At 46.3% G+C, this 531,080-nt stretch overlaps 2 protein-coding genes across 4 annotated transcripts in view; one reads left to right on the forward strand and one right to left on the reverse strand.

Moving 5' to 3' along the window:
* Positions 1-87,031, reverse strand: part of ZCCHC7 (zinc finger CCHC-type containing 7) — a 164,656-nt gene extending 77,625 nt beyond the window's left edge. The window contains exons 1-2 of one of the 2 annotated variants that reach the window (XM_074994009.1): positions 87,007-87,031; positions 74,412-75,123 (exon numbers count right to left, since the gene is read on the reverse strand). In XM_074994009.1, the coding sequence (XP_074850110.1) occupies positions 74,412-75,099 (688 nt within the window). In that variant the 5' untranslated portion in view covers positions 75,100-75,123; positions 87,007-87,031. Of the gene's footprint in view, positions 1-74,411; positions 75,124-81,163; positions 81,282-87,006 lie in introns of those variants that run through there. The other variant, XM_074994010.1, reaches the window with a different exon arrangement.
* Positions 87,032-151,544: 64,513 nt separating this feature from the next.
* PAX5 (paired box 5) lies at positions 151,545-378,446 on the forward strand. 2 transcript variants are annotated; one of them, XM_074994011.1, is made up of 11 exons: positions 151,545-151,667; positions 156,211-156,376; positions 161,113-161,310; positions 167,692-167,756; positions 173,406-173,534; positions 233,966-234,141; positions 261,979-262,035; positions 267,238-267,367; positions 320,477-320,578; positions 366,789-366,875; positions 378,265-378,446. In XM_074994011.1, the coding sequence occupies exons 1-11, from the start codon at positions 151,625-151,627 to the stop codon at positions 378,339-378,341; spliced, it is 1,230 nt and encodes a 409-aa protein (XP_074850112.1). In that variant the 5' UTR covers positions 151,545-151,624; the 3' UTR covers positions 378,342-378,446. The 2 variants fall into 2 exon arrangements, with proteins under 2 accessions (XP_074850112.1, XP_074850114.1); XM_074994013.1 differs by lacking the exon at positions 261,979-262,035.
* The last annotated feature ends 152,634 nt before the right edge of the window (positions 378,447-531,080 follow it).

A 531,080-nucleotide genomic window follows, 5' to 3' on the forward strand; every position in this document is an offset into this window, starting at 1 on the left:
TTCAAAAATGCATTCAGTGATTTTGTCAAAAACATATTTTCTCTGCCGTAATACATTCTTTTCTCAAGCGGAAGGAAGAGCTCAAGTGCTCCTGTTGGGGTAAAATTGGATACTGTTTCCAAAGATTTAGCATGCCACTCAAGGCTCTCGGAATACTGAATAATGCATACTCTATAAAAAAAAACCTCAGCTATTCTTGTATTCAGACAATTTAAAAATATTAAGTTCCTATAAACAAAGTGTTATCTTAATAGGTTCAAACATTATTAGGCATTTCCCTAGGGGAAGAAAAGCAACTTGCTCTTAAATAAGTAGCTGTATGTTTTTGGAAAGTAATTCTCAGATTAAGAAATGCAAATTATTTTTACAGTTTGTGTGTCTCAAAGTCAAAAAAAATTAAAAAACCAAAAGTAGATAATACTGCTTACGCATGAACACGAAGATGCCAAGGGACGCAGAGCAATCCTCAGTTTAACGTTTTCCATGGCACAGACTAGTGATCACACGATACTGGTGATACTCTCTAGTTACCCTTGGCAACCCTTCTCAACTGTAACGTGGCTGCCCTACAATAGCTTTCACTGGGCAGCTTTCTCTTCCCTTAGCTGAATGCTTTGGGACCATCTGCGTTGTCGGTAAGCATAAAAGGCCAGCCTGCCTGTGGGCCCGTCACTCTGAACACCACCTCTCTGACCCTGATTCAATACAACTTTCAATCCTTTTTGTCCTCCCTGTTGACTTCTCCTATTAAGGGAGCCCTTTGACAAAGAAAGCGGAAGGGTGGACTAACTGCCCCCAAGAAAGGTGATGTCTGATACTGCTCAACACAAGGATTAGCAAGCCAATACATAACAAAAGCAAGTTTGGGGGAGGGGGTAGAGGAAAACTGAAAAAAAAATGGTTTTAGCCAGGTCTTTGACTAATTCAGTGGGTACACAATTCAGCAAATAGCTATACAAGAGGCCTGCTTTGAAAAAAACAACTACTGCAGAACAATGATTTGGGGAGATACCTTTCAGCATCATGACACAGGGCCGTGACATTGACAAGAACACTAGATATATCATTTGCCAGCTACACAACTTTTTAAAGCAAAGTGAATTTTTGGAGTGGGTAAGGGTGGGCGTGAAAATTATTCCCAAAGCAAGTCTGCTTCCTAGGGAATGCTTTCCCAGAGCAGCTTGTTTGGTGTCATTTTAAGAAACACCTTACCAAGCTGAAGGGAGCAAAATCACAAATGACCAAATACAACAGATTTGGTTAAAAACCATCTAAATTAGCTAGCGGTGAACACCATCTTCCCTTTTCGTATGGTGACTCCACATGGGCAGAGTTACTCTCTGGGGCAATGTCGACCTCAGGTATGCAACTTCAGCTCTACAAACAGTATAGCTGGAGTCAACATACTTTAGGTATAGTTGCCACAGGGTGTCCACTGCAGGAAGTCGATGGGAGACTTGCTTTATGCATCCCTTTCTGCTGGAATATCAGAGTTGATGAGGGAGCAGTCTTCCCTAGCCCTTTCAAATCAACCCCCCAGGGATCAGTCACTGCCACATTGATCTCCTGGCATAGCCATGCCCTGTGCTACTTCACCCTGTGGCCCAGGGTAACTTGCAGTGGAGAGAAGCCCTTTGCAATTTCAAAAATTTATGAGGCAGCTTCATGTACCACTCAAACTTTCATGTTACTTAGGAAAAAAGAAATTCAACACATCCTTACAAGTAAAAGAATAAAAATCTCTCCGTAGCATACAATGTTAGGTTTTGGCTAAAGATTTTTAATAGAGTTCACATCCGACTCACCTTCTGAGCCAGAAACCCAGTGACTCACAGCACGTAGTCCAAGCCCTGTAAATGTACCAGAGGTTCCAGCTACACACAGCATCTCGTTCAGGAGCAGTCACTTTAAGAAGTGTTGCACACAAACTGTTCTCATGGTCCTGCTTAGCGTTAAGTAGAACTGAGCAGCCAACTGACCAGCATTCTGAGGCTGGTTTTTAATGTGGACAGTTGCAAAAAACACATGACGATGGGGATGGGGCAGTTTGGGAGATTTCACTGAGATGCTGCACTGCTCCTCTTGTGTGTGCCTCTACCAGCTTTTGCCCAAACTAGTGAGCCACACAATAGTTGCTGCCATCAGGAAGGTCAAGTCAGGAGCCATTAATATAGTACGTGTTGCCTCCACTGAAGATTCTGTAGATGGCACAGTGGAAGGAGAAGGGGCAATGTTCTGGGACTCTATTTTCCCTGGAGAATGAAGATGAATCAGTGGGACAATGACCAAAACTTTGGCACAGCAGCAAGGAACACCACTACAAAGCAGAAGAGTCAATCTAAGGTCTGGCAGGGGATTTCTGACATCGTGAATTGGCACTGATCAGACATAGAAGATATGCAGATCAGACTGGTCCTGCAAAAAGGTGGATGTATGCGCAAAGTATCCCATTATGAAGACTCGCAGATATAGTACAGTATTCGCCAATATCGCTATTTCAGTCACTACAGTTTTCTTTCCCTTTCTTTGAACAATTTATACTCTTCAGGTCTTTACAGCCATATCCATTGTTCTTCCAGCTCAGCTGAGGCCTAGAAAAGATTTCTGTGAGAACAATCTAACACTTTTTAAATGGCTATTATAGTCACTACTGAGCACTATGTGGAGCTACCTGCTGTCACCACCACCAGGCTCCCCAGTCATTTCGCTTATTCCTCTCTGTGGGGTAAATCATTCCAGTCTACTCAGGGAGCAAAACAAACACAACATCTAAATTGGGCTAACACCTGATACTGGAGCAAAAACACAACACAATCTAGCAACAGAGAGATACCGCACTAGTCTATATACTACCAAAACAAAAACAGCAGTCCAGTAGTACTTTAAAGACTAACAAAATAATTTTATTAGGTGATGAGCTTTCATGGGACAGACCCACTTTTTTGATTGAAAATTAAGTGTTCTTGGCCATTTAACTTATGTTGTGCGTAATCTGCAGTGGGGACAAAGGACTTTTGTGACTTGACCTTTTTCTTGGGGAAAAAGAAAAGACATGTAATACATGCACATGTGTGCTGCAGAGCACATACACTTTTCCTTTTTTAAAATGTTTCCACATGGATTAGGTTTACAGCATCACTGTTACTTTCCCTCAGTATATCAACTATTCACAAATTCAGTCTCTAAGTAGGTTCCCTCTAAATGATTTGTTGAAGAGCTATCTACTTACGTAGGTATCATATCATCAATACTGCTGATTTCTGTACTGGCTTTAGAAGAATCTGAAGTGTGCTTTCCGTATGCACACTTTAGATTCTACTTGGTTTCAAGATCTTGTTCAACATGTGATAGATCTCTATGACCTGGTGAGTCGTCAGTAGATATCGAAAGGCACTAAACTTTGTCAGTGAGAACAATACATTCATCATCTCTACTGCATCATGGGCACACATGAGGTGTTACATAGGTAAAAAGCAGACAGGTTCACGACCCTAAGAACTTACGTTCTAAACTGAATGGGAACCATAACATTTAAGGATGCTGGGGAGCAGGTAGTCAGTTGTTGGAGAAGTAAAGATGCAGGTTTTAAAAGGAGAATTTGAAAGAAGAGGACACTTGCTGCACAGGAAAAGACAAATATATGGACTCCTCTTAAGCAGCCACTACAGGCTGAATAGGCTACATTCAGACTGTAGTTCTGCAGGACAAAGGCAATATGCACAATGCCCCAACAGAAGGAAGTCCAGCCAAGAGAATATGGCAGAAAGTGCCTCTCTCCTAAGGGCTGCAATGGATCAGTGTAGCTCAAACACTTAAAGGTGCATTCAGGTCAGCCCTGGTACCTGCTACTATTTAGCATAGTTATTGCAGAACCTAGAGAACACCCTCCCTTCTCCGGGAAGATGGTCACTCACATCCACAGGATGAAAAGGTAGATGCCCAAAATGTTACAGCACAAAGTTCAATCAAAAAATGCCGGATTTGAAAACCACACTTTTAATGTAACAAAAAAGTAAGATCAACATGTAATGGGTCAATTCTGAAGTGAAAACAATTATCATCTATCAGATGTATATTAAATGTGATTGGCAAATAATAGTTCTCAGTACACAAGAGGTGAAATCATGGCCCAACTAAAGGCAGTGGCAAAATTCCCATAAGACTTCAGTACCAGCAGAATTCCATACACACTCCTTTCCATTACTGTCTCAAAACTCCCAAAAGCTATATCTTACAGTAAATTTTCTTCACTTCCAAAACATCAGTCCAGCCCATCCTCACACAGGTATCTACAAAAAAAAATTAGTTTCATACAGAAGATCATCTTATCTTCTACATCACGTAGCAAAATTCAAAAAGCGATACCATGGGTGTTTAGCCTTGAAATTGTGCTCATCTTTAACCCTCAGAAACATACAGATAGAAGAACAATATATAGAGTTTTTAACCAATGGGTAGAGTTTGTGAATTAAAACACTCTGTTCTTGGGCCCTGATCCTGTAAGGAAACAGTCATATAAGTGCATGGGATGGGCCATGGACAGCTTCTTGCAAGATTGTTTTTTTTTTCCCTGACAGCATTATTAAAATTAACCATGTTGTACAGACCCTTTCTCTTCTATTTTCTATTCAAGTTTAAAGTTTTATTTGGCCAAGTCAATTTTGACTTTATACGTATCTCCTCCTTCCTCTTTTTGTCTTTTGTGAAGGGAGGAAGGTAAGGGAATGTGAAAATGCTTGAATGGGCACCACTTCAAATTAGTATTTCTCTATGCTCTCACAAAGTAATAAATGGGGGCCTGTTTCCGATAGTTTTACTTTCTGTGTTATCTGAAGAAAAACAGATTCATACATACAAAATGGGCTGTTTTAGAAGATACTGCTGCTAAAAATGAAAGACGGTTCAAAAGTAAAAAGTGATTATTTCAGATGAAATGAGAAGCTCCAATGTCAACCCTACTGCCTGAATCAGCAAAAAATAAAATCTTTGCTCAGAATGGGAAACCAGAGATTTTCTTTTAATTTACATATCTTTTTGCTGAATACGTTTTACCTTAAATATGAGAGAACTTTGGAGAGAGACATTACTTCTAGTTTCAAACATTGCTTTTGCTACGGCGTTGTCAAAACTCTCCTAGCTGGCACTAAGATGCCACTAGAAGAATATACACCGTACACGGAAGTCAGAAATGAGCCACTGAAGCCAGCCATTTTAACAAGATGTACATGTAGCTTATGTTATCAAAGAGAAATCTGATTTTTTAATGCAAGTTACGTTTCTTATTTAGACTGCATTAATAATTTGTATGGAAAACTAAAACCCAGAATACCTAAAAATCGTGATCAAGACTTTCTGGATTTAGGACTCACAAAAACGTAAACAAGTTGCAAGTATATATAAGTCTCTTATGCTGGATACCTTTTTTTTTAGTTGAATGTAAATAAAGCTATGAGGGAAACAATGTTCAGAGTGCCACCATTCCACTATCAAACACACTTTATGTTACTCAATACTGGGCTCGTGTATCGAAGGGGACAGGTAAACGAGCCTGAGCGGTGAATAGCAATGAGGTGCTGCAGTACATATGCAGCACACCATTAGCATAGTTCTCGCCTTGTGAACTTCAAAGTTCATAGAATCATAAGGCTGGAAGGGACCTCAGGCTAACTTCAAAGCACAGGCAAGCAGTGTAGCTGTGGGCACTTCAAAGTACCCGTGCTACTTCGAAGTTTGCTTACTCCCAAAAACTCTGAAGTAGCACGAGTACTTCAAAGTGCCCACAGCTAGACTGCTTGACGGCACTTTCAAGTTAGCAACTTTGAAGTCTGCATGGTGAAAATTATGCTAATGAGGTGCTGCATATGCAGTGCTACATCTCATTGGTATTCACTGATCTGGCTCGTTTACATGCCCCCCTTCGAAGGAGGGGGCTAGTGTAGACAGCCCCTTACAACAGACAGTAAGGAATACAACAGACAGTAACAAAGATGACCCACATATAGAAAAGTGGAATTTGTGATCAAGTGTGAAGTGATAAATAATTTTATGATAAGCTTTCGACAGCCTAACCTACACTCTGACCACCAGCATTACTACAAACCTGCTAAGCCTTGAAACAGCTTTGACAGTTACCATAAAAACAAACAAAACAAAAGCCACCCAGCCAGAGGAACATTTTCTCTCTCCCCCAAATGTGGAACCCCTCCCCACATTACACTGCCTCTGCTTTAAGACAGGTAACCTTCACTCCTGCACCAGTGAAAGGGTTATGCTCAGACCCCACTGACCCTGATTTTCTGACAGGAAAACATGATTTATGACAGGGGTCAGAAACCCCCCAGCATGCATGCCAAGACCAGCATGCAAGCCAGTTTTTGTCGGCACACAAGACAGGAACTCAGCCCCGCCCCTTCTTCTCCCTGCAGCCAGGGATTTGCTCAAAGCCAGGCTGCCTGTGGATTAACAAAAGACCAGCTAATGCTGCCAAATACCATCTAAACAGTAAAACGCTGCAGCTTCATTTATTTATTAATGAAGCTGCTGTAAGTTGGACTATTAGTGACTCTAAAAATTATCACCGGCACTCAGACCATACAGACAGGTTGAAAGGTCTGCCTTGGAAAGGTTGCTGACCCCTGATTTATGAGATACTTTTTGATCTCGTGTCTTACCTATGCTCACAGTATCTGGTGCTTACAGTCTACAGAGTGTGCATGTTTGAACAGTACACCCAATCTTACTGAAGCTTTTGCCAAGGCCTATGCCACACGCCTCTCCTGGCAGCATGTAGTGCACATATAGCTACACACTGCAGTAGAAAGCTGGCTATGTGCACACTGCTGTGGGTAGTTGCATGTCAGTGAACGGTTCTGGCAAAGGTATGGATGCAGCTGAGAAAGGCTTCAACAGTTCTCCAGTACCACAGCCTTTCACTGTGAAAAGGAAAGGCTCTGGTGCAGGGGAAGAAGGCAGGAAAAGGCTGAGTCTTCTTTCTTCCCCTGCTATCAGTCTGGCTCTCTTCCGTTGCAGAAAATGGCTTAAGACACGGGGAGCTGCCTGGCCTGCTGCCTCTGCCTATTGTTGAAAGTCGTCTTGTACTGTGGGGAAAGGCACCAGAAGAAGAGATGCAGCATCACTCTATATGGCTCAAAACAGCAGTGTTCACAGGGAGGCCTGGCTTGGGCAAGTAGGGCATGCACACGATAGGCACTCGTATACAGACTCTCACATGTCAGGAGTGTCCAACTCCACTCACCTGAGCCATGCATGACAGTGCACACTGCTATTTATACCTGTGCGGGGGGCAGGAGGAGTAGGGGCAACACATGTATGTACACTAGAAGCTGCTGAAAGAAGGGGGGCAGTGTAGATGCATCCTTGGTACATGCTCATAAGCAACCACATGCAGCTACTAGTCCTCTTTCCTTAACTGCCCTAAAAAGGTATCAGTCAATGCCTCGCAGAAGCTGAGCATTCAAGCTTGCGCAAGGATGAGACCTCTCTGAGGCTGATTGATTTCTGAATCATTTGAAATTGGTTTGGCATGTAAGCAAGCACAGACTTAGTATTCATAACTCCAGTAATCCAATGCCGTAAAATTCATGCTTCAATTACATTTTCTCAAATAGATTAATAGTTTAGAGAAAATACTATGTGGTAAAACAGCCAACCCTCCACGGCAATATTTGGAAGCCAATAAAATATCTGCTGTCGATGTTTAAACTACAGCCTAGTGCTCTGGCCTACTCAAGACAGCTTTTAGAAGTTTAATGGGAACACGGTGCTTTTTGTGTGCCCTTTTGCTGTGACACTACGTATTACTTGCTCATGACCCTCCTTCCTTGCTTTTGTTAGTCTCTCTTGCTGCTAACCAAGTGCTTTAGTTTTGTTCAGCCTAGTAAAAAGCCCAAAGACTAGAACATGGGGGGTCACCAAGGTCTACAAGGTAGGTGAACAAATCAAAAAAGCCATGCCACAGGGCAGACAGCAACAAAATTAGAAAAAAGAGTCTAACAAAGGAAACACTGCGTGGCACTAATAATTTTGAAAAAACTAGTAAATACATTGGGGATGCTAATTGCTATTGCCCTTGACAGAACATTAGAAAACACCTTCATTAGGGCTGAAACTCTAGACAGTCCACATTGACCTCCAGATGCAAAGTAACTTATTCTATGGATACGTAATAGTATAAAAGTTATATTTCAAATAAATTCTATGTCTGTGTGTGCACAACCAAGACACAACTCCTGGTTCTCACTGTTTGATATGGAATTCTCCAACCTCATTTGAGAGCTAATGACACATTGACTTCTTCTTGCTTAACTCTGCCAACCTCTAAAACCTACCCCAACTTTCAAAAAATATCTCTAGGCCATTACTTCTAAGAAAATGACTTTTCACTTGATGAAGCAGAGTTGCTTAAACACCACTCCCACACCACGAAGAGAGATTTAAGCAGAGATTTTATATAAGTGGGTAAACTAAAACTATAAGATTTTTTTAAAATCGTTTTTCATTATGTTCTTGCTATATTTTTTGTGTTTATTCAGGGAAGGCTTTAATCTTCTTAAGTTACCCAAAAATCATCTTGTAGCATTCTGTGGCAAACAACCGCTGTACAATGCAGGTTAGTGACTTCCAGGAAAACATCAAGGAGTAGTCACTTGCAGGATGGCAGGGAGCTTGGGTACATGTGTAACGTGAGGGTTTGGCCATACTGTGCCTCAGGAAGGACTATGGGGTGGGACCTACAGAGTGTCCCCAAATGCTATATTCTAGCTGCCCCCTGTGTACACTGTTGGCTTGCACTAAAGCATACCCAGTTCACAATTACATGGATACCTTTCAGTGTGTGCCAGCTGTGTCCACATAGTACAGACAGAACTCACCACCTGTGCATTCTGCATCCCATCTTCCCTGATTATAACAAGCTGGGTCTTTTAGTCAGAGCCATATTAACTCCATTAACATCACCAGTCTGGTCACTGCCAGCATTTAATCTGTTAGCTATATTTTAGGGCAGCCCCTTCAGCTACCATGAAGACGTGCAAAATGGTATCTCCCTGTCTCAGAGAACTTATTTAGCCTGTCTTCTACAATCTTCTCAGGTGTCAGCTAAGACTGCACACACTATGAATTTCTAAATGCAAAGCAGAAGAGAGACCAGTTTATCGGGGGAGGATAGAGTAGTAGTTGTGGTGGAGAGGAGCAGAAGGGATGAATCAATAAAGCAAGTGCCATCCAGACTATTAAACAAGCAATACAACAGTGTCTTCACATCCAGAACTCAACTCCCACTGTTCCTATGGCCTCATACTACGACCCTTCTAACCAGCCTTCTTGTTCGACTTGCATGGAGTGGCTTGAGCGAGGCCCTTCCCCCACCTCACAAGTTCTGCTATCACAGTACTCTTGTCACCATTCCCCACATGTGTAGTCCACAAACACATCATTCTGTAGTGTGGGGAACATCAGAGGCACCTATATGCAACATGATGGCAAATCAAATTAACTGTTGATAAATCAAGGTAAAGCAAAATGGAATGATTAAGTTGTACTACCATACACCTTCCAGGGCTCTAAATTAACTAAACTGACTGAGGAAAAGATTTGGACACCACAGGTATCTCACCATCTACCATATTTTATTTCCGGTCATCCCATCTTTTAAAAAAATGATTTAGTGGAACTTGAGAGGTTCAGAGATGGATAACGAGAAAAATTAGAGGCATGTGGAAACTTCCACATGAAGAGACTGAAAAATTTGGAACTGTTGACTTTAAAAAGAGAGAAAAGAGGGAGCATGACTAAAGTACACAAAATATCGAATGCTATAGAGATGGTAAAGCAGGCCCTTATATTCACCCTCTCTGGTAACACAAGAATGGTGGGGGGGTATACAAGAGGGGGCATTTGATGATCGTGAAAGATAATACATTTTAAATGAATAAAAGGAAATAATTATTCACACAATGCACACTTCACCTGTGGACTCATTGCCATAAGATCTTATTGAGCATAATTAAGAAGATAGAGAAAGGAAATAAAACATAAGTATGAGGAGTGCATGGTGGAGAGATCCCAGGGCAAATAAATAAGTGTACTGATGAAAAGTGCATTCCGTATGTACAAATGGCAAATTAAGCTGGCTTCTGCAACCAGTGAAGACCGTACAAAATAAAGGCTAGAAAAAGACTGCTTACTACTCCACTCTTTTTATATGTTGTGTTGAACTGCATGACATACGGGCACGTGGAGGTCAGCGGCTTTAAGGCATCTTTGTTTAAAAGAACCATAGAGAACTGACCCACACATTAGAACAGCCACAGGAAATTTCTTCCTTCCTGTCCGCTGATTGGACTACAACTAGTGAGTGAACTGTCAGTGCTGCACAGGAAGCACATGGCTGCATATGCAGACAGCTCAGGGAAATTACCTATGTGGGGAGCAGTTCTAAGTGTCACTGGCGATTCTTAAAGTAGGGAGGGTAAAGTACAGGTACAAGGAAATCTGTACTGGTGCTAAGCCTTTAGGCACAGAAGAAAGCTGCTTTCGTTTTTGCCCTCATGGGTCCCCAGAGGATGTCTTCTTCCTCTTACGTAAAGTTGCTCACAAGATTTGTGGCATGACACAGGCTCTGATGGGAGAGCAAATTTATGTGGTTAGCTGTAAGTCTACTCTACGGCTGTCCTGCAGGCAGATCCAGAGTACCAACAAAATGGACGTCTGGCTCACATCAAAGTCCCTAACTATGGTCCCGAGAAGGGATGGTGCAAAACCCACCTTGCTGAACCACTTAGAGTGTCTGCACATCTGCTGTGCAGCAAAGGGGAAGTCAGCTAAATTGCTAACTGCAGGAATGAGTGAGAAACTTGAGAACACAGTTGGACAGCAGGCAAGCACTGAAAAAAACCAATGGACACCAAGAGAATCCCTCCTAAACATGAGCCCCATTCTAAGAGGCCATCTGTATTTTGCAGATCAGAAGATAGTTGAGGATCAACATGTTAGGTAAAGGAGATTGTTGCTAAATGCCCTCCTTGCAACTCTGGGGTAACAGGAACACCCTGCAGCCATGTCTTGTCTACCTGGAAGAAAAAATAAAGGAGAAAAGAATTCCATGCTCTCTTCAGAGACAACTGAAGCAGCAGCATCTACTCTCCTGTTTGGCAGGAGAGACTCTGGGGCAGATATCTCTAGTTCAGCAAGTGTGCCAGGAGGGGGAGGTTTAAAGAAAAGAGAAAGGAGTTCTGCCTACATTCGTCTGGAGTGGACTGAATACCCACCAGTTATGACTTCCACCCAGACCAAGTGACTTAATGCAGAGTACTCCCCTTTACCTTAAACCTTTCGCAGGCTCTGACAGGTCTAAGAAACATCTTATCAGTATCATTACAATTGATGTCACTCATAGCATCCACTATTCAACTTTATGCTCTTCTAAGTCATCCTATACAGATTATTTTACAGGACAGCAACTGCACAGTGGAAAATACATTTTATATTTCAAGACTTAACTATAGCTCATATACACAAAATAAAATCTCTGAATTACTTTGGTTTTCACACATAAATTACTGCCCCCTTTACTATAGCTTGGTTTAGGGTAACAAGTCCTAATAAAAAACAGATTAAATGATGGCCTATTTGGCTCATAGTTTTTATTGTTTAAAAGAGCAGAAATTTTAAAAGCAAATGTCAAATTCTTTTAAAATTGCAAAAGTCTTCTTAGAGAAAACAATAGATGTTTACAATAGCAATTCTCATTCAAATCACAACTGTATTTGTGGGGTGGAAGTGGAGCAAAAGAACTACTGTTAATTCTCTGGCTGGAAAAATGATTTACTGAGTAAGCTCTACAATAAATTCCAGATGAGATCATGTAAAAATCCTTTAGTCAGAAAGGACCATTCTTCCATGTTTACTTTTTAAAGGGCAAAATTAAACTTCTGAACTGCTCACAGACACTAACAGCACATAGTACCATGCAACTAACCAATACACTACTCATTCCAATGCTAAGTAATTAGTGCTATTTATTGATACATCCCTTTGGCAAATTTACTTTAATGACTCTTATTCCCATTTACCATTCCAATAACATACGCTGAGAGGACACTGACATATAATTCTGAAAGCGTAATTGAGACACTTTAACACATTTCGCCAAAGTATTCCCAAAACATTTCAGTTTCATTCAGAGAAAGGAGGAAGCAGGATTCAGAATGGGGTTAAGTGGATCTTTTGTTGGTAACCCATGTCCCTCCTGTGGTCTCATAAAAGAGCTGCTTCTTTTAGAAATATAGCAGACCTTCAATTTAAATTTATGGAAAGACTGAACTAGAAGAGTCTGCACTCCAACAATTTTAATAACCTATTAAGTTGAGACTTCAGATTCATTTTATAACCATGTTCCTCAGGGAGAAGTGCTATCTGGATAAAGATAGATTTTTTTTCTTTTAAAAGATAAATAGCATCATTAATCTGCAACATTTCTTTTCTATTATCTTTCAAAATGAGGAGTTATTTTGTTCCAATCTTGAGGTAATTAGCCTTCATTCACTAGCCAGAAAATGTCTGTGTTCTGAAAATTAAAAATGTGTCATTAAGTGGAATTTACCATAATGTCATTTATCTTCATATAGTTCATCAGTGACTGCAATGGGCCTGGGAATCCATCAGCTTTTACCAAGGAAGCATTAAAACAAATTGAAAAACAGAATAATCCCAGGCACCCTTTAACACAGTCAAAGCCATTTGGGTAATTAAATAGTGGTATTTAAAGTTTTAATTTAGATTTTCCCCTCTGTTCATCAGCAGTCAAATGAGATGTTCATATTCATAACTGTTTGTAATAAAGGGTTTCATAAAGCAAGCAGAATATTTCAATGCTATTAAAATTAAAGAGAACACAAAAAGCTTTCAACTGCAAACAGGGAAAGTTCACTCTCACTGCACCCCATTTTCTACGATTATATCAGGAAAGAAAAAACCCTTTCTACAACCGATTTGACTTCAATACTAGAAATACAAGACATCTGATTATTTGCTCTCACTAACAAACTATTTTCACTTAAGAGTCTACTATTTCAATGCTTTATGACAAGTAAAAATATAACTTTAAAAAGTGGTATGTTTGCCTCATGTTTTCATTCCTTTTCAATTATCGGTGTATTATCTTGAACTTCTTTTTACTGACTAATGCTTCAGCTGGATCATCATCTTACTGTTCCTACAATGCAATAATATGCTGCCAGGATAACTACTATGTAATATAAATACATTTACCAATGGCACTACTGTAAGAATTGAACTGAAGTATTTACTTAGTTAAACTGTTTTCACGCTAATTATACAAGTTAGTAATCAATGTCTGAAACAATTCTAGAATTACATTCCAATCCAGATGACACATTAAGAAAACTTGTTTATAAAAAATATGCCTTAGTGAAATAATATTGCATAAAAACTTTCAAATCATATTAAACAAATACTTTAGGAACAACTGCACCACAACTAAAATAAGCATCAACAAAATCAAACCATACAGCCTCAAAAAACCCAAAATATTCTCACCCATTGGACATTACCTTTCCAAAATATTCCTAGCCAGATAACTCTGGCAATGCATTCTTAAAATGAAGGCTAAACGGAGCCCATAACAACATTAGTGGATGCAATATGATGAATTAAAATGCTATGTGTATTACAAACTTAGGACAGAGATTTAGATGGTGAATGTACTCAATTTAATTATAATTTAAATCATAGTATTGTGAAATGCAGAAACCTGATTCTTGCATGTACACACTAAATGTGGTTAGAAGTTTACTGCCAGTTTAAATACAGCTGCAGATAGCAGATCAGTGATGTCTCATAAAATAGTTTCAACTGAAAGAGCAATTTGATTGGCTGATCAGATTCCAAAATACACACCACTTCTGCCCTAACAGTATTGCCTGGCACTCAGTTATTTAAAGCATACAAAGGATGTTCTCTCTTCTGGATGCAACTTGAATTTGATTACACCAATAAGACCATATTTCTTTCAGTTTCTAATAATTTCTTTCATGATATAGATAGATAGATAGATAGATAGATAGATAGATAGATAGATAACTGCCTGCTGTTTCACATGAGGTGCCATAAAATTTTTGACTTGTTTTCTGAACCTAGAGAATTTTGGTCACTAGATTTCAATGAGCATTCCTGCATACTATCTTTCATATAAAACAGACACAATGTTTGTGATTTACTTTACTTATAGCTTTATGGTGATTTTGAGAGATGTGGATCTCTGAGGAAGAATCTCAGAGATGTCAATTTCCAGGTCCAGAGTATTCTAAAAATAATGAATTGGAAAAAGGCATACAAGTGATTCTTTCACAAATAAAATGGATCTCTGATGTGACACCACTTACTTCATTGGAATTACTACACAGGGGGATTAATTTAGCTCATTATGAAGTACAATACAACTCTGCAAGTCAACAGGATCATCATAAATTGATAATATCATTATGCTCATGTAAAATGGAGAATACCTCAATGGTTCTTCATTACATATCCATTTCTCCATTTTTAAAAGTGAATATTGTATGCATTCTGTTGTACTCCAATGGCAGATGTGTTTAAATTACCATTGCTCATGAACAAGCTCCTCTTTCCAAAGATGCTATTAGTTTAAGAAAAAATGCTTATTTCTCATTAAGGCTGCTTTTTAAATCAGCATAATTTTGCTCCAGTTAGATAAAACGTATTTTTGTGAATTGTTTCTAAAATATTCTCCTTTGCTCAAGTCACGGACAGTTCCAAAGCTATAATTCTGGCAATGTTTTTTATTCATCGATCCCACATACTTGGACAATGTACCTTAATGAATTTTGGAGGTCAACGTTGATGGGATCAGTTTTGTTCCATTTTTAAATTCTATAGCTGCACCAAATTTTATCCACCTGTGGATGGTTACTTTGGTCCAAAGAACACTTGTTTTAATGTGGCCAAACACAGCAGCCAGTAACTTTCACCACTAAAAGTAAACAGTGCTTATAAATTCTGTAGACGTCCAGTGAGTAAATACCACCATCATGGAATTCAAGTTTGACATTACATTTCACAGAGTACAGATAAATGATATACAGACTATGTACATCCAAGTAAAACCAGTAGCTTCAAGCATATTAAGAAAAGATTCCAGTCTGCAAAAATAACTTTGTAAAGTGTGGTTTAGGGTATTTCAAATAAATTTTGAAAGCAACTTACGGGTTGGAGGGGGACATACTTTTCTATGTATTTGTACAGCATCTTGCGCAGTGGGATCTGAAGCCTGGATATGGTCTCTGGGCTCTATTGTGATATAAATGTTATTATATTCTGATAAATGATTGGAATTAAATCTCTATGAAACTACTGTCATGTTTCAGCTTGCAGACCTTAGAAAACAAGAGTGGAAGCTTCCATGATTGCTGTACCCAGCCTGGCACAGCCTTGAAATCTGTAGGCATAAACACCAGATAGCCATTGCAAGCCCTGACACCTGTACTTGAGCTGGGAATCTAGGGAACCAGTAGACAAGGTAATCTTGCCTTCTGCCTCATGAGAACACTAAGGGCTTGTCTACACTAGCTCCCTACTTCGAAGGGAGGATTGTAAGTAGGGTGTCAGGAGATTACTAATGAAGTGCTGCGCTACATATGCAGCACTTTATTAAGCTAATTCTCCCCTGCGGCAACTTCAAAGTGTTCAAGTGTAGCTGTGGCTAACCGACCAGTACTTCAAAGTGCCTGCGCAACTTCAAAGTCTCTTTACTCCTCAAAATTTTGAAGTACCAGCAGGTTAGCCATGGCTACACGCGAGCTGGCACTTTGAAGTTTAACCCTTCGAAGTTGTGCGGAGGAGAATTAGCTTAATGAAGTGCTGCATATGCAGCGCAGCGCAGCGCTTCATTAATAATCTCCCGACACCCTACTTACCATCCTTCAAAGTGGGGAGCTAGTGTAGACACAGCCTAAGAGGGGCATTGAGCCATCGTGCACGCACCCTGTAAACAGCTAAGGGATAAAAACTTGGGAAACCCCATCCCTAGCTGAAGCTCACCAGGGACTTCATCCTTAGAAGTGCCCTGGATTCCCCCAGCTGGAGCCACAGGTGTAGGGCAACTGGGATGGGACTCCCCATGATAGAAGGGATGTAAGCATTCCAAAGAGCTTCTTATTTCATTGAGCACTGTCCTGTTGTGTTTTTTGCTTGCTAATGTGTAGCTGGTAATATGTAGTATATCACCAGAGTAGTAAGCTTAATAAAGTACAGTATCCCTAATTGGCTCTGTGTGAAAGTGAATCACATAATCCTGTCCGTCTTTGGCCCTGTGAGTTGACAACTACTTGCTGCAACACAGGAACATTTCTGGATATGGGGGATATGAAGGAGTTATGTATTCATATAAAATTCTATTCTGTAACTTTGTGAAGACATTTTTATGTGCACCATTCCATGATGCAGTGGGACAAAGTAATGTAATATACACCAGCTACATTGAGGAAGACTCAGAACCGGCTTCATGTAAGAAATTAACTATCATTTAGACAAGCCTAGTTTGGTTTACAAACACACAGCACCCTTTTGCCTCAGGTAGTTAGTTTCTAGGCTGCAAAAGAAGAAAATGCAGATTACTCTTTTAAAGATGCTGGTAGCCTGTTACATAAGGGCTGCCTTGATCCAGTGGCAGTATTATTTGAAACCATCAATTCTAGAGCTTTATATAAAATGAATCCAAAGGAAAAACAACCACTTTGTGTTAAGAGAAGATTAAGTCTGAATGGTTTAGCACAGTCAAGTCAAAATGCCAAAGCTGAAGTTGCACACTCACCTATAAGAAATGTCCCTCTGCATCTACCCTGTTCCATACTCACAAGTGCTCTTCATCTGCCCTGTAGTCTTCCATACTTTTATGGGGTTTAGAAGAGCAGTGAGAATCATCACAACATAAGTGCACCATAGGAAACTGAATTCTTCATAGCTATTCCTCTCCAGCCCAGTTCTGAGTTCTCCGAGCATCCTGTTATGCTGCATGGTCCCAACCAAGCACAGACATGCTTAACTTTAAGCACAGTTGGTCCAGGTAAAGACAACATGGTTAACAACAAAGCGTGTACTTGAGTGCTTTGCTATATTGTAGCTTAAATGTTCATCTCGCTGTTACTGTACAGTGAATTAGTCGGAACATGAAGCTTTTAGATGCTAAAAGCTTGATGGTAATACATACCATTTCTGTGTTTATTAGACAAGAAATGGAGTTTCATATTTTGTTTGTACTTTGATTTCAAGTCCATCGGTTTTACATTCATTTTATACATGGTGCTCTGCTATTTCAAACTAAATAGCTGAAAACATTTTTTAACAATAGTTGTGATGGGGCTTTTGGATTTTTTTTTTTTTTTTTTTGCAAAAATGAAAACTCAATTTGGAAGCTAGTAAAGCTTTGGAATGTTTATTATCTAAAAACCACCACACTCTTTTTTCCTCTACTTTATATAACTGCAAAAACAGTAAACTAAAAGCAAAATGGCTGTGTTAATGTAATATTCAGATTGCACAGTTAAAATTAGAAATTATCATAAAATTCAAGTTGTATTTCCCAATGTCAAAATTAATATGGACATGTGATAAGCCTGCTACACTATTTTTCACTCTTGCTTTCCTTGTTAAATGAACTTATTAATTTGTGTCCAAAAACATATGCCATGAGGCACACAGTAAGGGCAATTAAGCAGAGTTAACACTGTAGCAAGCTTAATTTTTCCTTTTCTCTGCATCTTGATACTTGAACTGTACAAGGTCAATATTGCCATTAACTGTTTTCCCAATCAGCAGGCTATTTATCTGAATCTGACTGTGCACGGCCAAGTGAAAGAGAAACCTTACATTTTACTTTTTTTCTTCTACTGTTCTAGGAGCTGAGTTTCTACTGGAATTATGCACTTGCGTTAATTGACTGATTTTAAGCCAATGCCTGGGTGCCCAGAACCTGGGATAGATAGGCTCCTTTAAAATATACAAGTACAAAGACAAATATATAATATCTCCAAAGTTATCGGTGTGGTGGGCAGCAGCATGCTCAGTAAATGAAAGGAAGGCTCTCTCATGACAAGCTCTCTGTTTGACTGAAGTGATACAGACAGACAGGTAGCAGTATCCATTCCTCATCAGCTGGCAGGTTGCTCAAACTCACACAGGATTGAGGGAGACTAGAAGTTTTCTTTTTCTAAAAGAGGTGCAGTTAGAGTGAGTATTCTAAGGTTTAGATCACTCCTTAAAATGCCTCCAAATCCTAGCTCCAAAAGGTGGCCACTCTCACTTTTTGATTTAATTGATGACAACATGAGATAGTGATCAAGAATAATAACAACAACCCACACAGCACAGTTATGAGTAACAAGGTTACTGTATATATATATATATATATATATATATATATATAGTGTGTGACAGAGAGAGAGAGAGAGAGAGAGAGAGAGAGAATCACCCCACCCCCGAAGACCACTGGCTACCTACTAATGGAACATAAATAACTACACTTTCGGTAATGTGAACTCTGTTCTTGTAATATTTAACTATAACTTCCTGTGTCTTTGTGATATTCAAGGAAGTGAAACTCATGCATAACATGTTTTTATTATGCTCCCTTATAGCAGACTTGCAGACAATGTCAGGTCTGGAGAGATAAGGGCTGCTTCTAGGACATGAATTCTCATGAGGATTAGACAGCCACCATCTGGAGCTTCAGAGTTTATCTGCAGCTGCTGCATTCTAAATATCAATGCTGGATAAAAACAGGTTCTGATTCTAAAGTGTTTAACAAGTTGCTATAACTTGGTTTCAATTACATTTTGTTGTCTTAGAAAAAATAAAGGAATAAACATGATAGTGACCTCCCTTCTCAGCTGCAAAATACCAACTGATGCTAGCTAGAGCGTTACCAGCTTAAGAAGTCGAAGCATTGCTCACTTACAGCAAATAATAAACGAGTACAATTTAAGGGGAAATAATATTGCACAGATGTTTAAAGAATATAAGTCACTCAATTATATAGTACTTACAAGTATATTCTCAAACTGTCATTCACTAGACTTTGTTTCAAAATAAAGAATCTACAAATAATGTATATTTGATTTATATAGAAAGTGTATTGTGTGAATAGGCTATGTGTTTACATAGTCCAAGTGTATATGTTTTTAGTTTACCAAGAAAGAATTAAGGGCAGTCACCTTAGGTAACTAGTTTTACCATGTGAACAGCCTACCGACATTTTTTCCGAATGCTGGACAGAATAAATAGGTATAACAGTGTATTTATTTGATTTCTGCATCTCCAAACATCAAGATGAAATATATGGTTTGTCCTTCCATCACATTTGATGGTCAGGCAGCAGTGCTAATTCTTGGACAACGAATTGGGCACCTTCTTCTCTGGACACTGACTCCACCCCGGTGTAATATTTTTATTATTATGATTATTTGCTTACGTATATTCTTCAACAGGCAAATCCTTCTTGAAGTTTCTTTTTTTTTTTTAAAAAAAAAGGTAAATTGTAGGGCACTAACTATAAACCATCAGAAAAGAGAACCTTAAAAGTGCAAAGTGGAAAAGCTTCCTATGTTTTTTCTACATATGTGATGAAGTCTCCCACTGTGTTCACAAATGAGTATGTAATGTTAACTTGAGTTCTGGATTTATTTGTTATGATGGCTTCTCATAGGGAAGCAAGTCCAATCCTTGATTTGCAAACATGGTTGCATGTCTTGCAAGTGTAGGCATTGTTAGGCGTGAAGGTGGGGGCAGGTTTGAGGTGTTGATTCTCTTCTCCTGTGAAAACCACAAAGGCCACTCCTCAAAAGTGGACTCAAACTCATGGAAAATACTTCTCCATTTGGGTCTGTCCAATGCACCAAGTTCTGGGATTGACTTTGAAGTTGCCTAACTATCAGAGAACGGGTTGACCTTTAGAACAGGCTCCTGTGCACAGCTGGCTACAGAGCACAGCTTTCCGTCCCTCCATGCGGACCATGCGTCCAACACAACAAAGTTGAACCCCGATATGCATGCACTCGATGCCAGGGAGTTGACATCTTTCCAGGACTTTAATGCTGGTGATCCCGTCTTGCCACCTGATATTGCAGATGGGTCTTAGGCAGCAACAGCGGAAGCTCTCCATCTGTTTGATGTAGTGTCGGTACAGCAGGTCTTGCTGCCACAGAGTAAAACAGCACAGTAGATTTTTAATCCAAGTAGGTATTGTAGCTGAGAAAGTATTAAATAAAAGTGACGACCTCCCCTCCAGTTTTTGGTGTGCCTTCTGCACTGGTCATTTTAACTGGGCTCTAAAAATGCAGGAATCCTATTTCCATAGATTCTTTAGTAAGATTTGGTCTCTTTGCACTACAAGGATGATGACAGGCCAGAAATCAATTTGATTTCTCTACCTTTGGCTCTCTCTGGCACATGGCTGTCCCCATCAAGCAGAGTGCGCTCGCTTCTGTCCCACCACTGTCAGGGAGTGGGCTTCACTGGAACAGCTCTTGCTCTGATATTCCATTGGTGACAGAAGACACTTAGATTGGGTAAACCCTGAAGCACAGCTGCAAAACTGGCTCAGAAATTAGTATCTTACATCTACTGCCTTTTTCTTGAAACTTATAGGATCTTTGCATCACTTCCTTCTGCCTGAGAACAAAGAAACAAGGTGAAGACAGTCCAAGTGATCATAGATGACGGCTAAGCGTCCAGTCTGCACTGTTTGGATAAGTCCTTCAGGCACCCTGCCCATTTCTTAAGCAGAACCAAGTATCTTTCCAGACAAGAGGCTACTAAGGAACAGTCCTAAACAATACACTAGAATGACTGGCCAAGTTTTCAAAAACAGTTGCTGGAACTTAGGCTACTAGCTCTGTATTTAAACACCTCAGTGAGATCACTCTTCAGTACCCTAATTTCAGGTTCTTGTTTTAAAACTCTTGCCCGGAAACTTCTGGAGCCTCTCATAATACAAAGAGCCAGTGTGTATTTATACATGCTTTAGATTTGTCTCAGTAGTATTTTAGTGCTCTAAACATCCAAGATATGTTGTTTATTCTTGGTAAGAAATTTAGGGAGACAATGGGCAGGCAAAACAGGTCCCTACGTTCTTCGTGTAAGCTTACCCTGCACCTGTTTGGATGCTCAGTAATCTCTTCTCCTTTGTGCCTTCTAGGTACTAAGGATGATGTGTAGGTGAAAGCCACATTAGATGCTTTCATCAATGACTCAGGCACCCTAGAAGCATGGGCAGGAGGTAGGCTGTAGAGAGTACGAGGGAGTTGAGAACTTGCTCATTGACGCAACCATACCTTTCATAACACAAAAACAAACACATTCTAACAATGGAAGCCAACAAGAGGTCTCCACATGTAAGGAACTTTCTGCTTTATCGATAGTTTTTGCAGCCAGCTGCATGTAGAAACTACAGAAAATCAGCTGCTGCTAAAGTCCATCTCATGCAGCAGAAAGAAACCTGGGATAAGAAGCAAAGTAGGAGATCGAGAAAAAAAGACACAGAAAACCTCTAGCAGAAAACTGACACTGCTTTCTTTGTGGGACACCAAACAAGTTCTCAATCTGTTAGCTGCTTACCAGTTCTCAACAACCCTACATACAAGCTGAACAATAGTAGATCTCAGAATTTCAAAGAGACAATGAAGAAATCTAATTTGTTTACAGATCTGAATGGGATTCAGACTGGTGAACAGAGAATTCCCTGAAACACGACATACAAATATGGAAACCTCCCCTTTCTGCTCACAAATCTTTCAGCAATCTGGACTGGAGGGCTATAAGAGCAGGGCTCACAGTACTTGAGTTTCATCTGAGGAAAGACATCCTGACAGTGGCTAGAGCTCTGTCCTGCCAAAGGGGGCATATGCTGAGGCCAAAACATCAACTCTGTAAAGTCTCACAGAACTAAGTAGAGAGCACCCGATACTGTTTTAATAACATTATTCAGAAAAAGAAAAACAAACAAACAACCGCCCCCCGCCCCTTAGGGCATGTCTTCACTCTGGGGAAGATAAATACTGATGAGGTCCATCTTCCGGAGTCCAATTTCACGTGTCTGGTAGCGATGCACTAAATTGAACTCATGGGGCGCCCACGTTGGCACTGGTACTCTTGCTTCTCACGAGGCGTAAGGGAAGTTGACGGGGGGGAGGGGCATTTGCTCTCCTTGACTTCACGCAGTAGAGATAAGCGCAGAAGCTCACAATAAGGTACTTTAGCTCCAGCTAAATAACTAACATAGCTGAATTTGCCTATCTTAATTTAACCTTTGTCTTTAGCGTAGATGTGGCCTCACGCTGACTGTGACAGCCATGGGTCCATCAGATCAGGTGATGATGGGAGAAAGAGCCCCTTGCCAGCCTTACAGGAGGGTGATTTCTTGGGCAATAAGAGTAAGTTATTTTCTTCCCCATTTTGAGACTGACCCCTCATGACACAAAGAGAGAAATCAAAGCCTGAAAGTGTTCCCTGCAAACCCATTTTAAATACTCTGACCACCTTTACATGGCCCTGTCAAAATTGCCTTACTAACTTTGCCCCTTGCTGAAGCATTCCTACAGCAAACTGCCCAGGGGCATGGGGGACACTGTACCTGAGCATTTGACAAACGGCATGGTCTTCATCAACAGATCATCTTAATAAAGCTTATCATTTGCTAGGCATCTCTCAGTTGGTTAGATTTCTACCATACCCATCTATGTCTTCCACTGAACTATATGCTTCTCCAACACAAATGGCAATAGGAAGAAGTATACAGAAGAAACATGAGCCAGCACCTGGAAAAGAGATCACTAGACAAAGAGATCACCTCACGAAGGCCCACATTCCAACACACACACACACACCTCACACTTATGCTGATTAAATTAAGATCTATGGTCAGAAATCCTTCACCATCCATGATATTATCACTTGCAAATTGCCCGTCGTAGGAATGCAACTGATATTGAAAGCCATATAGTTCAGTCCCCTGCACTCATGGCAGGACTACGTACAGTAAAATTCTCTGTTAACTGGCACTCGATCTACCGAAACTCTCAAATAACTGGCACCATCCATGGGCCTAGGCCTCCTCCTCCAAGGGGCTGCTCTGTTCGCAGCCGCCTCCCCATCCCACTCCTCTCCCACCCATTGCTCATATGGGGAGCAGAATCCAGCTGCTGCCCAGGGAGCAGCACATGCCTGGTGGCCCCTGGGACAAGGGAGCCATACTAAGGGGAGGCGCTGAGTTTGCTGGACTTAGTGTGCTGCTCTGGCTGGTGCAGGGCCCCATATGCCCCCATGAACCACCCTGGGCACGCAGCTGAGCTGAAGCCGGAGGCAACTAGAGATCAGCGCCCCAACCCCAGGCAAGGGGAAGAGCCCCACCATTCAGGGAAGGCATAACGGAAGCAGGAGCGGCACACCCTGGGAGAAAGAGGCACCATGAAGGAGAAAGACAGCCTGGCGGTGCAGCTGATGGTGGGAGGAACTGCCATACCGGCCGAGCCGTGAGAATGATGGAGCTGCCGCCTGCCATGAGGTGGAGAAGTAGCTGAGCAGGTACCCACAGCCCTCTTAAAGTCTACTTTTGTGTCAATCCAGCAGCACAAAGCAGGACTTAAAGCTTTTCTGAGTAGACAGCTGAGGATTCTAATTTTACATGAGACTCATCAAAGCAGCTTACTTGTCCCTCTACCCACTTCCCCTAGCTCCAACAGAGGGGGTGCCAGAGGGGAGCTGAGCTGTGTCGAGAATTACAAGAGTCCCCTGCAGGCAGGTGTGGAGCCGCATCAGGGACTGGGGGAAGATACTGGTCCACCTTCTGGCACACTTGACTATCTGGCAACCTCAAAGTCCCGAGGGTGCTGGTTATCAGAGAGCTCACTGTATTACTCAGACCAACTTGGACAGGTGTTCATGTAACACACTTAAATATCTCCAATGGTGGAGACTCGACAGCCTCCCTAGGCAAGTTATTTCCAGTGCTTAAACACCCTGACAGGAAGCTCTTCCTCATGTCCACACTAAATATTCCTTGCTACAATTTAAGCCTTTTGCTTCATGATCCATCCTGGGAGGTTACAGAGAATATTTTTCCCTCCTCCTTGTATCAAGCTTTTAGGTACATTAAAGCTGTTATGTCCCATCTCAGTCTTTTCTTTTCAAGACTAAACAAACCCAATTACTTCAATCTTCCTTCCTAGGTCATGGTTTCTAAACTTTTAATCATTTGATGCTCTTCTCTGGACTTTCTCCAATTTGTCCACCTCCCTCCTGAAACGTGTCACCTAGAACTGGACACACTATTCCAGTTGAGGCCTAATCACACAGAGTGGGGCAGAACTACTAATTCTCATGTCTTGTTTACAATGCTCCTGCTAACACTTCCCAGGAGGATGTGGTGTGGTTTTCTTTCTCTCTGAACAGCGCTCCATTGTCAACTCTCATTTTCCTTGTGTTGCACTGTGACCCCCACCATCTTTCTGCACTATCCTTCCTAGGAAGGAATCTCCTGCCTCCATCCTCCTGTGCTGTGATCCCCTGAGTCCTGTATCTCTCCGGGGAGTGGAATGGGGTGGGCCAGGGTGCTCTGCTTCCTGCCCTCTGCAGAGGAGCAGGATGACCTGGCTAGCAGATGGCAGTGGAGTAGAGAAGGCTGCTGGGTTGCTCCATTGCTTACAGTTCCCATTGACGCAGTGAGTATCGGTGGGCCTGACCCCTGCCCCGGGCCTCCCCACGCCCACTTAATCCCCCAGGCCACCCCAGACCCCACATTGCTAACATCAGTATGGGGCCCCATCCCGTTCACAGGAGCTTGAGGCAGCCGCTGCTGGATCCCCCAAAGCGCAGGGCCTGGGGTGGTGCCTTGAAGCATCCTATGGACAGGATGGCTCTGCCTGCGTGACCCTACTTGTTATGCCCTTCCACCATGACTGTGAACCACTGGTATATACGCTCTGGGAACGGTTTTCCATTTTACATAATTCAGCTGCATGTTATAATGATATTGTAGAGTACAAATACACATACTGATTTTGGTTCATAAAACTAAGTCAGACCCATTACAACTCTAAATCTGATTGCAAGAGGAAGCACTAACAAATGATTTCAAGAGTCTTCATATAGATTTATGGAGCTAAAGGAATCACATGCATTTCTTTAATTCAGTTCATGTCCAGTACAGCTCAATTACCTGTTCCTTTCTTGCGCGATAATCTTACTTCTTGCCATCCTTCACAAACAGAAGTTACCGTTGATGACATATCTGTAATACATATATTATACCTGACCAGAAAGACATTCAGAAAAAGAGAGGCCAGATTCCCTCCTAAGCCAAGACACATTTGCAACAGGAGGAGGAGCAACTGTGAGAGAACCAGCTATGATTCCCTATTTCTTAAAATTGCTCTGACACTTATGTAATTTAGAGCAGTTTTGGGGCTATTTTAAATTAGAATATCTGGCTATGGTCCGTAATCATAGACACATGATTAGAATAGATCATCTACTCCAGTCTCCTGCACTCATGGCAGGACTACAGCCAGGTCTTTACTATGATGATAAACAGATGTAAGATATGCAATTCTAGCGACGTGAACATCGTAGCTGGAGGAGACATATCAAAAATTGATTTGTCGTGCCATCCCCACAGTGGGAGGTCTACAGGAGAAAGTCTCACTTCAACTTCCCTTACTCTTCCCAACAACAAAAAGAATGAGAGTCGATGGTGGAGCCTTAATGGTTTGATTTAGCATGGCCTTAGTGGGCGTATGCTAAATCTAACCCCAGAAGATCAACCACCACTGCGTCAATCTTCCGGCAAGTGTAGATGTACCCTAAGTAAGTGGTTAACATAAGAACAACATAAGAACATAACATAAGAACATAAGAACATAACATAACATAAGAACATAAGAATGGCCATACTGGGTCAGACCAAAGGTCCATCGAGCCCAGCATCCCATCTGCCGACGGTGGCCAATGCCAGGTGCCCCAGAGAAGGAGAACAGAAGACAATGATCAAGTGATTTATCTCCTGCCATCCATCTCCTGCCCTTGTTATGAAGGCTGGGGCACCATACTTTATCCCTGGCTAATAGCCATTTATGGACCTAACCTGCAAAAATTTATCAAGCTCTTTTTTAAACCCTAATAGAGTCCTGGCCTTCACAGCCTCCTCAGGCAAGGAGTTCCACAGGTTGACTGTGCGCTGTGTGAAGAAAAATTTCCTTTTATTAGTTTTGAACCTACTACCCATCAATTTCATTTGGTGTCCCCTAGTTCTTGTATTATGGGAAAAGGTAAATAATTTTTCTATATTCACTTTCTCCACACCATTCATGATTTTATATACCTCTATCATATCGCCCCTCAATCGCCTTTTTTCCAAACTGAAAAGTCCCAGTCTCTCTAGCCTCTCCCCATATGGGACCCTTTCCAAGCCCCTAATCATCTTAGTCGCCCTTTTCTGAACCTTTTCTAATGCCAATATATCTTTTTTGAGGTGAGGAGACCACATCTGCACGCAGTACTCGAGATGTGGGCGTACCATAGTTTTATATAGGGGAAGTATGATCTCTTTTGTCTTATTATTGATCCCTTTTTTTAAGGTACTGTGCATTGGTGAGAATTAGTGTAGAGGAGTAGAGTTCCACTCTGCCTCACCCATCACGCACCCTAATATACCCCAGCTGCCAGGTGTGGCAGGGCTGTCAGTCAGTGTAAAATCCTGCTCCTTGAGCAATACAACACTTGATAACTCCCCTGAACCAGTGAAATTCTCAACTGGCCAGCTGCAGCCAAACCCTGGCCCCTGTGTAGCATTCAGGCAGCGCAAAGTGTTAAAAACAAGGCTCGAATCTGGCCTTAAGACTGCAGCGTCACAGAGTTCAGTGCTTAAAGTCAGTCTCCTCTAAGCACTTTTCATGTTGCAATTTCCATCTCATTCTTTTACTATTTACTTAACACTTTGCTATGTTCATGAACAGCGGACATTTAAAAAAAATTAGAAATGGGTCTGTTGGTTAAAAAGAGGATTGGGGCAACTGAAATTTCCCCGCCCCCTTCATTACAAAACCTATACTAAAATGCAGCACACTGAAGGGGCTTTTCAGTTAGCTAAGCTGGCGAAGGTGCAAAGAAATAAAAAAAAAAAAAAAAAAAAGCTGGCGAAGGTGCAAAGAAATAAAAAAAAAAAAGAGGCTGAACTAGAGCACTCACATTTTGCATATTTGCACACATACCATATACTCTAAAAAGCAGGCAAACACTTACAACATATAAAACTCTGCTACCTAAATTACTAGCAATATTACCCAAAATGGAATGCGGGCAACTTAAGTCTTTACTTAAAGAAAAATTGAAAAGAAGGAATATATTGGCACCACGCACTATATTTCAATTATGCCAAGTTCTCCTAGACATATTAAACTGTTTGCCCTAGTGAAAGTTCAAGGAGGCAACAGCTGTATGACTATGGAATTATGTCAGGTAAGAAATCCTCTATACCCGATGAAGTAAAGTAACAGGTTTTCTAAATCCTTTCTGTAAATTGTGCACAATTTATACTTCTGGGAACGCAAAAATAGAGACCTCTTATTGAACATATTTTTTCAGGAACATTACTTCACAAAAAGTAACAGATTTTTTTAATTTAATTTTTAATTTAAATTTAATTTTTTAATTAAATAATAATTTCTAAATTAAATGCACCACATTTTACCAATATGTTTTAAACTCAATCACATTCATGAGAAAGTGTGATCAATGACTGAGGTTTTTTCACTTAATTGATTACCAAAGAACTTTTCCTTGCTTATTCTGGTTTTCCTAAAGATACTGAGAGAATGTTTTAATTTGTAATTTACAGGCTAATCACAAGAGAGTAGCTGAGTACCCACAACTCCGTTGGACTGTAATGTGAGTTGCAAGGTTGAGCATCTTCCTGAAAAAAGGCCCTCACAGTTTGAATAAGTTTCAAGGACACATTCCAGTCAATTTGGTCCATTATTTGGGATTTCTGGAAATCCTAAAATCAGTAAAAAAAAAGTTTGTGATTTTTAGAATCCCAAAGGAATCATTTTTTTTTTAAAAAAAGAAAATAAAACAGACATTTAATCCTATGTTTGTAGCCCAAAGTGTTATTTCGGGGAGGGAGAAACTGAAAATGATTTTGACTAGATGAAAGTAAAACTGACTAGCTGAAACTGAGAAGAATAAAAAAAAGTAGCAATAAGTAAATTAATAAATAGATTTTAACAAACTATGCCTTTGATTAAAGTTAATCATGTGTACATAAATATCCCTATACAGAACTAGCATTTCAGATGTTTTCTGTAAGTTGTAAAACAAACAAATTTAACACACAATTTTCAACTTTACATTGTTCTTTAAAACATGAAGAATAAAATATCAACACCAATACAATTTTTCAGATAGTGAATCCATTTTCTTTATGAGCAAATACTTCTGTATAAAAATAGAATTCAACCATGCAGGTGTATTTATCAATGCCATTAACAGAAATACATTTCCATGTTAAAGTTGAAGTTTGAGTTCTACTCCTTAAAGTGGCAACTAAGTTACACTACAATTCAGTTGCTAAAGAAAAGCTAAGCAGTGCTTCCCATGACTAAATGGATTAATTCTTTAGCACAACACAATTACTGTTCTCCACACTGTTTCATTGAACATCTAAATAAGCATCCAAAGCTTATTTTGTGCAAAGAAAAGACCTAGCCAAAGAATAATCCCAATGTAAAAAGTTTACATTTGGTATAAAAGTTTTTTTTAAATAAAATAAAGAAAAATCCATAAGGAGAGATAAAAAGGAGTGAACATTTTAGGCAGATTTATGGGGTGACATCTATTGACTAACAGATATCTTTGTTGAAGCAGCACTGTTCACATGCCTGTTTTATTTGTGGATGTCTCTCTCTCTCCCCGAACAACAATTTTTATTCCGATGTGGGGAGCTTAGCCTCAACCTGTCTGGCATTTTTAGCAATGAAAAGAACTGGTTGAGGAACAAGATGGTTCAGAAGAGGACGAGAATTTTCATCCTGCAAGTCATTGTGAAACTGACATTTCTGATAGCAACATAGGAATTGCCGTACCGGATAATGCCAGAGTTCTTTTTGCTTCAGCATCCTGTCTCTGACAGTGGTCAGAACCAGCTGCTTTAGAGGAAGAAAGCTGCTTCCTTTTAAAATATTCCTCGTTTAAAAATCAGGCAGAAGGCCTACCTTCCACCCCAAATCAAGAGGGTTTAGGCACAGAGCAGGGAGGGGCAGGACAGTGACGGACTGAAAAAAATGAATGATCATCCCGGAGAGGCAACCTGCTACATTGCCGCTAGCAGCATGGCTTGGCTGATTATTTTAAATTCTAACATGTTTTATATGACAGGAAATTTACTGAACAGCAAATACCTTTTATTGTTTATTCTAGCGAGTTTGGTGATCAAATTTCAAACTAACTGTTCAGTTCATAATCTGAAGCTAAAAAAAGTGAAAGTTCAGGAAGTTGGGAAAACTTTATATGGAGCAGATAGCAAAATACTATTCCTGACTTCTACATTTCCCAGGCTTTCAGCTTTCACAAATAACTGCCAGAAAAGAACAAACTGGTTTTTTCAAACCAATTGATGGCTGCCTGCCCTTTAGATAGACAAAACAACCAACCAGTTGCACAGCTGCTTGCGTCAGGCAAGCCACAATGTATTACTCTCCAGGCATTATTTAATTTTACTTTTTAATAGAAGAGAGCAGCTTTTGGACAGCAGAGAAAGTTTTGTCCTTTTTGACCCCTTATTCACAAATTGCAGCTTTTTAATATCATGGCTTACTATTATTTCAATGCACGATGAAACGAAAACTTCACTATTCCTTAAATCACTAACACTGGAACAGAGGCTACCATATTAGTGTCACTACAGCACTGATTTTTTGCCTGATTTAAAGCTGTGCAAATACCACAACTGGTGGGATGTAGGAGAAAAACACATTCTTTATATTGCTGTTGTGTCACACTAGAACATCATATAACTTCCCATGAACAAATACATGGGTCATAGATGGCTGTGCTACATAAAATTAACACAATTTCCATAACCTCCCTCCTTATGAACATTCATGGCAACTTCCTTGGCTATAATCCAATATAAACAAACTGATGAGTTCCGATGGTTTCACTTCTCTAAACCAGATCCTCCATAGTCAATACGCCCAGCACCTAGACTGAATTTTTTAAATATATATTGCTACCATTAGCTGTTACCGCCAACAAAATTCACATCATCACCATTTTGTTAAGGATAATAAAGACCCTGACTTTGTGTATATCTAATAACGGTACCTGGAGACAAATGACAGTGTAGAGCAAGCATGTCAAACAGCTTCATGTGGCCCAACAGAATTTTTTAGCTGGCTGGGGTGCAGAGCCCTAATGGCAGCTCCAACCCCAGGGACCTGGCTGGGGAACCCTGGAAGCCCTGGGGCTGGGAGCCCCACCAACAGAGGCTGCCCTGGGATCTGGCTGGGGCTGGAGGAACACTGGCAGCCCTGGGCCTGGGAGCCGGCCAGGTCAGAGTACCTTAAATTTATAGTTAAATTAAAAATTATATATGAGCAAATAATTTTCACATCAGATGTTATGAACTATTAATAAAATTATAAAAACAATAACATTCATGTTAAGTATTACATTCTAAATTAAAGAGTGACAGAGAGATAGACGTGTTAGTCTGTATTCTACCAAAACAAAAAACCAGTGATGTAGCACAGACTATTCTGGTCTGGCTATGATCTGAAGAACTGGGTCCATCCCACGAAAGCTCATCACCTAATAAATTATTCTGTTAGTCTTTAAAGTGCTACATGACTGTTTTTTTATTCTAAATTAAAATTACTGTATTATATTCAAATAAAACCTGAAAAGATACTATAAAATACACCAAAAACATTATCTATAATAATAAATAATTATGATTTTCTGATGGAAGTACATTTCTTTGGTGGCCCTGAAATCAGTTTCATTTGTGTGGCCCTCAGTAGGCTTTGAGTTTGACATGTCTGGCTTGGAGCCTATGTTGGCAACATGTCCTTGTCCAAGTACTCGCTGCACTATGAGCTGATTGAGAAGAGGAAACGAAGAGTGTGGACTGTATCCAGCCAAAAACAGGTGTGAGCCTGCCTGCCCATCATACCTAGAACCCTTGGACTGTGTCGGTTTGGTATGAAGATCCCACATGGGTATTGAAGGTGATCTGGGAAGGACATTTAATAAAATCAGACCATATCTTTTGCTTTCTTAAGATTTATGAAGGTGGCCTAAAAAAGGTTCTTATTTTGAAAAAAGAAAAAAAGGGATGACGGCATAAGAAAAATATAGTGTGAAAGTGATTCTTTTATCTTGAGGAATGGATTTGCAAAATAGGGTAACTGAACTCAGATTTTAGTAGGTTTTTTAAAAAAGGTAGAGGATAATTGGTTATAAAGTTATTGGTTTATAGACATGTAATATAATAAAAATTACACAATAGCTAAGAGCTTGGCAAGAATGATCGCCCCAGATCCCTATAATAAGGAACCTGGCGTACAGAACAGTTTTTTAGAACTGCACATACACCGTGAAACTACCTACCCATGTCCTTTCCTACCTCTTCTATACTTTTCTTGTCTCTCACATGGTACATCTATTTCTTAGCCTTATACTTGGAAAAAAGTCTTTGTTCCCAAAGTATCTAGAACACTTTTGGGTTCCCAAAAACAGAAAAAAGTTATGAATTTTGTTTACGTTCATTCAAGATGCGCTGGTATTGCCTCTCTTATTCAGGGGAGGAAAAAAAAACCTCAGAGCACTGTCTAATTCAAATAATTTGAAAAAATATAAAAATATACAAAGATAAATACTAATATGAAGATACAAATGCATTCAACATCTGCTTAAAACTTCTCTCTTATAAAAATTTATTTGATCTTGTAAATAAAATATTGAATTCGCTTTACTGATTTTGCCCAAAAGATTCCACGTATAATTTACAGGGAATTCCTTAAATCTATTAATACGATAAAGGTGAGCAAATGTGGTTTAGATAGAAGAATGTATTGCTTATTTTCTAGTACCAGTATATCCTGAAAATGAAAGCAAACTAGTTACTGCCAAATGTCCTTGATGTGTTTGTAATATCCTGAAGATTAAACAGTATAATATCATAAATCCTATTACAGTATATAATCTCTAACTTACATTCAAGGGGATAAAAATACACAGAATATTAATGAACTTTACTTTTTCATAACCCCATTTATACTGCATATAAGAATCCAGTTACTTTGGATAAAAGTTTATGAAAATCCATTTCTCACAGCTATTAAGCACAATGTATTCTGTTCATCCTTGGAATCGGTTACTTTGGAAATGTTGTCACAGCCTTGGAATTGGATTACTTTCTCCACCACCTCTACCTCTCCATTTTAAAGATTTACTCACATGCCATACTAGACGTGATAATGGAAGAGAAAAATATTGTCATTTGGATATTCAGATGAACACAGAATAAAGTTGAATATATAGAATAATCCTGCTTCTTATGCTCTTAAAAAAACAAAAAACAAAAAACAGCTGAACTGATTGTTATCTTGGAGCACAGTTCTCATGTCACTAAAAGTTTATAGAAAATGTTTGTGCAGTACATGCTCAGACAGAATCACAAAGTTGCATCTAACCTAAAACGTTCAGGCTTGAACTTGTCCAAGAGAGTTTTGGGAAGGGAAAGGGATGGATTTGTCAAGTATTTTCTGCTACAGGTTCCCTGATTTAAAACCTACTTCTTCCTTATTATAGGGCATCTGAGAAATGGAAAATGGTGAAAACTTATTATGAAGAACAGGTGGTCCCCAACTTACGAACACATTGACTTATGACCATTCGCACTTAAGACCATCCTCCCGTTAACCCCATATTACTGTACTGTGCTGTATAATATTTTCGAGTTGAGAACCATGTATATTTAGTTTTCTGAACGGCACAGGCAGTGTGGTATGAGAACTACAGCTCAGTCATGGTGGCAGCCGACACGTTGTTCCCTCCCTCCCTCTGTTTTGTTTTGATTCTCAGTAGCACGTTGTCTTTACAAGTCTGTGGTCAGGCAGCATGTTTGCGTTTCATTCTCTCACACTGCATATTTTACCCTTACAGTATTTTCTGTGTTTGCTTGTGGCCATCATGGGAAATAACAGGAAAAGTGCTGGTGTTGAGAAAAGAAAGAGAAACACTATTGATTTAGAAAAGAAAATAGCGATAATGAGGCAATATGAAGGGGCCAAACAGTGTCGTTCATGGCACGTAATTTAGGCCTATCAAAATCCACCATAAGCACCATTATGGGTTTGGTCCTGCTTAGAGCAGCGGGCTGGACTCGATGGCTTTTTTAGGTCTCTTCCAGCTCTATGATTCTATAAAGGATAGTGACCACATTCGTGAAGCAGCGAAAGGGTCTGTGCCTATGAAATCAACAATTATCACAAAGAAAAGAACAGGTCCCATCCATGACATTGAAAAGCTCATAGTGCTTTGCACAGAAGACCAAATTGAAACACACACGCCATTAAGCCTCAAGACAATACAGGCTAAGGTTCGTAGTCTTTCTGAAGACAAAGAAAAAAGAGGGGTATGACTACAACCAAACTTTCCGTGCCAGTTATGGCTGGGCCAACCATTTCAAGAATCTGCAAACTTTCACAATGTGAAAGTAAGTCGGGAGGCAGCCAGTGCCGATTCGAAAGCAGCAGCAACTTTCATAGAAGAACTGGATGAGCTGATAAAAGAGGCAAATTATTTGCCAGAACAGATCTTTAATGCCAGTGAGACAGGTCTCTTTTGGAAGAAAATACCTGCCTGTACCTACATACATAAGGAGGCAAAAACTATGCCTGGTTTTAAGGTTTCCAAAGACCATCTAACAGTCTTGTTAGGAGGGAATGTTTTGGGGTAGAAATTGAAACCCTTCTTTATTTATCAATCTGAAAACCCTAGAACCTTCAAGACTATCAGCAAGGCTACTTCACCAGTCCATTATCGCACTAATACAAAAGCATGGATGATGCTTGCACTTTTCGAAGTTTGGTTCATGAAATGTTTCATCCCTGCAGTCAAGGCACATTTTCTGGAGAAAGGAATTCCTTTCAAAATTTTGCTTATTTTGGATAATGCTCCAGTTCACCCTCCACACCTAAATGACTTACATCCCAATATTAAAGTGGTGGTTCTGCCTCCTAACACCTCTTCAACTCATGGACCAGGGGGCCAGAGCTGCTCTCAAAGCATATTATCTTCCAACACATTTGCAAAGGCAATAGCAAAAATACCAAAACATTACGTGAATTTTGGAAGGACTACATCATTTTGCATGGCATAAGGAACATTGCTGCTGGGTAGGAGGAAGTCACTCAACAATGTATGAATGGCACATGGAAGAAAATCCTAAACAGATATCTCAACAGTTTCAAAGGCTTTGGAAAAGAAAAGGCACTAGAAGAAATTTCCAGTAGAATTGCACTACTGGAGAAAGAATTGGATCTGGAAGTGGATAATGAAGACATACACCAACTGGTTGAGGCTGCTGGGGAGGACCGGAGCAATGAAGATTTAATGGAGCTATAGGGTAGCAGAGGAAGAGAGACAAGAAGCCCAAGAAGTATCTGCCCCCCAAAATTTGTGATGAAAGAAATGACTGCAGCCTTCAGCAAAATAAATGAAGGAATGCACATATTTGAAAAAATGGACCCTAATGTTGCAAGATTCTGAAAAGTGGATCATTTAATTCGGTAAAACTGTCCAGTCAAAGATCGATTTTTTTCAAAGAAAGCCCCCAGCACTACTACCACACCCACAGAACCAATGATGTTGTTACTGTTGTACTGTCACCCACCTCCTCCAATTCCTCATTCAATTCATTCACCTTCATAATCATCAACCCAAGTGTGCACAACAATACCGGGAATAAAGGTAAATTTCACACACAGTATTAACATTATTTCATTTTATTTACAATATTTACCTCACATTATTTACATTACTGTATTGCGATGTGTTTTGTATTTCATGTTCATGTTTGTCAATTTCAGTTTGCTGTCGCTGCAGTTGTGTTGTTTCTTCGCATGTGTTTCTTTCACTGTTGATTGTTGTTTTGTAGGTGCTTTGTTATGTTTGAAATGTTAGTGAATTAATATTACAAACATTACTGGTAGTGGGCAGTTGATAGCTATTTATTACCAAATCGAGTTACAACCAGGTGTTCAGAATGTAACCTGTTCGTAAGTCAGAGACTATCTGTATTATGATGTTGAAGAAAAAAAGAAACTTTGACTGATGTAAAGATCTCAGATGGAAAAGTCTGGAAGTTAGGAAACAGCCACATTGGAATGGACGAACAAGTTTTCTTCTGTCCTCTTTAAATAATATGGAAAGCAATGAAAATCTGTGAAGACACAAAACTATGCCAATGACTGTCAAGTTAGATCTTTAAGGCCTCAAGTTGCAAAGGTGCAACTGTCAGACCAATACGGAAAAAAATGTATTTAATTCATACACGTAGGATGCTTTCTTCTTATTTATAAAAACATTGAATTTTGCAATACTTCTACTCCAACAGATTAGACTAATGTAAACACACCAAAAACACAGTCTAAACCATAGAAAGTACTTCCATAGTAAAAACAAACAATTCTCAAAGCAAGATACAGTGCACTGCTCATTACTGTGTGAGACAAGAGAATCAGAGGCTCTCAAGTAATAAGCAAATTTGTTTGCAGTGTTATTGTTCCTGTGTTAGTCCAAGGATCTGAGAAAGACAGAGGTCATGTCTTTCGTTGGCTCAAACGCTCTTGGTGGAAGCAACAAGCTTTCAAGCTTCACAGAGCCTTCCTTCAGGCCTGTTGTATAATAGTAGTTACTTTACTATGACATATAATGAAACAAAACAGCAGAAATGTAGCACTTTAAAGATTAGCAAAATGTTTTATTTGGTGATGAGCTTTTGTGGGATAGGCCCACTTAACCAGATCAATCGCATTTCTAATGCAGACTGGCATCTATTAGTACAGAGATCCAAAAATTTTATTTATATTATATATATGTCAGTCTGTACTTGAAATGCGATTGATCTGATGAAGTGGGTCTGCCCCACAAAAGCTCATCACCGAATAAAACATTTTGTTAATCTTTAAAGTGCTGTTTTGTTGTTAGAATACAGACTAACACGGCTATACAATACATAGCATTAGAATAATTGTACCCCACATTTCTACAACCGAGGCATTGCCTCTGCCATGTGCTGCAGAAGCTTTTTCTTTAAATGATGTATGTAGCCTTTATCACTGAAAACCTAGAACAGTGAATTGAGGCAAAATGCAGGACTGTTGTCTCCCTGAGTCTGCAGACAGCTTGAAACATTAGTTCTGAAGTGGTGGATCACCTCAATCAGCCTTGCTCTTGCATATTCTTGAAATAAGGCATATTTTTACCCATTAAGCGCTGGAATTCAGAGCCACAACCCCCAATTCACTATTTTGGCTGCTGCCAGTAATCAGAACAGCTTCTCTGTGCTCTGTCAGCATCTCCCTCCAGCTGCCCTTTGTCTCCAACTTTCCCCACAAGAGGGAGCTCCCTGGCATACAGGTAATGCTGCCTACACTGATCCAGGAAGCTAGGCTGGATGGGAAGTCAGACCTGGATGCCAGCTAGCAGTTAGGGAGCCGGGGAAATGCGCTACTGTAGGCTGGCAAGCTGGGTGCATAGAGAAAAGCAGAGCAGCAAGACATGGGGGCCTGGAAAGATAAGCGACTGGAGCCAGCTCTAATATCCCCTTTGCCTGAATACAAGAGGTGAATGGGGTCTGAGCCAGGCTGCTGGAATAATGCTACAGGAGCCAAGACCTAGGAAGAGCAGCCCAGCTACCTCCACAGCATTTGAAATTAGTCTCATTGTGCTGCAAATGGCTGTAAGGGAATGGCAGTAACTATGGTGCCAACTGTATCTGAATTCAGCTACTCTTTACCATAAATGTAGCAGATGAAGAACTGTGTCAAGCAATTCTACTGTGGGACAAATATACAGCTGGGTGCACAGTCTTTTCCATTTGGTATTACGGATCCTTCCAGTAGATAATTTCTGAGATGTCAAAGACACATGAACCATCAGTTCAGAAACACTGGTGCAACTGGTCAGGAAGAGAGCTTATGGGGTAGAAAGGAGAGAAATACCTGGTTCCAAGTGGTGATCTAAGCTCAGGCTCCCTGCCTGGTAAGATAAGGTCGCCCATCTAAATCAGAGCCAGGGACAAAGCCCATGCTGGTCAGCATGAGACTGTTAAGATCTTTGAATGTGCCCGTCTGAGATTTCCCAGAGACTGTGCTGCTTGAGGAGCTGGTGGACAGGAGCACTGGAACAAACACTTTTTCTGCAGTGGATGGAGACGGTGCTCCTTGCTAACACTGTCTTTTTCCCGTGGGTTGGGTGGTGAACAGATGCCCCCCCAGGATCTCCAGTGCAATCTGCCACTCCCTGGTGTCTACCTCTAAGGTACAATATGGAGATTCGCCTGTCCCAGAGAGCTGGAAGGGACTTTCAGAGGTCATCAAGTCCAGTCCCCTGCTCTCACCGCAGGACCTGTTGTGACTACAGTTGTGACTGTGCACCAGAGACTGCTTATGTGGAACTATGCTTTTCTTCTCCTTCACTGGCAGGAACACGATGGCCAGGAATGCTTTGTAAAACAGAGCTGAAAAATTTGCAGAGCTTCCCAATACAGGAAGTACAATCCAGTGCCTCCCTGGCAGTTGATGTAGTAGTTGGTGGGCTAGTTGTCTATGTGAGCCAGTTGAAGTTCCAGGAAAAACAGAGGGCCTTGCAGTTTGACCCAATGTATGGTGAAGACAACGGGTGTTTTTCCATTGACTTCACTGGGCTCTGAATCAAACTGTCCTTTGGTATCCTAGCAGGGATCCTATGCACTCCAGTAGTCTCCTGGGAAAATGCTGAGTTCTTGGGTAGTTTGTCATGAACCCTAGTGATTTTGATACATTCCTGGCAACAGAGACTAATCTTTTCACAACGGGCATTTTTCCTCCCCTCCAGGACAGAGGGCCAAGGGCCAGGGACAGACCTGAGAAAAGACAGTGTTGCTGTTGTGGTCATCTTCAACTTCTAGAAAGGCATCCATCTGCTGCTTCCAATAAATGTAAAGTCCTGTGTAAGGCAGGTTCTTGAGCTCTCTCTGGGTTTCTGGAGTGAACCCACGGAGATTGTGTTGAAGAATCCAAGTGAGTTAGCCTGATAGAATGCAACTTCACCAACCACAGTCAGGAGGAAACAGAGTAGAATCTTTAGAGCTCTCTATTTATACCTAGAAGGGGATGATGTGCACTAGCCAGAAGGAAATCTAGCTTATACGCCATGCCCTCTATTTGCCTTCAAGGGTCAAAATTCTCTAAGAGCTCAGGGACTCTCACTGGTTTAATGCTAAGGAATGAGACTCCTGACAGCTATTATATTTAGAGAAAATCTTTTTCTAGTAAATATCTAGAAAAATGGGTCAAAACATTTCAGACGGTGAGCACAAAACCTCAGCTATTACAACGACAGTTCTTGCTATAGATTAGATGAGGCAATGTTAAAATCAGTGAATTAGAACAAGTGCTTTTACCAAATAATTTAGTCAAACTATTGCTTATTTTTTTAAAAAATAACTACAATATTAGGTATATCATCTGAAGTGATTGGGCATATTTGTTTACACTTTTGAAATTTTGGAATTCTTAGGCAAAGCGTCACTCATTATTTCTCTGTGAGTTCCTTAAGTAACCTTTTCTAAGACATGAAAATGGATGCTGAGGATTAGCGAGCATGGAAAGTGAGGTCATCTGGGCCTATTGAAATGGCATTCTAAAACCTCACAGACTGAGAATGGCACAACTTCAGCAAATCCTCTGAAGTACCCTCACTTGTTTTCCATACAGCCTGGATTAGTCTTAAGAGACTTTTTTTTTTTTTTAAAAAAAAAAAAGATTTGAGATTTAAAAATACAATAAACCTTTTACTCATGTACAATGAAGAGAAAATGACAATACTAAAGAAAATAATCTAATAGGTTTATTTTACTATCCTGAATATAAAACTGTTCTGTACCTCTAGCATGGAGGAACATTTTACTTAATCCACTATTTTACAACATATGATGGTGATAAAATCTAGAAACGCTAAATAATTTTTAAAAAAAATCTACAGATGCCTTCACATTTTCTTTAGCTGTGATACCAACTTTTTCATGGTATATTAAAATAATGCTGTACTTATAAAGGGGTCTGACAGTCAGCACTTTGTACTAATCTCATGAAGTTCATATTTCAACAACCTAGTTTTTAGGACAGTATATTTACGCACAACACAGAGAGAATACGCATGGGTAGTGGTGACCACTTAAAAGTCACGACTAAGTTTCAAAAGACAGTTCTCTCTCCAAAGGTTTGTTTTGCTGAATTGTAAATACTTTTAGCTAGAAACTATAAAGTACGTACTTGGGGCCAGCTCCAGCACCACTGAAGAGAAAGTTTTGTCATGGCTACGGTTACATTAGTGAGTTTTGCTAGTAAAACCCCAGTTTTGTCGATAAAACCCGGTGGAACTACGTGTTTTGTCGACAATTTGTCAACAAAACTCAGCACTTTCGCTGGCAGCGTTCTGTCTCACAGCCATGAGGCATAACACTGCTGCCGACAGATTCTGTGGACCAGAAAGCTCTGTGAATGCTCGTGGGGGGGTTGGGGGGCACGGGAGAGGTGTGCTTCTCTCAACCAACAGGGCATTCACAACCATGGGCAGCCTCTCTGCTGTGCTTCCGGGTGCCTGGTTTCTCAAGAGAGCAGTCGGGCAGTCCAGCTGCTTTGTCGACGCAGCGAAGCGCTCTTCTGATCGGCTTCTGCGTGTAGCTGCGCTCTGTCAACAGAAGCTTTGTCAGGAAATCTCTTCCAACGGTGACTTCTGTCGACAGAGCGTCGTAGTGTAACCGTAGCCACAGCATTTAGAAAGAGCAGGAATAAACACTTCATCAGTGTTAATTATTCCAAGAAACATTTTTCCATTTGAAGCCTGTATACAAAGTTGAAGTCATCACAATACTGTATAAAATCTGTAGCTATAAACATGCTCCTGAGAAGGAAGATTGACATAGCTCAAGCTACCGATAAATTATCAAAAGGTTCTGTGGTTGTTTAAAATAAAGTGACTAATGCTACCCAGCACATCACCTTACCCTACCCGTATTATATTACTGACTAGTAAATTTCAACCATAAGAAAGTTTTCATGCACCCTGTAAAAGTATGTGTTTGAGTTTTAGAACTAAATCCTGCATTGTGCCAGGGCCACTTTATGCCATATAAGTCGTGGAACATGAAACTAGCCAGTGGAGTTTTCCCTTTACAAAGGTGCAAGCAGCTGGCAGTAAGCTGGCAGAGACTGTTCCACCACTATGACAGACAAGGACCTCACAACAGTGGCAGAAGTTAGACTTGGCTCCCTGGTCCCCAACTTCTATAAGGTCTTGGTGGCAGAGGATCAAGGCACAAACCAACATCACCTTGCAGCTGCCACTCTGAACTTTATCTGACAGCAACTTGGGACATAGTGGAAAACAAGCCCTCAGGTTAAGCTTACCTTACAATTAGGCATACATGGTTTGCCCTTGCCAGATGACTTGGCCTCATGGGTCTCAGGCTAAGGTGCTGTTTAAGTACAGTGTAGACTTTCAGGCTTGAGCTGCAGCCTCCACTCTAGGATTCTGTGAATTTTTTTTAACTGCAGTACAGACATGCCTCGCGTTTGCATGCTGCAGATTTCAACAGCTGGTTTTAGCTAATGAAAGGAGAAAGACTGTTGTAACTTATAAGGAACACGGGGAGAAAAGTTACATAACACTGCTACAACGTGCAATACCTTATCTACTGCACCCTATTTTCAAACTAATTTAAATATACCAGCGGTTAGGATTTCATATAAAAACATTTTCTATTTATGTCAATTATCTCAAAACTTTGCTTTGTAACCAGTACAATGAAATGGGGACAACTTCTGTAGTTGGCAGACTAAAGATCATTGTACCATAGGAGAAAAAGAATGCCCAAGAGACAGCATTTGCCTTTTTCTAATATATATGAATAATACTTTGTGCCTTACAAAGTGGGCAAACCTGCTGTAGAGACTGGGAAACTAAAGTACAGTGAGACATGAAATGATTTGCCCTAGGTTACACAATGAGTCAATCTTACAGTCAAGACTAGAACTCAGTTATCCTGACTTCCTGTGCTGTACCTTACCTACTGGGCTACATTAGCTTGCTTTTAAGGTGCAGGATTTAAGAAATGGTGATGTTTAATCCTAGCTCTGAAATAAACAACCATCAACTGTTTTAATTAAACCAACACAGTGGTTGCAATAGCAATCAGAATAGACCTTTGCATCTATGGCTACGTCTACACATGCCCCAAACTTCGAAATGGCCATGCAAATGGCCATTTCGAAGTTTACTAATGAAGCGCTGAAATGCATATTCAGCGCTTCATTAGCATGCGGGCGGCAGCGGCGCTTCGAAATTGACGCGCCTTGCCGCCGCGCGTCGCGTCCAGACGGGGCTCCTTTTCGAAAGGACGCCACCTACTTCAAAGTCCCCTTATTCCCATGAGCTCATGGGAATAAGGGGACTTCGAAGTAGGCAGGGCCCTTTCGAAAAGGAGCCCCGTCTGGACGCGCCGCGCGGCGGCAAGGCGCGTCAATTTCGAAGCGCCGCTGCCGCCCGCATGCTAAAGAAGCGCTGAATATGCATTTCAGCGCTTCATTAGTAAACTTCGAAATGGCCATTTGCATGGCCATTTCGAAGTTTGGGGCACGTGTAGACACGGCCTATAAGTCATTTAGTTAACAGAATTAACATTGCTTGTTTCTTAATCCTGTATTATGATTTTTAAGCACTGCATAGACCGATGAAGTTCTTCAAATGTCTAATGTTTTTGCTCAATAAAATTTGTAAATTTACAGAGTCAACATTTTGTGATAGTTCAATTGAAGAATAATTATCTCTTAGTTCAGGTTCCCAGACTTTCTAGTTTTTTTTTTTGAACTCTAAACAAGTTATCTTTTGTTGAAAAACAATTTCAGCACTGTCCAACTGCTTGTGAGCAGTCCATCTCCCATTATGACAAGCTGAATTCACGTGAACTTTAAACTTTGACTCAGCAAAATTAAAATGAATGTAAGAAATGAAAAATCTTGAAAATCTGTCTTTCCTCTAAAGCACTTATCACTGAGACACGAGGCACCAAGATGCAAGACCTTTTTCCATGTTGTTGGCAAAACTGTCAATCATCTTGATGAGCAGTAAATAAATGAATGCCCAATGATGGGATTCTCTATTATCCTTAAAAAAGAAATCCATCAACTAAACATCCACAGGTAAATGTTTATACCAGACAGCCATCAATTTCAACTACCCATGCAAAGAGACAGGTGAGCTGGACTGGTAAACCTCGAAATTAGAGCGGTATTAATCAGCTGCTACCAGCCAATATAAACAGATGTTATTTTTAAACAGGCAGAATCATCTCTTCCTCTGAAATTTATTTGCAGCAGATAATGTTCTGTTACATTTTTAATCAAGCAGATGAAGTTACATTTAAATTGAAAATCTGCTGCACTCAACTAATCAGGCAAGTAAAATTCTGAGACGGCTGAATGGCATTACACAGCACACTATTACGGCAGGTAAATTGTGAAATTTACCTGTCACACCACACAGTTTATTGTTCAGCCACTGAATCTGCAAGCTAGAAGCAAAAAGCTAAGACAAAAAGGGTAAAGCATGTTAAACATATTTATAAATCCATAATATTTTATGAAAACACTATTAAGGCTGCCAGGGGAGAAAACTCCACCTCTTTCTTATGAAGAAGTCAAAGATTAACACAGGTTATTCCTATCAGCGTCATGCTAGCGTAAGTGGCACACCAGGATATTTTGGAGATCAAGATAAGACATGAAAAACCCCCCACCATCTTTCAGTATAAAATACAAAGCAGCAGCACTCAGAATAAGATCCAGAGTATCTTGGAGGATGAAAGATAGTCTTGTGGCTAATGCAGTATATAAGGCTCATGACAGCAGTCCCTCAATTCCCCACCTGTAAAACTACAAATACTGTCACTGCCCTCACTCCCCGGGTACTGTAAGAATGAATTCATTGATGTGCATTACTGTGATACAGGCCACATGAATAGCTAGTGAAAACGACTGAATATTGGGTTAAAGTGCTCACATTGTCACCTGTCTGCCCCAAAAGACTGTTAAGAATATAAACCCCATTAAAGAATCTTTCCCCATGTTAATTTTAAAATGAAATTCATATTGATTTGTTTATGTGGCACTTACAACTTTTGCACAGCTGTGCTTTTTAGTCATTTCACAGTGAATGAAGGTGGACAGCACACATCTGGAAGGCTGTAAATTATGCCAATTTAAAAACAGTTAGACCTCTTCCTCAGCTACAGCAACTGACACTGAAGGGAGAGTGTGCTGCTCAAATGCAGCACATATTTCAAACTAAAAAACGACACTTGCTATATCCCAGGACCCCATGTCTACTATAGACTGTCCCTTGGCACAGAGAACAGAATGTGCAAAATAACATGCTAAGGTGCTGTACTGCCCATAATAAAAATGTGTTGTGAGCTCTCCCTTTCCTGTGAATATCTGTGTAATTATTTCTTAGTGCTAGAGCATAATCACATCTAGTAACTGCACAACACATTGATTTTCAGTCCATTTTATCACCTCACTGCACATTAAAGCCACAACTTAAGTGCCACCAATTACATTCACAAATGTGGTATCACGTGCAATTTACTACTCACATTAATAAAGATGACAATCCTTCAAAAGGTGCAAAGCATCTAATGTCAAGAGTTACAAGTATGGGATGATTTATCTAGATCACAGCAGGCATTAGGGTTAAAAGGGGAGATAGAGCTAATTCTATCCTTTAAGCCTTTACAAAAAGAGTCCAGAATACATTTATTTTGGGACTTTCTTCCAGGTCTGTGCAACTATGACTTTCAAACACGATTTGTTTGAATTATTTCCAGGGAGATTGAAAAGATGTGTTTTCTAGGTCAGTCTGAGCACAGTGAATCTCCAGCTCAACCCCATTTCTTCCTGCAAGGAAATTATACTGTCAGGGTCCAGGCTAGGAAAATAAATACTATTTTAAAATATTGCTTCACTACATTTTCACACACATTTTAACTGCTACTTACTATCTAGTGTAGATGGAGTGGAACACCATTAAAAAAATGTTAGCTGGTTTTGGCCAGTCCCATTTGACCAACCACCATTTAACGTGTTTTTAAAGGTGTCGCACTCTGCATTCGGTGATAGGTGGTGTTTTAAGGTGCATTCATTAAAATACAGCAATATAATACTTTAAATGTGACTTATTTTCCTGTCCTACACAGGACCAGAACATCTAAATCTAGCGCTGCTCAAGCTGCATTAATCAGGATAAAAAGTAACAGTAGCAGAGGCTGACAGAGGAGAATCAGCACACTAGACAAAAAAAGCTAACACGGAGTGGGAAGCTGCAGGCTGCTTATGCTACTACATCGCCCCATGTACTGTGATAGCAGGCATGCGGTGAACACACTGGTGTCATGTGTCTTGTTTGCAAGGTAGAGGAAAGAATTCTACGCTCTCCATTCCACAAGTACTGCACAATTCTTCCTACAGGCAAAGTAGTAATGCCTCTCTCACAAAATCCACATCTGCGCACATGATTTTCCCCAATTTCTGACAGCAAGGCTTTCCTGGCGTTGTTAACAGGACTTACTCCGCACGTGTTCAAAACAGTCAGTCTTTCACACATTTTTCCCATTAGCAGTCTCAGCAATGTAACTCCTCTATCCCTGCGTAGCATGACTGTAGGGTTCAGGCAAGGAATGTGCCACTCTGGTGTAACAATGAAGGCAGACTTCCATGAGATGCCGCTAAAAATCTTGAGACAGCCACTGAGCAGGCTCAAAAGTGACTTTTCAATTACTCAACATGTTATTTTTTATATTTTCCTTTCAAGACCAGGCAAGGGAATAAGAATAAGAATAGTAAAACAGAGAAAGCCATGCTAGTCTATCTGCTGTCAAAACAAAAAAGCAGTCAAGTAGCACTTTAAAGACTAACAAAATAATTTATTAGGTGATGAGCTTTCGTGGGACAGACCCACTTCTTCAGACCATGGCCATACCAGAATAGACTCGATATTTAAGGCATAGAGAACCAAAAATAGTAATCAAGGTGGATTTTTCTGGTTTGTCCACCTTGATTACTATTTTTGGTTCTCTGTGCCTTAAATATCGAGTCTATTCTGGTATGGCCATGGTCTGAAGAAGTGGGTCTGTCCCACGAAAGCTCATCACCTAATAAATTATTTTGTTAGTCTTTAAAGTGCTACTTGACTGCTTTTTTGTTTTAAGAATAAGAATAGTTATTGAATAAGACATGCCAATGTCCTTAACTGTGCCCAGAAAATTATTAAAAACATCCACACAGTGTGCAGTGGCAGTTAAAACCGCTAATGGGGTTAGGAACAATCAGAAAAGGAACAGACGATAAGAGAGTAAATATATTGCCACCATATAAAGCCACGCCCATGCTTTAAATACTGTGTGCAGTTCTAGTCACCTTATCTCAAAAAAAGGATATACTGAAATTGGAAAAGATACAGAGAAGGGCAACAAAATCAATTGGGGTACAGAACAGCTTCCATATGAAGAGATTAAAAAGACTGGGGCTGTTCAGCTTGGGAAAAAGATGACAGATTGTGAGGTGGAGGGGGCAGAGAGATATATGCCAGCGGTCTATAAAATCAAGATGTGGTGAAAGTGAATAAGGAAGTGTTATTTGCCCCTTCACATAACACAAGAACCCTGGGTCACCCAGGGAAAATAATAGGAAGAACATTTCAAACAAACAAAAGGAATTACTTTACACAATGCTCAGTCAACCTGTGAAACTCATCCACAGGGGATTTGTCAAGGCAAAAAGTAGAATTGGGTTAAAAATAATTAGATGATTTTATGGAGGACAGACATTCAGGGATGCCACCCCACTTTCTGCCTAACCCAAAGCTTGGACTGCCAGATGCTAGGACTGGGCAGTAAAGGATGTGTGACTCAGTAATTACCTTGTTCTCTTTAATCCCTATGAAGCATCCGGCATTGGCTGCTGTTGGAAGACAGGATATGTGGTAGATGCACCATTGGACTTCCAGAGGTGGAAAAAGTATGCAAAAAGTTACTTGAGTAAAAGTGCAGCTGCTTTCACTTCTGGGTACTTGAATACAATCAAGATGTGACATACATGTGTGTGCATGAGTGCAGTGTGTACCTTTCTTCAAGCAGTCTTCTAGGAGGACAGCAGTGACTTGTAACCAAAGGGGAAAAAAAGGCCGCTGCACTTTTACTCAAATAATTTTTGGGTACTTTTTTCACCTCTGGTCTTACCCAGCGTGGCTATTCTTATGTTCTTTGATAGTGGATGCAGAAGCAGAAAGAGACTTAAGCCTTAGTATATTTGTGGGTCTATCCCTCAGATTACTGTTTTGGTTTTTTTTTCAGAATCAGAAGAAATATACCTATGAATACAATTTGTTTCTTTTCGGACAAAGAGAGCAAGAAAGAGAGCAAGAAAAACAAACACACCCACCCAATATTGAAAAGTAAATACAGATTGCATGTTAAGAATACAATTGCTTATTCCTACTACTTCATGCAAAATAAGTTTTCTGTGAACTTTGTAAAAAGAACAAAGAGAATGTAACTCACTCTTTCTAATGTGTTGCAAGGCTAACGAGCTACTAAAACATATGTTAATTAGTAAATTGGATCGGTCACTGCAGACGTTCCAGCAACACTTCTCTTGAGTTAGCAGGTGCCAATTCTTCATACGCAGTTTTCAGAGTAGAAGAACTCCGCTAAAATATTAATGATGTATTTAACTCTTCATTAGAGAAGCACTGGTCATGAATACATAGTTAAGGTTCCAACCAACATCCCATTGTAAGACACACATCATCCACAACTCTTTCTGTGATGGGACCATTGGCCTGAACTGAACTGAGATTTATGTAACTATCTTTTTTACTGCTTTTCAGTGCTGGATTAATATTGTTTATATAGAAAAAAATAGATCGGTGATTTCCACCAGGAAAAAAGGTCTAATTTTTTCAACCTTATAGCAGTATGTTGATTTATGCCAGAAACGTGAAGAATCACATTTTTACATTTTAGTTCACTGTTCTGAGTTTTTCCAATTGAAATTTTCATTGATTTAGGGTTAAAGAAACACTAAATGTCTCAAAATTACATACCATATGCCAGGGACATGCTTACTAAAAAAATGTCTCATGATAAGTACATTGGGTAACCAAAGTGATACATGATAATTTCAATTTTTAGATGTCAAAACTACAATGCCTAACTGTAGTTAAGCTCAAAGAAGGCTTCCACACCACAGCAGCCAAATGAAAACAGTAATGATACTTAGCATGCCATTACTTATTTGTATTACTCCATATTAATTGTAGTGACTCAAAGACCTAGTAATGGACCACAGCCCCTTGTGCTAGGGCCTGTACGAGGAGGCAGCTTTCTGTGCTAGTCCTTTATTAGTGCTGTTTCGGTTTCTATTATGCAAGGAGCTCCACCAATGACTAAATGGGTTGAGAGAGTAGATACTGCAGCCAATAGGCAAAAGACTACTGTTTAAAGTTCCACGGTAACTTGTTTACGAACACAAAGGGGGAACTGGAGGGCAAGGGAGACATGAAGTGGCAATAATCAGCAACACACATCGCAGTGATTCACTGAGGTCAATGAGCTCTTTTAAGTGGTGTAGTTCAAATTAGATTACCCTAAAAGATACTTTCACCATTAAAAAGCTTTTCAAAAGTTACATCATTATTTTCTCTGATATAAGAAAAGATGGAACGGGAGAGATGTTTCTCCTCTCCATATGTAAGTAGATCTAAGTACATCCTCTTCAGCTCTGTTACTCGTACAGCTCAAGTGGAATAACTTGAGTCGAGGGTCCATGGTAGTGCAGACGAGGCCGAAGAAGCCTCTTATACAGATTGGCTTCCTCCCCTGAACAGTCACACAGGGCAGCCCAGGAGAAGAGGTATAGAGCAGGAGCTGAGAACCAATTAACATGTCACTGATTCCCTCCCCCACCTCAGTTTACAGCCCTAGGGCTGCTCTAACATCTCCTTGTATGCATCTAAGCATGAGCTAAAGTTTAGCTGGGCTAAAACAAGCCCTTTCCATGACCTCCTTTCTCCATCACGGTGGAAGCATCACCACCCTACTTGGCATTCACATCTGCTTCTAGGGCATCGCATGCACACCATTTCCAATTCTTGATGACTCTTTTGCGTAACTGCTGTTAGATATACTCTTTCCATACAGCTAAAACTCCCGTCAGGACTCTGCCCTGGTTGGTCCATCATGTCAACTTCCATCATCCATGTATTACGTTTTCAAACAAGCATCTTCTTCCTGCTATCTCCTGTGCCACCCCTCCTCTTTGGCAGGTGCTCCCCATAAACATCTTTCCAACTAGCTCCTTATTCTTCTTCAAAAAGCTCCTTTAAAAAATCGCCTGGGATGGCAACCTGACTTGCCCTGAACATAGCCATTTACAACGCCACTGCACAGATCACTTCCTAGCCCTTTGATGTGACTCAGTAACCCCACTTCCCAAACCACCCTGCTAGCTCTCCTTTTTCTACTGGCATGCACAAACTGTCTGTCTTCACTTTCAAGCCCATGACAGTGTATTCCCTTACTTATCTCTCAGTATCAACATATTGTCTTCTGCCCTGGTTGGTCCATCATGTCAGCTTCCATCATCCACGTATCACATTTTCAAACAAGCATCTTCTTCCTGCTATCTCCTGTGCCACCCCTCCTCTTTGGCAGGTGCTCCCCATAAACATCTTTCCAACTAGCTCCTTATTCTTCTTCAAAAAGCTCATTTAAAAAATCGCCTGAGATGCCAACCTGACAATAGTTAGGCCACCAGCATGCTGAAATCACTTCCTATCATGCTAACCAATCACTGCTTCTTTGCAGTTCCCCAAACAGTATCCATCTGTTGTCTCGTCTCATAACTACATTGTAAACTCTTTTGGACAGAGACTGTCATTTTGCTGTGTGTCTGTGATGATTACTTGTTCTGTTCACTCCCCCTCTGGGGCATGAGTGCTGGTCTATAAGTGGGTTCTGGGCACTACAGACTCTGCCACAGTGGCTGTGAGAAGGAAGGCAAAAGATTGACAATTCTGACAGGACATCCAGGGACACTTGCAAGCAGAAGGACACTTGCAGGACCCTTCACTACAGAAGCAGCATAAATGAAGCGAAAACTGCACAAATATCAGTCCCAAACCACTGATTGTGGCCCCTAGATATTTTCAAAACACATTCAGCCCTCAGGCTCAAAGCCTGGACACCACTGTTCTACAGCCTGTGCTCTTTCAGGGGGTAAATACAGATTGGGGCAGAGGTGCTTTTCCTACTGGAAACCGTTTCCTGATATTTTATCTTTCACATTTTAAAAAGGCGTATTTTTTCATTTTCTTATATTCTAAACGGAGGCGAGAGCTGGAAGTGGGGGTGAGACAGAGTTGTTTTAAAGGTGACAACCCCCTACCCATGTGTGAAGCAAGCACTGAGAGCGTGGGATCCGGTTCATGCGATTAGGTAACCACCCGTGCAAAGAGCAGCAGTGGCACAGCTGGAGCTTTGCGGAAATCACCGACCTCAGGGATGGGGGCTGGCGGTATATATGAAAAGGGTTGCCTTTCTATCAATAACTGCAAGCATCATCACAGACCCTACACCAGCATTAAGGACACACATTACAGGTTGTTCAGGTATTATACTCTTTCCCTGCTCTTGTTCCAACATTTCCACATACATTATATAAGCCATATCTGCTGAATTTGAGCTGCATAGTAAAGTTTTCACTTAAATAATTCTAGGCTAGAATCTTTAAGTCAGAAAGTCTGAGACACCTAGGATCAGCCAATCACTGTCTTGAGAAAAAGACCACTCATTCACAGAGAACTAAGGGATACAGCTGCAGATTGTGGATTCTTACAAAGATCCGCAGTGAAGTAGTTTAATTCAACAAATTACTAGCATACTTTACTTATCTCACACTCATGTTTTGCAGATTTAAAATAGTTACATCATTTTAATGACATAGGTCACCCAGTTCCTAAGAAGGAATCAAAGATTGCCTTGTGTGTTGTGAATATATGCTTAAATACATGAAAGATGTGCATTTCAATTATAGGACTCATGCAATGAATTTAAATACAAAACTATTATTTCTATTCCAAAATGTAGGCTGTAAAAGATTACTTAAAATTATGACTATAAATGTGTTTATTCCACTTTTATTTTGTTTCTAAACCAATCTTCTGTGCAGTGGATCCCTTTTTATAATTCTTGGACACCAACCTGAACTCTGCATGAGGCTCCAAATTGCTTCAGTGATACCTAGCACAAATTTATCTAGAAGTATCAAAACAAAAGAGCAGTCAAGTAGCACTTTAAAGACTAACAAAAGAATTTATTAGGTGAGCTTTTGTGGGACAAACCCACTTCTTCAGATCATAGCCATACCAGAACAGACCTAAGAAGTGGGTCTGTCCCACAAAAGCTCACCTAATAAATTCTTTTGTTAGTCTTTAAAGTGCTACTTGACTGCTTTTTTGTTTTGATGGTGTATAGACTAGCACGGCTCCCTCTGTGTTACTATCTAGAAGTGTTGCAGTGTGCACTTTAATGAAGTAACATAATCCTCACTTTTCCTTGAAAGCAATTAATTACACCCCAGAGAGCCTTAAAGCTGAACCTGTCCCTCAAGAATTTCTTGCATTACAGGGTCATTTCCACCTAATAACATTAAGTCTCTCCATCCCTCCCCCCAAAAAGAGGCTGCCCTTTTCCTAAAGAATAAGAAGAATTTCATGGCTTCAAAGCTGTGTTCAATTGGACTTCTGTTTTGCAAAGGACAGGTTTGTTTGCCACTGCTGTAAAGCCTGATTTTCCATGTTGCAGGTCTCTCTTCTACATTCAGAATTAAAACCTGGTAGCAGAGCTTCTTGAACTATACCTTTTCAGTCATTTAACTGATTGGTCGAAATCATGTGTTGACAGGAAGCGCATCTATTCATAATTTTACAGAGGTATGTAATTTAGCCCTTCACACATTTATCTGATATCGGTTCTTCTATGTGAAGTATCAGCACTGCAGCCAAGCCCATCCTAAACACCAGCAGAAAGTGGACTTTACTCTAGACAACCAAATGCAATGAGATCTTTAACACAAACTCCAAATGGCTGCAGTATCAGACTTAACCATGTGGTCGGACTCCTGCCCTTCAGTATTCTGTTGGTTGTTACTGATGACAGCCTCAACCATGACAATTTTATTCTTGACTTTACTTGTCTCATCAAGACTTTGACAGATTACCCATCTGGTCCTATATTGGTACAATTTGCATCAACTACACAGTCAGTTCAACACAAACCTACGGAAGGCACAAGACAAGGAGTAGCAATGCTCTTCATCGCTAACCTTAGATGAAAGGGAAGAGTTCCATGACACTTTTTGATATGTCCACAAACTGAGTCCCAAAATAAAAAGCAGCATAGACACCCAGGTTATCGTAAGTAAAAAATCACAATGCATTAAAGTCACCTAGACTCCTCATTTTAGAAGACTTAATATCAAAATATATGATTTCTAACATGTTGACCAGGATCTCATAACCAATTGGCAGCCACTGACTTTTCTTCCCTGAATACCTTCTCAATCTGATCCTTGAGTCTAAGGGCTGACCTTGAAGATCTAAGAAACACACTTCAGTCATGATCTGACCATCACTTAAGGTGGTAATAAAGGCTACAAGGGACCTTTCAGGACATCTTGTCTAACTTTCTGCATAAGACAGGCAGAGAATTTAACTAAAGGATGCTGGTATTAAGTGCAATAACTTTTGCTTGAACCAAGAATATTTTTATAACATATCAAAAACTTCTTTTAATGATTTCAAGTGATTATGAGTACACTACAATCTTTGGTGAATTGTTCTACTGGTTAACTATCCTTAAACATTTCCAAAATTGGCCTTTAGCACTGTGAGCATCTAATTTTTGGGGACTCAACTGTTGACATTGTTGGCCTCATTTTCAAAAGCACAGCTCCTGTAAACATCAAATGGTATTTGAGAGCTCAGAAACTATGAAAGTACCTCTTCACAAACTATTTAATCACACTGGTTTCCAGGACACTCAGCTAGCATGCAGCTTTCAGAGCATCAACAATCAAGTATTATAATACACCTACTGGTCCTTAAAAGCCCTCCTACGCTGCTCTCACACAATTCATTGATGACCACCAGCAGATTAAGCAAGAGGCAGAAAGTTATTGTGATCTTAGTAGTTCTGAATCCCATCAGCTACAGCATAAAACATGTCTACAGTACTTTACTTAGTCATTTATCATTGCATCATCAATGAAATCTAGGCCAGAAACACATTGCCAGAAAAGAGACATCTAACCAACCAGCACAGCCTCTCTGGCTGAGCAGAATTATTGTGCTACTTTGCTTTCAGCTCTTATTCTGTTGATCAAAGTACTCTTTCCTCCCATTTTACCTAGCAATGGTAATCTCCCTCTGGAAAGGAGGAGAGAGAAAAGATCTGTCAGTGCCTACTAGTATGTAAGCACAAATCTGTTTCCACTCTGGATAGAAACTTTCAAAGCAAGTTAGAAATAAAAAGATCAGAGGAACTAGAGCTCCAGATGACACGCCCCCACAGGGAAGTGGGAGCACTGTCGGATCAGATGAGTGGACTGACAAAAATTCTCAATGAACAGCCTTCCTTTGCCACATGTCCCCCCTGCCCCTGTACTACCCAACAAGGAGATGTTATTCAAAGGAGATGGACTTACACTGAGCTGCATTTGGAGCTTCTCCAGTAATGCCAACAGGCAAACTTAAACCTGGGGCCTGTGGAGCTTAATGCATCAGCCTTGATGGCTGGAGCTAACAGCCTGCTGGCTCTCTGCTAAGGCTGTAGAGGAGACCCACTTGCTCTGTCTGTAAGTGGTCTAAGTGCCACTGCATGGAAGAGTAAACCACACTCAGTAGGTGTGCACATTACACTACCACCTGACAAATGTCAGTGGGCAAGGACAGATGTAACTAATCACGTCAGACGAACATGTAAGAACATGTAAGAAGACACCTCAGTAGCCATTTCATAAACTTTTGGACAGAGGGATTAGGGGAAAAATGTTTAGTTTTTATAGTAGCCTGAATAGCTGAAGGGTGGTCCTAAAGCCACTAACTCAGACACATTATAAAATTAGGGGAAAAAAGAACATGCGGGAGAAAGCAGAGTGCACATTTAACCTCTTTCACAATTCCAGTGGGAGAAAGTGTTCCTAATGTGGAAACTAGGGTTGTTATAGGTTAATCAGTTAAACAGATGAGGCTTACCAGTTACTGGTAACTAGAAGAGGCTGGAGGCATGGCCTACTTTAGACAGGGGTGCTCCACCCGATTGGGAGCAGCCCCCCTCTGTGGTGGGACGGGCTGCTCTTCCCCACTGATATAATCAGTTAACAAGTTAAACTTAACATTTAACTGGTTAACTAATTAAATGGGATTTTACATCCCTAGTGGAAACAGGCAACAAAAACGGACCATAAACTGTTATGTGCAGCAATCATCAACCGGCTAGGGGAAAACTTTGACTGTACATCCAACAATCCATCTTCATATTACCCCATTCTAAAGAAGCAAAGTCTGTAATGGAGGTGAATAGTCTACTTAAAATTTAAGTCCAGGAAACCTTAATCAAAATTGATTCATTGTATAAAATATTTATTGGGCAACAGGGTTCTGTAAAAATCTTAATGTGTGCATTTTTGGCAACTGAGGCGTGAGTTGTTTTCAAGTTATTGCTAAGCTTATATCTGAGACACCATTAGAAGGCTCATGTCTTTTGACCTGGATACTTATTTTTGCATTCATCACCATGGAATCTGCAGACCCTATTGTATATTTTCTTTAACAGGTCTTCATTTCTCTTAATTAAGAAGCATATAAACTACTAATATTTAAAAAACCAACAACAACAACAAGAATTCAGCCATGGAATGCTTAGAAGAAAATGCTCTGGAGAACAATATAGCATTTTGCTAATTATAACAAACAAACCATTATAACAGAAGTCAAATTGTTTGTAGTGTTGTAATAGCCATGGTGGTAGCAGGACAACGAGACAAGGTAAGTGAGGTGCCTTATCTTTCTATTTATCTCTTTTACTGGATCAACTTCTGTTGGTGAGAGAGACAAGCTTTTGGGCTGACACAGAGCTCTTCCTCGGGTCTGGAAAAGGGACTCAGAGTATCACAGGTAAGTATAGGGGTGGAGCTGCACCACACTGAGTATCCTTCCCTACACCCAAAGAAGAGCTAAGAGTAAGCTTGAAAACTTCCCTTTCTCTAGGGCAAAAGCTGATCTAACAAAATATATTACCTCACCCACCACGTCCCTCTAGAGAGATGACTGAACTTTTCCAAGGGAATGGGAACTCTGGTAGTAAATTATACTAACCCTATAGGGTAATGTGCTTCCAGCTTCCTATGCATATTTTGGTGGCTAGAGCAGGGGTCATCAACCCCCAGAGTGCAAGCCAGTCCTCTGGCACACAATTTACTCTAGCACAGAGCAGGAGCTCAGCTCCAGTACTTACCACGGGAACCCCCACAGCAGTGCAGGGCCAGCGCCTGAGCCTGAGACCCTGATGCAGAGGTCGCACTAGAGCGCAGGGCTGGAGTCCGAGCTCCTGTTGTGTAGCCCCCTCTGGAGTTTGGGGGCGGAGCCCAATCCCCCTCCATGAAGCCCCCGGTGCAGCACTGAGCCAGGGCCAGAGCCCTTGCAGTGTGTCCGTGGTGGCAATAGGGAGTACAGATTAGAGGGGTGCAGAGGCCCGGCAGGGGATTGGAGGTGCAGAAATCAGGGCATAGGGGTGTGGTGGGGGACCATGCTGCCCAGCCCCCAAGGAGCAGAGATGTCTGGGGATCACACTGCCCAGCTGCCCAAGCACTAGAGCTGACTTGGGACCATACCTGCCCAACTGCTTGAGCACCAGGACTGGAGACTAGATGTGCCATGGCCACACAGCATAGGGGGCTGGGAACATCCAGAGCCCGACCCTACCTGGCCAGCCTATCATCAGTGCACTGCACCCTGACACACTGGGTTTCTTTCACCTTTGGAGAAAACAGAGACTTGTGCATATAAAAAAAAAAATCAATAAAATCCACCAGTATTTACCAGGGCTACTTGCATATATCAAGCAAGCATGTCTGCAAACAGCTGTTTAGGTACGAGACACCAGCTAACAGAATTTACTTCTAGAATTGTGGCTAATGTACCATTTTTCACTTACACAACTTCTGCTATGAGTTTCATGCAGAAAGCTGGTCTCCGCTTTGAAAAATCTGTCATTTGCCTATGGCAAACCAGAAAAAACAAGTATGTATAGTGTAGTAATGGTGAGCGGCCATGCTAAATGGTAATGCTCTGCATCTGTATTTATTATTGAAGCTGTTGTAAGTAGGACTATTACTAACTTTAAAAGTATCACTGGCACTCACCATAACAGAGATCAAAAGGCAAATTCTGGCACTCCGCCTCGGAAAGGTGGCTGACCCCTGGCCTACAGAGCACTTTTTGTGAGAGAACTGTATTTCCATATTATTCTATTTTCCAGCAGATACTGAGAAACAGTTCTTCCACTTACCAGTTTATTTTTAAATGTATTGGTCTGCAATATCTCTCATATAATTAATGTTTATGAAGGAAAAGATGAATGCATTAAAATGATATCCCTAGTGTGAAAATGAAATTATGGCTTAAATGACATTTCAGATATAATGTATCCAATTTTAGTTAAATGCAGAAAACAGGATGCCTGAAGAAAATAATTAAAAAGCACAGATAACAGAAGTGTAGTTTGTTCTGGTTTTTTTCCACTCTCTCTCAGACCATTGATTTATTATGGCACACATTAAACAGCAGAGGTTAAACAGAGACACACAAAAGGGAAAACACCATAGTTTACATGTAAGAGGCAAACCAATTATCTCAATACTAGGTGGTAAGGAAAAGCCAGTCATTTTTTCTTCTATTCCAAAGTTGATTAACATCTAGAAAAGAGCCCAGCAGGAAATTTGATGAACACATTGAGCATTTTTGTAGTCCCTGTGGTCCTCTGGCCTATGAGAGGAATGATTTCTGAAACCTTAATGTCAGTTTATCACTTTCCCATAAACATAGGAAGGAGGAAATCTGCTGTTAAAGGTGATGGCCATTATGGTGACGGGCTTTTAAAAAAATGTTTCAATCAAGTAGGGATTTCATCTCTGAGATTTGTTTTATTAATCATTAAAAGGCCTTGTTACGTTTCAAAGAACATATAATATAAGCGATCAGCTATAAAATTAGGAGAGAAGGTTAGTGTGAAACTGCAAAGCTATAAAATTGCGCTCGCTGCAGCCGCCCTCTCCACGCACAGTCCTAATTGTCAGTGGTTTAAAAAAAATGAAGAGCTGATGCAACAAACTTTATGGCCTCATACAGTTCTATAAAATATTACCTTTACAGTACTATATACTGTACTGCACATGGAAGGAAAGATTATATGAAATTCTAAAAAGCTCTGATTCCAGCCCTAAATCACCCTTACAAGGCTTAGGTGTTGCATGTGAATATAGAAAAATTATTTACCTTTTCCCATAATACAAGAACTAGGGGACACCAAATGAAATTGATGGGTAGTAGGTTCAAAACTAATAGAAGGAAATTTTTCTTCACACAGCGCACAGTCAACCTGTGGAACTCCTTGCCCGAGGAGGCTGTGAAGGCCAGGACTTTATTAGGGTTTAAAAAAGAGCTTGATAAATTTTTGCAGGTTAGGTCCATAAATGGCTATTAGCCAGGGATAAAGTATGGTGCCCTAGCCTTCAGAACAAGGGCAGGAGATGGATGGCAGGAGATAAATCACTTAATCATTGTCTTCTGTTCTCCTTCTCTGGGGCACCTGGCATTGGCCACCGTCGGCAGATGGGATGCTGGGCTGGATGGACCTTTGGTCTGACCCAGTATGGCTGTTCTTATGTTCTTATGTATGTTCTATATTATCATTTACTACTTTAAGACCCCCTAGATACGTGTACTGCAAGTAAAGCCTTGAGGCTGGGCCATGCCTGCTGACATGGGCTCCTCGGTCCAGGGCTAAGGGACTATTTGATTGCAGTGCAGATATCTGGGCTCAGCCAGTAGCCCAGGCTCTAGAACCCTGCAAGGTGTCCAAGCTATGCAGCCCAAGTCTGTGTCTTACACCACAATTAAAGAGCAACTTAGTCCAGCCCTAGGAATCCAAGTCTGCTGGCACAAGCTAGTCCTAGGTTTTTGACTGCCATGTACATGAACCTTCCGTAATATTTTAGCACTAAAGAATGCCTTTCAAGTTCAGGCTTTCCTACTTATTTCTCTGTTGTGTTAATTTAAGGAGATTGAATTGGTATGGGAATATTTTTATAACTGATTTCCTTCACTCCAATGCACCCTAAGAACCTTTGGGATTCCTTGGAAAAAGCAATTGAACTGGCTAGCATGGGGCTGTTTTGCAAAGTTTACCCAGGTTAGATGTAATTAGAATATTGCGCTCCTGTGTTTTCTGCAGGTTCTACATAGAACTGAGTAGAACTTTTATCTTCCGCCCTCGTACAAAAATTTAAAAGTGGACTACTGAATTCCAAAAACTACCCTATCTAAACACTGCTTGTATTTAACATGCTTCTGTAACTGAACTCAATATAGATGCATAAACAAGTATTTTGCTGTAATTTTTGTGTACAATTTGCTACAATACAAATGCACTAAAGACTTTTGTTAATAAAATTAAGTACTGAAGAGCTCATAGCTAAAAAGCACGCTGGTGGGGTACCTACCTGTGACATGACACATTGACATTAGATGTTGTCCTTATAAAATATAGCTTCAGCGCATGATGCATTACTGAACAGAACTATTAAAACTCATCTTTGACTGTTGTCTTGATAACTATCCATGCAGATACCGCCAAGACCTTTTAAGGATCCAAACATAACCTCATAAATCAGCACGTCATTTCTGCCTTTGTAGAGGGTCCTAAGATGGAAAATTATTCCCCTAGATCTTTCTCACTGTCCATCCCTCTCCATTTTTACACTCTTTAAACCAAGAAAAACACTTAATTTTATTTATCCAATAGGTTTTTAAAATCACTGTTGGCACCGCATTTATCTATCACTTCCTCTTGTTCCACCTATTTTTCCTCCCCTTTTGACACACAATTTAGTTTTAGAGGGGTTTCTACGGTATACTGCACCTTAACTGCCATGCTGGGAGCGCAGGAGGATTCCTGTTTTTGTTTATAACAACACACAACATGCACTGCAAGTAATGGGACTTTACATTATATTGTATTTCCTTAACTGTCCACTTATACTGTGGGAAGGCAAAACATACTTAATTTTAAATATCAAAAGGCTTACTTCATATCATAGAATGATGGGGTATAAAACACAATGCTTACAATGAAAACCATATTTTAGTAAAACTTTGTACCAATTAATTTACTGAATGATGAAAAGTTTCATATGAAATTTTAGTGAAAGACTAACTTTGTAATCTCACCAGTGAAGTTTACCCAGGGCTAAGGGATAACGGAACTTTTATACTACATAAAGTTCAAAAGTTTTCTGCAGTAGTGGAATTCCAAGCGGTCTAGCAATTATTTTTAACAACTAAAGACAGTAATTTTTACGTTCTTATGCTCTAAACCAATTAATATTTCAAGTTCCAAGTGTGCCAGAGATGAAGCTACCATTTAAAAATAATCAGTAATGTAAAATTGTACAGCTGCTTGTAGATTCTGTTAAAAATACAAAAAACAGAAAAGGTTTCATTTAACATGTATTGACTTTACAATTCCATTTACCTGTTCTGAGGTTTACATTGATCATGTATACCTAACATGCAGCTTCTGAGTCACAGGTAACAGACAGCAATTTCAAATTAGTGCGCCAACAAGATTTATTTCTGAAGGTGCAGCTATAGTACTACTGTAACACAACAAATGAGTTAATCTTATGGCGGTTTTTGTTTTAATTTACAGCATCATACCTATGGCTAGGGCTGGTATAACCACACAAGAGAAAAGCAAACTGTAGATAATGGCTTTGGCTATTTTAGGTAACTATTTAAAACATACGTACAGGCAAACTTCCCAGAAACCTTCTCTTCAGAAGGCCAGTTAGCAGAGATTAGTCACAAATTTGGACTGCCATGCTGTTTTCCTACTGTTACATATAGTACATAGATTTTAAATTCTGAATAGCAGCCCCTGAAATAAGACATGACTTATGAATTAGTTATGGTCAACTTTTAGCCATGGTTTTGTAGTTGTGTTGGTATAAGGTACACAATATATTCTGCAACAGGAAGTTCTTGTTTTCTATCCCATTTTTCATTCTGAGGCACAGGGGGTGAGTCCCAGTTAGAACCACTGCTGCATTCAATGGAAGAGATCGCCTTCCTGAAATATTACGTGTCTGTCAGTGAAGTTGTCTCCTAACACTTCAATTAAAAAAAATTGACATGTTTTTCAAACCTCTTTTCAAAGGGTTATAAACAATTGCTCTCAACAAAAAAAAAAACAAATGAACTGGAATGAGAAAGGCCCATAAAAACATTTCTATTTTACTGGGGGGCGGGGGACGACAAACAAACAAGAGAGAGAATTAAGCCTGAAGGTGAGGTCCACTAATCTCCCCATTCTCCAGCAAATAATTCTGCTTTTAAAACCTATATAGAAGCTATGAATTACAAAAAAATAGTACAATTTAATTCAATAAATTACTCTGAAGGAGAATATTGGTGAATAATCTAAATAAGCCAACTGAGAAAAATATAAACTAAACACGTGATCTACAAATAGGAACATAACCATCAAGTCCAAGAATACCTATCACATTTATGCATCTATATTATACACATAGTGGATGTCACCCATTGTTCCAACTAGACTCTTGTATACTTGTTTAAAATACAAGTAAAATTTTTCACTCTCAGGGAGACATCCTCAAACTCTACTTTTCAATTTCCATGATGTGACAAAGCAGAAAATATGCAGTTAAACGTTACTTAGCACCTGAGTTAAGGGCCGAAGTATAGCCTTACTTTTGAACTTCCACAGATTTTGTTTCACCATCTCAGCAGTGTTTGAACCATTTTCAAATGGTCTTCTCAAGCATCACAGATCATCAGGCAGAAGTTAAAAATGTCTATTTACCAGATAGACAAGGTAGATGAGGTAATACCTTTTAAACTACAATCTCGGGTAACAGTGGGGGTGGGAGGGAGAGAGAGAAAATAACCGCCTCTGCCTGATATTTAATACTGTACTAAACTATGTAAAGCGCCATTGCATATATAGTAAATACATACAGAAAACAGTTATTTGTCCAGTGATAGTGGCCTTTTTTAAGGCACTAGATTGGTACATTTTGAACCAAAATACTACAGGAACAAAGACAGAGCTAGCTTGTTAATTTTCATCTAAAATATCTTTTTTTTAAAAAAAAGTAAATACAAAAGGACATACTTTTTTGCAATTCTGTAACTTAAAATTAGTAATATATTTGGGGAAATCACTTAAAAATTCACTCTTGAATTTGGAAACCTTCTCACAATTTTCATCAAGGAAGAACTACTCAAGAAAAGGTTTCAACATTTGTACGTAGAGCTCTTTATTGGCATGCTGCTCCTTCCTTTCAAACAGCAAAAGCAGAAATGGAGACACTACAATAGTTAGGGCATAGTTCTAAAAATCTTCCCTTTCATTCTCTCGCCTATCTAATCAAACATTGACAAAATATTACAAGATGAAGAGTGAAAAAAATTATAATGAACCTCTCAGATGAGAAACTAATTGGACTAAGTACACAATGGCTTACATTTAATCCTGTTAATAATCACACAAAAAAAGAAATAAAAGACTCACTTTTCAGCCATCTCTCTGGACGACTGGGCTAAAATAACAGCACGACTAAATCTGACATTGACCCCTTGGCCCTGCAAGGAGTTTAAAGAATTCCTTTGAGTCTCAGACTTTTTTTTAAAAAAACTATTCTAGAAGGGGTGGGCTCATCCCACAGATTTGATAGTCTTTGCATAACAGGTATAGTCAAGATCATTATTGTACAAACTATGTTCCATTTATAGTAATAACTTAATATGGGACTGAATTAAATTAAAATAAATTGGTAATATGATAGTTAAAATTATGTAACAAGTTGCCTGGATAAACGTCCAGTATTGGGGTGGAGGCAGTTATGTTAATAAGTAGAACATACAAAAGGCCCAGCATACAGAAATGAAAATACGACCTGAGTAGAAATAACAGTACAAGCCACAAATAAAACAACAAACGATATGTAAACAAATCAAATGTCTGTACTGAGGCACTCATCGTCTATAAGAACTGACACACAGACACCTCCATGTCTTCAGGTTGTTCTGAAAGCCCATTTTCAAAACAGGTAATTGAACAAGAATGCTCCACTTATTTGGGCTTCCTTTCAGAGACACAGTGTTACTGGCTTTGTGACATGAACACACGTTTAGTTCAGTATGCCGGCAAATGCCAGAGACCTGTAGACAAAATTTTGTGCTAATTAAATGAGGCAATGCCATTATTGGTGAGTAATTTAGTTATGTTTTTACCTCTTTTTTGTCTTTTTGTAAACACATTTACTTTGCTAACAAAAAGAAAGTTCCATACCTAGGTCAGAAGGTTATTCAGAGGAACTGTAAGTTCCATAATAGTGCATCCATTTTACCTAAGCAGTCCTTTTTTAAGCATAGTAATAAATTGAATTAAAGTAGATTTCTGAGAAAAATGTTAGCGCATGCTTATTTTTCAAAGTTTAATCTCTCATCAAAAACCGAAAGCCACCACTAACACACTTCCCACATCCACACTCAACTCCTGCAAGTTTACAAGCTCAGAAATAACCCTTTTTAAAAAGTGACAGAGAGAGAGTTGTGTTAGTCTGTATTCTACCAAAACAAAAAGTGAAGAAGTGGGTCTGCCCCATGAAAGCTCATCACGTAATAAATTATTTTGTGAGTCTTTAAAGTGCTACAAGACTTTTTAAAAAAGACTGGTGCATCAGAACTTAAAATAAACACACTAATAAAAATAATCAAAAATTCACTATCACCTTATAGCCAAAGGTCAATATAAGAATACTTCAGAGAAATAATAAGAGCAAACCTCCCTCCACACATACACGACCACCACTTGGGGATATTTACAACATGTGCAATAATTCACATCCTACACATCTAAACTGAATTTTCTCTCTGCTTCACAAGCTACTTCTGAATGCTGTTGCTCTTACCCTATCATACTCTTTCTGAAACATGTACAGACATTGGTAAATATTTTTAACTTTTTCAGTTAAAATAAAATTATAAATTCATCATATAAATATTAGAAAACATGCACACAAAAACTGGCCACCAGGCCTCAATGAGAGCATATGCTCAGCTCAGTTATTATTCTGCAGAAACAATGCAAATAGTATGGAAAAGCTCCTATATCATTGAAGTGCAAACACCACATGAAAGAACTTTCTTTGGTTTTATATTACCAAAATTCCTGAAATTTACAACACAGACTAAGACAACATGGTAAAGTGCAAAGTATGAAATTATGTCATACCTTAAAGAAATATTTTTAAATATTACTGTAAGCTGCATTCAAAGTTGGCAACTGCCATTTTGTGTGTATTTTTTTTCCTTTTTAAAGTTCAACAAAAACAGGTATTTCGCAGTAAATGTAGCCCAGTCTGGAATGCTAAAATTTTCCCCTCCCCTAAATAAATGAGTTTGAGCAAACAGCCACACTGAAACATTCATTCTGTGCCCACAATTGTTATAAAAGGAAAGGACCCTCATACTGAAGCTTTCAACCTACAAGATGTAATCTTATGAAACTTTACTGACTTACCTTTGCAGCAGTCTCTCAACTGAGAAATAAATATAGGGGTAAAACTATTACTATCACCACAGTGGCTGTTAATCACTGTAAGTATTTCACAGCCTCTGCTTTGAAAGGGGAAAAAAACCTAGTGTTTCAAGACACAGATGGAGTTTCAAATAAAGACTGAAAAAAAGCATCTGGCAGTCATGACTTAAACAAAAAAAAAAAAAACCAAAGAAAAACAGTTGGTGTAGGGTGGCTTATAAAAGTGTTTAAAAAGCCCAGAGACCACTTCAGCAATTCTTTAGGTTTATGGATTTTGATCAAAGTATACACTGTAATAGCCTCCTATATGACAAGACTGACAATACTAATAAAGTAGTATTTGCTCCTAAACCTATCCACAGTGTACAAAGATTAGCTTTTGTGCACATGTACCACAAAGATGTGCTCTAGCCAACAAGCTCCTGTTCCTTTTGTATGTGTGCTCTGTGCGTCGTTTGCAAAATATGTGCGTATCATAAGTATCAATATCAAACTTGGCACTGAAAAAAACATAACTCATAGGTTACACAAAACAGCAGCAAATTAATGGCACCACAAAATCAATCTTTATGGTTAAAGGTGTAGATACTTGTTAAGTAATAGACACGTTTTGTAGGGGGAGATCTCAGTTTCTACCAAAGTAAGCTCTCTAGCAGTACATGCATCATGAACAATTCACTGAAAACAGGAACAATAGTTACTTGTTTTCAGTAACTTCAAGATACATTGTTAGTTTTCAACATCCATTAAATAGATACAATGTCCAAGAGAAAACTTTTTCATATATGTTAGCAGAGGTGAAAAAACACTATGATACAAAGCTAGAACAAGATCATCTCTGGAGATCTGAAATATCTGTCAACTATTAACACTTCAAAAACTTTAAAAATACATTTTACAAGATAAATTGGTGACACTAGATTCCTGAACTTGATGTGTTTGCGGTAACTTTTGAAACCAAAATTTCCAGGGTGATTCATACATAAAAATGGTCAAGTTCTATGTAAAAAGAACACTCCACATTGCTCCCACACTTACTACAGATGTTGTTTCATAATTTGAAAGCAGAACAAAAGCTGAGCACTGGAACCCTATTGTTCTATGTAAACTTGTAGATACCTCTTCTAACTTGCAGGAACTGTTATAAGTTACAGTCCATCCTGCTTATCCTTCTTCACTAAAATTGGTGGGAGTCCTATCAGTCTAATGCTACATCAAAAGAACAGTAAATTCATCAATGTTGAGAGTTTTCATGGGAAAAACAGAGTGATTTAAATCAAGTAGATAATTTGCAAAACTGTGATCTCAGTTATACTGCCTTACATCCAGAGTTATTCCATGGACTTTAATAGAGTTACTCCAGCGAGATTTACATTCTAAGAATAGATCTGTCCCTGTGCTGTGATCTCCTATAAAGATGCCAAAGTACAACATGAAGCACATCTTGGCATTGCTCTGTTTAAAAATTGTACACAGTAGATTATTGGTTGTTTTTGTAAAGAACAGAATGATGTAAGTTTGAAGAGATACTGAGCATCTGAATTCAGATGACGCAGTTCTCCTCCAGAATAAATGAGTAAACAAAATCACTACATATGAAATACTACCAAATGGATTTGTATGTTTTTTTTTTAATAGTGAGAAAATTAGCAGATGTCAATAATATGGTAGAGCACTAGCATCAGGGCTTTTCATAGCTGGGTCCATAAAGATGAATTCATAAGCCAAAAATGGCCTCCTTGCCCCCACTGTGTGCATACATTATTTTGTTGATACACACAGACAATATTGAAGGGTAAATATAAGCACATTCATAAAAATTAAGGTTTTCAGTAAGAATTTAGGTGTACAGAACAACCTTCCCCCACTTTTCATCAGCATACAGTCCTTGACAAACATCTAAAATCTGCATTTTTGGCTATTTGATATTACATTAGTTTACATGGTATTTTTCAAACCTTCAGATTATGTCCCATTCATGTTTAAACAGAAACGGACAGAATTCTGATTTCTGACAAATTTTTGAATTTCTTCAATAGCATGAGCTACCAACCTAATCCAACAATTCTCTGAATAAAACCTTGTTTACTTGGTCATCTTCACCTTAAAATACTGATGATTTCCACTGGAATAAGTCTTAATTTTACTTACTCCTGGGAAAAGAGAAATCCTTTCCAGTAGACAGTTTTACAAACCAGAAATACTGTCACAATAATGGCATTAGTCATCATATTCTTGCTTTTATTTTTACTTTGGCATATTATTTTTATTCCTATAGGAAACATTATTAGTATAATTTACTTGCGTTGTACCTATTTGAACTAAATATTTTGCCCACCCTTTCTTCTAGATTCTCGAGTCATAAATGCTGACTCTCTTTGTACTTGGTACTCTCTTTGTCTTTTTCGCCTCCTAAAAACTCTCCAAATCTTTTTAATTGCTTAAAACAAAAAACAAAAAACCTCTTCTTAAAAAAAGGACAAAATTAGTTTTCCCACCAGTCCCGAGAGAGCTAGCTATAATATAAAACTTCTTCCAAACCTGTAACACACATAAATGGGACAAGGAAGAAAGATCAAACTGATGAGAGAAGTGGGAAAAAAAATTCCTCTTTTAACAATCAACAAAACAGTGGGAAAAAAAAAAAAAAGTGAAAAAGTCACCCAGAATATATGACCATGTAAGCATGGGCACTCTTGCAGAAAACCTAGTCTGCAACCCAAAGCCATGGGAAATTTAAATTAGTTAGAGCTAAGGTCCACAATAGGCAGGGAAATCTGTACAGATGAAAGGGACTGCTAAGGCTGCAGGTAGACTTAAGACTAGATCTTCTGAGATTTCTGAAGGAACTTTATTAGTTTTATTAATTTTTTAAATAATCAAGAGATTCAAGTGTATCCTCATTACACCGTAAAGAAGATTAACTTTTTTCCTTTAATCAAAACATCCATATGCATGTGCTGTATCTAGTAAAGGGTAGGTGGATTCCCACTGCTTATTACTGCTCCAGGGTGAATGCTGTTACAATAATTCATGCACAAAAAACTCCCCCTCCATTTAAATAATGTTAAGTTCTGACAAACAAAGGCAGGAAAAAATTCACATTAAGGATAATTCATCAGTTTTAAAACTTTCCTAAGTAAAGAAGCACAAAAGAGAAAATTATACATTGATTCAATACTATTACAATATGCAGAACAAAATCAGAGGTTTTTAACAGAGCCCTACATTTTAAATGTAGTTGATGTGGTATAATGGTAACTTTATCATTTAATCTAATTTGAGATAATATAATTATAAATACACAGACACTACATATATTATTGGAAAATTAAATTATCCTAGCCAGAACTAAGTATAGAACTAACTTTTTAGAGACCACCAAATCCATACATGTGGTGGTACTTTTAGAAATTATTATTTACTTTCGTGGTTTTCTGCCTGCATTTAAAATATGGTAAACATCTACAGAGAAATAGTTACACGCTGCCAGATCCTGCAAGCTGCTCCATGGAAAAAAAGATATCTCCAGCTACACGGCACTCAGTGCAAAACCTGGGCCTCAGGTGCCCAGCCTGCAAGGCTCCAATCCTCTTCAGAGATACTGGATGTCATATAGGCCATGAGAGTTGAATCTAAGTTGAGGATGCTCAGCACCTGTTCTCAAAGCAAGCAGAATCAGACACTGAGCCCCTATTCAAACTGAAATCTGTCAGCCAATTTTTACTTTACTGAAATACTAAAAGTGACTGCAGGGTTTTATAACCTGAAATTTTACTTTAAATTGATATGCAAATTATTTTGTCACAAAAATACATGAACTTTAATTTTCTTTGATACATTTATATCTTAATTGGTCAAATATATGTCTGGAAAGGTACACGAAATGTTCTCGAGCTAAGATTCACCTCTCTGATGTTCAGCCCAGAGCAAACCTTCCAGGGAGAACTATAAACCCATAAAAGGAGGGGGTGAGTCGAAATTAACTAAAGCAGCAATAGCCTCTGTTATTGAATCGTAATGCCCAATAGTTTTTCAAAGGTTAAAGCTTTAAATGAAATGTCTAAAGTAAACAAAGATATGGTAAATTGTTGGCAAATCTTTGTGAACGGCAATGTATTTTATATGAAAATGCCTTTTCATTGACAAAAAAGCCCTTTCTGCGTTATTTGGGTGTCATAAGTTTACATAAACGAGTACATTGTCCCCAGGTGGAAGTCTAAAATGTAAATATGAAAAGCAACAGATATAACACTAACAATCTAATTTCATTGAAGAGAAAATATATTTTCTTTCAATCCATCTACAAAAATTCCTTTTGAAGCTAGGAAAAAAAATGTATTTTGAGAACAGGAAAAGATGGTACTTCAAGAATTTTTTCCTGCATCCAAAGAACTAAATTTCTCTCATTAAAACAAATTGAAAAAAAAAATCCAGAAACAAAATAAGCAATTATAATAAAAATATCAAAGCTCTAGTATAAAAAGATGATAACTACATTTTGCAAAGACAAAATAGGTACAACGGGTCATCTAAGAAAATGTTAAAAGGGCAAAAACACTTTTCTTCCCAAAAATATTGAAAAGATATTAGTGCTTTTGCTTAAATACACTCAGAAGTAGCAAAATGGGCTATTAGTGCATGCTGTATTGTTATGATCATAGTCTAAGTTTCAAAGCAATTCTACAGATTTAATAGAGAACACTAGAATTTTAACAAAATTCAACTGTCAGGAAGAATCTGTGTCAAGCACTGATGGTCAAAGAGAGGTTTTTCCTTTCTGGATCCTGACTAGTACCAAAACACTTTGATTACATTATTTGGGAGTGTGACAGTTATTTTTACTCCAACAGCTGCATAAGCAGTACCTTTTATCATTACTACTTCTCAGCAAAGCTTCATCCCACCACCAAATGTTAAGCTCCAATATTAATTAGGCAAGAAATGTACTCTGAAGATTCTATATTTTGTTTTAAAACCATTCATTTTCATTACAATTTCAACCTAGGCTGAATGGGAAACATAAGTAATGTAAACATCAGCTTCACAAGGAAAGTTTGCAATTTGCAAGACCCGTAAACCCAGAAAAAACTGGGCATGGGGGCAGGAGGAGAAGAAACTAGAGGTGTTAGTTAAAAAGATGAGCAAATTGCTTTCAAAATAGCAGGTCCTATACTACAGGCGGTTGTCCAGTGTTTCTTCTCATTAATCTGCCTGTTTTCACCAATACAGTTTCAATAGCAAAAGCAGCTTCAGTAGACAAAGTATAAATTGCTTTGAAATAGTAAGGAAACTGAAAGGCCTGAAAAGGTTTCTTCTCAACACTGACAAAGTTAGGGACTGTTGCTAAATAGGAGGGTAAAAAATTTGCCCAAATGTTAGTCAGCCATTAGTTTGTTCCACTACACAACACTACCATAACGAGCATTTTAAAAATCAATTTGTCGAACAGGTCCGAAAAGGAGCAAGAGGTACTCTGTATTACAGATTATGGAGTCTGAGGATCATTTGATCTATAATTTAAAATATTCTCTAATGATTAGCATATTTGGGCTCAATTCTGCACAATCTGCTCTGAGTTTTCATTTGTCTGAATTTGCCATCAAAACCAAAGATATAAGAAGCAAAGCATTCATTGCAACCACTGAGTGAAATACTTAAAGAGGAGAGTATAATACTGGGTGCACACGCTTCTTTGTTGAGGTATTTATTGATCATTGTTGGAAGAAAATAGATATTTTATGTGAGTTAAATCGTAACTCTAATCTGTAGCACAACTGCTGAAAGACAAACTCTCACGTGCTAGGATCCCAAACAGTATCTGCCCTGTGCAAAGAAGACGTAAACTAGTTAAAATATCTCATGTTGGGTGAACATCCCAAAATGGTATTACGACACCAGCCAAAACTGCTAAGAAGGTTCCAGAGTTTTTAATGAGGTTTTCAGCCTGCTGAACAATGACCATAAAGGGCATTTGAATTTAATGCTGTTTACCAGAACAAGCAATAGCCAGTTTTTGTTACTTTTAATAGCAATTGCTAGTTGCAAGAAGTGATTCCTCAAACACTCTTTCAAAAAGCTGACCTACTGTGTTAGTTAAGAACACTGTAGCCTTTCCACTGGCCCAATGGAGGATAAGGTGGTGCTACCTGGAATCTTTAGGTTGAAAAGCACCTTAGGAATTGCACTCTCCAGACAGGTAAAGACTGAAAATGCTGACTAAACAACACACTTTTGTCACTTGTGGGGGAGCAGATAGGAGAGAAATCACTTTTTAGACTCCTTTGTGGGTGATCCTCAGTGCTGAAACACTGAAAACCATTTTTCCCAGTGTAGAAAAAGTGCAGAGAGCAAGACTAGTGCTACACACAGCAGAGGAAATATGTTAAAAGGTGTTCCTTAATGAGGGAATGGATGAAATCTTGACAGCTATAGGAGATTAGGCCTCTCATCATTCATAACCTTACTTCAATAGAGCAGAGAGGGAAAAGCCCACCTCTCAAAGTTCTGGGATACCTCTGCCTCAAAAATAATTTACACATTTTTACAAAATAAAAACCTGCAATTGTTGTCTCCTCCTTTGTCCTATGAACAAAACATTTACAAGTCCTGGAAAAGCACAGTAAAGATCCAACTGTAGAAGATAATCCCTGCTTAAAATGCCAGAAGGGGAAAAAAACATTCCCTTTCGTAATGCAAAATGGCAAAAGCAGTGGAACGTATCTTCAAAGATCTCACACATGGAAGGCTAAAAAAGAGCCAGCATACGTAGGGAACACACATAGGGAGTAAGAAAGATGGTCACTTTTGATCACTCTCCCTGCGTGTCCAACTAGCTTCATGAAATTTTGACAACCCTGCTTAATACCAAACTATGTGCAATCTTGCAACATAAAACAGAGATCCAGATGAGATCCCTCAGAACCACTGGGAAAACAGCAGCTATTTGCAGTGTTCCCAAGATACCTCTGCAGAAAACAAAAAAACCAGAACCTACCCTCATCTCCTCAAGTAAAAAAGCTCAGACAGATACTGCATAGCTCTGTTTCAAACGTGTACTCACAGAGATTATGGTGTCATAACAACCATTGGTATAAAAACATTGGAGGGAAATTGAAATAAACCAAATATAAAGGATACCCTGACTTTTTTAGGGAGGTAAAAATACAAGGCAAGGTAAAATACAAAAGCTTTCATATATATACCTCAGAGCCATTTTGCACTAAGTAGGAATTTCAGTAGCCCGATCTAAAATTTTCAGAATTTTAACTCAAAACAGAAATAGCAGAAAAAATTGATTTATGCAGCAAGCACCAAAACACTTCTTCCCAACATAAAAGGAACACACATTTCTGCCTCAGTAGAAAGAGAAGGTCACTGTATACTTTCTTCTATCTGTTCTCTAAGAACCAAAATAGATACAGGATAGAAACACGAAGTTCATGTATGGAAAAGATTGTGTGTGTGTGCTGGTGGAAACAAGGAACGATGTTCTTTGCTTTTATAAATTTAAAAATAATAAAGTTCCTGGATTAAACTATGGTGGGAGATCAGATGTAAAAAACATAACACTATCAGGAGGGGTGCCTCACTCCTTTCGCTCAAGCAGTAATTTTTCATTCTAGTGGAACCTCAGTATCTTTCTCTCCATGACTCAAGCACAAAGGCAGGCCCACCACCTGATTGACAACAGGCCTCTCCAAAAGCCACAGTATTGTGCATGTTTTGCTCCTGTTCTAATGCGACTCAAATTGGGCGCCACATATACCAACAGACTGTCAGAGGAGGGTTGTCTAACTTTCACAGCCATAAGAAATTGACAAAAAATAAAGGTTTCGACAGTCATTAAATATTGTATTTCTCCTACACTAATGTTAGCCGCCTTAAAAAGCAGTAATTTACACTGTAGGTACTCACAGTAAAGCAACATAACTGATGTTTAATCCCATGCCTCAGATATTCTTAGAGTAACTACAACTGTTTCTCAAAATAATTCCTAAATTTATTAGGGGAAATAAGTCTCTGAAAGAATAATTTGCAAATACACTGACAACTTGTTTTTCTTTTTCTTCTTTTGATTTGACATGAGTGTGTTAAAGTTTCAGCAAATTACTTGGTGTCCACAAGTAAGATGATGGTCTGATGTCAGTAAATAAAGTATGAATGTTTTAGATATTGAAGATTTGTGGATTTTGCTCTTTAGAACTGATATATTATAGTTATCATATCTATGTTCCAACACATTGATATTTTGATACTTTTGTGGTGGGGGGGGGTTACTTTTATACGAGCAAAAGACAAAAATAATTTTCAGCTTGTGTGATCTTTACTTTCTAAAATACCAGGTGGAGTAAACTGTTCTGCTGTGAGTCTGCTTGAATAGAGGTTGCTTAAATGTCAGACAAAATACAGACATACTGATTTAACCTACACCTCTTCTAAGCAGCATCATACACTTTACTCTTCAGCCTTTTGTGCTCGGGCTGAAGGTTGAGGCTCAGAGTTCTTTTCTGGCTTTCACATACATTAGACTACTCTCAAATATGTCATAATTTAGCTCGTCCTTTTAAACAGGAAAAAAAACGTGTCAGCCTTCAGATGTTTTGCAAAGGAAATACATATGAAAGGAGGAAATAATGCCTGAACAAAAATAAATTAATGCCAGTGCACATATTTAAGAGAAAGCTAAAACATGGCACCAGACTGCAGTGTGACTGATCACTGTTCTGTAAAACAAAGCATGAGTTTACCCTTGACAATAACATTATTGATGCTTGTCAAAAAATATGGAAAAGGCACCGAAAGGCTTCACTGCAAATGAAGGAAATCCACCTCCAGATATTAACTTGTGGCTAATTGTTCTAAAAGCTACTCTGTGAGTTTAGGCAGATGCACAACACATTTATGAGAGTACAATCAAAGATAAAAGATTTTAAATTTTCACACTGGCATTACACAGTAAAAAACCACTATTTTGATAAACTGATTATAAAATACGTCCATATACTGTTTCATGCAATATAAAAAGTTTACATATTCTTTACATTTGTCTATTTTCTGCCTTGGGATAACTTTTTGAAACACCATGGACGATTCCTATATGTAAGCATATAAAGGATGTGTAGAGTCAAAAAATAAACCAATCACCTTCCCTGTTCAATGTGGTCATTCACTGAACAATATAAGATGATGAAAAAAAGTTAAAAGTACCCAGGTTATCACTAGTAACATGCCATTTTGCTATACATGATATATATTACCAAATGTTGTGGTATGTTTGCTGCCTGACAGCCACAAAGCATTCTTATAAAGAAACACACACAGTTTATACTGCCATGATACATCAGTTGTAGTTTTGAAGGAATGAAAATGTGAACATATAAAAAGAAAACAAACACCATTTAGTAAAATTGGGCTGTAATACCTATCCGTTACACTTAAATTTACAGGGAGAAAACACATCTGATACAGAATGTGACAGTCTGGAAATGTGATATGGCAACTTGTGTTCTGTACCACTATGCTTGCCATTGATCTGAGAACAATGCACACAGCAATTTTTGGTGAAATCTCTGGACAATGGTCTGCCACACAATGGTCTCAAAGCAACACACTGCGGTGAAGAGCATGTTATAAAATAATCTATTTAGCAAGTAACTACAGAAAAGCACACCAGAGAAAAAATACTCTATAGCTGAGAGGTTACAGAGTTCTTAGAGATAAAGAACAGACAATTTAAAGGGGAAAAAAGAAATATTTCTGGCTTCCTCCCTCATTACAAACACATGGGCAACAGTGGTAACCATTTCAACAATAATTCTGAGGCAACCTCTTGCTTGCTGATATTAGCCCACCTATTAGTAACTAAGAATGTCTCCCACAACACCAATAATTGCACAGCACGTGTCATTTGTGGGCACAAAAAGTTAACTAAAGCAACATAGGGCTGAGAAGGTGCTGGCCATACTTTTGTGAGTCAAAGTGGACTGAAAGCCCGAACTGCTACAGGTGATCTGACAGGCCTTACTGTATTGAATCAATATCTCTAACAGCAGTGTTCCCTCCTAGCTAACTGACAGGGGACATGGTTTCTGGAATTGATCTCAGTGCAAAGAGGGACTAGCATGCACAGAGAAAGGGAAGATGACGGTCAAGGAGATTTTTCAGTCACTGGTTCCAGAATACATATTACCCCCAGCAATAAAATAATTAGCACAACATGAGGCCAATGTGCTAATTTCACCAGGGAAAGGACATGCTAAGAACAGGTCTCTGCAATCATTTCTTTGCATTTCCTCATTTTCACTGACTTTCCAGTAACTTGGACATTTATTTTAAAATATACCAAAAAGCTAGGTATCAATAAAGCTGTTTAGGAATTACTGCACACTATTTCATGCAGAATTTGCATACTGTTGATAGTAAATTTTAGATAACAGCAAAGTCTCAGTATATTTACATTGACCATAGAGGGATTATATCCTGCTACTGTATTTTTCATTAGTTTCAGTTTTGTGATTTCTCTCTCCAATTTTGCTTATTCTCAAATTTCTCTTGACATTGCTACTTCTTCATTACCTACTTGTTTTGATTACAATAATTAACAATTATATGCCTCATTGTATTCTTGTTCCCAAAATTTGGTTCATCTTTTTTTCCCCATTTATTGCTCATTAATACTTTTATTTAACTCATCTAGCTCATTCTGAATCCCCCTCCTTTCTGTCAGTTATTTGGCATAAAGAGACTGTCTGACTCCCTGCAAAGCATTAGGCACGTGTCTAGCACTGCTCAAATAATACACAATGGTTTAATGATTATCTGCTTCACCATATTTTAAGTCTGCCATCCTGCTTTACAAATTTCCTCCTTTTGGTTTTTGCCACCTTGCACGGCTTCTATTTCCTTTCCTTTATGTTTCCTTTAAAATATTGACATAAATATCATGGCAACCAGATAGTCCCACCTGCTCCTTTACTCTCTTCAGTGTTACCTACACAAAAGTACTGACCTTCACTGACAGTCGTTCCACAGCCTTCAAGGTTCAAAATGATATTTTCATCTCTGACATCTGTATCACATCCCAAGAGCATCCAGCTCTCCACATTATCACTGTCAGAGAGCGTGCTCTCCTCTTCCTCCTTTGAGCTATCCTCTATTACCAGAATCTCTTGGATCACACGACCTCTACCAGAAGAGGTTGGAAAAGATTTCTCATTAGTTCTCTTCCCTTTACTTGCACTTTTTGCTTTCAAATCCACTGCAGAACCTGAGCCTGCAGAACCTTGAGCAGGGTTCTGGGTGGAACATCCTGGTTGGTTGTACTTTTTAGCTGGTGTGAGGGAACTTGCTGTCTTCTTTACTTTGCTTTTGTAAACACTGTCTTCGTCAGGTGTGTCAGACAAGATGATGACCTCAGAGCCATCTGAAATCTGAATAACATCATTGTCTGAAAGTATAAGGTTATTGTCCTGACCCAATTTATTGAGCAAAGCAGAACTCTGACCTTGCTTCGCCACAGAGTCCACTACCTCTTGTTCGTTATCTTCCTGTCCCTGGACTTCCTCAAGATGTTGTGCATAATGGACCTGGCTGTAGAGGTGAAATTCTACTTCACTGTCAACACTTAGTTCACTGGATGACTCTTCACGATAAAGGTCATCTTCATATGCTTCTATATCTCCATGCTCCCCAAACATTGTGGAAAGACAGGAGACCTGTGTCTAGGAAAAATAAAAACACCTTATCAGTAATGCCAAGTAAATGAGCCCAGAAACTCTATGAAAATGTAACACTTTTTCCATCTGTAATAGCAGAATCCTTTTTAATTCTTAAAACCTCATTCCTACTACTCTTTAATAAACAAAACACTAAGTAATATCCTCACAAAACAAGTAGGTGCTTTTGTGGACAATCAGAGGTATAAACTCACAAAATGACACAACACCTAGCAGAGCTATGACACCAGAAATGTTAATTATAACATTCACCACAGCAAATGATACAGTTAAACTTGCACTTCAACTTCCATTTTAACCTCAACAGTTTTTACTCAGTCATGACAATGATATTTATCATCAGCCTAGTCCCTGTCACTCTCCTTGTAGGTAAGCCCAGAACCAAAGCTCAGGACTCAGACAGACATCAAGAGAAGAACCTTCACTCTAGACTCAGCTTTTTCAATCACAACATCAGTCAAACTCTTCAGAACCATCCTGTACATCGAGGAAAGCCATGCTTGAAGCAGACAGAGTTTGAACCTGACATGTTGCATCATAAAAGTAGAAGCAGCAACAAACCGCAGATTTCAAGTGTAGAGAAAGATCATGCTTTTGGCCACTGACCGAAGGATTTTGCACCCTCTCTGATTTGAATCTGCATTTGAAATGGTGTATCCACCAACAACTTGAAGAGAGAGTCCTATTATTCAGACACATTCCAAGAGTCCTGAGGTCACAGCAAAGATTAGCGTGATCATCTACTAGGCAAGTCCAAGTATAGGGACCAGAACAACACAGGAGTACCACTGTCTCATAGTCCTTGGCTTCTTGCTAGGGCTTGGCAAGAAAGAGCATTCCCATGCTGTAAGAATTTTTGAAAGGCTGAAAAAAAACCATTCCTGCCCTGAATGAAAATAAAAGTCAAAAATATAATTTTTTTTGGGGGGGGGTGCAAAGTAAAAATATTAATTGCTCTGTTCAAGTGAAACATTCTGACTTAATTTTGACCTTTAATTTTTTTTTTGAATAATGAATTGTTATATTTCAAAATGACAAGTCATTTTGAATCAAAAAAATCTCTCTCTCTCTGTGTGTGTGTGTGAGACAGAGAGAGAGAGAGAGAGAGAGAGAGAGAGTGGTTTTTTGGGTCAGGAGGAGTTTGTCAACACCTACCTACTCTTTCCAATTAATTTTCAGTTTTAAGAAAACATTCACTTTCACTATAAAAAAAAACTTACCATTTCTTAACACAGCTAACAGAGCTACTTTCTGGCTTGGTACTGGTGTCTCCAAAATCTGTCAGTTTGGGAGACTTTAATATACTTATGGGACAGATGACAGTTCTATCCACCATAAAACCTCTTCTCCATCATGACAATTACAACAGCCTCTGTAGGATCACTCTGAATGGATGGGACTGCTACAGCAGGGGTGCGCAAAGTGGGAGACCGGCCCAGCTGCTTGGTTTCAAGCTCATCTATCTCATTAAAATGGAGAACTGTGTTACTGTTATGTCTGTGTATTCACATTTATATACCAATTCATAAAGTTTTTACATTCTACAGACTTATTTTCTTACACATGCCAAGAGTTTTTTTTTCCTTCTCTCATGTGAACATAACCAAAATTTCCGTTGGTTTGGATTATACAAGACAGGTTTGGGGGTTCCTGATAATTGGAGGAATGAAAAGTGGGGCCCAACATCAAAAGTCTGTTCACCACTGCATCAGAGGAGACTCATCCATTGAGTTTCCAGAGAGAGCACAATAACAAAGTGTACTTATTTAGCTACATGGCAAGGGCAATGATAGTCAGGCAAGGACCTAGTCATCTGTTGACCGGTACTCTTGGTGCACTGGCCCTAGACACACCCTCCTCACATTGCCTTGGATCACGGATGCCCTGTGTTAGATAAAGCATGAGAGCATGAGATCAGAACACCAAAAGACACAAAATGTATACAAATAGAATTAGCACAAACCAAATGTATGCAATTTTATGCTGCAAATATTACAAAAAAATCTGCTACAGCACCTGTAAAATCTTGACCAGCTGAATTGCAATAGCTAAACTACAAGCACTAACTTCAGACAATCTCTGACTTAATTATCTATCTTGAAGAATCCTTATATTTCTTTAGTAGACATTGCTGTTGGTAATAAATCACTCAAACTCCTTACAGTCTCTCCAGCTCCACAAAAACAAAATCAGAGCAGATGAGGAGGAAGAGATCACCTTCCCTGACAGAAATAGAGAGATACCATGTTAGTCTATATGCTATCAAAACAAAAAGCAGTCCAGTAGCACTTTAAAGACTAACAGAATAATTTATTATGCAGTGAACTTTCATGGGACAGACTCACTTCTTCAGACCATAGCCAGACCAGAACAAACTCAATATTTACGGCACAGAGAACCAAAAATAGTTATCAAGGTTGACAAATCAGAAACACTGTAATCAAGGTGGGCAAATCAGAAGAGAAGAGGGGCGGTACGAGTAGGGGGAAGTCAAGAGTCAGATAAGACAAAGTATGTAAAAGAGTCCTTATAATGGGCCAGGAAATAGTCATCCTAGTTCAAACCACATGTTAATGTGTCTAATTTGAATATAAAAGGCAGTTCCACTCTCTCTCTCTCTGTAGGCGATCCTTAAAGTTCGTTTTCAGTAAAATACAGACTTTCAGGTCATTAACAGAATGGCCCACTCCATTAAAGTGCTGGCTGACAGGTTTGTGAGTTAGGAGCTTTCTGATGTCTGTTTTGTGTCAATTCATTCCCTGACAGAGCTTTTATCCAATCAAGCAACCCCACTTTACAAATCACAAATTATTGGTATGAAGCGAATATAGAATACTTCCTTCAACAAGGCAAACCCACCATCACAGTTCAGAAAGCAATACTTTGGTTGTTCTTCAAGAAGTCATTGCTCAGCTCAAATAATCTTGCCCATTATTGCTACACCTTAAAGTCTCACATTCCAGACAAAGTTGCTGAGCAGTTGTTCAGTGAGCCACGGCTAAAAACATAAGCATCCAATATTAGATCTACTGGTACTCCATGAGGTGCTGCTACCTAATCTAGACAACATTAGTGCAATTTGTCCCATCCTTACTAATGTCCATTCAATGTTTCCTATCAGATAGGCAACTCCAAAGGATGAGGATGGATAACTAACTGCTCCTTCTTCTCCCCTATGTTCTTGAATTGGAAAGTTTTGTAGAGATCAATCATGTCTTCTCTCTTCTTCACAAATGTAAAGACCACTGGGGACATGAGATACTATAGGCTTAACACCAATAAAAAGCTTTCCAACTCATCCTCACCAAACATGGGCAATAAATTTACTCATATGTCCTACTGCTGGAGGCTGCATCTACACTACAAGATAAATTTGAATTTAAGGCAGTAAGCTCAATATTACCACACGGCTGTTTTCACTGTAAATACCATTAATTTGATTTTGGGAACACTAATATCGAGATTACAGTATTGCAGTTACCTGACGGGTATAGCGTCAAGCTCGAATTCAGAAGTTCAATTAAAGGCCAGTGTGGAAGTGCCATGTCTTAAAATCAAATTTATCAGCCTTCACATGTGTCCCGTACGTATCCCACAAAGCTATGCCGTGCACCTGGCTCCCAGCTCCCTGCTACAAGTGGGAGCTGGGAAACTGACCAGGGCTGCTGCACTGTAGTTTCCCAGATCCATCAGCTTGGAGGAACCAGGAAACTGACCAGGGCTGCTGTGCTGTCAGTTTCCCAGGTCCCCCAAGCTGCAGGGACCCAAGGAAACTGACAGTGCCGCTACACCTGGCTCCAGGCTCCTCACTACTAGCAAGAGCCAGGAAACTGACACGGGTTGATGCGCTGTCAGTTTCCCAGGTTCCCCAAGGTGCAGGGATCTGAGAAACAGACAGCGTTGCTGCACGTGGCTCCCAGCTCAGAATGCAGGGCTGAGGGAACTGTGGGATAGGTTCCCACAATGAGCTGCTGCAACAGTCAATGTTTGGTGATTTCAGAGTGGCAGCAATATGTTATATTTGTTGGGAGCCTGTGGAAAGTGAGGATACTCAAAATCAAATTTAAAAAACCCGCATTATAGAATCAATTTTAATAAACTCGAATTTATCTTGTAGCGTACACGTAGCTGAAGTGAGAGAAAAGTGTCAGGTCAAGCTCTAACAAAGGAAGACTGAAATTATATTTGTAGGAAAAGAGACAGCCCTTGACAGAGCCTATTTTCCTAAGTGATACAGACCAATAAGAGCATATCACCCTGGTGATTTGCACTCCACATTGGCTCCCCATCCTATTCAAGGTTCACTTCAAGATCCTGGTGTTGCTATACCATCTCTTTCTTTCTCTCATCAATGGGAATGCTGAAGCCAACCAAGCCAGGACACAGCACTGCTACAGCTCAAACCTTCACAGACCAACAACAGAATTGACAAATCTGGTCAGTTTCACTGATGGTATTTAATGCCAGATGGATAGGAATAAAATGAAGTTAAAAACTGACATGATACTTAACAGCTGGTTGCTGCTAAGAATATTAGAAATGAAGGTTTTTGAGCTAATCAATTATTGGAAACACACACTAGAAGAAAAACAGAGCATGAGAAGGGATAAGACCCCCGCCGAAGTCAGGACACTGAGGAAGGAAACAGCAGCAGCTTTCTATGGGGTCAGAAGGCTCTAAAACAGCAGGTATCTTTCAGGCTCTGCCGATGCAATTTTTCTATTCCTGGGCTTTTATTTAATCTCTGTAGTGGTGTTACTTAACTCTTTTAGGCCAAAAGCTATATTAAGCAGCTACAGGAAATAAAGACGTGTGGTACTGTTTTATGGAGTATGAAGAAGAGAAAAGAGAGAAGCTCATCTTTTTCCCCCCAAGTATGAACAATAAAACAAAAAACCAGCAAATGAAGATATTCTGTTCTAGAAAAATCAATAGTCCCAGGGAGCTGCCAAAATCTATTGAATACCCAGCTGCTTGTTCTGATTTAAATCATCTGAGATTTGGATAATACCTGTAACACAGAGTCCAGACTTGAAAATCTCTATTTCATTTTAATCTTTATTTAATTAAATAGGCTAAAGAACTACACAGTTCAAGTATCATGAATAATACTGCTATGACAACTGTAGATGTGCAATGCATAACATCTATTCAACTTACTGAACTGGTATTCTTTAAAGTTTTAAATTATTCTAACAGCACTTCAGATAGATGGCTGTAAATTCAAATTAATCTTTAAACAAATCTATTTAAATTAAAAACAAGTTTTATTTCAATTGAAATCATTTAAATTCACTCAGCACCAGAGCTAACATTGCATGTATGTTAAGTGTCTTTTGTCCCAGTTTCAAGTAGAATACAGGTTGATCCTCCCTAGTCCAGCATCCTAGGGACCTGACCCGGGCTGAATGAGAGAATTTGCTGGTCCACAGGAGGTCAGTATTGTCTAGCAGCATTACCAACACTTCCACTGCTTACTGGGCTCTTAGAAGACATTTGGGGTAAATTACAGCTAAAATAACAGCACAGAACACTGAGAGCCAGGACTGGTGGCTGTAAACAAAATTTATGGGACCACATAAAACTTGGCCACACTCATAAGCGAACATATGACTAATCAAAATCATGCTGGAGCACAGATGTTGCCGGACTAAAGAGGTGCAACCTGTATAAGTAGACGGAAGGCACCATACGGCTGACACTACCAGATAAAGTGGTAAGGCAATTAAGATTGCTTCAGAGGTAAAGAAAAGATAGTGTGCATTGCTAAACAGCAGCCTACGCAAACAAACAAGCAGCAACAGGAAAGACTAAGTACTTTTCCTTGTAATGCTAGTTTTCTAGCATGTCTGTAGTTAGTTCAAATTGAGAAAAACAGTCTGAAAATTCCTTAAAACAAGCAAAAATTGACTATGAGACAAAATTGGAGTCTTCCACAGAAGCATCAGACATACAGATCATCAGCACGATATGTTGGGAAAGAGTCATAATAGGCCTTTTGAAGAGGAACTCAGGCCTCACCAACCTATTAGAATTCTCTGAGAGGGGTCAGCAATCATGTGGCCGAGGACAACCCAGTGGATAGCATGCCTTTGGACTTGCAGAAAGCATTTGAACAAGTCTCACACCAAAGGTTTTTAAGCAAAATAAGCAGTCATAGGATTAGAGAGAAGGTCCTCTTGTAGATCAGTAACTGGTCAAAAGAAAAGAAATAAAGGATAAGAACAGTTAGTTTTCACAACAGAAAGTAGTAAATAGCATTGTCTTCTAAGTATCCAAACTGGGACCTGTGCTGTTCAACATAGCCATAAATGATCAGAAAAAGAGAGCAAAAAAGGTGGCAAAGTTTGTAGATGGTACAATTATTATTCATGATAGTTAAGAGCAATGCAGACTGCTAAGAGCTACAAACTGAGTGACGTTCCACCAAAATGGCAGATGAAATGCAGGACTGAAATGCAAACAGATGCACAGGGGAAAACATAATCCCAATAATACCCACAAATGTTGTTTTCTAAATAAACTGCTACCAGTCAACAAAGAATTCTTGGATTCCTTGTGGCTAATTGTCTGAGAACACCCACTCAATGTGCAGAAACAAGGAATCCAGTGGCCCCTTAAAGACTAATGTTTACTTGGGCATAAGATGTATCTGACAAAGTGGATTTTACCCATGAAAGCTTATGCCCATGTAAACGTGTTAGTCTTTAAGGTGCCACAGGATTCCACGTTGTTTTTGCAGATAACAGACTAACACAGCTACCTCCTGAGACTTCTCCATGCACAGAGCTAGTTTAAAAAAAAAAGTTAACAGTGTTAAAATCCATTTTAAAAGGGGATAGATAAGAAAAAAATCATCATAATACTGCTATATGAATCAAAGGCACAGCTACACCTTGGATTAATGCACCTGGTTCTAGTTGCACCCCCATCTCAAAAAAGATACATTAAAAATGGGAAAAGTACAGAGAAGGGCAACAAAAATAATTAGAGGTGTAGTAGTAGTAGGAGGAGGAGGCATCCTTCAGGCTGCATAGACTATGGATCACGCCCTTTATAGTTTCAACTGAGGACTTCATTTACAGCATCTACTGTGACTATGAAGACCCACATGAGAGTGACAGTCCTTGCTGCATCTCTTGCAGATGTGGTGGGTGTCTGGCAAGTCCTCATTGTGCTTTCTGTGCGCTCGCTTCTCCTCTGCTAGCTGTCTGATCCTCATCTCGCCCTTCTGAAGGCCCTTGTGTAACCCCTGCCTCCATCTGCCGTGGTCATCTGCTAGTTCTTCCCAGTTGTCCAGCTCGATGTCTACCTCTCTGAGGTCTCTCTTGCAGACACCTTTGTAGCGCAACTGGGGGCATCCGGGAGCTCTTTTGCCAGAGGCTAGCTCACCATACAGGATGTGTTTTGGAATCCTTCCATCATTCATCCTGTGGATGTGGCCAAGCCAGCGGAGCCGACACTGCCTGAGGAGGGTGTGCATGGTTGGGATTCCAGCTTGCTCGAGGACGGTGGTGTTGGTCACTCTGTCCTTCCATGATATTCCAAGGATGCGCCTGAGGCAGTGCAAGTGGAAGACATTCAGCCTCTTTTCCTGGCGGGCATACAGGGTCCAAGTCTCGCTGCCATAAAGGAGGGTGCAGCGGATGAAGGCTCTGTAGACTTGCATTTTGGTGTGAGTGTACAGCTTGTTATTATTCCACACGCTCTTGCTGAGTCTGGACAGAGTTGTGGCCACTTTTCTGATCCTCCTATTTAGCTCAGTGTCCAATGACAGGGTGTCAGTGATGGTGGACCCGAGGTAAACAAACTCGTGGACGACCTCTAACGTATAGTTGTCAGTGCTGATTGATGGGGATTCAGCAACATCCTGACCGAGTACGTTTGTCTTCTTTAGGCTGATGGTAAGCCCAAAGTCCTTGCACGCTTTGGAGAACCGATCCAGCAGTTTTTGAAGCTGGTCTTCTGTGTGAGACACTACAGCAGCATCGTCTGCGAATAGCATGTCTCTGATGAGGACTTCCCGCACCTTAGACTTAGCTTTCAGCCTTGCAAGATTAAACAGTTTCCCATCAGATCTTGTGTGCAGCAAGATGCCCTCTGTTGAAGATCCAAAGGCATGCTTCAGGAGGAGTGTGAAGAAGATCCCAAACAATGTCGGAGCAAGCACGCATCCTTGTTTGATGCCGCTCCTGATTCTGAAAGCATCCGATAATGCGACGTCATATTGGATGGTTCCTCTCATGTCTTCGTGGAACGACTGGATCATCTTGAGTAACCATGGAGGACAGCCTATCTTGTGGAGCAGTTTGAACAGACCATCCCTGCTGACCAAGTCAAAGGCCTTGGTCAGGTCGATGAAGGCTATGTAGAGTGGCTTCCTCTGCTGCTCCCTGCACTTCTCCTGCAGCTGCCTTAGAGAGAACCCACTGCCTTGTGGGTTATCCTGGAAAGGAGAAAGGCTCAGGGAGTAAACCCTGACAGAAAATCTGGAGTGGAGTCCGAAGGCGGTTCGGTGTCAACTTCTGGCACTGTCCCGGCAACTCCTGCAGCTGAGCTGGTACCAGACATGGAGGTTATCCTCTCCTTTGGACTATATCAGTAAAGCCGAGAGGGGGACACTGGTGTCTGGGCAGCCCAGAGTCTCCGTAATAAGTGCCCAGGCTCGCGCCCGGAGAGGTACTCCAGCATCGCTGAAAGAGGTATAGAACAGCTTCCATATGACGAGAGATTAAAAAAAACATGTATCAGAGAGGTAGCTGTCTTAGTCTGTATCTTCAAAAACAACAACAAGTCCTGTGGCACCGTAAAGACTAACAGATATTTTGGAGCTTAAGCTCTCATGGGCAAAGACCCGCTTCGTCAGATGCATAGGTGGGTCTTTGCCCATGAAAGCTTACGCTTCAAAATATCTGTTAGTCTACAAGGTGCCGCAGGACTTCTTGTTGTTTTAAAAAAACCCATGACTTTTCAGCTTGGAAAAGAGGCAACTAAGGTGGTACGGATATGACAGAGGTCTAAAAAATAAAGAATGGTGTGGAGAAAATGAATAAGGAAATGTTATTTACCTTTTTACATAACAAAAGAACCAGGGATCACCTAAAGAAATTCATAGCTAGCAAGTATTTCCTTAACATAATACACAACCTGGGAAACATTGCCAGGGTACGTTGTGAGGACCTAAACTATAGCTGGATTCAAAAAATATTGGGAAAGTTCATGGAGGATGGGTCCATCAGTAACTATTAGCCAAAATGGTCAGGGATGCAAACTCATCCTCCAGGTATCCCTAAAAGCTAGATCCTTTCAAAAGCTGGGATTGGACAACAAGGGATATAATTGCCGTATTCTGTTCATTCCCTCTAAAGCATCTGCCATTGGCCATTCTCAGAAGAAAGGATTCTGGGCCATCTGGACCACAGGTCTGACCAAGTATGGACATTCTTATATCCTCATATAAGTAACAGAGGGATTCTTCTTTACAATGACCTCACAGGGATTTTCTCTCTTAGAGGTAGGTTTGAAGTGCAAGTTTCATTTTATTACACAAGATTGAAGAAGTTTTATTTATTTCAAGTGGTTTGAAAGTATTTTCACTTTAGGGAAAACTTTTTCCCACCATCTTCATAGAATGGTACAATTTCAATGAAATCAGCTGAGTTTACATCTAGGGTGAATTCAACCCGAAAACCTTCAGAACAGCTCTCTCTCAACAATTAGTCCATATAATGAATTTATAAAAAACAAAATTATTCTAGCATAGAAGAAAATAAAGATGCAGTTTTCGGGACAGCAAATGGGGAAGGAGATGAAAGGAGATAACCCAGCTAACATCTCGTTGAATATGTGCACTCATGTTATATGTACTACCCATCCACAGAAGGCACAAATATAATTTTATTGAATTATATTAACCTCTTCCTCCCATCACTTCCCCAACACCTTCTTCTGACTTTTCCCACAAAACAAAGTTCTAAGGATGAAACTGCCAGGGACCTACTACTCACTCTTTTCCTTGAGATTGCTAGGGACTTATGTGTTTGGCACTCATACAGCAACTGAAGAACTAGACACTTACATGCTACCACAAAAGACAAGCACTTCTTTTAATACCAAACAGCTCCAAAATGTAAGGCATCTAGCACCACTAAAACCTTGCATGGCACAATGTGGCAGAGCTGGGCCCACCTGAGCTTAAATAAAGACTACTGGTGCCAATATGAGGCGCACCATCTTGATCTAAGTAGACAATATTTGGATCAAGGAGGAGTATTGCATGCTGGGACCCATTGTTCAAAGCCAGCAGCAATACACTGATTTATACATGTTAGCTGTAAAAGGGTCAAAATTTGGGAGCAAGCATCATGTGGAAACTATGTCGTATTTGAGCAGCTAGGGGCCGGTGAAGGGAAAAGAGGAAAAGTATGCAGTGGGGAGAGGACTCTGTGCAGGACATGGTGAGGAACTGATGCACAGAACATGCAGTGGAAGTGGTGATCTCCAGGGACAGAAACAAGGCATACGTGGTAAAGCAGCAGCTCTGGGATGGGAGTCTGAAGAAAGGGGCATTTGGGCTCTGATGTCTAAGGGGACGACGAGGCACTGAATGAAGAGTGCTTGAGGATAATGGAGTTTGGGGCCAGGCAAGGAACAGGCGTGGCAGAGCCCTCTCTCACCAGGAAGGAGCATGGAGAAGGAGTTGGGGTGGGGGCACTATTTGAAAGGAATCTGGCCAGGGAGGGAGAAGTTGCTTGGTGGAGGGGTCTCTGGCCAGGCAGAGAGCATGGAAGAAAAGGAGCTTGGGGAGGATCTGGCTGGGCAGGGATCGTGGGGGAGTTTGGAAAGGAGGTGTGTCTGGCTAGACAGGGGTTGGGGAGGAACTTGGCCAGGCAGGGATCATGGAGAAGATATTTGGGGAAGGAGGAGTATCTGGCCAGACAAGGGACACAGAATAGAAGGGGCTCAGGTGGGGTACGGTGGGGGAAGGGGTGCTCTAGCCAGTCAGGGCCATGGAGAAGGAGTTTAGCCAGAGTATGGCTAGGCAGTGATCATAGAGAAGGGGCTCAGGCAGGGTATGTAGGGTGGCTCTCTGGCCAGACAAGGGTCCGTGGCACAGGCAGGTTGTGTGTGGGGAGGGGGTCCTCTAGCCAGGCAGAGATCAGAGAGAAGGGGCTCAGGCAGGGTTTGTGGGGGGGGCTCTCTGGCCGGGCAGGGGTCAGGGAGAAGGGCACAGGCAGGGTGTGTGTGTTGGGGGGGGGGGGGGCTCTCTGGCCAGGCAGGGGTCAGGGAGAAGGGCACAGGCAGGGTGTGTGTGTTTGGGGGGGGGGGGGGGGCTCTCTGGCCAGGCAGGGGTCAGGGAGAAGGGCACAGGCAGGGTGTGTGTGTTGTGGGGGGGGGGGGGCTCTCTGGCCGGGCAGGGGTCAGGGAGAAGGGCACAGGCAGGGTGTGTGTGTTTAGGGGGGGGGGGGCTCTCTGGCCAGGCAGGGGTCAGGGAGAAGGGCACAGGCAGGGTGTGGGCGCTCGGCCTGGGCAGGGGTTGGCAGGAGACGGGAGAAGCGGCCAGGCCGGGCCACAGAGAAGCGGCTATGGGGCCTGGCTGGGCAGGCCCACTGAGCACAAGCGCTGCGGGGTACTCGGAAGGGTTCTAGCCGGGGGTCGCAGAGACGGGCTCGGGGGCCTCAGGGGGTCCGTGCCGGGCAGGGAGCAGACGCTCCAGCGGGAGGCTCTGGCCAGGAGGGGGCGCGGAGCACGGGCGGGGCTAGCGCGGCAGCGGCGGGGAAGGGTGGGGGGCGCTGAGGAGGGAGGCGAGGCCCGGCGCGGCGCGGAAGGTGCTGCCTGCCCGCCAGCGGCGGCCCCACTCGCACTCACAGACTCGCTGCCGGCTCCGGCACCAGGAAGCACCAACCAGGAAGCACCGAGACCGGAACACGCGCCAGGAACGCCCCGAAGCCCCGCCCCTTTCCCCAGGCGCTTCCGGCGGAGGGATGGCATGCGGAGCACGCGCGCGCCTCGCGAGGCGGCGTGCCGGATGCGGGCGGGGGAGCAGGGGGGATCTCCCCGAGCTGCGTCCCGCCGCGCGCGGAAGGAGACGGACTGCGCTGAACCGCCAAAACAACTACCGTTCCCAGGAGGCCGTGGGGCCGCTGACGTGGCGATCGAAGGGGCGGGACCGTTAGGGGCCATCGCGGCGCGTGGCGCGAAGCTGGCGGTTCTGGGCGTTGCCGGGGCGCGTGACGGAAGGCGGGAAGCGCCTGTTCTTCTCAGCGCTCGCGCAGCGCCCTGCCTGGGCCCGTCGCAGCGGCGGGCCTGGCCCCCGAGTGAGCGCTCGGCGCCCTGCCTGCGCCCGTCGCTCCGGGGGGCCTGGCCTCCGAGCGCGCGCGCAGCGCCCTGCCTGGGCCCGTCGCAGCGGCGGGCCTGGCCCCCGAGCGACCGCACGGCGCCCTGCCTGGGCACACCTAGGGCCTGGGCCCCTAGCATTGGAGTGCTCACCCCTGAGCGACCGCATCGCGCCCTGCCTGAGCGTGCACAGTGTGCATAGCACCGGGGGGGAGGTCACCCCTGAGCGACCGCATCGCGCCCTGCCTGAGCGTGCACAGAGCTGTGGATCACTAACCTCTGAAGCTGACTAGGTAGCTAGTCTCCTTTCCATCTGATGGTTGTCCAGTCATCCAGTCTGTTTTCTAATTGGCGTGTGAGAATACTGCGGGGGACTGTGTGATGGCTTGAGCCAGGTTTTTCCTATGGCATGTCCACCCCTTTTCCCCAGATCCACACACCCTGTTCTGTCATCAAAGCCAGTCATGTTGGTCAGATGTGACATGCTGTTAAGGCTGTTCCCTGCTTTGGCCCTTCAGCTGCTGTAGGTGGGGGCCCACAAGAGACTTGAAGTGTGCTGCTGTAGGCGTGTGGTAGAACTTTCCAAGGTCACATGTTCCTCTGCCTTCAGTTGGTATTGTTGCCACTAGCTAAATGCAAGGAACCCTTTGAACGCCTAGGAAGGTGCTTTTGTGAAATTTTCCCAGTGAGGTAATCTCAAACTTTCTTAATCCTCCCAGGGGAAAGAGCTTGAAAATTCAGATGCGTTGTGAAGGGTTTGGCTGTGCAGTTTTAAGCATGTGCACACAAAACCTGCCTAGAGCACAAGAATCCAGTCATGGTCTTAAGGGTGATTTTTATAAACAAAAAAAAAAAGTGAAACATTACTTGGTTGTTGGTGTTACACAGAAACTTCCAAGGTTATCAGCAGTCTTGCATCTGCACACCCACTGCTGTGGCCAGCTGCAGCCTCTATCTAGTCCCTTACCTCAGGGGCAAGAGACAGTCCTTAAAGCTGCTGCTTGGTGGCATGGTATTGATGCCAGGAAGAAGTGGGGGGACTCGGGCCCACTCACTGCTCAGAGTCCTAGCCCAGGAACCCTCTGGCAGTCTAGCCCTACCCTCCTTTCTCTTCCCCTGTACTGCCTGTCATTCACTGGCCCACTTTCCCATGATCTCTGCACTCTCCTAGGCCTTCTCTGAAGGTAGCAGTCCTCTCCCTAGTTCCCCTTTAGCTTGCCCAGCACTGCTCTGTCCAAGGTGCCTCCTCTCCTGCTAGGAGTTAGTCCTACCCTTCCCATATCAGATCCCTATAGACTGTGCTCAACTGAGCAGTTCCTTAAAGAGAGGGGTTCCCCAGCAACTGCCCTCTCATTGGCGGCTGATAAGCTTGTCTCCAATTAGATAGGGCTCTGCAAACTCCCTCCAGCCTGCAGGAGTGTGGAAGCCACCTTACTCCATGGCTGTCTCTACACTAGCCCAAATTTTCAAAATGGCCATTTCAAAGATTACTAATGAGGTGCTGAAATGCATATTCAGTGCCTCATTAGCATGCCAGTGGTTGCGGGTCTTTGAACTTGTTGCTTTTCACTGCCACACGGCTTGTCCAGACGGGTCCTTTTCAAAAGGACCCTGGGAACTTGAAAATACCTAAAAAAAAGGGAAGGATTCTTTCTAAGATAGAGTTTACTTTTGAAAGAGCAGTATCTACACTGGTTTTCTTCTTTTGAAAGAAGCTATTTTGAAATAAGAGCATGCAAATAAGGTGCATGCTATGTAAATTTATACCTCATTTGCATTCTTGATTTACCTTATTTGCATACCTCTTTTGCATGCTTTTTTCAAAAGAGGAATGCAAGTGTAGATACAGCCAGAGAGATAGCTGTGCTAGTCTATGTACTATCAAAACAAAAAGCAGTCCAGTAGCACTTTAACAAAATTATTTAGGGTGTGTCTACACTTGCATTCCTCTTTTGAAAGAAGCAAGCAAATGAGCTTAAAATGCAAATGAGGTATAAATTTGCATATATGTCACATCATTTGCATATTCTAATTTCAAAAGAGCTTCTTTCGAAAGAAGAAAGCCAGTGTAGACGCTGCTCTTTTGAAAGTAAACCCCATCTTCGAAAGAATCTTTCCCATTAAATAAAGGGAAGAAGGAGTCTTTTGAAGATGGGTTTACTTTCGAAAGAACAGCGTCTACACTGGCTTTCTTCTTTTGAAAGAAGCTCTTTTGAAATTAGAATAAGCAAATGAGGTGCTGAATATGCAAATTTATACTTCATTTGCATTTTCAACTTGCCTCATTTGCATGTCTCTTTCAAAAGAGGAATGCAAGTGTAGACACACCCTTATTGGGTGATCAGCTTGTGTGGGACAGCTATTTATACATAGGGCACTTTATCTGAGACGCTGGTTGCCTTACACCAATTGAATTGATACAAATATAAAACCTTTGCTTAGCTGTACTGCAGGTTTAGCAGTTGGTCAAAGACTCAGCCAAACATTTATTGCATTGTTCCCTGTTAAGTTTGTAAATTCAGGTACTGAAGGAATATGTTAAGGGCTATTATAAAGAATCGTCTGATCAATTGTAGTCCTTGTCCTCTGCAGGTAGAGCAAGAAGCAACTGGCTTCATCTGTAGTAAGGGAGATTTAGGTTAGATATCAGAAAGTTTTCCCCTATAAGGGTAATTAAGCTCTGGAATATATTTCCAAGGGGTGTTCTGGAATGCACATTGGTGGATGTTTTTAAGAATAAATCAGGAACTTTTGACAATGATTGTCTAGGTTTGTTTGGTCCTGCCTCAGTGCATGGGGCTATGCTTAATGACTTGGAGTTCCCTTGCAGCCCGACATTGCTGTAACGTGTATGGAAACTTTACTGCCACATTTCTTCATTTAGTAATATCTGAGGCTATGTCTAGTTGAGGGATTTGTTGTCAGAAGATAGGTTCTGGTAAAACTTCTGTTGACATTGCGAACAGGTTGCATTGAAAGCAATCCACTCTGCCGACAAAGTGGCTGCGGTGCCTGGATGGTCCATCCACAAAACAGTCACTGAGAAGCACAGCGGACAGGGTTGCCTGGTGTCCCAGAAGCCCATTCTGTCAACGGAAGGCCCCCCAGAATGTCCAGATTGGCTTTTTGTTCACAGATCTCTGTCGATAGAGACGTTCCTTGTGGGCAGTGGGATAAGACTGTTGACAAAAGTCCTGCATTCTGTTGACTTACTGCAGACGGAACACCCTTGGGAATCTGGACGATCCGCTCACCATTTTAAACTATGGTGACTTGGAAAATCCCCTTCAATTTAAATTTTGTATATTTTTCCATCCCTATAGCTTTCCAGATTATTTAGGTGTGAGGCTCCTTTATCCTGCTGTGTGTCTGTAGGAACAATGGTTGCTCCAGTTCAATCTAATTTGTGATATATTGCTGGATGAGGCCCTTGTAGCAGCAGAGTGAGTGTTCTGGATTACAGCCAGCAAAGACTGCATTCTACTAGGTTGGAAGGTATAACTTAAAAAGAAGTCAGGCCAGGGTAGGGAATAGCTCAGTGGCTAAAGCATTTGCCTTCTAAACCCAGGGTTGTGAATTCAGCCCATGAAGGGTCCTTTCAAGGATCTGGGGGCAGTTTAGATTTAAAAAAATCTGTCATGGATGATAGGTCTTGCTGTAAGGGGCAGGGGCTGGACTCAATGACTTCCTGAGGTCCCTTCCAGTTCTGTGAGATGATGGAGACCGACTGGCTGTGCAGCAGAAAGAGTGGAGATTACAGCGGATGAGAAGCTGGATAGGAGTCAGCAGTGTGCTTTTGCAGCCAAGAAGGCTAATGGCACACTGGGGTGCATTAGGAAGAACAGATCTAGAGAAGTTATTATTCCCCCCTATTTGGCACTGGTGAGGCCACATCTGGAGTATTGTGCCCTGTTCTGTGCCACGCAGCATAGAAAGGATGTGGATGCTTTGAAGAGGGTCCAGTGGATGGTAGCCAAAATAATTACAGGGGTGAAGCACATGACCTACAAGGAGAGGCTGAGGGATTTGGGCTTATTTTGGTTTGCAGAAGGGAAGAGTGAGCGGTGATTTGATAGTCTTCAACTTCCCGAAGGGGGGTTCTAAAAAGGACAGATAGAGGCTGTTCTCAGTTCTGACGGATGGCAGAACAAGGAGCAATGGTCTCAAGTTACAGTGGGGGAGGTCTAGGTTGGACATTAAGAAAAAACTATTCCACTAGGAGTAGGTCTATACTAGAGCAATCTGTGGACAGAAGTTACTTTTGGAAGATATCTTCTGACAAAACTGTCAGATTGTGGTCAGACCACAAAGTGGATTAAAAGAGTGATCTGCTCTGTCGACGGATCGGCTGGACTGCTTGGACACTCTTGACAAAACATCCAACCGAAACAGCAGACAAGGCTGCCTGTTGTTCTGGAAGCCCTCTCCATCGATAGAAGACTTCTGGAACATCCAGACTGGCTTTCTGTTGACAAATCTTTGTCAAAGCATTGTGCCTCGGGGGTGTGGCAGAACGTTATCCACAAAAGTGCCATGTTCTGTTGATTTACTGTTGACAGAATGCCTTGGGAATGTGGATGCTTTGCGAGTTTTGTTGATAAAACTCTCTAGTGTAGACATAGCTTATGAGGGTGGTGAAGCATTGGAATGTGTTACCTAGAGAGGTGGTGGAATCTCCATCACTAGAGGTTTTTAAGTCCTGGCTTGACAAAGTCCTGGCTGGGATGATTTAGATGATCCTGCTTTGGGCAGGCACCTGGACTCAATGACCTGCTGTGGTCTCTTACAGACCAAGGATTCTATGAATTTTCCAGTATAGATGAGCCCTGAATTCAAGTAGAAGAGTTGGAGATTTTGGTTCGAAGTTCATTTTCTTTCTTGGTCTTCTTTTGATGTATGTAAATACACTTTAAAACAAAAAGGAGCAGAAGCATACTTCCCATTAATCTACCTATCTATTGTAAGTCCTTCTACGGGTCCTATCATTGTAGTCTGGGCATCCCACACGCTTTAATGTTTTTATCCTCACAACACCTTCAGTCTAGCAGAGAAAAGGTTAACACCCAATGGCTAAAAGTTGATGCTAGACAAATTCAGAAAGAAAACAGGTGTACATTTTGAACAATGAGAGTAACACCTTTGGAACGATGCACTAAGATCACAGTGGATTCTCCACCACTGACCAGGTTTAAATGAAGATGGCATGTTTCCTAAAGGATTTGCTCTTGGGATTATTTTGGCAGAAGTCCTGTGGCCTGTGTTACAGGAGGTCTGACTGGAGATCACAGTGGTCTTTCCTAGCATTGGAGTCTATAACAAATGCTCCATGAGGCAGGGCTGCTATCGCCATTCCACAGATGGGAGCTAAGGCAGGGCTCCCAACCCATAGGATGTTTGTGTCAGAGCAAGGATTTGAACCTGGGTCACACAACATCCAATGCCCTAACTTCCAAGCCCTTCTATCAAGATTTGGATCAAGGAAGCCACTAACGAGCTATAGCAGAAACTTTGTATCAGCAAGTTAGAGTTCCAGAATTCATGGAAGAAATTAATTTTCAGTCAGCTAATTTCAAAGATTTAGAATCATAGAACACTAGGACTGGAAGGGACCTTGAGAGGCCATCGAGTCCAGCCCCCTGCCCCAATGGCAGGACTAAGTACCATCTAAACTATCCCTGATAGACATCTATCCAACCTGTTCTGAAATATCTCCAGTGATGGAGATTCCACAACCTCCCTTGGCAATTTATTCCACTGTTTGACCACCCTGACAGTTAGGAACCTTTTCCTAATGTCCAACCTAAACCTCCCGTGCTGCAGTTTAAGCCCATTGCCTCTTGTTCTATCCTCAGAGGCCAAGAAGAACAAGTTCTCTCCTTCCTCCTTATGACTCCCTTTTAGATACCTGAAAACCGCTATCATGTCTCCCCTCAATCTTATCTTTTCCAAACTAAAACAAGCCCAATTCTTTCAACCTGTTTTCATAGGTCACATTCTCTGGACCTGTAATCATTTTTGTTGCTCTTTTCTGGACCCTCTCTAGTTTCTCCACATCTTTTTTGAACTGCGGTGCCCAGAACTGGACACAATACTCCAGCCGAGGCCTAACCAGCACAGAGTAGAGTGAAGAATGACTTCTCATGTCTTGTTCGCAACACACCTGTTAATGCATCCCAGAATCATGTTTGCTTTTTTTGCAACAGCACCACACTGTTGACTCATATTTAGCTTGTGGTCCACTATAATCCCTAGATCCCTTTCTGCTGTAGTCATTCCTAGACAGTCTCTCTCCATTCTGTATGTGTGAAACTGATTGTTCCTTCCCAAGTGGAGCACCCTGCATTTGTCCTTACTAAACTTCATCCTGTTTACCTCAGACCATTTCTCCAATTTGTCCAGATCATTTTGAATTGACCCTATCCTCCAAAGCAGTCACAACCCCTTCCAACTTGGTATCATCTGCGAACTTAATAAGCGTACTTTCTATGCCAATATCTAAATCATTGATGAAGACATTGAACAGAACCAGTCCTAACACAGACCCCTGCAGAACCCCACTTGTTATACTTTTCCAGCAGGATTTTGAACCATTAAGAACTACTCTCTACTACTTTCTTGAACTATATATTACTCCTATGAGCTCCAGTAACAAGGCAGCTCTAATCACTCACAACCGCCTCCACCCCCCCACCCCGGAAAAATGCACATATCAACACTGATGCAGTTCCAAAGTCTATTAGACAGCAGCCCTCCAGCCAAGTCAGGCTGGTACACAGCAACAATCATCTTCCAGGGTATCCATTTACTTGGTCCTATCATGGTGTTTTCACAAAAGTCCCACCACAGTCTGTTCCCCACTTGACCAGGGAGTGGTGTCTCTAGGGCTTCCCCTCCTGAAGGCAGAGTCCTCACCCTCAGATTAGGGCTCTAGTACCAGTCCACCAATACCCATCAATAGCACTATAATCTCTCATCACCATTCCACAAAGAGCTCTCCAAGGTGCTGCTTTAACTCCTGTAGCCAGTCCTACAGGTCCTATCTGCTGGTGCAATTCCACTGCACTGAGCTTGGCTCTGGAGCTGCAGCTCTTCTTATAGGGCCTTCCTGGCCCCTGATTGGCCACTTCTTTTAGCTGACACTCTAGTCTCCCACGAGAGGACTCCTCTATGGTTACTGGGATGGGGTGCAGCAAGGCCTCCAGCAGGGGGCTTCAAGGCTCAGTCTGTCCTAACACAGTTACATTTTAGCAATGGAGGCCTGATCATTGTATCCCATAGAGAAACTGCAGGAACTCTTCTGGTGGGGTAGGAAATCGTATTGCAGAATTTCCCTTGGTTACTTGCTGTGTTTGTATTGATGGGGAAAGAGGGACAAAGTTTACCATCCTTCCCAACAGATGGACTGGAGTTCCAGTCTTTGAAACATTAGATCTCTGAGTTTCACTGGGGAACTGGCCCATTCACGGGGAAGCCTTGTGTTACAAGAGTGATCTCTAAGAAAAGAGGTGTCTGTCATTAGCTCTTTGATAGGTGAAGTGCCAGCATTGTTAGTACAATACAGTAAACTCTGTCATATTGGCATGGGAGGGGGTCAAGGGAGCCACAGGCAGCTGGAGATAGACAAAGCTGATAGATGCCTGGCAGGGAGGTGGGGACCCTGCCAGCCCCAGTTCTAGGAGCTGGTCAGAATCAGGGGAACTCTGGCAGCTCCATCCCTGGGGCTAGGAGTCAGCGGGGGAACAAAGTGCCGTAGGCAGCCCCGGGGTTGGGGGCACACCAGCAGCTCCAGCAGCCCTGGGAAGCTGGCCTAGGCTGGGGGAGTTCCAAGGGGAACTCTAGCAGCCCCTGGGATGGGGAAACTCCAGCAGGGATGTGAAGCTCTGCTGGCAGCCCCAGGGCCAGGGAACCCCAGCAGCCCTGGGTGCTGGGCCCCAGCAGGGGTGCAGAGGTCCAGTGGCAGCCCTGTGGCTGGGACCCAGTCGTGCTGCGGGAAGCAGGCAGCTCTGGGGCTGGAAGCCCCTCTGGCAGCTCTGAGGGAAGCAGGGCAGTGCTGAACAGGCCAGCCCCCAAGGGGTGGGGTGTTACTCACATGCTCAGTTCTGCTTGCAGAATGGAAGTGGCATGTTTGTGCCAGTTATTTGGGAGCTCCAGCTGAATGAATGCCGGATAAAACAGAGTTTACTGTACATAGCTTTGTGGGTTTTGCAGACCCCTTAAATTGTTCACCACAAATGGCTTCCTCTATGCAGCACATTTCCTCATCTCTTCATATCCTGAGTCTTCCCACAGGCAGGCCAGACTAGCTCCAGAGCAAACTGGCTTGGGCCCCAACTTGTGAGGGAGGCCCTAACGTCATAGGTGAAGGTTCTTGTCTCTCTGACACTGTCCCCTTGTCCTTTCCACCAAGAGGGCCCTCGCCACCTGCAGCAGCACCCTCTGCTTGGGCACTGCAGCCCTATTTGCAGCCTGGTGTGGAGGAAAGACCTGGGAGGGGAGGGAGGTGGGGGAAGCCTGAAGTGCAAACCCACTTCCTGCTCACTCAGCTTTGTCCAGCTGCCTCTGTGCCATGCTGCTGTGGGTCTGTGCTGGGTCCCACAGACACTCAGTCAAGTTTAGCCTGGTCTATATTTACCTAGGGCCTAGCGATGGGTTAATCCAGCCCTGTCCCCTAGCTCTGGGCCCCCCAGCTCCCTGGCATTTCAGCTCCACCAGTAGCTGTCTCGGGATCCCCACGCAACCCAGAGGAGGGCCTCCAAAGGCTAACAGAGGCTTAGGCTGCCGTATCTACTATGATGAAATACTGATTTTTTGTAGCTTGTGTTTCAGAGAGCTGTGCAGAAGGGGATGAAGAATTCTAGAATTACACGTTGGAAAATCCAAATTACTGAATCTGTTAAATCTGTTTACTGTGATAGGTGTGACTGGTAGCACTGCCTGATATTATGTTTGCCCCAGACTTTCCATAGTAAGAACCCATTCTCAGTTGCTTATAATGGTGCCACACTTTAACTGTTTGGGCTGAAATGTCCCAAAACAGGTGTCTGCCTCAGTCCAGAAATCGACTCCTCGGCACTCAAGTGGGGCTCCCAACATTCAATGGGTCCTTTTGAACATAATTTCTTTGCCTCACTTCCTCCTCTGTAAAATGGGACCAATACCACGCTTTTGTCCTGTAGGGGCACTGTGAGAATACATTGATGTTTTGTGAGATGCTTAGATACTCTGGTGATGAGCCCTGGAGCCAAGGAAATTAATAATTTTGTCTGCTCAGTAGAGTTTGAACGGTATGCAGTAAATAATGCACTGGCCACACACTGAATGATGAGAACACAGAATATTGAATACATCCTTTTCACTTGAGCACTATCCATACTGTGTACTGATTCTGAAGTTTGGCAATGACAGAATTAGGGTACTTGACTTTGCACCTAAATAAATAATTTTAACATGATTTCTGACCCAGCACCAGCCAAGGTGAGTGCGGTGAGCAAAACACCACTCCATCTGTTGACTAGATAAACTAAACAGGAGCAAACTGTATTTCCATGGACACACCCAGCCAGCTGTCGGGGGGCATTCCTTCAGGCCCTGCTTACATCCACAAAAGAACTAATGACATAAATGCAGGTGTGTTCCTTTCAGAACAGGTTTTTACAAGAGAAGGGAACTCTGAATGAAAAGTATTATTTCTTAAAAAGTGAATGTTATCGACTAGTAATTGCAGAAGAGGGCAATTATCATGCAGTTCTCCCTACCTTTGTCCAGTTATATCATAATTCCTTTGCTGCAGACTCTCCCTTTTTATGTGTGTGTCCAGCACCTACCATGCTGGAGTTCTAATCTTAGTTGAGGAGCCCAGGCACTAAAGAACAATTGTAATAATGTGAAAGACAGAGTGTTAGAGCACGTTAGGTGGATACACGTTTGTATCTGTGTGTAGGCATGGGGGTCAGCTTGTGCGGATTAATTTCTATAGGTGTGCATTTCTGTGATTTGCCTCTACAAATTTGGACGTGGAGTTCAGGAATAAACCTGTCATGGACCCATTGCAGCTGGGATAATGTGTGGCCTTGATTCCACACCCAAAGTTACAATAGAGGTTTGTATGAGATAAAAATGTATGGATGGGTCTATCGTCTCCACAACTTACCCCCAATGACAAGTGTGAGTTGCAGTCCAGGCTCTCAGAGAGGGAACAGAAGTGTTGCACCACTGTTGCATTATGCAAAACATTCATACGGATGATGTGACATAAACACATTCGATTTTGTACTTGTCAGGAGCAATCTCTGACAGGGCATTAAGAAAATAGAGCTAAGGGCACAGCAGACTCTTAGTTTCCCTTTTAGATTAGCCATTTTTCCCCTGGGGAAGTGAAATAGAGCCCCATTTTCTGTTTTACGTGTTAAATTCTTACTAGCCTTTGAGGCTTAAATTCACTTTGACCTATTCACCCTTTTATTATTCATCCCTTTTGGAGAGCAACACCAGCCTGTGGGAGTACATGGATATGGCATTGTCTAAAACAAATACTGCAGTACTGTATCTGATTCTAGTGTCTATCTTTTAAATGGGCTGCTGAAAAATTGGAGAAGATGTAGAAGAGAGCCACAAAGATCATTTGAGGACTAGAGAAAATGCTCAGAGGTTTAAAGAGCTCAATATGTTTATCAGAAAGAAGAGGAAGAGGAGACTCGATTATGGTGTAGAAGTGTCTTCCTGGGGAAATAATGTCAGATACCATCTGACAGAGAATGACAAATGTCTGGCAGCTAAACTGGAAAAAAACCCTCAAATTAGAACTAACACACACATTTCACCAGTCAGCGTGCTTACGGTTGGGCCTTGTGTAAATGAGCAGGAGTGAGGCTGGGAGAGAGCAAGTGGACAGAGGGAGGGGAGATAGGGTGAGTAGGGGCAGGGCCTCAGGGAAGGAGCATGGCCAAGGTGTTCAGTTTTCTGCAATTAGAAAATTGGCAACCCTATGGGCAGAGGCTGATGCTGAGAGAAGGGTCCTGCCACCTAGAGCCTGAAGATGTGTGGCCAATGCCTCAGCATCCCTGCAGCACCGTCAGGACCTGAGAAGGAGGCTTGGGACAGGCTGTGAACAGGCCTTACCTTCCCAAGACACTGTGCATGATGCAGAGTGATGTGTTTTCCTTTAACCTTTCCCAGTGTTTTCCTTATTCTTTTTTAAAAAGGATGACAGATTAAGAGATGGTATCTGCATTGAGCCATGTCTAATTGGTGGATCAGGGAAGTGTCCAGTGCAGAGAGATCCCCCGGGTGGGAACACCCTAGTCCCTGCCCTAGGGGACCACAGGAGGGTTAGTGGTGGAGCTCTCCCCAAGAGTGCTGGCTCAGCTGTGTTAGGGTGATCCAGGAGAGCGGAAGGGGAGCCCTTGGGTTCAGGAGGCCACCCGGATAAGGAAAAGGGAGCTGGGACTTGGATTAGTTCGCTGGCCCATTTCACCAGGGTTGTGTACAAGCCAGGAAAGTTCACCACAAGAACCTTTCCGCCGCTTACACAGAGCTGGTGCAGAGTTACCAGTACTGTGTGGTCACCTTAGGGCAGTTTTATCACTAACTTCAGCAGGAAGTCACATCATATGCTGGGGCTGAGCAGCTGGCACACTGCTTCTTGGACTTGACTCTGCCCTGTGTGGAGAACCCCTGATCCACCCAAGCATGTAAGCTTGTGAATAGCCCTGCTCTGTTTATTTTTTAAAAAAGAGGAGCCGGCACACAGCCAGCTCCCTGCTTCCTGCCCCACCCCGCAGGGTTCCTGTGGCTGGCGCTACTCTGGGGTTCTGCACCCCAGCCAGCTGTCTGCTGTGGGGTTGGTGGCCAGGTCCCTGGGGTGGAGCTGCCGGAGGGACTCTGCACCCTAGCTGTGCATCTGGTGGGGTCCACCTCCCACCCAGCCAGGGATCCCAGCAGGGAGGTGTTGTTATGGCGTACTGTGCTGTACTGTCACAAAAAAAGCGCTGGCCCTACTGAAGTGAGCAGGGCTAAAGCGACCGTGTCACTGCTTTGCTGCACCCACCCAGAGTGCTCAGCAGGTGGCAGAGTCGGGTTCAAGAAGCAGAAAGATAAATCGCAGAGCAGCGTGTGTCGCGCTGGGCCCCAGTAGGACCCTGGACTTACAGGGCTGGAGAGGTGTGAAAGGGAATCTCGGGGCGTGGGGGGCGGGGGAATGTCTTCAAGGGAGCCGGGATGCGTCTTCATCTCTGTCCTTGTCACTTTCCCTGCAGTGACTGTGCACACCCTGCCCGAGTCCCTGCTAGCTGCCTTCTGGACGGGTTTGCTTTTACACTCAATGAGAGCTCCTGGGTTTTGATCCAGCACCCCAGGAGGTCAGGGGAAAGCCTCCCCCAGGCCTGAGTGGGCCTTGGATCCTGCCTGGGGTTTCGCTCGGGGTCAGGGGAGGTGGCCTTTGGCCGCACACCTCAAAATGGCCCTAGGTGGCTGCTAATATGCACCCTGTGGTGCCTTATCAGCAGAGCTCCAGGCTGGGCCGAGTTGGGTGGCATTGAAGTGGGGGTTTGGGCTCCACCCTGCCCACCCCCCCGCTCAGCCCACCCTCAGCTGAGTGACATTAGTAATCCAGAAGTTAATTAAATTCCTCTCCCGCCTGGTCTGCTCCGCAGCCTATGAGGAAGCAGTGGGGTGTGTGTGTTGGGGGACGGGGAGTGATTACCCACCTCCTTGGCACTGGCTCCATACACAGGGCTCGGGAGCTTTTAATTACAGTTTCTGCTGCTCCACTCGGCAGTGGGGGGTGGAAGGGCTCCTGCTTTGCAGAGAAGCCACCAGGGTTTATAAAAGGCAGAGAAGAGGCTGGGGCGAGTCAGGAGGACACAAGCAAGACACCTGAGGGAGGAAGAGAAAGAACTAGGGAGGGGAGAAGCAGTGGAGGATCAGGAGAGGGGCACAGGAGGAGGAGGGGGAGGGAGAACAGGGTGTGATGGAGTGGGGGATACCTGTGTGTGTCTGAGTGGCTCACAGAGGGTGTGGGGCTCCTGCTGAGGGTAACCTTGATGACCAGCTAACACTTTTGTACGGCAGACAAAGGAGGAGGTGGAGCCTGAGGGGTTTAAATTGGAACTGGAAGTTGGAAGCAGTGAGTCTGGGCTGAGGGACAGAGAGACAAAGGAGGGGGCCAGGCCCCGGCTCTGGGGGCCCCTCGGGGCCTCCTCTCCCCAACATGAATTGGACTGGCTGTCTCTGCCTGCTGCACTGACTCCTCTGTACAATGCTGTGTCCTGTCGGCTAATAAACCCGCTGTTCTCCTGCTAAGTGAGAGACTCTCCTGCCTGCGGACAGGGTGCAGAGCTTGGGGGACCCCAGAACCCCATCACACAGGGGGATAGAGAAAAGAGAGAAAAGAGGCAGGACAGAGACAGGTTGTGGAGCAGGAGAGGAGTGTAGCTGTGTCCGTGGGGAGCAATAAAGGACTGGCACTAGGGTGGGAGACTGACGTGCAGAGAAATAAGGAGAGATCGAACACACCCATCTCCTTTGGTAAGGCAACGTTGGGTGTTACCATTAAATGAACGCTTGCAGGAAGCGCCTGCTTTACAAGAGAACTTCTGAATTTTCTTGGACCACTACAACCCCATCAATGGAAAGTTGTGATTTTCAGCCAAAAAGCGTTTTGTCCACAAACAAAGAAACAAACAACCACAACTGACTTTTCAGAGTTTTCCAGACGCTTAACTGTAATGAACGATTAATTGCAAAGTTACTGCGAAATGAAATGTCAGACAACCAGAAACATGTACCTTTGAAAAGAATAATAAATAAAAGTGACCAGTGTGATATCTCTGATGCAGAATTTTACTTCTCCTGTGTGGTTGTGTTGGAAGGCACTCAGACGCCATCACGACAGGGAAGCCAAGAAAAACCCAAAGAGACAAAATGGATATAAATTTCATAATGTGGTACCACTCAGCAACACAGGGAGGGGCTGACAAGATGGATGTGGTGAGTGAAGCATGCTGGACTAGTGAGCAGAGCCTGGAGAATGAGTGGGGTGGGCATGACATATCCTGGAAGGATGGGATCCTGGAAAGGGTGAATGAATTCAGAATGCACCGTATTCACGCACGCACGCACTCTCTCTCTCTCTCTCTCTGTGAGCTCTGAATCCTCTCCCAAATCCCAGAGTGGGGGGCACAGGTTGTCAGAACCTAGCAGGGACAATCAGGACCAAGGGTCAGAGCAGGGTCAGACCTGAGGCTGGGAACAGCTGAAGAGGTCATAGCCTGGTTCCAGACCAGGGTCAAAGGCTAAGTCAGGTTCCAGTGCCTGGGTCAGGCGGCAAACTCCAAATCAAGCCAAGGGCAAAGTCAAGAGTTCAAGGACAAGAACAGCAGCAGGAGATCCACACTGTTGCCTGGATGCTTCCAGCACACTCCTGTATTGATGTAAGGCAGGAAGCCAATCAGAGCCATGAGGCAGCTGCAGTCCAACCCTTTCAGGTGGGACTTCCCATGGCTGGTGTGTGCAAGAGGTCATAGCAGAGCTAAGGTAGCTCTAACTGTTGCTGGTTGGCAGCCTGTAGCTGCTAGCTACTGAGCAGCCGAACACACCTGGGCTCTGGGCCTTTTACAGGCTAAGTGGTTTCATAGGCTGACCTACTTGTTACTGTACTCCAGAAAAGGGCTTGGGAATTGCTTGCTGCTTCTACTTGTTCTGTGCACGGTACACAAATATTCACCTGCCACAGCTGTCAAGCTGGTGCTTTTCAAGACCCTTAAAAACAATTTATTTCAAAGAATGTAGGAGAGGGGAATCCTGATGTCACATCATTTTGGCTTTATCTGCAGCTTCTGAAAAGCACGTGTTAGTTCCATCCTGTGACAGTTATCAGAGGACAATTAAATGCCCGAGAAGAATTCCAGCTCAATGATGTGATGTTGCATTACTGATCATTTCCAACTCTGGGTTCGTGATTTTTGTTTTCTTCTGGCTGTTCCTTGTCTCTTGGCCTCCTGGAGAATTTCCCCTAAGGAATTCCCAGCGATGGCTCATCAGACGAAGACATGAATGGCTGACATTATGTAATGCTTTGATATGTGACATTCCCATGGTAATATCCCACATACCAATACAGAATAAGTTGTCAGAGCATGAAATTGGTATTTTTACATATTCTTAATGTACATATGTCAGTCTGAAACCCAATCACTAACGTTAAGATTAATTTTTTTTGTTTCATTCTCTTCACACGCACACATCTATTTGGTGGATTTCTTTCCTTTTGGGGGATATAGAGACAAAAGACCAAACTCAGAAAGTAATAACTTATTAGGTCTGTCAAAAGGTTCAATCTAACTTTAAGGTGTTGTGCGCTGAATGCAAGATAGACTCATAAATCCAAAACCAAGAGCATTCAGTTTTAGCACCTGTGCTCCTGGCATGGGAGCAGAAAGTCAACAACAAATACCAGATGCAGAGAGGCAATATAATCAGTGACCTATTTTCTGCTGCCAAATTCATCAGCATGTTCAAAACCAAATCCGCTCACAGTTTACAAGTTTGTTATTCTGTGTTAATTACCATGAAAGAATGGCCTACCCTTCTGGGAGGATTAGTTGTTCTAAAAATAATGTGCGTGGAGAAAAGGGGGGAGGGTCTGAAAATGGGGCTTCTGAGGAGGCCAAATTGTGCTTGGCTGATTGAAGATATCAAAGTAACTTGCGTAGAGAAAAATAAACTACTCCACCAATTCTACCTTTCCTTTCCACTTGCCTCCCAGAGGGCTGCATTGGGATAAATATACAGCAGTAATGGCCACAGAATTCTAGAATCCTAGGGCTGGAAGAGACCTCAAGAGGTCACTGAGTCCAACCCCCTGTTCAAAGCAAGACCAACCCCAGCTAAATCATCCCAGCCAGGGCTTTGGCAAGCCTGGCTTAAAAGCCAGTAGTGATGGAGATTCCACCACCTCTCTAGGTAACGCAGTCCGGTGCTTCACCACCCTCCTGGGGAAATAGTTTTTCCTAATGTCCAACTTACACCTCCCCCACTGCAACCTGAGACCATTGCTCCTTGTTCTGTCATCTGTCACCCCTGAGAACAGCCTCTCTCCACCCTCTTTGGAAACCCCCTTCAGGTAGCTGATGGCAGCTATCAAATCGCCCCTCACTCTTCTGTTCTGTAGACTAAGCCCAAGTCCCTCAGCCTCTCCTCATAAGTCATGTGCCCCAGTCCTCCATTCATTTTTGTTGCCCTTTCCTAGACTCTCTATAATTTGTCCTCATCCTTTCCGGGGGCGGGGGTGGGGCTGGGGCCAGGGCCAGGGCCATGGCCAGGGGACTGTATGCAGTACAACAGATGTGGCCTCACCAGTGTGGAAAGAGAATAATCCCTTCCCTCAGCCTGGTGGCAATGTTCCATCTAATGCACCCCAATATGGCATTAGCCTTCTTGGCTACAAGGGCACACTGTTGACTCATTTCCAGCTTCTTGTCCGCTGTAATCCCCACATCCTTTTCTGCAGAACTGCAGCTGAACCAGTCGGTCCCCAGCCCACAGCAATGCCCGGGATTCTTCCATCCTAAATGCAGGACACATCCTTGTTGAACCTCGTCAGATTTCTTTTGGTTCAATTCTCCAATTTGGCTAGGTCACTCCGGACCCTGTTGCTACCCACCAGCAGTGTTGCATGTAAGCTGGGCACTTATGCAGCTGCTCAGGAGAGATTCAGATGTTGCACAGCTGATTAGCACAGTGACCCCAGCTTGGTTTTGTTGCTACTAGTGGTGCGCATTTACACATCTTTGGTGCAAATAAAATTATTCCACACCTGGAGGAAAAATCCACACATGGACAGAAAAGATTAGAAGGAACATTGCTCTTCAGTGTATCTACCTTGCCTGGCAATTCAGTGTCATTCACAAACTTGCTGAAGATGCAGTCTATGCCATCATCCAGATCTGTAGTGAAAATGTTAAACAAAATCAGCCCCAGGACTGTCCACTAGGCATTTCACTAAGTACCAGCTGCCAAATGGACATTGAGCCATTGATCATTCCCCCCGGGAGCCCAGTGATCTCGCCAGTTGTCCCTCCACTGTGACAAAGCTCCTGATTTCACACAGTGGGTCCTATGCTTCTGCATAGAGTTAGGCTGAGTATTAACTCTCCCTGCCTGGGAACAACAGCACCTCCCAGTCCAATCGCTTTACTTCGGGGGCAAGCCACAGTCCGATTTAACCACTCTCATCACTGGCAGCAGACTAGAGTCACTGACTCACTCTCTCCTCCTCTAGCAGAGATTTACCGTCCCTGGATTTCTGCGGCCCCCAAGAGGCTGTTCCCCGAGCAGGGCTCTTCCTGTCGCCTGACCTCTGCACCTGCAGGGTTCACTGACAGTGTCTCTACAGGTCCTGCTCTCCTGCAGCACATCCTCTGCCACCCACTCTTGATGTGCCATGACACGGACTAAAAGGGGGGCTTTTAGCCAGTTCCAACCTGTCCGTGATGGCCCCAGGTGTCCCAGTTAAACTTAACTGTCTCAGCTGGTTCTAGCTGGTTCTTGTTTGGTTCCAGGTTTCTTAATTAACCTGGGGTAGACCTTGATCAGTTACCAGGGGAATGGGGACTTGTTTTACCTGGGGCTACTACACCTACTTGCCGTTACTGTCTTTAGCCAGCAGGCCTGACCCCTCATACCATCATTTGTCCAAGCCATAGGTTGTTATTGCTGGCATGAATAATGTGAAAGACTATAACACAGGCTTTGCAAAAGTCCAGGTACATCATGTCCACTGCTCACCCCGTATCCACAGAGCCAGTTATCAGTTAGATTGGTCAGCCATGACTTACCCTTGGTGAAGCCACCTTGACTGTTCCCGATCACCTTCCTCTCTTCCAGGTGCACCAGCATGAATTCTGTGAGGACCTACTCCAGGAGTTTTCCAGGGGCTGAGGCAGAGGTGCTGGAATGAGGAGTGCGGGGGTGCTGCAGCACCCTTTGACTTGAAGTGGCCTCCATTCTATGTGGGGTTTACAGTTAGGTTTGGTGGCTGTCAGCACCCCTAATAGAAAGTTTGTTCCAGCCCCCAGGAGAGAGGTGAGGCTGACTGGCCTGTAGTTCCTTGCATTCTCCTTCTTCCCTCTTTTAAAGATGGGCCCTGCATTTGCCTTTTCCAATTGTCCAAGACCACCCTGATCACCAAGAGTTTTCAAAGATAATGGCCAAGGGATCTGAAATTGCATCTGCCAACTCTCTCAGCACCCTTGGAGGCAATAGAACCAACCCCATGCACCTGTGCATATCCAGCTTTTCTAAATAGTCCTTAACCTGTTCTTTTACCACTGAGGGCTGCCCACCTCCTCCCCATGCTGGGCTGCCCATTGCAGCAGTCCAGGAGCTGACCTGAGTACTTCAGCTTGTCTCAGTCTTCTGCCACTGGATTGCCCCCCACCCACCCATTTGGGATATTGTCTGCAAAGCAAACAGTTAAAACAGAAAGGCCTTCTGGTTAGAGTTTACTGCTAGAATTGTATCTGATGATTGTTCAGTGGTGTCTCAGAAGGGACTAGTCTGGAAATGCATCCGTGATATCCTTGTTTGCAGGCCTGATCTTTAACCAAACAGTCCTGTTTTCCTGAGTGAGACTGCTCACATGCTTGCAGATTACAGGCCTGGGCTCCTGATTTGCATAATAAAGATTCCATTTGATGACAACATGGCCACCATAGCAGAACTGATTGTCCACGTTTTCATGAGGGCCTTCTGGGAAGCCACTCACAGGCTATTCTTTGCAATTAGCTTCATGTTATTTTAAAATTAATTTTAACTAGTTTAAAATCAGTAAAACAGTGTGGGGCCAAAGGCCTAGTTGTGTCTGAGGGCCATTCTCCAGAAGAGGGCTCTCACACCCATTTTGTACAGATGGCTCCGGAGGGCCAGAGCTACACAACCACGCAGGACAGCTTGAAAGTCAGCTTAGCCGAACCAGTTTTAAAACTGGTTAGAAAGTGGGAGGAGATTTTCCACATTGTAAACCAGTCCTAGGAGTCTGATGCTCTTGAGACAGCCCGTGAGACCAAAGTAGGCTTCCACCCTCCACTTCAGCTGGGATCCTTGCTCTGAATTTTCTGGCAGCTTCTCTCCACTGACTGAAACCATCCACTTCCTGCCTGAGTTCACAGATGGAAGCAGGTGTTTGCACACTTACAAAGTCAAACTTACAGATCATCTGACTGCATTGGATAGAGACACTGAAAGTATGATTAATGTATGGAGCCACTTACAAGTGTTTTATAGATCCAAACACTAAATACATCCTTTACCAGTCTAACATTTGTCTTCAACAGCACTAATGTACAGGGAGCTGGTCAGGGTTTCAGCTATGAATTTGTCAGTGCTCAGCTGATGGCTGCAGCCTTTGCAACATCACACTGTACCCCTTCCTCCTCCTCCTCCTCTCCTCTTTGTTCACACCAGGACCTTGTGACTTGGGTTTCTTGGGCGTATCTATGGTGCTGGGGGTGGGGGCAGTGCAGAAGGGCAGGTGGAGTCTCTGCCGAGTATGGTGTGCAGCTCTTTGTAACAGTGGCAGGTCTGTGTCCCAGCACTGGGTTGACTGATAGCCTTTTGGCTTTCTTACATGCCTGCCATAATTCCTTGGCTTTGATGTGTCGGTGCTGGTGATCCCTGTCACACAGTTCCTGTATCTCCCAAGGACTCTGGCCAGAGATGTTATGTTTCTATGGCTGGCACAGACCTGACCCTGCACATCCTCTTCTCTCCACAGGCCCAGGCAATCCATTATCTCCTGTCTATGTCAAGCCTGAGTATTTCCATAGCTGGGCAAGTGCACACCACAAGGGAGAGCTGCTAGGCGAGGTCACCAAGATGAGCGATCAGAAAAAGGCATTTCAAACATGCACGGGGTTTTTAGGTGGGATGGCTCCTATTCTCTGAATCTGTGAGAAGTGGAGTTCACAACTTTGACCACAGTGGTCAGTGCTGGGCATTGTGGGACAGCAGCTGGAGGACTATTGAGGTCAACGCAGGGAATGCAGTGTATACGCTCAGACTGTGTCAACCTTGGTACATCAGCACTGGGAGCTGTTGGTACCACATCACTGTAATGGGAAACTCACATCAGGGGAGAATTAGGTAAGCAGAGGTGCGTGTACGGCTAAGCTGACACAAGGCAACATGTCAATCTAACTTTGGAGGGTAGATTTCCCCAAGTGCCTACTTTCAGCTCACACTGGCTGGCTGAGGAAAGCCTCTCCTGCATTTCCCTAGTCATTTTACATAAGACACTTGTGTATTCAAAGGGACAATTAGTAGACACTGTGTATTGACCCACTTCAGGCCAGATCTTCCACTAGCCTAAGTCATCCTAGCCCAGTGTAATTTATGGCTTGCAAAGGGACTGTCATGATTTGTGCCAGCTGAGGATCTGGCTCCTTTGTAAGCACCTTATGACATGGCTTCTTTGTTCTCTTAAAGCTCTCCCTCAGAGAGAAAATGACTCATCGCAGCAAATGTCTCTGGTATGCCGTGAGATCCTCTGTGGCGGCGTGCTCTGGGCTCCTCCATGGGCCTGAGCCAAGATCCGCTGAAGTCAGTGGAAAGACTTCCATTGGCTTCAGTGGGCTTTGGATCGGGCTGAGGAGCCAGCGGTGCCAGAATCAGGGAAGGGGCAAGGGGCCACGACAACTCCACTTAGGATTAACAGAAGAAAATAAGCGCAGAATTCATGTCCGCCACGGTTCCCTGCCCCAGCAGAGCAAAAGGTTCTTCTGGGGAGATGCTGCAATTATGCCTTTCACCCACCAGGGGCTGCTGTGGGGCAGCTGAGCAGCCAACCTCAGAGCAGGAGGGGGCACTTTGGCAATGACCCCCCCTTCCCCCTTCTGCACTTCTCCAGAGCTTCCATCTGGCTTGCTGAGACCCCAGTGTGTGCCAGGGTCTCACGGCTGCAGGCAGCAGCGGTCGCCTCCTGTTCATTATGCTGAGAGAGGCTGATAGTTTCACTTGCTGTTTAGGCCTGCGAGTGATTCAGCCATTGGGACTCAGTGAGTTTTCCGTTTAAGAACTCAAGATGTTTGGCAAAAAGCTCTTAAAACCAAAGAAACGATGAAACAGGCAAACACACCGGCTAGCAAAATCCATGGGAGACAGGGCTGACCAAACGGGCACTGGCTTGTTTCCTTAGACGATGTGCTTCTGACAGCCTTCAGCACCTGATGCTTAGGAGTGCATGGGGAAAAAAAAAGCTGCATACAACACAAGCCTGGGTCACACCAACACATAGCATAGCCAAAGCTTCCCCTCTGCAAGGCCATATATGTTCCTTACAGCCAACCCCTGGAGTAAAAAGGAAGGTGTGCTGGTTGTTTTGCCTGAACAAGGATTGCACGCTGCCTCCCCCCGCCCCCATGTAAAATGGTCTATAACTGTATAAATAGCATGGGCTTGTAGCTAATTCACATGTACCTTCAACATGCACGCATGGCTTCTTGGCCAGAGTGTAACCGGCCGAGTACGGTAACGCAACACTATGTGAAACTAATGGGTAATTCACATTTACTGAAGAAAATATTGGTTTTCACAAAGCCAGGTGTAAAGTTAACCCTGCATAGGATAAATCCAACTTCTGTTCTTCTCTCCTGGGTGGGAATTATTTTGCTTCCTTGAACTCTGGCATCTCAAAGGGCAGCACCTACTTTGTCACGTCACCTATATGACACTGAGGAAACTTACAAAATAATAATAATTAATACAAATATATTTCTCCTTATTTTGCAAGTTCAGTAAATTGCATTCGATTTTTCCCCTTTATTGATATTTATTTTTAATCACCTTTGTGCTAAAAAAAGACACTGGGCCAGACCGTCAGGTGGTGCTTATGCCAGCGAAGGATCCGATGCAGTTTTTTGTGCAGGTTTTCAGGAGAACTGTGGTTTGTTAAAGGATTAGTTGCTTTGCTGCTGACTGTGAGGCTGGTAAGTGTGTCCGCCATGAGTTTTGCAATACTGGCGTATGCTTATTGTTGGGTGACTCCTTTTGGTGTTGCTCTGATGGCTTCCTCCAAGTTCTGAAAGTTGAGGTAGGTGCCATTTTAGGTGTCTGTGAAGTTGGGTGATGAGAAAGACTCACCGAAGCCCATCCCTGGCAAAACAAAAGCAGGCGGGTTGGAAAAGGTAAGTAGCTAGAGGCTCTGTAGAAGACCACACCTACTGAGCAAAGGGAATAATGGAAATGTGGGGCCGGAAGCATTGGTGCGTGTAATGGTGCGGCTGCCCCACTGTGGCAAAGTGTGGGGGGAGTTAAAACCAGAGCAGAGGGGGCCTGCACAAGGCCTGCCAATCACGAAATGCTCACAGGGAGCCAATGAAAGGGCGGCTTCCTGGGCAGCCCTGGTCTAAGGAGCAGCTCAGCAGAGCAGCGGGCGGGTGGGTCCTGACCAGCGAGTGTTCAGGACTGGCTGCTGGCAAAGAAGCAGCTTAGGCAGAGCAGTACTGGGCAGGGTCACGGGAGCAGGGAGAGAGGCTTTAGTCTGATACCTGCCAGATGGTGGCCTTGGTTCCAGGGCCAAGAAGTTGCAAGGGTCATGGGGAAGTGGCCTAGGGAACGGGAGCAGCCAAAGAGAGTGGAGGAGGGCAGGACAAGGCTGCAGTGGAAGGTCCCTGAGCTGGGACCAAGAGCAGTGGGTGGGCCTGGCTCCCCACTTCCCCCTCACACTGCACCTAGCCACCAAAGAGCATGGCCAACACAGACTGCAGCTTGCCCTGAGGCAAGGGGCTAGATTCTAGGGCAGCAGTTGTCTGTGGTGGCAGGTGAAGGACAGAGGACTGCTGAGCCCCACAGAAGGGGGCGAGAGTGGAGTGGCTGACGCTGCCTGAGGAGGACACCACAGTCCAAGCAGAAGTGCGGGTTGTAGAGAGACTGCAAACGAAGGGTGCGGGGCGCTGCTGAAGCACCTGGCCTCAAGTGGTTTCCATCCCATGTCAGGTTCACAGGTTGGGTTTGTGCCTCTCAGCTCCCCCATTGAACAAGTTGTTCCAGCAACCACGTCTGGAAGGGACCTTCAGAGGCCATCTAGTCCATCCTCCTGCCCTGACACAGGACCAAGTACATCTGGACTGTCTGGGACAAGTGTTTGTCCATGTAGTGAGTCAGTATGGCCTCCCGCAGACTCAGAGGCAGATGAGGCTGCGCAGACGCCCTGGTGGGCGGGCCCAGAGCCAGAACACCAGTGGCCCGCCCCTCAGAGGGCAGAGCCCAGGGCTAGAAGAGCCCAGGGCAGGGCTCAGGGCTCATTAAAGGCTGGGCCTCCGGGCAGGGAGGACGTGCCTGCACAAGCTCCCCGGCGCCAAGGGCAGAGGGCCTGTCGCCGTCTGGCCGGGCCGGAGGAGCAAGCCCCCAGTGGCTCCGAACAACCCTGGATCCAGATGCCCAAGGGGGACTACGCGGACTTCCCAGACCTGCCAGGACCCTCATGCCGGCGGAGACCCCCCACCTGGGAAGAAGCCCCAGGAGTGGCCCGCTCCAGAGCCCTAACGGAGCCCTGCAGCCCTCAAGCCCCAGATTGCCGCGGGTCCACCGAGCTACCTCCGCTCGTCTATCCCAATGACATTGAGATGAGCGACTGGCCGGAGCCCCCGAAGGTGGACGACCTGGAGGAGGCCGACCTAGAGGGACCCCCTGACCGGATGGACTGGGACCTTCTGCCAGCGGAGGTAGAGGTAGGAAGTGGCCCCGGGAACGACGCTCCCGAACCCATGGCAGTGTGTTGCAGCCTGGATCCCCACTGCCGTGGTCGTGTGTGAGCGACCCCCAGGGCCCCGGGCCAGGTCGCAGTGGAGTGGGAGGGCCTGCGACCCCCTGCCCCCTCCTTGACAGGGCCAGCCCGCGCTGGGCCTGTGCTCAGACCCTTGTGCTGGTGCCCTGCCCCGAACTGAGGGCTGGGCCTGTGCTTAAACCCTTGTGAACTGCTGCCCCGCCCTGGACTGAGGGCTGGGCTGGGCTTGTACTGCCATTGTGAACTCCTGCCCCGCCCGGGACTGAGGGCTGGGCTGGGATTGCACTGCTATAGGGAACTGCAGCCCCGCCCTGGACTGAGGGGCTGGGGCCTGTATTGCATTGCACTGGGAACTGCTGACCGCCCCCAACTGAGTGCGGGCCGGTGTTATCACCCCTCTTTGTTTGCCGACCGCCCTAGGCCAAGGGCCGGGCGGTCTAGGACTTCCTACAGTCCAACCTGTTCTTAAAGCTTTCCATTGATGGGGATTCCACAACCTGTCTTGGAAGCCTGTTCCAGAGCTCAACTACCCGTAGACTTAGAAAGGGGCTCCTAAAATTCAACCTCCAGAGTCAGGATACCTGGCTGGTGGGGGTCCTTACCAGTGCAGAGCTAGCAGTGGTGTTGGTGACTGTTTACCTCCCATTGCGGTTTCTCCTTGTAGAGTGTTCTGCAGATGAAGGAAAGTAACAACATGCAATCCTACCGCCTTGCCTTCCTCCATTGCCAAACTCAGCTGGCTAGCTCCATTAATCTTCCAGCTGCCTTCCTCATCAGCCACATGTCTCAAAGCAAAATTCACCCCTGGAGCACTTTTATGCTCATTCCTGGTTCCTGAGATCCAGCTAGCAGCCCCAGGTAATGCCTTCTCCCATCTCTGCATAATCACTGAGATTTCATACATCATGAAACCAGGAGAGACTATTATGATTGTGTAGTCTGACCCCCTTCATCATGCAGGCCCTGGGACTTTTCTTGATTTAATTCCAGTCTGAAGTCCAGTCATTGTGGTTGAACAAGAGTGTTTCTATATCTATATCAGAATCCAAACTTGGTATATAATTTCAGAGATGAAGAATCCACCACAGTGTTGGGTAAGATTCCATTCATGACCCGCCTTCACTGTTAAAAACATTTATACCTTATTTCCCATCTGAATATTCTAGCCCCTGGATCTTGTTACAGCGCAGTCTGCTAGATTTAAGTGCTCTCCATTGTCGAATTCATTTCCCAGGTAGGGATCTATCAACTGGTGAAACTGTCACTTAGGCTGCTCCTTCATAAACTAAGTAGATTGAGCTCCTTGAGTCTGTCACTGTAAGGCCTGGTTTTTAATCCTTTATCAGTCTTGGGGCCCTTCTCTGAACTGTATCCAGTTTATCAACATCCTTCAAGTCTTGTGGACACCAGAACTGGACACAGTATTCCACTGGCAGTTGTATCAGTGCCAAATCATCATCGTGTTGTGGTAAATCCCCAAGGGATTCTGGGAGATCGATCATCACCAAGTTGATCGCTTCTAGGTCTGTAAATTGGTCTGGCTGAGTATGGTTTATGCCCATCATGGGCAATCTTATTGACCGCCACAGCTTTTGGCACCCATGCGTTATGCAGCAGCGTTCCTTGGGATACACACTTCAGAATTCATTGGTCTTCTGTTCTACTAGTATGTCTAATCCAAGAAAGCCACTGAACTGAATCAGTGCTGATGGAGGCAATTGCCGTGTTCAGCCTCAAATATCCTCATGGTGTCATATTTTGGGTACCCAGGAAACAAAGAGCACACAATGAATGAGACATTCAGCAGTATAAATTCCTAGTCAATATTGGCCTGTTCATATGTTCAAAGATCACCCCCCTTTTGGCCACAATATCCCACTGGGAGCTCAGGTTTGGCTGATAATCCACCAAGATTTCCCCCCAAGGTTGTTTTTGATGTCACTGCTTCCCAGGATAAACTTTGCCATCCTGTAAATATGACTTCTATTTTCTGTGTTAAGATATATGACCTTACCGTTGTCTATATTTTAACACATTTTGTTGGCTTGCACCCAGGTTACCGCAATATCCAGATGGCTCTGATTCAGCAACTTGTCTTCATTATTTACTGCTCCCCCAGCTGTGTCTGTAAACCTTATCAGTGACAATTTTATGCTTTTCTTCCCCCCAGGTCATTGATAAAAATGTCTGCTAGTGCATGGCCAAGAAGCGATCCCCCTGGCACGCCTTCCTCTGGAACCACGATGAGACAATCAAGTGTTTGTCTCTTCTAGCCTGGACTGCACTAACACCTGTTACCCAGCGCCAGTCAAGAATCCCAGCTTTCACACTCTCTGATTGCTGAGCAGAACCAGTCACTCACCTCTGCTCTGTGCGTGCCACTGGCTTCCCCTCTCATACTGTATCCTGTTCGAGAAGCGAACGGTGGAGCTGAAAGGGCCAGCCAATAGCTTCATTGTTCCCAGGCTTACACATCAGTGGAACCGTCTGCTCCCTGGAAGTGGTCTTACAAAAACAAATAAGAAGTTTGGCTGCATACAGAAAAGTGTAGACGACAATGTGAAAAACGGTATAATGCTGGAGGATACACATCGCCCTGAATTGCATGTTCAGTTCGTGTCAAAAGGGACAGAGGCCTGGATTCTCAGAGGCATTTTGGCTGCTAATTACCATGTGTTAGAAGGGGTTCAGTGGTGGGTGGTGAGATTAATCAGAGGTGTACAAAGCGAGATCGAAAAGGTTTGTCCTCTCTGGCTTTGAAAGGACACAAATAAGAGGCTTCCAACACAGCAGATGGTAAAGAAGGAGCAAATGGACTCTCCTCGCCACTCTTTCTCGTTGAGAATACGAGGCCCCCACCCAAGGAAAGCTGAAGACAAGACATGTAACAGCACTGCAAGGCCGTGCTCGCAGCACACCCTGTTAACTGGCAGTGCCAGCTGCTAACGTAGCTGGACTTAGACAGGGCCGAGGCTGACCTTCAACGGATAGGTGCCTAGAGCCGGGCTGCCAAAGGCAGGACTTTCCAGAGTCCCGCGCCTAGCGAGGCTTATGCAGTGCTATGGCCTGAGGAGCAGGGCCCGGGCGGCTGGCACTGCAGGGGCGAGGACACGGGGGCTGAGAATGGCAGCCCAGGGGGGGAGCGTGTCGGCCAAGCGGAGGCACGTCGGACAAAGACACAGGCCTGGGCCCTAACGCAGGGGATGAACACGCTCTCCCCTCTTGTAAAGCCGAGGGAAACGGCCTGGAGCTGAACTGATGCCAGGGAACGAGGCAACGAGTCAGCCTGTGGTTTCGTCTTCGTCATTCAGCGCGCAGTCCCTGCCTGCTGTGCTGCACGAGCTCCCAGCCTGGCTGCCCTGCGCGTGGAACGCTCCTCTCCCTGTGCTGCGGTGCTCCCCGGCTGCATCACCGCCATTAACGGGTTCACTCGCACAACACCTGAGGAGGGAATTCTTGGCCCCATGTTGCAGAGGGGGACCCGGGAGCGGAATGAGCCCCAGCCTGTGGGGAAATGCAGCCCCAGCCGGGCTCTCACTTGGCACCCAGACAAGGAGGGGCACCCGGAATGCAAAACAGACAGACACATCGCACCTTTGCCCAACGTGACCCGAGCTGCGCCACCCACAAATCTGATGGCGAGGGCTGCCTAGCAGAAGTCACAGGCAGGTGGCGGGCAGTAAACAAAATGTGGGAGCCCGGGACCTGTCTGTGACTTTCACAAAAACTCACTGGGAGGGACAGCTGAGCACGGGGCTGGGGAATGACAGCTGGAGCCCCATGCGGCAGGGGTAAGAAGAGCCCAACCCTGCTATGGGGGGTGGGTGTTGAGAGCCAAAGCTCTACTGCCACGGGAGAGGGGCACAGCTCTGACCGCTGGCATGGGAGAGGGGCGCACGGTCAATCCAATCACCTGTAGGGACTGTGAGGGGATGGGACATGCTCCAGCCAAGAGAATTTAACCGCCCACCTCTGACATTCTCTCCTGAGCTGGTGTGAACCCGGAGGCTCGTAAGTGGCTGTATCTGGACAGTTTGTCACAGGGGCAGCAGAAGCCACATCTCTGAGAGCACCAACACCCGCTGACAAGCTTAGAAGCTCAGCTACAAGCATAGGGGAGCTTGTGCTTCTCCACAAAGCGGCTGTCGGGTTTTCACGTGGATGGAAGGAGGAAGTTTGCCCTCAGCTCAGTTTGAAAAACGACTCAATCGTTTCTGCTGATATTTTCTCAAACAGTTCCTCCTGAGGCCAGCACACAGGATGGAAAATTTCAGCCCAGCTGGTTGAAGGGTGGCAATTAGAATAAACTGAAAACAGGGTCTTATAATGGGAAGTGTCAGGCAACCTTGATAATAGGCAGCAGCACTTGCCCAGCCTGTCATTAAACAAGGAAACACGTGTACACAGGAAGTTATACAACTATTCTTAGACACCTCTCTTTTCCCTGGTCCTTAACAGGCAACGTGAAGTGAAACAGTGAAGCACAGACGCTCTTGTCTCCGGTCGACACAGGACTCAGAAGCTGCCCAAGAGGTGCCGTGGGCAAAGGAGACAATGAGCTATCCCCACACCGTCCCAGCTGGGCTCTGCTGGCTGTTCATCCCCGCACTGCTGCACTGCTGCAAAGGGGTGAAGGGCAGGTGGAAACCCTCCCCTACTATTGAATTGCCCCACTACAGAGCTGGCTCAGCTAGGGCAGCATTTTGCCCTGGTATGAGAGCGGGTTTGGGATGCAGGGGCACGACCAGAGCTGTTCTTCATGGAGATATTTCTCAGCTTTCCCAGGCTCCACAGAGGTGGAGGCCTCTGGGGTGTGCACAAATTAGCCCTATTTTCTGCCAAGGATCCAGCCAGTCCCTGAAGAGTCCCACTGCCTCTTAATTCCGGCACCAGCCCCAGAGACGGGGCTGCCCCATTGCCCTGCCACTGGTGTCCATGCAGGCAGGTGTGACCTGTGACTCCAGTCTCTGGCTTTCTCTGAAGCTGACTTTGCCATGACCACTCCTAAAAGCTGCACTGAAGCCAAACATCTCCTCTCACTGGTCAGGCCCCCGCTGAAGCTGCCAGGCTTTTCTTCAACAATTCAAGAAAGGGAGGAAGATGTTTGAAATTGAAACAAAATAGTGTGTTCAACCAGAGTCCGTTTTTACTTGTCACTTTGCCAAAGAGAGGCCTAGAGCTAAAGATGGAAGCCTGGGGACTCAACCCAGAATGATTCCTTCCTCCACAGCTTTCCAGAACTGCCAGGAAACTGGCAACTCCGTCATTTGCCTGCACTCGCAATAAGGAGGCTGAGGCTTTTTAGACCTGTTTTGCGATAGACAGAGAAATGCAAGAAAAAGGTATTTGATTGGCTTGCTGAGCCTCGCAATAGACTATAGGAAGAAGTAATAATACTGGCCTGAGACTCCAGCTAAAGCGAGAAGTTATGAAGAGCAGAGGCTGCGGCTGGGCGCTGGAAGAGGAGAGAGCATAACAAGCAACAGAGCTACTAAAGAAAAAGTATAGTGCAGCCTTCCTGTGTGATCTTGCTCAAGTCACATCCCCTTCCACCTCTTGAACTTCAACTGTTCTTTACTGAGGCTAGAGGTTCTCTCCAATGTTTGTGCAGCACCTAGCACATGGGTACCCCAGGATATATTACAGTAGTCACTCAGCATTACTTACTTAGCACGTTTGGGGCCAAATTCCCCAGTGCAGTCAGTGGAGTGTCACTAAGGAGGACTTTGGCCCAGTAGATGTAGGGATACTAGTTTCTGTCTTGGCTGTACTAGTTTTTCTCTTCTTTGCCTGTTCTCTTGGGTTATAGGGTGAATGGTCTAGACTGTCGGCTGCTGTAATCCATGGAGCTGCACCAGCTTACTCCTGCTGACGATCACACTCTCAGGCTTTAATCCATTGAACGGAAAAGGGAAGTGGCCTCCTTTGCATGAGAACATAAGACCATCCGCACCGGACCACTCCATAGGCCCATCCAGCCTAGTGTCCTGTCTGCTGACAGTGGCCAATGCCAGAAGCTCCAGAAGGAGTGAACAGGGAATCATCAACTGATCCTGTCTCCTGTCACCCATTCCCAGCTTCTGACAAACAGAGTCTAGGGACCCCATTCCTGCTCACCCTGCCTAATAACCACTGTAATTCTCCATGGATTTACCTAGCGCTTTTTTGAACCTGTAAAAATCCTGGTCTCACGCCATCCTTTGGCGAGAAGTTCCACTGGCCGACTGCAATGGGTGAAGAAGTACTTCCTTTCATTCGTTTTAAACCTGCTGCCCATTTACTTCATCGGGTGACCCCTAGTGCTTGTTTTATGGGAACAGGTAAATAACTTTTCCTTACGTATTGTCTCAGCACCAGTCATGATTTTATAGACCGCTGTCAGATGCCCACTCATCTCCGCTTTTCTAAGCTGAATAGTCCCAGTCTTTTTAACTGTGCCTGGTATGCTCCCATTCCAAACCCCAACCCGTCTCGTTGCCCTGTCCTGAACTTTTTCCCATGCCAGGGTAGATGTTTGAGCTGAGGCGACCACATCCATACGCAGCATTCCAGGAGAGGGCACGCCAGGGATTTAGGCAGAGGCAATAAGATATTCTCTGTCTTATTCTTTACTCCTTATTTAACGATTCCTATCGTCGTGTTTGCTTGTGAGACTGCCGCTGCACATTTCATGGCTGCTTGCAGAGAACTATCCACAATGACTCCAAGGTCTCTCTTGAGTCCCCATCGTTTGGTATGGATAGGTGAGATTATGTTTTCCAGTATGCACTACTGTGCATTTATCAGCATTAAAATTCATCTGCCATTTTGCTGCCCAGTCACCTAGTTTAGTGAGACCCTTTTGAAGCTCTTCACAGTCTGCTTTAACTTAACTATCTTGAGCATTTAGTATCATCTGCTAATCTGGGGCTGGCCCCAGCAGTAAAACTCTCTGATGGTAATCTGGTGATTTTTTTTTTTTCTTAGCCTGAAAATTGATTTGCAGGCTCACGCTCTGAAGGCTGCCGGTCCGTCAGGGTTGAATACCTCCTCTTGCTAAGAAGGCGTGATGCACTTTCTCCCATTAACAACTCTATAGCTCTGTGAGCTGGGGTGCGGCACAGCGAAGACTGGGCCACGGTGGGGAGGAGTCACAGGGTGTTTGTCAGAACACCGGGTCAGGAAATGGTTATGTTTGTGATCGGCTGGTCACAGGACCAAACAGGCCAGGAAGCCCCAGGTCCTAATAGAGCATTTACTACCTTGTTCCACTTGGTGTGACATGTAATTTGTACTAATCCACCTCAGTGTGACACAGGACACTTTGAAATAGGTTGCAGGGGGGATCGGCCCCTTTTGCAGCGCCCTGTCGTTGGCACACTGGGCTTTTTGAAGGCATCATTGTCGGTTGTGTTTTGCTCTGGGTTAAGTACTCGGCCTTTTCAGCTTCACTTTCTGTCAGTAACTGTGCTCTGCAAGTGTGTTGCCTTTTTAAACACTCTGGTCTCCTTCCTGCTTCTCCTGTAACGTGGGGGTCCTAATGGCGCTGGCTGCTTCTCATCAGGCACCATCCCACTGATGTCAGCTCCAGTAGGACGGGCCCAGACCAGCCCTTTGAGGGCCTGGGCCATAGAGATGCCTCACTGGGGCTGCGGAACCAGCTCACCAAAGCTAGAAGTGAACTGGCCCCCGTGCTCCCAGGGTGAAATCCTGCCTCCAGTGCCTCCATTATCTGTGTGCCAGTGGGAGTCGTGTCTTGTGCAAGGCATGGGCCCAACTGTGCAGCAAAGCTGTCTCCATCGCCCTGCCTTCTGTGGGCCTTTCACAGGGCTCTGAAGGGGACAGGACAAAGGACTGCTCTAGGCCCCTCCAGGTTTTCGCTGACTTCCAAACCTCTGGGGGAAGATCCCAGTCAATGTGCAGTGATGCTCTGTTACCTGACACAGGCCAGGGTTCCACACCTGGGGTGCTGCTAGGGGAATAGGAGCCCCTAGAAACTAACCTCTTGCAAGAGCTCTGCTGTCTGGGGCTGGCGCGATGCTGAGGCGGCTGGACAGGAGAGAGGAGACAAGGAAGCCCAGGGCTGCTGGCAGATCTCTGTAAATGTGTGCAGCTCTGGAGGGGTTCACAGGAGAGGGGAGTTGGACCGCTGGCTTCTTTTGCATGGGCAGGCCGAGACCTGCCCCTCTCCCCAATGGGAGAATGAGCAGGAAACCTCCTGAGCTGAATTTCATGGCATTTCATTCCCTGCTGTGGGTAATCCCAGCAGATGGGACCCCAAACGGGCCGGGTGGAAAATGCCCTTTGGTTCAGGACGCTTAGGCCATTCATGTCCCCTCGAAATCCTTATCATGGGACCGAGTTACACGGACAGCCTGCTGCCGCGATGCGCAGCCGTCCCTGAGCCAGTGTCGGAGGAGGCAAAGCCACACTTCCACCCCAACTTTCACTGGGCGGGCAGTGGCCACAGTCCAGGCTCTCTGTGAGGCACAAAGGGCTGGTGGGAGCAGACGCCCCGGTGAGAGGCTACGACCAGGGATTCCTGCGCGACCTCGTGCATGTGACTGTGTCGCTTGTTTCACTGCAGGGTTCCTGTGCTGGCCTGGGCCCTGGACAGCACGTGCCTCAGCTGTTGGAGAAGCACAGGGCCGGAAACGCTGGCCCTGCCGAAAGAGAAACGACCATGTAAGGCGTGACAGGGTTCCCACTCTGCGCAGGTGAACGGCGTTCACAGGAGCCTGGCAGCTCCGCTTGCTCACCGGGCGGGTGTGTCACACTCAATATGAGATGGTAACAAAAGCTGCTGGGAGGTCCAGGAGCAGTACTGAGATGGAGAAACCCAGGAGACAGAGGCCAATGATGCATGGAGGTGGTTATGCCTACTGGTTAGAGAAGGAGCCACGCCTCCTTGCTCAGAGCTGGCATCAGCAGCCAGAAATGGGCTCCCAGGGCCAGACCCGGAGTCAAAAACTAGGCGGCAGAGCTGATGGTGACAGCCAGAGCTGGGAGTCAGAGCCCGAAGTCAGGGACCAGAGCTGGAGCCAGGAACTGGCCTGGAGGGTGAGAATCAGGGTGCCCGGCTGGAGGCTGGGCAAGATCTGGGACAGGGACTACTGCAGCCAGAGGCAAAGGCTCTGAGCAGCCAGTGAACTGCTGCCGCTGTTGGACTTACTCAGGCAGCCTAGTGCAGGCCACTGCACCCCTGGGGTTGCCTGGAGACTGGCTCTGCTGCAGGCCCAGATTTCTGAGCTGGGGACTGGTTGGGGCAGACAGGCTGCAGAAGGCCCCAGGCACCTGGTGGGCACTGGCCTGAGGGCTGGGCCCAGAGAGGCAGTCTTGAAGCAGCGGGATTTCAGCTGAGGCAGGAGGACTGGGGAGGCGCCAGGGAGAAGCCAGAGGCCTGGAACCAGGGGAGGGGCTGTGAGGGTGCAGGGGAACCGCGCAAGAGGCTTAGAGGTAGGACGTGGCCCAGAGTAGCAGCAGCATGTCTGAAGGAGCAGCGCCTCAGCCTGGAGCTGCGTGGACCTGGGTTCCCTGCCAAGCATGAGGTGGGCCTGTGAACCCAGTGTAGGGGCTGCTGAGTGCAGGGCGGAGGAGCTGGAGTCTGCCTCAAGGACAGGCCAACATAAAGCCCAAGAGGGGCAGCAGGACCATTTGTGTTGAGACATCTGGGGGCTTTTAATTGTACTCCTGTTTCCCAGGTGTGGAATGACGTGGCTGGCTGGCCCTGCTGTGAGAAGAGAGACTTCTGCAGGCCTGGATGGGCTGTGGGCAGAGGGGTGCTGGAGAAAGGTCTGTTACCCCACACCCAGCCACGAAGCGGCAGCATCAGCGGTGAGTAAACTCGTCTCCATAGGGGAGACCTTGCAGGCCAAGATGTATCCCAATAGCTATCCAACGCGCTTTCAGACGGAATGGCTATGGCATCCTAGGAAGAAAGAGACGGTCTCTTAGCCTTCACCTTTGTACATAACTCTGTAAACTCATTACAGTATGTTAGAACTTCCTTATGGAATCTCGAACAGTCACCCCCAAAGGGCTTCTTTAAAATTCGCCCAGTGCTGGTGATGGTCTCTCATTTTTAAGCAAGCCATGTTTGAACGATTTTAAACAATGCTCTATGCATGGCTGAGACAAGCTCACACTGTGTGCCTCATTGATTCAATGTAGTCTTCATATTTAATATTGTGTATCTTTCAAAGCACCTTATAGATTCACAGCTGTTCTGCAAGGCACTTACATTTATTTCAATATTTACAATGCAGTTGTTGTTCATTAAACATATTTACCCAGGCTAACCCAACATGGAAGAAATTATCTTGTTTACAGAGGAATCTTGACAAAAATACATGCTGAAAACTCAGTCAAACACACAGAAACCTGGATTGCTGAGTGGAACATTGATTTGCTGCCACATCTAATTTTTCTCATTAGAACTTATTTTATTTAAACATGACTCAGTACCCCGTGTAAATGCGAAGTTGTTAATCTTATTACTATATGGAAAACAAATTAATTATTATGCATGATATTGGAAATGGGTTGTTAAGTTGGCGTTGGAAAAATTAGAAAAATACACTCATTACTTTCAATGATATCTGATATACGTGTATAGCTCTGTTTTGAGATCATTTTCCATGTTCAGATAACAAATAAAGCAGATGGAAGAGCTCTTTTTCTATGTCTTTAGAATGCTCATTTGAATATTTTTTTTTAAAAAAAGGCTAGATTAAAGGTCGTACTTCATAGGTGAGCCGTTCACATATGAAAATATCAATATTCCAGCGGAGGAGATGAAGCTGTAGTTTTTCTCTGTGCCTGGTGATGGATAGGTTACGTTACTATGACCAGCTACAGCCAGGCAGCAAGGTTCTTTGAAACAAAGAACTCAGAATTCTTTAAACTGCCTTCTACAGATATTAATGTAGTTTGATCTCTGCAGAGATTGTCTACGGAAATTATTATTGTTAAAATAACAACAACAGTAATAAACTTAGCACTTCAAAAACACATATTTGGTGGGTGAGTGTTTAGCACCTCGCACAACAGAGTCCTGGCAGGCTTAGGTAGTGTAAATAACTAAGGGACTGTATTGTGAGCGTTGGCTAAGGAACCTGCAGGCAAGCATGTCTTTAGTGTACAACGTACGTGTTTTGCTCTGTACAGGCCGGCATCTTTTCAGCAGTTGGTAAGGAGACACTCGCTGTTAGGGACCACTCCTGCACCTCTTACTCCAGTGTAGGGTCTTTGCTTGTGTGACTTGTGCTCTCGCTTGCAACGGCACTGCTCGTAGAAAGGTCTCCCTCCCGAGAGGTCTTTAAGTCCTGGCTTAACAAAGCCCTGGCTGGGATTGGACCAGATTTCAGAAGGAGGTTGGGCTTGATAATCACCTGTGGTCTCTTCTAACCCTATGATTCTAACCTGGAGCAGTCTCTGCTACCTAAGACATCCTTCCTTGCCAGAAAGTAAAATCCTTTCCTCTTCTCTCTAGTGGTGAGATATGTAAGAATTAATAGGGTTCTGGGAAAGCAACACGGTGGGGCTGGTGGTCCTGGCTGGGGCAGGCTTTTTCCTTGCTGATTTATAGAGGTGTTTTCCTTCTTGCTTAAGGCCTTGACAAACAGATACGCATGTAGCTGCCTCGGAAGTGTAACTCGTATTATGTATAATATATATGGAGACACACATCCAATAGCGCTGGAAGGGACCTTGGAAGGTCATTAAGTCCAGTCTGCTGCCCTCTTGGCAGGCCCAAGCACCATTTCCTTTTTACACAAAAAAGGAAAAAAAAATATTTGTCCCAGATCCCTAAATGGCCCCCTCAAGGGCTGAACCCACAACCCCAATGATGGGGCATTGGAATGGTCTACCCAGGGAGGTGGTGGACTCTCCATCCCCAGAGGTGTTTAAGTCTCACCTCAACAAAGCCCTGGCTGGGCTGATCTGATGGGTTTGGTCCTGCTTAGAGCAGGGGGCTGAACTCGATGGCTTTTTCAGGTCTCTTCCAGCTCTGTTGTTCTAGGATTGCACACCACTGCACTAGACTCAAACACGCATCCCCAGTGATGAAGATTTCACAGTCTGTCTCTGATGTCTATTCCAGAGCCCAGCTACCCTCACTGATAGCTCAGGTATTAGGAACTACTTTCTAAGCGTCTCACGCTGTGAACCCAGCCCACTGCTGCTTGTCCTGCCTGCTGTGGACAGGGAGAACAATTAACACCATTCTTTCTATACCAGCCCTTAGCAGAGTTGAAGATTGTTGCCAGGTCCTCCCCTCGGTCTTCCTGGTGTTGGATGCTCGCCTCTGGACAGCAGAAGCAGGTGATAGAGGGCTTTTTGAAATCATGCTGTTGTGTGTCTCTCTTTCAGAGGCAGGAGCAAGCAGGAGCCAGGCAGCCTGGGAGCAGGGACACACAGGCTCCCTTCCTGGGGCCAGGCCTGGAAAACTCTTCACAGGCCTGTCCTGCCCACTAGTAGACAATGGGTTGAAAATCAGTCCTTCCCTCCTTGGGCTGTGGCAGGCCATTCAGTTCAGAGCTCCATGCAGTCCAGGGTTTCCTGACCCCCATCTTGGCTCACCCCTGCAGGAGTTTCCTTCACTCTCTGCTCTGCCACTGCCCATTCATGCTGCTGCTCTCTTTCTCCCAGTTGTTCCCATCCTTTAATCTTAATTCAATTCCCAGGAGCTGCAGCTTCACAGCAAAGCTGCTAGGTGGGGTTGCATACTCACAGGCCAATGCCTGCTGCACCCCATGATTCCTGGAAGAATCCCTTCAGTGTGACACCCCCTCTCAAGGACCTCGACCACACTCTCTTGGGAAAAACCCCTTCAGTGTGTCAGCCTCCTCGCAGGTCACTCGTTCCCAGGGGTTAGGCCAGAGGCCCCTCTGCCTTCTGGGACCGATTCCAACGGACTCCCAGGAGTAACCCCTTCTCGGGTGTGACACCCCCTCTTGAGGGCCACAGCCACACTCGCTTGGGTTCAGCCACAGGCCCCTCTGCCTCGGGGAACTGCACCTCGCTGCCCTTCAGCACACCTGGGTCTCACTGGCCCCCCCTTCTTCCCCTAAGCCCCAGTCACTGCCAGATGCTCCAAACCTGGGGTGCAATACATCCCACCTCTGCCACCAGCTGCAATGGGGTTCGGGGTCCCCAAGCTCTGCATCCCATCTGCAGGCAGGAGTGACTCTCACTCAGCAGGAGAACAGCAGGTTTATTAGCCACCAGTGACACAGTGTTGAACAGCGGTGTCAGTACAGCAATCATAGACAGTCAATACAATCCATTTCGAGGAGAGGAGGCCCTGAGAGCCCCCCTAAGTTGGGACCTTGCCCCCTCCTTTGTCTGTCTCTCTGGCTACGTCTACACGTGCACCCAACTTCGAAATAGCTTATTTCGATGTTGCGACATCGAAATAGGCTATTTCGATAAATAACGTCTACACGTCCTCCAGGGCTGGCAACGTCGATGTTCAACTTCGACGTTGCTCAGCCCAACATCGAAATAGGCACAGCGAGGGAACGTCTACACGCCAAAGTAGCACACATCGAAATAAGGGAGCCAGGCACAGCTGCAGACAGGGTCACGGGGCGGACTCAACAGCAAGTCGCTCCCTTAAAGGGCCCCTCTCAGACACACTTTCATTAAACAGTGCAAGATACACAGAGCCAACAACTAGTTGCAGACCCTGTATATGCAGCACGGACCCCCAGCTGCAGCAGCAGCAGCCAGAAGCCCTGGGCTAAGGGCTGCTGCACACGGTGACCACAGAGCCCCGCAAGGGCTGGAGAGAGAGTATCTCTCAACCCCCCAGCTGATGGCCGCCATGGAGGACCCCGCTATTTCGATGTTGCGGGACGCGGATCGTCTACACGTCCCTACTTCGATGTTGAACGTCGAAGTAGGGCGCTATTCCCATCCCCTCATGGGGTTAGCGACTTCGACGTCTCGCCGCCTAACGTCGATTTCAACTTCGAAATAGCGCCCAACACGTGTAGACGTGACGGGCGCTATTTCGAAGTTACTGCCGCTACTTCGAAGTAGCGTGCACGTGTAGACGCAGCTTCTGTCTCCCAGCCTAATTGCTTTCCAACTCCCAGTTCCTATTCAAAGTCCTCAGGCTCTACCTCCCCCTTTGTCTGCACTCCAGAGGTGTCACCTGGTCACCTCAGTTACCCTCAGCAGAAGCCCCACACCCTCTGTGAGCCCCACACACATACTCCCCACGACATCACATCAAGACACAAGAAGTAATTCTTCCGCTTTACTCTGCGCCTATTAGGCCTCGCCCGGAGTCCTGCGTCCAGCTCCGGGTGCCACATTTCAGGAGAGATGTGGACAAATGGGTACTGTAATCAAGAGAGCTCTGAAAAGAGGGGAGACCGAGGCAGGGCTGCTGCAGAGCCACTCATGGCCAGGAGGGGCCCTCAGACCCTACCTGCAGTATGGCTGGTGGCATACGGCCCTGCTAGGCTTCAGTGCAGGGATCATGACAATTTGCAGACTGTATTGGAACTGGGTCTTTTCCGCTCCCTTCCCAGACCCGTAGCTCTGCAGAGGGAGCAAACTTGGGCAAGTGGGGGTGTCCCACTAAGTGGCAGCAGAAAGAGCGTATCTGGCTCCACCCCACCCACTCCTGGCCCCCGGCTGAGAGCGCATGCGGGAAACAGGCCCGGTCAGCTGCAAAAGCCTGAGCTCCAGCAGTCCTTGCTCAGCAATGTGGCCCGTGCAGGCTGTCCTGCCAATGTAAGTCAAGGCACCCTGGGGCCGCTCTAGCTTGAGCTGGGGCCAGACTCATAGATGCCAAGGCCAGAAGGGAGCACTGTGACCATCTAGTCCGATCTTCTCAGCACAGGCCAGGGAACTTCCTCAGACCCATCCCTGGAGCAGATCCTCCAGAAAAGCAGCCAGTTCTGATGCACTCATGGGATCTGCCACTGCCCTTGGTAAATTGCACCAGGGGTTAATTATTCTCACGCTTCAAGATTTGCCTTTTATTTCCAGTCTGAATCTGTCCAGCTTCAGCTTGCAGCCTCAGAACTGTCACTGCAGGGTCTGTCAAGTGGAAAGGTGAGAGAAAAACCACAAGCGCTAATTTTGTCTGGGTGGGGGCCTCAGCTGAGCTGCAGGGGGCGGCAATCCCTGCACCAGGGCTCCACAGCAAGGAGGAAGCAGGCACTAGCCAAGAATTGCTTGTCCCACCAGCCTGCATGATCCCACATTTTACTGTCCTACATTTGACGAGGCTTCTGGGGTCTTACGAAACAGCAAGCAAGGAAGACCTTCAGTTGTCACAGAAGAACATACCACCAGTGTAAATGGCTTTTTCAGTGATTGTGACTATATATTGAGCAAACAGCATGTTACCAAATTGCTGCTTCTAATTTTCTTTTCATTGATTTCAAAATTTAACTAAAAATAATAAACAAACACAAAACAAACAAAAAAGTTCCAGCTCAAGGAGGATCTTTTTATACTTCACAGCTAGTTCCTTTCACAAACGATTGGAGCTAAGCAGTTTCTGGAGTTCACGAAATAGATTTCTGCAAATATTGTTTCCCACTATTGTTCTTAAAGTCTTCAGCCAATGACAAGCCACGGTTTTCTGTCATAAACCAGGGCTCTTTGTAATTCTGCTGCGAGCCGAGCCCTGCAAAACTACAGAAAGAATAGAAAAGAAACTACCCAAAAATAGCCAAAGGGGAGTGGGTGGGGCTCAGCAGAGAGCTGAGAGAATTGCTCTCTGAAGAAAGCCCAGTATCAGATGGAGCTGTAATTCTATACAGTGTGACCGAGTCCCGAGCAGGCCCTCGTGGGCCTGTGCTTTGGGGCAGTTAAGGTAATGCCTCAGAGGCTCGCGGTGCCCCTTTTTGCTCTGCCTCCAGGGCGGGGCACAGCCTAGTGAGCCGTATTCCTCATAGGCACAGCCATAAATGGGGGAAGTCCCCATGTGCAGGTTGAGGCTCGCCCCGCTCCTTCTGAGCTGTCCTGGGGAGTGTGGAGCGCTCTGGGGGGAACCCGGTCCCCTCGCACTCAATCCAGGTTCCAGCCCCGGGACCCTGAGCAGCTGCTGCTGGAAGGGCTGTGCCCCTCAGCCGAAAGGGAAACAGCGTCCTCCTGGGGCCACTTCCCAGATCCTTTTCCTGGCACATTTTTCCTGCAGCCCCAGCAAGCCTTCTCTCTTGCTGGGCTCTCTCTCCTTCACAGCCCTCTCCTCCTTCCTGGTCCACCCCCTTTCTCCCTCCTCCTGCTGAACTGAGGTGAAGCCTTTTCAAGGGCCCCACAGGCCGTCTTTGGCTGCAGCTGTTTGATTTGCCCCAGGTGCTGGATTGACCTGGTGCTGCAGGTGGATCCTCACTGGGCCTTAGTCCCTGGGGAACGTAAAAGCACAGACCCACCTGCCCACGTACGTGCCCTCCACTAGGCTACTGTAACCTGCTGTGGGCTGTCACGATAAGTAAAGTCATGGGCAGGATTTAAATTCCATAGGAAGGGATTGCTTAGCAAACGACCATCTCCCTCCCACCGGCCTAGTTTTAATTACACGGGCAGCATCGCGTCCAATGACCACAGTGCACCACTTCGAAAAAACCTGATCTGGGTTGTTGGGTCCCTTGCGGTCGGCAGCAGCCACCTCCCGAGGTCCATTTGTAATACCCGTGGTGGCCGGCTCCAGAATGGTCACCGTGCAAAAGCAATTCTCCCTTTTTGCTCCCTGGGGGCAGATTTGTGGGACAGTACCCCGGCGGGCACCATTCGCCAGAGCCCCCCTGGAGGCCAGTGGTGCTATCTTTCCCTTCAGAGCACTGCAGAAAGCTAGGGTGGGTCTGGCCCAGAACATGTCTGACAGCCCCCAGGCAGCTCAGCTTGGCCATGCCAATGTCCTCATTGCAATCCTGCTTCCAGCCCTGTTTCCCAAAGGTCTTTCAATGTGCAGTCTGTGGGCTAATGACGTTCACCCAGTCCCATCTGCAGATAGAGCTTTATTTTGTTTCCCAAGCCCCATGCCAGGCGGGTCTGCAAATGGAGTGTTTTGGGGGTGCTTACTGAGTATGTCCTTTGTATATTCCAGTGGGGTGAGTTAAACCCCCAGAGCCATGGCGTGGGAAATGCGAGGACACAGCACTCCTCCATTGCAGGGGTCTGGCTTGGAGAATGCACAGTAAGGGGGCAGGAACGCCCCCTCTGTTCCATTGTTGTACAGCTCCGAGCCCAGCGAGGTCCTGGCCCATGACTAGAGCTCCAAGGTGACAATGACAATCCAAGACTGGCGACTGACCCACAACTGAGGGCTATTACTGATCCCTTGGCAATGGGACACACAATTCAGCGAGAGCTTCCCAAGGGCCATGAGGGTGTGAATTGCCTTTTGACATCTACATTGTGCAGGATGATTCAAAGTGTTTCCCTCCAACATGGACCTGCCCAAATTCCCTTGTGCTGTGGAGATTTCCATACGGGCTGTCTGCAGGAGCTCCTGCTGGACAGCTCTTGGACATTGCAGCTGGTGCAGAACCAAGTGACCCACTTGCTAAGTGGGGTCTTGGACAACAAGAAAGAATATTTCACTGATGCTTCCTTGATTCACTTGAGTCTGTGAGGAACGAACAAGCCAAATTTCGCATGGGAAGGGGATGTATAGACCAGATTTTCACCCTGAGAAACATCATAGAGCAGTGCACTGAGTGGCAGAGACAGTTGTACATAAACTTTACCAACTGTGAGAAGGGTTTTGATGGCATACACAAAGAAAGCCTTTGGCACCTTCTGAGAGCCTACAAGTGGTCGAGCTCACCATGAGTTTTTACACCAACTTGACATGCAGCATGGGATATTGTGATTTGTCTTTTGAAGTCAAGGCTGGGGTCAGACAGGACGCATGATGCCTCTTCAACGTGGTGATCGACTGGGTGATGCAGAGAACAGCAGGTGCATCAAGGGCTATCAGATGGACACCTTTTTCCACTTTGGAAGACCTTGACTTTGCAGACGAGCTTGCATTGCTTTCCCACACCCATCAACACATGCAGGAAAAGACACAGCACCTCTGCACCTTTGGACACCAGGTTGGACTAAGAGTTAGTCACAAAAAAAACAAAAAACAAAAAAACAAAAAAACCCAGAGATTATGACTCTCAACATAGATTCACTGGCACCAATCAAGGTAGATGACACAGACTTATCCAGCACAGAACCTTTGCAGCATCATCTGCCATAATGGAGGCACCAAGAACGACATCCAGAGGAGACCAAGCGAGACCAGAAATGTCCCTAGAAGTATGAACAATGTCTGGAGATCTACACAGTGCAGTGTCCACACCAAGCTTAAGCTGTACCACGTCATATCAACACTACTATACAGCTCAGAGTGTTGGCAGATGTCAAAGTGTGACCTTGCCAAACTCTCGTCCTTTCACACCACTCGCCTTCCCAAATACTTCACTTCTTTTGGCCAAAGACAATCTCCAACCACGACCTGCTCCTGCAATGCCACCATGAGGACAGGACCACTGTCACCATGAGAAGACACTGGAGATGGATAAGTCGCATGCTGAGAAGGGAGGTGGACGCTGTTATAAAGATAGCACTTCATTGGGTGCCTGAAGGACAAGGGAAACGTGGGAGGCCCAAGACAACATGGCAGCGGACTGATGAGGCAGCCATGAAGAGAATGAACTACAGCTGAGACACACTGGAGAAAATGGCCGAAGACAGACAGAAGTGGAAGACCTTCACTGCTGCCCTACACACCAGCGGGTGTAACAGTCTTTAACTAACTTCCTTGATTCCAACTCCCTCTCTGCTTGTGTGATGGAGTGGGGGGAGTGCATGTGTGAGTCAGGCTGGATGTGAGAGGCAAGGAGAGCAGCTCCCAGTGGCTAAGGATGACCCTGGGGCTACAACTGGCAAGTAACACCTCTGCCCTGAACAAAGAGGAGGGAGGAGCCGAGCTGGGTTTTGAATTGGGGGTGGCAGTTAGAGGCTAGGGGAAGAGAGAGCTGGAAGGCAGCTAGCCTGAGGAGGGGGAAAGCTACACCCCAGAGGGGCACCCCTCAGGGTCTTCTCCCCAGGACGGGTTGGAAGGACTGTCTCTGACTGCTGTACAGTCGCTTCTGTGAGAAACTGGGTCTCTGTTGCCTAATAAACCTCCTGTTGTACCTGCTGAGTGAGAGTCACTCCTGCCAGCGGACGGGGTGCAGTGCAGGGGGACCCCTGAACCCCATCACACTAGTGTCAGAAGTGGGATGCACTGCACCCATGGATTTGCTCCCAGCAGTGGCTGACTGAGCGCAAGAGAAAGAAGGAGCCTCATAAGAGCCAGAGGTGGAACAGAGCAATTCCTGCAGCTGCTGCTGGTGAGTGGATACCCTGGGAGACAGCGGGGAGATGGATTATACCCGACTCCTGAAGGCAGAGCTAGCGGGGCTGTGCAGAGAGAGGGGCCTGACCGTGGGGAAGATGACCAAGGCCCAGCTGATTGCCCAGCTGGAAGAGAATGACCGATCCGGGGGGACAGAGCATGTCCTGGCAGAAAGTGGCCGGTCAGCCTCGGGAAGCGTTTCGGATTCTCCGACAGGAGCGGGGACTTGATGCCATCAGACACACACGGTGCCCGCCAGGTCGCGCTCAGCTAGCGGTAGTCCATCGCCGGCAGAGTCCCCTGCCGCAGAGCTGTGACGGCTGGAGCTCGAGGTGAGATTAAAGGAACTGGAAGCCCAGGAACAGCAGAGGGAACGGGAGCGCCAGGAACGGGAAAGAGAGCGTGAGCACGAGCGCCAGCTACAAGAGAGATAGCGTGAGGAGAGAGAGCGAGAGCGGGAGCATGAGCGAACCATGGCAGAGGCGAGACGCAAAGAGGCCCCAGCTGCGGTAAGCGGGGAGAGGGCCAGACGGCTCGGGGTGGCCAGTCACTTGGAGACGCGTGTGCTGGCCCAGTGTCAGGACCCAGGGGACATGGACGAGTTCCTTACTGCCTTTGAGCGAGCCTGTGAGTTGCATGAGGTTCCCCCAGCTGAGTGGCTCCGGCACCTCACCCCCTTGCTGGGCCAGAAGGCCGCAGCGGTGCTCAGCCAGCTGGAGGGGCTGCAGCCTGGGGACTATGAACGGCTCAAACAGGCCCTGCTGCATAAGTTCGGGCTGACTCCGGAGATGTACAAGAAGAAGTTCCAGGAGGTGCAGAAGAGGCCAGAGGAAGCCCATGTAGATACAACCGCCCGCCTGAAGCAATACTACCAGAAGTGGGTGTTCGGAATGGGAGTCCAGTCCGTAGAGGACCTGATCGAGCTGGCGGTCCTGGAGCGATTCTACGAGATGTGCTCACCTGACCTGAGGGTGTGGCTCATGGACCGGAGGCCTGGGCATTCACACAATGCAGGGAAACTGGCAGATGACTTCACAAACAGCCGGGCCAGGTTTGAAAGTGAGCCCCACAAAGAGAGGGAGTCCCGGGGAGAGAGGGAGTCCTGGAGAAACCGAGAATCTCAGAGAGACCGGTCCCCGACTGTATGACAGAGGGGACCACCTCTTGGGTAAGCCCAGGAAAGAGGGGCCAGCCACCCACCCCCCAGAGAGCCAAACAGAGCCCGGACAGAGCAGCCGGCCCGAGGGACACAACAAGACCCAGGCTGTTGTCGCTGTGGGCAAAAGGGGCATAGAGCAGCCCACTGCCCCAGGCTCCCAGACAGGTTGAGCAGGCCGGGGGCTCATGGAGTCAACTGGGTGGAGTCCCGGAAGCCAGAGGGGCTGGCGGCCAAGGCGGGTGGTGCTGACAGTGGGCACTCGGATTGGGCTGAGTCCGCCCCACAGACCAGCTCCTCAGGGGGACCAAATGCTCAGAGGTCAGTTTACAGAGTGGGGGCGGCACTACCTCTGTGGAGCAAGTGTCTCAAACACCTCGAGGTAGACGGGAAAAAGGTCACGGGGTTCTGGGACACAGGTGCTGACGTGACGCTGGCCTGACCCGGGGTGGTGGCACCGGGCCGCATGATACCCAATTCCCACCTGACGATAACAGGAATTGATGGGACCCCTTTCAAGGTGCCCATGGAGAGGGTGCACCTGAAATGGGGGAACAAGGAAGGCCCCAAGGAGGTGGGCGTGCACAGCCATTTGCCGGCGGATGTACTGATGGGCGCTGACCTGGAGAACTGGCCAGGTGAACACCCTCGTGCCCTGGTCCTGACCCGTAGCCAAAGAAAACGAGGGGTGCGTTCCCCAGATTCAGGGATACAGGCCCAGCCAAAGCCACAGGAGCCACAGGGGCCAACCCTGAGAGAAAGGGGGCCCCCAAAAACCAGATCTCACAGGCCAGGGGTGCTGGAGCCAGGCAAGGATGGGAAAGTAGCATCCGCCCCTGCCCCAGCCGAAGAATTCCAGGCAGAGTAGCAGAGAGACCCCTCCTTGCAGAAGCTGAGGGAACTGGCTAGTCTCAGCCCAGCTCCACAGCTGGGGGAGGGCTGCAGGGAGAGATTCCTGTGGGAAAAGGGATTCCTGTACCGGGAATGGGCTCCCAGACGCAAAGCGGAGCCATGGAAGGTAGAGAGGCAACTGGTGGTTCCCCAAAAGTACCGGCGCAGGTTGCTGCACCTAGCCCATGATGTCCCACTCGCAGGACACCAGGGGATCCACCGCACCAGGAGAAGGTTGTTACAGAACTTTTTTTGGCCAGGGATCTTTGCAGCTGTGCGTCTGTATTGCCTGTCCTGTGATCCCTGCCAGAGGGTGGGGAAGATCCGGGACAAGGGGAAAGCTGCCCTGAGGCCACTGCCCATCATAGAGGAGCCTTTCCAGAAAGTGGCTATGGACATAGTGGGACCCTTCAGCAAGGCAACACGTTCAGGGAAGAAATATATCTTGGTGGTGGTAGATTTTGCCACGTGATACCCAGAAGCAGTGGCCTTGACCTCTGTCGACGCTGACACTGTGGCGGATGCACTGCTGTCCATTTTCAGCAGAGTGGGGTTCCCCAAGGAGGTCCTCACAGATCGGGGTCCAACTTCATGTCTGCCCTGCTGCAAAGCTTGTGGGACAAGTGTGGGGTCCAGCACACCTGGGCCACAGCCTACCACCCGCAGACCAATGGGCTGGTGGAGAGGTTCAATGGGACTCTGAAGCAGATGCTGAGAACCTTCATGAATCAATACCCCCATGACTGGGACAAGTACTTACCCCACCTGCTGTTTGCATACAGGGAGGTGCCCCAGGAATCCACGGGGTTCTCCCCGTTTGAGCTGCTGTACAGAAGGAGAGTACGGGGGACCCTTGGACTTGCTCAGATAAGAGTGGGAGGGGACGGCCTCTCCTGAAGGGGAGTCAGTGGTACAGTATGTACTGACCTTCCGGGAAAAACTCACCGAGCTCATGGGCCTGGCCAGGGAGAACCTCTCCATGGCCCAAAGGAAGCAAAAGGTCTGGTATGACCATAACGCCAGGGCCCGAGCCTATGCCACCGGGGACCAAGTGATGGTCCTTGTACCTGTGCGGTGGAACAAGCAGCAAGCGGCCTGTGATGGGCCCTTCAAGGTCGTCAAACAGCTAAATGACGTGAATTATGTGGTGGAACTGTCGAACCGGGCCCACAGCCACCGGGTCTATCATGTGAACATGATGAAACCTTACTGGGACAGACAGAACTTGGTGCTGGCCGTGTGCAGACACTGGGAGGGGCAGGGGGATGATCCCTTGGTGGATTTGCTCACAAGGACTGGAGCCTGCTCCTTGCTGGAGTCTATTCCCCTCTCAGACCAGATGACGTCTGCCCAGCAGATGGAGATCAAGGAGGTGCTGCATTCGCACCAACAGCTGTTCTCGGACAGACCCGGACGCACTGACCTGGCTGTCCACCGAATAGAGACAGGCACCCACGCCCCTATCAAGTGTGTGCCATTCAGAGCCACAGGGAGGACGGCTCAGGACACAGAGCGGGAGGTTGAAGACATGCTGGCTCTGGGGGTGATCCAACCCTCCTCCAGCCCCTGGGCCTCTCCTGTGGTGTTAGTCCCTAAAAAAGATGGGTCTGTTTGGTTTTGTGTGGACTATCGCAAGCTTAACGCCATCACTGTATCGGACGCCTACCCCATGCCCAGGCCTGATGAACTTTTAGACAAGCTGGGGGGAGCCCGTTACCTCACCACCATAGACCTCACCAAGGGGTACTGGCAAGTGCCATTAGACCACGATGCCCGGCTCAAGTCAGCTTTCATCACCCCTGTGGGGCTCTACGAGTTCCTGGTCCTGCCCTTCGGCCTCAAGGGGGCACCCGCTACCTTCCAGCGTTTGGTGGACCAGCTACTGAAAGGGATGGAGAGCTTTGCCCTGGCTTACATGGACGACATTTGCATCTTCAGCCACACGTGGGAGGACCATGTGTCCCAGGTCAAGCAGGTGCTGGACCGACTCCAGAAGGCTGGTCTGACTATCAAGGCAGGAAAGTGCAAGGTGGGAATGGCTGAGGTGACCTACCTGGGCCACAAGGTGGGCAGCGGCTGCTTAAAGCCAGAGCCAGCTAAAGTGGAGGCTGTCAGAGACTGGCCAACACCCCAGACTAAGAAACAGGTCCAGGCCTTCATTGGGATGGCGGGGTACTACCGGAGGTTTGTGCCCCACTTTAGCTCCATCGCAGCTCCCCTCACGGAGCTGTGTAAAAAGGGAAGGCCTGACAGGGTGGTCTGGACCGAGCAGTGCCAAGAGGCCCTCTGCGCGCTGAAGGAGGCTCTGGTCAGGGCCCCAGTGCTGGCAAATCCAGACTTCAACAAACCCTTCCTGGTGTTCACCGATGCCTCAGATGTGGGGCTGGGGGCTGTGCTAATGCAGGTGAATGACAAAGGGGAGAAACACCCCATCATGTACCTGAGTAAGAAGCTGCTGCCCCGGGAGCAGAACTACGCAGCTATAGAGAAGGAATGTCTGGCCATGGTGTGGGCATTGGGGAAGCTGCAGCCGTACCTGTTTGGACGGCGTTTCACTGTGTACACCGATCACTCACCCCTGACCTGGCTGCATCACATGAAAGGGGCCAACGCCAAGCTCCTGCGGTGGAGTCTGCTCCTGCAGGACTATGACATGGAGGTGGTCCATGTGAAGGGGAACAACAACACCACAGCTGATGCCCTGTCACGCAGGGAGGGCCCCGAACTTCCCCAGGTCACTGGCTAAGTGACCCCGCTCAGTTCAGTCTGGAAGGGGGGAGAGATGTGATGGAGTGGGAGGAGTGCATGTGTGAGTCAGGCTGGATGTGAGAGGCAAGGAGAGCAGCTCCCAGTGGCTAAGGATGACCCTGGGGCTACAACTGGCAGGTAACACCTCTGCCCTGAACAAAGAGGAGGGAGGAGCCGAGCTGGGTTTTGAATTGGGGGTGGCAGTTAGAGGCTAGGGGAAGAGAGAGCTGGAAGGCAGCCAGCCTGAGGAAGGGGAAAGCTACACCCCAGAGGGGCACCCCTCGGGCTTCCCTCCCCAGGACGGGTTGGAAGGACTGTCTCTGGCTGCTGTACTGTTGCTTCTGTGAGCAACGGGGTCTCTGTTGCCTAATAAACCTCCTGTTGTACCTGCTGAGTGAGAGTCACTCCTGCCAGCGGACAGGGTGCAGTGCAGGGGGACCCCTGAACCCCATCATACGGCACAATTACAGATGCTGGTATTAGTTTGTAAAGCCCTCTCTAGTTCAGGCCTCACCTGCCTGAGAAACCAGCCCCCTTCCTAAGCACCATGCTACAGCTAGGATGGGCTGAGGATCCTGGTTCCATTCCCCAAATGGGGACACCCTGGCAGGACAGCTCGGGGCAGACCCTTAGCTGGTTAAATTGGAACTCCAGTTCACAGCTGCTGAGGCATTGCCCTTGTGAGTGGAGGACCCATGAGTCTGGAACACGTAACTTCCTCCACCAGCTGTATGGTGTGAGCAGTTGGCACCTGGGCCCAGGTGGCCTAGTGGCTAGGCCCCCTGGCCAGGGTCTGTTGGGTGGGTCCGCAGCCTCATCCAAGAGTCTATGGCTTGAGTTGGGATGTGGCCCCAAGGATCTGGTCCCCTTTTTTGGTGAAAGAGGGGTTCCCAGTGGGGGGGGGGCTCCCCGCTCCCCTCAGGACCTGGGGGAGAGTCCTGGGCTGCACCCTCTGGCAGCTAACCCAGTGGCAGCTCTGGCCTGGGGCCTCCTGCCTCAGATCCAACTCCTGCCTCTTAGATGGTCAGCCTACAAACTGAGCTGGCTTCCCTCCCTCTATACCCCTCCAGGCCTGACACTGGCTGCAGGTGAACCAGTGTGGGGCTGATTGGGCTAACAGGCCTTGTTTAACCCCTGCCTTGCCTGTCCTCCCTCTCACTCTCCTACAGATGGTTTTGAAGCTCACCAGTTTGCTCAGTTGTGTTGTCTGAGGGCGGAGAATAAAGAATATGTGTTGTTTTAAACAGCTTCACTTGGGGTCTATTTTGGGGTGAGAGTTCACTGACTCCCGTGTTTAATGACATGGCCCCTGGCCCATGTTGCTCTGATGAGCATGGTTTTAAAGTCTAAATTGGAGATGCCCCGTCTGTCAAGCAAGTGGTGGGAAGGTAGGAAAGTCCAGACAGTTCACCTCTGCACAAAAGATGCCAAACTCCGGGGAGACAGGCTCACAGCACTTCCTAGATTATAATCTCAGACATCTGGTCAATGCTGCACATGTGCTCAGTTATTGTACCCCATCAGATTCTTTCAGTCAACAAGGGAGAGTCAAATTCCTGATCCGGAATGCCATCTAGGAAAGCTCATAAATAATACCTTAGGCAGCTCTTCTTTTGTGCCTTGAGAACACTTCAACTTGGTTAAGTTTAATCTCCTAGAGTTTCCACATTTCTCCCTTTTGGAGAAGTCGCTTTCATCAATGCACCCTTTGCTGCAGTGGTATTTTGCCTCCTTGTGAGCCATGATCTGAGGCAGACTGTTTGCCCATTTAACGTCATATCCTGCTATCTACATTTTATCCTAGCAATTCTCAAAGCAGTGGAATCAATTTGACCTTTTGGGGGTCTTAATAGCAGCAAGCACAAAAGTTATAGCACAGGAGACACTTGGCTTGAGATTTTCCTTCTTTTGCTGCAACACTGACCTTCGAGACTGAAAAAGAAAGCATTGCTTAGACCCATCTAATCTATCTCCTGAAAAAAGTCTCATCAGAAAATCTTATTCATACTTTTCCTTAGCGGTACCGCATTGGAAACCACAGCCAAAGACTGGCTAAGTCGAGGCATGTGGCTTGTACCTATCAGGTGCCATGCTCCTGTTCCTAATGCAGCCATCTCAAAAGAGGCTGTATGACTGCCCACCTACTTGAAACCAGCACCTCACTGGCCTGCTATTCCAGCAGACTTCCATGGACAGTGTCTGAGGACCATTCCCTGGCCCCAGGAGCCACTTACACAGGGTGCAATAACTGTGACATATGCTGTTGTCCCTGGGGTCATGCCCCATTGCACCCCACCACAATGTCTGGCTCAAAGAACCCATCCTGCTTTCTGACTGCAGGTTTGTGGAAGAGGCGGAAGGCAACAGCACGGCCACATTTTCTGCCCTCCAGCGGAGAGAGTCAGCAGCCAGGCATTGCTCCAAAATCGACCTTCTGAAAACGATTTTTGTGAATTCACAACACACTCAGCTCTCTGACCTGGGTCAAAATGGAGCTGCAGATCGTTTAACTGGGGCCTGAGCCCACTCCCATTCCAACCAAGAGGGGTTTTGGCCATGTACTTATCTCACAAAAACAAGATCGGACTTCATGCTTTGTGAAACAAATTGGACTAAATCGTTGCCCTGAAATGAATAAACCCAGCAGCTCTCGCTCACTGTACTCAGGTGAGTGGCCTCACTGGAAAAAAAACAAACTCCAACCTCAAGCCACGAAAGAGGGGTGAGCTGGGGGGGGCCTGCAACGGCAACCAGCTGGTTTTGCCATTCTGCCATTCTAAGAGCTCGTTTTATTTGACTGATCTGTGCTGGTGCAAGAGGATGGTCGGTGGCGCCTGACGTGGCACAGGGCACAATTCTGCACCCTGGCGCTAAATGCGTTCAGCACCCTGATGCAGAGAGGCCTGTCCCATCTTGCTTAAATTAGACATTTCTGAGGCATTCGTTAACAGCCACCATCGTGTGGGGGAGGAGGAGAAAGGCCACTTTCAAACCAGGGCCACTTGGTAAATGACCAGCACTGTCTCAAAGCCCCACAAAGGCGGCACCTGGTGGAAGTTTTGAGCACCGGTGCCGTCCTTACGCTACAGGGTAGAGCTGTTTTATCAGCCATGATGCTGGCAGTGAGGCACTTCATTTGCATGTTTGCACCTGCCAGTGCTTTCTGCCCCCTCCCCCACTCCCCAATTGTTAATTCAGCGTTAAAACAGGAGAGGGACTAGTCCTGGGTCACCTTCTACAGGGCCTAAGGGGGCGTGTGTTATTGGTGGCTGGACAAATGCATCCCAGGCCACTGTCCTTGAACCTCACTGCTAGAAGGTTTCATTTGGCCAATGTCCTAAGGATCACTGAGGAGCTTGTGCCACCAACCAAGAGCTTTCAGGGGAGGCACAGCAAATGTTTGTGAAGTCCCCTCAGTGTGATGAGCGTTGGCTGGTGGCGTTAGTTCTAGCCCTGGGAAGATACCAGGTCCTTGTTGCTACCATGCCCTCTACAGACTGACATTAAAATGAAATGAGGAGGAGAGGTGAAATAAGCAGCCAACTGGGTTCAGGCTGAGCAGGGACGCCCAGCCCAGGGGACAGCCCTGCCCATCCAGCACGTGTCCGGTGCCCAGGAAAATTAGGCAAAAGCAAAGGGTTCAGGAGAGGTATTCAGCTGCATGTTCTCCAGGAGAGCGCCCATGCCTGGCGTGGCCAGTGTGCATTGCGGCTGTGAAAACGGGAACAAGCAGGTAGCTTGGGGAGGGGGCGGTTCCTACAAACAGCCCATCCTGCACCTTCCCAGTTATCAGCTTGGGGTTGCGCACAATGAGCCTTGCGGCATATTATTCCACACGTTTTTGTCCTTTTCCTCACGTTTCCTTTGGCTACTCATTGCATGCACCAGAGGTCCAGAGACAGAGGCCTGGTCTGGTCTGGGACCCATCCAGCGCCCCCCTCGGCCGGGCCAGGGCGAGGCCGATCTGTGGCCCGGGAGAAGGGTCCGGCTCCCGCCACAGCGCTACTTTCGGCTCCCTTCTCCCCATTGCCTGTGCCCCCGCCCCGGCCCCGCGAGGGCGCACCACTTGGGTGGCGCATCTGGAGCTGGTGCCAGGGGGAGGGAGCGCGGCTGGGAGTCCCGGCGACGCAGGACCCGCGGGCGGCTGCGGGGATCCGCTGCCCCGGCCTGGGCCGCACGGGGCCCGGCTGTCGGGGCGGCCCTTGGCCGTCCCTTCCCTGCGCAGGGCGGCGCCGCGGGCTTCCGGTGCCAGGGCCGGGGATTTCCCACCCCCGCCCCTGTCCTGCCCCGCTCTGCCCGCGGCACTGGGGCTGCGCCCGCTGGGGGAGGGCGCGGTGCCAGGGCCGCCGGCTCCGGGGGCACTGGCCGGGCGGGGGCGGGCTGCGGAGCGGGCTGTACACCTCGCCGGCTCGCTCCAGGCTCGGGGCTGAGGGCCTGAGCGGCGGGGCAGAGCCTCTCCGGCCTCCCCGCCCTGCTGAGACCTGCCCGGGCCGCGTCCCCGCCGCAGCCCCGGCCCCGGCCTGGGCCGACGTCCCACGTGGGCCCCGAGTAGTTATTGCGAGGTCCCCTTGTCCCGGCCCCGGCGTCCGGTCAGCGTCGCGCAGCTCCGCCGCAGAGGTGCCTCTCTCCGGTGGCGGGGGCCCGGCGCGGCCTTTACAGCTCCCCTGCGCCCCGAGGGAAACCCCGGCCCCGGCGCCCCGGCAGGTTTGACGCACGTTTCCGAGGGGTCGATCCCTCCTCTGCGGGCCGGGTGTTCCCATGGCGCGGCGCGGTGCAGCGGCACGGGGTGGCACGGGGCAGCACGGGGTGGCACGGCGTGGCATGGCACAGCAGCACGGGGTGGCACAGCGCAGCGGCACGGGCCGGCACAGAGCAGCGGCAGCGCAGCGGCACGGGGTGGCACAGAGCAGCAGCACGGCGCAGCGGCACGGGGTGGCACGGCGCAGCGGCACAGCCTGGCACGGGGTGGCACAGCGCAGCGGCACAGGCTGGCACGGGGCAGCACGGGGAGGCACGGGGTGGCACGGCGCAGCGGCACAGGCTGGCACGGGGTGGCACAGCGCAGCGGCACGGGGTGGCACGGGGCAGCACGGGGAGGCACGGGGTGGCACGGCGCTCCTGCTGCTGTTAGCCCACGGGGACCTGAAAGCCCCAGGACCGAAGGGCTCATTGACGCCGCTCCCCGAAGCGCCCTCATGGTCGAGGGTCAGAGCCAGCGGGGCGCACCCCAGCAGACGCGGAGGCTCGGCTCTCCGGTGCGCAGAGCCCAGGACGGCCCGAGCTCACGGCCGGGGGCGGGTCTGCACGGGCCGGGCTCAGGGCTTCGGCATTGCAACGAGCTCGCCCGGGCCACAGGTGTGCACTCGAAAGCCCGACCGAACCATCCCTTGGGGGCTGAGCTCTGCTGGGCTTGTCCCGCGCGCTCAGCACCGCAGACAGGAGCCGGCTGGTCGCTAAAGTGCTGCGGGGCTGCTCGCGCGTGGTGACAGTGCGTGGCCCAGCGCGGCTTCCTCTGTCACGGGCCAGCTGCGAGGTTGTTCTTAACGCTCCCGGGGCCCCCCAGGCCTCCCGGGCTACTCACCGGCACAGGGAAGTTCTCCGCATGTTCACAGGTTCCTGGACCTGCTCCCGCGCCCCGGCCCCTCCCCCCGCCCAGGCCCCCGCGGGGCACCCCGCCCCCACCCCTGGCCCGGCCTCTCCCCCAGCCTCGCCCAGCCGCCCCCCCCAGGCCTTTCGTTCTGAGCGCCGCGGGGGCTGCTGCGCTGCGCGGGGAGCCGGGGGTTGGCCGGGATCCTGCCCAGAGAGCCGCGGGGCGCCCGGGTACTGAGCTCTGCCGCAGGCGGGTTGGAAGGAGCGGGCGCAGCCGCCGCGCTGCGGTTACTGGGCCGGGTCTCTGCCGCCTGCCCGGCGCGGGGCCGGGGGGGGGGGGGCCACCGCGCTGCTTGCCCGGGGCGCCGGCCTCCAGCAGACCGCGAGCTGCCCGCCCCGCGGCCTGGCTGTGCGGCTCCGGGCGGGGCGGGCGGGGGCTGTCTCCGCTGCCGGGACAATCACCGCAGCGCCCGGCCCCGCCTCTCCTAGGCCCAAGCCCGCCTGGGCCGCTCGCTCCAGTCCCGGCCCCCAGCCAGCGCTTGCTTCCCGGGGAACCCCCGCCCGGCCTGCTGCGGGCCGCTGGGCGCCGGCTCGGGAAACAGGCCCTCGGCAGGGTCACAGCCGGCAGCGGGCTCCGGGGAAGGGCTTCCGCGCGCGGGGGGCCCTGTCCTGGGCTTCGCTGCGCTGCTGCTCGCGGCGGGGGGAGGCCGTCCCCACTCGGGGTGCCAGTGTGGCGGCCCAGGCGGGGTTGGCGCATTGGCGGATACCCACGCGCAGCCCCTGCCCCGCCTGCGCTCCGTGGGCTTCTCCCGGCCCTGCGCCTGGCAGCCACTGGCTCCAGCCGCTCCGTGCAGAGCCGGGCACTTCCCGACACCTGGCGGCCGGTTCGGGGGCCTGGCAGGCGGGGGCGGGGGCGGGGGCGCAGCGTTCGGCAAGACCGCCCCGGGGCCTGTCCCTGAGCCAGCCCCACTCTGCCCGGGCAGCCGGGTCCGACAGGCCGAGGGGAGTCCGGATTGGCCCTGCAGCCCCGGGCAGGGCAGGGCAGGGCAGGGCCGCCCCCACCCCGCCGCGCGAGGGGCGCGCGTGTCCGCCCAGCTCCGTGCGCAGCTGCTCGTGCGCTCCGGTGCGGGCACAGGCGCGCGGGCGTCCAGAGACACGCCCGGGCGCCCCCAGCGAGAGCCGGAGGCCGCAGAGCGGGGGCGCAGCGCCGCGCGCGCCGACGTGTGTGCGGGCCAGCCCGGCGCGCACCAGGAGACACGCGCAGCGCCCCCAGCCGGGCCAGGCCCTGCCCCGCACCGGCGCGGCCCCAGCTCTGCTCACACGCGCTCTGGCGGGTGCGCACCAGTCCGTGCCGCGGCGCCTGTGGGCCTGGCGCTGCGTGGCGCCTCTCCTGGGCCGGGCCGCGGCACCTGCTGCAGAGCCCAACGCTGCCCGACCCGCAGCCTCATCCCGGCCGCTCCCTCCCGCTGGCCCCTGCGCGCCCAGCCCGGGGGCAGCGAGGGGCCTGATCGCCCGGCTCAGCAGCCTGCGCGCCGGGACTGTAGCTCCCACCCGAGCGCCGCGCTGTGCGGCCGGGGGAAGGGAGCGAGGCGGGCGCGGTGCCCTCCCTGGTGCGGCGGCCGCTCGGCGGCCGGGGACCAGCGCGCCTGGCAGAGGCTGTGCCGGGCCCCTGCCCGCCTGCAGAGCCGCCGCCCTGGGCCCTGCCGCTGCGCTGGCTGGGTCCGGCTTCCCCGCACCCCAGAGCGCGCGGCCCGGCCGGTACAGAAGCGCCCAGCGCCGCCTCTGCCCCGGTCCGGCCCGGCCCCGAAACGCGCCGCCTCCCGCGCGGGGAACCGCGGTCCCACGCGCGGCTGCTGCCACAGCCCTGCTCGGCCTGTCCAGCCCCGGCGTCCGGGCAGCAGCTGCGGCGACCGGGAGGCGGGAGCACCGGGCTTTGCAGGTGCGGCGCGGGGAACCGGCCACCTCCTGCGCCCGCGGGAAGCGCGGCTGCGTGTGTGGGCGTGGGGCGGTGGGTGGGGAGTGGGTGTGTGACGTGTGGAGATGGGTGGGGAATGTGTGTGTGGTGATGGGTGGGGTGTGTGTGGGTGTGTGTGGAGGGGTGCGGGGATGGGTGGTGTGTGTGTAGATGTGTGGTGATGGGTGGGGTGTGAGTGGGTGTTTGGTGACGGGTGGGGTGTGAGTTAGTGTTTGCTGACGGGTGGTGTGTGTGTGTGGTGATGGGTGGGGTGTGAGTGGGTGTTTGGTGACGGGTGGTGTGTGTGTGTGTGTGGTGATGGGTGGTGTGAGTGGGTGTTTGGTGACGGGTGGGGTGTGGGTGGGTGGTGATGGGTGGTGTGAGTTTGTGTGGTGACGGGTGGTATGTGTGTGCGTGTTTGGTGATGGGTGGGGTGTGGGGGGGTGGTGGGTGTGTGTGTGTGGGTGGTGACGGGTGGGGTGTGTGTGTGTGGTGATAGATGGAGTGTGAGTGGGTGTTTGCTGACAGGTGAGGTGTGTGTGGGTGGTGATGGGTGGTGTGAGTGGGTGTTTGGTGATGGGTGGGGTGTCTGTGGATGTGTGTGGAGGGGCTAGGGGATGGGTGGTGTGTGTGTAGGTGTGTGGTGATGGGTGGGGTGTGAGTGGGTGTTTGGTGACGGGTAGGATGTGTGTGTGTGGTGATGGGTGGTGTGTGTGGGTGTTTGGTGATGGGTGGGGTGTGTGTGGAGGGTGATGGGTGTGTGTGGGGGTGGTGACGGGTGGGATGTGTGTGTGTGGTGATGGATGGGGTGTGAGTGGGTGTTTGGTGACGGGTGGGATGTGTGTGTATGTGGGTGGTGACAGGTGGTGTGTGTGTGTGGAGGGGCACGGGGATGGGTGATGTGTGTGTGGTGTGTGAGCAGGTGTTTGGTGACGGGTGGGGTGTGTGTGTGTCGTGATGGGTGGGGTGTGAGTGGGTGTTTGGTGACAGGTGGTGTGTGTGTAAGGGCACGGGTATGGGTGGTGTGTGTGTGGTGTGTGAGTGGGTGTTTGGTGACTGGTGGTGTGTGTGTGTGTGGAAGGGCACGGGGATGGGTGGTGTGTGTGGTGTGTGAGTGGGTGTGTGGTGTGTGTGTGTGTGTGTGGAAGGGCACGGGGATGGGTGGTGTGTGAGTGGGTGTTTGGTGAGTGGTGGTGTGTGTGTGTGTGTGGAAGGGCACGGGGATGGGTGATGTGTGTGTGGTGTGTGAGTGGGTGTTTGGTGAGTGGTGGTGTGTGTGTGTGTGTGGAAGGGCACGGGGATGGGTGGTGTGTGAGTGTGTGTGTGGTGTGAGTGTGTGTGTGGTGTGTGTGTGTGGAAGGGCACGGGGATGGGTGGTGTGTGTGTGGTGTGTGAGTGGGTGTTTGGTGAGTGGTGGTGTGTGTGTGTGTGTGGAAGGGCACGGGGATGGGTGGTGTGTGTGTGGTGTGTGAGTGGGTGTTTGGTGAGTGGTGGTGTGTGTGTGTGTGGAAGGGCACGGGGATGGGTGGTGTGTGTGTGGTGTGTGAGTGGGTGTTTGGTGAGTGGTGGTGTGTGTGTGTGTGTGGAAGGGCACGGGGATGGGTGGTGTGTGTGTGGTGTGTGAGTGGGTGTTTGGTGAGTGGTGGTGTGTGTGTGTGTGTGGAAGGGCACGGGGATGGGTGGTGTGTGTGTGGTGTGTGAGTGTGTGTGTGTGTGTGTGTGTGTGTGTGTGTGTGTGGAAGGGCACGGGGATGGGTGGTGTGTGTGTGGTGTGTGAGTGGGTGTTTGGTGACTGGTGGTGTGTGTGTGTGTGTGGAAGGGCACGGGGATGGGTGATGTGTGTGTGGGGGTGAGTGCGCGCTACGTGCAGTAAAGCCGGCGTTCCGGAGCCCCTTTCGGCAGTCCGTTGCCCCGCGCCGGGCGGAGCCGAGCCCCTGGCGAGCCCGCGGCCCCCTACACGCCCAGCGGGGTTTGCACAAATCGGTCGTTTCCCGCGAAATCGCTCCGGGCCCTTCTCCCGAGCCCCGCTTCCCGCCGCCACACGGGCCAGGGGCCTCGCCTTCCTCGGGCCGGGAGGGGGAGGGCAGGTCCGGCCAAGGGGCTCTCGGGGGCCGCGCTCGGCGGCAATGCGGAGCGCACGGCGCGCCCCGGTGCCCGGCTGGCCTGCGGGGCGAGCGCTCGGATCTGCCCCGGCGGGGAGCCCGACGCGTGGCGCCCGGGCCGGGGCGTGGAAGTAGAAGCACCCGCCCAGTGTCGGGCAGCCGCAGCTCTGCGCCCGCCGAGCCCCGCGGGCTGCATTTCCCGGAACACAGCGAACCTCAGACCCTTCCCGCTGCGCCCCCTGCCCGGCGCCGAGCCCCGCCGGCCCGTGTCCAGAGCCGGGGCTGCAGCCCGGTGCTGGGCCGGGCACGTGCGGGTAGCTCTGCCGGGCGCCCGAGAGCGAAACCCGGCAGGCCGGCGCAGCCCGCAGCTCGCAGCGCCCCGCAGGGTCCCCGGGCTGCCGTCGGGCAGCGAGGGGCTGGCGCTGGGGCAAAGGGCCCCCCGTTAGAGACCCCTCTGGGGCAGGCGGTGCGCGCCGCGGCTGCGGCGCCGGGCCCGCAGCGGGGCGGGCAGGAAAACTGCGGCGGCGCCGGCCCCAGTAGCGCCCTGGAAGTTGAGGTGGGTGAAAAGTTGATCAGCCACTTTCGCAGCTGCAGCCTCGCATCAGCCCCTCGCCCGGCCCGGGCACAGCCGCGCCTCTGCAGCCAGCCCGAGCCCGCCGCGGGGCCGGGCCTTGCAGGCCGGCTGCGGGTCCTCCCCCGCGGATGTCAGAGGTGCCGGGTTCGGGCTGCGCCTGGGGACATCTGGCGATGTTCGAGCGAACAGGACATGGTCTCACGTGGCGAGCGGCTCTTTAGTTCCTTAATCGTTTCACGGCGCCTTCCGCGGCTTTTCTTTCCGCCTAAAACGTTTAGTTTCAGCTCAGTGAGCAGCGGCAAAGGCGCGGCGGGGAGCGGAAGGGTCGAATTATCCCGGCCTGGCAGCAGACCCTCCAAAAACAACAAAAACCAAACCAAAACAAAACTTTTTTCTCTGCCCGTTTCGCCGAGCCCCGAGGAGCCGGGATGGAATTAGAGACGAGCTGCCGGACCCCCCGCACTGGCCGGACAGGTAGGGCTCTGCGGCGCAGTTTTAAGGGGGTGCCAATCACCCGCGTTCCCCGCTCTGCCCCGCGACCTGCCCGGCGTGGGGCGCTGGAGGTTCCCTAGGAGGTGCGCACAGAGGCACTCCATGAGGGGTGCCTGGAGTGGGGCGCACTCGGTTCCCCAGGCGGGGTGCCCGGAGCGGGGAGCTGCCGGTTTCCCACGCGGGGTGCCCGGAACGGGGCGCAGGCGGTTTCCCACGCGGGGTGCCCGGAGCGGGGCGCAGGCGGTTCCCCAGGCGGGGTGCCCGGAGCGGGGCGCTGGCCGTTCCCCAGGCGGGGTGCCCGGAACGGGGCGCAGGCGGTTCCCCAGGCGGGGTGCCCGGAACGGGGCGCAGGCGGTTCCCCAGGCGGGGTGCCCGGAACGGGGCGCAGGCGGTTCCCCAGGCGGGGTGCCCGGAGCGGGGCGCAGGCGGTTCCCCAGGCGGGGTGCCCGGAGCGGAGCGCTGGCGGTTCCCCAGGCGGGGTGCCCGGAACGGGGCGCAGGCGGTTTCCCACGCGGGGTGCCCGGAGCGGGGCGCAGGCGGTTCCCCAGGCGGGGTGCCCGGAGCGGGGCGCTGGCGGTTCCCCAGGCGGGGTGCCCGGAGCGGGGCGCTGGCGGTTCCCCAGGCGGGCGCCCGCTCGGGTCAGGGCCGCGGCCGCGGGCCGCCTGCTCCCGGCTGAGGCATTTCGGGCAGGAAGTGCGCGCTGGGCTCGCCCGGGTGTCTCTGGCGGTCGGATCAGCCATGTTCAAAGCGAGCGCAGGCCAGGTGCGGGCGCACAAACACCCCCTCCCCCCGCCCGTTTCGGTCCCCGGCCAGGCGCTGCTCTCGGGCGGATCCGCGCCGCGCCAGCGGCCGGGGGCGGGGCAGGCTGCTGCGAGGCTCCCGGGGCAGCCACGGACAAGGCAGGGCGCCTGGAGTGGCTCCCACCGCCGCCTCCCGGCGTGGGGAGCTGCCCCGCGGAGGGGAACGGCCGGCAGCACAGCGCCGAGCGCCTGGTCCGCCGCCGCCTCGGGGCGCCCTGCCCGGCAGGGGAAAGCCTCCAAGGGCCGCCCGGGCTCGGGGCGGCAGACAGCCGGCGTTGGGAGCGCCCCGCGGGGGGCGAGCCTGGCTCCTGCCCAGCTCCAAATGCTGCCGCCTTGGAGCGGGGGACGGGCCCTTGATTGGGGAAATCGCCGCACTAGGCGGCGGACCGATCGGGCGTTTCCCGCTGCGCAGCGCTGCCTGCCGGGGAGCGGGGGGCTAACCCCTGGCGGGGCAGCTGCATTTTGGGCGGCGTGTGGCCCTCGTCCCCTTTGGCCCAGGCGGAGCCCGGCACGGAACAGAGCCAGGCCGGGCGCGGGGCTGGGCCTGGAACGGAACCGAGCCGAGCCGCGCGGAGCCCCCAGGCCGGGCGCGGGGCTGGCGCGCTGTCGGAGTGGCTCGGGGCACGCTCCCAGCCCCCAGGTGCCCCTGTGCGCCCCGCGGGGAGAGCAGCCCCGCTCGTCTCCCCGCTGCCCTGTCCCTGCCAGGCCCCAGCGCAGGCCGGGCGCGGAGGGGGGCCGAGGGGGCTGCAGGGCGCCCAGTCCCGGCGGCAGCGCAGGGCTCGGGCCGCGCAGCGGAAGCGCTTTGCAGCTTCATTTGGTGCGGCGGTTGCGCCCGCTGCCGGGCCGGGGTTCGAGCGGACAGGTCCCCTGCGACCCGGACTGGCCCGTGAGCCCGCTTCGCGCCGGGGCTCCAGGCAGTGCGGGCCGCCGCTGCCGCCCCGAGGCAGGAGGCCTTCGTCCCCGCGCCGCCGCCTGGAGCGCGGGCGCCCAAGGGCCCGGCGGGGCTGCTGCTGAGGCCGGGGAGCAGCGGCGGGCGCACGGCGGGCGCTCGGATCCCCTGGGCGCGGCTTATCCCGCGCGTGTGGTACCTGGGATCGCCCGGCTGCTGCCGGCCGCGCTGCGCTCCCGGTGCCTCCCTCGCGTCCAGGGGCCGGGGACTAACCTCGAGGGCCGGGCCGAGCTCACCCCGCGTGGGCCCCACTCCGAGCCGGCCTCTGCGGGCCTGGGGGGTCCGCCTCCCCCCCAGCCCCGTCCGGCTCTTCCCGGGGCGCGTGGGGCGGGTGAACCCCCAGGTCTGCCACCGGCAGGCGGGGCACCAGGTCCCGGCGGGTTGGAAGGGAAGGGGGCGGGCGGGGACATTTGTGGGCGATCAGACCCGAGCCCTGCCTGGGGCACAGAACAGAGCCCCCAGCCCCCCCCCCACACGCCGTCTGCAAACGGCTGCAATTGCCACTTCCGAGCCCGGCGCTTCCAGGCGCTAACGGGCCGCGAACACGCGCCCTGGGGCTGCTGGTCCAGCTCTGCCGGTGCCGGGAGAGGCCGCGCCGCAGATTCCCCGTCTACACTATTCCCAGCTGCGAGGCAGCGCGCCGGCGGGGCCCCTTAGCCAACAGCTGCGCCCGGTCGGGCTCAGAAAGGCCCGGGGCCGGGGGCACAGGCCAGGGCAGGGAACCCTCTTCCAGCGCCGCCGGCGGGAGCTCCGGCCCGGCTTGCGCCTGTGGGACGCTCGGTCCCTGCCAGCCCCAGCGCCGGGCCCCACTGACCGCGGCTTTGCGCAAACCCGGAGCGCTCCGCCCGCCGCTTCCCAGACGCCCGACCGGGAGCCCGCGGCCCAGAGCTCGGCACCTGCACGGGGCAAACGGCCCGTGGCTGGCGGTGCGGGCCAATTGCCAGGCGCTGGGGCCAGGCGAGGGGCGGCCCTGGGCAGAGTTTGGACGCCCCCGTCCTGACTCCCTTCTGCAGCGAACGAACAGCCCCGTGTGCGGCCGCGTGCGGAGCGGCCAGGGCCGGGCCGGGGCTGAGACTCGGGCGCCCGGGAGCTCTGTCTCGCTCAGACCAGGGGGATCCAGGCAGCCGGTCCGCGGCCGTCGGGCCCCCCCGGGACCATTAACCCGCAGCCCAGCAGCCTGAGCCGCCCCGGGCCGGGCCGGACCCCCGGGGGAAGAAGCGGGAGCGGACGCACAGCTTAGCGCCGCGGGGGGCTGCGGCGTGTGAGCGAACGCGCCGGGCAGCCGTCCTGCCGCTCCGGGGGCAGGTCTGAGCCCCGCAGGCCTCGGGAGGAGCCGAGGTGGCGGCGGGGCCGCCCGGGGGCATGGCACGGCTGGCCGGAGGGGACGGGACGGGACCAGCAGGGGAGGGCGCCTGGCTCCCGGGAAGGGCCGGGGCTTGGGGCGGGAACTTCCCGGGCTGTGAGCCGCACAGGCTGCAGCAGGCGCGGGAGGGAGGCAGCCGCAAGCGGCTCCCGCCAGGGGAGAGGGGCGTCTGGGCAGGGCCGCCGGGCTGGGTGAAGCGCCCAGCGGCCCCGCTCAGCAGCCGCCCGGCCCCGGACAGAGCTCGGCTTGTGGAGCAGACGTCGGAAGTGACCCGGCAAAGGCCCGAGGGCGCGCAGCTCCCGCCCCTGGTCCGGCCCGGCCCGGCCGCAGCCGTGCGGTAGCGCACCCCTCCCCGCGAGCCCGGGCGCAGCCCCTGTGATCCGGACTGCGCCCGCAGGCGAGGGGCCGCCCGGCCGTTAGCCAGGCGTGGCGCGGGGTGGCCAGGGCCTGGTGGGGGCCGGAGGCACCCGGCGCCAGGGAGCAGCGGCGCAGACAGCGGGGACAGCCGGCCTGGCCTGCCCGGGCAGTGCGCCCAGGGGCGGCTGCAGAGCTCCGCCGGCCCCAAGGCCCCATTTCCCGGCCTCTGCCCAGCGCCAGGCCCGCCCCGACCCCCCGCCCCGGGTGCTGAGCGAGGCCTGGACCGTCTGGGGGTGCAGAGCCCTTCCTGCCCGCAGGGAGCTGGGCTGGGCTGGGCCGGGCCGGGACCTGCAGCGAGGCCTTGGCTCTGCTTCGGGCCCGAGCGCCTGGCTGCCCAGCTCCGGCGGCTGAGGCCTGGGAGGTGCGGCGCGCCGCGCCACGCTGGGTCAGAGCCGCCCTGCCTGGCGACGCTTCGCCCTGGACCCATCATCCGGGCCAGGAGCCGTTCGCAGAGCAGGCGCGGGGCGCGCCCCAGCCCGGGCTGCAGAGGCCGGAGCGCCCCGGCTCACTGCGGATTGGAACCCAGTTATTTCGGCGGCGGGCGATGCCGGCGGGTGCCTCTGTGCCCCGGGGTGCGTGGCACACACTGGCCGAGAACGACTGGCGGGGCCGAGCTGCGGGCGCTGCACAGCGCGCCCTGCACCTGCTCCGCGTGCTGAGCCCGGGGTGGCCCCAGCCACGGCAGGAACCGGTCGTCCGCCCCCGAGTGCAGCCGGGGCCCGCACCCGGGCACGGGGCAGCGCAGGACGCAAAGCGACCAGAGGCGCAAAACTGCAGCCAGAGGCGGGCACAGCCCTTGCGCTCTGCCAGCCTGGGGCCGGCGGGGCGCACGCAGCTCCCGCGGGCCGAGCACCGCCCGCCGCCCCGAGCCGCTTCCGTGGGGGCGTCCCAGGCCGCTGCCTTGGGCCAAGCGGAGCCGCCAGCCGCCGGGCGCGCAGGGGCCGCTGGCCGCTCTCCCTCGGCAGGCAGAGGCGCAGCCGGTCTCCGCGCAAGCGGGGCCGGGGGTCGCGCTGCCCTTGGGCGGGCGGGCGGGCGGCGGGTGCCCCTCGGGTGCCCCTCCTGGCGCGGCGGGCCCCGCGGGAGCGGAGCGGACACTGGGCCGCTGTCCCGCGTGGCTGTGGCTGTGGCGCTCGCCGGGGCCGCTCGGAGGCTGGTTCCCCGGGGATCGGGCCCGAGCTGGGGTCCGGCATCGCCCTGTGTCCCGGCCCGGCCCGGGCCCCCCCGGGGTCACCCCGCGCGCGGCTCCCACGCTGCCCCGCCGGGGGGAGGGAGCAGCCCCCCCGCGCGCGCCCGCACCCTCCCCCCGTTTGTCAATGAACCGGCCCCGCCCCCGCGCTGCCATTGGTCGGCCGCTGGCTAATCGCAGCCGGCCCCGCCCGGCAGCCAATGCGGGGCGGCCGGCAACTTTACTTTGGCGATTGGCCCGCGGGCGGGTGAGTGACGGCCCGGCCCCCGCCCGCTCCCAGCGGCTGAGCCCCGCGCCGCTGTCCACATGCAGCGGGGTCCTGAAGGCGGCTCGGGCCAGGCGCCGCGCTCCGCCCGGGGCGCGCAGTAGCCGCGGGGCAGCCGAGACGGGCAGCGGGAGCGCCGCGCAGCGCCGGGCGTGAGGCGGCCCTCAGCCCGCCCGGCATGCTCGGAGCCCCCGGCCGCAGCCCCGCCGCCGCCCGGCCCGGGATCGCCGCGGGGCCGCCGCGGAGCGCCGCCGCCGCCGCCGCCGCCTGGGGAGCTGGGCCCGCCCGGGGCTCCGCTGGCTGCCGCATGGCGCCCTGAGCCGGCCTGGGAAGCGCAGCGCCCCGAGCTCGCCCTCCGCCCCGGGGGGCCGGACTGTGCCGCGCCCGGCAGGATCTGTGCGGGGAGGGGGTTGCGGGCTCAGCCCCCGCCGCCTGGGCTCGCCGGGCGGGGCGGACGCCGGGAGGTGTCGGATCGGCTCGGCGCGGCTCGGCTCGGCTCGGCGCGGGTCGGACAGCGGCTGCCCGGCGCCGCGGACCGCTCCGATGGAAATACACTGTAAGCACGACCCGTTTGCAGCAATGCATAGTAAGTAGGCGGCGAGTCCCGCTTCTCTGACCCTTGGCGCCGGGCCCGAGCGGCTGGGACTGGGGCTGCGGGAGGGAGGCGGGAAGCGCCTCGCTCGGCCCCTTGGGCTGGCGGCAGGAGCCTGGGCCGGGTCTGCAGCCGGTCGGTGCCCGTCCCGCTGCTCACGGCCGGGCCGGGCTGCGCTGCGCTGGGGGCGGGTGGGACGTTCGTTCCCGGGCCAGGCGCGGAGCCGGCGGGGCAGCGCGTTACCCCTCCGCTCCCCGGCGCGGCCGCCAGCCGCCTGCCCCGTCCTGGCAGGGCTCCCGCCGCGCTACGGCAGCCGACGGGAGGTCCTCAGGCCGGGGCTGCTCCCCAGGCAAAGCCCGGCGCGTCCGGGGGAACGAACCGGGCCGGCCCGAGCCCACCGGGGCGGAAAACTTGTGGCTGGATTGCAAGTGCTGCGTTGGCGGGCAGCGCCCGGCGGGGACCGGGAGAAACCGGCTCTCGGGTAATCCCCGGGACTCCCGCGTGCAGCACAGGCCCGGGGCAGCGAGCGGCCCGAGCCGGCTGCTGGGGGCGGCGCGCCCACCTGAGCTGCCGGCTGTCCGGCCGCGTTCCCCCACTGCCCCGCCTTAGGCTGGGCGGCGGGCGGCTGCAGCGCGGGTGGAGCTCACGAACCCCGGCCCCGGGGCGAGCTGCCTGCCTCGGGCTCAGGGCAAACGAACGGGACCTCCGGGCGGACGCGTCCCCCCCGCCACGCCGCGCTCACTGCGGGGAGGAGCGGCCCGGCTGGGCTGCACCGCGCAGCGCCGCGCTCCGGAGGCGGCTCGCTGCCCCGGCCGGCTCCAGCCCCCGCCGGGCTTCTCCCAACGAAAACAACCCGAACCGGGAACCGTCGGCCGGGCGGGCTCGCTCCAAGCCGGGACCTGCCCCCCCAGAGCGGCTGGCGGCCGGCCCGCGCCTCGCGGAGCCCCCCCCCCCAGCCGCTGCTCCCTCCATTCACCCCGCGAGGGCGGAGCGGGAGCTGCCGCGGGCCGAGGGAGGGGCGGCTGGTGCCGGGCCAGGACTGCACCCGCGGGGGGTCTGGGAGCTGCCCGCGGCAGGGCCACCCCGGCCCGGGCTCTGCCCCAGGCAAAGGAGCAGCCCGGAGCCGGCTCCTGCGGGCAGGGATGGGACTTCGCCGCCGGCCCGCCCCAGCCCAGCGCGGCCACACACGGGCCGCTCTGCAGCGACCGAGCCGCCTCCTGGGCGCACAGCCCCCGCCCCGGCCCGGGCTCGCTCCAGCAGAGGCGGGTGGGCCTGCAGGGGAGAGCCGAGCGCGGCCAGGCGGGGGCAGGCGGGGAGCTGCGCGCCCTGGCTGGGCCGCTGCCGAGCGGGAGGTGGGCGCCGGCCGCGGGCTGGGGGCTGAGTTAGGTCCCCAAACCGGAGCGACCTTCCCAGTCTCCCGGCGCTGCTCCCGCCGCAGCCCCCTGGCCTGTGCCACCGCGCCCCGGCGTCCCCCAGCCTGCCCCACCCGCCCGGCCTGTCCTCGGGAGGCGGCCGCGGGCCGGAGCCACACGGGTCCGGGCAGGGGAAACCCGGGGCAGCAGCGGGCAGGCCGGGAGGGAGCCCCGGGGCCGGACCAGGCTGGACGTGAGCAGCCGGGGCTGCCCAGAGACGGCCCGTCCCGCCGCGCTACCCTCTTTCCGCGGGGCGGGGCGGGGCGGGGGCCGGGCAAAGCCGCGGCGGGGTTGGGAGCCCCGAGGCCGGGCTGCGGCTCTTTGCCCTCCGCCACCCTCCCCAGCCGGTGCGCGCCGGGCGCGGACCCCTCCGGCCAGCTCACGCCCGGCACCCGGGCGGCTCTGCTGCGAGTCGGCAACCGGCCCCCCCGGCCGGGGCTCCCCGGAAGCCGCTGTCGGCTGCACGGCCCCGCCCGCAGGTCCCGCTCCTTCCTGCCCTGCCAGCCCGGCTCCCACCTGTCCCGGGCCGCCTGCGGGCGCACCCTGCCCGGCTCTGGCCGCCCGGCTGAGCCGAACGCCGCCTCCCCGCCTGGCAAACGGCCCCTCGGGCCTCGCCTCCTTCCCCGCGCCTCGGCCGCCCTCCGCCTGCCCTCGGCCGGCCCAGGCGCTGGCGGCGGGGCGCTGCGGGCGGGACTGGAGCCCGCTCCCCGCTCCCCGGTGCCCGCTCCCCGCTGCTTTTAGGCAGATTGGTTTCTCCGCGCGAGCTGCGCGCCGCGGGCCCCTTCCCGGCCCGGGCAGGCGGCTCGGAGCCCGCAGGAGGCGCCCCGCGCTGCCCGGCCCCAGGGCGCGGGGAGCCCCCCGGGGAGGCGCCCAGGGCCGCGCGGCTGCCTGCTCCGCTGTGCGGCTCCGCTGCTGGGCCGCGGCCGCCGCCCTTTGTTAGCGCCGGGGCCGGGGTGAGGGCCGGCTCCTTTCCGCCTCTGCCCGCGGGAGCCGCGGCACCAGCCTGCCCGGCCGGGGGGCCGCCTGGCGGGGCTCTGCCTTCCCGAGTCTCCCCCGCCGACCTGCCGCTGCCGGGTGCGGCTGCGGCCCGGGCTCCCCTGCCCCGCCGAGGGACCCTTCCTGCGCCCGCCCAGATCGGCCCTGGCTTGCGCCCACGTGCGCTGCCGGCGAGCCGCGCTCGGAGCCGGCTCGGTACAAACGCCTGCCCCCGCTGAGCTCGGGCCGGCCGCGGCAGCGCGCCGGGCTCGCCCCTCGGCCTGGCCGGCCCGCCCGGCAGCACGCCGCGGTTCCCCGGCAGCGAGGAGGGCAGCTGTACCCGCCGGCCGGGCGCGGTGCGCTCGCCGCAGCTTCAGCCAGCCCTGCTGCGGGCGCGGGGCGGCTGCCAGCGAAGCCAAGCGCGGAGCGGGCGCCCGGAGGGTCCTTTGTGCAGTTTCCCATCTAGGGGGTAAACAAGACAGTGAACTGGTGATATTTGGAGGGAGTAATGAGAGAATTAAAACCCTCCCCAGGCAGAGGCTCAGCTTCCGTTGCCGAGGTCTGGCCGCCTTCGCTGTGCCTGTGCCTGTCTCGCTCTTCTACACTACTTGAATTGCTTTTGTAGAGGGAAAAGCTACAAAGCTTTATCCTGTTTAATTCAATGTGATGTTAATAATTTAATGTCATTGAAATTGCTAAGGAACCCGAGGATAGTTTGTTTCAGTTGTGTGGAATTGTGCCTCTGTTTGTTGACACTGAAAGCAGGAAGGGCCATTATTCTTCTGGCCTTAGAATTTCAGAATCAAAAGAGACAGGATCGGTAACCCTAAAATGATGGATTGCCCTGGAAAATGCAGCACCAGGTTATGCTCAGACCCTTCTTGCTATGCTCTGAAAAAAACATTTTTGTAGCCCAAACACCTTGAACCTGAAGTTGCCACTAGGATCTGTTGTGCTGTGAAAAGATTCACTTCTGAAATTAACGAGGAACTTCAGTGATTGGCTCTTTTACGTTGGCTTAAATTGGCTTTAAATTGACAGTTTCAGAAGGTGGTTACCAAGTTGGGCAGTAGTTTACCAATGTGGAATTACTGGCTTTAAATTAATATAGATTTTATGTATCTGTATTTTTTGAACATGGAAGCATTTGATCTGTCAGCTTCTTCTGTACAGTTCAAGTTTCTTGTAAACAGAGATTTTTCTTGTTACTCTTTTGTTCCAGTTCTGGCAACAGGGCTGTCTATTCCTATTATTTGTTTTCAGTTTCCTCAGTTCTCTGCTCTAGAAGTAGGTTGCATGATTAACAGCTTGAGGATTAATTGTTTTTCCTCACTTGCTAAACGGGATTGTTACATGTTCATTGGTTTTACACCATTTAGCTGCTGCTCCTCCAGCTGGGTCCGATTTTGCACCAGATATATGATTCTCTTTGCTAAAGGAGAATAGTACAAATCTTCTAGAAAAAGCAAAACACACAGGTCTGGGTGGAGCATTCCCATTTCGTGTGTGGGATCATAATATCTGCAGAGGCCACTGTGAATTACAAGAGCAAAAGCCATTTCATATTTCACCCTTTCGATTAAATTAAACATTAAGCGATCATTGGAGGGGAAAACGGTACAGAGTTAAATTCAGGGCAGCCCTTTTGTGATGGAATGAAACTGAATTCATAAGGAAAATTGTCTGTGTCTTATTTTAACCCAGCCTAATACCTGCAGGGCACCTTTGAACCACAGAGATACTGGTTTTACTCATGCCGTTTTTAGGTAGGCAATATTTCCTATTGTTTCCAGTAGGAGATGTTGTCTGGGTACTGCTGTTCTGGGCCTAAAATGTAATTTGAAAGGCTGTCTTATGAACTAGGGCCCTGATTTTGAAATCACTTAGCTCATGAGGAGCTGGACTGAAACCAATGGGGTTATATTGCTGTGCATTTGCGGTGACCACATAAATAGGTTTCAACTTTTTAAATTCTTCCTGCCTCAGCACTAAGTGACACTTCGCAAATGTTGAAACTCTTGTTGAGAAATGAGGCTGAGCGTTGTGAAGGAGGAATCTCTGGCTGAGCAGAAGGATCACAGTAGACAAGTGTCTTTCAACAATCACAAAATGTTTTTTTCTGCTTGTTTTTTTCCCCCCGTGTGTTTCAGGACATGGAGGAGTGAATCAGTTAGGGGGTGTTTTTGTGAATGGTCGTCCGCTCCCTGATGTTGTCCGTCAAAGGATTGTAGAACTTGCCCACCAAGGCGTCAGACCGTGTGATATCTCCAGGCAGCTCCGGGTCAGCCATGGCTGTGTCAGCAAAATTCTTGGCAGGTAACTTTGTTTCTGTAAAGGAAAATAACAAACTCTGTCCCTGGATCAAAGATTATAAAACAAGAAAGAAGTCAAATGGAGACTGATAGAAAAGACCTGGGAATGATAAGCATTTGTACACGATGGGCCAGTTGCATGTGAGGATGTCTGATCTGGGACATGAAAGTGGTTTATTTACTTCTGTATTTATTTACTTCATGAAAAAAATTGTGCAAATAATAAAAGATGCCAAGAAGCGGGATGGGACTTGTGGTTTAAATTTCCTGCATCTGCATGTGCTGAACAAAATGACATATTGGTGTGTCATCTGCATTAACATGGAAACCCCCTCCCCCGAAGTTATGAATCAGGCAGTGAAAGCTGCTACTTTTGTTTTCTAAAGAAATTCTGTGTTTTGGCACATAATTTCACTACCTAATGGCACCCAGATCAGTTGTCAGTCAGCACCCTCATTAACGGGGCCTACTTTGAAATGTGTCATGATAATTTCATTTTAAGGCTTTCTTTTTTCTTCTAATAAGATATATTCCTAATTATAACACAAAGTACCATCAGTAACCATTAACCCTCTTAGTAGTGGTGCTTTGAGAGAAGCCTTCTGTTTTGATTGGAGATGCTCAAAGTGGTATAGCAATAGTACCGTTTTTTTTTTAAAAAAGGTTTCTATCACTTCAGAATTTGGTTTTGAACTTGATATAGATTCAAGAAAATCACCACTGCCTTTTTATTCCTTGTGGATAAATCTGAGTATCATATACTGCTGGTTTTAAATGCACTTGAAAGCATGTACCTTAGGAACTTTTCACTGCCATATTTTTCAACTACCATTTGTTTTCTCTCTATAACTAAGAGAAGTTTTTAAAAATCTATATTGAGCATTAACAATTAAATTAACTTCTTTGTTCGCATTCCGCTGGTATTAGTTGTATTTTGACCTTTGCTTTTTTCAGTTTTAATTGATCTGTTTGATTGGTTGGACTGCAGTTATAAAGATTGTTAGAGCAAACATTTGTCTAGCAGTGTCCATAGACTCTTCCCCCTGAAATAACGGCAGCAGCAGTCCCACATGGACACCTGCAATACTCAAAACGGAATGATTCTGGCAAGGCTAAGGATTCTCTTACTCTTATTGCATGAGATCCATTGTCTATGCTGGAGATTGTTCGCTGCAGTCTCATTCAGACTGCTGCTACAATGCTGTAGGAGCAAGTCATGAGGTGTGCACAGGAAGCCCGAGAAATCCGGTAGGCCTGATTCTTCTGTCACGTCAGTTTTACTCCAGTGTAGTTCAGTGGAGTTAAGCAGAGTGAAACCAGGGGAAAGTGGAGGAACTCTGGTATCCTTACTCCTTTAGAGAAGTAGCCGTGTTAGTGTGTATTCTAACAAAACAAATCAGCAGTCATGCAGCACTTTAAAGACTAACAATATGATTTATTAGGTAAAGAGCCTTTGTGGGACAGTCCCACTTCTTTTAGAGAGAAAGAGAGACTTTTCTTGTGTTTTATGTGGGACTTTCCTGCCTCCCCCAAGCAGCTCCATTCTGTCTGATCTTTGGATCTGCTGTGAGTGCTGGCCCTATCGGAGACCCCTCAGCGCTCTAGCTGATGTACTAACAATTTCTATTAATATCAGTGCAAAGCTAATAAGTGGGCCACTCATTTGCCTGCCGGGGAAAAGTCCAACCACTTTACTGCTTCAGATTTGAATAGATTTGTCATTAGATATATTTGCATTCTGGAGCTAAGAGAGCAGCTCTGCAGTTTTGTCATTTAAGTTGTCAACAATAAATTGGAATTTCATAGCTCATTATTTTCATAACTAATAATTACGGTGGGTAAAATGTCACCGTAATTGGAGCTGCTGCGTGGGAGAAGGGGAATACGAATCCACACGTAAAACCATTTGATTCCAGATTCTGAACCAGAAAGCTTTCTGAGTCTACTTGTTTTTAGCCAAACCTTGGGAAACAAATGCAGCATTCAAGGCTGTAGAGGTGAGCCTTTGGGTTGCTGAGCTGGATGGCTGCAGAAGGAGGTGATAGTCATGTAATTCTCCGTGAGCATTGCAAAAGGGTTGTCTGCCCTGCACCCATCCGAGGACAGCATTGGCAGCCTGCCTGGAGCTGAAGGACTGGATCTAATTTGCATAAAATCAAGCAGATTGCAGCTGCCTTCATCTTTAGCATGGGTTGGGGCCAGATTGAGATGGAGAGCTGCATTGTGGGACGTGTAGTCTCTGTGGGCCACATCCCAAGGTAAAGCTGAGACTAGCCAGGCGAGAACAGGACCCTGGGGGGTTCTACGGGTTTAGCTGGCCTGCGGGTTGCACTTTGGCTATCCCAGCTTTCCAGGGAATTTGTTCAGAGGTTGACTGTACAGGAGCCTGATTTTATGCCGTTTAAAGTCACTGGAGTCTTTCCATTGATTTTAATGGGGTCAGATCAGGCCCTTAGCCTCTTCTATGCCAATATCCTTCAATGAGGTGAAACCATTATTCACCCTGTTTGTCTGCAGAGTCCAATCGCATCACCCAGCTGCTTGTCAGTTGCCTATTCTCCTGCTGGCTGGATTGTCCAGAGCCTGAGGCAGTGGAATTTAACGAACCAACCACCCTCCTTTCTTCTGAGAAGAGTGAGGAGGAAATTATTGTTTCCCCCTTAAGAACTGGCTTTCCAAACGGTAGCTCCCCGGGTGGGAGTGAGTGTTTCCTTCTTGCCCCGAGTTCATTAAACTCAATTCAGGACAATCCAAAGGGCTAATCCATCACAGACGCTCATTGCCACCCATTATTGGTACTCAAAGGCATGGAGACAGAAGTGGAACAGGCCATTTGTTCCAAAACCTCATGTGAAAAGAAGTGCAAACATCACCTTGTCGCTACCATTACAGGAATTTCAGGCCCCAGAAAAGAGTGCTGGCAGGATAAGTAAACCTGCATTGCCGAAGAAGTGTGAGGAATGGAACTGCCCTTGATACACAGACTTCAGTCGCGTAACACGTTCATGCCCTTTTGCATTGCAGAGATTTTAGGAGATTAGTTTTTCTGCAGCCAGCACAGATGTCAAGGAGCTGCAGAGAAAATATATGTGTTTTATTGGGTGAATTCTAATAAAGATCCTGCTAAAAATATGTGCTGTGCCAAGGTCAATGAACTGGCTTAGGCTGATACAGATGACAGACTCAGGGCCTGTCTGGCAATATTTCCCTATGTGGAAAGCTCCTAAAGAAATGGATGTACTAAGCACAGGGGGGCTTCTAGAATCAGGTCTGATAGGGAAACAAATGCAGGCCCTCTGCTGTTAGCTCTGGGGTTATTTTCCCTCTGCTCTTAGAAATTTACAAACTATAAGAAAGTGCACAGCATCATTATACAGCCAGAATAACGTCATCATTTACAGCTCAACTTGTAAGCTTGGCATTTAGGTTGTTTTCTTTTTTGGGTTTCCTCTTGGTCCTCTCTGGACAGAACAAGACTCTCACTCTGAGCAATGCAGCAGAGCTTTGAAGGTATGAACAACTTGCAGAATGGAGGTTGTTTGTAACTCTGTAGTGTGCTTAACTCTGGAATGCCTGTAACTCAGAGCAAAACATTGTGGTGGTTCTTTCAACTGTTTCCAGCTGGACAATGACTTAATACAGCATTGAAACTGTACTGTGCCAAAGAAAAATGCTGCTTTGCCCTTATTTTTTGTTAGTTTAGATTTAGCACAGTACTCTACTGTATTTGGGCTTTTTTCCTGCTCTTGGCTGATTGTGTATTTCCAGTTCCAAACAAAGTATGAGGCTGGCCAGTCAGGTCATAACTCTGGAATTTGCAATGCTGAGATTTTATTGTATTTCCCAATATATATAGACATATATACTGGGAAATTATATATATAAAAAGAGTCAGCTTCTGAGCTGGCATGAATTGCTGCAGTTCTATTGAAGGAAGTGGAGTTTGTCCCATTTAAACCAGCTGAGCATTGTCACCATGTCTTTAACAGAACTCTGATCCTACTGTGCTGTCCAGCTGGAGTAATTTTTAATCACATGAGTGATCTCAGTGACATCAATAGAGCAACTTGTGTAAGGGTTACTACTGGGATAGGGTTATGGTTTCAGGTCCTACAAATTTAAAGAACCAACCATGCGTCTTTCTTCTGAGAAAAGTGATGAGGAAATATTTGTTTTCCCGGAAGAACTGAATATTGAACTAGCAGCTCCCAGGCAAAGAGAGGACACCAAAACGTTACACTGGCATACTTACTTCAAGGGCACACTGCAAATATTTGTTGTGGTACTACTTTACCTGGCCTTCACATGCATATGAAGGGATGACAAGGCATTTACATTAATGATGGTGAATTTCCATCTAAACAGTAATTTACTACAGAACAGTTTGGGACAAAAAATGGCACTGAGTGTGATTTGTTTCTATTATTGCCCCTACATCTGATTAATCACACATATTTCCAGTTAATTTAGGATCTCAACATGCCCTTTAATCTTGCATTGTTTCCATTATCTTGCTTTTGTAGAAGAATATGTTATAAACTGGGTCCCATTTCCAATGACTATAAATTGATCCACCGGGGAGGTAACGCACCATGTAGCCAGGAAGAGTGAGTGAAAGAACAGATGTATTGTCACAGGGGCTGGAGATACCTCGTACTCAAACAGCGCGAACTGTAAATCGCCACCCCTGCTGTCTGCCAGCTCTTGGTAACTAGAGCTTTGTCTTGGATTCTCTCCCAGGTACTATGAGACTGGCAGCATTAAACCTGGAGTGATTGGAGGATCCAAACCAAAGGTTGCCACCCCCAAAGTCGTGGAAAAAATCGCAGAGTATAAGCGCCAAAACCCCACCATGTTTGCCTGGGAAATCAGGGACAGACTTCTAGCCGAGCGAGTGTGTGACAATGACACAGTACCCAGCGTCAGTTCAATTAACAGGTACGGATTTGGACAGCACTAAGCACTGCTGGAATCTGCAGCTTCTCTTCAATGGGCTTCTTCCTGGGTCATCTGCAAGTAAGCTGGCTTGTGTTTGTTTTCCGGATGAGTTGAGCAGACACAAAAGCCAGCGGTTGAGCACAGAGGCGTATTATGAGCAATTGCTGTCGCCCGGCAGTGTTGCTGCTGCCTTCTGGGACTGACCTGCAGTTCTTTTGCTGCTGAAGTCCCACGCTTATTCAGGTTGGGACTGCTTACAGTGTTGGATTTGGCAGCGAGGGATTTCGGGGCATGAACATTCCCAAGGGATAAGGTCAAGACCACCAGTGACCTGGACTATGGGTGTTGTAAATCAGGTTGGAATCCAGTGTTCTAGCAGCTGAGAGCGGAAATGAGTGAGGACTAATGGTTAGAGCATGTCCATGTTTCTGGATTCTGTTGGGTTAGATGCTTGTTGGGTGACTAAGGCTGATGCAATCTGGTCTGGAACTTTAAAAACCTCAGTTACTCACCCGTAAAATGAGTGGTAAGTTTACCTACCCACAGGAGGTTAATTTTTCAGAGCTTTTAGAACCTCAGCTGTCGGGTACTACTCTGGGGCCTGATCCTGCATTACAGGAGCTTTGCCATTGACTCTCATGGGCATAGGATAGGGGCCCTGTAGAGGTACAAAGTCCGTTTTTTTTTCTGAGTGCTTCACCTAAGTGACTCTGACCCAGAACTGTTTAGGGCACCAGCGCTCGCGCAATGGCTGAGCTACGAGCTCACATTGAATTGAAAAACGAGTGCTCATCATGCCAGGGTTGAGAAACATCTTATGAAAAGTTACAAAAGTCAGTGACAGGTGTGGAACAGAAGGGATCAGATCACTTAAGCATTCTCACACGTTCTCGAGCAGTGTTTCCCCATTCTTTTTGGCCATGGAATGCTTTTAAACTTGGAAGTATGTTGTCAAACCCCATTCCCAGGCTTGACCGCCCCTTGGCTCCCCAAACCCACCCTCTATCTCTAGGCTTTACCTGACTCAGCCCTCAATCCACCCCCATCCCCACGCTTCACCCCCCATCCCGCAAACCTACTCCCCATCTCCAGGTTTAACCCCTTTCAGCCCAAAACTGGCCCCTGGGACTAATGCATCCATGATGCTGGCTGGGGAGCCTAGGCCAGGTGGCCAGAGGAAGGAAGGCTGGCATCTGCTGGTGGGGGTGAGCTGAGGCGTGCCCACTGGAGGGGTGTGGTCACTCAGGTAGCGGGCGAGTGAGGGGCTGACATAATGGAGCTAAATTCATTTGGTTTAACGGCCGGATCCCTCCTGCTGGCCTGCCGGCCATTAAACCAATTACATTTAACTCTACTGTTTCAGCGGCAGCAGGGCAGGGACCCACAAAGGAGTCAGCTGTTGCAATGGAATTTTCTCGTGGAACCCTTATTTTCACATCACAGACCCCTGAGGTTTGGGAAACACTGGTCTAAATGGAAGCAGCAACCACTCTTTCATTTCCTGCATAGTCTTCCCAGAGGGTCTTCATAGCTGTGAGTGCAGTGTTGATGTAAAACCCCTTTATGGTTACATTCAAACTGTGTTGGTCTGGGAACACATTTTGCTTGTGGCTGTGGTTCTAAAATTCTGGGGGGTTTTCATGCAATTTCATCTAAATCCCCAGCATGCAGCTAACTCTAAATTTTCATAAATAACAAGCTGTCCTGTAGCACCTTAACAACTGAGCTTTGGTGGGTAGGACCCACTTCAGGTGATTGGAGTATTTCCAGGTGTGCCTAGGGTCATGGAATAAATAGATCCCATATTATTTTGCATGACTGTTTGGGGACCCAACCTGGATGCCCTTGTGGCATTCTCCTCCCCGCCCCCGCCACTTAAGTGTTCATAATCTCTTACAAGAAAACATGAAAAATAATGGGCAGCCCTTTAGCTCCAAATCAGATGGTATGTGACAGGTTCATAGGAGTAAGTGCCAAGCCTGGGTAGACAATTCAAAATGGTTAATGCTGTCTGCAGATTCCTAACTAGAAATTCAATCATAGCAGCGTTCAGTAATGTAAGAGATTTACAGATCTGGGCAAAACCAACAAGAAGTCCTGTAGTACCTTATAGACTAACATATTTTGTAGCATAAGCTTCTGTGGTCAAAGACCCACTGCATGCATCTGATGAAGCGGGTCTTTGCCCATGAAAGCTGATGCTCCAAAATATCTGTTAGCCTATAAGGTGCCACAGGACTTCTTGTTGTTTTTGAAGATACAGACCAACCCGGCTGCCCCTCTGAGATTTGGGCAAGAAAGAGATTAGATGGCGAAACAAAACAGAGAGCAGGGACTGAAAGAAACTCTTAGTACTGGCTATCACCAGATACTGTATCCAAAGGTCAGTTCCAGTCCCCCAGAAATCCATGGGAGTCTTGCCATGGTCTTCATTGGTAGCATTATTAGTCACTTTCATTGTGCCTCAGGGCCAGGGCTTCCTCCTTGTAAGTGTGCTACGAACATGCTACTGAGAGACACTCCCTGCCCTGCAGAGGTCACGTCTAATGAGGCCTCTCACGTGTTTTAATCCAGTTTTCACACTTCACCCTTTAGTTATCTTCTCTGCCAACCCTGCTGTATTTCTCCTACCAGTAATATCACAGCGTGATCCCTGTCCCGTGATTTAGCAGCAGCCCTATTTGGTAGCAATCTCCTCCTTTCTCATCCACCTGCAGGCATGGCACAGAATCTCCCTTTGAAATGTGCCCCAGCTTTCTGCACTGCTTTGTTTGATTTTGAAGACTCGTTTTTGCCACCTTAGCACCCCTGTGTGCTAGGCAGGACTAGCAGTTGCATGTAAGACAAACCCCACATATGCCAATCAGCTGGGAATCTATTCCAAATGCTTTCTGCAGCCCCTTGCGGGTGGGCTCTCCATAGGATGCAAGAACAAGGTTAATGTTAAGTGTCTGCTTAAACAACGTGCTCTGCTGGGGTGCTGGGGTCTGCTCCTGCACCTCTTCCCTCATACACTTCTGTGCACTTCTCGCGTCACTGAGGTCTACTGTTGTGACTCTGGGTTTGCTGGCTCTGTTCCTTTCAAATCAGTCCTGGGAGGGCCTGAGCACTAGCCAGCCAGTATGTGTGACCTCTCTTCCCGAGCAGGCACTGATCCCCGGCCCAGAACATGAGCCACGGGGCTGGAACACAGATACTGGGAGATGTGCAAAGTCCCCATGTAGGTGTAACGATAACACAGATTTTTTTTTTCTTTGGCCCTTGGGTAAGAACAATTCCCCTGTCTAAAAACGCAGAGCACCCAATTTAATAGTAAAGACCATCAACACCTGCGGAGCGCCCCAGAGCAGCTGCAGGGCAGGGTGGGGCAGGGGTCACGTGTGCTCCTACACCGTCTGTATTGACCCGTGAATGTTTGCACACAGGCTACATTTACGTTCGCCCAGGGAAATATTTTCTGGAGCACCTAAGTGATTTAGGTGCATTTTCAAAAGCAACTTGGGCCAGATTGTTATAGGTACTGAGGCACCTTGGTGGTAGGGGGTTGAAACTGGGGCTAGTCTTATAAGTCACATAGGTGCTTTTAAAATGTAACTCCCAGCCTAGTCCCTGCCTGTGGCTCCCCATCAGTTGTTCAGTACTAGCTCTTGCTCCTGGCTTGTGAAGTACATAGCCGCTCAATGGCTGCACAGCCCACATGTGGAGTAAGTGCAGGGGCGCTATGCCATCTCCCCACTTCTCTGGGCCCCCCGTGTGCATGGGAGCGAGGGTGGCACTCAGGTGCCAGCCCAGTGCTGCTTGCAGGTTTGCCAGCTTGCATGCTGTGCAGCCGAGCCTCTGCGGGTTCTTACACTGTGCTCATCATCGTAGGCCATGGGAATGCCTCCTGGTGTAATGTGACTTCCAGTGACATATGGCAGGTGGTCACCACATTGATTAATGCGGGACTGGAAGGTGCTCAGATACTCTGGTGACGAGCCCAGGGTAGGAACCCAGATAGAAGAGAATTCAGATTTGGAAGAACCTCAGTTAATGCAACTAATGCTTTATGATAGGAATCATTTGATGCTCCTCAGCAGGAGCAAGTTCACATCAGTAAGGCTTAATTAATCATAATGATTAGCTTCCCTCATGTCATGTGCTAGCTCACCAGCTGCTTTTGGATCCCCTAGCCCTGCAGAAAGAAAGCTATAGATGAGGAAGAAGTCCCTGAATTCTTTTGCTTCCTTTCGTCAGCTCAGAATCCTGGTGCAAACTGTTGTTTCCCACCTTGGCTCTTGTATGTACAGCTGGCTACGTCCCGCCCCATAGAGAGGTCACTGGCAAAACGCTCCCTGACTTCCGTAATGCAGGGTCGGGTCCCTGCTTCAAACATCCTGGCTTGTTGTTGGGGGAAGGATGTTGGCAGGTGCTAAGCCAGTTGGGCCCTGCCCTGGGAAGTGTAGTGATTAGCACTTAGCACCAGGGGGTCCCTCTGATTTTTTCCATCCATGGGGGGAATAGATTTGGTTATGTGCAGCAAGGCATGTGCAGGCATACACCACTGCTAGAAACACAGGCTGCCAGCTGGGGGCGCTCTGCTAATCAGCTGGGCAGAACCTGAACCTCTCCTGGATGGCTGCCCAAGCGCTCTGCTTACAGGGAGTGCTGCTCAGCACCCTGGGCCATTTCCCATTCTGCAGTTTTCTGGGCAAGATGGGAGAGGTGGGGAGGGAGGCAGGGTCACTGATAGGAAGCACATCTCACCAGCTGTGTCTGCTCAGTCCAGACAAAGGGGGAGGCCATCTGAGTAGGAGCGTAGCATATTGGGCTGGGACTCAGGAGACCTAGACATAGGTTTTATTCCTGGCTCTCTCACTCTCCTGCTCCAAGATCTTGGGCAGGTCATTTCCCTTTTTGTGCCTTGGTTTCCCCTTCTGTAAAACAGGGACCATGGTCCTACTCTGCTGTGCAAAGAGTCATAAGACCTTTTGATGGAAGAACTCCCTCTGAAGCATGAGGTGTTGTTCCACTTGTGGTCGCTACCAAATGGGTGCAAATAATCGAAAACAACTGAGTGGGAACAGAAGCAAATACTGCAGAGAACTGGTGTTATATAAAAGAATCTGAATGACAAGGTCCTGGTCTGGGAAAAACTTAAGCTTCTTCCTTTTTGCCTGGCCGTACACACAAATGTAAACTCCCTCTGTAAATGTATGCGCCCGAATGAAGTTTTGGTCTTCTTAGGTGAGCATGTCAATGTGCAAAAAACTGGTGCATAACCAGGCATAAGCTGGGCGTCTAGCTTTTTCAATAGCCCTAGGAGAAATGATCACCACAGCATGCTGTCAAAACAGTGCATAAATCACACACCTCTACTAGGAGAAGCTTGGAATGAACTATGTATTAATTGAGTCAAGCCCACCTCAGTATTTGCCCCTGATTTCCTTCTGCTGAAGTCACTGGCAACACACCCATTTATGTCCTGGGGAGAAGGCTCAGATTCTATATCTTTCTGGTTAATTCATTGCCATTATTGTTTCTGCCAGCACACTCCTGGTGCCTTTCTTGCTACCTTTCCAAAAAGCCAACACACACCCACCTTAAATTTCTCAGTTCCTTTCTATGCCACATACACAAGTGTAATGGATGCTGCTGTGCGGCTGCATTGCTGTAAATTGGGAGTGACCCTCTGAAAGTCATAGAATGACTCTTGATTTCCACGAGTGTAAATGAGAGCAGAAGATAGTCCAAATGTACAAGTAGGACCAGCTAATTCTGGAACGTTGGCATCTTGCATTTGGTCCAAGATTTGGTGGTTTCAGTGTCACTTGAGGTGAAAATGTCAAAAATACCAAAGAGACTTAGGAAAGTAAGTCCCATTTTCAGCAGGGCCAGATGTTAAAAGGGATTCAGGCTCCTAAAGATAGGCGATAGGTGCATAGTGGGATTGTGAAGTCTGTTGAAACCTAACACACTGAAATCAATGGGAGTTTGGCTCCTGCATACTTTTGAAAATTCATTTTGGCATTTACCTGTGTTTTCAGGCAACTGAAAACCTTAGAGGCTTAGAAGCCTAAATGTCAATGACGCATGGGCTCCTCACTCACCTAGGCCTGGCTCCTGAGAAGTATTTACATGCTTTACTCCCATTCCTTTCAGTGAGGTTCCTAAATGCCTTTCAGAATCAGGACCTTCAGCACTTTTGAATATTTGGCCCCAGACCTGCTGGGTGTTTAGCTTTCACAGCTTTTCAATGGAAAAGATGTTCCTTTACCAGCTCAGCGTCCTGACTGGACAAAATCGCTTTTGATGTTCTCCGTGTGCTGCTATTATTTACCCTTTCTACAGTGTGCAGGCTGAATAGTAAGGAGCCCTTTGTTTCTTTTCAAATGCATGCAGGATCATCCGAACTAAGGTCCAGCAACCACCCAACCAGCAAGTCCCAGCCTCCAGTCACAGCATAGGTGAGTAAAACTTATTTTATATTAAAAACACACACAATGGAATACACCTAGTCTAAGGAACTTTTAATCAGTCGTCTGGACAGATAATTCTGCATAAAACACTTCAGCACACGTCCTAATGTGCCTTCTTTGTCACGCTGCAAGGGCTGAACATGGTAAATGAATTTTATAAATACTGCTCAAAGGTTTTGAATTTTACTGATTATTATGATAAATAGCTTTCACTGTGAGACAGAAAATTGAAATCTAAACCCAAACCCCCCACTAATGGGGGTCTATAGAATGTCAGATAATTAAAGTAATAAATCAAGAAAGGGAGACTTATTCATAACATTTTCTGCATCATTAGTCAGTAAGTAGTTTTGAATGTGTTTTTTTCTTTTATCAGCCATCTCTAATTCTTTGTGCACTTGCAGTCTTGAGTGAAGAGGCACCAAAACTTTCCAAACTTTCTTCCCTTCTCCTTCCTGATGCCAATGTTCAGCCCAGAATGGGCTTTAGCCAAGTTATGACAGGAGATAGCAACCCCCATGTGCACATTTTTGTTGTTAACAGACTTGGTGACCTGTGCCCAGCTTTCTTCTTTATGTAGATTTTGATAGCTCTAAACAATGTCTAGGCTTGTGTTTCCCAATGTTATTTGGCCACGGAACCCTTTGAAACTTGAAAGAATTTTGAGGAACCTCTAATAACAGCCTTTATATGGCACTGAGGCCCAAATCCATCCCCCCACCCCCAGGATTAACCCACCTCAGCCCCAAACTGGCCGCCTGGGACTAACCCATCCGCACAAAGAGGCCCCCAGTTTAATTCATCTGGACAAACTCTCCTTGAGTTAGCGCCTCTTGTTACCTCACCCAACATGGCGGATGAACCTTCCCTAGCCACCGGTGCTCCTCTGACTCTAGTCCCAAGGGCCTGATTTCATTGGCTAGTAGCAGTATGCAAGGTGAGGATGATTCAGGAACCACACGACCTCTCTGGCTACCCTTCTGCATAGCCATTGGTTGCCCTTGCCCCACCCCCATTACATGTGTGCTGGCTGCTTTGCGAGCGAGGGGCTTCCTGCCCTGCTGCCACGGAAATAATGGAACTAAATTCAGTTGGTTTAATGGCCGGATCCCTCCCACTGCCCTACTGGCTGTTAAACCAATTAAATTTAGTTCTACTGTTTCAGCAGTGGCAGGGCAGGGAGCCGCAAATGACACCCCAGAGATGCACGTGGCTCCCGACCCCTGATCGTATCCTTCTGGAACCCTTATTTTCGCTGAGGGGAATCTTGGGGCTCTGCAGAACACGGTTTGGGAAACAGCGCTCTGGGCGGCTGCACGCATGTCCCGTGTTTGTCCTTTATGGGCACGTTCATTTGAATAGTAAGGTGGAGCCTGTCTCTGATGATATTTCCGTTTCCCACTGCATTCAGTGCTCCTTATGCGCAGAAAGCGATGGAGGTGGTGAACCCTGGGCATCATTTGCATTGGTTGAACTGGCTAATCCCTAGACGGCTACGCTGGCGTTTGAATTCCTAGTCACACGGTGGTCCGTGGAGGGCTTCTGAAGCAAAGGGGAAGGAGGGTAGCTTTGGGGTGAAGGAACAAGATTAGGACCTAGTCAGTCTGGACCTGTTACCCTATGCTCTAGAAAAGGACCCCCCCGAAGCCCTGCTCACTTGTGGGTCTGGTACCTCATTCTGCAGACAGCCCCGGTGGGCTCAGTGTGAGGAAAGGCAGTTGAATCCGTTCCTCCCCGGTAACTTGCAGCTAACGCTCACTCCCCAGGAGTGTCATGCAGTTCCCCACCTTTCTCAGGCCGAGGGCCTTTTGGAGAGGCTCCTGGGGACAGCACTGTCCAAAGAGGCCAGGCGTCCCGCTCTAGCCAAACACCTGGAATTGTCTGATCAAAGTGCCCGAAGTGCGCGGCTGGCGACAAGCTGCAGCTAGCGCGACTGATAGTTTAAGGGTCGATTGTGTTACCAGTGAGCTCAATAGCTACACTCCCGATGGCTTCGGGAGTCTCCTCTGGGCCTTCGCTGAGACAGGAGAACCCCTGAGGGAAGGTCAGAGGTGGATCCAGGCGCTGTGTCTGCAGAGCACAGGCGGAGCACTGACTCTCCGCTGGCATGCTGGGATTAGCAGCTGTGGGATGGCAGCCCCTCCTGTGTCTGGAGAGGGGACACCTGCCCTCTGCCCTGGGCCAAATGCTCACCCTTGCATGGCTTAGTGAGTGATGGAGAGTTGGCTGGGGAGAACCTTAAACAGGCTCTAAACAGCACTGGCTGGCTGCTCCGGATTTACACGGACCGTCATTACTGCCACTCCCCACAGGGCAGGGCAGGGCAGGGCAGTACCCACCTGCCTGACCATGGACGTTCCACCAAGGAGAAGCCGATTGAATTTGTGTCCTGTGCAGCTCCTGGTGGATTCTGCTCCATCGTCAGCCCAGCTGGGCCTGGCCACTCTGTGTGCTGGGCTCTTTGGTGCTAGGTGCTGTGGCAGACCCCTGCTTGTGGGCGTTCCTCCTCGCTCCAACTCTGCCGGGTCTTTCACCCGCTGGGGAGCTGCAGCCTGGTGCTGACAGGGCCAGGCAGTGAACCATGCGCACAAATTCTTCCCATGCCCCAGGGCGAGCGTGAGGAGGGCTGGGAAACCAAAGGAAGGAGGCTAGGGGCTGTTCCCATGGTTACAGGGGGAGTCAGTGCTGGGGTCTGAGCTCTTGGCTTTAGGCACTAATTTCCTCTGTGTCCTTGATCAAATCACTTAACCATCTTGCCTCAGTTTCCCTACTGGGATGTTATTTCATCACTTGCTTCTTAGGAGTTGGGTTGGAGGTTAATCGGTTTGTGCGCACAAAGCGTGTTGAAGGTGTAAAAGTGAGAGGCAGCCATTCGGACACCTGGCTTCGGAAGTTTCCCATTGCTGGCACTTGTCTGGCTCTTTCCTCCTATTTAGTACTCTGGGTAGTGCTGGCCAATGCCTCCCTTCCCCTGATGCAGCCACTGCCGTCAGGAGAAAGGGTTCATGCAAAAGGCTCACTGAGGTGCTGCGCCAGGCAGGTTACCAGCCCTGTGGTTCCCTCGCTACTAATACACCAGCAGTCTTGGGCTGGGGCGGCAGGCTAATTCCGCATCCTGTTAGATTCTTTGCTAGGGGCTTAAAAGGTGATGCGAAATCTACAGCACAGAGAATGAGTCAATTGGAGAAAGACAAACGGCAGCTAAAACACCACTGGAGCAGTGACATTGGTGCGGGGCGGTAGAAGGTGTGCAAGGGGTGTGGCGGGGAGGCAGCTCAGACGTCTCTCCCTGGGGCACAAGACAAGCACAGGCTAGTTGTTATTAAAAACTGAAGCCTTGGAACCCCAGTCGGACACTATTGTGCTAGGAGCTGTACAAACATCAGTTGGCACGGGAAGTAGGGGTGCAGCGGGTGCTGCGGCACCCCCAGGTTTTGTGCGAGCTCCCACCCGATGGCCTGGCTGCCCCTGCTCCTACACTTGGGGCTTTGCACCTGGGCTTTTGCTGCTGCCAGCTCTGCACCCAGGGCTCTGTTCTCTGCCCCACCCCACGGTCCTGGCTGCAGGGCCCACACTCTGGTCTGAGTTTCAACACCTTTTACTCCTGTCCACTCCTGGAGCCCTGATCCTGTCCTGGCCCCAGCACTGCACTGAAGCCCGATGTCGTTCCCCTAGCTGTAGTGAGGTCCCTCAGCACCCAGCAGACCTGGGCTCTAGGTTTCCAAGTCTAGGGGCTGGAGGCTTGCAAATCTGTCTGTCGTTCTGTGCGTTAGCCAGGGTTGGCTGGGCACAGAGGCAGAACAGTGGGGATGGCCAGGCCCTGCCACTGCCCTGCATCCAGGCTGCGGTAGGAGGAGGCTCTCTTGCCCTCCCCTCTCGCTGTACCCCCAGCCCAGCCACCGTGTGCCCTCTTTCTCTGGGGGCAGCATGACTGCAAGCCTCTGCTGCCCTCCTCCAGGTGGCTGTTCAAGCTCTCGCAGGGGTTCAGCGTCACTTGGGGCTGCCCAGCCCCTGCCCAGAGCCCAGTCATAGCCCCTGTCAGGGAGAAAGGGAAAGGGAAAATGCTCAGGCCGCTGGCTGCCCCAACAGGCCTTCCCCAGCCCAGATCATTCCCTCGTGGATTCCTCTCCTTCCGTCCCCTGCTTGGCTGCAGAATTCTTCATTTAGCAGGCCCTTGCTTTGGAGCATGCCCCAGGGCTGAAGCGGGGTGGGACACTGAGGCAGGGCAGGGTGCTGAGGCAGGATGGGGTGCTGAGGCAGGGTGGAGCAGGGTGCTGAGGTGTGTGGGGTGCTGAGGTAGGGCAGGGTGCTGAGGAGGATGGGGTGCTGAGGCAGGGTGGGGCAGGGTGCTGAGGTGTGCGGGGCGCTGAGGCAGAGCAGGGTGCTGGGGCAGGATGGGGTGCTGAGGCAGGGCAGGGTGCTGAGGCAGGATGGGGTGCTGAGGCAGGGTGCTGAGGTGTGCGGGGAGCTGAGGCAGGGCAGGGTGCTGGGGCAGGATGGGGTGCTGAGGCAGGGCAGGGTGCTGAGGTGTGCGGGGAGCTGAGGCAGGGCAGGGTGCTGAGGTGTGCGGGGCGCTGAGGCAGGGCAGGGTGCTGAGGCAAGGCGGGGTGCTGAGGTGAGGTTGAGCGGGGCGCTGAGGTGGAGCAGGGTGCTGAGGCAGGCCAAGGCATTGAGGCAGGGTGGGGTAGGGTGCTGAGGCAGGATGGGGTGCTGAGGCAGGGTGGAGTAGGGTGCTGAGGTGTGTGGGGCGCTGAGGTAGGGCAGGGTGCTGAGGAGGATGGGGTGCTGAGGCAGGGTGGGGCAGGGTGCTGAGGTGTGCGGGGCGCTGAGGCAGAGCAGGGTGCTGGGGCAGGATGGGGTGCTGAGGCAGGGCAGGGTGCTGAGGTGTGCGGGGAGCTGAGGCAGGGCAGGGTGCTGAGGTGTGCGGGGCGCTGAGGCAGGGCAGGGTGCTGAGGCAAGGCGGGGTGCTGAGGTGAGGTTGGGCGGGGTGCTGAGGTGGAGCAGGGTGCTGAGGCAAGGCGGGGTGCTGAGGTGAGGTTGAGCGGGGCGCTGAGGTGGAGCAGGGTGCTGAGGCAAGGCGGGGTGCTGAGGTGAGGTTGAGCGGGGCGCTGAGGTGGAGCAGGGTGCTGAGGCAGGCCAAGGCATTGAGGCAGGGTGGGGTAGGGTGCTGAGGCAGGATGGGGTGCTGAGGCAGGGTGGGGTAGGGTGCTGAGGTGAGCGGGGAGCGGAGGCAGGGCAGGGTGCTGAGGCAAGGCGGGGCGCTGAGGAAGGGCGCTGAGGCGGGGTGAGGTCTTCTTGGGCCAGAACTGTTCCATCACCACTCTGTCTTGGTGAGGGCCTGTAAAGCCCATTGCGTGGGCGCGCATAGAGCCCCAGCACGCCCCTTGTGTGTTTGCACACTGAATTTGCTCGACCAGCCCCTGTGTACGACTCGCATGTCAGAGGAAATACAGCAAAGTGGGCATCGCCGCTCAGCTTCTTCGCTGGGGCTTGGCAAAGGCAGCTGAACTGTGGCAGCTGAGGGCGTGGGATGGCGCATTGCGGAGCGATCCCAGCGTGACTGGGACAGCAAGCGCTGTGCGCGCGCTTTGGCTTTCTTGTCCGCCTGCATGCTGATGACCTTGCGCTTCCTTGCAGCCTCCACGGGGTCCGTGACCCAGGTCTCCTCAGTGAGCACAGACTCCGCAGGCTCCTCCTACTCCATTAGTGGAATTCTGGGAATTACATCCCCCAGCGTTGAAAGCAACAAACGCAAACGAGACGAAGGTAAAGGGGCTCGTTTTCAATTGGGAGGAGGGTGGTCCGGGCGGGAGGGGTTAAAAGATGGTCTCTCTGCCACCGGGTTCAATGTTGGCGTTCTGAGAACGCACCAGGCAGTTGCCTCGGACTTGGAACCATGTCATCTGCGTTTGTCACTTTAGCCGCTAAGGCGCGAATGTGTCGGGTTGGCTCCTTGCCCATCCAGGAGGGCAGAGGTGCTCTGTGGACGCTGGCTCTGTGTGCGGGTTTTCGGGCCGCTGTGGCCCCATTGATGGCAAGGGAGTTTCTTCTGATGTCTACAGAGAGCGCAGTCAGGGCCAGATAGCCTGCCCCTGCGCCACTCAGTCAATGTCAGCAGAGTGGGAGCAGGCTCGGTCCTTGTAAGCTGCTGGGCCAGCATCTCTGCAGTACAAAGCACTTGGGATGCAGCGCTTTGCAGCAAGAACACAGCTCAAGTAATTTAGCATAGTTTGCCGCCCATGTGTGCAAAGGGCGAGATACATGGTTAGGACGGCCCAGCACTGCACCTTGTGAAACAGGAGGGTGCAAAGGAGGTGTTGGGTTTATAGGCCAGTCTCTTTTCTCCGGCACTTCCCCAGCTCCCAGTGACAATTTTTGACTGCTAGGGCTGCATGAAAGACAATACAGTTTTGCTTTGTACAGAGCATTTCCTGTGGTTTTTGCATTCTTCGTAAGGCTCCTGGCTAAATGCCCCTTCACAGACTGGGAGTGGCTTTGAACATGCTTCATTACGTTTAAACAAAAGGACAAGCTAGGACAAAGGATGGGATAGTCTAAACTTGAATTTTTTAAGGATGCCTTAAATTAACCTGGCTTTTTCCTCAGAGGGCTGTAGAGAGCATTTCTTAGGGTCTCATCACAGGTCTTCCAGAGGCTAGGAAACATGCCAACCACACTGTCATCAAAGGAGTGTGGCAATCTCAACCCTGGGATGAGTTTAGGGCCTGGTCCTGTTGACGTTGTTGTAGGTGAGTGACTTCACTGAGATGTCTCGCGTGTGAGTTGCTCGCACCGGGAGGATAGAGGCCTTGGTTTGTGTTCTTTCTTAGTTTACTTGCCTTAGTTTCCATTTGCTGACGCTCCTCTCCTGCTGATGATTAAATGGCTGTATTCCTTGCTTTTGTGCAAGGATGGCCCCAAAATGCAGACGTGGCCAAAGGACACGGCCGAGGAGCTCTGTGTGTACACGCACCCACCTCCAGGGGAGAAGTAAGCCCAGGGAGTTTGGAAAGCCTGAGTCAGGAGAGGAGAAAGCAATGTTTTCTCCATGGCCTTGGGCCTCACAGCCTACTGCCGTGCTGCATTCCATTATTCTCCAGTTCATCTTGCTCTTCGCGTGTATGCCCAGAGACTGAGCTGGACTATTCAACAGTCGAATGCAGTCCACGTCCAAACAGTGAGTGTACGTGGCAGTTCCCAGCGCTGCACAGGGCAGTCAGGGCTCCTGGGAACACACGTCCGCAGATGGCGTCTAGACACCTCTTGTGAAATCCTGGGGCCACTGAAGTCCATTGCAAAACTCCCATCGACCTCTGTGGGGCCTTGATTTCACTCAGACTGTGGCTGGCTGCAGGGTGCCAGGTCTCAGTTTGGACACACAACTGCAGAAGATGTGCCCCTTAAGCAGGTGTACAGTTACACATTGGACTTTGTGAAAAGCAGGCCCTAACTGTACAAAGAAATGGTGGCGTTATAATAGCAGCACTAGCAAGCTCTGGCGTTAACTGGAGCTCCATAACCACCTGCCGTGGTGAAGAGAGCACAATGGAGCCAGGCCAGAAAATACGGAATAAACTCTCCGTCCCACAGCCCTGTTCCCAGGTGTTTGTAACTTTCCAAATTGTCCTCCTTTTGGGCTGACGCTGTCCAGGGCTGCTCTGTGTGGAAGGTGATTTTTTAAAGTGCTGAGCTGATCATCTCTGCGAGCTCTCACGTAAAGCTGCTTCGCGCCTGGGCTTTGGGAGACAGGTGATCTCCATGCTGCATGTTCTCACAAAGCTCTCACAATAGTTTCCTAAATTCCCCCCAAGTCTTGTCTCCTGCAGCTGCAGGAGAATCTCAGATTTCCTTTAGAAGATGTAAACCCTCCTAGCTGCAGAGGAAAGGTTGGGAATGTGAAAGGCTGTTCCTCCCCTATGCGCTCTGCAAGAGCAGTATTGCTCTTCAGCTGCCCAGCTAACCGGCTCCCCCTGGCAGACACAGTAGGTGGGACAGGTGGGGTGCTCTGCTAAGGGTCCGGGTAAATGGTTCCTTCCACATGATGGAATTCTTTATTTCTGTCTTCATCTGCCCTCCCTCCCAGGACATGCCGTGAACACCCTTCTTCCCCCATTCGGTGCTTGTGGCCCAGGGGCAGCTCAGTGCCCCGAGTGCACAAAGATGCCCGGCTCTAGGGAAAGGGGATCATACTGTGCTACTTCCGGAGGAGGAACACAGGACGGGCAGTGGTGGATTGTGTCCTAAAGCACAGGCACGAGGGGGCAGAGTTCACTTGGCCATTTCCTGACTCTTCAAAGCTGGACCTACACCCTTAACATTCTCTGGACCTGGCTTTCTGGGTGTTGAGGGAGGGGTCTGCATGTGTCTAGATCTCTGACAACTAGAGCCACCGCCAGGGTATCCATTGTAAATTGAGCTGGGCTGCTGTCAGAGCAGGGCTGTGGCGTGGGAGGGGTTTGCTCTCAGCTCTGCAAGCTGTATCCGGTGCTCAGTCTGATTCATTACCTTTTTTGTTCCTCTCCGCCTTGGCGTTTCTTCAGCAGCTGTCACCAGTCTTTAACTCAGTGGGTTGCTAGTCTAATGGCAACAGGGGCAAACCAAACCAGTCGATCTTTATTGGCTTCTGCCAGTGAAGGTGTCATTCCCTCCCCACCCCATTGTAACGTGGGCTCAGAGCAGATGTGCCTTAGTGGGGGATCGGTCGATTTTGCTCATCGTTAAAGGACGTACTTCTGGGCACTGACACACAAAGCGGACTTCACACAGTAGCTAGACATTGGCTTACTGCGGAGAGATGCCACCCGTGTTCTGCCTTTCAAAAGGCAGACAGACAGACGCCCTTGGGCCCTGTTGTTGTGTTGTGTGCAGACTCCCCTCTCTAACTTCAGCTGCTTTCCCTGGGTGAGGTGGGAAACCTGTGTGCAATGCGTCCTGAGCAGCTGAAGGAAGTCCATGGAGGGGGGCTGGTGTTGAGCATGGGACCCGAACGTGGGTTATGTGAGGATTTTACAAAGATCCCCATTCAAAGAAATTAGCTTAGGCCACTAAAAGCCACCAACCTTTTTAGAAATGACTAAAGGGTGTGCCTCTCTAACCTGGAACTCTCGTGTTCGGCAACATCCATAATCCACCAAGATTTTAGTTAGCCAGACAGCTGCTTATCATGAGTGTGGCCAAGTTTTTCATGGTCCCATGATGTATGTTCACAGCCACCAGTCCTGACTCTCAGTGTTCCGTGCTGTTATTTAGCTGGAATTTACCCCTAAATGTCTTCTGAGAGCACAGTAAGCAGGGGAAGTGTTGGTAATGCTGGTTGACAATACCGCCCTCTCATGGGCTGGCAAATTCTCTTGCCCAGCACCAGTTGGGTCCAGAGGTTGCCAGATGAGAGGTTCAACCTGTAGTGATTTTCAGGGGCTCAGCTCCCGAGAGTACGCCTGGGCCACCTCACAGGATCTTGAATTTCAGAGTGTGCTGAGCAGCTGCCCTCCTAAAAATCAGCATCACAGAGGGACGCCCCAGAATGGAGGTTTCTGAGATTACAACTCAGTTTTTAAATGAAGAGACTCTTCTGTTGGGATTTAGACGTTGCCTGGCAACGTTTGCCACCAGCGGTTGGCGTTGATCAGCTAGGCAGGGAAGTTCTCCAGTTCCGGCGACTGTCGCCATGTTACCCAGCTCTGTTTGGTGGTGCAGTGTGAAGTTGCCTCGGGAGGATTGCACAAAGCTACTGGAGAGAACGGGGGAAAAGGAAGAAATGTATCAGAAAGGAGGTTGTGTCCCAAGCAAACTTACCTCCCACCAAACAACTGTGTGCAGTGCTGTGCAATGTGGGTGTACAGTTGTGCTCTGTGTGTGTGTGTGTGTGTGCGCGCGTGTGTGTTTGTGCAGGACACAGGCAAACTGTGTGCAGGATGTGTGTGTAACACGTGTGCATTAGTGCCATATGGAGTGTGTTTGTGCAGCTTGCCTGCCCACCGAGTTTAGTGTGTGTTTGCACAGTGCCTGCAATGTTTGTGCAGTGGGTGCTGTACAGCATGTCCGTAGTGTGACTGCAGCGGGGCTCAGAGCGTGTGCTCGTGCTTTGTGCAAGAAGCAAGCATGCAGCGTGCTTGTGCAATGAGCATCTATGCTCTATGCCCTGTAAGTGTGTGACGTGCAGTGCGTGATTGGGTATGTACCGCTCAGCAGGGTCACGTTCCTGAAGGTCTCCACCAGCCCTGGGCTACAAGGGAAGAGATTTACAACAGGCAGCCAGGTGCTGGGGCTCTGCCTTGGCTGCTGCTGAACTCCCCTGGCAGCTCCTGCCTGCAAGAAGTTTAACTGGGCTTTTAACAGAGAGATATGACACAAACTCTCACGCTCTCCGCCAGTATTTCTCTGTCTGTCTCCTCCCCCCAGCCTCGTGCAAGCAGCAGGCAGCCAGAAGGATAGACCTGGCTCCTGGCAGAGGCAGATGAGAGGACTCCTTTTTCATCTCCCATCAGGTGGTGCTGTTGCCCCCTCATCCTGGCAGTGTGGCTGGAAGCTGCAGAGACCCCCAGCCTAGCACCAGCACCAGCTCCAGCGGCTGTTCCCTGGTTGCGGGAGGGGTGTGTGTCTCAAGGGTGAAGGGGGGCTGCTTTCCTTCTGCACCTTGTGTGTCCAGAGCCCTGGCTCGCCACCCACCCTTTGCTCCCTGGGTTTGTGCCTGACTTGCACATGAAAACCGCTGTGCACGGTGGTGGAGCTCTGGCTAGCCTGTCCCCAGTGGCCCAGCTGAGGGACGTGCTCAGCGCCAGCAGATCGCCCTGGACGAAAGCCCCTGGGAGGCTGAAAGCCGCGCGAGGACCAGCGGTCCCAGGCAGTGCCGTTGTTCTCTCGGAAGGAACAGCTCAGCGCTTCTGTGCTTACCCCAGCAACCCCCACCGTGCAGCCAGAGGGCAGCCTTCTCCCTAATGCACGCTGCACAGGATGCAGTCGCTTTAAGACAACTTGCCCCTCCTGAGGCGAGGCAGGCTGTAAAGTGGGAGAGGCCCCAGACAGGGCCCTATGGACAGTCAAAGCCGAAGTATGTGACTGGCGAGTGTGTATCCTCCCCCTGCCTCCCCACCATACCCGAGAGGAGTGTCTCAGCTCCAACTGCAGAAGCACATCGTTTAGCTCCCAGGCCCCTGGTTCGCTTGCCGGCGGGCGGGCGGAGGGATTTCCCTGGGGCTGCATGGAGAAGCAGTCTCTGCTGGAGCAGGGCAAGATTTGCAGGCAGTCCCAGGAAGAGTTTCCCAGCTCCCATCGACTGTGCACATCCCCCTCCTGCTTTGTGTGGTGTGCCCAGCGAGTGGGGTTGTGGGTTCGCAGGAGGAATTGCAGGACGTTAGTGGGGTGGGGATTTCTGGACATGAGTCTTTGTAAGGTGCTGACATTCCTGGCCAGATTTCACCCCCGCTGTGCTTTTAACCTCCACAGGCCGGCTTTCTAGGGGTATCGAGATGCCTGAGGGTGCAGAGAGGTGCTGGGAACAATGGCCAGAGTGCCTGGGCCGAGATGTGTTCACACGCTCACTGCTCCCCCGGTGGAGCTACGAGGGAGAGGGTGTCAGTGGGGAACTGACTGAGAGCAGAAGGTGAGGCCTGGGGGCTCTGCTCATGCAGGGACCAGTCCCCCTCCCTCTCTGCCTGCCGACTCCACTGGGTGCTGGACTGGAAGACTCCCCCGAGTGGCTGTGCCGTGCAGCCGTGTCCCAAGGCAGCTCTCAGCTGGCTGGAGGCCGTGCTGGAGACGCACAACTGAGGAGGAATCCCTGGCTGAAGCCCATGTGCGTGGAACAACCACAGAGAAATTCAGAGACCGAACACACTGGTGGGAACCGCATTGCTGGGGGACAGAACAAAGGGCAAAGTGCAGCACATAACTCGCTGTGCTCAGCTCGCATCAGCCGTCTGCCTGGAAACTGGAGCAGGGGGAGGCAGAGTCACCCCCATGGTACATTAACTGCTGGGTAGGGAAGGAGGGGTGTGTTTGCTGCCACCCACCTCTTCTGGCCGCAGAGGAGGCCTGACTGCCTTTAAATACCACCTCCCCTGAACAGCTGCGTAAACCCTGTTTCCAGTTCATCCGCGTAGAGTCTTCTCAGGGGCTGGGGCCTTTGGGGAACTGAAAGCAGCATTAGACTCAACCTGTTGCTTACGCCCTCTGCTTTGTCCCCACCCTCGCCAGCCTTTCCGCTGTCGCGGTGCCATCTGCGGACGCTGGCGGCGTAGGCGTAACTCTTGTGGGTTCCGAGCGGGACTGAAAGGGAAGGCGTGTGTGGGCCTGCGTGGCGCGAGGCCTGACCCTGCTGGGCGCGTGCTCGTAGGCAGACGCCCAAGCAGCGGTGCTCTCGCTTCTAGGCTTGGCAAGCTGAGTGGATGCAGTGGGGGTCGGTCCTGCTTTGAGTAGGGTGTTGGGCTCGGTGGCCTCCTGAGGTCTCTTCCAGCCCCAGGATTCTCTGGTGCCACAGCTCGTCTCCAAACTGCCCACACCTGTGACACCGATGGCCCTAAGGGGCCATTTTCCCCCGGTGAGCACCCAGCGCACGCAGGACAGCTTTTCAAATGGGGGCGGGGGGAGCAGCAAGCAGCCCTCTCTGATGATAACAATGATGATGATTTTGTGGGGCCAGATCCCCCAGTGGAGTAAATAAGTGCAGCCCCATTGCCTAGAGCTGTGCTGATGCCCGGTGGGCGTGGAACTGGCCTGTTAACAGTCGGCCACGTGTGTTCCTGGAGCTGTTGAGATGTGTCTCCTGCCCTGCAGAATGAAAATCTTACCAAGCGTGGAGCCTGAAGCCCTTACTCTCGGCCAGGAGCGTTTGCTGCCATGAGCCGTGCCCCTCTTCAGTGGAGCTGCCCTGGGGAATAAACTTGCCCTGGCTTGGCAATGGGTGGAGGAGGAATGGCAGAAGCTGGCCCAGGAGAGAGGGGCCAGATGCAGCCATTCGGAAGCAGGCTGGCCTGGTTTGTGGCAGGAAGAGGAGGAGGAGTAGCTGTGCATGCGGGATGTGCCTGTGGGATGCTAGCCCTCTGTCGCTGGGGCTGCAATGGCGCATGGGCAGCTTGTGAGTGTGGAAGAGACCTCAGGAGGCCATGGAGTCCAGCCCCCAGTCCAAAGCTCACTGCCCTGTCTCCTCTGCCCTGCTGGCCGGGAATGATGGGGGAGAAGGGGGAGTGGATGGGAAAGACATGGAAGCTGGTGGCTGGGAGCTTGCTGGCAGATGACACTTGTGGGGCTGGAGGAGGGAAACACCCCCGCCGCATGGGCGGCTTGCAGATACCAGAATGGAAAGAGGCTGTGGCGAGGCCTGAGCTGTTCCATGCATGGGGAGCTCTGTCCATGGGAGGCAGGAGCCAGGTGCGGGCAGTGGTGGGGCCGGAAACTGTCATGGCAACAGCCAGATCACTTGTCCTGGTGGAGGTCTCCTTCGGGTCACACAAAACCTGTCTCCTTTTGGTTGTACTAGTGACTGAGGGGGATTCTTTGAGGTTAAGGGACTAGAAATCTTTTTCTCTCTTCTCCCTATGGGTCAGAGTTGGAGGGAGAGCTCCACTTAGCCAGGGCCTACTTCTGCCAGGCGCCTGGGGAGGGTGGTGTCCACCTGGGTTTCTTAGGTTTGTTTGAAATTAGAACCCGCTTGTGTGCTGGGATCCAAATGCCAGTCAGCTACTGCTCAGTCTAGACTAAAGCTATCCTAGTCGATGGCCACTGGATATCCAGCGTTTCCGTGCATTGGTATATAGGGAAATAACTCGCCAAGGAGTGTAACCTGAGAGGGCGTGAATGTTAGGGGAGGCTGCCAGAAATAGTAAAAAGACTGGAGTGGTAAAATGCAGAAAGTTGTGGAGAGAAAAAAGATCCACCGATGGAAATGTTAGCGGTGTGCTCACCGAAAGTGCCTGGCACAACTCAGAGACAGAGCTAGTACTCTGTGTCCAGACAGACACGGGGGGTAGGGTTAAGTGCTCGTTTCTAGAAACAGTGGTGCCAGAACTCAAGTCTGATGATTCCTCACAGGGGTTAGGGTGTTCAGTTTAACAGCCTGGTCCCCAGGCTGCCTCAGGACCGGCAGGACCTCTTGTTCTGGTCCCCAGGCTGCCGCAGGACTGGCGGGGGCTCTTGTTCTGGTCCCCAGGCTGCCGCAGGACCGGCGGGGCCTCTTGTTCTGGTCCCCAGGCTGCCGCAGGACCGGCGGGGCCTCTTGTTCTGGTCCCCAGGCTGCCGCAGGACCGGCGGGGCCTCTTGTTCTGGTCCCCAGGCTGCCTCAGGACTGGCGGGGGCTCCTGCCCTCATGCTGTGCTGCTGCAGAACTGGTGGTGAAAATGTTTCTGGTGTTCTAATAGAAAAAAGGTGCCGAAACTCCGTTCTGGCCTGTTCCACCAGAAAAAAAGCCCACCAGAGAGCAGTTCAAGCTCTACTCCTTGTGTCTGAGAGATGTTGTGTAGACTGTACCTTTTACATATGGAGAGAAAAATATTAGTAGATGCGTCCATAGGTATGTTTTGTGTGTGAGTGCCGGCATTCCTACGTCCGGTGTGTGTGCTAGTGTGAAGATACAGATATAGACACACTCCCACACAAACAAAAAACAACCCAGAGGTGGAAAACAAAAAACAAAACAAAAAAAAAACAACAGAAAAATACATCTAGAACTTAAACTGAAATCGGTATGAGAGCAACATGAGAATCAATGGATCTTTGTAATCGTCTCGCGCAATTAGCAGCCCCAGCCCTGCAAATCCTTACGCACAAAAGTATTCCGTACTCAGGAAAGTATTTCTGTTCATTTGAATGGGATTAAGATTTTGCATGATTTGTGAGAGCTGATTTAAATTCTGACCTTGTTAAGTAGTTTTTGATTTTAGAATTTCTTTCCAAATATCTCACAATATATTGAGATGATAGTTCAGTCAATCTGTGCATTCCCCAAAGCAACTATGTACACATACATATGTTGAGAGCAGCTTTTAACGTGGTTTGATTTGGACTCTACCACGTACTCCACAAGAATGACTCGGCACATGCTATTTCTAATGCAATCTGCCATTTGCTGGAATTAGATAGGTTTTTATTTCAGTGAAACTAGGCAAGCTTTTTACCCTGGTGAGACTTCAGCAGACTCAGTGGATGTAGGGTTGCTACAACAGGATGGAAAGTATTTAAATCAGTAGCAGCACTTGGGCCAGATTCACCCGTCTGCTCCAAGGGCTGTGAGCAATTCTGATGATGCAAAATAATACTGAAACCTGGATTTCCTGGCCACTTAGCTCTGTTCATAGTTACCCAGGGTCACCAGAGCCCTGGAAAGCAATTAGTGCATGCTCGTGCATCTAGTTCCGTCTGCTCCTCACTGAGTTCTAGGCAGACGATAGGTCAGCTGTCCCGGGTGGATACCATTCGATATCAGCAATCTGGTCTCCATTCCCTGGCTGAGCTAGGAAGCACTAGTAGGGTTTCATCCTGCTGCTTTTGGCTGGAATTAACATTTACAGTCTGGCTCATGAACATTAACGATTGGTTGAGGCACTGTCCAGGCACACAGGATATGCTATGGGGTTGCAGGAGAGATTGATGGGTTTGAAAGCCAGAAGAGACCACTGTGACTGTCTAGCTTCACCTCATGTGCAACACAGGCCGTAGAATAAAAGTCTGATCCTCTGCCACTTGAGCAAGAGGCCAGAGTCCCACTCTCCTTCCGTCTGAAATTAGCTGCATTTCCTTAGATTTGGGCAAATGATACTGAATGATTTATTTGTACAAATCTCTTGAGTGAAACAAACCAGCCTCTTTCCATGGCCAGTCACTAGATTATATTTTCCCAGTTTTTTCAAAGAGGATTTATTGCATGGATGATACCTTTTGTTCACCAAACAGAACATGATTGTTGTCTTTGTACCACAGCTTCAGGTTGTGTGAGGAGGCGTATTGTCCTTAAGTTATTCCTTATCAATTCTCTCCATTTGTTTTTCGTGATGAAGTCTGTATACAAGCATGGGGGTTGGCAGATGTACATTTGAAAAATAATCACATTTTGGGGTTTTTCCCTTTCTCCAGTGGAGTAGAATGAATGAAATTCAAGGATTATTTTAGTTGCTTGTTTTTAATTTTAGCTCCCCCAGCTTCATTTTTCCACTCACTAACTTCCCAACACTTCCTGCTTGTTGGAAGAGAGTGGCCAAAGGAAAAATGAAACGCTGCTCCTTTAACTCTGTCAAAGCGCGAGAAGTTTTGAACAGCGTCAGGGCGGCAAGTGGCAATATAGGGAGTCAGGGGGAACATGTCATTTTAGTGACTGAGTAGGAAGAAGTTGAAGAAGGGGGAAAAATAAAAATCTGAAGGTTAAAGAACTGTGAGTCTCTAAAAAGATCAGGAAACTTTCGGTTAAAGGCATATTTCATCATGAGCCCTGCAGAATGGAGACACCTATAGAATTGTGCCTTTTCGCAACTTAGGCTTCCGTTTTTTCAGTCCACGTGTCACAGGATCAGCTGCCTCCTGAGCCCCCTTGTGGCATGGAGGGATCACTCTGTAGCAACTCCTGGCTTCAGTTTCCCTCTCAAAAGCCCCTGACACAAACTCCACAGACACTGTGTGCGCTCGGCACACCCTCCCTCGCCAGCTGGGCTCATTCACAGAGAAGTCAGACTCAAAGTGCCCAATCACAGTCCAACGAACACAGGTTTCTCTTATGTCCCCCAGGGTGTCTGTCCTGGGGAGCTCTGCCATCTTTCCCCTCCTTGGGTAGGGCCTGTCCTGCACCTCCCAGTGTGTCCCCCTCAGGCGTGCCTCCCTCAGCCTTGGCTCACCCAGGCCCTACCACCTTGGAGAGCAAGCCACCCTGTCCCCCGGCTCGGCTAAGGAGGTTCAGGCAGCAGCTGATTGATGATCGCCTCCACGTTCAGCCTTATGAGCTTGAGCCGCTGCCCCCAGTGAGGGTCTTCCCAGGGCCAGTAGCCGGTGGCTCATGTGAGGCGTGACTCACTGCACCCCCGCTGCACGAGGGGTCTGGCTGGGGGCATGGCTGCACCTCTCTGCACGCCAGGGGCTAGCGGGGCTGCCCAGGGCACTGTCCTTCCTGAGTGGCCATGGCAAGAGAGCAGCAGCCATTCTGTGGCTGTCTGGATGGCACCCAGAACACTTGACAATGGCCAGGCAGCCCCTGCATTGTGGTGCTGATCAATAGTCTCTCCTTGGTTCCTGGGACTCCCCTGGCTGTCTGCCTGTCTGCCCCCACCGGCTGCTTCATGGCTGCTATTTAGATGGTAAGCTCTGTGGGGCAGGGCAGTCTCTTTGTACAGCTCCCAGCACAGTGGGGTCTGGTTCATGACTGGGGCTCTTGGGTGCTACACATGCCACATTCCACCTCAGAGGTGGATGTGTTTCTGTGGTGGATAAAGTGACCCCCCTTGTCCAGTTTGCTCTTTCAGACCACTGCAGATGCAGCGGGCTGGCTGTGCCAACCCAGGCGCAGGATCTGGCCCTTCCTTTTTAATGAGCTGGGGAGACAGAGACAGGAGGTGGCGCGGGGCAGGGCGAGGTGGGGCAGGGCGTCTCTTGTATGAGGCCTGCCTCTTCTGCGGGACGGGACCGGCTTTGGGGCTGCACAGCACTTGTCTGCAGGTCTGGGCAGGTCTCCGGAAGCTTGTCCCCTCCCCCAGCAGAGGTTCATCCCACCCCTCCCCGTTGTGCTCAGACCCTGGGGTCAGGCCCTGGCAGGCAATGGGGTGCACTGCCCGGTAGGACTGAGCGGGAGGTGCCCCCGGGCTGCACAGCACAGGGGACAGGTAGACATACACGGGGCTCTTGGCACAGGGTGGCAACCAGGATGTGAGTTTACGAGCCGCTGCCGAGTCCCAGCTCTTTAGCCCACGTGACCAGTGTCTGCTCGCCTCCCGTCTGTCTGTCCCGCTGCCTCCCCTTGTCCCTTCCCCCCCCTCATTCACAACTGCTCTGGAGCGCGTGGGGCAGCCTGGAGTGAGACGGAGCGAAATGGCTGCGCTTGGTCCCCCTTGCTCAGCCACCGGGAGCTGTTATGAATGGGACAGTGTGTGCCTCTGGGAGCAGGGGCTGGGAAGAGCTCAGTCATGGGAATAGCCCCCCCCGCCCCCCAGAGGCGGAGCAGTGCTGATGGTGGCGGTGGAGGGTTGACGCAAACAGTGACAGGGCCTGATCTGCGGCTGCATAGCCACTGCCACTGACAGAGCGATCGAGGGGCAGGCGGCATGGCCGTCGGTTCTGGGCCTGCGGCTTTGGTCTCGGGCAGCATGCTGGCTTCCGCTGGGCCCCTAAGGGGCACCTTGTCAAGCCCTTTCTTCCCCCCGCCAGACTGAAAGGAAGTGAAGCCTGTCTCTTTCACACACCCACCGCCTTCTGGTAACACCTTTCAGCAACCCAAAGGCAGGGTATGCAAAGGAGAGTTCCTCTTCCTTCAGATGGGGCGGGTGAGGCTGTCCTTGTCAGGAGCCACGTAAAAATGCGACTTAATAACAGTGGTTCCCAGACCTCTTGGCATCACGCCCCCCTTTTGATTTCTGAGAAACCCTCACGCCCCCCTCACCTCTTTTTTACCATCATCCAGCCCCTCTTTAACAAAACTCCCAATCTGTGATTTAAAATAAACACAAACTTGGTATAAAAATGTTATTTAAAGTTCAAAATAAGCACAAAGAGTTTTTCTTGGCCCCTTGCGGGTGCCTGGTGCAGCCCCAGCTGGCCGGGTCAGCTGCCTGAGCCCTGTGCCAGCCTCCAGAGACACCTGTGCTAGCTGCCCACCCACCTGTGCCCTGTGTTGCCAGCTGCCATCTGAGCCGACCGAGCCCCACACTGCCGGGGCCAGCCACCCACCTGCCCAACAGCAGCTGGGACCCCACGCTGCTGGGGCCAGCTACCCCCATGCCAGCCTGAGCCACTCAAGCCCCACGAGCCCTGCAAGCCGGCCGCCCAAACCCTGTGAGCCCCATCACCCAAACTTCTTCCTTGCCCCGAGTCAGGCACCTCCAACCCCCCATTTAACTCCATCGTCCTCCTCCTGCTCCTCCTGCCCCCCAGCCCACACTCACTCACCTTTGCAGGAGGCAGCTACGTCCAAGTGGGCCTTCGCTGGCTGCCTGCTTTTTACAGCGGCTGTGCCGGGTCACCCACGTAAAATGGCAGGGGCTGAGAGCAGGAAGTGAAGGCCGCCTTTTTATTCGGGTGGGGAGGGAATGATGGGGGGCTGGGTCACCTCATAGCCCCCCCCAGAATTTCTTCACGCCCCCGCACTTGGGAAACCATGGAGCAAACCCATGCTGCTTTTCTTCCAACCCGCCCTCGCTATGCAGCTGACCCAGCTGCTTCCCAAGGCAGCTCTCTGAAGGGGAACGCCGCCCCGAGTCCCACCTCTCCCCTAGATACAGCTCTGGAGACAAACGGAAACACAACATTTTCGGTTGACCTTGGCTGGGGTTTGTTAGTTTGTTTGGTTTGGTTTGGTTTTTTTGGTGGGGTGAAGGGGGTTATTTCGTAAACCAGCAACTTTTCATTCTGATCCTGACTTGCGTGTTTGTTGAAATGTGACGCAGGACACAGTGAGTGCTGCGAGCACACGTCTGGATAGCACAGTGACACACTCCATTCCACTTCCTTCTGGAGCTGAAATGCCACGGAAATTAACATTTTCACAGCATGGTTCAATTTCACCCAAACAGCCTCTTCTGTTGGAAAAACGATGCCCTGGAAAATGAGCGGCTGGCTCTAGTAATGAGCCCCTGGGTGACAAGCTCATTTGTTACTGTGCCCAGAGCCCCCACATCCTGCAAATAGCTGAGTCTGAGCAGCCCCTATACCGTGACCCTTCTCTACACCTGACCCTGCTCCCCTCTCTCCTCTGGACTCCCAGCCATGAGCATCTCTGGAACAGCGTGCCCTGTTCCTTTAAGAGCCAGAGGCCTTGGAGCTGTCATCCGCGTTCCCCAAGCCCAGCCTGCTACCTCCGGGCAGGGAAGGTCTCAGAAGGAGGCAAGCCCACTGGTGGGCAGCCCACGTGGAGACTGAAACCTGCAGAGGACGAGCACACTGTCCATTGGACAGAGAGTTTGAAGGCAGCTCAGGAGCTGGACTAGGGCAGGGCCAGTCCCTTGCAGCTAAGTCTGCCCTGTAAAGAAGGTGCCAGCTGCTGAGCCTGGCTGGGCTGCGGCGGTGATTGTTTTGCTCTTGTTGGATCTGTGAAAGACTCTGAGGCCCCGGAAGGGGCTGAACTCTCTGAGGAGGCTGGGCTGGGCCTGCGGCCACAGCCGACTGGAGAAAGCACTGAGAAGCTGAGGCAGGGCGACTGCTGTGCCATTGTCAGCCGGGAGGGACTGCTCGGCCACCACTCTGCACCCAGCCCTGGGCTTCCCTCCACCCCCAGTGAAGGAGAGAGCACTGCTGGCTGTAGTAATGTTCAGTGGGTGCAGGAGTGTTTGCAGCATCTGACCCTGAATCAGTGCAGGCTGGCACGGGCCCTCCCGAGAGCTCTGGAAAGCTGGCATTGTAGGAGCGAGCTGCAAGACACCAGCCCTGCCCTGCCACTCCCTGTTCCAAGCGGGGAGAAGAAGGGGGTGTGGGCAAAGCATTGACTTCAGCACTGGCAGGGGCTGTGGCAGATTATAACCCCTGGGGCAATGCCTGGCTCTCAATGCTCAGTTTTCTGCTGCCTTTTAGGGTGACGTGTGCCCAAGGGCGTCAGAGGGCATTCTGTGGTGCATAGGAGGTGTGCTGGGAACTAACCGCAGGGTGTCAGGTTCAACCCGGGGGCTTTCTGAGCATTTTAAATCTGATGTGCCGGCGATGCTCCCACTCATGCTAGTGCGACCTCCTCGCCACTGAGCCATTAGGAACATACAACCAGCGATCCCTGTAAACTGAGCGCGTGGGCGGCCACCCAGGAGAGATTCAGCTGCCACCCAGTGGATTATCAGAGCACCCACAGCCAGCAGCGTGTTTCTATTAGTGATGCACATCCACACGTCTTGGTGCTCGTAACAAAATGTGTTTTACCCCTGGATGTTAAAACTAGAGGGAACCTGGCCCACAACCCAGACAACTGTTTGTTTAAAACTTTGTCCTTTACGGCAGCATTTTCAAAATCACTCCTCTGTAGTGTTGGAGTGAAACTGACCTTCCTGCAGCCAATGAGAACTTTGCCATTGATTTAACTGGGGGCTATGATTTAATTTCCTGTTGGGGGTTACCGTTTTATCTCAGGTGCATAAATAAAGGGGACCAATTTTCACAAGTGTTCAGGATCAACCACCTCCAGTTGATCTCAGTGGGGGCCTTTGGCAGATGGACAGTCCTGAAAATGTGGTCCAGTCATAGAGATGTAGTGAAGGGCTTCTCTACCTGGTGGGCTAATGCACGATGCTGGGTTTGATTTCTGATGAGACACAATCACGTGTTGCACAGTAACTGGTCCATGTAGACTCTGCAGGTGTGCATTAAAGGCTCCCCAGTGGACTTGAATGTAGTGCTGTTTCAAACAACTCTATGTTGAAGTGTACTCAGAGCATCTACATGGACCAGTTAAAGGGCAGCAGGTTAGTTGGCTCTAGAAATCACGCCTACATAGGGTCCACAGGCAGGCAAGAAGAAAAATGGCTTAACGAAGAGACACACTTTAATGGCACCTATCTATTTCATTTAACTTTTTCTTTGGAACATGTGACATTCCTATTTGAAATTACTGTCTAGTATAGAGGCAAAAAGCAGTCAAGTAGCACTTTAAAGACTAGCAAAATAGTTTATTAGGTGAGCTTTCGTGGGACAGATAGTTTTTGTTTTGATAATGTATAGACTAGCACGGCTTCCTCTCTGTTACTATGTCTAGTATAGGAACACTTAACTGCACCTCACTTGGGAGGACAAGTAAGTCACTCTGTGGTGTGCTGCTGGGGGGCACAGGAGAAGTACCAGAGCTGGTGAATTTTCAGCCAGAATGTTTCTGTGACGGAAAATGCCATTTCCTTTGAATTGAAACTGTCCCCAGAAACAAGCCAGCTTGAACACAACTTTGTTTTTTCACTTTTTGCTTTTGTTTTCTAAGAGACCAAACATTTTGTTCAAGGAATTTTTCAATCATATTGGAACAACTTGGTTTATTTCATTTTGCAATGATTGTGTTTCAATGTGTTTGCGTGTATATTATAAATGATAAAATACAGTCAAAATCAGAACAAACATTCTGTTTTTTTTAATAAAATCAATATTTCAGTTCACCCAATATGATTTTTGCCCCCAAAACTGGCAGATTATTTGTTTTTTGGTACCAATTCAGAACAAAAGCAAATTTTGAAATGTCAGAATTTCCCAGGAAAAGAAATCCTGAGTTTCAATGGGTGCTAATAGATAGCCATCCAGCCAGACAAATGAGCTGTCTTAAAAGGACCCTAGGTGCAACAAATAACGTTTTAATGATGTAAGCTGTAAGACTAACATCACCTTGCCCTGTCCCTTTGCACATCACTTGTGTACAAACTTGAGACGTTGGATCTTTGTCTGTATAGTGTGGTAAAGAGCCAAAACTGAGGATAGAGAAATAAAGAAAAATTGAATGAAGGGCAGATTCTCACCAGGCTACTAAGTCTCCATCCCATTATTTTGTTCTGTATATAAAATCCTTTTCAATCAGTTGCCTTTGTCAGTCATTTTACAGACAGAACAAAGCATCGTCTGGGGGAAAGGGAGCAGCAGCCTGTGAACACTGTGGTGGAGATACATTTAGGACAGACCAGATCTTGCTGGCTCCTGGGTTTGGCTGGGTCCTTGGCCTTGCAGACGGGGAGGAGACCAGGGACTGACTGCTCATTTGGCTCTGGAGCAGAGGCTGAGTGTCCATGGGTGGAAGGGTGACTCATTTCTAACCGGGCTAGTGGAAACCCGCAGCTGGTGTAGTGGAGCTGACCCTGAGCAAGTTCAGCTCTGTAATTACGGGTCAGTTGGCCTCTCAGTGAAGGTCAATTGGATGAAAACGACTTTCACCGGGCCCCCTATAAGGAAGTGAATTGTGACACCTGCTGCCAGGCCAGAGTGAAACCGTCTGGGAGATTTCACTTTGTAGCCCAGCCAGGCCCACCCCTCATTTCAAAGGGATGCCTGGGACGTGACCACTTGTGCTTTGAAACCCGCAACATGTAGGGCGATTCCTGACTCTACTTTCACTCTTCTGCAAGGCCAGAATGCATCAGGCTGCAGCCAGGATGTTGACCGCTCAGACGTGGGCAGAGAAGGTGTTACAGGGACGGGGCGGAGGGGTGCTGAGTATGTAAACCCATGTGGCTAAAATCTGTTCGCAAGTTTCCTTTACACCAAGTGAAATGTTTCTAGTGTTGCCATGTAAAAGGGGCCCTCAGGAAGTGTAACTTTGTTGCTGACTGGCTCTGCTCAAGCTACTGGTAACCTCAAATGCAAATGTCTGCCAGGAGTAAACGGGGCTTTAAAATGTGCGAGCTCATTTCCATCTCAAAGCATTAGTGCGCGGTGTAGACATGCTGCCAAATGGCTCAACTCAGAGAACGCACTTCCTCTAAGGCACCTACGTACAATTGTTCATCATAGTTTACAGAGCAGCAAGTGCCTTGGCTGCTCAGTGGTTAAAATAATTAGAAGGAACTATTTAAAAATCAGGTATTTTTCTCTACTGTGCTTCACCGGAGCGCCCTGGTAGTACTAACTCCTCATCCCCGTCTTCATATCTTACCTGGATCCTGTAGAGAATAGGCCCCAGCCCTGCGTGTGCAGCCACAAAGATGGACTGTTGCACTGTCCAGAACCTCAGGGAAGTCGGCCAGGCCGCCCGGATCTGATTGCCACTGTCAGTGCCAGAACGTCCAGAGGCTTTTTCGTGGGATGAGGGAAGGAGAGGACTGAATTAACAGATTGGTGAAATAAGAGTTGCAATACACCAGATTTGTTTGGAGAAAAAATTGCCATGTTTTTGCACATCTTCCCCGAAATCCTAGAAACATCATGAAAATAGTTGTGTGAAACTGACATGTGTTTGCACAGGGCCTACCACCCAGTGGTCCTGCCCCAGGTCTGCGTGCTACCAGAGAACCACCAGCAAATAATAATCCCCACTCTGAGCAATTGGTGGTGTTGTCACTGGTTTAAAGGCCTCATGGCTTGGCGAAATGAACACAGGCCTGGGAATGTCAGCGTTCTGGATGCTGTTCCTCTCATGAGGACTTATCAAAGACTGAACTGACTTCAGGTAGCTGTTCCTTATGACAGCCCTATGGAGCAAGGCTTGTGGGCTATGACGCTTCAGTCTAATTTCAGTTGTTGAGGTTAGTGTGTGGGTGCTGGGTCTTGATGGCTTGTGATGCACAGGAGGTCGGACTGGATCGTCTGAGGTCCCTTCTAGCCTTAACCTCTCTTACGTCTACACTGCAGTAAAAGACCCATAGTCCAGCTGCAACTGGCCCAGATCAGCTGGCTCAGGATTGTGGGTGTGATTGTTCAGAAGTCACCAGCAGTGTTCCCTCCAGGTTTTTCCTTCCTTGGGTGGAATAAATTTTATGTGCACTAAGGCATGGGTGGATGTGCACCACCAATAGACAGGCAGGCTGCTGCCTGTGGGCGCTCTGCTAATCAGCTGGGCAGCCCCTGACACTCTTCTGTGCAGATGACCAAGCGCTGAGTTTGCAGGGAACAGCGATCGCCAATGTGGTGTCCTGTCAGGTGGTGTGTGCTGTCCAGTGATGATAACCGTTTGCCAGTGTGTGCGTTCGTGTGCTCCCCCTGCATGGTGCACTGGCTTTGTACAAGTAGCCAGCACCACAGACGCCAGGAAAGCCCCCGAGGCCCACAGACTCAGCTAGGATGTACGGGCACACAGCTGTGCCAGCCGCTCACCAGAGCCACTGGAGCTGCTGCTGAAGCAGCCGCCGGAGCCACTGGTGGAGCTGCCACCACACACGTCTTCCACCAAGCAGTGGGGTGCGTGTGTGGAGCGGGCGGACCACGCTCCCCCGTGCAGCTCTCAGGAAGGGCTGCCCATTGAAAGGCTCCAAGAGCCATAGGCGGCTTCAGAGCCGTGGGTTGGACACCCGCGCCTGGTGAGTGAGGTGTGAGTTCATTCGCCACAACGCAGCGCCCCATTCATCACGTGCGGTGAGAGGTGAAGCTATTGGCCACCGCAGTTGTAAATGAAGCGCAGTCACCGCAGCCGGTAGACTCTCCAGGGACACGAAGCCTGAGTGCTTGTGACAGTAGATGCAGCTCAGTCAGGAGCTTGGAATTTGTCACTGCCCCCTTGGCTGGACAAGTGTTGAGTTGCAGGACCCCAGCATTTATAGACTGGGCAGCCTATCTGTGACGCACGCCCTACGTATCACCCTACGCGTCAATGACAGGTACCTGTACTCTCCTTCAAAGCAGCTCTACTCACTACCTGGTTCTGGGCCTCCACTCCTCATGTCTGTGACAAAATATCACTGTTCTTCACTTTTGTCAAGCTATTCTGTTGGGTGCTAGGTGGGGGTGTCCTTGCATTGTGCTGGTGGGATGTATTGACATGGTTCATACGTGTAAGCAGTGCTAATGCTGGGTTTACCTCCTGGACACTGACTTGCAGCAAACAACTGCTTTTGACAGGGCCTGCCTGTTACTCATGTTATAACTCTTGCTCACTTTGGTTCAGACCTTAACCAGGCCCATCCTGCAGACTGTTTCCTTCTCCTCCAGTGGGTCTTAGACTACAGGACTGAAATATTTCAATGGGCATGTTCAGGTGGGGGCCACTGCCTGGGGGCTGGAACAGGCTCTCAAACTCTGTGTGTGTGTGCGTGTGTGCATGTGCGTGTGCATGTGTGAGACAGTTTTCACAGGCTGGGCTCTAGCCTGAGCCCAAACTTCCACATTGCATGAGCCCCATGATCCCAAGTCAATTGACCCAGGCTCGGAGACTCAGTGCTGGGGATTTTATTGCAGCGTAGGTTGGTTGCTATCCTCGTGTTGCCTATGGAAAGTGGAGATTTGCTGGAGTTAAATGACTTATCCATAGTCTCAGCAGGGCTGAAATCCTGCCTCGTTTGACTTCGCTGTCAGCTTTGCCATTGATTTCAGTGAAGCTGGGAGTTTATTGTGTCTCCTGACTCCCAACGGGTGGCTAATTTGCTAGGCCACAGGGACATTCCAGGGCTGAGTTACAAACCCCTGAAAAACTTGATCAATAATGGAAACCCTGCTGGTCTATTGGCACTCCTATTAACGACCATAATGATTGCTTAAACTCGCATCACTGTTATGTCTGATGGATTATGAAAATAGCGTTCCTCTTTAAAGTGGCCTGGCTGGCCGAAATTCTTCCTCTCCTTCACCCCCGGCGTTCAGTAAACGCAGCGCAAAGGTCAGCGTTACAACCTTCCCTTCTCAGTCCCCTTCCTCTTCTCTTTGGCAAAGCAAGTGCACAGAGAACAGACTATCACCCACAAAGAGAATCAGCCAGCCCATTAATAAAATGCAAGTAGGGAAGTTTCCAGACAGAGATGTTGAAGGTCAGGAGACTGAAAATCTCTCAGTAACAGCCATCAGTGAAACTCAGTGGCGTCCTGAGACTGTGCCCACGTTGTCTTCTCAAAACACTTTGGCAGTGGTTGCCAGTGTGCCTGCAATAGGAGGAGCCTTTGTCTGACCCTCTTGGAGTTTTCATTGCCATTGTGAGGTGGTGACTTCCATCAGTAGCATGCTGGATCTCTGACTATGAAGAAACTTACATGGCTCTTACCCCTGTTGCATTGTGTCACCTGATGGATATCTGTTTGGCACACAAAAAATGCTCATGACCTGATTTTGTTTAAATATCTTCAATTCCTCCTCCGGGAGCTGCATTGGGTGGTGTCTGTGACCCAAACTTGTAGGAAGAGATGTGTGTGGGCTTTTCATGGAAAACATTAGCCATTTTTGAAAAACTTGGCCTATCAAAATAGTCCACAGAAAATTTCAACTTTTGGTTTGACAAAAGTTTCAACTGGGAACATATGAACGAAATATTTCTTTGCAGGTGGGGGCAATTCAAACAGAAACACTTCAGTAGGTCAGACTGAATTGCAACAACTCAGGTTGGTTTGATAGTCAACAGTTTCTCAGGGAGTTGCCGCAGTGTCTCCATGTCTTATGACCCTGTTCTCTACAGACCAAGCAGCCTGGTCCGACTACATCTCTCTGGTTTTCCTCCAGCTGATGTGACTCAGGGCGTAACATGGAAGTCAGTCCTGTAAGGAAGAATGGGGTAATCAGGCCTCACAGTGGCTGCGGAGGACACAGTTCAACATCACACTGTGCTGGAACTAAAATTCTCAATTCTAGAATGTTGAAATATTTCATTAGGGTCAAAGCTATTGTCTTGGAGTGTTCTGACGCAGCTGAACCGAAAGCTTTGGTGCTTGGCCCCAAAGGTTGGATGTTGTCTGAAAATGCAACAAAAACATTGGTTTTTCAGGAGTGTGCAGTTCAACAGAAAGCCAACATTTTTCTCAGAAAACAGACACCTTTAATGAAGAATTCATTTGGTCTAACTTTTGGTAAAAAAATGTTTTAAATGGCCATTTTTCAGTTGGTCCTAGATGTGACCTTGATGTGAATCGTGGTGCTGTCCCCTTGACAGGATTGTCAACCGTTTCATATTTAGAAGCTAACATTCTCTTGCCAGGCAGGTCCCAGGAGCTTTTTGGCATTGTCACAGGATTCCTTCTGTCATCTTTTCCTGCCATATCCTTTTTGTGGAACTACTCCAGCCTTAAGCATCATTGTTTGAGGAAACTTCTTAGGTGTCAGTGTTAAGATTTTTGTTCTTCTGCTCTTGAGATTTTCAACTGGTGATCCCACCAAGTGTTGATGTGTGCCTCAGGAGTCTATGAGTGCTAAATATGCACCTCTTGAATCAGCCTGGGTGCTATGCTTTAAAAAAACTCAACAGGTCCTTTGCTGCCCAGATGGATGTGGACAGTAAGGATTTGATGTGTGTTCTTGAGCTGATGTATTACCCCAATGAGCTGCTTGTGAATTGTAACCCATTATACATTATTATTATTTGGAATCCCATTACCAAGCAGGTTCTGATTGTCTTGATGTGTTATGCAGCTGCTCAATTAGAAAACAAATATCCCAAAAGTGAGGAGCTGTCCATCAACTGATCTTCATAGAATCATAGAATACTAGAACAAGGAGGGACCTCAAGAGGTCATCAAGTCCAGCCCCTCGCTCCCACGGCAGGACCAGGCACCATCTAGCTGATACCTGGAAGCTGTTTGTATAACCTGCTCTTAAAAATCTTCAGTGATGGAGCTTCCACAACTTGCCTAGGCAATTTATTCCAGTGTTTAACCACCCCAATAGTTAGGAAGTTTTACCTAGTGTGCAGCCAGAATCACCCTTCCTGCTTCTGTTTCTTTCAGACTGGGCACAGGAGGGTCTTCATGTGACTTCAGAGGATGTTTTATGTTTTGGTTCCCGGTTTTGCACTTAAATGGCTTTGAAGGGATCATTCAGCCCTGTCCCAAACAGGACATGCTGGCTTGTGTATTTGTGCAATTCCCAGCACCCAGAATTGCATGTTCATCTTCGTGCTGCGGGGAAAGGGCATGTAGTGTCCTTTGCGAACATCATGTGTAGCAGTTTTGTCTCTTGCCCCAAAAAGATTTCGTGCCTTTTGCTCCTGGTGCCTTTTCCCGAGGCTGTGCAAGTACAATTATCAGATGCTGTTTGGAGGATTTCTTCATCTTTGATTTCTGTGCAATACTGTTTACACCTAGGAAGATTTGGAGGCATTGCAGCTGTTTCTTCCATTCCCAGCCAGTTTCCTTTCCAGCCGGATGGATTCTAATGGCTCCATTTCTTCAATTTTCGCAAAGATTTCCGTTCTCTTTGGCCATTACATACCCTGAACGATTGTAGCTTTGGCACTTGGTGAGGGTGGGTTGCTGTTGATGGCCATGAACTGTGTCCAAATAAAGGAGACATGAAAATAACGGAAGATGCAGGACAGGATTGTTTCTGAATAAAATGTTTTCCATAATTTTACAGGAGCAATCCATCCACACCTCTTTGAATTATGTTACCTATCTTGGGTATTTATCTGGCCCCACCACACTAGTCTGGGCGTGCCTCACAGTCTGTAATGCATTTATCTTCCCAACATCCTAGTGGGTAGGGGTGTACTGTTAGTTTCTCTGTGCCTCAGGTTCCCAGCTGTACAATGAAGATAAATGACTTGCCCAAGGCTGCATGGGAAATCTGGGGCAGGGAAATAACTCAGGTCTCCAGATTCCTAGGTTTATACGTTTATTTGCCTGCATCATTCTTTCCAAATCAAGATAAAACTGTTTCTGAAACAGGGCTGCCATGCTAACAGCTATGAAAACAGGGACATGGGGTGAGAACTGGCACAGGTATGAATGGCAACGGCTCCACTGAAATCGACTTAAACCAGCAGAGGATCAGATCTGGTATGCTAAATGTACTGGGTCTATCTCCTGGGTTACAACCAGAATTAAAAGGTCACCCTAAAAGTTATTCTCCTCCCATGTGAGTTTCACACACACACACACACACACACACTGATCTCCAAAGGAAGCAAAATGGAACTTAGGTATCTGCTTCTGATTCCCCAAGCAGCTCTCAGAGCATCCCCCTTGTGTTTGGAGATCGTGATTAGGTTTCTGGAGCATAAGCAAACTCTAAGCTGTTAAGGTTTAAAGTGTCCATCATCTGAGGGACACCAGCCTGGTCGGAGAGGAAGAAATTGCCCTGTGCACATGGTGGCTGTGCAAAGTGAGTTCCCTGGAAAGCGATAAAATTGCAATCGTCTGCCAAATTGATTCCGCTCTGCCTGGCATTGCAGCTCCTTTCTCCCTTCAGGGGAGAGATACGCATCTTCCTCTCAATGCTGTGAACTTCTCTGCCGATTGGCACCACCGGACAGCGCCTCCTCGTCACGCTGGAGACAGAAACGGGGCTAAAGTGTTCTGCGGTGGCCAGCTAAGCTGCGGTCACTGCAGCGGGGAGCCACCAGCCCCTGGGAGTTAAAAGATGCTGTTTAGCTTCGCTTCCTGTATTTCATGCTGAGTTTGTTGGCCAGTCACCACGCAATTGACTGTGGAGCCTTGGCTTGAGACTGACAATTCGCGTCCCAGGGAATCATGCCAACTCCGTTACGCGGAATGAAACTAGCTAACAGTCACCCTCCCTCTCTACCTAGCACGTAATTACACACACACACACACACACACACACACACACACAGAGTAAATATAATCAGGATTGCCAGTATGCTGGACATAAACAGTCATCCACCCAAGCATGGTCACATTTTCAAATGAGCCTTCCATCACAATGCATGCCCCAAATTTCTTCAGAGAAATGACTGGCAAAGCAAGAAAGGGAATTTGATCTGCTCAAAAATCAGATCTGTAGGCATCTGCCTTGATAACATAATGTCAGCGTATTGCGGATGCAAAAAAGGGGCAGGTATTATTACCCCATCGCATTTGTGCTCTGCACTGCAGATTTGTATCTCAAGGATTGATCCATGTCCCAGGGATCTTACATGATAAGCTGGCTAGTTTTTAAAAAACATGTATGAATGCATTTGCACGTGCGCGTGCGTGTGTGTGTGTACACAGGTGTACCTATCTCCACTACCCAAGCCCCTCTACAGGATATTAACCAAAGGAAATTGATAGCCTTTCAAAGGAAGCTGATAGACAGTGTGAAAATATCTGAAGCTGATTACATGGCATGAATTATAAAGCAATTTTGTTTTGCTGGGCGCTGCTTTTTTTCTTGTCTTAATATATGGTAGTTTGTTCATTCCTAGAACTGCAGAGGTGTTTCTCTGTACCAGGTATTCTCGCACACTCTCCATGTTATGCATATGTAGTAAATGAGAAGATACACATAATCATAGATACAAATTTTGCAAAATAGGCAATATATGTATAAAAGCTTATTCTCTGGGTGCGTCTACACTAGCCAGCTACTTCGAAGTTGCCGGCACGACGTCGAAATAGAACATGTCGTGTCTACACACGCCATGTGCTATTTTGACATTGAAATCGACGTTAGGCAGCGAGATGTCCTACTTTGATGTTCCACGTCCAAGTAGGGCGTGTGTAGACAATCTGCATCCCACTACTTCGAAATAGCGGGGTCCTCCATAGCGGCCATCAGCTGAGGGGTTGAGAGATGCTCTGTCCAGTCCCTGCAGGGCTGTATGATCACCGCGTGCAGCAGCCCTTAGCCCAGGGCTTCCGGCTGCTGCTGCAGCTGAGGGTCCATGCTGCGTGCACAGGGTCTTCAACCGGTTGTTGGCTCTGTTGCTCTCCTGCTGTGCAGGCCAAGTGCGTCTGGGAGGGGCTCTTTAAGGGAGCGGCTTGGGGCTTTGCTGGCCCCTTATTTTGACGGAGAGCACTTGTATGCGTGGACACTCCGCATTTCCTTCCGGGGCGGCTCCTTTCGACGTTCTCCATTGCTACTTTGATGTTGAATGTGGATGGCACCAGCCCTGGAGGACGTGTAGACGATACGCGTCGAAGTAGCCTATTTAGATGTCCTTACTTCGGAATACGCTACTTCGACGTAGTGTGCTAGTGTAGACATAGCCTCTATGTGACTATATTATCGCTGGTTTCTGCCAGCCTCTTGTGACAGGTTCTACCCCCTCCCCTCCACTTTATTTCAGGATAGCCCTTGCAAAGCAGTCTATGCACTTCTTTGAGCTCTGAAACCAATAGAAGGTGAAGAGAGGTCCTTATGTTCTGTGCAGTGCTCAGAATGTCTTTCGCGTGAATAAGAACATCCAACCAGCCACACTGATTAGACCAAAGCTCCACCTAGTCCAGAGTCTTGTCTCCTGACAGTGGCCAATGCCAAGTGCTTCAGATGGAATAAACAAAACAGGGAATCATCAAATGATCTACCTCCCATCTCCCATTCCCAGCTTCTGACAAACAGAGTTTAGGGACATCGTCTCTACCCATCCTGGCCAATTGCTTATCCTCCATGAATTCATACAGCTCTTTCCTGAACCCCATTAAAGATGTGGTCTTCACAACGTCCTCTGGCAAGTCCGCTCACTGACTGTGCATTGTGTGAGGAAGTATTACCTTTTGTTTGTTTTAAACCTGCTACCTCTCGGTTTCATGTGGTGATGCCTGGTTCTTGTGTTATTGGAACAAGCAAATAACTTATTCACTTTCTCCAAACCTGTCCTAATACTGTAGACCTCTGTCACATATGATATGAATATGGTGAGCTCGCTCCTTTGTCTCTGATTTACATCTGCCTATTCATTCTAAGATGACCCACCATATTGCTGTCCCACCCCGCCCCGCTGTATGTTTCTAGTCATCTTCTGAAACCCACAGTTCTTACTGAACTCTGACATCCAGGACTAGTCATTTGGGTCACTGCCTTTCACCTGGTAATCTGCACTCTCATTAGCATGACATTGTCGCCAGTTGCTTTTCCCTTTTCCTCCCACCTCAGGGAGAGGCTGTGAAGTTTGTGCTCACAAGCTGAAAGTTGTGAGAGGGTTTTCCTTGTGTCTGGAATCAGGGATATTGGGGCAGGCCACTGACACCAGTCATGGGTGTCTTGGGAGAGGAGTGTCTTAAAGATCACATTGAAAGCAAGAAAGATGTCTTGTCTTGGGACTCTTCTGTGGGATAAACCTATGTCGATACTGCCGATGAAGGGACATGCACCAGACAGGAGGCTCTCAGTCTGCAAGAGCAGAACCTAGGTTAAGTTAATTACAATTCACAACGGCCACCTAAAGTTTGCACCTGGAGTGCATGAGCCTTTTCTTGTTTTCTTCTTCAGTGGATGTTCATGTATCTGTTTATCATGGCAGCAGCATCACCTAGCATTGGCTAGCGCTTGGCTGGCTGAGCCTCTGCCGGAAATACAACTGCAAAGGAACGTGGCACAAACTAATGCCAATTTCACTTCAAGGAAGGAGACAAAAGGATCTTTCAGTAGATTACGGATTTGCCAGCGAGCCCCATCAGAAGTGAACAGGCTGAAAAGAGTGTTCAGGAGAGACGGAGAAGAAAGAACGGAAACATCCTGTAAGTCAATGAAGTAAAAGGACACCGACAAGTCCGGTAGTTACTAGTGCCCATTAAAAACCAATTAGAAACAGAGCAATCCTAGTTCCAATGGCAGTGGGATGGTAGAGGTCTTTACGCGTGCTGATGGGTTGCCAATAGTTGTCTGAAACAAATGATTCAATAGTGTGATTCCTCAGCTCCCCAGAACAGAGGGCAAATGGCCTTCCAGGAGGAGATATAGATTTTCCTCTGAGATATGGGAAGGGAAATAAATTAAATTATGTTAGAACATCGCTTAAAAAGGGGGAAGTGGGGGCAGGGGGATAGAGAAAATCAGGCTCTGCCGGCATTTGCAATTTAATTGATATTTGGCGGCAGGAAGCCAATCAGTATAAGTAAATTGACGTTATAAGATAAAAATAATCGCTTAATGGGCTCCCTTCCCCCTTGGTGGAGGCAGTGTAGATGAATGTAGCCAGGCCCACAGAAAGCAGCGTGATGGCTGTTCCCGGGCCCAGCCTGCTGCTGCCTTACTGGCAGGGTTCTGCTCGTGTGGCAGTTTATTTTTATGGCATCTGTCTTCACTCCCTGAGAGAAGGCAATGAGCAGTTTCGCACTGATTGCCACCCCAGCCAACGGCGGCCAAGCGAGAGCCCATAATTAATGACTTTATTTGCTGGAGCACTGCTGAGAACAATTGGGTTTGTTATGGTAACGACGGATGCCAGCTTCCTCGGAGGCACAGGGGAGGTGTTTGAGCGTGGCGTCCAGCCGCCAGCAGCCGGGCAGTGTACCAGATGAGCTGCTTGCACAGGGAGTGCTGGCAGATGAAGTGTCAATGAAGCTGAGTGATTCTGCTGTGTGCTGAGCACAGCGGCTGTGAAGGATGAGGGCTGGCAGAGAGCAGGGGCCTTTTTGGACATGTGCTTCCAAGATACACAACTAGGATTCCTTTTCAGACCAAGCTGCAGGGGCTAGTCGTCGTGTGAGAAGAGCCTCCAGCTCGTTAGTCGCTCCCTGTCTGTGAGACAAGGTGGGTGAGGTAATGTTTGTCCTTGGACCAACTTCTGGTGGGGAGGGAGAGACACCTTCCAGCTACACACAGCTCTTCTTCAGGTTCTCTCTGCGGTCAGGACTGCTGGAGGCTGTCAGAAAACGGCGGACAGTTTGTATAGCAAGATCCCTTCTTTCTTGCCTTCCCTCCCTGCTGGCTTGAAATGCTCTGTATTTCCATTCAGGTGACAACCAAGCTGCTGTGCAGTGCCCCAGCCAGCAGGCCAAATCAGAATTTCCCAGGGTGGAAGAACTGGTGTCTGTCTGTTCTGTGGTGTCGCAGGCAAAGTTATCTTCATGCTTCAGGCGTTTCCTTTCTTTGATTCCTGCGCCTCGTGTTGCTTACTCAGAGACGTCACTCAGAAGCAGAACAGTGCAAAAGGCAGTGGTTTGCCACTCAAGGGGGTTCTTGCAAAGATTTTCTTTGGTTTCACTTCACCTTGGCTTACAGCTCCTGGATTTCACTTTGAGTTGGAGGGGTTAAAAGAAATGCACCACTTCAAAGTGAAACTCTCTCTAAACCACCTTGTTTCATTTGGTTGCACCCTGTGCAACACGCCGGGGGCAAAGCACGCTTTCGGTGTGGAAACAGGAAAGACTTTGTGTTGGCTTGTATGGGGACCAGTGATCACATGAAGTTGAACCCAAACTTTCTGCAAAGGTCTGTGAACTTTCGATAAACTTGGCCTGAGATTGGAGACTGTAATGAAACAAAGAACAAGGCAAGTTCCCTTGAGATACGGCATTCCACTGAGAGCATTTCGCACCTTTTCAGTTCTCAGTTTTACTTATTCCCTCTCTAAAGAGACCACAGAGGTCCTTGGCCCCACTCACAGCTTGCCTTCTCCCTTTCTGCCAACAGCCTGGTTTCCCTGCTGGTAATTCACAGGAACAGCTCTTTTCTTGTTCCAAATCATCCCATGGGGTGAACACAAGTTTGAACTCCATACGGACGTCCTTCTGAAAGAGGCTTAGCTGGTTCGTTTTTCATCATCTGAACCACCCGCTCTGCCTGCTGATGGAATTTTCATTGCATTTACCATAGACTGCCGCAGTTCCTTATTAGATCTTCCTCGCCACCACACTTTATTCTCCAAGGTATTCATCTGTCTTCCTTCCTAGTAAGTGGCCAGGCGCCTCATCCTTATCAAGCAATAAGTCTTCAGAGTTTCACAGTCTGAAATGTGAGCTGGAGAAAAGCTCTTCTGAAGTGAAAAAGAACGGGGGAAGGGCACTAAACACTTAAACATCAGGGCGAGTTCTGAAATTCTTTCAGCTCATTTCACCGAACAAAGTTTCCATTTTTGGAAGTTCACAACCAGCAGGAATTTGACCAAAGACCCAGAGGGGAGTGTTTGCAAAACACACAACCACCTCCATGGCCAAAGCAAACCACCACCACTACTGCCCTGGGTGGAATTCTTTTCCCTGTCCCATTTTTTTAAATAATGTTTCCCAAAGGTGTGAAATGTTGTGACTCTGCTCAGACCAGTGGACAAGTGCCCACTTGCCTGTCCAAATGATGCAACTTAAGAGTGCAAACAGGTGTGCTATTGATCAATGAAAGCATTTCCTTCCAAACAGACACAACAGGGCTGAAATCAGAGAAGCTGTGTGTGTGTCCTAGCCACCTCCAGTGTCTGTTCATGCAGATCCCTGACAAGGGCAAAAGGGCTTCTTTAATTACTGCTGTAATGACTCCACTTCAGCTGGAATAGAACCAGCCATGCCCATAGGAGATAGTTAGACAGACTTACCTGTAGTGCTGGGAAGGAGCCAGCGTTTGTGGTACCCTGTGACATAGGGAAGATAGATAGAAGAGACATCCTGGAGACCAAATTTAGGTTTCTGTGCAAGACAATGAATCCAGGACCTTCATGGTAACATTCTTGGAGACACTTCCAGATCCCCTCTCAAGGCCAGTTAGAGAGGAGACCTGTGGGGTCTCAGTGCATGAATGAGACGATGGTGGAGGGAGAAAATGTTGAGATTTGTTAGGAAGTGAGGAAACTTTTGGGAAAAGGGGACCTTGCAGAAGAGGGATGGGCTCCACCTAAGCTGCAGTGGGACTGGGCTGCTGGCACTTAACATTAAAAAGGTTATAGAGCAGTTTTTAAACTGAGAACTGGGGGAAAGCTGACAGGTGCAGAAGAGCACGTGGCTGATGCAGAGACATCCCTAAGGGCATAGTCTATTAATGGAGATTCTTGGTGGTCTAGTAAGGAGGAGAAGATGGAAAATGATAAAATGTGGGTAAGATCTGATGAGAAACAGGAGACCCATTCAATTACAGCAAGTAACGGCGGGCAGCTAAGAAGTGGTGTGTTTTAATAATGCTCATACAGCAGTGCTAGAAGTCTAAATAATAAGCTGGGTGCAGTAGAGTGCCTTGTGTTAAGGAAGGATATTAATAGAACAGGCATTATAGAAACTTGGTGGATTGAGGTCAATAAAAGGCACACAATAATAGCAGTGTACAAAGTATATTGTAAAGGCAGAGTAGATGGTGCTCAGTGGGGGATTGGCACTACAGCACACCCTTGATTTGTGTGAGAGTTACATTCCTGGAAAACCAGGTGTAACTCGAAATTGGCGCAAGTTGATGGGGTGAGGGGGTGAGGGGGCGGGGCCACCAGCTCAGCACCAGCAGCCACTGCTGCAGCTGGGAGCAGGAGATCCCCCTGTTGAGGGGGAAGAGGGCTGGTGGAGCACTTTGCTCAGCTAGCTGTGCCTGGGGGTGCCACTGCTGGGGAGGTGGGGGGTGGGGATCCCCCGGTTAACAGGGATCCCCGTGTTAAAAGGCTGCTGGCTGTCTGGCCGTGAGCCAGCTCAGCCGCTGCAGCCACTGCTGCCAGGGTGGAGCTGGGAGATGATCCCTCTGTGAAGTGGGATAGCGCCAGGCCCGGAGTACTTCAGTGCCATCGTAGGGGGCTCAGGGGAGCCCCTTGTTAACAGGGATCCCCCCCATTAAAAGGCTGCTGGCTGGTGGAGCAAAGGTCCCCCAGCTCAGCCACAGGCTGCGACTGCCACCGCACAGGCAAGGGGGAGGAGATCCGTTTGTCAAAGGGGAACAGAGCTTCCCCTGGGGGCAGTCCCCTGAGAGCGGATCGGGGGGGGTCAGGGTCGGGCTCCCCTCAACCCTCCCTGTCTATGCCAGCTCCGTTCCCTTGCGACAGGGGGTCTCCACCCCCCTCACATGTGCGGCGGTGGTGGCTGCCTCTGCCCGGAGCTCCCGGGGTCCCCCTGGAATCGCACTGGTATGAGATACGCACATGTCGGATGTGCGCGTCTCGAGGGTTTGCTGTATGTGTGAAAGTGTAGAATCAAGTGAAGCAAGAACCTTCAATGAACCAAACTGTCCCTGTGGATAGTAATGCCTGCTCTGATCATAAGAGTGTAGCAACAGGGATAAATTACCAATCAACTGACCCCGAGGGTGACAGAGACTGTGAAATGCTAAGGGCCATTGTGAGAAGCGATTAAAATAAATAACTCAGTAACAGTGGGGGATTTCAACTACAGCGTGAAACTCTCTCGTCTGGCACCCTCACATCCTCAACCATGACGACTGATGGAAGGAATCCATTTTGTTTCTCTGCAATGGCTTTAGCACCCTTGAGTGCTCCTTTAGCATCTCTATCGTCCAGAAGCCTCACTGATTGTTTGGCAGGTTGATATCCTGGGGCGGGGTATCCCTATTAACAAGGGACCCCCAGAACCCCCCACGATGGCACTGAGGGATGTGACTGGTGCTGGACAAGGGAATTTGCCAGACTAAGGGAGGTCGATATTGTCTAGCACATTGCCAACACTTCCAATCCTTACTTGGCTCTGAGAAGATATTTAGGGGTAAATTAGAGCTAAATAATAGCACACAACACTGAGAGCCAGGACTGGTGGCTGGAAACAAACTTTATGGGACTGCAGGAAACTTGGCCATACCCATGATAAGTGGTGATCTGGCTAACTAAAGTCATGCCAGATTATGGAGGTTGCTGGACGAAAGAATGCTGGACTAGACAGGTTCAACCTGTATTCCCATATTGACCAGGTACATGTCACCGCAGGGTGGGATGCAGTGAGAAAAGTTTCTTGACACCTCAAATGGCTGCTTCTTGGAGGGCTTGTCCTGGTACCACAAGAGGAGAGGCAATTCTCGATTTAGTCCTAATTGGAGCACAGCTTGTGATCCAAGAGATGAATATAGCTGGACTGCCTGGAAATAGTGACCATAATATAGTCAAATTCAACACCCCTGTGGTGGGAAAAACACTAAACAGTCCAACAGAAATTGAGAACTAAATACAAAGGAGGAGGTTAGTTAAACAGAAATTAAAAGGTTCAGTGCCAAAAGTGAAAACCCTGTAAGCCGCATGGGAACTTTTCAAACTCTCCACAATAGCAGCTCAGTCTAAATGTATACCCCACATTAAAAACACAGTGAAAACCAAAAAAGTGCCACTGTGGCTAAACAACCAAGTGAAAGAAGCAGTGAGAGACAAAAAGGCCCTGTTTAAGAAGTGGAAGTTAAAACCTAGTGAGGAAATAGAAAGACGCATACAGTCTGGCAAATGAAGTGTAAAAATATAATTAGGGAGGCCAAAAAAGAATTTGAAGAACAGCTAGCCAGTGACTCAAAAAGTACTAGCAATTTAAATCCATCAGAAGCAGGATCACCCTGCCAAACAATCAGTGAGGCTGCTGGACGATACAGATGCTAAAGGAGCACTCAAGGGTGCTAAGGCCATTGCAGAGAAACTAAATGGATTCCTTGCAGCAGTCTTCATGGTTGAGGATGTGAGGGAGAATCACAAACCTGAAATGTTCTTCTTAGGTGACAAATCTGAGGAAATCTTCCATGTTGAGGTATCATTAGAGGAAGTTTTGGAACAAGTTGATAAATTAAACAGTAGTAAGTCCCACAACCAGAAGTATTCGCCCAAGATTTCTGAAGGAATTCAATTGTGAAATTGCAGAACTACTAACTATGGTTTGTAATCTATTGTTTATCATATTCTGTACCAAATGACCAAAGGATAGCTAACATGATGCCAATTTTTGGAAAGGGTTCCCAGGGTGATCCTGGCAATTACAGACCAGGAAGCTTCACATCAGTACTGGTTGGAACTGGTTGAAATTATAGTGAAGATCAGAATTGTCAGACATGTAGATGAACATAATTTTTGGGGAAGAGTCAACATGGGTTTTGTAAAAAGAAATCATGCCTCACCAATCTACTAGAATTCTTTGAGGTGGTGAACTTGCATCTGAACAAGAAGATTCTGTAGCTACAGTGAACTTAGATTTTCAGAAAGCCTTGGTAAAGGTCCCTTGCAAAAGGCTCCTAAACAAAGTAGCAGTTATGAGATGAGGGAAGATCCTCTCATGGATTTGTAATTGGCAAAAAGATAGAAAACAAAGGTTAGGTATACATTATTAGATTTCAGAATGGAAAGAGGTAAATAGTGGTGTCTCTCAGGGTCTGTACTGGGACAGGTCCTATTCAACATATTAATAAATTATCCGGAGAAAGGGCAAAGTGATGTGGCAAAATTTGCTGATGATACAAAACTGCTCAAGATAGTTAAGTACCAGGCAAACTGTGAAGGATCTTTCAAAACTAGGTGACTGGACAACAAAATGGCAGACGAAATTTAATGTTGATAAATGCAAAGTAATTCATATTGGAAAACATAATCCCAATTATATCTATAAATGATAACACCTAAATTAGTTGGTACCACTCAAGAAAGAGATCTTGGAGTCATTGTGAATAGTTACCTGAAAACATCTACTCAATGTGCGTCAGCAGTCAACAAGCAAATAGACTGCTGGGAATCATTAAGAAAGGGATAGATAATCAAACTCATAATGCCTTTATACAAATCCATGGTACAGCCACATCTTGAATATACGTGCAGATGAGGTCATCCGGTCTCAAAAGATATATTGGAATTGGAAAAGGTTCAGAAAAGGGCAACAAAAATGATTAGAGGAACAGCTTTTGTATAAGGTGAGGTTAGTAAGACTGAGTAAGTTGTGGTTGATGCAGCCCTCGATGATGTCGAGCTCCTACCAGTAATGGACGAACTGGATCAGGAACCGACTGTGGATGAACTGAAGAGAGCCATCGACAACATTGCAGCAGGAAAGGCCCCTGGCCAGGATGGTATACCACCAGAGGTAATCAAGTGTGCCACGGACACTCTCCTGGAACCCCTACATGAGCTACTGTGCCTGTGCTGGAAAGAGGGAGAGGTTCCACAGGATATGCGCGACGCTAACATTGTAACATTGTATAAGAACAAAGGAGACAGAAGTGACTGCAACAACTACCGTGGAATCTCCCTCCTAAGCGTCACTGGTAAACTGTTCGCTCGCGTCATCCTTGGCAGACTCCAGAAGATTGCTGAGAGGGTGTACCCCGAATCGCAGTGTGGATTCCGCGCAGAGAGGTCTACCGCTGACATGGTCTTCACTCTAAGGCAGCTGCAGGAGAAATGCAGGGAGCAGAGGAAGCCACTCTATATAGCCTTCATTGACCTGACCAAGGCCTTTGACTTGGTCAGCAGGGATGGTCTGTTCAAACTGCTCCACAAGATAGGCTGTCCTCCATGGTTACTCAAGATGATCCAGTTGTTCCACGAAGACATGAGAGGAACCATCCAATATGACGGCGCTTTATCAGATGCTTTCAAAATCAGGAGCGGTGTCAAACAAGGATGCGTCCTTGCTCCGATGTTGTTTGGGATCTTCTTCGCACTCCTCCTGAAGCATGCCTTTGCATCTTCAACAGAGGGCATCTTGCTGCACACAAGATCTGATGGGAAACTGTTTAATCTTGCAAGGCTGAAAGCTAAGTCTAAGGTGCGGGAAGTCTTCATCAGAGACATGCTGTTTGCAGACGATGCTGCTGTAGTGTCTCACACAGAAGACCAGCTTCAAAAACTGCTGGATCAGTTCTCCAAAGCGTGCAAGGACTTTGGGCTTACCATCAGCCTAAAGAAGACAAATGTACTCGGTCAGGATGTTGCTGAATCCCCATCAATCAGCATTGACAACTATACGTTAGAGGTCGTCCATGAGTTCGTTTACCTCGGGTCCACCATCACTGACACGCTGTCGTTGGACACTGAGCTAAATAGGAGGATCGGAAAAGCGGCCACAACTCTGTCCAGACTCAGCAAGAGAGTGTGGAATAACAACAAGCTGTACACTCACACCAAAATGCAAGTCTACAGAGCCTGCATCCTCAGCACCCTCCTTTATGGCAGCGAGACTTGGACCCTGTATGCCTGCCAGGAAAAGAGGCTGAACGTCTTCCACTTGCGCTGCCTCAGGCACATCCTTGGAATATCATGGAAGGACAGAGTGACCAACACCGCCATCCTCGAGCAAGCTGGAATCCCAACCATGCACACCCTCCTCAGGCAGCATCGGCTCCGCTGGCTTGGCCACGTCCACAGGATGAATGATGGAAGGATTCCAAAAGACATCCTGTATGGTGAGCTAACCTCTGGCAAAAGACCTCCCGGATGCCCCCAGCTGCACTACAAAGATGTCTGCAAGAGAGACCTCAGAGAGGTAGACATCAAGCTGGACAACTGGGAAGAACTAGCAGACGACCGCAGCAGATGGAGGCAGGGGTTACGCAAGGGCCTTCAGAAGGGCGAGATGAGGATCAGACAACTAGCAGAGGAGAAGCGAGCGCACAGAAAGCACAATAAGGACTTGCCAGACACCCACCACATCTGCAAGAGATGCAGCAAGGACTGTCACTCTCGTGTGGGTCTTCATAGTCACAGTAGACGCTGTAAATGAAGCCCTCAATTGAAACTATAAAGGGCGTGATCCATAGTCTATGCAGACTGAAGGATGCCTACTACTAGTAAGACTGAGACTTTTCAGCCTGGAAAAGAGATGACAATGGGTGATGTGATAGAGGTCTAGAAAATCATGACTGGTGTAGGGAAGATAGATTTACTCTTTCTCATAACACAAGAACTAAGGATCACCAGATGAACTGAATAGGCAGCAGGTTTAAACCAAAGGAAGTATTTTGTCACACAAAGCACAGTCAACCTGTGGAACTTTTGCCAGAGGCTGTTGGGAAGGCCAAGACTATAAAAAGGTTCAAAAAGAACTAGACAGGCCCATCAATGGCTATTAGCCCAGGACAGGAATGACATCTCTAGCCTTTTTGTCAGAAGCTGGGAATGAGCAATAGGGAATGGGTCATATGATGATTTGCCTTTTCTGTTTATTCCATCTGTGGCATGTGGCATTGGCTACTGTCGGCAGACAGGATACTGGGATAGCGGGACCTTTGGTTCGACTAACATGGCCGTTCTTACGCAGCAGAGAGTTGAACTGCAGAGAGATATTGGGATGGATGGAGAGGGACTCACTGGAACCCAGTAAATGGGTTGCCTGTCTGTAAGTTACAGTCTGTTGATGATAGTCTTTGGTGAGTGCAGGTCATTTGTGGGTCTGCTTGTGGGAAAGTTGGAAAATATTGCAAACCATAATAGCTACAATGGAGGGGAAGTGAGATTCTTACGGCCTGCCTACAGTGTGTTTGGCACAGTCTACAGGTTTTGCCTGAAGACCACAGACCTCTTCCATTTGGAATTCAATGTGTGTGTCATTAATGTCTCATCTAGGTGTGTTTTTTGACACTGTGACATTACCTTGGGGCCAGGAGTCAGGAGCTCCTGGATTCCAACTGTGCTGCTGCTCCTGCTATGATCACGGGCAAGTTACTTCAATGTCTCTTTGCTCCAAGTTGTTCCATTTGTCTAGTGGAGAAAATATGTATGCTCCTTCCCAGCAGTGCTATTGAAAGACATTAAGGTTTGCAGAGCACCCTTACAATGTAAACCACTGTGTTTATGCCTCTTATATTTCTTAATGTATTAACCTATGTAAGTGAGAAGGTGGTCTTGCTTTGTAGAGCTCTGGTTAGCTAAAAGCAAATCAGTGGCCTCAGCTATAGGAAGAAAAGTGTTAGCTAAAAATTTAAAATATATCTTTTATTCTAGTGATCACAATGCCAGTGAATGTATAATGTATATTAGATCATGTTGGAAAATGTTTTCCCTTCCTTGTGGACAACACTGATGAAAACAAATTCGTCTGTGCCAGTTTTTTTGTTTTTAAATAAATTCTCACCAGCAACTATAGACTACAACACAGTAACTCTAAACCCGGAATCAATCCCTGTAACAAACCTTGCTGCCAACTCTGCTCACATATCTACACCAGCGATATCATCACAGGACCTAACATCAACCATACCATTGGGGGCTCTTTCACCCGCACATCTACTAATATAACATATGCCATCATGTGCCAGCAATGTCCCACTGCAATTTACTTTTGCCAAACTGGACAGTCTCTATGCAAAAGAATAAATGGACATAAATCAGACATCAGGAATGGTAACATACACAAACCTGTAGGAGAACACTTCAATCTCCTTGGACACTCAGTAACAGGTTTAAAAGTAGCAGACCCACAACAAAAAAATTTCAAAAATCAAATGGAAAGAGAAGTTTTTGAGCTGCAATTCATTTGCAAATTTGACTCCATCAACCAAGGATTGAACAGAGACTGGGAGTGGTTGGCCCATTACAAAAGCAGTTTCTCTGCTGACAATGGGCCACATCCCCCCTGAACCAACTGGCTTGTTTTCTCTTCTCTTGATGGTCACTACTCCACACTAACTACTGATAATGGGCCATTTCCCCCATGACTGAATAGACCTTGTCAGCTCTGGCCTTCCCCTTAACTAGGACCCCCTCTTTAAATCCTCCTCTGGAACCCACCCCCACCACTCATGCAGCTGATGAAGCAGGTCTATGCACATGAAAGCTTATGCTCCAAAGTATCTGTTAGTCTATAAGGTGCCATAGGACTTCTTGTTAATGAGAATATTTGTATTTCTCACAAGGTTTGTGGGCTTTGTCTTGCGGTCCTTTTTCAGTCCAGATTCCCACTGATGGCATTACAAGCTCAACCTGAGTAAGGACTGTGAGGAAGGGTCTTTGGTTTTTAAGCAAGAAACATCTTCACTTTTTCATTATGTGTTTGATTGTGTGACTCTTGATCACATTGCTGAACACTTCCTCACACAAGTCAGACCCATCAACTACACTTTTATGAGTAAATACTCACTGGTGTGAATAAAGCTTACGCGATTCCCGGGAGGCAATCGGGATGTGTATATGCGATAGGATGAGCACCAAGTATGTATTATGAGAAGGAATTACAGTGCAAAGGTATATTGGCTTTATTTTGCCTGTAGATTAGGATGGACAAAAGGAGTTTGACTGTGTATGATATTTTTGGAGTTCCATTAGAAGTAGACTCTGAAGAAGCTTGGTTCTCATTTACAATCATTTCTCACACCTGGTTTTATGCTTTTGTCACTGGTCCCACTGGTTATTAGGGTCTATTTGTATTCCGTGGCATGGAAGAAACCAAGCCAGAAGTCTGAGGCCAGTTCTGAGGACCTGACTAGGTATCCCTGTGGCCCCCTGGTCTCTGTTTTCAGGAACAGCCCCATAGTCTCTTTGTAGCTGACACAATGTAGCCTCCATGCATGGAACAAGGTCTGGCCATTAGTGACCAGGATCAAGGTAGAGCAAAGTTGATTTAAAGCCATATCTGAAACCCCTATTCCCAACCAACTTGTTCTGGGTGCAAGAAGCCTATAATGTGACCCCCAACTACTTCATGGTTTTGTCTACAAAGTCCTCCAAGTGTGTCTTCTGCCAACATGTAGCCATTTACAGCAGACCTGGCAGGGAAAGTTGTCCACCCCAAGGCAACGTCTGAGAGTTTGCAAGAATGCCGAGGCGAGACTCAAGATGAAAAATCAGAAGCTGAAAACTTTTTGCGCCGACAAAGTGAAACATTTTGGTTTGTGTCACCTGAGACAATTTCACTTAAATAATGTTGAAAGATTTCATTTTGATTCGGAATACTCTTAATTCATTCTTTTCTTTCTTTAGCTCAAAGTGTGATGCAAAAAGTAAATTTAAACTAAGAAACAGAATTTTCATTTTGAAGATGTCAGTGGGATGGTCTGTTTGATCTTTTATTTAGCTGTGATCATTTAGTACCTCTCCCAGCGCTGAAGAAGACCTTGGTGTAGCTCAAGAGCTTGTATCTCTCCCCAACAGAGATTGGTCCAGTAAAAGATGCTACTTCACCTGCCTTGCCTCCCCCATGGGACATTTCAGCAACTTCAGAACTCCTTTTTCCAACTTTTTCAAGTTAAGAAATTCATTGCAATGGGTCCTTTCCTTTAAATAGTTTTCGATTCTACAAAACTGGGTGTTTTGATAGAAAAACATTTTTGTGAAAAATCCTAATCAGCAGTTGCATGCAGTACATGCACTACTCAGTTTAGTATCATTGATTTCTGTGGATGCATACTCAAAACCACAGATCGCTATATGCTCAATGCCAGACTTCAGTTTTCTATCCACCACCACCCATTCAGAGAAGTTATTTGGAGAAAAATTCTCTGTAAAGAAAACGAGAGAATGTTGCAGTCTGTGCACGGCCAATTGGCTGACCTGAGGAGACAAAATTTAGTCAAGCTATTCATTTCAAATTATTTGCTGAGTTCTGCCATTTTATTTTTCCTGGCTGAGTTACACAATGAAATGAAAAGAAAATAATGGCGTATGCAGAAGAATTTGGCCACAGAAATGGCTAAGACAATAATTGTGAGTGTTTGCTGCTGATCGGCTTCTGATATTTTCATTTCCACTGTAGTCCCAAACAAAGCTGAAGAGACAGAATCGCTTGTCTCACAGAGCATTGACAGACCTCAAGTGAGAGAGGCCAGGAAGAAACCAAGTCAATATAACCCCTCCAGATAATGAAAGGAGTTTTAAAATAATGGAAATATGTACCGTGTAATACTTTCATACTTGCAATATATGCTTTACCCACGCTTTGTCCTGTAGATAGCTGAAGTTACTGCAGGATAAATAATTAATGTGTAGGTGGTGCTGATTAACACATTCAGTAGCACAGAGCTACACTGGATTTTCCCTTCAGAAATAAAGTCTTGCCTGGTTTAGTTTAGTTCTGTATTCAGCACACCAGAGTATTTTAGGTTTATAAGAGAAGAACCAGCAAACCCTGGATAAAGGGTTGATTTCCTGTTAGAGCCCTGAGTGCTTTTGGACGCCTTCTGTTGAGCAATTTTAAGAGCCTGTGATGACTAAAAGTTGACTGATGTGGCACTAGGATGGCTTGCGCCCCCGTGGCACAGCTGGCTCTGCTGGTGGGGTGTTCTCCTTCTCCCATGCTGCGTCTTGTCTCGCTGGACGGCAGCTCTCGGGGCAGGAAGAGAGTGCAGCTCTGTCTTTACAGCACCTGGCTCAGCAGGGCTCTAGCCTTGGTTGGAACTGAGGCACAGCCGTAATGAGCACCAGCAGCAGTCATCATGTATCCCACATGCCTGTACGCGAGGACGAAGCGTGAAACTGAAGGGCTGGGTAGTGGCTAACCTCTGCATCGACAAGTTGAGAGCTGCATGCCCTGAATTAACAAAGATTCAAAGTGGGGGGCTGGGGAGGAGAACTGCGGAGGCGGCTGAAGTCCTAAGTTACAATAGTAAATATGTAACGTATTGCTCTGTACTCTTCACCCCTTACCCCTACCCAACATGTACAGGCTTATGTGCTAATTAAGAGCACACACATACACAAGTTTAATAGTAACAGAGAGATAGCCGTGCTAGTCTATACACTATCAAAACAAAAAAGCAGTCAAGTAGCACTTTAAAGACTAACAAAATAATTTATTCGGTGATGAGCTTTTGTGGGACAGACCCACTCCTTCAGACCATAGCCAGACCAGAACAGACTCAATATTTAAGGCACAGAGAACCAAAAACAGTAATCAGGGTGGACAAATTAGAAAAAAAATTATCCAAGTGAGCAAATCAGAGAGTAGAGTGGGGGTGGGGGGGATGGAGTCAAGACTTAGATTAAGCCAAGCATGCAAACGAGCCCCTATAATGACCCAGAAAATTCCCATCCCGGTTCAAACCACATGTTAACGTGTCAAATTTGAATATAAAAGAGAGTTCAGCAGTCTCTCTTTCAAGCGTTTTGTGAAAATTCCTCTTCAGTAAGACACAGACTTTTAAGTCATTAACAAAATGGTCCACTCCATTAAAATGCTGGCGACTGGTTTGTGGATCAGGAGTGTTTTTATGTTTTTGTGCCCATTAACTCTTTGTCTAAGAGAGTTTGAAGTCTGTCCAATATACAAAGCATTTGGGTATTGTTGGCACATGATGGCATAGATGATGTTAGTTGAGGAACATGAGAATGTGCCCGTGATTCTGTGAATAACCTGCTTAGGTACAGTGATGGTATCGCCAGAATAGATATGTGGACAAAGCTGGCAATGGGCTTTGTTGCAAGGAAAAGTTCCATGACTGGTATTCCTGTGGTATAGACTGTGGCTGTTAGTGAGAATCCTCATAATGTTGGGGGTTGTCTGTAGGAGAGAACAGGCCTGTCACCTAGGGCCTTCGGGAGTGTGGCATCCTGATTAAAGATAGGTTGTAGGTCTTTAATATTGCGTTGCAGTGGTCTGAGTTGGGGGCTGTAGGTGATGACCAGTGGTGTTCTGATCTTGGCTTTTTTGGGGCTATCTTGGTGTAGCTGGTCTCTGGGTATTCGTCTGGCCCTGTCAATTTGTTTTTTTATTTCTCCTGGTGGGTAATTCAGGTTTATGAATATTTGGTAAAGATCTTGTAGTTTTTGGTCTCTGTAGTTTTTGGTCTCTGCTGAACTCTCTTTTATATTCAAATTTGACACATTGACATGTGGTTTGAACCAGGATGGGAATTTTCTGGGTCATTACAGGGGCTCGTTGGCATACTTGGCTTAATCTAATTCTTGACTCCCCCCTTCCCCGTTTCTGCCTTTCTACTCTCTGATTTGCTCACCTTGATGACTTTTTTTCTGATTTGTCCACCTTGATTACTATGTTTGGTTCTCTGTGCCTTAAATATTGAGTTTGTTCTGGTATGGCTATGGTCTGAAGAAGTGGGTCTGTTCCATGAACGCTCATAACCTAATAAATTATTTTGCTAGTCTTTAAAGTGCTACTGGACTGCTTTTTTGTTTTGATACACGAGTTTGTAGCACAGTGGATTAAGGACTCACCACTTGGGGTCTTGCCACCTTCCAGGAAAGGCAGAGGCTGATGCCCTCTGGGACCAGCAGCTGCCATGCATGGTCCAGGGTGTCAGCATTGTGCCCATAGGGCTGAATCACAGCTTTGGGAGCCCTGGCGTGCTGGAGCTGGTGGTGCACAGGCTCTGTCAATGCCAGTGGAGGAAATCATTAAGACAGTGGAAGTCAAAAGCCTCCAGTATTGTGAGCGTTGGGTCTTGGGACACCTGCAGCACACAGCGGCCTGTGTTCCCCGCTGCCATGTTGCTGTTCTCCTGTGGGTTGTTGGTACGCAGCTGGCTCCAGGTGTGTAGCTCTCTGACGGTACAGGTGTACAGCTGGCTCCAGGTGTGTAGCTCTCTGACGGTACAGGTGTACAGCTGGCTCCAGGTGTGTAGCTCTCTGACGGTACAGGTGTACAGCTGGCTCCAGGTGTGTAGCTCTCTGACGGTACAGGTGTACAGCTGGCTCCAGGTGTGTAGCTCTCTGACGGTACAGGTGTACAGCTGGCTCCAGGTGTGTAGCTCTCTGACGGTACAGGTGTACAGCTGGCTCCAGGTGTGTAGCTCTCTGATGGTACAGGTGTACAGCTGGCTCCAGGTGTGTAGCTCTCTGACGGTACAGGTGTACAGCTGGCTCCAGGTGTGTAGCTCTCTGACGGTACAGGTGTACAGCTGGCTCCAGGTGTGTAGCTCTCTGATGGTACAGGTGTACAGCTGGCTCCAGGTGTGTAGCTCTCTGACGGTACAGGTGTACAGCTGGCTCCAGGTGTGTAGCTCTCTGACGGTACAGGTGTACAGCTGGCTCCAGGTGTGTAGCTCTCTGACGGTACAGGTGTACAGCTGGCTCCAGGTGTGTAGCTCTCTGATGGTACAGGTGTACAGCTGGCTCCAGGTGTGTAGCTCTCTGACGGTACAGGTGTACAGCTGGCTCCAGGTGTGTAGCTCTCTGACGGTACAGGTGTACAGCTGGCTCCAGGTGTGTAGCTCTCTGATGGTACAGGTGTACAGCTGGCTCCAGGTGTGTAGCTCTCTGACGGTACAGGTGTACAGCTGGCTCCAGGTGTGTAGCTCTCTGACGGTACAGGTGTACAGCTGGCTCCAGGTGTGTAGCTCTCTGACGGTACAGGTGTACAGCTGGCTCCAGGTGTGTAGCTCTCTGACGGTACAGGCTGGACCTCCCTGCTCTGGCACCATTTGCGCCAGACCAGTCCCAGACACGGGAGTTCGCCTGACCAGGAAAGGTCAATTCCAGCCCCGCCAGGCAGGCTCCCAGCCAGTTCCCACTCCCAGCTAGCAGGGCACCCTGATCCGGGCCTGTCTGGTCCGGCAATTTCCATAGTCCAGCAGGATGGTTGTTGCCAAACCAGAGGTTCAACCAATGGTTGCCCAATCACAGTTGCCTCTTGCCCAGATCTGCTCAGGCTGCCTGCCAGGGCCTTGCTCTCAGCATCTGTAGTTCACTGTAGTGTTTATGGCAGACACCAGCGTGGGGTGTACTGTGGGTGCTCTGTTCCCAAGTTTGGGATGAACTTGGCACTCATGGGCGGTGGAGAAATGATGTCACACATGGGGTTTGTAAACTCATCTTTCTAATCAAATTAAGGCCCCAGTGCTCCAAAGAGAACATGTGAACAGACCCCCACACATACACACCTGCAGGAAGCCCTGTTGAAGTCATGGAGGAGAGGATGCATATGGCTTCTTTATACAATCAGGGTCTATGTTATTTCAGACCCTCCTCCCCCTACACATTCCACACTGCTGGCACCACTCTGGGTAGTAGCTGGCAACCTGGCCCCATCAGTGGTAATGACAAAACTCGCAGGGATGCCAGCGGTGCTGGGATTTCACTCCCTGTGGCCAGACCTCCTATGCAAGTTGTAGGTTTCTTAGCATTTGGAGTGTTTCTCCAAAGTGCAGCTAGCATCACGAGCTGTCATTCTGTGGCCATCAGCACAGACGAAGCATGCCAGCTGCAGTGTCTGGGCCTGAGAAATAGACAGAAATGTTTGAGCTGTGAAACTGCGCAGAAGGAAATAGTCTAATTTTACACCTACTTTTTCTGTTTGTAATGTTGCCCAAGTCTAAGCCCCTGACAAAATATGTAAAGCCCTGTTAAAGTTACGCATTTCACATCTTATATCTATTATGTATAATAGACGTGTAAATATTTCACCTGTAATAGGGTTCTGATCCCCATTATGGAATAAAGTCCCAGTCCAGCAAAGAGTCGCTCACATTCAAGCTCACGAATGGTGGGGGTAGGGGAGCAGAAAGGGGGCAGCTCTTCTGCAGCCCGGTGGTTTGAAAGGGCCCCTGGGCTCCGGGCCGCTACAATAGAAACAGCGGTGGCTGGAGCTTTGGTCCTGTTAAATTGCTGCTGCAGTTTTAGACGGCATGCACCGAACAGTGCCGAGGGCTGCCATGGGGGGACTAGCCCCAGCCCCACCCGTTCCACCCAATGCCATGCCCCTCCTGCGGGCCTGGGCCTGGCAGTCCATTGGCTGTCCTGCTCAGCCACAGCTTCAAAGGCAAAGAAAGAGATTTTAAGACCAGATTACAAGGGCAGGCGTCGGAACTGGAATCCATTTTCAAGTTTGATACCTATCACCGTCGACTCAACAAAGATCTCAATCGTCTGACGAGTTACAAGGAGAATTTCCCCACCTTTGGTATTCCCATTGTTGGCAGACGTCCCACTTGACTTGATAGGCACTTGCAGCACTTGGGTGGGTTTTGTCTGTCTGGATAGTTTGGGGTGGTCCAGCTGCCACAGTGACAGATGCCTAGAACACCCCGATTGAACAGTGGCAGAAAACTAGCCCTGGGCCTGACCCTGTGCGCACATAACCATTTGTATGTTTCTTAGGAGAGCTCCCTCGGCTTCTGTAGGGGTCTATAGAGGAAGAGGGTAATGCATGAGTGATAAGCCTGGGGCATCTTCCAGTTGGATACTGCAAGGCTCTGAGCTCTCAAGCCCTGACTATGCAAAACACTTAAGATGAGCTATTTATGCTTTTAAAGTTAAGCATATGTGCTTTGCAGGACCAGGGCCAAAGTGCTCAGTACCTTGCAGGATTGAATGTTCATCAATCAGCTCTTTTCAAGTACGACTCTCCAGGAACTGCTCACAGCCGGACATCTTCAGAAAGCGTAAGAGAAAGTACCACACAGTGTAGCACCAAAAATGCACCACCATCAGCCTCCCTAATGGGTGAAATCCTGGGACTTCTGAAGTCGATTGCAAAGCCTCATTGATGGCAGTCGCATGGGGATTTCTGCTGAGCTTCACCAATTACCTTGTATAAGAAAGACCACCATGGGGGTGTGTTTGTATAGCTCCTCTTGGATTGCTCATGCTTGCTGCCGTATCTTCCCTCCTTAGCTCTCAGACTCAGGTCCCTTTTCTAATTCTCCTTCCCTCCTGATGTGTTGAATAATGTGCTTATAGGATCCTATTGGCATGTGCACAAAGACCCCTTTACACTGTTACTCTGGAGTAAAACAATCTTGGTGCAAATGAAAATCAGACCGATACAGAGGCTGGAAACTGTAATATACCAATAAGTTCACTGGGGGACATTACGGTGTTATTTGCCTGTTATTAGTGGTACATTCTTACAGCAAAACAATGACAAGCTCAAAACCTTCACAGTAGCACAAACATCTGCCTGTCTAACCACCTCTCCATTGCTAAGATTCTACCCACTGCCCAGAGCTGCTAAGCAGAGCTGTATTTTTCAAGCTACAAATTCTCGCCTCATCAAGCATGAGGGGAGTTTGGATGGCAGGTTCAGCTCCATCTTCTGCTGCTCCTTTTCCAGCATAGGAAAACATTTGCAGAAAGTGCTTTTCAACACTGATGAGAAAAGGTGTCCAAACAGGCTGTATGACTTGTTTTAAAATACTTTTAGATGATCTTGTAACAACCAGTTAAAAAGCAATTCCAGCTTGGCATGCATAAAATAACATGTACAACATGCCATGTAACACAGCTTAGAAAAAGAGATTAGGAAGAAATCAGTTTCTCATAATTTATTAATAAACTAGTCATGACTGTTGTTTTATTCAAAGAATTACAGCAGTTACGCCCCTCTTCCCTGGTATAGCATAGAAGTTCTCATACTGGGATGGGTGATATTCGCAGCTGGCTTCAGAGGTCTGCTGCCTAGGCAAACTAGCCTGTGATCCCCTCCTCTAGGCCAGAAGTCATCCATGCCATTAACAAGGATACAAAATCTGACAAAATGAAAAGTACAGGGAGCTTTGGATCAGGCCCTCACTAAATATCTTTCTGCCTCTTAAATTTTGTTGACCCCCTGTTCTGCCTCTGTGATTGAGACAGTCCTAATTGTATTATTTTTTGCATAATATAGTGTTGAGTTCCCTGTTTTTTTTACTCATTTTCTTTATTTTTAAATTGTGCCCTTGAGGGTTTAAACTCCTTGGCAGTGGGAGAAATGTATCATTAGAAACAGCCTTTGTCATACTACAGGTTTTTTTTTTAAAGTGCCAACAGTATCATTATTTCTAGCTCCAGGAATTCAAAAGTCAAGAATCAGATTTCCCTCCCTCCTGCAATATATCATGAGATTGTCTTTCTCCAATCTGGGTTCTGTGTTTTGTAGTTTCTGGGCATTAGGGGGCATTCTGGTCAAACTTCCTGGCTTTTCTCTGCAACCTTGAGAACTGGAATTTACTTTAGTAAAAGACACCAGAGATTCTGACCAGCCAGCACCACTAGGCACTGAAGCTTTGGAGAGGACACCCAATACCATGAGACTCAGAATAAAATTGCAACAGTTGGCAACCCAGTGTGGCCACATAACTACTTTCCTAGGACATTTAGCACAAAATTTAGGAATGATATCCCAGGAGCTCAGAAAGCCTCTGTAACAGGGTCCATCTGCTTGTGAACACCCTTGGGTGGCAAAGGGGTGCTGCATAAGGTCATTGACTGATTGTCTCAAAGGCTCTGGGGTTAGGATCTGACTACCGCTGTCCACAGTGCTCTCAGTTCTTGTGTTCAGCTTCTGGCCAGTCTTTGGCCACTGGTCCTGGGCATTGTTCAGGTTTAAGCTCTGTTCACACTCTGAGCTGTCCAAAGTGCAGCTGGTCTCCCAGTCAATATAGCAGCCTGCCTGGGTCAAGCTCCTGTGAGGAGCTGACCGGCCCTAGCCCAGCAGCTTCTTTTATATCAGCCTGCTGTGTCCTGATTGGCTGCCATAGAGACAGCCACTCTTTCGAGCTGGGAGGACCTCTCTTCTGCTCCTCTCACAGGGATGGGGTGTGGCAAGGCCCTGGGCCTCGTGGCAGGCAGTGGGGCTCAGTCCACTCCATCACAGCCTCTAACACAATAGAGCTACAATGGTTCTGCTATGATGGGACTAGGAGGTACTTTTTCAGCTCATGTGGGGGGAACTCTACGGCACCCACATGCCATGGGGCTGAATTCTGCAGCATTGCAAGGGGCGGAGGGGAGCTGAAGACATGCCAGTACCGCCCCAGCTGGGGACTGTGCATGGTAGAAAGAGGCCCAGTGTGGCTGATGCGGCAGTGCAGAGGCATGGCCATTTGGGTTATGAATGGCACCGAATCATTGGCTGCGTGCCCTGTGTAGGAGGATGTAGGAGGCCTAGATACTCTTGCATTAAGGCTTTAGGCACAGCACACCACTGGCTCAACTGGCTATACCCTTCTGGTCGCACTTCCAGGCACCGGTTACTGCTTCCCACCGAAAGGACAGGAGCCAGCAGGTGGGGGTGGGGGGGTGCACACATCACCTCTCGTATGGCCACAGAGCCAGTCTGCCTGCTAGGGCAAGAGCGGGGCAAAATTTTTCAGCTGTAACTTTTTCTTCCTGGTGAAGAATGCAGATGTGGCCCCATGAGCACTTCTCCCAAGCTCCTGTCAGTTTTGTGAACTAGCTTTGGATGCAGAAGCAAACCAAACACATGCCAGAAAAGCCTCAGTGTTGTGTTTTGACGCTTTCTAAATGAAACCCATCAATGACGGGAGGGAAATGGCTTATTTCTTAGACGTCTCCTTCACCTTTATTTTAAAAAAGTGAGAAAAACCCATCCAAACATTCAGCTGTACAAAGGGCTTTTTTTTTCCCCCTAAACAATCTGAAATTATTTCTCTTTATTTCAATTTTTTTAATTTGCAAAAAATCCTTATATGTGTTTTCAAGTCAGCCTAAAACACATTGTTTTCCTGATTATTTATTTATTCTTGGAACAGACAGTTAATCAGAAAATCTGTCATTTGCACAACTCTCGTTGTAGCTAATATCTAGGATCTTGTGTGTCAGGTAGCTTCGTGATTCTCTGCCTGGCTCTGCCCTGATCACAGCCTCAGTGCAACCCAGAGGCTGAGCTATCCTACACTAGTTAGCTAAGGTCCCCAAATCTCCTAGCCCTGGATAGGTGGGAGTAGGAGTCAGCTATGTTAGCCTACCTGAAAACCCCCAAATTAACGGTGGTCTCCTCTGGTTGGATACACACTGTGAAACAGAATCCAAACAATGGCAATCAGTACTCAGTTTTGCCTTTTAAAGTGCACAGCTGTGACGCTGAACACCAGTAGTGCCTGCCAGTCCAACCCTGACTCCCAGTGGGACACCCGTGCACTCAAGCAGTCCCCTTCAAGTCAGTGGCACCGTTTGCACAGGTCCTCACTGACATGCCGAGGGGCTGCACGCTCATACTTGTCCAAGTCTGAGCTGTTGAATCAGGTGTGAGTTTTAGGATGTTCCTTTTCTGGCCATAGTGCATCTGAATGTGATGCCGGAGCAGCAATTGTAACACGAGCAGATATTACAGTAAGATTTCAGCATGGAACAATCACTGAGTTGATCATCTGTAATGGCGTTAAGGTGATGTTGCACTAGTCTATGTTAAACCACTCCTTCCAGGAAACCCGTACCCAAACATCCGCCTCCTCCCAAAAGCCAGCGCAAGATCCTTCCTACTTGTCTTTGGTCAGCCTCCCACATGCCCAGCAAGTCTGCAGCTGTGAACAGGCCCCCTTGTTGCACAACTGTGCTGCGGAATCTGTCTTCTGGCTGTCAGGAACACAAGCTCAGCAAGGAGAAGTGCCCCAGATGGGTCTGTGGGGCGGTAAGCCTGCAGCGTGAAGGTGGCAGTTTAATATCAAGAGCATTAACTCTTTCACTGGTGGCCACTTTTGCAGAGGCATCCAGATAATGGGTTTATTCCACATCACAGCCTGTTTCGGCTCTTTGCCTCATCCTGCTGCAAAATATCCGCCAGAGCCCAGCTGAGGGACTGGACCTGGCTGCAGGACTTATGTCCAGGCGGGAGCCAACCACCAGCGGATGCTTTGGACAGGCAGATGTGCTGCACAGAACGCTTTTGAACTCTTTGAAGTACTTGAGGCCACACCCGTCTCAGATAGGTGGGAGGAACCCTACCACTCACACAGCCACGCTTCCCCACACTTCAGAACCAAGCTCTCTTTTATTCCTTATGCACTGCGCAGCCTAGTGTTCTCAGAGATTTTTAAGGCCAGAGGAGATCACCCAGTCTGACGTCCTCCTATTATCCCCATTGTACAGCTAGCAAACTGAGGTAACTTGCACAGGTTAATAAAGGGAGCCTCTGGCACAGCTACGACTGAAGTCTCCTTCGTCCTAGGCCAGTGCGTTAATCACAAGGCCAGGCTCTGTTGGAAGGGCCCTTTGCAGTTCCAAGGCAGGCTGTCGTCTGCCCTTTCAGGGTGCTCCCCCCACCACTGAAATGTGGTGTGGCCATTCCTCTGTCGTGGTGGGGGAAGCTAGGACACCCTGCCGCCCTAGGTAGCAGCACAGCTTGTCTGTAGCTAGCACAGTGTTCCCTGTGCTAGGAGAGATTCAGGTGCCGCTCAGCTAATTAGCAGACCACCGAGAGTGCCCACAGCTGGAAGCGTGTGTTCCTACTGGTGGTGATGAGCACAAGCCTCAGTGCACGTAACCAAATTTATTCTGCTCCTGAATGGAAGAAATTAGAGGGCTCAATGAGCTAGCGTGATGTCCATGCATGGCAAACAACAGGAAGGAAGCGAGGAGGGAGCAGCTAGAGTGTGAGGTGGCACAAGGTTGCTGTGTGTGTGGTTTGGTGGCTGTGAATCATCTGACATCTACAAAATAAAGAGATAAATAATAGCAGCAAACCTCCACTAGCCCACTGGTATAATTAATCATTCTTTCTGTCTCCCCCGTTCTCTCCTGTGCACGTGCATCTGCCCACTGCGGCTGTCTGACGGTGTGATGCTAGCTGTATCGTGCTGAATTCCACAGGGGCAATCCCCAGTCAAGTGGCTAGGACTGGGAGGTGCGTACTGAGGACCAGTTCAGGCCAATGTTTGTATAACACAGGGAGAGATTTCAGTGTGAAAGGTGCACTAAATTAAGTTCTCTTGGAGCTATGTAGCTACCTACAGGATGCAGAAGATTGCAGGCATGAAATCAAGGCAGAGTAGAGCAGATGGTGGAAAATTTGAATTGTTACACATCTATTGTTACACTGTCTGGTGGGTTTAGGTTTTTACACTCATGCTGTCTGTGACATTAGGAAAATGCAAAAGATTAAAATGCAGCGTTAATATAGGAGGGTTTAGCAAAAATCCTCCATACTTTTAAACATGGACACAAGACGATCCCCTTCAGTAGCCAGATGCTGATCTCTGTGTATCCAAGATGAGCAGGACTGGTCCCAGTATATCTAACAGGTCAAGCTTTGAAATGAAGAAGCAATAAGCCAGTGAAATGGTACTATCACCGAAACATGATTGATCAATTGAATTCTATCAGAGACAGTGGACAGTGAGATTAACTCAGGCCTGATAGGTTCAATGAGTTAAAGCATGATGTTCATTTCAGCTTCATTTCACCAGTCTTTGCTTGTGAAATTGGTCAATCAATAGAGGTTGAAGATCATATATATAGATATATATCGGTGACCATCTTATAGGGAATATAATCTAGTGTAGTCAGCGCCTGACTCCGGCTGCCTTCAGTAGGTAATGGAGACAGAGCGGAGACTCTATCAGTGTCATCGAAATGGCCTGATATCTTCTCCAAATGAAAAGTATTTTTGGATCTCTGTTGATTTATCTTCCCTCCTGCCCCAACCCTTCACTTTGATCTACAGCAAAAGCCATACCGTCTTGGAGAAATATAGTGATTTCTCTTGAAAACATTTCTGCACTGATCAGATAGATATGCTGCAAAATATAAAGCTGCTTTTTAGTGATATTGTCCCTTGCAAAAATAAAGAAGTGTTTAGAAAACGTAGGCAGAGTAAATGCAAAGATCCCTCGCTGTGCGTGAGGTTTTGAAACCATTGCTTTGACACAGGGAGAGACCAAGTGACGGTCTGCTGGAAATGCAGTTTACATTTTAAGCAAAATCTTCCAAATGGTAATTAAACAAAGTCTTCATCTTTTCCAGACTAATTTACAGGCATGATACAAGGAAACAAATCACCTTTTTTGCCCCTGGTAATATTTCATTTGCTTCATAATTTTTTAAACATAGTAGGTAACATCCTTCCTAATTAGCTTGCATCTTCCTGTAAGGTGAAGTAATTAGGTATGATATTAGGCAATGAAGCTGGACAGTAGAAAGTAGAGAGGGAAACCATGTTCTTTATTAACATGAGCTGTTGATACTATTGATTCTCTGCCTTCTAGATTAACCTTTTAAAGTCATGGAGGTATTTAAAAATAGTACTCACTGAATATTAGCGCTATACAATTGCATCCCAACTGCAGATGAAAGTATTTCATAGACATGAGCAACGAAGTGGGTCTTTGCCCACGAAAGCTTATGCTCATACATTTCTGTTAGTCTATAAGGTGCCACAGGACCCCTCGTTGCTTTTGCAGATCCAGATTAACACGGCTACCCTTCTGATACTTGAAATACTCACTGTTAATAGTTTGGGGATGAGGGAAAATATTCTAGTTGAATGTGAACTTTAGGTTAGCTTTTCAGCTGTCATAGACTGGTTCAGTGCCCTATGTTGATTTATACCAGTTAAAAATCTGACCTGTAATATTCTACAATTATACACTAATTAATAATAGAGTTGTACAATACTGTTCTCCTTTTCTGGAAAAGCAAAATTCAGGTGCAGTTGACATTTTTTAGTTTATTTTTTTTAAAAAGTAATCCTGTGGTTCTAATTTTGCATATATTTTTAAAAAGTATCTTAATGCAAGTCTATTTGTGTTCCCAAGTCACTTGGGCATTTCTGAGATTCGTATGCATATCCTCTTGTTTTGTGAGATCTATGTGGGGTTCAAATACACTGTTACTACAAACAAGGTCACAGCTTAGCAAACCCTTTCAGGTAGTATCTCCATTCCTTTCCCCTACTTCTCCACCCACGTAATTCCTTCTTAAATAACCAAGACTTCGTATCAGTGGATCTTATCCAGGGCAGCTCAAGTAGCAGCTTGTCAGCAATATATGTGAATAGCACCCTACCTGAAGGTGGACCTATTATATGCCTGACTGTGTGTGTGTTATTTACAGACTTGTACTTGCTGTTGGGAACTCCTTTACTAGCCCGAATGTTTGATTATATTAGCTTACCACTGCCTAAACTGATTCAGATTTATTCAGTGGGTGGCTGACATTTCTTGTTAAAGTGAAGCTCACTTTTCAGGGTGAGAAAAAGCAAAGGAAGGCAGAGGAGGTTGTAGCTTGGCATGTAAGATCTGTGGAGAGTCACACAGCGAGCTGACTGCCTTTCTTCTGGCGGTAAGGGTGGAACTGGAGGGGTCTCAGTGGGGCCCTTCTGTTGGCATGGAACCCCCCCCAACAAACATGGTTGGTGTCAACACAAGAGCTGTGTCTACACGTGCACGATACTTCGAAGTAGCGGCACTAACTTCGAAATAGCGCCCGTCGCGGCTACACGCGTCGGGCGCTATTTCGAAGTTAACTTCGACGTTAGGCAGCGAGATGTCGAAGTCGCTAACCTCATGAGGGGATCGGAATAGCGCCCTACTTCGACGTTCAACGTCGAAGTAGGGACCGTGTAGATGATCCGCGTCCCACAACGTCGAAATTGTGGGGTCCTCCATGGCAGCCATCAGCTGGGGGGTTGAGAGATGCTGCCTCTCCAGCCCGTGCAGGGCTCTATGGTCAGCATGTGCAGCAGCCCTTAGCCCAGGGCTTCTGGCTGCTGCTGCTGCAGCGGGGGATTCATGCTGCATGCACAGGGTCTGCAACTCGTTGTCGGCTCTGTGTATCTTGTGCTGTTTAGTGCAACTGTGTCTGGGAGGGGCCCTTTAAGGGAGCGGCTGGCTGTTGAGTCCGCCCTGTGACCCTGTCTGCAGCTGTGCCTGGCACCCTTATTTCGATGTGTGCTACTGTGGCGTGTAGACGTTCCCTCGCTGCGCCTATTTCGATGAATAACGTCTACACGTGCTCCAGGGCTGGCAACATCGACGTTGCGCAGCACCACATCGAAATAGGCTACTTCGATGTAGGCTTCACGTGTAGACGTAGCCACTGCAGGATAAGATGCCCCTTCCCTCCTGAATTCTGTTTGGCTACCTGGTCATTGTGTCTGGGGATGCAGTTTAAGCAGGTGCATTCCCCCTAGAAAGCTTCTTCTCTGAGTCTTACCTCAGGGACACATGACTAAGCTTCTGGGTGTCTGCTTGGCTTTCTTCCTCTGCTTCTGGCTAGCTCCTGCCTCACTGTCCCAAAGTGTATCACTGCCCACACAATCCAGACATCTGTGTGGGAGCTTAGACTCCTTTGTCTTGGGATTTGCTGCACAGCTGATTTTCACAGCTCTCGAGGGCAAAGAGATCATAACTGTTTGGATAAGGATTAACCACATTCTGTAACAACACCGGGGCTATGTCTACACCGCAGAGTTATTTTGGAATAAGCTAGTCTGGAAGAGATTTTCTAAAGAGCGAGTTTACCCACACAATGCATATTGAAATAGCGCTCAGCTATTTCCACCTAGAGCATCTGCACACAACAGAGCATATTTTGGATTGGAGCTGTTAGAAGCACTATATCTTATTTCCAAATAGCTCGCGTTCCCTGTCTATACAGCCCCTATTCCAAAATATCTATTTCAGAATAGGCGCTATTCCGCGCAGAATGAGGTTTACAGAAATCGAAATAAGCCATCCGCTAGCTCAAAATTATTTTGAAAGAGTGGTTTTGCTGGGTAGACGCTTGCAGAGAATAGCGGCCGTTATTCCAAAATAACATGGCTGTGTAGACACACCTCATCACTTTGCCTAAGACAGCAGAGACACACGTACACGTGCACACATACTGTGAAGGTTCAAGCATTTGCCGTGGGATGGTACCTTCTTCCGGATCAAGGAGACTCCAGTGCTTTCCAGCATTTTGGAAAGAATGCCTTTGGATTTGGAACTAACTGTTTTGCATGGCGGCCGGGTGCATGCATCCTGCTATTGTCAACAAAACATAATTCTCCTAGGCTACTGCATGGATTGTATGAGAAATGTCTTTACCGCTCCCTGGTGTCTGTTTATACCCCAAACTGGTTCAACCTGCCAATGGTATTTTAATTAAGGAAGATGTTCTAGTGAACTGTAACAATGCATGATGCTAATGATAATTATCTCACATTTATGCAATGCCTTACAGTCAACTGTGTCCCAAAGATCTTTATGAACTTTACTTTGTGACATTAGGTACTAAGCCCAGTATATAGGAAGCATGTGGCTCTCTAGTGAGACAAAACCGTTCCATAGTGAAATGCGGTGACTATTTAACAGTGCACAGCAGCGCAGACACCAGTTCAGGACAGGAAGAGGAAAAATCCTGTACCCACCAGCAAATTCAGGTGTTAGGAGCTGCAGAGGGCATGCTGTGGGTGGCGCTGGGTAGGCAGAAACTCATCAGGACAGCAGAGCCAAAGCCATTCCTCTTGGAAAACGTGTTGGGTGTATGTTACTGGTCACAAGTTACCAACGCCAACTTAGTCCCAGCTTGACTTTGGCCAGTCTCCCTGTGCAGACCATGTATCATGGAGCAAGTCCATCAGCTAAAACAAAGCAAGCGGTACCAGAAAGTGCCCCACATTGCACTCCCTGGAGAGGAATCCAGATCTGGGTCTGAAGTAAGACCCTTCTGCACTGTTCCCAGCGTGCAATGAGGCTGTAAGAGTGCCCTAATTGAGTAGCTCAATAACCCTCTCCTAAGTGAGTTTAAAACGGGTGTATGGATTATTATTGTTGTATTGAGATAGAGCTCCAGCCCTGCTGTGCCAGATGCTGGACACATCCTAAAAGATGGTTCCTGCCCTAGAGAGCTTAAAAGCCAAGTGTGGCTCTGTCAGCTTGTCCTGACTGCAAGGTCTGGTGTGACTCTGGTGCTGAGAGAAAATGGGCACCTTATGCAAATCTGGAAAACTCCAGTGTAAAGGAGGGTGTGCGTAATGGATCACGCTAGAAGGCACCTGCTGAGGCACTGCTCCCTTGCTTGAGCTGTGTCTACACGTGCACGCTACTTCGGAGTAGCGGCACCAACTTCGAAATAGCTCCCGTCGCGTCTACACGCGTCGGGCGCTATTTCGAAGTTAACTTCGATTTTAGGCGGCGAGACGTCGAAGTCGCTAACCTCATGAGGAGATAGGAATAGCGCCCTACTTCGACGTTCAACGTCGAAGTAGGGACCGTGTACACGATCCGCGTCCCGCAACGTCGAAATTGCTGGGTCCTCCATGGCGGCCATCAGCTGGGGGGTTGAGAGATGCTCTCTCTCCAGCCCCTGCGGGGCTCTATGGTCACCGTGGGCAGCAGCCCTTAGCCCAGGGCTTCTGGCTGCTTCTGCGGCAGCTGGGGATCTATGCTGCAGGCACAGGGTCTGCAACCAGTTGTCAGCTCTGTGTATCTTGTGTTGTTTAGTGCAACTGTGTCTGGGAGGGGCCCTTTAAGGGAGCGGCTTGCTGTTGAGTCCGCCCTGTGACCTTGTCTGCAGCTGTGCCTGGCACCCTTATTTCGATGTGTGCTACTTTGACGTGTAGACGTTCCCTCGCTGCGCCTATTTCGATGTTGGGCTGAGCAACGTCGAAGTTGAACATCGACGTTGCTGGCCCTGGAGGACGTGTAGACGTTATTCATCGAAATAGACTATTTCGATGTCGCAACATCGAAATAAGCTATTTCGATGTTGGCTGCATGTGTAGACGTAGCCTTGGTGACCATATCACAGCCCTTACTGAATCTCTGCATCGGTTCCCATTTCATCACCACATCAAGCTCTGGTTTTTACCTTCAAGGGCCTTGACAACTCCATGCCCCTTATTTATCCATCCTTATCTCTCAGCTCTGTGTTCCTGGCAGCTCCACTGATGAGATCCGCTTCTCACAACCACCTCTGGCCTTTTTCCACCCTCCCTCCACATCTATTCCGCACCGGTCTGCACAGGCCCTGCTCTCTTGTCTAACTCACCGCTTGTGTACGTGGAGACCTCCAACCAATGCTGGCTGGGTGTACGTGGCAGTGAGGGGTAGATGACTTGTATGTGTGAAACACAGTTTTGAACTACCTTTGAGATATGTGGTCAAAGCCCAGTTCCCTACCCTTTGTGCGTCTCTTGTCTTTGTCTCTGTCGGGCCTGTGTTGTACTAGCTGTCTGCACAGAACCTAGCACAATGAGGCCCTGATTCTGACTGCAGCTGAAATACTACAAAATCCTTACTTGCAATTCCTAAAGTTTATTTTTGGTAACCCAGACAATCATTAACACCCTGTGATGTAACTTAATGTTGGCTTGAACCAAAATAAAATTAATTCTAATTTTCTTTGGATATGCCAGTCTCAAAAACAAAACAAAACAAAACAACCCACCGGGTGTGCTTAGCGCAAGTGTGTGATGTCACAATTGTTGCTAATAAAACACAAGCCTGCTGCACCATATTTAAATGAAGTCAGATCCAATTATGCAGCCACTTTTTTGATATGTAAACAATGCAGGATCAACTAGAGACACAGGGAACATTTTCCACGTCCTTTTATACCCATCATCATCCCTCCTAGTCTGAAACTGTGTAAGCTTTAACTTGAAAGCCAAATTGTGAATAACATTGGTTTAACCTGAAATTTAAAGCTGGTATTTCCATGCTCTGTAGACAGGGGCTCCCTGGCCTTTTGCTACCATGCAGCTAGCAACCAGAATTTTAATTTTATAAGCCATGGTTGACTAAACCCAGCACTAGGTCTATTAGGTATTATTTGATTTGGAATAGAAAAAAGATTTAAAGATATACCACTCTCCTATAAACCTTTGTACCTTTTCACACTACTGTAGACTTGTCTCAACATTTTGTTCAAATGGGAAGTTCCGATTCTCCCAGCTGGATTAAAAATTTGACCCTAAATACACTTACAGTGATATTCCTGATTTAAATCAGAATGCTTGTGTCTAAACAGGTAAATAAAAAGTGGTTATGACGTGACTCATCGACCATAAGCAGAAGGATTTCTCTCTCCACTTCCGGGTTTATTGTCATTACCGCAAAGCACGCATTTTGTGGCACCAGAATGATAAAGATGCTGGCCAAAGATTTCCAAGGTGATCAGTGATTTTAAATACCTCAGTTTTGAGGGTTAAATGTGATACACCTTAAAGGGCCCCGATTCTCTGTTGGCGTGTGTATCTTTGTGGCAATGAAGTGGCTTTATAATGTTTCAAGATGCGCAAAGTTGCTCTTGAAAATTTTGACGGCTGTACAGAAAGATCTAATCCTGTGTGACTGTAGCTCAGTGGGTGCTTGGCATGGACGTCAAAGGTCCAGGCCTGAGCTCTACAGGAAGAGTGGCTGCTGACCCGATCTCTTTAGATACTTGCCGTCTGCAAGTTCAAATGATGCAGAACCTGTAGTAAGAATTGCCAGCGCTGCTGGACAGTTACTAGCCATTCATGTTGGAAGCTGTCTTCGCTGTAAATAAAACCTTATCACTTGTGGTATGTGTGAATTATACAGCTCACAACTGTTTTGGAGGCCAGCCCTTGTCTTTAAAATGTGCTCATTATTGGTAGTTAATGCAGCGTTGCCAGCACTTACAATGTGTTGCAACTCACGTGGTATCTGGTGTTTTTATTGAAAGCTCCTGGAGTCATTGTGAATATGGGAAAATCTCACTTTCTGTTTAATAAAAGTACATTTGTAGCCCTCAGGGTAGCAGGGAGAGGCACGAAAATGCTACCGCATGCACATGCCAGGCTCAGACATCCAGAGGCAAATAAAGAGCAACCCAGAATATTTTACCTTCTGTGCATCTTGTTATGTTGAAGCCCATCTTATGATTTTTGCGGACCTCTGGATCTGGCAAAACTGCCGAGCAACATTAATACTCTGTGCCAAATGAATGGGCCTAGAAAACATCCCTGGATCTTCAGGAACGAACCATCTCACTGCTACAGTAACATCTTATAAACAACACAAGAGGCTGCAGCAAGCAATACCAGCTTGGACATTCGCAGCCAAGAGAGCAAAGCAGGCCAGACGCTCCAGGAGACTGATGGACAGCCTAGGCTAGTGACTGGTTCTCGTGGGTGTCCCTCCTTCATCTCGGTGGGCTGCAAGATTGTTCTGACCATGATGGCCTCCCGGGATCGGGTTGTTTTGCTCATGGTGCTGGTGTACCTAGAACGTGTAGGGAGTGCCAACTGAACCGTAGCAGCACTGTGACTGGATGCAGAGGGAGCACACGGCTCTCACTCAGTGTTATGTGCAGTGAACACGCACCTCCCTGGCTTTAGCTGCATGTCACGTTAGTCACACTGGTAGGAAAAAGCTACGTGGATGGAAACCAGTGTAATCTGGCAATCTTGCTCGTGGGCAATGGTGAACAAACTGTCTCGCCGGCCAAACCTGGTACCTCCATGGGCTGCAGGTTGCCCACCCCAGCACTAGGATACAGTGCTAGTGCCCATGGATGAGCGCCCAACACATCTTTGAGAGCTGGGCTGTTATTGGTCAGTCATAGTGGTTTCGACCAGCCCTGGGATGGGCTGGTGGGCTGCTATTTAGAAAAGGCAGAGCTGGTGGCAAACAAGCAGTTGGGGGCAAAGCAAAGGTTAGATGGCAATGTTTAGTGTTGCACTGAAATTCACCAGTGAAAAATGGGGCTTGCAGCAAAGCAGGAACAGCTCCATTCCAAGGGGAAAAGGAGCAGCTGTAGGTTTAGTGTGTTTGTGTCTGAGGGGCTGGGGCTATCTGCCTGTAGCTCCTCAGCTGCTGTGTCCTGATGCTATGTACCATCAGGAATTGTGGATAGGGTAACAATAGAACATGTCCAGAGGGGCTTATGTTTGTGCTGGGGCATGGAGAAGTGACCTGGTAAGGATGCCCTTCATGCAACTGACAAAGTGGGTTTTACCAACAAAAGCTTATGCCCAAATATTTTGTTAGTCTATAAAGTGCTGCAGGATTCCTCATTGTTTTGACCTGTTAAGGCTCTGATGACGGTAAAGGTGCTCTGCTTATCTCTTGGATTCTGATCTTTGTGGTTTTTTATCAGGATAAAGAAAGTTTAGGTTTGAAAAGGGCCTCTGGTGCCATTAGCACCTTTCTGGGGGAAAGCTAGCATTTCCAATACCTTATGAACTTAGTGAGGGAACATGTTTAGCAAACTGTGTTACGACTTTGCTATTAGACATGACACCTCTGTTTAATAGTCTCTCTGCTGTAAGTGTTTTATCTTTTCCTTTGTCTTTTGAACACGCTGACACAAGCAATCAAAGGACAGAGTGGAATATAGTGAGAGGGCTCTGTATTGTGTCTGTCATCGTAATAGCTATTTATTCTTCTGTGTATTTTGTCGTCTTTGAAAGGTATTCAGGAATCTCCAGTACCAAATGGCCATTCCCTCCCGGGTAGAGATTTCCTTCGGAAACAGATGCGAGGAGATCTTTTCACCCAGCAGCAGTTAGAAGTGTTGGATCGAGTCTTCGAGAGGCAACATTATTCTGACATCTTCACGACGACTGAACCCATCAAACCAGAGCAGGTACAATTGTGAACTGCCAAGCTTTCCAAATGCACGCTTTCTGGCTGTAGACACTTGCAGGAAATCACAAAACATGCAATACTCAAGCTCTGAGTAGGAGAACATTGGAGAACAGGTATCATATCAAATTCTGTTTCAGTTAGTGCACAGCAGTCATAAAGGAGTGCGAGTTGTAAAAATATTGAAAGATGCTGCTTCAAGTATATGAAGTGTTTGGGGTGTGAAGTTGCATCTGACATTAGCTTTCCAGCAGGATTTGCAGATAAGGCTAAGGTTTTCAGATTTGTGCAGCTAATTTGGGCGTATAATACTGTGATTGTACGTATAAAATGGTATTTTACGCATCTAAACAGCCAGTCTGTCATGTAACTGACCATTTGCTCAGACAAATACTTGATTTCTGTATGCAGTTTGGATAATTGCATGTACAGATCAGTTGTGTAGTTCTGGAAAAATCTGTCCCTATGTTCAGGAAGATCTTATGTTTCCATTCCTGTTTTTCACACTTGGGAATAAAGCACTTACAGGAGCTGTCTTACTACGTTTGTTTGCTAAGTAGCAGGCTCTTGCTGCTGCACAGATGCAGTATGTGTCCTTGCTGTCCTCTGTGTGACACAGAAATTAAACTATTGCTGTCAGTTCAAGAATAGGACTCACTTGCCAGTGCTTCTCTATTTAGTGATACTTTGGGATGATCATTGCTAATATCCTGCATGTCCACAGCTGAACCTGGGTTCCAGGTTAGAAGGACTGATCTCCCTTACTCGCACACATCCCTATGGGAGTGATGAAGGGCTATTCAGACAGTGGGAACTCCTTGGATAAACCTGGGCTTTGGCAGTAGCTCAAGGAAAGCAAAAATGTGTTGCCCTCAGTGTTTTGAGAGCCCTACGCTCTGCTGAAAACGATGCATTCTGGAGGAAATCTCGCGAGCTTTCAAGCACGAATGTGATCTCTCAGTAGCTGAGAAGCTCCTGCTTGGGTTTGTAGTTGTTGCAGCGTGGACAGCTTGGGAATGTTGCCAATCTGAAGCTGAGCTTGTGAAAAGCCCCTTTCCGGTAGGCTACGGCTTACACCTGGCTGTGATGGGGGCTTGTTCTTAGAAAAAGCAAACGAGACTGTCAGTTTGGGTGAGAGGAAAACAATCACTGAGAAACCTTGAAGAGTGAAATGCCTTTGCATGCCACTAGATGGTGATTATTACATCGCTAACGTCAGAGAGCATTTGTCCACATTCTCAACTCTTTCCACGCTGGTTATATGAAAGACTTTGTGTGCTAGTTCCCTTTGTGTTTCCCTACTTTCCTCCGTTCAAATGATGCCAAAGACAATGGCATGCTAGGAAAAGGCTGCTTTGCCACCTTTTTGAACTTTCCAGCCTCTGAAGGATCCAGTGTCCCTCAGAATTGGAGTTGGAAGTCAGATTGCACAGCCTGGCAACAGATACAGGCAGGTTTAGGTTACTGAACCTCTGCAGCTGACCTGGTGCTCTAAGCAGAACAGAGGGATCAGCCCTGGTGTGCTGTTGACTGTGGTGAAGATTGATCACACCCGATTCTTTTTACATGTACGTTTGGGTGGCTGGTCCCACGAATTAGTTGTGATGGGCCCAGTGATTTAATAACTAAGGCCTGGGAGGCTCTGGGCCTAACTGCCAAGGAGGCTGGTCAGTTAAGTGTCTCCATACCTTGGAGGACTGGAAACCCTCATTAACAATGACGCGATGTGCAGTGGCTCTCCCCATAATTCATAGCAACAATCAGGTCTCCACAGATGGAGCCTACCTCAATCCTGTGAAGAGAGGCCTGCCAGGCCCTGCAGCCATGAAGCTACCTGAAATGAGGGTCTCTCTGGCCCCCCTCAAACCCAAAGAAATCAATTATAAACAAAATGCTGAAGAGACTAACTTCTAGAAGGGGAAAAGGAGAATCGTCCCTGCAGTACAAAGGCACACTGGCCTTAAGAACCTGATCCAAGGAATAGAATCCTGTTGAGTTCAAGGGAGTCGGTGTCAAATGCTAAGCAATGGGGTAGGAATAATTAGCTGTTGCTGAGGAGACAAAACTGTAGTTAATGCATGTCATCTGCCTCCCAAGTGAGGGATTCAGGCCCTGTCTGCTCTTTGCTGATGAGCCTCAAATATGCTCCCAGTTTAGTGATTTTACTCAGCTGCAGCCTTTCTTGCCTTCAGTCAGTTGTTAGCTTGAGTTTGCGTCTTGGATTTGCTCCACTATTCCCACGGAGGAGTGACAGTGTTCCACCCATTAGAATATGGAGTCTCCCACAGTTCTGCCTTGGAGGCCTCTGGAGGGGGACTTTTCAATCGGGAGTGGAGAGCAGAGATGTGTTCAGGCTTCCAAATGCACATCTAGGCTCTGAGATCTTTGGGGCACGGGCTCTTGGGTTTCAGCTCAGCTCCTCAGAAGGCTGAAGGTCATTTGCGACAATCAGATGAGGGTCCTGGTTTGGCTCTGGAGTCTACTCAAAGTTTGTGGTGTGGGGATGCAGCATGTTTGTTTGGTGTCCGCTCTGAAGTGAGGGTCTGCAAATGAATGGCAGATGTCGCCTTCGGTGGCTGTGGAGCACGGCCAGGTGGCAGCGGGAGTGCCATATGTCAGTGCAGGGCAGAGAAGAGAGTGTGGTTTGACATTAGCTTACCCTGGGCTGCTAGGTCTGGGTGTGGTGTAGGGACTGGCTGACAGTGCCCTGCCCCAAGGTGCTCCCAATCTGAAGGAACTGAGGCTGAATCAGCTGAAATTGCCCGCATGCTCTCTTGCTGGGACGTGACCGTTTGTGGCGTTGTGTCCCGAGTGCGGATGCTAGCTTACCGTGGCGTCCGCTTACCCAAAAAAGCAGCCATGCCCCTGCCTCCCATCTGTCCCTTCCCAGCTTACTTCGTTTTACTCTTCGCCTTTTGTTTTATTCTCGCATGGGCTTTGCCCAGGCCAGCTCAGTCCTCGTTTGTCAGTCCCATGAGTGACGTGGGAGTCAGCTGTGCCAGGAATGGGTCGGGAGCCTCCTAAAGTGGCTCCAGGTTACAAGAGACACCAGTGCAGCTTTTTCTGAGTCAGCGCTAAAGCAGTGCCACAGCCTGGCTCTGGGAATGCTGTGCCTGAGGACAGGGGGTTTTAAGTCCTCCTGACTCTTCTCACACAAGTGGGTGTACCAGCATCAATTCCAGCTTCGGTAACTGTGTTGTACTTGAAGTTTCATTTCTCTGTGGTATTTATTTTTGCTTCCTGCCCTAAACTGCCGTGTAGGCTTTTTTAAAAAATGCTGTTCTGCAGAACAGCTGCTGTGTGGTACCACAGGGGTAACTGCAATGCAGAGAAGTGTAAACAGGCTGATTGTGGTTTATATGGAGCATCTGGTGCATGTGAGAAACTTCTGTCTGGAAGATTTTTCATGGATACCTTTATCTGGAATATTTCCTTGTTCAGGTCCGTATCAGTATTCTTTAAAACAGATATTGGATAGGTGAGGCAGGGAGCACCAGCCTTCCACAGTGGTCACTAATCGTGTGTTCCTCACTTCTGGGGGCTGACTTGAAACTCCAGGCTCTGATTCTGGGTGCCCCATTGCAGGAGAGATGTGGACAAACTGGAAAAGATCCAGAGAAGAGCAACAAAAATCGTTAAAGGTCTTGAAAATGTGACCTCAAGAAAAAAGGAGATGGAGAGGGGACATGATAACAGCTTTCAATTACCTAAAGGTTGTTACAAGGAGGAGGAAGAAAAATTGTACTCTTTAATATCTGATGATAGGACAAGAAGTAATGGGCTTATGTTGCAGGAAGAGAAATGTAGGTTGTACACCAGCAAAAACTTTCAAAGGCTACGTCTACCCTACGAGATAAATTCATATTTATTAAAATAGATTTTATAATGCCATTTTTTTAAATTCAGTTTTGAGTATCCTCACTTCTGACAGGCTCCCAACAGACTTGACCTATTGCTTCCACACCAAAACACCAAACATTGACTGTTGCAGCAGTGCATTGCGGGAACCTATCCCACAGTACCCTCAGCCCTGCATTCTGAGCCAGGAGCCAGGTGCAGCAGCCCTGGTCAGTTTCCTGGCTCCCACTAGTACAGAAACCCTCCACTTAATGGACTAATGGGGAGAAGTGTTGTCCTTTCTTCCCTATAATCCATTAAATGCGCGGGTTTACTCCCCCTCCCCACAGGCTCCTTTAGCCCATTCCACCCCAACTTCCCACCAGAAAACACCCTCCTGAAAACAACTTCCCCCTCCCCCACAAAAGAGAGCCTGCTGGCGGTGGGGGGGGCACCTGGCTGCAGGTGGCCAAAGGGTGCCTGCAGGGTGGGCACCAGCCCTTAGGCATCTGACATTACCAGCAATAACTCAGGTCCTCAACTAGCAGAAGTCAGTGTTGCTGCATTGTATTCAACCGAGCTACTCCAATTTGCACTAAAATCAGAAAATCTGGCCCATAGATGCACCTAATCAGACAACTAGTCAAAGGATTTGGATCATGAATTTCAAAAAAATCTTAATTGGACTTTTTTTTTACATCTGAAGTGGATTTTCAGTTCGTCATCATCATCAATAACCGTGGGCTCAGCGCCCATTGGTATCTGATGCCTCTCTCGCTATTTCCTTCCATCTTTCCCTATCCAGTGCAGAGCGGCTTAGTTTCTGTAGACTAGCTCTGCACCAAACTACTACATCATCTATCCATTCTCTGTGGGGTCTGCCTCTCCTATTCGAGCCATCCATTATGCCGAATACCAGGGTCTTGATTTTTCATTCGTCGTTCATTCTGCAAATACGTCCAAATAGTTGTAGCTTCCATTTTATATCATTCTGTGGCAGGTTCTCTTTTGTCTGTATCTTCCTATATAATTCCTCATTGGTGACCTTCTGCATCCATCCTATTCTCAGAATCTTTCTATAACAACTCCTTTCGAACGCCAATATTCTTCTTTTTGAATCTTTCGTTATCACCCATGTCTCACATCCGTACGACATGCTGCTGAATACACGTTTTCAAGACACCCAACTTCATTCTTAAGCTAATTGCTTTGCTTTTCCAGATCGTATCCATCTCCTTCACACTTGCTCTTGCTTTCTCTATTCTAGTCGCTATTTCCTTCTTACAGTCTAGATCATATGTCATGTTGCTCCCCAGATGTGTGAACCTTCTCTACCCTTTCTAGTTCAATACCATCAACACTGATCTTCCTTCCTATTTCCTTATCTTCAAATAACATTGTTTTTGTTTTATTGATGTTCATACGCAGTCCGTACCACTTCCCTTCTTCATTTAACATCCGCACCATTTTCGGTAGCTTCTCCTCATCTTCCTCAATGATAACTATATCATCCACAAACCTCAAGTTGTTAATGCTTTTCCCATGCACAGATATACCTTCTACCTCTTCCTTGATGTTGTCCATTGCTCTCTCCAGATGTGCAATGAAGATACTTGGCGATATTGGATCTCCATGCCTTGTAACAAGTAGAGGTACGAGACAAGGAGATCCAATATCGCCAAGTATCTTCATTGCACATCTGGAGAGAGCGATGGATTTTCACACACACTCCAGAATTGCACATGGGTCCACTTCAGTGTTCACTGAAACCAGCAGAATCTTCTCCAGAATCTGATGAAATTGGTCTTATCCATGAAAGCTCGTTACCTAATAAATAACATTATTAGTCTGTAAGGTGCTGCAAGAGTGCTTGCTTTTTGTGGGTTTGGGGGGAGCTACAGATTGACACAGCTACCCCCCTGAGACTGGAGCAAACAGGAATATTTCCACTGGCTTCAACAGGGCTTAGGTCAGAGCCATAATGAGGCATAACCTGATGCGACCAAATAGAACACTATGTAAAGCCAAAGATTTAAAAGAAAACAACTGATTAGGAATAGAAGATAATTCCCAGCTCTATGGAGCAATTTTCCTGTTACCGTTAGATTGGACGACAAAATTAAATTTGGGAAAAAATTTGCATATTTTGGATTTGGATGAACATTTATGAGTTTGTTTAAATATTTGGACAACAGATTAATCAGGTGGAAGGAAAAAATGAAATGTTATTTAAAATGAAATGCTGCTCCTTAACTTTCCTTGGCTTTTGACAGAATCAGAGTAAGGTGCTTGGAGCAAGCAGGTCTCTTAGTGAAGGAGAGGGACTTAATTCCCTTTGAAAATGTTCAATTTTCCCTTTTATGAATAGCAATCTTAAGAACCACATGTCAGATTTAGAACTTGCTTTTTTCCATTTAAGGGATCTGTCTTGCATAAAGGACTCTGCTGTATCAGTAGGAATAAAAGCAGTGAAAGAGGGTGGGGTGACTGGTAATATCCTTCTTACCCAGTTTGAATTTGGGCTTTGGGGATAAAAACACTTACGGCAATGACAAAATGAATTATTTTTTTCCTGGTTAAACGGATTCAACCCCCTTGTAAAGTGCAGTCATTCAATGAGTGTACAGTGAGGAGCTGAGGGTGTGATGGCTGTGTAAAACCATTTGGCTGTGAATAATACACCCTGATTTCCTGTTAGGAAGTAAAAGTTCAAAAAACCTTATTAGAGTACTGAAGGGGAAAATGATTTAAATGTGAAAATTCCTGGCATCTTCCAACTTAATTCCTAGTGAAATTAACCATATTGGATCATGCAACAAAACTATATCATTGATATTTATTGAAATTGTACTGCAACCTTCTGTTGTGTAAGACTGGACTATGGTAAAACCATCTGTGGCTACGGTTACACCTTCTGGGCACACTCTTCCACTGTGACACCACTTCTGGGCCACATTCTGCTCTGTTATTCCATTGAAAACCCACTGACATCAGAGGCATTCACACGGGAGTTAACTGAGATTCAGTCCCAACCTCTCCTAAACAGTGTGCAAAGGCAACAAGTTAAAACAAAGTTAACCTACTGGTACACTTCAGTCTCCTAAGATTTCCCTCCAGGGCCTACTGCCTGTACTCTCCGAGTTCTCTTGCTGTGGAGAGCCCCTCCCAACTTCTTTGTATCTCTTTGGCAACCACACTCATTACAATACTTCAGCAACTTTATTCAGGTTTCTGATGCCTGGTGGGCCCACCGAAAATGCTCTGCCATCAGGATTGTAACTGAAAACCAAGTTTGCTGTGTTGGGGATTTAAAGGGTTGGGTTATAACTTTGTCCAATGGGGCACAGCGGTAAGAACATGATCCCACCGCAGAGAGCCAGAGTCAGTGAACTTCTGTGTGTGCTACTCTCCCTCAAAACCCAAAGGAGTGTGTCTTGAGTCAATCTGGGAACCCCGTCTGAAACAGCTATTCTTTCCGGCCCTGATCCCAGGCCAGCTGGCCCTGATGAAAGATACCCAGTGGGTGGCAGCAGGCATTGGACTGGGCTGATGAGGGCTACTGTTTGCTTTCGTACTTCTCCGTAATACAACCTTTACCCTGGATAGCTTTTACAGCCAAGCAGAGCAAGCTGGAGAACTGTATCTTTATACAGTAGCTAAAGGACAGCGAAATAGAGGGCCATCCGGTATACAGCCGTCAGCAGGATTTAACATACCTTCTCATGGAGAATACAGACTGTCTCATTTCATCATTTGTCATCTGAGCTGGGATCGTTCTTTTTCTTGAAATATGGCAGTGGAATGGGAGGGGTAAAAAAAAATCTTAGAGGAAAACAGATTTACAAAGCAGTTTCTCTAGCAAGTAAAACTACCTTTGATTCTGCCTGTAGTTTTATTGAGGGGGAGGGGCGGGGGACAGCAACTCCTAAATCTGGCACAAGAAAGTGCATCAGAAAAGAAAAACCTTCTCCTGTTTACTCCCAGTAGACTATTAAGCAACACCAGGCTATTAATTTGGCTTTTGAGTCTTCACTAAAGCCCATAAAAGCGCGCAGTTGTCAAATGGAGTTCATTTTAATTTCCTTTCAATCACAGTAAATTATTCAGGTGATAAATCAGCTGGGGCAGCCTCCTGGCTGTAATAGAAACCCTAATTCCTGGCTAATTATCCAGCCCATTGCTGCCCACGGATCAATACCACTGCACAATGGAAAAGGGCTAAGGGCCGGTGATGGGCAGAGGCAGAGACAGCAGCTGGGAGCAGTGACATGCCTGTGACCTCCCTGGAAGTTCAGAGGTCGCAGGAGGCTGAGCGGCAAAGGGCCTTCTTTCTCCTGCCTCTTCTGAACGGCATGCAGCCCCCTTCCAGCAGCGAATTTATCCCCGTCCTTGCAATATTTTGCTGAGGCGATTATAGCATTGCAATTCACAGCTTGTCTTTCTGCCTCTGCCTTTGTTACTGTGGCTTTGCCGGCCAGTTGCTGCTCACAGGCTACGTCTACACGTGCACCCAACTTCGAAATAGTTTATTTCGATGTTGCGACATCGATGAATAACGTCTACACGTCCTCCAGGGCTGGCAACGTCGATGTTCAACTTCGACGTTGCTCAGCCCAACATCGAAATAGGCACAGCGAGGGAACGTCTACACGCCAAAGTAGCACACATCGAAATAAGGGAGCCAGGCACAGCTGCAGACAGGGTCACGGGGCGGACTCAACAGCAAGTCGCTCCCTTAAAGGGCCCCTCCCAGACACACTTTCATTAAACAGTGCAAGATACACAGAGCCAACAACTAGTTGCAGACCCTGTATATGCAGCACGGACCCCCAGCTGCAGCAGCAGCAGCCAGAAGCCCTGGGCTAAGGGCTGCTGCCCACGGTGACCATAGAGCCCCGCAAGGGCTGGAGAGAGAGTATCTCTCAACCCCCCAGCTGATGGCCGCCATGGAGGACCCCGCTATTTCGATGTTGCGGGATGCGGATCGTCTACACGTCCCTACTTCGATGTTGAACGTCGAAGTAGGGCGCTATTCCCATCCGCTCATGGGGTTAGCGACTTCGACGTCTCGCCGCCTAACGTCGATTTCAACTTCGAAATAGCGCCCAACACGTGTAGACGTGACGGGCGCTATTTCGAAGTTACTGCCGCTACTTCGAAGTAGCGTGCACGTGTAGACGCAGCCACAGAGAGCTGGTCCCCGGCTCTGGCCGAGGACGCATTTGTACTAGGGGCAGCCCCTGCTGGTTTCTTGTCTGGCGTGGAATTCAATTTGCTGCTGTGGCTCTATAAATGAGAATAAGATGCACTTCCTTCTGCCTGTGGTTACCAAGTCTGAGATGTGGGCGTGCCCTCTCTCTCTTCAGGAGGGTCGGACACATCCCTTTACCTCTCTAGCGCTTGCGGCTATGCTGTTCTATGGCATAACACAAGGTTGCCACCAGGCCTGGCCTTAGGGCAAGACAGCTGCCTTGGGCTCCACACTTTCAAGGCCATGTGCTGTAATTGGCAATAGCTTCCACCGCGTAGGCCCCACTGTCAGCATGCCGCCTTGGGCCCTGCTCACCGGCCAGGCCCTGCTGGGCTGGCTCTGGCTGCCAGCTAAGCAGGAGAGCCCTGGTTTGCCCTGTAGATTCATGGAGAGTAGATGGCCTGGAAGTACAGCTTTACTGCTCTCCAGGAGCTTGTGGTAGGTGTGAGTCCTGTTCATGATATCTAGTGATGCCGCTTCCAGGGAGCAGCAGTATAGCAAGCTCCGGGGCCAGAGAAACGTGTTTTGTAATGCCCAAGAGAATCCATTAGGCTAGTTACAGAACAGTTTTGCTTGGACAGGAATTCCTTCAGAGCCAGTCATCTTTGGCTGGCCAGCTGGCAGCTTTGAGAACTAGGTGAGAGCTGAGTTGGGGAAGACAGGGTGCTGTGGATCAGGACTCAGTTCAAAGAGCATTTTGCCAGGGGTGGTGGAAGTGGTTCCTCTGGAAGAGAGGCAGTGTTATCTCTGTCAGCTGTTTGCAAAATGTGGCTTTTCAAAGCCTCTCTCTGGGGATAAAGACCCCCACAAATGGAGATATCCCACCACCCATTTTAAGAGTTTTTTTTGCTTTTCTCCATTCTGCCAGATATCACCCCTTTGCTTACACTTTCAGTGCTCCTGGTAGATCACTGTGAGTTTTTACTTTGTACGGCTGTTATCTCAAATAGTCAAAATGATTTCAGGTGTTGGGAAAAATCACAGTTCATGGTCATCATTATTCTGGAAATACATGGTGGACATTATCCATACAAGATGTGTCGTAAAAAGGTCTTCGGTTTCAAATAGATGTGGTCAGATTTTTCCATTGGGACGGTTTTGCCTCAGAAAATGCATTTTTTTGTAGAAATTGAAATATTTTAGGGAATGGGTCAAGTTCCATTCAATTTTCAGTGGGAAAAAATGTTTAAATACACAGGCTCATTTTTCGCATTCTGGTTCAGTAAATCAAATAGTTTTGATAATTTCTGAACTGGAATGAAAACATATTTCAAATGATCACCAGTTCCTGCAGAATGGGAATTCCAGTTTGTGACCAGCTCAGAATTTTTACAGACTTCATGGGATATTGAGCGTACTAAGCACCGGAGCCTGGGCTCCATACTGAATGAGCCCTATTAGTTTGCACTGTGGTTAATTATTTTTATAGAGAGGCTTTGGCAGACCTCAGCGGCCCATTGCGCTAGGTGCTGAGCCAGATGTTCTGACTCTGTTTTGTACCTAAACCACAAGAACATCCTTGCACTTTGTGGGTGAAGGGAACATTGATAGCCCTCTTTATTCTGCATCCTAAAGACATGCAGCTGTTTAGAGAGAGAGATGAAAGAACATACCTGCTACTGTTACAAAAAGCACTCGTTATGTTTAGCTTTTAACTCTGCCGTTTGTGTGTGGGAACCTTTCTTTAAAAAAAACAAAAGAATAAATATCACCTCCTTCCCTCCTTTCTGATTACTAGACTTTTGTATGTACAGTTTTCAGGGAAAAAATATATTCCCCAGGTTGTGTATCAGGTGTGACAGAACATGTTGGATGGTGGTTAGTCCTATTGTGCTATATTATGTGACACGAGGTAACAGAGTAGCTGATGCTGCTCAGTGTATTGCATGACAATCAAGAAATTGCTGAGACATTTCATGGAAGCTACCACTGCAGAGACTCTGCATTCTGCCAACAGGTATCAGAGGCAAGTTTTTTATTTCTGAAAGACTGGCACTTCCTGGGAAACAGATGCCTTTTGCTGGTAGAAGCTGCTAGTGGTATTTCTGATCTTCCAGAAAAACAGGAAATGTATTAAATGTTTAAGAATATAAGGGGTATTAAAATAACCTACTGTAAGTCAAGGTGGGCAAATAAGAATTTAGCATCTGAAACACAAAATCTGAAAAAATAGTAGTATTGGGATTAGGCAAAATTATGTTTTTATCTTTTTTTTTCTTTCCAAAATGAAAGGCCATAAAACCTCTTCATTTTAGGTAAAAAAAAATCATTTTGTTTGATCCAAAATGGAATATTCTGGTTTGTTTCCAGGTTGTGCTCTTTAACCCTCCCCCTTTTGTGAAGTTACATTTTAAAAATGAAAAGTAGAAACACTTAGCTTCAAAAATAAAATTAAAAAATTCTACTTTTTTGGAATTCCTGCTTCCTGTTTTTTCAGGTGAAACTCTTCTTGAATCTGACCCAAATTCACAAACTATTTCAGTTGACTGCATGTTTTAGCTTCAAATCAGTCCAACTGGGGAGCAAACCCATGATCCCTCGGGATCGAAGGAAGTCTACTATGATATTCTCCAAAAAGTACCCCCCCATGCTCTGATTGCAGCACAAATGGGGGAAAACATGCAGGGTAGTCACAGGTAGGGCTGTGATATCCCTCTCTGCTGCAAGAGCTTTGGGGCTAGATTCTGTGGCAGGCTCCCCAGCACTGTGAGTGTTCCAGAGCCTGCTTAGCCTCCCAAATCATGGGTGCGAGGGAAGAGGAAGTTGTAGCTTCTCCCCTCTCGCGAGCAGAGAGAGGCTCCGAGATTTGGCATCACCCCTTACACGCAGAGAGTAAAGCTGGGCTGGTCTATGGGGACACTAACTATACTTATAAAAGCTGAAATAAATGCTTAAAAATAAACACCAGTATCATCCATTGAAATGATAAATACATAAATCTGACCCTGCCCAGTCTAAATATGCTGCACACAGACACCAGTGTGATGTTCCCTAGCATTTTCCAGGAGTAATGTGCCTGTTGCTCACGGTATTCGTTTCACAAACTGCACTGAAAGCAAAAGAATCTCCCTCCCTCTCCCTCTCCCTCTCCCTCTCTCTCTCTCTCTCTCTCTTTAAAACTTGATGTGAAAAGAAATGATGGACCTATTTCAGATTCTAATTGCAGTGACCCTGGATTTACAGGTGCATCTCCATTGAGTCCGGTGGAGTTATTTAAAGGTTTGCCACAGTGGAACTGAGATGAGAATGTGTCTCTAGGATTTCTAGTTGTGTCAGCTTATAGAATCTTTACCCATGTCCTGGTCTAGAGGAATTCTAACTATACTGTGCCCTAAAACACACACTTCCTAATGCCCTAGCAGCACTACTTCTTTCCAGGTGTGTTGGGCTTGGATTTAATTCTGCTGTCACACAGCCTAGGTACCTCAGGTTCTCAGCTGAAATAATGGTAATATCAAGCTTTTTAAAAGACCCTCATCATCTCCCATTGTTTCTTTATCTCAGGCAGCCTATGATGGGCCACAGTGCATCTCCTTGTTTCAGCCTCTAAGGTAGCATAGGAATAGAGGGGACAGTTGTTATTGTCACTTCTCACTATTCCAGTAAAGCTACATCACTGGGAGCAATTGGCGAACATTTATGGAAAAAAGGAGCATTGTGCAGAGGAGTTCTGGTGTGCAGGTCTGCTTGATGAAGGCTTGAAAAATGCAACGAAGACCACAAGGAGTCCTGTGGCAACATGAAGCCTAACGAGTTGATCTGGGCATAAACTTTCATAGGCTGGAGTCCACTCTGTCAAATGCCTCTGACGAAGTGGCCTGTAGTTCATGAAAGCTTATGCCTAAATACATGGTCTGAAGAAGTGGGTCTGTCCTACGAAAGCTCACCTAATAAACTATTTTGCTAGTCTTTAAAGTGCTACTTGACTGCTTTTTGTTTTGATAGTGTATAGAATAGCACGGCTTCCTCTCTGTTACTAAATACATGTGTTAGTCTTTAAGGTGCCATGGGACTCCTTGTTTTTGCTGAAACAGACTAACATGGCAACCTCTGTGAAACTTCAGAGACTAAAACTCTTACTGACATGAGATCTCCCTTATCACCCTGTCTATGCTGGGAGCTGGAATGCTAGCTACTCCTCTTCTGGAGGACAGCAGAAATATAGTGATTTTCCTTGAGTAATGTCATGAGAGCCATCCTGCAGCCCTGTTAACAATAATATGTAAACAGTTGAGCAAGTAAGACTGTAGCCACAGGCCTTGGCTACACCTGAACCATTTCGTAACATTCCTAGTCTGGAATGACTGCCTGTTTAGGTTCCCGGTGATGTGAGATGTAATGTAGGAGGGGGTTTGCAGCTGTCAGCAGTTTTATGACCGTGTCTTCAAGCAGGGTTAGACAGTATGATGGTAAAAGCACACTGGAATGCACTTCTATGTTAGAAACATCCATTGTTTTCACCAGGAGAACTGCATCCATGACAATATTGTGCAAATTTACATTGGGAACATTTAGCTACTTCCATAGGAGACCTCTGATATGACTTTGGTAATTTAATTAAGCTTTCTGTTCATCATGTATCTCACTGGGGAAAGGTGGATTTCTAGGGTTTGGGACAAAGATCATGTCAGTTAGTTAAATGATTTTTAAAATTAAAAAAAATTTATTGCCTATTACCATTTACTTCATATTAGTAGTACAGCTGTAATTAGCTACCTATCAGTCCAAAACAAGTAATAAGCAGTAATCAAGCAAACCATGGACTCCGCCCAGGAACGGAAGGAGTGCACTGATTTACTGACAATTCATCAGATTTTCAATATCACATCCAAGCATAATATATGACTAAAATGAGTCCAATATAATTGCTCAAGAAATCCGTCCCTTTGAAAATAGCAGCCAGGGAGATGATCTTTGCAGTTGACAGTAGGTATGTCTTGCCCTCCGCTTGCCCTGGGAAAATATGCACAGAACTGTCTGAAGTTGGCTTTCTACAAGGATAACACAATGTCGCAAGCTAGCATCTTTCACCACAGATCTGTGCAATAGTAATATTGACCTACTTCCTGCTGTCTGTGTTAAACCTACAAGAGAATGAAAGAGAAATCTATAAGCAAATAAACTTGCCTGTTGACTTGTTCAATGGGCTGCAGTGATTAATGTAGGGTCTGCTAATTTAAACTGAAAGCTCGTGCATTCCTCTGCACTAGGGTAATAGGAGCGGCAAGAAAAACGGCTTTTAGCTCAGCTAACAGTGAATCCTGAAATATTGCTTTGTAGCATAACTCTGTTCTGATTCTGCCTTTGCTCTGAATGGAGCAGAATAGAATTTCCACCCTAAATTATTCTTATTTTCAAGAGACTGAGCCTTTTATCAGAATAATTTCTTATTTCCAAGCTTGTTTTATAGGCATTCCCTATGTTTTTGAGGCAATTTAAACACCAAATATAGTCTGCAACCTGTGGACACCTTGATGCCGTTGAAGGATTTTAAAGATAGTTCCCATGTTGGGTGAGTACCCCTGGCTTTCCTGAGTGACAGCAGTACAGACACAGTACCATTGCACTAGGATGGACAATGCAGATGCAGGTGGTTGGCTGTGGGATTGGGGGGGGTCTCTTGAGATACACGAATATTTAGTGACTCTTTCTGTCTTTCCACCTCTAAACAGACCATGGATGGTCCCAACCCATGAGTTTTTAGATATGGTGCCCAGGACTACAGTTACCTCAGAGACCCTGTTCTGCATGAATGTTCACCATATATAAGCAAATGGGGTCTGATTCAAGAGCCACTGAAGGCAATGGACTTTGGCTCAGACTCATGGTGGCTGTCATTTGAAAAGGTCAGACCGTCCTAAGTATCCCTGTGAGGTGTGACTTGGAAAACCAGTTTCTCCCTTTCCTCTGTAGAGGAAACACGTTTCCTAGCTGTCCTAGCGCTGTATGACCTAGCGCTGTTTTATCAATGCTGTCTCCTCCTTGCTAACTACTGCATTGCTTACCCTGCTATGTGAGAATGTGGGCCCCAGAAAAATAGTTGTATGGGAGGAATAAAACCAAGTGGATCTGACTAATTTGGAAGAACCCCTGTTACATGATTACTCATTTCCCACACAAATAATGAACACTCGAATAACAAAAGACTTGTATGGACTGCAAGAATAACTGAAATGAAGAGAAGTCCCATGTAGAGAGGGGCAGCAGAGCCAAGTTGGCTGGTAGCATCTCCATGTCCCCCTCAAAGTATAATGCGTGAAGAAACTAAAGGACCAATAAGTGTCCAGAGAACCTCCATTTAGTCTCCTTACTTGTGTTCTGAGTTCTGCCATAGTTGTCCAAGGGCAGTCTGGGAGAATACCTTGGGGAGATTTCCAAAGGTACAAAGGACTTAAGTACTCAGCTCACCTTGGAAGTCAATGGGGTGTCAAGCCTAACTGTTCTCTGGCTTGATTGTCTTATCTGTAAAATGGGAACTATACAACTTTCTTTACAACAGGGACATCTGGAAAACACTTGGAGATCTCAGGTGGAGAGTGTGGTACAAAATGAAAGTCCAATACTTGTACAATAATAGTAGAGTGTTTAACACAGTCAAAATGACTGGCATTGCTATTATTTTTCAGAGGCAGCAGATTGGTTTGCCCATATTCTAGAGAGTCACTGGCTGCTTGTTGCTAAATAGCAGAAAAATATTCTTCAATATGTCTTTGATTCATAGCATCCGATGAGTCAAAGACAGCTAGTTGACGAACCCAAATTATTCTTTGATTAAATTAGGGGGCAGGAATAAAAAGGCAGAACTGTGAAACTTCATTTGGTGCAATGTTTTTCGATGTGACCAAATCCCATGGTTTTGTCAAAAAATCTCTGACTATTTCTTCAAGTCCTGGTTTCCAGATTCATGTAATTAAGTGAGACCCTCAGCTTTCATTGAAGTAACTCGCTAGCCACAGTTGTGATGGTAAGCTTGGAAGTGTTACCAAGTGCACATTTCCAAAACCAGAGAGCAAGTGGGAAAGAACCCAAAATTTGTTTTCAGTCTCACAAGGTTTAAAGCTGCACTCATGAACTTTGGGTGTCTGACTTCTGAATTTTGACAAGTTACCATTGGTGGTACTGTGTTTTCAACTGACTGTATGTGTCAGAATGGCAGCTGTCAGGATGTATGATGGCTCTTGTTAGCATCTTGTGGACCTGTTACATCTCATTCAGGGTTCCTGTGTAGTTAAGTATATTAGTTTTTTGAAGTACTCTACAGACTAGTGTATAAACACTTCAAATATTGTGCACCTAGTGCTAGTATTTAAGTATATTTTAAAGGCACTTAAAGTTCAAGGAACATTCTTATTTACAAGGGCTTCTTCAGAATAGTTCTTTGGAACAATCACATCTTTCCTAATGTTGCTGGTTGGCTCTGAGGTCCCAAAGTCCTGGCTTTGGAGCTTCAGACCTTGAGTTTTGGCTACCAGTGCTCTTTTCATTGGCTTTGTTATTGCAACCACCAGAGAGGGTGGTAACTCTGCTCCCTTGAATTCTGACTGGGTCCTGCAGTTAGGGAGACTGGTGAGTCATTCCCAGGCAGAGCTACCAGACACATTCCTCCAATGTCTTGCAGTGAAAGAACAAACCCAGCAGCTGCACCTCTTTTCCTTTCTCTTTCATATGTACTTAGAGTATTATGTAGCTGTTTGGTCAATGTATGAACAATTGCAGGGAATATGGGAATTAAAAGTGCTTGCTCTTGAACTTAAGTACAATTTCCACAGCACACTTGAACTTCTGTAATGGGGCACTCGGCACCTTGTCCTTTTATCAGTACTTACAACACCACTGATTCTTTTCAGCTTTCTGGGCTCTTTTTAAAATAATAGTTTTTAATGACACTCTTGTGCTCTGGCGGCTAGCTCTGTAACAATAAAATGATTATTTGAAATGGCTTTGAGCTTGGATAGTCAAATCCTCTGATCTCTTCCCCCAAAGAACGTATTAGTCAGGTCCTCACCAGGATGAATCCATGTAGCTCCCTTGAAGTCAGTGGGCTGTTTTGTCATAACCAAGCTGAGATTCGGGTCCCATGTATGTATTTATCACAGGCTAGGGCCCATCTCTATATTTTATACATAAAATAAAGTTACTATCACTTTGGCCATTTCTGACTGAGAAGCTGGTGGAGTGTCAGAAATGCAATTTAGCTCAGAGGCATTGGGAAGCAGGGCTTCTACTAGACATTTTACACTGGGAAAATGATAGCAACATTTGGCTGAGTAGTGAATTTAGCCTGTTGTCCACTGGTCATCGTTAACCATCGTGTGGGAAGAAGCACCGTGTAGTTCCACTAAAAAGGGTTCTGCCATGCATGTGACAGCAATGAAATGAAAAATATCTTACCCGATCTGTGACATTATATGCCATTTTGTTGTTACCTTCACTGTGATACAGTTGACCTGTGGCATGGTAGGGTCTGGTTAGTGGACCACAAACTTACATCAAGGATGTTAGCTTAGCTTTTGTTCTCCAGTGTAAATGCAACACTATTCCTGATGAGGGACTCTCTACAAGTTCTGACTTCAGGTCCACTGTGGGTACTAGGCTGCAGCTTATTCCAGCTACCACCAGCTCTTGTGATTGCACAATTGGATATGAATCCTTGCAAGAACAAACTGCCTCCTGACATAGCTATTTCTTTCTTTTTTCTGGACAGACACACCATAAGGGAATATTTTCTGCTATATTGCCCCTGATCTAGCTCTTGTCACAGATAAAGCCAGTTAAGAATGAGTGAAAACTGTGTCCAAAATGTTTTGTTGGGGGGGAGGTATTAAAAAATCAAAATTACACTTAAAATCATCACAGCGTTGAAATTAGAAGACTTTTGATCATCTCTAGCCCTGGCTGGAACCCAGCAATGTGAGCATATGGACAAATAACAACAAAATACATTTATATGAATGTTCAAGAATTTCATCTGGGATGTTTGAGTTCAGTTTTAAAAACAAGCGAAGATTTTGGAGATTTGCTTGCTTAAAGGTGAACCAGTTCATGTAAAGTCTGTAACACACCACTGAATTTTGTAATCTTTCTTTCGGGATCTAATCACATGATGACTTGAATATGATTTAGACTAGAATCAGAGGTAGGAATGATGTGTATTTTTTGGCTTAGGGGCAGTATACCTCTTCGGAAAACATTGTCTGGAGAGTAATGCTTTGGATAAACTTTGTCATAGCAGTGGTCTTCCATCTCAAATACAGTCACGCTGTATGAGCTATTGTTTCCAACCCTGGGTGACATTGTGTACATTCAGGTGAACAGAAATCAGGGAGGAAGATGTATCCTTACCAAACGGATGGATGGATCTCAGAGTGCATGTGCATGTACGTAGTCTAGCTGTGTAATGGAGTAGTTAGCTGAGCTCTATCCATGAGCTATGGGAGCATGGGAATAACATGGTTTCCATTAAGCAGAGCCAAGGGCAGTTAGAAAAAGTTGTAGCAATGAGACCTATTGTGTGATCATGTGTTGAGATCTGTAAGCTCTGATCTGCCGATAGTCTTCATCCCTACGTGATTTCACACTGGCAGGGTGTATGACTTGATTCTCCTTGCCTTGTGCCTTGTCTCCTTGCTGTTATCTCTGTTCTGGGTGGTGAGAGCACGTTGCACTCCCTCTGCATGAGAGTAAATGACTATGCAAGGTACAAGCAACGAAGGGTCCTGTGGCACCTTATAGACTAACAGAGAAGTTTTGAGCGTGAGCTTTCGTGAGCGCAGGCTCACTTCATCAGATGCTGGTCTTGGAGATTTCCAAGACCAGCATCTGATGAAGTGAGCCTGCGCTCACGAAAGCTCACGCTCAAAACTTCTCTGTTAGTCTATAAGGTGCCACAGGACCCTTCGTTGCTGTTACAGATCCAGACTAACACGGCTAGCCCTCCGATACTATGCAAGGTACAAGGCAGTGAATAATGATCTGCTTTGTCACTGTGTGTCCTAGTGAAGTGTACAGGAAGGTTTTAAATTTGGAGGCACAGCCCTCCTGTTATTTAATGTGGGCTAACAAATCCTTTTCAAGTAGTTTTCATCTGTTTCCTGCATTAGCTGCTTCCCAGCTGTGGTTTATTTTGTGCTCTTCCTTTGCAATCTTCCCTTAGGTGACCAGAGCAGACCTAAATGGTAACAAAGAAGATGCGTTTATTAAGATTTGTAACAGTATGAGTGTTTGTGCTGAGCTCTTTTGTTAGAAAAAGAGCAAGAAGAAAGCTGCTAGCTAGGATGCTGCCTTTTTAACCAGACACGTGGAAGGAGAGAGTCCCCCATAATCAATGAGCAGTTTTCATACACAGCTTTTAACATCTCTCAACTTGTTCCCTCATTTGTGAAACACAGACAGCATTTCTGGAAAGGGTGTTATGAAACCACATGAGATAACCTTCATAAAGTATTGTGAGAACCTTGCTTAGAAACCGTTATGAAAACACAGACTCTAATCTTTGTTTATGATTTTGCTTTATGTCACCAAGGGCAAAAGGGGGAAAAAGAAGATTGATGGTACTTAACGAAAACTCCACCCACAATCCCAGGGAAGTTGAGACATCTGTCAAAATTCCCAGTTGGAAAATATCTAGCTATGTTGCTGTTTAATTTTCTCCAATAGTGGCCAATATCATTTGTATCGGAAGAAGGTGCAGAACCACTACAATGGGCAGTTATACATTTCTCTAGCTAGTGTAAATGAGGAGTGTCATATTAGATCTCCCATCCTTTTAAAAATCCTCTTTGCCTCAATACTATTTGTGGCAATGAGAGCCATAGAACAATGATGTGTTGAGTTAAAAACAAACAAACAAAAATAATTTTGTCATTTCCAAATCTGTTGCCTTTTAATTTCATTGTGGGGCCAGGGGGTTTACACACTGTTGGCAATGAACTAGTTGTTTGATTAATATGGGCCATTATTACCTGCTTACAAACATTCTGGGCTTTTAACAAATATGCTCATTCACTGAAAAGAAAGATTCCTCGGAGGGGTTCCGCCTATAGGCATAGCATTTATTACGTTGTCCGAAGTCCATTCACATAAATGGGAGTCTTTTCTTTGCATTTCATTTCTTCTCATCATTCATTCAAATGTTCATTAGTAGCAGGTCAGATAAAAACGATCCATGTGAGCCAAGTTTTTAATATATGTAGTAGTTTCTTAAATTAGGAACCCTAACCCATGTGGCCATGGCTCACAATGGATTATTAGACAGAATTCTTTAGTGGTTCCAGTGTGGATTTCTGTTCAGAAACTGATGGTCTGATGTAAATCCAGTGTGTACAAGTATCCACAAGATTTCTGCTTTTCACCCAATGTTCTGATGAACTAAAATTCAGCCATGTGAATGGTGGAGGAAAGCATGAAAAGGATCACCAATGATGAGCAAGGAAGGATGGCCTGATGGGTAGGCTGATAGCTTATGACAGCTGAAGCAGGTCCCTGTTCTGGCACTGACTTCCTGTGTGACCTTGGGCAGGTCACTCGTGCCTCTGTTTCCATCTATCTAATATGGATAATGACCTTTCCCAGCCTTAGAGGTTTTGTGAGGATACATTATGAACTGCGAGGCACTCAGATAGTGTGCGTGTGAGCGTGTCATATAAACACTTTACATTGGATACTGTCAAAATGAACCTGCAGTTTATATTCAAACTAATGCACAAGAACAATTTCTTGCAGTGTTCATCCAGCTTCAGTTGGTAAAAAAGAATCCTGATCTTCCTCCTCCATGGCAGTCACTCATTTACATGCCTCAGTTACAGCACACTTCATTTCCCTTCCCTCTCAGTTAACTAGCCTTACTCATTTTAATCTTTTCCCCTACAGAACTCATGCTCTGTAGTTTTCATTCATAGGATCACAGAAATGTAACCCCGGCAGGACCTTGATAGGTCATCTAGTGCAGGACCCAAGTGAACTTAGGCCAGCCCTGGCAGGGATTTGTCCAACCTGTTCTTAAAACCTCCAGTGAAGGGGATCTCACCACCTCCCTTGGTAAACTAGTGCTGGAATAGTTTACCAAGGGAGGTTGTGCGGTGCCTATTATGGCAGCTCTTGCAAACAGGTTAGACCTCTCAGGGATGGTCTAGGTGTTCATTGCACGTCTCCAAGGCCTGTTCCTGCTCACAGCATTAAGACTAGTACATGGCAGGAAGGAGAGGGGATGAAGGCAGTCTGAAAGACAAAGGGCCTGATTCTTTACTCCTTCTGACCTTGTATAATCCTCAGAGTGGGGACCTCTTGATTCTGCCGAGCAATAAATGAGTGCGCAAGGCTCAGGTGAATGGGACTTCCAGGGACATGCACAATGGAGAGAGCTGCCAAATAGAAAACTCCTTTTGTGATGTCTGGCCTTTCACTCTGGGTGAGTTTGGTCCAGGGAAAGAAGGTTTTCTTTTGCAATATCAAATTGGAATTCATTATCTGGTGGCATAACTGGTTATCAACTGGCCCTTAGTATGCTAGGAAACACATGTGATTCCTGTGCAGACAGAGTGAGTCTGAGCCTGATTATCCTCTTTCTCACAATGGTGTAAATTAAGAACAATTCCAACTGAGTTCCACCAGTGTAAGACTGTTAAGAGAATCCCACCCTAGTGTGAGTTTCTGCTCTGCTGTAATTTAACCTCTTTCCTGCAAGCCAGAAACAATTGCTTTGCATGTGTCTTTGCTCTTTGGACAATGGACAAAAGCTCCCATTATCTACTCAAATCACAACAACTCATTTGCCTTAGATCTTCTCGGTGCTCTTCAGATACATGCTGTCCAGGCTGTGTCCAAGCCTTTGTTTACTCTCTGAGATGTGTTTGTGCTGTTTTACAGTGCATGATTCAACACCTGGTCTGCCATCCACATTCACTCCCTCCTCCCTCCCCTGCTCTTCAAATCCGTGCCGGCATATCTGGTTAAGCACTTCTCATTTTAGTTAGAAATACCTGCTCCCCACTGTGGTTTATTTTACTCTTGGTAATCTCTGAATTGGAAGACAAGGGACAATTTAAATCTGAAATGAAATCACTCAGTCCTACATATTCATGTGCCCACACAGAGGCACACCCCTTTCCAGCCTTGTTTTTATTTAATTTGCGTGCCCTGTTCAAAAATAAAAAGATCAGTTTTATCCACAAGTGCTAATATTTTCCTGTGCTCTTTCACAGGGGTTTGTTGTTCAGTCAAGGTAGTGCTCTCTCTCTCTCTCTCGCTCTGTGCGTGCGTGCGTGCGTGTGCGTGTGTGTGTGTGTGTGTGTGAGAGAGAGGGATATTTACTGGTTTGTGGCTTGCCACATGTCTTTAAAATTACAGTGCCCATTTCCTGCTGAAATAATTTCTACAAAGAGTGACTCCTATTACAGCAAGAGGAGCACGGACGTCATGATTTATTATTATTTATGGTCCCAGGGCCTTGTTTATGCACGATGGGTTAGGTGCGCAGGATAGAAATGCCATTATGCAAATGACATTGAATGTCCTTACTGAGCCTAAATAATTTTTGTGTTGGACGATTAAACCTCATCTGTTATTGATATGGGCTGCAGTCGGGCTATTAAAGAGTCCCAGCAGTACTTACTCCCAGTAATGGGAAAATTGAGAGGAAGAAACTAAACAATTGCCTCAAGTGTGCTGTGATTGTCTGGTAGGAGTGGAACATAACAAACCCCCTGAATGGAAATCGTGTTTACTACTTAGGGATAAATAAAGAAGGGCGAACACACAATAAATTACACTTTGTGATTTGAATCAGCACAGCCGGGCATTTGCGTACTTTCAATTTCTTTATTTAAATATATCTACTTTTTCTTCTTTTTTGGGTAAATACCAGAAGTATCCAGGAATGATTCCCAGGCAGTATTTGGTGTGCGGTTGGGGGCGGGGGAAAAGGCAATCTTCTCTGAGAACAAGGGAGGACTGTCGTCACTGGTCCCTTTTTTCTTCCCCTTTGACACAGCTGTGCGGTCACATTTTGATCAGTGTTGATAGCTTATGAATTCCAAAATTGACAAAATTTACAGAAAAATGAGGATAATCCATCTTCCTTAGCAGCCTGTCAGGAGCTGGCTATACTTCATAATCCTCAATTACAGATGCTATTTTCAGACATTTACATGCAGATATTAGAACAAAATGAAAATGAGAAACAAAGGGAGAATGGAAATGCACCTATTTATATGTATAAAAGAAAAACAACAGGTAAATTCTAGGCAGTTAGATTGCATTTGGGGTCCCAGCAGAAGAGCTGAGAGTGACTGTGTTTGTGGATTTCAGGATGAAACAGTCAAAGACAGTGTATACTTTCAGCATGCAAAATAATCTGAATGTTTAGGTCAAAAGCAGGTCAGTTATTCTGAAGTATTGGAATAAATGTAATCCTGGCAAGGGGCACTAAATAATTGCCACTCTTTCAGGGAAATGTCTGTACTTTGCCTCAGTTCTAACTGGATTTGGGTTAATAGGAAGCACAGCTGCTAATTGCTTGAAATACATTTTGGAAGCGAGAGTGTTATAAAGCATTTTGTTCAAAAACAAACAAACAAACAAACAAACAAACAAAAGACAATTCCACCATTTGAAATCACCCTGGTCACCCCTTTTGAATGAGTAACTGCCAAGTGAGGACTAAATCAAAGGGAAGCTGGAGCGCTGCCCTGGTGGACTGCGTGTATCAGCTTTACCCCCGAGGAGAACTGGGTTCAGTGCTGGTGCCAGGCAGAGGCAAAAAGGGGATGCAAACAATAAAATGAAGGGCCAGTGGGGGAGTGAATGGGTTTGGATATAATGCTCGTCAGCTCCCTTCCCCGTTCGAATCCAGGGGAGGTCAGGGGAAGGGTTGTCAATGACATTCCATTCCCATAAAATGTCAGCGAGAACTGCGTCGATGCCCATGCAGCTGTACGTGGCACAGGGCCTTGGAAAAGCTGTGGAGATTGATGAGAGCTGCTTTTGGATGGAAGTTTCCAAAACATGTTGAATGTTACCATTCCTCCCTCTTTGTGAGCCTGGTACAGGGCCTCAGTTCAAAGCATGCCCAGCATTTGTTAGTTCTACCCTCATTGTTTTATTCTTCCTGAATCCTGATACTCTGTTACAGCTGTGTTAAGTTCTAGCCCATCTCATGAAAATCAAGGAAACTCCATGGCTGGATGGCATCCCTGGAGGGCATTGGCTAGTTGGGAAACCGTAGAGAGGTTAGCTTTTGGTTTTGCAAAAGATCCTGGATGCAGATTCGGTTGAGCAAACCCAAGTCTGCGTGTATATGTGTGTGTTCAAAGGAGGAGTGTTTATCCACAAAGACTTCAACCAGCTGAGCACCTGGTTGAAGGTGTACTAAACACCCCTGCGCATGATCCAACAAGCAGTGACTGTGACTTTTCAGAGGGGTTTTGTCTCTGAACTTCTAGTCGTGATGCATGATGTGCACCATTTTATCTTCCTGCAACATCATTCACCGAGGGCAAAATGACAGAATCCTTATGCACAAAACAGTGGCAAAAAGGCAACAAATCATTTGGCTTACTTTTGTATTTTGATAGTTCAGCATACTAGCAACCTGCTAGCATAGTGTCCACTGATTTTCTTTCACAGAACTGTGCTCCTAACAACAAAAGGCACCTGTACAATACAAAGGAATGAAGAAATCGCACAGCTGGTTTGTTTAATTTTTCAGAGTTGTGGTTTGGAATATTGAGCAGCAGAGAAAAGCCAAGCATGTGTATCTGGCTGAGCTCTGTGTAGCTCCTTCAAAAGGTTACTTTCAGTGCAAACTAGACATCGCTTTCCTTTCCTCCCATCACTTGGACTTCTGACAAGGTTATGTATTCTCAGAATCCAAAATAAGTAGGCGGGGGAAAAAAAGGAAAACATTTAATTTTAGCACTTTTCCCCTTATCTCTGGATCTGTCACAATAATACATCACAATAATCGCAACTGGTATAACATGCGACTGTAGGTGTTCAAGTAAGGTGTTCCATATGGGTTTTCTCTCACCGGTTTTTGTATGGTGTTCATACATTTTAGGGAAGGCATCTTTCTTCAGCGCTCTGCTCTCATATGCTCCTCTGGAATAAACATCTAATAATGGCATCGATTTCAGTGAACCAGAGCCAATTTACACCGGCTGAGAATCTACCCTAGGAAGTGAAGCAGAGTGATTGAAGCCAGCAGCTAAAGGCATCGAAAAGAAAATCACTGAAGAAAACTTTGGCCACCATTGCTCCTTCTCACCAGCCCTACCTCAGTTTGTGTATATCACCTCAATACAACTGTTGTGGGTGGAGGCAGTGGTGTATCACTCCTTCATAGATTAACTCTTGAAGAACAGTAGAATCAAAGCTTCTGTGCCTCATTATCCTTCACTTTTTTCCAACAAACTGATGGAATCACGTGCAGCACTGAGGAGAGGTTTTTTAGGTGTTAAATGTGAATGTTCACCACATATTACAACATCTGCACTTGTTTACAGTTAGTCCAACCAAAATAGTTTCCCAGACAGGTGTGAGAAAGGACAGAGGAATTAAAAGTAGCTCAAAGACAAAACGAAATTAAAAGTAGAAGCTTCCTCCTGCCTGTCTAGTGGCAGGGAGTAAACTCGAATGACTGAGGAAAGCTGACTCTTTGGAAGTCTGGGACCACAAGTCATGATACAAGAGGAAGAAAACAGGTGTCACAAACCAAATTGGGGGGCGGGGAGAGTAGAACTGGGGCATGAAAACCAAGTCCCAGAATTTGCATATGCAGAATATTGCAGGGCTATGGTGCAACATGCTTTGAAGATTGCTGAAATGTATGCAGCGTCAGTCTGTCATGGATGAGAACTGCACAATGAGAGCATATTAAGAATAGTACATCAGGTCAATTGACATTATACCAGTTCTGCCATGGTCAGAAAAATCTCAGCCGAGAAGTTTGGCTCATCCAAGGAGATTCAGCTCCATGGCAATCCATGCACAATATAAGCGAAAGGACTCTGTACAGAAAAAAGCTTCCTATGGAGTTTTCTGTGGAGCAGCTCAGTTTAGGAGGGCAAATGATAGCCTTCCTTCTTTCCGCTGGAGGAGTATTCATAATTGTGGTTAATATTCTGTGCCCCTTTTGAACGGGCCAGCTGCTGAGGGAAGTCACTTGAGGTAATGAGAAGTGGATTGCTAGTAACTTTGGGTCTATTTTACTGTTTAAAAAATCTAATCTCTGAGTGGAGCTTTCTGTCGTTAGGACCAAAGGGTTATTTTAAAAGAAAGGTTATAATGTAGGTACTGACCGCTGTTCAAATGCCAGAATCCCCAGCATGCTTCCATCCCCTGAAAGCACACCTCGCAGGAAGGGTGTTCTTAAAACCAAAGTACTTGTGGGGTCTCCACCATCTTGCTTTTCCACCTTCTTTTCCTCTTCCACCCAGCAGCTAGGTCAGGGGCTTCTCGTATCACAGAATAGTGACAGGGCACATCTGAGAATTGGAGAAGGGACTGGGGACCTGGTTCTCAACCGGTGTGAATCAGCCTAGCTCAGTCGATTTCAGTGAACCAGAGCCAATTTACACCGGCTGAGAATCTACCCTAGGAAGTGAAGCAGAGTGATTGAAGCCAGCAGCTAAAGGACTCGTGACGTTGATTTTTAACAGAGGCCTTAGAGCATGTGGAAAGCTTGCGTATTTCCTCATAATCCTGAAGTGGGCAGGATTACTTTGGCACATGAAAGCTGATGTGTATGGTGGAGGTATGTTCCCCACAATAAGAGATTGGTGGGAGTCAGGGAAAACCCTTCCCTCCTTGGTGACGGGAAGTGGAGCTCCGGGGAACACTGCTGTTTTTCTTCTGAGGGTGGAGTCCAGGAACACAAACAGTCCCAGGCTCTGCTCCTGATTAGTTGGAACTTTGGGAAAGTCGGTTACACTCTCTGAGCCCAGTTGGCTACAGGCATCATTCCACTCCATCAAAGGCAATGGGATTGGCCTGCCTGCATCAGCAGTGAATTTAGCTCTCAGTGCCTCAGTTTCCCTTTAGTAAAAGAGGCCTGGTATTGTGAGAATTAACTATAGGTAAATACAATGCATGGAATATGGCCTCAGATTAAATGTAATGCTACGGAAATACAAACAGTTGGCCTGTGATTTTCTGCATACACGCAGAACATCTCTGTAGTGCTGCTGTCCTGTGGAACCTTATAGACCAACAGATTTTTTGGAGCACAAGATTTCCTAGGCAAAGACCCACTTTGTCGGATGCATGCATGCCTGCAAGTCAGACGCATCTGACAAAGTGGGTGTTTGCACACAAAAGCTGATGCTCCAAAAAGTGTGCTAGTCTCTAAGGTGCCACAGTACGTCTTGGTGTTTTTGTGGGTACAGACTAACACGGCTCCCCCTCTGCTACTTGGGGCTGCTGGCGGCATTGTTATAGACAGACCTTATTCAGCCCAGACAGTGATGTTTATTTGTGAAGTGACAGTGTGGGTAACTCCCCCTCCCGCTCCCCCAGATCTGCCTGTCTCCAGTTAGGCAGAGTGAGGCATGGATGTGCTAGGCAGGCTGCTACTGTTAGTCAATCTACAGTATAAACAATATCCTGTCCTCCTGACTGTAGCTGGGCTGGGGGTGAGGGTTGCAGAGAGGAACCTCCCGTTATCGTTCAGAAGCTTTTTTATTTTCTCACTGCTCTCCTTTTGTATATTTTCCTTCTTACATTTCTGTGTTTTCTTTCTCCTTCATGCTATGGCAGTGGTGCTCCATGCTGATGAGACAATACTTGGTGCAACCCCAGGCAGTCATTTTTCAGGTAATTTCTTAGGGTACCAAACACCCAACTCATGCTTTTTCAGGTGCCAGGCTGGTTGGGTTTCCCTGATTATGTACCTGGGTAGGCTGAGTATTTTCTTTCCCAGTATAGTCCTGGTCCAAAGACCATGAAGCGGTGTTGCCACTAGAAAAAGCCAAAGAAGTAACATTTGTAGACTACTATTTAGTCCCCCTGGCATCACAATTCTAGAATGTAACTAAGGTTTCATGGCAATTGCTTATGAATAACCAATGGTTAGTCTCGGTAAGGAGGAACTTCTGAATGTGAGTTTCAGGAAGAGGAAGGTTGTTCGTTCTTGTTGCTGAGAAGAAAGGCCCCTCCAACAGTGGTTAGGTGAGCAAGCTTTGCCTTTCTTGGATTCATGGTGGGATGTATGGCAGCAATGCCCTGTGTGCGCAGAAGAGGAAGCAGAGAAGATGGTAAAGAGCCCACCCCATGTGAGTCAATGGCAAAGCCCTTGTTTTGTTCCCTGGTGGTTCCACGGACAGGCAAGGCTGTACAGCTCCAATACCACCCCTCAACTGCTGAACACAGAAGCTAATTTTTTTCTTTAGGGACCTACTTGGAATCGTCCTTGCTGTAAGGACTGCCTGCTTTTCTGTGGCATCCTCTTTCCTCTGTGTGTGGCTGTTAAGCTTGTTGGGGCAGTGGATCCCCTGTTTTTAACTTTGTGAAAGTGCTGGACCCCAATACTGCTGTAGTGATAGCTATAATCAACCCTGAAGCTGAACTCCTGGGTTCTGGAGGGAGTAAGGGCAATCTGAGTTTCGACTCTTTTGATGGGTTTATAAAACAGAGGCTCTCCTTCTGCTCTGTACTCCAAGTTCTGGTGAGCCAAATGCTGGCTCCAGTTGATTAATTGGCTGTTAACACACCCTACAGCCCTGTGGGCTCAACTGCTTTTTGTGGGGCAGTTTTACTCTCTGTTTCCAAAACTGAACCTGGCACAAGAGGGGCACTGTTCGTTTCAGCTCAACTGTCTTGGCCTGGTACCAGCACATGTGAGGCACACGCACATACACCTCGGTGCCATGAAAAACAGGAACTCTGGGCACGCTGGTGGGCACCATCAAGAGTGCTGACCTGTAGCCAGAGCCTCCTAACAGCTGCTGTTTTGTGGAAAGCCCATAGAGCCTTTAGCAGCCCGCCCCCCGGCCTCTGCTCGGGCGTATTGCTTTCTGAGGGGACCGGTGGAACAGCCATTTACCAGCTGTGAGAACAACAAAAAGTCTTGTGGCACCTTATAGACTAACAGATATTTTGGAGCATAAGCTTTCGTGGGCGTGCCCACGAAAGCTTATGCTCCAAAATACCTGTTAGTCTATAAGGTGCCACAAGACTTTTTCAGCAAGGAAGGGTCCTGTGCCACCTTATAGACTAACAGAAAAGTTTTGAGCATGAGCTTTCGTGAGCACAGACTCACTTCATCAGATGCTGGTCACTTCATCAGATGATGAAGTGAGTCTGTGCTCACGAAAGCTCATGCTCAAAACTTTTCTGTTAGTCTATCAGCTGCCACAGGACCCTTCGTTGCTGTTACAGATCCAGACTAACACGGCTACCCCTCCAATACAAGACTTTTTGTTGTTCTCGAAGCTACAGACTAACACGGCTACCTCTCTGATACTTATTGACCAGCTGTGTTACTGATGATGGGATAAAGGAGCATGCTTTATACGACTGAGGCTTTACCCATAGTCTGCTTGTGTGGAGTACCAACAAACATGGGTAGTCTAGCTGTTGCTGGTGGTGGGCTCATTTCAGGGGCTTTGTGCTGGTCCAGCCATAGTAACAGGCATGTAAAATTGGCAGTCACTGGCCCAGAGGTATTTCCACAATGTAGGGGACTCTCCAGCTGGTGTCATGCTTTGTGTCATCCCACAGGCTCTGGTGCAGGGTTTGCGTCAAAAGCATGTCCAGGGGAATGAGGGGGTGTGTTGGAACACCACTGCATCCTGCTTATTCCCAGCTGCTGAAAGAGCCTCTTGGACCATAGTCTAGATGCAACTTCTGTTCATGCTGGTGAGCAACATTGTCAGCAAATGCAGTTTTGCACACATGAAGTCAAGGAGCGGGGAAGTACCTGCTGACCTTCCTAGGCTATTTGAATTGAGCAAGCAATGAGTTCTGTGCAGACGTTAGCTCCAGTAGAAGTTTGTAGACCGCGGTGCTGACCTTTATGCAAAGTTTAGAGTGTCTGTTACTAGGAGTACAGAAAATGTTTTCTAGTTCAAAAGCCTTGTTTGCCTCCGGGTTTGTGGGTAATTGTAGTTCAAGTGTGAGATGTAATCCTGATAGTCCTTGTTCCAAAACCAGTTTCTAGAAGTTGTATGTCCAACATAGAGAAAGGTAAAACGCATAAGCATTGTGGATGCTTCCCAAACCCGTAACACTTGCATTTGGCTGACAGTCAACAGAGTAGTTGCAACTGCAGTTGTAATGGCAGCAGGAACCATGCTGCTAGCATAGAAATCTTTAGCATTTTTTGCTCAGAGTTGGCCAAATTTAGACTTGCTGCACGTGGATCAATAGACGTGAATCCATTTATGGTAGGTCTGAGTCTGGCTCAGTGCATTGGAACAGGTTGGCATTTTACATCAGGCTGTGTTAAGGTTAATAGGTAGATGCAGGGCAGCCTTGTCTTTGCTACAGTCAGAGGGGAGACTGCAGCAGGAGTGGATATATCAGAACCACCTTTAGATAGCTTGAATACCGATAGCAGTGATGTCCTGGCAGCACAGACTTCAGCATGGGCTAATGTTCAAATATATACGCGGGATCTTGGAAGGGCTTGTTCATCCCATGCTGAAACCCATGTAACTTTTGGTAACTGTCCTGGCTAGTTTAAAATTAGCTTTGGTATGTCTGTATCTGCTACAATTACACCTGTGATTTCAGTACAGATGTACCTGAAGTCATAGGGAAGCATTAAGCTATATCCATACTGTATCTTTAAGTGAATTGTCATCAACATTGTAATTTCCTTCTTTCATTGAAAATTTTCTTAACCCTGGACAGTGCAGATGTATGTACGTGAACAGGACATATTAAATCCTCCTTTTTCTGAGGAAATTTTATTCTCTCTCTGTTCCTTTGCCAAATATTCTAAAGCACAACTTTAGTCTGGTTCAAGAACTCAGGGTTTTCCTGTGCCAAGCTGCTCCCACCATCCCATACTGCTCATTACTCCAGCAAATTAGCTTTTGGAGGCATTGCACATCTTTACAAGGAAATGGGTGGATGTCTGCAGTGGTATTCAGGGCCCTCTGAAGGATTAGGGGCTATCTTAGGGCTTTAATAGTCAGGGGTAGAGAAGATGGCAGCATGGATGCTGTGGAATGGAGGTGGTGGCTTACATAGCGCTGTTGAGGAAGTGTTGTTGAGAGGACAGTGTATCGAGACAAGGAACATTTCATATTTCTTCAGGTGGAAGAGAACGCTCGGAAAAGTAAAGGAGGTCTGTCTCAAGGATGGAGAGAGGACACATGGGGGGATGCTTTAGCATTTTGACCTGACTAAAAATCTGGAACCAAAGAGTACGAGGAAATTGATCCTCTGGCAGGATCCCGTGATGATGTTACTGGCAGTTACAAACTTGGGAAAAAATATTTGGCACACTCTCCTGTAAGGGCTCCTGGAGGGCAGCCCAGCATGATGACGGTGGACCGTTGCAACTTGTGCAGCTTGTGTCTGAAGCCTACTCTTCAAGAGGAGCTTGCCATTGTTACCGTGAACCTGCCATTCCTGGGTTATCAATATGAATTCCTGATCATTTTAATAACAGCCGTGATACAGACATGAAAACGTAGACAAACACTGAGACTTGTGTCAAACTCCCAAGCAGAGCTCTCAGTCTCAGATCAAGCAATGAAACCATCTCATGCCTCTCCAATGAACCTGGAAAACATTTCACTATTAGGAGCAGTTACGATTCCACAAGATATTTTCTGCATTTCTCTTTATATTAGTAATGGAATTTATAGAGTGACTTGAAAACCTGATTCACCGCTGTATTACTCCTGCGTTGCAATGCGCTGATAGTGGGTTAAATTGCAATAGTGCAGTGCTAAATTACCCCAGTTTTTAAGTTGATTTGTCCCTAATACTTACAATTATTGAAATTCAAATCCCCGATTGCTCTGGACCGGGCTATCATCTCCCAAATAAGGGATCGTAATGTTGAAGGAATATGAACTCAAAAAGTTCACACTAGTTTTGTGTAAATGGCCTTTTAAATAAAAGAGTTATGGGAGGAAGGAAATGCAGATAAGCATTTTGCCATTTACACAAAATTCTTTCTAAATGTAAGGCCCCTGTATGTTCACAAAACAAAACAAAACAAAAATTTATTAGGTGATGAGCTTTTGTGGGGCAGACCAATTCTTCAGATCTGCAATTAGCGAAGATACAGACTAGCATGGCTATCTCTCTGTGACTATCCATCAATGTATGTTGTCAGTCTTACTTCAGTATAGCCATTTGAGGATCTGCTCCCCGATGTTTAAAGTTTTCCAAAAGATTTCCATGGATCTTAAATAACTATACCTAGGTGACACTCAATCTTATTTATTTTAAAATAAATTTGGCATTGGAAATATTTTGGGAGAAGTGGTGCAAAGGCTGTCTCGGAATCCATGCTTGCAGTAACTCAGTTTGCCTAAATATCCTTTATTGCTTATATCTTGACCTGAAAGGAACAGCTGTGCTCTTCAATGGGATGCGGTTGCAAAACATTACCACTTCTCTCTTCCCTTCAGGCGTGTCTTCCTCTGCAAGTGTGATTAGTGGAATGACAGCACTTTGGCTTTATTACCATTAACTATTACTAAGTTGTAACAGGCAGATGACCTGTTTTCAACAGTTATTGTCACCAGTTTTGTTCTTGATGATACTGCCACACCAAAAGATTTTATTGCTTAACAATAGTCTTGGCTCCCTTTTAGTAGAAAGAACGCCCCCTCCTACACACACACACTTTTTTTTTTTGTTCTATGAAAGCAGCAGAGACTAAAACAAGACACACCTAGTGTGTGTTTCTTTGCTTTAGCATGGCTAATCTGATAGAACAAAGGCTTGGGGGTTTTGCATTATAGGTAATTGTGTTCTACTGCATGTATCAGACAAAAAGTAGTTGGACCTCAGATAGATTGTTGCTGAGGAATCTCTTGCTTCCTTTTCCAGACAACAGAATACTCAGCCATGGCATCGTTAGCTGGCGGATTAGATGATATGAAGGCCAATTTAACAAGCCCTACTTCAGCAGATTTAGGAGCCAGTGTTCCAGGGCCGCAGTCATACCCTATTGTGACAGGTAAGACATCTTGGGAGGCGGACATCTGTTGAAAAAGAACGTGTGTGCTGGCCAGCTGAATGGCTGAATGGAATCGTGCTGCACCCGGCACCTCACCCTCATTTATAAGGGAGGCATAAATGCAAGAAGTGCCACTATGCTCTTCAGAAGCTCTCAGCAAGGGTGTGCGGTCAGAGCCAGTCAAGTAGTTCCAAGCCAGATGCTCAGCTGGTGTGAACCGGTCAAGCTAGACCAGTTTGCATCAGTGAAGGCTCTGGCCCTCCCAGTCTAAGCCCAGAGTAGCAACACGTCACAAAAAATGAGGACTTGTCTCTGGTTTGGGTATTGGAGTCTGGGTATCATGAAAGGGTTTGGCATTTGTGCTGGCTTGAATGTTGATGGCATTTCAGCTTGGATTGAATTTCTCAGATACAAGTGGTCTTTGGACCACTTTTGGAATTCCACCCTTTGCTGTAGGGTTTGGCATTTAAAAGAAGCAGTGATTCATTACAGCAGGGTTAAGTCAACTGTGTCTGTGTGACAGCCATAGTGGCTGAGGAGAGGGTAGGGGCCAATGATCACTGTTAGAGTTAGATAACATTCATTGGCTGAGGCTGCATCTCCTGGGAATAAACTGCACAAAATGCACTAGAATCTCAAGATTTCTCCCTTAAGAATCGCTCACAACCTAATACATGGGCCTCTGGAACTCAAGGGTGTATTTTACCCAGCCTTAGATTCTTTTCTTTTGTGTTTTTTAATGGCACTCGGTGACTGTCCAGATTTCAGCCTCAGATTTTCCTCCATTTTGCATCGTGCGGACTATGGAGTTTCAGTTTGGCCGAGAACTTCCAAGGTGTGCAGACACAAACTGTCATTGACATCCAAGTGAGTTAGTTGCCTAAATACCATTGGAGGTCTGGGCCTAAGCTATGAAGCACAATTTTGTGATACTTTTAGGTGGCTGCCATCTTGTCTGGCAAGCAGTGCAGGGCTGCAGAGTCTGGGAACAATTTTGAAAACACAAGTTAATGCCCAGTTACTGCTACATTATGCAGAACGGATTGTGGGGACTTATTGCCAAGAGCTCAGCAGGATTCAAAAAAGACTCCTTGGTTAACAAGGAAACCCACATTTCTAATAGGCAGAATATAGCCATATAGAAACACCTATATTGGAGAGAACAGAGATCATTCTGCTGTGGTACACAAGGAGCCAGGTTCCCCATGGACATATTTTTGCTTAATTGCTCACTACAGAGTCTTCTGTGTCTTCCTCAGTAGCATCAGGTTCAGGACACTGCTTGAGACAGGAGCTTCCAAGGGACGTCAGATAAAGTGATGTGCTTGTAGGATCTGATGCAGAGCCTCCTCAATTCGAGGGGTGTCATTATGTTGACTTCAATAAGCACTGAGAGCACAGTGCACAAACCCACTTAACTGGTAATGTTTGCTTACCATAACCAAGGTTGTTGAAGGTGGACGGTGGGGGAGGTAGAACTTCTTGGAAGCAGGGACCACAAATGTGTGGTTTGTTCGGTCAGACTGATGGATGCATTACTGGGAGGTCCTCAGTAGTATGTGGATGAGAGGAGCATAGGGATCACTATGGAATTGAACAGAAGTGCCTGGTGCAGGTCTACTTTCCTGCAAATGTTTGGCACCTCACTGCTAGGGTAATGGGTGCTTCTGGAGTATGCCAGATGGAAATCAGGAGGCCACATGGCCAAAAAAAGAGAAACAAGTAACGAGGAATTCAGTGAAGCTGAGAGCTGTTTGATGGATCACCAAGGAGTGATTAAGGAGGAGAAGAATAATACAGAGGAACTAAATATTTCTTTGCATCAGTCTTCCCCACAGGGGCTGTTGAATGAATAACTGCCTACCTGAGATCCACACATTGGCTGTGGAAGGGCAAGGCACCCTAAAAAGCTAAGGGCTTGTTTAGATGGGGAGTTCAGTGTGTGAGAAGCCGGGGTGTTAATCCATACTGCATTAGCATGTCATGCACAAAAAGTTCCCTAATTCTCAATGGCCTGCTCCTGTTTCAAAATGGCAGACTTGTAGTGTGTCACTTTAATAGGGACCATACGGAAGGCTAGTGAACACCATGTTAATGCAGGGTAAATTACACCTCCCGCTTGCCAGGCACTAACTCTGTGTCTAGACAAGCCCAAAGGTACCAAAATAGATAATGACAGTTCAAAGCAGTAAACTGAATAGCAGAGAGTCCCCAAGTGAAGCAAATATTCATCTGATAGTTCTGAAGCAACTTAACTGAAGTCACTGAGATAAGAATAATAGTCATACTCCCTTTCAGATCTGTTGGTACGATGGAGAACGGAGGTGTCACAAATTTACCTGTCTTTGTTATTAAATTGAGACAATTATTTAATTCATTTTTTCATCCTTTTGAATTCAGTAGGACTTAAGCACATGCTTAGGTGCTTTGCAGGGTAAGAATGAATTTAAGGACATACTTAAAAGGCAAGCATGTGCCCAAGTGCTTTGCTCAACAGCGTTATAGGTGTGATCTTCGGCATTGCAGACCAGTGAGCCCTAGTTCAATACCATATACCTTGGTTGAAGTGCTAATGAAAGAGTGTAATATTCTCTAGTACTAGAAACTTCAAGTATGTTAATAAAATAGTGGATGAAGGTGAACTAGCTGATATTTATGTGAACTTTCAAAAGCAATTGACCAAGTCCTCCACAAGAGGTGATTAAAGAAATTAACATGCATGGATCTTAATATGACTCCTTCATGGATCTGATACTGGTTCAGAAACAAAAAAAAAAAAAAAAAAAAAAAAAAAGTAGGAATAAATGGAATGAAGAGTAGGAATGAATCCCTCAAAATTTCTAGTCTTCACTAATCATGTCATCTGTAAGTTCTGCCATGCCAGAGTTCACCCTCTTCTCCAAAACATTGATGAATATGCGAAACAACACAGATCCCAGCACAGAACCTTTTAGCCCTCCTCTGTTAATTTTTTTGCCCTCTTGGAAATTAATCTTTTATTCCTACTCTTCATTTTTTTTTGTTTTTGTTTTTTTTTTTTGTCTCTGCTGATAGGCATAAGGGAATTTCGAAGTTGGTGGGATCCTTTCGAAAAGGACCCCCATCTGGACGAGCCGTGTGGCAGTGAGCCACAGCAATTTCGAAGTGTTGCGGCCGCTGGCATTCTAATGAAGTGCTGAATATACATTTGCATGGCCATTTCAAAGATTTGGGCTAGTGTAGACGTAGCCCTCATCTCATAAAGGATACAGCAGAAATAGATGGAGTCCAGAGATGGGTATTTAAAATGATTAGAACCATGGAAGGGATTAAAGTAAGATGGTAAATATTACGGCTAGTTAATTTCTAAAGTTGACAAAAAAGGGAAACGAAGTGTATAAAGTACAGAAAGTGAATTGGACGTGTGCATTTACTCTCTCATAACACAAGTTCAAAGTGTCTAACTCACAATTGAAATGAACAAAAAGAATACTTTCTTTACTGCTCACAGTTAACGTGTAAAGCCTAGATCAACAAGATGTCACAGACACTAAGAAGCTAGTTGGATACAAGGATTTCATCCAAACCAGGGATGCCAATGGAAAGATTCTCATGTATTTGAATAGGCTTTGGCTCAGGCTCCCCACCTCCCAAAGATAATCAGAACACCCACAGAGACGAGAAGAAATAAGAGGGACACATGCCCTTCTGCTTCAGGGCACAAACCAACCACCAGCTGCCTCGGGTTGGGAAGAAATTTGCATATATTTTTCTGCAGTTGTTCATTATAGTGCACTATACTTGCACCTTCCCCTGAAGCAGCCAGTACTGGCCACTGTTGGAGAGAGGGTAAGAGGGTGGATGGACCACTTGTCCGCTCTGGCAGGACAGTTCCAGTGTCCCTGCATATGCTTTCCTTTTCCCACAAAGACCTTTTTTAGAATGAGGGGATAGTAAACCTTTCCCACTGCATGTTCTCTGGATGCCCTAGCATGAGTCCTATTAATAGAGCTACCTCCTCTGCGCAACTCAAGTCTTGTAGCTCTTCCTCTGGCGAAACTCCTGCTTACGCCAGGGAGAGCTTACCCAAGCTTAGAATGTGCTTCCAGACCTGCAGTGCACCCAGAATGGCCAGACCTGCAGTGCACAGGGCCATTTGTTTCTCCCCACAACCCAGGGATGATAAATTGGGCATTCTTCCCATAGGTTTCGTTTCTTATCTTTGGTGGGCTAGTCAGTTCTATTTACTAAAATAGGGCTTAAGGACTCTTGAGAAGCTCTCTTTATCTTGTTTTAAGCTAGAGTCAAATGTGAGTCCTTTTGTGATGTTATAAGTGATTTTAACAAGTTGAATCGATGTGTTATGATAGAAACATAACCCCGCCATAACCCTGACAACTCCCTTGGGGGGTCAGCACCCCTGCAATTACACCACCATGAATTTTCAGATTTATGTAGCTGAAATCATGAAATTCATGATTTTTTAAACTCCTCTGGCAATGAAATTGACCAGAATGGACCATGACTTCAGGAGAGCCCCATTTGTAATGGTATTCCCATTAGAGTTCCACCAATATGTGCAGTCTGTTTTTGGTATTTTGATTGATCAGAAAAACCTTCAGGGCTGAAATGATTCATTTATTTTTAATATGCGTGTTATGATAGGTTGTGAAAGCTCACACATGATTAGGGCCCACTGTGATACGTGTTGCGTATACACACAGTCTCTGTCTACACTACAAAATAAAGTCCAATTTATTAAAGTTGACTTTTTACCGCTAGATTTTATGAAGTCAATAGTGAGTGTCCACACATGTTTAGAAAGTCAACATAGTGTGTCTCCATTGTCTTTGCTAGGTTCGACTACGCCAGCAGTGCATTCTGGGTACCTCTCCCACCATTCCTGAAGCCCAGTTGTATTCTGGGTTTCTGTGCCAGTGTGTTATAGGAAAAAAATGCGCTGCAAGTGGTTGTGGGTGTCTGATGCCATCATCTGAAAGTGCATTGCCCTGACTTCCCCCACTGTTGAAAACAAATGGCCAAAGGAATTCGTCAATCTGAATTGACAAGACAAACAAAAGCCTGGAGAAAGGCGGTATTACCACCCCTGTTTTACAGATGTGGACCTGACTCTTAGAGGAAGAAGGGAGTAAACCCAGATGACAGAGTCCCAGACTAGTACCTGAATCATAAACTACCATGCTTTGGACAAGTCAATACTATTACTACATTTATGGTTTTAGGGATGAGACAACTTGTTCAGATTAAGTAAGAGCCCAGCTGAATTCTAACCTCTCCAGAAGTTCAAAGAAGTCCAGCTAACTTTTAATTGTTGATCATTTTGGCATGCTTTTGCACTTGCTGGTTTTGGGTGACACAGGGAGAGTGTTTGGTTAGGTTTCCTGCTGAACTAAAAGCAACAGTACTGAAAATCTTACAAGAAGGCTAGTCCACCTCAGCTTTGCAGACCTAAGATTTTAGGGCAGTTTGGATCAAGGACAGCAAAGTGGCCAAACCTTGGCATTTAAGTGTACTCAACCAGCAAACTTTGAAGCCTCATCCTTACTGCTTTTATTTGGTGTTCCAACGTGTGTCACTATGTAATAAACACGCTAGTTATAGTATCTTCATTGTTGGAAGATTCAAGGGCAATTTTATATTTGAAAAATTGACAAGTGATTTGTAAACTTCAGTAGAAATCTTTGATTGGAATCATTACTTTTATAGGCAATCTTTCTGGTTTGTGTGAAGCAGACCAACGAATGCCTTAAAAAGCCCCATATTCCTGGACGGATATCTTGAAATATATAGTCATGAGAATTTGAGAAATAGGTTTGATTGTGGCCAAGAAAACTAATCTGGTTCTTTTGATAGGCTGAGATCTACAGTTCAAGCTTCAGCAGTTTTTATGTGAACATCTGGGTCATGGCTGGACTTCTATTTGCACACTGACCAAAGCTGAGTTCATATTGTGAGTCTTTAAGCCAGTTCATAAAGCAGCATAATGCAAAATAAGCTGAGGCCTAAAGAGAAAAGTGAATTATGATCCCAGATTTTCATTGTTTTTATGCCAAGCCCCTGGTTTGGACAGCAGAGCAACACTGAGAAATGAGATGTGAAAGATCCTCTTTGTAACTGTTGATGTGAAGTGTGCGGTTCACATTTCTGAGCCAGCTGGTAGATCGGATGGGTAGCGAGAGTGTTTAAATAAAAAGCCCTGCTTACACATTGGCACAGGACTTTAAAATGGGCTAAGTTACGGGGAAAGGACATAAAGGACATTTTGATGATAATTCTCAGCCCTGCTTCATCCATGGCCTCTCTTGTGTTCTGATTTGTGGGCGAACCTTCTGTTGAGAGAATCACCTGATCTCTCTCCATCGCTTTTATGCCACATTAAATATGAAGTTAAAAAAATCCCTTCTCTTACTGCTTGCTGCCGTGGTTCATAAGCACGCTCTCCATTTGCAAGCCAATGACATGTGCCGAGCTCATTACTGCTGCAGTCAGCAGTTTCAGAGCTGCTTCTGATTGTTACTAATTACCTGCAGATGCATTTTCTCTGCTCCAGCTTGCTGACTTCAGCTTGGTCGCTATCACTTTGAGAGGACAAAGTGGCACAGAAATTGACACCTTCGCTGCCTCGCCAGTACAGCGGAGGACAGATTGACAAATCCACAGGCGGCCTTAACTGCAGCTGGCTGGCAAGTCAGTTTGCATTAGCACAGCTGGAGCATGACCAGTTGAAACTGTCCACAGGCCTAGCAAAAGAGCCAAAGAACATTTCGTTTTCGGGGGAGTGAACACAACATTATCATTCAGTTAAAAGAGGATGCTTAAAATAAAGTGCCAGAGGCAGATTTTGGTTTTGTTTCCTCAACTAAACAGAGGAACCTTGTCAGTTACCTCACCAGAAGCATTCAAGAGCGACTAACCCTGCCTTAGCCTCCCTCCCAAGTTGCTGCAAAGATGGCGCTGTAAACATTTGGCTCTCTGGATTGTAATAGCAGCACTGGAGCACTGGTTTGGGCCTGATTCTCCACCACTGTGTAACTTGTGCACTCACTCACCCCTCTGCAGAGCAGGAATGAAATTCTACCCCTTCAGACTGGGAGTGTTGTGTACACACTTTACACAAGTGCATACAACTGCACAAAGAGCAAGACAGGGGAGAACCACATGTGGAATCCTCCATGTGGCCTCAGACCAGACATGGTTTAGTCCACTCAGAAGGGAGCGTCCCTGCAAAGCCCCATGTGTCAGCCTTTCTGATGGCAAGGAGGAGAGAAAAAAGATCAAAGCTAGGAGCACAGTCCCCTAGCAAATCAGGGGCAAGGGAGAAGGGACTCACCGAATGTCAGTCATGTTAAGTTACCTGCTATGCCCTAGGGCCACCAGACATCATTCATTCAGGATTTTGGTCTGAACTGAATGTAAAGCATGCAAGGAAAATGCACCTGCCTAAGTCCCCTACTCCAGTTTTTGTAAGCTTTATTCTGCGTTTATTTAGCTAGGTGTATTCGGTGTGTTTAGCGTAGTATATTTTAGCAAGTAGCTGTTCTCCAAAGATCCAAATGTACAATGCAAGTAACCTACATAGTTCTCAGCCCAGCTATCCCTACGTATGTTGCCAGGTTTATGTTAATAAGAAGTGAATGTGGCAAATTGAAAAAAACACATGTAATGCAAAGGACTCTTATTTATCCTGGGCTTGATGGGGAAAGCCGCCCTAGTGTAAGATCCTCACTAGACACTTTTGGTGCTCCAGCAATGCCTCCAGTTACTCAACAGCTTTGTCTCATTAATCTCTAGCCAACTCCAACAGCAGCCACAGGCTGTTGGGATGAATGAGACATGAAGTGCCAGTGTTTTGCCAAAGCCTTTGTTGCATTTCAATGTCTGTTTTACGGTTTCTCATGCGGCAAGCAGGCAGCTTGCCTGGAGTGCGTCCCAACCATTGAACCTAGTAGGAAGGGTTTAAAATGGATGATGCTGCCAAATGCAGCCCTCAAGCTGATCCCATGCCGCTTGCATATTTCAATCATTACACACTAGCCTCTGTCTCCCCTAGGTAGGCAACTTGCCCATGATTGACGGGGAGTCTTTGGCAGAGCCAGAAATCAAACACAGGTCTCCTGCAGCCATGGCTAACTCTCTGGAGACAGTGTAACGTTAGTCTTTTCTCCCAAGCCTCTGGCTGGGAGGTGAGTTGATGCCTTGGTGGTGTGGTGGCACCATTGATGGGTATTTTTATCTCCTAGACTAGCATTTGTGGCAAGGGCAATCAATCGTGTGTGACCCATGGTGGTGTCAGGAGGGCTGTAAAACTCCTGGAGTCTAGGATGGCCACCCAAAAATTGAAGGGTGCCAGCCTTGAGCTAACTGGTCCCATCCCCACTGATTTTAAAGGGAGTAAAGTTAGGCCTTTATTGAGTGCTTTTTGAAAACCTGACCCTATGCAAACAAATAAAATACTTGAAAGAATGTACGGTGAATATTTAACACCTGTCCCAGGGTGATGCTTTTAAAAGCACTGTTCTGGGACAAATGGTAAATATTATTAGTGTATTTTTTTCTCCCCGAGGGCATAAATCACTCAGTGTCTTGTGTGCTTGGTATAGATCTGAGAAGTTCTTGATCCAGAGAGGATTTATTCCAGCCATGCTTCCTGCGGGAGGGTATGTGGTATGTGTCATCCCCGTTCCCCAGGGTATTGATCCATTATGAAGGTAAATGTCCATCGCTCCACAGAAATCCATGGAGCTAGGACTGTGTACACGTGACAGTCACTGTAAATGCTGGGATGTAGAATGTGCAGATGATGTCACCCTGGTACCCATTGGTTTACTAATTCCATTTCCTAATGATGTACATGTGAGTGGCCAGTCCCTATAAACCATAAAGGATGAAACAAAAGTTACTAGAGGGGAGTTTTCCTCTTGAAACTCCTAAAATCTTCCTTTTCTGACCTCCTACGAGATGACAACATGTTTTCAATCTGCCCTTAGGAATAAAAACGCCCCTCAGTTAGAATCTCCAAAGGCTGCTATTCCAATTAGTGCATATAGCCCAAAACATCTTCTGGATATGTGTGTTAGGAGGAAAAGGGGCACACCTAAGAGATCTTTAATTAAACCTATGGCTTTTCATCTTTGTCTGTCATTGGCTGAAACAAAAACAAAGTAATTTTTATTATCTTAGGATCTGGCACATTCAAGACGATTGATTTATAGCGCTAATATAGTTTATAAGGAGCTGTGATATTGCACTGCTATATGGAGTATAAATATATAAATAGACAAAATAAGTAATTGACATGAAATAAGGCATGCAAGTGTCATGAAATAAACTGTGACCTCCTTAGGGTTGCTAGAGTAAATACTGCCTTGGTTGGTTGCGCCTTGGATGGCTCTTCAGACATATCATAACTGAATCGCTGCCTTTTTTTAAAGTTTACCTTTTCTTTATTCTAGTCATGCTGAGAACAGAAAAAGTTTAGCCAACTGATAGAGTGCAGCTCTCTTCAACCCTTATATATCCTCTGGGATTGATGCCAGGGAAGCTGAAAAAGGGCTATTTATCTTTTAGGTAGAGCACCTCATCTGACCTGATTTTTATGACCCATTTTTTGATGATGACCCATGACAGCTAAATTACCTTCATGTCAAATGGAAAATATAATGTGAAAATAAAAATAAAGAAAAATCAAATTAAAAACTCACATTTATTTTTGAACAATACCTGAAAAGAAAATAAAACTATTCAGCCATCTCCACACACTCACAATTCCCAGTGAAGTCAATCAGTGGACCAAAATGTTGCACAGGGTCCTAATTTTGAAAAGGTCAAGTGCAAAAGTGGAACAGACCTAATAGTGCTGGGAAAATTTTTGTGGGACCATCAATATCTGATCACTGGGAAGAAAGCTGATTCCTCTTAGCTGTTTATTTAAGTAATTTTTATCTAGTTGATTCTGAAGGTTACTTGTTCACAGCTGTTTAATTTCAGGCCAAACCCTAGTCTCATGGAGAGCAATGAGAGAATTGCCATTGATTTCATTTACAATCATGATTTAGCCCAGAAAGAACATTTACAGAAGCTTAAATTTCTGAAAGCTTTTAGAGAGGAAGGTTGGTCATGCAATAAAGGTTCTTGCTATGCCTTATAAAATCTGGCTTCAGTTTCCAGTTCTACCAGTGGCTTCCAGTGCGACTTTCAACAAATCTCCCAATCTCTTTGTGCCTTGATTCCCAGTCTGAAAAAAAAGACTAACACTTCCTCTGTGTGTGTCTTGTCTTTAGGGTAGGAAGCTGCATGCTGTTTGTTTGTACTACTTATCCTCTGTATTAAAATGGATTTTCTACCCCCTGAAAAATGCCAGGATTTTAAAAATAAAATTAAAAAGGTAACCCTCTGTTGTGACAAAAAGCCAAAACTTCCACACTTTTTTCTGTAACTAAAATTCCAAACAAATTTTTGTCTTGGATTAATTGAAACATTTCATGTCCATCAATTCTAAATATTTCATCTTAATTTTGATAATTTTCTCATTTTAAAATACTTTTATATAAAATAAAGCAAATTTCAAAACAAAAATGATTTTCAAATGAAAAATTGGAATTCTTCATTCAACAATGTCAAAATGGGAGATTTCAAAATTGGTTTTCTCCATTTGTTGTCTAAACAAAATTTCATATACAGCAATAAGATCTTGCAAAACATTTCAGTGTAGCTAAATCAGCTTGGACTTTTATTGTAGTTTGGTTTTTAAAAGCATTTCAAACACGTAGAACTGGGATCAGCAACCTCTGCAGTGGGTGCCAAGAGTGGCACGAGAGCCAGTTTTCATTGGCATGTGAGGTGGGAGCTCAGCTCCGCCCTCCCTCACCCCACATGGAGCCAGGAGTTTGTTCAAAGGCAGGCCACCTGTGGATTAACAAAAGATCAGCTAATGCTACCAACCACCACCTAAAGGGTAAAGCTCTGCACCTTTATTTATTTATTAATGAAGCTGCTGTAAGTAGGAATATTAGCGACTTTAAAAAGCATCGCCAGCACTTGGACCATACATAGAAGTCAAAAGGTCAAATTTCAGCACTCTGCCTCAGAAAGGTTACTGACCCCTGGAGTAGAATATAACAGACCCCGTTATTGGAAGTCTGACTGTTGATGTTGTCAACACTTTTTTGAGAACATCATTTTTTGACCACCTCTAATAATAATAGCAACAGGCCCTGCTACAAATATTCTTGTTTGGTCATTGCAACAGTTTCTATGTGGAAATTGTGAGTAGTGTCTGAACATTACCACCAGATTATAATTTAATTGCTCTGGCTCTGTTTTGAAGTGCAAAGTGATATTAGGTGCTGCCTTCTCCAAGAGTAACAGAATGCCAGATTTACAGCTCACTTACTGTTAAACACTTAAGAGATAAATGGGCAGATGCATTTTTCAGTCACCTCTGTCCCAGTCAGTGGGGCCTATCATGCTGTGTAAAAAGAAAGAAAAAAGTCCCCAGTCCCTAAATGGCCCCCTTAAGGATTGAATTCACAGCCCTGGGTTTAGCAGGCCAAGCTTAAACCACTGAGCTCTCCCTCCCCTGCTTTTTTTTGAAATGTAATTTGAGATACACACCTCCTAGGATTGGAAGGGACTTTTGGAGGTCATCTGGTCCAGTCCCCTGCCTTATTAGCAGGGCCAAGCACCATCCCTGACATCCATTTGCCCCAATCCCTACATGGCCTCCTCAAGGATGGAGCTCACAACCCCAGGTTTAGCAGGCTAGGGCTCAGACCACTGAGCTATCCCTCCCCCAAAGTCTCATAAACTCCCTCAGAAAGGCAGCCAATCTCAAAAGCAAAATGTTGTTTTTAATGACCACTAAGCATTTACTTGAAACAATGTCAGCTTTTTCCATTTTTTTTGGTGAATGTTTGTCCTTCCATTCAAGAAGAGCTAATGTGTCTAAGATGGCACAGACATTATCACTCTGGTGCCATATTGAAGAACCGAGCACTTCTAGTTCTTTTCAAGGTGTATAGCCTGATCCTACATTTTTGTCATTGATTTAAACAGCGGTAAAATCATCTCATTGTGAAGTATCTGCACTAATAATTAGCATTTGAGTTGTGTCTTTGCTGACTATCTTGGGAAACTTAGGGCTTGCTTTGCATGCTTATATCCCAGTGACTCCACTTGGAATCACCTCTGATTAAAGTGACCATCTGTCCTGTATTGGGCGGGACAGTCCTGTATTTCGGGCGCCAAAAAGGCATCCCTGCTTGTTTTAAAAAGGGCCTAATTGTCCTGTATTTGGCCCCCCCTCCAGCTGACCTTTTCCCTCCCCAGCTGCTGGCTGGAGAACATGTACTGTACCTGAGGACGTGCTCTCTGGCCACTGGAAGAGGTAGCCAGCAGGGGGCCCTAAAAAGCCTGGAGCTATTTCTCGCCCCCCTGAGGCTCGGGAAAGCTGGGAGGCGTATGGGCACGGCTGCCGCCTTCTTCCCGGCTCCACAAGGCGCGGGGAGCTGGGCGTCCACCCGTGCGGCTGCTGCCCAGTTCCCGGCTCACCGCTCCTCGGGGGAGCTGGGAGGAGCATACGCACCGCTGCTGCTTCCTTCCTGGCTCCCTGAGGTACGGGGCAGCCGGGGAGGCAGCTCTTGGCAGCCACAGCCAGGGAGCTGCCCCCCTCCCCCTGCGTATCTCCCTGTCCTGTATTGGGGCTAGGGAGATATGGTCACCTTACCTCTGAAAACGAGGCATAAACAGTGAAATCCTGGCCCTGCTGAAGTCCATGGAAATACTCTGAGGGCAGCGTTCCCTGTAAGCTGAGCACCCGGGCAGCCACCCGGGTGCTGCCCAGCTGAGTAGCAGAGAGCCCACAGTCACCCACAGCTGGCAGCCTGGGGCACATCGGCACATGCTGTTGTGCACATTACAAAATCCTGGATGGAAAAAAAGTAGAGGGAACCTTGTTTGATGGGTCCAGGATCCACCTGAGATGTCTCAACTTGGGCACCCAAGATTAGTGGAGCCTTTTGACTGTTTGAGGGCCGAAGAGAGATTTACCCAAAGTGAGACACAGACAACCAGTGGCAGATGGAGCACTCAAGGATGCTAAGGCCACTGCAGAGAAACTAAATGAATTCTTTGAATTGGTCTTCACAGCTGAGGATGTGAGGGAGGTTCCTGAACCTGAGCCATACTTTTAGGGTGACAAATCTGAGGAAATAGCCAAATTCAGGTGTCATTAGAGGAAATTTTGGAACAAATCCATGAGTCATAAGTTACTGGGACCAGATGGCATTCATCCAAGAGTTTGGAAGGAAATCAAATGTGAAATTACGGAATTAGTAACTGTGAGTTCTAACGTATCCTTTAAATCAGGTTTTGTACCAAATGACTGGAGGATAGCTAATGTGACACCAACTTTTGAAAAGGGCTCCAGTGGTGATTCTGGCAATTACAGGCCAATAAGTCTAACTTCAGTACCAGGCCAACTGGTTGAAACTGTAATGGCAAACAAAGTGCCATAAGAAAGAGTGTGGTGTTAAAAAGGTGATTAATCAAAGGTGAAAGCTTGGACTTCTCTCTAGGATAGTTATATGTGCACAATGATCACAGAATTTGACTACCTCACAATCTGTAATGGCTTTATCTTCACAACACTCCTGCAAGGAAGGACCATTCTCTGTACACACACGCCCTATGGTAGAGACAACACGGGGGTGAAAGGCCAGGTTTGCAAAGGTATTTAAGCCTGAGTGCTTGCCTCAAATTGAAATCAACGAATTACATGTCTGTGTGATCTTGAATATCCCACAAGGCAATTATCTGCATCTTCAGTCCCCTCAATATCTTTAAAAACTTTGCCTCACATAACTTGCCCAGGGATCACTCAATACCTAGGTGGCAAACCAGGAATTTTAATTTGTATCTTCCAAATCCGGCCCTGCCACTGCACCAGCCTTCCCTGAAATCTGATCTGGAGGAAGGGGTGTGCTCTGGGGTGAAGAAATCTGTGACTAATGCCCTGTGATTTAATTAGTCAAGACTGGAAGGAATTCCAGAAGGACCTATCCCAGCTAGGGAGGATGGGTAACGGGATAGCAGATGATTAAACAGACATGTCCAAGATTATTCTTCTTGGGAGAGACCATTTGAACTGCTCATAGGTTCTAAATTGATTCCGTTACGGGAAAAGGCCTAGGCTCCATGCAAACATCTTGCTCAGTGTGCAGCATTGGTCAAACTGCAAACAAAATGTCAGGGATGGAGCCTAATACTAACATTGTCTTTATTCCTTACCCCCCTCCCTGCTGCACTCTGGTCTGATCACCTGGGCTTCGAAAGGGTGGGGGAGAAAGAAGAGAAGCATGGGGAAGAGGAGGGAGAAGAGACGCATGGGGAAGAGCAGGGAAACTTACACAGAAGACTTCCTGAGGAGGGCAGCGAGTGAAAAGATGAGCACCTGACATGACATGACACAACTGCAGACTAGGAATGGTGTGGAGGCGGCCCCAGGAGCAGTGTTCCCTGTAAGTGGAGCGCTTGGGCAGCTGCTGAGGAGAAATACAGGTGCTGCCCAGCTGATTGGCAGGGTGACCACAGCCAGCAGTGTGTGTTTCCATGGGTGGTGCACACCCACAGAACAAAACTGATTCCACCTTGGAAACAATTGGAGGGAGCCTGCCCAGGAGGAGGTCTCCTTTCCCATTGTACAAAAGTGAGGTTTGCCCAATGAAATGAAAAAAATGACACACCTTTTTAACTCTGTGTGCAATTAGTCTGGGGAACTCACTGCCACACGGTGCCTTTGAGGCAAAGAGTTTACCACTTTTTTAAAAAAAAATATGATATTAATTTCTCTGACTAATACATTACATTCCATACGATACAAATGTGCCTGGAGCAGAAAGCCCAAAGCTGTAGGATCTAAGACAAACCACTGCCACCCAGGGGAGTAAACTTTCATATAGCTAAGCTGTTGCATAAATATCCATTCAGGGTACTGTGCACGTACCATCAACAGAGATAGTGTCTTTATTGATTTTGTACAGGTTCTTATTTAGTGTTCATCAGCATGATGTCTGGGCACTGTATATTACGGCATTACGCTATTTAAGTGGTGTCAGTCATGTGTTTCTTTCCTTCTTCGTGGTTTCTAGAATTGCACCTGGATTTTGAAATGTGTCCCATGTAATATGTTTACCCATGTGATGGCAGGACAACACTTGCTGGTACTTGGGTACTGACAGGTGATGGCATCACTGGTGAACACGGCAGGTTGCGCCTGCTCAATATACTTTCAGAGATGTGTACATGGGGTTGAAAGGTTGGATGTGGGATTTTCCTGTGTCAAGTCACAACCTCTCACACCTTCCAGGAGAGTCAGTATATTCAGGAATGGCTTAGCCATGCTGTTTCCCTCTCTGAGTCCAGGCTGGTGCAGCTCCCTGTCTCGTGGCTGTAGGGAACCAAGTTCTGAGGGACACCAATGCTGTCTAAAAACCAAGGAAGTGAACCAACAAATGCTGTGTTTATAGACACTCGTGATACAACAGAGCACAGCCCCATCGAGCCTCAGCAGCAGGGACACGAGCAGTTAAGGGGAAAGGCTTGGGAGTTCCTCCTTCTTGGGGTATATCTACTCAGCAATGAAACACAGGCCTGTGTCAGCTGACTCGGGCTTGAGGGAAAGATTTAACTGGAGTGTAGACATGCCCATATTGCCGACCATCCTGCTGATAAGACATTCTGTTGCTCTGTAAGTCTTTCGCTTCCGTCTCCAGTAGCTCTCCAGCTTCCTCGGACTTGCACGGTACTGCATAGCCCAGTGACCGCTGCAGCTCCAAGGAAAAATAACTCCTCCAGCCCGTGGCGTGGGCCACAGTCAGATGTGCAGATCTGTTGATACAAAACTACATGAGCTCTCGGGGGAAGCAGAAGGATTACCACCATCCTCAGCAAGGGCAGAAAGGTTTCCCCCACTTGAGTACTCCTACTAGATTTGGATACACACCCCCATGCACACATGGGCACAATGTTGCCTATTAATATTAGCATTCCCATAAGTATTTAACAAGTAGTAGAACTGGTGGCCATATCAGAGGAAGGCTAATTTGGAGGCGCAGATGCTAACCTGGAACTCAGACACAGGCTGAATTCCTAGCTCTGCTACAGACTTTCCAGATGACCTTGGGCAAGTCGCTTAGCTGTTCTGTTTCTTGTTTCCCCATTGGTGCAAGGTGAATAATAGACCCTCCCTATTTCTTTTTGTGTTTTCACACAACATGTAAAGGACTGAGAGGGGCCTGAATGGGATTATAATGTGGGCCACCTGTGCCCTGGACACAAAGAGAAGACTAGAAGTAGAAGGGATTTTTTCACTCTTGGTTTCCTAAAGGATTTGCGTCTGCTCTGGTTTCTTTCTGCAGCAGTAGTTTTTAATTCAGTGTCTTGTCTGAGCAGTGCCTGCCACCCAGGCTGCATGGTGGGCATGGGGAGCCGTGGGGTGGTACCATATACTGTTTGTGAGTACCTGGCGGTGAGTCCTTCTCAGCACTGCTCTGCTACCTGTTGTCAGAGGCTTACCACTGAGTCACTCGACGAGGTCTCCTGGGCATCCCCAGAAATGTGCCTGCAAGTGGGAGCTGTTTGCACAGCAATCTTACAGTGTCCTGGGGATTTCACTGTGTTCATGGTGAGATGACCTCATGACAGATTTCCAGAGATGATCCCTTGATATTGGGGGGCACAGAGCGAGAGCAGTGTCATCAGCAGATGTTACTGGGCATGCTCAGTCCGTGTGAGCATGCTCAGTGTAAGCTAAGCAGCAAATGGGGAGCACAGCGGGGCACATGAGCCCACGTGACCTGCCACATGTCGCTTTTGCACGCTGCATTCTGAGGATCCTCTCTCTCAGTCATTGTAGAGCTGTTGGGGCTGGTCTCCAGCTGGCCCACCTCCCAAGTTTTTAGCCCAGCGCCTTTGTGCTTTCCCCCACTCTGCCTCTTGTGCTTGGGTGGGGTTCCCCGTAAGTGTCCACAAAGCTGCTTCATGAGCCATCTGCAGGTCCCTTCTCCAAACTCTGCAGCCTCTCGACTTATACCTAGCTTGCAGGAGCTGGGGTATGGTCTGTCTCTTTGGTCTGCGAGCAGGATCCACATTCATAACCAGAGCTTCTAGGTGTTATGGTCAGACTATGGCTACCAGTGCTCAGTTACAACCTTGGCCATTCTGGCTGAGCAGCCTTGTGAGTCCTGGGAGTGGAGGTGAACCTCTGTCTAGTCCTCACCCAAAAGCTGTGAGTGTGGTAAGCAGGAGACCGGCTTGTTCTGCCTCCTATGAAGAGCTCAATGTGTGGGTGGGCAGCAGAGAGAAGCTGCGAGCTGCACTTCAGGAAGCCATGGGCACGCAGTGAAGCCCATAGCACCTCTGCCTGGCACCACCTCCACCAGCATCCTGGAGGGATGCTTTCGTTTGACCTTTGTAATTATCCCTGTTCTGTTTTTTTCCCTTCCCTAAAACTCTGGCGCTCCTCACTAGTGTGCTGGGGATGTGTGAAATTGATGACTCAAGTGTCTTGAGTCTTTATGATGATGAATGACTTGCGCTGGCAAAGCTTTTATTGTCCGTGATTTGGGAAGAAGGGGGAAACTGATTTATCAGGGCTGACTGTCGCGCCGTTTAATACAGTCATAAATCCTGACGTCACTGACGGATGGTATGAACTCGAGAACTCCGCTGGCTAACCGCCCCATGCCCCCCTGGCTTAACTTTTATAGATTCTCCCTTTCATAGCTCTGTGCTTGGCTGTCACAGTTACACTCATCAGAAGGTAACATTCAGAAAGTAATTTAGAAGCATGGGAGTCCCCGCCTTCTAAATGCCTGCCGCATGCTCCAGGGCAGAGCAAATCAAGTGGGGGATTGCAAATGGACTTGCACATCACAAGGCCAGCACAGGCATTTCACTGTCCAGTCCTGTACCTCCTGCTGAAGTGAGGCAGAAGCCCCTACGCTGAACATAAGAACATAAGAATGGCCATACTGGGTCAGACCAAAGGTCCATCCAGCCCAGCATCCCATCTGCCGACGGTGGCCAATGCCAGGTGCCCCAGAGAAGGAGAACAGAAGACAATGATCAAGTGATTTATCTCCTGCCATCCATCTCCTGCCCTTGTTCTGAAGGCTAGGGCACCATACTTTATCCCTGGCTAATAGCCATTTATGGATCTAACCTGCAAAAATGTATCGAGCTCTTTTTTAGACCCTAATAGAGTCCTGGCCTTCACAGCCTCCTCCGGCAAGGAGTTCCACAGGTTGACTGTGCGCTGTGTGAAGAAAAATTTCCTTTTATTAGTTTTGAACCTACTACCCATCAATTTCATTTGGTGTCCCCTAGTTCTTGTATTATGGGAAAAGGTAAATAATTTTTCTATATTCACTTTCTCCACACCATTCATGATTTTATATACCTCTATCATATCGCCCCTCAATCACCTCTTTTCCAAACTGAAAAGTCCCAGTCTCTCTAGCCTCTCCCCATATGGGACCCGTTCCAAGCCCCTAATCATCTTAGTCACCCTTTTCTGAACCTTTTCTAATGCCAATATATCTTTTTTGAGGTGAGCAGACCACATCTGCACGCAGTACTCAAGATGTGGGCGTACCATAGTTTTTTATAGGGGAAGTATGATATCTTTTGTCTTATTATCTATCCCTTTTTTAATAATTCCTAACATCCTATTTGCCTTACTAACTGCCGCTGCACACTGCGTGGATGTCTTCAGAGAACTATCCACTATAACGCCAAGATCCCTTTCCTGATCTGTCGTAGCTAAATTTGACCCCATCATGCAGTATGTGTAATTTGGGTTATTTTTTCCAACATGCATTACCTTACACTTACCCACATTAAATTTCATTTGCCATTTTGCTGCCCAATCACTCAGTTTGCTGAGATCTTTTTGTAGTTCTTCACAATCCCTTTTGGTTTTGACTGTCCTGAACAACTTGGTGTCATCTGCAAACTTGGCCACCTCACTGCTTACCTCATTTTCTAGATCATTGATGAACAAGTTGAACAGGATCGGTCCCAGGACTGACCCCTGGGGAACACCACTAGTTACCCTCCTCCATTGTGAAAATTTACCATTTATTCCCACCCTTTGTTTTCTGTCTTTTAACCAATTCCCGATCCATGAAAGGATCTTTCCTCCTATCCCATGACCACCTAATTTACATAAAAGCCTTTGGTGTGGGACCGTGTCAAAGGCTTTCTGGAAATCTAGGTATATTATGTCCAGTGGGTGCCCCTTGTCCGCATGTTTATTAACCCCTTCAAAGAATTCTAATAGATTAGTTAGACATGACTTCCCTCTGCAGAAACCATGCTGACATTTGCCCAACAATTCGTGCTCTTCTACGTGCCTTGCAATTTTATTCTTTACTAGTGTTTCTACTAATTTGCCTGGTACTGATGTTAAACTTATCGGTCTATAATTGCCAGGGTCTCCTCTAGAGCCTTTTTTAAATATTGGCGTTATATTGGCCATCTTCCAGTCATTTGGTACCAAAGTGGATTTAAAGGATAGGTTACAAACCACTGTTAATAACTCCGCAATTTCACATTTGAGTTCTTTCAGAACCCTTGGGTGAATACCGTCTGGTCCTGGAGACTTGTTACTATTCAGCTTATCAATTAACTCCAAAACCTCCTCTCATGTCACTTCAATCTGAGTGAGTTCCTCAGATTTGTCACCTAAAAAGGCTGGCTCAGATTTAGGAACCTCTGTAACATCCTCAGCCGTGAAGACTGAAGCAAAGAAATCATTTAATCGCTCCGCAATGGCACTGTCTTCCTTGATTGCTCCTTTTATATCTTTATCGTCCAAGGGCCCCACTGCTTTTTTAGCGGGCTTCCTGCTTCTAATGTATTTCAAAAACATTCTACTATCGTTTTTTGAATTTTTGGCTAGCTGTTCCTCAAAATCTTTTTTGGCTTTTCTTATTACATTATGACACTTAATTTGGGAGTGTTTATGTTCCTTTCTATTTTCCTCACTAGGATTTGACTTCCACTTTTTAAAAGCTGCCCTTTTCTCTCTCACTGCCTTTTTAACATGGCTGTTTAGCCATGGTGGTTCTTTGTTAGGTCTCTTACTGTGTTTTTTTATTTGGGGTATACATTTAAGTTGGGCCTCTAGTATGGTGTCTTTAAACAGTTTCCATGCAGCTTCCAGGGATTTTAGTTTAATTACTCTACCTTTTAGTTTCTGTTTAACTAGCTTCCTCATTTTAGTGTAATTCCCCTTTTTGAAATTAAATGCCAGAGTGTTTGACCGCTGTGGTGTTCTTCCCAACACAGGAATATTAAAAGTTATTATATTGTGGTCACTATTTCCAAGCGGTCCAGTAACAGTTACCTCTTGGACCAGATCCTGCGTTCCAGTCAAGACTTGATCGAGAATTGACTCTCCCCTTGTGGGTTCCTGTACTAGCTGCTCCAAGAAGCAGTCATTTAAGGCATCAAGAAATTTAATCCCTGAATCCCGTCCTGAGGTGACATGCACCCAATCAATATGGGGATAATTGAAATCTCCTATTATTACTGTGTTTTTTATTTTGATAGCCTCTCTAATCTCCCTTAACATTTCAGCATCACTATCACTGTCCTGGTTAGGTGGTCGGTAATATATTCCTAATGCCATACTCATATTAGAGGAATGAATTGTTATCCATAATGATTCTATGGAACATTTTGATTCCTTTAGGATTTTTGCTTCATTTGATTCTATATTAAGGAAGAAGAGCAGTCAATCCAGTGATATGCGCTCAGCCAGTGACAGACCTGTCTTATTGAGCTGGAAGGGACCTTCAGAGGTCATCAAGTCCAGTCCCCTGCCCTCACAGCAGGACCTATCACCATCCCTGGTAGATATTTTTTTTCTCTAATTTATTTGGCCCAGATCCCTAAATGGCCCGTCAAGGAGGGAAGCTCATAACCGTGGGTTTAGCAAGCCAATGCTCTAACCACCAAGCTATTCCCTCCCCACTAAACAACCCTAGGTGTTTGCTAGGGGGACCAGATCTTCAGGACATACTGTGCATCAGTTCAGAGTGACTACAGCCTGGTGGAAGGGGATAACCTTCTGCACAGCAGCAGACCCAACCAGTTTATGGGTGTGTCATGGAGAGGGCAGTGGCCAACCTTTAGCAATCCCCAGGTGCTGGAACAGCTTTTGGAAGTGGCAGGTAGCTGGTGTAATGCAGAGCAGCTGAAAGCTGTAATTCATTTAAATGGAGGCAACCAACTGGTTGCTGGCTCAGGGGAGGGTAAAGGTGAAACTCTCTTCCACTCCTGAGCCGGGGAGGATACAAAGCAGTTTCTGCTATATACCTTTATTTTCATACACTCAGAACTTCCCAACCCTTCGCCCTTTGGGCTGATGTTTTCCAGGGCTGGTTTCCTGCATTAAGGCCAATGTGCAGAAGGTGTGACCAAGTTCCCTTGCTGAGCTTTGAAACAACAGTGAGGAAAAAGACCCCAAAGCAAAGCAAGCAAACAAAAGTACATTAGCAAGCTCCCTGTAAAACCTTAAGGGTCACAAAGCATCTGTAATCTTATTGCTATCTGCTGATAGGAATAAGGGGATTTCAAAGTTCCTGGGGACCTTTCGAAAAGGAACCCATCTGGACGAGCTGTACGGCAGCGAAAAGCAGCAATTTCGAAGAGCCGTGGCCTGTGGCATGCTAATGAAGTGCTGAATATGCATTTCAGCACCTCATTAGTAATCTTCGAAATGGCCATTTGCATGGCCAGTTCGAAGATTTGTGCTAGTGTAGACGTAACCATTGTGAGGGAAATCAGGTGAGCTCAGCATGTAGGTTCCATGGCAGTGGTTGACTTTGCCTAGTTTCTCTCTCAGTAAACTTACTGAGCATCATCTCCACTAGGGTTTTCCAGAGGGATAGCTATCTTGCGTGAGTCATCCTGAGGGTAAACATACTCTTTTTGGCATTCAAGACAAAACTCCAGCCTCCACACGGGCCCTGTACTCACTCACTGCTCTAGCTCCACAACTTCCTAAACCTTGGGGTAGCTTTTAACACTTACCATTTGAGGGACAAATCTGCAAATAGGACACAGCAGAACTGAATCACAGCCAGCATTGTTGTAGCACCTAGAGACAATGTTCAGGATCAGAACCTGCTGCATTAGGTGCTGTACGAATGTACAGGCTGACATCATTCCTGATGGACAGAGTTGAAGTTATAAGTGGAAGTGATTTACATTTCAGACAAGTGTTATGTATAAGAGGCAAATGTTATAAGTCAAGTTCTCCAATGAGGAAAGGGAAGGAAGGAAGAAATTTGTCTATGAAACCATCTACCCAACTTGGTAGTACTGAGTCAAAGTTCTGTCCCTTCCCTGCTTCCCTACCAGTGTCTAAAATATAAATTAGAGCCAGAGTTTTGTCAGTCTTTGACTTACTCTAATGTGAATGTGCCCACTGGAGAGAACGGTATCACTTCCCTCCACTAGCTCACAGGGATATGAGCTGCTACAGTACCTTCCTAGAGAGGCACGCCTCTCTAGCTCAAGGTGCAGGAGCCTGTAATTTTTAGTTCTGGATGCTCCCAGTTCAGTTCCTGTTCGTCAGCCGAGATGACAGCCACCATATAAACAGATAAATACCAGAGAGCTCGGTTGTTGAGTCCTGAGTGGACGTCCATACACCACTTCCGGTGTTTTGGTGGTGTTTGTGTGTTGACACTGCAAATCAGAAGGCCTGGTCTTGAGAAAGGCTGGTGAGGAGTAGAGGGTAGTGCTGTTTGGACTGTTTCTGAGGGGGTATTTGATGTGTGATGTGTGCTGTGGAAGAAACCCCTGAGACAAGGCTAACTGGCTGATGAAATATACATGTATTTCACCAAACATAGTTTCATTTAAAATATGTCAGTTTTTTTGAAATCCATTAAAAATGGATTTTTTGTGGGGGTGGGGGAGGGATGGAGAAACACTTTCACATTTTTACTTTCACCTTCCCTGTTCAGAGGGAAATGGGGATTCCCTTACTGAAACAAGAGGAAAAATAATTTTTAAGAACAAAGGAACCTCAAAGAACAATAACAACAACAAATCTTTTTGATGACAATATGTGAATGGCTCTTGTAAACAGCGAATTCAACCAGTTCAGGGTGGCGGGAGAAGGGAAATGAGAGGGGGTTAGTTGAAGAGGCTGGAGGGTTTTGAAGCTATGGGAGCCAGTATTGTGGGGAATGAAAAGAGAGGACAAGGAGCTGGTGAGGAGGCAGGTGAGGGGGTGGTGAGAGCAGGTGTTTGATGCAGGATGGGATGGGCTTCCTGGGGTAAATGGAGGAGCACAGGTTTGAAATAGTTTAGCTTTTTAAGTACATCACAGTTGCCTGCCTCTTCCTGGCACTGGAAATGGAAAGGCCAAAGCTCTGCTCATGATTCTTTTCTCCCAGGATTTTCAGACCCATTTTGCACAGACCAAAGTTTACCTTTTGGGTGCTTATCCCAAACCGAACCCAGGCTCTGACCCTTTTAAGGTGTAGCCTATCAATACAGAACTGTTGAGGCCAAACTATCAGCATGAAATTAAAATATGAACTAATCAGGATTTTTCTTTAGGAATGATAATCAGCTCTAGTAGTTTCCACACCATGGAAATTTTCTCCAAGAAAATTTTGATTTTTCTGGAATATTTTGATTTTTTTGGTCACACGAACTTAAGCGAAGTGTTCCACTTTGGGTCAATTTGACCCAAATCAGTTTTGCCGCCGTTGGGTCTTTTATTTGATTTTACAAACCCAAAACAAAATATGAAACTGCATTTCCCTGGGGCATTTTGCCTGCGGGGAATAGGCAGTCATCTCCAGGGAAGCCAACAAACTTGCTGGGTCCCTAGGCAAGGGGTCAGAGCTTTGGATGGAAGGGGTGGGGCCGGGGCAGCACGTGGAACATAATACACCTCTCCCCATTTTGAGCCCTCAATACTAGATGGAGCATGTCTCCTGGGTGATATGAAGGACCTGAGGCTCCTACTCCTGCCATAGTAGTGGTGGTGGCTGGGAGACCCAGACCATTTCGGAGCCCCCGGGGCTCATCCAGTGCCCTCATCTCCCTTTTACCTCCCCCTGCTGGCGGGCCTGCTTAACTGCAGTGGATTGAGCTGTGTGGCGCAGTATGGAAGTCTCATGATCCTCTGTGCAGTAGTCCAGGAAGAGAGCCTGATTCCTCAGGGGCCGTGTGTCAGACTCCTGAATTACATCTCCCATAATGCAATGGGCAAATGCAGCTGAATGTTGAAATGATGTGAAGCACTTCAGGTAACTTCAACAAATGGGAAAGAAACATTTTAATTTCAGGAATGTTTAAATGGTCTTTTGACTGAAAAAATTCAAAATAATATACATTTTAAAGAATTTCTCATCCATGCAATATTTGGAAATGTCAGGTTTTTTTATCTCCCATTGGAATAATAGACAAATGTGGAAATGTCTGAATTTTCTGGGGGACAGAAATTCTGAACTTTGCTGAGTTCTGATTAAACATACAAGCTTTGGGTTTAAATCCCTTCTTTATGAAACACAGGATAAAAATTGTTGCCTGCATTAGAAGCGATGCACAGATCTGATACGTCTCAGTTACACATTAATTCCAGATCTAGATCATAAATATTGATTCTTGTGAAATGGAAAACGTATCAAGGGATTAACCCCTTTGCAACACAAGCCAGTTATAGGCTTGCTCTCTATGCATATCGAGTGACTTTAATAATTGATTACCAATATACCTTCCCCATTCATATTTTGGCACTCAGTAAAGCACTGCTGCTAAAAATCTCCTGAACTCTTTCCTACACTTGCTCATGTAATTAGTCACAGTGAAACCCAGCCAGACAATCTGCCTGAGTAACAATTACAAGAGTGATGAGAAGTCCTGGGGCGCCTTATAAACTAACAGATTTTTGAAGCATGAGCTTTTGTGGGCAAAGACCTGCTTCATCAGATGCACGTCACACAGCGGGTCTTTGCCCACTAATGCTCATGCTCCAAAAAATCTGTTAGTCTGTAAAGTGTCCCAGGACTTCTTGTTTTTTCAGATACAGAGTAACCTGGCGACCCCTCTGATACTTGCGAGAGTGGGGCGGATATGTGCGTTCTGAGCTCTGAAAGGCTTTTGTAATAATTACAGCTGCCACTTTTAGTCACTTCTGATTTCATTACTCTCACTTTAAGGTAAACAGGGAGTGAAAGATTTCAATATTTTACATTATTACTATTATTACTATTTGTGTTGTGCAAAGCACCAGGCGCATTGTTGTTAGCTAATAAACACAATTAAATTCTTCTTATTATTATTATTAAATTATTATTTAAGTTAAGTTAAGTTAATTGTGTTTATTAGCTAACAACAATGCGCCTGGTGCTTTGCACAACACAAATTGAAGCCAGTGCTTGTATTAGCATGGCAGGTCACGCGCCCCAGCATACTGGACATTCTGAGACCAAGCCCCATCCTGACAGGAGTGTGACCTCACATGCATAGTATGTATGAGGTCACACCGGTAGGGGAGGGAGCGGTGTGCTCTTCAAAATAGCACCCCCCAGCTGATACCATGTCTGGGGGGGTGTAATGTACCATAGGACATGGCACTGTCTGGTTTTAAACTGAACAAAGTGTCTCTCTCGCACTGAAGAAGTTGCACTTTGAGGCCTAGCATCAGGAAGGCAATTGCCAGAGCATAGGCACCATGGAAACAGGGCTTAAGCACGTGCAGAAAATGAAGCATGCTCATAAGTGCTTTCCTGAAGGCCAATGGACACAAGCATATGACAAAAAGCGTGATTCAGATGCCACTGAAGTCAGTGGGAGTCTTTCCACAGAAGTCAGTCGGCTCAGAAACAGGGCCTATACATCTTCAGCCACATGAGCTGCTGTTATTCCTTGGTGCATCTCCTTTAGTTTCAGTGGAATTATTCACATAAAGGGCCTTTCACAGCAGGAGCTGCAGGCCTGGTCCTAGGAGATGCAGTGGAGAGCACAGGATACTTTGGTAAGGCTAGAAGGGTTCACTTTGAGACCTATGTTAACCGCTACACTCTCTCAGATTATATCAGAGATTCCTGATTTCCAGTTGACACTGTACTTGGTTTCCCTTGCTTGACACATGAAAACTCAAGTCCTTCCAGTTCTGCACCATAGACTGCTTTGCTTTCTTCACGGATTATTTTCTCCTGAGTGTCCCCTCACCTTACAGTAGATCATTCCAGAGCTGCCAGCTGTCATGAGTTTATTGTGATTCTCACAGCATGGAGGTCTCTTCTTGAAGCCCCAGCTCCCGAGTGCCAATGTAATTCCCTCAGAATCCCAGCTTTCGCTTCAAAATAATGGAAAGTTTATGACTTCAGAGAAAAGCGTGAGAACATGAACAAATGATAACCCAAAGAGTCAAACACTGGGAGAGAGGTAATTTAAAAAAAACCCTCACGATCTTTAAGCCTATATGAGGGTTTTTGAATGCTTGAAGTTACTGATTTTGCACCCGGGTTCTAGCAGGTGGAGAGAGAGTTTTTTCAGCGTTGAAGTTTTCAAGCTGCAGATCACCTTGGTTGTCTTGCAGTTTGCAGCGTCAGAGTGATTACTGGGAAGATGGCCTCTTGGTGCCTGCTGCGCCGTTCTTATTAGAAGTATTGCTGTGCTGTGGAAAGGAAACAACAATAGAGGGAATGGTTTGCTTCAGCACACGTTAAGAGGACTGATCAAGCCACATGAGATCCCATTTCAGGCATAATGTGCATCAGAGGGCAAAATTAGATTGAGAAGTAAATGGAGCCTAAAATTTCCATAGCTTTATCCGTCAAAAAGCTGTTTCATTGCATGGTTTTAATTCTCCTAGTTCTTCCATTCATTGCACCCAGCACACTGGCTGCAGTACATTTTAGAAATAATGGGATGGAAAAAACCATCTTTAATTTGGCAGCAGTGGTGAGGTGCATCAGGGCAGTTCAGACTGTCCAGGAGATCTGAAATGCACAGGCATGCTACAGAATAGCCGGATTGGCCTTTTCAGCTTCTGCTGGATTTTTCTGCATTTAGGAATATTTTGAGCCATTTGGAGGCATGTGTTAGGTACAATTTCCTTCAGTTACAGCTTGTAAAAGTCCCTCAGTGATGAACTCTTTGTCCAAAGCAGCACCTTTTCTGGGCTTGAAGTTTGCTAAGGGTGGTGAGCCCATTATTTGTTTGTAAGACTCACTTTGTTTCCTTTTTAAATGTGTTTTCTAGACAGAATGAGGCTAACTGGTCTCTCAAGTGAGTAAGAACTTTTTCTTTTTCTGCTTTTGAAGGCAGCTCTGGAAGTTATTTCAGAACAAACACAGATTGCCAAGCAAAGCTTTGGTGTGCAGTGAAAAATTCCCATCAGCAATTGTGGAAATTGTATCTTTGAGTCACTGAGACAAATTTTGTAATCAAAATGGGAAGGGCAAGGGTGGATGTTGGTGTGTGCTGCTTAGGTTTCTGCATGCATGTTTTCAGCTTGTCTTCTTCTTTGTTGCTTTCCTTTCATATCCAATAAAAAACAGGCTAACTTGCAGCAAGCACTTCCATGAATTTCCCACATCATGTTTTTTTGCAGCACTGCCTTTTCTCAAGTTGCATTCTAAAGTCTATGTAATACCAAATGACTCACATATGGCATTTAACAGATACAGTGAAAACAAGGCTAGTTTTTTTGTTTTTTTTATCAGTGAACAGAGGTTGCGATGCCTCTGCCCTGTACTTTGGATGTGACCCAATGCTCACAGAAATCAATGGAAGGACTCCTACTGACTTCAGCAGAGTTTGCATCCATCCACTTACATAGTCATGTGCACATGCAAAGTCTCTGTAAGGACAGGTGGGAATTTTGATTTGACAGCACTCTACACTCCTTTTGCCAAGGTGTAAATGTCTAGGAGGGGCAGAGCACTGGAGGATGAGGTCCATGATTTGTAAGGCTGCTGCATTATTGGTTGATTCCCTAAGGAGGGTCAGAAATTCAGGAAAGGTAGCTATGTGTATATGAAGTCAATGCTTTCACATTTGAAATCCTGTTTGCCCTGGGGGACTTGTTTTGTACAGTCCTTCTGACTGCAGCCACTTTGGGTGTAGAGATGTCTTTTCCCAGCAAGAGAAAAAGGCAGGAATAGTTTGCTGTTGGAATTAGAGTTGTGCAAATAGTCAATCTCCTGGTTTGGTGACCAAACCGAAAAATAGGATAAAATTAGTTTGTGGTTAATCCACGAGAGAAAATGTGAATATTTTTCTTGATGAACCAAAAAAACTGATAACAACAAAGCTGCACACATTCTGAGTCATACAAAACCTTTTGTTTGACCTGAAACAAAATATTTTGTTTTCAAGACTTTTGTTTTTAAACTCTTTTAAACCATTACTAAAACAAATAAAATTCAGAATAAAAGGTCACTTTCAAGTGAAAAGCCAAAACATTTTGTTTCAAAAATGTCAAAGCTCAACATTTGCAGATGATTTTGTTTATGTAGATCAACTGGATTGATTGCTTTCCCCGATAATTGGACCAACAACTGTTGGCCACATGTGCTATGTTCACAAGTGAGTAAGCTGTAAGCATGCCCCAGTCAGAGCCAACTATATTAGAATAAGATCCTAATGAAACCACAGCAGTAGTTTTGCTCTTATTGGAACTCCTCAGATGTGCATAAACAGCTATCTATAGCATGATTTGAACCTGGGACACCTTCATCATAGTCAAGGACAATACCATACCTCCACAGGTTCACAGCATTTTTTGTGGGAAAAGTTTTGTTTATTTCTTAGAGGAGTAGTTGTGTTCGTCTATCTTTGCAAAAAACAAAGCAAGCAGTTCTGTAGCACCTTAAAGACTAACAATTTTATTTATTAGTTAATGAGCTTTTATGGGAAAGACCCACTTCTATTACCTAATAAATAAAATAGTTAGTTTTTAAGGTGCTACAGGACTGCTTCCTTTTTCATTTCTTTTCAACCAAAACTATTCAGCAAATGTTAATTGGAATTTGTGAAGTGCTTGGGGCAGCTCAGATCTCCATTTTTTTACCACAAATTTTAGTGTAAAATATGATGCCCAGCTCTGGTTGTAATGTAAAGGAAAGGTTTGTAGTACATTAATGCCATAGCAATTTACCCTTTGTCAGCAAGGGTAAAGCAGACCAGCTTAGTCATTTTCAGTAAAAAAAGGAAATAGGGCATTGTCTGAGGCCACCTTTATGTACTGATTGCCTGCAGCTCTTTAAATGGCAACTCTGTGAGAAGGGTGCATGCGAGACTTTAATTGTACATTACCATATATTCCCAATTGGGGCCAAATTCAGATTTGTGCAACTGACTCAGCTCCTGGCAATGCAAAGGTGTCACACAGCTGGGAATCTGGATCATTTTTTTACAAAGTACAGCCTTGTGTTGGAGTGGCCAAGCTTCTAATGTTTGTATTGTATGAAAAGGAGGCTTCTTCTCTTTAAGGATTCTCTCCCCTCTGCCCTGCCCTGCCTTGCACACTCCTTGCCTTAAATTCCAGTTTGGCTTCTTTTGCCAGGGATTTTCCTTTGGGTGTTTGAACACAAAATTGCTGACTTGAGCACTGCTGAGTGGATGAGTGCCTGTGAAGCATGCAAGCTGCGCAGAGATGAATTCCGCCCTTCCTCCCTCCCTCCACCAAACATCCTTCACCCTCGGACCTGACAGAGATTATAAGGTGCATCTCAGGGCCACATGGAGACAAGAACTCTGTGAGCTCACAGTGTATGAAGAAGCTGAATTCAGTAACAAAATAGGTCAAACTTTTATATCGAGCTTCCAGGTGTAAATAGCGAGTAAATGGTTAATGAGTGTTTAATATGTGTTCTAGTAAATGGCTAATCAGTGTTATTGTTGTAGAGTCCAACAGGTCAGCAGGGGTCAAATTTTGGAAAGCTATCTAAGTCCTGGTTGCTTATAACTGTGGTTTGCAACTGTCCCTAATACCTTGCACCAATGTGCTTGCAACTATCCACCACTCAGAGTGCTCAAGTCTCTAGCATGCTTATACGACCCATTAACCATTCATTAAATATCGACAAAAGGACTAAGAGCATGCACTGCCCACAATTCCTCCCAGACAAAGGCTCTAGCCTTTACCAGGACAGACAGGTTGTAAAACTTATTTGGTTGTTTCAAAGCCAAACTATTTTGGAGCTATGAGCCAATAGCTGAGACACTGAATGGGTTGGAACCTTTTTACCTGTGTGTCAAACCTGCCGAACTTACCTTGGCCCTAGGTCACATGTGAAATTTCAGGGATGTTAGTTTAGTTTTGGTGAAGTTGTAGCGTACACGGTACACACCGAGTTTCTCCATTCTTCACTATGCAGAGATGAATATTTCCATGACAGAATTACGTCCAGCAACTTCAGTGGTAAAGTGACGGGACTGAGATTTTAGAAATCGCCAAAGGGCCAATGAAATTCCCGTCTATGACAACAACAAGAACAACAATATCTACCACTCTTCAGCACATCGCACAGTACCTTACAAGGGAATAGCACTCTCCCTGTTGTGAAGATGGGGAAACTGAGTTATGGAGAGTGGCCGTGACTTGGCCAAGATCACTCAGCAGCCCAATGGCAGATCCAGCAGCTGAGCCCATATCTCCTGACTCCCAGTCCAGTGCTCTAGTCACCCTTGTTAATAGTAGATAACTTACTGCCTTCTCCCAGAGACTAACATGCTGAAATCAAAGAATGGTGTCAGTAGGATGTCAGAAGTAGATCGACCAAGAATCTGTTTTTTAGGTTGTGGGTCATGCTCACCATATTGTCAAAGATACATCTTCCATCAATACAAGTATCAAACACACAAGAGAAGCTGTGAAACCAAGTATTCAGTGGAATAATATTATGTGCTCTTGTATGCATCTTTTGGAGCTTTATTTTTTTCATTGAAAAAAGTTTCTTGTTTAGAATTACATATAAATTCTAGTTATTTGCGTAGATTCAACTGCATGTGGACTGGAAGATTTATCTTTTTTCCCAAATCCATCATAGCTGTGTGATAGCCGAGGTGTCTCTCTCTCTGTCATGTTGCGGACTCTGACCCGGGAGACCTGGCTCTGATAACCCTTTCTATGTAACGTCTGATATCAGTGTTCCAACCCCTTCTGTATATGGAAGGAACCAACCTGTCTGGTACAGCAGCATGACAGATGGGTCATGGGGCAAATCAGTTCAATGATTCTGGAGAAAAGACCACAGGCAATTTATGCAACACCAGTCAAAAGAGAAAGCAACCAAGTCAGATTGAGTGACATCGAAAATGTTCTGTTTAGAATTGGTTGTAGTAGGTAATAACTACACAGAGTTGCTTAGCAATTGAAAAGATTTTTTAAAAAATTCTTCTATTTTTCTTTCCCACAAGGAAATATTTTTCCAATTTTTATCCCACTTTGCCTCATATTTAGAGAAGGTATAGCTGTGTCGCTGCCAAGGGTAAATCCACTCTTATAGACGTGCCTGTATTCCCTTCTCAATCTGCTCCGTTGCAGGTGAGAAGAGAAATAAACGAAGCCACATCTGGGGCTATCATTCCAGTACAGTGCGCTTAATCTAAATTTTATGGCTTCAATAGCAGATTACAGTGCTTCTGTCACAGCCTTAGAGCAACAGTCACAGTGGACATTGTGCATTTCAATACCTTCTCCGCTAACCTTTCCCCCTCGGCTCTCGTTCCCGGGCTGCTAATTTCACGCAGGCACTTAAACATGATGGATAATTGTGTTCTGCTTATCAATGTTTAATTTAAGGGCTGTTCCGTCTGACCTGGATGCCCTTTGAAAGAGCTATGTCTCGTTATTGATTTCATGGTCACACCTGTGCCATTACCTGCTTTGTAGGAAGTAGACTTTGACATTCCTGTGAGGCCTTGCCAGCCAGACCTAATTGTCAGAAGAATAATCGAGCTAACAAAATCATTACAGCTGATCAGTGTGGTACCACTGTTATATCTGCCTCTAATTAGGTGCAGGAGAGGTAACGGATGGCAATAAGCATGCTACAGTAGGTTTGATATCCATAAATAGAGCATGGCAAATAGTGAGGGGGAATCATTCACTGGCATTTTGACAAGTTAGAAACTGAGTGTCAATTCCCCCAGGTCTCACCCCATTTGTGTGGCCATTCAGGAAAGAATTGTGCAAGCTAAGTTTTGCTCATGCAGGTGTTTGCAGAAAACAAATGCTGGGCTCGCACATGCATCTGACGAAGCGGGTCTTTGCCCCCAAAAGCTTATGCTCCAAAAAAATGCGTTAATCTGTGAGGTGCCGCAGGGCTGCTTGTTGTTTTTATTGGTGTTGTAGCTAATCTTACTTTAGCTATTTAAATGAAATTGTGGACTTCATGAAAGGAGGCAGCAGGAATCCTATCATGGCCACCAAAGACCTGAGTGTGTGTGTTTAACGAGTAGGAGGGAGGTGGCAGATTACGGAGGATGGAACAAGGAGAGTGATGGCAGTGGAAGTAGTGGAGGGGACTCGTTGGAGTGGATGGGGCAAGTAAGGAGGGAAAAAAACGGTTAGCTACACGGGGCCATGCCAAAGAGGTTGTAGGAGTCCAGAGTTATGCACCCAGCATCCTCTGGGAGAGGCAGATGTGCAGAGGAGGGTCATGTGCTGATGGGGAAGGGACACAGTGATTTTCTATCAGTACTGGACAAGGGCAGTTTTTAAAATAAGAAAAACAGCTTTGTCGTTTCAGCCACCAAGTATCATTCTGCTTCACTCGAGACAGAGCTTCTTCTCACAACAAACCCCAAAGACATCCTGCCTGCCTCTTGCCACTGACTAAAGGAAAGGAGACTTGTGCATGTGTGCACAAACTATTTGGCAAAAATCACTGACATCACACATTTTCTTCTTTTCTAGTAAATGAAACATATTATAGAACATAGAACTGGAAGGGACCTCGGGAAGTCACTGATTCCAGACCCCTGCACTCATGGCAGGACCAAGCACTGTCTAAGGCATGGGTGTCCAATCTTTTGGCTTGCCTGGGCCGCATTGATGATCATCAATGATCTAGAAAATGGGGTAAGCAGTGAGGTGGCAAAGTTTGCCGATGACACCAAGTTGTTCAGGACAGTCAAAACCAAAAGGGATTGTGAGGAACTACAAAAAGATCTCAGCAAACTGAGTGATTGAGCAGCAAAATGGCAAATGAAATTTAATGTGGGTAAGTGTAAGGTAATGCACATTGGAAAAAATAACCCAAATTACACGTACAACATGATGGGGTCAAATTTAGCTACGACAGATCAGGAAAGGGATCTTGGAGTTATAGTGGATAGTTCTCTGAAGACATCCACGCAGTGTGCAGCGGCAGTTAGTAAAGCAAATAGGATGTTAGGAATTATTAAAAAAGGGACAGATAATAAGACAAAAGATATCGTACTTCCCCTATATAAAACTATGGTACGCCCACATCTTGAGTACTGTGTGCAGATGTGGTCTCCTCACCTCAAAAAAGATATATTGGCATTAGAAAAGGTACAGAAAAGGGCGACTAAGATGATTAGGGGTTTGGACTGGGTCCCATATGGGGAGAGGCTAGAGAGACTGGGACTTTTCAGTCTGGAAAAGAGGCGATTGAGGGGTGATATGATAGAGGTATATAAAATTATGAATGGTGTGGAGAAAGTGAACATAGAAAAATTATTTACCTTTTCCCATAATACAAGAACTAGGGGACACCAAATGAAATTGATGGGTAGTAGGTTCAAAACTAATAAAAGGAAATTTTTCTTCACACAGCGCACAGTCAACCTGTGGAACTCCTTGCCGGAGGAGGCTGTGAAGGCCAGGACTCTATTAGGGTTTAAAAAAGAGCTCGATAAATTTTTGCAGGTTAGGTCCATAAATGGCTATTAGCCAGGGGTAAGGTATGGTGCCCTAGCCTTCAGTACAAGGGCAGGAGATGGATGGCAGGAGATAAATCACTTGATCATTGTCTTCTGTTCTCCTTCTCTGGGGCACCTGGCATTGGCCACTGTCGGCAGACGGGATACCGGGCTGGATGGACCTTTGGTCTGACCCAGTATGGCCATTCTTATGTTCTTATGTTCTTATTGAGTGAAGAGGAATTGTCTTGGGCCACATATAAAATATATAATATAGTTAATGTATATAAATAACAAACTTCCTTTTTTTTATATTTTTATTATAACATTAAAACAAAAGAGGACAATATAAACATAAAACTAGTGGGATATTTGAGCTTGTTTTTGTGAAACCAATGCATCAATGTCTGGTTCAGTGGAAGAGGTTGCAATTCTTAGTGAGTTCTCAAGGTGCTCGTCAGAAAATTTTGATCTAATTTTACTCTTCATGTGCTTCATCCTTGAAAAAAGTTGTTCGCAAATGTACATACTGCCAAAAAGCGACGACATGAATAAGGCATGATTGTGAAGCGACGAATATTTTTCTCTGGGAAGACAGGACTTATAAAAGTCTAGTAAAGAGACATGATCAAATTTTTCTTTGAGTTGAATGTCTGATTGCAACTCTATACATTCCATTTGAAAATTCGCAGGTAATGTATTTATGTCAACTGAAAATGGAGTCGCAAATATACCAAAAAATTGATGATTTTTTCGAAAATCTTGAAACCTATTATCAAATTCCTGTATCAAAACGGAAAGCAAGGCTGCATATTTTTCACTGTTCACAGGACTGTGTTTAGCCAACGTATCAAAATACATAAAATTATTTGCCATAACTTGAGCTAGCCATAATTTAAGTTTCATTTTGAACGCTGTTATGGTTCGAAACATAGCACAGATAAGTTGATTTTCACCTTGAAGACACATGTTTAATTCATTGAAATGAGAGGTCAAATTCACCAAAAATGCTAAATCTGTGAGCCATTTTTCATCTTCAAATTCTGGCACGAATCTTCCTTTTGATTCCATAAATGACTTGATTTCATTTCGCAAATTATAAAATCTTCTCAACATTTTACCCCAACTTAGCCACCTTACTTCAGAAAAGTAAATGATGTCCCCATAATCAGCATCCATACTTTTAAGGAACTCCTGGAATTGGCGATGATTCAATCCCCTGGATCTTATGAAATTCACAGCTTTGATGACAATTTGCATGACATCATCCATTTTTAAAGCTTTCGTGCATAAATGTTCTTGATGTATGATGCAGTGATATTTAATCAAACGTGAGTTGCTGGCGGCAATTGCACCGTCTTCTATTAGTTTTATAAGTCCCTCTTTTTTACCAACCATAGCCGGGGTGCCATCAGTAGCTATACCAGATATGTTGGCAAAGGTTAAAGAAAATTGCTTTAATGTAATTTTTACTGCTTCATACAAATCAAGAGATTTAGTTGTGTCTTTTAATGGCACCAAAGAAGCCATTTCTTCAGTGAGATTGTATTCGTTATCAATACCCCTAATAAAAATGGCAAGTTGAGCCGTATCTGTAGTATCAGTACTTTCATCTATCGCCAAAGCATAAAATTTGAAATTAGCAGCTTTACTCTCCAAATCTCTTTCGACAGATTTTCCTATCTCTTCAATTCGCCTGGCTCTAGTCTGGCAAGACAAACTGATTTTAGAAAAATCCGTTTTTTTATCAGGACAAATTATATCTGCCACGCTTTCCATACATTGCTTAATAAACTCACCATCAGTAAATGGTTTTGATTTTTTGCAATCAGATTTGCTACCACATAACTAGCTTTCACAATAGAGTCTGTTTGAGTTGTAATTTTTAAAAAAAAATTGTTGCGATGACAGACATTTTTTCAGTTCTGCTATTTTGTCTTTACGAAACATTCCTTGATATGCATCGAATTTGGCAGCATGTTTTTGCATATAATGTCTTTTCAAATTGTAATCTTTGAAAACTGACACGATTTCCCTACAAATTAAGCATAGTGCCTTATTATTTGTCTCGACAAAAAAGTATTCATCTGTCCATTTTTCGTTGAACACTCTTCCTTCATCCACAATTTTTCTTTTTTTGGGTTCTGTTTTCTTTTGACACGACGTTGAAGCCATGCTCGGATAAAAAAATTAATAAATAAGCAACCATTTATTTTTCTAGTATTAGCGATGTTGTATATGTAATTATATCAATATCATGAGCAAAAAACTATTTGATACATTTTTGTACTTACTCCACCACAGCTGCTAAAAATCTATTTTAACTTATTAAATTATTTTACGAAGTAATACAACAAGCCCAAGTGCAATAATTAAATAAGAAAAGTTACATGTCTGCTTCCCAGCAAAAAAACTTAGCGTTTGTTTGCTGGGTTAATAACAATAAACGCCTGTCTTCACAGGCACACACACGTCGTATTATCACACATGTATTATCGGTAATCATTGCGTTTTACTCGCCAAGTCGCACAAGCGCATATAACGTCTGACACATGCGGGTTTCGATTCGACTGACTGTGTGTGGCGGGCGCGGGAGGTGAAGTTAACACTGCGCTGCGCCCTCCCCTACACAGCGTTCCGTTGTCGCCTATGCAGTCCGCGCTCGAGTACTGCGCAATTGAGTCATGAAAAATATCACTAAAAATCACATAATAATGTTAAAAGTTTACGATCTTGTGGGGCCACATTACTAGCTGTCCAGGGCCACGGGTTGGACACACCTGGTCTAAGGCCATCCACAGTAGCTGTTTGTCTGGCCTGGTCTTAAAAATCTCCAGTGATGGAGATTCCAGAGCCTCCCTAGGTGATTTATTTCAGTACTTAACCACCCTGAGAGTTAGGAAGTTTTCCTTAATGTCCAACCTAAACCTTCTCCTTCTCATCATCACCAACAACCATGGGCTCAGCACCTGTTGGTATCTGATGCCTCTCTCACTATTTCCTTCCGTCTTTCCCTGTCCAGTTCAGAGTGGCGCTGTTTCTGTAGACAAGCTCTACACCAATCTACTATATCATCTACCCATTCTCTGTGGGGTCTGCCTCTCCTATTTGAACCATCCACTATGCCAAATGCCAGGGTTGTGATTTTTGTTCATCATTCATTTTGCAAATATGCCCAAATATCTGTATCTTGCATTTTATAACCTTTTGCAGTAGGTTCTCTTTTGCAACTTAAGCCCACTGCTTCTTGTCCTGTCCTCAGAGGCTAAGGAGAATAATTTTTCTCCCTCCGCCTTGTAACACCCTTTTAAGTAATTGAGAGTTGTTATCCTATCCTCTCTGTCTTCTCTTTTCCAAATTAAACAAAACCAGATCTTTCAGTCTTGCCTCAGAGCTCATGTTTTCTAGACCTTTAATCGTTTTTGTTGCTCTTCTCTGGATCTTCCCCAATTTATCCACATTTTTCCTGAAATTTGGCACCTAGAACTGGGACACAATACTCCAGCAGAGGTCTAATCAGTGTGAAGTAGAGCTGAAGAATTACTTCTCATGTTGTGCTTACAAGATTCCTGCTAATAAATCTCAGAAATTGCTTTTTTGCAACAACGTTATACTGTTGACTCATATTTAACTTGTGATCCACTATGATCCCCAGATCCCGTTCTGTCTTCCTAGGGAGACATTTCTATTTCGTGTGTATGCAACTGATTCTTCCCTCCTAGGTGGAGTACTTTGCATTTATCCTTATTGAATTTCATCCTATTTACTTCAGACCATTTCTCCCATTTGTCCAGATACTGTTGAATTATAACCCTATTATCTGAAGCACTGGTAACTCCTCCCAGGTTGGTATCATGTGCAAACTTTGTAATTGTGCTCTCTACACACTTATCTAAATAGTTGATGAAGATATTGAACAGAACCGATCCCAAAACTGATCCCTGAGGAACCCCACTTGTTATGCCCTTCCAGCATGATTGAGAACCATGCTCTCTGAGAACGGTTATCCAACCAGTCATGCACCCACTTTATAGCAGCACCATCTATATTGTATTTCCCTAGTGTATTGATAAGAAAGTCATGCATGACAGTATCAAACGTTTTGCTAAAGTCCAGGTATACTGTGTCTGCTTCTGCCCCCTTATCCACAGGGCTTGTTATCCTACCAAAGAAAGCTATCAGGCCGGTTTGCCATAATTTGTACTTGACATATACATGCTGATTGTTACCCATCACCTCATTATCTGCCAGATGTTTGCAGATGGATTCCTTAATTATTTGCTCCATTATCTTTCCCAGCACGGAAGTTGAACTGACTGGCCTGTAATTTCTTGGGTTGTCCTTCTTTCCCTTTTTTATAGCTGGGCACCATATTTTCCCTTTTCCAGTCTTTTGGAATCTCTCCTGACTTCCATGACTTTTCAAAGATCATAGGTAGTGGCTTGGATCCCTCCTCCATAAGCTCCTTGAGTATTTTAGGATTCATGTAATCAGGCCCTGGTGACATGAAGACATTTAACTTTTCTGAGTCATTTTTAACTTGCTCTTTCCCTATTTTAACTTCTGAGTCCACTTCCTTTTCTTCATCATTCACTGTTGTAGGCATCCAATCACCACCAACCTCCTTGGTGAAAACCAAAGCAAAGATATCATTAACTGCCTCTGCCATTTCCACTTTTTCTGTTATTGTTTTTCCCTCTTTATTGTTATCCTTTCTGTCTCTAGCTAGATTGAGCTTGTTTTGTGTCTCTGTCTTTCTAATTTTGCCCCTACATACTAGTGCTATTTGTTTATATTCCTCCTTTATATTTTGACCTAGTTACCACTTTTTATAGGACTCTGTTTTGATTTGTAGATATTTGGGATCTCCTGGTTAAGCCAGGTGGTCTCTTGCCATACTTCTGATCTTTCCTACCCGCTGGAATAGAGTGCGCTAGCACCCTTAGTAATGTCTCTTTGAAAAACTGCCAACTCTCTTCAGTTGCTTTTCCTCTTAGTCCTGCTTACCACGTCACGTTACCTATGAGCTCCCTGAGTTTGCGGAAGTCTGTCTTCTTGAAATATGTTCTTTGTTATGCTGTTCTCCTTCTCCCATTTGCTTAGAATCATGAACTCTATCATTTTGCGATCACTTCCACCCAAGCTGTCAAAGAGTTCCTCTGTTTGTTAAAATAAAGTCCAGAATGGCTGCTCCCATAACAGCTTTCTGCACTTCTGAAATTAAAAAAAAAAAAAAAAAGAAAAGAAAAGAGTCTCTGAGGCATTCCAGGAACTTGTTGGATATTCTGTGTCCTGCTGTGTTGTTTTTCCAACAGGTGTCTGGTAGCTGAAGTCCCCCATCACCATCATGCTCTATGGTTGGGATGATTTTGTTAATTGTTTAAAAAAGCATATCCACATTTTCTTCCTGGTTAAGTAGTCTGTTGTAGACCCTGTCATGATAACACCCTTGTTTTTACCCCTTTTAACCTTACCTAGAGACTCTCAACACTTCCATCTCCTACATTCATCTCCACTTCAGGCCAAATGTACACATTTTAATATATGGCAATACTTCCTCCCTTTTCCCTTGCTTATCCTTCCTGAGCAAACTGTACCCTTCTATACCAGTGGTCCAAGCATGCATATTATCCCACCAAGTCTCTGTGATATCAGCTATGACATAGGTGTATTTATTTACTAGCAATTCATCCTGCTTCTCCCCCATACTTCTGCATTTGTATACACACAAGATAGCAATTTCATTTTACTGCACCCTCCGCCCCTGCTGCTTCCCCCAGTCCTACTTTGTCTCTCCTTTATCTCTGCTATTGCAGCCTATGCTCACTGCAATTTCTGACCCACCTCCCAAGTTCCAATGGTTTTTTCACTTACCTGTAGGCTTTGGTCACATGTCCCTGTCAAACCTTGTTGAAAGCCCTCCTTGCTGGGTTAGCCAGTCTGTGTCCAAATACTCTCCTCCCCTTCCTTGAAAGGTAGATCCCATCTCTGCTAAAAATGCTAGTTAAAATATCATGGAAGATCAGGTCCATTTGAATATAGTAGGGTTGATATGGGGCCATTTGGTCAAGGCATTCTTGTTGTGCAGCTTCCTCAGGTGACTTACTTGACTTAAACCCTTGTACTCCAAGTGGAGCATAGGTCACCTACAAATCTCCTCCACTTCACTCTGTCCTGGGACAAAACTTCTAGCTGACTCCAGGAGTACCCCAGTTGTTGTCCTTTAATCTCAGTAGATCTTTTCCATGTTGTCCAAGGTCTTCCTCACTTGCGTTTTCCTTGTGGGTTCCATGTGCGAGCTTGACGGACTGTGCTGAATGATGGTTTTCTGAGAGTGTGGCCCAGGCATCCTCACTTTCTTCTTGTGTGTCTCAGTGACACAGAGATCTATGCCAGTGGGATCTCCAGCTCCTGGAAGGGTCACCCAAACTGAACAGGTCAACGAGTAATAACCAGAAAAATTTGGATCATATCTCCCCGAGGTAAAAAGGGGTTGGCTTAGGGTTAACAACCCTAGTCATTAAAAAAAAAAAAAAGAAGAAGAAGAAGAAGCTACAGAAACATCTCTTCCTCACGTACCTCTTCCTTAAATATAAACTTGCTCATACCACTTGTTTTGTTGCAGAATTAGGGAAAAGAATCTGTGGGCAGTATCCACACGAAACAGGTCTCTGACCAAGAGCCCCTGAGCAGACTCTCTTTCCCCTAAGTTACAAATAAGATCAGGTTACACAAGGTCACTGCTGTTAAAGTTGGGAGCAGACTCTAACTCTCCCATTCTAAAGAGCCACGTGGTATCCGCTCCAGCACAGTACCATTTGAGAGAATTTGTCACATCAATCTGTTTGTCACATCAATCCATTTCTCACATCAATCTGTTTGCTTGTTGGCCTCATAACATCTCTGAATACTGCACAATGTTTCCTTCAGAACCAGCATGTCCCTTTCGAGTGCTGACTTGCCAGGTGCATGAGCTCTGGTGCAAGTGGGATGAGCAAGCATTCTGCAAATCATGGCCAAATTCAGCGGTTGGCCCCTGTGGATGCTACCTGGCGGGGGGGCGGGAGGGGAAGTGACAAAAGAGACAGCCCTCCCCCACTTACTCCAGTGATGTGCAAGGAGCCATGAAGTGCTATCAGAAAGGCCAACCTTACAAATCACAGAAAATGCTGACCCGGCAGTCAGCTCTTATTTTTTTCTAAAATTTTAAGATTGTCCAAAGGGTCTAACTAGCCCCGGACTCTTGGAAGGTTTTTGGTTTTTTTTTCAAAGCCGTGACCTACGTGGAAAGGCTGAAAGAATTGGGCTTGTTTAGTTTGGAAAAGAGAAGATTGAGGGGAGACATGATAGCGGTTTTCAGGTGTCTAAAAGGGTGTCATAAGGAGGAGGGGGAAAACTTGTTCTTTTTGGCCTCTGAGGATAGCACAAGAGGCAATGGATTTAAACTGCAGCAAGGAAGGTTTAGGTTGGACATTAGGAAAAAGTTCCTAACCATCAGGGTGGTCAAACAGTGGAATAAATTGCCAAGGGAGGTTGTGGAATCTCCATTGCTAGAGATATTTAAGAACAGGTTAGGTAGATGTCTGTCAGGGATGGTTTAGACAGTGCTTGGTCCTGCCATTGGGGCAGGGGGCTGGACTCAATGGCCTCTCGAGGTCCCTTCCAGTCCTAGTGTTCAAGGATTCTATGACCTTCAGGGATCCCAAAATATCCACATGCCACCAATAATGGGACCCCAGCACCAGCCCTGCCTGTGAGAGTCATCATGTCTCCACATAACGGAATTTCTGCGTTCAGTTTGGTTAAAGCTGGCACTGAATTTCTGTTTAAAATCAGGTTTTGCACCCTCTCAGCAATCCTCCAGAAGATGACAGGTCAGCCTGATACTAGGCAAACCAGAGACCCGAAAGCAAGTCTCATTGACCATTCCTGGGGGGAAGCCAAAATGGTGCTGGGGTTGCTTATGTGGCAGGAACTCTGCTTTAACCACTCAGCCCTGATGCCTCATTGGGAACTGCTGAGAGGAAGCCTTGTCAGGTGGCGATGGTGAAATTTCCGTGCGATGAATGGGCAAGGGAGCTGCCAGAAGTCCTGTGGTTGAGTAAATGGACTGGATCCAGGGAGACCTGGTCTCCTTTTCTACCATAGCCTCACACATTTTTGGAGGTAGGACTAATTTTGGCCCCCTCCTCCCCAGGCCTCAGCACCCCGGCTTTAAAAAGTAGTCCTGGGGGGACTGAAAACCCAGGCACTGTGCAGGGGGTGGGGAGTGGTGCTGGAGGGGAGTGGAAGCCTGGAGCTTTTGCAGGCAGGGGCTCTCGAGCTGGCTAGTGGGAGTTACAGAAAGAGCAGGAGGGTTGGGACGGGGCAGGGTAAATGGAGAGATCCTGGTCTCTGCTGCGCATGGGGAAGTGAGGGCAAGGACTGCTGTGGCTGCTTTGCGAGGTCTCTTGTGATGGAGCTTGGGACCCTGAAGTTCCATGTTCCCAGAGGGCACAGGGAGCAGGCCGTCATTTTCAGCAGCCTCTGCGACCCAGCCCAAGCAAGGATGTGCATACGTGGTGTGTGGGAAGGCACAAAAAGACATCGTAGCTGGCCTTGCAAAAGTATAACTTCTGGGTGTGGCTGACAGGGAGCCCCAGGTGTGGGACTCTGCCGTCTGGCCAGTGACAACATCAAAAGGAGGCATGTGAAAATACTTGGGAGCAGGGTTCCCTCTGACTTTCTACAACCATGAATGGAATAAATTTTGTTATGTGCACCAAGGTATGTGTCGTGTGCACCACCAGTGGAAACAGGCTGGCTGTGGGTACTCTGCCAGTCAGAGGGGTGGCGTTTGACTCTCTCATGGTGGGAGGAACTTACAAGGAACATTGCTTTGTGGGGTGGGCGGCAGTCCCTGTGAGACTTGAATGATCAGAAATCTAAACCCTGTGCAGCAGAGTTCACGGGGTGGGGTGGGGGGCGGGGGCAGGGATCCTTCCTGTTCTTAGAACCATGGCACAACAGGGTTGCACATGTGAGCATCTCGTTGCATAGGTGTTTGTCTTCAGCCCTGCTAAAACTAGTTCAGAACCAAGACCTGCAGCCAGTGTGTTCCACGCTCCTGGTTCCTTGTGCACTTTGAATGAGACACATTCACACTATGGGGCTGAGCCTTCATGGCTTGTTCACTGACTTCAGTGGGTATTTGGATGCACAAGGCAAGCAGGACTGGGCCTTGAATGGATGTAAGCTGCAGACTAGAACGGTGTATGCTGTTTCAGACCAGGTCCTTTCCACAGCTGACAACTTCGTGATTTGGACAAACATCGGCTAGGGATTTCTCCAAGCATCAAACTCATTTTTTCTTGTGACCTATTTGAAATTTGAGCCCTGGTCTCTAGAGAGGGAAGATTAGTTCATTAACCCAGAACACTGTCTAACCCCTGACGATGTTCCTGCCTGCATGGAAATTTCATGATTTCCCTAAGTATGAGCTAGAGGATAAATGCTTAGATGCCTCCTAGTGCAGCCTGTAGTGTGTTCCTAGGGATGGGAATGGCACGATCCTCCTTTGTGGAATAGCAGAACAATGTTAAATGGCTTTGCAGTCGTCCTTCCCACCACCTGCACCCTGTGCATTGTCTAATGGATCCTTGGCAATAATTAATTACATCTCTTGTGGATTCATTTCTTTCATCCTGTTACTGGCAATCAGGTAGATAAAAGGAAAAAAATTGTTGGTGCTCTGTGGTATTAAAAGTGAAGGGTTTTCATACTGTCAGGGTAATGAATTCTGCAAGGGTTTCAAGCGCTGGGCTTGGGGGAATCTCTGTGTCATGTGTCCAGGAGTGACAACCCCCAGTGGTTAATTACTGCCATGGCTGAGAGCTGAGCTGGTAGGAAAATGAGAAGTTCATTATGAGTTAAATCTGAAGTTAATTGGATTCACGTTTTCGCCCATTAGTATACAAAGATACACCTCAAAGTGCTTTTTAAGTTATTAAAAAAAAAAAAAGTTATGCTCTGGCAAGACGGTGCCAAAGGCTGCCCCTGGTTATTTAAACCTGGCTTTGATACCACGAACTTTCATGTTGCCTGCTGGACTCCATTTGCACAAACCACTCTGAGGTGTTTGCCTGGGGAGGCCCCAACCTTTGTAAAAATGTCTCCTGTAGGTGATAGTCTCTGCTCAGAGGAGAGAATATTGTTGATCTTTGGTAAAGCTGGTTGCAAAACTGAAGTTTTTCCCCAGCAGACAGTTTTGAAGAAAATGTTTTCCTGTGTAAGATTTTACCAAAATATTTTTTCTATAAAAAAATTTGAAATGAAGCTAAAGGAAAATTTTAATTGCAAATCAGGCTTTTCATTTTGTTCTGTTTTGAACAATTTCAAACATTGTTTTTTTATTTTGGCTTTCACATTTTCAGTCCTTGTCCTTGCCTTGGTGCATGGCCCTCTTTTACTTCTTGCCTCCTTTTCTGCTAACTGAAGCTATGGGAGAAAATTACACAGGGATGAAAAGGGAAACTGTTTTCCCCTCACTTTTTAACCTTTCTACTTTTTGATGTGGGGGACAGCGGAGATGGAGGGGAAAGCAAAAAGGAGAGAGAAGGGGAAGAAAGCCAAGCTGAAAACTGAAAGTCAAAATTGGAATGTGGCTTGTTTTCAAAAACTGAAATGAAGTAAGATTTGCACGAGTTGATGAAACAAAGCCTCATTTCAGGCTGTGTTTGTCCTGAAATTGGAATACTTTGTCCTGTACCTGTTTTTGCAAAACATCTTGAAAGTAACGGAAGCACCTTTCATGCAACACATTTTTTCTATTGAAATGTTTCACTCTCCTGTAATCTTTCTGTTTTCTGATTTTCTTGCGAAGGATTTCTGCCTTTCACAGGTGTTCTACGAGAGTTACACAGGTGTTCTGGGCCCAAATTCCTAGAGCAGAACGTAGAGGTCTCCATTTTCAAAGTTGGCAAATGATTTAGGGAACTTTGATTTTTGACCATTCTGACTCTTGGAGACATCTTTGAGGAGTCTCCAAAGCAGTTGTGTGTCCAGAATGGAGTTGCCCAGGATAACCAGTTACTCTGAAAAGTTTTGGGCCAGGAGACTGCATAATTAAGTAGGGTTACCATATTTGAATGGTCACTGTGTTATACAGTAAACTCTTTCATACTGGGAGGTTGCCAGATTGTCAAATGTTCTGGATAATAGAGAGAAGTACCTAGCAATGCATAACACTAAAGAAAAAACAAGATTAGATATTAAGAAACAAACCAAAATGTATGCAAAGCACTTTATTTACCAATAACAGTAGTATCGTACACTGTAAACTTAAGACTGTATTTGCTGTATTGATGTGTATTTACTTTCACTGTACACTACTTATGGAAAATGTAACTGAAATCTACTTTTGGTTAAAATGCTGGTTCTTTGAGAGTTCTAGATGATGGAATGCTGGATTCGAAAGAATTTACTGTAACACGTGAATACAATGTGAGTTGGTAGATACTGATACAAATACACTCCCTCCCAGGGGTGTCCTAGTTTTTGAAAGTTCAGATATGGTAGCCCTAAATTAAGGCATCTTTTCCCCTCACTCTCCACACTTTTGCTCTGCCATAATATGAAGCTCTAAGGGAAGCAAGCACATACAAGCACCATGTTATAGAAAGGCCTGAAAGCTCTGAAAAGAGGCAGTAGCAGCACATTTCCCACTGCACGGGAATACAAGGAAGCCCTCCGTGGATGTGAGTTCTCTCTTTCTTGCATTGGGTATGAGGATCGGGCAGGCAGGGCTGGAAAGCTATCATTCCACATGGCCTGTTCAGCTGGCAGTCCTCTGGTTGGCCGGCTAAAGCACGCTGCTAGAAGCAGCAATAATATCTACTCCATGCATGGCTGCCTAGAAAAAGACAAGATCTGCATAGGCATAGCAGGGTAGACAATGGCAGCACAGCTCCTACTTGAGGCCATTGCAAAGAATTCCCCCAGACACATGTCTTCGGTGGAGCTTATGAACACTACTGCGTCAATGAAAAGATCATCTGAACTGGCTTGAGATAAATCTGCTTCAGGCCCTCCAGTACAGGGGCAGTCAGTTATTTTTTTTAGATCCAATAATGGTCATTATAATAATAATGATAATGGTGATGATAATAAGAGTAATAATAACAACAACAATAATAATAAAGAAAAGCAAATAGAAAGATTTCAGGGTCCATTCAAAAGTGTCTGCAGTCTCCATTTGTCCTATGGTCTGTGAATTGCTTACCCCTGCAGTGTTTATGTACAGTAAACACTTTCATATCCAGCAGCCCCGGTCCCAGGAGGTTGCTGGATATTCAGATATTCTGGATAATAGAGAGGTATATCTAGCAATGCATAACGCTAAAGAAAAACAAGATTAGATATTAAGAAACAAACAGAAATGTATGCAGAGCACTTTACTTACCACCAACACTAGTACTGCACACTGTAAACTTAGCCTGTATTTGCTGCATTTGTCTTTACTTTCACTACACGCTACTTAAGGAAAGGGCAGCTAAAAGGGATTTCTGGTTAAAATGCTGGTTCTTTGAGAGTTCTGGATGATTGAATGCTGGATTTGAAAGAGGTTACTTTACTTGGTATTGTTTAGGTTATAAGGCAAGTTTCTATGGGCATACAACAGACTTTTTGCTGTGATTCGTACAGTATGAGCACATGACTGGTTCTCAGTACACTACTGATAATCATGACAATAAGGCAGTGCAAATCAAATAAACCCAGACCACCAACTACCTTTAACGGCAAACTTGAAACAATTAAGCAACAGGCTCATTGAACTGAGATTAGATCACAGCTAATGATCAAAGCAGGACTTACCCCTGTATTCATTTTCTTTTTTATATAAAGTTCTGGGATAGAGGATCGTCTTTGTTATATTTGTGTACAGCACCAAGCGTAGTGGGACTGGTGAGCTTGACCCTGAGACAAATGTGATTATTGTTAGTACTTTATAATGAAAATGTGCACAATAATCTAGCATTGGATGGAGCTATATAGAATAAACCCATGTAGATTGCTGCCTCAACGGCTAAATGAAATAAATCATTACTGTCCTCATTGCAGAAATAACATTATGATTGAACTGTATGAGTGCATGAACGAACATCTCATGATCCATTGTCACTGTAGTGTATTTCAAATATACCTTTACTCTTCCAATACAGAAGCTATTTGTAACCAAAGCCTACACTGATGCACACAGATGAAACCCTCTATTCTGAGGTTGCATCAGTCATGACATCCTGGCTCTGTGCTAAGGAACTCATAGTCACTGCAAGAACTAGAGTTGGAGATTGAGAAGGGGCCTGATAGAAGCCCTAACCCTGAAAAACTCTTGTGCCTGAAGAACTGCACATAAGGTTTTGTACTGTTACGTAATGTCTTTGCAGGATCAGAGTGTTGGCTCTTTAGCAGAGGGAGACATGCCAGCGGGAAAATGGGTGGTTTGTTGTTGTGGGAAGTACTAGCTTTTAAATGAGAAATAAAGTGAGAGACAAGGTGGTGTCCACCTCCGATCACCCTGGGATACTATTCATGTGTAACCATTATCCCTCAGGTTGTAACTTGTGCTTGGTGCAGGGAGCTGTATCATGCTGACCTAAATTCCCTCTACAGTTTAGCTTTGATCAGCTTTTCTCACTTCTACTCTGAAAATATTGGATAATGTTGTGGCGGGTGTTAGTTGCTACATTTCGTCTCAGACATAACTACATTTCAACATGCAGGTGACAGGATTCCCATCTCCACTTCCAGAAAATGAAAGTGTCACATTCCTTTGCCTGTCTACAGCACTTTTAAATCCATCCGTCTCAAGCAGTTTACAGAGGAAGCTTGTTGTCCCCAAATGAGAGGTGGAGAAAACAAGGCACAGGGAAGTGGAGTGATAGGTGAAGATCTCTCAGCTGCTCAGGAGCTGGGCAGGGAGTAGAGCCCCAGTCTCCTGGTTTCTCACATAACTATCAGAGTTTCTCAACAGCTGTTTTACCTGCACATGTGGTGCCCATGTTTTTAGAGGCAGAGTGACTTATCTTCTGTAAGCCATTACAGAAAAGGGATGTAGAGATGTGCTCTGATCCTCTACTTGCACTGCTTTACCCAGATGCAGTTTCTGAGGTTATTGTTTTTAAACTACCTCTGTATGTCTACGTGAAATCAACTTGTATATTTGCATGTCTCTTGGTATAGTAAAATCTTTACCATTGGTCTGTAGCCATATGGTACCATAACAAGGATGATCTACAGTTTCCTTGGAACCAAAATAGGGTGAACCCCCCTAATTCTGCAGCAATTCTTGGAACAAAACAGGTTCCTCCCTAAGAATCATGCCATAGAGCAGGGGTGTGCAAACTGTGGGGCATGAAATTTCCTAGGGGAGCACAGCATGACCGGCTGCCAAGTCTCAGGCTCATTCAGCTCCTTACGAATGCTGTAATGTTACTGATTTAGGTCTGTGTATTCACATTTCTACACCATTTCATAAGGGTTTTACATTTTACAGGCTTATTTCCTTACATGTGCCAAAAGGGTTGGTTTTCATATGAATATAACCGAAATTCTGTTGGTTTGGATGACATTAGACAAGCTGGGGGAGGGGGGTGATAATTGCAGGGATGAAAAATGGGGCCTGACATAAAAAGTTTGCTCATCTCTGCAGTAGAGGGAGTCACTGCATTGCCACGGGGACTGCAGCCAGGCAGGTTGGAAGCAGCTAGTTAATTTGCAAAATGTAAACAGGTATTTGTCAGCTAATCAATCCTCTGGCTGGCTCAGTGTTTTCAGTATACTGTAGTCCTCTTCGCAGGGGAAAGGAGTGAGCTGTGTGCCTTTGCTCTGTCATTGACAGCGACATACAGTCAGCCCTGACATCAGGTCGTCCTTCCATCCCCAGCGAGGTTGGGGAGCTGTGCAGACTGCTGGCCAGGGCTTGAAACGGTGGTGGGACAAATCCACAGGCTCCTACAATCTGTTGTATGTTCCTTTGTTATGGAATTTCCAGGGCTGGGAGAACCTCAGCCAGAGTGGTCACCTCAGGCCTTTGTTCTGCTCTTCTCTCTCTCTCTCATTTTAGAGTTTAATGAAAAAGAAGCGCTCACATTTCTGGCTAACACCCATCCTCTCCTCACAGTCCAGGGTTGATTGAACTGAGAATAATTCAGTGAGCGAGCCCAGTCTTTTCCCAGGCCCAGTGAAACTCTTCAGAAGGGGACTTGTTTGCGTGGAGAGTGGATGGTGGTGTGCTTAAGGCCTGGGCCTACCAAAGCTAGTGGTGGATCCTAGTCTAGCGCTCTCGGTTCCTTGTTAGGTAGGCCAGCTTTGCTGGGGACTTGGGTACCTAAAGATGCAGACAGATGCTGATGCACTTTGAAAAACTCGCTAGGTGCTTGTCATGAATCTTCAGGTGACTAAAAATCTTGGAAAAATCTTTGCCTCCACCCCTCATCTGTTCAACAGGGATAGCAGCACTTCTTGGGGCGGCTTGTCAACGTCTCTGGAAGCAGTTAGGGGCAGGGACTGCCTCTTGCTATCTGTTTGCACAGTGCCTGGTGTGAAGGGGCCTGGCTCACAGCTGGAATTACAGTTCTCAGGAGTCTGATTGCTATTGACAAAATCCAACCTGTGGGACTGTCCCCAGTTCCTGCGAAGCCTCTGAGACCAAATGGAGAGGGAGGGAGGCAGAGGGTAGGGCAGCCGCCAAAGCAGTTCACAGAGTTTTGTCTGGATCAGAGACATTGGCTGCTGGGCTCCTGACGGCCCAAGCCCACAGCCTGCAGCATGGTGACACTTCCAGAAATGTTAATCAGCTGGTGATGAGCATGTCCCTGGGGTGTGGGCCACAGGTGTCCAGCTTCCCTTTCCCTATGGCATGCCGGGAGGGAGAAGCTGGATTTGAAGAGCAGTTATTCTGCCTTTTCATCAGGACAATGAACAGATAATTGGCTGCAACAAAAGCCAAATTCTATTGTCACACTCAGATCAAAACCTTCCAACTTAGGTGCCTAAAGTTACTTGCCTGAATCCACAGTCAAGTAGTTGGAGAGGAGCTGGCACCTGTGGAACCTGGAGTCACTCTGCACCTCTGAAATGATCCTGGACATATCTGGCTTCTGGCGAAAGTGAAGTGGAGTGGAACTGCATGCATGTGAACTAGGAGAGGGGTGGATTCGGGGTAGTGAGTGGGATACAGCACAGCAAACTAGGAGGTGCAGCACGGCCGTTCTCGAGGCTGTCATCACAGGTCCAATTGCTGATGTGGCATTGCATTGTCTTGCTTGTGGACCCAGCCAGGGGACGAGGGCTGGGAGGTATCCCTTCACATACCACTGCCCTTTCCGTAAAGAAAGGTGTATCTTACAGAGATGGCGGAGAGTTTTCCAACTTTTGATTTTTTTTAAAATTTTGTGCCCTCCTCACACTCCAGAAGTAAAATATTTTGATGCAGTTGTCACCACGTCCCTCTCATGTTTCAACCAGCTCTCCTTCTACCTTTCCCTTATTGTCATATGAAAGAACTTGTAATTATGTCGAAAATAAAGCAGACCCCTTAAAATAGGAAAATGGACATAGCTGGAATGGGTCTGACATATTCGACTTTTCCCTGTGAGTCCAGCTGTGGCAGTGCTCATGAATGGTCATTTATTTTTTAAAAAATTAGGTATTTGTTCCAGATCATATTTTGATCACCCATGAAACCATTTGCCAGTCTCATTGTAATCTCCAGTGGTGTTTCATCAACCGGATGGAAGCAACACATGACAGTCTGCTAAAATAAAAGCTCAGAAGTCAGCAGTGAGAAGAGGGCATTTAGGAAATATGAAATCTACTGACGCCTCTGAAATCAATCCACTGTCCCATGTAACACATACAGGCATTACAGATACACACCATGCTCCATCTCCTGGGTGTAGGCAGAGTTCACCGATGCACACGTTTTGCCTGGTGGTGGGAACTGACCCCTTCCCAGGAAAGTCAGTGGGGTCTTTATAAAAATTAAATTGTGTTTGAGTGACAGTCATTTCTTAGTTAAACTCAGCCCTCCAGACCTGTGAGGATTGGAGACGCAGGCATTTTGCAACTGGGAACCGTATCTCTGTCTCACCTTTGGATCACTTAGCCCTTCAGAAGAGGCAGTAAGTCACCACATTAGCAGCCTGGCAGGTGGTGCTAACCGCACCTGCCTAGAAGGAAGGTCATTTCTGATTGGTGGGCTGATTTAAAGCCTGACCGTGTGGAAGGCCTGTAAAACCCTCAATGTATCTGCATGGAGTAATTTGTTATCGTAACTGTGCTAATACACTTGTCTTTGGAATTCTTGCATTTTCGTCAGCAAAACAAATGTCAAAGCATGAGAAATCCTTTATGGTTCAGATAAAACCCTTATTAGCCTGCTGTTTATTTCTGGGGACGTTCCAAGCCTCACCATTCATAGCTAGATCCCAGACAGCTGTGCGTTCCCAGGGCCCGTGAAACTCCTACAAATTACAGCGTTCAGCCTTTGAACTTGTGTGGGAGGTCAGTATGACAGATGCAGCAACAAGGGGAAAACATTCGGATCTGCGATAACAGTTTGCTTGTCTAATTAAGGGTGCATGATGAGGGCTCTCTAGTTCTGTTAAACAAAAGGAGCAATGGTGCTCATTTCCACCCCCACCCCTCTCGTGCGTGCTAGGCTAGCAGACTGGCCAATGTGGCCAGCGTGGCTCTGTGGTCCCAGGGAGAGATGATCTGACATCACTAGTACAGTATGTGGTATGTACTGTTACAGAGCAGCAGTCATGACAGCCACTTTGAGGATTTGTCATTGGAATATCAGGGGGTTTTAAGCTTCTGAGTTCAGCATCATGGACTGAGGCAATCAGAACCTCACTTGAAGACACAGGTCTCAGAGACCTGCCCAAGGTGACACAATGTCTATGGAAGAGCTAGGCCCAAAACCCAGAACACTGGGGCAGCCGCTGTAAGTTCACAAGACCATCCAGTCTGGATTCTTACCGGGGCAGCTGCAAGTTTTTTAATTTTCACTGCTAAATTTCTGAAGTCAACCAGGGAACTACCTTTATGTATCTCTGTGATACCTAGAAGTCCTGCTTTGTCTATTTCAACTGGTGAAAAAGGTCGCTGTGGGGACTTGGACTGAGAATGCAGAGTTTTGGCCTTACTCTTATATGGGAAGTTTAGAATTAACGCTACAGTAAATAAAAATGTTCCTGGTAGTCTTTTGTGTTTCTATCTCTTGCCTTGGTGTAGCAGGCAGCCCGATAAACTAAGACCGTTAGGGGTGTCAAAGCCTTGAACTTAAGAGAGAAAGAGACAGACAAGCCCAAATCAGCCTGTGCTGAACCTCTCAGCATGTGCTTGGATCCCAAGGCCTGGAGTGATAGAAATGGTTTGCTGAGGTCAGAGTAGTTTGATTTACAAAGCAATGACTTGGATTCAGTGGCATGTCTGCACGTGTGTTTTGCCCTCTAATTGTACTAAGAGTAACACCCCATTTTCAGGTCTGCTGCTGAGAAAGAAGAATTCAGTACTGTTATCCCTGTTTTACAGATAGGGAAATTGAGGCATGAGTGGTCACATGACCTGCCCAGAGTCACATGTCCAGGCCATGAACAGTTGCCTGCTCATCAGCATCTGAGTGTAATGCACAAGCCACTGAACCTCACTGGCTCTCCATGGGTGGGGCTACCCCAAAATATTCCCCATAATGAATTTGCAAGACCTCTGCAAGTCTGTCCTTATCCTGGTATCAGGGCTTATTCCTAGAACACCGGCTAGGCAAATGCCATTCAAATTGCTGACGGTTCCCACTTTGTGACTGATCAGTTCCAAAGGCTCTACGTTTATTTTGACAAAGCTGAGCTTCGGAGAAACGTGGGAATAGGAAAGGAGAGCAGAGTTCACACTGGCTTGCCAGCCTCTGCGCTAAGAGCTGTGTGCTCTCTCACTTCCAAAGAGCTTTGTGGCAGCTTATAAGGAAAGGAATTGTCTTGGCTCTCCCTGCCAAGTTAAAAATCCCACTTTGGTATTCACTGTACAGTTATGACAAATGCCTGGCCTGTGTTCTGGGTGTTCGGGGAAATGGGAAAACATGTCTAGCTGTTGTGAATGTTCACATGGTGATTTGTTGGTTTGATTTTTCAGGTCGTGAATTGGCAAGCACAACCCTCCCAGGATACCCTCCCCACGTCCCCCCTGCTGGACAGGGCAGCTACTCTGCTCCAACACTGACAGGAATGGTGCCTGGTGAGTCTATTTCCCTCCTCCCACTTCTCCCCGCCACATTAGAGGGCTTTCTGGGGTTCGGCACTGGTGCCGGCAGAAAACAGAACTGCTGGGATGAAAAGAGATGAGCAGATGCAAAGCAGGTCTAAATAAATAAGCCAGCCCCTCTCTGGCACTAGTGAGAGCCTAACTTTTGTACTACTAGAGCAAATTCAGTTGCTGCATGGGTGTTTGATACATGACTGTATGATCCGATCACATTGGGATGGCTTCAGACTCCTCTGCACCCAGTCAGCAGGAGGATAATTTTTATCAGTGCTTTCTTGTTAAGCAAGTCACATGCATTTGTGCCAGTTGCCTAGAAGAGCTGCACTGTGGCAAGTGGTAGTTGGACTGGAAGTGTTCAGGTGGTTACTTAATGAAGCACAGCATCTTAACAGCTACTGAATTTCCCCCACCCGTTTTCCGATTTTGGTAAACTCCTTCGGTGTGTTTTTGAAATAACCCCCGCCCTGTGGTGGGAGCTGCTGATCATGTGCTGGGAAAACAGTGAGGAGTCTTGTAGTACCTTAGAGGCTAATGGATTTGTTAGGCATCAGCTTTCATGGGTAAAACCCACTTCATCAGATGAACTGGAGTGGAAGTACAAAGGCAGGTATGCAGGTAAGAAAATTACTGAAAAAGAGAGAAGTTACTATCCATGATAAACCAGGGTGATCAGTCAAGGTCACCATGGCTATTCCATGTAGCTGATGAGGAGATATGGATGTCCATCGGGGGGGGGAGTTGCCTCTTTAGAGTGTTAACCTATTTAGGTCTTTATTGAGGTCTACTTGTATAATTTTGAATGTGCAGATGAGCGCCAATTCAGCTGCTTCCCTTTGCAATTGAGTTCTGAAGTTTTTTTTAGGAGGATGGCTACTTTTAAATCCTTTACTGAATGTCCAGGGGGCACATCTACTGGAGGGCACTCAGGCTTCGCTCTTCAGAGGTACTTCTGTACCTAGCTCTCGTTGAAATCAAGGGGATTTAGGCACCTAAATGTGTTTGAGGAGCTGGACCCTCAACCCCTTTGGAAGTCAGCAGTAAGTGAGCATGCCTTGATCTCCTAAGAGGCATCTTGTAGGAGGAAACCCCCTAAGAAGACAGCTCGGTTATCCATTATTAGCAAGTTTTGATCCACAGTTATTTATCTATGATTCTAGACACTACGGCAATACTGTTGTTACTTTAGACCTACAGCTAGTGAGAAGGCCAGAGACAGAGGGGGTTCCAAAGAGTGTTATGTTGTATTTACTCCTAGGTTTTACATATAAGTATGAGAAAAAACACTGACTTCAGAAGACCTATGTGGATTTAGAGCACCTGATGATCTGTCCCTGCATCTTTGATCCCAATGTTAAGGCCATTGCTGCTGATTAGGGAATATATTAGACTGGATTGCAAACCCAGAGCATGCAAAAGTTATGAGTCAAGAATTTTTTTAAATAATGGGGATTTTTAAAATAATAATGCTATTTTTATGTGCTTGCTGGGTTTTGGTCCTTTAGGCGCACATAGATCATATTCTCCAGCTTTTCTCTATGGGCAGGAGAGTAGAAACTTAGTTTGTTTTTTTAAAAAAAGGAAGGTGAGGTTCTTACAATCACATGACTGGCAGCTGGCAATTATGAAAAAAATATCATAAGATTTGTGATATCAGTAGATTTGATAATACCTGCTTTATGTCCAGAGTATATGGGAGTTTGCATATATCATCCTGGTACTATCCTTTAGAAAGTAATTAAAATACATTTATTCTTCATATTAATTAGTTTTAAGAATTAGAAGAACGAATCATGTCATCGTAATACCATTGTCATTTTTCCGCATATATAGTGTTGCAATGCCATTAAAAAGTACTGTATGAGGGATTTCATAAAGATTGATAGATGCAGAAACACTGTTTCACAAAAGTAAATGTGTAGTAATAATGGTTTATTTTATACTGCATGGCTTTACATCATACAAAAAACTTGCCAAGGATTTCAGGCCAGATTCTCCTGTGGCATAAACTGATTTGTTGGTATCAATGGAGCTTCAGCAATTTGCAACAGCTGAGGCTCTGGCTCTGAGAATGCAACAATATTTTGCTGTGTTTGCAAGTCCCTTCCTACAATTTAAATAGTAAGAACCTCAAAAAGTCATGTGGTGTTAAGGTACTTATAAACTATACAAGCATCTCTGAACAGCAGCTAGGACCAGGAATGGATGAACTGATCAGGATAAAGCAATACACCTCTGATCAGTCAGTCAAATTCCAAACACTCAGCAATGCTTTATTTTGAAAACTGGCAACATTTAGTTAACTTCATGTGCTCTGATCTCCTAGTTCTCTCTTAGTCTGGAAGTGTAAATAGTGCAAGACTGTGAGAAAGGCTGTCCTAATGCTATTCCCTCTATAGTCAAGCAGGGCTTCCTGGTGTCCTGTGAGGGAAACTGATCTCAAGTTAGCGAGAGTGGTCCTTAACTTGGGTGAGCCAGAAGCGGGAAAGATTTGCATGAAGTTCCTGTTAGCTGCAAGCACTAAATTATGCCTATTGCAAACCCATGGTTTTAAGGCTAAGCCTGTTATCGTGCAGCTGTTCTGAAACCCAGATGCTCTGAATGTGATCTCAGATGGCATCAGTTCCCTGCGGTGAAGTAAAGTGTCCTGCTTTGCATCCTGGAGCAATTTGTGCCCTTCCCAACAAGGGGCCTATGTGTTCACGTGACAGAGATTTTGGGTGACCCGCTGGAGATGGCGTGAAGGGGCCTGATTTTCAGAAAGCCCTGTGTACCTGCTTTTGGAAAATCAGCCCCTTGAAGGTGCCCCAATGTGAACACTGGAAAATGGAGGCTTCCAAATCACTAGTCACTTTTGGAAGTGGAGGTGATGATGTTTCCAGGTGGGTCTGATACAGCCTCTTGAGATTTTCCCCCACTGGTTCCTTCTGATGCATACAAGTGTAGTGTGCAAGGCCCCAGCCTTCCACCTGGATGCATTTGCAAGGTGCTGTACAAACGCCAAACAAAAAGACAGTCAGTCGTGTTTTTCAGGCGTGCCTAAGCAGGCGAGGCTCCTACCTGCCTTTGGAGTAGGTCTGAAAATCCCTTTTGATGTGCATCTGCACCTTTCGGTGCCATAACCGTTTAAGACCTGGCTTTGTCTGTAATGTGGACTACCAGATGAGGGTGAAGTGCAGAGCGCAGCCAAGAGTTGCACTGTAAGCAATCCCTGGAGGCAATCCTGGGTCGAGCCACGCAGGACCTGCTTTGCATTTGTTCAGCCTTGTTTGAATGAAGCATACATTGATGGGGAGTAGGGACCTTTTAGCTTGAGCCAGGATGTCCTCGGGGGCAGTTAGAATGCAGCACTTTGCAGTCAGCAATTTGTATACCCCCCACACTCTGCACTGCGGCACAGGTAGACAAGGCCTTACTCTCTTGTCCCCCCTCTGTAAAATGAGGTTCATGGCACTTCCCTACCTGGCAGGGGTGCAGAGAGCATAAATTCGTTATGGATTGCTGGGGGACTGAGATACTACTGCTGAGTAATGGCACCTGAGTTAAGCAGGTATGCTCACACCTACAATAAATAGCACAGTGTTTGGCAGAGTTTAGCAAGAGGCAGTGCCGTGATCCAGACTCATGTGAGCCAATTTCTCTATGTAATAGATTTATTTTGTAGCTACAGGTAGGCTGGGGTGACCCGTTAGATTGAATAACTGCAGTGGCCCTTTCACTGGTTCTTTTAATAACAACCTTCTGCTCCAGCTAGGCTGAAGGTCACCTGCAATTCTTCTAGGTTCTCGCTCTCATTTAAGAGAGGATTTTCTAGCTAGAATTCCAAATACCTTCCCTGTCCTCACTTGGCTTTTGTCGCTTGGGGGGCTGGTTTCAGAGGCTCCCTCTGAAAGCACACAGTTCTTTATGATTTGCTTCAGAAGGAGCTGACAGATCAGGTTTGATGCTGCATGCACATCAGTGTTCCTGCTTGGGTATGGCTGAATTATTTTGCCCTGAAATTTATGGATGGGACAGTAAGTTTCACCAGGTCCCTGGGATTGCCTCCTAAGCATGCCGCTTCTCTAGAATAATTTTCAGAGCATAAGCTAAATTTGCAGTTATTTGATAGGAGCTTTAATTGTGCGCCAGGAATGACTGCTAGAATTAAGTGTGTCAAAGCATTTAGAGAGACAGGAGACATATAGACCTGATAAGCCATATATGATGTTTAGTTGCATGCTTACTGCTGTCAACATCATTTATGCGCCTGTGAATAACTGGGCCCCCAGCTTCAGTGTTTATGTTTGCCAGGGATTCATCAAGCACATGTCACCTGGGAAGGGGAACAAGTGTTAACTCTTATGCCTCTTGCTCATCTCAGTGGGCAATGTACCTCACGCTCTCTCCTGGCCTTGCTGGGTTTTTCAGCCCCAGCTCGGCTCCAGGCCAGCTCCTGTGCTCCCCCAGCTCCTGCTGGTGCTCTGTCACCTTCTGCTCAAAGCAGCAGTAAATGTGTGGCCTCCTCCTGGGGGTCCCCTCCTGGCCTCAGGGCTGACCTGCAAGTGGCCACTCACCTCAGTTTGCCTCCTGAGTCTTGAAATAGCCGGAAGGCAGCCTCCAGAGCGTATAACTAGCCCGTTTTGTGCGCTTAGGGTTCATTACCACAAATCCCACTGCAGAAAGTCAAAACCCTACGAGCCCACTCCAGCACCAAACGAGGCTCCAGCCTCTCTCCTCATGCCTCACTCCCACCCCCATGTCTCTCGCCACGCCACTCCTCAGCTCCCATAGTAGGGTCTGTCTCCAGGCTGTTTCCTTCCCAGCTAAGGTTTCAGCTCTTGCCCCTCTGATTGTTCCTCAGCCCTCAGTCCCCTCTGGAACTCTCTTTTAAAGAGGCAGCAGGCCCCTCCCACTGCTGCTCTCAGCCTTCAGCCCTCTGTGACCTGGGCAAGTCTGGTGGTGCCTCTAATTCCCTTCTTTTTCCATCAGCCTTACCTGGCACCACTGCTCAAACCTGGGAAGCCATTAGCTCAAATGGTGACTCCTACAGCCAAGGCATTAGGGAGAGTTTTCTGGTTCCCAATGAATCATTGGGATCCTCAATAGTTAACCAAGATTCAAACCTTCAGCTGTAGTTTGGTGCCTAACTCCCATAGTTTGCTATTGGAGTTAGGCTCCAAAATCCTTTTGAGGATCTGGGCCTAAGTGAGGACTTCCTGGAGAAGCAAGAGTTGAGCCTCTTAACTAATTCCATCACAAACCAGAGGTCTGTTTACAGTGGGAGCCAACAGAAGGGAAGGTCACTGTTGTGCAGGGGACATAAGCAGCGCACAAGGAGAACTGTTTGGAAACCCTCCATCCCAACAGTTTTAGGATGGCAATGCCCTCTTCCACCAATGTAGGTGCCTACTTTCAAAAGGCATCATTTCCACTTCCCCTTCTTGTTGAAATGACCCAACCTTGCCTTGAGACGGCTTCCAAATGGCCTGGTTTGGCCTCTTTTGGAACAAAAGCAGTTTTGAAATTTAAAACTCACTAAAGGCCACAACTGGCACTAAATGTTTAGATTCTGTCAGAATAAAATGTTTCGATTGCGATGAGTTTTTTCTTCAGACTCTTGTTTTGTGGGAAACTTTTAAGTTGATGTGATTTTGGTTCATTTCTGGAACAGAAAATAACGTAGTGTTGTGGCTTTTCCTACTAAATGGACAAAATGATTCTGTCTTGGCTCTGAGCTCAGGAGTTTTGACTGAAGCTCCCCACCCTGGAGGAACGGCAGGGCCATGCTGCACCATTCAGGAATTCAGATGTACCCTCTCTCCTCTGTGGCCAGTCAGCTCTGCTAAAAAAGGAGGCTAGCATGTATCAACACAGATAACTATCCTCCAACTGGACTCACCACCAGCTAACCTAAACCGGTTAACTCATTCAGTGAAAAACTTTCCCCAGGAAAAAAAATGAGTTCCGAAGTGTGCGTTAAAATGACAGCCCTATAAAACGAGAGCCTGGTCATGTTTTGAGACCCCAGGAATGCACCTTCCCTCATCAGGGTCTTAGCAGTCCCCTCTCACCTGCGGCCTTGTCACACTGACTACCACTGGGAAAGCTGTCTGTGAAAAGTAGCGGTTCCATGTGGCATTGTCGTGGCAGCAAACCAATTGCCTATTTTGGTGATAGCATCACATTTAAATCTACAGAATTCATGGGTCTCATATGGAAGTATGTTCCAAATTGGGAAACGGTGGGGACCATTTGTCAAAATATTGTACAATATAATGCTTGAGATTTTTTTCATAGCAATCTAGTGGGTTTAGACCTTTATTTTCTATTAAAATGAAAGCAAACCAAACCCCTTGATCCTCTAGATGACTTTGGAAATATCATCTGAAAATACATAGAACCTTTTACTAGGCACCATTACTTACAGCTACTGTGCAGATTGTAAAATTGCTTGGCTAAATTTTAATGTCTACACCCATGAAAGTCCATTGCCATCAATGAAGTTGCACCAGTGTAAATAAAAGGAGAATTTAGTCCAGCTTTGCTTGGTAACACAGCATAACATGATGCAACATTATCCATATCAATAAGATTATTGCTTCCAGGGTGTGTTTTGTTTTCCTTATTTTTACTGGTCCTTGTTCTTACTGCCTTTAACTTTAAGCATGTACATAATTTCCATTGCTATCCATGGAGGCGTTTAAGGACTTGCTTAGGTCCTGTTCTGAGTCAGGATTGCTATGAGTCAGACACAGGAGACCCTCGCTTTACATGGACTCAACTTCGCGGTTTTATATAAATGCGAGTCGAGTCCGGGGGGGACCCTACTATCCTGTATCCCACTTCTCGCTTACCCCTGTGCTGCTGGCCAGCTCAGAGGCTCCTGCCTAGCGGCTGCCCAGTGCTGCAATGCCCGGGGTGGACAGGGGCAGGCATGGCTGGAGCTGCTGCCCCCGAGCAGCCGTGGGGTCAAGCTGCGCGGCAGCTGGGGGGCAGCAGGGGCACCATGGCTGCGCTGCATGGCCAGTGGCTGGAGGAGGAGGCGCCGCGCCCTGCCCCAACCCGGCCCCCACCCACCCACAGGGGGAGCTGGAGCTGCTGGCTGGAGCAAAGGCTCCAGCTTCCCACTTCCATCAGCCAGGGGAATTCTGGGGATCTCCCTAACCACCCCCCCCGACCAATTTACATGAAATTAAATTTGTGCGGCAGTTGCCCAGGTCTCAACCTCCACATAAATCAAGGTTTACTGTACTTGCATATACCCAATAGCTGTATATGGGCTTGTGGCCCAGTGAATAGGGCGCTGGTCGGAGGTCAGGGACTCTGGATTCTCTATCCACCTCTGCCGTTGACTACTGAGTCACCCTGAGCTTGACTTCACCTTGCTGCATCTCAATTTTCCCTTTCTTAAAGGGGGGGATAAGGGTGGTCATATGTTTCTGTAGCGCATATAGTGATGTACAGATGAAAATAAGTGTTAAGCATTATTAATTACTGTAACTGTTTAGTGTTAATATGGTCCTGTCTACAAACATTTTGGCCAGAAATCCCATCACTGTTAATGAGAGCAGAGCCTGATCCAAGGGCATTGCAATCAGTAGGAGCCTTTCTGTAGATTTCCTTGGACTTTGGAGCAGGTCTCAGCTGAGTGTGGGGTCTTGGATCAGTCCCAGAAGATTTGATCAAGAGTCCACATGGTTAGAGTTGAGTACGTTGCAGTCGAACAGCAATTTATAGGTACAACTCATCTGAAATTCTTATGAACTATAGCAGGGGTGCACAAAGTAAGCGGCAGCCCCTCTCGGGGGGGGCGTGAAATTTAGTAAGTGGGGCGGAGGACGGCACAATTGGCTGCTGAGTGTCGCGCTCACCCATCTGATTCAAAAATGTTGAAATATGTTACTGTGGTTATGTATGTGAACTGGCATTTATATAACAATCATGTTTGTACATTCAGCATGTTTGTTTTCTCACGTGCGGAAACATTTTTTTATTCATATGAACATCATTGGAATTTCCAACTGTTTGGATGACATTGGACAGGTTGTGGGGGGCCTCTGCTAATTGCAGAGACAAAAGTGGGGCCCAGCACAAAAAGTTTGTTCACCCCTGAACTATATTACGTGAATAACCCTGTTAAAGATACAGATTCTGTGAAATGTGCCAGAAGAGAGATTAAGTATCAGAGGGGTAGCCGTGTTAGTCTGGATCTGTAACAGCAACGAAGGGTCCTGTGGCACCTTATAGACTAACAGAAAAGTTTTGAGCATGAGCTTTCGTGAGCACAGACTCACTTCTGATTAAGTGAGCCTGTGCTCACGAAAGCTCGTGCTCAAAACTTTTCTGTTAGTCTATAAGGTGCCACAGGACCCTTCATTGCTGTTAGAAGAGAGATTGTGGTATTGGGGGCTCATCTTTTTAAGGTCTGAGCTTCCTTATCTGCTGGAAGACCTCAAATTCTTCCTCAGTTCTATTGGACCCTATGCTCTGTCCCCAGCCCCCAGTTACACAGAGGTCTGCTTCTCCACTCAAGAGAAACCAAGAGCGAACAAAACAAAACAGGAAACAGATCCAGTCTGTCTTACTCAAGCAAGAAGTACAAGAGCCATTGGTCCTGACCAAGCGGCTGTCAAAGGCAATAGGAGTCATTCCACTGACTTCAGTTGAAGATGTATTGGGCTGCTGCTTGGGACCACAGGTGTAATTGTGTGAAACAGAACAAGAGCTTTAGAAAAGGGAGGAAGCCAAACGTTTGTAATCCACTTTCCTGTTTTATATGGTGCCTCACTGGTTGGGCCATAATCTTCCAAATCAGTCAGGTAACCAGTTCCCTGACAGATCTTTGCGTCAAGGACTTGGTATATAGTTTACATTTCCTGACCCTATCCTTAGTGTGGAGTTGGAGGCCATTGGGATTCATAGGGAAATGTGTTCTTGGTGTAGGGCTTTAGAAGTGAAACTTGGAACTCAGAGTGAACTCTAAGGGACTGAGGCATGTGGAGTTTGAAGGTGACTGGATTGAATTGTTGCTAAATCTGGTATAGACCATGGAACCAATCATCAAGTTTCTGATCCTATGTAGGTGCTCTGTTGAAAGCCACAACAGGTGCTCTGGTAGAGTAGGTGGGGCTATGCTATGTGCATTGATCTCTGTGCCTTTTGCAAGCCTTTGTTGCCTTCTCAGTGTGTCTGTTCAATTCTTCACCTCTTCTTGGGTATGGTGGGTGTATTCTACTAGGCATATGGATTGTGAGAGAATGTATGTAATTGTGGGTGAAATTGGAGGAGGTGACGTAGTTGATAAAGAAAGGGCTGTGGCCTTTGGATGTGCAGTCTGCATAATTGTATGAGAACTCTGCATATGGTACTAGTGAAGACTGGTCATCCGGGTGATAGCTGGTAAGCACTGTTTGAACACCTGGTTGAGTCTTCCCATTTGGGCATTTGACTGACGATGGTAGGCAGAAAACAGGTGTGTGTGGACTTCTCATAAACATCAGGCCTCATGTCAGAAGCAAATTGAGGCCCCCAGCCAGAGATGATGTGACCCAGGAGGCCATGAAACTATACTGTTTATCCAGATCCGGGTGACTGTTTCCGCAGAGGATAAACACATGTAGGCTAAGTCTACACGTGAAGCCTACATCGAAGTAGACTATTTCGATGTGGCAACATCGAAATAGGCTATTTCGATGAATAACGTCTACATGTCCTCCAGGGCTGGCAACGTCGATGTTCAACATCGACGTTGCGCAACACCACATCGAAACAGGCGCTGCGAGGGAACATCTACACGCCAAAGTAGCACACATCGAAATAAGGGTGCCAGGCACACAGCTGCAGACAGGGTCACAGGGCGGACTCAACAGCAAGCCGCTCCCTTAAAGGGCCCCTCCCAGACACAGCTGCACTAAACAACACAAGATCCACAGAGCCGACAACTGGTTGCAGACCCTGTGCATGCAGTATGGATCCCCAGCTGCAGCAGCAGCAGCCAGAAGCCCTGGGCTAAGGGCTGCTGCCCACGGTGACCGTAGAGCCCCGCAGGGGCTGGAGAGAGAGCATCTCTCAACCCCTCAGCTGATGGCCGCCATGGCGGACCCCGCAATTTCGAAGTTGCGGGATGCGCAACGACTACACGTTCCCTACTTCGACGTTGAACGTCGAAGTAGGGTGCTATTCCCATCCCCTCATGGGGTTAGCGGCTTCGACGTCTTGCTGCCTAACGTTGATGTTAACTTCGAAATAGCACCCGACACGTGTAGCCATGACGGGCGCTATTTCGAAGTTAGTGCCGCTACTTCGAAGTAGCGTGCACGTGTAGACGCAGCTGTAAAGAGTGAATTGAGCCATTTTAGAAAACTGAGCTGCTGCCATCAGAATGGTCAGGAAACTAGTGGATTCTTGTAGTTCAATGACACAAATGCAAGGAATGGCCTCCCAGGGCTGAAGTGCTGTGTCCAGAGGATGAAAGTGACTGCAGGGTCTCTGGCATGGTATTTTAGTGTGGGCATGCATCTTGCAAGAATCTGTGAAGGTCTCTTGCTGTGGGGAGCACTCAAGCCTGTCAGAAGAAATGGGATGTTAATTGTTGGGTTTTATATAGTCTTAAGGGTCCTTTCAGGGTGGAGCCATGGCACAGATGAAGAGCTGCTGCTCTCCCAGAGCCCAGGGAAACATACAAGTGGTCCTTTGTGATCCCCCCTGAGTATCATGTGGTTGTGGTTAGTTGATAATGGCCAACTTATCGGGCAAAATTCCTGAGATGGGAACAAAGTAGATGAATGCAAGTCCTGGTGGGAAACTGGATTGAGGAGATTATGGGATTTGAGAATGTGGACTCGTTCCAGACTGCAGTCGCATGGATCAGAGCAATTCCTTCAAGACTAGGTAGCATTGCCATTTCCAGTTGCAGGGCTGTATATGACAACAAAATTTAGCGGAGACAAGCATAGGTGCCATTGGAGCTGTCCTTGGTTTACAGCTTTGGATGTGGACTGATACTTCAAGTTCTTACGGTTTGGAAAACACTTGGACCAGATGGCAGACCACTTCCAAATAGTGTCACCACTCCCTGGAGTGACTATAATGTAATTACCCTTTTGGGCATGGGAGTTACCAAAGACACCCATCATAGTATCCTGGCTAGCAGCAGAGAATTCAGGGGATAATTCAACCCACCATACTGAACAATTCAGGATTAACCTACCCCAAAGGGATTTTTCTTTTTAACTTCCATCATTTAATAGCTTCTGCCCTGAAGCATGAGAGTTTAGATCCCCCTGTAAATGTTTATTTTGGCTAATGTACCTCTCTAGATGTTCCTATTATCCATATGAATGTTTAGTCCATTATAATTCCTACTAAATTCTCAGTTTCAGTGATACCTTATGACAACCAATCCCACAGGTGTATTACGTGTTAGGTGAAGAAAGTATTTCTGCCAGTCCGTTTTACACTTGTACCACATCGTTACTAATTATTTATTGAGATTGCCGTTGTCCCCAGATGTGCCACATGCTTTTCAAACGCAAACAACACTGTCATGCCACAACAAGCATCACGCTGTCTTCTGCAATGAGAATGGGACACAGGATCACACAATTTGCCCTCATTCCCTTCGTTATTTCACGTACTATCTGATCCCTCTGAGCCAGTTCCTTTTGAAGCTAAGCAGTCCCACTCCTTCTCATGTCTCTTCAGATACCAGGGTATCTGTCCGTTGCTCTCCTCAGTTTGTCGCCCCTCTCTGATTTTCTGCTATATCCACCACTGGTTGAAAACTTTGAAGGAGATCTTTTGACAACATTTAATTTGGAAAAAATAGTTGGGAAATTGTTTGGTAAAATGTTTGCTATTTTTTTTTTTTTTTTAAATCTACTCTTTAATTCCCTTCTTGACCAGCACTGAATGCAACGTTCAAGTAATTCATACATGCCGATGATTTATGTCATGACATTTTCTTTCCCCCCATTGTTTTAGAGGCTCAATTAGGATTTTAATGTTGAGCCCCCTACACACACACAGAAATTAATGTTTCGGTGTCTTGCTGGAGTTCCATTGATGCGTATCTGCTAATAAGTGACACTCTGCAGATGATGACTTATAATGTATAGCATGTCAGAATGTGACTGGCTTCTTGTTAACGCCTTGCAATGCCTGGTATTTTCCAAGCAAGGGGTTACATTTACCCTGGGTGTAACATCACTGAAATCAACAGAGTTACCCTAGGTCTGAGTCAGATCTCTGAGTTCAGTCCTTTGTCCAGTATCTTTGTGTGCACCGCAAAGAAGCCGTAAGCAGCATTTGTCAGGAGATGCCACATGTCTTCTGCAGGCTCTTCTAGGCTGTCCCTCTTCCAGTGGACGGGGGTAGGGGGGGAGATGCAGTGGCAGCAGCAGTCAGAAGAGGGGAGTGGAAGCTTGGAGAGGGCAGCAAATGGGCTGAGAGAGCTGAGAAGGAGAGCAGGTCTGCAGCTCTGATGTCTAATGCGAAGCACAGCCCTTCCAGCCAGACCGAACCCCTACCAGGGATTTGCAGCTCCTGAGCAAGTCGGGACACTGGATTTTTAATTGTCCTGCGCAACAGAAATAGATTGAATATCTCTTACTATTTTACTGGTAAAATGGCTGCCCCCGGCAGTTCCTAGACAGCGTTCAAGTCCCCACCAACGTAGACAATGTACTCACACATCCTGAAGGTAATTCCTGTCCCACGGAGCTTTCCCATCACAGGATCTTTTATTTTCTTCCCACTACCTCCAGGCCCAGTAGCTAGCCCTGCTGTCTCTACCCAGGTTAATTTTCTTGAGCTTCAGAAACAGAAGGCTCCAATATCCTCTCCTGCCCTCCTTCCCCCTCTCCCTATGCTGCATATTGGGAGTAAGTTTATCGTGGTTAAAGTCGAAGGGAAATCAGATTGAGAAGGTACTGGAAATAGACAGATAGCAGCTGTCTGCCTGGCACACCCCTTGTACTTCCAGTTTAAAACCATGCTGCATATCCCCCTTGTCCTGGCCATAGGGCCTGCAGCATTTTATAATTGAATTTGAATAAGGTTCTGCTTAAATAATCATGCTCATTCATTTAAATATTTGTTCTGGTTCTTGTGTTGAAAATGCTCAGACAATGGCCCTTGTTACCCTCTGGTTTTATTTTTTATTTTTCCCCCCACTTTTCCCTTTTTGCCTTCTCTGGGGACGAGGTATTTGGCCTCATCTCTCATGTTTTCTCTTTCACTTGACTGTCATTCTCATTGTCCTCTCGGGGCTCAGAACGGAGGGTGACAGGAAAGGGTAGACCGTCCAGGATAGTGATGCTGGAAATATAGTCATTAATGGGACTCTCGAAACCCAGATGTCCTTTCTGAACACCGGTAATTTGTTTTTAATGAAAAACCATGCAGTGACCCTGAACAAATGAATTTCCTTCATATGAAGTCTATGTGCAATTACCCAACTAAAGGCACCTGAAAACAGCCACATTCAAAACTGGGATTTTTTTTTTAAAGCAGAGGCAATTGTGCTCTTACTGTTTTTTGTATATAACTAGGCGTGGAAGTGTTAGATTGTTCTTGTTAAATGCACATAAATGTTGATTTCATCAGTCACACCCAAATGAATAAATATATTTCCAGTGATAACCAAAATTTATGGATAGATGAATTAAGAAAAATATTTCTTGAAAATTTACTAGTGTTTGATTAAAGCTATTTATATTTGCCTTTGTATATTTTGCCTTATGATGTTAACAATTTGTGCTTTAATGGTTATCGAGTATAACTTTTTGAGTCTCAAGGTCTACTGGGATTAACTCATTATTGTCTGATACCCACCAAATTTCCCATAATCACAAAAATTTAAAAGGATAAAAAATAGGAAACAATTTTGAAACCACATCCTTATGTGCAGCTGCAAGAATTTAAATGGATAAAAATCAAAGCAATAGTTGGAAATAAATACCAATGTTATTCATCAAAATGTTAAAAATCAAATTCTGCCCAAGCCTAATCGTAAAGATGAGGCTTAGTCAAAAGCACCAGGCATGTGGAAACAAGTATGCAATGTTTATAATAATTCTTGTTGTTGTGATTAGCAATGACTATAACATACAACACCACAAACTAATGCTGAGCAAGAGGTTAGATTGTGTGAATTGACTGTTTGTTCAAATATAGGAAGGCATCTCGTCTGTACCTGCAAGAGAAAATAGATCCTGCAAACTGCTTAAAGAAAGCAAAATGCAGAGCCAACGCTACTGCATAAAGAACAGAAACATGAGTGCTTATCATTGGAAGGATCAAAATGACGGTATTGGGGTTTAGTACCTTTTCAAGAAAGCCTGTTTTTTTTCCAAGGGACCCTGAGGAGCTTAGTCATATTTATTGTTTATTTGATATGGTCTTCCTTTTGGTAAACACTCCAGTGTTGCTTAGGTTTTGTGACAGCAGTTTATAATCTTCTGACATGCAACAGTGCATGCTTGAAAATGGGTTAATTGGAAGAAGAAAAAATTAGGGAGGGGCCTAGCAAAAGAAAACTGTAAATAGCACCAGAGAAGACACAATGCAGCAGGGGCACAGAGTAAAGAATTAGCATCTGATTTTCCTGACTTATGCCCCATAAAACAGGTGTAATTTGATCAATTTCAGTTGAGTTACTTCTGATTTACCTTTGTCAAAGTGAAAGCAAAACTGGACCTTTAATATTTAAACAAGTGAATTAAATGAGAAGCACACGTTTGAAATCCCTTTGGTGCACTAGCGAGTTGGTAAGGTATCTATTACTTTGATGCCCAAAAGGAAATTTATAAACCTGCCTTCTTCCTGCCTCAGCTTTGCTCCGTTGTCTGGCTTTATGGAAAGTGTTTTGGTTTTTTTTTCCATCTCACAGATTGCAGGCATTTATTTTGTTCCAGTACCACAACATTTTACAGGACAGGAATGCAATAGGTCAAACAATGCATGTCTCATTTACATCTGGTCCCTCTGATGTTATCACTCATAGCCCACTTTTACTTCAGGAATAGGCTTAGCCCTAAGTTGCATTACTAGTAGCATTTTGTTTCTGTCCCCTAGGGCCTAATTCTGGTACCTTCACGCACTTTGAATGGTCTGACTTCTCAAGTGATCCCATGGACTTTAATGGGACTCTTGGGGATCTGATGCTGAGGGAGTCTGAGCCCCCTCAAGCCCCCACTGAGGGCTCAGCACCATACTCAGTCCTTCGTAGGGTGGAGCTCTACATAAAGCTGATGTAAGTCCCCTCAAAGACTCCTGTTGCCATCAGTGAGTGTCATCGTCTGGGGCTACTTCTGCAAGTGCCAGCTGCAATGCTAATCTCAGAGTGAGGGAGGCTCTGATAGCAGCTGCATACAGGTCTGGCCTGTGTAGGTCAACACCAAGCATGTGCTCTTCACATGGGGTCTCCCTCTAGGCACCCCCTAGGGTAAAATCTTGAACCTACTGAAATCCAGCACACATTGGCCATTGACCTCAGGGGAGGTAGGATTTCACCCCTGGCCTCTGGAAGTAACAGCCAAAGTTTCCAAAAGCAGCTTCTGTTTTTGCACACTCAGCTTGACACCAAATAGGCCTGACTTTCCAAGATGCTGAGCATCTGCAGCAACTTTTGATTTCCCTGGGGAGCTGAGGATACCCAAGGCTTCTAAACATCAGCAGTGGTATACTCAGAGCACCAGATATGCAGCAGCATCCAGGATCAGTGGCCATTGTAGAAGATTTAGCTCATGGAGACATAGATTGCATGTCTTCCTTCCTCTTCTGAGACTGGCTCAGGTTCCCAAGGTACATACTTGGACCTTTAACAATGCCTTCCTTGGAAATGCAACATGCCAAGTTGTTATAAAGACTCTTCCCCTCTCTCTTTCCCTGCCTTACAGACAAATGGAGATATTTCAAAATATTTCCAGCCTGATCTATCTCCATTATGTTTTCCATAACCAGCTGCTGTATTACAGACTCTAGATCCTCAGCTGGTGTAAATCAGCATCGCTCAGCAGAAGTTAAGCCACAGCTGTCTGGTGCACACAGTTCATTTGAAGCCCACCTCTCCTTTCCGAAGTGTTTTGCCTTAGAAGGTCCCTTCGCCTCCAGACTCCGAAGTGGTCACAGAAGCATGTGACAATCTGCAACGTCACACCTGATGACAGCTGTAGCAAAAGGATGCGAAGCATTACTAGTGCATGAGGGGGAAAAGTCCTTTGCATTTGACATGGTGATGGAGGTAGGGGTCTAGCTGTCTCATTGAAGTGAAGTCTCCCTTTCTGGGTGCCTTCTGGATGCCGCTTTCAAAAACACCTTTTTCGTCACGCACACGTTTTGTAGCAAATCCCATTACAGCTGTTGTGCCGTTGCAAATATCTTAGGGTGCTGCTGGTGTGCAAATTAATTCTACTGACAATTCTCCTAAGGAATGGCAGTGTGGATAAGTCAATGAAATGCCCCTAGCCACTATGACTGCACATCTTGAATAAAGGACTGCCAGGACTTTAAAAAACGGTACAACACCTTTTAATGTTCAGCTCCCAGGAATGGCATTGCAGCACCTGCACGGAATATAGATGAAAAGTGTTTTGTTTTCAGTACGATGTCAGACATTATTTCATTAACTTGATTTAGAAATTACATTGGAGGAAGAAGGATGGTGCTGCCATTTGAAAAGGAGAAGCCAGGCTAGCTTACACTTATTAAAGCTAAGCACAGCTGTACTTTCTGGACCAGATCCTTGGCTGGTGTAAGCTGGGGTTGATCCATTCACCTTAATGGAGTTATGTTGCTTCCCATCAGCTGAGGATCCGACTCCAGGTGTCTTACAATCTGTGTATATTGTCTAGTCACTCTGCTAGTTTCCTTTGCCCTAACCATCATTTCCTCCTCTCTTGAAAGTGAAATATTATGCATATTGACACATAAGTAAGCAAGGCAAAGTGTGTATAAACAAAAGGCTCCATATTTAGAAGTGGGGAGGAGGAGAAAAAACATATTGTATTGCTCCACTCTTTGGAAATTTCTATGCATTTGTAATAACAAAATTACCATAATTTGCTCGTTAACGCAGCTAGATCAGTCAAGCATTGTTCCAAACATGCAGAGGCTGCTTCTTGCTCTAGGTCTGCCAGTGAGTTAAGCATGGTGAAAATTAGTATGCAAATAGCCCTAATTCGGCAGTCGAGCTGTCAGAGTCACATTCAGTGGCTTGTTTCATTTGAAATCCCTGACAGGAACGGCTTAGGCAAGCCCACCCTCAAGTACTTCCAGCCACAAGAGGCACCAAGGGGGCACTTTCTAAGTGACAGTTTGGCTAGTTTCAGTCAAATAAATCAGTCACGTCAACTGATAGCAGCGTATGGCTAGCCGTGGGGGGAGGCCCGGGGGTGCTGTACTGGGAAATCCAGCCAGGCCGCCACGCCAAACTTTCCCCAGCCCCGTGTGATGGAGACTTGTGGGCTTTGGCTGCTTGCTAAACAATTTTTCTGACCCATTACCAGTTGTGGATGGAGCGTATCCGAGGGGGTTTATATTCAGAGATTGATTTTTAAGCTACGCTGGTTGCTGCAGGACTTCCCACTCGGAGCGGTTTAACGCTGCTGGATAAGCATCTGCGTTTACAGTCATTTCTTCCTGGAGCGTGCCTGAGACTCCTGGCTTGTGTGCGGTGACCGAGCTCTGGCAGCATCACCAGCGAGACTGTTCTGCTAGGCACAGCAATGCACACGCCAGGGAGGCAGGGACCGGCTGTAGGACGTCAATAGATGGCCGCCGCCTCATTCCAGAGTCAGTCCCGCAGCTGGCACCAGAGGAGAAAGGCGGGCAGGGAATAGACATAGAAACCCCTCCTCAGGATGGGGCCGGTTGTTTTCCAGGCCTGAGGAGCTGCAACCTACAAGCTCAATTTTTAGAACTGACTTCTTGGCTGGGTCAGCCTGGATCCTGTAGCCTCTAATCAAGCTGAAGAGGCCAGGCAGGATCAGGCCAGCCCCAGACCTTCCCAGGCACTGCCCACTCCTGAGCACTGTGCTGCGTGGTCTGAGGAGACACAGGGGCAGGGCCACTGACGGGCAGGGGCAAAGAGGGCAGCTGCACCAGGGCCTGCTGATTTAAAAGGAACCAGGGCCTCAAGCTGCTCTAGCGGCACCAGCAGCAGATGGAGCTCCAGGCCCTTTAAATTGCAACTAAGCCCCCTGTGGTCTGGTACGGGAGCACTGAGGGCTGCGGGGGGTGGGGGGAATGTCTAACTCTGGCCCTGGCCCTTCAGCCGGCGGCTATGCCCGTTGGCCAGGGCCTGGCAAAGTCTGTTGCCAGCCTTGCTTGTGGAAGTGCAGAAATAGAGGCTTCTTCCTGCATATATTTAAACACGACAGTCCTGATTCAAAGCCTATTATTAACAATATTGACGAATGAAGTGCCAGGCTGGGGCTCCATGGTGCCAGGCTCAGTACAAAGGGGTGGCAAATGACAGGACCTGCTCTAACACGCCTTGGTCCAGAGCCTCCAACTGTGCAAACTCCTGGCTCCACCTGGTCTCAAGTCTATGAGGTGCTGTGGGCCTTGCAGTGTCCAGCTTTCCAATGCCTTGGGTGGGCATTGGGCCAAGCCTGAGGAGTTCTGTGTCCAGTTCTGGGCACCACATTTTAGGAAAGACATAGAGAAGTTGGAGAGGGTCCAGGGAAGAGCAACTAAAATGGAGATATTTAAGAGCAGGTAGATAAAAATCTAACAGGGATGAAAAAGATGGTGCTTGGTCCTGTCATGAGGGCAGGGAACTGGGCTTGATGACCTCTCGAACTCCCTTCCAGGTCTAGTGTTCTGTGATTTTATGATTATCCCTCAATGATCGCTGGCTTCAGTTTTGAAGAAAGGAATGTTTATTTCAGAAATGTCTGACTGCAAATAAAAAAGCACCCAGGAACCCAGCAACTATAGTGAGGGAGGGGTGCCCAAGGTGTCCACCAGGTTTATGAAAAGTTGGGGGTTGGGTTACTGAGCCAGCACACTGCAGAAGCAGCGGAAGGACACACCAGTGCTAAGCTGTGTGAAGTCACTGGGAAAAGTCTCCACTGGAGGAAGTGCAGAGGAGGTTCTTCACCCTGAGCCAGTACGAGTTTAGGAGGACTGAGAGTTCTGTCCTTTCCAGAAGGTAGCGTTGCCTTTGCTAGCAGCTGTGGTCAAATGATGTGTCTCATTTATTTGCAAAGTGCCCTAGAAGTGCCAGGCATTCACCTCCCACCCTACACCCTCCAGTTGTTCTCTTATTTAATAATGTTGGACCAAGGATTATTTTTTTTAAAAAAATGAGGTTTCCAAATCTCTGACCAAATGCCTGATTTTTCAGAGTTGTCCCCAGCATCTCCTACTGAAGTCCTAAAGTTTCCTGACTGCTGGCAGTAGGAGGGGAGCACAAAATATTTGTTTTCTGGGGCATAGATTGTTTCCTTTTACTGCCTTTGCTGCAGCTAGAAGTTGCAATGGTTTTTCTTATATTTGCCTGCGAACAGAGCTGGATGGAAAACACAATTTCCATCCCATGGGAAAGTCTGACATTTCAAAATTTTGTTTTCATCCTAATTGGGATGAAAAGTCAAAACCTTGAAATACTGTATGGAACAAAATATTCTGAAGTATTTTTATTCGGAAGCATGTGAATGACATCATCAAATTGCTTTGCTTTGATAATGGCAACATATTAGAAGTAGAAAATATTTCGTTTCAACTTTCTCATTTCACCTACTCTCACTTTGTTTCTTTTAGACTTTCCTTCTGACAGTTCTATTGAAATACTAATTTCAATATATTATGCATATGCTATTTTATGTAGTGATGTTTTACGTTATACATGTTTTAGTTATATTAAAAATAAATTACAGTATATTTTAATCACTTAAAAACTTTTGCACTGAAAATTTGATTGAAATTGACACACCCCCTAGAAACAATTCTCTTCTGACAGCATTTTCCAGTAGAAAACTGTTCCAGTTTATCTTTTTTTTCTTGCAAATATATGTGAGCAGTAAAAGAGCAGAGGCAGCCTGTATACCCTTTGCTCAGACTGTCACTATGATCCCAAAGAAGAGATACTACTGAAATGTGGTCCAAGAGCCTGGTAGGAAGTTGGTCTCTTCACTTATTTGCTAGCGGTGGAGATGGAACAGGAGGCTGTAAGTTTGTTAACAGGTCTGGTTTTGCCTTCAGTGACTTTAGTTGGCTTTGGATCAGGTGCTTTCTGTAGTAACTGCATCAAATGAGGTGTGAAATTAAAACTTCCACAAACACTCCCATCCGTGGCATTGGAGGAACAGATGCATTACTGTGAACTCTCCACTCTGCTGTCCTGCATGTTCTTGGCACAGATGCTTCTGATGACGTGACTCAGGTGCCAACAGGAGAGGTTACTAAGCGTTAAAGGACTCTGGCCACACGAGTTCATATCTCACAGAGGCAATGACTTTGAAGACAGTACAAGCTTTACTGAAATGGAAAACTTGCAGGGTTGCTTGGAACTAGTTAGTCTGAACACAGCCACCTTCCATAGATGGGCGGGACGTACACGACTTCCCTTACCAACAGAAAGGTCCAGGTCCTTGACTTTACTATCCAATTCAGTCTCTCTTTGAAGAGATGGTGCAGAGCAAACTGGATGAAACAGACCATCCAAAATCCATTTAATATTTACTCTCACTTGTTAGAGTGAATCATTTCTGTGACACTGTCTAGAAAGTGAGCCCCACTCCCATGGCACTGAACCCAACCTCCTCCAGGATCTGTGGGGATCTGTGAGTTCCTTCCAGCCAGAACTTCTCCACAGGTGGCGTCTCTTTTCTCTGGGCCCCCTAGGGAGATTTCTAGAACAGATGGGGTAATGTTCATTAGTCCTTGTTTGCCACTCTGAAATATTAACACTTCCGTGGAGAGGTGAACATGGCTACTGGCTAGTTCTTGCAAGGAGGGATATTTGGTAAGCAAGGCCCTTGTATGTTTGTCGAAGGTTATTTTTGTGTCCAGTAGGTGGCACCGACTTCTTTATGGTGAAGAGCAAAGGAGTACAGTTAAAACGAGATGAGAAATTTTCCACCTGCGGTCAGTCATTCACTGGTATGGTGCTAGACGAGTTCACCTCTCCAGTGACAAACTGCTGTCTTTTTCTCAGAACCTTCCTCAGTGAGGTGGGGGCCCACTGGTGAAGCCGGCTCTATCTGAGATCTTGGCACAAATTACCCACTATGAGCTGCAGTTGTGATTTGGATTCACAACTGATTCACACACACACACACACACACACACACAAAAGGAAGAAAATTTAAATTTTTTTTTTACAAACATTTTAGATGGATTTTATTTTATTTTATTGATTTTAATTTTCATGTGAATGTCGTCCACATTTTTTTCATTTGTTTTGGTTTTGGGCGGGTGGAGGATGGAGTTTGACAAAACCTTAAAATGCCTTTAAAATATTTAGATGAAAACATTTTGTGTGTGGACTCCATGGCCCCAGAATGGAGGAAAAGGACATGGAAATCTTCTGATACAGTCACATGGGCTACCTGGACCTTGGGCCTGAGCACAAACCATAACTCGCCCGTTTCCTCCTCCCCTGGAGCAGGTGGGCAGGGAGTGAATGGGATCTCAGGTTGCTCACACAGCTGAGCCAGGCTGAGGTGTTAGCCCAGGCATAGGCTGAAGGAGTTACCCACTCCACCAGACACAATGGAGAGGACTCTGTGAATCACACAGGTGGTACAATGAACAGTGGGTCTGGCTGGCGGATGTGGGATGGGGCCTTTTGGGTGGTAGAAGAAAAAGATGATCTGGAAGGAAATTCAGGTGAAAACGTCTGCAATTTGGACTGGAGCCAGCTCTCAAAATCTGAATTTCCTGGGGAATGGAAACTCCAGATTTCAGCCATTTTTACTCAGTCGTGTTAGTACAGGTAAAGTCAGAGCCGGTGAGAGGGAATCATGGGATTCTGCATGTACCGTGAAATTTATTCGCATGGAAGGGCACTGAGGCGAGTGTGTTGGGTCAGACCTTGCCTTTTCCCTGGGTGTGTGAAGGAAGCAGCTGTAGCAAACTAGGGTTTGTGTGTGTGGGGCTTAGGGGGGATGTCCCTGAGATGACGTAGCAGGCGGCTGCAGGAGGAGTAGCTCAGAAGGCTTGGAGAGAGCATGCTCGGCATTGGTCCCTGGAGCTGCTCCAGACATGAGCTGCCTGCTGTGAGAATCATGCAGGTGCATGGTCCAGTTGCACCGAGAATCCACAGCTCACAGTTGGGTATGCGTCCTGACCCCTGGCAGCAGGGGGGTTGCCTGTCCTTTCATGTCTCTCACAGGACTGGTGCAGGGTGAGCCAGAATCTAGCCCCTGGCTGGGGGCTCTGAGAAGACTGGAGAATGTGATGAACAATTGTGTTTGCAGCCAAAGCAAAGGGTGTCAAGCCTCCTGCTTTGGTTTACAAGCAGGTTGACTCAGGACCCAGGAAAGGAGTGTTACCCCTGGACCCCATATTTAGCAGTGCGTGGGTGACCTGGTTATTTGCTTTGTCTTGCTCAGCAGCCACTGTCAGAGGCAGGATACTGGCTCCAGCCTGACACTTCAAAGCAAACCGTGGCCCTGTGTTTCAGATGTTCATTTCAGGTTTGCCGTGCTTTATAAACATCCTTGCGGCAGACAGAGGACTGTGTGGAGAGAGACGCTTATAAAGGTGAGAGAGGAGTTATGTACCAGCATTAATTGAGTTGATCCATGCAGCTGGGTTGGGCAGTTGTCCTCCCTGGGTAGGGAAATAAATCTCCCCATTAATGCAGTTTCTCTGTGGTTTCTGCGTGGCACCACCTACCTTTGTTGTATTAAAGTTAAATACCTTGGTGGACAAAAGTTTAAAGTGCATAGCTAAAATCGGCATGTTTCCCGTAATTGCAGAGGTAAATCTTTTTGTCTCCCTGTGAAGACTGGGCAGGATATTTCATAAATGTGTCAGAAACAACATTAAAATTTTATAGCAGGCAGCACAGGTCGAGAGCAGTACAGGGCCTGCACAGCAAGGTACGTCCACCTTAACCCACAACTCATTACTCATTGATGGGATTTTTTGCACCTTGTAGTGTCTTGGAAATGAGGTAGAATTACAAAAAGCTGCATGCTACTGATTTTTTTAAAAAATATTAGGATTCGTTCACACCATTGGAAATAACAGCTTCTGTCTTATCTGTATCCTAGTTAATGTGAAAATGGAGTAAGGGGAAATAGCCTGTTTGTATGATGATAAAAACTCACTCTTTAGATCACTCTCACAAATCACCACTTAAACTGGCAATTTTTATCTGATTAGGAAGTTTGGAAAAATGTGTTTGGAATGTGCTGGAAAGTATTCCTTTAACAACATTTTAACAAAACACTACCCCCAGCAGACTGATGTTGGCAGACGTGAGGTACGCAGCTCTGAAAATGCTATTGCTTCTCTTGGTGTGTGTGCAGAAAATTAAGCCCTTTTCCTAGGATTTTTGGAAAGCAAATGGATCAGTCATATTAGGAAGGTTACATTTAAATATGGTTAGTAGCCTGCTCAGCCACAAATAATATGAACTCTGGGTGCTTAGAAACACATCTATGACAGCAGTTATAGATGACTATTGATCTGTTGGATTCTGTTAAATTGATTAACCATTTATGAAAATACTTATTATTCATTTATTAATCCTTTATAAATTATTTATAAATGAGATATTAATAGAAAACGTAGCTAGCGAGCCACATTTCCTTAACTCTGTGTGTGTGTGTGTTTATACTATATCTCAGCTGTGTCTTCGATGAGAACTCTGAGCATATCCATGGGAAAGTATAAGCCAGTAGCATTATCCTGTAAGTCGAGGAAATATGGATCGAGCAAATAATTTGAAAATGAAGCTAGCAGTGAGGAGCGGGGTGTCGGGAACAGAAGGAGGCAAAGAATGGAAGCAAGCAGCACATTACAACCTTGGTGTTACAAAGTCGGGGAGATGGCAGGGTTAGTTCTCCTGAAATCTCTTGGAATGAACACAGACGAAGAGCCCAGTTAATGTTGCAGTTTTTTTCACGGATGTATAGAGAGGCATGTGCCAACCAGTGGAACCCAAAATGCCACCGATGTGACCTGGTCTGGGAATAGTAAACAACAGCTTTCTCATTTCCTTCTGCATGGTGAAAATGGCTAACTGCTGACTTCTAATAACGAAGCGAGTGTGGCTGCTGTGGTGTGGAGTTTACAGCAAGGTGAGCATCTGCATAAATGGCAGGTGGATGCTACGGCTGTAAAGGACCACTTGAGTTATCTGCTGTATCCTCCTCCGTCGTTGTATTCATAGATTTCTGCACACTTTGCATTAGTTCTTTATTTAGTCTTGCATCAAATATTTCACAGGTGAGTGACCTCCCTGGACATGTTACTGTTCTCTGAGTAGCCTCAGTTACCATAAAAACTGGTTGTGAATATTACAGGGTCTTGAAATAAGATTCCAGGTCCTTCCCAGCCTGTCATTTGGCCTGTGACATCGTTGCTGACTGAAGTGGAGTGTGTTTGTGTATGGGTGTTGGGGAATCACTTTGACATACAGGGTTTTATATATCCACTTGCACTTAGTCATCAGTGGTTGTAAACACATACTGTTAATTTGTGAGCATCGTACTTCTCTTCATTTTGCCTCTGTTAATACTTGTTATGCCTTCGTCGACGTCTGAAAATAGCCCCACCAGTTAGCCCATTGCACTAGTTCTAGGCTAAGAGTTTTTCAAAAGTGCCTAAATGACTTACAGATCCAAGTTGCCCTGCCACTCAGTGGCACCAGAACTCACAAGTGGTTAAGGAACTTATGAAAAGAGGACGCAGACATTTAAATCCCTTAGTGCTTTGGAGAACTCTCTCTATAACGTTGACCTTAAATGTTTAAGTGTAGAAGGAGGAGAAGGCAGGTTTAGTTTCCAGCAGTGAGTCGGGTGGGGTGGTTTTCACTCTTTATTGGGAAAGAAAATGAGCATTCACTGATTTGGAGTACTTTTACTTTAGCCAAAATTTTATGTCTACTTTGTACAGGTGTGTTAGAATATGGCATTAGGATATTAGTGAAAGCAGAACACAGCTTAAAGTGGTGATAATAGTCATTAACACTTAGTGTTTAGCGCTTTTCATTTTTCCAAAGTACAACAGAGACACTAATTATCACTCACAGCTCCCAGGGATTCTCAGAGCAGGTTTGTATCGTTCTTACCCAGATGCTTTCAGTTCCTAACTTCTTCAGTGCTCTGTCATTACTACAGCTGGTCAAAATTCTGGCATGGGACTTTCTTTTTATTAACATGTTTTGACGGGAAGTGGTTTTCATTTAATTACAAACTTTTTGCTGTGTTGGTATTGAATTTAAAAACTGAAAAGCAAATTTTTTCAGGACAAAATGAAATTTTGTTTGTTTAGAAAATTTCATTTGGGATAGTTCTTTCACCCCTTTCTCTGATGTCTTTATTTTCTCTCTCTCTCTTTTCCTTGTTACGAAAGTGGGAGGGAATTAACTAAAAAAGAAAAGTATTAAGAAATTGGGAAAAATGAAAAGTGCAAGAAAGCTTCTTTCCCACAGTCTCTGACTGTTTAACTCATGTCTAGCTTTATCCAGTGGGGGAAAGTAAGCAAGCAAGACAAAGTGTTTTTTCCTCACTTCCTCTAACCCTTTTTTTTCCCTATTGGAAAAAGGCAAAGGATGAGTGAATTTAAAAAAATGAGAATGTGGAAATTTACCCCACTTTTTCAACATGAGATATTTCCTCTCTTTTGGGAAAATAGATTTTTCCCAATTTTTTTCATTTCAACTTATTTTCAAAAATGAGTCATAACGCATCTAATACGTTACTTTGTTTTCAGCTGACCCTCATTTTTCTACCAGGCCTAGTTGTTGCTCCGTAGCACAAGAAAGGCTCAATTCCTGCACAGTGTTCAGTCACTTCTGCAAGGCGCTGGGCACTGTCAGCATCATTTGATCCCAGTGGGGGATGAGGATGCTAAACTCTGCCCAGCAGCAGGTGGTGATGCCTTTGGGCAGGGCCGCTGGAACAATTTGTACAGTGGGGGTATTGAGAAACATTGAACCAAACTGTAAACCCTCTATATAATGCAGACTACTTCAAGGCAGGGGGAACTGCAGCACCGCCCCTCCCCCCCACACTCCTCATTCCAGCACCTAATGCCTTTGGCCTAAAGTTAGGAATTCAATCACTTCTTGTCAAATGTGCTCAGTGCAGTGCAAACCAACCCCTGAGCAGAGGCTTGTGTGTCCCTAAAAGAGCTCCCTAAAAGAGCCACTTGCCACATTCCTTTCAGCTGAGAATTTTAACTTCTGGTGATCATCTCTCTGAGGCTGTAAGGATCCAAGTGAAAAGAAAACACAGGGAGCATTCTCCTGATGTGCTTATCCAAGTGTTTATTCAGTGAGAGAGCTGTGCTTTGCAACTGAAATGTCATCACAATAATTATTAAGAGACCAGAAGTTGCCTGCCGTACGCAGGCAATTCCTCTCTGAATTCAATGAGTAACGACTGCCAGCTATATTATAGGGAATCATGCTGCACTGGTGAGGAGATCGACTACATGGGTTTGTCGGTCTCTGCTCTCCAGGTGTATGATTTTTGGATCAAATTTGACAATAGATGGTGTTCGGGAGTTATATTTCAGGGTCTGATCATGCCATCAGTCGGCGCTCAGAGCTCCCACTGATTTTCTACAGGAGTTCCACGTGCTGAATGATTGTAGAACTGACTTGTAGCAGGCACTTGGCAGCTCCACTGGCAAATGCTGTGTGAGGTCCCAGTCAGGGAATGTTACATCAGTTGCACAAGAGCAGGAGGCACATATTTAATGTAGCGAGTGTAGGTTTTTTCCAGCAGACTCTAAAAGACATTGAGCTCTGCAACGCCCCCTACCCACTCCACCTCTGTTAAATGATGTGTCGTGTGTGACTCTTCAGGGCCAGGATTCTCTTCTGCTGCACGCACAAATCAGAAGGAATTTCACGGAAGGAAATGAAATTATATCAGTATAACTTAAAGAGACTACAGTCAGGCCCAAAGACAGAGAATGGAATGCATGTGAAACACATGGAGATACTTGACTTCGCTATTCACAATTAAAGGCATCTTTCAGGAGTGCATTAGTATGTTTGTAGGTGTTCGAGTAGGCTGGAAATCTTGCAGCAAAATGTTTTTTCAGTGAAAAATGCTGATTTGTTGAAAGGAAAATGGTTTGTGAAGGAAGATTGGTTTAAAAATTCGTCTGACTTGAAAAATGTCAAAAACAGGCTGGGAAATTGTCAAAATGCTTCTTTTGACATTTTTAACCAAATAAAGGCCTTTTTGTTCAACGTGACTTTGTTTCAACATTTAAGCTAATTAGACACAAACGGTTGAAAAAAGTCAACACTGGAACAAGACACTTCTGAATTTTTTAAGCAAAAAATATTGATCGACCCAATTGAACTTTGATGCATTTTTTGGTTTGTGAATATTTTCAAGATTTTGATTCGTTTTCACCCCAATTTGAGACAGAAAATCATTTTGAATTTCCATAGACACCTCAGGGTTGGGAGGATCATTTCCCCTACAGCTATTTAATGAAGAGCTTGATTCAAAGCCCACTGAAATCATTATGAGTCTTTCAACCGATTTAATTGGGCTTTGGGTCAGGATTTAGTGCATTGTATCTCAGTTTTAAGTTAATGCCTTCAAAAGATTTCTGACTTCAGTAAGAGGGCTGGCGTTACTAAACTATGAGAACATGAACACTGCATGGGTAGCACTCTTCTTACTCTTGTATTCTGTACATTTCTCCTCTGTAACATGGGACGATGCTGAGTGGGCTGCCCGTGTTCTGCTCACCCATCTTCCACTGACATCAAGGGTAACATTGCAAATGAAATAGGTAATGAATATGTGATTGAGCTCCATGCTACCAATGAGAGAGAACTTTGCCCAGAAAACATACGTGTGCCCAATTCCCCATTCTTACTCCTTGTCTGGTTTAGTGTGACACTCTTGAAATGAATGGAATTACGCTGGAGTAAAACTAGAGTCGCAGTGGTGAATCAGAGTCCCTCTTGTGCGAAAGTCATCACAGATTAGTTGAACAGATAAGGGTTGTCTACACAGAGTAACAAAGGGTCCAGGAGAGAATATGTTAATGCAAACTTAGGTATCTTTTAGGTTGTGCTAGCAAGGGCTGCAAGAGGCAGTTGGAGCATAGCACCATGATGCACAAATCATGTCTCCAGTGTGCTTTGCTGGTGCTGTGCAGACAAGCCCAGAGAACGCCATTACTCTGGTCAGACCCATAGAGTTAACCCACATCTACCCTAAGCTAGCTGAGATCATAACATTTTCCTGTTGGGCATAATTGTAGCCCCCTGAAATCAAATGTAACTTTGCTATTAACTTAAATGGATACAGATTAAGGGCTGTAGTATCAATGAACCCATTCACAAAGTTGTAATGGAAGTTGCCATTTTACCTCAGAATGCGTCACCCTGCTGTATGAACGGGCAGAATGGACCAGCCCATTAGTCCATCTAGCCCAGCAGTTGCATAAGCTCCTTTAAGGAAAGTTTCTGCCTGACTCCTGTCATTTAGGGGCCCCTTATGGCCTGAAGCATGAGAATTTATATGTCTTCCAAAACATGTCAGTTTTTGGGTCTCACTCCAACTGTCGCTCTGGTTTTCTTGTGGTGATCAGTCAGGCAATTGTTTTCTGTTCAGGTTATTTTGGAATCAGGCGAGGAAAAACATTTCACTCAGAAACATTACGATTTCCATCGAGGTAAAAAGATTCTATTCTGTGGCCTGTTCTCCATTTCAGAGTTGTGCTGGTATGTCTACACTGGCTACGGAAGAGAAAAACACTCTACTGCTCACCATGGCTATGCCAGCCAAAGCCCCAGTGCAGCTGCAGATATAATGGCAGAAATGTCCTTTTGTGTTTGTGGACAAGCTACCAGTATCAGGGACCTGAGCCAGCGCTGCAGAGTACAAACGATGCCAGGCCCACAGGGCAGACAGTGGCAGGGCAGCTCCTAAAATGTTACACTAGCTTATTTTGTTTGGAAAGTGGTATAACCTACACTCACTTTGTCTGTACAAGCTGTGTCTGTACTAGGCAGGTACTGGCATAGCCATGGTGACTAACCACTCATAGTGTAGACAACAGCTCATTGATGTAGTAAATGCACTGCTAGAAGGAGCTCACTCAGCAACATGCCTGTAACATTCTGGGAAGTGACCGTCTAGGAAGGAGTACTGCAGAAAGAGATCTAGGGGTCAGAGTGGACCACAAGCTAAAAGAAGTCAACAGTGTGTGACATTGTTGCGAAAGAGCAAACATCATTCTGGCATGCATTACTAGCAGTGTGATAGCCAAGAAAGGGGAGGTAGCTCTTTCACTCTACTCTGAGCTGATGAGGCCTCAGTTGGAGTATTGTGTCCAGTTCCGGGCACCACATTTCAGGGAGGATGTGGAGAAACTGGACAAAATCCAGACAAGAGCAACAAAATGATGAAAGGTCTAGAAAACATGACCTGAGAGGAAAGACTAGAAGAAGTGGGTTTGTTTAGTCTGGAAAGGAGAAGACTGAGAGGGCATGATAGCAGCTTTCAACTACCCAAAAGGGTGTTGGAAGGAAGAGGGAGAAAAAATATTCTCCTTAACCCCTGAGAATGGGACAAAAAGCAAGGGGCATAAATGGCAGCAATTGTAGTTTAGGTTGGACGTGAGGAAAAACTTCGATGTGTCAGGGTGGCTAAGCACTGGAATAAATTGCCTACAGCAGTTGTGGAATCTCTGTCCCTGGAGATTTTTAAGGGTCGGTTGGACAAGCACCTGTAAGGGATGCTCTAGATGGTGCTTGGTCCTGCCATGTGGGCAGGGTCTGGACTTGATGACCTCTCCAGGTCTCGTCTAGTTGTACTATTCTGTGAGTCTATAACTAACATCTGTCACAAGTGGCTCGTTCTCCATCCTCTCCCCCAAAAAGAAGTGTGTGTATAGCAGAGGGTTTTGCTTTGGTAGTTTTTTGTTTGGTTGTTTTTGGTTTTGATTTTTGAATAAAGTACATGCTGTTGTGTTTGGGGTTAGAGAAGGCAGGTAGAAGCTGTGTGCCTGGCATTTGGCATGAAAGTTGATGAGGAGCTTTGTAGTGGGTCTGTGCTCCTCTGGGACTTTGCAAGGACTTTTGGCCCAGCAGCAAACATCGCAGATTAATGGTGGTCTCCGTGTTTGTTACCTGCAGCCTCCTCTGAGCATCTTCTGTCTTTGTGAAATAGTCAATAGGGCGATGAATGCAGAAACAGCAACTCTTTGTAGAAGGCAAATACTACTGAGAAGGAAGAGTGTTATCATAGTCGCCCCTCCCTGAGTGCTCTCTCACCTGGACTGCAATTACAGCTTATTGCAGTAAAGTGGATTAGTTACACTGTGGGAAAAATAATGAATGCAGTGCTCCCTGTGGGGTTACATGGGCATATTCTCTCTTTGCTAACTTACATCCTGTTTGTTAGTCCCTATGACTCTATGCTAAATGCTACCTGGAGTATAACTGACCAGATTAAAATACCAGTATTTCAGAAGACCAATTATGATGTAAACAATATAGCTATAGAGCTTTGGGTTACACCGATGCTTTCACTGTATTTGACATACAATCCGATTCCACACAAGACTTCTTTTTTTTTTTTTTGGTAATAGGTTTTAAAGTTGTGTGCATTTAACAGCTATTTCATAATGGTAATATGCAAGCTGCTGTGGTATGGTTTGGTTGCTAAGTGCAGTATTTAGCCCTGTTCTCCATGCAGTCAAGCATATCTTAACTCCCTGGATAATGATTGTTATTGGAATTTGCAGAAGAAATTTATGGCCCATATGATGACTTCCACAAAAGAAAGCGTTAGAAAGCAAATAAAAAGTTGTGAGACTATTAATTTAAGAAAGTTGCTGTAGTTCCGTCACTGCAAAGGAAGAGAAACACCTGTATCCCTCATCAGGAGGGGCTGGGCTGGAAAGGGATATCACAATTTAACCACAGAGGCCTGCAGCAGATGTGAGTGGAGTAGAAAATTTAGCCCAGAGTCCAATGCAAAGTGGACAGCGTACTGTTAGTCTTGACCAGAAGCCTGCTTCCCCCCCACCCACAACCTTCTGTTCCTTTTCCTTCAGTGGCTGAGCTGATGGAATATTTTGTGGTGTTAATCTGTTGACTTGAAGGGCTAAAGAAGAATGTGTAAACCTGGAGCAGAGATGACAAAAGGATATTGCTAATTAGAACTGGAAAACATGCAGGAAGGGACAAGTCTGATGAGAAAGGGCCCCAGGGGTTACAGTCATACGGAGAGGTTAGCAAAGCTAAAGAGTCTGTTTTGTGTAACTGTAACTCCTATTAATGTTAACCAAAGGGGACGGGTGTATGTGTGATTACCTTAAATATGCATTCACTGGAAAGAAGGAAATTCGGACGCAAGCTCAATTGAGATATACAATCTGAGGGTGATGGAAGCAGTACATAAGCCTTTGAGAGCAGGTGACAGACTCATGGATAAGAAATCTATGGGCTGCACCTGAAAAGATCTTAAAGGGACTTGGGATAATGATGTGAAATTGGTAACTAATATGTGGCCAGACTGAATAGCAATAGGGACAGCACATGTCAATATGGACACAGAAGAGTCATAAAGGCACTGGAGCCTGATCCCAAACCCTTTGACGTCAATGGTGGGACTGACATCAACAACAAGTGGGCTTTGGAGCAGGCCATGAGAAAAGAAAAGCTTCCCGAGCTGCAATAAGGGCGGAGGTGTGACAGTACACCTCGACTGGTCCTTGTTTTTTATTTCCATTCCAGATGCACTTACATGCTCGTGTTCATGGTTAGAGTTCTGTGGGTCTGGAATTGTCATTTCACAAGGAAGTGGGACTTTGAAATTAGTTTGTGTTCCAATGAGAACAAAACACTAAATATTCAACTTTCCCATGAAAAGAACTTTGTGTTTGATCTGAAACAATTGTTTTGGAAATGTTTCATGCTAATAAAATTGAAACATTCGATCAGGTAAACCAAATCTTTTCAATGTTGGCATTTTACCTGCTTGTATAATTAATTTCACAACCAAAAATCCCAATCTTCTGTTTTGACATCATTGGAAACGTTTCATCCCATGTTTATCCCCAAGTGAAATATTTTGTCAAAATCTTTGCAGTCCCACGGGAAGTTGCAATTTTGCAGCTAAACAGCATCTTCAGGCAGGAAAATGTCTGAGTGGAAGAGGTTTGGCCAGGTTTGTTTGTGAACTATGTGAGGTATCTGTGAACATTTCAGACAGCAAGTTTGTAATTTCCCCAGAAAACTGGTGGAATTCAGGCCCCTTGCTAATGGCAGCACAAAACTATATCTGAGAAGTGATTGCACCTGAGCCCCCATCACCAGGTTGAAGTCCATTTGCTGGGTAAGCTGCGAGGTGGAATGGGAAGGAAAGTAAAAGTTGTCCCAGGGAGCTGGACAAAAAACGCCACAAACACCTCGAGCAAAGAGGAAAGGCATGAAGAGCATCACAGAGGAGCATCCTTCATGTTCTGCCCATTTTCTGAGCTCGCAAAGCTAGGTGAAGATGAGGAGCTCATGCGCCTTTCTTCTGTAGCAGCACAGAGCTGATCTTGGCAAATTGCCGGCAGTGTTGGGTTGTTCATAGACACACAGTGTGGAGGACTGGCCCATGATCCTGCTGCTAACAAAACTGAACCTCTGAGGGATATTTTCCATGTAGTCTTGGATGGACTGCTCGTCCACATGGGTGCAGGCTGGTGTACCTTCCTATTCTGGCAGTGCTCCAGGGTATAATATATTACAGCCAGGGGACAGGGACAACTTGGCATTAGCAGTAGCCATTAATTAACTAGAGTCCTTTGGTCCACACACTGGGAGGGTGGAAGGTCAAACACTGGCATCTCTCCCTTCAAGGGTCTGGCATGCATGCAGGTATTTCTGGTCTCTCATGATGCTCTTATAAGGGGTTGGATGGCTCAGAACAATTCTGAGTCTCTCTGGGGAAACTGATGATGGGCACAGGGCCTGCTAGTCCATTTCATGCTAATTATGTTTTCCCTGACTGAATGCATACAAAAGCCCATCTATGTCTGAGCCATGCAGCTGTGACACTGGGGAAAAAACAAAACAAAGCAAAGCAAAACGAAAAACAAAAACCATGCTTCTGGGATGCAATAATAGGAGTGTTGTAAGCAAGACATGGGAAGTCATTCTTCCACTCTACTCAGTGCTGATTAGGCCTCAGCTGGAGTACTGTGTCCAGTTCTGGGCCCCACATTTCACAAAAGAAGTGGACAAACTGGAGAAGGTCCAAAGAAGAGCAGCCAAAATGATTAAAGGTCTAGAAAATGAACTATGAGGGACAACTGGGTTTGTTTAGTTTGGAAAAGGAGAAGGCTGAGAGGGGACAGGATAATAGCTTTCAAGAACCTGAAAGGATGTTACAAGGAGGAGGGAGAAAGGTTGTTTTCCTCAACCTCAGAGGACAGGACGAGGAGCAATGGGCTTAAATTGCAGCAAGGGAGGTTTAAGCTGGACATTAAGGAAAACTTCCTGGCTGTCATGGTGGTGAAGCACTGGAATAAGCTGCCTAAGGAGGTTGTGGAATCTCCATCGTTGGAGATGTTTAAGAGCAGGTCAGCAAAACATCTGTCGCAGATGATATAAATGGTGCTTGGTCCTCCTGTGAAGGCTGGTGCCTGGACTTGATGACCTCTCAAGGTCCCTTTCTGTTCTAGTATTCTACGAGTCCATGATTCTGAGCTTCAGTGTGCCCTGGTTTTTCTGATCATGTCTTGGTACCGCTGTGCTCAATGTGGAGGAGAGAGGCCCCACGTAATCATTGGTCTTCTCCAAGGCAAATTGCATGGGGTTGCTCAATGCTGGCTATGGTAAGACAGCCCCCCACCCTCAGTTCCTTTTCACTGCTAGTGGAAGACTCGGCCTCTTGTGATGGGTCTCCCTCTTTAAATCGTATGTCACCAGCTTCCTGTGCTGTGACCTATCCCTCCAGCCCCAGTAGCACAGCCTGTTTTGGCCACCTCCGGGACCATATTCATGCCCTTCACCCTCCTCAGGTGTCCTGCAGCAGCGCCATCCACAGCTGCAGCAGCAAGAACACCCTCTTCTCTCTGAGAAGAGGAAAAATCCTCTCCGGCTATCCGCAGCCGAGCCCTAGTCTTGTCCAGATGCACTGACCTTCCTTCCATGCCTCACAAGATTGGATGCCACAGCCTCTGGGCCACGTCTGCACCCCCGTTCCTCACTTTCCTGCCTCCCCCAGCCAGCTAGTTCCAGGAATCTGCAGTTAGCTGTGTCAGTTCAGTGTGAGCGACCAGTGGCCAGGCAGTAATGCCACCGCTCTGCTGGTGGTGCCCAGGGCAGGGCTATCTCTGCACAGAACAGATCCCTGCCCACAGCCAGAGTGTTGCGTTTTGGACGGCTACTGCAGACTTCCTCTTCTGCTCTTTATTCACTGGTGGTGCAATTCACCAGGGTGGAAGACCAGGACCAGACTTGCAAACCCCTCAAAATGGGGCATCGCTGGGATGCAGCTGGGTCCTACAAGGGGCAACTTTCCCCTTTTGTTAGCTGACCATTAGTACTGGCAGTTAAGGGTACTGCTTATTATTATAATTAATTTACAAGGGCTGGCTCCTGAGCAGCACCCCTGGCATGCATGCCTGCACTCTGAGAGCAGCTGTCCCAGGACCCCGCTGGTTCATGGCCAAAGGCTGTGGTGAGTGAGGACTGCCGATTGCACTCAGCCAATGAGCTTGGGAAATATATGAAATGGGGGGCTGCTGTGCCTGAGATTGGGGAGAGACACAGAGAGCGAGGGAGAGCCACCCGCTGCAGCACTAACACACACCCACCGCAGCACTAACACACACCCACTGCAGCACTAACAAATCACTGCTGCACTAACACACACCCACTGCAGCACTAACAAACACGCACTCTAGTTTAATGACTCTGGTAGGGAACAGAAAAGAGAGCTCAATAATTTCAGTAGATGAACTTGGCAGATAGATACGATACAGCCTAACTCCCTCTCTGTGACTTGGCAGTTAGCTGTCTAGAAGAACATTGTATGTTACCAGAGGGGAACATCCTGGGCATAGATCCTTATCAGACCTTGCAAGGAGCCAAACTCGACCTCACCCTTCAGTGACCAGCACTGCATTCCCATCTGGGATACCCCACTGTGGCTGAATGGCGCCATGACAGCTGAGGGTCCAGTCTGTGCCCATAGCATAGAGAAGACAGAGTCATTGGACCATTCCCCAGATCCACCCTATCTAGAGCCCAGCATTCAGTTAATTCAGCAACCCAAGCATCTGGCAGTAAGTTAAGTGACCAGCATTGGGCTACATGCTCATGGAGAACTGTGTGGCGTGAGACAAAAGAGAATTGGTGCAAATTATGTTGGACAGCTAGTACATCTGGTTTCTAATGTTCTGCTGCTGTCAAAAAGTGAACTTGGCTATTTTGAAATCCACAGTTTTTCTGGCCCAAAGTAATGCCTGTTCTTGGGCGAAAGCAAGATTTTAAATGTCCTAATATACCCCGGGCCTGTTTCTCTGCTCCTTTTGTCCCTGAAGTGCTTCTCTGCCCTCTTCTAGAGAGATTCAGCACTTTCCCTGTTTATAATAGATCTTACCACATCACCCTGAGCCCGGTTTGCGTGGGCCAGACACATTCTGCAAATCTACAGTACAATTTAAAGCCATCTGGATTGATATCTATTTTAAGTTCAGCTTGTTTCATATGCATTTAGCTAGGTGGCTACAGTATTGTCTATGGAAACACTTGTGTAAATTAAAATGATGTAAACTTGACAAGAAAATGCTAATGAATCCTCTTTAGTGTATTGTTTGGAAGTAGGCCTTGTGAGATGCTCTGGTGGGAGCACCCATGGGTTATAACATGTCATTTATGCAGCCAAAGGACCGAAACTGTACCATGGGATCCGGATCCAAGCTGTGTTAGTGTAAGTCTGGAAAAGCTCTGTTGAAGTCACTCTGAATTTACAATATCAGAGAGGTAGCCGAGTTAGTCTGTATCTGCAAAAACAACGAGAAGTCCTGTGGCACCTTGTAGCCTAAAAGATACATTGCAGCATAAGCTTTTGTGGGCAAAGACCCACTTCGTCAGATGCTTCTGCTCCAGGTCTTTCATTTTTTCTGAATTTACAGTGGTGATAAGAAGCCAGGATCTAGTTCCATATACCCTGTGGGTCCAGCCACACAATGCAAGTAGGGTGAAACTCCTCCCTGTGTTGAAAATCAGCACAAGGCCTGAGCACCAGTAACATCACACTGCATGGAGGGCTGAGAGGGGACTTGAGTGGTCCATAAGCCTTCCTGCTCAGGAGGGAATTTTGGCATGCAGTGTATCGCACATGGTATTGCCAACCTCCTAGTTCAGAAATGATGAGTTAGACCCCCAGAACTCATGCCATTTAAAAAAATTCACCTTGAGCGTGTTTTTTATTTGCTTCGTGGCTATTGAGTTCACATCTCTAATGCTTTTCTACATGATCATGAGGGCTGGGAACCGTTTTTTGTCTGAAAGCTCAGAGTGTCAGGCATTCACATGACTCCAGGAGCTGGGGCTCTAAGGTAAACCCCAAATAGTACAAAACTGGAATTGGTGCCACTGTTTCTCTGCAACTGCCAGTTATGGATCATAGCAAAAATGTGTTTATTGTTCTCTAGCTATCCCTGTAGATTATAGGCTTCAAAATCCTGACACGTTTGTGACCAATGCCCAAAACTAAACAGGGGCTAAATAAGCCCAGGAGAGTATTTATAAGTAAAAATATCAGAACATAGAGAGATATACACATCTCACAGAACTGGAAGGGACCTTGAGAGGTCATCAAGTCCAGTCCCCTGCCCTCCCAGCTGGACCTATCACCAGCCCTGACAGATTTTTTTTTTTTGTAAAACAATGTAAACTACCCCAGGCCCTTAAAGGCCCCCTGAAGGGCTGAGCTCACGAGCCTGGGCTTTACAAGGCCAATGCTCTAACCACTGAGTTATCCCTCCCCACATGACTCCTGCTCTAATTATTCTGAGGTAGATTTTTACCTCCAAAACAGTAATTCAGCTGATCAGTGAGTCTGTTGATTAAAATAGGACTGTCCGCAGACTAAGAAACAACTCACTAGTGGGGCAATGAGGGGTCCTGACCCTTTATTAACAGCAATGGCCTGAAATACTGAACCCACTTACGGCAACATGTAAAAAGCTCTTCTCCAGCAGGCATGAGGAAGCAGAAAGAGAGTGGCTTCCATTGCTCCACAGTCCTTTTGTTTGGGTGGCTGTGGAAGTCCAAGCTTTCCTACAGCCATACAATGGGAGATGTGATCAGTTTAGGAGGAGCAGCCTTAATGAAAGCCTTTGCTGTTTAATCATGCAGGAACAATGGATCACATCACACTCCCCTCCTTCCTGGTGCCTGCTTGTGTGCACAGCCACACACCCATCGCCCTGGGGAGGTGATGCAGAGGCTTTCTTCTGATCACTGAACAGTGCTGTCAGGAAGTGCATCTGATGGGTCCTGGGCCATCGGGTGGAAATCACGAGGCACTCATGCAGCGTCCATTTAGTTTCCCTGCACTCCTGCACCATTTGTCTGTCCAAGGCCTGGGATGGCAATAACAGGGGTGGTGGCTTTTCTCCCACTTCCTTTTTTCCTCCTTTCTCTCTCTGTCCCTCTCCACCCCCACCCGCCGCCCAACCTGGCTGATGGATATGCAGAGTATGTGGGATGAAGCAAGCAGTACTGTCACCGAACTGATGGTGTTCAGTGACTCCGCGAGCTCTTGGCTGGTCTGTACTGCAGGAGCCTGACACCCTGAGCAGTGAGGCATAAAAAACAGAGCACTGGAAGCCTCAGCCTGTCAGGCGCCAGAGCGTCCCCCAGAGAGGCCCAGAGATGTGTGCACACAGGGGCGGGGGAGGGTAGCCGAGGCTGGGGAGCGGCGAGGGAAGAAAGAATCAAGCAGTGAACTGTTGGCTGGTTGCTGCTGGTGCTCACGCAGGAGAGTGGCTGATTGCTCCAATGCAGAACCACCTGTTCCGTCGCGTGCGCTGCACAGGACCTACCTGAGCCGCTAACGGGGATGGGATGGAGCAGGACCCAGGCTGCCGCATAGCGAGTTCTGCTCACTGGTCGATTGAGCAGCGTGGGAGAGCAGGTCCCTGGGCGGGTACTTGTTGCACAGGGTGTGGGGAGGCAAGGCACACTCGGGAGGGCTCGTGGCACAGCGGGGCTCAGGACCGAGTGTGTTGGCTCGCCCTTTGGAGAGTGAGGCTCAAGCTCTCATTCAGGTTCTGGGTGCCTCGTTGTAAGGGTTGGGGAGGTTCTGATGCATGCCCTGGGAACCAGTGGAGTGACCCATCCAGCTCCCTGGCCTGGCTTTGTGCCATGCTGAATGAGGGGCTGGGTACCGGAGGGATGGTCTATGTGACAGAAATGGCAGCAGTGTCCTGCCATAAGATACATCAGCATATCATGGTCATTGCATCTGTGGTCCCCCACCATGGCTGCTAGAGAGCACCCACCCTCTTAGTGGTTTCTGCTTTCCAGCCATCACCTCTCTTGGGCAGAGACCTGTGTCTCGCTTCCCCCTGACCAGGAGTTTTCAGGCTGCACAGCTCCCTGGGTTAGGCTACAATATCCTCAGCAAGCCAGACTGCCTGAAATCCAGTGCTTACACTTTGCCTTCTCTCACTGGGCTCTGACCAGGGCAGTGCCTGTAGTTATATGTTACCCCCTCAGCTCCTTCTGAGCAAGCGCATTGATTCCTAGTACAGCAGTATTACAAGAGAAAACCTTAAACCAGTAAAGCTCCTACACCCTTGCTGCAATACTTAGCAGAGGTCACTCCCCATGCCAGGCCCAGGCTCTGGCAGGTTTTAGTCCTTCAGAACCCACAATTGGCTTTTCCACACAATTGTATTTTCATCTGTCTTAGTCCCAAAACCAGTATAAAGGCTGGGCAAATCAGCCATTGCTTTATACAGCTTAGGCCTTTGATCTTGGCCTTCTGGAACTAGTAAACAGCAGATAATAATCCTGTTCTTGGGGTAGCTGTAAAAGGCGGCAGTTTTCTTAAGCAGAGCTGAGTATCGTACATTAACATCTTACATTAACCTCCCAGGAGATCCACTTAATGTCCCAAAAGTGTCTGGCACTGTTCCGTGTAACCTTTTGAAGTCCCACACCTTAACTCTGTCATGTATCCCCTTCCCTCCCCAAGAAATCACATCGGCTCCCTATCCCCAATGATGCATAAACTTGATACAATTAGGTCTTTCAAGGATATTGCAGGGAATTGCCATATCTGCCACTATTTCCCGCTGAAGACACCATGATATGCCCACACCTGGTCACTCCATCCCAAAGATCTATTAGAATTGGAAAAGGTGCAGAGAAGGCCAATGAAAATGGGGAGGCGTATGGAACTGCTTCCATACAAGGAGAGATTAAAAGAGGGGGACTGTTTCTTTAAAAAAGAGAAGACAACATGTGATAGAGAAGCATGAACTCAGGAGTGGCAAGGAGAAAGCGAAGAACGAGGTGCTACTTACTCCATCACATCACACAAGAACTAGGGGATCACCTAATGAAATTAACAGACAGCAGGTTTAAAACTAACATAAGGAAGCAATTGTTCCCACAATGTATGGTAAACCTGTGGAACTCCTTGCCAGGGGATTTTGTGAAGGCCAAAAGGATAACGGTGTTCAAAAAAGAATGAGCTCAGTCCATGGAGGGTAGGTCCCTCAATGGCTATTGCCAAGAGAGTCTGGAATGCAGCCTCATGCTCCAGGTGTCCCTAAATCTCCAACTGCCAGAAGCCTCCAGGGCTGGTCACTGTCAGAAGAGAGAACATTGGGCTAGATGGACCACTGGTGTGAGCCAGTCTGGCCATTCTAATGGCATTATAAATGAGAGTAGCTAGGATGCTTCTCCACATCATAGGGGAAGCCTTTGACTTATTTCCTGGACAGAGTTTAAGCCGTTACCTTTCATAATTCATATTTCAATTAGGCACGTAACAGACACTGTTAACAAGCCTACATACATCCTTCAAAACCATCCAGTCACTTAACCACCATCCCGTGTAATGCCCGCCAATATGAGCTGTCTGCTGCTCCCTGTTATCTTTGTTCCCTCAAAACCTGTGGGTGTTCCCCCAGTCTTTGTTAGTGTCCATATTGATTCAGACTGCAGGCAGACCAGCGAGACGTACCACCCACATCTGACTGGCTGCTAGCCCCAAGCATTTTGAAGGACTAATGCTCACCAGAGCTCACGGAGTCGGGCTGAGCTCTGGTAGGCTTCTTAGCGTACATGTAATTCTCTAATTATTTTAATTGGATGAGTCCTTTCAGCTTACAGATAGCGTGCTTGCCTAGAAGAAGTGTAGTAGCTGCTACCTGTGGGCAATACGGTAGTCAGAACCCACAGAGAGAAAAGTACAGGCCTGGGCTTTTTGAGGCAGCCTGGTTGGTGGGGATATCGCAGTATAGACTGGGAGCTGGGTGGTTCAAATCAGCGTTCCCCATTAGCCTCATAGAGGCTCAGTTACTCTGAAACTATGACAGCCCATATAGCTCATCACCCTTCACTTATGCCTCAGGTGTGAGGGCGGGGGTGGTCCAGGCGTCCCGTTGTCCTGGCCTTGTGCCATGCCCCTTCTGCTGGTTTTGGCTATTTTAAAGTGAGGTTTCACCTGAGGGCATTTAAATTCTAGTAACTCTCCTCAAGCAGTAATGGGAACAGCTCTGTCAGCGCGCAGATCTCTGCTCTTCTGTCTCCTCAGGGGAAGGAACTTTGTAAGTGGCATGTATCAGACAGGCTCTGAGGCGGGTGTAGAAATCCCTGCCACAGACACAGTATCCGTGTGACCCAGCAGCTGTGAGGTGACACGTGCCGGGGAGCTGACCTGTTCCTAGGCACCGGAGGGAAGACTCAGGCCTCTGCGTTCACCCTGTTCACCATTTGGTTGTCCCACATGCTTTGTTGCCTCAGGTCTTAGGCAGTCAGTGCTAGACTCAGTGGGAGGAGGAGTTCAGAGCAAGCTGGAAACCCAAGAGGAAGCGGTCAGAGTTCGGGCTGAGCAGGCTCGCTCAAATGCAAGCAGAGGGAGCCTGCAGCTCGGTTGTAAAAGGGGCTTGTTAAGTGGCCCATCTCTGCAGCACGAAGAACTATTTGAATTTCGTTCCAGTCAAGCATGGGTTGCAAATTCTAGATGGCACCTCTGTTTTGCAGCTTGGTTCATCCCTTTCTGTGTACGGGGGATTTTGGCCATGTTAAATCATCTTGGAAAAGGCTGATGACATGACAGCATCATGCAACAATCACACCATTACTGCATGCCGCCCCTCCGCCCTTCAAGTCAATGCCTCCTGCTGGCCCTTGTTCCGTTGGGCCCTGGTGGCTGTTCTGAAGCACTGCCCTGTCACTGGAACGCAGGTGTAAATACCTGGAGGACAGTTGTCCCAGCTGAGATTTCCTAATCGGTACTGCAGCAAACATGTGCCCACAAACACAGAACACCAGAACCACCTGTGTGCCCCTGAGCAGATAGAACCCAGACTCAGCTGACCAGACCACCTAATATTATAAGGTCTGTCCCAGTATTACCAGTTTTGTCATATATAGGCAACTATTAGCTCCCCTCATCTCCTCTCTTGATTTTTCACACTTGCTATTTGGTTACACTGACCCAGACCCTTCCTCTTCGAGGACAGAGCAGCTGAGGCAGAACAACTGTGATATCCCCAACAAGCCAGACTGCCTAAGTCACTAGATGCCAGGTGCCACTAGAGGGTGACAAAGTTCTCACAGCCAGTGGGCTTTCTGACCAATGACACCTATAGCACTAGTCTTTATGTGACAGCACTATCACTGGTCTAGTCCCCATCCCAGAACTCATTCATTCCCCTGTGTTACACGTATAATGAATACTTGTGCTGGAGAGCTCCATTAGGTTTTGTTATGAGACAGAATTCACTTTAATGCATCTCATTTATAACACTTTTCTCTCATCCCTCTCTTACTTCTCTTTCCTCATCTGCTTTATATCCTTCCCCCTTCCCAAGTCCTTCTCCTCTTTTCGCTCTCCGAACCATTTCCCAAAGTTCCTCACTGAGCTTTTGTGTCCTTGTTTTGTTCACGATTGCTCATTAAAAGACCCGCAAGAACAAAGCCTAAGGCAGAGTTAACCATCTAAAAACAATTTTAGATTGTGTCCTCTGTCATTTAATAGGAGAGGGAACAGGGAGCAAACATACGCTCTGCTCTTTAAGAGGAGCACAAATTAGGGAGCAACTCTTTCTAGTCACTCAACACAATTCATAGAGTTGTAGAGAAGCAATAAGAAAGAGTAACTAATAAAACTAATTAATAAACCAGCATGCCTTTCACAGAAGTCTAGTAAAGATGTGATAAGCCCTTTAAGAAGCAGTGTTTAGTAATCTGACACTCAGCTACTTGAATCTTTATTTTTCACTTCTAGTCCTGTGAAAGCATCTCAGGCCCTCCTTGTGGAACAGCTTTTGGAACGAAAAAATTCTCCAAGCATTTAATGTTAAAGAAGCAACACAGGAATATAGGAATTGCCAGATTGGCTCAGACTTGAGGCCGATGTAGTCTCTGACAGTGGCTAGCACCATATGCTTCCGAGGTAGATGCAATCAGCCTTGCATTAGGCAGGTGTGAAATAATCTACCACTACAGTGGGTCATCTCCAAATCCCTAGTTAACAGAAATCAGTTTAATTCTGCCTTCCAGGCATATGTTATGTAAGTTAATATGAACTTCTTTAGCTTTGGATACTCCTGGTATTCATATAAATCTCCATTCTTGTTGGAAGACTGCTATGTCACATTGGCTACGTCTACACGTGAAGCCAACATCGAAATAGGCTATTTCGATGAGTAACGTCTACACGTCCTCCAGGGCTGGCAACGTCGATGTTCAACTTCGACGTTGCGCAGCACCACATCGAAATAGGCGCTGCGAGGGAACCTCTACACGCCAAAGTAGCACACATCGAAATAAGGGTGCCAGGCACAGCTGCAGACAGGGTCACAGGGCGGACTCAACAGCAAGCCGCTCCCTTAAAGGGCCCCTCCCAGACACAGTTGCACTAAACAACACAAGATACACAGAGCCTACAACTGGTTGCAGACCCTGTGCCTGCAGTATGGATCCCCAGCTGCCGCAGCAGCAGCCAGAAGCCCTGGGCTAAGGGCTGCTGCCCACGGTGACCATAGAGACCCGCAGGGGCTGGAGAGAGAGCATCTCTCAACCCCTCAGCTGATGGCCGCCATGGCGGACCCCGCTATTTCGAAGTTGCGGGACGCGCAACGACTACACGGTCCCTACTTCGACATTGAACGTCGAAGTAGGGCGCTATTCCTATCCCCTCATGGGGTTAGCGACTTCGACATCTCGCCGCCTAACGTCGAAGTTAACTTCGAAATAGCGCCCGGCGCGTGTAGCCGTGACGGGCGCTATTTCGAAGTTAGTGCCGCTACTTCGAAGTAGCGTGCACGTGTAGACACGGCTATTCTGTGACAATGAGTTCCATGGTCTAAATGCCATGTTGTGTGACAAAGTACTTATCTGGTGGTTTGAACTGGGATGGGAATTTTCTGAGTCACTATAGGGGCTCATTTGCATACTTGGCTTAATCTAATTCTTGACCTCCCCCCCCCCACCTCTACCCCTCTACTCTTTGATTTGCTCACCTTGATCATTTTTTTCTGATTTGTCCTCATTGATTACTGTTTTTGGTTCTCTGTGCCTTAAATATTGAGTCTGTTCTGGTCTGGCTATGGTCTGAAGAAGTGGGTCTGTCCCACAAAAGCTCACCTAGTAAATTATTTTGTTAGTCTTTAAAGTGCTACTTGACTGCTTTTTTGTTTTGATAGTATATAGACGAGCACGGCTCCCTCTCTGTTACTATTTATCTGTGTTGGCCTCGTTTTATTTTCATTGAATGTTGTTTTGTTCTTGTGAAATGGGGGCCAGGAGAACAGAAAAGGCCTGTGTCCCTTCTCTAGATCAGGCGTCAGTTTTTATGGACTTGCAGTACGTTCGCTGCTGCCTTTGGCCCTTACCGGGTCTTGTGATCTTTGGGCGGGTCGCTTGAGGTCTGTGGTGCTGGCCGTCTGCACTGAGCTGGGGCGGCACCTGGGGAGAACACAGAGGACATTCAGATGCTGCGGGATATCCCCCCACTGCCTGCAGTTGCCCGCTGACCAGTGGCCTCCTTTCAGCTGTCTATAAAGAAACCCTGTGTCCTTCTCCCAGCTGACACTAACTAAGGATGTGCCTTCACACTGAAATGTTGCACACAGTGATTTTGGGTTTCTGTGCAGACTGTTCTGAGCATCGGTAGTCTAGCTGCTCTCACCATCTCATCATCTTGCTTTACATTCTTATTCTGCTTTTCCTAAGCCATTTGAGCACATGAGGAAGGTGGATGGAAAGAAGGTCACATCAGGCTTATTTCCAGAACCACCAGAATTTCAGTGGGATTTGGATCAGGCCTATGTTGTGGCCTTTAATCTAGAACTAGTGGGACTTTTTTTGACCATTTTTTTTTTCTGTTGAAAAATGTTGATTTGTTGAAACTTACAGTGTTTATGAGAAATGGGTGGTTTTGATGAATTTTCTGGCTTGTAAAAAAGTTTCAAATTGTCAGAACTTCTCATTTTGACACTTTGGAAATGAAATAGGTCTGGTTTTGGTTGTAAATGGTTGTGGTGTGGTTTTGTTTTGCAATTTAAGTTGATTTATAGTAAAATAAATAGAAAATAGGCCAAAATCAAAACGAAATGCTTCAAAATGACGGGAATGAAATTTTTTGATTGATCAGAACCCCAGGTTTTTGTTTTTTTTTTGATTTATAAATTTTTTTGAGCTTTTGACTTTTTGTCCCTGTTCTGGGTGGGAGTAACTTCTGAAATCCCAAATCCAACATAAAGAGAGAAAGTACACATAGCATTCTCTGGTGTTATTTTGTGCTCTGGTTAGGCCACCTGTCCCCACCAGCAGATACAGCAGTAAAGTTTTGGCTCATGCAAGCACAACACAGATCAGATGAATATACTAGGACTAGCAAGAATCTCTTCTGAACTTGTTCCTGGCTTTTGTGAGGTGGGTGATGGTCTTAATGGTGTGTGTGTGTAAGAGAGAGAGAGCAGTGGCAGAAGAAAAATAATTCATGGCAGATGGTAGAAAAATAGTAATTATCATTTATAATGTAGTATTGGCGTGTGCTAGGTGCTGTACACACTCCCAACAAAGTACTGGTCTCTGCCCTCAAGTGCTTACATGCTAGGCATAAAACAAGACATAAGTGTACAGAACAAAGAGCGGGGGAGAACAGAAAGTAACAATGAAATGACCCTGAGTGGTGTGGTAATGCTTTGAGCTCACATGATCCTTTGGCTGGCAGGAGCTCAAAGCCCCACACGTTGTTGGCCTGGTTTTAGAGCTGGAGAGAGGTTCTGAGGCTTGCCAAAGGTGATGTCGTGAGTCAGAAGCAGCAGTTTCCTTAAACTGAGGTGTGGGTATCAGTGTCTAGAACTTAAGCGGCTCCATCCCCTCAGGCTTTTGGAAGCCTCCTGAGGCAATCTGCTGTACGTCTTGCCTTCAGCTGGGCCAAAGTGGGGCTTGGCTGTTTTACAGGAGTGTCCTAATTCTGGGAAGGAGGCTCGTCATGACCTGGATCCCCCTGCAGAGTCTTCTGGGGGTGTCTAATTTCCGTGGTCCCTATCCTGGTGAAACGTAGAAGGAGGTGGAAAGATTCTGACTGATTTGGATCAGGCCTGGCATGAGGAACTTCAGGAAAATAGAAAGGAAAACTCTATCCATGGCTTTAGAGTTAGTTATTTTAACAAATGTCCCAAATTCCATTCCCCAGGGAACCAGGTGGCCCAGGGAGCCTGCAGTAAGACTTGTGCGGGACAGTGCTGAGATGGCAGAATGTATTTAACTTGCCCCATTGCCATGTATTTTAGAGTCAAATTACCACTTGTGTTTGTTTCTCTTTCCCATCCTCAGGGAGCGAGTTCTCTGGAAGTCCATACAGCCACCCACAGTATTCAACATACAATGACTCCTGGAGATTTCCCAACCCTGGATTGTTAGGTGAGTTCTCCTACCCATGTTTCACTGAAGCTGGGGAATGTCTGATAGGTGGCTGCATGTATCCTCAGTGGGTCTCAGGCCAGCTCTGGCATCCATCTTGTCATGGCAAGAGAGAAGTATCGCCTCACGTCGTCTTGTGTGTCCTTGTTGGATTCCCTCTAACAGCCCATGGTGACAACAGTCCTGCTTCCAGGCGTACTGGTGCAGGCTCGTGGCCCTTCCCATCTTTCTGTTGGTTGTTCTGTCTGCAGGCACACACCACATTGCCTCAGACCTTGCTCTGTTCGCAGGCATGTGCGAGATTCAGATTTATTATTTTGAGAGCTACAGTTTCCCTTGTCTGCAGAACATAGTACGGTTACTATGCTGTTCTATGTAATAATATTCTGGTATTTGTCATCAAGTGAAAATGTTTGTTTCCACATTATAATAAATAGTTTATGCCAAAATCTAAGACAGAACAATTGCCTGCAAGATTAGTTTAATCTGCTCATCTCTCTGTCAATACCAACTCTTCTCAGACCCCATCTAATACCTGGTTTTTACTTCTGCTTTTGTCACAGATGTGGGCTCAATTTCTGGGTGGGTTTCCATTAGCAGCAACCCCTACACCTATACGAAATGTCTTCTGCCTGAGGGGTAATCTCCCGAGCCCAGGGTCTGTGCTAACAGATTGCCATGCGGAATCTGCGGTGACCATAATTGACTTTACACCACAGTCTCAAAAACTGGCCCACGTTCACTTTGCATGCACACAGAACACAGTATTTTCCCACACCGTTTGCATGGGTGAGACAGGCAAACTACCAGCTAATTGTCACCTCTCAATTAGAGGAATAGAATGCCTTCATGCTTTCCAGACTTATGGAGGACACGTGGATGTAGCTGACCTCTGCCTAAGGAATCATTTTGAATTATTGTCATTTTTTTCATTGTTTCTTCATTTTGCTATTGAATCACTAAGTAATGGAGTGACCCAAGTTTTGTTTCTCATGATTTTTGTCCTTTCTCCCAAATCCTTTGGGCATAACAGACGGGTTTGGCATTGGTAGAGTTCTACCACTTGTAGTGCTGTTGTCAGCGCTCTGCTAGACCCTACGTCATAAATCAGGGGCCAGATGCTAAACTGATGTAATTTGGCTCAGCTCCATTGAAGCCAACCAGCCTGCCTGGATGTAAATCAGCACAGGATCTAGCTCAAGAGTTAATAAGAGACTTTGATTTGGATACATGAATCCACTTTAATTGAGACAGATAAGGAAGGCGGTGGGGTGCTTTTCTGCAACTCCTTTAAAAGAAAATGACCTGGATTTAAATTGTACAGCCATAGGAAGGCCCATTAGCCACTCTTCACCCCCGAAGAAGTCCCCCAGCTCTGGCAGGGATGGTCTCTATTCATAGAAAACCAACAGCAACAACAAAGCTTATCATTTGCAAAGGATGCCACTTGCAAAGTTTCTGGGGTTAGAATCAGAACCCTTTAGGCATGCTGGGAAGGAATTACCTCCCCAAGTAGCCTCATTCGCTGATGACATTACTGAAGTTTAAATACTCCTGGAAAATGCACTGCTCCTTGGATATCTATCTGTAGTGATAAGAGTGTGCTTCTGCAGTAATTTCAGATTGCCTGCTGGTAGCTGAGTATAAATATACCACACATTGAATAGTAATAGAGAGGTAGTAGCTGTGTTATACCGCATATTGTGAGCCAGAGTCCGGGCTGGTGTAAATCAGTGTAGTGTTTTGAAGCCAACAGTGCTACGCTGATTTGCCATGGCTGTGGACCTGTCTGTGTGTCTTTAAAACTTTGCAATTGGCTTGAACTGAACCGAAAGATTCCCCTTCATTTTAGTCCCATGTTACAGTCACTTGAGAAAAGCTGTGCTGAGCCACTTAGATAGTGTTCTGAGCCGTGTGTTTGGAGGAGTGGGGAGGGTACAGGTTAGTCACAGGTATTTTTGGTATAAGTCATGGACTGGATTGTGGGCAGAAAAATAAAAATTCACGCCCCGTGAATGACTTTTACCGAAAATGTCCCTGGCGATCTCTGTATTTGTTGGGTCCTACTGCTCCAGGGAGCCCCTGCTAAGGGGAGGGGTCTTGTTTCAGGGTAGGGGGTTGACTGTCCCTCCAGCTACTGTTCTCCAGACAGCCTCCAGCTGCCCCGGGGGTTGCAGCTCCAGCATCCAGCAATGCTGCTTGGGCACTTCCCTAGGGCACCTGCAGTTGCTCCCCGAAGCCAGCCACACTGTCTGCTGTTCTGACAGTCCCTGCAGCAGTGGCCTGTAACAGGCAGAGCCATTTAATGCCAGCACACGTCATTATCGCAATCTGGAGCCGTTGTGCCATTCTGTTCAGTACCCCACTCGGCCTCACACCGGAGTATTTCCTCTCCATTTGAGCAATGTGAGCAGCATCATGTGACAGACCCCTGAAGGCCTTGGACTCTTTAAAATAAGGACCAGTCCTGGTCTGGTCAAAGTCAATGGGCGCTTTGCTGCTTCCCTCCCGCGTGGATACGCAGGGTGCCTTCTGAGCACAGCGTGAGCATTCCTTGCTGGGGTTAAGGTTGTGCGTCATTGGTAACCGGTCGTCAAGGTGTGGTAACACGGACAGCAGTCGGAAGCGACTTTGTTGTCTATGGCAGTGTTAAAATCATAAAGCCCGCTATGATTTCTAGGAACACGCTCACACGTTCTGTCAGTCCCCGATGGTGAGGCCCAGCGAGCCTGCTTGGTTAAAGCCTACTTACTACAAACACGCTAAAAGGGGATAATAGCCTCACAGTCTAATGAAGAAAAATGATTCAATTTCATGCTGGTTTGTTGTAATAACTTCTTTACCATTTCCACTCATTGCTCTTGACTGGCTGTTGATCACGGCAGATTTTGCTTGATGCACTGTTCCCACTTCTGAACTGATGCGATTTGTGCATGGTGTGAAATGGCAGTGAGTGTGACAGAGTTCTCCTTGGAATGCACCTGAACTAGCAAGCTGTTGTTACAGGAGACAGGGTCATAAGCCTGACAATATTGGCATGGTTTCATATGCGGTACAAGGAGTTTGGAACCAGTCAATTAGGATTAGAATCAGTTCTTTGAGGGGTTTCTATAAAAGGATTAGAGAACAAGTATGTGCCAGAAATGACTGTGTCAAGAAATAAATTGATGATGATATGAATTAGAAAGAAAATATGACAGAAGAATGGACAAGTTTATTCTCAATGAGAGGGTAACGACAGGAGGAGAGAGTGAATGTTTTGTGATGTGATGGTTTCATTTTTCCACTTTAAACACAGGCCTTTTTGATTTCGCCACAGAAATGTGAATTGGGGAAAATCAAACTTACAAGAATCGTGGTGTCGTTGAGCAGCTTCGGAGAAAGATTGGGGTTTAATAGCCGCCCTGGGTAGGAAATGTAACAGGGACAGGAGAAAACCAGAGGGAAAATAGCTTTTTGTTCTTCAGGACAGCGAGAGTCATAGTGGAGTCCTGGCTCCATTGAAGTCAAAGCATATTTTCCCATTGATCTCAACGGGGCCTAGATATCACCCTTGAGTTTTTTTGTCCAGCAGTGATCTATTTTTTCCTAATTTTTCTGTGGTTTTGCCCTATCAGCGAGATAGAGCAGCTTGGATGCTCCATTTGTCTGTATTGCTCTGAATCACTGATTACGTTTAAAAAAACAGAGCTCTCCCTGATGCTTGCCCTTTCTTGGTGCTGGACTGGGAACCAGTGCTGAAGGATGCAGCTGGGCAGTTGGGCAAGCCCAGTGGGGCATCCAATGTGTTGCATTGTCGTGACGTCTCAGCTGATTGTAGGGCAGGGCAACCACTGCACTAGAAAATGATTTCCTTGAACAGTCCTGTATTTTTTTAAAGTGATTCCACATTGCACGTTTCCAGAGCAGGCCTTGGATCTGAACACCTCTGTGCATTGGGGTGCACACCAGATAGACACAGAAAATAGCATCCTATTCTTGGGAGCTTATGGGAGTCAAAGAAAATGAAGATTTTTTTGCATTCTCTTAAATTTGCTTCATTTTGCTTCCTATAGATCACATGGACCAGAACAATTTTTTATGTTCTGTTTCTAAAGGAAAAATGGTTCAACTTTTCCATGTTTTTGGCTGTTTGTTTCCTTGCTGTCTCTCATTTTATTTCCTTTTTTCGGAACATGGAAGGAGGAGGTAAAATAATAAGTGGAAGCAGATGGGAAAAATACAAAGTCCCAAATCTTTCACCACTAGAAAAATGACTGGAAACTTTTCACTTCCACATTTGTAATAGAAATCTTATGACCAAAATAATATTTCCTCATGAAAATTTTCACTTGAACAGAAAAGCCGTCCCCCGCCCCCTTTTTGTGTGTGTGTGTGGCTTGCTGTAATTGGAAGTGTTCAAAAATCAGATCCAGCAGAATCATCAAACCCGGACTTACACCTGGGAACTGCCTTCGAGGGATTTGACTTACCTCCCTGTTCCTAGGCAGGGACCCAAGACACACATAAACTGTGCAGCTTGTCCACCCTTCTAGAGGGAGACTGTGGCAGAAACAATAATTAAATGCAGATCTTCTGGGCCCGACTATCTAAGCTGCAACACTCTCATTCCTCCCTTAGAGCAGTTTCTGCCACTGCAATTTGCTTTTCATTGCACTCTTCCGTCTGTGCTACAGGGGATTCCCCGCAAGGCAAGATGAATTTTGTCAGCTAACACAGAGCAAAATTCTGCCACCCTCACTTGATCCAATCCGCCCAAGGAAGTCAATAGGCATTTGGTTCAAGGAGAATGCCTGCAGACTTCCTCCTGCACACATGCGCTATGCAGCTGCAGGCCTCTGGAACTGTAGGGGTGCTTCTTCGGGTAATCAGCTGATCTCCGTGGGGCAGCATTTGTAACGTTGTTTGGGAATTTCAAAGCTCACTCCAGCTGCAGGGTGTGTTTGTCCTCATGCTGCAAGTGTACAACAGCAGTTAACATTCATGAGTTTGAGTGCAAGAAACAAAGGGAATTTTTCATGTCTCAATGAAATTTCCATTTAAATGTTTTCCTACACATAAATTCCTTCTGCCTCACCATCCCGTCATCGCAATTCACTTGCTTTCAGCCTGGCATTCATCCCGTCCACGCTTGTTGATCTCCTTCATCAACTCAGAAATGCTGTAAGATACTGATCTTTTTTTAAACTTTTTATCATTTGAAATAGCATTTTATCTTCTCCCAAGGGATGCTGTGCCTTTTAGTCAGACAGCAACACGGGAGACATAGCAAGGAGTCAAACCATTCTCATGTTTTTCTCGTGTTTTTCAGTTTCATAGAGGTTAAGGCCATAAGGGACCGTTAGATTCTCCAGTTTGACCCCTTGTGTAACACAGGCCATTAATTGTCACCCATACCCCCGTCTACAGAGCCCAAAGACTTAAATTAAATGAAAGCATTTCAGTCACAGGGAGGCTAAACTGCTGTGTGCCACAGGCAGAGACTAGGAGAGACCCAGTTGCTTCTATCACCCACCACAGTGTCGTTCGGGAGAGAAAGTAGTTTGTCTACGGCTTCCTGTCCATCAAGTCTCTCTTCTGGGTTTCCTCACCACACTGAGTGTCAGCCACTTCAGGAGATCACAGGAATACCTGTGTTTTATTAAAGGTGCCCTCATAAAATACCCTGCATGGACTTCATTATTTACTTCCAGCCCCTTCTGTTCAGCTCTGGGCTAGTGAGTCATTACAGAAGGTCTTTCAGTTGGGCAAGGGGTGCTGATTGCCGCCTATTAAATATTTCTATCCCAAGATGCCTAACCTGCATTTATCTTCAGAAGCAGGCAGTTGATGCTCATAGTCTCAGGTTTATGTTTGAAATTGGCATATTGCACTTATGTCCTGAACTATGTGACTTCTCTGTGAGGTCTGACAGTGCCACGGGCATTTTTTCCCATGTCTCCTTTAACCTGCCAGGAGATCACACTGGCTGCTGACAGGACAGCTGCATTGCCTCCTCCATGCATACGTATCCTGATGGCATTTTGGGCAGGGCAGACACGACATGTTTTAATTTTGAGAGAGTCTGGGAAATTGATGTTGACTCCATATACTGACCGCTGTTGCTACGGATGTTAACTGGTAAGCAGAGAGTTACAGTATGCTTACCAGTTAACTGATCCTTGCTAGTAGGGCCAGCAGTGGGTGGGGCTGGGAGGTGGTCGAGGCTGCAGTTAATCGGTTAAACACTATCATTTAACTGGCTATCGGTTTTAACATCCCTACTTAGCACATCTTCTTCTCCTTGCCTCCGTACATGTACGTTTAGTGAGTTAGAAAGTCTCTGTCATGCACAGAGAGCAGCTGCAAATCTGGGCAGGAGTCACAGCCCCAGCCTGGGAAGTGAGTCAGAAGGCTCTTGGGCTGGCTGATCAGGGCAGGCCTCAGCTAACCCCTGTGACACTCCTGTTCCAGTCAGCAGTCCCTCCTCCGCTGAGTCCAGTAGGAAGGTGGAAAGGAGGCAAGTACTGACTTTGGGGAGTGCCCTCAGCAGCACAAGTTAGTTTGGGATGAGCAGAGATTTTTGTCTCCTCTGCCTTGAAGCCCCACAACAAATGCCCGGAAGCTCCCTTCGGGGTTTGCTGTGCACTCTGCCCCCTTTGCGCCTCTCGCCTGCCTTCTTTTTAAAACCATCACCCAGCAATTCCCTCAATGCCATATAAGCCTCATCGCATGTAGAGCAGCTGAATGCATACCATGGGAACTGAGAATGCCTCACACGGAGACTTTCCTTTAACCAAAGAAAATTGCAGTGCTTTAGTGAGCCCGTGACAGCCAAAGAAAGCTCAAAATGGGGCTTAGGAGCTCTCCTGCCCCCCAGTGAGCAGTTTTAGACCATATAGCCATTTGCTTTCCTAGGAGAGTCACGAGCTTCTACAGACGACAACCTGGAAGTACGCTGGCAATGCGAAGTCACTTGGTTTATTCCCCGATGTTGAATTAAAGCAGACTTTTGGTGACTCAGTGGTTTATCAGAAGCCTCCGTGAAGGCTGGCCAATAGGGCAGATACAGTAATGTGCCCTGAACAGGTGTTAATCTGAAACCTGCAGCAGAATGAGAACATTAAGTCATTACTGTCGCTCGTCAATGTGGGACTTGTACAGGGTTCTGCCGGGGCAATAAGGCTGACAAGAGACCCAACGACGGCTGGCGGATGTGATTAAAGAAGCCAGCTCTTGTCCTTTGTGCTCACCAGACAGAGTTGGAAGAAGATGTGGGGACCTGTCGGGCTCTTTTAAATCATCACTGAGTTGATTCCGTACGGGCCGGCACTGGACAAACAGGCTGAATTAGACAAGGAGGCCTGAGGGAGAGAGACACCATTTTAAAAAGGCTCACTCGCTAGCAGTGTTACTTGTTCTTCAGCACTGGCGCGCACAGAGAGTGAGCTCAGATGAAACTAATCGGCAACATCTGGAGCTCCAGCATGAAACGCATCCGTTCTACCTTGGCACATGGAAAGCTGTAGAGCCTAATTAGCCACAAGGGATTCAGTGACTGAATTCAGCATTCAGTAGCTACACAAGTGTGTGCTCCAGAGCTGACTGCACGTCTAACTCTCCTTTCCTGCCTCTCACCAAGCCCCTTCTCTCCTTGCATACTCCTTGCTGCTGGCATAGTAAAAAGGTTGTTCTGGAGCGTGCCTACAAGACATCTTTGCTCTCTCCTAACTCCAGCCCCTTTCTGTTAGTCATGTGGAGCAAAGATGGCGTCCATTCCTTGTCACATGACCTCTTATGCTGAGACGTCGAGCGCTACTAACGCCCATGTAAGCTGGCTGAAAGGACGGTGGTTTTCTCCCCACTTGAAGGAGTCCAGGCTTCTGCCCTTCTGAGGTGAAAACACAATCACGGTGGCTCAGCTTCAGACAAGGCAACAGTCTCTGTGCCTTCACAGGGATGACTTGCCAGCTTACTCTCATAAGTGCAAGCTTACACCTGCCTCTGCAGCACCAGGCCTTTCATACTAGGAGCGCTGGTCAGGTCATACCATCTACCCCTGCTCCCCTGCTGCAGGTCTGCCAGGCACAAGTGCTGGTGGAGATGTGCTGTTCCACGAGGGGTGTCGCACTACAGAAGAGCTCCCTCTAGTGCCCCACAATCAAGCTCTCAGCTGACGCAGCAGCCGTCATGCTGTACCTACTCCACCAGGAATTACGTCCAAGCAAGTGATGTGGCCTCAGGTGATGGTGTGCATTATTGATGCTCACCCCCAATATCTGATGACCTGTGGGGCTCCTCCAGCAGGTCCTTCCACCCACTGGGTTGCAAACTCTAGCTCAGTGGTGCAGGGTAACTGGCTGCGCCTTGTGCTGACATTTCACTGAGCATCATGTCGGCCAAGCTGCTGGTGCCAAGGGAGCTTGGACATGGGTGGATGCCTGAGTTGAGTTCCGGGCGCTCAGGAGGCAGGAAAACACGAGAGGTGACATGGGCTTTGGTGTGTTAGTAAAGCAGTGACTCAGGGAGTCGCTTGCTCTTTCCTTTGAGAATGTGGCAAAACTGCTTGCCCAGAGGAGGTGAGGAGGAGAGTTACGGTAACATTGGCCACCCTCCGCTGGCTTGGAAGTTTGGAAATGTTGGCTGTAAATGGGGGGATTGGGGTACTTGGGGGCCTGAGGCAGCACACAGCTACAGCAGTAGGAGCCATTGAAGAACCCCGCGGGGAGCAGGCTGAAATACGTTTGGTGGAGAAAATCCCTGTGCATGTGAAGGGAGCAGCCCTGACACCTCCCGCCAGAGCTGGAACAAAGTGGGATCCCTGGGGGTGGGGCAGAAAGCTTACTGTGAAGGGCACTCCTTGGCTCTGCTACAGTGGCTCACTACCAGGATCACCTCCTCCCTGCAGTGTTACAGAGGGAACAATGGGAAGAGCCTTCCAGGCCCCCTGCACGCCTCGCCAGAGACAGACCCTTCATCACTTTATATGCTCAGGCTCAGGAGATGTCAGGACTTTTCCCAGATCATCACACACTCGCCCCAGAAGTCACAAAAACAGCTTCCCAAGCTCTGTGCAACTTGGTAAATTTCAGCAGAGCTCTGTGACTTCGGGGTGAAGTTGACATGGATGCAATGCAAGTTTTTGCATTTCTGATGTGTACAAGCAGGCCCCCAAAATATACAGCACAGTATTTTGTGGGGAGGGGGGGGGGTGCACACATGCTCACAGAATGCAGGGGTGGGGAGTGCATGTTTGTTCTTTCAGTCCCTTTTCACTGCATTGTACGTGCAGGGCCTGATTTACTATTGTGCTGAGTACCTGCAGTTCCAGCTGATGGCACTGGGACTCAGCATCTTTGCAACAAGCCAAGCACAATTGGCTAGGAGAAGTCACTGTCTTGGCTGACCTAGCAGACTTGCTGCTAATGAACTATGAGGACCTTTGTTTAAGCCTCAGGTTTTGTATTGCCCATGGTGTGCCTGCTGGTGTGACTGGGGGCTGTGCTGACTGGTTATGTCTGCTCAGGTTTCTGGGAGCAGGCTCAGAGCATTGTGAATGGATGTACTGCCAGCTTTTTAACATACCAATATTCTTGAAGACTGAGGGATGTATTTAAATGTCTTTGCCCCCTGCATCATGTAGGCAAACCCCTCAACACCACATGCCCCAAACTTTGGACAGACAAAATTGTGGATGCTGAATTTGAGGCCCAGATGAAGCACTTTTATTTCTGTTTTGCACACTCTAGCAGTGCCGGTGTTACAAATAAATGCCTGTAAAGGGTTAACAGTTAGAGGGTCTGTCGGGGCAGCCAGGCAAGCCAGTGGGAGAAAGAAATGTTTTTTAAAACTAAAAACAATTGCAGTCTGAAGGGGTTTTGTCTGTGTGGCTGAGGCAAGCAAATAAAAATAAATAATTCTAAACAGCTTACCAGTAAATCCAGTAAATATTCTGGCTGTCTTATAATCAACACATACATATGTAAGTAAAACGGAACTATTTAATTAAACACAATCAACTTGTATTTATTTTGGAATTGGTATGGAACTTCTTTAGGCTGCATTGATTTTTTTCCCCTGTACTTTGTAACTGCTAAAATGAATCCCAGGGAAGTAATCCTTTATGCTTTAATAGTAATAATTTTAGTTGCTTTAATTATTTTCAGCATCCAAGTATGTTTAGTTACTTTTTTTATTTTTTCTTTTGTGAATAAATTACTTTTTTTAAAGGCAATAATTTAATTTCTGTGTCCTAGAGAGCGCCTGTGTGAATGCCTGCCTAAAGCAAGGCCAGCTGTCAGATTACAGCTCTTTGCTTCCAAGCTATCTCCTAAGGAAAGGAGAAAGCTTGTGGGGTGCCCCACAGGGAGATACCCAAGTGTGTCTTCCTGGGTTTAAGGGGGCTTTTTCTACTTGGTGGTTGTGGTGGTGATTACCAAGGTATTTTTAAAGGGTTTGCAGGCCCTGTAAAAGGTTTCTGCACTTGGAGTGTCAGGGTGGGGCAGCAGCCCTGACAGCTGGTCATCCCTCTGACATGCTGTGGTGTTCTCTAGAAGTCCATCTCTATCTAGATACATATACTTAAAAAGTAACGTGCACCTACAGTCAAACAAATACGTGAGGTTCCAGCTGGCCCTGAAAGGACGTTGCAAGCTAATGATGCTCAATTTTAAGGGGCCAGAAAACAATTTGGTTCAGACATACTCAAGCCCTTCCTGAATTTGCAAAGTTTTGAAACTGGCTTGCTCGATTCAGCTGAATGCCTGCATTGCATGCTGAATGCATATATCCAATCAAAAACTAGTGTTTTGGATGGAAGGCTTGTGTCTTTGATCTACTAACAACTCCCGTGACCACTTTCAGGTTCAGACACGAGATAGTAACACCAGCTTCGTAGCAGATAAAGCAGTGTTCATTGGTCATAGTTTTAAAGTGTTTTCCAGTTTCAAACAGATTCACAAACACTGGGAAATGTTCCCAAACTCTTCCCAGACCCAATCCCTCCATCTCCAGGTTCAATGAATACTCCCTGACCTGACCTAATCCAGAGAACAGCCTTGATACCACAAGGGAAGTTGATGCCATCGATCTATTTACCCTTGGGAGTCCAGCTCATTTCCTTGGGATCCTGCACAGTCATAATGCGCTGGGCTTGCAGATCTTTTTGCAGGAAAAGAGCTGAAGATCCTTAAGGACAATCAAAATGTGAAGCGCAGGCAGCAGTGCACTGGCACTTACTGTTTTAAAGTCATGTGGGTCCGTAGCACCTTTGCTGAATCTACCACTCTGCAGGCCTGTCTTAGCGTGGCCCTAACTCCAGCCAGGTCAGAGCTCTGCAGCCTCTGGCAGTATAGAGCAGGCTGTCCCCTTTTGATTGGTGTGATTCTCATGGCCATTTTCTCTCTTCCAGGCTCTCCTTATTATTACAGTGCTGCAGCTCGAGGCGCGGCCCCTCCAGCAGCTGCTGCTGCCTACGACCGCCACTGACCCGAGGAGTCCAGAACTCAAGCACTTACTAAACATATCATCCCGGCCGACGGCATCCGCTTCACCTAGAAATGACCATGCAAATCAGACTGCACGGAAGGAAGATGCAAGTATCCAGAAGGCACCCGCTGGCTAAAATATTATTCTCTAAACGGGGGTGAACTAATTATTATTTTTTAACTCAATGAAATTCTGGCAATATTACTTGGGGTCTTGTACAAAGCAAAGAAACAGGAGGAACCTGCTCTGCTGCCGTTCCATCTGGTTTGAAAGGTACAGTAGCTGCATCCTACACACCACCTACTGATCTTGCAGCCTCCGGTTATCTCAGCTGCGTCAGGGGGCCGGAAGCAGTTCCGACCTGGAGGTGCATTAACACAGGCACCATGGGCTGTCTGGCTTTTCTACATATCTATCTATAGACACAGCGCCGATGTACACACCTTGCTTCTTTGTGCTACTTTGAGAGTGGCTCAGCATAAACAGCAGCGTGGTACCAATTCTGAACTCAAAATGCATCTGAAAGTGTGTTTTGAAACTGGTGCACTGAGTCGCAGATTTCACTAAGCTTTAACCAACTTTGAACCAGGTTAACAGTCCTCGTGGCTGTATTCGGAGCTGATGTTATTTCTCTATCTGGCGCCATAGCTGACTGTCGTGTGAACATGCGATGAGCTGGCACGGAACGTGTGAGCAACTGGAAGACATGGGCAGTTTGTGACATTTTACTGCTAAGTATTAATTTATGTTTATTTGCAATCATAACTGGCACTGAAACAAATTCTCTGCTTTCAAGTTAAAGCACATCAGAGAAGGAATTCCTAATTAATAACACACCCCTCTGTACATCTATGTAGACTACATGCGGACACCCAATTATTTCTGTTTTGTGAGAAATGAGAAAAATCCCAAGGTGATGATTTTTCAAATCTCTCTCTCAAACAGGATGACATTCCGGGTAGCCTCGCACCCTGAAATATGCAAACATGGCTTTATAAATCAAACGGCTGAGGGACACACACATTTTGGGATACCCATACATTTAAATGACAACGTTTCTTAAAGTCATTCCATGGACACAGTGGGCTATAAATTTACATTGGGGATACATTTTGTCCATTGAATTTGTATATGCTCCCTCATAAAGAACTAAGACATTTTAAATAGTCTCATCGGTGTAGCCATGTTAGTCTGCAGTTTCACAAAAAACAAGCAATCTTGTAGCACCTTAAAGACAAGCACATTTATTCATTACGTAATGAACTTTCATGGGTATCTGAAGAAGTGGGCCCAATCTATGAAAGCTCATTACCCTAATAAATAAACTTGCTTGTCTTTAAGGTGCTACAGGACTGCTTGTTTCAAGTGACATTTTGTTCAATGTTCTCTGCTTCCCAGAGCTAATGAACAGAAGAGGGCACCTTACAAATTATTGGTTAAGCTAGTACATCAATCACCACCAATTCCATGGGATCATATTGACTACACGTTTTTCCCCCGAAGGAACAGCTCTTTTTAATCCTGTCTGATCAGCAAACTTCTCATCCGCACAAAGGGAAAACTAGAGAAGTGTTTCCACTGAAGACAATGGAAAAGCTCCCACTGATGCACATGGGCTCAGGATCAGCTCCATAGCCTCACACAGCGTTGCCATTTTGAGCATGAAAGGGACAAATTCTACCATCCCTACACCTGTGAGCAACTGCAAGCTCTCATAATCCCATCTGGATCCATGAACAAGGGGACTGCCTAAAAGAAGTTCCCTGTAAGTGGACAATCGAAGTACAAATAATATTTCCAGGGGGATCACATTTTAATGAGGATTGTATCTTTGTGCTGCTTATTTTGAATGGATGTCATCAAATCAAACAGTAACAATTTGGTAAGTTTTGACTAGAAGTTCCTTCCAAAATGTTTGTACAATACTTAATATGTCTTCTGATCATCAGACTCTGAAGCAGAGAATCTCTAGTTTCTGAGGCAGAGTCCCTAACTAGAGCTGTGTTCCTGCTCAGGAAGTTAGGGTAGTAAAAGGTTGTGACAAGGAGGGAGGAGAAAAAATATTCTCCTTAACCTCTGATGATAGGACAAGGAACAATGGGCTTAAATTGCAGAAAAGGAGGTTTAGGTTGGACATGAGGAAAATCTTCACAATTGTCAGGGTGTTTAAATGCTGGAATAAGTTTCCTAGGGAGGTTGTGGAGGTATTTAAGATCAGGTTAGATAAGCATCTGCTGGAGATGATTGAGATGGTGCTTGTCTCAGCCATGATGGCAGGGGACTGGACTTGATGACCTCTCGAGGTACCTTCCAGTTCTAGTGTTCTGTGATTTTATGATACTTTCCACAAACCCACAGATGAAAATGTCAATTAATAGTCGATAAACATTTGTTTTGAAAAGGTGCATAATAGTATGTGCGGCTCCTTCATTCAAGGAAGTGGTGCTCTGCTCTTTGAGCCTTTTTTTCCAAAAACGATCCTCTGAGTCTTCACTAAATGCTGGGTGATCTCTCATCACTAGGGCTGCAAAGGGAATTTTTTTTTCTGGGTTACTCAGGATCCCCTCCGAGTTTCCTTGATTGGCATGTGCACCAACCTGAATGCACTGTGACCTTTCTGGAACATCAGGCTCTTTCAGTTCCCCAGCTGAAAAGAAAACGCTGTATCTGCTAATATCCTCTTCCAAAGTATCATGGGAGTGCAAAGTGTCGTGAGAATGGTGGCTTCATAATGAAAGCTGAGTCGAGTTATGAGGGTGTAGGTCTAGAGAACATTCATGAGCAGACCGGAGGCTTACAGGTTTTCTTTCTCTCTTGACAGTAGTCAGGATACATGGGACTGGTTGCTCCTCCTCTTAGTTAAATCTTGGTGGTGTAGATGTGGGTGGTTCCAGGACATGAGACAAGGAAGTAATATCTTTTATTGGACCAGCTTCTGCTGCTGAGACAGACAAGCTCTAAGCCATGCAGAGCTGATCTTCTGGTCTTGGAAACTGACTCAGATTGTCCCTGCTAAATATGAGGTGGAACAGATTATCATAAAGAGAGTGATGAAGGAAGAGAAGAGCATGCACAGTGGATTAAATTCCACCCTGTATCGAGCATCAGCCTGCACACTACAAATCCCATTTGAGCTACAGTCTGAGGCTGTACGTACTGCCTACACCTCAGGCTGGTTCTCTACTCTGGGTGAGTTTCACCCACTGCACATGGTTTGTTTATTTCAGAGGCATGTGGCGTCTTGGGACATTTAGGCTGGTTTTGATTTTGTGGGCAGAGCAAATATTAGGTGGCTGGGCCCTGGCATGAGCAAGGTGAGCAAGCGCCGTAGGGGAATGGTTTTAGTTATGCTAATGACAAAAGAAGGAAATGTCGCTAGCGTGACTGGGAATAGCCCTCTTGCGCATGTGCAACAACCTATAGGCCATGCTGGAACACACAGGGCCGTGTGCCACTTGCCTTAGTAAAGAGACAATTTATACCCAATGGTGACACATATCACAGGGGGAGCTGTGTTAGTCTGTATCTGCAGGAAGTCCTGTGGCACCTTATAGACTGACAGATGTTTTGGAACATAAGCTTTTCATGAGCAAAGACTTGTGCTCCAAAAAATCTGTTAGTCTACAAGGTGCCACAGGACTTCTAGTTGTTTTACCCAATGGAGGCATCAAGTTGGCAGGTTGTAGGTCATTACCTCTGTGCACCGTCCTCCCAGGAAACAAATACATTAACCTTCTTGGCTGGGCCAGAGAGCAGAAAGGGAAGGAGTCACAAAGCCGTCTGGAACATCTGGCCATGCTGGTTCCATCCTTTTTAAAGGGAAGTCAAACCCTTTAGGCTTCCTTGAGAATTAGAGCCAGGCAGGTTTTCTCTGCATCACCAAACATTGCCTCCTGCAGGTCTTCGTCCCTGTGCCTGCAGAGCACTTGGGTGAAGCCATGTCGCTTCTGCTCATTCTCTGAGCGTCACTCTGTTCTACGTTAGGTGACGTACTGCTCGCCCCCAGGGCTTTGCCATGCACTCCGCACACGACACACCTCGCTTGGCTGCCTGCCTCAGAAATGCACTTACAACCAATTGGCCCACAAGCGTGCATCCCTTGCCTCATGTGCCACATACACACGCACGCACGCACACCCATGGCTGATGACTGATTTCCTGACTCCGGGAGCCGCTTCATCCCAGCTGGAAATGGGTCTGTCAGGGATTAGCCTCACTCGCTCCTGTACCGCACCCGCTCCTGCACACTCCAGCAAGGGCTTGGGTGGCTTTCTGTTGTGGTTGTGCTGCCCAGAATAGTGACCTGAGATTGGCGGGAGAGCTCTCCAAGGGACTTGGTCTCAGAGGTGCAGTGCGTTTGTGCAACGTACTGTAAGCCTGTCTGACAGCAAGGGGTGACTCAAAAGGTGGGTAGGTCTGGATCAGGTCTGATAAGCCCTGTGACGTGTGGATGCTTATCTGAAGCACTCCCCAGTTGTTTGATGTTTCCTTGGTCCTTCCCTCCCGCTGTTCAGGTGCCACATTCTCGCTCAGCTTCCCATTCCGCCTCCATAGTCTGTTGCCCAGTGTGACGGAGGATGAGGCCGGGGAGTTTCACAGAGGAAGAGGAGATAGGGAGCTGGGTGGGTGGGTCTGGAAGGGGGCTCCAGTGTGTGACTGGCTTGGGTGGGGTCATACTTAGCCTGGATGAGTTCAGACAGCCGTACCTCTACCTTTCCACCCCACCCTCCCCCCGAGTGGGAGGAATCCTGCTCCTAGTTCTATCCATGCAACTCCAGTGACCAAAGCCTGAGAGCAGAATGTGCCTCAGGAGGTGTTGTACTCCGGCAATGCCACTTCCCAGCTGCTGGCCTTAGACCCAGAACGTTATTCTCATTCACTGTGTCCCACGCTGCAGAGCATCCTCCAAAGGGGCTGTGAATGTGTTCAGGCAGGTGCGGGGATGAGATGCTGAAGAAGATGAAGTTGACATACGGCTCCCAGAGGACGTACTAGCTAAAACTTGGCAAATACTTTATCCCTAAAAGACAGAGGCATTTCCAAAAAGACAGCCATTGCTGTACACACCCAATCCAATAGGGAGCGTGAACCAGGACCCAAATCGACTAGTGTCAAGGAGATGCTTAGCCAAATGCTGCAAGAAGATGACCATAAATAGGACAATAAAAGAGAGGGAGCAGCACAGAGGACACTGAATTGGCTTAGAGCCAGTTTTCAGAGGCTCAGCTCAGTGTAGTCGGGGCAGTGTTATCACAAGCGCTTAGTTCCCATTGACTGGCGTGCTCAGCAGGTCCCAGGACTGGGCCTACGGCTTCTGTTACTTTGCACCAGAACCAGCACTGAAACACAAACTGCTTTAGCCAGCCTCCTGTTTTCATGGCAGAGATGGCTGGTGCTGGGAGAGTCAGCCAGGCCCCCAGTTCTGTGGCAGAGACAGCTGGTGCTGGGAGTGTCAGCTGCATTCTTTAGGGCTGAACCTGGAAACTCTCACGTGAACAGCCCTCAGACATGATCTTCATCCAAGGTGGAATCCTGACCCCTCTGACATCCAGGGGAGGTTTGCTGTTGATTTCAATGGGGGCGCTGGTTCCATCCATGGACTTCAACAAGGCTTTTGGTTTGGTTCACCCATATGAACGATGGGTTTGCCAAACCCGGTTCCTAACAGGCTAAACTGGTGCCCTTGCCCTAAGTGGGTGAGAACTGTTGTAAAAAAGTGATTGTCACAAATCTGACACTCTTCCCCACGTTGGGAACTGACCTACAGCTGAGATTCATTTGGGAAACAGCGAATAAAAATTTTGGAAGAAACATGGCCTGACCTTATCCTGGGTAAAAGTGTGACTTCTGCGGTACTTTGCCCCTTCATTGTCCCCCCAGCTTGCCCCAAATCCTGGTAATGTCCATCACCTTACCTTGAACTGCATAGGAGATTCAGAGATTCCGCAGCCACCTGGCAGCCATGGGTGGGATAGCAGGCTGCAGGTGTGGTGGCTGATTGTTACAGGCCCAGTGTTCAATAAGGAAGCTTTTAAATTTAAAAATGAAAATTAAGATTACAGCCTGAAACTGTTTGGGGCTCAGACAAGAGATCTGAGTGCAAGCTGTGAGGAGGGGTTGTCAGCTATTGTATCATATTTTCTCTAATGTGGTAGAGGCATGAGTCCCCTATTTATTATTTGCGTGCTCTCAGAGGCGATTAAACCAGCTCAACATGTGTATTTCAGGCACTGCTAGGTCTCTTTGCTCCCATATTTGTCAGGTGTTCTGCCATATCCCTACTCCCAGCTGAAGGTACCATTCCCAATTTGGGACCATGTTTTAAATCTACCCATCACATGTGTCCCGTAGAGTGGATCAGAGGGGAAGCTACATAAAGGGGGTGGGGATGGGGCTCTGATTTTCGGGCTTTGTTTTTCCGGAAAAGGTCTTTCTGCACTGCTGAGTTGTGGCAGGTGATTGGCACCTGGGTGAGACCCAAGTCATGGTGTCCTCACTGAGCCCGTGGTGCCATGTGGGTATAGCAGGGTGACAGCCCATGACTCCAAGCACCGCGGTAAGCAAAGCTGCTCTGTGAGTCTTTCCCAGTGAACTTGTCTGTCTTGGGCCAATGGTGGGAAGACCCTGAATACTTATCAGCACTCAGCGGTTTAGCCAGAACCCTCGCGGCAAAGGAGGATTTGCCAGCCCAAGTGAATGTGGCACCTCCCAGGCTGTTGTTTATGGGAAAGCGTCACCAGGCTCAGGTGGGAGTTGTGTGCATGCAGGTCCTGAGTAAGAGCCCAAATTAGTGCTGCAGCAAAGACAAATCCAACCTGAAAAGCTAAATATTCCAGCCTGGCAGCAGTCAGTTAATTGCCATAAACGTTGTGCTCCGCAGCCACTTACTCAAAAGCATTTAGTCCATGTAGCTTTGCTGTTGGAGTTAATGGAATATGACATGGCAACACCAAATGAAATACACCTGCAAAGATACACTTGGCACCAGCAATGCTCATGTTTCAGTCTTTGCAGGCTCAGTTGTCAGCTCTGGCTGTGAGCTTTGCTTATTAGGCCTCTGCATAGACAAATGCATGGCTGGTGCTTCAGAGCAAGAGTCGGTGGGAGGGGGTTCTGTGGAACACCTTCCCACATTGCAAGAATGTGTGTGCGTTGATTTCCCCAGTCCATGTACCTTCATGTATTGCTATGGGGCTGATCCAAAGTCTTTGAAATAACTGGCACTCGTTTAATTGACCTCAGTGGGTACAGTATTAGGCTGATGTTTTCAGACTTTTCCACTCTGCCTTGTGAAATAAGACAGGAAAATGGCCAGCGGTGGGCATTGATTTAGCTCGCTTTTGCTTTGCTCAGCCTTGTATTGGAAGAATCTTCCTCCTGGTTTTTCACTTTCTAGTGGCCTTTGTACATTCTGAAATTACAGAAATGCATTATCTTGCAAATGGAATTTCTTTCCAAGGAAAACCACAGTATGTTTGTCCTAGAGGCAGACTACTTTGTATTAGGGACTTAAGGAAATGCATATCTACTGTATCCACCAAAGTCTGTGATGCCTGCATAGAAGCTTACTTGTTAAAATAAAAACGGAAAAAAACATACAAACAAGAAAAAAAATTAACAGCCCCCCCATAAAAGAACAATTTAATTGCCTTTGAAAATAGGAGATGTCGGTCTCCACATAGAAAAAAATGCTTCTTAAAATGTGTATGTTTTGTATTCTTTTTTTCTAGTAGGAAAAGAACTGACTTGAAATATCTTGGTGTTTTTTCCTTAGTGCTGTGTGTTGCTTTTGTGTGTTATAATATTTGAATGTAATTACAGCAGTGCCAATTTGCCAAAGATGTCAAACATATTTTGGGGTTTTTTTGTTTGGGGGTTATTTTGGGTACTGAGGGGGGGTGGGATGGAAGGGGGAAAATGAGGTATTGGAGAACCGGGAGGGGTGGTTTTGAGGTTTGTTTTCTTGTTTGGATTTGCTTTTCCATTTTTTGTTGTCCATACTGGAATTTGTGATTTTATTCTAAGTTAAATGGTTGACTGCAACACTTTTATTTTTTAGATTAGTTGAAGAAACATGCAATAAGATTGGCGTAGTTTCAATATCTGTGTGTCTTTTCATGCGAGTGACTGTTACTTGTGGACATTTGATTTTATGTAACCTTTATGTGAGATAATTATTTGTAAATATTTCCCATAATTTTATTGGTTCCTAAAATAAAAGTAATTTTTTTAAGTTGAAAGATTCTGCCTTCACTTTTGTTTTGAGCCAGGCTTGCGGATCACGCCAAACACATTTAGAATAGGTGGGACAGATACCTGTGAGTGATAGTAAGGGTACACTTCATCCTGCCCCATGTGTGGAGCGGGATGGAATAGATGCTGCCTGGAATCCATCCCAGCCTGACGTGCCCGTGCATATGATCCTAAATAGACCCTGGGATACAACTGCACCGGGACCCAGTTTCACATTTGCAGTGGACTTCTTTGGCTCCTGCCCCAAAGTCCTGACTCATTTCTGTTTTAAAACATTTAGGGTCAGCTCCTGATACTTTTACCTGCAGCAGGTGAAATACTGGCCCCATGGAGCTCACAACACCAGCTGATTTCAGTAACACGGCTCACAGGCAGCTTGATCCTGCAAGGGGCTGAGCAGTCTGGTCCTTATCTACCAAAGGATCCCAGCACGTGCTTCACTTTAAGCCTCATGGGTGGTCCCACTTAAGATAATGGATGAACTCCTGGTACTGTTAGAGCCAAAGGCAAAATTCCACAAGGCCAGCCAGTGGAGTAGGGATATAGTCAATAGACATGAGAGCACTGGAATCTGGAATCAAAGTAACCCAGAGGTAGATGTGCAAAAGTTACTTTCCAGTTAAAAAAAGTGACTTAGCTTTGCCAATATATGGAGTGGGCCTGTGAGATCAGCTCAGAAATCTTTGGCGTTCCCCCTGGCCACCTGTGCAGCAGAACTGCAGTCTCTCTGCAGTATTATGGATCTTCTGCAGCCCTCTGGACTTGCCTTGTTCTGAGCCCGATTCTACCAAGCATTTGGCATGTAACTTTCCTTCCATTGGGGCAGGACCAAAACTAGCCTCAACATATCAGCAAAGCTCAGCTGCAAACGTTGCATTGAGCACAATCCTATGGCTGGCAGCTTCTTGTACAGTCCGGTCAATGACTAATTCATATGACTTGTAGTTTCATATGCCCATCACCAACCAAGCCTAACATGTCACACCTGACTCTTCTGACCTAGGGTCATGAAGTATCTTCCTTACCTCTACTGGATAATAACTCTTCAAATACAACTTCTTTTTAGCCTGGGCCATGTAGCCCATGAACACTGGGTCAGCTGAGCTCATACTCTCCCTTTGTGCCCTTTCTTAGAGCTTACAGGTCCTCTCTGCCTCTGGATGGCCTGTCTGAAATTCCCAATCATTAAAACATCCCAGTGGGCTAAATGAAGCTTAGCACTAATGACAGAGCGGTTCTCTAGTCTCAGAGGTTAGGGGTTTGCCCAAATTTACCATTTAATGGGCAAAGTCCTATTGTTACCAGATTTTTGTGTAGGGCACGTCTGTGGGGATAAATGAGGCCTGGGAGTGTCCTCTGAGTGACCTTTGCACACCAGGGATGACTGAGGTGTAGGGCCCAAATTTTGGGCACCTGTCTCTTATAGCAAATCTCATATGAGCGTTGGAATTTCACGTCACTGCTCCATGCAAGACAGTAGGGACACACACACACACACACACACACACACACTGTTTCTATGCATGAACTAGTGAAGATGCCTGAAAGCCCCTATGTGAGGTTTATTATGACCAAGGAAACACTGGCACTGCTAGTCAGCCTATTTAGCTAGGCCTGGAAATTATCTTCTTCGGGAAGCACTATTCAGTCCTGGTTCAGACGAGAATTTTTATCCTTCCACTCTGTCTTTATCAGCTAACCCTCTGAGTGGAGGAGTTGATCGGTTTTGCTGTGTTCAGGTCCCTTTCCCTGTAAAAACTCCCATGTGCTGGCTGTGAAGTGGCTTTTCAAATGCAGGACATACCATGGACGATAAAAAGACCCCATAAAGTTTCAGTGTGACAGGCAGAGGACATTTCCTTCCCTTTAGGGGCGAGGTCTAATACTGCATCAGTCCACAAATAAACTCTTTGAACATGCAACTACACCTTTACTGTAAGTCTTCATACAATTGGCTAATGGCTAATATACCTTGGGACTGTTATTCACAGAATCATAAAATCCTAGGGGTGGAAGACACCTCAGGAGGTCGAGTCCAGCCAAAGCCGTCTGTGACTAGGAAATGAAGGCCACTGATTACCACAGGAAAATATATTTGCTCCATCATGCTCGGGCAATACACTATCAGGCAAGGACAGTCAGGAGTTAGTGGTGTATGGGATGTTGTAAGCTATCAAACTGATGGTCCATGTAGGCCAGGATCCTGCTGCCAGCAATGGCACCTGTATCAAGCAGGGGAAAGAATCTCTGCAGACAGCAATTACGGGAGAATAAATTACCTTTACAAATGGCTAGCACTCCCCCTGCCTGTTTGAATAGATCCTGAACTTCTGCAAACAAAGTCACAGGCAGCATGTGTTGCAAACAGGAATTTTGCTTCCTTAGGACACGCCAACATTTCCCATTCTGCTTTTGTTCCACTTTGCAAGGAGATTCTGGCATTCTGAATCGCCCGCAGAATGATCATGCCCCCAACGTGTGATTCTGAACCATCAAAACGGTTTCATTTTGATAATGTCGACCCATTACAAAAGCACAGATATAAAATTAAATCCAATGTGTTAGGTTAAATGGACTATGTTGCACATTGCAATGAACACATTAGCTGTAAGAGGACATGGTCTATAATATGTAAAACATTAAATGTGTGATATGTCAAAATAATATGTGAGTTGAAATTAAATACACAGACTCTAGAAATGCTAATATTGACCCCAAATGGTTTAACGGTTGCCAGATGAAATGAGAAAAGCAAATGATTTGTCACGTTTTGCTCACGAGAAAGCCTGTTGAAACTGACATCATCCAGTGAATCTGTATTTTCCACTGGAACACAGTTCTGTGGCCCTCAGGGAGTGCTGCCTCCGGGACCCCGGAAGAGGTGGGATTGGACGCTGGTTTCCCATAGCCCGCCCTTCAACGCTGCCAGGGCCTCTCAGTGCATGCCATTGGGGACCCAGTACCGATTTAATGCACCTCGGGCTCCAGCCACTGCTGCTGCCAAGGTACCGATAGTGGCAGCCAGGAGCCCGGAGCCCTTTTAAAACAGCTGCTCCTTCCCCGCCGGCGGCCCTGCTCAGGACCAACAATGGTCCCTGCGTGTGTGGTACCTGATGGTGTGTGAGAGACTGATGATGCCGTTAGCTGATGAATAGACTATTGCAGATGTCTCTCTTATAGCCCCTCTGATGCCTTCAGTTCTTTGTCCTTAATTATTGTACCTGCTGGAGCAGACCCTTGTTGAAGCTCTATAGGTCAGACGCAAATACCAGAGAGAAGCGAGTGAGCCAAGGGTCTCTGAGTTTGGGCTTTCCAGTCTCAGCTAGTTCTTCAAATTGTCCCAGCCTCCTGGCTCCCCCAGCCATCCTGGAAGTGCTGAGCTAAGCCAGGTAGCGCCATAGGCTGTGAAGGTCTGTTCACCAGCTGCTAGCACTGGTCACAAAACGCTGCTGGCCCAGCTTTCCAACAGGAATGGCTACTCTTTTGGAAGGGAAAGGTTTCATGGGCAGGCAGCAAGGCTGTGGAAAGTTTTAACCAACAAAACTCAAAAAGAAAAGGGGCCTGTCTGGATTGCTTTCAGTAAGGCTAAACCTTTTTGTTTTGAGGAGCTGGTGGGGACTTTTTTTGTTAACTTTATTGTTTTGATGCAGTTCAGTTTTAGTATTAAACTTTATCAAACTGTCAGTTTGAAGAGCTTATATTGCTAATATTTTAACAGTGTCAAAACAAATATTGATGTCACCATACAGATTACTCAGCGGCTCTGTCCCACGGGAAATGCTGACATCAGTTCTGAATTGAAGTGAAAACAAATTTCAAACTGTCAGATGGTCCCACTGAATAGAAATGCCATCTTCTGCTCAGCTCTGCTTGGCACCTCTGCGTCAGGAAGGCCTCCTCTGCTTCTGCCATGTAGCCAGGGGAGTGTTCTTATTCACAGACCTGGTGGTCGCTCTGTGCTTTAGTGAGTTTGTTGGTTCTCAGACACTTGTCAATGCCTGCTGCACTTGTAAGCCTTGTCCTGCTCACAGCCCCAGTGGACGTACCTGGGTGGCGAATGTGGGCACGGAAGAGCATGGTTTTAGCTACAGGCCAAACCATGTAACCAACACAAACCATTGTGTTGTCATGTATCCATCTTTAGTGTGATCGCCTGATTCTACCCCTCCTGCTCTCTGGTAAGCATTAAACTCCCCTGGAAATGAATAATCTCTCTCAGCACCTGACTGATTGATGTGTATTATTGGTTTATATACTCTGCTTTCCTGCAGCTGATCAGCACGTAATTGAAACCCAAGCCTCGGCATACTTATCAGACAAGGAAATAATAAAGGGAAGAGATAGAGGGTGAGAATCTAATAGAATGCTGGCTGCAGGCTGCACCAATCTCAAATTTGAAAGAATTGCTACAAGTGGGAATTAGCAATGTCACATTTTTATAAAGGTGTCAAAAGAACAAGAGGGCACAACCTCATCAGGCACGTTTTTGAAAATGGTTACGCCTCCCATTCCCTACGAGGAGATGTTAAAGTCTTATGTTCAGTTCTTAAACACAGAGTGAGCCCACAAAACCTCCTGCTAAAGGGCTGTAACCCTACAGATGGCACGGAAGGAAGGAAAGCTTTGGGTTTTTTTAACCTGGATGCGGAAGTACAGCTCCAACTGGCTTATGCAGGCAATGCTCCCACGCACATAACTGCGGAGCTTTTGTATATGGGGCAAGTCCCTTCAATTGCCAAGTGCTAGCTTTCTTCAGAAGTCATGCTGTTTCCGCTGCTCACAGCTAGGGGGTACTCCTGCACAGGGAGTGGTGGATGATGAGGTGCTGTTTCGGCCAATGAGTGCACTGGGTGCAGTCGAGGGCCCCTCCCCTTTCCCCACTACCCCCATATCACCTAGAACTGGAAGGGACCTCAGGAGGTCATCTAGTCCAGTTCCCTGCCCTCTTGGCAGGACCAAACACCATCCCTGACATCTATTTGCCCCAGTCCCTCAATGGCCTCTGCAAGGATTGAACTCACAACCCTGGTTTAGCAAGTCAATGCTCAAACCACTGAATATGACTCACCATTGGCCTAACGCTGCACCCACTGATGTCAAAGATAGCATTACCTGCAAAGCAGGACTGGGCCATGGCAGAGGGCTTTGGAAAGCCACAGCTCGAGGCTCCCTGCAGGAGTGGAAAGCAGCAGTGGCCAAGGCAAAGCCCTCACCCACGTCCAGAGGAGGAACAAAGGTGGCTGGAGGAGGGGAATCAAAGGAAAGCAGACAGATAAATCCGCACAGCCCGGGACTGGACCCAGTGCCATCCCACTGGCTTCCGGTGGCTCAGACAGGGACCATGACTGAGGAGCACGGGCAGAGACCAGTCGGCCTGTGGGGCTGTTCTGCCAGTCCACTGGTCAGGTCTGCTGCGTGACACCCGCAAGGACACAATGAGGGAAGCGGCTGAGCCGCAGCACCCGTGAGTCGGCAGGTAGAGACTGCAGTGTCATGTCCGTGTTGCCAAGGTTCAATAACAGTGGCACTCCCCAGGCACAGGCCAGGCAGCACAGCTGGGTCCCCTGCAGGATATTTTAAAGCCTCTAGGAGATTTTCAGTCCCTTTCTCGCCCTCCTCTCTGCTTGGCTCTCTCTCCCTCCTCCCTCAGAGCTTATTTGCCTCAGCTCCTCCACAGACAGCCTCTGTTTTCTGCAGTCGGGGCAGTGCTGCTTCAGGGGGCAGTGCCTGAGGTTTTCTTAATCGGGAACCTCTGACGGTAGGTTTCTGGTTACGTACTTGGACCCCTGGGGGGTGATTCCAAGGGGTCTAGAGGTCAAATGCCATTAATGTTACTATTGCTATTCCTTGCACCTTATCCTTGCGCCTTCCTCCTCAGGCGGGGCCACACCGTCAGCCCAGGACAGGGTGCACCTTTCCCTGCACCAGCCCTGAAAGGGTTAACTGTGTTTTGCCGGGGAAGGAAGCCCCGCCCCTCTGTCTCTGCTGGGCATGCCCAGCCTGGAGACAGTATAAAAGGGAGCAGCCCAACTCAGCCTGTGCAGTCTCTGCGGAGATTGCAGGCTCTTGCCAGGGACTGCTACAGAGCCATGACACACAGAGGTCCAGATGGGGTTTGGGCCGCCTCACAAGCCTGGAAATGGGACTGCAGAGCCAGAAGCCATGCCACTTGAGGGCCCCAGAAACCGGAGCGGGGTTGTGCTGTGGAGCCTTGCTGAGAGAGAAGGGGTAGCGACCCAGGGCAGTGCCATGCCAGAAGGAGGGTGATGTGGGCAGCTGTGTGGACAGACACTGAGCTGGGCAAGGAGTGGGTGGAGCTTGAGCCCCGCCCCTTGGGCACACCCCTCAGCCTGTGTGCCCTGGGTTCCTGTGGAACGGTAAGATGGAGAGGGGGAGAAAACTCTCCCCGCTGGTTCTCCTGCCCCGGCCTCACAAGCTTTTGAAACTCAGCCCAAGGAAATAAGCGTGTTTCATAAATGCTGATGTTCATGGGAGCTGCTGGTTGCTCAGTCCTTAGAAACTTAGGCCCCCTGTTTTAGTTGCCTGTCTCTGGCTGCAGGAGCCTCATGCAAGGGCTCTTCCTCTTAAAAAATGTGGCCATTGGCTTCAACTATGAAACTCGTAAGAAATCCTAGCATTGCAAGTGTGATGTCACATGTGATTTGGTGAGTGACATCACAGCATGAGGCTGAAAGGGTTAACTTGGATGCCACAGGTGTGTGGCTAATGCTAATATTGACACCTTCCATTAGCAGCCCTGGGAAAGTGGCACCTGCTAGACACCTTTTGAAGTCTGTCCGCTCACACTACGCAACCCATTGTAAACAACCCTGATCATGCTTTAAAATAATGGTACATTACTGTAACAATGCTTAATTAGAGTGGAACTGACGAATGGAGCCATCGTGATTAATGTTATTATAATGAATACATCTGCAATTTGCTCTAACACACAGAGAAGTATCTGGCTTCCCAGGAACATCCGAGATGGAGAGAGAGATGGTTCTATTACTGGGGCTAGGAGACATCCTTCCCAAGGAGTCCATGTGTAATTCAGCATGAATTACTCTTCATTTATCAGTGTGACCCAATGTAGCAGTTTCTCCAAATCCTCTGTGTGCGCTATAGCCTTGCTTATCAGAATACCTGCTAATGAAGGAATCCGTTAAGGAAGTATATTTACTGTACATCATTAATGCTCAGTGCTTGAAGTGGCCTTTAAATTAAGTGGAGTTAAATAAACTCTTCTTTAATTTACCAGTATAACTTTTTCATTAACACGCACATTAAAGCCTCCTTCATTTACATAGAGCTGAGGCAAGCACATGTGAGGGAATTGGTCATTTAGTCAAGTTTAGTGTGGTTCTGGATTTATGCAGCATAGAAGGTGCTGACAAAGTAGGATGGACTAAGTCCTTCGCCTCTGGGGCCTAGGGGGCTGGATTCAAATCCTATAAGAGCTATGAAAGAAAACAAACTTGGTGGGTGGAGCTAGCCCTTGGGTCTACCATCGATGGAGGTTTGACATAAGGAATAGCCTCAGCACAGTTGGCAGGTGTAGTAAATAGGACTGTATCCCTTAAACAGCATGTGAGCCCTCCCCTGGAGCGCAGCGTAGTTGGGGGTTCAGCACCAGTCAGAGCAGCAGCCTGCTGGCGGCTAGGGCTGGTACATTTTAGTGTCCTTCGTAAACGCTGTTATTGGGAACCAGCTGCCATGTTCTTCAGCAATGCAGTGGTATCTGGGCTTTTCACTCTTGCTGACGGAGAGATCCGTGCATTGCAGTTTTGGTTTAAGTAGCGACATGCCAGGGGTGTGCTTATGTCAGTGGATGAGGGTCTGCATAAAAAAAAATTAGGATTTCCTCCCCTGTCACCTGCAGGAATGTTTCACATAAACGATACTAGGTAAATGTGGGGTTTTTAAATGAAGAATTGATGTTTATTTATATTGGAACTCTTAGACCTGGGCAGGAAGCTAATTTTCCAGTCTGGCAAGAGATATTCGAGATTTGAAAAAGTTTTCCCATCCAAAATCTAGATGGAAGGTGGAACTTTGAAATATTTTGAATAAAACCCTTTGATGGACCCACCTTGACACTTTTGCAATTTGTCATTTTCTAAAAAAAAATTCAAAGTGGTTTTGTTTACTATAATTAGCTTAATTATCACAGCTTGGAGCATCCACATGGCTCCAAGCCCTCTTTCGAAAGAAGGGAGGAAGAAAACGCCATGGACGGGGTCCCATGGCTGAGAAGCACTTCCGGGGTTGCAGCCAGCCACCTCCTTTAAAGGGTCCCCTCCCTCCACACAAGGTGAGTGCTGCCCAACCTTTCCCAACCTGGGAGAGCCCACCTGTGCCCACCATGGAAGCCCAGCGACAGCTTCTGCAGGAGGACGCCCTCATCATGGACGGCCTGCTGGCAGTGCTGTGCATCATTGCTGCAGCTGTACCTGAGCTCATCGGAAGGTGGTCAGAAGAAGGGCTTTCGAAGACTGGGGGGGCCTTTCAGAAAGTCCCGTCTCCACAGGCGGCACGTGATTCGAAACGCTGCACTTTCGAATCTCCGTGGCTGCCATTATGCTAATGAGGCACTGTATATTCATTGCAGCACCTCATTAGCATCTTTCTAACCCGCTCATTAACATGCCCCTTTCGAAAGGAAGGGGCACGTGTAGACACAGGGCCAGGGCCTTTTGAAAGAGGTATGCAAATGAAGGAAATAAAAATGCAAACGAGGTACAAATTTGCGTAGCGGACACCTCATTTGCATATTCTTATTTTCAAATCACTTCGTTCGAAAGAAGAAAAGTAGCGTAGACGCTGCTCTTTTGAAAGTAAACCCCATCTTCAAAAGAATCCTTCTTCCCTTTAGTTAATGGGAAGAAGGATTCTTTCAAAGATGGGGGTTTACTTTCGAAAAAGGCACATCTACACTGCTTTCCTTCTTTCAAAAGAAGCTATTTCAAAATAAAAATATGCAAATGAAGTGTCTGATATGCAAATTTGCATCTCATTTGCATTTTATTTTCCTCATTTACATACTTCTTTTGAAAGAGGAAAGCAAGTGTAGACGCACCTTACAGTTTTGACGAACTGACATTTTTTAACAGGAAATAAAAAAGTCTTGTCAAAAACTTCCGGACCTGCTCTACTGACTCTGTGTATTTCAAAGTTTGTACTGATTCCAGGTGTCCTAATCTTTTTTTGTGGTGTTTAAGTTGCAGATCAGATGTAAGCCTTACTGATTGGAGAATCTCTAATCCTCTGTCCATGTCTGCACTTGGTGTCTTTAAACAGTGGTCTCCCCCTCAAGGTAGAAAATAATGTTATTGTTTTTCAAATAAATCAAATCACGTGGTTTCCTAAACCAAAGGTAATTTGTTTTCTGTTTCCCTGAGCACCACAGGGTCTGAGAATTATTCATTCCAGAGGCAGAAATAATATTACATACCTAATGACTTGCCCACCTTCCTGAATGGGTAGCAAGTCACCAGAAGCAAAGGTAAGCCACAGACAGAATAGCATGATTGTCTGCAACAAAACACTCTGCAAAACTGAAATTTAAAGCTCATGCGTACTGCATGTTGTACTAGAAACTGGGATCTAAAATGAACCTGTCAGGTGGAAACATAGGTAGATAATTGTTTGATGGAAACCTTAATCCTTACATCTGACTTATCTTTGTGAATTCTAACCAAAGATGTTGTAATTAAAATAAAAACCCACATGTGTTTAATTGGCTATTTTGAAAATGGCAGTGTATGTGTATCCCTTGCTGCCTTATAATAGCTCATTTTAGTATTTCATTGCCATTATGCAAAATCTTCCCATTCCTGGAAGCCTCTGTTCCTTCTTGTCCTGACGTGCTCTGCATGTGCTACTGGCAGGGGTTGATAAATAAAACCAGAAGGCCTGGGACTGCTTGGCTCAGTGACTTGCTCACTTCTGGGACCACAGTTTTCAATTCATTGACTAAAAAAAATCATTCTGATTAGATGACTATAAAGGGTGCAAAGCGAAATAAATTTGGTGTCCCTGCTTGGGAGCAGATGCACAAGAGCTTGTGAATATTGATCAGCTCTAAATGAGAAGCTCAGCTTTGACGTGGGATCAGGAAAGGGGAAACAACTTCGGGGATGCTCCCTGATCATTAAGAATCAAATGCAAGTGTTCCTTTCAGTGTTCTGTAGATCCGGACAATATATTTGTGCCACATAAGATTCTCTTCAAACATGGCCTTCATGAAATGACTGAGTGAAGTAAACGATGAACCAGACTACCTGTTTTATATGTCAATGCCAGATCTTTTGCTAACACCATTGTTGGTCACCATTTCTTTTAGCCCTATATGGAGAGCAGCTCCTGTGTTGGGTACACATGCCGCTGACATCATCAGGTTCTGAATAGACTCTCCCCTGACCTCTAGTGATGAGCTGCAGGAAAAGATTCTGGGCCGGTGGGGGAACGTATTTGCATAGAAAGGCCTACAGGCAGCATGCTGCAGCTGCTGTGCCACTAGGACTTTTGACACAAATCACTGTAGTATTGTGTGCAGGGAGAATGCAGTGTTGTTAGCCCTAGTGTAGCCATGAGGGCCTGCCCCGATTAAAGGGTTCCCCTTAAATGGAACCTCACTTGCTAAGCAGTGGGTAGGAGGTGTATGTTAAGGAGGGGTAGCCTCAGAACATGTCCTTGGAGGGGTGGCAGTGAGTAAACAGCAGCAAAGAGCGAGCTGCAGAGAGGCCTGCCAACAGCCACGGCTGGAGGACAAGAGGGCAGCTATCTAGGGGCCCAGCATTTCAAAGGCGCCTGGAGCTCTGGCCATGGCCGCAGCTACTTTGGCAGCAACAGCAGTGCTCTGGGTGACTTTGAACACTGCGCGGTTGTGTGTGTGTGTTGGGGGGGAGGAGCGCCACAGTATGGGCAGCATTAATGGCTGACTGCAATAGGCTCCACCTCTTCTGCCATTGGCCACGCCCCTTCCAGGGCACCTTGCCCCAGGGCCTGCAGGGGCTGTCCACCCCGCTGGTTGCAGCAGCGCACAGTGACTGCAGGGACATTTCTTGGTGGGGAAGGTGGACCATCGTGAACACCTTCCTGAGGTCTAGGCCTGTGGACTTTCCCACCACAAGGTAGGAAACAGGCAAAGGACGTTGCCCAGTGTGAGGTGGGCTGGGTTTGCTGATGGTCACATGCATTTCAATGTGGTCGTGGTGGTTTCCCAACTAATGCTTGTGTCCCTTTCCCTTTTAATGGAAGTTCTCTTGTGTTATATGCAGACCTGACATTTGTGAGAGTGGAACTGCTGCCTCTCTGTGAGAACCGGGGCTGGTACATTTTCCCGGATTTCTGTGGGAGTGCTTGACTTGGCTCTGTTGCTCAGAGGAACCCAGACCTGGTTGGTGCTGAGCTCTCCTGGTTACATTCACGTACATCTCGCTTTGCTCCCTCCAGAGTAGCTAGAAGAGGAGAGCAGGCCTTTGCCCACAAAAGCTTATAATCCAATAGATCTGTTAGTCTCTGAGGTGCCCCAGGACTCCTCATTGGTTTTGTGGATACAGACTAACATGGCTACCCCCAGATGCTAGAAGAGGAGAGTTTGAATTTGGTTCTGAACAATCAATGACTATTCAGTAAGTTGTGTCCCCCCCACCATAAAGTCTGGGCTTCTACTTTAGATCTGAGTTTTCATTGCGCTTTTTTTTTTTAATTCACGTGGATGAAAGACGTACAGGTTGAACCTCTCTAGTTCAGACCTCTCTCATCTGGTAACATCCATAATCCGCCATGATTTCAGTTAGCTGGACGATCACTTATCCTGGGCGTGGCCAAGTTCCCTGTGGTCCTGTAAAGTTTGTTTACAGCCCCCTGTCCTGGCTCTCGGGGTTCTCTGCTGTTATTTGGCTCTAATTTACCGCAAAATGTCTTCTAAGAGCTCAGTGAGCAGTGGACGTGTTGGTGATGGTGCTACACAATATTGACCTCCTGAGATTCAGAAAATTCTCTCGTCTGGCACTGCCCAAGTCCCAAGGGTGCCGGACTAGAGAATTTTACAACCCTAATTTAATCCTTGCCCACCTTGTCATTTGAGAGCTGTCGGGCATATCGGTGTGAACAGGACTTGCATCGTGGACAAATTTGGGCCCCTCGCGAGGGCTAAGACTAGGTTCTTTGGAGCCAGAGTCTGGCTTTTTGTTGTGTGCCAGTACAGCACCTAGCACCATGTGGGGAGCTGGTTCCTGGCTGCTCAGCTACCTGCTACAACAATTAATTAACTGTCAGTCTGTTACTGTGTCCAGAGAATGAGATTTTTCATGTTAGAGGAGGGGATCTTACATTATTTTCAGCATCACCCAGCGTTAATTTTTCTGTGTGTTTTGCATGTGGATTTTTGTGGCAAACTGTAGCTCACACATGGGTCTGGCAAGTGCAAAGTGGGATTCCCTCTGCTGTGATGTTTCTGAAACACCCCCACATGATATGCTATAAAGGGTCTTACCCATGGCTGGTATCCAGGAAGCGTAATTAAGTCCAGAGAAAATGCAGGTCGAGCTATCACGTTCCTTCAGGCAAGTTTGCATTTATTAATCCTTTTTTAAAAAAAAAACAAAAACGGTTTCTAGGCTGGAACTCTAGAGATCTGCCATCTCACTTCCAAGAGGGGCCTGGGAGCCAGCAGGCAGTGTTGTACTGTTAAATTCAGTCTATTATTCAGGCATGTACACAACAGGAAAAAAAAAAGAGGAAATACAATTAGCTATGCAAATGCCATAATCCAGCAAGGCATCAACGGAGGCAAAGTCCTGGAATTCAAAGCAAATATTACCATGTAACACACCGGATCTGATACAGAAAAGGTGCTGAGAGACAGACCAATATCACTAAACCACGCCTGAAAGCCCAATGGACATTTCCCTTTTCCATCCAACCTAAACTTGATTAAGAAATAGGGAAATACTGTCTCTGCAGAAGCGTGAGCCTCCGAATTCATTTCACAAAGGGGCAGAAATTCCTATTAGACGGTTCTTCCTTCAGCATGTCTGTGACTGTAGGTCTTTGGAATTTCACCCGGAGGGGCATTTGTGCTCATGCTTCCAGCATAGACGGCCGCTTGATTACATCACAGCGCACACTGCTAGCCCAGCACAGGGCATGGGCTGACTTCTGTCACTGGTGTACTCTGAGCATTGCCAGTGCCAGACAATCTCGGGGCCCTTTTGTGCTACTTGCTATGGAAACATGGAGTGAGACAGTCAAAGTCCCAGAAAGCGTCCAATCCAAATTAAGAAGGCAGCAAGAGCAGGGGAGTGGAGGGGGAAATAGAGGCCAGGAGTGACAAGGGGAAACTGAGGGATGGAGTTACTGATTTGTCCCAGATCAGATCAGGAGTCTGCAAAATTGCCAGGAAGTGACCTCAGCTCTGGCCTTTACCCAATAGCCCCTGCTTCCTTGCAGTCAATGAGCACTTTCGTGTAACCACCACTTGGCGTGTTATTGTGCCAGCTACCTGTTCTGGTGGGTTAGTTCACCAGGCGTTACAGCCACAGGGAGCCCAAGTCTGGCAGGAGACAGATGCGGGCGGGAAGAGCGGGCAGCTGTTGTTTGGGCAGCAGTACAGGTGATTCAGCAGAGGAAGATGAGTTTGGCAGGGAGCTGGACTGGGGCTGTTGGAGACCTGCCCTAAGCTGGAACACGCAGGCAGTGCCTGCTGACAAGAGGGAAAGAACCAGGCTGGCCTGGGGAAGCCAGGCTCAGAAGCACAAGGACGGGGATGTAATGCGAATCGCTGGGCAGGAGTCTGGTGGAGCAAGATATTGCAGGAAGAGAGCTATGGGAAGATGGTTGCTTTCAAGCAGGGAGGGCTGGAGGGTGGGGCTATAGGTGGGCCCAAAGGAACTCGGAACATTGCAAACCCTTGGGAGGGTGACTGGAAGTAATGTCTCTGGAGAGGCTAATGGCAAAATCACTGTATGGTTATGGGTTCAAAAAAGAAAAAACAGAACAAAACACCACAATAATCATTCTGGGATGCAGTAACAGGAGTGTTGTGAGCAAGACACGGCAGGTCATTCTGCTGCTCTACTCTGCATGGATTAGGCCTCAACTGGAGTATTGTGTCCGTTTCTGGGCCCCACATTTTAGGAAAGATGTGGAGAAATTGGAGAGGGTCCAGAGAAGAACAACTAAAATGATTAAAGGTCTAGAGAGCATAACCTATGAGAGAAGATTAAAAGAACTGTTTGTGTAGTTTGGAAAAGAGAAGACTTAGAAGGGATGTGATAACAGCTTTCAAGTACCTTAAAGGGTGTTACAAGGAGGAGGGGGAAAAATTATTCTGCTTAGCATCTAATGGTAGGACAAGAAGCAATGGTCTTAAAAGGAGGTTTAGGTTGGATGTTAGGATGGTTAAAGACTGGAATAAATTGCCTAGGGTGGTTGAAGAATCTCCATCATTGGAGATATTTAAGAACAGGTTGGATAAATATCTAACAGGGATGATATAGATGGTCCTTGGTCCTGCTATGAAGGCAGAGAACTGGACTTGATGACCTCTATCATTCTATCATTTTGGGCATTGGAAATTGTTTTTTTATTCCAAGGCTTTGGGGAATTGATGCATATGATAGATGATATCTGCAGGTGACTTTTTATCAGACAGAGACTCTGCTCCTTTCATGGGAGGATCAAAAAAAGAGGGAAACCAAGGCAGTGCACTGGCCATGCCAAGACCTGTCTTAGGACAGTGCTCCAGGTAGAGTGACCTTTTGGCACACTTCAAATGCTTGTTCACATTAACTCCTAATGAGTGAGGACAATGCCAGTCACCATAATATGGCTGTCTCAGGTACAGTACCTATGTGTTTGTTGGTTTGTTTGGGGCTTTTTTGGTGCCTGGTGTGTAGTTTTCTATGTCTTTGTATGTGGGAGCAGAAATCAGTGAAAGCCTTGTCAGGCAGAAAGTCCAAAACTATCTGTAGTCAATAATTCAACAAAGAAGAAGAGAAAAGTTGTACATTTTGGTATTTTTGAAGGCACAGAGAACTGGCCACACTCCACCCCCACTGAAATCAATGGGGAATTTACTGTTGACTTCAAGGAGAAGTTAGGGCTGTTGTCTGCAACCTGCAGCTCCAGAGCCACATGCAGCTTCGTAATGACTTCTTTGTGGCTCCTGGTGCTATAATTGCAAAGTCTTTTTTTTTTAAAAAAAACTTCCTGATTATTTTCAATGTTTTGGTGAATATCTAAAAGCCCAGCAATGAACAACTCATATGTAAGTAGTAAATGATATGTGACCTCAAAACATTGGATAACTGCCTCTTTAGTATGTGCAGGACATTATGGGATATTCGTGTGAACTGTTCTTAAAACGGGTTACGAAAAGGATGGTTTGACGTTAGTTATTAAACCATCTCATATTTACATGCATTGTGGCTCTTGAATTATTGAGTTTATTGACTTTGAAAAAAGTTACTCATCTTGCTATTTTGGTTGCTGACCGAGTTAGGACAAGACTGAGTGCTTTTGAAAATATCCCTGCGGAGTGTCAAGCAGGAAATAACAAGCAGGAAGTTTTATATAGAACAAATTTTGCCAAAGAAAGCTGTTTGTTCATCTGCCAGAAATCCAGAATGACTGGGTATCAGACCTGGTCTTTTTTGAAGGAGGTATGACTGCAGCTTACGGAGATGCAGCAGAACTAACTTTGCTCCATCTAGCATCGGGAACAACAACTGAAGCTGGGCTGTGCAAGGCCATGTGGGGCCACGGGTATCTACTCTAGCGGTTAGCTGGTGCTGGCCACTCCTTCACTTATTACGTGAGGTAGTTGAACTAAAGCTGACTGGATAACATTTAAACATGCTGCAGTCACACCTCTGATTGCAGTATCGATGCGCCATATGTGACTTTTCTAAGGTCACCCAGGAAATCAGTGGCAAAGCCAGGAATAAAATCTAGATTTCCTGCCTTTATGGTTTTTCCTCCAGGTGCAGATCTGTTCTGCTGGATTTCATGCAACACAGTTATTTCGCTGTGAATATGTAATGGCACTACAATGATAGTCAGTGTATTATCACCTTCGCCATGTGATCAACAAAAATTTAAATGAGAAGAGGTTGGTTGATTCTTTAAATCCTATTACACATGAGCACCAATATTTATAACCCGCTGCAAAATTAAGTGTTTTAGGATTCCACTGCAGTATAATAGCATGTGCAAAATGCCTTCCATCTTTTTGGTTGATGTGATCAATCATCCCGATGGTATGTTTTAAATAAACTGCAAAATTATACACTGCAACGCATAAATATCGCGCCCGCTACAACAGTTCCATATTCCCCACTTGCGGTACCTGTATCAGCCCTTTGCATTGCAAGTATTATAGCTCTCAACCTCAGGAATCATATTCTTCTATATTGATCAGTTTCACAAAAACAAGAGAAGGCTCTAGTGTATCACATGCATGTTGCTTACTAATGCAGAACTAATGCAACCCAATCTGAAAATCTGGCTTATATCCAAATAGCGTCATTTGCAAAGCAGCATTGTATGTGCAGAGATTTTTCATCTTACAAAAATATATGTAAATATAACAATCAAATCTAATATCACAACAAACATAACTTTTAATTGTTTTTCCTTCACTTATATTTTATTCTTGGCTGACTGTCTTTCGGGAAGGCAAGCTCATCAGCTTTATTGTTAATCAAGAGCAGTAATTGTGTAAGGTATAAAGACACAGAATCGTACTTTGCTGAATAGGATCACAAGTACCAGAAAATGCAAAGTGGTATTTTTATTAATAGTTTGTCACATCGTCTACTGAATGCAGACGGTCCCAGAGAGACTTTGGAAATCAAGCTAAGACAGTGCACTTTCCCCCTACATGCCTGAGTTGGTGCATGTGTCGCTCTGCAGAAAATATCCACAATAATTTGGGTCTGATTCACTGCTGTGTTGTGCCGACTTTTTGCTGTTGTGAAGGCAAGAAACTCCATGGAGCTACCCTGGGATACACTTGGAATGAGGTTCTGGTCCTTTAAACCCAAGACCTTTCAGCTTCACTCCTCCATGGGGTACTCTGCCCCAGTCTGTGGGTTATGTGAGAAGCACCCCAGATGGCCAATCAGTATGGAGGGAGGTGTTCTGTTGCCACCAGTTAGGTTTACTTCCAAGGATGCTGGGAGGAGAATCCCCAGACCTGCAGCTCATGGTGTGAGATGGTTTCACTTGATACACAGGCCAGCAGAGTTGCAGCCATGGCCCTGCCCTTCTGCAAGAAATGACAGCTCCCACCTGGGTGTGGGAGAGGATGGAGAAGGGTTCCTGGTGCCTCACTCCCATGCAATGCCCTGACACAAGCCTAACCATGGTTTGGACCCTTGCATGCTCATGTACCAATCTTGCGCTGTGGGCACCATCTGCAAACACACAGGGTATCATGCAGGGAGAGGCAGCTGTCCAGTTGCATGGAGCTTTGCACCCTAGAACAGAATATGTTCCCTGCCCACCGAGAACTATCAGTCTCCTGCAGTCCCAGTGCAGCGCAGGACAACAGTGACTGGGCAGGAAGACGTGGAGAGGTAGTGGTGAGTGGCAAGGGGAAGAGGGGCTTAGAGACAACTACCCAGGGCATAGGGGAAAGACAGAGGGGAGGGCTAAGCAGACAAGAGGTGGGAGCCTGGCCTGCCCATGAGTGCCAAAGGCAGAAGGAGAGAAGATGAAAACTCCAGCAGCGTGGACCGAGGCTAGGCCAGGAGGAGAGGTAATGAACAGGGGCCAGCATGGCTATTTCTTCCCCATTGTAGCTTCTACCCTAGTCCCCCGCACCAGACTCCCAGTCCATCTCATTGCCTCCACTGACCTGGGACAGGCAGGTTTGTTTTTCCAGGGTGGGCACCATTAAAAACTGTGATTGGTTGGGCAAAATCCAGTCCACTTTCTAGGGTGCCTGCCTCTGCCCTGGATCTGAGTGAGCGCAGCGGGGGGGTGGAAGGAAAGGGAACACAGGGGGCGGGGAGGAATGTAGAGAGCAGGTGGAGAAAGAGGAGGAAACAAGGGGAGAGCTCAAGGTGAGATTTTGAAGCACTTTGGACCCATGCACTAAGGCAGACCTGGAAAATGCAGACCCAGGAGCCCAGCTGAGACATTCAGGGAGCACTGGTGAAAAGTGACTCACTAGTGACACTACTAACGGCAATGACTTGTGCTGATGCAGAACCTCTTGTTTCACTTCTGCTTTGGCCTAGTAACAAACAACTGTAACTTACAAAACTAGGACACTGACAAGGTTAGCTGCACACCTCTTCTGTGGCAAGTGGGAGGTTAGCACTGAATCACCAGGAAAATGTCAGTTGACAGCAAATCTACCAACTGGCCAATTTCTGCAGCAGACTTTGCTAGGACCAATGCCTTTATTTTTTAACAAGAACAGACTCCCCTCTCTGGTGGGAATTGGAGAGCCTTTGAGCAACACTGGGACTATCTTTAAGCAGTCATGAGCCAACAGAAAGTTTGTGAAAGTCCAAGGGAAACAGAATTGGGAAGGTTCAACCAGCTCTAATACCAGCCCACTCCTGCTTTTATTATTAGCAGCAATCTTTCACTTTAACGTCAGGGGTTTGTGCAGTATAAAGTACAGCCATATCCTGCAATGATCTTATAACTCGGTGTAGAACCTACTGAGTTATTAAATGGATTTAAGTGGATGAACTCTGGTGAAGCCTGCTCAACAATGCATGAAGAAAAGAGAGCTGGAGGGGTAGAAAATGTCAAATAGCTTTCTCATATGCATTAAACTATTAATAAAGATAAAATGATCTTTATGTTTTTGGTTTATAATGTCTCTTTTATGAAAGCAAGAAGCCACATTGATTCACGATTCGTTGGTTTTGCTACTTTGTGTCATTACTCAGAACACGTCAAGAATAATACCTAGACAAGCTGCTATGCCTAGGGGAAAGGTGGCCACGGAAGCTAGAAGTTTTTGGCTGTGAGGGCTCTGCCTGGAGCATTGTGGAAGTTTCTGAGCCAGGCAGATATGAGGAGGGAGGAGAAGGACATGTCACTGAGCTCAAGTTAGGATAATCTGTGGAGAAAACACATCTCAGCCACTGAGAAACCTGAAGTGTTTTCTGGAACAAGCCTGCTGGTATTTGTCCACCTTATAGGTATAATGTTGAACTAGCTCATTAAATACAGAGACAATTATGACCAAGTTGTCTCCTACCCACCACTAACTTGTAACTAATAAATGCAGCTGTCATTACAATATGGCATTAGGATTTTTCAAAGCCTGAAGCAAGGCTGCTAAATTCATAGTTAGGCCTGTAAGTAAGAGGGTTTTTTCCCCAAAAGTTCTGAGCATCCAGCATCTTCCAGGAAGTCAATCCACAGGCTGCTGAGAGTTGTCTCCACCAGAGCTAGACACTGAGAGCAGGCCAGGCTAAGGGGCTGTTTAATTGCTGTGTGGATATCCTAACTCAGGTGCAGCCCAAGCTCCAGGAGCTTCCCAGCTAGCCAGGCTTTCGTCCCAGCCTGTACATGTGCCTCTGGGCCTGAGTCAACAGGCATGGGCCAGGCAGGGGTGTAAGATGCGGTGTAGAGACCTAAACAGGATTCTGACCTTAGGCACATGTGAAGAGGTTGGTCCAGGACAGCCAACAGGCCCTGTCCTTGGCCCAGCCTAGATCACAGCATGCTGTGGCCTGGACTCCAAAGGGTCCGGGGGAGTTGTGGAATGATCTGTCAAGTGTGCTGGGGGTGGGGCTGGGGATGAAACAGGAGGTGCAGCCAGATCACGGCTGACCCCCATGTAGCTGTGGATATGGGCAGCACCAGCTGGTTTTCAGAACACTCCAGACAAGGTTGGTGAGACTTGCCTGGAGCCCGCAATCCCGAGGGGCAAGCAAAATAAAAACCCATTGGCAGGGATTGGCTGCAGCCAGGTTTTAATAGGGTTATAGCTGCTCTGCAAACAGCTCCCGAGGCAGCCGTCCTCCTGTCCCTTCTCTCCCCAGTGCTATGGCCTCTCACTGCTTGTTGCCTGTCATTCCAGGCTGTACTAGTTCCCTCTCCCAGTTCGTTTTTCACTGTCTCTCTTGCTCATCACCCTCTCCTGTTGCCCTCTAGCCCGGAGCTGACCTATGCGGAAAGGCATAACTCTAGCCCTTTCCCCCAGCCCTGTGCTCTGCTCTCCAACACCTGACTTTCCTAGCTCCACGGCCTCTCTCTCCTGCTCCCAGACAGTCAGCACCTTCACCACCTGCTGGTGTCCCCTTCCACCTGTCCAGCTGAGCTCTCTTCCGTTAGCTCCTTTGGCCACAGCCGGTGTGCAGATCCTGTGATCAGGATCCCACATCCCAGGCTGAGGAGGTGAAAGGCTGCCCATATATTTTGGGTGAGCACCTGCCCAGAGGTAGCCCAGTTAGACGTGGATGTGCTCACGGTACCATTATTCCAAGACACACGCTGTAGGGAAGGACGATCAAGTCTGTCACAGTTTTATTGACACTAGGACAAAACATCCATTTGGGAACAAAGGCCCTGCAGTCTCTTCCAGCCCTAGGGTTCTATGATTCTCTGACCTACCAGACTGCATCTGAGCGGGGATCCACATCATGCAGTGTTCAGTGTCTGAAAGGGCCAGGTGCTTCAAACATGTATGAACCCTGAAGAGGGCATATGAGGTAATCTGCCCATATAGGAGGGGTTTGCCTCCTGGTCTGTTATAGTTAGAAATCACCTGAAACCCTGAAGCATGAGGCTCTCTAGCTCTTCAAAACTAGTTGTAACTTTTAATCTCCAGCTTGTGATATGATGCCCCATGGGAAATGATGAGTTAGAAAAGGGAGGGTGGGGATCATGGAAGCAGGGAAAAGGGGAAAAGGAATTGGCTAAAGGAGAAAAGGCAATGGATTGTGCAAAAGGTGAATTATCCGGCTGGAGGGAAGTCACCAGCAGAGTTACTCAGAGATCAGTCTTGCAACCAGGAGGACTCAATGGATTTTTTTTAATGTCTGTGGCACAAAAAGCAGGTGCATGCTAATTAAATTATATGTATTTCTATGCCATCGTCAATGCAGAGCAGGATGGGAATATGAAACAGGCAGACTGAGATGGCGTTGGAGACTGGAGTGATGGAAGTGGGAGACATTCAACAGTACAAAATGCAAGACCACGGACTTTCGATTCAATAATTTCTGAAGATGAGAGGCCTGGGTATGCTGGTTGATCACAGGCTGACAATGAGCCGCCAATTTGATACATCTGCAAAAGATGCAAAGGCTGGGATGTAGAAAGTGGAGTATTTTCAGCAGACAAAGTAAAGCAGTAATGCAATTGTATAATAGTAACAGGGAGGAAGCCGTGCTAGTCTATACACTATCAACACAAAAAGCGGTCAAGTAGCACTTCAAAGACTAGCAAAATAGTTTATTAGGTGAGCTTTCGTGGGACAGACCCACTCCTTCAGACCAAGAAGTGGGTCTGTCCCATGAAAGCTCACCTAATAAACTATTTTGCTAGTCTTTAAAGTGCTACTTGACTGCTTTTTGTTTTGCAATTGTATAAAGCACTGATGAGACCTTAATTGGGGTTGGTCCTGCTTTGAGCAGGGGCTTAGACTAGAGCAGTGTTTCTTAAACTTTTTGAGACCATGGAAAACCAAACAATAATAATTTTTATGCAGCACTCCAATGAACATTTTCTTCAGAAAAATTGTTGTCAGACCAAAAACAAAAAAAAACAAAAACAAAAACTGAACAGCTACACATACGGCAAAACCAAAAGGAAGTAATTTAATCAGGTATCACAGCAACAAAGAAGTAACATTGTATCTGGTTTTAATAACAGAAAATATAGACCATCAGTGTATGGTATCAAAATGTGTCGGATGCTCATGGCACACTTGCGAGTTGTTCACGGAACATCAATGTTCCACAGAACATAGTTTAAGAATTACGGGACTAGAGGACCTCCTGAGGTCTGGTGCAACCATACTCTTCTATGACTTCATCTGGAATCCTACATATAATTGTGGTCACCCATGTTCAGGAAAGAATAGTTTAGACTGGAACAGGAGCAGTGAAGATCTATGAAGATGATCAGGGAATGGAGGGTCTCCTTTTTGCAGAGGAAAGTAGATGATCTTGTCTGGTTTATTCTGGCAAAGAGAAAGCTGAAGGTGGGATAAGATTGCTCCCCATAAATATGTTAGGGTGTAAATACCAGAGAGGCTGAAGAGGTATTGAAGCTAAAGGACAAGGCTGGAGGCAGAACAAGTTGATATGAACAAATTGAAGCTGGAAATCAGATGGTTTCTGGTCATTAGAGGGTTGAAGCTCTGGACAGCCTCCCAATGGGAACTGTGGAGGCAAAACAATTTATAGGTGTTAAGTGAAACAGCTGGACAAATTTACAAGTGTGATTGTATGGCTAGGTTGTTGTGTGTTGAGGGGAACGGAGATAGGGCTCAACAGCCCTGGGGTTCACTTCCACTTTACATCTTACATTCCTAAACTTCATGCTTCAGGGTTTCAGCAGGGCACCAGCAAGGGTCAGGAAGGGATCCCCACAGTTTACCTAGAAGCATCAGGGACAGCCATAGCTGGCAGTAGCACACTGGACATGCAGGGCCAGGGCTCTGACAAGGCACTGAGCATTCTGCATTTTAGGTGCTGGCTGGCTGAGTCTGGCTCACATACTCAAGGCCTAGCTGATCGACCTGTGTGGTGTTGGGGGAGAGATTTCTCCCAGGTCAGCCTGGCAGGGACCTTGCAGGAAGGAGGAGCAGTTTCAGCTTCAACTGCTGTGTGGGTGCAGCTCACTTGCTAGGGTTATCTCACTCAGTCATTTCCCTGCCATTGTGGGGGCCTTGCCCACTGGTGCCCCTCTGTCCATCCTGTTCTCTGCCTCTGGCTCATAGCGATCCGATCCCCTTTGAGTTGTAATACTTTGGGGTTACTGGGAGTAGTCGGCAGGCTGTGCTATAAGCAGGTAGACCAGATGATTGGGCCTTCATCTCTGTGTTAAGTGTTTAATCCCTCTTTGAATTTTGCTAAATTCTTCTTGTCAATGACTTCCTGTGGCAGTGAGTTCCACAGCTTAAATCCTGTGCACAAGTGTTTCACAATCAGTTTTAATTCACCACTTCTTAATTTCATTTAACGTCCCCACAGTTCAATAACAACAGGTGAGAGAGTCACCAGGAGCCATGGCATCATTAGGGTTGGAAGAGACCTCAGGAGGCTGTCTAGTCGAACCCCCTGCTCTGAGCAGGACCAACCCCAGCTAAAGAACCATACATGGACCTATCCATCCTCCAGTCCCTTTTTGGACCCTGTTGTAGTTTTGACTTTTGGGTGAAACCAGATAATTAGCATGGTCACTAATACATTAACACCAAGGAACATCAAGACAAAAAACACCTCGTCAGCCGTTGCGGAACCCTTTTCACGAGAATCACTCCACACCTGAACTCTGTCCTTGTCCTCTGCGGAACCCAGAATAACACCTTCCAAAGGTGGGCCTCGAAGCCTAGGTTCAGAGTTCTACGAGATATTAAAAATCAGGGCCTCAGGAGAGAGCTGGCTTTAGGGCTCATTACAACAATCTGTAACCCACCAATGGCCTTTGGCCTATGACTGCAAAGTGTTAATTGCCTAATTCATTTTGAGCAGCTTCTTGAAACTTGTGCTAACCCCTTATGCATAACAATATATCCCATCTTGTATTTAGCTGGGACACCCTAGCAACTTCCCCAGCTGGAAGCAGACCGCTGTGAAGCTCACATGCTCATCTCTTCCACAGCTAGAAGTTGGTCCAAAAGAAACCCATTGCCTTGGCTCTGGCTTTTCCACTCCCCCCGCCCCCCCAGTGTATTTGATGTTTAAGAACAGCGTTGGCTTAGAAGCTGTGGAGATGCCAGGCTTTCTGTTTATCTTAGGTAGTTATCAAGCCCCATTCTGACAGTAGCAACACAGTTCAGGATCTTTAATGTATCCTTACACCTTTTTGGCCTGCACAGTTGGCCAGCTTGGGTGGATCTAGCTGTTTTCCCCTAGGAGAAGTCAGTGGTGGAAACAGTGGTTTCCTAGAAGCAGTTCTGCTCATTCCCAAAGAAAGCGCGGAACCCTGTTTCCCTGAGCACCACAGGAATCACGTGACAGGAGACGGTTTCTTTGCTTGCAGCTCCAAGCCTCTGCTGGCCAGCCCTGTGTGCAAGCTCCTCCCCTCATGTTTCTTATCTTGGGGTCACACGACCAGCTGTGTCTGGGGCTTCCTTGCTCCTTCTGGGTGTTTCTTGTGCTTCTCTCTCATGCACGAGAGCCTTCCCCAGAAACCACGGGGGTCACATGGTCGAGCTGCTACCTGAGCTTTGCCATGTGCCTCCTATTGTTTGAGATCCCTGATGCTATAAAGGAACTTGATGGTTTCTTGCATGAATCCTCAAACTAGGGCTGGCTCTAGCGCCCCCCCGCCTCAGGGAGATTTCACCCAGCTGCTCAGCATTATGCCCCTTGCAGGCTGGGAAGCATTCTGAGGCCATTGTATAGGTGGGGCCCCAAGGAACAGAGTGGCTAAGGGCTAGAGGGGTTAAGGCTTCAGCATCCAGAATCCTGCTTAGCTGGGGAGATGGACTCTATAGGCACTTGCCTGGGATGAGGGAGAGCCAAATTCAGGTGTCTGCTCTACCTCAGGCTGAGGTGCAATTTGAACCGGGAGCTTGCATAGCCTTGGGGTGTGCTCAGACCAGCTGGCGATGGGGCAGACTTCTCTTTCAAGGAGAAAAGCTGCCCTGGCATGATTGCCTGCCACAGCAAGGGTGCAAGGCTGTGAGCACCAAGTGGAAGGTGGCACTTGGTCCCCGTCCCTGTCCTCAGCATTTCCCACTGTTTAGCTCTGGCATCTCCCCCCTCAAATCTGTGAATCCCATTTTTAGGTGCCTGTCTCTCCCACGGTTGTGTACAGGGAGCCTGGGCACCTAACTCAGGGCTGTGGATTCCACTAGGCACTGGGGAGCCGGAAAGCCAGGCGCTGCAATGTTGAGCCCACCCCCTTTGTGGATTCAGCCCTGTGTGACTTCCTCCAGGTCACACACAAAGTCTGTGGTAGGGCTTAGACTTCAATGCCAGTTGTCCCAGCCCTGGGTCAGCACCTACTCACCGGGCAACTTCCTGCTTGCGTGTTTATTCACAGGCTGGAGAGGGGCAGCTGCTGGTTTCCCACCCAGTGTACCTCCAGACGCCAGTGGGAGGTTTGCTAGTTAATCTCTAGGGGGCACAAAGACACCACAGAGGCTGGCATGTCATTGCACTGGGTGCCGTACACACATGCTGTGAGAAACAGAGCCTGCCCCTCACAGGCTGCAAGCAGGTGGACTCTGTGAGGTGTGAACTGAATCAAGAACAACAAATTAGCAGCATCTACACTGGTTTTCCTCTTTTGACAGAAGCGCTTTTGAAATAAGGTTATGCAAACGAGGTGCCGAATATGCAAATGTGCACCTCATTTGCATTTTTGGTTTCCCTTATTTGCATACCTATTTTGAAAGAGGAATGCAAGTGCAGACACACCCTGGGTTTCTTCTTTCGAAAGAAGCTCTTTTGAAATTAGAATATGCAAATGAGGTATCAATATGCAAATTTATACCTAGTTTGCATTTTCAATTTGCCTCATTTGCATACCTTTTTTGAAATAGGAATGCAAATACAGATGCACCCACTGTTTCCTGTAGACCACCATGAAGAGATCAGGCAATCAGCACACAGTTTAACTCAGTTTAAAACAGCAGCCTGTGCCTGGAAGGTTTTATATGATAGGTTTTAAATTTATGTTTTTGTATGACTACAAGCTGCCGAAGCCACTCCTCTTCTAGAGCAGGGAACATCCTAACGGTGCAAACACCTTGCTTGGAGCACATTATAAAAGAGTGGAGAGAGGCATCCTATCCGGGAGCCAGGTCACAGCATTGCAGCAGGAAGAGGCCCATATCAGTTGATCAAGATCCACTAAAAACTTGGAATTAAATTAAAACGTGTAGAGAATCAGTCAGCTTCTAAATCCTGCGTCCCTTTGAATGGCACCAAATCCTGTTATGCTACCTGCTCCCAGGTGCAAACATGTCAGCAGTGGGAGAAGAAATCACAGTACAAGTAGCATTTTAATAGATTTTTCAATACTTAAAGGAGTTGTGACAGTAAGAGAGAACAGCCAAATCATAGGGGTAAAGAGGAATTATCCAACAATATGCATGTGCGCCCCCCCCCGCCCCCGCCCCAATGTACTAGCAAACCTGAAGCCTCAGGAATAGAACTCTTAAGAGGCAGCTCCAAACACCTGGGGTGGTTAAAAGACAGGCACCACTGGCTCGAACTAATATACAACATACCTGGGAATTGCCATTTACCTTTGCACAAGGGACAGCAGGGTGAGATATGCTATGCAACAGCCTACCATATAAACAAGTAATTTTCAGAGTGTGAAAGCCATTTGACAGACAGCTGAAATACACAATTAGTACGTAGAAACCAGTTCTAGTTAATGATACATCTTAATTAGCTATGTAATATTATTTGTGTTCCACTTGTAAAGTCCAGTCTTGTAATTACTGTTTAAATGTTAAGAATGAGGATTTTTTTTTGCTGAGAAGTAATAAGGAAAGATAAATGCTTATGCCATACACGATGCAAACTACCTAATTTAAACGATGCTTCAGCAAAAGCATTCTTTATGAGTAACTGTGGATTCCATGGTGGCCTCTGGACCCAACATGATGCTTAAAGACAAAATGCTTAAAATGTCATGTGCTTAGAAATTGGATTAACCCAACATAAGCCAACAGTTGCTTGTTCGCTGCAAAATCTTTTTAGAGGTGAGTTTACTGACTGCAAGAGCAAAATCTGCTTCTGAGATGATTAAATCCACAACAGGCTGAACCTCTCCAGCCCGGCACTCTCTTGTCCAGGAATATCTGCAATCCAACATAATTTTAGTTAGCCATATGACGACTTATCAGGGGTGTGGCCAAGTTTCCCCCGGTCCCATAAAATTTGTTTACAGCCACCAGTCCTGGCTCTCTGTGCACTCATTTAACTGTAATTTACCCTTAGCTGTCATCTAAGAGCCCAGTGAACAGCAGAAGTGTTGGTAATGTGCAAGAACATATTGACCTCTGGCAAATTTCCTTTTTTGGCACTGGCCAGGTCCCAAGGGTGAGAGACTAGAGAGGTGCAACTTGTATCAACTTCCTTTAGCCATAAAACTTCATGAATCAATAGTTTTCTACACTGGTCTTGGGGGAGGAAATCACTGACTTTGGGGGCACTTTTTTTTTCCTTAAACATTCCCCATCCATAAAGAATTAACCTTTGGTAAGTGATCTTGCCAGTGATGGAAAGTCCACCATGGTTTCTCCAGGCTGCTGGAACTCACATGTTAAAAAAGCGATGTCCATCTGACCACAACTGGCTGGGAATTTTTGAGCTGAACTATTTTTGTCAGTTGCTGAGAGAGCTAGTTTTGACAAATACCCTGAGTCAAAAAAAATTTGAAAGCAAAAATAAGTTTTGAAATGGTAGCACTGCCTTGTTTGGACACTTCTAATACAAAGTTTTACTTGTCTGTTGAAAAATCACTGTTTTGAAATGTTAATTTATACCAAAAATATTTTTAAAAATAGGCTAAAATCCAAATGAAACACTTCAGCTGACCTTAACACCCTGCCTGCAATTTCAGATTTTCAGTTCATAAAATTTTTCAACTTTCCATCCTCTTTCAGGACAAGGGAAAAATATTCAAACTCTACCGGCCTTGGAAAACTCTTTCCCGCCCAATTGCAATTGTGGTGGCAGGATTATATTATTTTTAAACAGGCCAAAGTCCTCTTTTAAAGTAGGTCCTGAACTCTCCCTGATAGGACCTGAGAATACTGTTTCTCTGAATAGTGACTCCGGGGGGTGTTTGTGTGTTGTGAACAGTGTCATCTTGAAGAGGGCACCTTAACACAAGCAAATCTACTTTCCCTGGCAGCAATATGGGATCCCAGGATAGCAGAGAAGGAGCTGGATTCCCAGGGAAGATTGTTGCTAAGTCAGCACTACGTCACTGGCAGGCCCACACCAAGCCACCTGTTTGGTCAGCCCATCTTGAACGGTGTGTCCTCTACCAGCTGTGAATTGACCTTTCTGTGTACCAGCAGTGGAACACTATGGGGCCAGTATGGTGCAAAACAGTCACTGTTTTAAAATGTTGTGAGGGGGAAACAGAGTGCCCTGGCATATTTCCTTGACTTACCACGGCTTATCTTGCCTTGTGCTGCGCCCTGGATTTGGAGAGAGGGTTCATTAAACTGTAGAAAATCTTTTCCTTTAAAGAACCTGGCTTGCAAAGTTAAAAAGCATGTATGAACGACTAATGGAACTCATGATTAATCAATAGCTAATTAATAGTTAATTAATAGCTCGTGCTTAATGCCAACAATAACAATAATGCCTCATTCTTCCATAACATTCAGGGGGCTAGATTAGGTCACCCATGTAAATCCAAAGAATATTAAACCACAGTGTCGCCGCTCGGTTTGGGTGACCTACCTCTGTGAGCGCTAATGTCTCTTCCATGTACCTCACAAAAGCAATTTTGTGGTAAATTCAAGTCCTGTAGCAATTTACCATAGATGTTTTATTACTTGGGGGAGGTGAGGGGGGCGAGGCGTGGGGGGGCACTCATGTGAGTCTGAGAACATGGGGAATACAGGGAGGCAGAAACAGAACTGCCACAAGCCTTCTGAAGTGTGCCATGGCTGTTACAGAGCGAGAAGAAAGCCTAGAAGTTGCTAAGGCCAGGACTGGGAAACAGAGCTATGCTGGGCTTTTTCAGAAGAGCCACCCTCTCCCAGAGGCACCTCTTAGAGAATCATCTTGTTGAGCATCTGTTTCACTCAGCTGAAAGACATGGGAACTCCAACCAAGAGTCCTTTTGGTTTGGCAAAAGAGCCAGGGGAAGCCAGAGGTCCAGTTATTTACAACTGCCCCATGACTAAGAACACTGATTCTGCAGAATGGAAGGGAGCCGTAGATTCCTTCAGCACAGCTTTGGACAAGAGGTGAGAAAGAAGATCATCTGCTTCAGTGACAGGCCTACCTTGGTCATGAGGAGCAGATGGGCTTGAGCACTTCTCCCTTTGCAGGAGCTCTCAGTGGTGTTTGCTCAGTCGGGTGGTGGCAGAGTCCCTGGCATGGATGACTTACCCATGGAAAGTGCGAAACACACTGAGAGGATACCTGGGATGATTTTTTCCATCTGTTAAGAGGAGGGGTGGCACCTCCATGGTTTGACCTATAGTTTCTCTCTAATCTCCTGCAGCAATAAGACTTTGGCAAATCACAAGAGGGACTCAGTCCATTCTGCATGCTCTGATTATAACATAGATTACTGCAACCTGCTCCCCGGGGCTCCCCACAGAGCACATGCCAGTGGTAAAGGCACTGACTGTAGTGCACACCTCCCCTGGGAAACCCAGCACCTGCACCTCCAGCCTGGGCTCCCACATTGGTCCCAGGGTCACAAGGAGGCTGGACTGGCTGAGGCACTCAGGTGGGGTGTGATGGCAACCTGCCTGCAGTCTGCTCAGAAGCAGTGCTGGTAGACATCCTTTTAGCAGAGCAAAGTTCTTCCACTCACGGGGGCCTTGGCAGCTACCAAACACATATTAATGAGAATACGAATGTGCTTTTTTGTGAACCTTGACATGTCTGGAAATGCCTGGCGTGATTTCCACAGCAACTTTTGCACTTGCAATTTCATTTTTGAATAAAGGTCAAGTTTCAGTGGGTATGTTCATTACAAAAAACCCGCTATGAACTCTAGCGACAATATGAGTGTGGGAAAGCTGGCTCCAGTGTCTTCAATGGCTTCTTACTTACTTAACGCTGTGCGAGCACGCCCGGAAGCACAGCTGCTTAATTCACGGAAATGATTTTCCTTCGGGAATGTCTGTGGTTTGTCACAAAGCAGTCAGATTTCCTAATCCATTTTTTGAATATTTTAAAGTTCATCAACTTTCTAAGTTAGAACATAAGGATGGCCACACTGGGTCAGACCAAAGGTCCACCTAGCTCAGTGTCCTGTCTGTTGACAGTGGCCAGTGCCATGTGCCCCAGAGGGAGTGAACAGAACAGGTAATCCTGGAGCGATCCCTACCATCACCCATTTCCAGCCTCTGAGAAACAGAGCCTAGGCACAGGCGTAAGAAGAACAAATGACTAGGAGCTTTAGCTCAACAAACTCAGGCTGGAGATAGGCTGCAAATTGCTAACAGTGAGTGGGATAAGCCATTCCAACAACTCACCGAGGGACAGGGTGGTTTCTCCATCGTTAGCTGTCGTTATGTAGAGACTGGCTGGCTTGTCTAAAAGAGCTGCTCTGGCTCTAGCAGACGTTCTGCTCTAGGTAATGAAAACACTGCGTGGAGTTCTCTGACGTGTGTTATAGAAGTACGTAGACCAGACGGTCGGAACAGACCCTTCAGGTTTTAAGCTGTGACTCTATACAGTGAATCAGAGCATAAATCAAAGTCTTAAATCCAACTTCCCTCGTACACTGGGAAACTTATGGCTGTGTGTTGCAGTTTGAGTGCATCTTTGCTATGTAGCCATACATTAAAATGCCCTTCTTTACAAACTTACCTTCCCACTTGAAATCAAGGGAGACCTAACGCGAGGAGGGAGGGCTCATTAAAACTTACAGACCGGAAGACAATCTGGTAATCTGCTGTCAGACCCTGGCAGAGTTTCAAACACAAACTTAACAAGGGCAAAGTAGATGTTTGTTCAGAACACCTCTAACCATGTGGTACATTTGTTACCAGGAAGTGGGAGAACAAGACAATTTCTGCTCACTCTGGATGAAAATCCTGGATGGAATGGCCAAAACACGTATATTTCTTCTCTATCTCCAGCCACAGTAAAAGGGATTAAGGAAAGCCGGAAGGGAAGGAAGGGAGTGCATGCAGCGTTTGCAGTGATTTGGAATTCGGATGTCTGGCTACCTCAGCATGCATGTGAGATTACATGCCACTGACACCTGGGTGAGGAAAATTACACAGCACCTCTGTGCGAAGGGGGCCCAGGTTGCAGCTGCTGTTTGAAAACACAAATACTGAGCAACTTAAACAAAGAGGTGATAGAGAGTTTTCATTGCATGCAAACCTTTGGCCCGCTGGACTCTAGTATAATTGCTTTAAACCTCTATTCTGGGTCAATTCACCTCTGCCCACTCTTTTGTAAAGGCGGGCTGTACGCAGGTGACAAACACTTACTATGGAAATAATGTGAATATTAAGTTCATCAAAGCGCTGGTGTTGGAAGGGATAAGGGGAGGTGGGGGGAAGAGCTCGTAACAAGCAATCCATGTCACTTTTTTCCCCTCCTGCATACTTGTGCTCTGTCCCATTTGTCTAGCAGTAATCTACATTTCAAATGATTACATGGGAAGCTGAAGTGGTAGTGACAAGGATAAACGAAGCTTGTTAAACTAATAGCTGCACTAATGCCCAAATATGTGAACTTCCCGAGTCAGGCAGCATCCGAGGCTGCCGGAGCTGTCAGCCCCGCTCCCCCTGGGCTCGTCCGCCAGCGGCTGCCACATGATGAATGGCCCTGTCGAGCAAATTCATCCGGGGCCCAATTAAACAGGCAGAAATGAACTAGAGCCGTCAACCAGAGAAAGAGAGAGAGAGAGAGAGAGAAAGAGAGGGGGTGGGGAGGAGAGAGGAGATAAAAAAAAGGTGGGCTGGGGTGGTGGGGGATTGCACACAAAGTCAAGGAAGCTGCAAGGCAGTGAAGTCATTCTGACAGAAAATGGCCATTTAATGCTTTGCCGAGCCCACGACAGATATGTCATCTGAGGAAGCTTTAGTGGAGTCCCAGGGCATTTCATTTATTAATTATCAGCTTCAAGTGGGGGCTGGAGCTAGCCTCCCTCTCATGCTCACTCTCTCGCTCTTGGTTTTTGCCTCCCTTTTTCTCTCTCTTAAGCACTGTCAGCTTCCAGCCTCCCTTCTGTCGGAGACCGCCCAGGGCAGCTGGGGCAGAGCAGGAAACTTTGGCCTCTCCTGGAGGAAAGGGTTGGGGAGGGGGCACTTTAAAAGTTTCACGGCTCTGTTATTTTCTCCGTATTCTGCACAAGACCAAGTTGCTGCCCACTGAAGTTAGAAGTGGTTGGAGGAGGACGCTGGCATCTCGTCTGTGCCTTTTCTCTGCAGCTCGCACTGCGCTCAGTGCCCCTGAATTAATGCAGGATTCCTTATGATTTGTCTTACACCAGCTCCCCAGCTGAGAGCACACACCCTTGTGCCAGGGGCTGCATGAACACCAGCCCTCAAGAACTTACTGTGTAACTTACCAAAGCAGACCCAAGGTGAGAGAAAGGGTGAATTATGACCCACATATTACAGATGGGAAAACTGAGGTGGAGAACATAAAGGAGTTATGTTCACAGTACACAGTTCACAGGCGGATAAAAACACTTTCTGGAAGGTTGAGCATGACATGACTTGAGTTTTGAGACTTCAAAGTGATAATGCCACAGCCACAAATCTCCTGGGTCCCAGCCCAGTGTACCATCACAAGAGCAGCCTTACCCTTTTTTCATGCTCTCACTCTTCCCTGTCTCTCTGGGTCTGAGGAGTGACTCCCCATTAAAGGGACATCTGTTATCAATTTCAAAAATGAGAAGTGAAGTTGGCTGCCCAGCGTGATATCTTAAAAGGAGCTTCCTTTTCTGAGGGGGCACTCATCACTCACTGAAAGTCAGCCCCAACCCTCCAGCCACATTATGAGTCACTTTGGATGACTCATTCCAGTGATGGTCCCAAGGCACACATGGACTGAGGACAAAAGCAGGTCCTGAAAGAGTGTACCTAATTCCCTTTGCAGTCAGTGGGAGTCTGTCCATTGTGTTCAGTGGTGTCTGGACAAAGAATCTTGTCACTTTGCTCTGTTGTTTTATAAAGAGAAGCCCTCACCCATTTCCTCAATCCAAACATTACAGGGTAAGTATGCACTTGTCACCGTGGAAAAGTGGAGGGCACAGATCAACATTCACATCACATGCCCCTGGGGAAGCGAGTGGTCCAACCAGAGGACCAAATTTGGTGAGGAATCCTGCTATGGTCCAGCCCTTTATCCACTGAACCAAGAGCACTAGAGCGATTTGTACAGTAGAGTTGCTCAGAGCTGTTGAATTGAACTATAAACCCTATCTCTGAGTAAATCACTTCAAGGCAAAGGGTGTGGCAGTATCTTTATGTATCGCTGACAGACCCAGGTTGCTGGCCCTAGGAATAGAACCTGCAAGCAGAAGGTCTAAAGCCCTGCACTCTACCACGTGAGCTAAAGGCCAGCTGGCTCTCAGATGAGGCTGTAGAGCAGAGACTTCACTCACCCCAGATGAGGTCTTGGTGCCTCTGGGTACTACATCTAGAACTCCTGCTTCTAGCACCTGATCACCAAACATTCACAGAAATCCAAGTCTGCTGTCCAAAAGGGAACAGGGCACACGTCAGCTTGTCTGATTCAGCTCCGGATAAACACCTTGCTCAGTGTTGCAGCACTGAGATATAGTGAAAACCAAGATGAATTTATTACTCAAGATTCAGAGAATCACAGGATTGGAAGGGACCTCGAGAGTCATCAGGTCCAGCCCCTGTCCTCATGGCAGGACAGAATATTATCTAGACCATCCCTCACAGGTGTTTGTTTAACCTGCTCTTAAAAATCTCCGGTGACAGAGATTCCAGAACCTCCTTAGGCAATTTATTCCAGTGCTTTACCACCATGACAGGCAGGAAGTTTTTCCTAATGTTCATTCTAAACCTCCTGGGCTTGCACCTTTTCTTACCATCAGAGGTTAACAAGAACAATTTTTCTTCCTCCTTCTTTTAACAACCTTTTATGTATTTGAAAAATCCCCTGTCCCCTCTCACTCTTCTCTTCTCCAGACTAAACAAATCCCATGCTTTCAGTCTTCTAGGGCTTTAAACATTTTTGTTGTTTTTTCTTGGGCCTTCACCAATTTCTCCTCATCCTTCCTAAAATGTGGCACTGAGAACTGGATACCAGACTCTAGCTGAGCTCTAATGAGCACAGAGTAAAATGGAAGAATTACTTCTTGTGTCTTGCTCACAACACTCCTGTTGACACACCACAGGATGATGTTTGCATATCTTTTTTTGTAATTGTTGACTCATATTTAGCTTGCGGCCCAGCACCAACCCCAGATCCATTTCTGATGTACTCCTTCCTAGGCAGTCATTCCTCATTTTGTATGTGAGCAACTAATTGTGCCTTCCTAAATGGAGTACTTTGCACTTGTCTTTTTTGAATGTCACCTTATTTATTTTACTATTTCTCCAGCTTGTCTAAATAATTTTGACTGTTAATCCTATCCTCTAAGATACTTGTGACCCTCTCCCTTTATATCATCCACAAACTTTGTATGTATACTCTCCATGCCTTTATTTCCATCACTGATGGAGATCTTGAACAGAACCAAACCCAGAGGTGATCCCTGCAGGACCCCATAAGTTATGCCCTTCCAGCATAACTGAACACTTGATGGTTTCTGGAAAAGGTTATCCAACCAGTTTTGTACCCACATTATAGTAGCTCCATCTAGGTTGAATTTCACAAATTTGCTTCTGGAAACATTATGTGAGACCATATCAAAAGTTTTACTAAAGTCAAGATAGACCATGTCCACTACTCTGCTGCCAAAGAAGGCTATTTGGTTGGCTTGATATGATTTGTTCTTGACAAAGCTATGCTGTTAATTATCACCTTTTTAATCTTCTTAGAGGTTTGCAAATTGATTGCTTAACTATTTGCTCCATTATCTTTCTGAACACAGAAGTTAACCAACTGATCGACAATTCTCTGCTAAGAGTAGTCCTAATGTCCCCTTTTATAGATGCACACTTTATTTGCCCTTTTCCAGGCTTCTGGAATCTCCCCCATATTCCAGGAGTTTTCAAAGATAATTGCTAATGGCTCAGATATCCCTACACTCACTCCTTGAATAGTCTAGGGTGCATTTCATTAGGCCCTGGTGACCTGAAGACTTCTAATTTGTTTAATATCAGAGCAGTAGCTGTGTTAGTCTGTATCCCGCTTCGTCAGATTCATGTCTCAGATGAATGCATGAAGCGCGTCTTTGCCTACAACAGCCTATGCTCAAAAAAAATCAGTTAGTCTATACGATGGCATCAGACTTCTTGTAGTTTTTGCTAATTCATCTAAGTAACTTTTAACTAGTTCTCTTCCCACTTTAGCCTCTGCCCTACCTCATTTTACTGGCATTCATAGTGAGTAAAAATAATGGAAACAAAAGGTCACTTATGAGATAAAATCGTAACAAACTTTCTGAAGACTAAAGTTAATTTTATAAGCTCCCCTCCTCTCTAGAAATATACCTCACCCAATACCCTTCTTCAGCTTTTCCTCCAAGGGTGGTTGTGATCCCAGTTTCATGAAGGTCAGCGCGTTGCCTGTTTACCTCTCAGGTGCAGGTTGAAGGGGGCCTCTTCTCTCCCTGGCTCCTGACACCCAAACAACAGGTCAACAAGCCTTTGAAATATCTCTCAAGATAAGGTGTTTCTTTAGATGTCAATTCCTTTCTGAAACTCTTACAGTCCTTCATCCGCATTCACTTAGATGGGTGGTGGGAAGCTCTTTGTTTATGGGACAATGCTTAATGTACAGACAGGTGACTAAACATTGCTTGTCTCTGAGAAAACTTGTTTGTCAGGGCTGCCTTGATCCAGACTTTAAAACACACAGGTGGTGTGTATACACAACTCCTCATGTCGCATCAGTATGCATATTCTCCAATGCTGTCCATGCCCAGTGTGACCCGGCAAGACCTCACCTGACATCCTTTGGTGACGCCGGCTATACAGAGCAGAACAAGGGCCCCCTTGCCAGATGGCACTGAGGAGTTCCCCGCTCACAGAGCTGCACGGAACTTACGTGACAAGCACCGAATCCATTGTGCTTGCAATGCACTATTGGATCTTCTTTTCTGTGCAAGAGTCAGTCCCTTCCTGAAATTCTTTTTTCTTCTTGGTGGTCACTCAATAACGAGTAGGACATCTTCATGTCACCCTCCTATATGTGAGTCCATCCCATCCATGGCTGGTCAGCCTGATTCTGGAGCTGCAGATCTTATCACACCAGGGACAGGTGTTGGTAGCTGTCGGAGGGGCACAAGGCAGTTTCTGCTGCTCTTTTCTTCTTCTCCGCCTGTCCTCGTCTGCACTGTGATCGGACCTCTCAAATTGCATCGCTCCCTTACAGATGATCGCTCTCCACTGCGGACAGTCGTGGGCCAGGTTCTCCCAAGTGCGACACCAATGCTGCACTTTTCCATGTGTGCCTTCAGCATGTCCTTATATCGCTTCTGCTGGCCCCCCAATGCTCCTCTGTCCTTCCTCCAACTCAGAAAACAGAATCTATTTTGGGAGGTGCTGATCAGACATCAGAACCATGTGACCAGTCCAGCGAAGTTGTTGATGAATGATAATGGCTCAATGCTGGTCACGTCGGACTCTTCCAGGACACTAGTGTTCATGTGCCTGTCCTCCCTAGAGATAGCTAGGATTTTCCTGAGGCAGCATCAATGATATTATTCAAGTGCCTTCAAATGACACTTGTATGTTGCCCAGGTTTCACATGTATACAGTAGCACTGGAATAACCATTGCACTGGTACCGAGCTCTTTCAGCATTGGAGAGTGAGCACCGCTCCTCTGAATCCCTTCCATGTTCTGGGGAGGAGCACAGCTGTGCTCTGCCCTGATTTTTGTTGGCCTCCCAGCAAAGTCCTCCTATCTTTTAGGGACAACCATCCTGCACATCTCAACCCAGAAGCCAAGCCCTCTGGCGGAGCATCAGGTAGCAGGAGATGCCAAGGAAGCACTTTGCAGGCACCCGAGCCTAAACTGACATCCCCTGTGGGCTTGCGTCCTTGTGGACTTACATAACTCCACCTCTTAGCTCAGATTTACCTGTTTGCCACCCATCTCTAAGCCAATCCTGACCCTAGAACTGGGGCTGAACTGGGCGGCTTATTACGTGGCGGGTCATTGGAAGCCACGTATCGGTGGACGACAGTACAGCTGGCATAGAACACGTGTCCCTCTCATCTTCTAGGACAGGCAATATTCCTTTGAAGTGCCACATTTTCTATAGGTGTCCAAAATAGGGTTGGATGATCTTCATGAGCTCCCTTTATATACAAGTATCCAGCTACATTTTGGTATCAATATTCCAGTTGTTCCCCCCCACCTCCAATTCTCCCTTTTAAATTACAATACGGGTTGCCCAGGCATATAAGCTGCATGTCTGACCTGAGCATTATTGTGGCTGGGAGGGTGGGAAAAGGCTGTAGGGGGAAAACCAGTGTATCCTGAGCCACTGAACTCAACAAACATTCACCGCTTACTCCTGCTGCTGGCTGTGGTGCAGTCAGAGTGACAGTCACTGGAGCGTGCACTGTCCATGTTTACACTCTCATGCCTCATAAGGATTTCCTGTAGCTGGACTAGGTGCTGTTGTTCAGAGGAGGCAGAGTCCTTTTTCTGTCTTGCTTACATGGCTGGTGTACTGTTGCTTTCTTTGGTCCAGAAACACTGGCACGCTGGAGGCAATGCAACAGAGGGAGCCGGAGAGAAACAGGCTTGTTTTGGCTTTTTGCAATTTCAGTTGGAGGAAGACAGGAGCAGGTGTTCTAACACCATCCGGTTTGCAATGAAAAGGAGTTATACACCCTGCGCACTCCATGTCTGACCAGTGAGAGCCCCCAGTGCCCTGTGGTCCGTCTAGTTCAGTACCATCTCTGACGGCTGCTAATACTAAGTGCTTCAGAGAAGTTGTAAGAAACATGATAGAGGTTGATTATGGAATCCTGCCCACTGGGGAAGGATTTTCCAACTCCCATGGTAATGACTGGTTGACTTGTGTCCTTGTGAATGAGGGTTTCTGTCCTTCCACCTTTCAAATCCTGTCTGACATAATGGTACATATTCCTGTTACGTATATAACAACTAAGGGTAAAATCCTGATCCTGTTGAAATCTCTGGTGAGCTTCCCACTGAGCATAGTCTGGCCTGGATTTCATCCCTGATCCTTTGTGGGTGCCCTGTTATCATTTTGACCTTCATCCTATCCAGTGGTGATGAGTTCCACGGTTTGATTTTGTCTTACATTTAAAAGGATGCTTTTTATTAAATGTGCTGCCTTTAAATAGCAAGGCATGTCCTCTTGATTTTGTGTTCTGAGGTGTATTAGAGGTGCTCCATCTACGTGCTTTAGAACATTGGTAATTTTTTCCATTTTCATGCTATCTTTTCTGCTCCAGGTCTGCACAGAGAACCAAGAGGACACAAGGATCTCTCCAGACTGTTCTTTGTCAGACAGCAGCTTCATTCTTCTTTCTAAACTAAACACTCTCAGTCTTTCCCTATGGAAGTTGTTTCTATTCTCCTGTTTCTGTTACCTTTCTCTGACCCCCTGCCCATGCTTTGCCAAATCTTTTATGTAATGCAGTGAGTAGAAATGATCACTCTCATCCAGATAGCAGCTTCCCATTGGTTTATATACTAGCAGAATTGTATTTTCTGTATTATTCTCCATCCCACTTCTTATGCATCCTAACATTTTGTTTGCTTTTTTGACCACTATGGATTTTGTTGTACTGTCCACAGTGATGCCCAGGTATTTTTCCTGAGATCTTATGGTTAATTAGAGCCCAGCAATGTGTATGGGGAGTTCATCTCACTCCTCCCACTGTGCATTACTTTGCACTGTTAACTGTGAATTTCTCATAAGAACATAAGAACATAAGAATGGCCATACTGGGTCAGACCAAAGGTCCATCAAGCCCAGCATCCCATCTGCCGACGGTGGCCAATGCCAGGCGCCCCAGAGAAGGAGAACAGAAGACAAGTGATTTATCTCCTGCCATCCATCTCCTGCCCTTGTTATGAAGGCTAGGGCACCATACTTTATCCCTGGCTAATAGCCATTTATGGACCTGACCTGCAAAAATTTATCAAGCTCTTTTTTAAACCCTAATAGAGTCCTGGCCTTCACAGCCGCCTCGGGCAAGGAGTTCCACAGGTTGACTGTGCGCTGTGTGAAGAAAAATTTCCTTTTATTAGTTTTGAACCCACTACCCATCAATTTCATTTGGTGTCCCCTAGTTCTTGTATTATGGGAAAAGGTAAATAATTTTTCTATATTCACTTTCTCCACACCATTCATGATTTTATATACCTCTATCATATCGCCCCTCAATCGCCTCTTTTCCAAACTGAAAAGTCCCAGTCTCTCTAGCCTCTCCCCATATGGGACCCTTTCCAAGCCCCTAATCATCTTAGTCGCCCTTTTCTGAACCTTTTCTAATGCCAATATATCTTTTTTGAGGTGAGGAGACCACATCTGCACGCAGTACTCGAGATGTGGGCGTACCATAGTTTTATATAGGGGAAGTATGATATCTTTTGTCTTATTATCGATCCCTTTTTTAATAATTCCTAACATCCTATTTGCCTTACTAACTGCCGCTGCACACTGCGTGGATGTCTTCAGAGAACTATCCACTATAACTCCAAGATCCCTTTCCTGATCTGTCGTAGCTAAATTTGACCCCATCATGTAGTACGTGTAATTTGGGTTATTTTTTCCAACATGCATTACCTTACACTTACCCACATTAAATTTCATTTGCCATTTTGCTGCCCAATCACTCAGTTTGCTGAGATCTTTTTGTAGTTCTTCACAATCCCTTTTGCTTTTGACTGTCCTGAACAACTTGGTGTCATCTGCAAACTTTGCCACCTCACTGCTTACCTCATTTTCCAGATCATTGATGAACAAGTTGAACAGGATCGGTCCCAGGACTGAGCCCTGGGGAACACCACTAGTTACCCCCCTCCATTGTGAACATTTACCATTTATTCCCACCCTTTGTTTTCTGTCTTTTAACCAATTCCCGATCCATGAAAGGACCTTTCCTCCTATCCCATGACCACCTAATTTACATAAAAGCCTTTGGTGTGGGACCGTGTCAAAGGCTTTCTGGAAATCTAGGTATATTATGTCCACTGGGTGCCCCTTGTCCGCATGTTTATTAACCCCTTCAAAGAATTCTAATAGATTAGACAGACACGACTTCCCTCTGCAGAAACCATGCTGACTTTTGCCCAACAATTTGTGCTCTTCTATGTGCCTTGCAATTTTACTCTTTACTAGTGTTTCTACTAATTTGCCTGGTACTGATGTTAAACTTATCGGTCTATAATTGCCAGGATCTCCTCTAGAGCCTTTTTTAAATATTGGTGTTATATTGGCCGTCTTCCAGTCATTTGGTACCAAAGTGGATTTAAAGGATAGGTTACAAACCACTGTTAATAACTCCGCAATTTCACATTTGAGTTCTTTCAGAACCCTTGGGTGAATGCCATCTGGTCCTGGAGACTTGTTACTATTCAGCTTATCAATTAATTCCAAAACCTCCTCTAATGTCACTTCAATCTGAGTGAGTTCCTCAGATTTGTCGCCTAAAAAGGCTGGCTCAGATTTAGGAACCTCTGTAACATCTTCAGCCGTGAAGACTGAAGCAAAGAAATCATTTAATCGCTCCGCAATGGCACTGTCTTCCTTGATTGCTCCTTTTATATCTTTATCATCCAAGGGCCCCACTGCTTTTTTAGCAGGCTTCCTGCTTCTAATGTATTTAAAAAACATTTTACTATTGTTTTTTGAATTTTTGGCTAGCTGTTCCTCAAACTCTTTTTTGGCTTTTCTTACTACATTATGACAGTTAATTTGGGAGTGTTTATGTTCCTTTCTATTTTCCTCACTAGGATTTGACTTCCACTTTTTAAAAGCTGCCCTTTTCTCTCTCACTGCCTTTTTAACATGGTTGTTTAGCCATGGTGGTTCTTTGTTAGGTCTCTTACTGTGTTTTTTTATTTGGGGTATACATTTAAGTTGGGCCTCTAGTATGGTGTCTTTAAACAGTTTCCATGCAGCTTCCAGGGATTTTAGTTTAATTACTCTACCTTTTAGTTTCTGTTTAACTAGCTTCCTCATTTTAGTGTAATTCCCCTTTTTGAAATTAAATGCCAGAGTGTTTGACCGCTGCGGTGTTCTTCCCAACACAGGAATATTAAAAGTTATTATATTGTGATCACTATTTCCAAGCGGTCCAGTAACAGTTACCTCTTGGACCAGATCCTGCGTTCCAGTCAAGACTAGATCGAGAATCGACTCTCCCCTTGTGGGTTCCTGTACTAGCTGCTCCAAGAAGCAGTCATTTAAGGCATCAAGAAATTTAATCTCTGAATCCCGTCCTGAGGTGACATGCACCCAATCAATATGGGGATAATTGAAATCTCCTATTATTACTGTGTTTTTTATTTTGATAGCCTCTCTAATCTCCCTTAACATTTCAGCATCACTATCACTGTCCTGGTTAGGTGGTCGGTAATATATTCCTAATGCCATATTCATATTAGAGGAATGAATTGTTATCCATAATGATTCTATGGAACATTTTGATTCCTTTAGGATTTTTACTTCATTTGATTCTATATTATCCTTCACATATAGTACCACTCCGCCACCCGCACGACCTGTTCTGTCTTTCCGATATAATTTATATCCCGGTATGAAAGTGTCCCACTGATTGTCCTCATTCCACCATGTTTCTGAGATGCCTATTATGTCAACTTCCTCCTTTGATATGAGGTACTCCAGTTCACCCATCTTATTAGACAGACTCCTAGCATTAGTGTAAAAGCATGTTAGAAAACTACCACTATTTATATGTCCGCCTTTCACAGACGTGGTGGATTTTTTTATGCACGATTGTTTCACATCTGATCTTGCCCATATATTATTTCCCACGTTCCCTATCTGACTAACTTCTAGGGAATCCCTGCCTATGGAGCCTCGTGTAAGAGAAGTCTCCGTCCGATCCAGGTGCTCCCCCGCACCAATCGGCTTTCCCCCACCTCTTAGTTTAAAAACTGCTCTATGTCCTTTTTAATGTTTAATGCCAGCAGTCTGGATCCACCTTGATTTAGGTGGAGCCCATCCTTCCTGTATAGGCTCCCCCTACCCCAAAAGTGTCCCCAGTTCCTAATAAATCTAAACCCCTCTTCCCTACACCATCGTCTCATCCACGCATTGAGACTCTGAAGTTCTGCCTGTCTATCTGGCCCTGCGCGTGGAACTGGAAGCATTTCAGAGAATGCCACCAAAGATGTTCTGGATTTCAGTCTCCTTCCTAGTAACCTAAATTTGGCCTCCAGAACATCTCTTCTACCCTTCCCTATGTCATTGGTACCAACATGTACCACGACGACCGGCTCCTCCCCAGCACTGCCCATAAGTCTGTCTAGATGCCTCGAGAGATCCGCAACCTTCGCACCAGGCAGGCAAGTCACCATACGGTTCTCCCGGTCATCACAAACCCAACTATCTATATTTCTAATGATCGAATCCCCCACTACTAAAACCTGCTTCTTCCTAACAGCTGGCGCTCCCTCCCCCGGAGAAGTATCCTCGGCACGAGAGGATACAACATCACCCTCTGGAAGGAGGGTCCCAACTACGGGATGGTTTCCCTCTGCTCCCCTTGACTGCTCTCCTTCCCTGAGCCTTTCATCCTCCGTAACAGCCTCAGGACTGTCAGATTGGAGGTGGGACAGCCCTACTATGTCCCGGAAAGTCTCATCCACAAACACCTCTGCCTTCCTTAGCTCCTCCAGTTCAGCCACCCTGGCCTCCAAAGCACGCACTCGGTCTCTGAGGGCCAGGAGCTCCTTGCATCTAGCTTCATTAGACCCCTCTGACGTGCAGCACAGTCATCTGTAGTCTTGGCTAACCTAAATAATTGTCTTTTGCACACTTTACCACCTTGCTACTCGCTCCCAATCGCTGATTTTAAAAAGGCTGCTATAAGGACGGCCACACTGGGTCAGACCAAAGGCCCATCTAGCCCAGTGTCCTGTCTGCCGACAGGGGGCAATACCAGGTGGGAATGAACAGAACAGGGACTTGTAAGTGATCCCTCCCCGTCACCCATTTCCAGCTTCTCGAAAACAGAGGTATATAATATCCCAGAACACAACTTCACAGCATCTGCGTGTCCTGCACACAATCACCAAGAGTTTATTACTGTTCCTTGTGTTCTGCCTGCTGGGTAGTTTCTCATCCAAGGCAGAGCTTTGCCTCGCAACCTGTGACACTTAAATTCCTAAGCATCCCTATGTGAGGGACTGTGGCCCAGATCCTCAAAGGTATTTAGGCTCTCCTTGTCTGAAGAAAGGCTCTGTGGTGGCTCAAAAGCCTCTCTCTCACGCACATTAACAGTAGCTGGTCCAAAGGAAGACATCGCATCTCCACCTCATGTCTCTAATGCCCTGGGACCGAGTCAGCTACAATGACACTGCAAACGAATAAATTATGCCAGCTGGTTGTTCTTTTCCCACTGTGTTACTGACATGCTCCAAGAATTCTCCAGCAGCCCAGGGTTTCCTTCACACATGGTGGGCACAGCATGTCACCTTGGTCTTTCTTTGCTGGCAATGATGTTGTTTCAATCAATTTTTTCTGGCACAGTACTAAGGCTTGCTGGTCTTCAGTGCCCAATGTCACCTCTGTTGCTTTGTCCAGAGATATACCGTGGGCCCCGCTCCAGTTTCCATGCACAGTATCCAGCTTTAATTGCAGATGGCCGATTTTGGGGACCAGCTCGTCCACTTTATCCTTAAGCTCTTTCAGAACTTTGGTCACGTGTTCTGGTTGCTCCCTGCAGTAATCATCTTGGCACCTCAGGAGAGCAGCTGATGCTAAGAACAGCCTATGTGCAGACAGGGAATTTTGGAGTAACCAGACATGGTCATGACAGGACAAGCTGCTCCTATTTTCTGGAGTACAATTTGAGGCACCTTGGGCCTAATTCCTGGAGTATCCACCACTCCTATTACATCCTCTGTATTTGGTATAAGGATGCAACCACCTAAAGTTCACTACAAGATTGGAATCAAGGGGCTAGTTCCTCAGCTGGTGTAACAAGAACTCCATAGATGGCAAGGGAGATGCTTCAGTTGACACCAGCTGGGGATCTGGACCCATAGCTATGGAACATGTGTCATATTTTATCCAATGATCAGTTCTTGTTTGGGAGCTCGTGTCCGTATTCCTGGGGGAAGCCAAATAGCATTTTTTAATGTGTTCCATACGTATGAATAATGCATCCCAATTAGACCAGTGCAAAGGTGCTCTGAGTTACTCCCACCCATCTGCGAAGGATTCATTTGCTGGCAACCTCTCTCCTGTCAGAATAAAGGAACTCAAAAAAACACAAAACAGCCACCGTAGTTCTTAATCCCACTTCTGGGACCAAGAACACGAGAGAGGACTCCTGGTGGGAACAATGCGGAAACTTCCACTGGACAATATTGGCTGGGAAAGGTTATTTTTTAAGAATTAAATGAGCAAGTCTGAGTAGCCCACTGGGTAAGGCAGAGGGCTAAGTCCCCAGGGGGTGGGGTAAGGTCCAGCCTTTCCTTCTGCCCCTGTGGGAGTCATTCCAGGACCTAAATCCTGTTGAATTTTGTCTTGTGTCCCTCCGATCTCACAGATAAAATGGAGGCCAAAATGCTTCCCTGGTCTGCTTAGATTTTAAGCTACTGTTTGTTCACTAAGTCACACACAACTGAGCCGGCATCAGCTGGGGCCTTGGCACTACCCCAGTACAGATAAAGCAAAATGTGATGGTTTGGGTATTTCGTTTGTTTAACTAGATTGAAAAGTGTTGGGCTGCAGTAGGGTTCTGCAAAGTGTGCATCTACCAGCCAGTTCAGTCACACATCAGTTGCACAGCCTGGGCACAGCAGAATTCCAGGGATGCCTACACAGTGCCACCCTGCTTCAGTACCAGCTGATCACTCAGGACTCTGTCTCCCCTACTGTGCTGAGGCTCACTGAAGGAATAATTAAAAGCTCAGCTCTGTTTGTGTGAACAACCGTCAATTTTTTTTCCACCGGGCAAAGATTTTTCTTATCAAAAATCTATTCACTAAAATGCTAATGATCGTCAGTGATTAGAAGCTGCTGCTCAAGTTTTGAAAGTTCCCAGTGGGGTCCACAGACATGGCTTGTTACTTGTCAGTTCAAGAAAAGCTCTCAACAAATCAAACTTTTCTGTATGTAGTTAAAAAATATTTCATTTCCTTAACGCTTCACTGTGTTAAAGCCAATAGGGACTGTTGAGTTAAGTGACAAAGACCACATTATTGGTTGCAAAGTCAGTTTTAATAGAAGTCTCTTGTGGCAAGATGTTCTCAGATAAGCCCAGGAAAAATGGTGAACAAATGTGAGCAAATATGTGTAACACTTATCTTAATTAAAAGGAATAATTATTTCACTAGAATGAATTGTGGCAAGATTGGAACTTTTTTTCCCTTTTAATGACAAGAGAAGTGCTAACTAAGCATGGCTTCCAAGACCATTGTGTCTGCCAGTTAGTGAGAGGTGTCCCAAACAGACGTAGGCTGGGATCTCCCAAAGCACCGCCTTGAACTCCAAAGAGAGTTGCGTACCTAATTCCCTTAAAATCTTGAAAATCTGAGGATACAGCTCCACTTCCTGGGAGATTGACCCAGTCAGAATCCATCTTCCAGGCTTCAGTTTCGCACATCTAGTGGGGAAGTGCAAAACCGAATTATCGCGGCTCAACAGTCGACCTCTGCACTCCTCATATTTGCAAGCTTCTCCCATAGACCTCCCTTAGTGAGGATGGCCAGGTAAGTTGATCCCAGATAAGTGGATGTCAGCTATGCAATTATCATAGCTGTAATTGTGTATCTAGGCTCGACTTTCAGGTCTAGTATAGACCTGCCTTCAGTGAGAGTCAACATCATGGTCTTACCCATCCCTGCATCTCAAATTCAGAATGAAAGATCTCCGATGTTCTTCAGAGAACATTTTCTGGCCTTGTCCATGCAAGCGTGTGCCCATAATTCCCCAGGGATGCAGCTCCCCTGGAAATAATGGTGGATGTTGTAGCGTGGGTGACTGCACTGGTAGTTTTACCATGACGTCATCTAACCTCGTTCTGAGCCATGGGAGCCAGGGGCTACTAGCACTGGTGGCACAGCACTGAAGCCAGTGTAGACAAGCACATAATGAGCTCACTGGGCAAGGTACTGATCCCAGAAAGCTGTATGCACATCAATAGCCTTCTTGCTTCAGCTGGACTCTGCATATGAGCCAAGACTATGCCCCAGAGAAAGGATTTGCCAGTACATTCTACTGTACAACTGGTAGGAAACAGTACTGCTGTTCCTCTGCTCGCAAGTGAGAGCTGAGGCTGTGAGGTCTGGTCCTTACAGATGTGGATTGCACACCAGGATTTTAGGTTTCTGCCACTGATTTTCACATATGCCTAAGAGATTTGGGAACCTCCAGTCCACAAGCCGTAGGTTCCTGCATTATTTAGGCCCAGCTTCTCAAAGGGTGTCGGGCACCTATGTCTCATGGGCATCAGTGGGAGTTAGGTGCCTAATACCTATAAGGATCTGAGCTTAAATCACCGTGAGGCTGTGTTTAGCCATTTGGAAAATAGCAGCCTATGTCATGGGGGCTGTGAGCAGCTTCATTGATTTATGCCTGTAAGGCGCTTCAAGATTCATGCCTGAAAAGTGCTATGTAAGTGCAAATTAATATATCACACGCAACGTGGCTGGCGGCATAACGTTCTGTCTATCGTTAATCCTGGGAGTGACCAGGCTGATCTCAATGGCACAGCTTTCCTGAGTTGTCTTGTGTCCTCCTTATGCCCCAACCCTCTGCAGACCACAATGGGTCAAATCCCAGAGAAGCGCCTGCTTCTGTGGTGGCTGCCATCTTGGATGACACACCTACAGCAAAATGTAAGCTGCTATGGACGTGGGGTGTCTGTAACAACTCCTCTGCGAATGGGTCTCAAGGGAGAGTGACCAGTCACAGCACACATACGTGATGCAACTCCTAACTAAGATATTCCCTTTTATCACTACCAATTCTCATTGAAAAAAGCTATTCCGTGGAAACGCCAAACACACGTTTTAACGTAGTTAGCAAATAGAACAAAGAGGCCAGAGAAATTCTGAGAGATGGGCCCATTTTTCGAGCGGGAACAGAGCCAGGTTCCAAAATATGCCACAGAATACGTCACAAAGCCCCTTTTGGCCCCGGGAGGCAGGTTTTGCAGGTGAGGAGCTGCAGACGAGTTTCTGGCTGAGCTCAAAAATTGGAAATAACATACGTGAACGGTGCTGGCACCTTTTCAGCCGCTCAGGCCACTTCCTTCTCAGAATTAAACAAAGGGAAGATTTAAAATCACAGGGGGGGAAAGGGCAAGCAGTCACACTGCTGATTAAGGAGGAACAAAACCGACATATTTTGTAAGAAAGAGATTATATTGCTCATTAAATGTTTCAGATTTTGTTGAAGTACAGCCCATTGTAGAAATAAGACAATTAGTGGGAACATATGAATAGAAGATCTTCTTTCCAATTGTAAAACACTAATGAGAAGCATCAGAGAAGCATTGTAATGAGCATGCACGTGCGCATCGCTGGAGCACCTTTCATTCTTGGATCTCAAAGCACCGCATGGACATTAAGGAACTGATACATTTTCTGTGTTTAAGCTCTAAAATGCACCTAGAGTTCCGTCGGGGTGTAAGCTCTGGGCTGGGGCCCAGGAGACCTGGCTTCCGTTTCCTGATCTGCAACAGCTTGCCTTGGGCAAGTCACACAGGCTGAGATTTAGCACCCCCAAGGACACCAGGACTTCCCCAGTTCTGAGAAACTGGACTCCCCGAACTAGCCTGAGCCTGGCACCCATCTCCCACAGTTCCGTCCCTCTCTGAGGTTCGAGTGTGAGAGCTCCCCAGGACGGCTCACTGCACTCTGCGGGGAGGGATGTGCTCTACTGGGCTGCACGGTAAGTGGTCTGTGGCACCTGTGCTGGTGCATACACAGTTTCCCTGGCATGCACAAGTGGAGAGCCGTTCGAAACAACACCAGGCTAGTGCCCACCAGGGAACCGCTCATGTGCGCCAGCAGGGTCTACACAGACCAGTCCATGTGCAGCCCTCAGAGCGCACTAAAAACCACTGCCCCACAGAGCACATTAGGCCACTGTGTAGACAAGCCCTGCTGCCCTCTGCCTCCCTCCCCTCTCTTCAAAACAGGGAAAATGCTCCTTCCTTCTGCCCAGCTTTTGTCATCCTTATCCATTTCTATTATGAGCTCTCCAGGCAAGGTGCTGTCACCAGCACTATACTCCTTGCCTGCTTAGCCCTACAGCACACAGCCCCTGACTCGATCTCCTGCTTCCCCTTCCTACTGCCAGCTCTTCATCTTCCTCCTCCTCAGGCAGCTCTGTCCCTTCCCCCACGCTGCCCATCACAAGCAGACACAAGGACGTAGTCCATAGACATTTCTAAATCACAGACATGCTGTCCCCAGCGCAGTGCGTTGAAACATGTCCTAAATAACTCATCCCATGTCTGCCTTACAGGACAATCCATCATTTTCACAGTGCAGCTTGTCCCTGGTGGGGCCTGGGACACTTCTTCGGCACAGCTAGCACTGGATATAATCAGCAAGAGCCCTCTAGAAAACATGCCGGCATGCTTCAGGGACTCTCGGAGCTTTTCTTCCGTTGTTTACCTATCAGCCTGTTGGCTAAAGACCGGGTTTCTTTCTGAAAAACAATGCAGGGTAAGCCAGCTGAGAGACTCTCAGGAAACAAGAACAGGAAAAATGAATGTAAACAAATACGGAGAAAGGGAAGCACTCCCCTCCATCTACCTAGCTGTATTTCTCCATTCTGACATATGGTTCCATTCAACATCCTCATGCATGACTTAGAGAACAGCAGAGAGAGTACACTTACAAAGTTCACCGCCAACAGCAACTAGGGACTCACAGAGGTGAGAGGAGTTGCAAGTGCTTTGGAGGACAGGAGTAGACTTCAAGATGATTTAACAACCTGAGGAAATGATCTGAAAGAAATGCAATACTCTGTGTATGTCCTTGTTGTATTTCACCCTATTTTACGGTGTTAATCTTTAAGGTGCCGAAGGACTCCTCATTTCTGCTGCTACAGACTAACACAGCTGCCATGCTGAGACCAAAACGCTAAATGTACAGTGTTAGTAAGAGTGTTGTAGGCAAAGGCTGAGAAATAAATCTTCCACTCTTCTCAACATTGCCAAAACCTCATCTGGGTTATTGTGGCCAGTTCTGGGCACTACACTTCAGGACAGGTGTGGACAGCCTGGAGAAAGTATAGAGGCAAACAATACAAATGATTAAAGACCTAGAACAGTGTTTCTTAAACTATGATCCATAGAACACTGGTGTTCCATGAACAGCTCACAGGTGTGCTGCCAGCATCTGATGCCTCTTTTACACACTGATCACTACATTATACTATCATACACTGACGGTGCATGTGGTCTGTTATTAAAACCAGATACAAAGTTACTTCTTCTCTGCTATGATACCTGAGAAAATTACTTCATTTTGGTTTTGCTGTGTATATTGTTGGAGTGTTTTGTTTTGTTTTTTGGTCTGCCAACTTTTTTTTTTTTTGTTAAAGAAAATTCTCACAGATTTTCCCCATCAAAAATATTAATGTTTGGTGTCCTGCTGATCTCAGAAAGTTTAAGAGGCACTGCTCTAGTAAATAGGACCTGGGAGGTCAGATTGAAAAATGGGGTTTGTGGAGTCTGGAGAACAGAAAACAGAGAGGACATGATAATAGACTTAAAGTACTGTAGCAAGAGTCCCTCTCTCCCTAGCCGCTGTCTGAGCTGACATCTGGTTTCTGGAGTGGGAAACCCAGCCACACCCTGAGACTCCTTCGCCTGCTCTCTCTGACCTACAACTCTTTGTATCCTATCAAAACAAAAAAGCAGTAAAGTAGCACTTTAAAGACTAACCAAATAATTTATTAGGTGAGCTTTCGTGGGACAGACCCACTTCTTCAGACCATAGCCAGACCAGAACAGACTAAGTGGGTCTGTTCCACAAAAGCTCACCTAATAAATTATTTTGTTAGTCTTTACAATGCTACTTTACTGCTTTTTTGTTTTGGTAGTATATGGACTAGCACGGCTTTCTCTCTGTTACTAATCTTTGCATCCTGTGATTCACTAGCACATGGTATCTTCCCTGTCTTTCTTCTCCCTTCTAAGTGGGGAGGTTTTTAGAGACTTCCAGGAGGCCTGAAGTGGAGTCAGCTGGCCCCAACCTGCCCTGGGCCCCTTTCCCTGCCAGCTGCTCCTAATTGTCCTGCAGCCCTCCAACCTTCATCAACAGGTCTTTCACCCTTCTTAGGCTGCCTTCTTCCTCTGGCCTGAGCTTGTCACAGTAAATAAAAGGTGGTTAGGAAGAGGAATTTTTCTTCTTAGCTACAGAGGTTCTGACAAGAACTAATGGGTATATTTTGCAGCAAGAGAGATTTAGATTAGACATTAGAAAATATTTGCTAACAGTAAGGGTAGCTAAGCAGTGGAAAGTGTTACCTAGGGAGGATGTAGAATCTCCACCTCAGGCTAGATAAATACCTGCTAGGAATGGCTTAGATGATATTTAACCCTTCCTTAGTGCAGAGGACTGGCTTAGCTCTTTTGAGCTCCCTTCCTGTCCTATGATTCTACAGGGTCTGAATCTCTTCCTTCAAGTACAGAATTGTACCTTATGTGTATTAGCATAAGTGAGAGACAATTCAGGACCAGGGTATTTCAGTTAAAAACTAGGAACATAGGAGCCCTGCAAAATTACTCTAAATTGAGGTCTGCTAGTCCAATGTCCTATCTCCAGTGGGAGCTAGCACGAAGGTTGGCATATGTTACAATGGATTATCCAGGCCTCTCAACAGTTTTCAATCTCAAGGTTTAATTAGGTCATAGAGCCAAGTTCAGCCTGTAAGCCTATCGGGTGGTAACTTCACAGGGCTGAAGCCGGCTGAGCAAATCTCAGTGGAACTTGCTTCAAGGAATCATGTGATTGTCATCAAAATTCCAAATAGGAGACAAACCAGGAAAATAAGCTCTGATAACGCTGAAGTGTCTCATTTTGACATTTTTGGACTGAAACCTTTTAATTTTTTTCATATGGAAATGACATTTGGTTTTCAAAGAGTTTTATTGGGTCTTATTGCCATATAATTAAAGTCAAAAATCCAAACAAAACATTTTGGTTGGACCTAAATGATCTTGGTTTTCTGAATCTTCTGTTGTGACTAATCTAGAAACTTCTGGATTTTTTTTCCAGTTTGGTACAAAGCCAAATTCTGATATCTTAGTCCTTGGCACTTCCTTCTGTTTGTTTCTGTAACAGAAGAGGAAAGCTCAGAAACTTGCAGGGCTGGGCCTGCAGAAGTTAAGAAAATAGTTCAGAACTCTAAAGCAAACTGACTTTGAAATCAGCCCTCCCCATTTTCAGTTAACTCAGTTCAGCCCACCTGGTGAAAATAATGTGTGTAATAAACAGAAGAGTGCACCGTGTTCTTGAAAGGTGAGTTGGATGGAACTTTGGCTCTAGAATCTGGGATTTCCCTTACAATAAACAGCCATGCCTAAGTAGCAGTACAGACAGGATTTAATCGGGGATTACTGGGGAGAAGCTAATAAACCTCACAAAACTGAGCAAGGCTTAATATTCCCTTTAAACCTGCTCACCCCTATATCCTTACAATCAAGATTTGATTTATTTATTTATTTTCCATTTCTGTACAAAGCCCTGGTCAGCTGCCACTTGCAAACATACTGGTTCAATGCAGCAGTCACAGGCAGGCCTAAATTGTAGCACAATCTGTATTTGGCCAGCATTTCGATACCTGTCACCACACGCCTGAGTGCATCTCCTGAATTGTATTTGCCTCTGTAAGTTTTCCAGCACAGACCCTCTTCCAAATCAGTGAAAATTGGCAAATTTAAGCAAATGCCAATAATTCCACTTGGTCCCTAAATCTCTTTTGTCACTGTCATTGAATTTGACTCACTAATGATTTCTTAGTGTTTCAGCTTGAATGGGCCTCCATAGATTTTCCTTCTTTTTGGGTTAAACCTGGAGGTATCATTAGGCGTGTTTCTGACAGCTTTTAGCTGTACCTCTTACTGGCAGCCTGGCTGCTGTATAACTTTGCTGTTGTAGAAGGGATTCAATACTAAGGGGAAGAGGGCTTCATATCAACCCGATATCTTTATATTTGCTATGATGCACCAGTGTGGTTCTTCATCAAGTTCTAATTACATCTGGTTGACAAATTCCTAGCCCGTTCAACTGGAGATGGAATATCTTTGAGTCCGTTAGGGCTTGTAATTTTTAACAGCAGGGTTGGCCAATGTCTATTCTGACTAATTTTTCTCCCCCTATTAAAACTAACTTTATATAAGCTGAAAGGATGGGGATCATTTATTTGACATACATGTCCCCTAAGAAGGAAGGAAGCAAACTATATTCTACATTTGTTTTGTACAGTTACTCAATTACATTTTTAGCACATGAAGTGAACAGTTAAATGGAAGCAGGCATGGTGAAGGAATACTAATGAATTGTCGATATGAGAGCAGAAGAAACCAAGCAATGGCACTTTTCTCTGTTTTTCCAAATAACATAAACTGACCTGACCAACAATTCCATGTCAATGTTGGGTATTGTCAGAATAAAACCATCCAAACATGTCTAGACAGAGTGGCAAAAATGACGTCTAATCCATTGCCTTGTCTGTGTAGCTAGAATTGTTTCCTCTTCTGTTATAGGCAGACCCTGCATTTCTGTTACTCATTGCTAGGGTCTTTTCTGATGGGTACCTAACATGCTTTAAATGCAAACCCCAGAACGTAGAAATCTTGAGTAGGGTCAGATTAGTGAATTCCTGGGTTCATGATATCTTTTTATCTTTGCACTTTTGTTATAAACACAAGCAGGTTGGGCTAGTGATGTCTCTCCCCAATCTCCAGGAGAACTGAAGTTGTACAGCATGAAATCGGAAGCAAGAGATAAAAGGTAATTGGGCATCTCAGCATTTTTCACATAACGTGCTCTGCAGAGTTTAGAGACACAGCCTCAGGTGAAGGACATCAGAGGGAAAACGCAGGAGCTGTACTGAGCTGTTTTATTTCTTTCCCCTGAAGGACTGCACAGTAGTTGGAGCAAAACTGACCCATTTCACAAAAATTTTGGAAAAAATGTCATTCATTTGAATATTTTGCAAAAATAGATTTTAATTAAAAATTTTAAAAAGAAACTGATTCAATATTTTAATTGTGATAGCAAAACTCCCAATGTCATTTACATTCTTTCCTTTTTTTTCCCACTGGATTTTTTGGTATAAAAAAGTTCAACTAAGTGTGGGGGGAAACCGAACCAAATTTTACTCACTTTTTAATTTGCCACCAATTCACCCATTGGAAAAAGGGTTAACACTTTAACTCTGAATGAGAAAAGAGAATTTTTGCTGAATTACTTTAGGCCTGGCTAGCAGTTTGTTTCATGAGGGGTGCAGCCAGGTCGGTCAGGGGTTAGATAGTTGAAAAAGAACTAAGCAAACTGTGGTGTGTGCAGGGGGTGTCTGGTGGGGGCTTGTGTTTTGGCTGGCTCAGAATATCAACCAGATGGGCAGGGTTGGGAATCTGGTAGCAGATTCTGATATAACTCACTTGATCTGAGTGGAATTGAGAGGATTGATACTAATAAATCCAGAAGCTAGAATTCTGAGTATGAATCTGATGGTTTCCCAACTCCCCTACATCATTCAGAAGAAAACTTTTAAAAGCTGGAGAGGGGGTGTAATGTGTCCACTGTCACACCTTCCAGTTCCAACAGACAATGTTTGCTTACTTTTGTGATTTACAGATTGGTAAAGTACATTTCTCTGTATTTTCAGTTCTACATGTTTAAATATCATGAGTCAGGCCCTCTAATCAGGAACGTTTGAAAAATGAGATTTTTAGAAAAATGGGGAAATGGGGACTTTCTGTTTTCCCTCCCTTTCTTCAGCTGTGTAAGAGTTGGGGTGGGTTTGGGGTCACACACCAAGGCCTTTCTTCACAGCCAGGAGGCTTAGAAATTAAATTTCAACTGGAAACTGAGATTCTCCCATAATCCCATGACTCCTGAAGCAGGGGCTTTAAGGAAAATGCCAGATATTTCAAGACTTATGCTACAGGTCAAGAGTTGGCAGTGCTGTCCTACTGTCCTCCAGGCTGCATCTTTCCCTGGGACGTAGGTTCCACCACCTACCAACTTTTGATTTCAAGGATTACGGGAACAAACCCTGCCCCGACTATATGACTCCCTTGTCACTGAAGTCAAATGCATGTCATGGATGAAAATGAGGAAAGAATTTGGCTTGTAGGAGTGTAGTGTATTTTGATGTCCCTGTATGAACTACTCGGATTCACCTCCTGCTATCTTAAGAAATGTCCTGAGTTATGACTGCATCTCATGTAGACCTATGTGAGCCGTCTTTTATCTAGCTATCTAGGGACTAGAGCAGCAAAACTACATTAAAATCAGCTCAGTATGTCTTCTTATGCCTCATTCACACCCCAACTGCAGTGTGGACATACGCCTAAACTTGATCTTTTGGGGTCGTAAGATGGTCATCTCATCTTTCCTTTTGGGAGTAGAACTGTGCAACATTTATTTCAGTGACCTCCACCTTTTGCACAAGTAGTATTGCTGTCAACGACACAATATATGGAATATTCACCAAAGTGAGTATGTGTTACACAACTAGCCCTTTGCACAGCATAATAAATTTTCTCTGCCTTTTCCCAAGAAATGAAAAGTAAAAGTCAACCTGATAATTGTGCCTGGCTGCTTTCTTCTCAATGCAGTTATCATTTAGTGTTTGTTACCTCCACTGAAATGCCTGACAGATAATTAGAGAGAGTAGCAAAATATTCCCTTGGTGCAGGGTTACAATGTTTTTCCTAAATTATTTTCAGATGCCCAGTTTGCTTCCCTCTCCCCACGCCCCCGAAAAAAAAAAAAAAACCTGTTTGCACATCTCAAATTGTAAATCCCTTCTGAAGAGAGAATGCCTGACCCACATTTTTGCACAGAATAATAAGAGGATGCATTTCACAGTATTTATAGTACTGGGATTTATTTTTGGATGAGCTTCTATTACATTCCAAACACAACTAGTTAGTACACTGTGACGGTGAGGAGGAAGTTGCATTAATGAAAGGCCCTGTGGAAAGGAGGGAGATGTTTAAGGGAAGCAGAAGAAAAATTAAGTTATATCACCAAGCACCCCAGTTAGGGAACAGGTGTACTGCAGGCTCCATTTTACAGCTAGGGAAACTAATGCAGGGAAATGAGGTGACTTGCCCAAGGTCACTGAAAAACTGCCTGCCAGCAGTAAGACTGCAACTGGAGAGTTCCCTGATCTCCCCTCAGAACATTAAATCATGCCTCTCCTGAGGGAAAAATGCCAAAGGAGTACTAACCAAACTGATGTTCCTGGAGCCAGTGCTTGGGGCACTGTCGACCAGATCCACTGCTGGCTCTTTCGAAGGTGGAATGTTGGCACAATACTTGGAAATTCAACTGTTCAGACGACAGACTTTACAGGAGGTGTGAAGAGTGATCTCCATTACTGCAGCTTCACAGCCCAGAGCTCTCCCTGAAGCTCTCCCAGCGGTAGCATGACAAGGCTGGCTCTTTAGCAGTGCTGCCTTGGTGGCTCATTGTCTCTTTCCAGTAGCTTAAAGGTGCTTTCAGAAGGGACCCTCCAGAATAAAAAAACAACAACAAAAAATCAAACTCAAAACAAGAAAAATCAGAAGCCATAAAGACACTGCAAAAGCCCTGTGCAGACCCCAAACCAAGAAAACTTTGCACCAGGTCCCATGATATCTTGTCAGGGGCTTGGTATAAGGAGCCTTTCACTAACAGCTCCACACATGCATTCTCCCTGTAACTGTTCTGCTAATAGCAGTCTGAATTTAGGATGAAATTTACCCATGTGGTCATTGATTAAGGATCTGTGCTTTGGCTGGCCGCTTTGGCTGAGCTCAGCCAGCCCCTGTCATGCCTCACAGAATAAACTGGTTATTACCCTGCATACTACAAACCAAGCTCACCACGGCAGGTTGTGCGGTAGGCAGGTAACTAGACAAAAAGGGACAGCAAATGAAATGAAGGCCCCACCTAACCTTGGTCTGGCTTCAGAACACATGGAACTCAATGGAGTGACCCTCAGTACATCAGTAGGCTTTGATAGAGGCCAGTGCCTGCAGATTGACAAATCTCAATTAACAGCAATGCAGGACTGCCCATCAGAGGCACACGCTTTTGGTGCTGTGTAGACAATTCACCATAAACAATTACAGTGGAATACACTTCACTGGCATTAAGCTGGGGGCTGCAGCAGATGAGGCAGCTCATAAACAAAGCAGCATGAGGTGCCTGGGTGATCTCTGGAACATCCCTCACTAATCACTCCTCTGCTCCTGTGGGGTCTGAGGAGGCATAGCCACGCTGGATGCTCTGCAATTAACTCAATGGCCTTGATTATCATGAAAACTATAATAGTGATGCTTAACTCAATTGTCAGCACTCTGGGATGGTCTGAGATCCTAACACTCAGAAAGCCAGAGACCAGCTATGGGACAGCAGCAGATTTATTTATATGTGCCCCTTTCAACTTCCAAGTACCTTTGCATCAGCAAGTGCTGTTGAGCAGCAGTTAACCCAGACTGTAGTCGCTTCCCCTCAAGGCTTGGGCTGCACCCACACAGGTCTACAGCTAACAGAATCCACAAAGGCTGGCTTGTGCCTTGGGCTCTGATCTGAGCAAGGAGTCCTACATGAGCAACAGCAACCCAGGAAAAGCCCTAGAAGGCTGCTGGACTCTGACACCATGCTGAGTCACTGTTCCCTCCCTACCTCCTCCTTGGTTTGAAGGGGGTGAGAGGAGTGTGACTTATTGCTGGCCCTTCCCACCTGAGGTGTATAGACCCATAGACTTAAAGGTCGTGCTGCAGGCTGGAGAACCTCACCCACCCACTTCCCTATAGCCTGGCTCTTCTGGCCAATGACTGAGGATAAACTGTGCCCACTTTCCACTTCTCCTGGCCACTGGCTCCCCAGGACGCAAAGCAACAACCCTACTGAAGCCTTCATAAAAAGACTCAAGATCCAGGCAGCCTCCATAGGAGGGTTGGCATGTCTGTATATGGAGGGGGTTCTTAAACAGAATCTAGCCCTAGCTTGGCTACCCCTGTAAAGGGCACTTTACAACCTTTCCAGGGAGGTAGCTTGTTGCCCATTAGAGATGTAACTTAGGTAGTGCTGCCAATCTCTCTGTACCAACACTCCTTTCCCACAGCCCTCCAGTAGCCCTGAGAAGCTCAGGAATGAAGGTATAAAAAGGGTTTCCTAACCTGTTCCCTCTAGCTTCTCTCTGCCCAAAGACACATCCTGCTCCATTCTCAGCAGCCCTGCAAATGCACAGCAAGCAAGAGATGAGGGTTTCGAAAAGATCAGAGTGGTGCTTTCAATGCTGGAAGAGTAACCTAGCTGCAGGTGCCTGCCTACTCATGCAAGGTCATTCAAATTCCCTGTCCCGCGTGTCTCTCCTCACCCCAAGGAGGTAAGGCAGCTGCTTCAGATAGGACAGTCCCTTGTCTGGCACATACCAAACAGACTCTTCATTATGACTGCTAGTCCCGGCCAGACTAAGTATCAATGCGTCAGTTGCTCAAGTGCGGCATTAACTTGTCTGAGACATTCCAGGGGGCCCAAAATTTCAAGTCCCATGTCCCCGTGTCATGATAAACATTAATGTGAACATGTGCCAGTTTCTCAGCCCAGAACAAAGCTTGTCTGTGAGCTTTCCCCGTGCTGTGGCAACGTAATGGCTTCTAAACCAAGTTTTGAATGAAATAAAAACTGACAGTGTCAAGGCATTGTAATGATGCAGCTATGAAAGAGTCGTGCAATTATCTTTTGTCAGAATTCATCCTGTTAGCTCTGCCCAATGCTAATATCTTCGAAACTCGGAAGAAGATGACAATGCAATGAGTGAACCACCAATCGGCATGTGTAATACACCATTCCAGTGAAAGCTTTTGGGTGTGATAAATTATCAATGAGGGAAGAGTTGATCTCCAGGATTGGCCATGTGTCTGTGTGTGTGTTTCTATCCACACAGCAGAAGCAGAGCTGTCAGCAATGCCTGTTGCTGAAGGTGTGTAACAATTAGCATCACCAGCCCTTGGTTTTAGTTGTTTATAATGTTGCAAACTTTGAACATTTAGGTGGCCATTTGGTTGCATGGAAATAAGTCTACCTCAGGCTGAGTGTGTTCCAAGCTTTTCAGCAAAAATGGCTCGATTGCGGCCAAGAAAGTGGTTAGTTGGGAGAAGGGAGCTTTGAAAATAAGATCACTTTTTTGGGGCCAAGACCTAGTGCCTGTATGGGGGGAAGCAGGAAATTGACCTTCGGTGGAGCCAGGGATGATGCTTGGGACAGAGAGGAGCCTTTCGCCGTCCCCATGTAAATCCAGAGAATGGGCCAGATTATAAACCTCTGGACACTGCCTTGCTGTTCTGGTTTCTTCCCCTGAGTCTGCCACACACACTTCCTAGGAGAGTTTGGAGAACATTGTCTATGCATCAATCAGCTCAATTCAGTGTCCAGGGCCAGCCTTCCCACTGGCCTTCCTAGCTTTGAGTGCTGCCTTCATGTTTTGCCAGTTTTGTGTGCGAGACACTATATAGAATGGAACGTGCTCGGGTACTATTCTGTCATTGTCAGCTCTCCTTAAATCCACCGAGTTCCTGTTGAGCTCAAAAAAACAGCCTGTTAATTACCAGCTGGCTTGTCCATATTAAGTTTCTTTGAGCACACACTGGCTACGTGAGAAGAGGTTATCATTAAGTAAGAGCATTAATTATTTTTGTTGTAAGTAGGCTGATGCTTGGTCATCTGGAGTCTTCAGATATTGACTTCTGGGGAAGCATGAGCACATTACCTTTTTGTTGACTGGCTACAGCTTAGAGGGAAAATAAGAATATCTCTGTCAACTAACAGAGACCTTCAATTGATGAAGACCTGCAGATCTGGAAGTGCAGAGCCAACGTCCTATTCTGAGCTCAGCAGATTTGTTTCACTGTGGTGGGATTCTAGCTTCTCTATATTTAAGGCTGTGAGCACAGTCCCAATAAAAGGCCACTTGTACATTAGAGCACAATCTCTTCATCCCTAGGAATATTTTAAACGAGGTCACACTAGCAACTCCTGCATGCAGCCAGGAGCTTGCTCAAAGCCAGGCCACCCGTGAAGTAATGAAAGACCAGCTAATGCTATCAACCACCACCTCAATGATAAAGTTCTGCATCTCTGTTTATTAATGAAGCTGCTGTAAGCAGGACTATTAGTGACTTTGAAAAGTATCTTGGACTGCACACAGAGATCAAAAGGTCAAATTTTGGCACTCCACCTCCGTAAGGTTGCTGACCCCTGAACTGGAATGTTTTCTGAAGTTCTGTATTAAACTGAACAAGCACTTCTCAGGAGTAAAACTACTTAAAAACGTTTGCTTTTTTGAAGTGAGAGAGACTAAGTAGGTGAGGTGACATTTTTTTGTAGACCCAACTTATATTGGTGGGAGGGACAAGCTTTCACACTTCTTCAGTTCTGGAGAAGTTAAACAAAACTGGGGACAGATTGTTAAACATATGGGGTACGTGTATGCTGAATAAGATCACTTACCGTGAAGTGGGCAGGCAGGAAAGACCCAACGCCCCTTGCCTGATATCAATGAAAGGTTTCCCATTAATTTCTGTGGGCAAGGGCTCAGGTCCTTTGTTTTTTAATCAGCTATTTAATAATACTCTTTCATAATTTTAAATGGCCAGATATAACATTGAGAGCAAAGAGCCTTGACAGAGAAAAGAGAAATAAAAAGAATAGAAAGGAGAAAGGAAGTGACCTTATTGTAATTAACAATGAACAGGTCAGTCCAGATCACAGACAGCTTCACAAAATGGTTTCATCTGACTTTCAAACAAGCCTCCCATTTTAAAGCCAGCACTTTATTCAGAAGCGGGGGATTAACAGAGTAGACTCGCTTGTACTGGGTCTTGTGAGAGCCCTTACGCCTTCTGCACTCGTGTGGTTAATGGAGTTCATCAAGACAGCAAACAGACCCTGAACTTATCACTTTTTAAAATTACTTTCCAGAGGCTAAAGGTGGTGGTTTTGTAACAGGAAGGAGGGATAAAGATTCATCTTAGTTTCCATGACCGCCTCAGGTTAGGCTGAGTTAGTTTTACAGACAGCCTCTGAAAATCTTTCATGTCTCTTGCACCATTAATTGGTGCACTTACCTAAGTCTGGGTAATGACCAGACATTTTCTTCTCATCAGGCACAAGAGGCTGCTACATGTTTACTTCTGTGTGTTCGCAGATATTCTCCTTTTTGAGATTACCAGTCCAGTCTAGTTGGGTGCTTCTAGAGGCCACAGCTGGAGGCTAGTTAGACTGGAGAGAACATAGTTACTGCTTGTCTGTAACCCTGAGGGCTAAGGAATACTTCACCTAATTTCCAGATGACATTTCACCTCTTGCCACTGTGAAAGCAAGAACCTTTCTGAGAGGAAATTCAAAGAAAAATTGGGGTCTGCTTTCATTTTACCTGCCAGACATGAGAATTTCTACCTCTGAGACAGAAATAAGAATAAAAGTTTTACTGATTCTGAAATATAACGTAAAATTTCCTCAGACTGTGATTTGTGAGCCTGTGTTAGTCCACAGAGCACTTGCTGGTTCTGCATGGAAAGAAGGATAGTCAAAGGTGGCTGGCATTTGTTGCTCCCAGCTGCTTTGGAATTGCATGGAAACCAGCTAAAAAGATATCTAAATAATTTTCTGGTGTTACTTTGCCTTGTAAAAAATTATGATGTTTCTACATTCCACAGTATCTGGTGTTTTTCTTAAATCCTCAGGTCTCAGAGTCACATGAATGCATAAAAATTTTACCTTTATTTTTAAAAAAGTACATTTCACACCCTCATGATTGGAACAAAAGGCTGATAAACCAAAAAGCAAATAAAAACAACCCCACATCTATTAGGATCTTTAACAAATTTCATGATGAAGTCAGGATTATCTTGGCATTGGTCAAAGGTCAAAAAAGGGCAACAAAAATTATTAGGGGTTTGAAATGGCTGCTGTATGAGGAGAGATTAAAAATGACTGGGACTTTTCAGTTTAGAAAAGAGGAAGAATGGGATATGATAGCGGTCTATAAAATCATGACTGGTGTGGAGAAAGTAAATAAGGAAAAGTTATTTACCTGTTCTCATAACACAAGAGCAGGGGGTCACCAAATGAAATAATAGGCAGCAGGTTGAAAAATACAGAGCTAGATAAATTCATGATGGACAGGTCCATCAATGGCTGTTAGCCAGGATGGGTAGGAATGGCGTCCCTGGCCTCTGTTCATCACAGGCTGGAAATGGATGATAGAAGAGGGATCATTTATGATTATCTGTCCTGTTCACTCCCTCTGGGGCATCTGGCATTGGTCACTGTCAGCAGACAGGACACTGGGATGGATGCACCTTTGGTCTGACCCAGAATGGCTGTTTTTATGTTCTTAGGTCCCACACAGCCTGCTGAAGGGTCTGAAAAAACGTACAGTTTTTGATTCATCTCTAGAACTGTTGAGGACCCTACCTAGAATTTCAGCCATGGCCACCTTCACTTCAAGTTCCCCACAAAGCTCTGGCTCTAGAGAACCACGGCAATAACTCCTCTGTGGTGCAGCGCTGAAACATGGGCCCCAAGGAAGGCTGAAGAACATGCCAAAGTTGCTCTGTACCACGTGGCAGGACAAGAGCAGAAATGAGGCCATTTGAAAATGAACCTCTTGCATCTGGCTTCATCCACTGTGATCTGGGTCCAGCAGCTCACGGGGGTGCGGATTTATTACTAGAATGCAAGACCCATGATTCTCGAAGCACGTGTACCCAAGAAAGCCACTACCCAGCCAGCGATCAGTGAGGGTTGAGGGGGGGAGGGAAAAGCTGAGGTGCTGTGATAAGACAGCTAGTGATGGACCTAAACTGATCAACCAGCTAGCCTTGATTGGCCATTCTGGATGGTATTCGATACGCAAAGGGGACACACTAAGATGAAAATGTCATGGTGTTTCAGCCAGTTTCATGATGCCGAGGGGCTGACTCTTGAGTTTTGGAATGGAGGAGGTTGGTAATGCTCAACAGCAGTCATTGCAACAGCACTATTGTGCAGTCAGGTCTGGCTGCCTGAGGGATGGTGGCAACCAAGAGAGGTATTCCTGAGACAATGTTTCTCCTGGATTGTGGCCCACACTCAGAGCCCTTGATGTATGGAATAACGTTAAACTGCTTTCCTCAGCTGGTGCTAGAATGTCCCACATTCTAGAGAGTCACCTTTGGGTCTAATGGTCTTTAGTAGTACATAGGTGCTTAAACCCTTTAAACATTTTTGCAAATCTCCGTTGTCTTCAATGGTTGAATGCTTTGCTGAATCTGGTCCTCTGTATACACCCTTTGCTTATCTAGCAGGTTTGGCATTCAAGTTCCTGAGCATTCATAGCAGGAATAATCTGTTATGTGCACATGGTACAGTAGTCATCAAGAAATAGACAAGGTTACCATAGGGACATACAGACGTAGGTCATAGGCCTAGAAGAGTACGTCTTGGGTCATCAGACCCACTCAGATCATTCCGTTTGTACCCTTAACGCCTACTTGTGAAACGGTCTACAAAGAAAAGCAGGTTTTGTTATGACTGACATCTATTTTGTTCCAGGTGCAATTAAGATATTAATTCCAGTGACAAGACTATCTCTATTCAAAGAGTAAGGTGTTACGTGGCATGAGTAAGAGTGGTAGAATGTGACCATCCAATAGAAAAAAATAAAACCCGGGGAGAGAAGATCAGTAAAACCAAGTATTGCAGGAAGAGTAATTTAAACTCATATTGGCAATAATAATGTGCACTGGTCCACATCTGATCTTCAGCTGTTTCTAAATTACGCAGCAATAATCAAAGGAAAGAGGACCCACTATCTATTCAAATTTAGAACAAGAGTTCCTAATTAGTCAGCTGACGGCCCAGTCTGAGCAAGAGGGCATCCCTCCAGTTGGGCTGCGTGTGGTCTGTTCAAGGGCACAGCATCACTGAAGACATGGGAAATACATTCAATCACATTTCACCAGTATGTGTGAGGTGATTCAGCCGTAAATCAGCAAGCTGCTCCTTTGCCAACGCTTCCTGCTGCTTCCTTCACCCCCTGCCCCCCGCATGCCATCTACTCCTGCGTTGCTCCCTTGTCCACATTGTTTCTTGACGGAGACTAAAAGTTCATGTTCCAGCACTGAAGTGAAGCCACTGCCAGAACACCATGGGCTGAGCCATGGCTCCATCCCAGCCCAGCCCCTTCAAGCCTGGGATCCCACAAGGGGAGAGGAAATGGAACGCATGGTCAGAACCACAGCCTGCCTCGTCTTTTGCTGCAGGACTGGAACAGGGACGCATGGGAAAAGGGGTCGTGTGTGCCCCAGGAACCCTTCCAGACTCTGGAGCCAATAGACTCCGTGTAAGGTAAGAGGGGCACAAATACAGGTTTGTTTCTATCCTGCAGGGAGCAGCCCCCTTTGATGCCACAGCCTTTGGGACCCTGGCCTTCCAGCTCACAGGTGTTGTGACTTCGATGTAAGTAAGGAAATCGTTTAGGCCAAGACTGCAGCCAGCTAGGGTTATGTGTTCATCGGTAGGAAGAATGTTCTGTTTGGTGGGCAACTAGGCCTGTTGTTTTTTTCTCTTCCTTAACACACAGCAAGCAGTCCTGTGGCACCTTGGAGACAGACTAACACATTTATTAGGTCATGAGCTTTTGTGGGTAAAGCCCACTGCCTCAGATGGAAATGAAGTGGAAAAACAGTATCCAGGGTTTATATAGGGGAGTGGGGGTGGGAGGGACTTACCTGTCACTCGTAAGACTAGTTAATGAGGCAAATTAAGTTGGATGTGTCTTGTTTCTGTCAATATCAAAGGTGGGGAAATTGCCCTTGTAATGCATAAGCCAGTTACAATCTTTATTAAGGCCAAGTTTAAATGTGTTAAATTTAGCAGGGTAAGTAGCCATGTTAGTTTGTAGTTTGCCAAATAATAAACAGTCCTGTGGTAACTCGGAGCCTACCAAATGTATTAGGTCATGAGCTTGCATGGGTAAAACACACTTTTTCATTTTGTTTTTCCTCTCCATTTTCATCTGAAGAAATGGGTTTTACCCAAGAATGCTCATGAGCTATTACATTTGTGAGGCCATATTTACACTGCAGAGCTATTTCAGGGCACTGAGCTAACCCAAAACAGCGACTGTGTTTGTGGAAATGCCCCCGGTATTTCAAAAGACTTTTCAAAATATCAGGTGCACTATTTTGGCTCAGTGTGGGAGGAATAAGGGACGCCTCGAAAGAGCGCAGCAAGATACCTGTGTAGGCAGCGACAAAGGCTGAAATAGCCTATTTTGAAACTAACGTGAAATAGGATATGCAAATTGCGTATCTTATTTTGAGCTAAGGGTGCAGTGTAAAGGTAGCCTTAGTGACTAAGTTGCCGAAGGACTACTTATTATTTGGGATGGTACGGACTGCTGCAGGTGGTACACATTGCCACGGGTGTCCCTTCGTCCTTTCTCTGGCTTAGTATAACTGAAATCTCTGTTCTTCGTTTATAAACTTCACCGTGTTCCATTACAGAACCATCCTGATGCTGTGTATGAAAGCGAAGGGTCAGCCCTCAGCTAACTCTATGGGCTGGTACATATTCTATCTCTCTGGAGGCAGCAAACCCAATCATTTCTGTCAGTGCTTTTCATAGGATAATATGACACCCTTCAATGCCTGCAGAGGTCTCACACGCAAAACCGAGTAGATTTCTTTCACATCAGTGAGGCCCGTATGATACATTTATTTATTCAAAATGAGGGAAGAAAAGTCAAGCTCATAGAGAAGACATGGACCTCAAAGCAACCTAGTGAAGGTCACATCATATAACAAAGTAATGTGCCTAGCACAATGGGGGAGCGTTATAGCTTTTGAATGTGACTACAATATAAATGTTAAATAATACTAATTGATTAGTATTTGTTTAGATTCTTACATTGGCATTTGTCAAAAAGACGAGAATGAAAAATATCAGCAAATGTGACAAACATTTTATACTTACAGGCTCAGATCCTTAGGTGGTGCAGACTGGTAGAGGTCCCCCCAGCTGAGGGAAGCTAAATCAAAGTATGCCCAAATACCTGAAACATTACAGCTCAGAATATAACTATGTAACTGGGGAAGGGAAACATGTATCATCCAATTACAAAACACAAACACAGGCAGTCCCCGACTTACGAACACATCGACTTACGACCATTCGTACTTATGACCAACCTCTAGCTCCCCCCCTGTGCACCCCAGCAGGGGGCTCCAGCCGCATGCCTGGGCCTCTCCTCCAACCCCCGTGGGCCTGGCTCCAACCCCTGTGCCCCAACCTGCCCCCTGTACACCTGGGCCTTGACACCCCCCCACACCTGGCCACAACCCCCGCATTTGACCCTCACCCCCCCCCACCCCATGCACTCCTCAACTGACGCGAAATTCAAGGTACGCGAGGGTTGCCTGGAACGAGGGATTACAGTATAAGGGTAGTTCCAACTTACGACCAAAGCGAGTTATGACCAGGTGTTTGGAACGTAACCCGTTTGTAAGTCAGGGACTAGCTGTAATTTTTTTTTTTCCTTTTCTGGCCTTTATTTTATGTGAAAATTTTTAAAAAGTGGTTTGTTTTATAAAATGTTAACATCAGGAGATAAAAGAAAGGGAGCAAGACATGCTGCACACAAGCTTTGTTAATATGCCCATAAAGACCAAGGGGAAATGCAACCCATAAGCAGGGTTCCCTCTAATTTTTTCCATCCATAGGCAAAATAAACTGTATGTGTGCTGCAGCATATGAGGGAGTGTGTCACCAGTAGAAACGTACGCTGCTGAGTGTGGGTTTCTGTGGGTGCTCTGCTAATCAGCTGGACAGCAACTGAATGTCCCCTGGGCGGCCACCTTCCAGGGAACGCTGCTCATAGGGCCCTATGTGTGCGATGAGATGAAATGAGAGGGAGCAGGTATCTGGTCCAGCAGCAAAGGTGACAACATTCCTACTGGACAAAATAACATCGGCCGAAGCTCTTAGATCAGTCTAAGCTTTGCTGCCAATTGTGAATAATTAGCAAAGAATGTGTTAGAATGAGGGCATGGAAGGTTGGCCTTATAGTTAAGGGGATTGCATGAGATTCTGGAGATGGGGCCTGAATTCCATGCTCTGCCACAGATGGCCTGAGTGACTATCTCCAGGGGCCTTGGTTCCCCATCTGTAAATGGGGGATAACAATTAGAGCTGGGAAGGAAAACTGTTTTCCTTTCCTGGACAATTTTTTGAGGTGCCAACAAACCATCTTCCTATTCCACGCAAGGAGAGGAGGAAGCCTTGCTGAACTTTGTTATGTGAAACAAGAGAGTGAGTGCCCAGAATGACCTGGTGCCCTCTCCTGGGACTTGGGAGACTCAAGTGCCATTGTCTTCCACATTCCAGGAGAGGGATCTAATTGCTGGATTATTCGGGGGGGTGGAGAAGGTCCCCTTAATAAGATTCCATTTCAACGACGTGGCTTTTTCCAACGGCAACCTGCTTGGGTTAAAAAATTCCTAATCAGCTCTAACCAAAAAAAAAAAAATAAATTAACAGTGCTTTTCCTAGCCAGAGTTAGATGGTGGCTGGCACCTGTATAGCCAGGCTGGGGGTAGGGGAACAAAGCCTGCAGAAGTGGAACCAGAATAGAGTCTGAAACCACAGCTTTCAACCCCGCAGCTGGAAGCCCTGCTACTACATGAAGGTAATAAACTAGTGTAAATGTGCGCTGGCTCTGACATAGCCATGTTCACAAGCTATGTCTGAAACAACCCCCTCTGCTCTGCTTGTGAGTTCCATCACATTAACTCCCTCCACATAACCATGGCAACGCGTGTAGAAAAGCACGCTGTGTGGCTAGAAGTGTCTTCTTCCCAGGTAAACCCTGCAGCCCCAGTCATCTGACTGTGAAGAGCACCAGGGAGCCCTCTTTAAGTACCAGAGCAATCAGTGGCTTGTTTATTAAACCCATTTAATTTTATTTAGAATGCATTGCTGGAATAAAGGTCTCTTGGCATAGGTATTTTGAAGGCTGGTGGAAGATGGCTCATGTGCTGCTTTTTTTAAGCTGGTATATTTACATAATGCTAATTCATTCACTTTTTAAGTTTAGTTTTTAGTTATTTGACTAAAAATATCACTTATAGCGAAAAGTTTTGATTTGGAATCCGGGCTGTGCCAGCTCAGTGTGGAATGGGCGGGGTTGTTGATTTTGCATTGACACCTGGGTCAGAGCTTCTGTTAAGCTCAAACAAGCACCTTTCTTTACTCTGCTCCATGCCTCCTCCAGTAGCCCTGCTGGACTGGATGTGGCTCCTTTACTCGTGCTGGGAGTTGATCTTCACCTGGGGAGTATCCCCAACTTCCATGGGACTGGGCCCTTTGCATTTCCATGTGAACTGTACAGTAGACAGTAGTATTCCTTTTTACTATGGTACAGGCTACGGACCGAAAAGACTGGGGTCCATTATGCCAGGCACTATATACACTACACAAAGTAGTAGACAGTCCCTGTCCCTTAGATAACAGACTAAGCAGTGAACATGGAGAACAATGGGTACAAGTCAATATTCCTATTCACTCGTATATCGGGGGCTAGAGTAGATCTGTGCTGCTCAGCCAGGGAGACGTGTACGGTTGGGGGCACACAAAGGCTTTGGAGGGAGTACGTCACCTTGTCTAGATGTTTGCCTAGTTTTGCACTAGGCTACATAACAACCACTCACAAAATCAATACAGACTTAACATGTTATACAGATAATGTGTTTATGCGGCTCTAGATACTACGCACTGCAAGCTAAGTACAATATTTGTGTTCCAATTGATTCATTTTATAATTATATAGTAAAAAGGGAAGATTGAGCCATTTTGCAGGAATGCAGGTTGAACTGCTCTCGTCCGGCAACACCCTTAACATGGCATGATTTTAGCGAGCCGGGTGACCACTCGTCACTGGTGTGGCCAAGTTTCCTGTGGTCCCATAAAGTTTGTTTACAGCCAGTGAGTCCTGGCTCTGTGTTCTGTGCTGCTATTTAGCTGTAATTTACCCCTAAATGTTTTCCAAGAGCTCTGTAAGCAGTGGAAGTGTTGGTAATATGCTAGGCATTACTGACCTCCCGCGGTCGGGCAAATTCTCTTGTTCAGCACCAGTCAGGTCCTGAGGGTGCCTGACTAGAGTAGTTCAACCTGTAGTATTCTCTGGAACTTCTGTATTTTGTGTTTGATTATGTAAGCAAGTCTTTAAGTGCGGCAGAAGTTGGGGTATGCAAGAGAACTCAGCCAGCTTCCAGTGGGCTAGACAACCTTCTGTCCTTTTGGGACTATGATCACTGTCCTGTTTGTAACGACATTTAACACACCTGAAGACTGTTAGCAGTTCCTCCACACACACCCTACCCACCAGCATCTGCTCTGCTCAAGAATAAAAATGTCTAGTTTTTTAAACCTTTCCTCATACATCAGGGTTTTCTAAACTTTTATCGTTTTTGCTGCTCTCCTCTGACCCTTCCAATTTGTTCACATCTTTCCTAAAATGTTGCACTCAGAACTGACACAGGTGAGACAGTTATCTCCCATGTCTTATACAAGACATGCCTGTTCATGGCTCCCAGGGGTGCTGGAAGGACTACAGAAGTCAGTTGTGCATGGGAGAAGCAACTAAAAATGAGCAAGGTCGAGTCATGTTCTGACCTGGTATCTGACGTCACAGTGCCATCCACTCAAACTAGGCTCGGCTACATTTCCATCATGCCAGCAAGGAAGGGGCTCTGCAGGTCCTTCACCCAGTGCTGGGCAGGGGTTGGGTGGTGGCATCTGGGAACCCTTGCTAAGTTCATGTTTGCAGGAGTGGTGCAATGGCCGTTTTCCTCCCATACCACCACCCCCGATCTCTGGTTCCTAGCAGCCTTGTGTGCATCTGAATCACATGCTGGACTCCAGTTCAGTTTGTGATCCGCTGTCCTTTTTGGCATCTTGCCAGTTATGCTGCATTTTGGCGTTGTGCTTTAGATTTTTTTCTTCCTTCCTCTTTTGCACTTATCTTTATTGAATACCATTTTCTGGCTTGCAGACCAGCTATCCAATCTATCAAGGTAGTGTTGAATTCTAGTCCTGTGCTCCAGCAGTGCTTGCAATCCCTCCCAGTGTGGTGTCATCTGAAAATTATGTAAGTGCTCTCTCCACTCCAGTATCCAAGTCATTAATGAAAATTTTAACTTGTGCCCGACCAGGAGGTGACACCTGGCAGACTCCTGCCCCCCCTTCCCCCCTGACACATCCTCCAAGTCTGACAGCAAACTATTGAGAACAACCTGGTGAGTACAATTTTTCAACCAATTGTGCATCCCTCTTTATAGCAATATCTTAAACTGTGTTCTGCAGAACACTGGTGTTCTGTGAACAATTTGCAGGTGTGCCTCAAGCATCTGGAAAAATACACTGATGTTGTACATATTACTAAAACCAGATACCAGGTTACTTCTTCATTGCTCTGATACCTGGTTAAATTACTTCATTTTGGTTTTGCTGTATATGTTGCTGTTTGTTTGTTTGTTTGTTTGTTTGGTCTGCAAATATTTTTTTTAAAGAAAATGTTCATAGATGTTCCACATAAAAGATTTTACGGTTTGGTGTTCTGTGGTCTGAAAAAGTTTAAGAAACACCGGTCTCAGCCATATTTTGAATTTACAGTTGAAATAAACCAAATACAACCAGTGTGAGGGAGTGGAGGAGAGAACACACACCTGGCGTGAAATATGTGAAGCCAGCAAGTGGCACAGCTGAGCCATGATTTTTGGTTTCTTTGAGGGCATGAGCTAACAATCTCATTAACGCTCAGTCTGCTGACACTGGGGCCACCTTTCCATTGGCTCTCTCTACAAACAGGGCCCTTCTCACCCCAGTACCAGAGCCATTGCAGTCCTTTCCCAAGAGGCCTGGTTTTAAAAATTAAAATAAGCTGCATGGCTGGCAGTTGAACATGCGAGGGGGAAGGGAGGGCAAAGAAGCCATGAAATCCATCAAACCCATATTTGTCTCATTAAAACTGTTTTTAATTTATAATGTCCTGGAATGTAGTTGTCACCCAGCTGTGCAGCCATGACAATGTTGCCTCTAACATTTTTTTCCTGCTCTCCCACCTCTCTGGGACTGCCATCAATTTCTTCTCATCATCAGCAGTTACAGTAAATGGATTCATTTGTGGGCATTGGGAGCGGAGAGACAAAGGTGACAATATAATTAAGGTTTTTAATTCTATGCCTGAACAGTTAAGTCCAGAACTCGTGATAATTAGCTGGCTGTAATGAAAGATCTTTAGTCGTTATTTTCTCTTTGTTTCCTGTAATTGTTCATTTTGGCCAGCTACATTTGTCCTTTAATCTGAACCCTCCCGGACAGTGTTCTGTCACTTGCTGGGCGTGTGGAAGTGTGTTTGTGGTGCAGTAACATATGAAAGGTGTATACACACGTGCACTGCTACATGCTACCTTAATGTAGGACACGAGATGCACCTTAGTGTAGTCTACATATGATAGCTGGGTGGATTGCTGGAGATTCAGAGAGGCAGATGCATGGACGGATGGATGGATGAATAGGTAGGCAGCAGAATAGAGAGACAAACAATTTTTATCACAATAGCTGGGACTAACAAAATGCTATTTTCAGTCTTGAGAGCTGCTACGTGTTGAAAGTCTTCTGCCCGGACTTTGTTTTAAACCTTCCCTATTGCAATCAGAGCTATTTTCCCATCCATCTAACCCTGGCTCTACATGACACATTTCCTTAAAACTCATCTTCAACAAAAAAGTGATTTTTTTTTTCACAATGGTTTCATCATTTTTACTCACTACATCTACAAAACACGCAGGAGAGGGAGAACCCCACCCAACCAGCTGTGGCTAGCTGTATTTTTCACACTTTTTGGTCAGAAAATGCAGATTCACCAAACCCTATCTTTGTGCAGAATTTTGAGGACAACTGAGACTCACTCCCAAAAAATAGCCTAGTGGTGAGGACGGGGCAGCAGTACTCTCTGCCACCCCCACAATCTCTCTCTCTCACACACACACACACACACACACACACACACACACGTACGTGCGCGCGTCCAGTTATAGGACACTGATATATGATGTAAAAGACTCACTTCAATCCCACTTCCACCTTATATGAAACAAGGATTTGAACCTGAGCAGCCTGCACTGAGCGTCCAAACTGCAGGGCTACAGAGCTAGTCTCTTTCTGGACCATTGAATATGTACTGTAATTATTTACACAAAGTGAAACACTGCCAACAAGAGCATGTGTGAGCAGGCGAGAGAGAACTGTCCTGTTTTCTCATCTACCATGATAAGATCTCATTTTTGTTTTGGGGAAGAACAAAAAGAGATTTCAAAACCTCACCATTTTTCATGAAACAGAAATTTGTTTTCCAGCCAGCCTTCAGCAGCTGGGGCAGAGAGGGTCTCCCCGTCTGGAGCAGCACCTGACCACCTGCAGTTTGATGCCTATTTACAGCATCTGCAAATACCTGGTGCAGCTGAAGTGTCTCTGCAACCCTTCATCCACCTCTTCCCCTCCATGGGAGTAGAGAGGTCCTTGCTCCAAAATTCTAGCTTTCGAAATAATGAATTCTCTACTACAGGTTGAACCTCTCTAGTCCGAGACTCTCTGGTCCAGCAACATCTGTAGTCCAGCGTGATCTTACTTAATGGGACAACCACTTAGACTGGGTGTGGCCAAGTTTCCTGTGGTCCCATAAAGATGGTTTGCAGCCACCAGTCCTGGTTCTGTGTTCTATGATGTTACTTAGCTGTAATTTACACCTAAATGTCTTCCAACAGCCCAGTAAGCAGTGGAAGAGTTGGTAACACTGCTAGACTGTACTGGCAAATGCTTTGGTTTGGCACCGGTCAGGTCCCCAGGGTGCTGGACTACAGAGGTTCAACCTATATTGCAGAGATCTCAGAAGTAAGAAGTGCGTATGTTTCAAACATTCAAAAATCATAACCAGACCTGTGGCAAGCACAAAGCCTATTCATAACCACTAGGAATTTGGCCCCAAGATTGTAAGTAAGTGTGTGCTTTTTGGGGGCAAGAGAAGGGAATGAAGAGCACCTATGAAAAACTGATAAGACTATGAATGTATTTGCAAAACATCAGCAGGAAAAACCAACAGTGGCACAGCAGAAAGTGAATCATTCCCTACACCACAAAAATAGGTACATGAAACACTGGGAGAATTTTATGCAACAGTAACTTTGACTTATCACATAACTTAGCACATAACGCCAATAAGACCCTGCAGAGAGACTATTTTGGCAAGTAATTTGCCCTCCATGACCTGCCTGTAATCCTTGATAACGCTCTTATTGCTTCAATACTGTGTGCACAGGAAAAGAGACAGAACAAGAATGTCATTTTTTGAAAAAGAAAAGTAGTAAAATTGTTCCTACAAAGCAAAATCAAATACTGACAAGTCGCGTAATGAGTAAGTAGCAAGGTTCCTGTTTGCTGTGTCATTTATCTCCGGGGTTGTATTTCTGATAGCTTGTCTTTATAATAATATTTCAGCCAAAAGCTCACTCTCTCCATTTCCTTACAGAGTAGTATTCCTGTAGCTTCTCGACCTGTTAGGTGCCGTCAGTGCTCTTTTGCTAGAAAAACAGGCGGCAGAACGCATGACCCAAACGGCCTCACATCCCACCCGAGGCCCAAGCCCCCCCTCCAGTGGCTTCCCCCCCTGCATGAGGCCCAAGCCACACCCTGGCAGCTGAGCCACACCCCCAGCAGGGCCCAAGCTGCCCCCGGGAACTTCACTGTCACCCAGCAGGGCCCGAGCCGCCCACCTGGTGACTTAAACAAACCCTGGCAGCTTAACTGTTCCCCCCCAGCGGGGACCTCCCTAACCCCAGAGCTGGTACCTCCAGTGCTCCCAAAGGAAAGCTGGGCTGCGGGTGCTGGGCAGCAGGAACTGTGCAGCTCCCAGCACGAACCCACACGGGACCGAAGGAACCACGGACTAGGGTGACCATATCTCCCATGGTCACATACGGGATAGGGGGTGCTCCTCCCCCTTCCCTGAGCCTCAGGGAAGCAGCAGGGACGGGGCAGCCGCGGTGCTCCCTCTCCCGCAGCTAACCCTCCGGCTCCCTCTGGTACGTGCTCTCGGGCAGACACCGGACAATTCCTCCCTTTTTTAAAAAAAGTCAGGATGCCATTTTGGTGTCCCAAATATGGGACTGTCCTGCCGAAAACGGGACAGATGGTCACCCCCGAGGCGACTCCCAGCTGGAGCTGCACGTGCATAGAGCGGGAGCCGGCGGGGGAGCAGGGAGCATTCACAAATGGTGGCCCCAAGGGAAAAGGTGCCGGAACACTGTTCCATGGCGTTCCACAGAACAAAAGCCCTGGGAGCTGTACAAATACACAAAGCCAGACTCCCTGTCCCAAAACACTTACACTCCTGAACTGACCAGGCGGAGTAACGCCACTTGTGAGGGGGGCAGTAGCACATAGCGGTTAGAACACAGTCCCGGGACTCAAGAGATATGGGTGTTTTTCTCAGCTCTACCTTTGGCCTGCTGGGTGTCTTTAGGCAACTCCCTGGGCCTTGGTTTCCCCCATAAAATGGGGATAACAACACTGACCCCCTTTGTAAAGAGAGCTTTGAAGTCTAGCGTAAATGAGGTACGTAGTGTTATTAGGGCAACAAGGCAAAAACAGGGTAGATGACATTCAACACTGACAACCAGTGAGCACTGGAAAAGATAATCCCAATTATACATACACAATGATGGGTTCTAAAGTAGCTGTTACCACCCAACAAGGAGAGCTCAGGCAGTGGTTCTCAAACGTATGTATTGGTGATGCCTTTTCACACAGCAAGACGATGTGCACCCCCGCTTTATAAATTAAAAACAACTTAAAAATATTTAACACCAATACAAATGCTTGAGGCCAAGCAGGGGGTGGAGGCTGACAGCTCGCAAGCCCCTTAGTAACAAGCCTGTGACCCCTCAAAGGCTTGATGACCCACCCCCCAGTTTGACAACCCCTGCCTTAGTCACCATGAATAGTTCTCTGAAATTTCCACTCAATGTGCTGTGGTGGTCAAAATGGCTAAGAGTAGGTTAGGATCTAAGGAGGAAAATATCATAATGTCTCTGTAAATCCATGGTGCAGCCACGCCATGAATACTGCATCTAGTTCTGGTCACCTCACCATAGAAAAGGATGTAGTGAAACTGGAAAAGGTTCAGAGAACGCGGCAAAGCCAATCCAGGGTATGTGACAGCTTCCATATGATCACAGACTAAAGAGATTAGGTCAATTCCCTACAGAAGAGAAACGATTAAGTTGACATGAGAGGTGGCTACAAAGCCATGAGAGGTGTGGAAAAAGCGACTAGCTAAATGTTACTTTCTCTTCCCCACCATACGAAAACCAGCCACTGCCCGCGGAAAGGACGGGGCAGCCAGCCCGTTTAACGCAGAGAAGAGGGAGAACTTCTTCACAGACCTCAGTTGAACTCATTGCCCAGGGCCATTGTGATGGACAAAAACATAAGTGGGTTCAGTAAAGAACAGGTGCGTCCCTGAAAGGTCAGTCCACCCATAACTAATAGCCAAAATGGTCAGGGATATAAGCCTGTGTTTCGGGCAGCCCTAAACCTCTCACTGCCAGAGCTTAGGGCTGGGCAACAAGGGTGGACCATTCCATAATCACCCAGTTCCACACCATTCAAAAGACAGCTCAGGTTCTGGTACGCTCAGCAGTGCATCTTTTCCAATGCCATAGCCAGGACTTACCTAAGTGACCTCGGCTAGGCCCACCCCTTCCTCCCTCTGACTGTGACTGATGTTACTCAGCTCACCCCACACTTTCACCTGTTCCCCTGGCTGGGAGACAGGAAATGTGGGTACGTCTACACTGCATGGGTGTCCTGGCTGCTCAGCTGGGTTTTAGCCACAATGCCCTCACTGGCCCCACAGAACTGCTGGCTCGAGCTTGGTGGTGTGTGAAGTTCAGGCTCGTATGCAGCTGGGGAAGCGAGTCAGGGCTCCAGCTGGAATTTGCCTGCATTGCAATGAGGACACAGGCGAGATTACTCGTGTGCTGATTGTCCTTCAGTGCCTTCCCCCAGTTCCCCCCCACTCACAGACATGTTCTCTTCCAATGAGCCCCACTGCCTGGGAAATATCCTGCAGTGTCTCAGTGCACAGGGCCATGGGATCTGTCCCCAGACAGACACACGCGGGTGAGGGCTGAAACAATGCACACAGGGTGACGTGGGTCTGGCTTTGCTGTGGGGGTACTCACACCTGGGCAAAGCTAAGACCAGGGCACTCAGGTTACCTGGGCAGCGAAGACACAGCCTGTTTGACTTGCAGTGTCTTTGTAACACATACAAGGAGGGGTGTGATTCAGTTCCCTGTAGTGGCACCTAGACCACTTGCAGAGCGACAGAATGAGTCTCCTCTCCAGCCTTAGGCAGGCTCAAACCTGGGACCTCTGGAGCTTAATGCAGGAGCCTCTGGAGCAGCAGGGGGTCAGCAACCTTTCCGAGGCGGAGCGCTGAAATTTGACCTTCTGACCTCTGTGTACGGTCCGAGTGCTGGTGATAATTTTTAGAGTCACTAATAGTCCTACTGACAACAGCTTCACTAGTAAATAAATAGCATTGCAGCGCTTTACTGTTTAGGTGGTGGTTGGCAGCATTAGCCGGTGTTTTGTTACTCCACAGGCAGCCTGGCTTTGAGCAGCTCTATTGAGGTGGAGGAAAGCATGTTGTATTCAATTTCAGCCCTCAAACCAGGCCTTACATGCAACACGGACAGTGTGTAAGCAGGACTACTGTACATCTCGGTCTTCTGGACATTACCTCCTCTTGGAGGCTCCATCCTCTGTCCAGGAGAGTTTTGCAGAGAACAGGCAGTGTTGGGACTTTTGTGGTCTGAGCCCCAATCGGTCCCACCCCTGCATCTGCAGCTAACAGGTCCGTTCCCCTGCATTAGCTACTGCCAGATCCCACTCACCCAGGCTCCCAGCTCCAGGGAGGTGCTGACCCTGAACCTGGGCTTGTGCCAGCTGGGCTGCCCAGGAGTGACACCGCTCCCCCTCACCCCAGGTATCCTGGCCAGAACTCCAGCTGTACTCCCTCCAGCTCTCCTCCCGCAGCAGGGCCCTCTCTCTAGGAACCTGGACTATGGTATCCCTATGTGTCGGGTTTGTGATGATTCTCTGCAGAGGATGAATTTCACCTGGGAGACCCAGAGGAGTGCAGAATAACATCTGATCAGTCTCTGGCGTTTTAAGACACATTTGCTGCCTTCAGCCCTTCCAGCCATAAGAAGAAGGGTGGGTCACTCCAATTCACAAGTACCTGACCCTCTTCACTCCATTTGCCCTTTCCTTGCTTAGGCGAATTCCCCAAGGGACAGAGTGAAAACTCGGGACCTAAGCATTGGCTGCAGAATGTTGTTAATGATACATTGGCTACAAGGGGTCAAAGAGCTCTGTATTGTCCACAGAACATTTTCAGTTTCAGAGAGTATTTTCAAATGAAACAAAACATTTTCATTCCATTCAAAAATGTTCACTGGAGCATTCTAGTGGTCAGTTCTCACCAGTCCCTCACTCCTCTTTCTTCTTCTCTGTTGCAAATGAGCAACAGAAGGAAAAAAATAGAGAGAACAATAGGGCAGAGAACCAAAAAATGCCACCCAACCTGAGAATATTAGTATAAAACTTTCATTTTGGTTGAAAAGCCTTTATATGTACATATATAAGTGCCTCAGTGAAAAAAAGAAATTCAGAGGGCTCTGATATTAGCTTTCGAAGGTTCACTATTTACCTATTGTTTGTATTGGGGGAAAGCATCCCCCCACCATACATACACATATGATCATCTTATTTCCCCTGATCATTACAGCTGGGCTTCCTTGCCACAGAAATTCTTGAACCAATGCTTGAGTCATTCCAGTCAATGCCATCTATTGCATTAGCATACCCCAGTAATGCATTTTATGGGCTTTCCCTCACACTCTGAATTTTTAGCACATAAAAGGATACGGCCCACATGCAGCCATCCATTCGCAAATGAACATACTGTGGTGAAGTTACATCTGATTTAATTTAATTATATAGAAGTTTTCTATGTGCTCAGCAGTGCAGCCTCCGAATTCATTTAAATAACAATCCTGGGACTGTTTGGGGAATCGGTCTATGTACAACTTATGAATTCTGAATGATTTTACGAACTCTGTGTAGAACACTAGCCCCCAGTGTGCCCTGGAGCAGCCGTCTGCTGACAGGGAAATATACCTCACAAGTCCTGCCTGGGAGCAGGAGAGGACAGTCACAGGAATATTTAACACAGGATGACGCTGCCCTGCTAGGACAGAAGAGGCTAAGGAGATTGGCCAAGCTGAGGGAAACTGGTTTCTCCCCAGGCTGACTCCGGGACAGAAGGCTGGAACAATGGCAACTCCCCAGTATAAAAAGGGAGCAGAGGATAAGGTGATAGAAGCTGCTCTTTAAAGAAGCCCAATGACTCCAGGGTCAGAACAAGCCAAAGGAGAGCACAAGGTAAGGGAGAGAGAGCCTAAAGTCTCAGCAGGAAAGCAGGGGGACCTGGAATGGGCTGACTGAATCCCCAGCACTGATGCAAAGCCAGCAGCCCTTAGCATTGGCTAGCAGAGCCCTGACGGACCCCGTGGGGTGTGTGTGCCAGTACCTCCTGAGTGTGCTCTCTCAAGCGGAACAGTCCCAGCCATTCCCCAGGGGCACCAGGTGGATGTGCAGTCTGAGCACAAGCCGTTAGGAAGAAACGACTGCTATGTGCACACAACCATCTACACTGTGTGTCCTGAAACTCCAGGGCTGAAGGAGGATAAGGTACTGCTCCAGAAAGACAGAGACCCAGCGGTGGCAGAGGCGCTGAGTAGGCAGGCCTCCAAGAGCAGAACAGACATCTGCCTGGGACAGGTCAACACCTTCAGAGCTCCACGGGCTAGCCACAGGCAATCTATGGAAGCACAAGGCACGACGGGGGCGCAAAGAGGTAAAACAAATTCATGCACCAGGGTTGATTAGCTCACAAGGAGTAAGTATCAGAGGGGGAGCCATGTTAGTCTGTATCCGCAAAAACAACGCAAAGTCCTGTGGCACCTCATAGCCAAACAGATTTTTTGGAGCATCAGCTTTTGTGGTCATCTGTTGAAGCAGGTCTTTGCCCACAAAAGCTGATGCTCCAAAAAATCTGTTAGTCTATAAGGTACCACACGAGGACTTCTTGCTGTTTGGGCCAGAGAAGGGTAATCCCTAGCACTGGGTGAAGACTGAGTTGTCTGTGTGTGTCTGGTGTGGTTTTGTTTAAAGGGCAGCAAACAGTACGACTAGCAGAGTTAAAAGCTGAGAGTATAAGACAATCCCACTGCTTGGTTCACCTCTAGCTCCATGTATCGGCTAGCCAGGCACGTACACCCAATGGAGAGCTTACGTGGGACAGAGCACGGTGACTGACAACCAACAGAGACACCACAGCCTCAGGAAACCCCATCCTCAGCCTGGGAAAAGCTCAGGACAGACCCGCTCAGTTAACAATGGGCTCTACCCAGCCCCATGCAGTCATTGCTCCGTTAGTTGGAGTGGGGTTGTCTTGAGGATGTTCAGGCTATAGCTATGACCAGCAACCTGAAGGCACATTTTGCAAAGCGTGGAATCTCTCCTGTGCTGTGGTTAGACAATGGACCCCCATACACTTCAGCAGAACTCAAACGGTCAGCACAAGATGGGACTCGGCACATACGATGTCCTCCTGGGGCACTCGCGGTGCAACAGAAAGGCAGAGCTGGCAGCAGGAACAGCCAGGAGACTGAGATGATGGGGCATCCAAGATTTCCAGGTTTATGGCTTTTGGGTAGCAGATCATGTATCACTGGTCAGGACTTTGGTGGTGTGTCTGTGAAGATTTGGTCCCTGGCTGCAGCAGGGAGTTCCTTGAGCAGATGACGTAGTTTCTTTTGGCACTCCTCACTAGGATCAAAGGGTAGTGGCCTGCTGAATGTGGTGTTGGAGAGTTGTCTGGACGTCTGCTGTGTGCAGCCTGGCTTACCACTGATGACCACAGTACCTACCGCCTTTGTCAGGCTCTCATTTCAGACGCTGGCGTTCTTACAGCACAGCTGTCCAGTTATGTGGACTCTCTCTTGAAATCCCATGCTACCAGCACGCCCAGCTACAACTGGATCTGTTCCAATCCCTCAAACAGAAACAAACACTTCCAAGATCTTTATCAAGCATTCTTAAAACTAAAATATCAAGTGAAGAAACAGCTCAAGACAGATGAGTGCCCAGAAGTTACTTACTATCATACAGCCTCAATAAAGAAAAATAATAGAACACCATTGGATATCACCTACAGCCCCCAGGTAAAATCCCTCCAGTGCATTAATAATCTACAGCCTATCCTTAGGTGACAGGCCAGTCCTCACCTACAGACAGCTCCCCATCTAGAGCCACACACCTCACCACTCACCAGCAGCCACACACCTCACGACAGAAACACTAACCCAAGAACCCACCCTCAACAAACCTCGTTGCCAGCTGTGTTCACATATCTATACCAGTGACACCATCACAGGACCCAACCACACCAGCTCATGCAATCGCTTATCTAGTAATGTGATATCATAGAACACTAGGACTGGAAGGGACCTCAAGAGGCCATCGCGTCCAGCCTCCTGCCCCAATGGCAGGACCAAGTACTATCTAAACAATCCCTGATAGACACTTATCTAACCTGTTCTTAAATATCTCCAGCGATGGAGATTCCACAACCTCCCTTGGCAATTTATTCCACTGTTTGACCACCCTGACAGTTAGGAACTCTTTCCTAATGTCCAACCTCAACCTCCCTTGCTGCAGTTTAAGCCCATTGCCTCTTGTTCTCTCCTCAGAGGCCAAAAAGAACAAGTTTTCTCCCTCCTCCTTATGACACCCTTTTAGATACCTGAAAACCGCTATCATGTCTCCCCTCAATCTTCTCTTTTCCAAACTAAACAAGCCCAATTCTTTCAGCCTTCCTCCATAGGTCACATTCTCTAGACCTCTAATCATTCTTGTCACTGTCTTCTGGACCCTCTAATTTCTCCACATCTTTCTTGAACTGCAGTGCCCAGGACTGGACACAATACTTCAGCCGAGGCCTAAACCAGCACAGAGTAGAGCGGAAGAATGACTTCTCGTGTCTTGTTCACAACACACCTGTTAATGCAATGATATATAATGATATGTCATCATGTGCCAACAATGCCCTCTGGCTATGTAGATTGGCCAAAGGATAAATGGACACAAATCAGACATCAAGAAAGTTAACATACAAAAAACAGTTGGAGAACACTTTAACCTCCCTGGACTCTCCGTGACTGATTTAAAAGTAACCATTCTTTTACCAAACAAACGAACAGACAAACAAACCACAACCTTCAAGACCAGAGTTCACAGGGGAACAGCAGAGCTGCAATTCATTTGCAAATTAAACATTCTCACATTCCTGGAGGTCCCTTCTTCAACCTCTTCCTCAACAAAGTTCTCAACCATGCTGCAAATGGTTTTAACAGAGGCATATACAGAAATAATCAAACGTTAGCTGCCAAGGAAAAGCCTCACGCTACTGCTATAGCTACCAAGGTGCTCACCAATGAATGTTTGCCCAATATGCTCATGAGTGTAAGCAGCATGCTTTGGGCTTCATGGTCACTCCAGAATTCACAAAACCAGATAGCATGAAAACATAATTATCAATCTGATAGACCTCTCTCACACCCACATTCTAACCTGGAAAGAGATGCTGAAGCATGTAATGTTTCACCAAAGGTTCGTTTTAGGACAAATTATTCATTGTACATGAACACAGTAAAAGATGTCTTCTACTTGATAGCGCCCATGTTCTGTGTCAGACAGTTGCATTCTTTTCTGCCTCTACACACACATTTTACGAGCCAGACCAAGCCAAGAATTATCCACAGACTCACTCCAGTAAATTAGAAAACATGTCACTAAATTCAGATTGATTTTAAAATAGGGATGGGCTTCTTTTTGACCCCTCCAGGTTGACAGTCCTTTAAATAATTTTAAGAAAGCAAAATATTTAACTCTTCAGCATGTTGCTTGTTTCAATAAACTATTATCTTTTTATAAACTATGAATATAAAATTGAGTTTTTCTTTGTAATGAGAGAGACATCAACAAATTGTAATCAGACCAGACTGGATTCAAGTTATTAATGGAAAATATTTTTCCAGTTTTATGTACGATTTCTGAAAGTTAATGTAAATAACTGAACACTCCAAACATTCACAGTATTGCCAACCCCAAATCTTTAAAAATCATGAGGCAGGTTCTCCAACAGTGTTCCCTGTAGCCTGAGTGCTTGGGCAGCCACCCAGGAGAAATTCAGCGGCCGCTCAGCTGATCAGTGGAGAGCCCACAGCCAGCAGCCTGTGTTTCTATGGCTCAGCAAAATTTATTCCAACAATGAATGGAAAAAGTTAAAGGGAACACTGTGCTCTAATATCATAAAATTGGCTTTAAAAATCACGAGATTATGTAAAATCAATAGCTTCGGTATTCTCTTTTTGCCTTTTGCTTTCTGAGCCTTTAGGATGCACTGGGCTCAAATTCTGAGCTTTTCCCACAGCCACAGAGGCCCAAAATTTACCTTTTCTTTAAGAATGAAGGCTGAAATCACCACAGATCTTCCTGACTCCAGGAGCTGGGGCTTTAAGGAAGACAATCATTATCATGAGACTCATGATAGCTGGCAACACATCCAGGACCAGATACTTTGGAGTTAAATCAAGGCCAGAAGGAATTAGAACACTCAAAAAAGTTGTTTTTTGGCTCAGTGCAAGTAGTGTGTGCCTTGCGTGGGAGAGGGACAGCTTGTTATTTGGTTTGCCATAACTTTGCATCCAGCACACATCCCCTTGGTCACAGTGGTGTGAACAGAGCTTCTCAGAACACAGCTCTAGTGAACATCAGACCCACTGCTTCGAACTACTGTATTTTATGCCCCCTGCACACAGCAGACTGGTTTCATTTCATCCAGGAGTCTCTGTTGCCCCTAGACAGGCCAAATAACCTGATCTTTTTTGCTGACACTGATCTACAGTTTGTGGGATAATCCTGGATACATTTAACATTTTTTGCACATGTTTAGCAGGGTTTTTAAGTGATAGACAGAACTGTTGACTGTAGAAAATATTTGCTTACAGGTGCAGTAAGTGAGAGGTTGTCAAATCTGGCTAGAAAGAACAGAGCTAAGTACATATATTTGCACATATTCAAAAGTTAGGCATAAATGGATTTTTTTTTTATTTCCAATTGCATGGCTTGCACTGTACTGTTAGAGAACACACCCTGGCTGCGTTATCTTTGCAAAACTTTGCAACACTCTATGGGACCAGTTCGGGTGCATGTTTCACGTCACCCCTCTCCCTCCCCAATCTGTGGTACACACAGGAGATGGTCTGCTCAATTGAGGGAAGCAAATGGAATATATATGGAGATATATATGGAGGTTTACCTATTATGCAGATCAATGGGACCACTAATGCAAAAAATGGTGACAAGTATCAGAGAGGTAGCTGTGTTACACTGTAGCTTTCAGAACAACAAGAGGTCCTGTGGCACCTTATAGACTAATGTATATTTTGGAGCATAAGCTTGGAGCATAAGATGCATCTGACGCAGCAGTCTTTGCCCACGAAAGCTTATGCTCCAAAACATCCAGTAGTCTCTAAGGTGCCACAGGACTTCTTGCTGTTATGCAAAAAATGTTTGCAGCACGTAGGATTTAGCAACCCTGAGGTTTATTAAGACATCCATGGTTTGATTGCAGAATATTTACAGAGCCCTGTAAATATATTTCTCTCTAGGCCGCGTCTACACGTGCACGCTACTTCGAAGTAGCGGCGCCAACTTCGAAATAGCGCCCGTCACGGCTACACGTGTTTGGGCGCTGTTTCGAAGTTGAAATTGACGTTAGGTGGTGAAACGTGGAAGTCACTAACCCCATGAGGGGATGGGAATAGCGCCCTACTTCGAAGTTGAACGTCGAAGTAGGGCATGTGTAGACGATCCACGTCCCGCAACATCGAAATAGCGGGGTCCGCCATGGTGGCCATCAGCTGAGGGGTTGAGAGATGCTCTCTCTCCAGCCCCTGCGGGGCTCTATGGTCACCGTGTGCAGCAGCCCTTAGCCCAGGGCTTCCGGCTGCAGCTGCTGCAGCTGGGGATCCATGCTGCATGCACAGGGTCTGCAACCAGTTGTCGGCTCTGTGGATCCTGTGTTATTTAGTGCAACTGTTTCTGGGAGGGGCCCTTTAAGGGAGCGGCTTGCTGTTGAGTCTGCCTGTGACCCTGTCTGCAGCTGTTCCTGGCACCCTTATTTCGATGTGTGCTACTTTGGTGTGTAGGCGTTCCCTCGCAGCGCCTATTTTGATGTGGTGCTGCCCAGCGTCGAAGTTGAACGTCGACGTTGCCAGCCCTGGAGGACGTGTAGACGTTATTCATCGAAATAGACTATTTCAATGTCGCTACATCGAAATAAGCTATTTCGATGTAGCGTGCACGTGTAGACGTAGCCTAAATGTCTTGGTGTATCAACATCTAGCATAGTTCTCTGTGTAATGATCTAAATCCAAGGAATAAGTAAATACATGTAAACAGACATACCTTTTATATGCCTTCCTCTAAACTTCTTCTGAGTGGGATTAATCTACTGGGTTTCTGTATGAGGCAATTCACAGGGTAAATGTTATTTCTATGGCAGTTCCTTGGTCTTCAGCACATTTGCTTACCATGGGATGAGGATCCCCAGGCCAGATTTATCCACAAGGTAATGACGTGGAGCCGCCTTTTTGCATCACACAGCATTCCTATTCATTATTTGTTTGCCGCTCTGTGTTAAAGCATGTTTCTAGTGGTAGCCTCACTATGCAGTCTCATGTTTACTTCAAGTCATCTTCAAAACTACCAGCTGCAGCTCAGCAACCATGTCATGATCAGCTACACTTATGAAGAACGGTAACAACCATCTAACTCTAGACCTCAGTTGGCTTATACATAAAAGCACCAGTCAACATTGCAGGATAGACTCAGGTTTTATGGTTGCGAATTCACTTGCTGAGTCAACAGGATGGGCACAGCCCACTGGAGAGCTGTTATAGGCTCTCCTCGATCCCAGTCCAGGGGGCAGGGGAGTACAAGTTATTACAACTGCAACTATAAAGGTTTACCTTGTGCTGTAGTAACTCGTGTGTTTTGCTTGGCTCAGTTCCCGGCACGTTCACTAAGATGTGGCCTGTCTCAAAGATGGAAGTCAATCTTTGGAGACAGCTGTGAATTCTTGGTGGTCCTGCTTTCCCTTTCTTTCCGTGATACATGGAGCAGGTGAACTTTTAGAAACCATTCCCCCAACCCAATACTATTGGTTGTTCTTCACTATACAGCTCTCACAGACGATCCCGGGCAAATTAACATCCAGAGAAATCTAAACTTTCTGGATTCGTAAAGTACTCTGATCTTGTCAAATCTCTACCTGTGAAGTCATAGCTCAGTAAGCACTTGCCGCTTCCTGCCGATCTCTTGAGAACTGTCACAGTTCTCATTCATCATAATTGAGGCAGTCCACCTGCTACAGGGTTGATCTTTCAGCTGTAATGACGGTTGACATGCAATTGATATGTCTTGTCATCACCTTGATGGGTATTTTGTTTGTTTTGGAGAATAATGAAAGGTCCAAATGGAGGCAGATATTCCAGAAGACTCTGTGGGCCACTGCTTGTTTCATAGTGACTGTACCTGTCCTCCGTATGGATTTCTGACTCACGGACCACGCTGCTCTGTGGTTTTGCACTTCTGACCGTCTCGAATGAAATGGCACAAAGGTATTGGAAAAATGCAGCTCCGTAGAATGCTCTTAGAAATCTTCAGAGTACGATGACTGAATTTCCAATATGCAGCGTCAGCAGAAGCTAAGATTTTTACAGTCAAGAATACCTAAGGTTAAGATCTTTCTTCCCATATTTTAGGCAACTAACTGTAATAATACTCCTTAGTTCTACATAAGAACATAAGAATGGCCATACTGGGTCAGACCAAAGGTCCATCCAGCCCAGCATCCCATCTGCCGACGGTGGCCAATGCCAGGTGCCCCAGAGAAGGAGAACAGAAGACAATGATCAAGTGATTTATCTCCTGCCATCCATCTCCTGCCCTTGTTCTGAAGGCCAGGGCACCGTACTTTATCCCTGGCTAATAGCCATTTATGGACCTAACCTGCAAAAATTTATCAAGTTGAGTTTATCAAGTTGATCAAGTTTATTTACAGTTGAGCCTCAGAGTTACAAAGGCCTCAGGAATGGAGATTGTTCATAACAATGATATGTAGTTGTTCTTTCAAAAGTTTACAGCTGAACTTGGCTTACTACAGCTTTAAACATTTACTCTGCAGAAGGAAAATGCTGTTTTCCCTTTATTCTTTTTAGTTGCTTATATTTAACATAATGCCATATTATATTTGCCTTTTTTTATTGGTCTCCACTCCTGCCTAATGGTGTGTAGTCATAGTTCCACGCCAGGTGCTTGGATAACCCGTCAGTTCATAACTGGGATGTTTGAAACTGTGAGGTGCTACTGAATCTCGCCCTCTCAGGAGATCTGACAAGCTCAGGGCACTTTCTGAACCCACAGAGACACTTCAACAGCTCTCAAAACACGTACAGGAGATCAGCATCATGATATACTTACCCCCATTTTACAGAGGCACAGACTGAGGAAAAGGGGCCTGATCTTCACTGAGCAACAACCCAGGCCTGTTTGAGAAGAAAGCCCAGCCCGTGGCTGGAATTCGCCGTTAGCCAAACGCCCAGGAGACAGCAGCAGCAGAAGCTACGTCCTAACCTGCAACCGAGAGTTGCCCTGACGTGACTTGGAGGCACGGAATGAAAGGAGACACCTACGCGCGGGGAGTTCCGCGGCTACGGCGGCGAGGTCTGGGAACCAGGGCGCGCCGCGCTGCACCGCCCGGCTCCACGTGGCTCTAAGGCGAATTGGGCGCAGCTCGCAGCTGCCTGCAGCGCCGAGCCGTGCGAGGCACAGCCCCGGGAAGTTGGGGGAGGGTGTTTGGGCAGCAGGCGGGCTACGAGCCCCTCCCCTGCGGCCCGGACAGCCTGGCGGTTCACCCCGTTAAAGCCCCCAGCGGGGGCTGCCGCCGCACGCCGAGGGGCCTCCCCTCCAAGCACCCCGCCCCGGTGCACCCCCGTTCAGCCCCTCCTCCGGCCCCCGCCGGTGCGCGCAGGGCCTCTCACCGCGCTGCCAGCTCAGCCCCCCGGGTGCACCCGCATTAAATCCCCCCCCCGTCCCCACTTCACCGCCCCCCGGCACGCGCTGGGCCCCAGCTGGCACCTGCTGCCGGCGCGTGAGGTTCTACCCACCGCGGCCCCAGCTCACACCCCGCGGCAGGCGGGGCTCCAGCTCCCACCCACCACCCCCGCGGCTCTGGGTCCAACTCCATGGCCGGGATCTGCCCCCGCCCTAACCCACCCCAGGCTTAATCCCCTGCCCCCTTCCAGGGCTGCACCCCACCCCCAATCCCTCGGCTTTCAATTTAAGCAACAACCTTTGAACAAACGAACACTGTAAACTGGCGATTTAAAGTAGCCAGAACCAATCTAGCTTTTACCCACAGCTAGATCTGATGGCCATTTTTGCATTTGTCGGGTCCCTCCTGCCTCAAGAGCAGTAATGCTAAAATACTGAGAGGCCTTCTTCAAGCGTCCTTGCCCACGACTGGGACTCCCAAGTCCTACAAACACTCAGTGTTTCTTCTTCACCAGGAGCCAGTAAACACCAAGGATCTCCTGGGAGGTGAGAACGTTCTCCACTGGGAGATGTTCCCTCAGAGGCTGTCCTTTCAAGAGTGTCTCCAACCTGCATCTTGTAAAGCCAGTCACAACCTTACTCTGATTTCGGAACAGAATATCCAGATGGGGAGTTATTCTGGAACAGTTAGAGAGGAATAGTTGTGCCGGTCAATTTCACTGTGCAGTCAAGCCCTCAATTCAGTCCTCTCCACTGCTCACTCTAAGCGGCTCATTCACCTACCCCTTTAGCCAGAGGAGCTTCACTTCAGGAGTACAGTGTTGTCAGCTCAAGATTTTGTCTTGAGCCCCATGAGGGTGGTTATTTTCCTAAAAGCCCCAGCTCCTGGAGTCAGGTGGGTCTGTGATGATTTAAAGTTTCATTCTTCACTTAACACTAGGTTTCTAGCCCTTGCATCTCTGCAGAAAGCCTTGAAATGTGACCTCAGCGCATCCTAAAGGTTCAGAAAAGCAGAAGCAAGTAAAAACACCAAATCTCTTGTTTTCACCTCATCTCATGGTTTTAAAGCTGATCTTATGATTTGTGGGGAGCCCGATTCACGCTTCTGAGCACTTGGGGTCAGCTATACTAGCAGTCTCTTGGCTGGGCTGTCAGCAACCCAGTTCCAGTTAAACAAATGCTCTAAGCCTATTCCTAGATTTTCAGAGGGAACGTCCTTCTCCCTAATCCAGTAGGGCCGGCTCCTGTGACTTTACCATGTTGTTGCAGTACAGACAGGCAATAGAGGCCGGCACCTAAACTGCTTTAGGAGATTTTGAAAATTTGGCTAGGTGCCTGTCAGGGTTCCCACTAATTTTTTCTGTGTATGGGCAGAATAAATTTTGTAATGTGTATCACAGCATATGCGGATGTGCACACCCAATAGAAACACCTGCTACCAGCTGTGGGCACTCTGCTAATCAGCTAGGCGGCACCTCAGTCTCTGCTGGGTGGCCGCTCAAGTGCCAAACTTACAGGGGACACTGGTGCCTATATACTTTTGAAAATCTGGACTGAGCAGCCAGAGTCCCACCCATTTTCAATGAGTCTTAGGCTCCTAAGTCACTTAGGCTCATATCCTCAAAGACACTTGCACCTAACTCCCATTAATTCTGGTGGGAATTAGGCTCTAAAATACCTTTGAGAACTTGCGGCTCAGTTGGTTTAGAAAATGTCACTCCTCATCCAAAGCCTGTAGCGCTCATTATCCTAATACATAAAAATGGTTAGGTTTGATTTCCACATATGAAATCTTCCAGCACATTTCTAGCTATTTTTAGTGGCTATCTAATGAAGAAGGAAAAAAATTATTGAATTTGTTTTTCTCCATGGGTTAAGGGGAAACCTGCTTCTCTTCATATGTATGAGGTGCAGCGACTGAATTATGTGTAGAATGCACAGATGCTACACAAAGAAAGTCGTAACTTTACTGTCATGTAAAACCTCAAAATGGCCAAGTATAGCTTAGACTAATGCAGCCCTGTCATTAAGTGACATATTTGGAATTATCTTTTCCCCCAAACTGACTAAACCATTTTGTGATATTATAATGTCAAGCCTCTGGGAGTCTCTTAGCACTGCTACTCACCCATAATGAGTAAATGCACAGCGCTCTCATCTGTGTCCATATCACCTGCATACAACTAAAATTAAATGACAGTGCCCCCTTTCTCTAAGCTTCTTCAATCTGGGCAGTTGTTAAAAAGTGAGTGGCAGCTTGTCCATTTGTGTAAGACAGTGTAAAGTAAAATTCCTTAGAACAGTAAGACAAAGGAAACCACTTTCCATGCTACCAATTATGCTAAAAACCCTTTAACATTTTTTCACAGGTGTGTGCATCCGTTTAAGAATTCAGTGTGAAATTGACTATGTTGCAGTGAATATGAGGTGTATGTCCAGCAGCAAACAGGGCTTTTGTCAGAACTGCAACACCTACATGGTCACTGCCTCAGCCCCTGGACTGGCAAAGGAGACACTGTCTTGTTGCTAATAGACGCACATAATCCCAGATCTGCTGGCTGATGGAGATCTGGTACCTAGAACTCCACACACATGGAAGCAGAGATCTTTCCCTTCCCAAAACATAGAGGTTTCTGTGCACTGGGGCCTTCTGTGCACGCTTCTGTGTGAACTCACCTTGATTTTGTGCTAGAGCATTAGGGCTCACTTTTGCCATGATATGCACCCCCAGGCTGCTGTCAATTAGTTTTAGGATTAGATGCACTAAAAAAATCCACCTTTTGTCTTTATTCATTGGTTCATTCCTACTTCATCCACTTGATTCCTACTCTGCTCCCAGGTCAGATCCATTCCTGCTGACAGTGAATGCAGAGGGAAATTGGTAACGGATTGTTCTGAAGGACTGGAGCTAAAGTCAGTGCTTCTGAAAGAGAGCAGTGAGTTTGTATTTGGCCGACAAGGGCAGACCTGGAGCGTGGATGTCTTCGTTAGTTTGTTTGCCTTCTGATTTGTTGACCAAAAATTATTTATGGACTATTTGAATCGGTTTCCTTTTTTCTGAAGGCTCCTTTTTATTCAGCGACAGCTTGCCTTTTTTAAAACCTAGCATTATGGATTACCTCATGCATGATTGTGTGCTAAGTAGTCACAAACACTGAAAACCTGAAAACTGAGAGGGGGCTGGTGTCAGAGCTGCACTGGGTTTTGACTACACAACATTTGTATGATTCCAGAAACATTACACAAAGCAGTTTTTCCAACTCAGAAATAGGAGCATTTTAAACAGGAAAAGTTTCCCAACAATTATAAAAAAAAAAATGAATATTTGATCTTCTGACTAGGAAGGCAGAGGAGAGAAAAAGATAACAGAGAAGGAAGGTAAAGAGCAGAAAATTATACATAAATGCTGAAAATTTAAATAATAGAATGGGTAAACTAGATGGCCAGCATTAAATGAGAGTATTGATAAAATGGGCATTGGGGAAGCTTGGTGGAATGTGGACAGTCAATGGAACACAGTGCTACAAGACTACAAAAGAGACTAGGAATTTTGTATTATCTGCAAACTTTGCCACCTCACTGTACACCCTCTTTTTGATCATTTTGAAATATGCTGAATAGCACAGCTTCCAGGACAGACTTTTGGGGACCCTGCTATTTACCTTTCTTCACTGTGGAAAACTGACCATTTATTTTGTTTGACCCTCAGTTTTCTGTCTTTTAACCAGTTACTGACCCATGACCGGACCTTCCCTCTTATCCCATGACTGCTTACTTTACTTAAGAGCTGTTAAGCAAGTGAGGGACCTACATGGTATCAACTGGGTTGATCTTTGCCATGTGCTTGCTGGCATTCTCAAAGAATTCTATTTGTTCATTGCGGCATGGTTCCCCTTTACAAAAAGCTGTGTTGATTCTTCTTCTCTCCCTCCAGCCCAACATATTTTCTTGTATATATTTGGTAATTTTACTTTTTCCTATAGTTTCTACCAATTTTGAAGTCAGGTTTACCAGCCCATACTTGCCAGGATCACATCTGGAATCTTTTTTTTTTTTTAAATCAGCATTACTTTAGCTATTTGCTGTCACTGCAGGCTGATACAAGTGATAGGTTACATACCATAGTTAGTAGTCCCATCATTTTATATTTAAGTTCTGTCAGAACTCTTAGGTGAATACCATCTGGCCCTGGTGATTCATTACTGTTTAATTTTTCTATTTGTTCCAAACCATCCTCTACTCAACCAGCTCAGTCTGTGACAGTCCTTCATATTTGTCACCTAACATTATGGCTCAGGTATGGGGAGCTCCCTCATATCTGCTACAGGGAAGACCAATGCAAAGAATTAATTTAGTTTCTCCACAATGGCCTTGTCTTCCTTCAGTGCTCTCTTAGCACCTTAGTAGTTGAGTTTGACCAGCTTCCTACTTTTAATGTACGGGTTGAACCGCTCTAGTCTGATACCCTGGGGACCTGACCAGGGCTGAATGAGAGAATTTTTCTGGTCCACAGGAGATCAATATTTTCTAGCAGCGTTACCAACACTTGCACTGCTTCCTGGGCTCTTAGGAGACATTTAGGGGTAAATTACAGGTAAATAACAGCACAGAGCACTGAGAGCCAGGACTGGTGGCTGTAAACAAACTTTATGGGACCGGGGGAAACTCCATCACACATCTGGAGAGAGCGATGGACGAGATCAAGGAAGAGGTTGAAGGGATATCTGTGCACGGGAAAAGAATTAACTTGAGGCTTGCAGATGATATAGTTATCATTGAGGAAGATGAGGAGAAGCTAGCGAAAACGGTGCAGGTGTTAAACAAGGAAGGGAAGCGGTACAGACTGATTATGAACATCAATAAAACAAAAAACAATGGTATTTGGAGATAAGGAAATAGGAAGGAAGATCAGTGTTGTTGGTATTGAACTAGAAAATGTAGAAAAATTCACACATCTGGGGAGAACATAACGTATGATCTAGACTGTAAGAAGGAAATAGCGACTAGAATAGTGAAAGCAAGAGCGAGTTTGAAGGTGATGGATGAGATCTGGAAAAGCAATGTGGTTAGCTTAAGAATGAAGCTGGGCATCTTGAAAACACGTATTCAGCAGCATGTTGCATGGATGTGAGACGTGGGTGATAACGAATAGAAGAATATTGGCATTCGAAAGAAGTTGCTATAGAAAGATTCTGAGAATAGGATGGATGCAGAAGGTCACCCATGAGGAATTATATAGAAAGATACAGCCAAAAGAGAACCTGCTACAGAAGGTTATAAAACGGACGCTACAACTATTTGGGCGTATTTGCAGATTGAACAACGAACAAAAAATCAAGACCCTGGTATTCGGCGTAATGGCTGGTTCGAATAGGAGAGGCAGACCCCACAGAGAATGAATAGATGATATAGTAGATTGGTGCAGAGCTAGTCTACAGAAACTAAGCCACTCTGCACTGGACAGGGAAAGATGGAAGGAAATAGTGAGAGAGACATCAGACACCAATGGGCGCTGAGCCCACGGGTACTGATGATGATGAGAAACTTGGCCACACCCATGGTAAGTCGTCATCCGGCTAGCTAAAATCATGCCTATTTACGGATGTTGCTGGACGAGTGCGTGCCGAACTAGAGAGGTTCAACCTGTACTTACAAAAACAGCGTATATTTTTTGTCCTTAGATAAATGATTTTCAATTTCTTTCTTGGCCTGCTTCATTCTACTTTCACAGTTGGTAAGATTTTTGCTCCTTTCTGTTTTCCTCACTAGGATTTAACTTCCAGTTTTTAAAAGATTACTTTTTGCCTGCCACTGCCTCTTTTGCCTTTCTGTTTAGCTGATGGCTTTTTTTCCCCTTAATCCTCATATTGTTTATAATTATTTAGGATACACATTTTAGTTTCAATGTCTGTTATGGTGTTTTAAAATATTTGCCATACCATTTGCAGGCAGTGCACCCTCATGACAGTTCCTTTTAATTTGTTTAACTAGCATCCACATTTTTGAGTTGTTCTCGTTTTTGAAGTTAAATGCTATTAGCAATTTCTGTTCCCCCCCCCCAGGATATTATATTTAATTACATTAGGGTCGCTATTACTGAGCCATTCAGCTATATTCACCTCTTGGATCAGATCCTGTGATTCATTTAGGACTAAATCAAGAATTGCCCCTCTTCAGTCATATACGGTGACTAGAAATTTTATGGCTGCATCTCTTCCTAATGTGACATGTTCCAACTTAAGATGAGGCTAGTTGAAATCCCCACCACTAGTATTGTATTTTCTTCCTTTGTAGCCTCTTTAGTATCCCAGAGCATTTCACAATCACCATCACCATCCTGGTCAGGTGGTTGGTCGCATATTCTTCCTGCTCTACTTTTATTGTTTACGTATGGAATTTCTATCCACAGTGATTCTATGATATAGTTTGATTCATTTCAGAGTGTTATTTGTCCCTGCTTTCTTTCACATGTAATGCCACTCCTCCACTAACAGGGCTGACCTATTTGCCATCCTGATATATTTTATACTCTGATGACACTTGTGTCCCATTGATTATTCACATTCCACCAAGTTTTTGCCATGCCTGTTATTATCAATATCCTCATTTAATGCAGGTCCATCTAGTTTACTCATACTAGTATTTAAACTTTCAGCATTTGTATCTAATTCTCTGTCTTTCTGCATCTGGCAAAGTGAGTTCTGATGCATGAAAGCCTATGCCCAAATAAATTTGTCAGTTTTTAAGATGCCGTAGAACTCCTCAATATTTTTGCTGAAACAGACTAACACAGCTACCTCTCTGAGGAAAAAAAATATAATAAATAGAAGAAAGGGTAAGTTAATAGTAATGAAAACAAAAAATCAGAGATTTAGAACTGTAGTAAATGGATAAGAAAATCAAAGGGACAAGGAAAAATCAATTGCCTGCTGAGTTAAGGGCAATAAGAAGGAGCGTTAAGTATATTAGGAACAGAGGAAGCCTAACAAGGGTATTGGTCAACTGATGAAAGGAAATTATATAATTGTCAGTGAAAATGGAAGAAAGGCAGAAGTGTTCAATAAATATTTGTTCTCTATTTGGGAGAAATGCAGATGATGTGGTCATATCATATGACAACACTTTTTCCACTCCGCTAGCATCTCAGGAAGATGTCAAACAGCAACTATCATGATAGATTTTTAAATAGCAGGTCTAGATAACGTGTATCCAGGAGTTTTATAAAAACTGCCTGTCACTCTGACATTGATCCCAGGAAAGGTAATGAAACAGTTGATATGGGACTCAATTAATAAAAAAATTAAAGGAGGATAATGTAATGAATGCCAATCAGCATGGCTTTGTGGAAAAGAGATCCTATCTTATCTAAGTTTATGTCTTTGTTGAGAAGTTTAAATTTTCGTTTTCTCAAGACTAGTTTGTTGATATGCTGTTCTTAGCCTTCTGTGAGGCGTTTGACTTGATATCTTCGGCATTTTGATTAAAGAAATCAAAAGACAGAACACAAATGTGGCACACATTAAATGGATTTAAAAGGGGTTAACGGATAGGTCTCAGACCATAGTGTTGTAGCCTTGCTGGTCCCAGGATGCGTGAGATAATGCTTTTTATCCCACCAACTTCTGCTGGTGAAAGAAACAAGCTTCTGAACTTACATGAGCCTGAGACCTGAAGAAGAGCTCTGTGAAGTCTGAAAGCTTGTTTCTTTCACCAACAGAAGTCAGTCCAATAGAAGACATTGCCTCCTTTGCCACATCTCTTTCCATCTCAAAATGTACAGGTAAAGAGCAAATCACTGAAAGATGCATTTCTAGGAGTCCCATAGGTGACTGGTTTCCAGCCCAGTGCTATTTTGCACTTTTATCAATTATCTGAAAGAAAAAGGGAATATCAATGACAAAATTTGCAGGGGATGAAACACTGGGGGAGTGGTGAATAATGAAGAGGACAGGTTCCAGATACAGAGCAATCTGGATTGCTAGGTGAGCTGGGTACAAAATATGTTTTACTATCCCTAATTGAATATGTATCTCACTGGGAACAAAGAAGGAAGGCCACACCTGTGCAGTGTGGGATTATCCTGAGAAGTCATCACTGAAACAACATGGAGTCCTGGCGGAGCATCACTGAACATGAGCTCCTGCAATGATGCTGAGGCCAAGAGAGCTGATACGACCCTGGGTTGCACAAACAGAGGACTCTCAAAAAGATGACTGTCAGGGGACATAAAAGGTTGTTACCAGGGGAAGGGAAAAGAATGGTTCTTCTTCATCTCTAAAGATATGACTTAAATTGCAGCAAGGGAGGTTTAGGTTAGATGTTAGGAAATACCTCCCTACCATCAGCATGGTGGAGCATTAGAGTAAATTGTCTAGGGAGGCTGGCATAAATTTTTCCCAAAAGTTCAGTTAAAAGTTGCCTGCCCCGAAACAGAGTTAGATTCACACAAGCAATAATGTTTGCCAGGAATACCTCATGTTCACCCAGCGAGGGAGGGGATGATTCCATGCTGTATATCTGACTGACTGTATTCAGCACCACTGCAGTTATCACTGGTGTACTGCATCCTCTTCTGGCATTCACCGGTCAAGAAGGGCGTTGATAAGTTGGAGCGGATTGAGACAAGAGCCATGAGAATGATTAACGGGTTAGAAACCTGCCTTAGAATGACAGATGTAAAAAAGAGGCAAAAGGGTGATGTGATCACAGTCGGAGTATCTGTCTGGGGAACAAATATTTAATAATAGGCTCTTCAAATCTAGCAGAACAAGATACAGCATGAGCCACTGGCTGGATGTTGAAACTAGACAAATTCAGACTGGAAATACAGCGCCCATTGTTACCAGTGAGTGTAATTAACCACTGGATTCTCCAGCCTGGACAATTTTTTAAATCAAGAGGGGATGTTATTCTAAAGACTCTGCTGATGGTTAAGAAGTGTCCTAATGTCCAACCTAAACCTCCCTTGGTGCAATTGAAGCCCATTGCTCATTGTCCTATCTTTAGAGATGAAGAAGAACAATTCTTCTCCCTCCCCAAGTAGCAACCTTTTATGTCCCCTCTGTCATCTTTTTTGCAAATTAAATAAACCTGTATTTGTCCAATCTTCCCTCTCAGGTCATTCTTCATGGAGCTCTTTCAACCATTTAGGTTGATCTTCTCTGGACTTTCCAATTTCTACACCTTTTCTCCAATATGGCACCCAGAATTGGACCCAAAATTCCAGACGAGGGCTACTCAGATGGAGGAGAGCAGAAGTTACTTCTCATATCTTGCTTATGAAACTCCTGCTAAATCACAGCAGAACGTTCACTCTTTTTTGCAAGAGTATTACACTCTTGACGCTTATTTAGCTTATGGATCCACTATGATCCGCCCCCCCCCCCCGACCCTTTTCTGTAGTATGCTTCCTAGGCATTCATCTCTCTTCTCATCTGCCGCCTTATGCATGTGCAGCTGATTGTTCGTTCATTCCTGTGGAAGCCATCTTGTATAGAAGTCATTTCACATCCCTTACTTCTGCACGCACACAAGAGCCTGTCCTTTCCTTGACCTGTTTGGGAATGGCTGGGAGGATGAGCTCTATGGAATGCATTAATGAACTGTTTGGAGTTGGGGATCCAGCTCCCTGGTACCTGTTTTTCCTTGCTGATGATGGTTTCTCTTTGGAAAGTGATTTACGATTCTCTGACTAATTGCCTCTGACACTGGGCTTGTTTGTGTAAGGGTATAAAATACTAGAGTTAGCTGCATCAAGCAGCCTTGCTGGACCTGGTTTTACTAGTGTCCAGTTTGGCTCCTCTGTAGCCTTTTTGAATCCAATAAAGCTGAATGTTAGCTGTCTAAGCTCAGAGAAGTCTTGTGCTTCAGCATCCTGAACAGAGTACTTTGCTTCTGTCCTCGCTGAATTTCATCCTGTTGACTTCAGACCATTTCTCCAGTTTGTCCAGATCACTAATCCTGTCCTCCAAAGCATTTGCAGCTTGTGTTCTCTATAAGCTATACACTTGGGGTGTGTCTACACAGGCACAAATCTTTGAAATAGCCATGCTAATGGCCATTTCAAAGATTACTAATGAGGAGGTGCTGAATTGAACATTGTGCCTCATTAGCATTAGGACGCTTCCGGCCGCAGCTCGTTAAAATGGAATCGGAATAAGGGGATTTCAAAAGGAGCGGGGTCCTTTCGAAAAGGACTCCCGTGTAGCTGAGCTGAGCCGCGTGCTTATGAAGCACCGTGGCCGGGAGCGTCCTAATGCTAATGAGGCGCTGAATATTCAATTCAGTGCCTCATTAGTAATCTTCGAAATATGGCTATTTCGAAGACATGTGCCCGTGTAGACACAGCCTTGGGTGGCCACCCAGAAGAGGTTCAAATGCCACCCAGTTGATTAGCAGAGCGCCCACAGCTGGCAGCACTTGGCACCGTGTGTTCTACTGGCAGTGCACATCCACACATGCATCCATGCCCATAACAAAATGTATTCCATGCAGGGGTGGAAACAATTAAAGATAACATTGCTTACAACTCCTCCCAGCTTGGTATCATCTTCAAACTTTAAAGGCGTATTCCCTACGCCATTATCTAAATCACTCATGAAAATATTGACTACAACTGGACCCAGGACAAATATGTGTGGGACCCCGTTATGCCTTTCCAGCATGACTGAACCGTTGATAGCTACTCTCTGGGAATGGTTATCCAACCAGCTATGCCACCTGCAAGTAGCTTCGTCTAAGCTTCATTTCTCTAGTTTGTTAATGAGAAGGTCATGCAAGACTATATCAAATGTTGTGGAAAAGTCTCGATGTACTATAGCTACGACTTCCCTCATCCACAAGACTTGTAACCCTATCATGCTGGTTTGACACAACTAGTTTGTTATGATTTGTTCTTGACAAATCCATGCTGTTACTTATTGTCTTCTAGATGTTTGCTGATCGATTGCTTAATTATTTTTTTCCATTATCTTTCCAGGTACAGAAATTAAGCTGCCTGGTTCGTAATTCTCAGTGTTGTCCTCATCTCCATTTTTTATAGAGGGGTACTATGTTTGTCCTTTTCCAGTCTCCTGGAATCTTTCCTATCTTCCATGATGTTTCAAAGATAATGGCTAATGGCTCAGATATCTCCTCAGTCTGCACTTCGGAGGCTCTCCCTCAGGCCCTAGGGAGTGGAAGACATCTAATTTGTCTAAATAATTTAATGTGTTCTTTCCTATTTTAACCTCTGATCCTACATCATATTCACCGGTAATCACTGTGTTGGACGTCCATCACCACCAACTTTCTTGGTGAAAACCAAAACAAGAAAGTCATGAAGCAGCTCTGTCATTTCCATGTTTTCTGTATTGTTCTCCCCACCCCCCGCCCCGCACACACGAGTAATCGGCCTACCCTGTCACTGGTCTTCCTCTTGCTTCCAAAGTGTTTGTAGAGTGTTTTCTTGTTAGTTTGATCTTGGGTTTGTGTTTATAGCCTTCCTGTGTAATTTGACCTAGTTTCTACTTTTTGAAGGATTTTTTTGTGAACTGCAACTGGAGCCAAGTTCTGCTGCGGGGGCACTAGGTCAGTAGGGACTCAGGCAAGAATCCTACCCAGAGCTTTTCATCCCCACTCCATCCCGAAATACCCACTACCACTCCTGCATTGTTTCTGACTTTTATCCTGCTCCCACCCACCAAGATCTTCAGTCCCACCAATCTTACACGAGAGATTCCGCCATGCTCGTAAATATATAGATATACACACACAGAATTCACAGTTTTCACCATTAATGGAATAAAGCCCATCTTACTTAAGCCACATAAAAGCACTTAACTCCAGTTATAATAGATACCAAATCTTTCTATCCCTAACTTAAATTTAAATATTAGAACCTAATTTAAGAGAAAAAAATGGCTATACGTCACTGAAACTAATGGGAGACTCAGCATTTTCCCCCACAGTTTACTACATCCTGGGGTTTGGGGTGTGTTTTGCCCACTCAACCCCACCTGTAGCAACATACATTTTACCCACACTTGTGGGGCCCACAGAATCCCCGTCTGCTCTCTCAGGTCCACCAACAATGTGCAGATGGCAGCCACCCTGCAGGTCTTGATACTGCATGCTGCACCACCCTCTGCTGCCACCGGGAGATTCCCACCCGACATTTGACTATGCCAGTCCCTGAGAGCTGCAGCCCAGCCAGCTGCTACAAGGGCACCACCGGCAGAGATGCAGAGCAGAAATACAGGAATCTGCAGCTGTTGCACATGTGGGCAGAGGGGAGGGCTGCCTGCTTGTGGCTGTCCACTGTTCCAGGAGCCTCCTACACTGATGACCTGTGTCCTAATCCATCTGAGAATGGGCCAGGAGTCAGCTCCTTCCCTGCTTCTCTTAGTGTGCACAAGGTATTCCCCATCATGGACTGCCACGTGGGAGGGAGGATAGGACCACAAGGCTGCTGGGCTGGGAAACTTTCCTTTATCTCTAGCAAACATTTCTCCTGCTCTTCAGTACCATCTACTGGGAAAAGTCAGGTAAAGCAGTGCTATGGACACGTTTCCATCTGCTCACACACTCAGCTCCCAGGCAGTGCTTCTCAGGTCACATTGTGTGATTACCGTAACACCTGGGAGCCCTAGTCTTGGACACTGTTCTGTGCAAAAGGAGACCTCTTAGGTCAACCAATCCAGCTGTTTGAAATCCTGCTGTACTTGGTGTGGATAGAGGAAGTCACAGGGAAAGGGAGGCAAATTTCACTCCAGCCAGCCAGGTGGAAATTGTGCCACATGTAGCACTTACATGTTACAGCAGCCTGTTCCCTTAGCTAAAATAAGTCATTAAGTTATCCTGGGTCACTCTGGGAAGTGGGAGGACAGTTTGCCAATACGGTGACACACAGCCGAGCGACTCAAAGAACAGAAGGTGAAACTAGAGGACCAGCTCAAAACACAAAGGACGTGAACATTAGGTGAAGAAAAGATCCCCAGATGGGTGACCGGCCCAGTTAACATTTTTCTGAATGGAATCCATTACAAATGCTTTCTGGAAAAGATACTAAAAATGTCACCTTTTTTCTCCCTGCTTACACACCCGCTGGTGTGTCTGCTGATTGTAGTGAACAAAGTACTCTCCGAGCTGGGGTAGGCCACCCTCTTGCATTGTCCCAGAGTCTCTCGGAATTAAAGGTTAGGTCGTGTGATGAAACTTCCAGGAATTCATCCAGTCAGAATTGGCCACCTTACTCTGAGCTACGTTTTGTCTCTGACCCGGTCAGGCTGACAGCTACCATGGGCACCAGGGAAGGGTAAGAGCAGGGGCCTACCACCAGTGCCCCTGAAAGGGGCAGGGCCAAGGGCATAAGGGGCGGGGCCAAGGGCACTCAGCCTTTAGCTCTGCCGAGACTGTGGCGCTGCCCTCTCCCCCACAGCCAAGTGGAGTGACGCTGCCAGGGCAGTTCAAAGGGGCTCAGTGCTCAGGCCACCAGTACTACTGTGACAGCAGCGGTCAGAGCTCCAGGCTCCTTTGAAAGTCTAGGCCCCTAGGCAAATGCCCCCTCTGTCGGCAGGCCTGTTTGTGCATGGCCTAGCATGCACTGGGGTTACGGCAATGCAAAAATACTCATTAAAAAGTTCATTTGTTTTACTCCTGTTTGCCCCACAGGATCAAACACGGCCCCAGTGGAGCTAAGCCCCATTTCTTCTGATGCCCCCACATCAGAATTGCTTCCAGATGGTGGGTCTTCACTGCAGTGTCTGACAGAGGTGGGTGGCTCCTGACCTGACATCCACCCACAGACAAAACTCTCTAGGTCGAGCGTGATGTTGCTTTCTGTATGAGCTAGGAAGCCAGGTCAGGGCTATGCTAGAGCTCGGGGGGAAAGCAGGAGGGTGCAGCTGCATCCCACATGTGGTGTTCTGTTAAGCAGAGGGCTGCTCCCACTCCAGTAGAGTAGGCCCATTGCTGCAGTGAAGGCAAGCTGCAAGCTGCAGTTAGTTACACCAGTGCAAGCCTACTGCTGGTAGTGGACCTGCCGGGCCTCAGTGAGGGTGTGACCTGGCCATGAGTTTTCATTACGCACAAGGCAGACAAAGCCCAGCTTGCCTCTCAGATTCCGGTGGGCATTGGCAGGGCTGCATTTGATCCAGCAGTGAAGGTGAGGCCCCACCCATGCACAGCTCGCTGCCATATGTATAGAGCTGTTCTTCAGAGGCCAGCCACATGGGCAATGGAGGGGAGTGGTGCTTGGGATGTTCATTAGCTTGGAAATACCGGGAATGAAATGTATTTTTCTTCCCTTTCTGCCTGACGAGAAAAGTGCAGTGAGCACTCGCTTCTAAAGGGAAGGGGGAGAGCGTGGATGCATCCTGACGAGTCTCTTGTAAATCACATGTAACAAAGGGGATTGGGTCCCTGGAAGTTTCCCTTGCAGTTGATCAGTTTGTACTTCCTTAGTACCCAAAACATAAGAATGTCGCTCGCTCTCGAATCAGCAGGGAAAATGAAGGCATACGGGACTTGAAACGTGAATGTAAGAAAACGGAACAGAAAAGAAACAAATTTCCCATTTATAAATCATAAAGAAGCCAGAAAGAACATGAGCCCAAGTTCTTTTCTTTGTAAACTACATTTGTCATCTTACCTCTCCATCTCCATTGTAGGGGACCACAGACCGGGGTGGGCAAAATGCAGCACACTGAGCTTTTTAATCGGGCCTGTCACCTGCTCCTTGGGGGAAGAGCTTTGGGTGCTGCCCCCACCTCCAGCAAAATCACACAACTCTTATCGGCTGGAAACTGGTCAATGGGAGCTGGGGTTAGGCCAAGTGTAGCACAGATTCTCAGCCCCCACTTGGCTGATGTCTGGCCAATGGGAGTTGATAGATTTTGCTGTGGGTGTGGCTGCAGCACAGCCAGCCACCTGGAGCGGTCTAGGGCTTCTAGCAGGCTGGGAAGCTTGCCTGAGAGTGCTGCTGGTTGGGAGTTGCTTAGGTAAATGCCTCCTAGCCAGAGCGTGCCTCTGGCACACCCCCTCCTGCACCCCAACTCCTTTCCAGACCTTGCTCCCCACTACACCCCTCTCCCAGGTCAGAATCCTCTCCTGCACCCGTACATCCTACCTAACCCTTCGTCCCATTCCTCTGCCCCAGGTCGCAGCCCACTCCTTCACGCAAACTGCCTCTCAGACCCCACACTCTCTCCGGCACCCCAGTCCCCTTGCCTGAGCTGCCTTCTGCGCGTGGCCTCTGTCCCAGACCCTGCCCCCCTCCATGGAAAAGTGCAGCCCTTGACCACTTGCCAACATCTTGGAGTGCCCCTCCACCCGATTAAAAGTTATTGCCCATCCCCTGCCATATGCAATAATTGGTTAGTATGTGGATCATTGCAGAATTGCAGATTAGGGCTACCCAGTGCATGCGCCCACAGAAGTCCAGGAGAGTTTTACCACTGATTTCAGCCTAGGGTCAATGCTGAGCACTTCCGAAAACACAGCTCTGATTCATTTATTTGGTGTTAGTCAAGCATGAGAAAGTACATATCTATAGCCTGTGCTGCTTATATTGCCTGCTAATCAGTTGTAAGCACAGCACGGTGCGTGAGCATATTTTCATTAGTAATGCTGAGCTGGTCTGTTGCTGCAATTAACTGTTATTCACCTGGTAGCCCTGTCCCAGAAAGGGAGTTAAAAGCAAGACGGTTGGCAAGTTTCCTGGAAGAGCTGTGCAGGCGCCGTGGTCTAAAGCTGGTTACAGGCTCCCCTCTTCCCTGGCACATACAGCGCGGGAGGAAGGTCCGGGTGGGGCCAACTGAATAACAGCACAAGAGCAGAGGCCTAGGGAGGGGTGGAGCCAAGAGGACGTAGTGAAGAAACCTGCCCTCAAAATGAGCCATGCATCTTACATCAATGAGTATCATGCATGCTCAGCTATCAGTTAGTATAACGGGGGACGGAGAGACACAGAGGAGCGGGGGGGTTGGGAAATGAAGACTATTTCTTCGCAACACAATGAATTAATGCTGTCATGGTGTGCAGGGGTCCTTGGAAGCTGAGCACGTGGCTGTCTGCCCAGGAGAGGCTGATTTGCTGCCCAGCTGATTAGCAGAGCTCCCACAGCCTGCAGCAAATGTTTCTATTTGTCGTGCACAGCCACACATGCTGTGGTGCACTTAACAAAAATTATTCTCCACATGGATGGTGAATGTTATCAGGAACACTGATGATGAGTAGGGATTGTTGTACTGGAATTTGGTCCCAGGGGTTCAAGGACTGTATGGTTATAATGGGTGAGTTATACTGAGCCAAGGATACTGCAGTTCCCAGAGTTGGTCAGTATACAGCTTTTCCGTTCAGACAGCAAAGTTACAATTTTGAAAAAACAAATCATTCAAAATCTGGATGGAAAGCCAGAATTTTTCATGAAATGCCATTTCCCCTGAAAAAGTTTCCGTTTGGTCAATTCAAAACTTTTCACTTTGACTTCAACCTTGGCCAGGAAAGTCATTTCAAAATGACCGAAAGAAAATCAAAAAATTTCATTCCAAACAAACGTCAAAACATGGCACTGGCATTTTCTGAACTCTCCCCCTCAACTCCAACAGCTTTGTCAAAAATCAGTGCAATTTCACACACACAGGCCAGTTTTGTGGAAACTGAATATTTCAGCAAAAATAAAACAAACAAAAAAAAAAAAAAAAAAAAAAACCTGTTCTACCAACAGATTTCCAGCCAGGTTTTCTAATGATAGTGCATACTCTGAAGTATGTGGCCTAATTTCAGCTACAAAATATTATTATAGTGAATGTTCCCAGCCCTTTCACCCACCTATGGTAGTCTTTTCCTCAGCTTATTTTATGAAAACAAAAAAGCAGTCCAGTAGCACTTTAAAGACTGACAAAATAATTTATCAGGTGATGAGCTTTCATGGGACAGACCCACTTCTTCAGAGCATAGCCAGACCAGAACAGACTCAATATTTAAGGCACAGAGAACCAAAAATAGTAATTAAGGTTGACAAATCAGAAAAATATTATCAAGGTGAGCAAGTCAAAGAGCTGTGATGGGCATATTCTCATGTTCCTCAACTAACATCATATATGCCATCATGTGCCAACAATGCCCAGATGCTTTGTATATTGGAGAGACTTCAAACTCTCTTAGACAAAGAATTAATGGGCACAAAACAGACATAAAAACACTCCTGATCCACAAACCGGTCAGCCAGCATTTTAATGGAGTGGGCCATTCTGTTAATGACCTGAAGGTTTGTGTCTTACTGAAGAGGAATTTTCACAACAGATTGGAAAGAGAGTCTGCTGAACTCTCTTTTATATTCAAATTCAACACATTAATATGTGGTTTGAACCAGGATGAGAATTTTTTAGGTCAGTATAGGGGCTCTTTTACATACTTGGCTTTATCTAATTCTTGACTCACCTCCCCCTCTGTTCTCTGATGTGCTCACCTTGATAATATTTTTCTGATTTGCCAACCTTGATTACTATTTTTGGTTCTCTGAGCCTTAAATATTGAGTCTGTTCTGGTATGGCTATGGTCTGAAGAAGTGGGTCTGTCCCACGAAAGCTCATCACCTAATAAATTATTTTGTTAGTCTTTAAAGTACTACTGGACTGCTTTTTTGTTTTGATAGTATATAGACTAGCACGGCTATCTCTCAGGTTTTATGGTGAGCAGCAGGCTTTGTCCTACTTTCAGAAATTCGTTTAAGTTTTCCAGTCTCATCCTCACTGTTCTCCCATTGCTGAGCAAAAGCAGAGTCTAAGAATTGAACATTTAAGTTCATTAAAGCATCGTGCTTCTTGAAAAGCTGCTGAAATTCAAGGTATTCTTATAGGGGTAGTTGTAGCAGCTACTTTGCATTACAAAGCTGCTTGTGACTGTTTTGTGCAATGGCAGCTGTGAATTTGGCATTTTGCATCTTTCAAACCCTTGTCTCTGCTACGAAAATAACTTTTCTGAAGGCAGCTTTGTTTGTGTATATTACTCTCCAATCCGGGAGAAGATGCAGGGAAACAGACACAGAACAAGGAACTGTTTAGTGGGCCAATCCTTGCAGCCACACATTCTAATCTTTGACATTTTGTCTTCCATTTTGAGAGTCTCAGAGTTACAAGGAGTTGGGGAAAATATATTTTTTACCCTCTCTTGACCTGAAGCTTTTAACTTCTGCAATTAGGGCCTATCCTGGCAATCCCATCACTAAAGTGAAGGACGGTTTTGCTTATGTAAGAGAGACAGGCTCGGGCCCGGAACATGCAGCTGTCTTTTTCCTTTAGATTTTGCAGCAAAACTGCAAGACAGATTTGCCAATAACCTGTTGGCTTCCTGCAACTTTTTATAGCATCCTAGCAGCACCACTCTATAGGGTACAAGTGTGAAATTTGCCACCCGGACAATGGTAGAGTCAGGGAAGCGGTTACAATGGTCCCAAGAAAAATCCATCCCAAGTTGACTGAATTGAAAGCCTTGGAAACTAGTCATCGGCACATGCTTAATGGAGTTCGTTACAGTCTAGCCGCTAAAATCTCCAAATAGGTCACATCTGCACAGAGCACAGTGAGCCACCTGGTGCTTCTCCAAGCTGTGCACCCCACCTTTCACCCTTTGACCTGGTGGGAATCGCTCAGAGTCCAACCTTAGGAGACAGTCTGATATCCACCCAGTTATACATATGCACAAGATCACACCTAGGAAAGAGTTAAGCCTTTATTGCACAGGAAATACCTGGTTAAAGATTGCCTGACTTTTGAGCCCCAAACTTAGCAGCCTTATGAATGTTCCTTCTGCATAATTTTATCTGAAGTGTACCTATGTGGCACACAGTATGAAATTCTCCTTGAAAGCATCTTACATAAAGAATTCACTCAGCTGGACCATTGCTGTTGTTAACTTTTTTCTAAAACAGCCCACAAATGTGTTTTCAATGAAAAGTATTATTTCTTTTGTAGTTGGAGACAATAATTGTGCAATTGAGTTGAAAAGCTCCAAGTTAAAAAAAAAACAGATAAAGCCCTAATTTGACTGCTTTTTCTATTAAATGTTAGAAATCCACATTTCTATTTTAGTTTGTGTTTTGCTAGATTAGATAATTGTGGAAATAATTAAATTTGAACTGTTCTTTAATAATTTTCAACTCAATGAATTGAGTAAATACTAACCCCTCTGCTTTTCATTTAGCACATATTTTCTTGCCTTAAAATCTCTTCGTGGAAATTTTTCACCAGCCAAATAATATTTTAGTGGTACCCCAGACAAAATGTACCCAAATACGAGGAACTAGTTTCATGGGATTTGCTTCTTTTAAAAAAACCTTCTGGCTCATCCAGGTCCTGGTTCTGTGGTCACAGAATGATTTATTAGTTTAGAATTTGCAGCCCTTCACAGACTGTGGGATTTGGTTCTCCCCCTTTTATGAGATTGGTCTTTACCATAAGGAAGAGAAAAGCACAACCAATAAGTCATATATTTCTGAACGGTCTATGAGAGCACAAGAGAGGTTTAATTCAGTTCATACCAGGCTTCCCTCTGAGTGGATCCAGATCTGAAAGTACTGGCAGTGCATTTTCAGGCACGGCTGTTCACAGTGCATGCACTGACCTCCATTCACAACCCTAAAGGAGAGCTATTCCCAAATGTGTCTAGTTGTTAAAAACAAGTTTTTTTGGTCCAGGAAAGCATTCCTGATGGTGGCAGGAAAAGAGGCTTGGAGCGGTGTGCTGTGGATATGCTGCACTTGGGACCTCAAGACAGTTCCCCCTCCGACAGGTAACTGATTGGATTAAGAGGCCTGTCTGACAGCATGTCTGTTCAGCCACGCAGGCTAATCAACCTCCCCATCCTGGCTGCTAATAAATCCTGCACCAGGGACCATTCCGCTTGATGATCTCTCCTTGGGGAGTTTTTAAGGCTTCTCTCTGAGAAAACTACTCTGAGTCTATTAAAATTGCAGCTCTGCAGTTGTCAGGTAGTCCCAGGGAGTCATGGGAGGTGCCCATCACCCAGGTGGAGGTAGCTATTACATATTCAAGCAAAAAAATAGCTGCTTCTTTGAGAAAATAGAAATTACTGCTTGCAAAGAGAATAAGAGGACCTCTGTTACCTGCTCAAGCCTGTCACATTGGAGGATGAGCCTTAGGAAAAGAAATGTAATACCATAACGATCTGAATCGACAATGGATTCAGTGCTGAAAATGTGTCTCCAACACCTTCACAGAAAGGATTAAGCAAAGTGTAATTGTTCCAGGCTGTCACCACATCTGGTGCTTGCGCTCTTCCCATGTTTGTCACCAGCCAGCTTTCCCGGGTTCCCAGGTACCCTATAATATCCTCTCCTACCCCTCTACATACAGCCTGTTGGCTACAAGCTTAATAATTCAGTGATTGGAGCTTTGGCTTTTCCTTGCTATGGGAAACCAACTCCTGCTCTAACCCATCTGGTCACAATACACTCCTGAAGGACATTGCCTGAATAGGTTAGAAGCCAGCAATTGTTGGCTTTACAATGTCTGTACAGGAGATGTGTAAATCCTGTGAATTAAAGTTTTAATTATCCTCTCTCATTTGCCATTGGAGAACTAACAGGAGGCAGCCTGAGAAGGGTTGAATACAATAAGAGATGAACAAGCTTCTAGGTTGTTTACCTGTTGTGGATTTCTGCCAGTCCGCAGCACAAAAGGAACATAAGAAACCATTTCTTTTGTAGCTTAAGATCAAAAGTTAATGAATGCCAGTTCCTGGAGTTGCCTCTGAAATATTACTGGAGGGAATTTTAGCTTTTGTTTTCAGTAGGCTCAGGCTGACTGTAGAGACAACTTCTAAATCTATTTCAGGCTGGGGAGAGCCTTTAAACAGCCAACATCTAGGACACTACAGAAATATTCAGGCAGTTCAAATACTTGGCAAACTCACAACACACATTGAAATGACTCCGAAGGCAAGAAAAGATACTTGTTGGTTCAGCAAAATTAGATTTTGTTGCATAAAACCAAATGATTTAAAACAGACAAAAGGCTCATTGGCTACGTAAGTCTCTGCTTCCCTGGCCAAAGAGCCTTCAGTCTCCCCTCCCACACCAAAGGGAAAAAAAGGGATTTTGCTTTGCAGCTCTGAAACTTAAAGATAATGTATGAAAAAGTTGGTAATGAAAATACGCTGGGATGTTACATGCCCAGCTTTATCTTGCTGCACGTGGCATTCAGCTCTCAGCTTCATGGAAATAACGCCGCCAACAGAGACCTCAGCTGCCTCCCCAGAAGTGTGCAGAGCAGTGATCCCTTGGTGATCCGCAAGTAGTTTAGAGTTTTGGTTCAGATCAGTTGTTGTGGCTCCTTAGGCACATGCTGTGCTCTGCCTCTTGGACCAGTAACGGTAGGCTGGAAATCTTACACCAAAGTAATTTCTTTAGGGAGAGTTCCCAGAAAACCAGAGAGAGCCAACAATGGGGAAGAATGGGGGCAGGGAGAAAATGGTCATCTGAATTCTTTTGCTGGTCACAACCACTCCCCCTATAACTGGGGAGGGCAAAGAAGGCCTTTTGCCTGTGCAAGTCAGCAAAACCCACTTGGAACCTTTTACAGCCAGACCTATCATGTCTCCCCATCCAGCAACATCAACCTCACCATTCATAGAATCACAAAACACTAGAACTGGAAGGGGCCTTGAGAGGCCATCGCGTCCAGTTCTCTGCCCTCACAGCAGGACCACACTCCGTCTAGACCATCCCCGACAGATGTCTATCTAACTTGCTCCGAAATATTTCCAGTGATGGAGATTCCACCACCTCCCTCGGCAATTTATTCCAGTGCTTCACCACGCTGACAGTTCCAAAGATTTTCCTGAGGTCCAACCTAAACCTCCCTTGCTGCAGTTTAAGCCCATTGCTCCTTCTCCTATCCTCAGAGGCCCAGGAGAACAACTTTTCTCCCTCCTCTTTGTAGCCCTCTTTTAGGTACTTGTGAACTGCTATCATGTCCCCTCTCAGTCTTCTATTTTTTAAACCAGGGATTGGCAACCAAAATAGCAAGAAGAGCTTTTTTTTTTTTTTTTCAAATTCAGTAAAAAAGCCAATAATGCAAGAGCCGTAACGCATGTGAATACGAGAGAAACTTTAATAAATAATGTCAAGCTGTACTTTTTGTAGCCCCCGTTTTAAGATGAACACACACACACAATGATATGTAGTGTGATACATGTTTACTGCAGGACATTCACAAATTTTTTACATATTCTCTTTCCTCACACTTTATATGAATGTGTTTGTATCACTGTCCACCTGACTTTCACCTCTGGATCTGTTTTAATTATTCCAATTTTACTTCACGTTTAATTTCAGGTTCTTTTCTTAAAATGTGTGTTGCCCTTCACAGCAGGAATGCATCAAGTTTCTTTTTCCTTTTCCAAATCAAGACTTTATTAGCAACGTGATCAAAACACAGATACAGCATCATATCCCACAATGCACTGCACATATTAAAGCAGGAGTTACTCAACGTTTCGAGGTCACATATAGTTTGCTGTTTAGCTGTAAGTTGTTCATTGTTGGGCTTTTAGATGTTCACCGTTTATCAAATAATTGCGGAGGTTGTTTTTTGTTTTTGTTTTTGCAATTATAGCATGGGGAGCCGCAAAGAAGTCCTCAATGAGCTGCATGTGGCTCTGGCCGCAGGTTGCAGACCCCTGGGCTGGACACTTCACCCAGCTCCACTTAGGAAGTGGGGCATGGAACCAGGTCTGAAGTGGGTTACAATGATAGGTTTTGAGCCGCGATGCACAGAGCCCTTCGATGACCCACGCACTCAGAAAGCCAAGCACTGAGGGTGCTGGAAAGGGAGGGAGGTTGGCCACACAGCACGTTACTGCGTGGAAAATGCAAATCTACTGCTGCGCCGTAAGAGGCCATGAAGACAAACCCTCCTTCCCTCTCATATGGTGCTACACAGAATGAGAGGACAGGAAGCTCTGCAGCGGGAGGTGGCGGGGGGAGGACTCTTCAAATACTTTGTTGCTTTCCTCCTGCAGCCCTCTGCCTATGACCTCCACGGCTGTTACTGGAAGTTGTGTGTGTGAAAGACTCATCAGGCTGAGTTCAGCCCAGCAGATAAGACACTCCTGACTAGGGCGGCACAAAAGTTCACGTAGAAACCTTTTCTGTTTTGCAAAGGATAGCGATTTGTTCACCCCCAACTGTTCTGTGAATTCACATCGGTTTGGGTCAAGGGAACACCACCAACCATTATAAAAGAAGCTGAAATATTTCACTGCAAATAGGGTCGAGGTTTCAATCTCTTCAAAATGTCCTTTGGTTAAAAAAACCCCACGACATCAAAAGGCAACTCTTTGCTTCGTGTCAAATAGGAGGTTTGATTCCTCCCAGAATGCAGAGCTGGGGGGCTTGGGTTCGCTTTTAACATTTCCTTTTACTGGACCCTTTTCCAGCAGGGCCACCCAAAAGCAATTTCCCCTCCATACCTGGGAACATCGGCCATGCCAAAGAAGAGAACTCCATTACTTACGTCCCTGCAAGACGTCGGATGCTCCGCGCCATAGACAGCGTGGTGGGGCACACCACTCACTGCCAGGCTGCTGCCTCCTCCTGGGCGCTCTGGGGACTAGCTCATCAAAGCAACACACACTTCCGCAGTCACAGGCCGTCGCGCTGGCTGCTGCTCTGCTCTGCAGCCCCCTCTCGCGCTTGGGACCTCTTCAGGTATTAGGCCCTCTGGGCAGCTCCCTCCGTATCCCCTTCCAGGGACCGTCCAAGGCTTCCCCTGCAGTGCCTCTCCTTCAGTGGCTGGTGAGGGAACCGAGCCCTGCCCACTGTTCTGGGATCCAGTCCCAGGACCCTCAGCCCTTCTAACTCTTCCCCTGCACTGCTTCGTACCACGCCTGGTTCCCCACTTCCCCTGGGAGCGGCAGCAGCAGGCCCTCCTCCCAGGGAGGGACAGCTTGTCCTGTCGTCTCTGCAGCCTTCAGACGCCCCTTTTTCTCCCCAGGGAGTCATCCCCTTCTCCCAGAAGCTGCTCCTCTCGGCTGCCAGCTGCCCGGTTGTACAGCCCGGCCTGCTCCCGCCCAGCTGACCGCGCTTGCGACCAGTTCCCTCTTCCCCGGCTCCCCTTCCTTCCAGCGGCAGCCTGTGGAGTCACATTAACCCCCTCCTGTCCTATGTGGGGTGCGCACTTCCTCACAGACAGACATTGGCTGGACTGAAGGATTAGAGCCAAATTTTGTTACCCCTTTAAAAATTCACCTAAACAGCAGAATGCAAAACTGGATGTTTGCGGCCTGGTTCTGACATCCCCACACCGAAGAATATTGTGCCCTGGGAGTTTGACCCACCTTACCTGTGTCTATGTGCAGGCTCATTTCTCCCCCTTTGGCAACACGTGCACATGATAGACAAGCAAAGTGCCGAAAGCATCACACTGACCAGCACTGGCTCAGTCCATCCTTGTACCCCTCAGTCTCTCTCTGAACTGGGAGAGGCAGCTCTTTGGGGATGGGGCCATCTTTGTTGTTCGTACAGCACCTAGCACAGTGCAGTCCTCGTCCAAGACTGGGCATCCTACACACTACACAATGAATAACAATATGAAACCTGAATGACGAGGTCTATTCACCCCAAAGGAAACTACTCAGCAAACAGGGATCTTTGAGTTGCATGTTCTCAAGCCGCTTAAAATTCATAATGAAAATATTGCAACTTTTTAAAAATCTGCATTTTAAAGTAACAGAACAGCCCTGTAAATACCTGAACTTTTGTTGATTTATTTTAATCTGGCTGATGTCCTGTAGAACCTTAAATATCCTGCTCCCCCTCACCCCCGCAACATGTCTCCTGCTGGGCTCCTCGGAACTCAGCAGGATGGCCTTTTCCACAGATGCTAGATCACTGCAGACCAGGAAACTCACCACCTCCCTGCCCCGACGTCCCCTGGAGTCCCTCTGGCTGTGCATGCAATGGGTCTCAATGCCCAGTGTATGGTGTGCTCAGAGAGACTGATGGGCATCATTTTGTTTCCAATTTCGGATGACAACGCAAATCTGCCTGATGCCAGAAAGCCCCCTCGCTCATTGACATCAGTGGGAGCCAAGTTAGGTCAATGCCATTGAGAATTCCACCCTGGAAGTCTACTTCGGTTTTAAAATGCGAATGGACAATTTCAGTGGAATGCTACAAGCCAGTTCTTTGCCGTACTTGGCAGCCCTTTTTCTCTCCTCTTTGTGTCACATATGTCAACATGTAAATCCACACTCAGCTTTCCTGTCTCCTTATGATGTCATTCTGGAAAGTGGCCCATGGCGAAAGGCTCCTCACTGTGTGTACAAGACACTTCACACAGGGTGTAATGAATGTGCATGACAGCAGCTGCATGGCACATGCATGTTTTAACTTGACTATAAAATGGCAATGGAGCTGGATCCTGTTCCATGTTGGACAGCACAGGCTGTTCTTCATTGTGACGAGGAGCTGTGATAACCAAGATCCCATCATTAGTGTTATTTCAACCTTAAAATTAACATCTGTTCTCAAACATTGCATAATTTCCCAGGCACCATTATACACAGTAATAGTTCTCAAGGTAGATGCAGGAAAAAACGAGCAATCCTTTCATTAATTCCCACAGGCCGCTGTATGGCCTCGATGGTGGAAAAGGGAAACATTACCATGTAATGGGAGATGTCACCCTTTAATTTAAAACCTTTATTGTGGTTTGAATGAACTGGCCACAACTTGGTTGCTGCTGAATTTTTTTCTATTTACTATATATGTTTAAGTTAAGCAGATTAAAGAAATGGGACTCTAGATTGCTGTGACATGATCTAAGGAATCCACGCTCTGCACAAGCTGGCGAACTGGGCGGAGTGATATGCACACCTTTCAGCACTGAGAGGTTGTTGAGTCCAGTACTTGCACTCACAGCAGGACCTATCTTCTTCCTTGACTGTTTTTTCTTTTAATCTAACCTGCCCTAGACTCTTAAAAGGCCTCCTAAAGGATTGAGCTCACAAAGCCAACACTCTAACCACCACGCTCTCTCTCCTCTGTAAGCAATGGGGGGAAGGATAAGTAATGGGATGATTTACAAATAATCCCATTAGCTTCAGTGGGACTATTTCTGATAAGCACTATGGACTGAGTCTGCATTGGCGGGAAACAATAACAACATTCCAGCTGACTCCCATGAGTGCAGAAATGCCACTTCTTCCCACGCGTGAGCTCCTGCGGGATCAGAGCGGAAAGGCTGGTGGGGAGAGGGGAGTCACCTCAGCAGAAAGCAGAGCAGCTGGTCAGGGCGCTCTTATTGAAACTATTTTCCACTGAAAAATGCCTTTCCAACAACACTGAATTTTTCATGAAATTATATTAATTTGAAGAAATTGCCCAAGGGAAAAATGTTGAGAGAAAATTGTTTCAGATTTTCCCTTTTTCAGGAAATTTCAAAACTCTTTTTTTGTTCTTTTTCAGACAAAGCCAAATTCCAAAATGTCAGCCTCCCCTCCCCATCCCTCAACCCCCGAGTGTGTGGGAATTCTGAGTTTTGGCCGGTGGTGGTAGAAAGCCTGGTTTTGGAAAGTCACTGAAATAAATGGATCATTCATGTAAGTTTATCAAAAACAGGTTGTCTGAATTCCCAGGCACATCCCACTGCTAGTTTGTAGCAAGCTGCACTTTCTAGCCAAAATTGCAGTTTCGTACTGTCAAAAAAACTGATTGATGCCCAAGTATTAATCATAGTAGTTGAATAATCGTAGAATTATGGGAGTCACCATATACTGATGTCTTCTCACTATGTTATTTTGATTGCAGGATATATGTTCCAGGGATTTTAAAATAATGCTGACTTTGGAAGAATTCTAACTAATTTATTCAGGGGTTGGTAGGTTTGTTGTTTTGTTTTTCTTTCACTTGTTTTTACTCTGTTTTAAAATTAATTAGTAAAAATTCATACACCTGACTCTTTTTCTGTTTAGATATTTTGCCTGTGTCAACCCTCTGTATTAGGTTAACCGGAGCTAGAACTTGTCCCACATTGTCATTTACACTTGTACAAAGTCAGTGGAAAAGGGTGTTAAAGCACAATCAGAGCAGCATTGCTTTATACCCACTTTGGCACAATGGCAAGTAAAAGGGAGCTGTTTAGTAACACTATGCCCATGACTAAGAGTGCCTGACTGATACCAGCTCTGGAGGCTGTTGTGCAGACACCTGTCTGCCTAGAAGTGGACGAAGGCCGTCAGATGGTAATTACAGTCCATCACTATCACTCTAGGCCAGATGAGAACGAGGGATTTAGAGATTAAAGGCCTTGTAATCTATTACCAATTCCCTGAGCCCTTCGGCAATTGTTTGCCATGTGTGTTTCTCTTGGAACAACTAAAGGCTTGTTTACATGGCAGGGCAATGCGCACCGCAGGCGGTGTGATTTCTGCTTGCACTAACATATTGTGCAATAATTGGCCCATATAGAACCACCTGGTGTGCACACAAGGTTTCCTGGTGCACTTAAACATAGTGCTGTTTGGGAGACAGTCCTTCACGTGCATTCAGGAACCATTAGCACACACCAGCTTGGTCTGCATGGACCAATTAATGTGCAACAAAGTAGTGCACTTGGAAATCACCTTGCCAGGTAGACAAGCCCTAAGTGTTAGGGCTTGTCTATGTCTGGCTCCAAGCAATACCTGACATTGTAGTTTCCCTCTCTGAAAAGAAAATAAAACCCTTTGTTACTGAATAAAGCTGAATGCACTATTCTCTTCACACTTACGTTAGCTTCCTAGGACATCATGCGAAAGATCAGCTGGTAACATTTAGCAATTTTTAGTTGCCTTTTCAGACCTGGAAGTCCTGTGGCGCCTTATAGACTAAAAGGTATTTCGGAGCATCAGCTTTCATGGGCAAAGACTGGCTTTGTCGGACGCATCGGATGAAGCGGGTCCTTGCTCATGAGAGCGCATGCTCCAAAATACCTGTTAGTCTATAAGGTGCCACAGGACTTCTTGTTGTTCTCGAAGATACAGACTAACATGGCTACCCCTCTGATACTTTTCAGACCTGAAATTTCATTTCTCTTCTTCCCGCTGTTGCACAAGCCCTCCATGGCTTTGCACACGGAAGCATCATGCAAAGCCCTTCTCTTTCTAATCCTGGAAAAGCAGGCATCCTTCCTTTGCTTTCACTGATCTTGCTCTTTGGAGGATAGAGAAGATATATCTGGTGGGCACGTAGACAGCTGGGATGGAAGAGTTGCAGATTATCATGCAGTAAAAGGTTGATCCTGAGACAAACACGTCATGGGTGGGCAATCATTTTGGTGGGAGGGCATTCCAAGAGTTTGGTGAGAGGCCAAGGGCTGCACTTTCTATGGAGGGGGTGCGGGGTCTGGGGCAGAGGCTGGGTGCAGAAGGGAGCTTGGGGTAGGGGGCTGGGGTGCAAGAGAGCATGTGAGATCTGAGAGGGAGTTTGGGTGAAAGGGGCTGTGACCAGCACCAGGGGGTTGGGGTGCCTGTTCAGGAAGAGGATATGGGTGCAGGAGGGGATTCTGGCCTAGGGAAGGAGGTGCAAGGTCTGGGAGGGGGTGTTCAGAGGGACTGGGTTGGGGTGCAGGCAGGGCTGGGGTGCCAGGTGCGGGCTGTGGCCTGGAGGTGCTTACCTAGGCAGCTCCTGGCTAGCAGCCCAGCAGGACCCTCAGGCAGGCTCCAGCCTGCTGCAGCCTCAGACTGCTCAAAATAGGTGGCCACTCCCGCCAGCTCTCAGCGCCTTGTGCCAGGAAGGGGTGGAGAGGGAGAAGAGATGGAGCAGACTGTTTTCAACACATCTTCCAAAGTTATTCACAAAGCTCTAAGGCCAGCTGATCCCCTGGTGTCAGTTGGCATAATGCCACTGAATCCCCAGCTGAGCTCAGCCCCTCTGAAGTCTCTGAAAAGGGGCTTCCCGGCTGTGGCCTGCCAGACGGAGCAAACGCCTGCCTGCAGCCTGCAAGAGGGGGAGAAGCACAGCACACACATCCGTCCTCAGCATCTCCCATTGGTTAGCTTCGGCAGCTCCCACCTAGCATGCTGGCTTCGGTGGATCCGATTTGTAGGCAGCCCTCTCTCCCCAGGCACTGTACAGGGAGCTTGGGCGCCTCACTTGGTAGAGCGCAGTGATGTGATTTTGTGGCTGCAGGCCCAAGAGCTTTCTCCTGCTCCCACAAAACCAGACATCGAGGTCCTCGCTGACTCCAAAGCCGACCTCACACAGATACGTTACATGTGCAGGCTAGATGGCGAAGGTCCGTCTGTCCTTGTGCCCTTTGTGCATGGCCTTCTCGCTGTCGGAAAACCGTCTACGCTCCCCTGTGACCCTGGCTTTACAGCCGGTCATGCCATTCGCACATGGACGCTTCTCTCTCTCCTAGCGCTCTGTATTAGTATTGGCGTGGGTGCTGCATATTAGTTCATGCGAATATTTGTGCTCCAAAGCATCAGCATTGTCATTCTGATGTCACCCTTTGAGGGTCTCTTCTCTGCTGGCAGCTTGACAGGGCACCACGTAATTTAGGCTGCAACAGTTCAGCCTCAGAGCAAGGAGCGGAAGGGAGGACCACCGGGACCCAAGAGTTGCTCTGACTTTATCTTCCCTCGCCTGCCCAACGCCCTTCTGTAGATCCCATGGCTCTTGACTGGCTGAGGAGCGGCACACCCCTTCCTGTGCCCCATTAGTGAGGAGTGAAGGTATAACTAAAAGACAAACAAGTAAGGTGACACATCCAGAACCCAGTGACTCTGTTAGCAGGTCCCTGTCTCAGGCAGATTTCCAACTGCTGATACCTTTCGCTCAGCAGCTGAGCTGGTGTCAGGGGCACACCTGCCTCAGTTTCCCTTTAGGTTGGTCACTCGCAGTTTAACCCTGTATCTGCTGTTTGGACTGTTAATGATCTCAACCTTCTTGGAACAGTTGTGATGTTGTTGCAGGGCCCCTGATCAGCCCCAGCTGATGAGGCAGCCGGCCTCCCTGCTATAGTGTTAGCAGCAGTGTCCTCCTTCAGTTCCCTTGGCTGAAGCCCCCATTCACAGTTTTAGAGAGTAACCTGCTTGGGCAGCCCTGTGCGTAAGTCCCACCCTGGAACACCCCCAAACTCCACAAATACACTGGCTGCTCACTCAGAAGTGACTCTGCAGCCACCTCGAGACCAACGCGGCCTTTGTTCATTGAGCCCATTGGGTTGACACATCTCAGACTCCAGTTTGTTGGCCGGCTGGAGCTGTGCTGGATCTGGATACGGTGTAGTATCTCCAGCCCGTGGCCAGGTGAATGGGTGAATAGACAATAGTTGCAATTTCTAGGACATGAATAATAGTGTATAGTAAAGGCAACAAGGAGCTAGCAGACCCAAGGACAAGAACCACGGTTACAGGAGAAGGTTAAATTCCAGGAAGTGGTGTAGGTAGGATCCAAGGGGAACGAATGAAACTGATGACAATCCTTCTGCAAGTCACCAACTCCCATCTAACAACAGAATATCCTGTGAGACAGGCTTGGATATCACAGTGTGGGCTGTCCACTTGGTAATGCACCTCGCTGAATGCCGAACCAGGTGTGAACATGCTCCAGAGCCCCTCCCTGGCTTGCTAATGCCCAGGGAAGGTGGCATCTCACTGGCCAGATCAGAAGAACAGGTGGGGTTTAAAAGTGTGCAAGTGAGTTTCTGAATGCTTGCAGAGGATGTCCCATCTGTACAAACATCTCAGCCAGTGCAGCCCACGGCAAGCATGGAGCAAGAGAGGCTATTGGTCCCTTCCAACCTCTTCCACCTTGAGCCCCATTTATCTATCCTTCCACATTCTGTCCCCATCTCTCTTCTCCCCTGTCCACCAAGTCATGAGGCTGCTGCCTCCTTTACCTCCTACAGCATCTTCAGGGTGCCATGCTACTTGGACGCCAAGAGGGGGCACACTGCCATTCTCCCTGCAATCAGCAACCCCAGCGCTCTGGAGGAGTCCTGCCGGGGGAGCCCTGCTCAGTGTTCCCAGCAAGATTATTGGAGTGTGTCTCTGCTATGGAGTTTTTCTGGAATAGTTTATTCTGGTGGTGTTATTCCAAAATGAGCTACTCCAGAATAACACTTCTACACTATAGGGAAGCCCTAAAATAAGCAAAACATATTCTGAAATAGTGTGTCCACACACAATAGAGCCTATTCCAGATAGAAGCCTCTGGAAGCACTGCTTCCAGGAGCTCGAATCTGAAATACTGTGTCTACATAGTAGCTTTATTTTGAAACAGGCTATTCTGGAATAGTTTATTTCAAAATAGTCCCTATTCCCTGTGTACACAGACCCTAGTTTAAAACACGTACTTTGAAATGGGCACTCTTCCTTGTGGTATGAGGTTTACCCATTTTAAAATAAGCTGGACGCTATTTCAAACTTATTTCAGAATAGTGGCTGTGTTGTGTAGACACTCATAGGGTTACTTCAGAAGATCTGCCATTATTCGAAATAAGTTTGCTGTGTAGACACATCCTTACAGAGTAGGGCAAATAACAGGACTTAATGTAAATGGAACACATTCCATACCAATTCCTATTACAATGCTAGGCAAAACAGGATGGCAGGAATGAGGGTTCATTTGGTCATCCCACGCACCTGAACAAGAACAGGAATGAGTAATGAGAAAATCCTGCACTGAGTAGGTGCAAGTAACACCATCCAAAGTGGGTGTAACTAGACATGTGGATTCATGTGACTATTCTTGCCCCAGGCACTATGAGATACAGCCACAGTGGTCATCACATCTGCCACTTCCAAAGGAAAATTGTGCCAGTCTATTCCATTTTGGCTCACAGACACCAAAAACTATCAGCTAGTACCTTTGCAGATAGCAGCCAAGTGAACTTGGCTGGTATTTAGCAGATATCGGAGATGATTGGAGGTGCTTATTTTAATTGCTAAAATACACTAGGGCTTTTGGGAAGAAGAGGGATTCTTAAAGGACTGAGACGCAGCATTTCAAAGCTGAATGTACATAGGAGGACCTGGACGCAGACAATGGAGAGAAGAACTAATTTAAGTGCATGTGGTAGTTTGTTGTGATGTGACGATGTTGTGAAAAAAACTCTCCGTCGTACCACTCAAAGAGCTTCGGCACAGTAAGGTAGATAACTTGCTCTGCCTTTGTTTGCAACTAGTAATGTATCGAGCTCTGCGTTGTTGTTTTCGATCAAGCACAGGGAACAGTGGGTGTCTGACGAGGACATAGTGTGTTTTTTATGTGTTGTCACAGTAGGTTGCCTGTATCACCCATCACTGGGAACATCAAGGTGAGTGATGATGGCGTACATCTTCTACAGCAAAACCCTGTGTGGGGGCTGCTCCCTTAATTATTCATTATTATTATCCTGGCTGTCCTGTTCTAGGGGCAGTGCATTTCTAGACAGATGCAAGCAGCTTGCCTTTCCACATTATAGCAAAGAGCTTTCCCACATCTGCCAGCAGTGTCAGAGATAGTGTGGCATATTCATTGCCCCACTGAGCAGGAACTGGGCTCTACAGCATTCAAAGGGAAATCTGCCAAGGGACATTTGTTTTGAAGGGACAATACAGGGACAGATTCTGATAGGCTATTCTCAGTGTCACACTGTGTGCTACAGCTTCCAAAGGACCTGAGCAGAAGCTGCTTGGTGCTCAGCACAGTTTGCTGGGAAATTATTTTTCTCTGAACATTTTTGTTTCCCAGACCAAATTTTTCCTGCAACCAACACTTGAATTTTTTCATTAAAACTTAAAAAAAAAAAAGAGCTTCCTGTGACTGAGAACCCAGAATTTTTGTGATCTTTAGTATTTTTCATTTTTGATGGCATTTTTCTCATCAAAACCAACGTGTTCTTCAAGAGCCAGTCTCACCAAGAAGATGTTATGACAGAAAATCTTCTAGCAGCTGTAGTTCTCGGCACTTGCGACTCCATCTGGATGTAGTCCAAGTTAGGCTGGCATGTGTTAACACCCAGTAATAAAGACACTACAGGCCAAATGATGTCCTAACAATTGGCAGCTCCTTGTAATAATTTAGAGCACTCGTGACATTCTTAAGCCCTCACTGGCTTTCAATAGGGTTTTACAGCTGATAAATTTGGAAACAAGGGGTTACACAATGTGCCGATGAAGCATAATTTGGCCAGCAAAATCTATCATGGCAAGGGATGCTATATGGGAATGAAAGAGCCAATTCATGGATTGTTTTCCTAACAGTGTTTGTATCCTCCACGAGTCATGCTGCCTCTCTGCTCTTCCCTAACCCAGCATATGAAATGTCCCCAGTTACGGCTGATGCATACACATAACTCATGCCATTAACAACTTGGTCTATCCCTAACAGGAAAAGAACTAAGGCCATGATACTGAAAGGGATGTAGGTGGCTAACTTTGCACCTAAATATCTTTGTTGATCTGGGCCTAAATTATATACATCAAGGCCCTGTTTGCATTTTCCTACTCGTTTGGAGTACCACTAATGGTCTACTTAAGGAGCATGGTACCATTCAGCATGGGGAAAGCAGAGTCAAGCCCCCTGTGGTCACTAAGCCTTTCCAGGGCTCCACAGAGGCATGTGATACTTTTCTGGTTGTGGAAGAGAGACAGTCACACCTGAAAAGAACTGACAACCTATTGACATCTTTCCTGCTGCCAGTGCTCCCTTGTGGTGCCATCATGTCCAGGAGGTCAGCTCCCTTGCACTTTTGCCTTTGGGCCAGACATGTGGAGAAGACTCAGCCTGGGCTGCAGGGGGGCTTTTGTTTCACTGACATAACACCAGTTATTGATGTAAATGCCTGAGCAGGCAGAGAAGTCCAGGAACATGCGATTACAGAGAGACGAGATGTTGGACCAAGCAAGGACTCACGGCCAACAGTGCAGCTAATTAGGGCCCATCACTCCCTATTATTTCTCTCCTCTCTCTGCTTTGCCTGCCACCGATAATCTCAATTCCAAAAAGACCATTGTGGCCACCACAGCAATTTTACTGGCTGGTTTCTAGCCCCCCTCCAGCAAACACACCTGAATCCAACTCCAAGGAAGGAGGGAAAGGAAGGATGCACGCAAATAATGAGCAGGTCGAGACTGAGCCAGTGCCACTGTCATGAGGTTCTTTGGGATTCAGCTGCCACGCTGAGAAGCCTATTTGGTAGATCTTGTGCTAATTCTCCGTGATGAAAAGCCGCCTGCCTCCTGGGAACTACCTACAGCCTTCAAGAGTGGTCCAGTCTGGCAGTTTTATCATGCACACTAACAGAAGACATAATCAATTCCCCAGTCGGCACTCAACACTGAATACCCACTTTTTCAGCCTGATAGCAAGACTAAATTAGTTATTTAGCAACTAGACCCTAATTTAAAGTGAGCAAGTGCCTTGACAAGGATCATTGTTCAAGGCCAGACCCCTTGGCTTTCAGACGGGAGGCCCACAAATCCCTGGAAGGTGATAAATAGACAATTAGAAAATAGATATATTTGGTTAGATCTACTATGCTCCCCGGTGCTGTCAAGCTCACAATAAAGGGGGCGCCAGTAAATTGGTGGCCAATGAAAGCCAGCTGTACTGTCATCACTCCAACAGACACAAAGCCATATGTGGTCATTTACAGGACATCCCTGAGAATAGATTGGGCCAATAAGACCAGAGGGAACTAAAAATACTTGACAAAGTTGGCTGCTCTTCATTTAACAAGAATAAAATATCTAATGGAGTGTAATGGAGACCATCAATCACCTCTGTGGCACAGCTCCTCTCGAATACTTTACTTCTAACTAGTCGTGGAAGTTTCTTTGCTCTCTGTAACGAGTCAGGAATGAATATCCAGTGTCTGCAGCAAGCCGGTGTTTGTGTGAATGGTAATGAATGAGGTGTACCCAATAGCAGGGGCAGGAAGTGAATTCTGACTCAGAAGCAGGGGCGAGAATGAGCAAGCCAGCACCCATATGCCCCTCCACGCTAACAACGTACAGCCAGCGATTTGTTAGCCTGTATTTGGAAATTAGTTGACTTGGCCTGGCCGGTTTCTTCAATTTATTCATTTTTGAAATTGCTGGAGCAGGGTGGGTTGGGCAGGGGTACACAAAGGGATCTGTTAGGAAAACAGTTTGGGAAGTCAGGCTGGTTTTCAAACAAGTCTTTGGAGGTAAGTAATAGAAAACAGGCAGAGTTGAGCACACTAACTCTAATCCTCTTGTGGGCTTAAGTCTGAAAGGCAAACTTGCTCATAGACTCATGCACCAGGATAGACCTTTAAGAATGAAATTTAGAATTAGAGCAGCAGCAGCAGGTCCTCTTATCTTTGTCTATGCGGCATGTAAGGGGGCATGTTGCTCGTCCAGACCCTCCAGGAGAAATGGAAATTCTGTGCATTCTAGCATCGGCTGTACAAAAATAGCTCAAATTTGCCCCCGTCCTTTGTTGTAACCACTGGAAACTGACATTTATTAACTGTGAAACATCCCATTGTTTTGTCATGAATCCCTCCTGAAATAGCTGGGAAATCCTAAGCCATTGTCTTAATCACTAGCATTCAGCATTAGCAGTGTGCATTAACATTAACATTGCAGGATTCCCACAAAGTAAGAGTTTTTCTATAGTAATTGAAGAGTGCATGTAAGTGTAATCTCTGATCTCTTGTTACTTGTTTTTAGCGGCTCTTCTGTCTTCCTGCAAGAGAGCACAGTAGTACTCTCTTTGGCAGAAGACCAAATGTCACACCCTGCATGCACTTCATTGTTCAAAAAGCAATGCCTGCCGCTGGAGAAAAGTGACCTTCTCCTATGGAAGTGTCCCACAGAACTAACAGAGAATGATATGCTTCCAGAATGGAATGGTGATTGGAGGGAATTAAATCCCAGTTACGGCCTGGTGAAAACACCCAATGGCCACCATTTCTATTACAATCTATAAACGTATAACATTGACAGACCCGGGTTGCTGGCATCAGGAATAAAACCCATAAGCATAGGGTCTGAAGCCCTGCACTCTGCCACATGAGCTAAAGGCCAGGTGGCTGTCAGCTGAGGCTGTAGAGCAGAGACTTCACTCACCCCAGATGAGGTCTCAGTACCTCTGGGTACTAAAATGTATAAAGTAATTTCTTTGGAATTTCATTGATTTCATTCCCATTCAATTCCGGGGCAATGTTCCCTGTGTGTTCTCAGGGACTGACGGTGGAAGAGGTGACCTAACATCAGCCAGTGAAGCCTCTTGCTTTGGCCACAATCTTTTATTAGCAGGACAATGAACTCTGCCCTGCAGTCACTTCCAGCTCTGGTAGTTCTGTCTGGTTCTCTCCCTGCCATGGTACACAGTGTCCTTCCAGTTTGAGAGCTGAGGTATTGGTGTGACATACACAGGCTGTGAGGTGAAGACTTTGGATAGCTGGCAGATCCCTTGCAGGACGATGTAGGTGCTCAGCAAGGTGTAATCAATGGTATTAGCACATACTGAGAATGCGAGCACTGTCACAGGAATTATCGTCCCAAGTCAGACCCATGGTTCATTCCAGTCTGACATGCTCTTTCCAACAATGGCCATTACCAGCCTCTTGAAGGACAACACAGGGACAGCTTATTAGGCAGGGCATAATGATCTGAGTAATGAGTTCCCACCCGACACAGTAAAGATGCTTTGCAGATGAGCTGACCAGGCATGTTCCAAATACCTCCCTAGCCCCTCCACATTTTGGCTGATTTCCTCCTTGGCCCACCACCAAGGAAGGTCCTGAGGCAAGAGATGATGGAATAGCAGTTCCCTTATGGACCTGCTCAGGGACAGCATCCTGTGTGTATTGACTCCGAGGGGAGCATCTACCCTGCTGAAATACCCACACCACACCTGGCACATCACTAGTGGCTCTTAACTGATGTTTATGGGAGCAATCTTACCTGTCCTGACTCAATTTGCAGACCTCCACGTTTGACTCAATTATGGTATTTTTAACACTGCACTCTGAAAATCCTACCTGGACTGGCCTTGTTGCTGCAAGTATTCTTAGCAAAACTTGCTCTAACTTGTCTTGTCTCACAAAACATCTGCATCCCACATTGTAGCTGGGTATTTCTAAACTTAAACCCTTTCATACCTCTATGGTGATTGGTGGTTGTTTCCCATGACAGCCCTAGAAAAGAGGTAGTCAGTAGGCAGGCTGCTGGAGAAGTCCAGATTGCCAAATGCTTTTGAGTGGAGCCTGGAATGTGTGTATTTACTTACTGCCATTATTGTGGGGTTTTGGTATAATTTGCTCTGGAGAGTGGATTTTGATTATACCTTGACCAAGAAATTTGGACAACAACCAAGAATAATTGACTATCCCTGCCCTCTAACATGCACTCAGAGCTGCCCAGAGAGCCAACTCCCTCCAGACATGGAACGCAGAGACTTTGGAAAAGCCTAAACAGATGTAGTTGAGCTGGATGAAAAAGAAGGGACAGAAATGTCCCTGGTTTGTAGCACAAATTTTCTTCTTCCCCTCCCTTGCCTCTGTGTGTGTGCGTGTGTGTGTTCAGGGGCCTTGCCCCTGTGCTTCACCAGCTACAACCAAAAGAAGACTCAAAGCTTCCCAAACTGCATGTTGGTAAGACTGGTAAGTGAGAGACTGAAGTGAGAGATGCTGGTGCTATTAGACAGGTCTTTGCTAATTATTGACAAGGCGCATTCTTAAAGTGCCAAGATTAAATTAACATAAATTGTATTAGTTAAAAAAAGTCACTTGCAAATGCTTTCTATCTGGCGGTTTTCTTGTACTGTGTTTACATTTGATGGGACATAATGAGGCCATCTTAGTGCCAGTCTGCTGCTCTGCTACAAACGTGATTCAAGAGAACCGCCTACCACTGTCGAATGAAATTGCCAGAGAAGTAATTGCTTCTTAGAAAGCCTCGTGTGCATTTATATGATTATGATTTGTTGATTAACCTTTTTTCTTACTTTCTGGACTTTGCATAGCAAGCAACATTGTCCCCTTTTGTAGCTTTATCATTTTAATAAACCGTGGCAGGCAGACAGAAATCTAGAGATCATTGCGTCCTGGGGTAGGACCACCTGAGCCCTAATTAATCAATTTACTGTGGACTGTGTGACGTATGAGGTTAACCAATTCCCCTTGACGAACCAAGAACCCATTAACCACTCTTGTTACACTATGTGCAAGGTGTGATACACCTTTGAGGTTTCTTAATAGAAAATAGCTCCCCACTTCAGCTGGTTGCTCCATTAAAGCAGAATAGCTGATGCACCTAGTTCAACTAAAAATCCTTCGGATAGCTCCTCCAACAATGCAAATGTCAAGGATCACATTTTTATACCTATCTACAGCTTGGAACACAGCAGAAAAGTGCAAAGGTACAGCAAACCTTCTGAAGTTTGCACATCATTTGCAGAAACTCAGAGCAGCAGGCAGAGGAATAGGGCAAGTTGGCATTCTCTGTACATCTTTCTACAGTGCTGAAATTAGTAAGTCGCAGCACAGAAAAAAGCTAGGGAGCACAATTTCAGGGTGACAGAGAAGACACACAAAGCAGATGCCTTTTTAAATGCCTATGCCTCCAATACTTCCCAGGCACCACCAACGGAAAGTGATCATGTTTCGTCTATGCGCCGGTGATGATATAGACTAGATCTGTCGCTGTCACACCTACGCCCAAAGAGCTGGGTATTTCCATGTGGGCGAGTGGCATACGACATGTTTCTCCTCAACAGAGGCCAATATTGCATCCTGGTGTGATTACTCCCCCTGACACGTGGAGATGGAAGGCACTCCCTGCAGAGAGGCAGGGTAGCATAGAAAAGTGGGCTGAAGAGCTCTTCGAAAAGTGCTGGCAAGTTTTACTCAAACTTTTGACTTAGTGAAACATTTCAATCAGCTCCAACAGGCTGACCAGAAACCAGCATGGACTGGTTAAATGAAACAACAACAACACAAAATAAAAACAAAAAAAAAAAAAGAAGAAGAAGAAGAAGAAAGAAAGAAATGAAATCATCTAAGTGTTGAGCATTTGAAAAATGCCAGCCAGTCCCTGTGAAATCCCTCATAGAAGGGTGCAAATAGCCCGTCCTTCTCTCTCTGCAGCCCACGTCCACAGAACTCTGATTGGCTCTGAGTTAATCCCTTGCAGCAAACCTTCAGCATCAGCACAGCGGACAGGACTGCTTGCATCCTGGAAGCAGAGAATGTGCCTCAGTGCTTTGCTACACACAGCTAGGCTGCTCCGTGCCTTTGTGAGAGTGAACCCTCAGCCAGACACATGCACTGCTGGGCTGTTCAGCGCCTGCCTGCCAGTGTGCTCAGGGCAATAGGGGATCTGTGCATGGTCTCCTACGTTTCCCCCTGCACCTTTGACCTCACTCACCTATCTCCATACTATGACCCAAAATGCAGTTTTTAAATGTGAATAAAATTATATGCATTTGCATAATGCTTTGCTATTGAAGCCAGAGGGCTTGCAGCTCTTCCCAATCTCACCTGCCTGTGATGGGTTCCCCCCAGGGTGTCACCGCCATACGCATAGTTACATGCAAGCTCTCGAACCCGCCTCCCAGCCTAGAACCCCAGAGCAGTGCATCCTGCCCTGGTGAAATCTAGCCAGTAAATGGGTTACCCAGTCTGCCTCTCGCTCAGCATGGAGAGGACCACGGGCATTTGTGGCAATCCAGCTGAGTCAAAGGCGCACTGATTTGGATTAAAGCATTAAATAAATGTATGAATTACAAGAAGTGTGATGTTAAGGGATTATTAATGCTAATACAGAGGTCAAAGCAGATTACCTAGTGAATAAAAACAAAGGCAAGCCTAGCTTAATAGACAGCAGATTGGCTACGAGTAGCAGAATCTCACGCTAGGCGATGAGGTGAGGAGGCTGCAGATCCTCGAGGGTCAAGCTGCCCTTGCTTACAGCTTGGACTCCCCGGGTGCTCCATTCACAGGCTAGATATCAGCTGAGCCTGTGTCCAGCAATTCCGCCAGTTCAGTCTTTGTTCCTTGGGTGTTTCCTGGGGTGTGGCTGTCAGGAAGAGTGAGGAACCCCCTGAGGTCATTGTCCTCCTTTTATATCTTCCTCCCACTTGCTGGAAAACTCTTTTGCTATAGTTCCCTCTGAGAGGTCTCTGTTGTACGCAGCTCCTGGGTAATGCTTGTGCTTGTGTGCCTCTCCTCAGTAAGCCCTGAACACTCTTTGGCCTTTTCACTGTTGCATCGGAAAGGCTGCGTGTGGGCATCTTCGGCATCACACCATGTCTCAGTAACACATCCACGGCCAAACCTCATAACTTCATGTAAAAACAACGAGGAGTCCTGGGGCTCCTCACAGACTAACATTTTTGGCACATAAGCTTTTGTGGGCAAAGACCCACTTCATCAGACGCATCCGCCAAAGTGGGGCTTTGCCCATGAAAGCTTATGCTCCAAAACGTCTGTTAGTCTAGAAGGTTCTCCTTGGACTCCTTGCTGTTTTTGCAGATACAAACTAACACGGCTGCCCCTCCAATAACGTCACGTACAATCCAAACAGCTGGTGCTGTCTAGCAGATCCAGGCTCTGCTTTTGGCATGGCAGCTCACAGGGCAGACTTTGTTCTAAACGCATCCCAGTTGTATGACAGTGGTGAGTAGGGGGGTCACAATGCGATCCGGCACATCTCTCTTCCTGCTGGCACAGGCATGAGTTTATCCCTCTGACCAGGCCTGGTGTGGATGAAGTCCCAGAAGGGCCTGTTTCTCCAGGTGTGGGAGGAAGTTTCAATAGGGGGTCCCTAGACACATCTCCCCAGGCCTGGGATTTCAAAGGTAGAGAGGGAAAGAGCCAATGCAATGTTCACAATAGGGGAGGAGGTAGCCAGCTGCTGAGATCCTCACGCCCATTGTGCAAATAGGGTCGCCAACTGCCCAATCACCTAAAACTGAGCACCCTTGCCACGCCCTCATCCTTGAGACTCCACCCCCTTCCTTGAGGCGCCACCCCTGCACATTCTATCCCTCTTCCCTCCCGCGCTTGCTTTTCACGAGGCCTGACCCAAACGTTATGTCACCACTGCAGCTGGGAGCAAGTCTCCCCGCTAGGCTACACAGACTCATACTCACAGGGCAGGGAGCTGGGGTGCAGGAGGGGTGAAGGCTCTGGCTGGGGGGTGTAAGCTCTAGGATGGGGCCAGAGCTGAGGGTCAGAGTGCAAGGGAGGTGCAGGGTGCAGACTCGGGGATGGAGTTTGGGAGTGGGAGGAAACTCAGGGATGGAGCAGGAGGTTGAGGCCCCGGAGGAGGTTGGAGTGTGAGCTCAGGGAGGCGCTTACCTCAGGCAGCTAGCTCCTGGAAGTGGCAATATGTCCAGCCAATGGGAACTGCAGAGCCTGCGCTGGGGGTGGGGGGGCAGTACATGGAACCCCTGTGTCCTAGGAGCCAGGCACATTGGCTGGTTCCATGAGCTGTGCAGAGCCTACCAGCACCACTGTGCCATCACCTGCACTTGTTCCAGTGTTCCTTTTCGATTGGGTGTTCCGCTTGAAAACGGGACACCTGGTAACCACTTGTGCAACTGGCATTGGTGCCATCTTTGCCTACCCGAAACCTTTTGTCAGTGTCTGACTGGCTGCCATGCCCAAGGGGTGGGGACAGCCCACCAGTCAAAGCAAGCACCTCGGAGGCTGGTTCGCCCTGCAGGACCTCAGGGAAGGCTGAAACCCCCAGGGAGATGGTGGCTCTGCTACCTGTTCAGTGGCCTGTGAGACAGTGTTGTTGCTGTTGTTCTTGTGTACATCCACATAGCCCAAAGCACACGCTGTCCTGAGTGATAACATTTCTGAGGGAAGAATAACTTAGATCATCTAGTTTGGTTCCCCCCGCCCCCCAGATCTGTGGGGACATATTCAACTGATGCCCGATAAGGGCCTGGCTATATCGCAGCAGGCTTGTCAGCCGGGCCAGGAGAACTCACACACCCATACTGTTAATTTTAGGGCACTAATTCATGCCCCACTAGTATGAATCTGTGCAGCCCAGCTGGGGGGCTTGCTCTCAACTGCAGCGTAGACATAACATTTGGATCAGGCCCAGTGCCTGGAGTTAGTGCTCTCCTTTCACTTTTGGGCACAGAAACCCTGTGCACCACTCACCCATTGCAGGTCAAATGGCACCTCAGCTGTAGAACCCTACCAGGATTCCAGGACAGTGGAGGTATTCTAATATTTTTTGTTTTCCTTTTTCCTCACTCTGTAGTGGTGTGCTTTATTTGGTATGTGGCTTTAGCGTCTCTTTGCAAAGAGTTACCCCACTGCAGTTACTTCTACTTCATTGCTCTAAAATGTTTGGAAATTACAATTTTTTATGTTCAGCCCTGATTCAAACGTCCAATCCATTGCTAACTTCACAAGTGAAATAAAGCTGAAAAGATTTTGCCACACACTTACATTAAATACAGTGCATTTTGAACCCCAAAATATTTAATTTTAAAATTCCAATTAATGAGAATATTTGCACTGAGGTTATGCCATGTTCCTCAGTTTCCCCTCTTTTTTTGCCTCAGAGACATACAGGTGCCTCATTACAGCTGATTTAATGAAATTCCCTCCTTAGCTCTGCTTTCGTAGACCAAAAGTCAGAATATCAGAATGAATTGGAAATTTTCCATCACAAAGTTTTTAAACTAGAAAATGGCTTTGGGAGAAAACAAATTTTCATAGAAAAACTTCTGCCTTTGTCAAAAAATGTCAGAGTTGGGTTTTTTTTTTTTTTTCTTTTTCCTTCTAAAAAGCTGAAAAAAAATCCTATTCTTTGACAAAAGCCTTCAGCCAACTTGATTAAAATTATTTTTAAAAAATCAACATTTTTCACAGGAGGAATAAAAGTCCTTTCCCAACCTGTTTAAATGAATTTTCCTCAGCCAACTTGTTTGGCTGGTCACGAGGGTTTCAAAAATAGGTTATATCCCCTTGCAGGAGCTTATGTCCACTGTGCTGCCTGTTAGAGAACCTCCTGGCACTTCCTGTACTCTGTAGGTCTCTCTCTCTCAGTCTCTCAACCCTTACTCTTGTGTGGAGGCCAAACCACCTCTTGGAGTTCCCACAGTGACCCCAACTCCCTCAAAGGGAGCAGGGTTGAGCTCAAGTATGTACCCACATTCCCAGGTGAGTGAATTCACTGCTTGTATTATTGCAGCTACCTAGGTCAAAGCTAGCTCACATATTTCTAGACTAGCCGCAGTCACACCAGATTGCAGGGTAGACACCTCTTAGCCAAAGAGCAGGTTACTCCTTTCCCCACCGTGTCAGCCTGGACTCAGGTGACACTGACTCTACCTAATCACACTTTTCTTCTAGTCAAAACAAAAAGCAGTCAAGTAGCACTTTAAAGACTAGCAAAATAGTTTATTCGGTGAGCTTTCGTGGGACAGACCCACTTCTTCAGACCATAGCCAGACCAGAACAGACTCAATATTTAAGGCACAGAGAACCAAAAACAATAATCAAAGTTGACAAATCAGAAAAAAAATGATCAAGGTGAACAAATCAGAGTGGAGGGGGGGGGGAAGGTCAAGAATTAGATTGAGCTTGACCTTTATTCTTAACCTTCCCCCCCACCCCTCCACTCTCTGATTTGCTCACCTTGATTGTCTTTTTCTGATTTGTCCTCCTTGCTTACTGTCTTTGGTTCTCTGCGCCTTAAATATTGAGTCTGTTCTGGTCTGAAGAAGTGGATCTGTCCCACGAAAGCTCACCTAACAAACTATTTTGCTAGTCTTTAAAGTGCTACTCAACTGCTTTTTGTTTTGATAGTGTATAGACTAGCACGGCTTCCTCTCTGTTACTATTCTTCTGGTCAGGGTTTCATCTGGGACAGCCTAGTCCCACACTTCAGGAGAAAAGTCCCTGTCATTCCTTGACTTTGCAGTTTTACTATAACGCATCTGTCCTATTTTAAGTCAGCTTTATTCAGTACTTTGCAGGTCAGTGATTTCCACACTGGCACACAGGCTCTGACATAACATGTTGCTAGATTTCTCCGCAATTGAGGGCCCAGGCTGCCTGCCTGCTATGGGTTTATACAGCCCCAAGCAGGGCACACCCCTAGCCCAGGGCTGGTGTTCCTAGCCACTCTTGAAATACAAATAGAATAACAGCACAACACTTGAGATAGAATGTGTGATCATGTAATTACAGACTTAACAGCTGTCCACATGTAATGAAATTAGTTGCTAGTTCAAGCATCAATTACAGTAGAATTGTCAACCTTACCAAAAGGTACAATAGGTCAGTCACCAAGAGACTCATGCAGTTTGAACGATCACCAGTTAGCAAAAGGAGGTGCTCTCTCGGATGCCCCCAGGCATTCTTCTCTGAGCTACGGCTAATCCTGTTTTCACAGGACTTCAGCGAGGACCAAATCCAAACTGAGCTCTCACTGTTGTCAGTGACTTTAAGGAATGGCTTGTTGGTCTGGTTTTTTTTCAAACTAAATATGGGAATTTACCATCCATTTTATCACAAAGAGGTAGTTCATTTCTCAGCAGCAGCATCTCAACATTCACTTTGCTGAATGCAATGACCAAAACCATGAGTTGGAAGTGTATTTAAACAAAAATATTTACAACTGTTTCTCACAGCACTGAAACACTTGTTACAAAATAATTATTTTGAACTAGTCTTGGGTCTTACAATGGGCAGTTTGCCTTCCTGGTGCTGTATATTATCTAATCAATTCAGCTTATTTCAGAAGAAAAGCACCTGAGGCTTAAGAAGCAACGTTCACTCTTTCAAATTAATTCATGGCACATTTCTTCTTTTGTCATTCCCAAACAAGTCAGTGCCTTGCCAAAGTACTGTGCTGACTTCATTGGTGTATTCTGATCATCTTAATGCAAGGCAGCATTCCTCTGCAAATGTAGAGTAAGGACACCTAGTTCTTTCACTTCCCTGTGCTGAAATATCTTGCCCTGGCCAGAGCATTGATTTACAAATTAGAACATAAGAACATAAGAACATAAGAATGGCCATACTGGGTCAGACCAAAGGTCCATCAAGCCCAGCATCCCATCTGCCGACGGTGGCCAATGCCAGGCGCCCCAGAGAAGGAGAACAGAAGACAAGTGATTTATCTCCTGCCATCCATCTCCTGCCCTTGTTATGAAGGCTAGGGCACCATACTTTATCCCTGGCTAATAGCCATTTATGGACCTGACCTGCAAAAATTTATCAAGCTCTTTTTTAAACCCTAATAGAGTCCTGGCCTTCACAGCCGCCTCGGGCAAGGAGTTCCACAGGTTGACTGTGCGCTGTGTGAAGAAAAATTTCCTTTTATTAGTTTTGAACCCACTACCCATCAATTTCATTTGGTGTCCCCTAGTTCTTGTATTATGGGAAAAGGTAAATAATTTTTCTATATTCACTTTCTCCACACCATTCATGATTTTATATACCTCTATCATATCGCCCCTCAATCGCCTCTTTTCCAAACTGAAAAGTCCCAGTCTCTCTAGCCTCTCCCCATATGGGACCCTTTCCAAGCCCCTAATCATCTTAGTCGCCCTTTTCTGAACCTTTTCTAATGCCAATATATCTTTTTTGAGGTGAGGAGACCACATCTGCACGCAGTACTCGAGATGTGGGCGTACCATAGTTTTATATAGGGGAAGTATGATATCTTTTGTCTTATTATCGATCCCTCTTTTAATAATTCCTAACATCCTATTTGCCTTACTAACTGCCGCTGCACACTGCGTGGATGTCTTCAGAGAACTATCCACTATAACTCCAAGATCCCTTTCCTGATCTGTCGTAGCTAAATTTGACCCCATCATGTAGTACGTGTAATTTGGGTTATTTTTTCCAACATGCATTACCTTACACTTACCCACATTAAATTTCATTTGCCATTTTGCTGCCCAATCACTCAGTTTGCTGAGATCTTTTTGTAGTTCTTCACAATCCCTTTTGGTTTTGACTGTCCTGAACAACTTGGTGTCATCTGCAAACTTTGCCACCTCACTGCTTACCTCATTTTCCAGATCATTGATGAACAAGTTGAACAGGATCGGTCCCAGGACTGAGCCCTGGGGAACACCACTAGTTACCCCCCTCCATTGTGAAAATTTACCATTTATTCCCACCCTTTGTTTTCTGTCTTTTAACCAATTCCCGATCCATGAAAGGACCTTTCCTCCTATCCCATGACCACCTAATTTACATAAAAGCCTTTGGTGTGGGACCGTGTCAAAGGCTTTCTGGAAATCTAGGTATATTATGTCCACTGGGTGCCCCTTGTCCGCATGTTTATTAACCCCTTCAAAGAATTCTAATAGATTAGACAGACACGACTTCCCTCTGCAGAAACCATGCTGACTTTTGCCCAACAATTCGTGCTCTTCTATGTGCCTTGCAATTTTACTCTTTACTAGTGTTTCTACTAATTTGCCTGGTACTGATGTTAAACTTATCGGTCTATAATTGCCAGGATCTCCTCTAGAGCCTTTTTTAAATATTGGTGTTATATTGGCCGTCTTCCAGTCATTTGGTACCAAAGTGGATTTAAAGGATAGGTTACAAACCACTGTTAATAACTCCGCAATTTCACATTTGAGTTCTTTCAGAACCCTTGGGTGAATGCCATCTGGTCCTGGAGACTTGTTATTATTCAGCTTATCAATTAATTCCAAAACCTCCTCTAATGTCACTTCAATCTGAGTGAGTTCCTCAGATTTGTCGCCTAAAAAGGCTGGCTCAGATTTAGGAACCTCTGTAACATCTTCAGCCGTGAAGACTGAAGCAAAGAAATCATTTAATCGCTCCGCAATGGCACTGTCTTCCTTGATCGCTCCTTTTATATCTTTATCATCCAAGGGCCCCACTGCTTTTTTAGCAGGCTTCCTGCTTCTAATGTATTTAAAAAACATTTTACTATTGTTTTTTGAATTTTTGGCTAGCTGTTCCTCAAACTCTTTTTTGGCTTTTCTTACTACATTATGACAGTTAATTTGGGAGTGTTTATGTTCCTTTCTATTTTCCTCACTAGGATTTGACTTCCACTTTTTAAAAGCTGCCCTTTTCTCTCTCACTGCCTTTTTAACATGGCTGTTTAGCCATGGTGGTTCTTTGTTAGGTCTCTTACTGTGTTTTTTTATTTGGGGTATACATTTAAGTTGGGCCTCTAGTATGGTGTCTTTAAACAGCTTCCATGCAGCTTCCAGGGATTTTAGTTTAATTACTCTACCTTTTAGTTTCTGTTTAACTAGCTTCCTCATTTTAGTGTAATTCCCCTTTTTGAAATTAAATGCCAGAGTGTTTGACCGCTGCGGTGTTCTTCCCAACACAGGAATATTAAAAGTTATTATATTGTGGTCACTATTTCCAAGCGGTCCAGTAACAGTTACCTCTTGGACCAGATCCTGCGTTCCAGTCAAGACTAGATCGAGAATCGACTCTCCCCTTGTGGGTTCCTGTACTAGCTGCTCCAAGAAGCAGTCATTTAAGGCATCAAGAAATTTAATCTCTGAATCCCGTCCTGAGGTGACATGCACCCAATCAATATGGGGATAATTGAAATCAGCTATTACCCCTTGAACCTCTCTCCTCCAGCATTCTCTCATCTGACACCATCCATGGTCTGGCATGATTTTTAGTTAGCTGGATGACCACTTATCATGAGTGTGGCCTAGTTTCCCATGGTCCTATGGAGTTTGCTTATAGCCACCAGTCCTGGCTCTCAGTGTTCTGTTTGGTTATTTTGGTCTAATTTACCCATCAATGTCCAGGAAGCAGTGGAAGTGTTGGTAATGCTGCTAGACCATATTGACTTCCCACAGTCTAGCAAATTCTCTCATGCAGCACCAGTCGGGCCCTGGAGTGCCATACTGGGGAGATTCAAGATGTACTGTTTGCAGAACCTCCTCCTAGAGCTACTAAGAGGAGTTAAGGGTGACATGGAAGGCAGGCCTGAGGTCATCTACTATCTGAAAACAGGTGAGACCACCACAACGTAGCTAACACAATATAAAATGCTGGTACAAACTGAGTTGTAGTTTTACCTTATGGACCTGATCAACAGGATTGCAGAACTAGGCCTTTACTTTTTTTTCCCCCCTGCAACCATATCCAAAACCAAGCAAGTGCATTACTTCCAATTCAAACCGTCTGCTTTGACCTCCAGTGTGCGTAGCAGTTCTGCACCCCCAGCCAACTGTGCAGGATGTACCATAGATCTGTGAGGAATAGTGCAAAGATGACAACACTGCCGGTTTTCACAGCTTCATAGCAAGCCCTGTGCTATTTGGGTTCATTTCTTTGCTTATCATGATCTGATTTTTGTCTTCACACTTGTGACAGTTTTGCCTTTATGCATAATACTCCTTATCTCTCTGCGACCAAAGGAAGTGAACCCATGGGTTGCCCTCACCCAAGATGCTTTGAAGGGGTAAAGTGAACCTGCCCCCGTAAAAGTTGGAAAAGCTGTGGTCAGGTAAGATGGTGATCCCTACATCAGTATATGAGGGCCAGGAGAATATGGAATGGTCAGAAAGGAGATTGGGAACAGCAGGGCTGAGGGGAAATCAGACACAAACTCATTAGCAACAAGAGTAAGGGGAGCTGGAGGCAGACTGAGGTGCAGGGAAACATGGGATGCAGGAGAAGACTAAGAAAGAGAACGGGGGTGGGTCAGCAGCGAGGAAGAACGCAAAAATAGGAGACTCCATGGCACAGAAAGGGAATGTGAGGAGAGAAAAAGAAACAAGCAGCTGGTGGTGCATGGGGACTGCTGAACTGCATGAGAGGAACCTGAGTGGGCAAGAAACTGTGAGAGGAAGAAACGATAATGACAAAGTGGGAACTGGAGAGCATCACAGAGCATCTCTCCAGCCAAGGTGCACAGGGAGGTGTGCAGAGCCTCCTGCTAGTCAGTGAGCAGCACAGTTTTTCATATATGCATTTCAGATTGCGTTTGGAATCCAAGACGCGCTCGCTCTCTCTCTCTCTCTCTCTCTCTCTCTCTCTCACACACACACACACACACACACACACACACACGGAGAGAGAGAGCAGGCGGCTCCTCTGGGAGAGCCTAGACAGCAGGAGGCAGATAATACACAAACACGCACAAACTCATTTCTAAGAAAAGCCTCATGATTTTATAGCCAGTCTCCCAGTTTTGCAATGGGCAATCCTGCTCTTTGTTACAGCAGTGGGAATTGTGTTTCTATGGCCCGCGCTAAACTCAGCACATTTCTTGTACTAGGATTGCTCCCCCTCCCCACCTTTAGAAATTACAAGTTCCTTAAAATATAAACATGCTTTATTTTCCAAACACTTCAGTGGGCTTATTGTTTCCACCATTTATATGTAACATTAGAGTTTAATCATGAAATTGTTAACCATAAAAATATTAAATAGTTGAGTATAGTACATTTGAAAAAATTAGTGAGTGTTTCAGAATGAGCACTTGGAGAGAAAATTTATGCATAGAAACAATGGAGAATTACAATTAAGAGCTCTAGGGATCTCAGAATGATTTGTCCAGCTATTACCTAGTCATTTCAATTTAAATTAAAATTGTAACTATTTTCTAGTCTACTAAAAATATGTGGTGTCACATTAAGAGTTTTAATGGAGCTTTCTCCAGGGAATGCAAAAAAGCGAGTTGGTAGCGCATAAATAACTATATATTGAGACTGAATGAATTTTGCCAAAAAATAAGATAAAAACAAAAGTGACAGTGGATTATTCTCTATCCTCTAATGAAGCGAAGCCCACACTTTAAACCAAAGAAATAGTTCACAGGGTGTCTAACTATACTGCTTTTTCAGAGCTTCCTGATTTTTAACTGGATGAATGTGGTATAAAATTATACTGCCTATTTTGTTCCCAAAGTAAAAGAATACTTTTTAATGTTACAATACCCTGCATCCAAATCCCAAAGTAAGTTGATCTGTTCAATCTGATAGCCCCAATTTATGGAAAATGGCATTAGTGGAGGCTTGGAAAATGACAGAAGGGGCTTAGAGAAATAAATGGGATTTCTAGGGAGGCAATCTATTCATATCTACCTACACTTGCATAGGCCAGATCTGACCAAATTTTATTAAATTGCTATTACAAAACCAGCCTCTCTCTGGGCCTGGCTGGGACTGAAAATGGGCTGTGGAACCTGGGTGAAATGCTCTTCCCACTGAAGAGTCATTTTGAGCAAGACCAAGCCCAGTTTCAACTCTACCTTGCTTGTGATAGTAGTGCCCCACTGAGCAAGCCAAATGACCTGTGGGAGCAGCCAGAACCCCCTACTCAGCCCAGACCAGAGGTGTTTAACTGGAGACCTTTTAAAGGGGCCTGACCAGGAAGGGTGTGTTTCAAAGTACACATTCCCTTTCAGCTCTAAAAGGGGGTGAATCTACCATCGCAAGCTGGAGGTGACTGGGGCTTCCTACACCTGAAATGGGAGCGCTCCACCTTCAAAGCTGAAGGAGCACAGTTGTGGAATGCAGTATTGCTAAATTAATTTATATGGGCACCTCTTACAAGCGTCCAGGAGTCAGTCACCAAAATGATTACTGAATGAAGACTCCTGGCCTGCATAAGGCAGGGGATCTGACCAGGGAGATAACCAAAGTGGTCCTTTCTGGCCTCAAAATGCTATGAATGTAATAATCTAAAATGAAATAGCACCCTAAAGGGAACAAGCTCTAGACCTGGGCAGACCATAAAACAGCCTGAGGCACTTTACTTGTGCATCGGCAGGTATGGCCACTTGCATCTCCCATTGGCCAGGAATGTTGATTCGCAGCCAATGGGAACTATGGGAAGCAGTGTCCCAGCCCATGCCGCTTCCTGGCCAACACGATCTGCAGGAACATCCATCTGTAGCCAACAGGAGCTGCAAACAGCTGTACTTATGGCCATGCAATTAAATAAAATGCTGGTGGCCTACTAGAACCCAGCCCTGGCCAACCGCCTCTGGCTTATTGCCCACCCCCATGTTGGGCCTTACAATGAAGCCACCTACCATATAAGAATCTCCCTGCCCCACACCCCACAGTCCCTGCTAAGTAAATCACAGCATTTCACAGGCTGACCAAACCAGCGATGTGCGCTTCCATTCTGAAGCATGACAGTTAAACAGCACCACTTCATTCCACATTTCTTGTTCGTTAGTTAATTTCAATAACCATCCAGGACTGACTCAAGTTCTTTCCTCTTCTTATCTCACTATCATCAACAATGAAAATCTTGCCAGACAAATATGGTCTATATAACTACCTGGACAACTACATTGCCTTCCATTTGAAAGACTGCAAAGGTGGTGCTCACCAGAGAGCAGAACAAAGAGGTGAATGTATTTAAGTATTCTTTAGGTAGTAGAATCAATTTTCCAGAAGTTAGACAGGCTTTAATCACAGAACATTGTATTGTCTGCTTTTGGGTGAAGACATCATCATGCCATTACATTTTTCAAGGACGGGCAGATTAAAGCTTTAGGCATCAGCAAGAAAGGCCAAAAGTGTTAAAAGGAAGCAAAGGACAGCCTTGTTATCTGTCTGTCCCACCAATAACGGGTTGCGGCTTTGGCTTTGAGACACTTGAGGACTGTTCCACGTAGCATTCTTGTTTGCTTTTTTAAATGCTACATTATTTTCATAAATTACAGATGTCAACCCAAAAGTTCCCTTAGGTTAATATATTGACTTTAATTAAAGTAAAACAATAAGACAGATTAGTCTAACAATCTGAGCTCCTGACATTCTGAGAAACAAGTTTTTGCGATGTTTTCGGAGTGGCGCACTACGTTGCTCCCACGTTCCAAACTTTGTCATCATTAGCAGTTACAAATAACCTAAAATATTGAACTGAGTATCTGTTTACATCCTCTTTCCTTCAAAACATAGTTTCATCTTTGTTTCAGATTCCGTGTCGCAGGGCCAGTAGACACCTTTGCTAACATTAGTATAGGCCAAACCCAGATTAAACACACTGAGTTTTCTGGTTCTCCACCTAGTTATACCATCATCAACTACAGGTTGAACCTCTATAATCCGGAACACTCTCCTCCAGCAAACTCCATAATCTGACATGATTTTAGTTAGCCAGACAACCACTTGTGTATGTCCAAGTTTCCCACGGTCCCATAAAGTAGGTAACAGAGCCAGGACTCCTAGCTGTACTGTCCTGTTATTTAGCTGTAATTTACCCCTAAATGTCTTCCAGGAGCCCAGTAAGCAGTGCAAATGTTGGTAATGTGCTAGCAAATGTCGACCCCCGCCCCATCATCTGGCAAAGTCTCTCCATGCACTGGTCAGGTCCCTAGCGTGTTGGACGAGAGAGGTTCAACCTGTAGTATCACATGTCCCCTGCAGTGAGTAGTATGTACTGGCACACTTCCTTGTGGCCCTGTCTGAGGATTAGCTCTGCTCAGATCTGATACCTACTTCTGCTGTTTGCTACATGGTGTTGTCTCTCTCCCTCCCTCCCTGTCTGCATGCTTGGGCCTCTGGCCATGTCACTAAAGTCTTCTTGTGCACCACCCTGATGGTACCACTTCCCCAGTGGCTGGCAGTGGAACCTTAAGCCTACCCTCTACTCCAGATTTCAGTCCAAGGACCCCATCTCTAGCTATGACGGGCTGCTCACTACCAGAGCACACTGCTTTTCCCCTAGACTCCTTCCTACATCTTCCCGCTTCTCAGCTCTACCCTCTGGTTACCCCTTCTATGGGTTTACCAGCTCAGTCTCCCTCCTATGGCACTGTACCTTCAAACACACCTACTTCCAGGCTGTGACTACAGATGCCTTCTAACTCTCCTAACTCTTGGGCCCCCTTCAGTTGCCAGCTTCCTGGCTTTATCATAGCCCTGTCTGTTCCTTCTCAGCTGGGCTCCATCATCATTCTGGTGATTATTTAACCCACCTAATTCCCCTCATCTGTGACCTAGGTAGTAAACTGACTCCTTCTCTTATCCCTTTAATACCCTAGGCCAGCATGGGGTGAACATCATGTCACATCACAGCTAGGTCAACACATTAGCCCGGCAAATGGTTTTGGCTAGAGTGGTGGCATGAGGGTGTGTTGTTGTGGTTTGTTTCCTTTTAAGATTTGCTGTAGTTCAAGCAGAAATTATTCTGGCATGGTTTCCTGACAAGAGTTCAGGCTACATGAGCACAGTGGTCTCTTTTGGCCTTAGAATCTATGACTAGGGCCCCACCAAATTCACAGCCATGCAAAAACACATCACAGACTGAATTAAAAGATGGGTACCTAGATGGGCTTTTCCCATTGCCAACTTCAGGCCTTAAGGTCAAAAACTCAACCCCAGATCTACCCTCTCATACCAAAATGAGATCCCCCTATTAGATTTATTCATTCCCAGCCAGAGGGCCAACTGCACCTGGAGGATCAGCAGAGCTAGGGGTTCAGGCTGGTCACTGACTTAAGCAATCACTGCCCCATGTGACAGCTGATACAGCCTGAAGTCAGTTGCAATAACCACAAAGGCTAGCCATTCTTTTAAGCTGCAGTTCTGGAGCACAATACACAGCCACCAGGAAAGCAGAGCTATTTACTGAGGCTCTGAGCAGAACCAGTTTCACAGCTGGTCAACATACAACTAATCAAGAATCCCACCTGGATACAAACCTGCATCCTAGCCAGAGATGGGCAAAGTGCATGTGTGTTACATTCCTGATTCTCAGCTTGATGTGTCATTTCTTCAGAGTAAAAAATATTAGGGGGGAAAATAACCACACAGGAGCCTGTGAAGAGGAGCCTTGTTTCACAAAGGGCATGTAAGAATTAGTTATCAACCACCACCACAGGCTCAGAGCACCTTGCTATCTGATGCCTCTCACTATTTCCTTCCATCTTTCCCTGTCCAGCGCAGAGTGGCTTAGTTTCTGTAAGCTAGCTTGAATCAATTATCTTCAAACTGATTTTTCAGTTTAAAATGATGGAAGGAACAAGACATCTTATTGTTGTCTGCTTTCATAGAATCTTAGGGCTGGAAGGGACCTCAGGAGGTAATCTAGTCCAGCCCCCTGCCTGGAGCTGGATCAACCCCAACTAAATCATTCCAGCCAGGACTTTGTCAAGCCAGGTCTTAACCTCTAGGGATGGAGACTCCACCACTTTTCTGGGTAACACATTTCAGTGCTTCACCACCCTCTTGGTGAAATAGTTTTTCTTAATATCCAACCTACACCTTCCCCTCTAACTTCAGAGCATTGCTCCTTGTTCTGCCATCTGTCACCACCACCAAGAGTCTCTTTCCATCCTCTTTAGAACCTCCTTTTAGGAAGTTGAAGCCTGCTATCCATTTACCTCTCAGTTCTTCTCTTCTGCAAACTAAGTCCAAATCGCTCCACCTCTCCTCACAGGTCATGTGCACCAACCCCTCAATCATTTTCACTACCCTCCACTGAACCCTCTCCAACGTGTCTGCATCATTTCTATGCTGGGGGCCCAGAACTGGATGCAATTCTCCAGATGTGGCCTCACCAGTGCCGAACAGAGGAGAATACTAACTTCTCCAAATTTGCTGGAAATGCTTCTCCTAATGCATCCCAATATGCTGTTAGCCTTCTTAGCTATGAGTGCACACTGTTGACTCATATCCAGCCTCTCATCCACAGGTAATCCACAGGTCCTTTTCTGATGCACTGCTACTTAGCCAGTTGGTCCCCAGACTGTAACAGGACTCTGCACTTGTTGAAACTCAAGTTTCTGTTGTCCAAATCCTCCAATTTGCTGAGGTACTCTAGACCCTATCCCTACCCTCCTATGTATCTACCTGACCCCTAGCTTAGTGTCATCCACAAGTTTGCTGAGGGTGCAATCCATCCCCTCAGAGGTCATTAATAAAGATGATTAACAATACTGGCCCTAGAACCAAGCCTTGGGGCACTCCACTTGAAACCAACCACCAACTAGACACTGAGCCATTGGCCACTACTTGGTAGGTCCATCCATCAAGCCAGCTTTCTATCCATCTTACAGCCCATGTATCCAATCCGTACTTCCTTAACTTACAGACAAGAATGTTGTGAGATAATGTATCAAAAGCTTTGCTAAAGTGCAAGTATATCACATCCATTGATTTCCCCATATCTACAGAGCCAGTGACTTCATCAGAGAAGCTAATCAGATTGGTCAGGCACAACTTGCCCTTGGTGAATTCATGTTGATTATGCTCGATCGCTTTCCCCTCTCCCAAGTGCTCCAAAATGGATTCCTTGAGGATCCCCTCCATTTTTCCAGGGACGAGGTAAGGCTGACTGGTCTATAGTTTCCTGGACTGTCCTCCTTTCCTTTTTAAAGCATGGGCACTACATTTGCCTTTTTCCAAACATCTGGGACCTCTCCCTATCTCTTTGCTTTTCAAAGATAATAGCCAAAGGCTCTGCAATGACATCTGCCAATTCCCTCAGTACCCTTGTATACATTAAATCCAGACCCATGGATTTGTGCATCTAGCTTTTTCTAAATAGCTCTTATCCTGTTCTTTCCCCACTGAGAGCTGCCCCCTGCCTTCCCATTCTGCATTGCCTAGTGCCGTAGTCGGGGAGCTGACCTTATCTGTGAAGACTGAGGCAAAAAAAGCATTGAGTACTTCAGCCTTTCCCTCATCTGTCACCAGGTTACCTCTCTCATCCAGAAATGGACCCATATCCTCCCCGATCACCCTTATTGTTAACATGCCCGTAGAAACCCTTCTTGTCACCCTTCACATCCTTGCTAACTGCAGTTCTGATTGTGCTTTCGCTTTCCTGTTTACTCCCCTGCATTCTCCAACCATATATTACACAGCTACTGGGCAGGAAGAAGCAGCATGTTCATGGCTGCATGGCAACCATTTGCCTTCAAGGGAAGTAGCAGCCTTTGTTCCTCATAGTAATTACTACTCAGTTCTACTCACCACAGAGTGATGGTTTGTACATTTAGTCCAAGACAGGACAACTGCAGCCCAAGTACTGGTGAAGAGTTGAATCCTGGAGCCCACTGAGTGGGTGTGTACACAGCCTGAGCTGGTGTTACATGAAGTTTCTTTGCTGTTCAGCACACAGGACTTTCACTGCTAAGGCTGACAGGTGTCTGTTGCCAAGGCCAGGTCTGAACTAGGAGGTAAAAATAATTTAGATATGCAAATCCAGCTGTGAAAATTACATGGCTGGAGTCGACTTATCTAAAATTGACTTTAGCTATCGACCCCTGGCTTCGTGCACAATGGGAGACTTCTGTTACTTCTCACAGCTGCCAGGAGTACCAGGATCAAAAGCAGTGCCATGACTGTTCAACTTAGCACACCCCTCACGAGGCATGCTGAATCAAACCCTCGAAGGTCAGCTGCCAGCGCACTGATGTTCTCAGTTGTAGACATACTAAGAGCATCCATAACATGCCCACCGCTGTCCAAATAGCAATGCCAATAGAACTGTAGGCCCTTGAAGGGTCTTCTAGTCCAGTCTCCTGCATTCATGGCAGGAACAAGCACCCTCTAGACCATTCCTGACAGATCTTTGTCTACTTCCCCTAAAACGTCTCCAACGATGGGGATTCTACCATCTTCCTTGACAATTTACTGCATTGCTTAATCACCCTGACTATTAAGAAGTTTTTCTTAAAGTCCAACTTAAACCACCTTTGCTGCAACTGAAGCCCATTGCTTCTTGTCCTATCCTCGGAGGTTAAGCAGTTTTCTCCCACCCTTTTAACAATCTTTTGCATACTTGAAAATTACCTCCTCTGATTATCTCTTTTCCAGACTAAAACTCAAATTCTTTCCATATTCTCTCAAAGGGCATATTTTCTGCACCTTTAATCATTTTTGTTGCTCTTCTCTGGACTTTCTTCATTTGTCCACATCTTTCCAGAACCGGACGAAATTCCAGGATCATCCAAACATCTCTTGGGCACCCAAGAATGCTACAGAACCCCAATAATGTATAATATTTAGATTTAAAACAAAGTTTTTGAATAGTACTTGAAGTACTAAATAGCTTTTGTTCAAGAGTTATGGGAAGTGGTAAGATTACCTCTGTGCTTCTCATATGCAAATACTGAGAAAGTATGATGCACATGCATACAATAAATTACAGTTTGAAACCCTACTTTGCAAGGTAGATATTGTAACAGAACTATATATACAGTTCTCTGCTTTAGCAGATTGCAAGGCATTTTTCCCCTGCCTTTCAGAAAGTTTGAGCCCATAACATAGTAGCCTAAAGAGACTGTTGCCGGGAAAGAAGAGTCTATATCCAAATGCTTTGAGCAACACTAGCTTTTATCAGCATGTCAGAACAGCAGGCTCCCAACTTTTTACCTCTTGCCCTCCCCTTCCTTATCAATCGGCATCTCCCCTCCTGCAGGACTCGGACTGTGGCTCTGGAAAGGGGAGCCTCCAGATAGGTAAGGGAACAGGGGCCAGAGCTGGCACAGAGCCTGAATCCCAGTGTGGAGTTGGATGGCCCCTCCTCCTTGTCCTCCATGGAGGCTGGCCTGGGCCCCCACTGCGAGTTTCTCCAGGCCCTTTGGGAGTATGTCCACTCAGATGACTGATCTCTTCCACAGAATAATCACATCTGTAGGAGGGGTCCAGATTTTTGACATAGTTGACAGCAGCCATATCTGGTCTTGCCTCCATCAGGAACCCAAACTATTGTATTCCTCTTCTCCCAGCTCTGCAATCATGTAAGATGTGCAGGGCTGTATATAACATGGTTTTCTTCACAGC

This window comes from Carettochelys insculpta, chromosome 5 (assembly GCF_033958435.1).
Source record: "Carettochelys insculpta isolate YL-2023 chromosome 5, ASM3395843v1, whole genome shotgun sequence".
NCBI lineage: Eukaryota > Metazoa > Chordata > Testudines > Carettochelyidae > Carettochelys > Carettochelys insculpta.

What these genes read in the sequence shown, in the direction of transcription:
- PAX5 (XM_074994011.1), top strand. Translation starts at nt 151,625, where the DNA reads ATGGAAATACACTGTAAGCACGACCCGTTTGCAGCAATGCATA. An exon ending in CAAACGCAAACGAGACGAAG is followed by an intron (nt 173,535 to 233,965) that starts GTAAAGGGGCTC and finishes CGTCTTTGAAAG; the next exon opens with GTATTCAGGAATCTCCAGTA. An exon ending in AACCCATCAAACCAGAGCAG is followed by an intron (nt 234,142 to 261,978) that starts GTACAATTGTGA and finishes ATGCTATGGCAG; the next exon opens with TGGTGCTCCATGCTGATGAG.